Source organism: Somniosus microcephalus, chromosome 22, assembly GCF_052327205.1.
Source record: "Somniosus microcephalus isolate GS21.2 chromosome 22, FLI_Smic_1.0, whole genome shotgun sequence".
NCBI classification, from domain to species: domain Eukaryota; kingdom Metazoa; phylum Chordata; class Chondrichthyes; order Squaliformes; family Somniosidae; genus Somniosus; species Somniosus microcephalus.
This window is the reverse complement of record NC_141008.1, coordinates 11,088,119-11,664,834: the sequence shown is the minus strand read 5'-3', so window position 1 is coordinate 11,664,834 and position 576,716 is coordinate 11,088,119. Positions and strand designations below refer to the sequence as shown.

Here is a 576,716-nt window from a genome sequence, read left to right as displayed (position 1 = left end):
GAGTGTCAGCCTAGATTTATGTGCTCAAGTCTCTGGAGTGGGGCTCAAACCCACAACCTTCTGACCCAGAAGCGAGAGTGTCCTGTAGACTTGGAAACCTGGTACTGCCTCATCTTTCATATAATGGTCAAATCTAAGAGGGGATGTGGGGCTTCTTAATAACTGTGGTGACAAAAAGTGTCCATGTTTAGAGTGACTGGGCTCCATGCTTGACTATATTAGGAGATGTCAGATGTCTGACAGCCTCTCGGTTCTGATGGGAATATACTTCTTTTCCTTGGCTAGCTTTTCTCTTTCTTCCATCTCCGTCTATCCAGGTTTCTGTCATTGGTCTGACTGGATGTGAAATGAAAAGTATGTTTTACTCTCTAGGTCTTCTGTCAATGAATAATAATCATTAAAATTGTTAAAATTAGAACAATTATTTTGACGAATATTTCATCTTCTGAATTGCGCAATGTAGGATAGACGGAATGTAGAATACCCACACACTGTGATTGACTCCAGACCACGCTCTCAGACTCCACCAAGGATGCTTGGAGACTGCTCAGGATACACTCACAAGACAAGATAAATTATGACGTCCATTTCAGGAAAATCTTAATTCAAAATATTTTAGAGGTCGCCTTTGTTTTAAGTCTTGACACTTCTCATTAACAAATCACATTTCCAAACTCTTGGCCCTGACAATAGTTGGATCAGTGAGTGTTGTCTGTCTTTACACAGCTTTTAGAAGATGCAGTTCTCATATGTACAACAATCCTTATTTAAATGTTCCATAGCAGAATATAACAGACTTCAGAAAAAACACGCTCGATCTGCATATAGTATTGATTTAAGCAAAGGAATTCCAATGAACGAAATCACTTCCCATTCACTTCTATTCCATAGAGTTTCTCATCAAAGTCTAACATTTAAAGGGACTCTAATTCCAAGTCCACACAGATGCCTGCACTCAGTGCTTAGCTCACTCAGTGTAATTCATTAATCCCAAATCTCCCTTGACAGCGAGCCCGTGTTTTAAGAACAAATTTTAACCTTTGGAATTCTCTGCCCCAGAGGACTGTAAATGCTCAGTCGTTGAGTATATTCAAGGCTGAGATCGATAGATTTTTGGACTCTAGGGGAATCAAGGGATATGGAGATCGGGCGGGAAAGTGGAGTTGAGGTCGATGATCAGCCATGATCTTATTGAATGGCGGAGCAGGCTCGAGGGGCCGTATGGCCGACTCCTGCTCCTATTTCTTATGTTCTTATGAAAGAAAGTGATAAGGCTTATGTTTGGTACAGAGTAGGCGGACACTGCAATGATCACATTGCTTTTAGGACTGAACCATTTATAGTTAATGGCCTAGAAATTGGTTATGACCCATTTTCAGACACATAGCCAGTGGGGCGCAGACAGGGCATGCCCCAACCTGGGAGGCCCGAGGCCGGCCCCAAATTGGGCCTCGGGCCTCATTTCCATTATTTGACCAGCTGTTGGTGCCTCCACAGCAGCTCGCCCAGTTCACACTGTTGAACATCGGGCAGCTTGCCTCGCCAGCAGCAGCCCTAAGGTAAGTCCCGGAAGTGAGGGTGGCGGGGAAGGGGGATGGTACTGTGGAGTGAGGGGGAACACTCCAACCCCTCTGGCTCCACAGCAACGGTTCTCATTTAAAAAAACTTGCCTTTGGTGACGGTCACTGCCTAGAATTACAGCACAGATACAGGCCATTTGGCCCATCTAGTCTATGCCAGTGTTTATGCTCCACAGGACCTCCTCCCACCCTTGTGAATCTTTTTTGCACCTTCTCTAGTGCTTCTATATCTTCTTTGCAATATGGAGGCCAGAACTGTGCACAATACTCCAAAATTTAACATAACTTCTCTGCTTTTGAATTCCATTCCTCTAGAAATGAACCTCAGTGCTTTGTTTGCATTTTTTATGGCCTGGTAAATCTGTGTTGCTACTTTTAATGATTTGCATACCTGTACCCTATTGAATCCGTTGATTCTTAAGGTATGATGTTTTCCAATAACTAGACGGAGGCTGTAAATTAACAATCAACAGGTGTTTACTGGAGGAGGGTAGTCTAAAGACTAACAGTACAGAGGCATGCTCAAGGCTTATATACAGGTGTGGTCACTGCCGGTACTACAGTATACAGGAGCAGTAAAAGTAGTTCTCTCTTAAAGTTACATACACTACAATTCCTCCCCTTTTAGATTAACAGTACCCATAACATTCAAATAACAGTTAACACTTTAACATGCACATTAAACTGAAATAGTCCATTTATAGATTCAGTCTTTGGGGCGGCTTCCTGATCCTTTCTGGATAACGCCTTTCCTGAGGTTCTTGTTCTTGGTGCGGAGGGGGTAGATGCTACCGGTATGTCGGGTTCATCCCCAGGTACGCGAGACATGGGGTTGACTCGTTCCTGTGATGCTAGGATCTGGTCGACGTGGCGTCTCACAATGTTCTCCCCGACATCCACTGTGTACATTAGTGGCCCCTGCCGTGTGCATATCGTTCCGGGTTGCCATTTCTCTGTTCGGTAGTCGCGGGCCAAGACTGGCTGTCCTACATTGAAGCTCCTTGTCGGCTTCTCATTAATGTGCTGGAATTGCTTATCCTCAACATTCCTTCGCACATTTGGTCTGAGCAAATCCAGACGAGATCTCAACCTTCGGTTAAAGAACATCATGGCCGGGGTCTAATTGGTAACTGCATGTGTCGCATTTCTGTAGGCTAACAGGAAATTGTCCACCTTATGTTCTAGTGGAATTTCATCATCGCACATGGCCCTTATCGCCTTTTTGTACGAACCTCTCAGCCAATCCATTTGTGGCTGGATGATACGGGGCGGATGTGTAAAGCCTTACCCCATTCCTTTTCATAAATTTTTGAAACTCTTTGGACACAAACTGTGGTCCGTTATCAGAGCAAATCTGCTCTGGCAAGCCGTTCCTGGCAAATATGGTCCGTAGGACTGCAATCGTTTTCTCTGTAGTGGTGGAGGACATTTTGATCACCACAGGCCATTTCGAGTGAGCATCCACTGCTATTAAGAACATTGAGTCCATGAATGGACCAGCAAAATCAATATGCACCCGTTGCCATGGAGAGGAGGGCCACTCCCATGGGTGTAGAGGGGCATGTGGTGGTGCATTTTGGAACTTCTGGCATCCTGAGCAGCTCTTTATTAGGTCCTCGATTTGTTGATCGATCCCCGGCCACCACACATAAGCCCTGGCAAGGCTTTTCATTTTCACCCCTCCCAGATGGCCTTCGTGAAGCTCATTGAGCACTCTCTCCCTTAACTTGGGTGGAATTACCACTCGGGATCCACACATCACTGTCCCCTGGCATACTGACAGCTGTTCTCTTCTGGATGAGAATGCTGGCAACAGTGAGTCGCCATGTGTTGGCCATCCCTTCACCGTCAAATCATATACCCGAGACAGTGTCGGATCATTTCGGGTCTCCTTCTCTATATCCGCGTTAGTTACTGGCAATCATTCAATTACCGACGAATAAAATATTTCGATAGTGTCCACTGCTGGTGCTTCCTCCACAGTAGGCAGTGGCAGGCGTGATAGCCCATCAGCGTTTCCATGCTGTTTCGTGCCCTTATACTCGATATCAAATTGGTTCACCCCTAGAAAAAGGGACCATCTTTGTAACCGTTGTGCAGTCATCACCGGAACGCTCTTCTTTGGATTAAAGATGGGAACAAGTGGTTGGTGGTCAGTCAGCAAGGTGAAACTCTGCCCATGCAGATAGTGGTTGAATTTTTTTACTCCCCATACTAGGCCGAGGGCCTCCCTGTCAATCTGGGCGTAGTTGCGCTCGGCTGAGGTTAGTGACCAAGACGCAAAGGCTACTGGCCTCTCCAACCCGTCTGGGAATTTGTGCGACAGCACCGCTCCAATACCGTAGGGTGATGCATCACACGCCAACCGAATTGGTAGTGCTGGGTTGAAATGGGCCAACACCTCTTTTGATGTGATCAATTCTTTGCACTTCTGGAAAGCTCGTTTACATTCGTCATTCCACTTCCATGGTACCCCCGTTTGCAGTAGGGTGTTCAGTGGGTGTAATACTGTAGACAAATTTGGTAAGAACTTATGGTAGTAGTTCACCAGCCCGAGGAACGACCTCAGTTGTGACACATTTTCCGGTGCTGGAGCCTTGACTACTGCCTCAATCTTTTCAGGGGACTTATGTAACCCCTCTTCATCAATAACGTGGCCACAATACGAGATCTGCTTCTGGAAAAACTCGCACTTGTGGCAATTAGCTCGTAGCCCATATTCCTTTAATCTAGTGAGCACCTTCTCCAGTTTGGCGAGGTGATCACTGCCATTTTCGCCCGTGACCAGGATGTCGTCCAAATAACACTGGGTCCCTAGAATCCCTTGCAGGACTTGATCCATTGCCCTTTGTCAAATAGCCAGAGCTGATGCTACCCCAAACACCAGCCGGTTGTATTGGTAGAGACCTTTATGAGTGTTGATCGTGAGGTATTGTTTCGAGGCTTCTTCCACCTCCATTTGCAGGTACGCCTGAGTCAGATCAATCTTGGTGAAGCGTTTACCTCCAGATAGCGAGGCGAAAATATCCTCAATCCGTGGAAGTGGATATTTTACCGTGTGAAGGACTGGGTTCACTGTCACCTTAAAATCCCCACAGATGCGGACCTTCTTTGGTTCCCCAGGCGTATTACTCAACGACCTCTTCATTACAGGAACGATGGGTGTAGCCCACTCGCTCCAGTCCACTTTGGACAGTACTCCTGAACGTTCCAACCCTTCCAGCTCTGCTTCGACGGCTGGTCGGATCGCATAAGTCTGGCCTTAAGAAACTTTGGGCTTGCATTTTCCTCTATTTTAATCGTCGCTGTTATGCCTTTTAATGTTCCGAGTCCCTCCTGGAACACTTCTTGTGCGTCAGTTAGCATTTTTGACAGTTGTCCAGGTGTGACGTCGTCATCCTTTTTGGCCTCAACCTTCAGTGCCTGTATGGAATGCCAATCAAATTGTATCTTCCGGATCCATTCACGTCTAGTGGTGGTCCTCCATCTGGCAATACATATAGGTCCATTTTGGGTATTTCCTGGCCTTTGTATATCACGTTCACCCTTATTTTTCCTTTGGGGTAGACTTTTTGCCCCGTGTACGTCTTCAAGACAATCTCTGTAGCTTTCAAGGGTATATGTGAGAATAGCCGCTTGTAGTCCCTTTGGTTTATGAATTTTAGGGCTGATCCTGTGTCCAATTCCATTTCCACTTGGACTCCGTCTATCTTGAGCATGACCCAGATAGTCTGGTGATCCTCCATTTTGATTACCTTATGTAGTTTCAGACAACCCAGCTCCTTGCTTCCGGAGTCTGTATCACTTTTCTGTTCTTCTGAACGACTGTCCATCACCTTATGTACCTTTTTGTACTTCTCGTGTGGAGATTTCTTGCTGCTGGTTTTCTTCCCTGACCTGCAGACTCTTGCTATGTGTCTTGCTTTTCCACACTGTCTGCACACTTGATCCTTGAACCAACAATCCTTCTGGTCGTGTGTTGTTCTGCCGCAGCGATAACACTTCCCTGCTCCATATGACATTTCATTGGTGCCATATTCTTGCGGTCTCCATTGTATCTCTGCAGCGCCCCGTGCGGCTGCTTCGTGTGATACTGCCATGCTGAAAGCCTTGTCCAGCGTAAGATCCTTTTCTGATAGAAGCCGTTTCTGGGTTCCTTCACTTTGAAGCCCACACACAAACTTGTCCCTTAACGTATCTGCTGGTCCCAATCCAAACTGGCAGTGTTTCAATAGCTTGCGCAGTTCCGTTAAGTACTCAGCATTACTTTCGTCTTTATGCTGGTTCCTTTTGTGGAACTTAAATCTTTCTGCTTTCAGCAGCGGTGTGGGGTTTAAGTGATCCTGTAGGATTTCCACTATGCTTTCGAAATTCTTATCCACTGGCTTCTCTGGGGTTATTAGGTTTCGCAGTAAGCCATAAGTTTTTGCACCCATGGAATTTAACAAAACCAGTGCTTTCCTAGCATCTGTCACTTCATTCGCCTTGCAGTACACCTCAATGCGTTTCACATATGTCGCCCAATCTTCGACTTCATTGTCGAACGCAGTGATACTGCCACTCTTTGACATCCCTGGGTGTAATTAAACTGTCTAAAATGGCGTCTCCCGCGCTCTCCCTTCTTCTCCGCTGGCACAAAATGGCGTCTCCTGCGCTTTCCTTTCTTCCCGCGCTCGCCCTTTTTCTCCGCTGCGGCTTCTAAAATGGCGTCTCCCGCGCTCTCCCTTCTTCTCCGCGGCTCAATGGCGTCTCCCGCGCTTCCTTTTTTTTGCAGACGCTGTTCAGCCCTCGAGCCCTGGCTGCGCTCTGCGCGTTCTCCTGTGCTCTACCCTCTCTCTCTTTTTGTTTTCCGTCGACGCCGCTCGGTCTTCAATCCCCCCGGCTGCGCCCTGTGCACCTCACCCTCTCTCTTACCCCGTGGTCGGCTCCAGCCGCCGCTGTCCGGGAAGGGTCTGCGCTGTACCTGTTGCCAGTCTGTTGCTGGATCGTCGTGGCTGGAGAACCAAGCCCAGCCCTCAACAGCCTCCCCTGCGATGTTCACTCTCTGCCGGATGACTGGGCGGTTGCTCGTGGTTGACGCCTGTGCTTCTGGCCTCGACTTTCTTCCACCGTCCTCCTGGAGCGAATCCTTGAAAGGAAATGCAGAGTTGCAGGTAGATTTGAATCGACCTCGTCGCCACTATTGAATCCGTTGATTCTTAAGGTATGATGTTTTCCAATAACTGGACGGAGGCTGTAAATTAACAATCAGCAGGTGTTTACTGGAGGAGGGTAGTCTAAAGATTAACAGTACAGAGGCATGCTCAAGGCTTATATACAGGTGTGGTCACTGCTGGTACTGCAGTATACAGGAGCAGTAAAAGTAGTTCTCTCTTAAAGGTACATACACTACATACCCCATGATCCCTTTGCTCCTCTAACCCATTTAGAGTCATAGGGGGAGAAATTCGGTATCACCCCGTTTAGGGCGCAATTATCGGCCGGGCGCATAGTTTAGCGCTAATTATCGCCTCCGACTGCAAACTTGGCTTCTATCGCCCCTGGAGCTGATTGGAGCACTAAATCAGGCGCTACACACCTCTCTTAAGGTGCTAACACCAAGGAGCGAGGCGCTACCTCAGAGCACTGGCGAAGCTCAGGTGATGTCAGTCAGCAATGGAACACAGACAGTTCTTAAAGGGGAGGGTCCACCTTGCTCTCCAGCCACAACCTGCTCGTTGCAGCCTTGAATCTCGGCCTGGAGAGACCTGTACATCAAATCTGCTGCAAAGGACTATGGAGAGGGTCAGGAAACGAGCACAGCACTTCAGCGACTGGGCCTTGGTGGATCTGGTTGGCGCAGTGGAGCGCCGAAGATCAATACTCTACCCAGCGAGTGGCAGGAGGCCATTGCCCCGTGATTATAGAAGGGTGTGGCGGGAGGGGGCTCAGCACGTCTCCTCCAGGAGCATGGTGCCCAGGACCCATACGCAATGTCAGAGAAAGTTCAACGACCTCACTCGGGTGGTCAGGGTTAGGGGCTGCTTTTCAATACCTCTGCATCCCTTCATCTCAACACTCACTCTATGGCCAGAGGGTTTAAAAACCCCAAATGCCCAACACTCATCCCAGACCTATGGCCATCTCATAAAACACACACGCACATTCCACACCTTGTATACATTAAGAGCTGTTCAACTATGGGAGGCACATCAGGCAAGACCATGGCTGCATACATTAAGGGCTATTCAACTATGGAAGGCACATCAGGCAAGCACATGGCTGCACATTCACTCAGACGCCGTCCTTTTTCTTGCAGGCCAAGCTCTCTCACAACAGGCAGCAGCAGCAATGGACGGGTGGAGGGCTGCATCCCTCAGCGATTTGGAGGCGCGCGTCCACAGGATCGTTGCAAGCCAAGTGATCGGTCCTGTCTCCGTTGGAGAGGTTGACCCCGTTCGGGACAGCAATGGTAAGGTCATCAGCTTTCTCTCCTCTCTCATTCCACTTGTCCCTCACAACACCAGCCTTTTACACTTTCAATCCAACTTACTAAATCTCTCCAGTCCTTGCTCCCTTACTGCCCCCCTGTCCTGATGCTAAAGCCACACTTGTACCTCCTTGCTTTCAGATAGTGAACCACCGGCTGACCAGCCTGTCCCTCAACCGAGCAGTGGGAGCGATGCCCCAGGCGAGGAGGAAGAGGAAGCCGGAGCCTCAGTGCCAGCGTCCCCCGAGGGAGCCCATTCCGACACTGGGACCACATCTTCCCTGGAGAGGAGCAGGGGGGAAGGGTCTGATGAGGGTGAAGCTCCGGGACCCAGTGGCCTGCAGCAACGCGATGTGGCTAGGGAAGCTCGGGGGCTTTCTCCCCAGAGGGAGAGTAGGCCAGCGAGTCCTGCTGCACTGGACGCAGAGGAGAAGCGGCTCATCGCTGAAATGAACACCCAGGCAGTGGACATGCACACTCAACTCATGGGTGCAATGGGAAGGATGCCCGAAAATATTGATGGACTGGCAAAGAGTGTGGAATACTCCGCTGCAGCACAGGCCGAAGCAACGCAACACAACGGCTTAGTGCTGCAATTCAGTCACTGGCTGGTGCCGCCCAGCCTCAGACTGCTCTTGTGCACTGACTACTGCCATCGTCGCTGGTTCGGCCACATTGCCCCGGGTCTCTCACGGTGCCACAGCAGGCCAGCAATCTGTGCTCGAGCAGATTGCTCCGGATGCTGAGGTGCTGCCCCGTGGGAGTGCCAGTGTGTCGGTCGAGCAGGAAGGTGCTGTCCTCTCTCAGGATGACAGCATTCCTGCTCCCACCACTGTCACTTCCCCATTGCACTTGCCACCGCCTGCAACACAGCCAGCCCAGACTGCTGCCGCCCATGCAGAGTTGGTGCAGTCTGCAGCCGGGCCCTCCAGGCCCAGAGCTGGTCGAGGGTGTCCTTCAAGGGCATCTGCCGTCTCTGCATCTGACATTCAGCAGCCTTCCACCAGCCTTGCTGCAGCCACTGGGGCCCATTAGGAGCAGTAGGGTGGGAAGGGGGGAAGTGTGCAGGGGATGGAGATCACCCTCGAAGGGCAAAAAGTAGGAGGTCTCCAGAAATGTTGGGAATGTCTTTATTAAAGGGCAAGGTTCGTCATCAAGTTATCAACTTTGGTTTAGTGTTTTGGCCATATCTCCAGCTTGTGAGAACCAGTTATGTTAATTAATGATTTGTTTGTCATGAATAAATGACACACACAGAGTTTGTAAAATAATAAAGTTGTTGTATTCAAAATGTACATGTTTGGCCTTTGGAATCATTGCTGCCTTGGCTGGCTATAGGGGTTGCAGGTTGCTTTCCATCATGTTGTTCTCCATGCCAGAAGCCATCTTCTCAGTAGGGGCCTAGAAACAGCTTGTTATCAGCCGTTGATGGACGGCCCTTGCAGTTTCAACATTGTGGGCCTCCCTCCCGCCTTGGTGCTGCTGCTGATCATCCTCCTCTTCCTCCTCCTCTTCCTCTTCCTCCTCATCCTCCTCTTACTCCTCCTCCTCCTCTGGTGGTGCTCCAAGGCCTGGTGGCATTGGTTGGGTCCTAAGGATTGCAAGGTTATGAAGAATGCAGCACACAACTATGAAGAGGGCGATTCACTCAGGCGAGTACTGCAGGGCTCCTCCTGAGTGGTCCAGACAGTGGAACCATTGCTTGAGCACGCCGATCACCTGCTCAATTATGTTCCTGGTTGCAATATGGCTCTCGTTGTACTGCAGCTCAGCAGGGGTGTTGGGGTTACAGAGTGGTGTCATCAGCTAGGTGCACAGTGGATAACCCTTGCCCCCAAGGAGCCATCCACTTGGCTGATGCGGTGTCTGGAAAAGGTCTGGCACACCAGTCTGGCGCAGGATGAAAGCATCGTGGCTGCTGCCAGGATAACAGGCATTGACGGCGAGTATCAGCTGTCTGTGGTCACAGACCAACTGGACATTTAAGGACTGGAACCCCTTGCAGTTTTGGAAAACCTCTGCATTCTCATGCGGTGCATGCAATGCCACATGTGTGCAGTCAATGTCGCCCTGCGCCATGGGGAAGCACGCTATCCTAGCAAAGCCACATGCGCGTTCATGCTGTTTGGCCTGGGTCATGGGGAAAGAGATGTACTGGCGTCTCCTTTTATACAGGGCATTTGTCACCTCCCGGACACAGCAATGGACAGCGAACTGGGAGATATTGGTGATGTCCCCAGTAGCTGCTTGAAAGGAGCTGGTGGCATAAAAGTTCAGAGCCACTGTGACCTTCACTGCCACCGACAGAGATGTCCTGGTCCTCAGTTGAGGCTTCAGATCTGGCTGCAGCAGGTGGCAGAGCTCAGTGACCACCTCCTTGCTGAAGCGCAGCCTGCACAAACACTGCTCCTCAGACAAATTAATGTAGGAGAATTGTTCCCGGAATAACCTGGGAGGGTAAGGTCTCCTGTGCAGAGGCCTGTTGGCCCTCCTCCCTCTGGCCATATTTGCCACTCTCTCTCTGCGTCTCTGCTGCCTCCGATTCTGCAGGCATAGGACGACGCCCCGAATCAGTGCAGCCCCCATAGTCTCTTGACAATCGAAGCAATGAAGGCCAACTCCAAAAGAACCTGCAAAGTGCTGCTTAGTAGCTAAAATTATTTCACACAGTGTTGACTCTATGCAGAAGTCTCTTTCTCTCTCTCTCAGAATCTCTCTCTCTCTCTCAGAATGAGTGGTGCAAAAATGTCTCCCACAAAATAAACCAGGAAGAGGGCGCCTTTAAATAGCACTCCCCCAGCCCCTTCCCGACTGCAAAGCGTTCCACTCTCCCTGTCGTTGCTTGCGGCAGGCGGCAAGGAAGGGGGCACCACTCAATATCCGGTCTGGGGCGCCACCGGGGCATTGCATGCTTGACTGACATCATGATCTGCGGGCGCAGGAGATCGTGGCGGTAGAGTTTAGTGCTGCCGCGAAAACTCTGGTCGATTTCGCAAGCGGCGCAAATATCGCCGCAGCCGGGCACTAGTTGCTTTGCGCCCTCTTAGGGCACTAACGGGAGGCACAAAGCAACTGAATTTTTCCCCTTTATTTTCCAAGGAGTATGTGGCCTCCTTATTTTTTCTACCAAAATGCATCACCTCGCTTATATATATAAAAATGAGATACAATTAAAGCTCCCTCTACTCAGTCCTGACCTCTGGTGATCACTCTCTAGGTGTCAGCTGTGTCTCAGTGGGTACCACTCTCACCTCTGAGTCAGAAATTTGTGTGTTCATGCCTCACTTTAGACTTGAGCACAAAATCTAGGCTGGCACTCTAGTGCAGGACTGAGGGAGTGCTGCACTGTATGAGGTGCCATTTATCCGATGAGCCATTAAACCGAGGCCTGTCTGCCCTCTCAGGTGGATGTAAAAGATCCACGGCACTCTTTTGAAGAAGAGCAGGGGAGTTCTCCCTGGTGTCCTGGGCCAATATTTATCCCTGAACCAACATCAAAAACATATAGGCCCAGAAATTCGGGTTGGGGGCTTCCCGCGGGTGTAAGCCCCCGACTTGCACTGACCTTGCACGCCGGCAGTTGAGCTGTAGGGCCCCGTGGAATTCCGCTCCGGGGCCTGGCACAGCTGCCGGCGCGCTGTGCTTGTGTGTCCCAGGGGCGTAGTTAGTGCGATGCGTCCCCTGGGATCACGTGAGCCATGGGCAGCCAATCGGAGGAGGGAAAAGCCCATTCATAAGATTGACAGGTAGACCTGTCAAAACTTATAAACACTACGGGCCCAAAATAGCAGTAAACCTTCAAATAAATTTTAAAAAACATCACACTTTTTAAATAAACTATGAATTACATTAAATAACTATTTTAAACAATAATTTAAATTTTTGAAAAAATAATTTTATATTATAACGGGGCTAAAAATAAACTTACCTTGCTTTAAAGTATTTAAAAATAATAAACCTGTGGAAAAAATGTTTTAATTTTAATTAATTGACCACTTGCCTTGCAAAAAGCAGGCCTTATGCCTGCTTTATAAATGTGTAAATCCTGCAGGCTCACCCTCCCGGGAAAACCTGTAAAAAAAAAACTAAGTTCAAAGCGCACGCGCAGCCTCTCCTGCGCGCGCATTCGACCTCTGAACCTCTTCGTTCAGAGGATCGGAAGTGCTGGTTTCCCGCACATGCACAGTGCATGCAGGAAACCGGCAATTCCATTCGGCCTATGGGTGAGTACCCCATGCGTACTCACCCGGGGAGAGCCGAATTTCTGGGCCAATATCTGGTTATTATCACATTGCTATTTGTGGGAGCTTGCTGTGTGTGAATTGGCTGCTGGGTTTCCTGAGTTACAACAGCGACTACACTTCAAACATACTTCATTGGCCATAAAGCGCTTTGGTACGTCCTGAGGTTGTGAAAAGGTGCTACATAAATGCAAGTCTTACTTTCTTTCTTTCTACTCAACCAGTCTGACATTTCCCACATCAGCCATTCTGTTTGAGATGAGAATGTCAATTATGCGGTAATGAAGAGTTCTTTTCGTTTTGTAGCCCCGGTACAATACAACATTATGGATATTGCACAAATTTCCCAGAAGAAACTCGCAAAAAGAGGTGATCCATCATTCCATCAGTCTGGGAGCCAGTGTTTAATCCACTGCATGATCCAGTTACCCCACACATAATTACTCTTTATTAGTTGTGCCTCCTAGCTCTTAGACTTAGGCAAGGATATTACCTTCAGAATCGGAGGAGAATTCCAATGCACTATTCTTGTGTTCTTAGAATCATAGGGGAAAAAATTGTCCCCTTAGCGCCTCCCGTTAGTGCCAGTAGATGGCGCTAATGGGGCACTGGACCAGTATCGTGGGAGCGAGGCGAATCCAGCACCACACGTCAAATCCGCACCACCACCCCCCACCCCCCGTAGCACCACCACCCCCCACCCCCCGTAGCACCGCCGGAAAGAGGTATCGCCGGGAACGGCAATGGCAGGTAGTTTGCGATGTCAGTGAGTGTGGAACGTTTACTGACCGCCCGATTTGCAAAATTGATTCTCGCCGCTTACCTCACCACCTGGAGTAAACACCGACTGGGAGAGCTGGCCTGCAGCACCAGGAAGCTAGCTCCAGGGGCGTTATTTAATGGGATCTTCAGTAATCACTCGTAACTGTCAGGTTAGTGCAGTTTCAGTGTTGTTTTTGTTAGTTTCACCCACTGTAACAGTTTCATTCAGTAATTTCAAGGTTCTTTTGTATCTGGAGTCTTCTGGCAACTAAAATGTAGTTACATTTATTCTTTAAAGATTCAAACTGCTACAGTTGGTAACATTAATGGGGCATGCCACCTCACCCTCCAGGACCTTCAGCAGAGGGAGCGTAGACAGTGCAGGAACTTGTGCGCAGAGGGAGGAGGAGGGCCATCAGGGCTCTCACCAGGAAGCCTTACCTTCCAAGGTTATTCCGAAAGCACTCTCCTGCCTTCAATTAAGCGAGGAGCAGTGTATTAGAAGGCTTTGCTTCATCAAGGAGGTGGTCACAGAACTCTGCCACCTCCTGCAACCAGACCTCCAGCCTCAGACCAGGGCGACCACGGCTCTCCCAGTGGCAGTCAAGGTCACCGTTGCCCTCAATTTCTTCACCAGCGGATCCTTCCAGCCTGCAACAGGAGACACAGCTAATATCTCGCAGTTCGCCGTCCATCACTGCATCCGAGAGGTCACAGGGGCTTTCCACAGTAGGAGAAGGGACTACATTGGCTTCCTGATGAGTAGAGAGAATCAGGAAGAATGTGCATGTGGCTTTGCCAGGATAGCGGGCTTCCCCATAGTGAGGGCACCATCGACTGCACCCATGTGGCTTTGCGGGCACCGCATAACAATCCTGACATCTGCCACTCACTTAACGTGCATTGGTGTGTGACCACACACAGTGACTTCTCAATGTCAATGCCCGCTATCCTGGCAGCAGCCACGATGGCTTCATCCTGCGCTAGACCGGTGTGCCAGCACTCTTCCAGCCACCACACCAACCTCGAGGGTAGCTGATCGGAGACAAGGGCTATCCACACTCCACCTGGCTTGTGACTCCCCACCGCACCCCCAACACTCGTGCCCAGCACTCATATAATGAGAGCCATGTTGCCACCAGGAGCATCATCGAGCAGACCATCGGCTTATTGAAGCAACAGTTCTGCTGCCTTGACCGCTCGGGAGGAGCCCTCCAGTACTCACCAGAGTGGGTGTCCCATTTCGTCAAGGTCTGCTGCATGCTCCACAACTTGGCCATCATGAGCTCGCAGCCCTTGCCAGCAGGAAGAGGGCGAGGCAGAGGAGGACGAGGAAGAGGAGGAACAGGAGGGAGCGAGCGAGACAATCGACCTTCTGGATGGGCTGTCCATGACCGGCTCATCAGACTCCGATTCACATGAATGAATCCACAGATCCCCGTAGCTCACCACATCCCCATCATACAATCCCTGTCTCAGGCCATATCACAGCATCCTCCTGGGCACAAAGGTGAAATGAGAGAGACCACAAAATATTCCAAACACCATTAATGAATTCATCTATAAACATATCACACCTATCACATGAATTCTAATAATTAATGCCTGCCATAGTTGAATAGCTGTCATTGTGTGCAAGGTGTGAGATGTGGGTGTGAGTGTTGCTAGGTAGAGATTGTTGGTGGGTGAGTGCTGGGGGTGTGGTCCTTTGGGCAGTGTGAAGACTGTGGTTCAGATTGTGGTATGTAGCATTTGTTGAAGCATTCACTCAACCTGACCACCCAAGTGAGGTCGTTAAATTTCTTCCTGCACTGTGTGTGGATCCTGGGGACCACAGTGCTGCCCACGACGTGCTGTGCTACCTCCCTCCACATGGCGCGGAAGACTTGTGGGGAGGGCCTCCTGCCACTTTCCGGGTAGAGCACCACCCTCCGTCTCTCCACAGCGAAAACCAATGCCCCCAATGCTTCATCAGAGAATCTGCGGGCTCCCTCCCTGGGGCATGGACCTGCCATGAACACACCTGGTTCAGTTGTCCGGCTCCTTCTCCTTGTTCTCCTATTGCTTGCTGTGGCAGCTGTGCAGCCAGCAATGCTGAGGTGCTACAGCATCAATGAACCTCCCCTTTAAGTAGTGAAAAAAGCCTAATGATAAGTTGCGATTAGACTGCACCCGATATTGGTCCCCCCTTTAAATGTAACACCAATGACCTTGGGTTTTAAGGCTTGATTTAGGACTCCAATCATTTTATTGAGCAGTGAGGACGAATTCTGCGTGCAGTCTAAAGCATTTGTGCCTGGCGCTAGTTCTCCAACTTTTCTACAGACACTGCCCATTCACAGAAACCCCACAGTGCAGATAGAGGCCATTTCGGCCCATCGAGCCTGCACCGACACATATCCCACCCGATCCCTGTAACCCCTACACCAACACATATCCCACCCTATCCCTGTAACCCCACGTATTCAATCCCCCTAACACTAAGGGTCAATTTATCATAGCCAATCAAGCTAACCCACACATCTTTGGACTGTGGGAGGAAACCGGAGCACCCGGAGAAAACCCACGCAAACACGGGGAGAATGTGCAAACTCCACACAGACAGTCGCCCGAGGCCGGATTCGAACCCGGGTCTCTGGCGCTCTGAGGCAACAGTGCTAACCACTATGCCACCTTGGCTATAACGAATTTCTAGCCCTTTGAACCTTACAGCACAGAAGGAGACCATTCAGTCCATCATGCCTGTACCGACTCTTTGAAAGGGCAATCCAATTAGTCCCGCGCCCCTGCCCTTTCCCCAATGCCTTGCAAAGTTTTCCTTTTCAAGTATTTATCCAATTCCCTTTTGAAAGTTACTATTGAATCTGCTTCCATCACCCTTTCAGGCAGAGCGTTCCAGATCATCATAACTCGCTGTGTAAAGGGGGAGCTTAATGAGGGTGCAGGGTAATGCACATGTATGATGTGCTTAATGTGTAATTAAGTTAAAGCTGGTGCGTTAATGTATCGAGTGCACAACCTAACTGACTGGGCTGCTTATTCTGCTGAAATGGAAATTGTACTAACTTGTGACTGCTCACTGGACCTTGTTATGATGCCACATTGTGAAATGAGACAGTCTAGTGATGAAACAGTGGGCCTAAGATAGTGATCGGAGCGGAACAATGATGAGACAGCTATATGATTAACTCTATGATTAACTATATGATAATCGTTAAACAAGCTGCACATCTGGAGTTCTGTGATGAACTACCTCATGTCTGGGGGTCTTGTGATTCTTTTGCCAATTATCTTAAATCTGTGTCCTCTGGTTACCGACCCTCCTGCCAATGGTAACAGTTTCTCCTTATGTACTCTATCAAATCCCCTCATGATTTTGAACACCTCTATTAAATCTCCTTTTAACCTTCTCTGCTCTAAGGAGAACAATCCCAGTTTCTCCAGTCTCTCCACATAACTGAAGTCCCTCATTCCTGGTCCCATTCTGGTAAATCTCCTCTGCACCCGCTCCAAGGTCTTAACATCCTTCCTAAAGTGAGGTGCCCAGACTTGGCCACAATACTCCAGCTGGGGCCTAACCAGTGATTTATAAATGTTTCGTATAACAACTTTGCTTTTGCACTTGTGTTTATATGTAGAGATGAAACAGAATGAGCACGATTGCTGTAGAGGGGCAAAGTGAGGTTGCTGCATTCTTGAGTCATCCTTTTTCAAAGATAAATGGAATTCAATTAAAGATATTTATCAGTGACAAGATGATAAATCTCTTAAATAATGGGAAAACTTGTCAGACGCGCATCTGGCAGTTTTGAGAAATACTAACATCAATGGAACATACAGACTACTCAGAACACTAACCCTGCTCCATTGAGATTAATGATTTGGCAGAGTTAAGGGCATTAGTTCCCACATAGATATGTCTTCAATGAACAGCGCAATAAAGCAGACTGAGGTGTTTAAATGCCAAAAAGATTTGCCATTAAATTCGATGGGAGACATCGGTCTAGACATCCGTCTTTAGCGCCTGGGCGTCAGACCACGGTTGGGTGGAGTGCAAAGAGGAAAATCTGGCGGAGAGGACTGCACACCAACAACAGAACCCCTCCTCAAATTAATGGACGAGAAACAAGAGCCGATTCTGCCAGGAACTGAGGAGCATGACTTTCCCCATTATCGTCCATGTGCTGAAGTCTAAGGGACAAGAAATCTGACCATAATTTGGTAATACGACCATACGAAGGTGATGGGCCGGATAGGACCAGCTGCTCCATCAAGCCTGCCCCACACTCATAAAGGCTGAAGCATCAGGACTAGACACTTCCTCTTCCCCTTCCCATCTGCCCACACCCACCCCCCCAGCCATGCCATCTCTGGGAGAGGCAAAAAAAATCAGATAAAAACCCAGGGCCAATAAGGGAAAAAAACTTCTGGAAACTTCTGCTCCGGCCCCCTCAGGCGATCGAAACGAATCCAGGCGATCACACGGACCATGAGACTTTTATATGATACTGTGGCAGTACCACTGAGTTAATCTAGCTAATTGTATATAATTCCCTTTAACGATGTTCTAACACCAGCCTAAACCTGTACTATCGTGTTGGGCATTACTGGGTTTTGTATACAGTGTTTTGCATGTACGGGGCGTCGCCCCTTTAAGAGCGCGGGCAAACGCGATGACGTCACGTCGCACATTACGTGACCGCCCAAATGTGGGCAAATGCTATGACGTCATGTCGCACATCACGTGACCGCCCAAACGCGGGCAAACGCGATGACGTCACGTTGCACATCACGTGACCACCCAAACGCGGGCAAACGCGATGACGTCACGTTGCACATCACGTGACCGCCCCAGGCGCGGGAAAACGCGATGACGTCACGACGCAATCCATGGGGCTGCCAAGGCAGTCCTCGTGGCATCCCCGTTCGGTAAAGACCTGCTCCATGGCTCTCATGCATCGATCTTTGTTGTTTTCTGGAATTCATCAAATCCAACATTAAAGACCTGTTTGATTGTTCGCCTGAGGCAACCTCAGTTATTAGTTAGGAATACATCAATTCCTACATTGGTGACCCCGTTTTTCGTGAACGTTTTTCATGAAAGCAGCGCAGCCGGACCCCGATTTTTGTGAAGGTTTTTCACAAAAGGAGCACAGCATGGAAGCAAAAGCCATTTCACTACAGCTACCGCAGTTCTGGGAGCAGCAACCGCCCTCGTGCTTTATTCTGGTAGAAGCCCCATTCGCCCTGTGCAACATCGATGCGGCGCAGACCACGTACCTGTATACGGTCTCTGTACTTGACAGCTCTACCACCTCTCGGATCGTCCGCCTCCTCGACAACCCCCAACGGAACAGCAAGTATGAAACCCTCAAAGCGCGGGTACTGCAGGTTTTCAGGCCCACAAGATCAGAGCGCGCCCCGGCGGAGATGCCACGAGGACTCACCCCCCGCAAACCACGAGGATTCACCCCTCGCAAGTCATGAGGACTCACCCCTCGCAACCCACGAGGACTCATGCCTCGCAATCCATGAGGACTCATGCCTCGCAATCCACGAGGACTCATGCCTCGCAAACCACGAGGACTCACTCCTCGCAACCCACGAGGACTCACTCCTCGCAAACCATGAGGACTCACCCCTCGCAAACCACGAGGACTCACCCCTCGCAAACCACGAGGGCCCATCCCTCGTCGACGCCGCACCAGACCGTCAGCCTGCTGGTCGGTGTTTTCTACCACGCGCAGTTCGGCGCGGAGGCGACGCGTTGCTGCCCTCTCTACAGTTTTCCCCAATACGACCACTGACACTGCGACCAACGAGGTACGGGTCTACGGGCATCCCACGGCTGCGATCGGCCACGCGGGACAATTGCTGTCCATTCCTGATCACTGATCAACGCAGCAACTGTTAACTCGCTTCTGTGTTACCGCAGTAACACTACATCGCGCACCGTCTCCAGTGCGTTTTCGACTTTCGATGAGTTCGCTCGCCTGCTCGGCGAGCTCCCTGACCGGCAAGACCCACGTTCATTTCCTCCTGGATCGCCTGTTTCGGCATTCCCGCAGATTTCGTCAGACTGGGGACTTCCTACCATCATCAACGGAGCCATGGTCCGCGTCTGCCCAGCCTGCCAGTCAACAAGAGGCGGCCAGATGTTTCGCACTGGTGCCCGCTTCGAACCATGGGTTGCAGAGGTCACACTTTTCCACGGTCCTTCATGAGGCTGAATACGTTCTTATTCGCCATGACACATGTAAGGATCCACTCAAGACCAGCACATTTAGACCTCCACCGCCCCGTCGGAACAGCACAACTGCTGAGACAGGGTCGGATACCCATCGTCGTTATGGCAGACCAAGTGCGACCGCCCGCCAGACCGCCAGACCACCAGCCACCCGCAGCCTCCGCCTCGAGACTGCAGGAGTCGTTCGAACAGGCTCGTCAGGCCACCTCACCGTTTGACTTGGTCCATTAAAGCGAATTCTGGGGGAGCGCATGTGGCGGTACCACTGAGTTAATCTAGCTAATTGTATATAATTCCCTTTAACGATGTTCTAACACCAGCCTAAACTTGTACTATTGTGTTGGGCATTACTGGGTTTTGTATATAGTGTTTTGCATGTACGGGGCATGGCCCCTTTAAGAGCGCGGGCAAGCGCGATGACATCACGTTGCACATCACGTGACCGCCCAAACGCGGGCAAACGCGATGACGTCACGTCGCACATCACGTGACCACCCAAATGCGATGACGTCACGTCGCACATCACGTGACCGCCCCAAGCACGGGAAAACGCGATGACGTCATGACGCAATCCACGGGGCTGCCGAGGCAGTCCTCGTGGCATCCCCGTTTGGTAAAGACCTGCTCCATGGCTCTCCTGCATCGATATTTGTTGTTTTCTGGAATTCGTCAAATCCAACATTAAAGACCTGTTTGATTGTTCGCCTGAGTCGACCTCAGTTATTAGTTAGGAATACATCAATTCCTACAATACGATCTCTGCTCCAGCCAAAAGACAACCCAGCTCCCTCTTGAAGACAGGCAGAGAGTCAGCACCCAGCACACCAGCCGGCAACGCATCCCAGAGTCTCACCACTCTCCGGGAAAAGAAGAACTGCCTACCATCCTGTCTATTCCTACTCTTGTGAAGCTTAAATGCATCTCCCCAGTGTCCTTCCCAGTCTGTCAAACTGGCATGATCTATCAATAGGCACGCAATCCAGCCCTTTCATTATTTTTATTTACTGTTATTTAAATTTTCAGCCCTCTGAATCTTTTCCAAGGCCACTATTTCATTTCCCATGCCAGGGGACCAAAACTGGGCGCAGTGCCCCAGATGCAGTAATAATACATTAATAATACATCATTGCTTAAGTGCTACCTAGATTGCTATAGGTTAGGAGAGGTAGGTCTATGAGAAATACATGAGCTGACTGGGCCTTCGAGTCTTGCCCTTTTCCTACAAGTTGCATAGAGTAGGCTTGTACTCCCTCGAGTATAGAAGGTTAAGGGGTGATCTGATTGAGGTGTTTAAGATGATTAAAGGAACTGATAGGGAAAATAGAGAGAGACTATTTCCTCTGGTGGGAGGGTCCAGAACAAGGGGGCATAACCTTAAACTTAGAGCTAGGCTGTTCAGGGGTGATGTCTGTAACATTTGCATACTGAATTATCATTGGCCCGCAGGCATCTGTAAGGAATACCTATTATATTCACATGTGATCACATGCTGAGTTGTCATTGGCCTGCAGGCATCTGTAAGGACTGCTATTGTTTAGAAGACCCAGGGGGTCCTGACTCCATCTTGTCCACATGGTGCTGTACTGCTGTGAGTCAGATCAGACCTGATGCTTCATTAAAAGAGTTTAAACTATAATACTCCGTTGTCCTGCAATTTATTATATTTGTACAAAGTGTGCAAAACAAGACAATGTCAGGAAGCACTTCTTCACACAAAGGTTGGTGGAAATTTGGACCTCTCTTCCCCAAAAAGCTGTTGAGGCTGGGGGTCAATTAAAAATTTCAAAAATTTTGTTAGGCAAGGGTATTAAGGGTTATGGGACCAAGGCGGGTAGATAGAATCATAGAAAGTTACAGCACGGAAGAAGGCCATTTTGGCCCATCGTGTCCGTGCCGGCCAACAAAGAGCTATCCAGCCTATTCCCACTTCCCAGCTCTTGGTCCATAGCCCTGCAGGTTACAGCATCCCAAGTGCACATCCAAGTACTTTTTAAATGTGGTTAGGATTCCTGCCTCTACCACCCTTTCACGCAGAGAGTTCCAGACCCCCACAACCCTCTGGGTGAAGAATTTTCCCCTCAAATCCCCTCAAAACCTTCCACCAATTACTTTAAATCTGTGCCCCCTGGTTTTTTACCCCTCTGCTAAGGGAAATAGGTCCTTTCAATCCACTTTATCTAGGCCCCTCATAATTTTATTCACCTCAATAAGGACTCCCCTCAGCCTCCTCTGTCCCAAGGAAAACAGACCCAGACTATCCAGTCTTTCATGGCACAGCAGTCATCATGGGTGACTTTAATCTACATATAGATTGGGCTAACCAAATTAGTAACAATACTGTGGAGGAGGAATTCCTGGAGTGTTTACGGGATGGTTTCCTGGACCAATATGTTGAGGTACCAACCAGAGACTAGGCCATCTTAGACTGGGTATTATGTAACGAGAAAGGATTAATTAGCAATCTTGTTGTACGAGGCCCCTTGGGTCGGAGCGATCATAATACGATCGAATTCTTCATTAAGATGGAGAATTAAGTAGTTGACTCAGAGACTAGGGTCCTAAATTTAAATAAAGGAAACTACGATGGTCTGAGGCACGAGTTGGGTAGGATTGATTGGGGAATGTCACTCAAAGGGTTGACGGTGGATAGGCAATGGCAAGCATTCAAAGACCACATGGATGAACTACAGAATTTGTTCATCCCAGTTTGGCACAAAAATAAAACAAAAAAGGTGACTCAACCATGGCTAACAAGGGAAATTAGGGATAGCATAAGACCCAAGGAGAGGACATATAAATTGGCCAGAAAAAGCAATAATCCTGAGGATTGGGAGCAATTTAGGATTAAACAAAGGAGGACAAAGGGATTAATTAAGAAGGGGGAAATAGAATATGAGAGTAAGCTTGCAGTTGTAGGGGGGCTTCTTTTAACAGGTTTAAGGTAATTCACCTGGTCTGCAGCCTTTGCCTGCACTCTGACCAATTCCAATCTTTTACCTGGATTACGGTAATTCACCTGGTTAGGCAGCCTGCTGCTACATTGTAAACCAATTTCCAATAAACCAATTTTAAAACAGTGGTTTCGAATCGCTACCCCACCTTCCAGTTCCGACTGAAGGACTTATAATTAATGATATTAAAACGGACAAATGGTCTAGATGAGAGAAAAATCAAGCTTTATTAACTAAAAGAAACTATAATCAAATATCAAACTATACCACACGAACACAGTAATTACAGTAAAATTGCTTAAATGGAGGAATGCAGATGGCAAAAATGAGGGGTAAGTGGCTACAATGTTGATTAAACAATCTTAGCAATATCCCCTTAATTACCATCCCCCAACTTCTTACTAGCTTGCTTTGCTGAGGCGTCAGAAACTCTGCTCACATGTGGTCCAGTGAAATGAGAGAGAGAGAGAGAGAGAGAGGCTCACCTGTGGTCCAGCGAAGTGAGAGAGAGAGAGAGAGAGAGAGGCTCACCTGTGGTCCAGCGAAGTGAGAGAGAGAGAGAGGAGAGAGGCTCACCTGTGGTCCAGCGAAGTGAGAGAGAGAGAGAGAGAGAGAGAGGCTCACCTGTGGTCCCAGGAAGTAGAGAGAGCGATAGCTTCTCAGCAGCTATCATATATACCTGGTGAGCACCCCCCCCCCCCCGCCTGCTGTTTGCCTGTCTGGAAAATTCACACCCAAAAAGTTCCAATCCACAAGAGAAAAGCTGTGATTGGCTAAGTCAAAGTGGTTGGACTGGGTTAGTGTGTCTGCACTGTGGGGCCGAAATGTTCCCGCCCACATCCGGAGCTCACCTGGGCTAAAACAAAAGGGAATACAACTGCTCTATTGTCCAGACTGATGGGTGATTTAAACCCATTCAGTTCTTAAACTGTTGCAGATCAAGATCCGTTCCAGGGTTTCAATCTATCATTGTCTGTGAATGCTTTGAATGGCTGTATAAACAGAAGCAGTTTCAAATCGATTGTCCTGCGGTTTTCTCAAGTGGGCTAATCTCTTAAGTAAATAAACAACTTCAAGTGCTTCGAAGGGAATCTCCCTTTGATTGGCAGGTCTGACTCACAGCCCCTGTATCCTCCCACTTTTTCACACAGACAACTTGCTGCGAGCTGTTTTGCTGCTTTGTCCTTTTGGCCAAGCTTTCTCTGGCCATTTTAAAACCTTTTATGATTGCCCAACCTCCAGGGAACGATTTTATTAAGATATGTTGTCTCAATGTGTGTGAACACCTCCACGAACCTCCTCGATTCTGTTGTTGTCCACGCCATTTCCATCTCAGAGCAGTCTTTTGTGGTTCTAGGCACATTTTAAAACATTGTAGACAAGTCACATCACCCAATTCTTCATCCACGATGTGGAACAGTATTTTCAATCTTCAGGGAAAAATAGGGGAATTTTGCGAAACCCCTACACAGGGAACATAAAAACTGACTGGAAAAGCTTTTATACATATGTGAAGAGAAAAAGATTGGTGAAGTCAAGCGTAGGTCCCTTGCAGTCAGAATCAGGGGAATTTTTAATGGGGAACAAAGAAATGGCAGACCAACTAAATACATATTTTGGTTCTGTCTTCACAAAGGAGGACACAAATAACCTCCCAGAGATGCCGGGGAACATAGGGCCTGATGAAAGGGAGGAACTGAAAGAAATCAGTATTTGTAGGGAAATGGTGTTAGGGAAATTGATGGGATTGAAGGCCGATAAATGCCCAGGGCCTGATAATCTGCATCCTAGGGTACTTAAGGAAGTGGCCCTAGAAATAGTAGATGCATTGCTGATCATCTTCCAACATTCGATGGAATCTGGAACAGTACCCATGGATTGGAGGGTAGCTAATGTTACCCCACTATTCAAAAAAGGTGGTAGAGAGAAAACGGGGAATTACAGACCGGTAAGCCTGACATCGGTAGTGGGGAAAATGCTAGAGTCCATTATAAAAGATGTAATAGCAGAGCACTTGGAAAACAGTGACAAGATCGGACAAAGTCAACATGAATTCACAAAAGGTAAATCGTGCTTGACTAATCTACTGGAATTTTTTGAGGATGTAACTGGTAAAATAGATAAGGGAGAACCAGTGGATGTGGTGTATCTGGACTTTCAGAAGGCCTTCGATAAGGTCCCGCATAAGAGATTAGCATGTAAAGTTAAGGCACATGGGATTGGGGGCAAGGTATTGACTTGGATAGAGAACTGGTTTGCAGACAGAAATCAAAGAGTTGGAATAAACGGGTCCTTTTCTGAGTGGCAGGCAGTGACTAGTGGGGTACCACAGGGATCAGTCCTTGGACCCCAGCTATTCACAATATATATTAATGATCTAGACAAGGGAACTAGATGTAATATCTCCAAATTTGCAGACGTCACAAAGCTGGGTGGGCGTGTGTGCTGTGAGGAGGATGTCGAGAAACTCCAGGATGATTTGGACATGTTGGGTGATTGGGCAGAAACATGGCTGATGCAATATAACGTGGATAAATTTGAGGTTGTCCACTTTGGTGGCAAAAACAGGAAGGCAGATTATTATCTAAATGGCAATAGATTGGGAGAAGGGGAAGTGCAACGAGACCTGGGTGCCCTTGTGCACCAGTCGCTGAAGGTAAGCATGCAGGTGCAGCAGGCGGTTAAGAAGGCAAATGGTATGTTGGCCTTCGTAGCAAGAGGGTTTGAGTACAGGAACAAGGATGTCTTGCTGCAGTTGTACAGAGCCTTGGTGAGACCACATCTCGAGTATTGTGTGCAGTTTTGGTCGCCTTATCTGAGGAAGGATGTTCTTGCCATTGAAGGAGTTCAGCGAAGATTCACCAGGCTGATACCTGGGATGGCAGGAATGACGTATGAGGAGAGATTGGGTCGAATGGGCTTGTACTCGCTGGAGTTTAGAAGAATGAGAGGAGATCTCATTGAAACTTATAAAATTCTGACAGGACTGGGCAGACTAGATGCAGGAAGGATGTTCCCGATGGTCGGGGAGTCCAGAACCAGGGGACACAGTCTAAGGATAAAGGGTAGGCCATTTGGGACAGAAATGAGGAGGAATTTCTTCACCCAGAGAGTGGTGAACCTGTGGAACTCTCTACCACAGAAGGCGGTGGAGGCCATTTCATTAAATACATTCAAGAAGGAGTTGGATGTATTTCTTAAGGCTAAAGGGATCAATGGGTATGGGGAGAAAGCAGGGTACTGAATTTGGATGATCAGCCATGGTCGCATTGAATGGCGGAGCAGGCTCGAGGGGCCGAATGTCCTACTCCTGCTCCTATCTTCTATGTTTCTATGTTTCTATGTTTCCTCATAGCTAAGATTCTCTACTCCTGGCAACATCCTTGTAAATCTCTTCTGTACCCTCTCTAGTGCAATCACATCTTTCCTGTAATGTGGTGACCAGAACTGCACGCAGTACTCGAGCTGAGGCCTAACTAATGTTTTATACAGTTGAAGCATAACCCCCCTGCTCTTGTATTCTTTGCCATGGCTAATAAAGGCAAGCATTTGTATGCCTTCTTAATCACCTTATCTACCTGATGGAGTTAAGATACAGATCAGCCATGATCAAATTAAATGGTGGGAACAGGCTCAAGGGGCCGAATGGCCTATTCCTGTGCCTATGTTCCTCTGTTCCTACAAATTCTTACTTTAACTGGAAAGGCTCATTTCTCTACAAACATTTTAATATTAATTCAGGGCCAAGTTCAGGCCTGAATGGGTAATTTCACTCCCTGTGTATTTCCCTCATTCCGGCCCCACATGTAACTCATGGTGGAGGGGTGGGTTGATGCCTGGGTCCCCAGCAGATTTCTCCCCCCCCGCCCCCTGTCTGTGTTCCTGCTACTTCTTAGGGCCACCAAGGGAAAGATGGTGGTAATGGCCCTGTGATCACCCCAATGTTGCAAGAAGGACCTGTTCATACTCCACGTGATGGAGAGCACGAAGAAACCAGGACTGGCCCACTCCCGAACTCCTGTTTGTACTCACTCAGAAAACCTGCAGAGATTCAAGGCCTAACACTATATTGATCTACACCAGTGACTATCTTACTGCTCAAAATTCTCACCCTTGTTTAAAAACCCCTCAATGGCCTCCCCCTCCCTATCTCTGTAACCTCCTCCAGCCCCACAACCTTCTGAGAACTCAGCGCTCCTCCAATTCTGGCCTCGTGCACATCCCCGACTTCCTTCACTCCACCATTGATGGCCGTGCCTTTAGCTGTCTAGCCCCTAAGCTCTGGAATTCCATCTCTAATCTTCAGCATCGCCATCTCCTCCTTTAAGACGATCGTTAAAACCTACCTGATTGAACAAACTTTTGGTCACCCCCCTGTCCTAATATCCCCTTATGTGGCTCGGTGCCAATTTTTGACTGATAACGCTCCTGTGAAGCCCCTTGGGATGTTTCACTACATTAAAGGCGCTGTATAAATGTTGTTATCTGTTCCAAGCCAGAAACTTTAAACCATTCCTGCAGCCTGTTGCCAACCCTGCCAGCCCACTGCTACACAACTTGTCCTAACTGGTCTTTCTTGGACTCTGTGCTCAGCCCCCAGTGTAAGCCTGTCCTGGGCTGGGCCCAACCCATCATGACAAATATTCGCACAGGCTTCTCCCAGTTCGCTAAGCCTAAATCCTCCAATCGCATCAAACCTCAGATACTTTGGAAGCCAAAGTTCCTTTGGGACATCCTACATATTATGTCTGAACAAACACTTGAGTTGGTGGTAATGACTAACTGTTGATTTATTTCCAGACCCTCTAGAATCTTCCGTCAAAGAATAATGAAGGAATACAAGAAAAGTGTAATTGCTACAATGGGCTTAATCCCATCAGGGCCCATCTAATGTCCAGTTAACAATATGCAAGTACAATACATGTTGGCCCAGAAATTTGGGTCGAGGGCTTCCCGCGGGTGTAAGCCCCCGACCTGCACTTACCTACCGCACCGGCCGTTGAGCTGTGGGCCCATGTGGGATTCCGATCCTGGGCCTCCTCCAACTGCCGGCGCGCAGTGCTTGCGTCCCCTGGGATCACGTGGGCGATGGAGAGCCAATGGTAGCAGGGAATGCTTCATTCATAAGTTTGACAGACCTGTCAAACCTATAAATACTACAAGCCCCAAAACATCACTAAATCTTCAAATAAATTTTAAAGAAACATCACATTTTAAAAATAAACTATAAATTACATGAAATAACTATTTAAAACAATAACTTGAATTTTTGAAAAAATTAATTACATTTTCTAACGGGGCTAAAAATAAACTTACCTTTCTTTAAAGTATTTAAAAATAATAAACCTGTGGAAACAATGTTTTAATTTTAATTAATTCACCACCTACCTTGTAAAAAGCGGGCCTTACGACTGCTTTTTACATGTGTAACTTCTGGAGACTTACCCTCCCGGGAAAACCTGCAAAAAAAATGTAAGTTCGATGCGCACGCGCTGCCTCTCCTGCGCACGTGTTTGACCTCTGAACCCCTTCTTTCAGGGGAACGGAAGTGCCGGTTTCCCGCGCATGCGCAGTGCATGCACGAAACCGGCACTTCCATTGGGCTTACAGGTGAGTACCCCGTGCGTACTCACCCGTGGAGACCCAAATTTCTGGGCATTAGAGTGTTGGCCATGGGTCAGAAGTCCCAAGCTCACCACTGAGTCAGAAGGTTGTTGGTCCAAATTCCACTCCAGAGACTTGAGCATATAATCTAGGCTGACACTCCAGTGCAGTGCTGAGGGAGTGCTGCTCTGAGATAGTAAACCAAGGCCCCATCTGCTCTCTCAGGTGGACATAAAAGAGCCCACAGCACTATTTCGAAGAAGAGCAGAGGAGTTCTCCCGGGTGTCCTGGCCAATATTTATCCTGTAAGGGTGAAAAATTATGCTTAGGAAGAATAAGGGAGGTAAAGGGTGTTTTAGAAGATTTAGGTTAAGGCTGAGTTAAGCCCCTGGCAGGACATAGGCATAATCTCGTTCAAACTGGTTTTGTGCTGACAATAATCGCACTTGCTTGTTTCTCACTGTGAGAGTAGGGTTGCGAAATACCAACATGTCACGCGAAAGTGTATAGTGATATAATTAAGTTGTTTTTGAAAGAAGTTAGCTAACGGTATAGTAATATAATTAATTGTTTTATAATTAAGTTGTTTTTGAAAGAAGTTAGCTAATGGTATAGTAATATAATTAAGTTGTTATATAATTAAGTTGTTTTATAATTAAGTTGTTTTTGAAAGAATGTGATTTAAGGTTGCTAAGGTACCGGATTGGCCAAAGAATTAATGTGATAACTGCTGATAGCAGTACCTTTCCGGCTTTTTGAACTGTATAAAAGAAGCTCGGCTGCCATTGTAAAACCGAGAAGAAGGTTATTAGACTGCGGAGTTTTTTGAACCCTTCTCCCGAAGCGCTTCGTATAATAAACTGTGTGTCTTTACCTTAAACAGAGGAGAGTGAATTTATTTACACTAACAATTGGCGTAGTCAGCAGGATGCTCTGGGGCTGAGGTGCACCCCGTACCGGTGAACACGGGTGCAAGTCAAATTTTTGACCACCCATAAATTGAGTCACACAGGAGGGCAGCAGAACCGACGGTACCGGAGCATTACAAATCAAAGAATCTGTGATAGGTAAGGAGACACAGTTTGATGTAAAGTGTGAAGTGTGAGTTGATGAGACTTGATGTGGTAGTGATAAATGTCGCGAAGGAATGCATGATTGACTGATCGACAAAGGACAAGGTAGAGCCAACATCTCATTCATCTAGCCTGAGCCGGAATTAAGAGGGCGATTGGGCCCCACGTGATGGCCAGGATCAAGTAGATGTAGGGATTGAGCTTGGTCTCTAAGGGATCGTGACGTCAATAATATTGCGACGAACTAACTGTTGAAATCCCTAATAGGTATCAACAAACCGCGTAGAGGAACTCAGCAACTGATAAGACTGTAAGTTGGACTACATAATGGCATCGGGGAAAGAAATAGAATGGGGACCAGCGGGGTCCCTTACCAAGTTTTATGCAGACGACCAAAAGGGTTTAGTTGATAAGATGAGAAAGGAGGGGTGGGACCCGCTCCAGAATCCGAAAGCCCAAAGAGAATGGTGGGAAGGACAAAAACAAAAGAAGGGAAAGAAAGCGGGGGTGATACTAGTACACCAGTTAGTTGCAGTGACGAACAAAGTACAGAGACTTCACACGAGACTTGCAAGTAAAAATGAGAGGATCCTAGAATTAGAGAGTCAGTTACTGGGGCAGGGGCAGTCCAGAGGAAGAAGGGAGCGTGTTTTAATTGCGGGAAATTGGGACACATGGCCAAAGAATGTCTCGCCCCTAAACAAAACAGACCCATGTGTACCAACTGTAAAAAGGCCGGACATACGTCTGACAAGTGCTGGACAAAGAAAGGCGACCAGCAGACAGAGTCCGGTACTAATGGCCCCCTCTTTGAGGAGTTCCTTCAGTATGTGAAGGAAAAGGGAGGCCAGTGACAAACAGCGGCCCCCTTAAAAAGGAAGGAGGTGGAGGACCCCCGGGTGTACCTATCAGCGCTGCTAGGGGGCCGGCAGTGCGACATGTTGATAGACACGGGGGCATCTGTATCAATCACGGATTTGCCTCTCCCTCTGACCAAACACAGAATAGACATAATAGGGGTGGGGGGGGGGGGGGACGTATAAAGGCATACCGTAGTGAGGTACAAGTATTAGAGTTAGAGGGACTATTATTACCCGCACAGTTTTATGTGTGTCCCAACAGCGAGGGAACTATTTTGGGGATTGATTTACTCAAAGAATTTAAGTTGTTAATAGACTCAAGTCAAGGAAAACTAATGTGGGCTAAGGAAGATGGGAATAAAGACAGCTGGGAGAAGCCATTCCCCTGTTTGGCACTGGTGGGGAGTGCGAAGACACTAACCCGGGATTGGAAGGAGGAAGGGGACTTTGGGACAATATGTGAGGTGATAAAATCGGTATGGGCCGCCTCAAAGCAGGATACTGGATTGGTCACAACCAAACCCATATGTGTCCCTGGACCTAATCACAAACCCCATAAATAATATCCCATTAAGCCCGAAGTGAAGAAAGCAGTAGAAAGTATCGTGAGGCAATTGGAAGAAAGGGGAATAATACGACAAGTAGAAAGTACAGCCAATTCACCGACATGGCCGGTTAAGAAACCTCACGGATCTTACCGTCTTACTATTGATTATGCTGCGCTAAACAGGGTAACCCCAAAATTACACCCTACAGTGGCGAGCCCAGCCACTATATTAAACGGATTAAGCCCAGAACATAAGATATTTACCATACTAGATATAGCTAATGGATTCTGGTCTCTACCATTAGATCAGGACTCACAGGAGAAATTTGCATTTACTGTAGGGGATAGACAATACACGTGGACTCGGCTGCCTCAAGGATTTCATAATAGCCCGGCGATATTTCACCGGGTAATGAGTTCATTATTAGAGTCAGTAGACCTGACTCCCTACTGAAATACAGTACTACAATATGTGGACGATTTATTAATAGCATCAGAAGACGAAAGAGGACATGCAGCAGCCCTGGTTGTGGTCTTACAAGCACTAGAAAAGGGTGGATTTAAAGTGAACCCCCAAAAGGCCCAACTCGGAAAGTCCACAGTTACCTACCTGGGACAACAGTTGTCTCAGGGGGCCAGGACCATGCCCAGTGATCGCTGGAAGGCGATTCAAGAAATGCCCAGACCCGTTTCGGTGAGAGGGGTCTGGAAGGTCCTGGGCCTATTCAACTATAGTAGGAATTTCATACCAAATTTCGCAGCTATAGCAGAACCAATACAGAGGTTAGTAAAAGGAGGAAAACCCGCGATAGCGCCCATTGAATGGGGGCCCGAACAGGAAAACGCATATGACAAATTGAAACGGGCCTTAATAACAGCTCCAGGTTTAGGCTTACCAGATATGAAGAAACCATTCCACATACACTGTGAGAATGAAGGAGGATTCTATGCAGCAGTAGTTACACAACAACACGGCAATCGGAGGCGACCGGTAGCCTATTACTCCACACAGCAATCCCCAGTAGCGGCCGGACTGTCGCGATGCGTAGCGGCGCTTGATTGCGCTGCCAGGGCGGTTAAAGTTAGTGAACCAACTGTAATGACAGGGGATATCACCCTACACACTCGACATACATTGGTAGAAATGCTAAATATGGGAAAATTAAGGTCAGCCTCCAATATGCGTAGAGCTCAGTAGGAAGCGATTCTATTACCAGTGGATCAGTCAGTTAAAATAATTTTAGAGACGGGAAAATCCCGCAGAGGGCATCTTGAGTGGGGGAGGCCCGCACCAGTGTTCTGAGTTACAAGGGGAATTCGAGGAAAACCAAGTGCAGGATGAGCCACTGACGGAAGCTCAGCTCACCCTGTATGTAGATGGATCTAGGAAATATATCAATGGGTCCCCGAGAACAGGATGGGCAGTGGTAAATGACCAATTAGAGACCGAATTATCAAGAAGCTTGGACGGAGGACTCTCGGCACAAGTGGCGGAAATTGTAGCCCTTACAAAGGCGCTAGAATTAGCTAAAGATAAAACAGTAAACATATATACAGACAGTCGGTATGCGTTCGGGGTTGTGCATGACTATATGACAGCCTGGGGACGTAGAGGTTTTGCAACTCCCGGAGGGAATAATAACAGGAGGAGCGGATATAGGGCCATTGATGGACAGGCTCCGTCGATATGTCCTCGAGTTAAGTAAGCAATTAAAGGAGATGCGACAACAAACAAGGGATAAACAGGTTAAAGTAGATAATGAGAAGGAACAGTTCCCCTTCCCAGATGTCCCTCCGGCAGGGACCAAAGTAATGGTTAAAAATTTACCTGGTAAACCCGGGTTCGCCCTGAAATGGTCGGGGCCATACCAGGTTATAATCAGTGGACATACATGTGCTTGCATCGATATGAAGGGCATGGGATGTTGGAAACGCTGGACGCAGCTGAAGGTCTATGATCCCTCGTCAGTGTGAGTGATGTCTGAACCACTGATACATTCAAACCTGGAACCTTTGAATTAGAACCAACAATGAGGGTCACGGTTCAAGCCTATGTGTTTTGCTTTTGATATTTGTCCTTGTCTGGATCTTCGAATATCTGTGGCGCCGTGCACAGGGCGCGGCCTTTGTGGCTCACAGATGTGGCCAACAGGAGGGAGAGGAGACAAGGCCAAATGATCAGGGAAATGGGAATACAGTAGAGGTAGAGGTAAATGAGTTTGGGCCACTGGTGACTGTCTAGATAATTATGTCTGTCCAGAATTTCAGAGCGAACCTCACAAGCAACTAGAGAAGAAGTCGAAGACATTTTTTATTTGCAAACCTCTTGCCTTTGGACATTGTTAAATTCTATCCGTATGTATAAATGGTGAAATTAATTTTGACGTTGTGTATGTGTTTATTGGGGGCCTGCCTGCTGATATTGAGGTGGGCCCCAGAGCCGAAAAGCACAAAAAGAAGCCCAAGAGAATTAAATGTAAATTCCTTTTTGTATATGTCCTACCAGTGTGCAGCGCAAGCGGGGAAGACGGAGGGGTGTTGGGTATGTGCGCACGCACCTATACACTCAAAGGGGGGTATTCCCTTGCGACCAGTCCCCTTTAATGCATCGGAGATGGCCAAGTGGTTAATTCGCAAAAACAATACCGAGGGGACTCTTGTAGAATGGGGGTTTAGACAGAAGTTAGAAGCAGAGGACTGGCGAAGTGCAGGTTACAGCCTCACCACTTTGAAGGGATGGTACCAGCCTAAATATAATCGGTCTCGACAACCCCCGTTCTTGGTCCTCACCGACACCTCGAGAGTCGAAAGGCCCCGAGGACAGGTATGTCTAGAACAGAATAAGACAGGAGGACAGGGGGTGGGATGGAGCCACTGTGAACAGCGATATCTCTTGCAGACGGTTGGCAGTCGTGACCCGCTGACCTTTGGAGAACGGAATGTTAACCGAACCCTGAACAAAACCAGTGGGGGCCCCTGGAAGGGCAAAGTCACCCAGATGAACAATGTATGAACAAATTATACGGCATATAATGGTACATACTTGATCTGTGGCCATAAAGCTTATTCCTGGTTGCCACAATCATGGACTGGGTCCTGTTATCTGGGTTACGTGGCCCCCTACACTAGGTTTGTAGACCACCTCTCACAAGTACAGGGGAACCACGTACAGAAAAGAGACCTGTCATCGGCCCAACGATTCTTTGGTGTCTTGCTTGCTCCATTTGGGGTAGGGCTGAGCATGGATGAGTTACGGAGATTGGAAAGAGTACTAGAAGCAACAGCCAATGATACGGCTGGGGCTCTTAGTGACGTCAGCGCCGAAATGGTGGCGATCCGCACGGTGGCCCTGCAGAACAGGATGGCCTTGGATTATTTACTGGCTAAGGAGGGGGGCACGTGCGCACTGATTGGAGGCCTTATGGAATTGGATGACCGGTTGGTTGGGGTTGATTGGGACTTCACTGGTGCAGGGGCTGATATTATTCTTTGTAATAATAATCATGTTATACTGTATGTTCTTATTGCTGAAATGTTGCTGTGCCCGAATGACAAAGAATACTGTTCCAGCCGCGCCAATTAGGCCGGAATATGACGAACTCGGGTTCATTTAGAGGAACAAACCATTTTGGCTTGCATGTAGATAGCGGTTAAAAAAAAAGGGGTTGGAATGAAGTAAGGGCAGACCATTGGTTCTGACATAAGGCACAAGAAGAAGCAGAGTTGTGCGCCGCTAGTCTAGCCATGGTATTGTGGCGGAGCCACCAAAGGACTCAGATCGTTTGTACATCATTCCTTTAACAACACGTTAGCTACAGTCTGAGTCTGTACCTTTATTTATGCTGTTTAACTGTACAGAGTGTGGTTGCTTTAACAGCGCGGTTAAAACGTGATGACGTCACGCCGTTCATCACGTGATCCCCCACTGGCAGGAAAACGTGATGACGTGATGACGTCAGCCACAGGACTGCGGGGGCAGTCCTCGTGGAGCCTCCAGAGAGAGCAGACCTACATTCGATGTTATCCAGCAGTTTATTGTTAAAGCCTGTTTGTTTCATTAAAGTGCATTTTGTTTGATCGCCTGAGTAGAACTCAGTCTTTTAGTTAGGAACCCACGTTCCTACATTGGTGACCCCGACTTTCGTGAACAGTTTTCGCGGAAGATCTTCAGCATGGACACGAACGCCGTGACTCTGAAACTGCCACAGTTCTGGGAGCAACAACCAGACGCCTGGTTTATCCAGGCTGAAGCCCAGTTCGCCATCAGGAACATCGTCGCGGATCAGACCCGTTATTACTACGTGGTCTCCGCCCTCGATAGCGCAACTGCCTCACGGATCGTCAGCCTCCTCGGTAGTCCTCCTACTGATGACAGCAAGTATTATACGATAAAGGCGCGGTTGCTACAGGTCTTCGGGCTCTCAAAGTCGGCTCATCACGATGCCTGCCCTCGGGGACTCCAAACCGTCCGAGCTCATGAGCCAAATGCTCACGCTCTTGGGTGCCAAACCAGAATGCTTCCTCTTCCGGGAGCTTTTCCTCTGCCAACTGCCGGAGCAGGTACAGGCTGCCCTAGCCAGATCCGAGATTACAGACTGCGCCGAGCTTGCTGCCGAAGCTGATAAGATTTTCACTGTAACCCAGCAGTGCTGCGCGGCCACGAGGCGCCCATCCCCCACAGATGCGGTTCCAGCTCCTCCTGCAGCGGGCTGGTGCTCCTACCACGCTCGTTTTGGCGCGAAAGCACGACGCTGCCGCTCTCCCTGCAGTTTTTCGCCCCCCAAAAAAAACAAAGCTCCTGCAGCGTTCCTGGCGAAGGAGGACCGGGTCTTATGGGCGCTCCGCGGTTGCGATGGACGTCGGATCTACAGGGAAACTTCTTTATATCACCGATTCTCTATCAGGTCGACGTTTCCTTTGTGACACCGGGGCACAGTGTAGCATTCTACCTGCGTCAAATCTCGATGTGCAAGCTGGGAACCACGGTTTTTCCCTCGTGGTGGCTAATGGCGCTGCAATTCTAACTTTCCGAAAGCGGCGGGTCCAAGTCTGTTTCGGCGGTCAGCGCTTCTGTTGAGAATTCGTCACAGCCACAGTCTCGCAGGCCATCCTAGGGGCAGATTTTCTGTGTGCCAACGGCCTCCTTGTCGATGTCCGGCACTGCCGGTTGATCAACGCGGCCACCTTCCACTCGATTCCGTGCTACCACGATACCACCATGGCGCGCTCTATCGTCTGCGCTTTCCCTCCTCCGGATGACTTCACTCGGCTCCTCGGAGAGTTTCCAGAGCTGACAAGGCCCACTTTCTCCTCCTCGGCCACGAAGCATGGTGTTGAACATCATATCACCACTACTGGCTCCCCTGTTTATGCACGGGCTAGAAGGCTCGAACCCGGCAAGCTCGCGGCTGCGAAAGCGGAGTTCGACATGATGGAGCGGCTTAGGATTATTCGCCGATCCAATAGTCCCTGGTCTTCGCCTCTCCACATTGTTCCGAAACCGGGCGGCGGCTGGTGGCCATGCGGTGACTACCGACGCCTGAACGATGCCACTACTCCTGATCGGTACCCGATCCCGCATATTCAGGATTTCTCGGCCCATTTGGCGGGAAATTCTATCTTTTCTAAAGTCGACCTCGTTCGGGGGTATCACCAGGTTCCCGTGCACCCGCAAGATGTCCCGAAAACCGCAGTCATCACCCCTTTCGGCCTCTTTGAGTTCTTGCAGATGCCATTTGGCTTGAAGAATGTGGCACAGGCTTTCCAGCGCTTGATGGACTCTGTGCTCCGAGACCTCAGCTTCATCTTCGTCTACCTTGACGACATTCTCATCGCCAGTGCTAGCAAGGAAGAGCACATCTCCCATTTGCGTACCCTCTTTACGCGCCTCAGCCAGCACGGTTTAATCAACAACCCGGCCAAGTGCCAGTTCGGCCTGCAGCAGATCGATTTCTTGGGACACCGCATAACATCAGACGGCGCCGTCCCCTTACTGACGAAGGTGGAAGCTGTTACCTCTTTCCCGCGCCCGCCAACCGTCAAGGCCCTGCAAGAGTTCCTGGGGATGGTCAACTTCTATCACCGATTCGTCCCTAAGGCGGCTCAGCTTATGCAACCCTTGTATGGGGCCCTCAAGGGCAAGTCCGGTAAAGATCCAATCAGATGGACAGGCGAAATGGACCAGGCGTTCATCAACACCAAGAGCGCTTTGGCCAACGCAACCATGCTGGCGCACCCACTCCCAGGTGCCACCATCGCCCTTACCACAGACGCGTCAGACTACGCCATCGGTGCAGTGCAAGAGCAGTGGGTCAACGTCACGTGGCAACCGCTGGCGTTTTTCAGCCGTCAACTATGGAAAAATGAAAAAAAATACAGCACCTTCGATCAGGAGTTACTGGCCCTTTTCCTAGCCATTCGCCATTTCCGGTTCTTATTGGAAGGACGTCCTTTCACGGCTTTTGTCGACCACAAGCCTCTAACGTTCGCCATGGCCAAGACCGCCAAACCGTGGTCCGCTCGTCAACAACGTCACCTGACGTTTATTTCTGAATTTACCACGGACATTCAACATGTGTCTGGTAAGGACAACCTGGTGGCGGATTGCCTCTCCCGTGCAACGGTCCACGGGGTTCACCTGGGGATCGACTACGCCCTCATGGCTGCAGATCAGGCCTCAGACTCTGAGGTCCAATCATACAGAACCGTCCCCTCTAGTTTCCAAGCGACCGACATCAGTTTCCAGGCCGCAGGTGCCACGCTCCTTTGCGACGTCTCCATGGGCGTTACCCGACCTATCGTGCCAGTCGCATGGCGCCGGAAGATGTTTGACGCCATACACGGGTTGTCGCACCCTGGTATGAAGGCTTCACAATGGCTTATGTCGGCGAAGTTCGTCTGGAAGGGTATGCACCTCGATGTCCGTGACTGGGCCAACACCTGCGTAGTCTGCCAGAAGGCCAAGGTCCAGTGTCATGCTAAAGCTCCAGTGGCTATGTTCGCTGTTCCGGAGCATCGTTTTGACCATATGCATGTGGACCTTGTGGGGCCGCTTCCGCCTTCTCAGGGTTATACTCATCTCCTCACCATGGTGGACCGCACCACTAGGTGGCCAGAGGCAATTCCTTTGGTTTCCATCACTTCGGCAGCCGTCGCTAGAGCTTTCATCTCCTGTTGGGTTGCCCGTTTCGGGGTACCGGCGGACATCTCTTCCGACCGTGGGCCACAATTTTCCTCGGAGCTTTGGAACGCGGTAGCTCAGGGGCTCGGCACCAAACTTCATCGCACCACCGCCTATCATCCACAGGCGAACGGCCTTTGCGAGCGATTCCACAGGTCGCTTAAAGCTGCCCTTCGGGCCAGTCTTCAAGGTGCAGGATGGGTGGACAGACTTCCATGGGTCATTTTGGGTCTTCGTACGGCGCCCAAAGAAGACCTGCAATCGTCCTCAGCCGAACTCGTTTATGGCCAGCCTCTCCGAGTACCAGGGGATTTCCTCCCTTTTCCCACAGAGCCATGGTCCGCCTCCCAGCAACTCGTCAGCCACCAGGAAGTGGCCAGGTGCTTTGCTCCGGTGCCTACATCAAATCACGGCTTACAGAACTCCCACGTGCCAGCAGAGCTGAAGAATGCTGAGTATGTATTTATCCGCCACGACGCTCACCGGGATCCGCTCAAGCCCCCTTACACTGGTCCTTTCCGCGTCATCGAATCAGGAGACAAATCCTTTTCGGGCGACATCGGAGGAAAACTGGATCACATTTCGGTGGACCGAATGAAGCCGGCTCACCTGGACCTGGACCGCCCAGTCATTGTCGCTCAACCGGCAAAATGTGGCCGACCGCCCGCAGCCGCCGTGCCAGATCAACCAAAGCCGCCGGCCAACTCGACCATGCTCGCCGCGCCAGCTCAACCACAACCGCCCGCCAGCTCGACCACCATCCATCAGCTTCATCCGCCAGGTTACCGAAGTCGCTCGGACAGACTTGTCAGGGTTCCTCGGCGTCTCACTTTTGCTGTTCAAGACAATTCTGGGGGGGCACATGTGGCGGAGCCACCAAAGGACTCAGATCATTTGTACATAATTCCTTTAACAACATGTTAGCTACAGTCTGAGTCTGTACCTTTATTTATGCTGTTTAACTGTACAGAGTGTGGTTGCTTTAACAGCGCGGTTAAAATGTGATGACATCACGCCGTTCATCACGTGATCCCCACTGGCGGGAAAACGTGATGACATCATGACGTCAGCCACAGGACTGCAGGGGCAGTCCTCATGGAGCCTCCAGAGAGAGCAGACCTACATTCGATGTTATCCTGCAGTTTATTGTTGAAGCCTGTTTGTTTCATTAAAGTTCATTTTATTTGATCGCTTGAGTAGAACTCAGTCTTTTAGTTATGATGGTTCCCAGGGCAAATCAAGCTTTGGCCAGGGATCAACAGGAGGGACTGTAAGGGCAAAAAATTACGCTTAGGAAGAATAAGGGAGGTAAAGGGTGTTTTAGAAGATTTAGGTTAAGGCTGAGTTAAGCCACTGGCAGGACATAGGCATAATCTCGCTCAAACTGGTTTTGTGCTGACAATAATCGCACTTGCTTGTTTCTCACTGTGAGAGTAGGGTTGCGAAATACCAACATGTCACGCGAAAGTGTATAGTGATATAATTAAGTTGTTTTTGAAAGAAGTTAGCTAATGGTATAGTAATACAATTAAGTTGTTTTATAATTAAGTTGTTTTTGAAAGAAGTTAGCTAACGGTATAGTAATATAATTAAGTTGTTATATAATTAAGTTGTTTTATAATTAAGTTGTTTTTGAAAGAATGTGATTTAAGGTTGCTAAGGTACCAGATTGGCCAAAGAATTAATGTAATAACTGCTGATATCGGTACCTTTCCGGCTTTTTGAACTGTATAAAAGAAGCTCGGCTGCCATTGTAAAACTGAGAAGAGGGTTATTAGGCTGCGGAGCTTTTTGAACCCTTCTCCCGAAGCACTTCGTATAATAAACTGTGTGTCTTTACCTTAAACAGAGGAGAGTGAATTTATTTACACTAACAATCCCTCGATCAACATAACTAAAAAAACAGATTATCTGGCCATTATCACATTGCTGCTTTTGGGATCTTGCTGTGTGCAAATTGGCTGCTGTGTTCCCTACATCACAACAGTGACTACACATCAAAAGTACTTCAATGGCTGTAGAGTGCTTTGGAACGACCTGAGGTTCTAAAAGGTGCTATATTAATGCAAGTTCATCCTTCCGTGGGGATTTTTTTTGTCAATGCTGTTATTTCTCCCAACTTGAGATCAAAAATAAATCAATTCAAGTTTCCACAAAGTTTGTGTTCCAGCAGCATGTCTGTCATCAAAGTGATTTAATCAGAGAGTAACACAAGTTGTATATACAACTCTGAGCAGAGAATTCAAATATTTTTTTTAAAAGGTTGACTGTAAAATAATGAGAAAAGAGCTTAAACAAATTGATTGGAGAAATGTATTCAACAGCACTTTAGTAGAGGACACGAAGAACGCCTTAAAGGGCATAGTCTTGAGCACACAGAATAAATCCATAGCCAAGCCATTGATTAGCAAATTAAACAGAAGCAAACTAAAGGAGGAAGAAATGACCCATACAAATCCTGCAGTGAGAAAGGAGAGGGGTCCATTGGGATAAACGGAAGATCGTGCAAGAACATGGTAAAAAGGCAGTGAGAGGCAAGAGGAACCTGCAAGTACCGTGTAGCTGCAGATCTGAAACGTTAAGAAGTTCATTCTGCACTAGCACAGTATGAGGTCAGTCAGAGAGTGCCTTGACATCTCAGCCCCACCCATCAGAATGCTCAGCCAGTGGTGGGGACAGCTGCACGATAGGCCGCCCCTATAGGCTGCACGATGGGCACCATGCAAATGAGGTGTCCAGTGTTACAAAGGGTATCCGGGAGGGTTGAAAAGGCGAGGAGGCTGGAGGGTTCCGGGCGGCCAGGTGATGAGGCAAACGCAAAACGTATTTTAGAGGAAATTTGAGAGCCGAGCTATTTTAACTCCCGGGCCTCGTTAACCTTCCTCCCGTCCACCTCAACCATTCTGGGCGAGATGGGACTGCTGGCCTGTAGAAAATTGGGAAGCCCTTGCATGAAGGTAGGTGTGGGGAAGGGGGCTCCGGGAGGGTCTTGCAGGAGGGGAGCGGCCGAGTCCAGGGTTTAGGAAGCCACGGCATTCCTTCTGGGGTCTGGAGAAGCACTACGCCACAGGGAGTGGTTGAGGCGGAGACCATTGCCTCTTTTAAGGGAATATTGGATGAACATTTGAAGCAAAGGAAGATACAGAGCTATGGGGAGAGAGCGGGGCAGTGGGATTAGTTTGGGTTTCCATAGAATCATAGAAATTTATGCCACAGAAGGAGACCATTCCGGTCCATCGTGTCTCTGCCGGTCAAAAAAGAGGTCTCCAGCCTAATCCCACTTTCCAGCTCTTGGTCCATATCCTTGCAGGTTACAACACTTCAAGTGCATATCCAAGCACTTTTTAAATATGATGAGGGTTTCTGCCTCTACCTCCCTTTCAGGCAGTGAATTCCAGACCCCCACCACCCTCTGAGTGAAAAGATTCCTCCTCAACTATCCTCTAATCCTTCTACCAATTACTTTAAATCTATTCCCCCTAGTTATTGACCTTTCTGCTAAGGGAAATAGGTCCTTCCTATCCACTCTATCTAGGCCCCTCATAATTTTATACATATCAATTAAGTCTCCCCTCAGCCTCCTCTGTTCCAAAGAAAACACCCCCAGCCTCTCCAATCTTTCCTCATAGCTAAAATTCTCCAGTCCTGGCAACATCCTCGTAAATCTCCTCTGTACCCTCTCTAGTGCAATCACATCCTTCCTGTAATGTGGTGACCAGAACTGCACGCAGTACTCTAGCTGCAGCCTAATAGTGTTTTATACAGTTCAAGCATAACCTCTCTGCTCTTATATTCTGTGCCTTGGCTAATAAAGGAAAGCATTCCATATGCCTTCTTATCCACCTTATCTACCTGACCTGCTACCTTCAGGGACCTGTGGACATGCACTCCAAGGTCCCTCTGTTTCTCTACACTTGTCAGTATCCTACCATTTATTGTGTATTTCCTTGCCTTGTTAGCCCTCCCCAAATGCATTACCTCCCAGTTCTCTGGATTGAATTCCATTTGCCACTTTTTTGCCCACCTGACCAGTCCATTGATATCTTCCTGCAGTCTACAGCTTTCTTCCTCACTATTGTAGGGGGGCATCCTTTACCGGGTTTACGGTAATTTGCCTGGTCAGGCAGCCTTTTTTCCACTGCACTGTGACCAATTCCAATCAGCGGTTTCAAATCGCTAAACCCCTCCTTCTAGTTCTGACTGGAGGAACTTATAATTAATGATATATTAAGAAGGACAAATGGTCTGGATGCAAGAAAGTCAAATTTTATTAAAACTAAAGAAACTACACCACAAGATCAAAGTAATCATGGTAAAATTGCTTAAATAGGGAAGGAAAAATGGACACGAGGGAAATCGACTAAAATACAATTCTAACGAAATCCCCACTTTACTCCCACCCCTCAGCCTATCCTAAGTCGCCTTGTGGAAGGCCAGACAAATATATGCTCACCACTGCAATGCCAGCTCCGTGCCCCATGAGATCTTCACTGCCCTGAAGTAAAGAAACACCCCAGTGTTTTAAAAGTGAACTGCTGGTGTTTTACTTCTTCAAACAGACTCCACACTGTAGAGGGCACACGGAGGCAAGCCAAAGAGAGAGAGATGCCTCTGAGAAGCTATCTCTTATACCCCAATTTTGGGGCCGAAATGTTCCTGCCCAGATCCGGAAGTTTCTGGGCTAAAACAAAAGGGATCCAACTGTCCCCATTGTCCAGTAATGGGTGATTCAAACCCATTCAATTTTAAACTGTTCCTTTTCTCAGTTTAAGTGTCTTACTTAAATGTGAATGGGCTTTCCAATAAAGCTGCAGTGATTTGAATGTGTTCTTGATTGTCTGTAATGGGCCATCGAACCATCTCCATTCATCCTGATGGGTTTTGAATGGAGTTGTATTACTATGTAAACAGAAACCCATTATCTTGTTGTCACTGAAACCACAGTCAAGTGGTTTAATCCCTTGTGCAAACATCCTTGTAGCAGTTTCTGTAAACAAATCGATTGTCTCTGCAGGGAGGGAACTTCCCTTTGATTGACAGATTTGACTGCCATCTTTGATCCTCCCCTTTTCACAGACATACATGAGCTGCTTCCAAGTCCTTTGTCCTTGGCCATGCTTTCTGATGGCCATTTTTATCCCTGGGTAATTTAAACCGTTCAAAGTTCAAGAGTACATCCTTTAATAAAATGTACAATCTTAAAGTGTGCGATTTTCACAAAGTTCTTTGATTCCAGTGTCCAAGCGCTGCCCAGCCCACGAGCTTTTAATGCAGTCTTTTTCTGTGGTTCTGGGTATGTTTTAAAACATTGTCCAACCCAGAGACAATTTAAATCCCACAAGTCTTCGTCCACGATGTGGATTAATATATACCGATCTTCGGGGGCCGAGGGGATTTTGCGACCCCTACATTCTGCCCTTGGATACTTCCGACTTGCTTGTAGTATCCTCTTGAAGAAGTGAGCAAAATTTTCTGACCCCCGACAAACAACCATCCCCTGTATTTACCTATAGCTACCTATCACTGATTCCCCGACCCGTCTATTCCCCTCAAATCCGAGAAAAACCGTGGTACGGTAGGCATCTACAGATACATCATTTACAAAACGTTACAATAAGGGGTCTCATACCCCTGCACCACTTGTTACATTATAACATATTACAAAATGTTGCAATCTTGGTTATACAATGTAATCAAAATGATCCCAAGCACGGAGAGGGTCCTACGCCTCTGCACCGCTTGGAACTGTAAAACAAAATACAAAAATCTTCATTAAACATTTGAAACAAAATGCTGAAATAAACCCCGACCATCACGTGCCAATGATGGGTCATGAAATTCGAGTGGTTATAGCTCCTCCCACCCGGGCAGTAAATGTTCCTTCCACCCCCCCCCTTTAATGGTCTTAAACTTTTAAAACATACAGAATGGATTTTACAGAACAGTCTGATCCGCCAGCCCCGAGCCGTTCCCTTGTCCCTTTGTGGAGGCGGGGTACCCCTCATGTTTCACAGACCGAGACCGGAGAGTATGGGATCGCGACTCCCAGTCCCTCCCCCTCCCGTCTGCCCTTGACTGGCTGGAGAAAATGATGGGTGCCTGTGTGGCGGCTCTGACTGGCCCCACACTCAAACTTGGATCCCAGATCCGGCCACCCGCTCGTCCTTCCGAGCCACACTTACACTCCAACTTTGCCCGTTATCCCTGGGTGAGTTCCTCCCTTCCCCGAATGCACCCACATGACTCTTGGGTCTCCCCCTCCCCTTTACAATCTTTCCCCGGCCATCACCACCCACTCCCGGGGAACGCGTCCCTATGTGACAAGGTGCCCGCACTTCCCCACCATGACTCCTCAATAGCGAGGTCTCCTGCAAGTTACATTCGGTCAGGATAGTGCTACCCAGCTGGGGCCATCTCTTCCGCTTAGGATGAGTAGGCAGGATCCTCCGGACCCTGTCCGGTTTCTCCCGAAGGTCGCTGCGGGGTCTCCTCCTGGATTTGTCCAGTGGCGAGGTGATCCCCAACATTCTGTATAACCATATCTTCATTCGATGCCCAGCTCGGGCTGTGCGAACAGGTCTGCTCCTTTGTCCACTCTCCTGCAAAAGAACTTAAAAGGACATGCAGCCAGGTCTCTCCTTGACCTGCTGCCTTAGGTGGAGACACGGTCGGGTCCCTCGACCTCGGACCAAAATACAAGCATTTGGCACACTTATAAACTTAAACTTTAAACTTAAACTCAAAACTACTAGTTACATTCTAAACTTAAAATTTAAACACCTTAAAAGCAAGCTATAAATATTGGTAACTTAACACAAAGCTATAATACAAATGCCGCCCGTCTCCGGACATCCAGGCTAATCTCTGGTCTCACTGTCGCAGATTACTGCTGCCTGCAGTGAAGCTGGACTGCCTCCTGCTTCATGTCCCTGGCAGCTTATGGCTGCTAGTTGGGGACCTCTGTGATCCGTTTCTTCCCGGGCTCGGGAGATTGCTCTTTGTGGCGGGTACTCTGGTGACCATCTTATCTTGGGCTTGTGGACCCGCTGAGACCTTCTGAGGGGCGTCTCTGTGGGGGAAACTTTGGCTGACGGACCCTGAGCCTGGGTCACAGCCCTAGCTGGCTGGAAACCTTCTCCCCCTGATGCAAACAGCCCGCACTGTTTAATATACCTGGCAGCCTGCCAGTACTCCGGGTTTGTCTCCTTTTCCCTACCCACTCCTGTACTGGGGGCAGGTATCCCCTCACTACCCGCTACTGGTGGCTGAAAACCTTCCTCTCCAGGTCCAAAACCTGGTCCCAACTCCTTCCATATGTCCCCTGCAAGAGGAATTGCTATCCCTTCCTCCCCAGAGTCCCACACCATAGGGGGGAACCACTCTAGAAGCGGGCTGGGAAGCTTGTCCCTTTAAGCAGGCGACTGCGCCTGTGCGAACCTCCTCCCCGGAATCCCACGGCAGAGGCTGTGAAACCTCTGTATTCAAACAGGCGACTGCGCCTGCGCGGGAAAACTGAAGAGGAGCCGCTGTGGTCATGGGCTGGGGAACTGCGCCTGTGCGAACCTCCTCCCTGGAGTCCCACGGCAGAGGCTGTGAAACCTCTGTCTTCAAACAGGCGACTGCGCCTGCGCAGTGAAACTGAAGAGGAGCTGCTGGGGTCATGGGCTGGGGGACTGCGCCTGTGCGAACCCAGTGTTGGAAAACCTCTCCCCTCAGGCGCGTGACTGCGCCTGCGTGAACCTCCTGTTCAAAAGACTGGGGAAAGACCAGCGACTACGCATGCGCGGGCAATCTCTTCACAGGGCGGCTCCTCCTTGGAGCCCCCCAAGCAATCTTCTGTGAATGAACTCGCAGCAGCCTGCAGATTTCTACTCTCAGGCTGCTGTTTCTCTGTTTCTGAACTAGATAACTGGTTCAAATTTAAACTTTGGCCAAAACTTAGGTCCCACTGAGGCGGAGAAGTGTCCCAATTTGTGGGCCGGACAACTTTTCCCTTGAAACAAGCCACAGTGCCTGTCTTTACAGCCTGTGAACTTGAACTTGTATGGTCAGATTTATACAATTTTCCTGATTGTCCCTGTGTCCCATCCCTGCCTGTAATTGCTGCCACTGGCCCGGACTCATGTAGGTCCCAGAAAGTGCCTGCACGTGCACCCTCCTTGGCCAGCATATCGGCCAGTCATTGTGGGGAGGCAGAGGTGGGTGAGGGGGCTGCAGCACCACTGATGGCTGCACCTTTCGCTGATTGGCCCTGAGGAAAGATCTTATCGACTCCATGATGGACTCGACTGTATCGGGAGGAGTTTCTGTCGCTGCCTTCTGAGTTGGGGCTGCGGGGGTCCTGGCTTTATCGTCTCTCCCAGGCTTTTTACTATCTCTGCGCCAGTGGCCATCCTCCCCGCACCTGTAACAAGTGATCTTGTTCTGGGAGGGACGGCTCCCCTCCTGGCGCCACCCTTTTTTGTATTGAGCCCCAGGTTTAACCTTGTGGACCTTACCCTTTTGCTGGGAGGTCCCACTATTCCTACCGTTCCTATATGCTACCGTGAGCTGCCGGATTACAGTCTCTTCGGTCGCTAGGGGGTCTCGGTGGTCAAACCAAGTATCAGCCTTTGCTTTTATCTGGGGCAGGCAATTGGGCACCAAGCAACGAAGCCATTGGGTCCGCTGCTGCTGGTTCAGGTGTGCCCTATTTTGTCCCCCTGTACACGCGCTGTTGTAGACTGGCCACAGCCTGTCTGCAAATGCCTGTGGGGTCTCCCCTTCCTTCTGCAGTGTTTTCCCTATGCGATCGAACGGACTGCCGTCGTTCGCACCCATGGCTTCCAGTATTTCCTCCTTTAGGTCCTCAAAACCCTTCTGCCCTCTCTTAGCCTCATCTGAAAGGGTCTGATAGAGCTTACTGTCTACAGTGAAAAGCAACATTTTTGCTTTCTCTTCGTCATCACAGCCGTTAACACAGGCTGCCTGTTCTATCCCTTGGAAGTGCACTGAGGGGTCTCCCTTTTTGGAGAGCAGGGGAATATGTTTCACCAGGCCTCTGAGCTGTGGGGTATCATAGGGTACCAGATAGGTATGCTGAACAGCCCCCGGGTCATTATCATTCACGGGCGGACCATACCTCCATTGTCGGAGGGGGTACACTGGTCCTGGTCCTCGCCTGCCTAGCGGGACCTGCTGGCGTTCTCCTACCACCCCATTGTCCAGCCCTTCTTTCTGCCAGAGCTCCTCAAAACTCGGAGCTGTGAGCTGCGGTCTTGGGATCTCTAATTCCCTAGCCAGCTCTGTTCTGGGTGCTGCCTGTGGGGCGGTTTGATTTGGGCTGCTGGTACTGTCCGACGGACTTCCCTTCAGACTTATGAGACATACCATCCCTTTAGTCCTTCTTAACTCCATACCCAAACACTCTATCTTTCTGTTACAAGGGGTATGATCTGCTCCACTAAACCTTTGGTCGCAGGCCAGCTTTTAAGCTGCCTTTACCTCCCTAACCTTTTCCTCCTGCTCTGTTACTTCTGAGGTGAGGCGGGCATTCTCTTCCCGCAGTCTCATCTCGTTACTCTTTGCTTCTGAAATTTGGCACTTTAGGAACACTATCTTGTGCCTCGTGTGGCTTTTGCCCTTGCTAGCTTCTTGGGTGAGGTGTGCGTTTTCCTCCTGTAGCCTCATCTCAATGTCCCTAGCCTCTGTGACTTCCTGCACAAGGCACTCTAGCTCTGCCTGGCATTTCGTGACCTCTAGTGTGAGGCATACATTTTCTTCCCACACCCTCATCCCACTCTCTCTGGCCTCATTCACCTCTCTTATGAGGCATTCTACCTCCGCCTGGCATTTTTCAAACTCTGACTCCCGATTCTTGGCCTCTGTAACCTCCTCCCGCATCCTCATCTCACCCATCTTAACCCAGTCACCTCTACCATAATAGGTCAGCTTACACACTGCCGCTAGCTTCTGCAGGGCTACCCACAGACTGAAAGCATGAAAAGCAAGAGCTGATGCTTTCTCCCGATCCAGACCACTTATCATATCAAAAACTGCCTCCAGTTCCTGCCGCGGTCGCCAATTTGTAGGGGGCATGCCTTACCTGGTTTACGGTAATTTACCTGGTCATGCCGCCTTTTTCCCACTGCACTGTGACCAATTCCAATCAGCGGTTTCGAATCGCTAAACCCCTCCTTCTAGTTCTGACTGGAGGAACTTATAATTAATGATAGATCAAGATGGACAAATGGTCTGGATGCAAGAAAGTCAAATTTTATTAAAACTAAAGAAACTACACCACACGATCAAAGTAATCACGGTAAAATTGCTTAAATAGGGGAGGAAAAACGAACACAACGAGGGAAATCGACTAAAATACAATTCTAACGAAATCCCCACTTTACTCCCACCCCTAAGCCTATCCTAAGTCGCCTTGTGGAAGGCCAGACAAATATATGCTCACCACTGCAATGCCAGTTCCGTGCCCCACGAGATCTTCACTGCCCTGAAGTAAAGAAACACCCCAGTGTTTTAAAAGTAAACTGCTGGTGTTTTACTTCTTCAGACAGACTCCACACTGTAGAGGGCACACGGAGGCAAGCCAGAGAGAGTGAGATGCCTCTGAGAAGCTATCTCTTATACCCCAATTTTGGGGCCGAAATGTTCCCGCCCAGATCCGAAAGTTTCTGGGCTTAAAACTAAAACTGTCCCCATTGTCCAGTAATGGGTGATTCAAACCCATTCAATTTTAAACTGCTCCTTTTCTCAGTTTAAGTGTCTTACTTAAATGTGAATGGGCTTTCCAATAAAGCTGCAGTGATTTGAATGTGTTCTTGATTGTCTGTGATGGGCCATCGAACCATCTCCATTCATCCTGAAGGGTTTTGAATGGAGTTGTATTACTATGTAAACAGAAACCCATTATCTTGTGGTCACTGAAACCGCAGTCAAGTGGTTTAACCCCTTGTGCAAACATCCTTGTAGCAGTTTCTGTAAACAAATCGATTGTCTCTGCAGGGAGGGAACTTCCCTTTGATTGACAGATTTGACTGCCATCTTTGATCCTCCCCTTTTCACAGACATACACGAGCTGCTTCCAAGTTCTTTGTCCTTGGCCATGCTTTTGGACGGCCATTTTTATCCCTGGGCAATTTAAACCGTTCAGAACTTAAGAGTACATCCTTTAATAAAATGTACAATCTTAAAGTGTGCGATTTTCACAAAGTTCTTTGATTCCAGTGTCCAAGCGCTGCCCAGCCCATGAGCTTTTAACGCAGCCTTTTTCTGCAGTTCTGGGTATGTTTTAAAACATTGTCCAACCCAGAGACAATTTAAATCCCACAAGTCTTCGTCCACGATGTGGATTAATATTTACCGATCTTCGGGGGCTGAGGGGATTTTGCGACCCCTACACTATCCACCACATGGCCAATTTTTGTATCATCTGCAAACTTCTTAATCATACCCCCTACATTGAAGTCTAAATCATTGATATATACCACAAAAAGCTAGGGACCGAGTACTGAGCCCTGTGTAACCCCACTAGAAACTGCCTTCCAGTCACAAAAACACGCGTCGACTATTCTTGCTTCCTGCCACTGAGCCAATTTTGGATCCAACTTGCCACTTTCCCTTGGATCCCATAGGCTTTTACTTTTTTGAACATTCTGGTATTTGGGACCTTGTCAAAACCCTTGCTAAAATCCATGTAGACTACATCAAACGTGCTACCCTCTTTGACCCTCCTCATTACCTCCTCAATAAATTCAGTCAAGTTAGTCAGACATGACCTTCCCTGAACAAATCCATGCTGACTGTCCTTGATTAATCGGTGACTTTCTAAATGCTGATTTTTACTGTCCCTTCAAAATTTTTCCAATAATTTTCCCACCACCGAGGTTAAGCTGACTGGCATGTAATTACTCGGTCTATCCCTTTCTCCCTTTTTAAACAAAGGCATGTTAGCAATCCTCCAGTCCTCTGGTACCACGCCTGTAGCCAGAGAGGATTGGAAAATGATGGTCACAGCCTCCGCTATTTCCTCCCTTGCATCCCTTAACAGCCAGGGATACATTCCATCTGGGCCTGGTGATATATCTTCTTTCAAAGATGCTAAACCTCTTAATATTTCCCCTCTCTCTATGCTTATCTCATTTAATATTTGACACTCCGCCCCCTTAATTACAATGTCTGCATTGAATATGGGGAGAATGTGGGGCAGTGGGATTAGTTCTGGATTGATACAGGTCCATGGGGAGAGAGCGGGGCAGTGGGATTAGTTCTGGATTGATACAGGGCTATGGAGAGAGAGAGGGGCAGTGGGATTAGTTTGGGATTGATACAGGGCTATGGGGAAAGAGTGGGGCAGTGGGATTAGTTTGGGATTGATACAGGGCTATGGGGAGAGAGCGGGGCAGTGCGATTATTTTGCGATTGATACAGGGCTATGGGGAGAGAGTGGGGCAGTGGGATTAGTTTGGGATTAATACAGGGCTATGGGGAGAGAGCGGATCAGTGGGATTAGTTTTGGATTGATACAGGGCTATGGGGAGAGTAGGGCAGTGGGATTAGTTTCAGATTGATACATGGCTATGGGGAGAGAGCGGGGCAGTGGGATTAGTTTGGGATTGATACAGGGCTATGGGGAGAGCGGGGCAGTGGGATTAGTTTTGGATTGATATAGGGCTATGGGGAGAGAGCGGGGCAGTGGGATTAGTTTGGGATTGATACAGGGCTATGGGGAGAGAGTGGGGCAGTGGGATTAATTTGGGATTGATACAGGGCTATGGGGAGAGAGTGGATCAGTGGGATTAGTTTTGGATTGATACAGGGCTATGGGGAGAGCGCGGGGCAGTGGGATTAGTTTGGGATTGATGCAGGGCTATGGGGAGAGCGCGGGGCAGTGGGATTAGTTTGGGGATTGATACAGGGCTATGGGGAGAGAGCGGGGCAGTGGGATTAGTTAGGGATTGATACAGGGCTATGGGGAGAGAGCGGGGCAGTGGGATTAGTTTGGGGATTGATACAGGGCTTTGGGGAGAGAATGGGGCAGTGGGATTAGTTTGGGATTGATACAGGGGTATGGGGAGAGCGGGGCAGTGGGATTAGTTTTGGATTGATGTAGGGCTATGAGGAGAGCGCGGGGCAGTGGGATTAGTTTTGGATTGATCTACGGCTATGGGGAGAGCGGGGCAGCGGGATTAGTTTTGGATTGATACAGGGCTATGGGAAATGAGTGGGGCAGTCGGATTAGTTTGGGATTGATACAGGGCTATGGGGAGAGAGCGGGGCAGTGGGATTAGTTTTGGATTGATACAGGGCTGTGGGGAGAGAGTGGGACAGTGAGATTAGTTGTGGATTGATACATGGCTATGGAGAGAGAGTGGAGCAGTGGGATTAGTTGTGGATTGATACAGGGCTATGGGGAGAGAGCTGGACAGTGGGATTAGCTTGGGATTGATACAGGGCTATGGGGAGAGAGTGGGGTAATGTGGGATTAGTTCTGGATTGATACAGGGCTACGGAGAGAGAATGGGGCAGTGGGATTAGTTTGGGATTGATACAGGGCTATGGGGAGAGAGAATGGGGCAGTGGGATTAGTTTGGGATTAATACAGGGCTATGGGGAGAGAGTGAGGCAGTGGGATTAGTTTTGGATTGATACAGGGCTATGGGGAGAGAGCGGGGCAGTGGGATTAGTTTTGGATTGATACAGGGCTGTGGGGAGAGAGTGGGGCAGTGGGATTAGTTGGGGATTGATACAGGGCTATGGGGAGAGAGCGGGGAAGTGGGATTAGTTTGGGATTGATATAGGGCTATGGAGAGAGAGCGGAGCAGTGGGATTAGTTGTGGATTGATACAGGGCTATGGGGAGAGAGCTGGACAGTGGGATTAGCTTGGGATTGATACAGGGCTATGGGGAGAGAGCAGGGTAATGTGGGATTAGTTCTGGATTGATACAGGGCTACGGAGAGAGAATGGGGCAGTGGGATTAGTTTGGGATTGATACAGGGCTATGGGGAGAGAGTCGGGCAGTGGGATTAGTTTGGGATGAATACAGGGCTATGAGGAGAGAGTGAGGCAGTGGGATTAGCTTGGGATTGATACAGGGCTATAGAGAGAGAATGGGGCAGTGGGATTAGTTTGGCATTGATACGGGGCTATGGGGAGAGCAGGGTAGCTGGGTAGTTTGGGAATTCTCCAGCAATGAGCTGGGACAGACACAATGGGCAGAATGGCCTCCTTCCATGCTGGAAACTTTTATGTTTCTATGACAACACATATTTATAAACTATTTACTTAAGTGTAATGGTTTTATATTTGTATTTGAGCCGTTTTGTAAGGCAGTTAATCAGCGAGCATATGGCCAGCAGTGTTGAGCGGTTATGTGGCAATTTGTGTCCCTAAACAAGTGGTTTCCTAGGTACCCTGATCAAAGCACAGGCCCACAATTACTATCAAGGCACACCATAATATGACAATTAAGTTGCAAAATAAATAGTAATAAATAGATCGACTAACGCCCTGTGTCCTGTGTAGAGTCAATGCTTATAGTCGTACATAAGGATGTCCATATAGGATAGATGTAAGAAGTCACACAACACCAGGTTATAGTCCAACAGCTTTATTTGAAATCACAAGCTTTCAGAGCGCTGCTCCTTCATCAGGTGAAGTGGAGAAATGCATAAAGACACAGCTTATATAGTCAGAGAATAATGTCAGATGTTTACAGGTAATCTTTCTAACTGCCATTTATCACACCTCAGCAGAGAGATAATCAGAGCGATCAAAGGTGTGAATGGTGTCTAAACCGGTCAATCAGGAAAACATTACATCAAAGAACAATGAGGTGGGGTCACCAGGGGTCAAATTTTGCAGATGCTGGGGTCTGTATGAAAAACAAAAAAACAGACAAAAAACACTTTTTTTTTGCTGGAAATCACAGCAGGTCCAGCCGCATCTGTGTAGAGAGAACAAGCCAACGACGACTCAAATCTGGATGACCCTACGTCAGGTGGGATTACATGTAGTGTGACATGAACCCAAAATCCCGGTTGAGGCCATCCTCATGGGTGCGGAACTTGGCTATCAGTTTCTGCTCGACGATTTTGCGTTGTCGTGTGTCTCGAAGGCCGCCTTGGAGAATGCTTACCTGAAGATCGGAGGCTGAATGTCCTTGACTGCTGAAGTGTTCCCCGACTGGGAGGGAACACTCCTGCCTGGCGATTGTTGCGCGGTGTCCGTTCATCCATTGTCGCAGTGTCTGCATGGTCTCGCCGATGTACCATGCTCCGGGGCACCCTTTCCTGCAACGTATGAGGTAGACAACATTGGCCGAGTCACATGAGTACGTACCATGTACCTGGTGGGTGGTGTCCTTACGTGTGATGATGGTATCTGTGTTGATGATCTGGCATGTCTTGCAGCGGTTGCTGTGGCAGGGTTGTGTGGTGTCGTGGTCGCTGTTCTCCTGAAAGCTGGGTAATTTGCTGCGAACGATGGTCTGTTTGAGGTTAGGCGGCTGTTTGAAGGCGAGTAGTGGAGGCGTGGGGATGGCCTTAGTGAGGTGTTCGTCATCATCGATGACATGTTGAAGGCTGCGAAGAACATGGCGTAGTTTCTCCGCTCCGGGGAAGTACTGGACGATGAAGGGTACTCTATTGGTTGTGTCCCTTGTTTGTCTTCTGAGGAGTTCTATGCGATTTTTCGCTGTGGCCCGTCGGAACTGTCGATCGACGAGTCGAGCGTCATATCCCGTTCTTACGAGGGCGTCTTTCAGCGTCTGTAGGTGTCCATCGCGTTCCTCCTCGTCTGAGCAGATCCTGTGAGGACGGCCTCAACCGGGATCTTGGGTTCATGTCACACTACATGTAACCCCACCTGATGTAGGGTCATCCAGACTCGAGTCGTCGTTGGATTGTTCTCTCTACACAGATGCGGCCGGAGCTGCTGTGATTTCCAGCAAAAAAAAAGTGTTTTTTGTCTGTTTTTTTGTTTTTCATACAGACCCCAGCATCTGCAACATTTAACCCCTTGTGACCCCACCACATTGCTCTTTGATGTAATGTTTTCCTGACTGACCGGTTTGGACACCATTCACACCTTTGATTGCTCTGATTATCTCTCTGCCGAGGTGTGATAAATGGCAGTTAGAAAGATTACCTGTAAACATCTGACATTATTCTCTGACTATATAAGCTGTGTCTTTATGCATTTCTCCACTTCACCTGACAAAGGAGCAGCGCTCCGAAAGCTTGTGATTTCAAATAAAGCTGTTGGACTATAACCTGGTGTTGTGTGACTTCTTACATTTGTCTACCCCAGTCCAACACCGGCATCTCCACACCATATAGGATAGGAGCACCTCCAAGACCAGAGGGCAACGTACACATGGCTTAGGGGGAAAAATAAGCTTTAAAAAAGAAACTACTGAAGCAAACGATTCCAACTATTGTGTGGCTTTAACATTTAATTGATACAGGGGTGCATTGATTTCCAGCACAGACTCGGTCACTAGTTATTCAGATGGGTGTTCTCTTGACTGCCTGATATTAGGGTTCCGGAGGTCTTCTGTCAAAGTCACAGCCGACAATCGGGAGAACTCCTGCAGAAATTCAAACCATCTAGCCCCCACCCCACGCCCGATGAGAATGGGGGTTTTAATAGGGGCAGTGCACTTACCTGCCAGTTCTTGCTGCACTCCCGCAGGCTGCTATTTTAACTCCCGGGTTTTGGGGAGGTGCGTGAGGCCCTCATCACAGGCAGGTGAGGACCTCATCAAAGGTGGGGCAAAACCCCACTGCCAGCTTCTTTTGAGATGCCCCTTCACCTGGGCACCCCAGAGCTAGATGAGACTAAGGCAGGGCGGTGGGTAGACGTCCTCGCACCTTCTCCAGACCCAGGCCCATTTTAGGAAGTGCCCCAGGAATCCCAGGGCAGGTTTATAGAGGGGAGCGGGTCCAGCGGGACTCCATCCCATCTCCGTTTCACCGCGCCTGGGCTGCAGGCACAGGAAGAGGAAAATCTACCCCGGCCATAGCTCCGGTGCCACAGTAGAAGCCAACACCTCGAAGCGCCCTTTGTCACTCACCCCACCGCTTGAAAGCACCCGCCAGATTTCCTTTTCCATTGGCTTTGATTCGTTGTCCATTTTGCACTCCTGCCTGAGCCCAATCTCACCTCCGAAGCCTTTGAAAAGTTTCTGCAGCCTCTTAGAGTTACAGTGCTGGGCCTTTAATACGAAATAAGGTAGCAATTAATAGATCCACTCTAAGCGGGGTAGGCTGTTAGCCCTGACATTCTCATACAATAACACGCACCTATCTTTCCATATAGCAAGCTCTCTGCAATATAAACAGAAATCCACAGACTCTGAACTCAGTGCAACAGGATGGCATGTTACTAAAAGCAGGTCCTCACTTTCAAGTCTAATTAAAGCTGATAAATCTTTGGCATGATTCCGTTCACTGTCCTCTTCAGTGAAGTGTTTTGAGAAAGATTCTTGAGAGCGTTGATCAAAGGCAGAATTTTCTGAAATAAAAATAAAAAATGCTGGAAATACTCAGCGGGTCAGGCAGCTTCTGTGGAGAGAGAAGCAGAGTGAACATTTCAGGTCGATGACCGTTCTAATGGCAGGAAAGAAAAGAAAGTCTTGCATTTCTGTAGCATCTTTCACGACTTCAGAAAGTCCCAACATGCTTTACAATGAAGTACTTTTGAAGTGGAGTCACTGTTGTAATGTAGGAAACGCAGCAGCCAATTTGCGCACAACAAGATCCCACAAATAGCAACGTGATAATGACCAGATAATGGCCTAGAAATTCAGTATAGCCACGTTTGGGGCGCTACAGCCGGGCGACCGCTAAAGTTCGCGCCCGGCACAACTTAGCGCCACCTTCGCCGATATTCAGTGGCATCGCCCCAAGAGGTTGCTGCTGCGCTAAAACAGGCGATGCATGACTATCATTAGGCGCTAAGCCGGTGGCCCGGGGCGATACCCCCGAGGGCGGGCGCAGCGCAGGTGCGGCGAGTTGCTGATTGAAGGCAGACACTCTGGCGCTGGTGAGCTCTTAAAGGGGGAGGGTGGATTTGTTTGGCTGCCACGCCCTGCACACTGCAGCCCTGAAGCAAGGCCTGACCACTGCTGCTTGATCTGTACAATGCCCAGGACAATGGAGAAGGCCAGGGAGAGAGCGCAGCGCTTCAGCGAGGGTGACCTGAGGGTGCTGGTTGGCGCAGTGGAGCGCAGGCGCCATGTTCTGTTCCCTGAAGGTGGCAGGAGGCCGCTGCCCAGCGCCTGGCGGGAGGTGTCAAACAGGGTGACCTGCAACAGCGTGGTTGCCAGGACTCCTGTACAATGCCGAAAAAAGTTCAACGACCTCACTCGGGTTGTCAGGGTGAGTACCCTTTCCAGTGTCCTCCTCATCCCTGCATGTGCACCTCAGTTTATAGGCAAAGGGACCTGAAAGCCCTAATGCCCAGCCCTCATCCAGCAGCTATGGGACTGTCATGAAAATCACTTGCACATTCAGGACTTTACACACTGTCAGGGCTATTCCACCATGGGAGGCAGTGCAGTCAAGATCAGGGCTTCACACTGTCAGGGCTAGTCCACCATGGGAGGCAGTGCAGACAAGATCAGGGCTTCACACTGTCAGGGCTAGTCCACCATGGGAGGCAGTGCAGACAAGATCAGGGCTTCACACTGTACTTAGAGGCCGTCCTTTCTCTTGCAGGGCAAGGTGGCGCACAACCGAAGGCAGCAGCGTGAGACCGGGGGAGGCCATCCTGACCTCAAACAGCTCTCCGACCTGGAGCAGCGTGTGGAGCGCATTATGTCAGGCCAGCTGATTGGCCCCGTCGCCAGTGGAGATGCCGACCCTGTTGTGGGCCCCAATGGTAAGGGCATCACCTTTTTGACCTCTCTCTTTCCACTTGCGCCTCAGAACAGCATCCTTTGCCACTGTTGGACCAATGCAGTGCATAGCAGCACTCATGCCTCCCTCGCTGCCGCCCTGTCCTCACTCTAAAGCAACTCTTGTGCCTCCCTGCTTTCAGATGCTGAATCGCCAGGTGAGGAGGCGGGCCCTCAAGCTGGCACTGTGAGTGAATCGGAGGGCGAGGAGGAGGAAGAGGCAGCCGGACCATCAGTGCCACCCTCAGCCGAGGCAGCCCATGGCGATGATGGGGACACGTCTTCCCTGGAGGGGAGCAGGGGGGAAGGGTCGGAGGAGAGTGAAGCTCCGGGGCCCAGCGGGCTGCAGCAACGCGGGATGGGTGGGGAAGCTCGGCGGCCTTCTCCCCGGAGGGTGAGTGCGGCCTCCAGTCCTGCTACGGTGAGCGCAGAGGAGGTGCGGCTCCTAGCGGAAATGGCCGCCCAGGCTGAGCGCAGGCACACTGAGCTCATGGCTGCAGTGGCAAGGATGCCTGACTCCATAGAGTCACTATCAAGGAGTGTGCAGGAATTCGAGGCAGCACAGGCCAGGAGTCTGCAACAATTCAGTGCAGCACAGGCCAGGAGTCTGGAACAATTCAGTGCAGCACAGGCCAGGAGTCTGCAACAATTCAGTGCAGCACAGGCCAGGAGTCTGCAGGACTTCGCGGCAGCACAGGCGGCTTCTAGCCAAGTGCTCAGTCGTGCCGTGCATTCACTGGCTGGCGTCATGCGGACACAGACCAGGGCCACGCGGGCACTAACTGCTGCCACCCTCGCTGGATCAGCCAGGCATTGCCAGGGCACTCGCCGCGCCACAGCAGCCCAGCAGTCTGTGCTTCAGCAGATTGCTGCGCATGCTGCAGTGCTGGCCCGTGCGAGTGCCAATGTATCAGGCGACCAGGGAGTACCTGTGATCTGTCAGGTTGCCAGCATTCCTGCAGCCGAAACTGTCACTCCTCCATTGCAGCTGCCACCAGCCGCTGGACAGACTGCTGCCGCCCAAGCAGAGTTGGAGCAGTCAGCAGCCGGCCCCTCCAGGCCCAGAGCTGGTCCAGGCCGACCCCCAAGGGCATCTGCCGTCTCGCCATCTGACCCTCAGCAGCCTTCCCCCAGCCTTGCTGCAGCCACTGGGGTCCCATTGAGGAGGAGCTGCAGGGCGGGCAGGGGCCAGTCACGGATGCGAAACGCATCACCCTCGCGGGGGAAAAAGTAGAAGGTGTGGCCAAATGTTTTGTTTCACTTGTAAAGGCCGATACTGGTGTCTTTGTTTTACTTGTAAAGGCCGAGACTGGTCTATTTGTTTTTTTTGGGGGGGGGCTTCTCTCCATTAGTTTGTTATGTGGGAAGGGCACAGAGGTATCAAAGTAATAAATTTACTGAAATCGCACTGTCCATGCTTTCTTTTGGAAGTCCTGGTTGCCCTGCTTGGCTGAGGGCTTGTGGAGCGGCGGCATTCATCCAAGCCATTCCCTGAAAGGGGGCCTAGAACCAACGTGCAATAAGCCGCCGACGGGCAGCCCTTGCACTTTCTGCCTCCCTCCTGTGCTGGTCCTCCTCCTCCTCCTCCTCCTCCTCCTCCTCTGGTGGTCCTCCAATGTCTGGTGGCAGTGGCTGAGTCCTGCGGATAGCCAGGTTGTGCAGCATGCAGCACACGACAACGAAATGGGAGACTCGCTCAGGCGACTACTGTAGGGCTCCTCCGGAACGATCCAGACAGCGGAACCGTTGCTTCAGGACGCCAATTGTTTGCTCAATGATGTTCCTGGTTGCTTGATGGCTGTCATTGTATCCCTCTTCAGCAGGGGTGCAGGGCGCACAGAGCGGGGTCATCAGCCAGGTGCACAAAGGATAGCCTTTGTCCCCGAGAAGCCATCCACATGGGTGACGCTGGGCCTGGAACATGTCTGCCACAGAAGTCTGGCGCAGGATGAAGGCATCATGGCTGCTGCCTGGAAAGCGGGCATTGGCAGCTAGGATGAGCTGCCTGTGGTCACACACCAACTGCACGTTGAGCGAATGGTAGCCCTTCCGGTTGCGGTAATACTCGGCATTCTCTAGAGGTGCCCGCAAAGCCACATGCATGCAGTCAATGGCGCCCTGCACCATGGGGAAGCCCGCTAATGCTGCAAAGCCCATTGCATGCTATTGCTGCTTGTCAACGGTCATGGAGAAGGAGATGAACTGACGTCTCCTTCTGAAAAGGGCATTGGTCACCTGGCGGATGCAGCAATGTACCGCAAACTGGGAGATGTTGGCAATGTCCCCAGTAGCGGATTGGAAGGAGCCGGTGGCATAGAAGTTGAGAGACACCGTCACCTTCACTGCCACCGACAGAGACGTCCTGCTCCTCAGCTGTGGCTGCAGATCTCCGCGAAGCAGGTGGCAGATCTCAGTGACCACCGCCCTTCTGAATCGCAGCCTCCGAACACACTGCTTGTCAGACATGTTCAGATATGAGAACTGCTGGCGGTATACCCTGGGTGGGTAAGGCCTCCTTTGCCGACGCCTGCTGCCCCTCCTCCGTCTGGCCATGACTGGCACTCTCTCACGGCGTCTCTGAGCCCTTTGAATGCAATGGAGAAGCCCAACGTTTCCACCCATTGCAGCCCCCATTATATGTTTCCAATCAATGCTATGGCTCTGAAGTTAAAGACAAGTGCAAAGCTGTGGCCTGAAGCCACAAGTACCTGTGCGAGTGTTGAGCCAAACCAGAAAGCTCTCTACCTTTGTCTCTCTCCAAAGATCCGTCTCTCACAAAGAAGGAGTGTTGCAAAATGGCTGCCATTTCTACTGCAGGAGGAGTGCCCTTTAATTAGCGCCCCCGCGCCCCGCAGTGACTGGGAACCGTTCCCCTCTACCAGTCGCTAGGGGCGCCAGGCGCACAATAGGCCGGCACCACTGAATTTCCGGTTTGGGGCGCACAAAGGGCGTTGCACCATGAAATGACGTCAGGATCTGCGCGCGCAGCTGAACGCGCGCAAAGGCTTGGCGCCGCCGCTAAATCTTAACTGAAGTTGGCGAGAGGCGCAGATCGTGCTGCGCCCGGGCGCTAGCCGCTTAGCACCCCACATCTCCTCCTCCTAAGGCGCTAGCGGCTGGTGCAAACAACTGAATTTCTAGGCCAATGTGTTTTAGAAATAACAACAGAAAATGCTGGAAAAACTCAGCAGGCCAGGCAACATCCGTGGAGAGAAAATAGAGTCGACGTTTCGGGTCTAACCCTTTTTCAAACTGGAAAGGAAATAAAATAGATCGAAGGCAGGGCTGCGATAGAGCAAAAGAAGTAAAGAGACATTAAGAGGAACAAGGTTGAAGAGGCCTGGCCTGCTGAGTTTTTCCAGCATTTTCTGTTGATATTTCAGATTTCCAGCATCCGCAGTATTTTGCTATGGTACTGGTGTTTGGTTCACTGCCACGCCTCTTCTAGGAATGCCTACCTTGAAGAAGTTCTGCTCTTCTCTTCGACGGGATCTCCGTTTGGCTCTTCAACCTTGTTCCTCTTAATGTCTCTTTTACTTCTTTTACTTCTTTTGCTCTATCGCAGCCCTGCCTTCGATCTATTTTATTTCCTTTCCAGTTTGAAAAAGGGTTAGACCCGAAACGTCGACTCTAATTTCTCTCCACGGATGTTGCCTGGCCTGCTGAGTTTTTCCAGCATTTTCTGTTGTTATTTCGGATTTCCAGCATCTGCAGTATTTTGCTATCGGAAATGTGTTTTAGATGTTGGTAGAGGGATAAATATTGACCAGGACACCGGGGAGAACTCCCCGACTCTTCTTCAAGCAGTGCCGCGGGATCTTTTATGTCCACATGAGAGGGCAGACGGGGCCTCGGTTGAACATCTCATCTGAACGACGGCACCTCCGACAGTGCAGCACTCCCTCAGCACTGCACTGAGGTGCAGCCCTGGCAGAAACTGGTGGTTTTGATTATGACCCAGGGGATCTGTGCCCTAAATCTCTCAGTAAAATTAAAAAACACACTGAATAATTAACGCTGAGCACGTAAGACTGGACTGAGCAAGAGAGGCCAGCTCGCCCCTTAAATCCATTTCTTCTTCCCTTCTAAAAACTACATATAATCTACCCTTTCATGGACTCTGCTCTACCATTTTTAGTTCCACCTCAATACTCTCAAATCTTCAAAAGTAATTAAACAAAACTCTAGTATTTTCCTTCATTCTCACGCCTCTATTGTTGAATATAACTAGACCTGGAATATCTGGGATTTTTCCCGATCTCCCTCCGTAACTTTGGTGGCTGATCAGCAAACCCCGGAGAATGCCATAAACGGCTAAAACCAGCAACTTTCGTCGTTTCCCCCGGGGTTCTGCCGAAGTAACCTCAGTAAGCTGTCTGATGATCAGCTAGATTTCAAACTCCACATCCTAACCATCAGCCATTTCCCCCTTCACAAGGTCAGCCAGCTCTGCCCATATCTCACCCCACTACCCTCCTCCATCTCTCCGAGTGACTGCACCTTGACGTGGTGGGAAGGCTCCTGTGAGTGATGCTGACAGGAGGATAACTCATGGTAGGGCCATCCAAGCCAGACAGATTGAAAGGTAGGAGCCAGACTAAAGGCATTGCACTGCCCTCCTGTTAGCGGCTTGTGAGTTAGGCTAATGACAGGTCCATGTAAAAAGGCAGTTCATTGTGGAAACAACCCAGAGGCACGATGGTAACTATGAACACTAACAATGGTGAAGCACCATCTGCTAGATGTAGGGAAAGATGACACTCTGATTGGAGTCAAAGATCTCACTCTGGACAGGCAGCAGTGGAAGAAATGGGTTTCCTCATGTTCACAAGGCACAGGAGACTCTAATTAACTAACTACCTAACTAACTAACCAATTAACTAACTAACTAACACCTCGCTATCTAACACGTTCCTACCTGGTCCGTTGAGTTCCAGTCTACATAAACTGCAGGGCCAATAGTGAAGAGCAGCAGCCAGAATGTTAAACCAATGAAGATCCTATCGGTGGAAGCCAAAGGTTATTTATCAGATATGTTGCTCCTCTCAGGCTTGCTCTCGGGCTCTCCTGACATCCTCCAATCTGGAGGACCCCAGCGCAAGCCCCGCTGCCAGTTTTTTGGGGTGCCCTGCGATTGACCTTCCCATAGAGGGTCTGGAATGTCCTGTCCCACCTTAGTGCTCCAGCAACATTGGGCCTGTGCCTATTGCAAGTACAAGCTTCGAACTGCTCGTGGGGAGCCCCAGACATAGCAGGACAACGTAGAAGGAGTGGCGGTCTCAGTCCCCACTTCCTCTCTGTGGCACATGCACACTGAGTCTTTCTTAGGCACTGTGATGAAGAAGATTAGCCCTTACATCTCACCCAAGAGTCACCCCATCCTGCGCGAAGTTCCACTCCCCTGTCACCCCTGTCCTTGGCACCTCCCCGTCCTCCAATGTATTGAATTGAAAATCCTTGTCCTCGTTCACAAACCCCTCCATGGCCTGGCCTCTCTCTATCTCTTGAACATCTTCAAGGGCTTCATGCTGCCACGTGCCCTTTACTCTTTTGACTCTGGCCTCCTGTGCAACGCCCCTCCTTCTGCTCCCCTGAGCCTCAGGCTGTGCTGGCTCACACTCAGGAGGTCTCTCTCTAAACCCCTCTGCCTCACTGTCATCCTCTCTGCCTTCAAACGCCTCCTTAAACTTACCTCTTTGTCCATGTCTGCCTTCACCTCCCCTAACTCTCCTCCAACTACGGCGTGGTGCGATTTTCACCTCTGGGTCTTTTGCTATGTTGAAGATGCTATAAATACAGGCTGGTTTTGGCTGTAAACTCAGTTCCCTAGCCACCAATTTCATTCCCCTCCCAGGCTGAGGCTGAACCAGACTGTTCACAACCCTTGCGGCCTATTTGACCCTGAGCTGAGCTTCTGATCCAGTATCCGCTCCATCGCCAAGACCGCCTACTTCCACCTCTGTAACATCGCTCGTCTCCGCCCCTGCCTCAGCTCATCTGCTGCTGAAACCCTCAGCCATGTCGCTGTAACCTCCAGACCCCACTATTGTAACACTCCCCTGGCTGGCCTCCCATCCTCCATAAACTCAGCTCATTCAACACCCTGGTGATCTTATTCGAACTCGCACCGAGTCCCGTGCATCCATCGCCCCGGTCCCGCTAACCTACACTGACTCCCAGTCCACCAACGCCTCAATTCTCATTCTTTTGTTCAAATCCCTCCATGGCCTCGTCCCTCCCCATCTCTGTAGCCTCCTCCAGCCCTACACCCTCCGAGAACGTGTGCATTCTCCACTTGCTTCGCCCCCACCATTGGCGGCTGTGCCTTCAGCTGTCTAGGCCCTAAGCTTTGGAATTCCCTCCTTAAACTTTTCCATCACTCCACCTCTCTCTCCTTTAAGACGCTGTAACAGACTCGGAGGCAACCCTAAAATGAGTACAACGGTTCTTTATTTTAAACACAAGCAAGTTCTAATACATTTCAATATTTAAGCAGTAATTTACTGAGAGAAGTAAAACTCCCTTCCTCTCTGGGTGGAAGCATGTAGTCTGGACAGTTTTAATGGTTTGCCGTCTGGTCACTCTGCCACTTGTTACTGTGCAACGTCCCTCTGTCATACACCGTTTTCATCTTAGTGAAGAACCCTGATTGATGTGTTATAGTGTGATAGGAGTCGCCGCTCACAAGACCACCAGACATGAGGTCGTTCTTCATAGAACTCCAGATGTGCAGCTTGCTTAGGCTAATCATATAGTTAATCATATAGTTCATCGTATGTTAATCGTATAGCTGTCTCGCCATTGTTCCGCCCCTATCACTATCTCAGGCCCAAAGTTTCATCACAAGATTCTCTCGTCTCACAATGTGGTAACAAGGTCAGTGAGCAGTCACAAGTTAGTGCAATTTCCATTTTAGCAGAATAAGCAGCACAGTCAGTTAGGTTGTGCAATCGGTAAGTTATCGGACCAGCTTTAACTTACTTTCACATTAAGCACATCATGCACCCTTATTACACTATACCCTCTGTTATGAATCTCATCATCATGTAGAAACAACACATGAAATAACAGTGGATGGCCAGCTGATGGCACCGTCCAAGGAGTATAAATACTCGGGCGTGGGGCCAGCTTGCTCAGGGACATTTTGTAAGACAGGAACTAGTGAAGTACAACTAGACCTCCATGTTTTGAAACAAGTTGATTAAACCTTGCTTTATACTCGAACCAAGTGCGTAGTGAGTTTTATTACGTCACCCTCATTAAGCCCCCTTTATAACTCTCCTTGAAACCAACCTCTTTGAACAATCTTTTAGTCACCTGAGAAGAGGGGCTGTTTTGGGTGCTCCATGTCAGGGGGGCCTGACTGAGGGGTGGTAGAACTCCCAGGCCCGGAGTTTCCTTGACCCAGCCCTGGGATATGCTGGGCGTCAGTGCACTGGGAGAAACAAGCATTTACTGACCTCCTGGGCTGGGTGGTCCATACCTGGGTCCTGGCCTGGAGAACTGAAGACAAAAGGAGGCTGGCCTCACGAGTCGACTGCCTTCACCTGGAGACCAAGGGGCCCCCTGACCACAACACTGCTGAGGCTGGGGCCGCTGCTGCCCACACGAGCCCCTGACTCGTGCCCTCGTGTTCCAGACCCTCCCCTCGCTATGGCTGACCACTTGAGATGCAACCATAGAGGCACGAGCCCCCGGTCCCTGGTGGACAGGTCTCATGACTTACTCCAGCATAGATGGCCCAGGTTTATCAAATAGTTTGCAGGGTATTTGCCAGCTAACTGCTGACAATTGCGACATTGGGTATGAAAGCACATACTACCTGCCTTCAGGTCGTAGGTCACTGTCATCCTTATTGCCTTTAAACAACACTATGCTCCCTCTCTCCCAACGCTAACTGCCCTTGTTTGACAATAAAATGCAGAAATGAAGAGTACATAAGATTTACAATGACAGCAGGAACATTCAATTGGTTTACTGCCTTGTAAACCTAGTCTCTGTCTGTCGTACAACCTAGGGGTCACTCACTGTCTCTCGTCAGCTTTTATTATAGAGCATAACATAAGTATAAACATAAAAGTCTTGGATTTGGATTGAACTATTGGCCCTTTGCGAAATCATCTTGGCAACTTTCAGGAAATAATATTTTAGGATACAGTATTTGAGTAATTTGAGACATGGCATATGGTAAGTGTAGAAAGATTGGGAGGAACAGGCAACTTAGGACCTATGGGTCCCAAAGCTCTCTACCACTGGGGTTTTCCTCGCCTCATGCTGTAGGCTCATTGATAGAGATCGATCGCTATGATTAGTCAACATCTCCATTATCGTTGTATCATGTGACTACCAAGAGGCCAGAAGGCGACCGAGATGGATAATTTTTATCTTGCAATCCGATTTCCCAAAGTTCTTATCAGCAAATATTGAGCAAGCTGGGGCTCTTTTCTTTGGAGACGAAAAGATTAAGTGGGCATCCTCTCTTCTCAGGTGACTAAAAGATTGTTCAAAGAGGTTGGTTTCAAGGAGAGTTACAAAGGGGGCTTAATGAGGGTATAGCGTAATAAGGGTGCATGATGTGCTTAATGTTTAAGTAAGTTAAAGCTGGTCCGTTAACTTACCGATTGCACAAGCTAACTGACTGGGCTGCTTATTCTGCTGAAATGGAAATTGCACTAACTTGTGACTGCTCACTGACCTTGTTACCACATTGTGAGACGAGATAAAGGTCTTTAAAGGGAAGAATGGTTCGATAAAGTGGACGAGCAGAAACTGTTTCCACTTGTGGCGGAGTCCAGACCAAGGGAGCATAAATATAAGATAGCCACTAACAGATCAAATAAAGAATTTAGGAACAATTTCTTTACAGAGTGTGGTGAGAATGTGGAACTCGCTGCCACAGGGAGTGGTTGAAGCGGAGAGCATTGACGCATTTAAGGGGAAGTTTGATGTATCCATGACGGAGAAGGAAGGGAGGGTGGGAAGAGGTAATTGGAGTGGGAGGAGGCTCGTGTGGACTATAAACACTGGTATAGACCCATTGGACCAAATGGCCTGTCTCTGTGCTGTAGATTCTATGTAATAGACCTTATTTTACATGTGGTATGGAGACACTGCTCTCCTGGAGGGTGCTCCTGGGGATCCTGGTCTCACCTCTCGCGGTCCAGGGGTGCAGTGCCCAGAGGGGAGCGGCTGTACGCCTGGCATTTACTGCTGCCCTGTGGGATGGCAGGTCAGGCAGCTGCAACTCCTGGGCGGCTTGGTCCTCGTCATCCTCTTCACCATCATCTTCCTCCTCCTGTGCCACCTGTTGCTGTTGTCAGTGTAGTGTATGTACCTTTAAGAGAGAACTACTTTTACAGCTCCTGTATACTGTAGTACTGGCAGTGACCACACCTGTATATAAGCCTTGAGCATGCCTCTGTACTGTCAGTCTTGAGACTACCCTACTCCAGTAAACACCTGTTGATTGTTAAGTTACAGCCCCCGTGCAGTTATTGGAAAACATCATACTTTAAGAATCACGGATTCAACAGTGGCGACGAGGTCGATTCGAATCTGCCTGCAACTCTGCATTTCCCTTCAAGGATTCGCTCTGGGAGGGCAGTGGAAGAAAGTCGAGCCAGAAGCACGGGCGTCGACCACGAGCAACCGCCCAGTCATCCGGCAGAGAGTGAACATCGCAGGGGAGGCTGTTGAGAGCCGGGTTTGGTTCCCCAGCCACGACGATCCAGCAACAGACTGGCAACAGGTACAGCGCAGACCCTTCCCGGACAGCGGTGGCTGGAGCCGACCGACGGCATAGAAAAAGCCAAGCAGCGTCGACGGGGTAAGAGAGAGGGTGAAGCGCACAGGGCGCGGCCAGGGGTTGAAAACCGAGCGGCGTCGAGGAAAAACAAACAGAGAGAGAGAGAGGGTAAAGCAACAGCCGGGTTCAGGACCGAGCGATGGCAACGGGAAAGGCGCACAGGAGAACGCGCAGAGCACAGCCAGGGCTCAAGGGCTGAACCACATCCGCGGGGAGAAGAAGGGAGAGCGCGGGAGATGCCATTGAGCCGCGGAGAAGAAGGGAGAGCGCGGGAGATGCCATTTTTAGAAGCCGCAGCGGAGAAGAAGGGCGAGCACAGGAAGAAAGGAAAGTGCGGGAGACGCCATTTTGTGCCAGCAGAGAAGAAGGGAGAGCACGGGATGTAGTGTATGTACCCGTCTACCTTTAAGGGAACTATTGAATGTAACCGTTCACCTTTAAGAGAACTACTTTAGGTGTGGCGCTATTTGTTTGGCTTCTGTATACTGTAATACCGATAGTGACCACACCAGTATACAAGTGTTGTGGCCGGATTGCTGGGGCAGATTCGCCCGGACCTTCGAATAGTAAAGACCTGTTTGTTTGTTACTTCTGAAGTCTGTGTATTTATTAACTGTACAACCCACAGACTTTACAGTGGCGACGAGTCCGATCGTACTCTGCGGCAAGACTACCAAAGCAACGAAGAGCGTCGAAGAGAGGCAACCGCCCTCGTCGTGCTGCTGAAAGAAAACACGAGGCTGCAGCAGGAGGAAGGAGGAAGACTTTAGCAACAAAAGCTTCCATCTGCAACAGGCACTGACTACCCTTCTACCACGGTGCGGAGTGAGCCGATCAGCAGGAAACAAGGCGGCCGCGGAGACTGTGAGTAGGGGAAGGTGTAGAGAATATCCGGAGGATAAGGGCTGTGCACTCGACCACGGTCGAGGGGGAACGGAGCCGGTCAGAAAGTCGGGTCCAACGGCGTCGTGAGACGGTCGGACCTCGATCGGCGGGAAAAGCCGGGCAGCGACCGCAGCCACGAAGTGCTGAGACTGGGAGTAGGCGCGGGAAGAGAAACCCAGCCGCAGCCGGGGAGGGAAACACCGGTCTGCGAGAGGGCTGGGAGGTGAACAGGAACCGTGCGGGTGGGAGAGAGAGACAGAGCCGAGCAAGGGGAGAGAGACTGCGCGAGAGCCAGTCCAGCGGCTCAGCTGTCCTCCACCAACGGGGTAACCAGAGCCGGTAGAACCGAACGTGCGGGAGGGAGAGCGACAGAGCCGGGTATGGAGAGAGAGGCTGCGCGAGAGCCAGTCCAGCGGCTGAACTGTCCTCCGTTAACGGGGTGTACCCAGCGCCGGTAGAGCCGTGCGGGCGGGAGGAAAAGACAGAGCCGAGTAAGGGGAGCTGTGCGAGAGCCAGCCCAGCGGCTGAACCTGTCCGCTGTGGGGAAAGCGTACCCCTTCCACCAGGAAGAAACGCGGGAAGCCGCCATTAGGCGGAGGAGACGACAGAAGCGGGAAACCGCCATTGAAGGGGGCGGGGAGAGAAAGGAAGAGCGGGAAACCGCCATTTTCGCGGGAAAACTGCCATCTTAACTGACATACCACCAGTGAAGTGGGCGGGGAGAGAAGGAAAGAGCGGGAAACCGCCATTTTCGCGGGAAAACCGCCATCTTAGAAATAAACAAATAAATAAGAATACTTAAAGAAATACTGGTGCTGCTCCCAAGGGAAGAAAGATGCCTAAGAGAGGGAATATTAACGATTTTAACTCTGAAATAGAAGACTGGGCCACGTACGTGGAACGCATAGAGATCTATTGCGAAGCCAACAAAATAGAGGAAGACGACAAGGCGATAACATTGCTAAACTCGATGGGGGCAAAAACATACGGGCTCTTGAAGCATCTAAAAGCACCAAATAAACCAGCGGATCAGACCTTCGAAGAGGTTGTGGCTGTGCTGAAGGACCACTTGAACCCCACACCGTTGATGCTGGCTGAACGATTCAAATTCTACGCAAGAACGCAGAGGAAAGACGAAAGCAATGCGGAATACTTGGTCGAACTGCGTAGGCTAGCGAAATACTGCCAGTTCGGAGGGAATCTGACAGAAGCGCTGCGGGACAAGTTCGTATGCGGATTGTCCAAAGAAGGGACGCAGAAGCGACTACTGGAAGAGAACGACCTCACACTGGACAGGGCTGTCCTTATAGCTGCATCGCACGAAGCCGCAGCGAAAGGAACGGCGGAAATGCAACTAAAGGCGGCGGCACTCGGGGTGGACCAAATTACGTCAAGCACAACAAAATGCTACCGTTGTGGGAAGACAACGCATGACCAGAATCAATGCTGGTTTAAGAACCAAGAGTGTAGGAAATGTGGCAAACTGGGTCACATCGCGAAGGTATGCCGGTCCGGGAAAAAGACCAACAATCAAAGGAAGCCACCACAAGAAAAGTACAACAAGGTACACAAGGTGGCTGAGAAGAGTTCAGACGAACAGAATTCAGACTCAGACCCAAACAACCAGGAGCTGGGTAGTCTGAGAATCCACAATGTGGGTAAAGAAACGGATCTACAGACCATCTGGGTCATACTAAAAATAGCTGGAGTCCAAGTAAGAATGGAGCTGGACACTGGATCAGCTCTATCAGTCATCAACCGAAGGGACTACCACCGGCTATTCTCTCACATACCTTTAAGAAATACCAAGTTCGTATTACAGACATACACAGGGCATAACGTATACCCCGTGGGGAAAATAAGAGTCAAGGTGAGAGATAGGGGTAAAGAACACCCAAGAATGAACTTGTACGTATTACCTGAGGGAGGACCACCACTTCTAGGACGGGAGTGGATTAAGAAAATAGACATGGAATGGCATTACCTAAAAGCCATAATGAGGGAGGACTCGGTGCAAGCTATTAGCTCAGATTATGAAATGGATGATGATAAGACCAATTTGAATATGGAAGACAAGGCTAAAAGGGACTTGCCGACGATGGGGAAGAAAACGAAGACATGCAGAAGGACTTATGGTACCAAGAAGCATAAAGCTGCAGAGCAGAACTCCAGGTTGACAGAGAATTCTGAGCCTGTTCAAGCAAAGGATTCATCCACGACGGAAGAACACCGAGCTCGGACGCAAACTTATGTCAAAGTACGACAACAATTAGAACAGTTGAGTGACCGTCTCGTACAAGAGATGAAAAATATGGAAAAGTTCTGGGACACCGAATGGGAGAACCTGGAAAGACAACAGAGACAGCTAGCTCAAGCAGAGAGCGACCATAGAGCCATCGTGGCCAAATACCAATCACATTCCCCTGATGCTGTTCAGGAACTAGAATATTTACAGAATGAACCAAAGGAAGAGGAATCTTCAGGAAGCCAGGATTTTATTCCAGTTCTTCTCTACGACTCCTTACAAGCAGAGAGTGAGAAGTTGAAAGAACAGTATGAACAGGCCCAGGCTACAATTCTGGAGGGGGTTAACTCGGCAACCTCCGAAAAGCTAGTTTCAGTAGAAGCATATGAACAACTAAAGGTTGAACATGAGCAAGAAGTCCAAAGGCTGCAGGAAATTCTTGATGAGCTCAAGGCCAAGACAGACTCATCGGTAGAAGTTCCATCCATAGATGAGAAATTAGAGGTGAAAAACATGGCAGAGCATGAAAGACAGGATGTCCAAGAACTCATAAAAACATTGAAGGACACCCAAGACAAATATGAGGCGGCAATGGCCGAGGTTCAACAACTTGAAGAACAGATTCAACTGGGAATCCTTTCAGTGGAAGAAAAGGAAACTGTAAGAAACTCAGAGACTGTAAGAATGGTCCCTGAACATGAACTAGAGAGCATCAGGGCGCAACTTTTCCGAGCGCTGAAAGCCAAAGTTCAAGAGGAACAGAAGGTGGAAGTATTGGAGGAAAAGGTGGATGAAATGGAGAAGACTCTGATCCACCGTGTTCCCAGGGAAGAGTTAACGGTCAGCCAACTCCTTCATATGCTGAAGGACAAGACTCTGCAAGGGGAACAATCTGAACATGAGCTTCAATCTTCAGGGGGAACGAGTTCGAAGCTCTCAAAAGTCACGGAGATAGCTGAGGTGGCAACACAAATTTTACAAGGATGCCAAAAGTACATTGAATCACGTCAAGGTGAACAGAAGAATGTGGAAACCGTTACTTCAGTAGAAGGATTAAATAGCCTGATAACGCAATTCCCGATGGAAGGGAAGGTATTGAACTCACAAATGAGGTCCGTCGTGAAGGAATGGCAGATAACCCAGGAAGAGCGGGATGAATATGAATGCATGAAGAAGTCTTTTCAAGAAAGATGTCTAGGGAAGGAACCACCGTCAGCTAACGTCCAGACGGGTGAGGAGGAAGAAGAAGGCTCTCTCGCTGGCCTAACTCAGGATGAACCCGAATATTACCATGACCTGTTGAGTGACACTGAATATTACGAGGATGTGGTCTGCCCAGCTTGTGATGAAAACTCCCAAAGTGCTGAAATCCGGATGAAGCACTTAAAGTCTAAGGAACATAGAGAGTTGGTGGCGCTACAGCTGGCAGCCGAGAAAGGAGCTCCGAGAGTTTCAAAAAGGCAGGAAAGAAAAAGAAGAAGCAGAAGATAATAACTGTCTAAAATATTAGCACTTCTACCATCTCAGGCGGGACACTACGAAAGGAGCTAAATTAGTTGAAAAACTGGAAAATGGCAAGACAGCCAGTTGGTTGTAAAAGTCCGCACTGCTGGTTCAACAGGACAAAAGTTCAAGCTGTTACGTCAAGAAAAAGGCTATGGAGGAGTCACGCTAGCCAGGTGAACCGGCTACACCAAAGAAATGTTGTTCGGAACGAGTCAAGATCAGAGACTGAATCTATGAACTGTTTCCGCAGAGACTGAACCTGTGAACTGTTCCCACCAAGATTATATCTGTAAATTGTTTTATATGACATTGACTCCACCGAGATTATATCTGTAATTTGTTTTACAGGAAGTTGAAGAGATGTATGTTTAACGGGGACTCTGTAAGTAATAAGCTAAAAAGGTAGGATTGTAGTGTATGTACCCGTCTACCTTTAAGGGAACTATTGAATGTAACCGTTCACCTTTAAGAGAACTACTTTAGGTGTGGCACTATTTGTTTGGCTTCTGTATACTGTAATACCGATAGTGACCACACCAGTATATAAGTGTTGTGGCCGGATTGCTGGGGCAGATTCGCCCGGACCTTCGAATAGTAAAGACCTGTTTGTTTGTTACTTCTGAAGTCTGTGTATTTATTAACTGCACAACCCACAGACTTTACACGGGAGATGCCATTTTAGACAGTTAAATCACACCCAGGGATGCCGAAGAGTGGCAGTATCACTGCGTTCGACAATGAAGTCGAAGATTGGGCGACATATGTGGAACGCATTGAGGTGTACTGCAGGGCGAATGAAGTGCCAGATGCTAGGAAAGCACTGGTTTTGTTAAATTCCATGGGTGCAAAAACTTATGGCTTACTGCGAAACCTAATAACCCCAGAGAAGCCCATGGATAAGAATTTCGAAAGCATAGTAGAAATCCTACAGGACCACTTAAACCCCACACCGCTGCTGATAGCAGAAAGATTTAAGTTCCACAAAAGGAACCAGCATAAAGACGAAAGTAATGCTGAGTACTTAACGGAACTGTGCAAGCTATCGAAACACTGCCAGTTTGGAGTGGGACTAGCAGATACATTAAGGGACAAGTTTGTGTTTGGGCTTCAAAGTGAAGGAACCCAGAAACGGCTTCTATCAGAAAAGGATCTTACGCTGGACAAGGCTTTCAGCATGGCAGTATCACACGAAGCAGCCGCACGGGGTGCGGCAGAGATAAAACGGAGATCGCAAGAGTATGGCACCAATGAAATGTCATATGGAGCAGGGAAGTGTTATTGCTGCGGCAGAACAACACATGACCAGAAGGATTGTTGGTTCAAGGGCCAAGTGTGCAGGCAGTGTGGAAAAGCAGGACACATAGCAAGAGTCTGCAGGTCAGGGAAGAAAACCAGCAGCAAGAAATCTCCACAGGAGAAGTACAAAAAGGTACATAAGGTGATGGACAGTAGTTCAGACGAACAGAAAAGTGATACAGACTCCGGAAGCAAGGAGCTGGGTTGTCTGAAACTACATAAGATAATCAAAATGGAGGATCACCAGACTATCTGGGTCACACTCAAGATAGACGGAGTCCAAGTGAAAATGGAATTGGATACTGGATTAGCCCTAACAGTCATAAACCAAAGGAACTACAAGCGGCTATTTTCACATATACCCTTGAAAGCTACAGAGATTGTCTTGAAGACGTACACGGGGCAAAAAGTCTACCCCAAAGGAAAAATAAGGGTGAAAGTGATATACAAAGGCCAGGAAATACCTAAAATGGACCTATATGTATTGCCAGATGGAGGGCCACCACTACTAGGACGTGAATGGATCTGGAAGGGGCAGCATGGTGGCATAGTGGTTAGCACTGTTGCCTCACAGCGCCAGGGACCCGGGTTCGAATCCGGCCTCGGGTGACTGTCTGTGTGGAGTTTGCACATTCTCCCCGTGTTTGCGTGGGTTTCCTCCGGGTGCTCCGGTTTCCTCCCACAGTCCAAAGATGTGCGGGTTAGGTTGATTGGCTATGATTAATTGACCCTTAGTGTTAGGGGGATTAAATGCGTGGGGTTACAGGGATAGGGTGGGATATGTGTTGGTGTAGGGGTTACGGGGATCGGGTGGGATATGTGTCAGTGCAGGCTCGATGGGCCGAAATGGCCTCTATCTGCACTGTGGGGTTTCTGTGATTTCTGTGATTCTGTGAATTAGATTGGCATTCCATGCAGGCACTGAAGGTTGAGGCCAAAAAGGATGACGACGGGGGCAGCACGGTGGCATAGTGGTTAGCACTGTTGCCTCACAGCGCCAGGGACCCGGGTTCAAATCCGGCCTCGGGTGACTGTCTGTGTGGAGTTTGCACATTCTCCCCGTGTTTGCGTGGGTTTTCTCCGGGTGCTCCGGTTTCCTCCCACAGTCCAAAGATGTGCGGGTTAGGTTGATTGGCCATGATAAAAATTGACCCTTAGTGTTAGGGGGGATTAAATACGTGGGGTTACGGGGTTACGGGGATAGGGCTTGGGTGGGATGGCTGTTGGTGTAGGGACCGGGTGCTAGGGTTTGGATGATCAGCCATGATCTCGTTGAATGGCGGAGCAGGCTCAAAGGGCCGAATGGCCTACTCCTGCTCCTATCTTCTATGTTTCTATGACGTCACACCTGGACGACTGTCAAAAATGCTAACTGACGCACAAGAAGTGTTCCAGGAGGGACTCGGAACACTAAAAGGCATAACAGCAACGATTAAAATAGAGGAAAATGCAAGCCCAAAGTTTTTAAGGCCAGACTGGTGCCTTATGCGATCGACCAGCCGTCGAAGCAGAGCTGGAAGGGTTGGAACGTTCAGGAGTACTGTCCAAAGTAGACTGGAGCGAGTGGGCTACACCCATCGTTCCTGTAATGAAGAGGTCGTTGAGTAATACGCCTGGGGAACCAAAGAAGGTCCACATCTGTGGGGATTTTAAGGTGACAGTGAACCCAATCCTTCACACGGTACAATATCTGCTTCCACGGATTGAGGATATTTTCGCCTCGCTATCTGGAGGTAAACGCTTCACCAAAATTGATCTGGCCCAGGTGTACTTGCAAATGGAGGTCGAAGAAGCCTCGAAACAATACCTCACGATCAACACTCATAAAGGCCGCTAACAATACAACCGGCTGGTGTTCGGGGTAGCATCGGCTCCGGCTATTTGGCACAGGGCAATGGATCAAGTCCTGCAAGGGATTCCAGGGACCCAGTGTTATTTGGACGACATCCTGGTCACGGGCGAAAATGACAGTGATCACATCGCCAACCTGGAGAAGGTGCTCACTAGATTAAAGGAATATGGGCTACGAGCTAATCGCCACAAGTGCGAGTTTTTCCAGAAGCAGATCTCGTATTGTGGCCACATTATTGATGAAGAGGGGTTACATAAGTCCCCTGAAAAGATTGAGGCAGTAGTCAAGGCTCCAGCACCGGAAAATGTGTCACAACTGAGGTCGTTCCTCGGGCTGGTGAACTACTACCATAAGTTCTTACCAAATTTGTCTACACTATTTCACCCACTGAACACCCTACTGCAAACGGGGGTACCATGGAAGTGGAATGACGAATGTAAACGAGCTTTCCAGAAGTGCAAAGAATTGATCACATCAAAAGAGGTGTTGGCCCATTTCAACCCAGCACTACCAATTCGGTTGGCATGTGATGCATCACCCTATTGTATTGGAGCGGTGCTGTCGCACAAATTCCCAGACGGGTTGGAGAGGCCAGTAGCCTTTGCGTCTCAGTCACTAACCTCAGCCGAGTGCAACTACGCCCAGATCGACAGGGAGGCCCTCAGCCTAGTATGGGGAGTAAAAAAATTCAACCACTATCTGCATGGGCAGAAGTTCACCTTGCTGACTGACTACCAACCACTTGTCTCCATCTTTAATCCAAAGAAGGGCGTTCCGGTGATGACTGCACAACGGTTACAAAGATGGTCCCTTTTTCTAGGGGCGAACCAATATGAAATAGAATATAAAGGCACGAAACAGCATGGAAATGCTGATGGGCTATCACGCTTGCCACTGCCTACTGTGGAGGAAGCACCAGCAGTGGACCCTATCGAGATATTTTATTCGTCAATAATTGAATGATTGCCAGTAACTAACGCGGATATAGAGAAGGAGACCCGCAATGATCTGACACTGTCTCGGGTATATGATTTGACGGTGAGGGGATGGCCAACACATGGCGACTCACTGTTGCCAGCATTCTCATCCAGAAGAGAACAGCTGTCAGTATGCCAGGGGACAGTGATGTGTGGATCCCGAGTGGTAATTCCACCCAAGTTAAGGGAGAGAGTGCTCAATGAGCGTCACGAAGGTCATCTGGGAGGGGTGAAAATGAAAAGCCTTGCTAGGGCTTATGTGTGGTGGCCGGGGATTGATCAACAAAGCGAGGACATAACCAAGAGCTGCTCAGGATGCCAGAAGGTCCAAAATGCACCACCACATGCCCCTCTACACCCATGGGAGTGGCCCTCCTCTCCATGGCAACGGGTGCATATTGATTTTGCTGGTCCATTCATGGACTCAATGTTCTTAATAGCAGTGGATGCACACTCGAAATGGCCTGAGGTGATAAAAATGTACTCAACCACTACAGAGAAAACGATTGCAGTCCTACGGACCATATTTGCCAGAAATGGGTTGCCAGAGAGCAGATTTGCTCTGATAATGGACCACAGTTTGTGTCCGAAGAGTTTCGGAAATTTATGAGAAGGAATGGGGTAAGGCATTACACATCCGCCCCGCATCATCCAGCCACAAATGGATTGGCTGAGAGGTTCGTACAAACCTTTAAAAAGGCGATAAAGGCCATGTGCGATGATGAAATTCCACTACAGCATAAGGTGGACAATTTCCTGTTAGCCTACAGAAATGCGACACATGCAGTTACCAACCAGACCCCGGCCATGATGTTCTTTAACTGAAGGTTGAGATCTCGTCTGGATTTGCTCAGACCAAATGTGCGAAGAAATGTTGAGGATAAACAATTCCAGCACATCAATGAGAAGCCGACAAGGAGCTTCAATGTAGGACAACCAGTCTTGGCCCGTGACTACCGAACAGAGAAATGGCAACACAGGAACGATATGCACACGGCAGGGGCCATTAATGTACACAGTGGATGTCGGGGAGAACATTGTGAGACGCCACGTTGACCAGATCTTAGCGTCACAGGAACGAGTCAACCCCATGTCTCGCGTACCTGGGGATGAACCCAACATACCGGTAGTATCTACCTCAGAAACAGTAGCAGTGGAAACTGATGAACTAACCGACGAAAGGGGGCCAGAATCACCTCCGCACCAAGAACAAGAACCTCAGGAAAGGCGCTATCCAGAATGGGTCAGGAAGCCGCCCCAAAGACTGAATCTATAAATGGACTATTTCTGTTTAATGTGCATGTTAAAGTGTTAATTGTTATTTGAATATTATGGGTACTGCTAATCTAAAAGGGGAGGAATTGTAGTGTATGTACCTTTAAGAGAGAACTACTTTTACAGCTCCTGTATACTGTAGTACTGGCAGTGACCACACCTGTATATAAGCCTTGAGCATGCCTCTGTACCCCCAGTCTTGAGACTACCCTACTCCAGTAAACACCTGTTGATTGTTAAGTTACAGCCTCTGTGTAGTTATTGGATAACATCATACATTAAGAATCACGGATTCAACAGTCAGTCTGCAGGAAGATAGGGTACAAGCTAAGAATGGGTGATCATTACCCCCTTGGGATTAAGGAGACAGAGAAGCTGTTGGAGGGTTGTGACTGTGTGGTGCTTTACAAGGGTGCCAGGGTAACATGCAAGTTCTCAGTGGGTCACCTGGTACCAGCAAGATTGTACAGGCGTCAGCATCTCCCAAAGCAAAGCTGAAAACCACCCCATGAGCTGCAGGGCCTTCCCCTCGAAGTGGGTGAGGGGTTAAAAGGTGGGAAACTCCTTCAGTGGCCTGACTTTGGTGGGCATTGTCTGTTGAATTGTCCTAAGTGAGGGTGAGGCTGGCAGTTTAGGAGTGTGTAGCACGTGGTAGGTGAGATGTGAAGTAATATGTTTGAAGGTGTGAGTGTGTTAAGGTGGAGGCAGGGGTTATAGGGTTGTGCATGCTGGAGTGGAGCTGTGTAACCATAGAGCTGGATAGGGAGCTGGAGGAGCCCATACTGGAGTGCTGCATAAATGGTTAGTTGTGGAAGTGTTGCTTTAAGAAGGTGAAGAGTATGCTGGTGTCCCGAGTGGGCAAGGAAGGGAAAGGAGATGCGGGTAGTGTGTTACCTTGCCTGCTCTGGTGAGGATGTGGAGCTACCTGTGACAACGTTCTACAGTCTGGGACTTAGCGGTCAGTGCCAATGCCATCTCCCTCCAGGTGTGGCGAGTGATAATTGTGCGTGATTTGGTAGTGCCCACACCCAGGATTCTGTTCGTCCTAGAGGTCTGTATGATTGAAGTTGTGTGACCTTCTCCTCCGGTTTGGTGCCTTCTGGGAACAGATGACACTCGAATATTCACAACTCATGATATAATATTGGTCAGACATGAGAGAAATGAGTGAGTGAAGTAGTGTTCCTGCCTTACCCTCTTGTCCCCCAATTTTGTTTTATGTCCACCCAACAGGCCAGGCTCAGTTTACCATCTTATCTGAAAGACAGCGGGCTGGATTCTATTGGGGAAGGCAGGTTGGGGACGGGGAGGTCGGAGGGGGGAGGCCCCGAGTCTGTCGGAAAACCTGGGAGAAGGAGTTTCCCGCAGGCCTTGCTGACTTTAATAGCAGGGCCTTATTTGCATGCGGGGCCTCTCTTTCCCAACCGTAGCCAGCCAGATGGAGAGGCTGGCTGGCTCTGGGCGGGTAGGCCTGCAGGAGTAGGCCTCACAGAGGAAGGAGGGAGGGATCGGGTGGGGGCCGGTGCCGGTCTCCGGAGGATCGTGGAGGGGAAGGGGAGTTTGTGGCCAGCCTCCAGATGATCGTGGGGGTGGGGTGGGGTGTGGAGGGAAGATTGGGGCCGGCCTCAGCATCAGCGGTTGGGGGCGGGTCCGGGAAGGCGATTGGAGGCCTGGTGAGGGGGTCTCCGATCGTGGAGGGTGGGCTAGGCAGGGACCCTGGACCCAGGAGGTAGGTATAAAGGCACTTACCTCCTGATGCAGCAGTCCCCGCCCTGCTGTAACTGAGGTGTGTGAAACCCATCCGGATACAGTGAAACACAAAATGGAGGTTAAAGAAGAGGCTTCCAGCCTCATTAGAATATTTAAATTGACGTCCTGCCTCCTGGCCGCGGGTTGGCTGCCCGCCTCCATCCCGCCTCCGTTGAAACTGGTTGGAGGCGGGTTCAGGTAACGATTCCAATTTTTAACAATTTAACTGCCCTCACCCCACCCATCTTTTTAGGTTAAACTTCCCCCAAGTACCTCCAACAGTGCAGCATGCTCTCAGTACTGCACTGAGGTTTCAGCCTAAATTACGTGATCAAGTTTTTTTGGAGTGGGATTTGAACCCACAACCTTCTGGCTGAGAGACGAGAGAGAGAGAGAGTGCTGCCCCCTGAACCAAGACTGACACCATGTGACCAGGGGCCTGTCAGCTCATCTCAACACTGCTGCCTGTATCCTATCTTGCACCATAGGAACATAGAAACATAGAAGATAGGAGCAGGAGTAGGCCATTCGGCCCTTCGAGCCTGCTCCGCCATTCAATGAGATCATGGCTGATCATTCAAATTCAGTACCCTGTCCCTGCCTTCTCCCCATACCCCTTGATCCCTTTAGCCTCAAGAAATATATCCAACTCCTTCTTGAATATATTTAATGAACTGGCCTCCACCGCCCTCTGTGGCAGAGAATTCCACAGGTTCACCACTCTTTGGGTGAAGAAATTCCTCCTCATTTCAATCCTAAATGTCCTACCCCTTATCCTTAGACTATGACCCTGGTTCTGGACTCCCCGACCATCGGGAACATCCTTCCAGCATCTAGTCTGTCCAGGCCTGACAGAATTTTATAGGTTTCGATGAGATCCCCTCTCAATCTTCTAAACTCCAGTGAGTATAAGCCCAATAAACGCAATCTCTCCTCATACGTCATCCCTGCCATCCCAGGTATCAGCCTGGTGAATCTTCGCTGCACTCCTTCCATGGCAAGAACGTCCTTCCTCAGATAAAGCGACCAAAACTGCACACAATACTCAAGGTGCGGTCTCACCAAGGCCCTTACAACTGTAGCAAGACATCCTTGTTCCTGTACTCGAACCCTCTTGCTACGAAGGCCAACATACCATTTGCCTTCTTAACCGCCTGCTGCACCTGCGTGCTTACCTTCAGTGACTGGTGCACAAGAACACCCAGGTCTCTTTGCACTTCCCCTTCTCCCAATCTATTGCCATTCAAATAATAGTCTGCCTTCCTGTTTTTGCCACCAAAGTGGATAACCTCACATTTATCCACCTTATAGTGCATTTGCCATGTTTCTGCCCAATCACCTAACCTGTCCAAATCGTACTGGAGTTTCATGACATCCTCCTCACAGCATACCCTCCCACCCAGCTTTGTGTCATCTGCAAATTTGGAGATATTACATCCAATTTCCTCATCCAGATCATTAATATATATTGTGAACAGCTGGGGTCCTAGGACCGATCCTTGCGGTACCTCACTAGTCACTGCCTGCCACTCGGAAAACGACCCATTTATTCCAACTCTTTGCTTTCTGTCTGCCAACCAGTTCTCTATCCAAGTCAATACCTTGCCCCCAATCCCATGTGCCTTAATTTTGCACGCTAATCTCTTATGCGGGACCTTATCGAAAGCCTTCTGAAAGTCCAAATACACCACATCCACTGGTTCTCCCTTACCTATTTTACCAGTTACATCCTCAAAAAATTCCAGTAGATTAGTCAAGCATGATTTACCTTTTGTAAATCCATGTTGACTTTGTCTGATCCTGTCACTGCTTTCCAAGTGCTCTGCTATTACATCTTTTATAATGGACTCTAGCATTTTCCCCACTACCGATGTCAGGATTTTTCTCTGCCACCTTTTTTGAATAGTGGGGTAACATTAGCTACCCTCCAATCCATGGGTACTGTTTCAGAGTCTATTGAGTTCTGGAAGATGACCAGCAATGCATCTACTATTTCTAGGGCCTCTTCCTTAAGTACCCTGGGATGTAGATTATCAGGCCCTGGGGATTTATCGGCCTTCAGTCCCATCAATTTTCCTAACACCATTTCCCTACAAATACTGATTTCTTTCAGTTCCACCCTTTCATCAGACCCTATGTTCCCTGGCATCTCTGGGAGGTTATTTGTGTCCTCCTTTGTGAAGACAGAACCAAAATATGTATTTAGTTGGTCTGCCATTTCTTTGTTCCCCATTATAAATTCCCCCGATTCTGACTGCAAGGGACCTACGCTTGACTTCACCAATCTTTTTCTCTTCACATATCTATAAACGCTTTTACAGTCAGTTTTTATGTTCCCTGCAAGCTTACTCTCATATTCTATTTTCCCTTTCTTAATTAATCCCTTTCACAGAAATCACACAGTACAGATAGAGGCCATTTCGGCCCATCGAGCCTGCACCGACACATATCCCACCCGATCCCCGTAACCCCTACACCAACACATATCCCACCCTATCCCCATGTATTTAATCCCCCTAACACTAAGGGTCAATTTTTATCATGGCCAATCAACCTAACCCCGCACATCTTTGGACTGTGGGAGGAAACCGGAGCACCCGGAGAAAACCCACGCAAACACAGGGAGAATGTGCAAACTCCACACAGACAGTCACCCGAGGCTGGATTCGAACCCGGGTCCCTGGCGCTGTGAGGCAACAGTGCTAACCACTATGCCACCGTGTCCTCCTTTGTTGAATCCTGAACTGCTCCCAATCCTCAGGATTATTGCTTTTTCTGGCCAATTTGTATGTCCTCTCCTTGGATCTTATGCTATCCCTAATTTCCCTTGTTAGCCACGGTTGAGTCACCTTTTTTGTTTTATTTTTATGCCAAACTGGGATGAACAAATTCTGTAGTTCATCCATTCGGTCTTTGAATGTTTGCCATTGCCTATCCACCGTCAACCCTTTGAGTGCCATTCCCCAATCAATCCTACCCAACTCGCTCCTCAGACCATCGTAGTTTCCTTTATTTAAATTGAGGACCCTAGTTTCTGAGTCAACTACTTCATTCTCCATCTTAATGAAGAATTCGATCATATTATGATCGCTCCGACCCAAGGGGCCTCGTACAACAAGATTGTTAATTAATCCTTTCTCGCTACATAATACCCAGTCTAAGATGGCCTGATCTCTGGTTGGTTCCTCGACATATTGGTCCAGGAAACCATCCTGTAAACACTCCAGGAATTCCTCCTCCACAGTATTGTTACTAATTTGGTTAGCCCAATCTATATGTAGATTAAAGTCACCCATGATGACTGCTGTGCCCTTATTGCACGCTTCTTTAATTTGCCTTTTAATGCCATCCCCAACCTCCGCCTTACTGTTTGGAGGTCTATATACCACTCCCACTAATGTTTTTTTCCCCTTAGTATTTCTCAATTCTACCCATACAGATTCCACATCATCAGAGCTAATATCCTTCATTACCATTGTGTTAATCCCTTCTTTAACCAAGTTCCGCCCACCCATCTCCCCGGTCCCCGCTGACCGACATTGACTCCTGGTCCTCCAATACTTTCAATTAAACCTTCTCATCCTTGTGTTTAAATCCCTTCATGATGTAGGCCGACCCTATCACTGTAACCTCCTCCAGCCCCACAACCCTCCGAGAACGCTGCGTTCCTCAGACTCTGCATCCTCTCTCCCTTCATTCTCCGAATTGGTGGCCGTGCTTTCGGCTGCCTCGGCCCTAAGCTCTGGGACTCTCTCCCTAAACCTCTCCGCCTCTCTACCTCTCTCTCGCCTTTAAAACCCTACTTCAAACCAAGTGTTTGGTCGCCCCTGCTAATATCTTTGGATGTGTGTCAATTTGTTCTGATTACGCTCCTGTGAAGCACCTTGGGATGTTTTTCTATGTGAAAGCCGCTCTATAAACGCAAGTTGTGGTTGTTGGATGAGACAAGGGCCTAAATTTGAAAATAAGCTTCTGACGCTTGAAGCTATTGCCCACCAGCCAAGTCCTTAACCTCACCAAAGAAATCATTCTTATTACAGTGGGAAGTATTATTTGTTCAGTCCCTTTTAAAGTAAATTCAGGTGAAGCTCACAATAGAATGTTAAGTACATCTCTGCACCTGTATAAGAATTTGTTTATCGCTTCACAAGTGAGATGAAACATTCACTGACTCTGTCAGTGACTGTCTTGATCTGATAACATTGAGCTGCATTAATACAGACTGATGGAAGTTTCTGTAAGTGTTGGACTAGTTTGGCCGATGTAGCAACAACACTTGGGCCTGGAATTTCCCCGCTGTGATTTACCGCACTATTGCACCTTTAAAAAAAAAAGTGTTGCAGCCGTCAGTGGCCTGTAGAGGGCGATACACAGGAGTTTCCTAGGTCTGGTTTCCATATTTAAGAAAAGATATACTTGCTCTCGAGGCAGTTCAGAGAAGGTTCACTCGGTTGATTCCGGAGATGAGGGGGTTGACTTATGAGGAAAGGTCGAGTCGGTTGGGCCTCTACTCATTGGAATTCAGAAGAATGAGAGGCGAGCTTATCGAAACATATAAGGTTGTGAGGGGGCTTGATCGGGTGGATGCGGTGAGGATGTTCCCAACGATGGGTGAAACTAGAACTAGGGGGCATAATCTTAGAATAAGGGGCTGCCCTTTCAAAACTGAGATGAGGAGAAACTTCTTCACTCAGAGGGTAGTAAATCTATGGAATTTGCTACCTCAGAGAGCTGTGGAAGCTGCAACATTAAATAAATTTAAAACGGAGATAGACAGTTTCCTAGCTGATAAGGGAATTAGGGGTTACGGGGAGCGGGCAGGGAGGTGGACGTGAGTCTAGGTTCGGACCAGCCATGATCCTATTGAATGGTGGAGCAGGCCCGAGGGGCCGTATGGCCTACTCCTGTTCTCATGTCTGCTTACTTGCACACCCATTGGTGCAGACGTTGGTGTAACACTAGTGTAACACTGGTGTAAAAGCATGTGAACTAGCAGCAAAGGTCTGTGCAGCCCATGAAAGACAGTTCAGCAGCAGACCGGGAGACAACCGGGTAAGAGAGGAACAAAACGCTAGTTAGGCCACAGCTGGAATACTGTGTGCAGTTCTGGTCGCCACACTATAGGAAGGATGTGATTGCATTGGAGAGGGTGCAGAGGAAATTCACCAGGATGTTACCTGGGCTGGAGCGTTTCAGCTATGAAGAGAGACTGGACAGGCTGGGGTTGTTTTCCTTAGAGCAGAGAAGGCTGAGGGGGGACCTGATTGAGGTGTACAAAATTATGAAGGGCATAGATAGGGTAGATAGAAAGGAACTTTTCCCCTTAGTAGAGGGGTCAATAACCAGGGGGCATAGTTTCAGGGTAAGGGGCAGGAGGTTTAGAGGGGATTTGAGGAAAAACTTTTTCACCCAGAGGGTGGTTGGAATCTGGAACTCACTGCCTGAAAGGGTGGTAGAGGCAGGAACCCTCACAACATTCAAGAAGCATTTGGATGAGCACTTGAAATGCCATAGCATACAAGGCTACGGACCAAGTGCTGGATAATGGGATTAGATTAGACAGGGCTTGATGGCCGGCGCGGACACGATGGGCCGAAGGGCCTCTTTCTGTGCTGTATAACTCTATGACTCTATTACTGTACCTCTGCCCCATCATTTTATTTTCTCTCTCTCTCACATGGCAGCTGTTGATCATTCTGCCATCGCCATTTACACTTCATTTAGAGCCATCTTTTGTTTCTTAACTTGTCCCATTACCATCTCCTCTTGCCTTGCACCATCATCCCTTTTGTCTCCTGCCTTCCACCATATCACAGACCTTCCCTTTTGTTCTTTCCTCTCCTTCCCCCTCTCCCTGTCCCTACACTTGCTTAAAAACCTTTTACATCTCTAACTTTTTCCAGTTCTGACCTGAAACGTTAACTCTGTTTCTCCCTCCACAGATGCTGCCTGACCTGCTGAGTATTTCCAACATTTTCTCTTTTTATTTCCGATTTCCAGCATCCGCAGTATTTCGCTTGTGTAAGAGAGGAACAATGCTGTTTGCTCTTTCACTTCTCTCTCTTATTTTTGCAGTTTATTTCCTCAAACTACGCGTCTGGAGGTACAAACAAAGATGGCTCAGCTATTCGAGGAAGGAAAGGTGAACGGGTAGCTCCTCACAGATACGGGCTGCTGACCTCTGCATCGTCCCACTATTCTATGAGGGAAAAGCTGCAATGGGGCAGGCAGATGAACCAGGGCTCTCACTGAGGAGAGATTTGGCGTGTTTAACCAATGCTTTAGATGCTTTGTTTGTTAAGAGGGGTCTTGCAATTTGCCCCCGTTAAAGTATGCTGCATACTGTACAATAATAACCATCGCCCACTGTGATATCCGAGTGGTAAGGTCAGAAACTGAGAGAAGCGAGATATTAGGAACAAAACCCAACTGTTTATTTACACGGTGTAGCAGAGAAACCTATCTCTTACAAGCTGGAGGCAAGGCACCATTCGTATTGCACGAGCACAAGATGGAGGATCAACCTCTGAGTCATACCCATAATGCAATGCCACATTACCGTGTTAACTGGTGTACCAGGACATTGAATACATGACCCATTACCTTAAATACTGGTGAATGTGAACCCTTAATATTTGGCTCCATCTGGTGGATAACTTAAACATTACATCCCAGATTACTATACCCACCGTGGACTTGAATGAAAAGGAGCAGCAAGACAGGGAAGAGCAGGAGAGTGACCTTGTGCAACAGTTGGCAGCAGCAGATGAACCACTATAGACCAAGAGATGTTTGTGCTAGTTGGCTGCTTGGTTTCAGTGGGGAACTCTTTGGGTGTACCTTGCTGAGACTACTGGGTTCTCCCAGCTCTGCGAAGAGAACAGGTGAAATATCATCAATAGACACCACACTTAGCCATTTGAATTTTACCGTTAAACATCAGAGCAGTGGCGATTCAGATTGGGCAATTTGGCTCATGGAAATTCTTTCCTGCAGTGCGTGGTCTTCTCCACCATAGGATATATATTGTAATTTGAACAGTCAACCCTCTACTTACACTTTTATTTTCCTATAAACCGCTGCCAAATTAGCTGTCTCAGTACAATCTTTCTTTACATACAGATATCTTTAACAACTTCTCGTTTCCTGTGAGTCCACATTAATTCCTGTGCAGCTATTTTTTGCCCTCTCTTTGCATTCAATATTTCCAGGCCTCCATTGCGGCCTCCAAGTGTTGATGTTCAGTGACAGATCACCACATTGCTTCCTTTCTCTGTCCGTCGCTGGACTGTTCCACCCCTATAGCTGCTGTTTGTTTATATCAGAGGTTACAGGTGTGTGCGGGGCTCTGTATTTAACTGTGTTTTACAAACTCGCTGAGCCATTTTCCTGTCCATTTGCGTTATCAAACTCCTCGACATTTACACCAGCTCAGCGTCCTATTAGCTGAGAGAGCAGTGATGGAGGATCCCTCATACAGGTCTGGAGCGGTCAGCTGTCTGCTTTAGAATAACGCTCACGAAATTCTGAATTGTCTGTTTCGAAGCATCCCACCATTCATGAACCATGCCGATGGACAGACACATCTGCTGCTCTCTGATAAAGGAGGAAAATCTGGCCTCGTTTAGTGAGAAAAAGATTGATCCACTGTGACACTGCCCCTGGATTGCAATCCACTCCACCAGGTATCAAAGCCTCCCGCCCAAGGAAAAGAAGACATTTATTCCCACCCCCTTTGCATTATGATTGGGGTCCTTCAGGACAGGAATTCAAAATGGCCGTTCCCACATGCTGACCGACACCTCACGGTATTACCACGGGACTGATAACCCGCAAAGGTTGCCTGCAAACTTGCGCACAAAAGACCTGACCTCACTGGATAAATCGTGGTTGGCTCACTGGCATAATTCCCTGGAGATCTGGGCACATCCCTCAGGAGCTGCTAAATGCCCATTCTCCAGCCCACAATCAAAAGTCTCCATCTCTCCCCGAACCCCATTCCCCAGTCACTCAGCCTGAGCCTCCATTTCACAGTCTCCCTCTCGCCCGCTTTCACCCATTCCCCAGTCTTCCTCTCTCCCCAAGCCCCCATTCCCCAGTCTCTCTCCCCCCGAGCCTCCATTCCCCAGTCTCTGTCCCCCGAGCCCCCATTCCCCAGTCTCTCTCTCTCTCCCCGAGCCCCATTCGCCAGTCTCTCTCTCTCCCCGAGCCCCCATTCCCGTCTCCCTCTCCCCCGAGCCCCATTCCCCAGTCTCTCTCCCACCGAGCCCCCATTCCCCAGTCTCTGTCCCCCGAGCCCCCATTCCCCAGTCTCTCTCTCTCTCCCTGAGCCCCATTCCCCAGTCTCTCTCTCTCCCCAAGCCCCCATTCCCGTCTCCCTCTCCCCCGAGCCCCCATTCCCCAGTCTCTCTCCCCCCGAGCCCCCATTCCCCAGTCTCTGTCCCCCAAGCCCCCATTCCCCAGTCTCTCTCCCTCTCCCCGAGCCCCCATTCCCCAGTCTCCCTCTCCCCCGAGCCCCCATTCCCCAGTCTCCCTCTCTCCCCCGAGCCCCCATTCCCCAGTCTCTCTCTCTCCCCAAGCCCCCATTCCCCAGTCTCTCTCTCTCCCCCGAGCCCCCATTCCCCAGTCTCCCTCTCCCCCGAGCCCCCATTCCCCAGTCTGTCTCTCTCCCCCGAGCCCCCATTCCCCAGTCTCCCTCTCTCCCCCGAGCCCCCATTCCCCAGTCTCTCTCCCCCCGAGCCACCATTCCCCAGTCTCCCTCTCTCTCCCCAAGGCCCCATTCCCCACTCTCTCTCTCCCCAAGTCCCCATTCCCCAGTCTCCCTCTCCCCCCGAGCCTCATTCCCCAGTCACCCTCTCTCCTGATGCTAGCTCGGAGCTGCAGCCGGTGACGAGCTCCGTCACTGGGACCTGACCCTATTTAAAATGAATGTTGCCAGGCTAACAGTTAGTCCTGAGTGATAGGGTCTCACACAGCGACTGTTGTTCATTTGGGCGCCCTGTGGCAGGAACTGTAACTCGCTGATCCCCGATAGTAACCCTCGATTCTGGGAGGATTGGGATCCCTCGATTCTGGGAGGATTGGGATCCCGCGATTCTGGGAGGATTGGGATCCCTCGATTCTGGGAGGATTGGGATCCCGCGATTCTGGGAGGATTGGGAACCCTCGATTCTGGGAGGATTGGGATCCCGCGATTCTGGGAGGATTGGGATCCCTCGATTCTGGGAGGATTGGGAACCCTCGATTCTGGGAGGATTGGGAACCCTCGATTCTGGGAGGATTGGGATCCCGCGATTCTGGGAGGATTGGGATCCCTCGATTCTGGAAGGATTGGGATCCCTCGATTCTGGGAGGATTGGGAACCCTCGATTCTGGGAGGATTGGGAACCCTCGACTCTGGAAGGAATGGGATCCCTATGCTCGGGGCATTTGGAAAGAAAGAACGAATTTGCATTTATAAAGCGCCTTTCACATCCCAAAGTGCCAAACAGCCAATGTACTTTTGAAAGGTAGTCACTGTTGTAATGTAGGAAATGTGGCAGCCAATTTGCGCACAGCAAGCTCCCACAAACAGCAATATGATAATGACCGGATCATCTGTTTCAGTGATGTTGTTTGAGGGATAAATATTGGCCAGGACACCCGGAATAACTCCCCTACTCTTCTTCGATATAGTGCCATGGGATCTTTTATGTCCACCTGAGAGAGCAGACGGGACCTCGGTTTAACGTTTCATCCGAAAGACGGCACCTCCGACAGTGCAGCACTCCCTCAGCACTGCACTGGAGTGTCAGCCTGGATTCTGTGCCCAAGTCTCTGGAGTGGGGCTTGAACCCACGACCTTCTGACTCAGAGGCAAGGGTGTTGCCCTGGATATAGCGGTGGGTGGGTTTTCAGAGCCCCAGGGGAGAGGGGCTTTGGTGCTTTGACTGCTTGGGGCACGGGGATAGCGGTGGGTGGATCTTGTTTTAAAAACAATGCAATCTTCCCTTCAGTGCCTTTGCAAATGGACACTGTGTTGCTTAAATGTGGCTCAGGCCACATTATGGGGTGGCCCCTCGCATTTATGTTAAAGTTGGGGGTCTAATGTACCTGGTGCAAGCCCCCCTTTTTGTGCCTGTCACATCAGACGGCCAATGGCTGATTTTCAGATTCCCACCACCAGCAATCATTCTTTCAAGTGACTGCCAACCAGAAGCTGGAGGTCCAATTCAGGGACTCGACAATCCAGCCCAAACCCACCCAGCTCAGATCATATCAGTTTGAGAGTTCAACTCACCTCTCTCAACCATTTCACTCAGTCCCTTTGATGCTGAACTCCTTCTCCCGGTTACCTGCAGCCGAATGTCCTAAACCAGCTGGCTCTTGCTTGCTCTGGTGCAGAAGTGGTTAACAAAGAGTTAAACAAAATTATTTACTTCTGAGTTTTTTTTTTGCATGCACTTGGTAGGTTCCAGAGGCTCTCACATCGCAAGTGGAAATTCTTGTCGATACTATTGAAAGAGTTTTGTCAACAGGCTCCGCCCATCAGGGTTAAGCAAGTTATCAGCGATGAAATAGAGACTCATTTGCAGATGTTCCAGTGAAGCTCCCAGCACTGCACTTACGATGGAAGGTTAGAGCCATCACTCGCTGTAGAATCAGCCTCTGCACAAATGATGGATCCCAACAAACTGTTGGAAAATGCTTCTGACTTTTTGTTTGTGTATGAAACCCCTCGGATGGTAACCGTAAGGAACAGAAGAATTGGAGTCATTTTTCGATTGATCCAGCTAGGAGTACTTGCCTACATCATCGGGTAAGAGAAAGTTTGTTTACCTTTTCACACGAAGCGAGGGGCGATAACCAATCACCTGGGCAGGTTGCTTTGGAGACACAAGGCTAGTCAGCTGCCCTTTCAGCCACGACATTAGGGGCAAGAAGATGGTCGACATTGTGACTGTCCCAGTCTGGCCTCTAGCTGGCACTAACGTCTCCAGTGTTGAAATGACACCGTACACCAATTAATGTACACATTGCTGAAGTGCGAGAGTTAAATTCCTTAGTCGGTTATTCTCACTGAGTATAAGTTCAGTCACTGCATCTCTACCACCCTTCCTGGTAGATTACTCCAGTCATCGCTCACCCTTAATGTGAAGACATTCCTTCTGCCATCTGAGTTTATTTTTCTCTCGTTTCTCTATATAAGGGCTGGTTTTGCAAAGGTTCCGCTGCTGGTCGGTCATCTTGGGAAACCGTGGGCACAGTGCCTGGAAATTCCAGGGGCAGAAAATTCGAGGGGCAGCGAGCCCGTGATTGACTGTTATGTCACATTAGGCTCCGTGCCAGTACATCGCTTGTTCAATAAAGGTGACCCTATGGCCTCTTGGCCTACTAGTCAGTCCAATGTTCTTCAGCACCTGCCTTATGTAAGCCTTCAGTGAATTCTCCGCTTCACCGTCTTCTCTCCGGGCTGTGAGTCTTTTAACCTATCCCTGTAGGCGATGGCCTCTTACACTTGGAATCGTATAGACTGCTCTTCTCAGCACCGGTCACTTCTGTAACCTGGTGATTGAAACCGTGCACAGCACACAGTTGCAAGTGTGGTGTGGCCAGTGTTTCAGCACAACCTCAGTCACTGAATACTACTGTTGTGGTTTTATGTATATATTCGACACATTGACAGAGAAAAGTCCATATTTCTTCCAGGTGCTTTTCTAAGCCGCTCTGTTCTAATTTTGTACTCATGTCGCACATTATTTCATCCAACACTTTGCGTTTACCGGTAATAAATGACATGTTACATCCGTCAGCCCATTTGCATAAATCATCCGAAAACTTAGCTGCATCCTCAGATTTGATTACACACACACACAGTGGCAGAGAGGCTTTGCAGTAAATACAAACTCCCAGGGTGTGAGGCCATTTTCAGCTGACTACACACACCTGGCACCTCCTCACTGGTACTGTTTTTACTTGTTCTTGGGATACGGATATTATTTACCCTGCGAGCATTAGGAGCCAACCATGGTGAGGGGCGGCAGGCTCCCATCGCTGAAGGATATCAGTGAACCAGTTGGGTTTTTATGCTCATGGTCAAGCCCACAAATTAACAGATTTATTGAATTCAACTGCACCTCTTGCCATGGTGGGATTTGAACTCATGGCCTCTGGTTGCTAGTCCTGTACCAGAAGCACTGGGTTACTGTACCCTGGTCAGATTCACCCAGAGAAGTAGATGGAGCAATTTCTCTGTGTATTGTGACACTGTAATATCACAGCAGGCATCACTTTCTAGGGCATCTCCTTTGGTTCTTTAACCATTGAAGACCCTATAAAGCCTGATTCAGGGATCAGCAGCAACTTCCATTGGTTTAACCTTTAGAGGGCAAAATAGAAATGGAGTAGTCTGTCCATAATATTTTGTCTTTTCTATCTGGTGCTTTTGGGGTTAAAATGGGTTCTCTGAAAAATAACTCCATTTGGGGGTTATACCTTTCGTTAAGCCCGTGTATTTATTCTTAGAGTTAGACCGGCTGCAGAAGACTGCGATGAGATGGTGAGGTGAGGGTGCGAAAATAGAGGTTAAAATAAAACAGAAAAAGGAGGTTTATCACAAATGTCAGGGTCAGAATACAGTCAGTAACAGAATACAAAGAATGTAGGGGGAAATTGAAAAAGGATACAAGAAGGGCAAAGAGAGAGTTTGAGAAAAGATTAGTGGGGAACATAAAATGGAACCCCAATTTTTTTATAAACATATAAAATGTAAAAGGATAGTTAAAGGAATGGTGGGGCCGATTAGGGTCAACAAAGAACATAAGAACATAAGTAGGAGTAGGAGTAGGCCATACGGCCACTCGGGCCTGCTCTGCCATTCAATAGGATCATGGCTGATCCAAACATAGACTCACGTCCACTTCCCTGTCCGCTCCCCGTAACCCCTAATTCCCTTATCAGCTAGGAAACTGTCTATCTCCGTTTTAAATTTATTTAATGTCGCAGCTTCCACAGCTCTCTGAGGTAGCAAATTCCATAGATTTACTACCTTCTGAGTGAAGAAGTTTCTCCTCATCTCAGTTTTGAAAGGGCAGCCCCTTATTCTAAGATTATGCCCCCTAGTTCTAGTCTCACCCATCAGTGGAAACATCCTCCCCGCATCCACCCGATCAAGCCCCCTCACAATCTTATATGTTTCGATAAAATCACCTCTCATTCTTCTGAATTCCAATGAGTAGAGGCCCAACCTACTCAACCTTTCCTCATACGTCAACCCCCTCATCTCCGGAATCAATCGAGTGAACCTTCTCTGAACTGCCTCGAGAGCAAGTATATCTTTTCTTAAATATGGAAACCAAAACTGTATGCAGTATTCCAGGTGTGGCCTCACCAGTACCCTGTATAACTGAAGCAAAACTTCCCTGCTTTTATACTCCATCCCCCTTGCAATAAAAGCCAAGATTCCATTGGCCTTCCTGATCACCTGCTGTACCTGTATACTAACCTTCTGTGTTTCATGCACCAGGACCCCCAGATCCCTTTGTACTGTAGCACTTTGAAGTTTCTTTCCATTTAGATAATAACTTGCTCTTTGATTTTTTCTGCCAAAGTGCATAACCTCACACTTTCCAACATTATATTCCATCTGCCAAATTTCTGCCCACTCACTTAGCCTGTCTATGTCCTTTTGCAGGTTTTTTATGTCCTCCTCACTCACTGCTTTCCCTCCCATCTTTGTATCATCGGCAAACTTGGATACGTTGCACTTGGTCCCCTCCTCCAAATCGTTAATATAGATTGTAAAGAGTTGGGGTCCCAGCACTGACCCCTGCGGAACACCACTAGTTACTGATTGCCAACCCAAGAATGAACCAGTTATCCCCACTCTCTGTTTTATGTTAGATAGCCAATCTTCCACCCATGCCAGTATATTACCCCCAATCCTGTGATTTTTTATCTTGTGCAGTAACCTTTTGTGTGGCACCTTGTCAAATGCCTTTTGGAAGTCCAAATACACCACTTCCACTGGTTCCCCTTTATCCACCCTGTTTGTTACGTCCTCAAAGAATTCGAGCAAATTTGTCAAACATGACTTCCCCTTCATAAAACCATGCTGACTCTGTCCGATTAAATTATGCTTATCCAAATGTCCTGTTACTGCTTCCTTAATAATGGACTCCAACATTTTACCAACCACAGATGTTAGGCTAACTGGTCTATAGTTTCCAGCCTTTTGTCTACTTCCCTTTTTGAATAAGGGCGTTACATTAGCAGTTTTCCAATCTGCTGGGACCTTTCCTGAATCCAGGGAGTTTTGGAAAATTACCACTAATGCATCCATAATCCCTACTGCTACTTCTCCCAAGACCCTAGGATGTAGGCCATCAGGTCCAGGGGATTTATCCGCCTTTAGTCCCATTATCTTACCGAGTACCACCTCCTTAGTGATTTTAATCGTGTTTAACTCCTCCCCCCCCATAGCCCCTGTTTGTCCAGTGTTGGGATATTTTTAGTGTCCTCCACTGTAAAGACTGATACAAAATATTTGTTCAGCGTTTTTGCCATCTCCATGTTCCCCACCACTAATTTCCCGGTCTCGTCCTCTTCTTGTGGAGGCAGAGGCCATGACTGTGGTAATGAAAGTACTTTGCATCTGTCTTCACAAAAGAAGAGGATGAAGTTAATGTTGCAATTAATAGGTTGGCATCGCTCAAAGTTAACAAGCCATCCGCTCCCAATGGGATACATCCTAGGTTGTTGAGGGAAGCTAGGGTGGAGACAGCAGAAGCTCTGACCACAATCTTTCAATCCTCCTTGGATGTGGGAGTGGTGCTAGAGGACTGGAGGATTGCACATGTTACACCCCTGTTCAAAAAAGGGGAGAGGGATGAACCTGGTAAATACAGGCCAATTGATCTAATGTCAGTGGTGGGAAAACTACAAGAGACCACTGTCAAAGACAAAATTAGTTCTCACTGGGAGAGATATGGGTTAAAGGGACAGCCAGCATGGATTTGTAAAAGGCAAATCGCATCTTACTTGCTGAAGTGACAGAGGGTTGATGAAGGTAGTGCAGTAGATGTTATATATATGGATTTTCAAAAAGCTTTTGATAAAATGCCACATTACACACTTATTCGGAAAATCGAAGCACATGGTGTTAAAGGGATGGTAGCAACTTGGGTACGTGACTGGCTAAGGGATAGGAGGTAGTGGTAAACAGATGTTTTGCTGACTGGAGCGAGATATGTAGTGGGATTCCCCCAGGGGTCAATATTAGGACCATTGCTTTTGTTGTTATTTTATATATATAAATGACTTGGACTTGGGTATAGGGAGTACAATTTCAAAGTTTGCGAATGATGCAAAACTTGGCAATATAGTAAATAGTGAGAAGGATAGCAGCAGACTTCAGGAGGACAAAGACAGACTGGTGAAATGGGCAAATGCAATTTAATGTGGGTAAGTGTGGAGTGATGCACTTTGGGAGGAACAACATGGAGAGGCAGTATAATCAATTTTTTAATATTTAGAGGGGGTGTAAGAGCAGAGGGACCTTGTTGCGTCCGTGTGTAATCAGACACAGACTGCGGAGAATGGTACAACAGGTGTTTACTCAACGTGGCTCACGCTGCAACTGATCTGTACAGATTACTACTCAGTGTTATATACAGGTGTGGTCACTGCCGGTACTACAGTATACATGAGCTGTAAAACATAGTTCCCCCCCTTAAAGGTATATACATTACAATTCCTCCCCTTTTAGATTAACAGTACCATAACACTCATTTAACAATTAAATATCAAACTAATTACAATTAACACTTTTAACATGCAACATTAGCTGAAAATAGTCTATTTATATATTCAGTCTTTGGGGAGGCTTCCTGATCCTTTCTGGATAGCGTCTTTCCCGAGTGTCTTGCTCTTGGTGCAGAGGTGATTCTGGCCCCCTGTCGTCGGTAGGTTCATCAGCTTCCGATGCTACTGTTTCTGGGGTAGATACGACCTGTACGTTGGGTTCATCACCAGGTACGTATGGGCGAGGCATGGGGTTGACTTGTTCCTGTGACTCTAGGATCTGGTCAGCATGGCGCCTCACGATGCTCTCCCCAACGTCCACTGTGTACATTAGTGGCCCCTGCCGTGTGCGTATTGTTCCTGGCTGCCATTTTTCTGTTCGGTAGTCGCGGGCCAAGACTGGTTGCCCTACATTGAAGCTCCTTGTTGGCTTCTCATGGATGTGCTGGAATTGCTTACTCTCAACATCTCTTCGTATGTTTGGTCTGAGCAAATCCAGGCAAGATCTTAACCTTCGGTTAAAGGACATCATGGCTGGGGCCTGGTTGGTGACTGCATGTGTCGCATTCCGGTAGGCGAACAGGAAATTGTCCACCTTGTGCTGCAGCGGAATGTTGTCATTGTACATAGCCTTTATTGCCTTCGTAAAGGTTTGTACGAACCTCTCAGCCAATCCATTAGTGGCTGGATGATACGGGGCGGATGTGTAATGCCTTACCCCATTCTTTTTCAAGAACCTCCGGAACTCTTCGGACACAAACTGTGGTCCGTTGTCGGAGCAAATCTGTTCCGGCAAGCCATTCCTGGCAAATATGGTCCGTAGGACTGCAATAGTTTTCTCCGTGGTGGTGGAGAACATTTTGATGACCTCAGGCCATTTCGAGTGTGCATCCACGGCTATTAAAAACATTGAGTCCATGAATGGACCAGCAAAATCAATATGCACCCGTTGCCATGGAGATGAGGGCCACTCCCATGGGTGTAGAGGGGCCTGTGGTGGTGCATTTTGGACTTTCTGGCATCCTGAGCAGCTCTTGGTCAGGTCCTCGATTTGTTTATCGATTCCCGGCCACCACACATAAGCCCTGGCTAGGCTTTTAATTTTTACCCCTTCCAGATGACCCTCATGAAGCTCATTGAGCACTCTATCCCTTAACTTGGGTGGAATTACCACTCGGGATCCACACATCAAGGTCCCCCGGCACACTGACAGCTGTTGTCTCCTTGTCGAGAATGCTGGCAACAGTGCGTCTCCATGTGCTGGCCATCCCTTCACCGTCAAATCATATACCCGAGACAGTGTCGGGTCATTTCGAGTTTCCTTTTCAATACAAGCGTTAGTTACCGGTAGGTATTCAACTATAGTCGAATGGAATATTTCGACAGGATCCACTGCTGGTGCTTCCTCCGCAGTAGGCAGTGGCAGGCGTGATAGCCCATCAGCATTTCCATGCTGTTTCGTGCCCTTATATTCAATCTCATAGTGGTGCGCCCCTAGAAAAAGTGACCATCTTTGTAGTCGTTGCGCTGTCATCACCGGAACGCCCTTCTTCGGATTAAAAATGGAGACAAGAGGCTGGTGATCAGTCAGCAAGGTGAATTTGCTGGGTGGCAGCACGGTGGCATAGTGGTTAGCACTGTTGCCTCACAGCGCCAGGGACCCGGGTTCGAATCTGGCCTCGGGTGACTGTCTGTGTGGAGTTTGTACATTCTCCCCGTGTTTGCGTGGGTTTCCTCCGGGTGCTCCTGTTTCCTCCCACAGTCCAAAGATGTGCGGGTTAGGTTGATTGGCTATGATAAATTGACCCTTAGTGTTAGGGGGATTAAATACGTGGGGTTATGGGGATAGGGTGTGATATGTGTTGGTGTAGGGGTTACGGGGATCGGGTGGGATATGTGTCGGTGCAGGCTCGATGGGCCGAAATGGCCTCTATCTGCACTGTGGGGTTTCTGTGTGATTCTGTGTGAATTTCTGCCCGTGCAGATAGTGATTGAACTTTTTTACTCCCCACACTAGGCTGAGGGCCTAGGCTGAGGACACTCCCTGTCAATCTGGGCGTAGTTACACTCGGCTGAGGTTAGCGATCGTGACGCAAAGGCTATTGGCCTCTCTGAGCCGTCCGAGAATTTGTGCGACAGCACCGCTCCAATGCCATAGGGTGACGCATCACATGCCAACCGAATTGGTAATGCTGGGTTGTAATGGGCCAATACCTCTTTCGATGTGATTAGTGTTTTGCTCTTCTGGAAAGCTCGTCTACATTCGTCACTCCACTTCCATGGCACCCCAGTTTGCAGTAGGGTGTTCAGTGGGTGTAGTATTGTAGACAAATTTGGCAAGAACTTATGGTAGTAGTTTACCAGCCCGAGGAACGACCTCAGTTGTGACACATTTTCCGGTGCTGGAGCCTTGACTACTGCCTCAATCTTCTCTGGGGACTTATGTAACCCCTCTTTATCGATAACGTGGCCACAATACGAGATCTGTTTTCTAAAAAACTCGCATTTGGGGCGGTTAGCTCGGAGCCCATATTCCTGCAATCTAGTGAGCACCTGCTCCAGGTTGGCAAGGTGATCACTGTCATTTTCGCCCGTGACCAGGATGTCGTCCAAATAACACTGGGTCCCTGGGATCCCTTGCAGGACTTGTTCCATTGCCCTCTGCCAAATAGCCGGAGCTGATGCTACCCCGAATACCAGCCGGTTGTCTTGGTAGAGACCTTTATGGGTGTTGATTGTGAGGTATTTTTTTGATGCTTCGTCTACCTCCATTTGCAGATACGCCTGGGCCAGATCAATCTTAGTGAAGCGTTTCCCTCCAGCTAGCGAGGCGAAAATATCTTCAATCCGCGGAAGTGGCTATTGTACGGTGTGAAGGACCGGGTTCACTGTTACCTTAAAGTCCCCACAGATGCGAACCTTCCTTGGTTCCCCAGGCATGCTGCTCAATGACTTTTTCATCACAGGGATGATGGGTGCACCCCACTCGCTCCAGTCTACCTTGGATAGTACACCTGAGCGTTCCAGACTCTCCAGCTCTGCTTCGACGGCTGGGCGGATCGCATAAGGTACCGGTCTGGCCTTAAAAAATTTTGGGCTTGCGTTTTCTTCAATTTTAATCGTCTTTGTCATGCCTTTTAGTGTTCCGAGTCCTTGCTGGAACACTTCCTTCGCTTCAGTTAGGATCTTTGACAGTCGCCCAGGTGTGACGTTGTCATCCTTTTTGTCAGCCACAGTCAGTGCCTGTATGGAATGCCAATCCAGTTGTATTTTCCGGATCCATTCACGTCCCAGTAATGGTGGTCCTCCATCTTGCAATACATACAGGTCTAGTTTTGGTGTTTCCTTACCGTTATATATAACGGTCACCCTTATTTTTCCTTTGGGGTAGACTTTTTGCCCCGTGTACGTCTTCAAAATAATTTTTGTGTCTCTCAAGGGTATGTGTGAGAATAGCCGCTCGTAGTCCCGTTGGTTTATGACTGTTAGGGCTGATCCTGTGTCCAATTCCATCTTTACCTGGACTCCTGCTATCTTGAGAGTGACCCAAATGGTTCGGTGATCCTCCATTGTGATCACATTATGTAGTTTCAGACAACTCAGTTCCCTGCTTTCAGAGTCGTTATCACTCTTTTGTTCATCTGAACTATTCTCCGTCATCTTATGTACCTTCTTGTACTTTCCTTTGGTCGGTTTCTTATTGCTGGTTTTCTTTCCCGACCTGCAGACTCGTGCTATGTGTCCTATTTTCCACACTGTCTGCACACTTTGTCTTTAAACCAGCAATCATTCTGGTCGTGTGTTGTTCTGCCGCAGCGATAGCACTTCTCTGTTCCATATGACATTTCGTTTGTGCCATATTCTTGCGGTCTCTGTTGTATCTCTGCAGCGCCCCGTGCTGCTGCTTCATATGATACCGCAATGCTGAAAGCCTTTTCCAGCGTAAGGTCCTTTTCAGATAAAAGCCGTTTCTGGGTTCCTTCACTTTGAAGCCCACACACAAACTTGTCCCTTAAGGTATCTGCCAGTCCCGCTCCAAACTGGCAGTGTTTCGATAGTTTGCGCAGTTCTGTTAAATAATCAGCATTGCTTTCATCCTTATGCTGGTTCCGTTTGTGAAACTTGAATCTTTCTGCTATCAGCAGCGGTGTGGGGTTTAAATGTTCCTTTAGTATCGTTACTGTTAAGTCTGTGTGTTCTAGTTGTATTTAAGATTAATTACTGACACAGACTACAAGAATAACGTTTCAACAGGTCTTTACTAGTTGGAGGTCAGGGCTATACTAACAGCAATATCACTACACAGTACTTATATACCGGTGGTCACCACCGGTATTACGTATACAGCAGCCAGAGAAAGTAGTACATCTCTTAAGGTGGAACAGGCTTAAGTTCTCTTAAGGTGGAACAGGTTACATACACCACAATCCTCCCTTTTTAGCTTAACAGTCATATCCCCATTTAACACAACATAATAACATATATACATATATAACTTCAGGTATAAACAGTTCAAAGGTTCAGTCTCTCAGGAGGCCTTCTGATTCGGGTTGGATAACGCCTTTCAGTGGTCTCTGATTCTTGTTGCTGAGTTGACTCCTCTAGTTGGTTTCCTATGTATTGGACGTCATCATCAGGTACATTCCCTGCCGAGGGAGATGCTTCAGGTTCATTAATGTCTTCCACAGTTGTCTCTGTCACAACCATGGGTTCGACCCTTGCTCTCGATTCTACCAGTTGATCCGCATGACGCCTTATCACATTGTTACCAATATCTACTGTGTACATCAGAGGTCCTTGTCTGGCCCGAATTGTCCCGGACTGCCATTTTTCGTTTCCATAGTCCCTTGCCAACACTGGTTGTCCTACGTCGAAACTTCGAGTGGTCTTGTTATTAATATGCCGGAACTATTTGTTTTCCACTTCCCTCCGCACATTTGGTTTTAACAAGTCCAACCTGGACCGCAACCTCCTGTTATAAAACATCATGGCAGGACTTTGGTTAGTTACTGCATGAGCGGCGTTTCGATATGCCATTAGGAAATTGTCCACCTTGTGTTGTAGCGGAATCTGATCATCGTTCATGGCCTTTATTGCCTTTTTGAATGTTTGGACAAATCTCTCGGCCAACCCGTTTGTCGCCGGATGATATGGGGCAGAGGTATAATGTTTCACCCCATTCTTCTTTAAGAATTTTTGGAATTCTTCCGACACGAACTGTGGTCCATTGTCCAAACATATCTGTTCTGGCAATCCGTTCCTTGCGAATATTGTTCTTAACACCGCAATTGTCTTTTCTGAAGTAGTGGTATTCAGCTTGATCACTTCTGGCCATTTGGAATGTGCGTCCACCGCAATTAGGAACATGGAGTCCATGAATGGACCAGCAAAGTCAATATGTACGCGTTGCCATGGGGCTGAAGGCCATTCCCATGGGTGTAGCGGTGCGATCGGAGGTGCATTTTGCACTTTTTGGCACCCAGCGCAGCTTTTCGTCAACTCCTCTATCTGTTGGTCAATACCCGGCCACCATACATAAGCCCTAGCAAGACTTTTCATCTTAACTCCCCCCAGATGACCTTCATGCAGTTTCTTTAGAACTCTTTCCCTTAACTTGAGAGGAATAATCACTCTTGTCCCGTACATCAAAGTACCATGGCAGACGGACAGCTGGTCTCGCCTTGCCGAGAATGCCGGTAACAGAGGATCACCATGTGTTGGCCATCCCTTCACTGTCACCTCGTAGACTCGGGACAGTGTCGGGTCATTCCTGGTTTCTCTTTCAATACTTGCATTGGTGACTGGTAAACACTCGATTATGGTCGAATGAAATAACTCAACGGGGTCAACTTTCGTCGTCTCTTCTTCTTCAGGTAGTGGCAGGCGCGACAGCCCATCAGCATTGCCATGCTGCTTTGTACCTTTGAATTCTATTTGATATTGATGTGCCCCTAGGAAAAGGGACCATCTCTGGAGTCTCTGTGCTGTCATCACCGAAACACCCTTCTTAGGGTTAAAAATGGATACCAACGGCTGATGGTCTGTCAGAAGTGTGAATTTTTGGCCCTGCAGGTAATGATTAAACTTCTTCACTCCCCATACAAGGCTGAGAGCCTCCCTATCGATCTACGCATAGTTGCACTCAGCGGAGGTCAATGATCTGGATGCAAATGCGACTGGCCTTTCCGTGCCATTTGGCAACTTGTGTGAGAGTACTGCCCCAATACCATATGGAGAAGCATCACAAGCCAACCGAATAGGCAGTGTCGGGTTGAAGTGAGCCAGCACTTCCTCTGAGGTGATCAATTCTTTGCTTTTGCGAAATGCCTTCTTACAGTTTTCGCTCCATTCCCATGGTACCCCCTTCTGTAAAAGAGCGTTCAGCGGGTGCAGTACCGTGGATAGATTTGGTAGAAACTTATGGTAATAATTAATCAATCCTAGAAACGACCTCAACTGAGAGACATTATCCGGAGCGGGAGCCTTTACAACTGCCTCTATCTTGTCAGGAGACTTATGAAGCCCCTCCCGGTCAATGACATGACCACAGTACGAGATCCGCTTCTGAAAGAACTCACATTTCTGCCGATTAACTCGAAGTCCATACTCTTTCAGTCTGTTGAGCACCAGTTCCAAGTTTGCAAGGTGTTCTTCATCACCATCTCCTGTAATCAGAATATCGTCCAGGTAACATTGTGTGCCTGGAATTCCCTGTAATACCTGCTCCATGGCCCTCTGCCAAATTGCTGGAGCCGATGCCACTCCAAAAACCAGCCTATTATACCGGTACAAACCTCTATGCGTGTTGATCGTGAGGTACTGGCATGACACTTCTTCAACCTCCATCTGCAAGTACGCCTGCGCCAGGTCTATGTTTGTGAAGTGTTTCCCGCCAGACAACGAAGCAAAAATATCCTCAATCCGCGGAAGCGGATACTGCACCGTGTGAAGCACCGGATTAACGGTGATCTTGAAATCTCCACAGATGCGAACCTTCCCTGGTTCTCCTGGCTTGTTGCTCGAAGGACGTTTCATAACGGGAACAATGGGCGTAGCCCACTCACTCCAATCTACCTTAGACAGTACACCTGAACGTTCTAGCGCTTCCAGTTCCGCTTCTACAGTAGGTCGTATTGCATAGGGCACCGGTCTGGCTTTGAAAAATTTTGGGTGTGCATGTTCATCAATCTTGATGTTTGCCGTAATTCCTCTCAGTGTTCCCAGTCCCTGCTGGAACACCTCTTTAGCATCATCCAATATTCTGGACAATCGTTTATGTTTGACATCTGTTTCCCCGGAATCTACCGTTAGTGCCTTTAAGGAGTGCCAGTCCATATTCATTTTACTAATCCACTCCCGTCCCAGTAGTGGTGGACCTCCTTCAGGTAGCACATATAAGTCCATTACTTGGCTTTCTTTGCCCTTGTGGACCACTTTTACCTCTATCTTTCCGATGGGGTACACTCTTTGCCTCGTGTATGTTTTCAATATAATCTCCGTATCCCGTAAGGGAATATGTTAGAATAACCTTTTGTAATCTTTCTTATTCATGACCATCAATGCCGATCCAGTGTCCAATTCCATCTTTACTTGGACTCCTGCTATCTGAAGAGTGACCCAAATTGTCTGGAGATTTGCATCCTTACCAACGTTGTGTACTCTTAAGCTACCCAGTTCATTACTGCTGGCGTCTGAATCTGACTTCTGTTCGTTCGAACTGGTCTTTGTCACCTTGTGTACCTTTATGTATTTTCCTTGCGGTGACTTTTTGTTGCTGGTCTTCTTTCCTGACCGGCATACTTTAGCTATGTGGCCAAGCCTGCCACACGTTCTGCATTCTTGGTTTTTAAACCAACACTGGTTCTGATCGTGCGTTGTCTTTCCACAACGATAACATTTTACAGTACTCAAAACCAATTGATTTGTACTGAGTTCCAGTGACTGTAGCTGCATTACTGCCGTGCCTCTCGCTGCGGCTTCGTGTGATGCTGCCATAGTGATCGCTTTCTCAAGCGTCAGCTCATTCTCCTCGAGCAGTCGCTTTTGTGTATCTTCTTTTAATAATCCACACACAAATTTATCTCTTAGCACATCTGTTAGTCCCGTTCCAAACTGACAGTACTTTGCTAGCTTACGCAATTCCATTAAATATTCAGCATTGCTTTCATCTTTCAGCTGCTTTCTGCTGTAAAATTTAAATCGTTCCGCTAGCATCAGCGGCGTGTGGTTTAGATGATTTCTCAGGACAGTAACAATCTCCTCGAACGTCTTCTCCGCCGGTTCATCTGGTGATAAAAGGTGTTTCAATTGCCCGTATGTCTTCGCACCCATTAAGTTTAATAAAGTTAGTGCTTTCTCATCATCTGGGATTTTATTTGCTTTACAATAATTTTGTATGCGTTCTACATACGTGGCCCAATCTTCAATGTCGCTATCAAAGGTATTAATGTTCCCATGTTTAGGCATCGTTGCAATTTTTTTTTAGTGATTTCCCTTTTTCCAAGATGGCGGCTTCCCGCTCTTGTCTTCGTCCTCCGCCTACAAAATGGCGGTTTCCCGCGCTTGGCTTCTTCACCCGCTGGCTGCAATGGCGTTTGGTGTGCCGCTGCTGCTCCCCTTTCCTAGCGGTTAGTAACTCCCCGACGCTGTCTCCGCTTCACCGCAGCTCCCTCGGGCATTCGCGCTTCCCCGATGTCGCGCCTCGCAGCCCTTCTTGCAGCCCGGTTATTAGCACCGGCTGCGTTCGCCTTCACCGCGGCTCTCGCGCCTTCAGTCGCCCCAGATGCTGCGCCTTTTTGGCCCGAATGTGGCCCGGCCCTTATCACCAGCCGCGATCGATGTCCCCGCCCTGCGCCTTTTGGCCCGAATGCGGCCCGGCCCTTATCTCCGGTTGCGATCGATCTCACCGCCCTTATTCCTCCGTCTTCCCTCCCCGTCTGTACAGCCAACGCGGCCGACTTTCTGCTCGCGTCGCTGACCGGCGTACCCACCACTGAGGTAGAAGGAAGATAGCTGACTGCCGCTGATGGAGGCTTCGAGTTCAGGATATCTTCTGCACTCCGGGTTCTCGATGCCTGCCGCGCGACGTGTCTTCCAGCAGGGTGATGAGGGTGGATGCCTCTCTTCGACGCCCGTTCTGTGGACGAAGCCGCCATGGATATAAACTGCCGCAGGGTAAGAATCGGACTCGTCGCCACTGTTAAGTCTGTGTGTTCTAGTTGTATTTAAGATTAATTACTGACACAGACTACAAGAATAACGTTTCAACAGGTCTTTACTAGTTGGAGGTCAGGGCTATACTAACAGCAATATCACTACACAGTACTTATATACCGGTGGTCACCACCGGTATTACGTATACAGTAGCCAGAGAAAGTAGTACATCTCTTAAGGTGGAACAGGCTTAAGTTCTCTTAAGGTAGAACAGGTTACATACACCACAGTTACTATGTCTTCAAAACTCTTTTCCATTGGTTTCGTTGGGGTTACTAGATTTCGTAATAAACCATACGTCTTTGCACCCATTAAATTTAACAATACCGACGCTTTCTTGTCATCCGACACCTCATTTGCCTTGCAGTACACCTCTATTCGTTCGACATATGTAGTCCAATCTTCGACTTCATTGTCAAATGCGGTGATACTGCCACTCTTCGGCATTTTGGGTGTGGTTTAAAATGGCGTCTCCCAATGGCTTAAAATGGCGTCTCCCGCGCTTTCCTTCCTGCCCCGCTGCTGCTGACGCCGCTCCCGGCGGTTCTCGTGGCAATGGCGGTGCCCTCTAGGTTTCGCGCGCTTCTCCTGCGCTGCTGCCAACGCTGCTCTCGGCTGTCCTCATGGCAATGGCGGTGCCTCGCGGGTTTCTGCGCATCTCTCTCTCCCTCTCTCCGATGCTGCTTGGCCCCTGAACACCGGCTGCGCCCTGTGCGCTCTGCCCTCTCTCTCTCTCCCCTGTCGACGCTGCTCGGCCCTTTGCTGTGCTGCTCGGTCGGGCTCTAGCCCGCCGCTGTCCGGGAAGGGCCTGCGCACTACCTGTTGCCAGCCCATTTTGCTGGACCACCTCGACTGGAAAGCGAAGCCTGGCTCTCGACAGCCTCCCCCACAATTCTCGAGTCTCTGCTGGATGACTGGGCGGTTGCCCGTGGTCGACACCTGAGTCTCTGGCCTTGACCTCCAATCCACTGATCTCCAGGAACGAATCCCCGGGAGGTGATGCAGAGTTGCAGGTAGGTTCGAACCTGCCTCGTCGCCAATGTTGCGTCCGTGTATAATAAGACACAGACTGCGGAGAACGGTACAACAGGTGTTTACTCACGTGGCTCACACTGGAACTGATCTGTACAGATTACTACTCAGTGCTATATACAGGTGTGGTCACTGCCGGTACTGCAGTATACATGAGCTGTAAAAGATAGTTCCCCCCCTTAAAGGTATATACATTACAGACCTGGGGGCATATTCACAAATCCTTGAGCAGGGGAGTTCTCCCGGGTGTCCCAGGGACAATATTTATCTCTCAATCAACATCACTAAAACAGATTATCTGGTCATTATCACATTGCTGTTTGTGGGAGCTTGCTGTGCGCAAATTGGCTGCCGCGTTTCCTACATTACAACAGTGACTACACTTCAAAAAGTACTTCACTGGCTGTAAAGCGCTTTGGGACGTCTGGTGGTCGTGAAAGGCGCTATAGAAATGCAAGTCTTTCTTTTATCTTTATATTGATCTTCTGCTCCTCTTTAATTTTCACTTTCAATAAGCCTAATTCGTGGTTTATAACTTAAGCCACATGATCTGATCTATTACGACTCGGAAGGAGGCCATTCGGCCCATCATCTCTGTGCCGGCCGAAAAAGACCTATCCAGCCTAATCACACTTCCAGTCTTGGTCCTGTAGGTTACAGCACTTCAAGTGCGTATCCAAGTACTTTTTAAATGTGATGAGAGTTTCTGCCTCTACCACCCTTTCAGGCAGTGAGTTCCAGACCCCCACTACCCTCTGGGTGAAACAAGTTCTCCTCAACTCCCCTCTAAACCTCTGATCAATTACTTTAAATCTATGCCCTCTGGTTATTGACCCTTCTGCTAAGGGAAATAGGTCCTTCCTATCCACTCTATCTAGGCCCCTCATAATTTTATACACCTCAATTAGGTCTCCCCTCAGCCTCCTCTGTTTCAAAGAAAACAACCCCAGCCTATCAAATCTTTCCTCATAGCTCACACCCTAGCTGTGGTCAACTAGTGTTTTATACAGTTCAAGCATAACCTCCCTGCTCTTATATTCTATGCCTCAGCTAATAAAGGCAAGTATTCCGTATGCCTTCTTAACCACCTTATCTACCTGGCCTGCTACCTTCAGGGATCTGTGGACATGCACTCCAAGGTCCCTTTGTTCCTCTACACTACTCGGTGTCCTTCCATTTAATGTGTATTCACTTTCCTTGTTAGCCCTCCCCAAATGCATTACCTCACACTTCTCCAGTTTGAATTCCATTTGCCACTTTTCTGCCCACCTGACCAGCCCATTGGTATCTTCCTGCAGTCTACAGCTTTCCACCTCACTATCAACCACACGACCAATTTTTGTATCATCTGCAAACTTCTTAATCATGCCCCCTACATTGAATCAAATCAAATCAACTTTTATTGTCATTGTTAATGCACAAGTGCAGTACAACGAAATGTAGGCTTGCGGCTCCCGAGAGTGTACATTTGGATTAAGACATTTAAACATTCAACATACATTTGGCTTGTAATACATTAACATAAACATAACCATAATATAGTGCATTGGCAGATGTGCAGGCTTTAGAGTTTATTTGTGGAGTTCAGTAGGATGACAGCCCTGGGAAAGAAGCTGTTCCTAAATCTGGTCGTACTGGTGCGAATGCATCTGTAGCGTCTCCCAGATGGCAGGAGGGCGAACAGACTGTGGCTGGGGTGGGTAGGGTCTTTGATGATGGACCGTGACCTCCGTAGACAGCGTTTCTGGTATATGTGCTCTATGGTCGGTAGCCGGGTGCCGGTAATGCGTTGGGCAGTTTTGACTACCCGCTGCAGGGCTTTCCGGTCATAGTAGCTACAGCTGCCATACCATACTGTGATACAGTTTGTCAGGATGCTCTCTATAGTGCAGTGGTAGAAGTTAGAGAGGATCAGGGGTGACAGGTTACATCCCTTCAGCCTCCTTAGGAAATATAGGCGCTGCTGGGCCTTCTTCACCAGAGAGGAGGTATTGAGGGACCAGGAGAGGTCTTCCGTGATGTGGACTCCGAGGAACTTAAAGCTGTCCACCCTTTCCACCACAGCCCCATTGATGTGGTTGGGGGTGTGACTTCTGCCTTTGGACTTCCTGAAGTCCACAATGATTTCTTTGGTTTTCTTGATGTTAAGGGCCAGGTTGTTATCGGCGCACCACTTCACGAGATGCTGGACCTCCTCCCTGTAGGCTGACTCATCGTTGTTGGTGATCTGGCCTACTACCGTGGTGTCATCCGCAAACTTGATGATGGTGTTGGAACCATTAACAGCCACACAGTCGTGGGTGAAGAGGGAGTAGAGGAGGGGGCTCAGCACACATCCTTGTGGGGCCCCCGTGTTCAGGGTCGGGGGGGGGAGGTGTGGTTACCTAATTTGACAGACTGGGGTCTGTTTGTTAGGAAGTGCAGGGTCCAGTTGCAGAGGGAAGTGTTCAGGCCAAGAGTTTGGAGTTTGGAGATTGAAGTCTAAATCATTGATATATACCACGAAAAACAAGGGAGCCCTGAGCCCTGCGGAATCCCATTGGAAACAGCCTTCCAGTCACAAAAACACCCATCGACCATTACCCTTTGCTTCCTGTCTCTGAGCCAATTTTAGATCCAACTTGCCACTTTCCCTTGGATCCCATGGACTTTTACTTTTCTGACCAGTCAGCCATGTGGGACCTTGTCAAAAGCCTTGCTAAAATCCATGTAGAATACATCAAATGCGCTATCCTCATCGACACTCCTTGCTACCTCCTCAAAAAATTCAATCAAATTAGTCAGACATGACCTTCGCTTAACAAATCCGTGCTGACTATCCTTGATTAATCCGTGTCTTTATAAATGAAGATTTATCCTGTCCCTCAGAATTTTTTCCAATAATTTTCCCATCACCGAGGCTAGGCTGACTGGCCTGTAATTACTCGGTCTATCCCTTTTTCCCTTTTTAAACAATGGTACCACGTTAGCAGTCCTCCAGGTAGGGGGTATATTGTTTCCCTATCTGAAGGCTAGGAGGACATGGGCACTTATCTCAATTCCAGTCAGTAAATTAGAGTAAGCGGGTTTCCCTCCAACCCCTGTGTGTATGCGGTCACACTTCAGGAGCAAGTGCTCGCTTACAGTGCTTTGCGCAGAGTCCAAGATGCACATTTGGCAAAGCTGTATATTTATGACACAGTGAGGAAAATTATTGGAAAAAATTGTGAGGGACAGGATAGCTTGCAAACCAACCCCAGCTGCTCCACGGTGCAGTTTTCGGACTGACAGCAGTCTATGAGGCCGACCGGATCTTTACACTGGTTCTGAGGAGTTTGAGAAGTTCAAATTTTGGCTTTTATTGTGGCTAATGGTGAGCGTTGCCATAGTAACTGGCTTTCCAGCCAGCTTCCCCTAACAGTTGACAGGAGCCATTCCGCTCACATGGAAGAACAAACCTTCGTCCTTTGCATTTCTGTGATTCTGACCTCCAGTAATCATTAGAAAAAAGCAGGAGACCAATCCTTATAGTGTAGGAATTGACGAATTCCTACGAATAACTGAGATCGACACAGGAGAACAATGAAACAGGTCTTTACTCAATGGAGATTCCACGAGGACTGCCTGGGCAGTCACGTGGTTTACGACGTGATGCCATCGCGTTTGCCCGCGTTTTCCCACGCTCTTAAAGGGGCCACGCCCCGTACATGCAAACTCTATATACAAAACACAGTAATGCCTAACACAATGGTACAAGTTTAGGCTGGTGTCAGAACATCGTTAAAGGGAATTATATACAGTTAGCCAGAGTCATTCAGTGGTTCTGCCACATGCGCTCCCCCAGAATTCGCTTTAATGGACAAAGTCAAACGGTGAGGGGGTCTGACGAGCCTGTCAGAACGACTCCTGTACTCTCGAGGCGGAGGCAGCAGGGCGGCTGGTGGTCTGGCGGGCGGTTGCACTTGGCCTGCCGTAACGACGATGGGTGGCCAACCCCGTCTCGGCGGTAGTGCTGCCTCGACGGGGCGGTCAAGGTCCAAATGTGCTGGCTTTAAGCGGTCGACCGAAATGTGGTCCGGTTTACCACCGACATCTACCGTGAAGGTTTTGTCCCCTGCTTCCAACACGTGGGAAGGACCGATATATGGGGCCTTGAGCGAATCCCTATGTGCGTCATGGCGAATAAAAACGTACTCAGCTTTGTGAAGCTCCGTGGGAACGTGTGACCTCTGCAGCCCATGGTGCGAAGTGGACACCAGTGCGAAACATCTGGCCACCTCTTGGTGACTAGCAAGCTGGGCAGACGCGGACCATGGCTCCGTCGATGTTGGTAGGAAGTCCCCTGGGACTCGCAGCGGCTGACAGTACGTGAGTTCTGCTGATGAAGAGTGAAGGTCTTCTTTGGGGGCCGTGCGAAGGCCCAGCAGGACCCACGGTAGCTTGTCTGCCCATCCAGCGTCCTGGAGGCTGGCCCTCAGAGCGGCCTTCATTGAGCGGTGGAAGCGTTCGCAGAGGCCATTCGCCTGTGGGTGGTAGGCTGTGGTGTGGTGTAATTTGACACCGAGTCCTTGGGCCACTGCATTCCAGAGCTCGGAGGAAAACTGCGGTCCTCTGTCCGATGAAATATCTGCGGGCACTCCGAAACGGGCGATCCAGGAGGAAATGAACGCCCTGGCCACGTCCGCCGAAGTAGTGGAGGACAGGGGAACCGCTTCCGGCCACCTGGTGATGCGGTCGACCATGGTCAGGATGTGTGAAAAACCATGGGAGGGTGGGAGTGGTCCTACCAGGTCCACGTTGACATGGTCGAAACGTCGCTCCGGAACTGTGAAGGCAGCCAACGGAGCTTTGATGTGGCGCTATACCTTGGCCTTTTGGCAGACCACGCAGGTGTTGGCCCAGTCGCGGACATCCTTATGCATGCCATGCCATACAAATTTTGCGGACATCAGTTTCTGCGAGGCCTTCATTCCAGGGTGTGACAACCCATGTATGGCGTTGAACACTTTGCGGCGCCAAACATCCGGCACGACAGGGCGAGGACCCTGTACGGAGACGTCACACAACAGCGTGGTACCTGCCGAATGGAACTTGATGTCAGCCAACTGGAGGCTAGTGATGACCGTTCTGTAAGCTTGGACTTCCGGGTCTGAGGCTTGGTCCGCTGCCATGAGGGCGTAGTCGATGCCCAAATGAACCGTGTTGACGATCGCACGGGAGAGGCAGTCTGCCACCAGGTTGTCCTTACCGGCCACGTGCCGTATATCCGTGGTGAATTCAGATATGTAGGTCGGTTGACGCTGCTGTCGGGCTGACCACGGTTCGGCGGTCTTGGCCATTGCAAAGGTTAGCGGCTTATGGCGGTGAAAGGACGTCCTTCCAGGAGGAAACGAAAATGGCGGATGGCCAGAAAAAGGGCGAGCAACTCCCGGTCGAACGTGCTGTATGCTCTCTCGTCCTGTCGTAGTTGACGGCTGAAGAATGCCAACGGCTGCCACGTCCCATTCACCCACTGCTGTTGCATGGCACCGACTGCGTAGTCCGACGCGTCCGTGGTGAGGGCGATGGTGGCTCCTGGCAGCGGGTGCGCCAGCATCGTCGCGTTGGCTAAGGCGCTTTTGGCGTCAGCGAATGCTCGGACCATGTCATCCGTCCAGTCTACCGGGTTCTTGCCAGTCTTGCCCTTGAGGGCCTCGTACAGGGGCTGCATGAGCAGTGTCGCCTTAGGCACGAAATGGTGGTAAAAATTTACCATGCCTAGGAATTCCTGCAGGGCCTTTATGTTCTGCAGGCGTGGAAAGGATGTCACCACCTCTACCTTCGAAGGTAAAGGAACCGCTCCCTCTGAGGTGATGCGATGCCCCAGGAAGTCAATTTGGTGCAGGCCAAACTGACACTTGGCCGGGTTGATAATCAGGCCGTGTTGGCTGAGGCGTCGAAAAAGGGTGCGTCGGTGACAGGTATGTTCTTCCTTGGTAGGACTGGCAATTAAAATATCGTGCAGGTAGACGAAGAGGAACTTGAGGTCCCGCAGCACGGAGTCCATCAGGCGTTGGAAAGCCTGGGCGGCGTTCTTTAGCCCAAACGGCATCCGTAAAAACTCGAAGAGGCCGAATGGGGTGATGACTGCGGTCTTCTGGACATCCTGTGGATGAAGTGGGACCTGGTGGTAGCCTCGGACGAGGTCGACTTTTGAGAAAATGGTGTTCCCTGCCAAATGGGCAGAGAAATCCTGGATATGGGGGATCGGGTACCGATCAGGAGTGGTGGCGTCATTTAGTCGTCGATAGTCGCCGCATGGCCGCCATCCGCCGCCAGGCTTCAGGACGATATGGAGGGGTGAAGACCAGGGACTATTCGACCGGCGAATAATCCCTAACCGTTCCATGGTGGCGAGCTCCGCCTTTGCGACCGCCAGCTTGCCAGGTTCCAGGCGCCAGGCCCGCGCGTAGACCGGAGGGGCCGTTGGTGGTGATTTGCTGTTCCACACCATGTTTCCTGGCTGTGGAGGAGAACGTGGGTCTTGTCAGGTCGGGGAATTCGCTGAGCAGGCGAGCGAACTCATCAGGAGTCAGGAACGCACAGGAGACGGTGCGTGACGTAGTGTTACTGCGGTAACACGGAAGAGAATTAAAAGTGGCTGCGTTGATCAGCTGCCGGTTCCGAACATTGACCAGGAGGCTGTTGGCACACAGGAAATCCGCGCCAAGGAGGGGCTGGGAAACTTTGGCCGTAACAAACTCCCAGTGAAAACGTTGGCCCCTGAGGCACAACTCCACTCGCCGTCTGCCGAAGGTCCGAATTGTGCCACCATTGGCCGCTTCAAGGGTGGGGCCGTGATTCCCCATCTGCACATCGAGGGCGGACACGGGTAAAATGCTGCACTGCGCTCTGGTGTCACACAGAAAACGACGACCGGAGAGGGTATCGGTGATGAACAGCAATTTTCCCGCGTTGCTGATCGCCATCGCGGCCGCGGGGTGCCCATTAGACCTGTTCCTTGGTGGCCACAGGTTCAGATGATGCTGGGTTTTTTTCGGGGGGAAAACTGCAGGGAGGGCGGCAACGCTTCGCCTTCGCGCCGAACTGCGCGTGGTAGAAACACAGCCCAGCAGGCTGACGAGCTGGGGCGGCGTCTGCGGGGAATGGGTGCCTCGTGGCAGTGCAGTACTGCCGAGTTACAGTGAAAATTTTGTCAGCCTCCGCCGCGAGTGTTGCGCAGTCTTCAACTTCAGATCTGGCCAGGGCAGCTTGTACCTGTTCAGGCAGTTGGCTGAGGAAAATCTCGCGTATTAGGAAACATTCCCGTTCTGAGCCCAGGAGTGTGAGCATTTGGCTCATCAACTCTGAAGGCTTGGAGTCCCCGAGCCCGGGCATAGCGAGTAATCGACAGGCGCGCTCCGATTTTGTGAGCCCAAAAACTTGCAGTAACCGCACTTTGAGGGTTTCATACTTGCGCTCCGTTGGGGGGTTTTCGAGGAGGCTGACGATCCGAGAGGCGGTAGAGATGTCGAGTGCGGAGACCACGTAAAGATACTTGGTCTGATCCGCATCGATGTTCCTCAGGGTGAACTGGGCCTCGACCTGAATAAACCACAAGGGCGCTTGCTGCTCCCAGAACTGCGGTAGCTTTAGTGAAACGGCGTTTGCTTCCATGCTGTGCTCTTCTTTTGTGAAAACGTTCACAAAAACGGGGTCACCAATGTAGGAATTGACAAATTCCTACGAATAACTGAGATCGACACAAGAGAGCAATTAAACAGGTCTTTACTCAACGGAGATTCCACGAGAACTGCCTGGGCAGTCACGTGGTTTACGACGTGACGTCATCGCGTTTGCCCGCATTGTCCCGCGCTCTTAAAGGGGCCACGCCCGTACATGCAAACTCTATATACAAAACACAGTAATGCCTAACACAATGGTACAGGTTTAGGCTGGTGTCAGAACATCGTTAAAGGGAATTATATACAGTTAGCCAGAGTCATTCAGTGGTTCTGCCACAATAGGATGGAAGCCCTGTGTGAATATTAATAACTAATACATATATTTAACATACGTTGGGTTAGACACGCAGGCGAGTTGAAAGGGTCTCTTCAATGAATAGTTCTTGCCTCTGCCCATTTGGGGAGATTTACAACAACAACAACTTGCATTTATATAGCGACTTTAATGTGGTAAAACGTCCCAAGGTGCTTCACAGGAGTGTTATCAAACAACTTTTTGACACTGAGCCATATAAAGGGATATTAGCACAGATGTGTTTGGTCATAGAGGTAGGTTTTCAGGAGAGTCGTAAAGGAGGAAAGAGAGGTAGAGAGGTGAAGAGGTTTAGGGAGAGATTTCCAGAGCTTAGTGCCTTGGCAGCTGAAAGCATGGCCGCCAAGGGTGGAGCGATTATAATCGGGAATTCTCCAGAGGCCAGAATTAGAGGAGCGCAGATATCTCAGATGATTGTAGGGCTGGAGGAGATTACAGAGATAGAGAGGGGTGAGAAAATGGAGGGATTTGAAAACAAGGATGAGAATTTAAAAATCGAGGCATTGCTTAACCAGGAGCCAATGTAGGTCAGTGAGCACAGGGGTGATGGGTGAACGGGACTTGGTGCGAGTTAGGACACGGGCAGCAGACTTTTGGATGACCTTGAGTTTATGGAGGGTGGAATGTGGGAGGCCAGCCAGGAGTGCGTTGGAATAGTCAAGTCTGGAGGTAACAAAGGCATGGATGAGGGTTTCAGCAGCAGATGAGCTGAGGCAAGGGCGGAGTCGGGCGATGTTATGGAGGTGGAAATAGGTGGTCTTAGTGATGGTGCGGATATGTGGTCGGAAGCTCATCTCGGGGTCAAATACTAGACCAAGGTTGAGAACGGTCTGTTTCAGCCTCTGACGTTTGCCAGGGAGAGGGATGGAGACATTGGCTAGGGAACGGAGCTTGTGGCGGGGCCTGAAGACAAGGGCTTTGATCTTCCCAATATTTAGTTGGTGGAAATTTCTGCTCATCCAGTACTGGTGACACTTTAGATACAGCGGAGGGGTCGAGACAGGTGGTGGTGAGGTAGAGCTGGTTGTTGTCAGTGTACATATGGAAACTGATGCTGTGTTTTTGGATGATGTTGCCGAGGGGCAGCATGTAGAGACTTAAACTATTGTTCGACAATAAATTCATATGATGCCACCGTTGTACCTAGATTCTGTGGTGAGCAGAGCCAACTGTAGGATTTTGCAGATTCCTGGCAAGGATAGCCATATTCCCTTCCTACCTTAATTTAACTTATACTCAGATAAGAATGAGGAAAGAATTGTTTTTGTCTACCTTCCTCTCTCACACAGTTTAATACACTTTCTCAAGTTTATAGAACACTGAACAAAAGCTGCAACAGGTATGTAAACATTGCACACGGGAACACAGGCATGGAAACATAGACATGCATATAGTTTCTCTGTGTTTTTATAATTAACACTCTACATGAATTTTACCTGATTAAAGCTTTTGAAATTTGCCCTCTAGCTTTTCTAAGAATAATTTTGAAAAACTGAGCGGGAATTACTAGAATCTGAAGAAAAATATTCCATTGCAGGAGAACATCGAGTGTAGGTCTATTCAGTTCGGAGGCTCCACGAGGACTGCTGGCTGGTCCCGTGGTTGACGTCATGACGTCATCACGTTCTTCCCGCCAGTGGGGGATCACGTGATGTACGGCGTGACGTCATCGCGTTTAGCCGCGCTGTTAAAGTAATCACGCTCGATACAAGTAAACAGTATAAATAAAGATACAGGCTCAGGCTGTAGCTAACATGTTGTTAAAGGGAATTATATACAAACGGTCTGAGTCCTTTAGTGGCTCCGCCACACCATCAGTATAACTGACTGGACATTATTGATGCATCCTGGGAAATTAGGAGCACTGCACATGCTCAGGCCGTGCAATCCAAATTCAGCTCACAAAGTCACAGCTCTGGGTACAACTATCAACTCTGAGCCCAGGCTTTTCAGAGCGCCTGAGGCCTTCAGGTAAAAACTTTAACAAAGTTATTAAAAGACACAAAAGACAATTCAATAAGTACATTTAATAATGTTATTGTGAAATATATAGGGGGAAAAATTGGGTCACACCCCTTTGGGGCACGAGCGCCCCCCCGATCCTGAAATTGAGTGCGAGTGCCCCAAGCAGGAGGCGGGGCACTACTGGAAGCACTCCCCCTCCCTCTTGGGGTGCTCCCATTGAATATCGCGGCGCTATGTGCAGCAGCACCACATGCATCGGCACACAGCGCCGCGGTATTACAGGCCTCCCTCCCCTGATTAAAGGGGTGGGGCCTAGCGCAGTGCACACCGGAGCCCTGCGGGACCACTGGGGAACGGGGTGCCAGCAAAAGAGCCCGGCACTCGAGAGGAATGCCGGGCTGACCGATCGCGGCCGGCACCCCGCGAGGTGAGGCGGGAGGAGGCAGGTGCCGGCAGGCAGCCCAAAAAAAATGGCCGCCCGGCACCTGTCCTTTAATTTGCACTGCTCTGGCCACAAAAATGCCCCCTGACCCTGTCGGACATAGAGTCCGGCGGTAGGTCAGGGGGCGCGAACCAAGTTTGCGGCTGGGGCGCGAGCGGTACGCTGCGCACGGTGATAACGTCATCGCTGGAGGCGCAGCACCATAGGACGCTACCAGCTACCGCCACTGCTAACCTCCTGCTGAATTTCGCCCCTCCGTGTGCTAACGGGAGGCACAAAGCAACCGAATTTTCCCCCGTAATCTTTTGAATCTTGGCCAGGCTGACACTCCAGTGCAGTGCTGAGGGAGTGCTGCACTGTTGGAGGTGCCGTCTTTCGGATGAGATGTTAAACCGAGGCCCCGTCTGCTCTCGGGTGGATGTAAAAGATCCCATGGCACTATTTCGAAGAAGAGCAGGGGAGTTCTCCTGGCCAATATTTATCCCTCAACCAACATAACAAAACAGATTATCTGGTCATTATCACATTGCTGTTTGTGGGAGCTTGCTGTGTGCAAATTGGCTGCCGCGTTTCCAACATTACAACAGTGACTACACTTCAAAAATACTTAATTGGCTGTAAAGCACTTTGGGATGTCCTGAGGTCGTGAAAGGCGCTATATAAATGCAGTTCTTTCTGCCACTGATGAGCTTGCTTTTCAAGTGAAGCCTCGCAGATGTTTTTCAATCGGCATCTGCAGGCTGGATGTCTGTTGTAACTAACCTTTAGCACGATTCATTTTAAAGAACGATTCTTGATCTAATTGTAAGTCTGGCAGCAGGAGCCTTACACACAAAGCACACAGGAAAAAGTCAAGCCCGAATCCTCGCTCTTGTGTATATCTGTGAATGAAAAGATCCCACAAGTGCCTATTCATTCTTTACTTAGTGAATGCCACCACAGTCGAGGAGAGCACAGTCCTGCAATTTCTGATACTTATGCATCATTGACCAAGTCTGTTGCAGAACAAAGAAATGACTCGGGTTAAGAATTAGTTACAGTTTCAAAAGCACCCGATTGCCCTGCGATGCCATTCCCTGTCCACAAGGTGTACGCTGTTGGAGCTGGCAAGCGCGCCTGGCACGGTGCACACCTAGGAGACACAATATCCGGGCAAATCAGAGGAGGTGTACTGCTCGAAAAGCTACCATACTGGTCGGACATGCCTGAGCAATAAATACCAGCTCCTTCATCATCAGCCTCTATTGTAATATCTGGCACGGCGCGCGTACAGTTTAACTGATGTATGGCACACATACCTAGGGAAGACACTTTAAGATATACCAGGCGTACAGGGCTAGGCAGCAGTGAACTGGCATTTTTCCTGGTGTGTAAATTAGAGTGTTGCTACCAAATCCACAATACCATAATTAGTGTGTGTTTGAAACCCAGGACACTATGTTTTATTCATTCGGGGGATGTGGGCGTCGCTGGCAAGGCCAGCATTTATTGCCCATCCTTAATTGCCCTCGAGAAGGTGGTGGTGAGTTGCCTTCTTGAACCGCTGCAGTCCGTGTGGTGAAGGTGCTCCCACAGTGCTGTTAGGGAGGGAGTTCCAGGATTTTGACCCAGCGACGATGAAGGATCGACGATATACTTCTAAGTCAGGATGGTGTGTGACTTGGCGGGGAACTTGGAGGTGGTGGTGTTCCCATGCGCCTGCTGCCCTTGTCCTTCTAGGTGGAAGAGGTCGCGGGTTTGGGAGGTGCTGCCGAAGAAGCCTTGGCGAGTTGGTGCAGTGCATCTTGTAGATGGTACACACTGCAGCCACGGTGCACCGGTGGTGGAGGGAGTGAATGTTTAAGTTGGTGGATGGGGTGCCAATCAGGTGGGCTGCTTTGTCCTGGATGGTGTCGAGCTTCTTGAGTGTTGTTGGAGCTGCACTCATCTAGGCAAGTGGAGAGTATTCCATCACCTTCACACAGAGCAGGACAAGTTATCTCATGATCAGATCAAGGAATTCAGATCAGAGTACAAGAATGGAACCACAAAGGTTTGCAATCATTCCCTGAATGCTGTGCTCCTTTATCGATTTTGGTTTGCCCCAGCGTGCTGAACTCGCCGTGTGCTGAACTCGCTCAGCAACACGTGGTGCAAACAAGAAGGAAGGACCCCTCACCAGCTTTCAATGATCCCCTTGTTGTGATTTGTTTTAATTCTGTGGGCTTTGGGTTGGATTTATTCCATGTTGCCGCAGCTTTCTGCCAATGGTGAGTCGCAGATGCTGGCGAACTCTGTGTGGATCAGAGGTTTCCAAATGTTTCCCTGCGGGTCTGCAAACATTGACGCACTCCCCAGGATCCCATGCAAATATTAATATGTTCCCGGGGACTCCCTGTTCTAACTTCTGAAAGACAGTGCCGGGTACACAAAGCAAAACTACTGCCACTGCCGAGATTGTGATTCTTTAGTAAACAACAACAGAAATAATGCAATAGTACATCAAAGAAATACAGAAATAATAGGTCATAAAAAACACAAACAAAGCACTGCGGTACATTTCTGGAGGAGGAGCTGGCATGCTGTCCTCCTGAGAGAGGACAGCAGGTGCCTTTCCCATGGAGCCAAGGCCACTCTCCTGGGACTGGGCCTCAGCACCCCTGTGGCTCGACACAAGAACAGATTGCAGGAGTGATGTGATGCTCTGGAAGCCCCCATCAACCGTGGCACCCACAGCCAAAATGGCAGCCACCTGAGCTTCCATGGAAGCTGTGCGAGCTGTCTGGAGAGGCTCCGTGATGGTGGGCATCACTGTGGTGTTGATGGAGCTCACTGTTTGGTCCATGTTGGACACAGTGGTCTCCATGCTCTGAGCAAAGCCTTGACACAAATTGGGATAGCCATAGTAAGTGCCGTTGTGTGGAAGCTGGCTGGCAGGCTACCCAGAGCACCTAGCATTTCTTGGTAGATGCCCATCAGTCTTCGTTGTTGGATTGGGGCCTTGACGTTAGCATCTGAATTATCTGTAGCCGAGCTTGTATGCGATCTCGCCCTCCAGTGAGCTATCACCTGTGTCGTCCTCTCTCCCTGCCCTATACTCAGCGCACTGGTATTTCACCACATGGAGGCCCCTCCTCTAGCCTAGTCTCTACAGTACGCATGGTGCCAGCATCTAAGCTGAAGCATGCGAAGGTGAGATCGAGTGACGTTGCACCTTGAGGAAGGCTGGCCTCCTCTTCCTCCAATGACAGAGGGGTCTCTACATTTGGAGCACCTGAAATGAAAGAGAGAGACAAGGATTAGCTTTTGGTGTGAAGTGAAAGCAGAGAGAGAGAAGTGGCTGGTGAAAGCATCAACAGTTTGCCATACAGAATGTGTGAGGGGAGAAGAGAAAAAGAGGACAAGGTGTGATGAAATTCAGCGCGATGTCTCCTCCAGCATTGCCACTCACCGCGGCCTCGACTTGCCCCCTGCCCGTGATGGCCAGCCCAGTTTCTTCAAGGGGGGAGAGGGTGTGGGCAGGCTCGGCCTCCTCCGGTGGCAGCCTCGTGCCTGGAGTTGTGTGTGACCTTCTCCTGCCTGAAAGAAAGGAGTGTGTTAGTGATTGTCCTGTGAGGTATTCGGATAATGCACCTGTCATGGTCGAATAGCTGGTATGCAGTGTGTCAGATGTGAGTTGCGGGGAAGTGAGGGTTGCAACTGTGGTGAGTGTGAGGAGAAGGAGATGTAGTGAAGTGTGGTGCAGTGATTGTAGGAGAGTGAAGTGGAAACGAGGGAGGGGAGTATTGTGAGTGGCGAGGCGATGGAGGTGTGAGCAGAGAGTATTTAAGCGCTGGTGGCAGTGCAGAGAGGAGATGGAAATATGAGTTAGGAAGAAAGACTGAAGGAATTTGGAGCAGTCTGTGAGGTGATTATCAATCTGGAAAATTACTTCAAATTAAACTACGAGAGTGGGATAAATGGCCACAAGTTTAAACAAAGTAAAAATAAGACTGACGTCAGGAAGTTCTCATGGAATCCACTCCCAATTAACGAAGTGGAGATGAAAACATTGGAATCATCTGAGAGCCAATTGGATGCTGCAGTTGGGGGATGTTAGGGTCAGTAGGGATTGGTGGGCGGTGATGGGCTCCAGGGCCTTCCTCATCCGTTACTATCTTGTCACCTCAGACTGTGGCAGAGATGCCAATCAATCTTTGAAAAGAAAAGCAATCATATGATGCTGCTGTTTATGACTTGAAGTCTCGCCACGCAGCAATTAGACTCTGGGTGACCTGGTTGACTATTACAACTCACTCCTGGCTGGCCTCCCACGTTCTACCTTACATAAAATTGAGGTCATCTAAAACTCGGCTGCTCGTGTCCTAACTCGGACCAAGTCCGGTTCACCCATCACCCCTGTGCTCGCTGACCTACATTGGCTCCCGGTTAAGCAATGCCTCGATTTCAAAATTCTCATCCTTGTTTTCAAATCCCTTCATGGCTTTGCCCCTCCCTATCTCTGTAATCTCCTCCAGCCCCACAAGCCCCCCGAGATATCTGCACTCCTCTAATTCTGGCCTCTTGAGCATCCCTGATTATAATCGCTCCACCATTGGTGGTCGTGCCTTCTGTTGCCTAGGCCTGAAGCTCTGGAATTCCCTCCCTAAACCTCGCTACCTCTCTCTCCTCCTTTAAGACGCTCTTTAAAACCTACCTCTTTGACCAAGCTTTTGGTCACCTGCCATAATTTCTCCTTATGTGGCTCGGTGTCAAATTTTTTGTCTTATAATATTCCTGTGAAGCACCTTGGGGCGTTTTACTATGTTAAAGGCGCTATATAAATACAAGTTGTTGTTGCAGTATTGAGGTTCAGTAGCCTAGTGGTTATGGTACTAGGTTAGTGCTACCGAGGTCATGGGTTCAAAACCCACCAGGGGAAGTTGTGGAATTGAATGTAATTAATTTGGTAATTTGTGGATTAGCATCAGGAAAATAATGGAAATGAAAACTGGGTCACTAAAGCCCTTCAGGGAAGGGAACTGACTGGCCTACAGGTGACTTCAGCCCCACACTATGTAGTTGGCTCTTAATGTCCTTGGAGTATCTGGGGCTGGGCAACGAACATTGACTTGTCGGTGCTGCCCATGTCAGCGGACTGCTTTACTGAAAGGAGCAGGAGACATTTTCAGCTACCTACTTAGGCAATAGCAAGCTGTATATGCCTCAAGATCACATGTGCTGGCAATGATTGGCCCCATTTGTCAGAAGATTTTATAGGATATTGTCATATATCCTAATACAAGTTCACGGATGATGAAACACTGGGGTATCTGGTTAGTAGTCCTTATTTATCAAATCAATGATATAACCCAAGCCTTTACATGCAGTGCCCGTGAGACTGGTTCCGATTGTAACTCACATTCAAAGGACTCAGCAGGAATACTGTAAGTGTGTCGTCTTGATTGCTCACGTTGGCCTCAGCCAGTCCAGATCAAAGTCCCTCAGGAGCTCTGGTATTATAGGGCTAATCACATCCCCTAGCCTGATGCTAATACAGGAATCCCTCCCCAACCGCGGGGGATACCTCCCTGAAAACCCCCGTGGTTAGTAAAACCGCGGTTGGCAAATACAGTATAAATGTTCAACTAACACAATAAAAAAGAATATAAAAGCAATAAAATCATGTTATTTACCTTAATCCTAAATTAAAAACCGCGTATACGCAAAATTCACTGCCGCGGTCGGCAAAAGTTGTCGCAGAGAGGAAACTGTGTATACTTGAAATCCGCATATGGCAAAACCACGGTTGGGGTGGGATTCCTGTACATCAAGCCGCCCTACCGTCGTCTGGTTAAATATGAGAGTAAGTTAATCTACTACGTCACCACATAAAACGATGTTTATTTGGTAATCCCTTCCAATCACCTGTGCAACACCACCTGTTTCTGTTATTTGTGCTGACTAATGAGAAACCGTGAATATCAGTTATGGGCTTCCCTTCTTATCTCCCTCCAGGACATCCATTCCGAGCTCTATTAATCCCTTACATTCTCCTTACTGGCTATATTGCTTATCTCTTACCACACACACACACATATAAAGAAAGGCTTACTATGGCTGTTCTACCTAGTGCACCTATACTTAGAATACCCACACCCTGCCGTTCAGGTCTAGATCGAAGTCTTCCATCGAGCAGGAGGAAGGGCTACCTGGGAAAACGGCCTCACAGCCTCAGAAACACAGAGATGGCAGGGCCTATAGAGAGAAAACAAAGAAAGACTTTGTAGTGTATGTACCTTTAAGAGGAACTATGTTTTTGAAGCCCCTGTATACTGTAGTACCAGTAGTGACCACTCGGGTATATAAGCCTGTGTAGCGTCTTGTGTTGTTAGTTCACCTCCAGACTTTGTTCAGTAAACACTTGTTAAATCAATTCCTGCATTCCATGTCTCCATTAACACACGGATCTAACAGTGGCGACGAGTTAGAAATGAACTTACCTGCAATTCGGCAGCACCTCAAGGGGATCGATTCCTCAGACGAAGGTCGAAGCCAGAAGCAAGAAAATAAATAAATAAATAACTCGAAGAACCTCGAAAACGAGGGCCAGGCTTGGTCTCCAGTCTGTGGTTTCCCCAGCTAAACGGGCTGGTGGCAGGTAGTGCACTGATCCTTCCTGGGCTGCAGCGGGCTAGAGCTCGATCGGGTGGCTCTGCAATGGGGCCGGGCAGCGAGTCGGGAAGCAGAAGCAAAGAGAGAGAGAGGGTGGAGCACTCAGGGCGCGGCCGGTGCTGCAAAGCAGGTCGTCGTTCGGACCGAGCAGAGGGAGGGGAAAGTCCCAGAGGGTCCGCTCCACGACGGGAACAGTTCTCCAAGTAACGGAGAAACTATTGAAGCGATATATAAAAAAAAAATAGAAATACCGCGAAAAGCTGCAGGTCGCAACGGGAACCGCAGAGAACAGCGTTGGCAGCAGCGATTGGGGAGGCGCAAAGACCATAGTGCGTCGCCATTAAAAAAATAAAAAAATAAAAAAATAAAAAATTAATCGCCAGCAACAGCGTTGGCAGCAGCGGCAGTGGCGGGAAAGCACGGGAGGCGCCATCTTAACTCGGCGGGGAAGACAGAAAAGCACGGGAAGCGCCATTTTAGATTTTCAAGATGCCAAAGACTGGCAATATTACTGCTTTCGATAGTGATATAGAAGATTGGACCAGAGCATTTGGGTTACCCTCACGATAGCGGGGTCCCCAGTCAAAATGGAGCTAGATACAGGATCAGCTCTGACCGTCATGAGTCGACGGGATTACGAGCGGCTATTTCCGCATATACCTTTGAAAGACACATCCATTGTCTTGAAGACATATACGGGGCAGAAAGTATACCCCAGAGGGAAAATAAGGGTGCCTGTTGTATACAACGGCAAGGAAATACAGAAGTTGTATTTATACGTTCTGCAAGATGGTGGTTCACCGTTGTTGGGACGTGAATGGATCAGAAAGATACGTTTAGACTGGCACTCCATTCAGGCACTGACGGTGACCAGTAAGAAAAAAAACGATGATGACGTCATACCTGGACGATTAAAAGAAATCTTGGCTAACGCCAAAGAAGTGTTTCAACAGGAACTAGGAACCTTGAAAGGTGCCACCGCCTCAATAAAAGTGGAAGATGCGGCAATTCCCCAATTTTTTAAGGCAAGGCCGGTGCCATACGCAATTCGTCCAGCCGTCGAGGCAGAGCTGGAGAATTTGGAAAAAGCAGGCGTGTTATCCAAGGTAGATTGGAGCGAGTGGGCAACACCCATCGTCCTGGTCATGAAGAAAACGTTGAATAAGGATAAATCTGAAGAACAGAGAAAAGTTCGCATCTGTGAGGACTTCAAGGTGACTGTAAACCCGATTCTTCACACGGTACAGTATCCTCTTCCGAGGATAGAAGATATTTTTGCCTCACTATCCGGAGGGAAACGTTTCACCAAAATTGACTTAGCACAGGCATATCTACAGATGGAGGTTGAGGAGGCCTCTAAAAAGTATCTCACGATAAACACACACAAAGGCCTGTACCAGTACAATCGACTGGTTTTCGGAGTGGCATCAGCTCCGGCTATCTGGCAAAGAACTATGGAGCAAGTCCTGCAAGGGATTCCGGGGGCTCAATGCTACCTAGACGACATCCTTGTAACAGGAGAAAACGACAACGAGCACCTTGCCAACTTGGAGCAGGTGCTCACGAGGCTGAGAGAACGGGGCCTACGAGCAAATCGCCCCAAATGCGAATTTTTCCAGAAACAAATATCATATTGTGGCCATGTCATTAACGAAGAAGGGTTGCATAAGTCACCTGAAAAAATTGAAGCGGTCGTAAAGGCCCCAGCGCCTGAAAATGTCTCACAATTAAGGTCGTTCCTGGGATTAGTAAATTACAATCATAAATTTTTACCAAACTTGTCGATGGTTCTGCACCCGCTTAACGCACTGCTACAAACGGGAATAGTTTGGAAATGGAGCGAAGACTGTAAACGTGCCTTCCATAAATGCAAAGGCTTGATCACGTCCAGGGAAGTGTTGGCTCATTACAACCCATCACTGCCAATCAGACTGGCGTGCGATGCATCCCCTTACGGCGTGGGAGCGGTATTATTGCATAGATTCCCTGATGGCTCGGAGCGGCCGATAGCATTTGCGTCATGCTCATTGAACTCAGCTGAGCGTAACTATGCCCAGATCGACAGGGAGGCACTCAGCCTGGTGTGGGGGGTGAAGAAATTCAACCATTACCTACACGGAGAAAAGTTTACCTTGTTGACTGACCATCAACCCCTCGTCTCCATATTCAACCCTAAAAAGGGCATTCCCATTATGACAGCGCAAAGGCTACAGAGGTGGTCCCTTTTCCTAGGGGCACACCAATATGACATAGAGTACAAAGGAACAAAACAGCATGGGAATGCTGACGGGTTATCGCGCCTACCGTTGCCAATGGTGGAAGAGGCGCCTACAGTGGACCCAGTGGAGATATTCCACTCGATCATAGTGGAATGTCTACCGGTGACAAATTCTACCATTGAAAAGGAAACGCGAAATGACCCAACTCTCTCACGAGTCTACGATTTAACGGTGAAGGGATGGCCAGCACATGGTAAACCACTGTTGCCAGCATTCTCGCAAAGAAGAGAACAGCTGTCAGTGTGCCGAGGAACCTTGATGTGTGGATCCAGAGTGGTGATTCCACCCAAACTCAAGGATAGAGTGCTAAAGGAGCTTCACGAGGGGCATCTGGGTGGAGTGAAAATGAAGAACTTAGCCAGAGCGTTTGTGTGGTAGCCAGGTATTGATGGAGACATCGAAGAAATGACCAAGAGCTGTCTAGGATGCCAGAAGGTCCAAAACGCCCCACCACAAGCCCCTCTACATCCATGGGAGTGGCCCTCATCTCCATGGCAAAGGGTACATATTGACTTTGCTGGTCCATTTATGGACTCAATGTTCTTAATCGCGGTGGATGCACACTCCAAGTGGCTGGAGGTAATAAAGATGTCCTCCACCACCACGGAAAAAACCATCACAGTATTAAGGGCCATATTCGCCAGGAATGGGCTGCCTGAACAGATCTGTTCTGATAATGGACCGCAATTTGTGTCCGAAGAATTCAGGAAGTTTTTAAAAAACAATGGGGTTAAGCACTACACGTCCGCCCCATACCATCCCGCCACCAATGGATTGGCTGAAAGGTTTGTCCAGACCTTCAAGAAGGCCATAAAGGCCATGGGTAATGAAGACATAAATCTACAACATAAGGTCGATAACTTCTTGTTTGCGTACAGGAATGCAACACATTTGGTTACAAACCAAACCCCCGCCATGATGTTTTTCAATAGAAGACTAAGATGCCGGCTGGATTTGGTCAAGCCAAACGTCAGAAGGGACGTAGAGAACCGGCAATTTCAAAGCATGAATGAAAGGCCAACTAGAACCTTCCAGATAGGTCAACCAGTTTTGGCCCGGGACTACCGTACCGAGAAATGGCAGCCTGGAACTATTTGCACACGACTAGGACCGCTGATGTGTACCGTGGACATTGGAGAAAGCATAATAAGGCGCCATGCTGACCAGATCATAGAGTCATCCGAAAAAGGACAACCTACACCACAACTCCATACGCCTAGTGATGAAGCAGAGATACCCATAGTATCTACCTCCGATCCAGTGATACTGGAACCAGATGAACCCGACACTAACATTGAAGCCGAATCGACCTTGCCAAAAGAACCTATTACACCACCGAGGCGTTATCCTGACCGAGTCAGGAAGCCGCCAGAGAGACTGAATTTGTAATTGATTAACTTCAGCAAATGTGTATATTATTGTTCTTGTAAAAATGCTATTTAATGATTACTTAAAATGTTATGTACTATTTATCTAAAAGGGGAGGAATTGTAGTGTATGTACCTTTAAGAGGGACTATGTTTTTGAAGCCCCTGTATACTGTAGTACCAGTAGTGACCACTCGGGTATATAAGCCTGTGTAGCGTCTTGTGTTGTTAGTTCACCTCCAGACTTTGTTCAGTAAACACTTGTTAAATCAACTCCTGCATTCCGTGTCTCCATTAACACACAGATCTAACAGACTTGCATTTCTATAGCACCTTTCATGACCACCAGACATATCATAAGTGCTTTACAGCCAATGAAGTGGAGTCACTGTTGTAATGTGGGAAATGCAGCAGCCAATTTGCATACAGCAAGCTCCCACAATCAGCCATGTGATAATGTGATAATGACCAGATAATCTGTTTTTGTTATATTGGTTGAGAGATAAACATTGACTAGGACACCAGGGATAACTCACCAGTGTGGTGTATGTAACCTGTTCCACCTTAAGAGAACTTAAGCCTGTTCCACCTTAAGAGATGTACTACTTTCTCTGGCTGCTGTATAGGTAATACCGGTGGTGACCACCGGTATATAAGTACTGTGTAGTGATATTGTATTTAGTATAGTCCTGACCTCCAACTAGTAAAGACCTGTTGAACTTTATTCTTGTAGTCTGTGTCAGTAATTAATCTTAATACAACTGGAACACACAGACTTAACAGTGGCGACGAGTCCGATTCTTACCCTGCGGCAGTTTATATCCACGGCGGCTTCGTCCACAGAACGGGCGTCGAAGAGAGGCATCCACCCTCATCACCCTGCTGGAAGACACGTCGCGCGACAGGCATCGAGAACCCGGAGTGTAGAAGACATCCTGAACTCGAAGCCTCCATCAGCGGCAGTCAGCTATCTTCTTTCTACCTCGGTGGTGGGTAAGCCGGTCAGCGACGCGAGCAGAAAGTCGGCCGCGTTGGCTGTACAGACGGGGGGAGGAAGACGGAGGAATAAGGGCGGTGAGATCGATCGTGACCGGAGATAAGGGCCGGGCCGCATTCGGGCCGAAAGGCGCAGCGCGGGGACATCGATCGCGGCTGGTGATAAGGGCCGGGCCGCTTTCAGGCCAAAAAGGCGCAGCGTCTGGGGCGACTGAAGGCGCGAGAGCCGCGGTGAAGGCGAACGCAGCCGGTGCTAATAACCGGGCTGCAAGAAGGGCTGCGAGGCGCGACATCGGGGAAGCGCGAATGCCCGAGGGAGCCGCCGTGAAGCGGAGACCGCGTCGGGGGAGCTACTAACCGCTGGGAAAGGGGAGCAGCAGCGGCACGCCAAACGCCATTGCAGCCAGTGGGTGAAGACCGCCAAGCGTGGGAAAACCGCCATTTTGTAGGTGGAGGACGAAGACAAGAGCGGGAAGCCGCCATCTTGGGATAAAATAAATTGCAACGATGCCTAAACATGGGAACATTAATACCTTTGATAGCGACATCGAAGATTGGGCCATGTATGTAGAACGCATACAAAATTATTGTAAAGCAAATAACATCCCAGATGCAGAGAAAGCACTGACTTTATTAAACTTAATGGGTGCAAAGACATACGGGCAATTGAAACACCTTTCATCACCAGATGAACCGGCGGATAAGACGTTCGAGGAGATTGTTACTGTCCTGAAAAATCATCTAAACCCCACGCCGCTGATGCTAGCGGAACGATTTAAATTTTACAGCAGAAGGCAGCTGAAGGATGAAAGCAATGCTGAATATTTAATGGAATTGCGTAAGCTAGCAAGGTGCTGTCAGTTTGGAACGGGACTGGCAGACGCGCTAAGAGATAAATTTGTGTGTGGATTATTAAAAGAAGATACACAAAAGCGACTGCTCGAGGAGAATGAGCTGACGCTTGAGAAAGCGGTCACTATGGCAGCAGCACACGAAGCCGCAGCGAGAGGCACGGCAGTAATGCAGCTACGGTCACCGGAACTCAGTACAAATAAATTGGGTTTGAGTACTGTAAAATGTTATCGTTGTGGAAAGACAACACACGATCAGAACCAGTGTTGGTTTAAAAACCAAGAATGCAGAACGTGTGGCAGGCTTGGCCACATAGCTAAAGTATGCCGGTCAGGAAAGAAGACCAGCAACAAAAAGTCACCGCAAGGAAAATACATAAAGGTGCACAAGGTGACAAAGACCAGTTCGAACGAACAGAAGTCAGATTCAGACGCTAGCAGTAATGAACTGGGTAGCTTAAGAGTACACAACGTTGGTAAGGATGCAGATCTCCAGACAATTTGGGTCACTCTTCAGATAGCAGGAGTCCAAGTAAAGATGGAATTGGACACTGGATCGGCATTGACGGTCATGAATAAGAAAGATTACAAAAGGTTATTCCAACATATTCCCTTACGGGATACGGAGATTATATTGAAAACATACACGGGGCAAAGAGTGTACCCCATCGGAAAGATAGAGGTAAAAGTGGTCCACAAGGGCGAAGAAAGCCAAGTAATGGACTTATATGTGCTACCTGAAGGAGGCCCACCACTACTGGGATGGGAGTGGATTAGGAAAATGAATATGGACTGGCACTCCTTAAAAGCACTAACGGTAGATTCCGGGGAAACAGATGTCAAACCTAAACGATTGTCCAAAATATTGGATGATGCTAAAGAGGTGTTCCAGCAAGGACTGGGAACACTGAAAGGAATTACGGCAAACATCAAGATTGATGAACATGCACAACCAAAATTTTTCAAAGCCAGACCGGTACCCTATGCAATACGACCTACTGTAGAAGTGGAACTGGAAGCGCTAGAACGTTCAGGTGTACTGTCTAAGGTAGATTGGAGTGAGTGGGCTACGCCCATTGTTCCCGTTATGAAACGTCCTTCGAGCAACAAGCCAGGAGAACCAGGGAAGGTTCGCATCTGTGGAGATTTCAAGATCACCGTTAATCCGATGCTTCACACGGTGCAGTATCCGCTTCCGCGGATTGAGGATATTTTTGCTTCGTTGTCTGGCGGGAAACACTGCACCAAGATAGACCTGGCGCAGGCGTACTTGCAGATGGAGGTTGAAGAAGAGTCACGCCAGTACCTCACGATCAACACGCATAGAGGTTTGTACCGGTATAATAGGCTGCTTTTTGGAGTGGCATCGGCTCCGGCAATTTGGCAGAGGGCCATGGAGCAGGTATTACAGGGAATTCCAGGCACACAATGTTACCTGGACGATATTCTGATTACAGGTGATTGTGATGAAGAACACCTCGCAAACTTGGAACTGGTGCTCAACAGACTGAAAGAGTATGGACTTAGAGTTAATCGGCAGAAATGTGAGTTCTTTCAGAAGCGGATCTCGTACTGTGGTCATGTCATTGACCGGGAGGGGCTTCATAAGTCTCCTGACAAGATAGAGGCAGTTGTAAAGGCTCCCGCTCCGGATAATGTCTCTCAGTTGAGGTTGTTTCTAGGATTGATTAACTATTACCATAAGTTTCTACCGAATCTATCCACGGTACTGCACCCGCTGAATGTTCTTTTACAGAAGGGGGTACCATGGGAATGGAGCGAAAACTGTAAGAAGGCATTTCGCAAAAGCAAAGAATTGATCACCTCAGAGGAAGTGTTGGCTCACTTCAACCCGACACTGCCTATTCGGTTGGCTTGTGATGCTTCTCCATATGGTATTGGGGCAGTACTCTCACACAAGTTGCCAAATGGCACGGAAAGGCCAGTCGCGTTTGCATCCAGATCATTGACCTCCGCTGAGCGCAACTATGCGCAGATCGATAGGGAGGCTCTCAGCCTTGTATGGGGAGTGAAGAAGTTTAATCATTACCTGCAGGGCCAAAAATTCACACTTCTGACAGACCATCAGCCGTTGGTATCCATTTTTAACCCTAAGAAGGGTGTTTCGGTGATGACAGCACAGAGACTCCAGAGATGGTCCCTTTTCCTAGGGGCACATCAATATCAAATAGAATTCAAAGGTACAAAGCAGCATGGCAATGCTGATGGGCTGTCGCGCCTGCCACTACCTGAAGATGAAGACACGACGAAAGTTGACCCTGTTGAGTTATTTCATTCGACCATCATCGAGTGTTTACCAGTCACCAATGCAAGTATTGAAAGAGAAACCAGGAACGACCCGACACTGTCCAGAGTCTACGAGGTGACAGTGAAAGGATGGCCAACACGGGGTGATCCTCTGTTACCGGCATTCTCGGCAAGGCGAGACCAGCTGTCCGTCTGCCATGGTACTTTGATGTACGGGACAAGAGTGATTATTCCTCCCAAGTTACGGGAAAGATTTCTAAAGGAACTGCATGAAGGTCATCTGGGGGTGTTAAGATGAAAAGTCTTGCTAGGGCTTATGTATGGTGGCCAGGCATTGACCAACAGATAGAGGAGTTGACAAAAAGCTGCGCTGGGTGCCAAAAAGTGCAAAATGCACCTCCGATCGCACCGCTACACCCATGGGAATGGCCTTCAGCCCCATGGCAACGCGTACATATTGACTTTGCTGGTCCATTCATGGACTCCATGTTCCTAATTGCGGTGGACGCACATTCCAAATGGCCAGAAGTGATCAAGATGAATACCACTACTTCAGAAAAGACAATTGCGGTGTTAAGAACAATATTCGCAAGGAACGGATTGCCAGAACAGATATGTTCGGACAACGGACCACAGTTCGTGTCGGAAGAATTCCAAAAATTCTTAAAGAAGAATGGGGTGAAACATTATACCTCTGCCCCATATCATCCGGCGACAAACAGGTTGGCCGAGAGATTTGTCCAAACATTCAAAAAGGCAATAAAGGCCATGAACGATGATCAGATTCCGTTACAACACAAGGTGGACAATTTCCTAATGGCATATCGAAACGCCGCTCATGCAGTGACTAACCAAAGTCCTGCCATGATGTTTTATAACAGGAGGTTGCGGTCCAGGTTGGACTTGTTAAAACCAAATGTGCGGAGGGAAGTCGAAAACAAACAGTTCCGGCATGTTAATAACAAGTCCACTCGAAGTTTCGACGTAGGACAACCAGTGTTGGCAAGGGGCTATGGAAACGAAAAATGGCAGTCCGGAACAATTCGGGCCAGACAAGGACCTCTGATGTACACAGTAGATATTGGTAACAATGTGATAAGGTGTCATGCGGATCAACTGGTAGAATCAAGAGCAAGGGTCGAACCCATGGTTGCGACAGAGACAACTGTGGAAGACGTTAATGAACCTGAAGCATCTACCTCGGCAGGGACTGTACCTGATGATGACGTCCAATACATAGGAAACCAACAAGAAGAGTCACCTCAGCAACAAGAATCAGAGACCACTGAAAGGCGTTATCCAAACCGAATCAGAAGGCCTCCTGAGAGACTGAACCTTTGAACTGTTTATACCTGAAGTTATATATGTATATATGTTATTATGTTATGTTAAATGGGGATATGACTGTTAAGCTAAAAAGGGAGGATTGTGGTGTATGTAACCTGTTCCACCTTAAGAGAACTTAAGCCTGTTCCACCTTAAGAGATGTACTACTTTCTCTGGCTGCTGTATACGTAATACCGGTGGTGACCACCGGTATATAAGTACTGTGTAGTGATATTGTATTTAGTATAGTCCTGACCTCCAACTAGTAAAGACCTGTTGAACTTTATTCTTGTAGTCTGTGTCAGTAATTAATCTTAATACAACTGGAACACACAGACTTAACAACCAGCTCTTCTTTGAAATAGTGCCATGGGATCTTTTACACCCAACTGAGAGGGCAGACAGGGTATCAGTTTAACATCTCATCTGAAAGACAGCACCTCCGACAGTGCGGCATTCCCTCTGCACTACACTGGAGTGTCAGTTTAGATTTATGTGCTCAAGTCTCTGGAGTGGGACTTTGAACCCACTGCCCTTCTGACTCAGAGACCAGGGTGCTACTGACTGAGCCACAGCTGACATACAGAGGGTATTCCTTTAGTGGTGAATTTAGTACTGCTTGAGACATTCTTGTCCTGAAGTAATGCTTTGAAGAGAGAACCTTGACATTAGGATTCCTTATTAAAGAATCGGAGATATTTCCAATGAGTTTTTCATTGCTTTATTTCAGTTTTCTGTTTATATTTTTAATGCTTTTATTGGTTAAGTGAGTGCTGCTCACACCACCAGGGGCTTTGCTGGGACAAGTTATTGAGCCGAGGATGTGAAAAAGGTCCATTATCATCAGTGGGGATATTCATTAACTCTTTGTACTTCAAAGATTATCTCTTTGCGATGGAGTGTTCATTTAGCTCTCTCACGCTGTTGGCTCAGTTAGTTACAGGATGCTCCTTTATAAAATATTGTATGTATACAATGATACTCTTATTTCCTAATAGTCTGCTGTGGTCAGAGCCACTGATTTATGGCGACTGAATCGGTCAAATTCCATTTTTGTTCCATGAAACTTTTCTCTGTTTGCAGTTTAATATTAGAATAAAAATAAACCCTTAACAACTTCCCCACTGCTGGCACCGGAGAGCAGTGGTCTCAGTAACCCCTTTTAGCTTTAACATAATTCCTGTTATTACTTGTCTTGTTGTCAATGACCATGTTTCTTCCTGGTTTCTTGGCCTGGCCTCGTTGCCCGCTTTCAACCTGCAGGCTTAATTTAAAGGGCACCACCATTTTATTGGAAGCTTTTTGGCAGGTTCAAGTCCTGGAACAACCTGCTCACAGAAACACTATTCAAATTCTGCCTTACAACCACCAGAATAAAGTTTGCAAGCAGTTTTTAAATTCCAGTTAAATAATAGATAACTGGGCATGATTAGCGCCAATGGTCATATCAATGGGCAGTCCTCGGTACATAAAAACAATCGAATCATTATGACAGTGCCCCTTTATGGGACCGCACACACAGCAAACGCAGGTCAGAGATCCAGATGCCCAACCCTGTGTTTGGTGGGGCGGAGGTGTGTGTGGCGGGGGGGCGGCTTAATTCACCAATGGTAGAGGTCAGGGAGAACTGAGGCCAAGCTTCAGGCATGTGTGGCCTCATTTAAATATGCCAAGATGGTGCTTAAAGGTTCCAAACCAAATTTCATGACTTTAGATGATACTCCATCTGTACTTAACATCTTCTTCATGCCCTACACAAGTATGTCTTCAACTATAGTGCCTCTACCAAAAGACGGCATCTCCAACAGAGCAACATTCCCTCAGTACTGCGCTGAAGTGTCAGTCTCGATTATTTTCCTCAGTTTCTGGAGTGGGGCTTGAGCCTACAACCTTCTGACTCAAAGAAAGAGGTTGCCTTCTGAGAAAACTTCACAGATACCTTTCAGTAGTAGGAGTGACCTTGTAAAGTTGTTCAGTGCGTGCTTTGTTGCCAGAGAGTGAATGAGAGGGTAGGGTGAAAAGAAAGATCAGGAGGAGATTACGACAAACACTGAGCTGGGACCTTTCCTCCCGCTCCTCCATCTCCAGAACCCTTTATGGCCTCTCTTCACAGTTCTTGTTTCCTCCTCTCATGGGTGAGAGGATAGATGTGAGGGCTCCTCCCTCTACGAATGTTATCTCTCTTGTTATGGGCTGTCTTCTCCTGCAATCAGAGAAGAACTGAGGATTTCTAATTGTCATGATGCAGACAAATGTCATCAAGTAGTCAATAGTGACATGATGATCCTAACCCTAACCCTAACGCAAACCGTAGCCCTCACCTAACCCTAATCCTACCTCTAATATTAACCTAACCCTAACCATTTGGATGCCGGGCAAGACAAGCTTCTCAGTAGGTTATCATGGGCAGATTTGTGCTGAAGGAAGGAATACTAGGCAAAGGAGATCATGGAAGGTGCACAGTGCAAGGCATGGACTACCATGGGAAGGAAAAGAGGATGTGAAAGAAGGTATGAGCAGATTCCCCTGCTAGTTGGTGCTGTGTATAGATAAGAGGTACTTATGGACCTTGGCCTTCCTGGTGAGGTCATTAAGTTTTTTCTCCCCTACAACCAGGTCCTCTCCAATGTTCTGCTGGCCACCTCTGGGAAGCCAGCTCCAACCTGCCGCATTCCGTGTTTTACTGAGGCAGGACAAGGGGCGGGCAGCCAAGCCGCTCCCAGGAGGCGGGTTGGCTTTTAAAATATGTTAATGAGGCTGGTAGCCTCGGATTTTTAACTGTGGCCGACCCAGTTTCCTGGACCTTGGGACACTCGGCAGCTGCAACGAGGTGAGGACAGCCTCGGGGAGCCCTCCTGGTAGGCCGGGAGGAGCAGGAGTGCGTCCTCCTGAGCCCCCATGCTCCTCCACCATCAGACCACCCCCCCACCATTCAAAGGCCCCCCTTCCTCCAGGCCCCTCTCCCCCAGGTCAAAGATCGGAACCCCCCTTCAGGATCAGACCCCCACCCGGGGTCTGGGAATAAACCCCACCCGGGGTCGGGGATCAGACCTACCTGGTCCTGCGGCCTCCTCCATAGTGCTTCCTGTCTGACTGGAAGCCAAGCCAATTACAACAGCACAGCATGCGGGGAAACTCAGACTTCCAGGTCTCCTGTCCGAAACCCCACCCCACCTGCCCGCCTACGCAACCTGCCCCAGGTGAATATCCAGCCCTCTGTTTGTAAAATCGCCATCTTTCAAGTAATTTTACTTATCTTCCAAAATCCTTTTATCGGGTAGAATTGTGCTTTCAGCCTTGGCTCAGTGGTAGAACTCTCACCTGGGGGTCAGAAGGTTATGGTTTCAAGCCCCACTCCCGAGACTTCGAGTACATAATCTAAGCTGCACTGTCGGAAGTGCTGTCTGTCAGATGAGACATAGGAACAGGAGTGGGCCATTCAGCCCTCGAGCCTGTTCTGCCATTCACTGAGATTGTGGCTGATCTGTATCCTGACTCCATCCACCTGCCTTGGCTCCATATCCCTTGACAAGCAAACATCTATCGATCTCAGATTTAAAACTATTAATTGAGCCCCAGCATCTGCTGCTTTTTGTAGGAGAGAGATCCACACTCTACCACTCCTTGCGTGAAGAGGTGTTTCCTAACTTCTCTCCTCAATGGCCTGGCTCTGATTTTAAGCTTATGTCCCCTGGTCTAGGCTCCCCCACCAGCGGAAAATATTTCTCTCTATCTACCCTCTCAATACCCTAAAAACCTCAATCAAATCACCCTTTAACCCTCTATATTCCAGGGAATACAAGCCTAGTTTACGTAATCTCTCCTCATAATCTAACCCTTGGAGCCCTGGTAACATTCTGGTGAATCTGCGCTGCACTCCTTCCAAGGCCGATATATCCTTTCTAAGGAGCGGTGCCCAGAACTGTACACAGTGCTCCAGATGTGGTCCAACCAGGGCTTTGCAGCTGTAACTGTAGCAAAACTTCTCTTTTATGTTCTAGCCCTCTAGATTAAAGGCTAATATTCCATTTGCCTTTTTGATTACTTTTTGAAGCTGACCACTATATTTCAGTGATCTGTGTACATGGACCCCTAAACCTCTTTGGACCTCCACTGTTCGAGCTATACCCCATTTAAAACATACTCGTACCTATGCTTTTTTGTTTAAAAATGGATGACCTCACACTTAACCTGCGTTGAAATCCATCTGCCACAGTTTTGCCCACTCACTTAATCTGTCAATGCCTCTTTGTAATTTTACATTACTTACTATGCCACCAATCTTTGTGTCAGCGGCAAACTTGTATATATGGCTGTCTATTGTGTTATCTAAGTCATTAATAAATATACTGAATAGATAAGGCTCTAGCACAGATTCTTGTGGGACACCACTCGTCACTTCCTTCCAATTCAAGTACATATCCATTATCTCTACTCATTGTCCATTCTGTATCCTCAGATTACTGATTCTCCTGCCAGTGCAAACAGTTTCTCCCCAACTACTCTATCAAAACCCCATATAATTTTGAACACCTCTATTAAATCTGTCAGCTGTGACTCAGTGGGCAGCGCACTCGCCTCTGAGTCAGAAGGTTGTGGGTTCACAGCCCCACTCCAGGGACTTGAGCACGTAAATCTAGGCTGACACTCCAGTGCAGTGCTGAGGGAGTGCTGCACTGTCGGAGGTGCCGTCTTTTGGATGAGACGTTAAACCGAGGCCCCGTCTGCTCTCTCAGGTGGATGTAAAAGATCCCATGGCACTATTTCAAAGAAGAGCAGGGGAGTTATCCCCGGTGTCCTGGGGCCAATATTTATCCCTCAACCAACATAACAAAAACAGATTATCTGGTCACTTTAACATTGCTGTTTGTGGGAACTTGCTGTGTGCAAATTGGCTGCCGCCTTTCCCACATTACAACAGGGACTCCACTTCAAAAGTAGTTCATTGCCTGTAAAGCGCTTTGAGACGACCAGTGGTCATGAAAGGCGCTATATAAATGCAATTCTTTCTTTCTTTTAAATGTCCCTTTAACCATCTCTGCTCTAAGGAGAACAACCCCAGCTTCTCCAGTCTCTCCACATAACCAAAGTCCCACATCCCTGGCACCATTTTAGTAAGTCTCCTCCGCACCCTCTCCAAGGTCTTGACGTCCTTCCTGAAGTGCGGTGCCCAGAATTGGACACAATACTCCAGCTGAGGCCTAACCAGCGGTTTATAAAGCTTTAGTATAAATTCCTTGCTTTTGAACTGTGTATGTTAGCCTGAGAGCCCTGCAAGTAAATCAGCACCTGGTAGCCTCAGTAAAGCGAGGCTCTGCTCCCAGGATGCTGACTCCATCCCTGACTGGATTTCATCATTTGGTGCATGTTGGAACGCTTTGTGCAACACTTTTATTGGGTGATAAGGTCATTGCCAGTCGGTGATACTGGCACACCACTAGAGCTGGTCACCCCCGCCCACGCAATGTTATCGGGGTGTTTACACGATTAGTGTCGAGTATTTCCTGCAGAGTAAGAAAAGCTCACTTTAGATACAACATGCAATAATCCACCTGTTCAACGGGCATTTACTATTTAATCTTGTTTAATTAGATTTGTATGAAAATTGTCCACTGGACTTGGTTCAATGTATCAAACATGGGCCCCGAGATCCCGCAGGGCTAATGCCAGGCTCCCTGGAGGAGTGACAGGAACCGGAAAGGAACAGTCGTTTCCCAGGCTTCACGGCTGGAGATCAGGACAATCCCGCTGAATTTCCAGACCATGCCAACAACAACAACTTGCATTTATATTGCACCTTTAATGCAGTAAAGCACCCCAAGGTGCTTCACAGGAGCGTTGTCAGACAAAACTTAACACCGGGCCACACAAAGAGATATTTGGACAGCTGAAGAAAAGCTTGGTCAAAGAAGTATGTTTTAATGGGCATCCTAAAGGATAAAGAGAGCCGGAGAGGTTTAGGGAGGGAATTCCACAACTTAGGGCCTAGACAGCTGAAGGCACGGCCACCAACGGTGGGGTGATGGAAATCGGGGATGCGCGAGAGGCCAAGATTGTAGGAGTGCAGAGATCTCAGAGGGTTGTAAGACTGGAGAAGGTTACAGAGATAGGGAGGGATTTGAAAAAAGGATTAGAATGTTAAAATTGAAGGGTTGGCAGACCGGGAGCCAACGTGGGTCAGCGAGCACAGGGGTGACGGGTGATGTCAGCTCCCTTTGTGTTGGGATGGTAATTATATAAATGTATACACCTCAAAAGTAATTAATCGGCTGTGAAGCACACCCCGAGAATGTGCAAGACTCAACATGAATGCAAGTCTGTGGCCCAGAAATGGGTTCCTGCCAGACTTTGGCTTCAAATTGGTCCTCTTGCATCATCAAGACGTGACCGTGTGCTGGGGATGTCAGTCACGACCCACGAGGCAGTGTGCCGTCACATAGAAGATGAAGATTGGTTGGTGAGGACCCCAGGAACCGGGGTAACAGTGAGTCCCAGGAGGGGTGGAGAAGCTCGGGATGAGGGGGTTGGGGTGTGAGCGGGGGGCCGTCAGTTTTGATGTGGAGCTAGGAGGAGCCGGGGGTTGGGGTGGGGTGGAGAAGCTCGGAATGAGGGGGTTGGGGTGTGAGCGGGGGGCCGTCAGTTTTGATGTGGAGCTGGGAGGAGCCGGGGGTTGGGGTGGGGGGGGGAGCTCGGGATGAGGGGGTTGAGGTGTGAGCGGAGGGCTGTCAGTTTTGATGTGGAGCTGGGAGGAGCCGGGCGGGGGGTGGGGAGGGAGCTGCTCCTGCTCCTTCTGGCTCCACATTCCGGTTAATAAAACACTTTTACAGATTACCACGTTTTTCCCAGAGAGTGTGCAGTCTTTTTATAAACATCTGCAACTTGGTAATTTAACGTTAATTGGCTTTGAGTTCCATAACTGAACAGCCGGTTGGAGTGATGGGAGCTTTGTCCCAGTGTGTTCTAACAGGAGGTGATCTGTCATTTGCATCACATCGCGGATGTTAATGAGGACTGTAGTCACACTGCTAAGAGCCCTTATACACCATAGTACCGAGAGGGAAATGCACTTCATCAAAGAAAGCAGCAGTAAGTGTAATCAAAATAGCTGGCACGCCAGCTGACTGCCTCAGTTACTCTCTGGCTTGGCACTGGCTCATTAAGAATGTTTCTTTCACAGATACATGGTACTACTTTGAGTTGCCTGACGCATTAATCTGCCACCCACTGGGTGTTCTGTTAAACCAGGTTTTGGTTGGGGGAAACAAGGTGAAGGGCTTCACCATACCAGGAGAGCGGACAACAATCTTAGTGCAATTTATCAGATTTATTTCCCTTATTTTGGCCATTTTTCTATCTCCAAAGATGGCAACTCCTGCCCACTTCTGCCTCCATCGGCACTGGTCAGACCCACTGTGAGTTTTATTTGAGCAAGAGACAAAAACAACAGCAACAACTTGTATTTCTATAGCGCCTTTAACGTAGTAAAACGTCCCAAGGTGCTTCACAGGAGTATTATAAGACAAAAAATTTGACACCGAGTCACATAAGGAGAAATTCAGGCAGGTGACCAAAAGCTTGGTCAAAGAGGTAGGTTTAAGGAGCGTCTTAAAGGAGGAAAGAGAGGTGGAGAGGTGGAGAGGTTTAGGGAGGGAATTCCAGAGCTTAGGGCCGAGGCAACAGGAGGCAGATCTTGACTGATAGCGAATCGGCCCGATTCCATCTCTCCTGAGTTTTATCTCCATTGACATCAATAGAAATAAATCATAGATTATAGAATGGTTACAGCACAGAAGGCGACCATTCGGCCCGTTGAGCCCATGCCGGCTCTCTGCAAGAGCACTTCAGCTAGTCCCACTCCCCCGCCCTTTCCCCGTAGCCCTGCAAATTTGTTTACTTCAGGTACTTATCCAATTCCCTTTTGAAAGCCACGATTGAATCTGCCTCCACCACCCTTTCAGGCAGTGCATTCCAGATCCTAACCACTCCCTGCGTAAAAATGTTTTTCCTCATGTTGCCTTTGGTTCTTCTGCCAATCACCTTAAATCTGTGTCCTCTGGTTCTCGACTCTTCCGCCAATGGGAACAGTTTATCTCTACTCTGTCTCGACCCATCATGATTTTGAACACCTCAAATCTCCCCTCAGCCTTCTCTGCTCTAAGGAGAACAACCCCAGCTTCTCTGGTCTATTCACGTAACTAAAGTCCCTCATCCCTGGAATCATTCTTGTAAATCTTTTCTGCACCCTCTCTAAGGCCTTCACATCCTTCCTAAAGTGCGGTGCCCAGAATTGGACACAATACTCCAGTTGAGGCCGAACCAGTGTTTTATTAAGGTTCATCATAACTTCCTTGCTTTTGTACTCTATGCCTCTATTTATGAAGTCCAGGATCCCGTATGCTTTTTTAACCACTTTCTCAACCTGCCCTGCCACCTTCAACGATTTGTGCACATATACCCCCAGGTCGCTCTGTTCATGCACCCCCTTTAGGATTGTACCCTTCAGTTTATATTGCCTCTCTTTGTTCTTCCTACCAAAATGTATCACTTCACATTTTTCTACGTTAAATTTCATCTGCCACGTGTCTGCCCATTTCACCAGCCTGTCCACGTCCTCTTGAAGTCTATCACTATCCTCCTCACTGTTCACTGTACTTTCAAGTGTTGTGTCATCTGCAAATTTTGAAATTGTTTCGAATATCGAAGAGACGTAGAACAGACTTCCAATTTGCTATCACCCGTTTTACACTATGGTAGAAAGTCAAAATTTAGCATAATGTGGGTAATTTCAACCTAACCTGCTTGGCAGGAAACTGATGGGATTGGATCAGCCACCTGTTTAACATCCTCTGTAAGGGGTCGTTTTAACGAGCTTGTGGTGTGCGAGATCGGTTTTTGATTTCACACTGCTCGTGAGCGGTTCCGAAGCGCTCCCCCCTCACCGGTTCTAGACACTGGGCTTATTGCCAGACCACCTTGATGTGTTGGCCCAACTTGTGACTCGGAAGACAAATGGATCAGGTGAGACAAGGTAAGTTTTAAATCAAAGGTATCTTTATTTTTAAGGAGAATAAAACATAGAGAATGAAGAAACAATGCAGACAAAAATCATGAACATGCCTCTCAATGGGAACTAAAACTTAACACACAAGAGTTACTTTGACTATCATAATACATCAATTCTAGATCAGCGATATAATAAAACGGGGGTGGAGAAAGCGCACGGCACAACGAAGGATGAATAACACTCACGAATTACAAAGCCCTTAATATTAAAAACCCTCCCGTCTCTAAAATATACCTCAACTAGAGTTGGGCCTCTATGCTCACCAGGGTTTTAAAACTGTCCTTGACCTTGGTGCTCCTGTATCGTCCGGGATCTCCAATCTTCCTTATGGGACCGGCTCCTGAACCTGCTCTCCTGCTCGAACTTGTAGGCCCTCCGTGCTCCTCGAACCGTAATCGAACCTCTCCACTCGCTCTGCCTTTGACCTCGTGTCTGTGTGAAACTGTTTTTTTTTAAATGTCTCTTTTCCCCCAACAGTTTACTGTTTTCTTGCCCTTATCTTGGCGCCAAATCAGGGGTTTTCTTTTGTTAAAGTAATGGGCCGGCTGCTTTGACAAAAGCGGGTACTTTATTTTAATGTCTTGTAAATGAAACTAATGGGCTCTGTCCTGTGTCCCTCTGAGTTTGGTACAGATAATAGGTTTTGTCTGTGCTCTGCGATTTCAGAGATGGGTTTGCGTTTTGCTAGCAATTAACACACCTTGAGGTGTAAATACTTTTGTTTTGACTTCGTTACTACTGTAACCATTTTATCATATCAATTGCAGTCAGTTCTGGAATCTTCTAATCGGTGGCGACTCAGGTTTCTTTAAGATACTGCAGTGGTATGTCCTTCTGAAATGAGTCATGTGATCTGCCAACTCCATCTTGTGTTCATAAAATGTGGCCATTTCAGGGGTTTTACAATGTAGACTGTATTTTCCTGGATTTTGCGAATCCTACAGTTCTCCCTGTGATACAATGGACATCTCAAATCGTCTTTTGTATCATGAATGTTTTAGGGTGAGCATAAATCCGTTCCCCCCCCAACTGACCTTCCCCGTAGTTTACCTGACTATGGAGTGTACCTCGCACACGCACTTTCCTCATCCCGAAAATGGAGTTGAGTAGATATCCCCTACCGGAGAAACATTTATGCTATGTACAGACTCACCTTAGAGTCATAACCCGACGCAACACAATCTTTGTTATAATACACCAAAAACAGATGGAATAAAAACATTTAGCTACACGGGCGAGTCCCCATTTATGCTGACATAGTGGCCCCGCCAATTCCGCTGACTAGGGAACTCCCTGTCGTGTCCCTTCCTCCTACACTGGACACAGACCAGGTACAGAACGATCCCTACCTGGCACACCACTAAGACGTGGGAAGCCAGTCTGACCCATGATGGGATCTCTATATTATCAAAAAGGTCCCACCATGGTGGAACCACTATGTCTTGGATTTTTGCCCCTATGTCGGTGGTTTTCTGCTCTAAAGTAAAGAAGTGCTTCTGAGAGACAGTAACTGCTTTCAGCAGTTCGGTTAAATGTTCTGGGAGAGGGGGAATTGTGAAACCAAAATGGGCTACGTACTTCTGGAGATCGATGAAGTTCTCCTTGACAGTGAGGTGAACAGTGGATGGTTCAGGGATCGGGATAATCCGCAGCTGTGCCACTTGAACTACTGCCTCGGGTTTGAAACAGAAGCTGCTTTCACTGACCGCGCACCAGCCGTGCTGTCCGTGCCGGTAGTGAGACGCTGCGGTGGCGACACAATATGTCCCACCACCTATGTATGCCACCTGTGGGGGAACATGGCCCTGTGCCATGGCTTCCATGGTGCAATTGATAGGCTTAGCGTCAGCAGAACTGAACCCGCACTGTGGTGTTGAATAAGCATTCAAGTGCTGGGGACACAGGATTATGTGTGCTCCCCGGCTACGGCACCCCGAGAGGTCAGTCCCTGTCATAGCATGCTCCCACTTAATGACGTAGGGTGGGACCTCTGTGAAACGGACGTGTGCTCCCCCCCGAATGACTCCAATGTTCACCACCCTATACACCGGCGCAGGTCGGGCCACCCTACTCATTACTGGGATCCGCACGATGACCCCAATGATGGTGTGGTTGGAGCGACCACAGTCCACCGGGACTGGGTAGGCCTCAGAAGCGAGCCGGAGCTGGCACGGACTCAACGCGTTCTCAAAGGGGTGGAGGGCTGCGAGGTGTTTGTTACTGATCCAGGAGGGGACCAAACCCTGTTTTAAGTCCTCCAGATTGCTGCGGCCCTCGCCCAGCAACCATGCCCCGTACAGTACGCACACCTCATTCTGGGCAGCCTGATCTGAGGCGTTCCTGTCCTCCCTAATGAGAGCGTTGACCGTCCGAGCCTGCTTCTCCAGCTCTGCTATGATTTCTTTTAAATGGAGAGTCATAGCCTGGTCCTCATGGAGCTCCGAACCCACCACCCGATTTTCGTCCATGAGGATCCCCTTCAACTGGGTCTTTAACCCATTAACCTGCCGTTGCAATTCGATGTCGTCCATACTATTTATGATGGACGACCCAGTGTTAAACCCTGTGAACCAGTCGCTCACGGCGCCCCTTCTTTGTCTCCCCAATTGCTCCCATTCCTTGTGGCCCTCGGTATAGAGTTCGGTTCTATTGACCCCCGCGAAGTCAAATTCGAAAAACTTCTGCAGGGTCTCTTTCAGCAGGGCCTGATACAGCCTTGCCGTTTCTACGGGGCACCATTCCGGCAGGTGCACCTCGGTCAGGTTGAGGATGACCGAGGCCACCACGTAATGGACCCCCTGATAGGCCATTTGGTCAGTCGGAACTAATACTAAACCGTTCCCTGGTCCCTTGGTGGTGGTGGGGCATCCCTCTGCTACCGTCCGTGGTGTCTGGGTCGTGGGCAGGGGCTGTCGGGGGCGGGTCACTAGCTCAGTGGCATTAACCGCAATTGGGGAGTAGGGGACCGCGCATGCGTCCAAGCGCGATTCCCAGTCCATCCCCCTCCCGTTATCTTGCCACTGGCTGTGGAAAATGATGGAAACGCCTGCGGGGCAGACTTTCTCTGAACCCCACATACACACATAAATCCCCTGATCGGGTTCCCACCATTTATCCCAGCACACTGTCAACCCTCCCTGGGTCCCTGTGATAGTCCGGTGAGTGTTGTTCCCTAACCTTTCCCACTTTCCTCTGGGGTTCCCCATGTCCCTGCTCAGTTTCCTGAGCCACCGCCACCTATCCAGGGGGATGTACCCCCTGCAGGTTAGGCAAATACGTTTCCCCACAGTCACACTGATCCGCGTGGCCTGGATCTTGATCCGAGGACACGACAAAGAGACCTCCCCGTATGTGAAGCCAGTTTCGCTTAAATATTTCATGGCGTTTGAGCCCAGCCATCCGGGCCAGTTGCCTTCGTGGGTGTACCCAGCGACTTCCTCTGCTTCGCACAGGCCCTGCCCATCGTGGGCCAGAGGCGCAGTTTCCCCGGAGCAGCCAAAGATACGGTGATCCTCCGTTTCTCCTCTCCAGGCGACGTTGAGGCCCACCAGGGCCGCGAGGATGATGCCTCCGACTGGCATCATCTTGTTATGATCTGGCAGAGAGATAAAAAAAGGTTTCGAGCCGGGCTCCCTGGGCTCCTCGGCTTGGGTGCGGGGTGAGTGGGTCCCGCGACCCTAGCTCACCTAAAACTTGCCACATTCTATCGCTCCAAAGTGCTACCATACTTCCAGAAGACCACATTACTTATTTTCTAAAATTACAATAAACTAAACCTTATTACCCAAAACTATATAAATATATACATCTGCCGCCCATCTCCGGACGGCCAGCTTATAATCTGCGGGGACCGTCGCAGGCCTCCCCCTGCTGCGTTCCCACATCGGTCTCAGCTGCTGGTCCCTGGCAGCCCGTGGCTGCTGGCTGTGGACCGTTTAAACTTCTCGCAGCTTTCTTCCGGGGGGTCCCTCTTGTGAAAACCGGCGACCAAACCTTCTTCGGTTGCGGTTTTCTATTTGACCGTCTAAGGGTCACCACATATGAGGCTTCCTCGTAGGTCGGACCCTTGGCTGGAGTTTTGGCCCTGGCTGCAGTCCGTGGCTTCCCCACGACTGCCGGCTGTGGGCTTCCTCCCGCAGGCTCCGCCTCCCTAGGCTCTGGGTCAGCGGCAGGCACCTCTCCGCTACCTGGGACTCCAGGTTGAGAGTCTCCACCCCCAGACGCCACCTCTCTAATGCTGCACTCAGGGGCAAGACCTAAGACCTCCGGCTCCTCCCCTTCACCGCAGTCAGGGGCGGGACCTTCGTCCTCCGACTCGGCTTCCTTGTGACCAGGGACAGGACCTAGGACCTCCGGCTCCTCCCCTTCTGGGTGATCAGGGACAGGACCTAGGACCTCCGGCTCCTCCCCTTCTGGGTCCCAGAACAATGGGGGAGTCTCCCGTGTGGACGAGACAACTCCTCCCCTCACGCAGGCTGCTCGTCCAGCCTGTGTGACCTGCGGCTGCAGGTCCCCTGCAGTTTTTAATTCTTTGCTGCCTTTTTCAGCCCCCGCTGCCTGCTTCCCTGCCTCCGGCTTAAACAGCTTACATTGATTGATGTGAAACCATTTTGTGCGCCGGGGCAGTTTCACAGCATACACCATGGGGCTGGCCTGATCTACGATGCTGTAGGGACCCATGTAAAGTGGCTCGAAACTCCCCACACGGGCGAAGTTCCTTACCATCACTAGATCCCCTACCTCCCAGCGATGGGTTTTACTGGGCTCGAGCAGCATCCTAGTTCCCTGGTGCTGCCTCCCCATGTTACCTGCGGCCCCCTCATAGATCCTTTGGAGGCGTTCAAGGAGCGTGCGGGCGAATTTGTCCCGATTCACCTCCCTTAGCTGCCCCTCCGTTAGGACTGGGGCCAGGACATGGGTGGGGGTTCTCATGACCCTCCCGGTCATGAGCTCATGCGGAGAGTACCCCGTACTCTTCGACTGGCTGGAGCGGATCCCCATGAGCACAAGAGGCAGGACTTCTGCCCATCTTTGGGGCGAACCCATTATCTCTTTCCTCATTTTTTCTTTTAAGGTGCGGTTCATCCGCTCCACAATCCCCGATGACTGTGGATTGTAGGCTACGTGCCATTTCCCCTGAATGCCCAGCAGCATCAGGGTGTTCTGCATTACTTGGCTGGTAAACTGGCTTCCCTGATCGCATTCCATGAACTGGGGCAGTCCCCATCTCGAGAACACCTCCCACACCAAGATTCTCGCAGTCCCTAACGCTGTGGCTGTTCGACAGGGGAAGGCTTCAACCCATTTAGAGAACACGTCCGCCAGAACGAGGCAGTACTTATAGTCTCCCTGGGTGGCGGGTAAGGGTCCGATATAGTCAATTTGGATTGACTGCCATGCTCCCTCTACCCTCCTAACGTGTCCCATCGGCACCTTCCTCCTGTGAGGATCGGGGTTATTTGCCGCGCACACAAGACAGTTCGCGCAAAACTCCCGGACGTCCTCCCGGAGTCCTGGCCACCATCCTGCCTGCTCCACCCGCTGCCAGGTGACCTCAGGCCCGGGGTGCCCTGTTCCTGGTCCCTCATGGGCCAGTTGAAGGAATTCCCTCCGGTGCTGCTGAGGCACCACCCACTGCTCTTCTTTAAACAGCATCCCCTCTCTTATGGACAGGGATGCTGCACCATACGGGCCTTCCATTTACTTCCCCTCGCTAACCGCGTTAAATACCCCTCTCAGGGCAGGGTCCTGAGATTGGACCGATTTTAGGTCCGGGGCTAGCGCTACCCCTACACTCTTCTGGATCCCATCCCTGCCTTTTACAGCTGCCACTGGTCCAGGCCCGTAGGGGTCCCAGAAAATGCCGGTCTGGGCACCCTCTCTCGCCAGTGCATCAGCTCGCTGGTTCCCCTGACCGCGAGGTTCTGTGGAGGAGTGAGCCTTCACCTTGTGGATGAAGACCTTACCCTTCTCCCCCATGGCTGCCAGGATCTTCTCCAGCAGGGGCTTTACCACCAAGGGTCTCCCATCCGCGGAAGTGAATCCGCGACGGGACTAGATGGCCAGGTATTCGGTACACGAATTGCATGTAAACATGCTGTCTGAGCAAATCGTGTACGGGGTAGGGAAAACTTCGGGATGGGTAACCACATACGCCACAGCAGACAGTTCTGCCTGCTGGGCGCTCATGGTACTGGGGAGTTTAATCGCCAACGCAATGTCAGCCGTTGGGTCATACACTCCGAACCCCGTGAGCTGCTTTCCAGCGGATACTGTGCTGGAACCATCCACGTAAATCTCACGGCCGGTGGGATGTATCCCAGCCCGGAGACCAACGTCGACCTCCCATACCCCTTCAACGGAACATTGATGGGCTGTCCCAGGGTAAGCCAGGTTGGCGGCTAATCTGGGCTCGCACAGGCCTCGTACCCGCAGATCCATTTGTGAGAGGAGTAGGGTCCAGTGCGCAATGCGGGCACTGCTCACGGTCCCATCCTTAATCCTCCCATCCAAAAGCATCTTGGTGGGCGTGTGGTGTGTGAGGAGGGTGATGGGGGAGGTGCCTGTGAAGATGGCAGATCTTTTCCCAGCCCAGTGTGTGGCCAAGAGGTGCCGCTCACAGACCGAGTAGCTCCTCTCCACATCGGTGAGCACCCTGGAGGAGTAAACCACGGGTCTCAGCTTGCCATGTCGCTCCTGGAGCAACACACCACTGAGACTGTCCCCGCCGGCCGCCACCTCCAGGAAGAACTCCCTTCCCCCATCTATCGCTCCCAGGGCCAGTGCGGTCTGCAGCTTCCTTTTTAGGAGCTCGAACGCGGCCTGGCATCCTTTATCCCACGACCACTCCACTCCCTTGTGCAGGAGTCGGAGTAGTGGGGCTGCCATGGTCGCATAGTCCTCCATGAAGTCTCGGCAGTACCCGGTTAGCCCTAGAAATGACCTCACACCCTTTATGGTGACGGGGACCGGTAACTCCTGTACCGCCTCCCTCCTAGCCCTATCGATGGCCCTTTCTCCGGCGCGGATGGTCAGCCCCAGGAACTTGACTTCCTTTTGACCGATCTGCACTTTCTTTGGGTTGACTTTGAACCCCCTTCTGGTCAGTAGTTCCAACAGTTCAGCCAGCAGTGGGCCGTGCTCCCTGACCGTGTCGGTAAACAGGAGCAGGTCGTCCACGTACTGCACTAACTGAAGGGGCTGACTGAACTCCTTCAGGCTGTCCGCCATGCATTGGTGGAAAATGCTGGGGCTATTGTGGAAGCCTTGTGGCAAGCAATTCCAGGTATACTGTTGCCCTCTGAAAGTAAAGGCAAATTTATACTGGTCCTCCCTCCGCACAGGGATCGCCCAGAACCCATTGGAAATATCCAGCACCGTGAATGTGGTCGCGGATGCGGGGATACTCCCAATGAGGTCGGCCACTGCTGCCACTGTGGGGGCACATGCGGGGATGTTGCTGTTCAACACCCGATAGTCCACCGTGGCTCTCCAGGAATTGTCCGGTTTTTTAACCGGCCAAAGCGGAGAGTTCACATGGGTGGCTATAGGCCTCAGCACCCCCTGCTGTACCAGCGCTGATATGGCCACCTCCATATCAGCCTCTGCCTCCTTTGGGAAGTTGTACTGCTTTTGGGGCCGGGCCATGGGACCCCCATCTACCCTAACCTCAAAGCTAGCAACCCTCCCACAGTCATGTTTGTGCATGGCAAACGCACCTAACTGAGCCTGCACTTCGGCTCTAAATACTTCTGGGATACCCTCCATCATTTCACCGAGGTCGTAACTCCCTTTCGGCTTCATGGTACACAGGGTTCCCTTCTCATCCTTTCCCGGGATTACTACCACTCCACTTTCCTTTCCGGTGTTGGCCCCCCAAAGGCAATGGTTCCTGAGGTCCACGAGGATCCCATGGCCCACGATGAAGTCGGCCCCTAGGATCCCCTTCCCTCCCTCCGCATCCCATCTCGCCAGGACATGTGCCCACTTTGTCTGGAGTGTGCCCAGGTGGATCGAGAGCGGCCTGGAGAACGCACCCGTCTGCTCCGCCCCTGTGAACGCTGATAGGACGTATGGAACCCCGTTAGACAGAGGTGAGGTGGTGGGATTCTCCATATGGATCATGGTGCATGAAGCTCCCGTATCCAACAGATAAGTCCCCGTTTCCTTCTCTACCTCCATCTGCACGAGCGGTCTCTTCCATCCGTCGTACTGGAGCGCACATAGATAGACGGGCTGCGCAGGCTCCAGTCATTGCGGGCCACTTTGAGAAGGGGTTGGGGGAACCGCTGGACCGGTGGTGGCTGCTATCTTACCCTTAGTGAGGACCAATGACCTCACTGAAGCCAGCAGCACGTCCAGCAGCTCTGGAGGGACAGTTGGCTCCGTCTCTCTCTCTGGGGCAGAGGTCGTGGGTGCGGCCAGGGCTTGGGCTGGGGCTGTGGGGACCTTTTCCCTTGTGTCCTTCCAGGGATTCTTACAGTCCCTGCGCCAATGCCCCTCCTTCCCGCAACCGTAGCACGTTTGTCGGCTTTGGTTGGGACGGCTCCCTTTCTGGCGCCACTCTTTACGGGGCTGGTCACCAGGCCTGACCTCACAAACCTTCCCGTTTTGCTGGGGTGTCTCACTATCCCTCCCGTTTCTAAAGGTGACGGTGAGTTGGCGGATCACCGTCGCCTCCGTGGTCAGAGGGTTTCGGGGGTCGAGCCAGGCCATTGCCTGCGTTTGAACGCGGGGCAGGGAGTTATTCATCAGGCACCTGAGCCAGTGGACTAACTGGTCCCCATCCAGGTTCGCTCGCACCGGCATTCCCGGGCACGCACCCTGGTAGACTGGCCACAGCCTGTCCGCGAACGCCTGCGGGAGTTCCCCGGGGAGCTGGACTGTTTTCTCCACCCGGGTGAACGGACTCCCCTCGTTCATCCCCATGGCCTCCAGGATCTCGTCCTTCAGCCTGCCATAATTTTCCTGACTCCTCTTACACCCATCGGGTAGCGTCTGGAGGAGATCGCTTCCCAGGGAGAACAACATCATCTTGGCCTTCTCTGCCTCGTCGCAGTCGTTAACACAGGCCGCCTGCTCTATCTCCCTAAAGTGAAGAGAAGGGTCCCCCTTCATGGTGAGCTTGGGGATGTAGCTCACCATGGAGCGCAATTGTTGCGCACCGTGTGGCACCAGGAATTGGTTCTGGAGGTCCCCAGGTTCCCCGTCGTCACTGGGTGGTCCGTACCTCCGTTGTGTCACGGGGTACACCGGTCCCGGTCCCTGATTCTCTCTCGGGCTACCCTGGTCTACCTTGGGTTCTTCATCCTCCACCCCCTCCTGATCCCAGACCTCTGGAAAACTAGGGGCTAGGGGTGGTGGCTGTGAAATCTCTGGTTCCCTAACCTGTTTTGTTCTGGGGGCTGCCTGCGGGACTTCCCTGCTTGGGTTACCGTTGAACTCAGCCTGGCCGACCTTGGGGCTAATGAGGCATATCATCCCCTTTGCCCTGGCCAATGCCAGATTCAGGCTTTCTATTTCCTGCCTACAGGGGCCGTGGTCTGCCTCCTCAAACCCTTGAGTGCAGGCCAGCTTGTAGGCTGCTTTTACTTCGCCTACCTTTTCCTCCTGTGCCTTCAGTTCCCCTGTAAGGCGGCTAATCTCTGTTTTTAATCTCCTCTCTTTCTCCCTGGATTCTCTTGCCTGATACTCTACGTGTTCTACCCTGAACCTAGCGCTCCCCTCCAGCTCAGCTATCTTGCCCTCCAGCCTTTCTACCTTCCCCCGATGGTCCCGGACCATCGCTGCCCTCTCTTGGCTTATGGCCTCCAGGGCCACTAGCACCTTCCCTTCTGCTGCAACCTTGTCCTGCAGCTCCCGGGACAAATGCTTAATTTTGGTTTCCTTACTGGCCACCGCGTGGTCCAGTACCAGACCTGCCTTTTATAGCACATAAGCCACACCGCTTTTTCAATGCCCTTGCGGTGCTCTTTACTAGCCGTCCACTGGGCGGCTGCCTTTAGGGGACGCTCGGCTCCTAACAGGTCATATACCGATTTTTTTGCTACATTTACTTTGCCACACATGTAGGAGGATAATCTGTCCTCCATAACATCTGTCTCACCCGAGTCTTTGTCCACCACACAAGGGTTCTGTAGCCAGTGTCCCATCTGGGTCGCCATTCTGTAAGGGGTCATTTTAACGAGCTTGTGGTGTGCGAGATTGGTTTTTGATTTCACACTGCTCATGAGCGGTTCCGAAGCGCTCCCCCCTCACCGGTTCTAGACACTGGGCTTATTGCCAGACCACCTTGATGTGTTGGCCCAACTTGTGACTCGGAAGACAAACGGATCAGGTGAGACAAGGTAAGTTTTAAATCAAAGGTATCTTTATTTTTAAGGAGAATAAAACATAGAGAATGAAGAAACAATGCAGACAAAAATCATGAACACGCCTCTCAATGGGAACTAAAATTTAACACACAAGAGTTACTTTGACTATCATAATACATCAATTCTAGATCAGCGATATAATAAAACGGGGGTGGAGAAAGCGCACGGCACAACGAAGGATGAATAACACTCCCGAATTACAAAGCCCTTAATATTAAAAACCCTCCCGTCTCTAAAATATACCTCAACTAGATCAGCTAGGTGGAGTTGGGCCTTTATGCTCACCAGGGTTTTAAAACTGTCCTTGACCTTGGTGCTCCTGTATCGTCCGGGATCTCCAATCTTCCTTATGGGACCGGCTCCTGAACCTGCTCTCCTGCTCGAACTTGTAGGCCCTCCGTGCTCCTCGAACCGTAATCGAACCTCTCCACTCACTCTGCCTTTGACCTCGTGTCTGTGTGAAACTGTTTTTTTTTTGAATGTCTCTTTTCCCCCAACAGTTTACTGTTTTCTTGCCCTTATCTTGGCGCCAAATCAGGGGTTTTCTTTTGTTAAAGTAATGGGCAGGCTGCTTTGACAAAAGCGGGTACTTTATTTTAATGTCTTGTAAATGAAACTAATGGGATCTGTCCTGTGTCCCTCTGAGTTTGGTACAGATAATAGGTTTTGTCTGTGCTCTGCGATTTCAGAGATGGGTTTGCGTTTTGCTAGCAATTAACACACCTTGAGGTGTAAATACTTTTGTTTTGACTTCGTTACTACTGTAACCATTTTACCATATCAATTGCAGTCAGTTCTGGAATCTTCTAATCGGTGGCGACTCAGGTTTCTTTAAGATACTGCAGTGGTATGTCCTTCTGAAATGAGTCATGTGATCTGCCAACTCCATCTTGTGTTCATAAAATGTGGCCATTTCAGGGGTTTTACAACGTAGACTGTATTTTCCTGGATTTTGCGAATCCTACACCTCCTCGATTTTACTTACCATTGAAGACATTGGCGTGTCAGCCTAGATTTTGGCTCAAGTCTCTGGAGCTGGTTTCAGCACCCACAACCTTCTGGCTCAGAGGTGAGGGGGGCTGCCCACTGAGCCACAGCTGACACTAAGCCCAATAGGGAGTTCTCAAGCTCATTTTCTAACCTTGCCTGCCCCATTGCACTGAAAAGGTGGCCATTGGAAAACCCAGGACCTTATCTCCTCTATTCTTACACCTTTATGCAGAGTGTTAGGGCGAATGAATTTTTCAGGGTTTTCCTCAATTAACTTTGGAGATCAGGGAGTATTTCAACAGGACTGTCATTCGGGAGCTGAAATGGTTGTGTAGAGTCTACCGTAGGATAGTGAACAGTCTGGGGAAAGGGTGGGCTTGATAGCCTGTTTCTCATTTCATCCTTCCTTATGTTCCTAATGCACAAAACCTGGGAAAGGTATGACTCACTCTAAGTCTGTCTCCATTTTCCGACCTCACACACAACGGGTGTCGTTCTACACTAGCTGTGCCGTGGAAATAATCTTGAAGAGTTCCTTAATGGAGTTAACCATGCCAATGCTGAACCTCAAGGCCGTTCGGGTGTCAGGGGTTTGCATTATCAAATGCTGCGGCCTGAGGTCTAGACAGCGGCCAATGCGCTTCAAGCACCAAAAGGCGTAACCAGGACGCAGAACATACGCCAGGTTCAATAAGCCATTGTCTTAGGCTAAAGCCACATAATGCAGCTGAAGTACCCGAGACAGAGAGAGAAAGACAGAACTGCATTTCTATAGCACCTTTCGCGACCTCAGGGCGTCCCAAAGCGCTTCACAGCCAATGAAGTACTTTTGAAGTGTAGTCACTGTTGTAATGTGGGAAATGCAGCAGCTAATTTGCACACAGCAAGCTCCCACAGACAGCAATGTGATAGTGACCAGATAATCTGTTTTAGTGATGTTGGTTGAGGGACCAATATTGGCCAGGACACTGGGGAGAACTCCCCTGCTCTTCTCTGAATAATGCCACGGGATCTTTTACGTCCACCTCAGAGGGCAGACGGGGCCTCGGTTTAACGTCTCATCTGAAAGACGGCACCTCTGACATAGAAGATAGGAGCAGGAGTAGGCCATTTGGCCCCTCGAGCCTGCTCCGCCATTCAATGAGATCATGGCTGATCATCCAAATTCAGTACCCTGTCCCTGCCTTCTCCCCATATCCCTTTAGCCTTAAGAAATATATCTAACAATGCAACACTCCCTCAGCACTGCACTGGAGTGTCAGCCTAGATTATGTGCTCAAGTCCCTGGAGTGGGACTTGAACCCACAACCTCTGACTCAGAGGCGAGAGTGCTACCCACTGAGCCACAGCTAGAAGAGGTGCTTCATGGATAACCTGCCAACATCATAGAAATTACAACCAGAAGTGCTAATCCCATCAGCCCACCCTGTGCGCAAAGACCACCACAGAAATACTTCAAAGAGCTGACCTCGCAGCATTGTGCGAGGTGGAAATCACTGGGGGTCAGGCTCACACCAGTTGAGGTGCAGTGATCCCGGCGACGCCGGATTAGGTCTCCATTATTGGCCTCAGTAACTCAGTCTATGAAATGTCCTGGCAACGCCGGATTAGGTCTCCATTATTGGCCTCAGTAACTCAGTCCATGAAATAGACACGATAAATTCTATATGGGTGCAGATCATTTCACAAAAGAAGCTCATGTGGTAGATTTCTGGCTAGCTTCAATGATAAGGAAACACTCGACTTTCTGTTGCAATTTCACGAAACAGTCCCTCCCAGTGATAGAAGTTTAAACTCCATGGGGGTCTTGGCGGGGCACAGATCAGGTGATAGCGAATCACCTCGCCATTGACTTCAATGGAAACACAAATCAGTCGGGTGTAAAACAGGCTGCCCATTCGCCACCACCTGTATTGTGCTGCCCTCCAAGACCCATTTCCAATTTTCAGGACCTCGGACACTGTTCAAAGGCATTCTCATCGACACAAGCCAGTAACGAGGAAATATTTCCTACATTTATTGGTTAGTGCAGGGGCGCAAGATTTTAGGTTAGGACCTGGTTCCACAGGGTTTCTGGCCATTTGGTGGGTACAATAGTGCAGTGGTTATGTTACTGGTCTAATAATCCCAGAGGCCTAGACTATTAATCAAGTTAAACGTGAGTTCAAATCCCACCATGACAGCTTGAGAATTTGAATTCAGGAAATCTGCCATCCTTGCCCAGCCTATATGGGACTCCAGTCACACACCAACTGCTCTCTGAAGGTGCCTATCAAGCTATTCAATTGTCAGGACAACAAGAGATGGGCAATAAATGCCAGCCTTGCCAAGAATTAATTTAAAAATTAGTTTGTGAAGAGCTTTGCGGTCCCCCTAACAAAGCGGGTGTGGGTTGCTCTGCTTTCTGCCGATGAATCAGGGCAGGCATCTCTGAAGTGCCCTTACAGGTGCAGGTGGCCTACCCTGACTATGATGAAGACCCCATGCCCAGTATTTGGGTCAGGGTCTATGCCTTTTGCTATTGGCGTGCGAGAGTCCTGCTCCACCAATGGAGATGGGACCCTGGGATTTCGGCCCCATAGAGTACAGTATAGAAATACATATTGGTGGAACCAATATATCTAAAGGCTTGGCGGTACTTGGGATGGACCTATGCGGCAGGCAGCTGACTCCTGCGGTGAAAGCTGATTCACTAAATTCCATCAAGCGAGAGCTGGACCTGTTTCTGCCCAGAGTGGAGATCATCTCGTACAAGAGGTAGGCATCTGGTAACATTAATCAGGACCAGAGTGGTCTCCTGAACTAGTTTCAATTGCCTAAAGGGGTCGGAGAGGGGATGTTTCTCCCCTAATTGGCCTGGGTGTTTATCGGGTTTTTCGCCTCTCCCAGGAGATCACATGGCTTTCAGGTGGGGTGGGGTTGGGTGTCCACACATCGTGATGCCCAAGTTGTGTGGGACGTACTGGATGGACCAGTGGGTCTTTCCCTGTCCCTCACTGTCTGTACTTACTTTACTGTCGGGTACCAAATGTTAGGTGGAGTAAACCTTCAGCTTTCATTCTTCTGCTGCAGGTGGGTTTTCATCTATGAGAAAGGTTACCAGTCCACGGAGTCCACCATCAGCTCCATCTCAGTTAAAGTGAAAGGCATCGGCTTCACCAACCTCTCCAATATCGGGCCCAAGGTCTTGGATGTCGTTGACTACACCTTCCCATCACAGGTAAGATACATCCAGAAATTAAGGTAACCTGTGACACAGCAATCCCACCCATTGGAACATTACAGCTAGAATAAGGGCACTAGAAACACAAAGCAACTAAAAGGGCAGGGTCTGAAGCAATTACAGAGACCTGGCTGCAGCTTTGACAAGACAGGGATCTGGATCTACCAGATATAGGATCTATAGGGAGGATAGGGAACACAGGCAAGGGGCTGTGGCAGCATTAATGTACAATACAATACAATTGCTGCATTAGAAAGGAAATATTGAACTTTCCAGCACAGAAGGAGGCCATTCAGCCCATTGTAGCGCTGTGCTAGAACAATCCAAAACCTGCTGAGCTTTCTCCTTGTAGCCCATACCTGTTCCGATTCAAATATTTATCTCATTTTCCCCTTAAAAATGGCAATGGTTTTCTGCCTCAACCGCTCCCTGTGCCAAATCATTCCATGCTCCAACAATTCTCTTGCCCAAAGACATTTCTCCTAACTTTGCTCGTTACTCTCTCAGTGACCATTTTGAATTGTTGAGTCCTCATCACTGGCTTGCCAACCAGAGGAAATAATCATTCCCTAATCACTATATCAAAACCTTTCAAAACTTAAAAAAACTCTATTAAATCACCTCTTAGCCTTCTCTGCTCCAAAGGAAATAATCCCAGTACCTCAAATCTCCCCAACTAACTATAGTTTCCATGGAATCATATAATCACACAGCACAGAAGGTTCGGCCCATCGTGCCTGTGCCGGCTCTATGAAAGAACTATCCAATTAGGTCCACTCCCCTGCTCTTTCCCCATAGCCCTGGAAATTTTTCCAATAGTTTCGTCTCACTGGAATAATCCTGGTGAATCGACACTGTATGCTTTTAATGGCTTTAATGATCTTTCTATAATGGGGCACCCAAAACTCCACACAGTCTCTAACTGTGGCCAAATCAATGGTTTGTGCAAATTCATCCTCACCTCTTCTACTGGTTGATTTTCCTCTGGTGGCTGCCTAGTATCGGAGGTGCGTTGCGTCTGTGAGGAGATGGCCACACGGCCCTGGCTCAGTTTCCTTCGGGAAGGGAAGCCTCCACCAGTTTGTCAAAGCATGGTCATTTCAGCTCAGTTCACAGATGTGGGGGTCAGGGTCCTGGGGTCAGGGTCCTGGGGGGATCACGGCCCTGGGGGTCAGAGTCCTGGGGGTCAGGGTCCTGGCGGTTGTGCTCCTTGGGGTCAAGGTGTATAAAATTATGAGGGGCATAGATAAAGTGGATAGAAAGGACCTATTTCCCTTAGCAGAGGGGTCAAAAACCAGGGGGCACAGATTTAAAGTAATTGGGGGAAGGTTTAGAGGGGATTTGAGGGGAAATTTCTTCACCCAGAGGGTTGTGGGGGTCTGGAACTCACTGCCTGAAAGGGTGGTAGAGGCAGGAACCCTAACCACATTTAAAAAGTACTTGGATGTGCACTTGGGATGCTCTAACCTGCAGGGCTACGGACCAAGAACTGGGAAGTGGGATTAGGCTGGATCGCTCTTTGTTGGCCGGTGCGGACACGATGGACCGAAATGGCCTCCTTCTGTGCTGTAACTTTCTATGATTCTATGAAGGTCCTGGGGGTCAGGGTTCTGGGGGTCAGGGTCCTGGGGGTCAGGGTCCTGGGGTCAGGGTCCTGGGGGTCAGGGTCCTGGGGTCAGGGTCCTGGGGGTCAGGGTCCTGGGGTCAGGGTCCTGGGGTCAGGGTCCTGGGGATCGGGGTCCTGGGGTCAGAGTCCTGGGGTCAGGGTCCTGGGGTCAGAGTCCTGGGGGTCAGGGTCCTGGGGTCAGTGTCCTGGGGTCAGGGTCCTGGGGGTCAGTGTCCTGGGGTCAGGGTCCTGGGGGTCAGGGTCCTGGGGTCAGGGTCCTGGGGGTCAGGGTCCTGGGGTCAAGGTCCTGGGGGTCGTGCTCCTGGGGTTCCGGGTCCTGGGGGTCGTGGTCCTGGGGTCAGGGTGCTGGGGTCAGGGTCCTGGCAGATGGTCAGCCTGACCTGCCTAGCACCCCTCTGCAGATCCTGCTCTACCTCCAAAGACACCAGCTTAGAGGATTCCTAATGGTGGCAGGAAAGGGGAAACAAATGAACAATTTACAACAATTTGGGTCTGTTGTAGACTAATTGATGGAGATTGGTTGCCGTGACTAGTCAGCAAATTCCATTATCATTGTACCATGCGACTACCAGGATGCCCGGAGGCCAACTAGATTGACCTTGGACCTTTTCTTGTCTGGCAATTCCTATGCTTCTAATTGGCACATAAAGGCCCAAATGCCAAGAGAAAATAAATAGTCTAGAACATTTCTTTAAAATCTGTGGGTCTTTTAAAGGCCCCCCTCCCCCCGCCCACCAGAATCTCCGCCTCGAGCTACCCTTCCTGTCAGGTTTCCTGGGGCTGCTGAGGACTTTCTGCCCACAGGTAGGGGAAGTGGGGCAGTGCCCTTCAACCACCCCCTCTTTGGGTATATCAACGAATTTCCCACCTGCTTCGGACAAGACCATCTGATGCCCAAAACACGGCCCTGACCAGAAAATGGAGCGCGGCCTAAATTTAGGCAGCAATCCAGTGGATTGGATTTCTGCCGGATTTTGCAGCCTGGCGCACAGTTGAGTTGGAAAGCGAGCGCGGCTGGGGATTGGAACGTTAAAAGAGCGAATCAGAGAGATAATTGGGGAGCAAGATGGACACGTCTGCAGCAAGCAGAGTGTGTGAGTTGTTTCCGAGTTGGGCTTCGGTGTCAGCTGCCTGCTGTCAGGATGCTGAAATGCTTTTATTATGTGATTTTTGAAGCTGCTTTTTTCATACTTTCATGTTCAAATAATGGATACGATGGTGTAGTGAGCCAGTAATCCGGAGATTGTAAGTGCAAATCCCGCCATGGCAGTCTGAGAATTTGAATTCAGTCTGGAAATAAAAAGCCGTTCTCAGTAAAAGTGACCATGAAGCTGTTGGATTGTCGTATAAACCCGACTGGTTCGCTAGAGGGATAGAATTGAAAAGTAGGGAAGTTATGCTGAACCTGTATCGAACCTTGGTTAGACCACACTTGGAGCACTGCGTACAGTTCTGGTCGCCATATTATAAAAAGGATATAGAGGCACTGGAGAGGGTGCAGAGAAGATTTACCAGAAATGCGAGGGTATACATATCAGGAAAGGATGAACAGGCTGGGTCTCTTTTCTCTTGAAAAGAGAAGGCTGAGGGGTGACCGAATAGAGGTCTTTAAAATTATGAAAGGTTTTGATAGAGTGGATACAGAGAGAATGTTTCCACTTGTGGGGAAGAGCATAGCTAGAGGCCATCAATATAAGATAGTCACCAAGAAATCCAATAGGGAATTCAGAAGAAACTTCTTTACCCAGAGAGTGGTGAGAATGTGGAACTCGCTACCACAGGGAGTGGTTGAGGCGAATAGTATAGATGCATTTAAGGGGAGGCTGGACAAGCACATGAGGGAGAAGGGAATAGAGGTTATGCTGATAGAGTGAGATGAGGAAAGACGGGAGGAGGCTCGAGTGGAGCATAAACGTCGGCATGAACTGGTTGGGCCAAATGGCCTGGTTCTGTGCTGTATATCCAATGTAATCCTATGTAATCCAATTTGCTCAGTTACCATGTTTAATTCATAAATTCCATTCAGTCACAATTCCACAGCCAAACAAACCCCTTTTTAAAACTGTGGAATTTTCTTCACTTACATTAGTTACTTCTTCAGGTGGTGGAGCTTTATGTTGATCTCCTGCCACGATGGTAGAACCAGAGTTTGTAGCACCTCCTTTGGTGGGAGGATGCAATTACAGTGTGCCGTATATCCTGTGTAATCCTATGTAATGTCCTTCAGGGAAGGAAACCTGCCGTCCTTACCCGGTCTGGCCTATCTGTGACTCCAGTCCCCCACCAACACGGTTGGCTCTTAACTGTCCTCTGAAGTGGTCGAGCAAACCACTCAACCATCTCACCACCTCCTCAGGGCAATTAGTGATGGACAATAATTGACAGCCATGCCAGCGATGCACACATCCCAAGAATGAATAAAATAAAACATTTTCAATTACCGAACGTACAAAGGCAAGGCTTGAATGCTGGAAATCTGAATCATGTGCTGGAAATGATCAACGCATCAGCCAGCATTGGAGAAAGGAAACTCGTTGAACATCTTGCTGTGACCCTTCATCAGTGCTGATCACATAACTGTATTTTCTTTCTTCAGGGATCGGAGTCCTTTGTAATAATGACCAATTACATTATTACTCCGAAACAGTCCCTGACGCACTGCGCACAGGTAAGCTGTTGTCTGCACTGGCTATCCTCCCACTGAAGAACTCCACTAGATTACATTGTAACATAGGGGGTAATCTGAACCTAACCCATTTTACTCTGGATTGATTTCAAATGGGTGGGGAGTTGGGGGGGGTGGGGGGGGGTCCGATCCTCGACCCCGGGGGGTCTTTGTATGACGGAGCAGTCTGGTGGGGGGCTGCTTGGGGGGCCGGTTGGAAGCACTCCTGCTTGTACTGGCCCACAAGCAGTGCTGTGAAGGCACCTACCTTCTCCCCGAAGCTGTCCTCGCCTCCCTTTAGCTGCCAGGTTTCCCGAGGCCTGGGAAACCCAGCCGGCCACTGTTAAAACTGTGAGACAGGTTAAATCAGAGGCTGCCAGCCTCATTAAAATATTTAAATTGCTAACCCGCCTCCTGGGAGTGGATTGGCTGATTGCCCCCTTACCCCGCCTCCGTTAAACCCACAAGTGGACTGGTTGGAATCGGGTTTGAGATTTTAAAAATTTTAACATCTCACCCGACCCCAACTCACCTGTTTTTGGGCATTAAGATTCAGCCTTATGTCTTGGATTAGGTCATGTCCCTTAAGATGCTCCTTTATATTATCCCTCATTAGGATGGGCAGGAATAGGCCCAGACTCGTATATTTTGAATTATTATTTTATTATTTTAAAACCTGAATGTGAAAATTGCCTCCTTAAAAATATTTAAAGGTAAAGCACAAACACATCATTCCAAGTGTTCCAGATGAATAATATCCAATGTGTAGGCCTCAGGCTCTCCCAGGGGCCTACCAATGTGGCTCTCATAGTCCAGTCAACTAAGCCTTATAGGGTAATACAAAAAGGAAATACTGCAGAAGCTGGAAATCTGAAATAAAAACAGAGTTCTGACGAAAGGTCATTGACCTGAAACGTTAACTCGGTTTCTCTCTTCACAGATGCTGCCTGACCTGCTGAGTATCTCCAGCACTTTCTGTTTTTATTTAAGTCTTATAGGGCTTGAACTAGCTATGGCAGCCCCCTTGGGAGTGAACCTGGCAAGGGGTGGAACTGCTATCTGCCCAGTACATAAATCTGAGGCCATTCCAAATCCCTCAGCACTGCACTGGAGTGTCAGCGTGGATTTTGTGCTCAAGTCACTCGAGTGGGGCTTGAACCCACAACCTGCTGACCCAGAGGTGAGAGTGCTGCCCACTGAGCCATGGCTGACTACTCAAGCTCAGGCTCTAGTCGATACTGATGGAGGATGTATAAGTTACACAGATTGGGGATAATATTGATTAATGAAACCGCGGCAAAGTGCCTTCTGTTCTGTTACTTTTACTGCAGCATCCGAGCTCTGGCGTGTGTGAATCTGACAGTGACTGCACAGCAGGAGAGTTCGGCCGGTACGGACAAGGTAAAGCTCCAATACTCACGAACCATGAGGCCTTCCTGAGTCGGTCAATAACCCAACCATTACTGACCGTGATCCGCACTGTATTTGAGTGGTCCCCGATAAAACCAGAATCACCTTTCCACACTAATGACATCACAGTGAACCAATGCTTTCACCAAATGGTCTGCAAGACTTTCTCAGTTTAATCACACATCTAAATCATTACAAGTTTATTTTTTTTTTCAAAGGTAAAGTGCAACACAGGTGCTATGAACAAATGCCTGGAAGTTGCCAAGGGGGTTCTCTGGTGAGAGACTGGTGGAGCCCCCAGAAAAATGGCGTAAACGACAAGTATTGGCCATTTACGCCTTTTCTATGGGGGTTCGGCCAACCTTCCGCTGAGGTTACAGCAGATGATCGGGAGAACCCTGCAGAAATTCAGGGCTGAAGTGCTTCATGAGAGTGAAAGGCCCATGATGTGGAGAAGGGAAACGTCTTTCAAATCTACCCAGAAACAGTAATTTTCTGAACTTTTTATGCAAAATAATGATACTCGCGCAGTAAATCACACTGGACAGAAACTCACAGGAAGTCAGCCTGCGACACGTCACTTGGTCGAGTGATCACAAGATAATCACAGCCGAGGAAGGCCATTCAGTCCCTACAGCCCCTGACTGCAACATCGCCAATTGGCTCTTAGATGTTTCCAGGGTTTTTGTCTCCACTACTGTATCGAGGGGCCTGCTGTAGATCACTCTTTGTGTGAAGCTGAACTCCCTAATATTAGTCCTAATTGTGGCTGAGAAATTGGACCTTGTTGAGCGGGTTTTACGGGCATAAAGTGGGTACAATGCTGGCCAAGTTCGGGGACCAACATCCTGCTCCTCAAGGATGCCCAAAAGATTTCCGGCCCGATATTGGGTTGGGCCATTTTTCTGGTGGCCTAAAGCAGGTGTTCAGACCCCTGCATATGCTGATGAGAGGCCTACCGCCTGTTCTAGGATGTCTCTGGGAAATTGGTCTGCCCTGAGTGGAGCCAGTGCAGGATGTGGCCGAGCGAGCAGCCGCCACCAAAAAAGTAAGTTAAAAAAAATGTTTTTTTACTTTTGACGTGGCAGCCACGATCACCCCGCCTTCTCTGCTCCTCCTAACTCCGCAGCAACGATTGTTCAATCATTGCCGGCCGCAGCAGCACCTGAAGAATCCTAAGCGGAGCGGGATCGGCAACCAATGTCAGGGCGAGGATCCAAAACAGGTGTTAGACACCCTCACTCACTCAAAAGAAAGAAAGGACTTGCATTTCTATAGCGCCTTTCATGTAATCAGGACGTCCCAAAGTGCTTCACAGCCAATGAAGTGCTTTTGAAGTGTAGATAATCACTGTTGTGATGTAAGGGTCCTAACGCTTGTTTTAGGCAGCCGCCTGGAATGCCCGTGAAGCAGACAATACCAGAAGTGGAGAGGGTGAGCCTAGAGCCAGTGGAGAGGGTGCGCGTAGAGCCAGTGGAGCGGGTGAGCCTGGAGCCAGCGGAGGGGGTGAGCCTAGAGCCAGTGGAGGGGGTGAGCCAAGAGCCAGTGGAGGGGGTGAGCCTAGAGCCAGTGGAGAGGGTGCGCGTAGAGCCAGTGGAGGGAGTGAGCCTAGAGCCAGTGGAGGGGGTGAGTCTAGAGCCAGTGGAGGGGGTGAGCCAAGAGCCAGTGGAGGGGGTGACCCTAGAGCCAGTGGAGAGGGTGAGCCTAGAGCCAGTGGAGGGGGTGAGCCTAGAGCCAGTGGAGAGGGTGAGCCTAGAGCCAGTGGAGGGAGTGAGCCTAGAGCCAGTGGAGGGGGTGAGTCTAGAGCCAGTGGAGGGGGTGAGCCTAGAGCCAGTGGAGGGGGTGAGCCTAGAGCCAGTGGAGAGGGTGCGCGTAGAGCCAGTGGAGCGGGTGAGCCTGGAGCCAGCGGAGGGGGTGAGCCTAGAGCCAGTGGAGGGGGTGAGCCAAGAGCCAGTGGAGGGGGTGAGCCTAGAGCCAGTGGAGGGGGCGAGCCTAGAGCCAGTGGAGGGGGTGAGCCTAGAGCCAGTGGAGAGGGTGCGCGTAGAGCCAGTGGAGGGGGTGAGCCTTGAGCCAGTGGAGAGGGTGAGCCTAGAGCCAGTGGAGGGGGTGAGCCTAGAGACAGTGGAGGGGGTGAGCCTAGAGCCAGTGGAGGGAGTGAGCCTAGAGCCAGTGGAGGGGGTGACCCTAGAGCCAGTGGAGAGGGTGAGCCTAGAGCCAGTGGAGGGGGTGAGCCTAGAGCCAGTGGAGAGGGTGAGCCTAGAGCCAGTGGAGGGAGTGAGCCTAGAGCCAGTGGAGGGGGTGAGTCTAGAGCCAGTGGAGGGGGTGAGCCTAGAGCCAGTGGAGGGGGTGAGCCTAGAGTCAGTGGAGGGGGTGAGCCTAGAGCCAGTGGAGGGGGTGAGCCGAGAGCCAGTGGAGGGGGGTGAGCCTAGAGCCAGTGGAGCGGGTGAGCCCAGAGCCAGTGGAGGGGTTGAGCCTAGAGCCAGTGGAGGGGGTGAGCCTAGAGCCAGTGGAGGGGGTGAGTCTAGAGCCAGTGGAGGGAGTGAGCCTAGAGCCAGTGGAGGGAGTGAGCCTAGAGCCAGTGGAGGGGGTGAGCCTAGAGACAGTGGAGGGGGTGAGTCTAGAGCCAGTGGAGGGGGTGAGCCTAGAGCCAGTGGAGGGGGTGAGCCTAGAGCCAGTGGAGGGAGTGAGCCTAGAGCCAGTGGAAGGAGTGAGCCTAGAGCCAGTGGAGGGGGTGAGCCTAGAGCCAGTGGAGAGGGTGAGCCTAGAGCCAGTGGAGGGGGTGAGCCTAGAGCCAGTGGAGGGGGTGAGCCTAGAGCCAGCGGAGAGGGTGCGCCTAGAGCCAGTGGAGAGGGTGAGCCTAGAGCCACTGGAGGGGGTGAGCCCAGAGCCAATGGAGAGGGTGAGCCTAGAGCCAGTGGAGGGGGTGAGCCTAGAGCCAGTGGAGAGGGTGCGCATAGAGCCAGTGGAGCAGGTGAGCCTAGAGCCAGTGGAGGGAGTGAGTCTAGAGCCAGTGGAGGGGGTGAGCCGAGAGCCAGTGGAGGGAGCAAGCCTAGAGCCAGTGGAGGGGGTGAGCCCAGAGACAGTGGAGGGGGTGAGCCTAGAGCCAGTGGAGGGGGTGAGCCCAGAGCCAGTGGAGGGGGTGAGCCTAGAGCCAGTGGAGGGGGTGAGCCTAGAGCCAGTGGAGGGGGTGAGCCTAGAGCCAGTGGAGAGGGTGAGCCTAGAGCCAGTGGAGGGGGTGAGCCTAGAGCCAGTGGAGGGGGTGAGCCTAGAGCCAGTGGAGGGGGTGAGCCTAGAGCCAGTGGAGGGGGTGAACCTAGAGCCAGTGGAGGGGGTGAGCCTAGAGCCAGTGGAGGGGGTGCGCCTAGAGCCAGTGGAGGGGGTGAGCCTAGAGCTAGTGGAGAGGGTGAGCCTAGAGCCAGTGGAGGGGGTGAGCCTAGAGCCAGTGGAGAGGGTGAGCCTAGAGCCACTGGAGGGGGTGAGCCCAGAGCCAATGGAGAGGGTGAGCCTAGAGCCAGTGGAGGGGGTGAGCCTAGAGCCAGTGGAGAGGGTGCGCATAGAGCCAGTGGAGCAGGTGAGCCTAGAGCCAGTGGAGGGAGTGAGTCTAGAGCCAGTGGAGGGGGTGAGCCGAGAGCCAGTGGAGGGAGCAAGCCTAGAGCCAGTGGAGGGGGTGAGCCCAGAGACAGTGGAGGGGGTGAGCCTAGAGCCAGTGGAGGGGGTGAGCCCAGAGCCAGTGGAGGGGGTGAGCCTAGAGCCAGTGGAGGGGGTGAGCCTAGAGCCAGTGGAGGGGGTGAGCCTAGAGCCAGTGGAGAGGGTGAGCCTAGAGCCAGTGGAGGGGGTGAGCCTAGAGCCAGTGGAGGGGGTGAGCCTAGAGCCAGTGGAGGGGGTGAGCCTAGAGCCAGTGGAGGGGGTGAACCTAGAGCCAGTGGAGGGGGTGAGCCTAGAGCCAGTGGAGAGGGTGAGCCTAGAGCCAGTGGAGGGGGTGAGCCTAGAGCCAGTGGAGGGGGTGAGCCTAGAGCCAGTGGAGGGGGTGAGCCTAGAGCCAGTGGAGGGGGTGAACCTAGAGCCAGTGGAGGGGGTGAGCCTAGAGCCAGTGGAGGGGGTGAGCCTAGAGCCAGTGGAGGGGGTGAGCCTAGAGCCAGTGGAGGGGGTGAACCTAGAGCCAGTGGAGGGGGTGAACCTAGAGCCAGTGGAGGGGGTGAGCCTAGAGCCAGTGGAGAGGGTGAGCCTAGAGCCAGTGGAGGGGGTGAGCCTAGAGCCAGTGGAGGGGGTGAGCCTAGAGCCAGTGGAGGGGGTGAGCCTAGAGCCAGTGGAGGGGGTGAACCTAGAGCCAGTGGAGGGGGTGAGCCTAGAGCCAGTGGAGGGGGTGCGCCTAGAGCCAGTGGAGGGGGTGAGCCTAGAGCTAGTGGAGAGGGTGAGCCTAGAGCCAGTGGAGGGGGTGAGCCTAGAGCCAGTGGAGAGGGTGAGCCTAGAGCCACTGGAGGGGGTGAGCCCAGAGCCAATGGAGAGGGTGAGCCTAGAGCCAGTGGAGGGGGTGAGCCTAGAGCCAGTGGAGAGGGTGCGCATAGAGCCAGTGGAGCAGGTGAGCCTAGAGCCAGTGGAGGGAGTGAGTCTAGAGCCAGTGGAGGGGGTGAGCCGAGAGCCAGTGGAGGGAGCAAGCCTAGAGCCAGTGGAGGGGGTGAGCCCAGAGACAGTGGAGGGGGTGAGCCTAGAGCCAGTGGAGGGGGTGAGCCCAGAGCCAGTGGAGGGGGTGAGCCTAGAGCCAGTGGAGGGGGTGAGCCTAGAGCCAGTGGAGGGGGTGAGCCTAGAGCCAGTGGAGAGGGTGAGCCTAGAGCCAGTGGAGGGGGTGAGCCTAGAGCCAGTGGAGGGGGTGAGCCTAGAGCCAGTGGAGGGGGTGAGCCTAGAGCCAGTGGAGGGGGTGAACCTAGAGCCAGTGGAGGGGGTGAGCCTAGAGCCAGTGGAGGGGGTGCGCCTAGAGCCAGTGGAGGGGGTGAGCCTAGAGCTAGTGGAGAGGGTGAGCCTAGAGCCAGTGGAGGGGGTGAGCCTAGAGCCAGTGGAGAGGGTGAGCCTAGAGCCAGTGGAGAGGGTGAGCCTAGAGCCAGTGGAGAGGGTGAGCCTAGAGCCAGTGGAGGGGGTGAGCCTAGAGCCAGTGGAGGGAGTAAGCCTAGAGCCAGTGGAGGGAATGTCTTCTTCACTGCCTGCTGCACCTGCATGCTTACCTTCAGCGACAGGTGCACAAGGACACCCAGGTCTCGTTGCACTTCCCCTTCTCCCAATCTATTGCCATTCAGATAATAATCTGCCTTCCTGGTTTTGCCACCAAAGTGGATAACCTCACATTTATCCACGTTATATTGCATCTGCCATGCTTTTGCCCAATCACCCAACCTGTCCAAATCATACTGGAGTTTCTCGGCATCCTCCTCACGGCACACACGCCCACCCAGCTTTCTGTCGTCTGTTTGAATGTTTGCCATTGCCTAACCACCATCAACCTTTTGAGTGACATTCCCCAATCAATCCTACCCAACTTGCGCCTCAGACCATCGTAGTTTCCTTTATTTAAATTTAGGACCCTAGTCTCTGATTCGGCTACTTCATTCTCCATCTTAATGAAGAATTTGATCATATTATGATCGCTCCGACCCAAGGGGCCTCATACAACAAGATTGCTAATTAATCCTTTCTCGTTACATAATACCCAGTCTAAGATGGCCTGATCTCTGGTTGGTTCCTCAACATATTGGTCCAGGAAACCATCCCTTAAACACTCCAGGAATTCCTCCTCCACAGTATTGTTACTAATTTGGTTAGCCCAATCTATATGTAGATTAAAGTCACCCATGATGACTACTGTGCCCTTATTGCATGCTTCTCTAATTTCCCTTTTAACGCCGTCTGCAACCTCCGCATTACTGTTTGGAGGTCTATATACCACTCCCACTAAAGTTTTCTGCCCCTTGGTATTTCTCAGTCCTACCCATACAGATTCCATATCATCAGAGCTAATATCCTTCCTTACAATTGTGTTAATCCCTTCTTTAACCAGCAATGCTACCCCACCTCCCTTTCCTTTTTGCCTATCTTTCCTGAATATTGAATACCCCTGGATGTTGAGTTCCCAGCCTTGGCCACCCTGGAGCCATGTTTCCGTAATCCCAATCAAATCATATTTGTTTACCTCTATTTGCGCAGCTAATTCATCCAACTTATTACGAATGCTCCTCGCATTAAGACACAAAGCCTTCATGCTTGTTTTTTTAACGAGGGTTAGCCTAGAGCCAGTGGAGCGGGTGAGCCTAGAGCCAGTGGAGGGGGTGAGCCTGGAGCCAGTGTAGGGGGGGTGAGCCTAGAGCCAGTGGAGGTGTGAGCCTAGAGCCAGTGGAGGGGGTTGAGCCTAGAGCCAGTGGAGGGGTGAGCCTAGAGCCAGTGTAGGGGGGTGAGCCTAGAGCCAGTGGAGGGGTGAGCCTAGAGCCAGTGGAGCGGGTGAGCCTAGAGCCAGTGGAGCGGGTGAGCCTAGAGCCAGTGGAGGGGGTGAGTCTTAAGCCGGTGGAGGGGGTGAGAGGGTGAGCGTAGAGCCAGTGGAGGGGGTGAGCCTAGAGCCAGTGGAGAGGGTGAGTGTAGAGCCAGTGGAGGAGGTGAGTCTAGAGGCAGTGGAGAGGGTGCGCGTAGAGCCAGTGGAGCGGGTGAGCCTGGAGCCAGTGGAGGGGGTCCTGGAGCCAGTGGAGGGAGTGTGCCTAGAACCACTGGAGAGGGTGAGTGTAGAGCCAGTGGAGCGGGTCCTGGAATATTACGCCCAGGAGCTGACCTAGCTCAAGAAGAAACTCCAGGCCCACATGTTTAGTGGATTTGGATCAAATGGATAATTGAACCAAAACCACTTTGTAGCGACCCTAAGCGTGTAGTGTGAATGCACCGTAAGTGGCCTCAGTGAAACCAACTCACTGTGTGGCTCGGCAAGCAACAAGGACAAGGCAAAAAATACAGACTCCGAGCTGCAAATTCTTCTAATATTACCGTGACTGGAAAGGATGTAGTAACAGTTGAGAGGGGGTTGGTTTAGAGGATCAGATCATCGACACTGGGACGATACGCTATCTAGAATTTCTAAGTGTAACCCTGGTTAGAAGTCTTGCGATTGGTGCAGCTTAAAATGAGTCATGAGCTTATGCTATCTGCAAGGAACAGCACTGGGCAACAGTACATTGTGGTTTCTGGTCGGTAACTATGACAAGGCCAGCAGAGTGATGCAATGCAGTTTAAACAGATATTTTATACCACACACAGGCAGAGAACAATTCTTTCCTCAAGGGAGAAAGACATTCATCATCAACATACAGTGAAGTGTTTGGTCAAAAAAGGAGAAAACGATATCCAAATTTTCCTCATTAGTAAAGATGAACATTCATAAACTGTTGCGTCCTGGCATCCAGCGTTATTCATACAACAGGGTGAAGGGAGGGGGAGTTAGAAATTAAAGGGCCTCCTAGCTGATTGGGTACTATAGTGTAGTCATTATTTTACTGGACTAATAATCCACAGAACATGAGTTCGAATCCCACCATAAATGCAAGTTTTTCTTTCTATTTGTTCCAGTTATTTTTGAAGTCTGACTAATCCAGTTGAATTTTTTGAGGCGGTGATTAGAATAGTAGATGGGGGAGTGTCTTTGGATGTTTTCTATATGGACTTACAGGAGGCATTTGACAAGGTTCTGCACAAGAGATTACTAGCAAAAATGACAGTGCCTGGATTTGACCTTGTGATATGGGTTGGTAATTGTTTGGGAGGTAGGGGTAAAGGAAGCGTTCTCTGACTGGCGGGATGTGACTAGTGGTGATCCCCAGGGACCTGTACTGGAGCCTCAGCTTTTCACCATATATACCCAATGGCTTGGATAAAGGAATAGAGAGCTGTATATCCAAGGTTGTAGATGACACTAATTAAGCAGACAATTAGTTGTGTAGATGGGAGGAGGAAGTTAAAAGGGACATAGTGAGTGGGCCAAAGTATGGCAAATGGAGTTCAATTTGGGAATTGTGAGGTCATCCACTTTGGATCCAAGAAAGGTAAATCAGAATATTTTCTTAATGGTGAGAGACTAGGGCCTAGAAATTCAGTATAGCCACGTTCGGGGCGCTAAAGTCGGGCGGCCGCTAAAGTTTGCGCCCGGCGCAAGTTTGCGCCACCTTCGCCGATATTCAGTCGCATCGCCCCAAGAGGTTGCTGCTGCGCTAAAACAGGCGATGCACGACTATCATTAGGCGCTAAGCCGGCGGTCCGGGGCGATACCCCCGAGGGCGGGCGCAGTGCAGGTGCGGCGAGTTGCTGATTGACGGCAGACACTCTGGCGCCGGTCAGCTCTTAAAGGGGGAGGGTGGACTTGTCTGGCTGCCATGCCCTGCGCACTGCAGCCCTGAAGCAAGGCCTGACCAATGCTGGTTCATCAGTTCTACGCCCTGGACCATGGTGAAGCCCGCTATTCTTCCAAATCCCATTGTACGCTCTTGCTGCTTGTCCAGGGTCATGGGGAAGGAGATGTACTGACGTCTCCTTCTGAAAAGGGCATTGTTCACCTGTCGGATGCAGCAATGTACCGCGAACTGGGAGATGTTGGCAATGTCCCCAGTAGCGGATTGGAAGGAGCCGGTGGCATAGAAGTTGAGAGCCACCGTCACCTTCACTGCCACCGACAGAGACGTCCTGCTCCTCAGATGTGGCTGCAGATCACCGCCAAGCAGGTGGCAGATCTCAGTGACCACCGCCCTTCGGAATCGCAGCCTCCGAACACACTGCTCATCAGACATGTTCAGATAGGAGAACTGCTGGCGGTATACCCTGGGTGGGTAAGGCCTCCTGTGCCGACACCTGTTGGCCCTTCTCCGTCTGGCCATGACTGGCACTCTCTCACGGCGTCTCTGATCCCTTTGAATGCAATGCAGAAAGCCAACGTTTCCACCCATTGTAGCCCCCATTACAGTATATGTGGCGACTCAAGGCTATGGCACTGAAAGTGAAATCCAAGTGCAAAGCCCTGGCCTGAAGCCAGAAGTACCTGTGCAAGCGCTGAGTTAAAGCAGAAAGCTCTCTGCCTTTGTCTCTCACACAGAAGGATTGGCACAAAATGGCTGTCACTTATAATGCAGGAGGAGTCCCCTTTAAATAGCGCCCCCCACACCCCGCAGCGACTGGGAACCGTTCCCCTCTACCAGTCGCTGGGGGCGCCAGGCACAAAGAAGGGCGGCACCACTGAAGTTCCGGTTTGGGGCGCACAAAGGACGTTGCACGATGAAATGACGTCAGGATCTGCGCGCGCAGCTGAGCGCGCGCAAAGACTTTGCGCCGACGCTAAATCTCTAGTGAAGTTGAGGAGAGGCGCAGATCGCGCTGCGCCCGGCCGCTAGCCGCTAGCCGCCTAGCGCCCAACATCTCCTCCTCCTAAGGCGCTACCGGCTGGCGCAAGCAATTGAATTTCTAGGCCTAGGAGCTGTGCAGGAGCAAATGTAAGCGATTTAGGTGTCTAGTGTCAGCTGTGGCTCAGTTGGTAGCAACACTTGCCTGAGTCAGACGATTATGGGTTCAAGTCCCCACGCCAGAGACTTGAGTACAAAAATCTAGGCTGACACTCCAGTGCAGTGCTGAGGGAGTGCTGCACCATCTGTGTTGTAACCATTTTATGATTCTATGTGTAGTCACTGTTGTGATAATGACCAGATAATCTGTTTTTTAAGTGATTGTGATTGAGGGATAAATATTGGCCAGGACCCCAGGGAGAACTACCTTGCTCTTCATTGAAAAGTGTCAGCTATCTGGTGGATGTAAAAGATCCCAAGACACTTTTTCAACAAAGAGCAAAGTAGTTCTCTTCCCTTCCAATGGGCGGAAGAGACCTCCCCAGGAGACAACACAGCCTGGTTGCACATTGCACAGGAGGACACAAGCAGGGTTGTTGTCAGGAGGACCAGGCTGCAGTGGCGCAAACCTTTCAATTATCTCAGTAGATCACAAAGCATTACTGCAAAGCCACACTCAGCCTCATCCTGCTGTGCCACTCATCACATCCCCATCACTCTGCCTTCCCTACCCTACTCCTGCACATCCTTACTCACACCAACTTACCCTGCACCTCCACCCATCCCTCTTTATCTACATCATCACTTCCCCATCTCGCTAGCCATCCCTCACACTCACCCTCATCCTAGTCCAATCATATCAACCAACAACACACAAGGGTAGACACTTGTGTGTTTTAGCCAATGTTCATGTAAAGCTTCTGTTAATGTGCTGTTAAACATTGAAATCTCTATTTTCAACACTTTGCATTCTTGGATAGATTTGTGTGCACCTTTGGAAGTGGCTTAGTGAGTTGCAGTGAATGGTGAGACATAACGGTACCCCCCACAATGGTCATAAGTGTGAAAGGAATGGCTTGGGCATTGTAGGGATGATTTATGTTGTTGGTGTGGTGCCAACCTGGCACATCATGTGGCAGCCAGGGTGTACAATGTCAAGTGAAGTAAATCTGGCCATGGTGAGGCCATACCTGGCGTCCCGGGCAGCAATGTGGTTGGGTGCTGATGGCCTCAGTCCTGTGTAGCATCAAGTGATTGCAGAGAAGGTTGGTGTTGTTGTTGGTGCTGCTGGTCTCCCTGGTGATGCTGGTGTTGCGGCTGATCGTGGCCAGATTCTGAGGACCAAGGTGAGAGAGTATAAACTGTACCCATGCTGATGAAATAGATGGCAGGTGAAGCTGAGATAACAGAAGCGATCTGTCAGTGGTGAGAGAGGTTGTTCCAATGAGGTGACACTGGATAGAGAGTTTACTTCAAACACTTGCAACCTGCATAAAGCTCAATCTGTCTTCCAAATGCAGTAAGCAACAGCTTCTGAGCTTGGAAAGTGAACAGCTGTGAGATGGGAGCTTTTATAGCACATTTCAAACTGTCAAGTAATGAGATGATTCCATGGCCACTCAACTCACGCCCAGCTTAACAGACGTGATCCCTGAGCAGCGTGGACCCCGTTGGCGAGCTGGTAAATTCTAAAGGTGAGCTCAAAATTGTTGTTAATCCTATTAACAAGGTCATAATGACCTGAATTGCCTCCCCCGCCGTGGCCTGTCGGGTCTGCTCAGCGCTGACAGACCCGACATTTGGTAAAGGAACGTGGCAGCAGGTTGACAGCGGGGTCTCGACCCGCTGTCAAAAAAAACCACTTTCCCACCTGACCCACCACAGATTCCACCTGCTGACCCCCCGGAAAATTGCCCCGAAAGAGACTCAATGTTAAAGTTAGAGCTCGGCCGTTCAGGAGTGAAATCAGAAAGCATTTTTTCACACAAAGGGTAGAGGAAATCTGGAACTCACTTCCCAAAAGAGCTGTAGGTGCTGGGGGTCAACTGAAATATTCAAGACTGAGGTTGATATAATTTAGTTAGGTAAGGGTAGCAATGGATGTGGATCAAATGGATAATTGAATGGTGGAATGGGTTCGAGGGGCTGAATGTCCTGCTCCTGTTCCTATGTTCCTAGAGGATAAAGGCCAATCACCCAGGCTGTTCTCATGCACTGCTTCATGGCCAGCAGAAGGCCAACATTGGGAGTAGGATTGGTGCAGAATATGGGGGACTCCATTTGCAATGTAGACATTCAGCAGCTAGCAATTGTTATCCATACATAGGCCTCTAATATTCCATGGGCTGTGATCCTGGCCGGCCATGTTGGGCTCGGCCCGAGAGAGCCATTTTACAAGCATCTCCGGCACCCGCCCAGCCCATACCCATGGGCCTTTGTTCTATCTGGGGGTAGGAAGGATTTACCCTGCCTCTATTGCTCCCCCACCAATCCTGCACTACTCTGATCAGCCCCTCGTACAAGTCAAGGGGTGCAATAGAGGCCAATTGCCTTCTCTGGACCGCACTGGCGGGACCCACATATGCCCTGGTGGAGGTCAGTTCCCCACAGTACTGGCCACCACGACTACTCTGGGCCATCTTCCAGGGCCAGGTGTGGGAGCTAACACCTCAAGGAGTCTTCGCCACCATTTGACTTTGTAACGGGAAAACAGAAGTTCCACGAGGAAATTCCCGGACACACAGGAGACCACCATAACCATTTCTCCGCCGTTTCCCTTGGAGATCAGCCAGTCTCCCACCAGAGATACAGAGCAAGACCAGAAACCCCCCACAAGGGCTGAGAGTGTTAAATTACACATTGTGCTAAAAATGGAGAGAAATATGAAAATTATTGAGATTTAAGGGGAAAATAGATAAATGTAACATGATGCCAAGAACACAACATATGCTCTTTTACTGAAATTCTTGATATTTTTGACCTTATCAGGCATAATGAATGGGAAATGTCGAAACAACAATGAAGGCAACAAGACGTGTGAAATCTTTGGCTGGTGTCCCGCTGAAAATGACCAGAACGTTTCAAAGTAAGGATCCGTATCTGATTCCAGGCCTAGCAACCCTTGTGTAGCGCCCAAGAGAGAATGATTCTGTTGGCGTCTAAACCATATCCAACTTCTTCTTGTTTACAGCATGCCAAAGAAATTTAAAGTAAAGAAACAATTTGTGGTGAGACCATTCTGAGCTTTTCAAATGATGACACCTCTTGATCCTGTGTACAGACAAGTTTAAACATTCACTCCCTCCACCACCGGCGCACCGTGGCTGCAGTGTGTACCATCCACAAGATGCACTGCAGCAACTCGCCAAGGCTTCTTCAGCAGCACCTCCCAAACCCGCGACCTCTTCCACCTAGACACTGCCCCTGGTGACTACGTGTGCAGGAAATGCATCCATCTGCAGCTATTAGCAGACCGCATTGAGGAGCTGGAGCTGCGGGTGGATGGGTTGTGGAGCATTCACGAGGCTGAGAAGTTCGTGGATAGCACGTTTAGTGAGTTGGTCACACCGCAGGGAAGGGCTGCACAGGAAGAAAGGAAATGGGTGACCACCAGGCGGAGCAATAGAAGTAGGCAGGTAGTGCAGGAAACCCCTGTGACCATTCCCCTCTCAAACAAGTATACCGTTTTGGATACTGTTGGGGGGAATGACTCACCAGGGGAAGGCAGCAGCAGCCAGCTTCCTGGCACTGGGGCCGCTCCTGCTGCCCAGGAGGGGAGGAAAAAGAGTGGGAGAGCAATAGTCGTAGGGGATTCTATAGTAAGGGGAACAGATAGGCGTTTCTGTGGCCGTAGACGTGAATCCAGGATGGTTTGTTGCCTCCCTGGTGCCAGGGTCAAGGATGTCACTGAGCGGCTGCAGGGCATTCTGGAGGGGGAGGGTGAACAGCCAGAGGTCGTGGTCCACATTGGTACCAACGACATAGGTAAAAAGAGGGATGAGGTCCTGCAGCAAGAATTTAGGGAGCTAGGGGCAAGATTAAGGAGCAGGACCTCAAAGGTTGTAATCTCTGGATTACTCCCGGTGCCACGTGCTAGTGAGTATAGGAATAGGAGGATAGAACAGATGAATGCATGGCTAAAGGGATGGTGCAGGAGGGAGGGCTTTAGTTTCCTGGATCACTGGGTCTGCTTCTGGGAAAGGTGGGACTTGTACAAGTCGGACGGTTTACACCTGAACCAGAGGGGAACCAATATCCTTGCGGGGAGGTTTGCTAGCACTGCTGGGGGGGGTTTAAACTAATTCGGCAGGGGGATGGGATACAGAGTGGAGCTATAGTAGGGGGTGGTGTACAGCCAAATAAGGAGGAAAAAACAAGTCAGCAGGGAAGGCAGAGCAAAGATGTGAAGGCAAAAGGGAATATGGCAGGGCTGGAAGGCATTTATTTTAATGCAAGGAGTCTTGCAAATAAGGTGGATGAACTGAAGTTGTTGTTGAACACATGGGAGTACGATATTGTTGCTATCACGGAGACATGGTTGAGGGAGGGTCAGGACTGGCAGCTAAATATTCCGGGGTACAGAATCTTCAGGCGAGACAGAGGGGGGTGTAAAAGGGGAGGGGGTGTTGCAATATTAATTAAGGAGTCTATTACTGCAGTAAGGAGGGATGATATATTAGCGGGTTCCTCTAATGAGGCCATATGGGTAGAACTTAAAAACAAAAAGGGGTCAAGCACCTTGCTGGGAGTGTACTATAGGCCCCCAAACAGTCAGGGGGAGATAGAGGAACAGATATGCAGGCAGATATCAGAAAAGTGTGAAAATAATAGGGTAGTAATAGTGGGGGATTTCAACTTCCCCAATATAAATTGGGATAGTCAGAGTGTGAAAGGCTTGGAGGGAGCAGAATTCTTAAAGTGCATCCAGGAAAGCTTTTTGAGCCAACATGTAGAAAGTCCTACAAGAGAGGGGGCGGTACTGGACCTAATTCTAGGGAATGTAGCCGGGCAGGTGGTGGAAGTGTCTGTAGGAGAGCATTTTGGCGATAGTGACCACAATTCGGTGAGATTTAAGGTGGTCATGGAAAAAGACAAAGACGGCCCGGAAATCAGGGTTCTAAATTGGGGGAAGGCCGATTTTAATAAGATAAGACAGGATCTGGCAAAAGTGGACTGGGAGCAGCTACTTATAGGAAAATCCACATCAAAACAGTGGGAGGCTTTCAGAAGGGAAATAGAGAGAGTACAACACCAACATGTTCCTGTAAAGGTCAAGGGTGGGACCAACAAGCAAAGGGAACCTTGGATGACAAAGGATATACAAAAATGCATTAGGAAAAAAAGGGGGGCTTTTGGCAGTTACAAAAGACAAAAGACGGTGGAAGCCCTAGAGGAGTATAGGAGGTGCAGGGGCATACTTAAAAAGGAAATGAGGAGGGCGAGGAGGGGCCATGAAATAACACTGGCGAGCAAAATAAAGGAAAATCCTAAGATGTTTTATAAGTATATTAAGGGCAAGAGGATAACCAGGGAAAGGGTAGGGCCCATTAGGGACCAAAGTGGCAAGCTGTGTGTAGAGCCAGATGAAGTAGGTGGGGTTTTAAATGAATTTTTTGCCTCAGTGTTCACTATGGAGAAAGACGATGTAGATATAGAAGTCGGGCAAGGGGACTGTGACATACTTGAACATATTAGCATCGAGAGGGAGGAGGTACTAGCGGTTTTAGCAGGCCAAAAAGTGGATAAATCCCCAGGCCCGGACGAGATGTATCCCAGGCTGTTGTGTGAGGCAAAGAAGGAGATTGCAGGGGCTCTGACACAAATTTTCAGAACCTCTCTGGCCACAGGGGATGTACCAGAGGACTGGAGAACAGCTAATGTAGTACCATTATTCAAGAAGGGTAGCAGGGATAAACCAGGGAATTACAGGCCAGTGAGCCTAACATCTGTGGTAGGGAAATTATTGGAAAAAATTCTGAGGGACAAAATTAGTCTCCACTTGGAGAGGCAAGGATTAATCGGGGATAGTCAGCATGGCTTTGTCAAGGGTAAATCATGTCTGACCAATCTGATTGAATTTTTCGAGGGGGTGACTAGGTGTGTGGATGAGGGAAATGCTGTGGATGTGGTTTACATGGACTTCAGTAAAGCTTTTGACAAGGTCCCGCATAGGAGACTGGTCAAGAAGGTAAGAGCCCATGGGATCCAGGGGGCCTTGGCGCGTTGGATCCTAAACTGGCTGAGTGGCAGGAGGCAGAGGGTGATGGTCGAAGGTTGCTTTTGTGACTGGAAGCCTGTGTCCAGTGGGGTACCTCAGGGATCGGTGCTGGGTCCCTTGCTGTTTGTGATCTACATAAATGATTTGGATGAGAATGTAAAGGGTATGATTAGTAAGTTCGCGGATGACACGAAAATTGGTGGGGTGGTAAATTGCGAGGAGGAAAGCCTCAGGCTACAGGACAATATTAACGGGTTGGTCAGATGGGCGGAAAAGTGGCAAATGGAATTTAACCCGGAAAAGTGCGAGGTGATGCATTTTGGACGGACAAATAAGGCAAGGGAATACACAATGAGTGGTAGGACCCTAGGAAGTACAGAGGGTCAGAGGGACCTTGGTGTACATGTACATAATTCCCTGAAGGCAGCGGAACAGGTAGATAAGGTGGTTAAAAAGGCTTATGGGATACTTGCCTTCATTAGCCGAGGCATAGAATATAAGAGCAGGGAGGTTATGATGGAGCTGTACAAAACGCTGGTGAGGCCACAGCTGGAGTACTGTGTGCAGTTCTGGTCGCCTCACTATAGGAAGGATGTGATTGCTTTGGAGAGGGTGCAGAGAAGATTCACCAGGATGTTACCTGGGATGGAGCGCCTCAGCTATGAAGAGAGACTGGACAGGCTGGGATTGTTTTCCTTGGAGCAAAGAAGGCTGAGGGGGGACCTGATTGAGGTGTACAAAATGATGAGGGGCATAGATAGGGTAGATAAAGAGGAACTTTTCCCCTTAGTAGGGGGGTCAATAACAAGGGGGCACAGATTCAGGGTAAGGGGCAGGAGATTTAGGGGGGATTTGAGGAGGAACTTTTTCACCCAGAGGGTGGTTGGAAGCTGGAACTCACTGCCTGAAAGGGTGGTAGAGGCAGGAACCCTCACAACATTCAAGAAGCATTTGGATGAGCACTTGAAATGCCATTGCATACAAGGCTATGGACCAAATGCTGGAAAATGGGATTAGACTGGACAGGGAGGGATGGGCGGCGCAGACACGATGGGCCGAAGGGCCTCTTTCTGTGCTGTAAAACTCTATGACTCTATGACTCTATGACTCTAGAAGGACAAGGGCAGCAGGCACATGGGAACACCACCACCTTCAAGTTCCCCTCCAAGCCACACACCATCCTGACTTAGAAATATATCGCCGTTCCTTCATTGTCACTGGGTCAAAATCCTGGAACTCCCTCCCTAACAGCACTGTGGGAGCACCTTCACCACACGGACTGCAGCGGTTCAAGAAGGCGGCTCACCACCACCTTCTCAAGGGCAACTAGGGATGGGCAATAAATGCTGGCTTTGCCAGAGACGCCCACATCCCGAAGAATGATTTTAATAAAACAGTGCCAGAGAGTAGGCACTTGGTCTGTTGGCTGCTTTTAGACCTCTCTAGCTCACCGCTGATTTATATATATGTAGTCCAGGGGGAGGAGAAATATTCTTATCTCTGCTCTTTGAGTGATATTGCCGATAGTTACTCTGCATCCAGGGCCATCCATGAGCCCAGAGCTGTCCTTTCAGTGAGGAGACTCTAAATTTTCAGTGAGATTCCGATCCCATTGATAGTCTAGCTGCAATTCTGCATTTCATGTGAAGTTGCAATAGACTGGCACAGATGGTCAAGTTTCTAAATCAAAAACAGAACATGCTGGAGACACTCAGCAAGTCAGGCAGCATCTGTCGAGCTTACATAAGGCAGATACAAAACCTCACCTCAGAACTGAAAGATATATTACAGCTGAACAGCATTTATGAAGGAAAGGAACAAGAGAAGTGGGAAAAAATCACACACACTCACATATACACACACTCACACTCACACACTCACACACACACACTCACACACACTCACATATACTCACACTCACACACACACTCACACACACTCGCACACACACGCACACACACGCACACACACTCACACACACACACACACTCACACACACGCACACACACACGCTCACACACGCTCACACACTCACACACACACGTTCACATATAGTCACACTCACACACTCTCACACACGCTCACACACACACTCACACACACATTCATTCACACACACACACACTCACACACAAACACGCTCACACACGCTGACACTCAGACTCACTCACACAAATACACACTCACACTTACACAAGCTCACGCTCACTCACACACACTCATACACACACGCGCACTCGTGCTCACACACACATGCTCACACTCATTCACTTCCACACACACGCGCTCACACTCACATACACTCTCACTCACACACGCACATGCTCACACTCACACATGCTGACACTCACACTGACACTCACTCACACTGGCACAAATACATGCTCACACTTACACATGCTCACACTCACTCACACACACTCATACACTCATACACACGCTCAGACATACACGGTCACACTCACACTCACACATGTGCTCACACACACACTCACACACACTCACTCACGCCCACGCACATACGCTCATACATGCTCACACTCACACAAGCTCACACTCACATACTCATTCACATACACACACTCACTCACACACTCATGCTCACACACACTCAAGCTCACACACACATATGCTCATACATGCTCACACTCACACAAGCTCACTCTCACACTCACACTCATTCACACACACTCATACATGTTCACACTCACACATGCTCACTCACACTCACACTCATTCACACACACATTCACACTCACACACACTCACTCACATTCACACTCACTCACACTCACTCATACACTGAGGAAGTGTATATACCTGGAATCCCAACTGCCGAGCCTGCTGAGTGTCTCTAGCCTTTTTGGTTTTTGTTTCAGATTTGCAATATTTTAAGGGGGAGAGATTTGCAGCAGCAATTACTAACTTCTACAAATGCACTGTGGTTATGGTGGAGGAGGGAGACACACATCTGATCCTGAGGTGTTATCCCTCGGGTCATGATTTACGTGGGGATTGTACCCGCTAGAGCTGGTGGGGTCAGCGGGTCAGCACGTCTTCTGCATGGGGCTGGCAGGGGGCTGTGGTGCTATGGGTAGATTTTGGATATCCACCTGCCCTATGCTGCTTGAAACTCTAGTGCTCACCAGCTTTCCCGAGGAAGGGGTGTACCCGCTTCCCCCTCCCTGGGCAACACTTTCTGTGGTCTCTTCAGCCCCCTTGCAAAATATCCTTTGTCCATCTTCACAGACCCAGGTTGTTTCATTGGCCTGGACCGGCCACACCCTTCTGGAGGCCTGTGTGCTTCACTGTCGCGGCCTACGGCATGTGCCTTATGGGCCGAGGCTTAGAAACACTCACCGTGCGGGTCATGACCTTTTGGTGAGCCGTTATAGAATGATACAGCACAGAAGGAGGCCATTCTGCCCATCGTGACTATACCGGGTCTTTGAAAGCACTGTCCAATTAGTCCCACTCACCTGCTCTTTCCCGAAAGCCCTGCAATTGTTTTCCTTCTCAAGTATCTATTTAATTCCCTCCACCACCCTTTCAGGCAGTGCATTCCAGATCACAACAACTTGCTGTGTAAAAAAAAACGTTCTCCACATCTCCTCCCCGGTTCTTTTGCCAATTATCTTAAATCTGTGTCCTCTGGTTACCGACCCACCCGACTGTGGATACAGATTCTCCTTATTTCCCGTCCCTTGTGCATCCCCGATTGTCATCGCTCCACCGTGGGCGGCCGTGCCTTCAGCTGCCTGGGCCCTACGCTCTGGAATTCCCTCCCTAAACCTCTCCGCCTCTCGCTTCAGGCATCACGACTGTGTGGGGCAGGCTCGATGGAGCGAGTGGTCTTTTCCTGCCCCGCATTTTCACATGTTCGTATGTGGATTTATGGAATAGAAACTGGACTGAATAACGACATTTGAGCTGCTGTACATAGTGTTCAGATCTTCTTTGCACTTTTTAATTTACACTATGGGTAGGTTTTTAATTACCATTCTCACCGATGATGTGTTCGTAGGTTTAACTGGTAAATTACATTAGCAGTGGGGACCCTGGGGGTAATTTGAACTTCGGGCGACAGTGTAAAATGGACGATTCAGCCGCCCATTAAACATCTCTCCTGATTCCCATTGCTATTGAAGCGAGTGAAACGGATAATTGGACGTTGTGGTATTACCCGTTTTACATTATAACCCAAAGACAAATTAGCCCCACTGATTATAATTGTTGACATGGCGGGGGCAAGTCATGTTGTTTTAGGCAGTTCATCCCTAATACTGAATGCAGACACCTTCTCTCCTTCTCTTAGTCCACCTTTGTTGATGGTAGCAGAAAACTTCACCATTTTTATCAAGAACGCTATCACGTTCACAGCCTTTGGTGTTTCAAGGTACGTCTGGGAATGTTATAGTTTTACTCACAGTTTTGAAGCCAGTTGTTAGAAAGAAAAATGCACTTTTAGCTTTACTAAAAGCACTGTTTTCTAGGCGGAATATAGTGGAATCTGTAACAAAATCACATCTGAAAGATTGCACCTACCATAAGGTCCATGACCCTCTGTGCCCCGTGTTTCGTGTGGGATACATTGTTGAAGAAATTAAAGAGAACTTCTCCACCTTGGCATACAAAGTAAGTCTGGGCTCTAACCAGGTCTAACCAGGGCACTCTCGAACCAGGGCACTCTCGAACCAGGGCACTCTCGAACCAGGGCACTCTCGAACCAGGGCACTCTCTAACCAGAGCACTCTCGAACCAGGGCACTCTCGAACCAGGGCACTCTCGAACCAGGGCACTCTCGAACCAGGGCACTCTCGAACCAGGGCACTCTCGAACCAGGGCACTGTCTAACCAGGGCACTCTCTAACCAGGGCACTCTTGAACCAGGGCACTCTCGAACCAGGGCACACTTGAACCAGAGCACTCTCGAACCAGGGCACTGGCTAACCAGGGCACTCTCGAACCAGGGCACTGTCTAACCAGGGCACTCTCTAACCAGGGCACTCTTGAACCAGGGCACTCTCGAACCAGGGCACTCTCGAACCAGGGCACTCTCGAACCAGGGCACTGTCTAACCAGGGCACTCTCTAACCAGGGCACTCTTGAACCAGGGCACTCTCGAACCAGGGCACACTTGAACCAGAGCACTCTCGAACCAGGGCACTCTCGAACCAGAGCACTCTCGAACCAGGGCACTCTCGAACCAGCGCACTCTCGAACCAGAGCACTCTCGAACCAGAGCACTCTCGAACCAGAGCACTCTCGAACCAGGTCACTGTCTAACCAGGGCACTCTCGAACCAGGGCACTCTCGAACCAGGGCACTCTCGAACCAGGGCACTCTCGAACCAGAGCACTCTCGAACCAGGGCGCTCTCGAACCAGGGCGCTCTCGAACCAGGGCACTCTCGAACCAGGGCACTCTCGAACCAGGGCACTCTCGAACCAGGGCACTCTCGAACCAGGGCACTCTTGATCCAGCGCACTCTCTAACCAGGGCACTCTCTAACCAGGGCACTCTCTAACCAGGGCACTCTCTAACCAGGGCACTCTCTAACCAGGGCACACTTGAACCAGGGCACTCTCGAACCAGGGCACTCTCGAACCAGGGCACTCTCGAACCAGGTCACTGTCTAACCAGGGCACTCTCGAACCAGGGCACTCTCTAACCAGGTCACTGTCTAACCAGGGCACTCTCGAACCAGGGCACTCTCTAACCAGGACACTCTCGAACCAGAGCACTCTCGAACCAGGGCACTCTCGAACCAGGTCACTGTCGAACCAGGGCACTCTCGAACCAGGGCACTCTCTAACCAGGGCACTCTCTAACCAGGTCACTGTCTAACCAGGGCACTCTCGAACCAGGGCACTCTCTAACCAGGGCACTCTCGAACCAGAGCGCTCTCTAACCAGGGCACTCTCGAACCAGGTCACTGTCTAACCAGGGCACTCTCGAACCAGGGCACTCTCGAACCAGCGCACTCTCTAACCAGGGCACTCTCTAACCAGGGCGCTCTCTAACCAGGGCACTCTCTAACCAGGGCACTCTCTAACCAGGGCACACTTGAACCAGGGCACTCTCGAACCAGGGCACTCTCGAACCAGGGCACTCTCGAACCAGGTCACTGTCTAACCAGGGCACTCTCGAACCAGGGCACTCTCTAACCAGGGCACTCTCTAACCAGGGCACTCTCTAACCAGGTCACTGTCTAACCAGGGCACGCTCGAACCAGGGCACTCTCTAACCAGGACACTCTCGAACCAGAGCACTCTCGAACCAGGTCACTGTCTAACCAGGGCACTCTCGAACCAGGGCACTCTCGAACCAGGGCACTCTCTAACCAGGGCACTCTCACACCAGAGCACTCTCGAACCAGGGCACTCCCGAACCAGGGCACTCTCGAACCAGGGCACTCTCGAACCAGGGCACTCTCGAACCAGCGCACTCTCTAACCAGGGCACTCTCTAACCAGGGCACTCTCTAACCAGGGCACACTTGAACCAGGGCACTCTCTAACCAGGGCACTCTCTAACCAGGGCACTCTCGAACCAGCGCACTCTCTAACCAGCGGACTCTCTAACCAGGGCACTCTCTAACCAGGGCACTCTCTAACCAGGGCACTCTCTAACCAGGGCACACTTGAACCAGGGCACTCTCGAACCAGGGCACTCTCGAACCAGGGCACACTTGAACCAGGGCATTCTCTAACCAGGGCACTCTTGAACCAGGGCACTCTCTAACCAGGGCACTCTCGAACCAGGGCACTCTCGAACCAGGGCACTCTCTAACCAGGGCACTCTTGAACCAGGGCACTCTCTAACCAGGGCACTCTCGAACCAGGGCACTCTCTAACCAGGGCACACTTGAACCAGGGCACTCTTGAACCAGGGCACTCTCTAACCAGGGCACTCTCTAACCAGGGCACACTTGAACCAGGGCACTCTCGAACCAGGGCACTCTCTAACCAGGGCATTCTCTAACCAGGGCACTCTTGAACCAGGGCGCTCTCTAACCAGCAGACTCTCTAACCAGGGCACTCTCTAACCAGGGCACTCTCTAACCAGGGCACTCTTGAACCAGGGCACTCTCTAACCAGGGCACACTTGAACCAGGGCACTCTCGAACCAGGGCACTCTCGAAACAGGGCACTCTCTAATCAGGGCACACTTGAACCAGGGCACTCTCGAACCAGGGCACTCTCGAACCAGGGCACTCTTGAACCAGGGCACTCTTGAACCAGGGCACTCTTGAACCAGGGCACTCTCTAACCAGGGCACTCTCTAGCCAGGGCACTCTCTAACCAGGGCACTCTTGAACCAGGGCACTCTCGAACCAGGGCGCTCTCGAACCAGGGCACTCTTGAACCAGGGCACTCTTGAACCAGGGCACTCTTGAACCAGGGCACCCTTGAACCAGGGCACTCTCTAACCAGGGCACTCTCTAGCCAGGGCACTCTCTAACCAGGGCACTCTTGAACCAGGGCACTCTCGAACCAGGGCGCTCTCGAACCAGGGCGCTCTCGAACCAGGGCACTCTCGAACCAGGGCGCTCTCGAACCAGGGCACTCTAGAACCAGCGCACTCTCTAACCAGGGCACTCTCTGATGTGAGGTTGAAAGATTATTTGCTTTGCAAGAAAATGGCCCCTGGATATAGGTTTCAAAAGCAGGAGAGTGCTGTTGCAATGGACTTATGGCTTTTTTCTCAAAGTGGGGTGACAAGTTGTTCAGCATTCTCACAACACCTTCCCCCCCTCCCCCCATGATTTCTCCGTCCCTCTGACCTTGGCCTTTTGTGCTTCCCCTCCCTTCGTCCCACCATCGGCAGATGTGCCTTCAAGCCTCCTCAGCTCCATGCTCTGGAAACCTAACTCTTTGACCAAGCTTTTGGTCACCCCATCTAATATCTCCTTCTTTGTCTTGGTGTCCATTTTTTATGATTTCGCCTCTGTGAAAGGTTTGGGATATTTTTCTACATCAAGGGCACTATATGAATACAAATTGTTGTTGTTCTTCATGACAGTTTCAGTCACGGGGTCTGTTTGTTGTCCTGAAGTTGGACTTTCAGCTGTGAGGGCTGAGGGGGTCATGGCACCGTGTGGTGTAGCCCTGAGCTTTACAGAGCTGGAAGGCCCCAGGTTTGGGCCCTGGTCTGTGCTGAGTTGCCTGACCTCAGCCAGGTTGTCTGTGGTGCTATCATTTGGCCTTAATTCCCATGTTCCAGCAAGGGGAACGTTTAGCAGTGACCCCCCTGCCAGGTTGTGTGGATGGGGATGTAGATTGAAGCACAGCACATACATACACACACAGGCACGTACACACACAGAATCACATAAACACACACATTTATAGGCTGGCAGAGAGTATGTACAGCACACGCACACACACAGAGTAATCTTCAACTCTGCCACCTGGGCTGTTACCGGCTGAAGCCCATCGCTGCCCATTGTAGAACCAGCCTCATTGTCATCACATTGATCTCAATAGAATGAAAATCAGCGGGTTCCATAAAGGGCGGACGAGCTGCTCTGCCAGGTTACTGCCCAGGTGAAAATTGCCCCCACGTTCAGTACAAATTGAAACTGGCATGTGACGAAAGTAACTGGCATATTTCCTGTGATCGACACGCCACCTTTTTGAGGTGATACAGCGCCTACAAACGAGACACGTTCTATAATGCCATAAATGTAATGAATTGATTCTGCTCACATTGTGTTTCTGTATCTCCCCTTGTTGAAGGGTGGAATGATTGGTATTGTGATAGACTGGGACTGTGACCTGGATTGGTCGGCGGAACACTGTAAACCCACCTACAGCTTCCATGAACTTTACGGGGGCTTAGACAAGGAGAAGGTGTCAGCGGGATTTAATTTCAGGTAAGAGCCTCACAACCTCTGGCGGGTGACAACGGCAGTGTTTGGTGAAGTGATGCAGTAGGCTGCTGGGTAGGACAGTATGTTTGTGTAGTGAGAAGTAACATGATTCCTTTCTGTGATTCCACATAAGAACATAAGAACATAAGAAGTAGGAGCAGGAGTAGGCCATACGGCCCCTCGGGCCTGCTCCGCCATTCAATAGGATCATGGCTGATCCGAATCTAGACTCACGTCCACTTCCCTGCCCTCTCCCCATAACCCTTAATTCCCTTATCTGCTAGGAAACTGTCTATCTCCGTTTTAAATTTATTTAATGTTGCAGCTTCCACAGCTCTCTGGGGTAGCAAATTCCATAGATTTACTACCCTCTGAGTGAAGAAGTTTCTCCTCATCTCAGTTTTGAAAGGGCAGCCCCTTATTCTAAGATTATGCCCCCTAGTTCTAGTCTCACCCATCAGTGGAAACATCCTCCCAGCATCCACCCGATCAAGCCCCCTCACAATCTTATATGTTTCGATAAGATCGCCTCTCATTCTTCTGAACTCCAATGAGTAGAGGCCCAACCTACTCAACCTTTCCTCATACGTCAACCCCCTCATCTCCGGAATCAACCGAGTGAACCTTCTCTGAACTGCCTCGAGAGCAAGTATATCTTTTCTTAAATATGGAAACCAAAACTGCACGCAGTATTCCAGGTGTGGCCTCACCAATACCCTGTATAACTGCAGCAGGACTTCCCTGTTTTTATACTCCATCCCCCTTGCAATAAAAGCCAAGATTCCATTGGCCTTCCTGATCACCTGCTGCACCTGCATACAGGTAGACTACCCTTTATCCGCACTTCCGAAAACCGAAACCCTCTAAAAACCGAAGGTTTTTTCGTTCAGCGTAAGTCGTGCGTACGACTTACGCTGAACGAAAAAACCTTCGGTTTTTAGAGGGTTCCGGTTGCGGAAGTTCGGATAAAGGGTAAGTCGTGCGCACGAGCCCCCGCCGACCCCCCCGCGGACCCTGCCGGCCCCGACAACCGCCAACCCCGCCAGCCCCGACAACCGCCGACCCCGCCAGCCCCGACAACCGCCGACCCCGCCAGCCCCGACAACCGCCGACCCGGCCAGCCCCGACAACCGCCGACCCCGCCAGCCCCGACAACCGCCGATCCCCCGCGGACCCCGCCGGCCCCGACCCCGCCAGCCCCGACAACCGCCGACCCCCCCCCGCGGACCCCGCCGGCCCCGACAACCGCCGACCCCCCCGCGTACCCCGCCGGCCCCGACCCCCGCCGACCCCGACTGACTTACGCTGAGCGTCAGCGTAAGTCGTGCGCACGACCCCCCGCCGACCCCCCCGCGGACACCCGCCGACCCACCTTCCGAAATCCGAAATTCTCCTTTATCCGAAACTCAGCTGGTCCCGAGGTTTTCGGATAAAGGATAGTCTACCTGTACTAACTTTTTGTGTTTCATGCACCAGGACCCCCCAGATCCCTTTGTACTGTAGCACTTTGCAGTTTCTCTCCATTTAGATAATAACTTGCTCTTTGATTTTTTCTGCCAAAGTGCATAACCTCACACTTTCCAATATTATACTCCATCTGCCAAATCTCTGCCCACTCACTTAGCCTATGTCCTTTTGCAGGTTTTTTATGTCCTCCTCACTCGCTGCTTTCCCTCCCATCTTTGTATAGTCGGCAAACTTGGATATGTTGCACTCGGTCCCTTCCTCCAAATCGTTAATATAGATTGTAAAGAGTTGGGGTCCCAGCACTGACCCCTGCAGAACACACTAGTTACTGATTGCCAGCCCAAGAACGAACCATTTATCCCAGCTCTCTGTTTTCTGTTAGATAAACAATCTTCCACCCATGCCAGTATATTACCCCCAATCCCGTGATTTTTTATCTTGATCAGTAATCTTTTGTGTGGAACCTTGTCAAATGCCTTTTGGAAGTCCAAATACACTACATCCACTGGTTCCCCTTTATCCACCCTGTATGTTACGTCCTCAAAGAATTCGAGCAAATTTGTCAAACATGACTTCCCCTTCATAAAACCATGCTGACTCTGTCCTATTAAATTATGTTTATCCAAATGCTCTGTTACTGTTCCCTTAATAAAGGACTCCAACATTTTGCCAACACAGATGTTAGGCTAACTGGTCTATAGTTTCCAGCTTTTTGTCTACTTCCCTTCTTAAATAAGGGTGTTACATTAGCAGTTTTCCAATCTGCCGGGACCTTTCCTGAGTCCAGGGAGTTTTGGAAAATAATCACCAATGCATCCACAATCCCTACCGCCACTTCTCTCAAGACCCTCGGATGTAGGCCATCAAGTCCGGGGGATTTATCCGCCTTAAGTCCCATTATTTTACCGAGTACCATCTCCTTAGTGATTTTAATCGTGTTTAGCTCCCCCCCCCCCATTGCCCCCTGTTTGTCCAGTGTTGGGATATTTTTAGTGTCCTCTACTGTAAAGACTGATGCAAAATATTTGTTCAGCGTCTTTGCCATCTCCATGTTCCCCACCACTAGTTTCCCGGTCTCATCCTCTAAGGGACCAACGTTCACTTTAGCCACCCTTTTTCTTTTTATATAGCTGTAGAAACTCTTGCTATCTGTTTTTATATTTTTTGCTAGTTTACTTTCATAATCTATCTTCCCTTTCTTAATTAATCTTTTAGTTATTGTTTGCTGGCTTTTAAATGCTTCCCAATCTTCTATCCTCCCACTAGATTTGGCTACTTTATATGCCCTTGTTTTCAGTCGGATACTATCCTTTATTACTTTATAAGCCACGGATGGCTGTCTTTTCTTTTACTCCCCTTTTTCCTCAATGGAATATATTTATCTTGAAAGATGTGAAATATCTCCTTGAATGTAGACCATTGCTCTGGTACCGCCTTACACTTTAATCTGTTTTCCCAGTCCACTTTAGTCAATTCTACTGTCATACCTTCATAGTCTCCTTTATTTAAGCTCAGTACTCTGGTTTGAGATCCAGCTCTCTCACCCTCCAACTGAATTTGGAATTCAACCATATTATGGTCACTCATTCCAAGGGGATCCTTTACTAGGACATTTTTTATTAATCCTGTCTCATTACACAGGACCAGATCTAAGATTGCCTGCCCCCTGGTTGGTTCAGTTACATAGTGCTCAAGGAACCCATCCCTAATACACTCTATAAACTCTTCCTCAATGCTGCCATGCCCAATTTGATTAGTCCAGTCATTATGAAAGTTAAAATCCCCCATGATTATAGCTGTTCCCTTATTACAAGCCCCAACTATTTCCTGATTTATACTCCGACCAACAGAGTTGCAACTGTTAGGAGGCCTATAGACTATGCCCACCAGTGACTTTTTCCCCTTATTATTTCTTATCTCCACCCAAACTGTTTCACTATCCTGATCCTTTGACCCAATATCATTTCTGACTATTGCAGTGATTCCATCCTTGATTAACATAGCAACCCCACCTCCCTTTCCTTCCTGTCTGTCCTTCCTAATTGTCAAATACCCTTGTATGTTTAGTTCCCAGTCATGGTCATCTTGCAGCCATGTTTCCGTAATGGCCACCAGATCATACCCATGTGTATTTATTTGTACCGTCAACTCGTCTATTTTGTTACGAATGCTGCGTGCATTCAGATAAAGAACTTTCAAATATGTTTTCTGACAATTTATTCCTGCTTTTACCCCTTTTACTACTTTACCTTTATCATTATACATTCTGTCCCTTCCTGACACGCTCTGGTTTTTAATTCCCCCACTGCTACCTTGCTCTATTGCCTTCTCCGCTGTCATTTTTATTTTTCGCTCTCTTAAAACCTCCCCCCTACTAATTAGTTTAAAGCCCTCTCTACAGCCCTAGTTATTCAATTTGCCAGGATTCTAGTCCCAGCACTGGCCAAGTGAAGTCCGTCCCAATGGAACAGCTCTCTCCCATCCCAGTACTGATGCCAGTGTCCCAAGAAGGAAAACCCATTTCTCACACACCAGTCTTTGAGCCACGCATTTAACTCTCTAATTTTATTTACCCTAGCCAAATTTGCACGTGGCTCAGGTAGTAATCCAGAGATTATTACCCTTGTGGTTCTGCTTTTTAATTTGGCCCCTAGCTGCTCAAACTCCCTCAGCAGAACCGCTTTCCTTGTCCTATCTATTGGACCCTCCCCCTCCCACTCCAAGTTTCTCTCCAGCCCAGAGGAGATGTCCTTAACCCTGGCACCGGGCAGGCAACACAGCCTTCGGGACTCTCGCTCTCGGCTGCAAAGAACCCTATCTATCCCCCTAACGATACTATCCCCTACCACTACAACATTTCTTTTAACTCCCCCAACTTGAATGGCCCCCCCGCTCCACGGTGCTGTGGCCAGGTTGCTCATCCTCCCCGCAGTCCCCGTTCCCATCCTCACAGGGAGTAAGAGCCTCAAACCTGTTGGACAAGAGCAAGGGCTGCGGCTCCTCCAACACTACCTCCTGGATCCCCGTACCTGCCTCACTTCTAGTCACACCATCCTGTCCCTGGCCACGGACTACATCTGAATTAATTAATCTAATTGGTGTGACTACCTCCTGAAACACAGAGTCCAGGTAACTCTCCCCCTCCCTGATGTGTCAGTGTTTGAAGCTCGGACTCCAGCTCTTCAACACGGAGCCAGAATTCCTCGAGCTGCCAGCACTTACTGCAAATGTGATCACCGTGAGCATCAATGGTGTCCACCAGCTCCCACATATTGCAGCAGCAACACATCACCCGCTCTCCCATTCTATGTAATTAATTAAATTTATTAATATTATTTTTAAATACCCTCTGCCCCGATTCTAGATGATGAATATCACACCTTAGAAACTATAAACCACAGAGTTTAACTTTAAAAAGAGATAAATACTCACCAACCAATCACTTACCTGCTTTCTGGTGACGTCACACTTCGATTATTTTTTACCTCTCTCCTTCCCTCTGAGTTCCGAGTTCGGAGACTGGTACGCCTTACCTGGTCTCTGAAGCCTTTTATAGCCCCGCTCTACCTCAGCTGGGTAGAGTGAAGGGAGAGTAGGGAGAGCTCAAGGGTTGGATGAATCTCCTTGCCATATCTCTGGTGAGAGCTCACTGGAACGGCTCGGAAAGAGGCCAGGATCTTGATAGGCCAGGTCCCGGCCTCATTTGTGAGATCCCTCTTGACAGCTTTGGGGGGGCGGAGCCTCCGCCTCCTCGTTATAAGCCCTACCGTGTAAGGAGGGGGCGGGGTTTGGGAGTGGGAACTTCCCTTATAGGCGGCTCCCGTTTTTCTAGCTGGTGCTAAACTCGGCACCTGGCTGGTTGGGGGCTGTGGGAGATTGGTCAGCTCCTACCCAGAGCCAGCCGACAGTAGGAGCCTGAGGTGGGAGGCAATCCCACAGGGGCTCTGCCTTCCTCCTGCTCAATGCAAACATTCATAACCAATACTCTGTATCATTACAGTAGTACTTCCTTATTTTAATAGTCAATACCTTTTTATGAAGCCAAACATGTCATTAGTCTTATTGATTATTTTGTTGTCCGCCTGCGATTTAGCTTTTAATGATTAAGCACCTAGACCCCAAAATCCATTTGTTCCCATCCCTGGTACTTCTCCACTTAGATTGTATTTCCATCTGCCGTTCTTATGTCCAAAGTGCACTACCTCATGCTTTGTTCTGTTAAACTGTAGCTGCCTTCATTCTGCCCGCTTTTTAAATCTATGTCCTTTTGCAGTTTTCACAATTTACTGTACCTTCTAATTTAGCATCATCTGCAAACTTTGATATACTTCTCTCTGTTCCCAAATTCAGATCATTTATACATAGAACCATAAACTAGTACAGCACAGGAGGCCATTCGACCCATCGAGTCTGCACCGTCTCTTTCAAAGACCAATCCAGTTGATCCCACTGCCCCCGCTCTTTCCCCGTATCCCTGCAATTTTTTCTCCTTCGAGTATTTATCCAATTCCCTTTAGAAGGCTGCTATTGAATCTGTTTCCACCCCCCTATCAGGCAGCACATTCCAGGTCCTAACCACTCGCTGCGTAAAATGAAAAGTTTAGGGCCCCAGCACTGACCCCTGACAGACAGCACTTGGCACTTCCGTCCAACCCAACAATCTCTCTTTAATTCTAACTCTCTGACACTTACTTCTCCAACAGTTTCCTATCCATTGCATAAAACTTGCTTCCAATCCCACACCACCCAATATTAGCTCGATGTCCCTTGTGTGGAACCTTTTCAAATGCCTTCTTAAAATTCGCCCCATGGTATTTAAAGTAACGGAGAGAATTTATAATGGTGGATGAAGAACAACTCTCCCCTCAAGTAGGGGAATTCAGAACAAAGGGACCTAACCGTAAAATTTGAACTAAGATGGATCTAGAAAACATTTCTTTTCACAGAAGGTTGTAAAGAGCGTTCTGCGCACTGCCTCAGCAGGGCATGGATGCAGAGTCAATTGAGGTGTTTTAAGAGGGAGATTAGAGCTGGGCCATTCACAAAGGGTGGTGGAAATCTGGAACTCCCTCCCCCAAAATGCTGTTGAGGCTGGGGGGGTTCAATTGAAAATGTCAAAACTGAGATTGATAAATTTTTCTTAGGCAAGGGTATTAAGGGTTACGGAACCAAGGCGGGTAAATGGAGTTAAGACGCAGCTCAGCCATGATCTAACTGCATGGTGGAACAGGCTCAAGGGGCCAAATGTCCTACTCCTGTTCCTACGTTCCTATGTAGATACTTATTGGGAAGTAATAAAGGGATATGGGATATCAGATAGAGCTGCTATGGTTAACAATAGGTACATTGGGCTGAATGGCCTACTCCTGTTTCTATGATTTAAATGTGGATGCATATGAGCCACATGAGGTGTCCCAGTGAGGACAGTGAACTTGGTCCAAGTTGAGTCTCGGGTAATGGTTTCTGAATGGGCTGGACTTGACCAAGCTGTGTCTGCCGTAAGTCCCCTGAACTGGTTTTATCATGCTCACCTCAGCACAATTTGCTGCAGAAACACGATGGCAGCAAAGACTATCCCAACAGAGCAACATAGACTACACGTCTTATTGTCGGAGGTGCTGTCATTCGGATGAGACATTAGGTGGACGTAACAGATCTCATGGCTCTATTTTAAAGAAGAGCAGGGGCGTTCTCCCCGGTGTCCTGGTCAATATTTATTCCTCAACCAACATCACTAAAACTGTTTATCTGGTCATTATCACATTGCTGTTTACAGGACCTTGTGGTGCGCTAATTTACTGCCCCATTTCCTACATTACAACAGGGCATTCAGTTCAAAAGTGCTTAATTGGCTGCTAAGTACTTTGGGACGTCCTGAGGTTGTGAAAGGCGCTACATAAATGCAAGTCTTTCTTTCAAGCGTGGCCTGAGTTCAATAACATATCAAACTCCCAAGTTTTCTTTCACAGGTATGCTAAATACTATATGGAAAATGGCACAGAAATTAGAGATCTCTACAAGGTCTATGGAATTCGCTTTGATATTATGGTCCATGGAAAGGTAAAGCTCTTTTATTTTTGGGTGATGGTTTATGCTCATCGGGTGATGGGTGTCAGTGTTGGGAATGGAATTTTCATCAGGCACTACCCGGTTAAGTATAGCGTAGCCAGAGACAGCGTTAATCACGTTCTGCGTTATCCCAACAATATATCTTTGTTTTTTCCTTCACTAAACCTCTGTGAATTTTCCATTGATCACATCAGCCATTTTTATGAGCAAGTTGGCCAATTTGTGCCAAATTGTGGGCAGTTTTCTGTTGGCTGGTGGGACTCAAAGAAACTAGAGACATATTTCATCTCATTAACCAGGACTGGAGTCAGATCTAGATCCCAGGAACACCAGCATGGTGCTATTGCATCAAGCACTTCTAATCTACAATTTTCCCTTGAAAGAATAATTTGTTTCAGATTCATTCATCATTATAGGCAACTAAAAAACCTTCTGTATATGAACGGTTACATTGGGCTTCTCTGTTAGATTTTTCCTTGGATTCAGTGTTGCCAACCACTCCTATAAGTGAATCTCATGTCTCCAACAAACAAGGGTGAGCCTTTCTCTGCCCAATATCTCGATGAGCATAATGCAACCTGGGGTCAACCAGAAAACGTTGGCTACTGTACTCAGCTCACCATATACCAGAAGATGTTCTCCCCCTCTTCAATTAGTGATGAATATAGAGTCTATCTGACTGATGCTCTGGTTATAAATCAACAATATTTAGCATTAAACAGTACAAATGGGGTATTTATACTAACTTACAAACTTTACGTTCCTGCATTAAATGCCAAACCAATGACGGTAGTTCTCCTGCATTACCTCCCAACGCAAATTGATTTTTGAAACGGGGCCAATCATTTCTTGGGTGAAAAATGTTACCATGGAATCAGTCAAATAGCTCAGTCTCTCTTCTAGCTTCAATCTATTATACATGTTTCTCCCTTCCCCTGGGGGTGAATATTAGCTGGGCAGGTAGGGTTAAAATCACCCTCTTAGATTTGCAAAGGTTAAATATCTTTGGGTGTATTTTACATTTGTTCTGAATAACTTTTAATCTTCATTGGTCAAAGTAATCGAACAGCCTCCAGTATAATATATAATAGTTCATTAGTGCACTAGAACATGTAGTTGCTTACTCACCTTGTTGGACTGTCTTATTCTGTTTTACCAGGCTGGTAAATTTGACATCATTCCAACCGTGACAACTATTGGTTCTGGGATTGGTGTGTTTGGGGTGGTAAGTAAAAGTACTAGTTCATCTTAAAATTAGAGCCAGGTCATTTAGGAGGAAAATCAGGAAGCAATTTTTCACACAAAGGGTAGTGGAAATCTGGAACTCTCTCCCCCAAAAAGCTGTGAATGCTGGGGGTTAATTGGAGCTTTCAAGACTGGGATCGATTGATTTTTGTTGGGTAAGGGAATCAAGGGATATGGAGCAAAGGTGGGTAAATGGAGTTGAGGTACAGATCAGCCTGGATCTGAGTGAATGTTGAAGCAGGCTCGAGAGGCTGAATGGCCTTCTCCTGTTCAGGAAAGAAGAGAAAATGCAGCTCAATTGTAGTCAGCAAAATTCTGAAAAGAGATCATTTTTATTTCATTAATGTAGAAAGATTGAGGGTAATTTTAACTTTGGGTGATAGTGTAAAGGGGACAATCTCGAAACAGTCGTCTGTTATACACCCAGCTGATTCTCCCTTCCATCGAAGTCACTAGAAGGGAAAATGGGGTGGGACGTACACAGCATGTCCAATTCGGCATCGCCCAAAGTTTAAATTACCCCCATTGTACTTTCCAGATTCTGACGAGTTTGCACATTCTCCCCGTGTTTGCGTGGGTTTTCTCCGGGTGCTCCGGTTTCCTCCCACAGTCCAAAGATGTGCAGGTTAGGTTGATTGGCTATGATAAATTGAGCCTTAGTGTTAGGGGGATTAAATACGTGGGGTTACAGGGATAGGGTGGGATATGTGTAGGGGTTACGGGGATCAGGTGGGATATGTGTCGGTGCAGGCTCGATGGGCCGAAATGGCCTCTATCTGCACTGTGGGTCTTCTGTGATTCTGTGATTCTGTGAAGTCCCTTTTTTTAATAACGGTTCCAAGTTCTCAAAGCAGAGCAATTCTCTGTCCTCCATCTTCCTCTGTCCTTTATCTTCCTCTGTCCTTCATCTTCCCCTGTCCTCCATCATCCTCTGTCCTTCATCTTCCCATGTCCTCCATCTTCCTCTGTCCTTCATCTTCCCCTGTCCTCCATCTTCCTCTGTCCTCCATCTTCCTCTGTCCTCCATCTTCCTCTGACCTTCATCTTCCCCTGTCCTTCATCTTCCTCTGTCCTCCATCTTCCTCTGTTCCTTCATCTTCCTCTGTCCTCCATCTTCCTCTGCCCTCCATCTTCCTCTGTCCTTCATCTTCCTCTGTCCTTCATCTTCCCCTGTCCTTCATCTTCCCCTGTCCTCCATCTTCCTCTGTTCCTTCATCTTCCCCTGTCCTCCATCTTCCTCTGTCCTTTATCTTCCCCTGTCCTCCATCTTCCTCTGTCCTTCATCTTCCTCTGACCTGCATCTTCCTCTGTCCTTCATCTTCCTCTGTCCTTCATCTTCCTCTGTTCCTCCATCTTCCTCTGTTCCTTCATCTTCCTCTGTTCCTCCATCTTCCTCTGTTCCTTCATCTTCCTCTGTCCTTCATCTTCCCCTGTCCTCCATCTTCCTCTGTCCTTTATCTTCCCCTGTCCTCCATCTTCCTCTGTCCTTCATCTTCCTCTGTCCTTCATCTTCCTCTGTCCTTCATCTTCCTCTGTCCTTCATCTTCCCCTGTCCTCCATCTTCCTCGGTCCTTCATCTTCCCCTGTCCTCCATCTTCCTCCATCTTCCTCTGTCCTTCATCTTCCTCTGTCCTTCATCTTCCTCTGTCCTCCATCTTCCTCTGTTCCTTCATCTTCCCCTGTCCTCCATCTTCCTCTGTCCTTCACCTTCCCCGTCCTCCATCTTCCTCTGTTCCTTCATCTTCCCCTGTCCTCCATCTTCCTCTGTCCTTTATCTTCCTCTGTCCTTCATCTTCCTCTGTCCTCCATCTTCCTCTGTTCCTTCATCTTCCCCTGTCCTCCATCTTCCTCTGTCCTTCATCTTCCCCTGTCCTCCATCTTCCTCTGTTCCTTCATCTTCCCCTGTCCTCCATCTTCCTCTGTCCTTTATCTTCTCCTGTCCTCCATCTTCCTCTGTCCTCCATCTTCCTCTGTCCTCCATCTTCCTCTGTTCCTTTATCTTCTCCTGTCCTCCATCTTCCTCTGTCCTCCATCTTCCTCTGTCCTTTATCTTCCTCTGTCCTTCATCTTCCCCTGTCCTCCATCTTCCTCTGTCCTCCATCTTCCTCTGTCCTCCATCTTCCTCTGTTCCTTTATCTTCTCCTGTCCTCCATCTTCCTCTGTCCTCCATCTTCCTCTGTCCTTCATCTTCCTCTGTTCCTCCATCTTCCTCTGTCCTCCATCTGCCTCTGTCCTTTATCTTCCTCTGCCCTTCATCTTCCCCTGTCCTCCATCTTCCTCTTTTCCTTCATCTTACCCTGTCCTCCATCTTCCTCTGTCCTCCATCTTCCTCTGTCCTTTATCTTCCTCTGTCCTTCATCTTCCTCTGTCCTTCATCTTCCTCTGTCCTTCATCTTCCTCTGTCCTTCATCTTCCTCTGTCCTTCATCTTCCCCTGTCCTTCATCTTCCTCTGTCCTCCATCTTCCTCTGTTCCTCCATCTTCCTCTGTTCCTTTATCTTCTCCTGTCCTTCATCTTCCCCTGTCCTTCATCTTCCTCTGTCCTTCATCTTCCCCTGTCCTCCATCTTCCTCTGTCCTCCATCTTCCTCTGTCCTTTATCTTCCTCTGTCCTTTATCTTCCTCTGTCCTTCATCTTCCTCTGTCCTCCATCTTCCTCTGTTCCTCCATCTTCCTCTGTTCCTTCATCTTCCTCTGTCCTTCATCTTCCCCTGTCCTCCATCTTCCTCTGTCCTTTATCTTCCCCTGTCCTCCATCTTCCTCTGTCCTTCATCTTCCTCTGTCCTTCATCTTCCTCTGTCCTTCATCTTCCCCTGTCCTCCATCTTCCTCGGTCCTTCATCTTCCCCTGTCCTCCATCTTCCTCCATCTTCCTCTGTCCTTCATCTTCCTCTGTCCTTCATCTTCCTCTGTCCTCCATCTTCCTCTGTTCCTTCATCTTCCCCTGTCCTCCATCTTCCTCTGTCCTTCATCTTCCCCTGTCCTCCATCTTCCTCTGTTCCTTCATCTTCCCCTGTCCTCCATCTTCCTCTGTCCTTTATCTTCCTCTGTCCTTCATCTTCCTCTGTCCTCCATCTTCCTCTGTTCCTTCATCTTCCCCTGTCCTCCATCTTCCTCTGTCCTTCATCTTCCCCTGTCCTCCATCTTCCTCTGTTCCATCATCTTCCCCTGTCCTCCATCTTCCTCTGTCCTTTATCTTCTCCTGTCCTCCATCTTCCTCTGTCCTCCATCTTCCTCTGTCCTCCATCTTCCTCTGTTCCTTTATCTTCTCCTGTCCTCCATCTTCCTCTGTCCTCCATCTTCCTCTGTCCTTTATCTTCCTCTGTCCTTCATCTTCCCCTGTCCTCCATCTTCCTCTGTCCTCCATCTTCCTCTGTCCTCCATCTTCCTCTGTTCCTTTATCTTCTCCTGTCCTCCATCTTCCTCTGTCCTCCATCTTCCTCTGTCCTTTATCTTCCTCTGTCCTTCATCTTCCTCTGTTCCTCCATCTTCCTCTGTCCTCCATCTTCCTCTGTCCTTTATCTTCCTCTGCCCTTCATCTTCCCCTGTCCTCCATCTTCCTCTGTTCCTTCATCTTACCCTGTCCTCCATCTTCCTCTGTCCTCCATCTTCCTCTGTCCTTCATCTTCCTCTGTCCTTCATCTTCCTCTGTCCTTTATCTTCCCCTGTCCTCCATCTTCCTCTGTTCCTCCATCTTCCTCTGTTCCTTTATCTTCTCCTGTCCTTCATCTTCCCCTGTCCTCCATCTTCCTCTGTCCTTCATCTTCCCCTGTCCTCCATCTTCCTCTGTCCTCCATCTTCCTCTGTCCTTTATCTTCCTCTGTCCTTTATCTTCCTCTGTCCTTCATCTTCCTCTGTCCTCCATCTTCCTCTGTCCTTCATCTTCCTCTGTCCTTCATCTTCCTCTGTTCCTCAGCTTACCCAAACAACTCTTCTACTATCACAATGCCTCTTCCTCAGGACCTCCTCTGCTGTAATTAGAAGCAATATATAGCTGGGCTAATACTGCAATCGTGCACTCCCAGGAAAATGGGTTACGGATGGGCCTGTTCTCTGATCTGTGCTCCCTGCAAACATTGACCCCTGCTGGGAGCATGGAATTGCAGGATTGCCTCTACTCTTTGCTTAATTGATAATTAATATCTTAGTTAGACAGCCAGTCCATCAAGTGGGCAACAATCACAAATATTTTGAGGAGTGTTACATGCATAAAGGGAGCGAGCCTTTGGCTTAGTAGTAACATTTCTGCCTCTGAGTCAGAAGGTGAAGGGTTCAAACCCCACACCAGACAGCCCTGACGAGTGGTGACTCGAAAACGGTCACTAAATACTGGGTTGACATCCAGTGGGTGAGCCGTGCCCAGACGGAGTGACCATTGGCTCAAGGATAACATTTCCGCCTCTGAGGCAGAAGGGTTGGGTCAGGGTCCCACTCCAGGCAGTCCCGGCAAGTGGCTCTCAACACTGCTTCGACGTCCAGCAGGGGATCCAATGGGAGCGGGTGGTCCCCCCACATTGTAAAGGGTAACTGGGGCTCTTTAGCCTTGCTTGCAGCCCACCAAGGAGAAGGTTTCTCCTAAGATAAATACTATGAGGAAGGCAACGGGAAACCACCTCAGCTACTCTTCCCCAGTAAGTAGCTCAAGAGTCTCATGCAAGGACCTAGGACCTGCTGAACACAATGGACGGACAGGCATAAATGCATCTTTTGAAACGTGATAAGGTATTGTAACACTGAGAGGGTGAAATCTTTTTAATGAACTATTTTCTTCTTTAAAGGCAACTCTTGTGTGTGACTTGGTATTGCTTCACATCCTTCCAAAACGAAACTACTACAAACAAAAGAAGTTCAAGCATGTCGAAGGAGGATCATCTGCCCGAATGCCAGCAGAAGTGAGTGGAGATTAGATGAAGAGTAATCTAACAGCAGCCTCCCCAAGATCAACAAACACAATAAGAGACCCATTTCATTTAACTTGATTTACATTTGGAAAATCCTTTATGTCCTGGCTACTTAGCTCGATATGATTGTTAGTGGGACGGCAATATTGCCTCCTCAGCTAATTAAATAATGCTCTTGGGTTTTCTTTCTAACATAGACCAAATAGTAACAAGGGAAGCTGGGAAATGACACTCCTCTCCATCCTGAAGAGGCGTCTAAAAAGGGCGAGTACAGCCATGAGAATTGGACCGCCTCCACGTCAGACAATGCTCTTCCCGTTCAAGTACCGCTGACAACAAAATTCACACTTTGCAGAAACATCCTCTAAATAAAGGCCTCAGAACTACTGAATGAGGAAGGAAAGTGTAGCCGAGTACTGTTTGTTCAAAGAACTCCCCTCTCTCTTTTATAGAACTTTACAACGGACCACTCCAGGTATCACCAAAGTGGCCCACCAGGCAGCAAGGCCTAACTTGAGCATCTCCACCAGAGCAACAATTTTCTACTATAAAATGGGGCAGCACTTTGAAGGCCAGTGCTCGCCGTACATTTTCCTTCCTGAACACTGCTCTTTATCACTGTATTAAAAGTTTCTAATTGCTTATCTTAGTGTTCACAGCCATGAGAAATTACATGACTTGTTTTTAATTAAAAAAATTCAGTCAAACTCTGCTTAGTTCCTTATCCATGTCGGAAACGAGTTGGCTTTTCATGGGCTCTTGCAAATTGATTTTTTATATACACACACATATATATAGCCGCTTATTACATCTTTCACAGACATCACAGTATGGGGTGAATCTTAACACCCAAAAGCAGTGGGTTGGGGTTGGGCCAGATATTAAAATTTAAAAAATCTGAAACCTGACCCCAACCCAACCTAACCCCAACCCCAACCCTCCCACTTCCAGGTTTAATGAAGGCAGGACAAAGGGCGGGCAGTCAACCTGCTGCCAGGAGGTGGGTTGACAATTTAAATATTTTAATGAGGCTGGCAGCCTCTGAGTTAACCTGCTTTGCAGGTTTAACAGTGGCCGGGCAGGTTTTCCAGGCCTCGGGAAACCCGGCAGCTGAAGGGAGACGAGGACATCTTCGGGGAGAAGGTTGAGTGCCTTCACAGCACTGCTTGTAGGCCAGCAGGAGCAAGAGTGCTTCCCCTCAGCCCCCCAAGCTCTCCCCCCCACCCCCATCATACTCCCATCCCCATACAAAGACTCCTGAGGTCAGGGTTCGAACCCCCCCTCTCCCCGGGGTCATGGATTGAACCTACCTGGTCCTGCGGCCTGCTCCGGAGTCCTCCCCGCCCGACTGAAAGCCAAGCCTGTCAATCCAGCTGACTTTGGGGCAGGGAACCTGTCAAGGACAAAAGACGTACACTGTGGAGTTATGACGTTACAAGAGGCATTTTTTAAATGTATTTAACCCCAGGATGTGGGTGACACTAGTAAGGCCACATTTATTGCCCATCCCTAGTTGCCCTGAGAAAGGGCCTGCCCCTTAAACCGCAGCAGTCTGTATGGTGATGGGGCTCTCACAGTGGTGTTAAGTAGAGAATTACAGGATATTAATGCATGATGCTGAAGGAACCGTGATATATGTCCAAGTCGGGATGGTGTGTGACTTTGAGGGGGTAACTTGGAGGTGGTGGTGTTCCACAACATTGCTGCTCTTGTTCTAATCAGTGATCGCAGGGAAGAGCTGAGCTCTCAAAATAACCCTGGGGAGTTTCTGCATTGCATCCTGTAGATAGGGCAGACTGCAGTCATAGTGCACCAGTGGTAGAGGGGGTGGATATCGAGTCTAGTGACTGTAAGATTCTCAAAAGTCAGCAGATCCCCCAAAACCAAGAAGATTACCCTAAAGAAGGGATTTTAGGACTGTTAATAAACCATGTCAGAATGGTATAAGAATATTGGGCCTAAGGGAGATTTAAAATCAAAGACCCCAGGATTTTGGTTTTAATTTTAAAAGCATGTTCGAGCCTGTGGAACGAAAAAGACTGCAACAAAAGAATTGGGATTGGCCTCTGTAAATGGACAGTTTTGGGTATTGGCATTAACCGAGCTGTCTGGGGACTATCTAGACTGTCTCAGTCATTTTACATACTGACAATAGACCAGCAGAAAAGCAGTTCCCGCCAAAGCTGCAGAACCATCCAAAACCTTGCATAATGCAAAACATGCCACCAACCAACAAAAGAACCTTGGCCCCCACAGGAAAAGACAACTTTACTGCAATTAAACAAGAGGTTAAACAATTGATGGGACCATCCCGAAACCACTTCACACGTTCTTAAAACAACTTAAGATCGATGGGACCATCCCGAAACCAATTAAACAATTCAAACCAATCAAAATTAACGAGCCCGTCAAAACTAACAATAAGCCAGAACTGGTTTGGTGTGCAGATTAGCAGGCCTCAATCAGTATAATTGAAGGCCTGTTTCTCACAGAAAGCAGTCTAAGAGGAAGTTGGTTCGAGTTCAAGTTCGAGTAAGAAGATTCGTCGACCCAGAAGAGATCCACCAACATCGGGATCAAGAGGTCCATCTTGAAGCAGTTCTCCCTCTCAAAGAAGTAACACACCATTGCGGCAGACCAGGGCCCCACGAAACAAACAACCAAAAATATTACCAGCAACCGGGTAATATTGGGCCACCGCGACCAACAAGAAACCAACTTGGAAGAAACCGAAGATCCGCAAGTTTTTTTCTGCTCTACAAACTATCCTGACTTACCTCTGGGTAAGATTTTACTGAAAAGACTCTAAACCCTACTTCTAACCAAAAGAACCTGATAGATTCAATACACACCCGGCCGCATCAGCGGACACGCGAAGACTGACCAGCAATGCAGGCGAAGTCCTCTACCGCGTCCGGGGTAGGCAGGCCCCAACCGTCAAATCTAGCGAACCCCGAAATCGCGAACCTCTACAACTGTCAAAAGAAGTCGTTTTGGTGAGCATTATCCCTGGTCCTCTGGAGCCCAACTTAGCTAGTGAAGTGGGATTGGGAGGGGTGAAGTATTCTGTCTATTGTTATTTTCCCTCGTATATTCCGAAGTGTTCCCCAAATTTAGAGTGTTAAGATTATTGTGTTGTGTATTTTCTTTCTCAAATAAAGATCAAAGTTCTTTCACCAAAATTCAGTTGTCTGCTGCAATTTCATTACACCCCCCAAATAAGTTCAAGGTCTAGAACCAAGGGAGTGGGAGCGATTCGAACTGCTCATAAGTCAAAGGCGAAGCTGACCCCAAACACCACCCCCTACAGTGACAGGGGCCCCAATGAAGTGAACTGCTGTATCCTGGATGGTGTCAAGCTTCTTGAGTGTTGCTGTGGATGCACCATCTAGGTGAGTGGTGAGCATTCCATCACACTCCTGACTTGAGCCTTGTAGATGGTGAAGAGGCTTTCAGTATTTAAGAGGTGAGCCATTCATAGAAACATAGAAACATAGAAGATAGGAGCAGGAGTAGGCCATTCGGCCCCTCGAGCCTGCTCTGCCATTTAATGAGATCATGGCTGATCATCCAAATTCAGTACCCCGTCCCTGCTTTCTCCCCATATCCCTTGATCCCTTTAGCTTTAAGAAATATATCTTAAGCCATGATCTTATTGAATGGCGGAGCAGGCTCGAGGGGCCGATTGGCCTACTCCTGCTCCTATTTCTTATGTTCTTATGTTCTTATGTTCAATGTATTTAATGAATTGGCCTTAACTGTCTTCTGTGGTAGAGAATTCCACAGGTTCACCACTCTCTGGGTGAAGAAATTCCTCCTCATCTCTGTCCTAAATGGCTTACCCCTTATCCTTAGACTGTGACCCCTGGTCCTGGACTCCCCCACCATCGGGAACATCCTTCCTGCATCTAGTCTGTCTAGTCCTGTTAGAATTTTATCAGTTTCAATGAGGGGGAGTCCCCCCCCATGTCTTGTTTTTGTAGCCACTGTGTTGATGTGGCTGAACCAGTTAAACTTCTGGCCAATGATGACTCTCGAGGTGTTGATGGCAGGGTTGTGGGGGCATGCGGGGCCGTGGTGATGGAGATGCCATTACAGATCAGGGTGAGGTGGTGGAGCCTTTTCCTGTTGTGAATGGCAGTTGCCTGCCAATTATGTGGCAAGAATGTTACCTGTCACTTGCCAGCCCAAGCCTGGACACCGTCCAGGTCCTGCTGCAGAATGGAACGGGCTGCTTCATCATTTGAGAAGTAATCACCGGAGCTCATCATCAGTGAATACCTTCACGGACCTTATCATGGAGAGATCTTTAATAAAGCAACTGAAGATGATTGGCCTGAGGATGCTTCCCAGAGGAACGTCTGCAGAAACATCCTGGCCTCCAACAACAAAAGACATCTTCCTTTGTTTCTGATGTTGTAGGTTGAGGGAGGAATGTTACCTGGGACACCAGGAGAACTCCCCACTCTTCTTCAAATCGTGTCATGGGGTCATTACCACCTCATTCAAAGCTTGGCATCTCTGACAATGCAGCACCCCCTCAGTACTGCATTGAAGGTAATCAAGTCTTGGAGCTGAACTTGGGCTCACAGCCTTCTGACTCTGCGGTGAGGGCCACTGGGACACGCGGGTAAAGGAAAGGTTTGGTTAATTAGTTATGGTAGCATAGTGGTTATGATACTGCACGAGTAATCCTGGACTAAGAATCCAGAGAATGCGAGTTCAAATCCCCATCATGGGAGTTTGAGAATTTGAATTCAGTTAAAATAAAATAAAGCTGTTATAAGTCAAAGTGACCATGAAGTTAGCGGTTTGTCATAAAAATCCAGCTGGTTCACTAATGTCCTTTAGGAAAGGAAACCTGCCAGCTTACCTTGTCTGGCCTACATGTGACTCCAGTCCCACACCGACGTGGTTGACTCTCAGGTGGCCTAGTAACATTATCAGTCATATGAAACCACTACGAAGAACAACAATACCACTGGACTGCCACCTAGGAATCAAACTCAGACACGATGATGGCACACTCAGCCCCGCCCAGGCGACCCTGCAAAGTCCTCCTCACTAACATCATGGACTGGTGGCAAAATTGGGAGAGCTGTCCCACAGCCTAGTCAAGCAAAGGCCTAACATAGTCATACTTTCAGAATTATATCTATTAACCAACGTCCCGGACTCCTCCACCACCACCTCTGGGTATGTCCTGTCCCACCGGCAGGACAGACCCACCAGGGGTGGCAGCACAGTGATATACAGTCAGGAGGGAGTGGCCCTGGGAGTCCTCAACATAGACTCCGGACCCCATGAAATTTCACGGCTTCAGGTCAAACATGGGCAAGGAAACCTCCTGCTGATTACCACCTACTGCCCTCCCTCAGCTAATGAATCAGTGCTCCTCCATGTTGAACACCACTTGGAGAAAGCACTGAGAGTAACAAGGGCACACAATGTACTCTGGTTGGGGGACTTCAAAGTCCATCACAAAGCGTGGCTCGTTAGCACCACTACTGACTGAGCTGGCTGAGTCCTGAAGATCAAAGCTGCCCGACTGGGCTTGCGGCAGGTGGAGAGAGAACCAACACGAGAGAACAACCTACTTGATCTCGTACTCACAAATCCATCACATACAAGACACAATATCCTTGCGGGGAGGTTTGCTAGCACTGCTGGGGAGGGTTTAAACTAACTTGGCAGGGGGTTGGGGTACAGAGTGGAGCTATAGTAGGGGGTGATTTACGGCCAAATACAGAGGGAAAAACAAGTCAGCTGGGAAGGCAGAGCAAATATGTGAAGGCAAAAGAGAATATGGCAGGGCTGGAAGGCATTTATTTTAATGCAAGGAGTCTTGCAAATAAGGTGGATGAACTGAAGTTGTTGTTGAACACATGGGAGTATGATATTGTTGCTATCACGGAGACATGGTTGAGGGAGGGTCAGGACTGGCAGCTCAATATTCTGGGGTATAGAATCTTCAGGCGAGACAGAGGGGGGTGTAAAAGGGGAGGGGGTGTTGCAATATTAATTAAGGAGTCAATTACTGCTGTAAGGAGGGATGATATATTAGCGGGTTCCTCTAATGAGGCCATATGGGTAGAACTTAAAAACAAAAAGGGGGCAAGCACTTTGCTGGGAGTGTACTATAGGCCCCCAAACAGTCAGGGGGAGATAGAGGAACAGATATGTAGGCAAATCTCAGAGAAGTGCGAAAATAATAGGGTAATAATAGTGGGGGATTTCAACTTCCCCAATATAAATTGGGACAGTCAGAGTGTGAAAGACTTAGAGGGTGCAGAATTCTTAAAGTGCATCCAGGAGAGCTTTTTGAGCCAACATGTAGAAAGTCCTACAAGAGAGGGGGCGGTACTGGACCTAATTCTGGGGAATGTAGCCGGGCAAGTGGTGGAAGTGTCAGTAGGAGAGCATTTTGGCGACAGTGACCATAATTCGGTGAGATTTAAGGTGGTCATGGAAAAAGACAAAGACGGCCCGGAAATAAGGGTTCTAAATTGGGGGAAGGCCGATTTTAATATGATAAGGCAGGATCTGGCCAAAGTGGACTGGGAGCAGCTGCTTATAGGAAAATCCACATCAAAATAGTGGGAGACTTTCAGAAGGGAAATAGAGAGAGTACAACGCCAACATGTTCCTGTAAAGGTCAAGGGTGGGACCAACAAGCAAAGGGAACCTTGGATGACAAGGGATATACAAAAATGCATTAGAAATAAAAGGGGGGCTTTTGGCAGTTACAAAAGACTAAAGACAGAAGAAGCCCTAGAGGAGTATAAAAAGTGCAGGGGCATACTTAAAAAAGAAATTAGGAGGGCGAGGAGGGGCCATGAAATAACACTGGCGAGCAAAATAAAGGAAAATCCTAAGATGTTTTATAAGTATATTAAGGGCAAGAGGATAACCAGGGAAAGGGTAGGGCCCATTAGGGACCAAAGTGGCAATCTGTGTGTAGAGCCAGAGGATGTAGGCGGGGTTTTAAATGAATTTTTTGCATCTGTGTTCACTATGGAGAAAGACGATGCAGACATAGAAATCGGGCAAGGGGACTGTGACATACTTGAACATATTAGCATCGAGAGGGAGGAGGTGCTAGCGGTTTTAGCGGGCCAAAAAGTGGATAAATCCCCAGGCCCGGACGAGATGTATCCCAGGCTGCTGTGCGAGGCAAGGGAGGAGATTGCAGGGGCTCTGACACTAATTTTCAGAACCTCTCTGGCCACAGGGGATGTACCAGAGGACTGGAGAACAGCTAATGTAGTACCATTATTCAAGAAGGGTAGCAGGGATAAACCAGGGAATTACAGGCCAGTGAGTCTAACATCTGTGGTGGGGAAATTATTGGAAAAAATTCTGAGGGACAAAATTAATCTCCACTTGGAGAGGCAAAGATTAATCGGGGATAGTCAGCATGGTTTTGTCAAGGGTAAATCATGTCTAACAAATCTGATCGAATTTTTCGAGGGGGTGACTAGTGGGGTGGATGAGGGAAATGCTGTGGATGTGGTTTACATGGACTTCAGTAAAGCTTTTGACAAAGTCCCGCATAGGAGACTGGTCAAGAAGGTAAGAGCCCATGGGATCCAGGGTGCCTTGGCGCGTTGGATCCTAAACTGGCTGAGTGGCAGGAGGCAGAGGGTGATGGTCGAAGATTGCTTTTGTGACTGGAAGCCTGTGTCCAGTGGGGTACCTCAGGGATCGGTGCTGGGTCCCTTATTGTTTGTGATCTACATAAATGATTTGGATGAGAATGTAAAAGGTATGATCAGTAAGTTCGCAGATGACACGAAAATTGGTGGGGTGGTAAATTGCGAGGAGGAAAGCCTCCGGCTACAGGACGATATAAACGGGTTGGTCAGATGGGCGGAAAAGTGGCAAATGGAATTTAGCCCTGAAAAGTGCGAGGTGATGCATTTTGGACGGACAAATAAGGCAAGGGAATACACAATGAGTGGTAGGACCCGAGGAAGTACAGAGGGTCAGAGGGACCTTGGTGTACATGTACATAGATCCCTGAAGGCAGCGGAGCAGGTAGATAAGGTGGTTAAAAAGGCATATGGGATACTTGCCTTCATTAGCCGAGGCATAGAATATAAGAGCAGGGAGGTTATGATGGAGCTGTACAAAACGCTGGTGAGGCCACAGCTGGAGTACTGTGTGCAGTTCTGGTCGCCTCACTATAGGAAGGATGTGATTGCTTTGGAGAGGGTGCAGAGAAGATTCACCAGGATGTTACCTGGGATGGAGCGCCTCAGCTATGAAGAGAGGCTGGACAGGCTGGAGTTGTTTTCCTTGGAGCAGAGAAGGCTGAGGGGGGACCTGATTGAGGTGTACAAAATAATGAGGGGCATAGATAGGGTAGATAAAGAGGAACTTTTCCCCTTAGTGGGGGGGTCAATAACAAGGGGGCATAGATTCAGGGTAAGGGGCAGGAGATTTAGAGGGGATTTGAGGAGGAACTTTTTCACCCAGAGGGTGGTTGGAATGTGGAACTCAATGCCTGAAAGGGTGGTGGAGGCAGGAACCCTCACAACATTCAAGAAGCATTTGGATGAGCACTTGAAATGCCATTGCATACAAGGCTATGGACCAAATGCTGGAAAATGGGATTAGATTGGACAGGGATGGATGGGCGGCGCAGACACGATGGGCCGAAGGGCCTCTTTCTGTGCTGTAAAACTCTATGACTCTAACTCTATGACAAGTCAGGAGTGTGATGGAATATTTTCCATTTGCCTGGATGAGTGCAGCTGCAACAACATCCAAGAAACTCGGCACCATCCAGGACAAAGCAGCCCGCTTGATCGGTATCCCTTCCATCAGCTTAAACATTCACTCCCTCTACCACCGGCGTACCGTGGCTGCAGTGTGTACCATCTACAAGATGCACTGCAGCAACTCGCCAAGGCTTCTTCGGCAGCACCTCCCAAACCCAAGACCTCTACCACCTAGAAGGATAAGGGCAGCAGGTGCATGGGAACACCACCACCTCCAAGTTCCCCTCCGAGTCACACACCATCCTGACTTAGAAATATGTTGCGTTTCCTTCATGTTACTGGGTCAAAATCTCCCTCCCTAACAGCACTGTGGGAGCATCTTCACCACACGGACTGCAGCGGTTCAAGAAGGCGCCTCACCACCACCTTCTGAAGGGCAATTAGGGATGATCAAACATCCTGGCCTTGCCAGCAACGCCCACATCCCAAGAATTAATGGATAATAAAAAATAAATACATTTGCATATTCAGATTTCAGACTACCCTTTTTTTGTAAAATTGTAAGGAGAAAAATAGTAAGATAAATTTAAGATGCACAAAATATGCCCGCCTGGTTTCAAGCAGCCACTCGATGGAGAGCGCCCGGTCTGTCGCTCGATAGTCCCGTTGGGGTGCCTGTCCGTTTTGAGGGCTGACCCTCATTAGCATTTGGCCGCCAGGTTGACCTCTGTGCCGGAAGAAGATAGGTCCGAGGGGGGTGGGGGTGGGGGTGGGGGTCTGATCTCAGATCGTCAGTGGCCCAGGCTAGAACCCCAAGGAACAGTAACACTTTCCTCCACCTGGGCTGGACCACTGGCTGATTCTGGGGGGAGTGTGCATGCTCAACGCTCTGCCCAGTCCTGTCCTAAACTGGCCAAAAGAGACCCCATCACAGGCCCATGCCTTGTCTCAGGCGGGCACTCTGGCCATCCAGCGGTGGGCCCAGGGGAAGATCATGGCGCTCACAGCGAATGAAGGGAATGAAGAGGTAATCATTCCTCAACGTTCCCGGGGCATTTCTGCCTCGTTTTTGCCAGGCAGATGGCCTCAAAATCCTCCCTAGATTCTTCCTCTTTGATCGCACCACCACTGTGAGATCCTGAACACAATCAGGTCTTCTGGGGAAAATGAACCGAAGGAAGATTCTTCTTCAGAGTGAGGTGACAAATAACCAGAAGAGGCCGAACCATCAACCAGCTTACTGCTGCACATCTTCCAGGGTCAGTGCCAGGAGTTGATTGTCCAGAGGCCTGAGGACAGGTGATTTGACCAACCTTGACCAACGACATACTGTGGGAGAAAGAAAAGAAAGACTTGCCTTTCTATAGCGCCTTTCACAACCTCAAGACATCCCAAATTGCTTTACAACCGATGAAGTACTTTTGAAGTGTAGTTACTGTTGTAATGCAGGAAATGTGGCAGCCAATTTGACCAGAAAATCTGTTTTAGTGATGTTAGTTGAGGGTTTAATATTGGCCAGGACACCAGGAGAACGCCCCTGCTCTTCTTCGAAATAGTGCCATGGGATCTTTTACGTCCACCTGAGAGGGCAGACGGGACCTCGGTTTGGTGTTCTATTCGAACGACGGCACCTTCAACAGTGCTGCACTCCCTCAGTACTGCACTAAAGCGTCAGCCTGGATTTTCTGCTCAAGTCCCTGGAGAGGAGCTCGAAAGTACAGTACGACCTTCTGACTCAGAGGCGAGCGTGCTACCACTGAGCCACAGCTGAGACTGTGGATGGAGGGGGGACGAGCTTAGAATTAATATTTGGAACTCAGATCCTGTACTGAGAAACTGTTTCTCACACTCAAGGAGATGCCCCAGGGTTCATTCTCAGTATGATAGCTGCCACAGTAACAGAGTTCTGGGTGACAGATTAAACATTGAACTTGATATCGGTGTCTCAACTCAACTGCACACACTCGATAACATGTCAACTCATCTACTACCACAGAACTAACGTAATAATATTTACATTTGCCTCTCTTTACACAAATCATCCTTACTTGTTGAATTCAGAAAGCGAAGGCCCTGTCAAATGGATCTCTTTCTGTAAGATACCCACGCTGTTACACCGGAAGCTTTGGCCTGGATATCTGACTTAGGTATTGACATTTGATTTGCTTTGCTACTACTGTACAAAAGAAAGAAAAAGAAGAAATGGATCTCTTTCATCTGTAACTGAGTTTCACCTTTTTCTATCTATTGTTAACTTAGTAACCAACTGCTATTCTTCAAATTCCAATCCAAATCCAGCCTCAAAACTATGACACGCTACTAGAGTTAGGTTCCTCGATCCGGGCAAGCATGGGTTGAGATTTGGGTGTGGACCTCAGTCACTGTGAGCCACAATTCAAGGCGGAGAAAATAAACAGGCTGAAGGACAGCTGTGTTGTCAATCAGTCTCAGGTTCCTTGTGAAGGAATATTAATGAACACCATGCCAAATTAAAATGATTGTTCGGGCATATTAATCAGCCAGTGCTTGGGACTCCTGAAGTTGGATATTGTCCCCTACATGAGGTGAGTTTGATCTGTTCGCCATTGTTTTTACACATTTCCGTCGCTTCTTTACCAACTTTTCCTATGGGATTAATGTGCTTGTCCACCAGGTGCTGGGAGTCTACTGCAATTAGTGGGAGGGACTAAAGTCGCAGGTCTGGTGATGCAAGCCCCGCTCATGGCCGGCCCATGCCACAGGGAGGCGCAGCCCTGAAACCTCGAGCCTTGCAATATCAGGGTTTATTTGTTGACTGGCACTGTGGCTTGATGCGCCAATGCACTTGGCATGGACAGTGAGTTCCCAATCTTGGCCCAGCAGAAGGAACCAACGGAAACCAGGGAGTGCATCATCTGAAGCTGATTTTACTCCCCCTTCCTCTTGGTGCTGGTTATGGATCAACAGTTGGAAGAAACCATCAAGTCGGTCAGGCGCATGAAACAAACAATGGGGGAGTCTAAATAAAAGGGGAGAAAGGATTTTTCAAAATACAAAATAGGTTTATGTTATTATCTTAGTTGACACATTTTAATAAATTGCAATACTGATTTTATTTCTAACTTGCCAGAGGGACACTAATGTCTAGTGCAGAGGAGGAGACAATTGTGCAAATGGTGATATAATGGCCCAGAAATTCGGGTTGGGGGCTTCCCGCCGGTGTAAGCCCCCGACCAGCACTTAGCTTACGTGCCGGCCATTGAGCTGTGGGCCCCCGCGGAATTCCGATCCTGGGCCTGCTCCAGCTGTCGACGCGCAGTGCTTGCGTATCCCAGGGGCGCAGTTAGTTCGATGCGTCCCCTGGGATCACGTGGGCCATGGGCAGCCAATCGGAAAAGGGAATGCTCCATTCATAAGTCTGACAGGAAGTGCTGTCAAACTTAAAAATACTACGGGCCCCTTCTTCTTACAAAACATCACTAAGTCTTCAAATACATTTTTTTAAATCACATTTTTAAAATAAACTATAAATTAAGTGAAATAACTATTTTAAACAATAATTTAAATTTTTGAAAAAAATAATTTTATTTTCTAACGGGGCTAAAAATAAACTTACCTTTCTTTAAAGTATTTAAAAATAATAAACCTGTGGAAAAAATGTTTTAATTTTAATTAATTCACCACTTACCTTGTAAAAAGCAGGCCTTGCGACTGCTTTTTACATTTCTAACTTCTGGAGACTTACCTTCCCGGGAAAACCTGTAAAAAAAAACGAAGTTCGATGCGCACGCGCTGCCTCCCCCATGCACGCGTTCGACCTCTGAACCCCTGCTTTCAGGGGAATGGAAGTGCCGGTTTCCCGCGCATGCGCAGTGCATGCAGGAAACCGGCACTTCCATTGGGCTTACGGGTGAGTACCCCGTGCGTACTCACCCGTGGAGACCCGAATTTCTGGGCCAATAATTTAATGATTACATCTTCTGCTAAAGTTCTTCTCAAAAACATAAAATTAAATGCCAAATTAAGCTAAAATGCAAATAAATGCAAGGCAGAAACTTTATTCAGCCAAATTTCCCCACAGTCTTCCCGAGGGACTGCACCTTGATGTGATGGGTAAGCTTGAGTCCATTATTAAGGAGACAGTAACGGGACATTTGGATAAACATAATTTAATAGGACAAACTCAGCATGGTTTCATGAAGGGGAAGTCATGTTTGACAAATTTGCTTGAGTTCTTTGAGGAAGTAACATACAGGGTGGATAAAGGGGAACCAGTGGACGTAGTGTATTTAGACTTCCAAAAGGCATTTGACAAGGTGCCACACAAAAGATTATTGCTCAAGATAAAAAATCATGGGATTGGGGGTAATGTTCTGGCGTGGATGGAGGATTGGCTCTCTAACAGAAAGCAGAGAGTTGGGATAAATGGTTCATTCTCAGACTGGCAATTAGTAACTAGTGGTGTTCTGCAGGGGTCAGTGCTGGGACCCCAACTCTTTACAATCTATATTAACGATTTGGAGGAGGGGACCGAGTGTAACATATCAAAGTTTGCAGATGATACAAAGATGGGAGGGAAAGTAGTGAGTGAGGAGGACATAAAAAACCTACAAAGGGACATAGACAGGCTAAGTAAGTGGGCAGAGATTTGGCAGATGGAATACAATACTGGAAAGTGTGAGGTTATGCACTTTGGCAGGAAAAATCATAGAGCAAGTTATTATCTTAATGGCAAGAAACTGGAAAGTACTGTAGTACAAAGGGATCTGGGGGTCCTGGTGCACGAAACTCAAAAAGTTAGTATGCAGGTGCAGTAGGTGATCAAGAAGGCCAATGGAGTGTTAGCTTTTATTGCTAGGGGGATAGAATATAAAAACAGGGAGGTATTGCTGTAGTTGTACAAGGTATTGGTGAGACCGCACCTGGAATACTGCATACAGTTTTGGTGTCCATACTTAGGAAAAGACATACTTGCTCTCGAGTCAGTACAAAGATGGTTCACTCGGTTAATCCCGGGGATGAGGGGGCGGTCATATGAGGAGAGGTTGAGTAGATTGGGACTCTACTCATTGGAGTTCAGAAGAATGAGAGGCGATCTTATTGAAACATATAAGATTGTGAAGGGGCTTGATCGAGTGGATGCGGTGAGGGTGCTCCCAATGATGGGTGAAACTAGAACTAGGGGGCATAATCTTAGAATAAGGGGCTGCTCTTTCAAAACTGAGATGAGGAGAAACTTCTTCACTCAGAGGGTGGTAGGTTTGTGGAATTTGCTGCCCCAGAAAGCTGTGGAAGCTACATCATTAAATAAATTTAAAACAGAAATAGATAGTTTCCTAGAAGTAAAGGGAATTAAGGGTTATGGGGAGCGGGCAGGAAATTGGACATGAGTCTAGCTTCGGAATGGTCATGGCCCTGTGGGTAGTGGAGCGGGCCCAGGGGCCGTGTAGCCTGGTTCTGCTCTTACTTCTTGTGTTCTAATTCTGTGTTAGATTTCAGGAGATGGTTTTATTCCTGTTCCTGGCTGGGGTGGAGATCGCCTTTACAGAAGGTAAGTACTGTAGAAAATATAGGGACAGAGTGATCTCCTGGACGAGTTTCGATCGCCTAGATGGGTCGGAGAGGAATTTCCCAGATTTTTTCTCCCAAATTGGCCATTGGGTTTTTTATCTGGTTTTTCGCCTCTCCCGGGAGATCACATGGGTTCGGGTGGGATGTAGAGTGATAGTAGATTTGAGGTTAGGATCAGATCAGCCATGATCTTATTGAATGGCGGAGCAGGCTCGAGGGGCCGATTGGCCTACTCCTGCTCCTATTTCTTATGTTCTTATGTTCTTATGTTCTTGCATGCTCCTACTGCCCGGGGAGCTAGGCAGGCGAGAGTATAACTCCTGGTAGGCCCACACAAGCAAACAGGTCAAACTGTAGGAGCCAGACTAAAGGCAGGGCACTGCCCTCCTGGTAGAGGTTTGTGAATCAGGCTAATGGCCTGTCCACACAAATATACCTTTCATTACAGAACCGGGACTGTTACAGACTGGCAAATATAAACCTCACCTGCGGAGAACCACCATCTGCTGGATGTGAGGCAAGATGACACTCTGATTGGAGCCAGATATCTTGTTCTGAACAGACAGTGGTGAAGGAAATGGGTTGCCTCATGTGTCACGCGGCACAGGAGACTCGAACTAACTAACAAATCTCCCCACAGGCCGATACATCTTGGGGTACTGCTCAAGCTCGTGTTCCTCCCCAGCAAGCCATTAGTTGCTGTAGTCCTTCTTTAGTCCACATGATGGAGGCAGTGGATAAGCCTGTGAGTGCATGCTGCCTCTGCACGGTTGTTAACCTGATGCTAAAGCTCATTGAAATTCATGTCACCCATCCGGAGCTCCACATACTGCAGCAATCAATACAAGCTCTTCCTGTTTACTAAATGAAATGACACTGGGAAGATATGGTTTGTTTTACTCGCATTACATAAAGACTGTTCTTAAAGGGAGGCTAACATGGGGCATTTTCAGGCAGCAGTCAACAATAACTCACCCTGAAATGTCTCTACACAAATGTTGATATGTTGGTGACTTGGCTCTCTCAGTGCAGCAGTGAACAAGAATAAAAGAACATCCACAGGACCTCCCAAACTGCTTCACAGTCAATAAATTTGGCACAGCAAGATCCCACAAAGAGCAAATGAGATAAATGACTAGTTGACCTGCTTTTGCAGGAGTTGGTTGAGGGAGGAGTGTTGGGCAGGACACCGGGAGGACTCCCCTGCTCTTCTTCAAATAGAGTCAATGGGGCCCTTTTATATCCAGCAGCCCAGGCACTCGTTTTAACGTCTCATCCAAATTAACGGCACCTCCAACAACCCCTCCATACTACGCTGGAGTGTCAGCCTAGAATGAGCTCTTAAATCTGTTACTGGGGCTGGAACCCAGAATCTTGTGACTCAGGAGCAAGAACGCTCTGGCGGCCGAGTCTGACACAGTAAGAACATTCGCCACCCACCCACAACCTCCTGGAAGAGGTGAAAGAATGTAAAATAACCCAGGCCAATTAGAGGAAAAAACTAGTCCAGGAGACCACTCTGGCCCTGATTAATGCTATTCAGTCCCTACCTTTTTATCCGAGGTGAATCCGCCCCAGCCGGAAACAGGCCCAGCTCTCGGTGGAAGGTATTTAGCGAATCAGCCTCTACTGCACGAGCAGGCAGCCTGCTCCAGAGATCCACTATTCTCTGGGGAAAGAGCCACCTCCAGACATCTAACCTAGTTCTGTCCTTGAAAAACTTGTAAGCCTGACCCCTGGTCCTCCCTAACCTATTCAGTTCAAATAAAAACAGAAAATGCTGGAAATGCTCAGCAGGTCAGGCAGCATCTGTGAAGAGAGAAAAAGAGTTAACGTTTCAGCTCGATGACCTTTCAGGTTATCCACCTGAAACGTTAACTCTGTTTCCCTCTTCACAGATGCTGCCTGACCTGCTGAGCACTTCCAGCATTTTCTGTTTTTATTTCAGATTTCCAGCATCTGCAGTATTTTGCTTTTGTTTGTAACGTAAATACTATCAGTTTAATCCTGTGGCAGTAGGTAAGTTGACATGTTGTTATCGATTGTGTGCAGTTGAGATGAGATGCAGATATCAAGTTCAATGTCTAACCTGCCACCCAGAACTCTGTTACTGTGGCAACTAACATACTGAGAATGAGCCTTGGGGCATCTCCTTGAATGCAAGAAACAATTCAGGATCTGAGTTCCAAATAACCTTCATGGCGTGCTACACACAGTTTTCCTATATTCTGCTATTATTGCTACTCATTTTTCTCTTCTTACATCATCCTCATCCCTGTAATATGTCGCAGGTCAGGGTTGGCCAAATCATCTGTCCTCAGAGGGTCACTCGACTCCTTCCCCCAGGCCCACCGCTGGACGGCCGGAGTGCCCTCTGGCTCCCAACAAGCTCTTCTACACTCCTCTTTGAACCCGGGTTGGTTTGATGGTGATGGAGTTCTGATGATGCCACCGCCCACAACCGAGCTTCCGATATGTCTTCCTTTTCCCTCCGCCGAGGATTGACACGGCTTGCGATCGTGTCCCTCCCATTTCCGCCCTCACTCTTTTACACCCTCCCAGAACCATGGTAGGATCCCCCCCCCACCTCGCCCTCACCTTCCACACCGCCAGCCCTCGCATTCCATGGATCATCCTCCACCTTTTCCGCCACCTTTGACTTCAATGGAAATAAAAATGAGGAAAGATGTAAAACAGGCTGCTAGTTCGCTATCACACGTTTGACACTATCGCCCAAAGTCAAGACCTACCCCGAGATGGCGCACAGAATCCACTGCCCTTCCAGTGCACTCCCGCTGTAACTCTGGCAGGAGGCTGGCGGCAGGGCAGCAAGTTAACCAGAACCCTGGTCTTGGCCTTTCCAGTGTGCCTTATTGGGGGAAGATCCTCGCCCGGCCCAAACCAGGGCGCTGGTGTAAACGGAGGAGCAACTAGAGGCGGGGACTCGCATTCCCAGGAGCTTCCACAACCCTGACCTGGCACGGCAGTGAATAGCTGGCGCGCTGGGTACGAGCAGGTGCTAAATACCTGATATGGGGCTAACTGGGAGCCGTGGTCTGGATCCCCAATGATTTAAAACACTTTCACACTTTCTTTTGTTCCCCCATATAACGGAGGCCAATGAGGGACAGGAAGCCTCTCTCTGAGGGGGCCCCAGAAATCATCCCCCGACCCCCCCCCCTCCAACCCTGACAGATCAGCTACATTAGGCCACAATATTCCGCTGGCCCCTATGGCAGGTGCTTGAGATGTACCCCTAGTTGCACGGGGACCTGCCTCCATTATTTAAATTGAGAGCCCTTGCACTGAACCTTCAACTTTGGAGGGGTCAATACTGGAGGTCACCAGCAGCTGGGCCTTGACACCTACGCTGGGATCAAAGGCCAATGGGTTTTTGGTCCTAACATATCTTACTTGGAAGAGAAAGTTAAAAGAGCCACATAAATGTGGCCCGACTGGTCTATTAACCGAGGAATACTTTGGAATGGCTACTCTTTGCACATGCTAGTAGGATCTATATTTCAAAAACTTTATAAGTAATGATCTATTTTCTAAGTAAATGTACAGGTTGCCGAGTAAGTATTAAATGCATGATGGGATAGTGTGGCTGCCTGGAACCCAGAACCCAAAATAGTGGAATCGAGTAAGTACCTGGACGACTGATTCTAAAATCATTGTCCTGCTCATGTCAGGAAGGAATTAGTTAATGAAATAATATCTTTTCTGGGAAAGCCAGAAATCTGTGTCTTTGCAGATGACTCACTGACACGTCAGTAACCTTCTACCTTCAACTACCCGTCTAATTTTAGCCGTGGGAATCTTCCCCCTTTAGCTATCCTGATTACTGTTTTAGTCAATGAAGCATATTTGTTAGAGCTGAATTGAATATGACATTAATAGTTCAGGGCAGCAGTAATTATGATACAGCTTACATTCCCACCACCGGTGCAAGAACACTCTGCCTGCAGGGAGATGCAGGTATGATGACTCTCTTGGGCTTGGTGGTCACAATTGCTCGAAAGTTTCACGTGCACCAAACTCCATGAATGTGGGTAAAACAATATTGAGACATTCATGGGCAACTCACCAGAGGCAGCAGGTTATGTCAGTCAGCAGAAACACACCTGCCATCAGTGTTTCATCCAAGAAACTGTCAGCATAATGTGTAGAACTGATGAAAATGGCAAACCAGGGAGTGTGTATTGGCCTTGTATGGTGGCAACTAGGTAAAAGGGACTGATTCACTCCCGTCTGGTACTTCACAGCTTGTGCATGTCTCAGTGTCAGAACTGTACATGTACAGTACGCATTGCGTAAAAGGGACTGATTCACTCCCGTCTGGTACTGTGCAGTTCATGTGTGTCTCGGTGTGTTCAAAGAACTAGCCTGACATGTGTTGGTGTGGGTGGAAGACAGGGGGAGATTGAGGACTGGTGCAATGTGAAGGCATCATTACTACTGCCAGGAAACCGGGCACAGACCTGCATTATTCGCTGCATTGGTCACAGACCAGCTGAACATTCAGGCGGTGGAGCTCCTTCCTGTTATAAAGCATGGCTGGTTCTGGATGGAAGAATGCAGGATAACATGTGTGCAGACAATGAACATAGAAACATAGGAACAGGAGTAGGCCATTGAGCCCCTCGATCTGCGACCAAACTCCATATACCCGCCTTTGGCCCATATCCCTTAATATCTTTGGTATTAACAAAAAGCTATCAATCTCAGATTTTAAATTAACAATTGATCTAGCGTCAATTGCCGTTTGCGGAGGAGGATTCCAAACTTCTATTACCACTTGTGTGTAGAAGTGTTTCCTAATTTCACTCCTGAAAGGTTTACATCTTGCACGTGGGGAAACTCAGCAATGCATCCAAATCTGAGCGCGCTCTGCTCCTGATCAGCAGCCTCTATAGGGAAGGTGATGAATTGCTGTCTCCTTGCAAAGAGGGCATCCATCACTTGCTTGAAGGCCTTATGGACAGCAAACTGACTGATGTTGCTAATGTCACCTGTTCCAGCCTAGAATGAGCCGTGACATAGACATTGAGAGCCACAATAACCTTCACAGTCACAGGCAGTGCTGTGTGTGCCCTGGTGTTTGGTTCCAATTCCTGCTGCAACAGGTGACAAAGTTTAGTGACCGTGTGCCTGCTGAAGCACAGCGTCTTCATACCTGTACTCCACCTTGAGATGGGCAGATATCCTCCATGGACAGACAGATAGCCACCTTGGATAGTCAGATCTCCATCTTGGATAGTCAGATGACTACCTTGGATAGTCAGATGTCCACCTTGGATAGTCAGATCTCCATCTTGGATAGACAGATGTCCACCTTGGGTAGTCAGACGTCCACCTTGGATGGTCAGCTGTCCATCTTGGATATTCAGATGTCCAACTTGGACAGTCAGATGTCCAGCTTGGATAGTCAGATGACCACCTTGGATAGTCAGATTTCCATCTTTGATAGTCAGATGACCACCTTGGATAGTCAGATTTCCATCTTTGATAGTCAGATGACCACCTTGGATAGTCAGATGACCACCTTGGATAGTCAGATTTCCATCTTTGATAGTCAGATGACCACCTTGGATAGTCAGATTTCCATCTTTGATAGTCAGATGACCACCTTGGATAGTCAGATTTCCATCTTTGATAGTCAGATGACCACCTTGGATAGTCAGATTTCCATCTTTGATAGTCAGATGCCCACCTTGGAGAGTCAGATGACTACCTTGGACAGTCAGATGTCCACCTTGGGTAGACAGATGTCCACCTTGGACAGTCAGATGACCACCTTGGACAGGCAGATGTCCACCTTGGATAGTCTGATGTCCACCTTGGGTAGATAGATATCCACCTTGGACAGTCAGATGACCACCTTGGACAGTCAGATGTCCACCTTGGGTAGACAGATGTCCACCTTGGACAGACAGATATCCACCTTGGACAGTCAGATGTCCACCTTGGATAGACAGATGTCCACCTTGGATAGTCAGATGTCCATCTTGGATAATCAGATGTCCACCTTGGGTAGATAGATGTCCACCTTGGATAGTCAGATCTCCATCTTGGATAGTCAGATGACCACCATGGATAGTCAGACGTCCACCTTGGATGGTCAGATATCCGCCTTGTATAGACAGATGTCCACCTTGGATCTTTAGATGTCCAACTTGGACAGTCAGATTTCCACCTTGGATAGACAGATGTCCACCTGGGATAGACAGATGTCCATCTTGGATAGTCAGATGTCCACCTTGGATAGACAAATGTCCACCTTGGACAGTCAGATGTCCACCTTGGGTAGACAGATGTCCACCTGGGATAGACAGATGTCCAACTTGGACAGACAGATGTCCACCTTGGATAGTCAGATGACCACCTTGGATAGTCAGATGACCACCTTGGATAGCCAGATGTCCACCTTGGGTAGACAGATGTCCACCTTGGCTAGGCAGATGTCCACCTTGGACAGTCAGATGTCCACCTTGGGTAGTCAGGTGTCCACCTTGTGTAGACAGATGTCCACCTGGGATAGACAGATGTCCACCTTGGACAGTCAGATGTCCACCTTGGGTAGACAGATGTCCACCTGGGATAGACAGATGGCCATCTTGGATAGTCTGATGTCCATCTTGGATAGTCAGATGTCCACCTTGGATAGACAGATGTCCACCTTGGACAGTCAGATGTCCACCTTGGGTAGACAGATGTGCATCTTGGATAGTCTGATGTCCATCTTGGATAGTCAGATGTCCACCTTGGATAGACAGATGTCCACCTTGGACAGTCAGACGTCCATCTTGGATAGTCAGATGTCCACCTTGGATAGTCAGATGTCCACCTTGGACAGTCAGATATCCACCTTGGGTAGACAGATGTCCACCTTGGATAGACAGATGTCCACCTTGGATAGTCAGATCTCCATTTTAGATAGTCAGATGTTCAACTTGGATAGTCTGATGTCCACCTTGGATAGACAGATGTCCACCTCGGGTAGTCAGATATCCACCTTGGATAGTCAGATGTCCACCTTGGACAGTCAGATGACCACCTTGGACAGACAGATGTCCACCTTGGATAGTCAGATCACCATCTTGGATAGTCAGATGTCCACCTTGGATAGTCAGATGTCCACCTTGGATAGTCAGATCTCCATTTTTGATAGTCAGATCCCACCATGAGTAGATAGATGTCCACCTTGGATAGTCAGATGTCCACCTTGGACAGTCAGATGTCCACCTTGGTTAGTCAGATGTCCACCTTGGGTAGACAGATGTCCACCTTGGCTAGGCAGATGTCCAACTTGGACAGACAGATGTCCACCTTGGATGGTCAGATGTCCACCTTGGATGGTCAGATGTCCACCTTGGATAGTCAGACGTCCAACTTGGATAGTCAGATGTCCATCTTGGACAGACAGATGTCCACCTTGGATGGTCAGATGTCCACCTTGGATAGACAGACGCCCACCTTGGATAGTCAGATATCCACCTTGGACAGTCAGATGTGCACCTTGGATAGACCAACATCCACCTTGGACAGTCAGACGTCCAACTTGGTTAGTCAGATGTCCACCTTGGGTAGACAGATGTCCACCTTGGCTAGGCAGATGTCCAACTTGGACAGGCAGATGTTCACCTTGGACAGACAGATGTCCACCTTGGATGGTCAGATGTCCACCTTGGATAGTCAGACGTCCAACTTGGATAGTCAGATGTCCATCTTGGACAGACAGATGTCCACCTTGGATGGCCAGATGTCCACCTTGGATAGACAGACGTCCACCTTGGATAGTCAGATGTCCATCATGGATAGTCAGATGTCCATCTTGGATAGTCAGATGTCCATCTTGGATTGTCAGATGTCCACCTTGGATAGACAGATGTCCACCTTGGACAGTCAGATGTCCACCTTGGACAGTCAGATGTCCACCTTGGCTAGGCAGATGTCCACCTTGGACAGTCAGATGTCCACCTTGGGTAGTCAGATGTCCACCTTGGGTAGACAGATGTCCACCTGGGATAGACAGATGTCCACCTTGGATAGACAGATGTCCACCTTGGATAGTCAGATGACCACTTTGGGTAGACAGATGTCCACCTTGGGTAGACAGATGTCCACCTTGGCTAGGCAGATGTCCACCTTGGACAGTCAGATGTCCACCTTGGGTAGTCAGTTGTCCACCTTGGGTAGACAGATGTCCACCTGGGATAGACAGATGTCCACCTTGGACAGTCAGATGTCCACCTTGGGTAGACAGATGTCCACCTGGGATAGACAGATGTCCATCTTGGATAGTCTGATGTCCATCTTGGATAGTCAGATGTCCACCTTGGATAGGCAGATGTCCACCTTGGACAGTCAGATGTCCACCTGGGATAGACAGATGTCCACCTTGGACTGTCAGATGTCCACCTTGGGTAGACAGATGTCCACCTTGGATAGTCAGATCTCCATTTTGGATAGTCAGATGACCACCTTGGATAGTCAGATCCCACCGTGAGTAGATAGATGTCCTCCTTGGATAGTCAGATGTCCACCTTGGACAGTCAGATGTCCACCTTGGATAGTCAGATGTCCACCTTGGACAGACAGATGTCCAACTTGGATAGTCTGATGTCCACCTTGGACAGACAGATGTCCATCTTGGATAGTCTGATGTCCACCTTGGACAGACAGATGTCCACCTTGGATAGACAGATGTCAACCTTGGATAGTCAGACGTCCACCTTGGACAGACAGATGTACACCTTGGATAGTCAGATTTCCACCTTGGATAGTCAGATGTCCACCTTGGATAGTCAGATGTCCACCTTGGACAGTCAGATGCCCACCTTGGACAGTCAGATGCCCACCTTGGATAGTCAGATTTCCACCTTGGACAGCCAGATGTCCACCTTGGATAGTCAGATGTCCACCTTGGTTAGTCAGATGTCCACTTTGGGTAGACAGATGTCCACCTTGGCTAGGCAGATGTCCAACTTGGACAGACAGATGTCCACCTTGGATGGTCAGATGTCCACCTTGGATAGACAGACGTCCACCTTGGATAGTCAGATATCCGCCTTGGACAGTCAGATGTGCACCTTGGATAGACAGACGTCCACCTTGGACAGTCAGACGTCCAACTTGGTTAGTCAGATATCCACCTTGGATAGTCAGTGACTGACCACATGCAGATCCTGCCTCTATACTATCCCCTAAAGTACAAGCTATGCCATTTTCTGAGCTGGGGCCAGATTGAGTGACAGTGCCTCTTATTATCCTTCACTCTCCTCCTCCATTACTTCAGGGTCAGGCTGAGCTGGTGGGATTTCTTGGGTATCAGAAAGGAGAAAGGCACAAGGGTCGGGTTGTGGTGATGGGAGGAGTTGTAAGCAAGATATTCATGCATACACCATCAGCAGATTGTAACTGAGAAGGGATGAGGGGGAAGTGGGATATGAGAAGGAGGATTAATTTTGAGCATATCATCATCATCAGCAATGCTTTCCACTTCGCCACTTGCCACAAACTCAGTGACAGCCCCTCCAATTATCTCCAGCACTGCTTCCTCCAGCTCTGTGAGGTTCTGCAGTCGGGCTTCCCCTCCACCCATCCGCTGCTCTGTAATAATGAGCTACCTTTGCCTGCAAGAGAAAGGGAAGTTTGTCAGTGAGTGTGTTGTAATGTGTTTGGGTGAAGTGTGTCAGTGAGTGTGGTGCAATGTGTTTGGGTGAAGTATGTCATTGAGTGTGGTGCAATGTGTTTGGGTGATGTGCCTGCCATAGTTGAATAGCTGGCAAGGTGTGAGATGTGGGTGTGAGTCTAGCAGCAGTGGTAAGTGTGTGAGGGTGAAGTGAAGCTATGATTGTGAGGTATGTGTGGTGATTCCTAGAGGTTGTTGGTAGGTGGGTGATGGGGGGGTGGTGCATTGAGCAGTGTGTGAGGCTAGTGGAGCAGTTGGTGGGGTGGCATTTGAAGATGCATTCACTGACCTTGACCACTCATGTGAGGTCTTTAAACTTCTTGCGGCACTGGATCCAAGTCCTGGGGATAACACTAGTCACACTGACAGCCTGAGCTATCTCCTCCCACATCCTTCAGGTGTTCTGCCTGAAAGGCCTCCTGCCCCGCTGTGGGTAGAGGACCTGATGTCGTCTGTGAACCCCAGGACCAAGGCCTCTAGTGCCACATCAGAAAACCTCTTCACCCAATCTCTTGGCTGTCGGGCCATGGATTGATCCACACTGACAATGAGGTGTTTCTGCAACAAGGCACTTCCCCTTTAAGTACTGCCAATAGCCCAGGCCAAATTTTATTAGCCAGTAGACTGCACCCAATATTGGCACCTTCTGTTCAGTACTAAGTTAATTAACAGCACTGCAATCATTATAATGAACAGGCAGCATGAATTTCGCAAGCTGTCTGCTCCGCATTGAACGGGTGCGGACAATTCACTCTTCGCTCTGACCTTATCCGGTTTCTAGGCCATGTTCTCTATGTCTACCCTAACAAACCTCTTCATAATTTTAAACAGCCAGGAATGGCTCCCTGCTGCCTCGTTTCCATGGGAACGCCCGCAGGCCGAGATCCAGGCCCAGGCCCGCCCCTTTGGGGAAGGCCCAGGTAATCCTGGAGTGATGTAAGTGGGTCATTGGCCCAGTGTTAATCATCTCCCCTCTTACTGATTATCATTAGCAGCCATGGAGAATCAGCCCCTTAATCTCCGTGCACCAGAAAACAGCTATAAGGCATTGTTGAAAGAAACCAGAGAAGAGGTGTACAGGGCAGCGGGTAGAGTAATGGAAAGTTCATGTAAAATGAGTCCGAAGGCTAAGGAATAGCCGCTGGAATTCAGGGTAGAAGGCGGAATGAGGGAAGGAATTCAATTAAAAACTAGGAAAAAAAGAGCATTTATAAGAGGTGTGGTGTGGGGGGTGGGGATGGGATGCGGGGGTCGATTTTGGGAGATGCCAGGCCCTGGTGAGGCCTCACATGTACCAGTGGAACAAAGCTCTGGGGTCGGGCAAGCAGGGAGGTTGGCGGAGAGACAAGTGGGGTTGGTAAGTGTGCGGGTTCTGCGGGTCGATGGGTGGGCGAGTAGGTGGGGCAGAAAGCATTTCTTCACAAAAAGGGAAGTGGAAATCTGGAGCTCTCTCCCCCAAAAGCTGGGGGTCAATTGAAAATTTCAAAACTAAGAGGTATAGATTTTTGTTGGGCAAAGGGTATTAGGGGTTACGGAACCAAGGGGGGTGATTGAGTTGGGAAATAGATCAGCATGGCTCAAAGGGCTGAATGGCCTATACCTGTTCCTATGTTCATTCCTAATGCAAAAATAGTTGACTAAATGATCAGGGATCAGCCATTCCCATTTTGTAACTGCCCTATTACTGGAGCCACTTGGGGTGTGTGATTCGCTCGGAGCCCCATCCAATTGCATGATCCTGAAGCCGGCACTGCCACACCAGTCACTGAAAGCAAACATACAGGTGCAGCGAGCAGTTAGGAAGGCAAATGGTATGTTGGCCTTCATTGCAAGAGGGTTTGAGTACAGGAGCAAGGATGTCTTACTACAGTTGTACAGGGCCTCGGTGATACCACACCTGGAGTACTGTGTGCAGTTTTGTTCTCCTTACCTAAGAAAGGATATACTTGCCATAGAGGGCGTGCAGCGAAGGTTCACCAAGCTGATTCCTGGGATGCAGGACTGTCTTTTGAGGAGAGATTGGGTCGACTAGGCCTGTATTCACTAGAGTTTAGAGGGGATCTCATTGAAACGTATAAAATTCTGACAGGGCTAGACAGACTGGATGCAGGGAGGATGTTTCCCCTGGCTGGGGGTTCTAGAATGAGGGGTCAGTGTCTCAGGATACGGGGTAGGACATTTAGGACTGAGATGAGGAGAAATTTCTTCACTCAGAGAGTGGTGAACCTGTGGAATTCTCTACCACAGAAGGCTGTGGAGGCCAAGCCACTGAATGTATTTAAGAAGGAGATAGATAGATTTCTAGACACAAAAGGCGTCAAGGGGTATGGGGAGAGAGCGGGAATATGGTATTGAGATAGAGGATCAGCCATGATCATATTGAATGGGGGAGCAGGCTCGAAGGGCCGAATGGCCTACTCCTGCTCCTAATTTTCTATGTTTTTCTATGTTTCTAAACCCTGAGAGTAGATTTTCTGTTCTCGATGGACAGTGGAGGGCACAAGGCAAACCGGAACCGGGAGATAGTCAGCCTGTGATGAGTTTCATTTCAATTTCCTCACCTTTTCTCTCATTATTCTCTATTTCATATCTGCTCTAAGTCTCTCCCTTTCTTACTCAAAGCTCATGCCACTAGCCCTGTCCATACTCCCCACTGACCAAATTCTGAAGACCTCATCACACAACCTTTCAGTTCTGAGCCTTTTCAACACTTTGAGTTTTCACCATGCACTCACCACCACAACCGATTCGCCACTCACTACAAGCCCTTCCCCAATCACCAGCAACCTCATTCCCACTCACCATCCATCTCTTCCCCACTCACTACAAGTCCCTCCTCACTCACCACATCATCATTCTCTCTCACCACAACTAAGTCCTCCCTCACCACAACGACATCCCCACTCAGCATCAACCTCATTCACCACTCACCACCATAACTTCTGATGGCCAATCCATTTGTATCAGTTTCCCGCTGGGAGGGTGAGGTAAAAATGATCCCCTCTTCCCCTGTAAGATTGCCTGCCATTAAGGAGGTGCATCCCTTTAAATTTGCAGCCAACTTTCTTGCATTCCGTAATACACCAGCCACTGTCACAAACCCAATATGATGTCAGGATCTTAAGATAATTATTGGAATGAGCTGACACTGCCGGCTTTGGTCAATCAGCTTAATGCCTCGTTAGCCAGCTTTGCACTAACAGCCCACTATTCCCTCTTCCAGTTCATCAGATTCACAAAATGGGCCACTCCAGAGTCCAGGATATGGGGAAATAAATCAACATTTACATAGAATTACATAGATTCTACAGCACAGAAAGAGGCCATTCGGCCCATCAGGTTTTTGCCAGTGTTTATGATCCACACGATGACTTCACTGGAGAGTGAGATCGGGCGGGGTGTGAAACCAGCATTGCACCAGATCCCGTCAGTTTCCCGATGGGTGGCTTAGATTAAAATTGCCCCCAATGTATCTCAGCCAGCCTCAAACAGCTGGCAGTCCTTATATGGGCTCTCAACCTCGGGCCTGCATCACCCTCCACATTATAACTGAGGAGGTTATGTCACATGACATCACAGTGAAAACCATGGCAACCCAGAGGGAAGTGGGTTTCACCAGTAGCTGAAGTGCAGATGCTGAAAAGCTCTCGGCAAGTAAGGGGCAAGTTTGTTTAAAGCTCACCAAAGTCTTCAGAATCTGTGGAGATCAAAATCGTTTGTTGAAACAACTCAGTTTTGAAACACATCAGGACCTGTGGTGCTCAAAACCATTTGTTTCCAGAATTCAGTTTGTAAATTTTTCTGAATCTGTGGAGATTGAAAACAGTTTGTTTACAGAATTCAGTTCTTTAATTCATCAAATTATAACCGGAGATAATTCTTCTTCACAATATCAGGGAAAAGTCATCGAGGAGACAAAGAGCGATGTCAGGCTGTGAGTAAACGAAAGAAGGAATCCTTAGTTGAGAATTACCACAAGAATTGAAATGGTTGATCAGAGTAATTTCCCTTCAGATTGAACAGGAATAGTCACAGCAAATAAATCAAGGACAGGGAAATGGGACTGAAGAGCCAGGAATGCCTCCCTGCTGCCTTGTTTCCATGGGAATGCTTGCAGGCCCAGGTCCAGGCCCAGGTCCACCCCCTTGGAGAAGGCCCAGGTAATCCTGGAGTGATGTAAATGGGTCATTGGCCCAGTGTTAATCGTCTCCACTCTTACTGCCTATCATTGGCAGCCAGGGAGAATCAGCCCCTTAATCTCCATGCGTCAGAAGGCATAGAATCATAGAAAGTTACAGCACGGAAGGAGGCCATTTCAGCCCATCGTGTCCGCGCCGGCCAACAAAGAGCTATCCAGCCTAATCCCACTTCCCAGCTCTTGGTCCGTAGCCCTGCAGGTTAGAGCATCCCAAGTGCACATCCAAGTACTTTTCTGCCACATCAGAAAACCTCTTCACCCAATCTCTTGGCTGTCGGGCCATGGATTGATCCACACTGACAATGAGGTGTTTCTGCAACAAGGCACTTCCCCTTTAAGTACTGCCAATAGCCCAGGCCAAATTTTATTAGCCAGTAGACTGCACCCAATATTGGCACCTTCTGTTCAGTACTAAGTTAATTAACAGCACTGCAATCATTATAATGAACAGGCAGCATGAATTTCGCAAGCTGTCTGCTCCACATTGAACGGGTGCGGACAATTCACTCTTCGCTCTGACCTTATCCGGTTTCTAGACCATGTTCTCTATGTCTACCCTAACAAACCACTTCATAATTTTAAACAGCCAGGAATGGCTCCCTGCTGCCTCGTTTCCATGGGAACGCCCGCAGGCCGAGATCCAGGCCCAGGCCCGCCCCTTTGGGGAAGGCCCAGGTAATCCTGGAGTGATGTAAGTGGGTCATTGGCCCAGTGTTAATCATCTCCCCTCTTACTGATTATCATTAGCAGCCATGGAGAATCAGCCCCTTAATCTCCGTGCACCAGAAAACAGCTATAAGGCATTGTTGAAAGAAACCAGAGAAGAGGTGTACGGGGCAGCGGGTAGAGTAATGGAAAGTTCATGTAAAATGAGTCCGAAGGCTAAGGAATAGCCACTGGAATTCAGGGTAGAAGGCGGAATGAGGGAAGGAATTCAATTAAAAACTAGGAAAAAAAGAGCATTTATAAGGGGTGTGGTGTGGGGGGTGGGGATGGGATGCGGGGGTCGATTTTGGGAGATGCCAGGCCCTGGTGAGGCCTCACATGTACCAGTGGAACAAAGCTCTGGGGTCGGGCAAGCAGGGAGGTTGGCGGAGAGACAAGTGGGGTTGGTAAGTGTGCGGGTTCTGCGGGTCGATGGGTGGGCGAGTAGGTGGGGCAGAAAGCATTTCTTCACAAAAGGGGAAGTGGAAATCTGGAGCTCTCTCCCCCAAAAGCTGGGGGTCAATTGAAAATTTCAAAACTAAGAGGTATAGATTTTTGTTGGGCAAAGGGTATTAGGGGTTACGGAACCAAGGGGGGTGATTGGGAAATAGATCAGCATGGCTCAAAGGGCTGAATGGCCTATACCTGTTCCTATGTTCATTCCTAATGCAAAAATAGTTGACTAACTGATCAGGGATCAGCCATTCCCATCTTGTAACTGTCCTATTACTGGAGCCACTTGGGGTGTATGATTCGCTCGGAGCCCCATCCAATTGCATGATCCTGAAGCCGGCACTGCCACACCAGTCACTGAAAGCAAACATACAGGTGCAGCGAGCAGTTAGGAAGGCAAATGGTATGTTGGCCTTCATTGCAAGAGAGTTTGAGTACAGGAGCAAGGATGTCTTACTACAGTTATACAGAGCCTCGGTGATACCACACCTGGAGTACTGTGTGCAGTTTTGGTCTCCTTACCTAAGAAAGGATATACTTGCCATAGAGGGCATGCAGCGAAGGTTCACCAAGCTGATTCCTGGGATGCAGGACTGTCTTTTGAGGAGAGATTGGGTCGACTAGGCCTGTATTCACTAGAGTTTAGAGGGGATCTCATTGAAACGTATAAAATTCTGACAGGGCTAGACAGACTGGATGCAGGGAGGATGTTTCCCCTGGCTGGGGGTTCTAGAATGAGGGGTCAGTGTCTCAGGATACGGGGTAGGACATTTAGGACTGAGATGAGGAGAAATTTCTTCACTCAGAGAGTGGTGAACCTGTGGAATTCTCTACCACAGAAGGCTGTGGAGGCCAAGCCACTGAATATATTTAAGAAGGAGAGAGATAGATTTCTAGACACAAAAGGCGTCAAGGGGTATGGGGAGAGAGCGGGAATATGGTATTGAGATAGAGGATCAGCCATGATCATATTGAATGGGGGAGCAGGCTCGAAGGGCCGAATGGCCTACTCCTGCTCCTAATTTTCTATGTTTTTCTATGTTTCTAAACCCTGAGAGTAGATTTTCTGTTCTCGATGGACAGTGGAGGGCACAAGGCAAACCGGAACCGGGAGATAGTCAGCCTGTGATGAGTTTCATTTCAATTTCCTCACCTTTTCTCTCATTATTCTCTATTTCATATCTGCTCTAAGTCTCTCCCTTTCTTACTCAAAGCTCATGCCACTAGCCCTGTCCATACTCCCCACTGACCAAATTCTGAAGAACTCATCACACAACCTTTCAGTTCTGAGCCTTTTCAACACTTTGAGTTTTCACCATGCACTCACCACCACAACCGATTCGCCACTCACTACAAGCCCTTCCCCAATCACCAGCAACCTCATTCCCACTCACCATCCATCTCTTCCCCACTCACTACAAGTCCCTCCTCACTCACCACATCATCATTCTCTCTCACCACAACTAAGTCCTCCCTCACCACAACAACATCCCCACTCAGCATCAACCTCATTCACCACTCACCACCATAACCTCTGATGGCCAATCCATTTGTATCAGTTTCCCGCTGGGAGGGTGAGGTAAAAATGATCCCCTCTTCCCCTGTAAGATTGCCTGCCATTAAGGAGGTGCATCCCTTTAAATTTGCAGCCAACTTTCTTGCATTCCGTAATACACCAGCCACTGTCACAAACCCAATATGATGTCAGGATCTTAAGATAATTATTGGAATGAGCTGACACTGCCGGCTTTGGTCAATCAGCTTAATGCCTCGTTAGCCAGCTTTGCACTAACAGCCCACTATTCCCTCTTCCAGTTCATCAGATTCACAAAATGGGCCACTCCAGAGTCCAGGATATGGGGAAATAAATCAACATTTACATAGAATTACATAGATTCTACAGCACAGAAAGAGGCCATTCGGCCCATCAGGTTTTTGCCAGTGTTTATGATCCACACGATGACTTCACTGGAGAGTGAGGTCGGGCGGGGTGTGAAACCAGCATTGCACCAGATCCCGTCAGTTTCCCGATGGGCGGCTTAGATTAAAATTGCCCCCAATGTATCTCAGCCAGCCTCAAACAGCTGGCAGTCCTTATATGGGCTCTCAACCTCGGGCCTGCATCACCCTCCACATTATAACTGAGGAGGTTATGTCACATGACATCACAGTGAAAACCATGGCAACCCAGAGGGAAGTGGGTTTCACCAGTAGCTGAAGTGCAGATGCTGAAAAGCTCTCGGCAAGTAAGGGGCAAGTTTGTTTAAAGCTCACCAAAGTCTTCAGAATCTGTGGAGATCAAAATCGTTTGTTGAAACAACTCAGTTTTGAAACACATCAGGACCTGTGGTGCTCAAAACCGTTTGTTTCCAGAATTCAGTTTGTAAATTTTTCTGAATCTGTGGAGATTGAAAACAGTTTGTTTACAGAATTCAGTTCTTTAATTCATCAAATTATAACCGGAGATAATTCTTCTTCACAATATCAGGGAAAAGTCATCGAGGAGACAAAGAGCGATGTCAGGCTGTGAGTAAACGAAAGAAGGAATCCTTAGTTGAGAATTACCACAAGAATTGAAATGGTTGATCAGAGTAATTTCCCTTCAGATTGAACAGGAATAGTCACAGCAAATAAATCAAGGACAGGGAAATGGGACTGAAGAGCCAGGAATGCCTCCCTGCTGCCTTGTTTCCATGGGAATGCTTGCAGGCCCAGGTCCAGGCCCAGGTCCACCCCCTTGGAGAAGGCCCAGGTAATCCTGGAGTGATGTAAATGGGTCATTGGCCCAGTGTTAATCGTCTCCACTCTTACTGCCTATCATTGGCAGCCAGGGAGAATCAGCCCCTTAATCTCCATGCGTCAGAAGGCATAGAATCATAGAAAGTTACAGCACGGAAGGAGGCCATTTCAGCCCATCGTGTCCGCACCAGCCAACAAAGAGCTATCCAGCCTAATCCCACTTCCCAGCTCTTGGTCCGTAGCCCTGCAGGTTAGAGCATCCCAAGTGCACATCCAAGTACTTTTTGAATGTGGTTAGGGTTCCTGCCTCTACCACCCTTTCAGGCAGTGAGTTCCAGTCCCCCACAACCCTCTGGGTGAAGAAATTTCCCCTCAAATCCCCTCTAAACCTTCCCCCAATTACTTTAAATCAATGCCCCCTGGTTTTTGACCCCCCTGCTAAGGGGAATAGGCCCTTTCTATCCACTTTATCTATGCCCCCCATAATTTTATACACCTCAATAAGGTCTCCCCTCAGCCTCCTCTGTTCCAAGGAAAATAGACTCGGCCTATCCAGTCTTTTCTCATAGCTAAGATTCTGTAAGGGGTGGTGTGTGTGGTCAGCTTTGCCTCTGATTCCCTGAGCGGTTCGAATCATTACCATTCCCTTGGTTCTAGACTTTGGACTTATTTGGAGGTTGTAATGAAATTGCAACAGACAACTGAGTTGGTCAAAAGAATTGAGATTTTATTTTGAGACAGGAAAATATACAATACAATAATCTTATACTCTAAAAGGCGGAATATGCAAGGGAGAATGACAATAGACGAAATACCTTACCCCTCCCAATCCCACTATCCTAACTAGGTTGAATTCCAGAGGACCAGGAAATGCTCACCAAACGACTTCCTTGACAGATTGCAGAGGTTCGCGATTTCGGGGTTCTCTTTAGTTGTGGCGGTTGGGGCCTGCCGTACCCTGGATGTGGTGGAAGACTGCACCTGCGTTGGGTTTTCAGTCTTCGCCTGTCCGCTGATACGGTTAGATGCGTATTTGGATTTATCAGGTAAGTATCCAATTTCCTTTGGTTAGGTATAGTTTTTAGTCTTTTGTGTCAAATCTTACCCAGGGGTAAGTCAGGCTAGCTTGTAGAGTGGAAACAAACTTGCAAATTTTCGACTTTTTGGTTTCTTGTTGGTCGCGGTGGCCCAATATTACCTAGTTGGTGGTAATATTGTTAGTTGTTAGTTTCTTGAGGCCTTTGGTTGCCGCGATTCCTTTTTCCTTTCGTTTCGTTCTTCTTTCCTCGAGTTTCCGTTTCTCCGACTGTGTGCGGTGATGATGATAATGAGTAGTACTCTTTCTGAACCGTACCTTCTCCCTCCTGTACTGAACTTGAACCTTCTCTTGAGCTGTGTCCTCAACTGACTGACTCAACTCGAACCGTACCATCTTTACTGAACAAGCAGGCCACAATTATACTGTGTTGAGGCCTGGCTTACCTGACCGCCAAATCTCCTCTGGTCCATCGTTAATTTTGGCGGGCTCGTTAATTTTAATAGATTTAAATTCTTATCGAGTTTCGGGGCTGGTCCCATCTATTTTTAATTGGTTTTTAACTGGTTTTGGGATTGCTTCGAAATGAGTTTAAGTGTGCAAAGTGGTTTTGGAAATCTTTCTGAGTGGTTAATCTGTTGTTCGATTGTCTTGTCCTGCTGGGGCCAGGGTCTCTTTTGTTGGTTGTTGGCATGTGTTGTATTATTCATGTACTTGATGGCCCTGTAGGTTTTCGGTGGGAACTGTCCTACCATGGGCCTATTGTCTTTATGTAGAATGACTGGGACAGTCCAGAACATTCTCAGACAATCTGGTCTTTCCAATACTCAAACTGTCTGTCCCACAGTGTCCAACCCATTTCTTTTGGTTAGCTTTTCCACAGGCCTGGACATGCCTTTTAAAATAGCAGAAATCCTGAGGTTTTGATTTTAAGTCCCTTTTGGCCCAATATTTCCTTCAAACAGTCCAATATCTCTTCTTTTCTTGGTTTGGGGGAGTCTGTAGAGTTTTGCGAGCCTTACACTCCCCCCTGTGATACTTTAAACACTATAGTATCATGCTGAGTGAGCAAAATGTTTTGATCCCCGGGAGCCAACCTTCCCCTGTATTACCTAAACTAAAACCCAAAAACAAAACACTCTCCCGTTCCCCTTAGGTGTAGTGTTTACAGATACATACAAGGTACAAAAAATTCAATTACATTCACATCCAAGCACGGAGGTGGTCCAACACCCCTGCACCACTTGGAAAAATTACACACACGTAGGAAACATAATGACACACACACTCGTCAAACTTTATTTTTAATAACGGTCAAAGTTTGTTTTATACCTGGTCATAGACTTTAATTTTATGTTTGTCCCATGCTCCCTCATGTTGGAAGTGGAGCATCCTGTCCCTTCCCTTGCACTTTGTGCACAATAAGGAGAAAACTATACCGAGCTGGCAAACCACTAAAATGTGTGAAGCCATTCGAATCCAAGAAGGGACCTCTATATTTTCAAAAATGTCCCACTAGGTTGGAACTACAATATCCAAGATCTTGGCCCCATCTCGACTGTCTTCTGCTCTAAAGTATAGAACATTTTCTCTGAGATGACCACTGCTTTTAATAGGGCGGTAAGATTTTGCAGGTTGGTAATGTTTTCCCTGACAGTGAGGTGAACAGTTGAGGGTTCAAGGATGGGTACAATCCGTTCCTGGGCCACTTGAACTTCTGCCTCAGGTTTAAAACAGAAACTGCTGTCACTCACCGGACACCAGATGTGCTGTCCATGCCTGTAGTGGGGCGCACTTGTGGTGACACAATATGTCCCACCCCCTATGAATGCTACCTGTGGGGAAACATGGCCTTGTGCCATTACCTCCATGGTACAGTTCACAGGTTGTGTGCCAGCAGCTTTAAACCCACACTGTGGTCTCGAATAGGCATTCAAGTGCTGGGGACACAGTATTATGTCTGCTCCCCAGCTCCGGCACCCAGAGAGGTCTGTACCTGTCATAGTGTGCTCCCACTTTATGACATAAGGTGGGACCTCTGCAAAACGAACGTGTGCACCCCCTTGAATGATCCCAATGTTCTCCACCCTGTATGCCGGTGTGGGTCGGGCTGTCCCACCCATGACTGGCATCCTCACTACTATCCCCATGATAGTGTGATTGGAACGTCCACAATCTACTGGGACAGGGTAGGCTTCAGAGGCTAGGCAGAGCTGATACAGGCTCAGTGAATTACCAAATGGATGGAGGGCTGCGAGGTGCTTGTTGCTAATCCAGGAGGGGACTAAACCTTGTTTTAAATCCTCCAGGTTGCTGCGGCCCTCGCCCAGCAACAATGCCCCGTATAGCACGCACACCTCATTCTGTGCAGCTTGATCTGAAGCATTCCTGTCCTCCCATATGAGTGCATTTACAGTTTTGGCGTGTCTTTCCAGCTCAGCAATAGGAGTGGGCCTTTGGCGTAGCGGTAAGCATCCCCGCCACTGGGCCAGAAGGTGTAGGGTTTCGAACCCCGCTCCAGACAGTCCCGGTAAGTGGAGTCGGAGCTCCGGCTCTAAATTCTGGGTTGACATCCAGCGGGATACTTGCGTCCGTGGGTGTGGGTGGCCCCCCCCCTCGTATGGGTTGTGGGAGCTCGTAAAACCCTCCCGCCATAGGACTAACCACCCTAATGGCTGGTATGAAGATGGTTATGGTCACGGAAGGAGCGTTTAATGCGGCCAGAAATCCTTCCACTACTTCATACTGTTCCCCAAAGGGAACAGTGTGTAGACACGATAAGAAGAAGCAATAATCTCTTTTAAATGGACTGTCATAGCTTGGTCCTCATGTAGCTCTGAGCATACCACTGTGTTCTCCTCTGTTAGGATTTTTCTTAACTGGGTCTTTAAACCATTTATCTGAGTTTGTAACTCTATATCATCTAGGCTGTTTATTACTGAGGATTCTATACTATAGGCAGTGAAAATATCATTCCAGGTCCCCCTTCTTTGTCTCCCTGCGCCCATATTATGCTCAGGATGTAAACTGTACAGTTTCGCATTGTCTGCACCGGCAAAGTCGAATACATATAATTTTCTAAACATTTCCTTCAGCAGGGCTTGGTACAACTGTTCTGTCTCCTTAGGACACCATTCAGGTAAGTGCACCTCGGTCAGGTTCAGGATCACTGAGGCCACTGCATAGTGTACTCCCTGGTACAGTAACATATCGGTCGGTACTAGGACTAACCCATTCCCTGGTCCCTTGATGGTGGTAGGACACCTCTGTACTATAGTCCGTGATGTCGTGGTCGTGGGCAGGTGTATGGGGTGGCGTGTGCCCAGTCAGCTTCACCTCTGACTGTCTCTGAGCGGTTCGAATCGCTCCCACACCCCTGGGTTCTAGACACCAGACTTAGGTAAAGGCGGCGATACAGAAAATCGAGTAGACAAGTGGTTTGGTGCAAGAAAACTGCAATTTTTATTAAAGGCACAATAAAACACAACCTTACTGAGAATTACTGAAATAATTACAAGCATAAACAATTACACTTATATGGGAATGGGGAACAAACGGCACATTGAGGGAAACAAATACATTAAAAATCCCCTTATCCTTATCCCACCCCCAATACCTAACTAGATTAAGCTACGAGGGGCCAGGAATTCATGCTCACCAACTCAAAACCTGTTGATTTAACTGGTTTGGGTTTTGAGGTTCACTCTTGTTGTCCTTTGGGGTTTGTCGTTGCCACGTGGTCACAGGGTGCGGCGATGGAGTTGTTTGTGCGAAGCACCCTCCTTTTCCTCCGTTAACGTCTTCGTTGAGTACTTTGTCATGATGGGTCTTCTTCTTCGGGCGGTCGCCGACGGTATTACTGCGGTTGGGGTTCGGTTGGCGGTTTTTAGCGTTAATGAGATTTTCCTACCCAAGCTTCAAACGCCAGTTTATTGGCAGCAGCCACGATGCCTTTATCCTGCGACAGACAACTGTGGCTGACATGTTCCAGGCACAGCCTCCCCCAAGAGGATGGCTTATCGGGGACAAAGGCTATCCTTTGTGTACCTGGCACATGACCCCGCTCCGCGCGCCCACGACCCCTGCTGAAGAGGCATACAACGAGAGCCATCAAGCGACTAGGAACATCATAGAACAAACAATCGGCGTCCTCAAGCAATGGTTCCGCTGTCTTGATCACTCCGGGGGAGCCCTCCAGTATTCGCAGGAGCGAGTCTCCCAATTCGTCGTCGTTTGCTGCATGCTGCACAACCTGGCTATCCGCAGGACTCAGGCACTGCCACCTCACGTTGGACCCCCACCTCAGGAGGAGGAGCAGGAGGAGCATGAGGAGGAGGAGGACGAGGAGTACCAGCCCAGGAGGGAGGCAGAAGGTCCAAGGGCCGCCCGTCGGCGGCTTATTGAACATCACTTCTAGGCCCCCTGTCAGGGAATGGCTTGTGCCAATGAAAGAACATGATTGCAGCCGCTCCGCAAGCCCTCAGCCAGTTAAGGCAACAAACACTTCAAAGATCAAACATGGACAATGTTAATAAATAAAATGCTTTATTGTACAAACTCAGGGCCCTTCCCACATGAAAACCAAAAACAGACGAAACCCCCAAAAAACACTCAAACACATTACTCGCTCCCACAACCTGGAGAGGATTAACAAAACAGTGCAACTAAAATGGCCGTCATCCTCGGCCTTCGTAAAAAACAAACATCACATCCTCGGCCTTCAAAAAACAAACATCCAATTCTCGGCCTCAAAAAACAAACATCCAATTCTCGGCCTCAAAAAACAAACATCCAATTCTCGGCCTCAAAAAACAAACATCCAATTCTCGGCCTCAAAAAACAAACACAACTGGCCACACATTCGACTTTTGGGCCCGCTAGGGCGATGCCTTGGCCATCTTTGTGTGGCCCCTGCCCGCCCTGCTGCTCCTCCTCAAAGTAAGGCCATTGGCTGCTGCAAGGCTGGGGGCAGGCTCCTGAGGGGCACATGTCATGATGGCAGATGCCCTTGGGGGTCGGCCTAGTTGAGGTCTGGCCGTCGAGCGGGCGGCTGTTGAATGCTGCAGCTGTGGCTGGCCAGCATCAGTCGCTGCAGCAGCTCCTGGCAGCTCCACTGGGGGAGTGGCAGTGGCGGCTGGAGGAATGGGGGCAAGCTGGCGGATGGCAGGTGCTCGCTGGTCGCCTGAGACACTGGCACTCGCCCGGGCCAGCACTGCAGCATGTGCACCAATCTGCCGAGGGACAGACCGCTGTGCTGCTGCAGCGCGCCGGGTGCCCTGGCGATGCCTGGCTGACACAGCGAGTGTGGCAGCAGTGAGTGCCCGTGTTGACCTGTTCAGTGGCCTCATCAGAGCACCCAGTGACTGCACGGCACCACTGATCAGCTGCCCACTCGCTGCCTGAGCTGCCCCGAATGCCGCCCGACTCGCTGCCTGATCTGCCCCGAATGCCGCCCGACTCGCTGCCTGATCTGCCCCGAGTGCCGCCCGACTCGCTGCCTGCTCTGCCCCGAATTCCACCAAACTGATGGCCTGTGAGGCCCCGACGTCGGTGACACTCCGAGAGAGGGACTCGATGGCCTCAGGCAACTGTGCCACTACCCCCATGAGCTCCATGTGCCGGCGCTCCGAGTCCACGGACAAGTCCTCGAGGCATTCCATCTCCTCGGCGAAGACCATCTCCGGACTGGAGGCCGGACTCTCCCTCTGGGGAGAAGGCCGCCGAGCTGGCCGACCCTTCCTGCGTTGCTGGACGCCGCTGGGCCCAGCAATTGGACTCCCCTCCGACCCTTCCCCCCTCTGGGGAGAAGGCCGCCGATCTGGCACCCCCCTCCCGCGTTTCTGCAGGCCGCAAGTCCCATGAGCTCCCCTCCCCTCCGACACTTCCGCCACGCTCCCCTCCAGGGAAGACGTGTCCCCTACATTCGCATGGGTTGCCACGGCTGAGGGTTCCCCTGATGGGCCGCCTTCCTCTTGCTCCTCCTCCTCCTCCACTTCTGAGGGGCTGTCACTGGCAACTTCAGGGACCTCCTCCTCACCATCTGAAAGCAGGAAGGCACAAGAGTAGCTTTAGAGTGAGGAGAGGGCATCAGCGAGGGATGCATGAGTGGTGGCATTCAGCGCATTGGTCGGACAGTGGCAAAGGATGTAGATCTGATGCGCAAGTGGGACGAGAGAGGTACAAACGTTGATGTCCTTACCATTGGTGCCCAGAACAGGGTCGGCATCTCCACATGCAACGGGGCCAATCACCCGGCCACCCATGATGCGCTCCACACGATGTTGCAGCTCGGTGAGCGGCTGGATCTGGGGTCAGCCTCCCCCAGTCGCAGTCCGGCTCTTCCTATTATTGGCCAGCTTGGCCTGCAAGAGAAAGGACGGCCTCTAAGTACAGTGTGTCGCCCTGATCTTGTGTGCACTGCCTCCCATGGTGGAATAGCCTGGCCAGTGTGTCGCCCTGATCTTGTGTGCACTGCCTCCCATGATGGAATAGCCTGGCCAGTGTGTCGCCCTGATCTTGTGTGCACTGCCTCCCATGGTGGAATAGCTTGGCCAGTGTGTTAAGTGCAGAATGTGCAATTGATGTTCATGCCTGTCCCATAGCTGCTGGATGAGGGCTGGCCATTAGGGCTTTCAGGTCCCTTTGCCCATAATGTGAGGTGCACATGCAAGGATGAGGAGGTCACTGGAAAGGGTACTCACCCTGACAATCCGAGTGAGGTCATTAAACTTTTTGCGGCATTGGACACCGGTCCTGGGGACCTCGCTGTTGGCTGACACCTTGCTGGCGACATGCCTCCAGGCTCTCCAGTAGGCGCGGACCGGCGCCTTCCTGCCATTGTCCAGGTACAAAATATGGCGCCTCTTCTCCACAGCACCAACCAGCACACTCAGATCACACTCTGAGAAGCGCTGCGCTCGTTCACGGGCCTTCTGCATGGCTTCAGGCGCTATTTGGGTCCAGCAGCAGTGTTCAGGCCTAGCTGGAGGGCTCCACTATCCAGGGCATGGCAGCAGACCAAGTCGACCCTTCCCCCTTAAGAGCTGGCCGGCGCCAGGGTGTCTGCTGTCAATCACGAGATGGCCGCACCTGCGCTGCGCCCGGCCTCGGCGCTCTCGATCACCACCTCCGGCTTAGCGCCTAAAGAGAGGCGTCCAGCGCCAGTTTTAGCGCTCGAGCAAACTCTTAGGGCGAAGCTAATGAATATCGGAGAAGTGGCCTCGATTTGGCGGCGGGCGCAAACTTTAGCGGCCGCCCGACTTTACCGCCCCAAAAGTGGCTACAATGAATTTCTAGGCCGTAGTGTTTTAGATCAAGGTCTGAATAAACGAAATGTGATGGATGAGAGAATAGCGGATTATGTTTTTGGGAAGGTAAACCTTACAAAACAATGGATATCTGGCCTATTAAGGGATAGGCGCCCGCTAGACGCAGCCATCAAGTGGACAGAAAGCAAGGAGCATAAGAAATCGGTAGAAAAGGCGGTTTGGCTGATGTGCTAAAAGAAGCAAGTCCAGCTTTTGGACCAGGTCGTTGTAGCACAGACAGCCCAGATCAAAGGGCTACTTACAGAAGTAGAGGAAAAGGTTGCGGGAGGCCAAAAACTGATTCAATCGCTTAACGCGCTGAATCAGGAACGCCAATCCGTAACTCACCGACATGAGACCAGGATAGATTACTTGGAGTGTCAGGTCGTTGAGGCCAAGGCCAGTGAAGGTAGAATGAGAGAGAGGTGTTTCCGCCTAGCTAAGCAGATAGCGGCACAGGAGGAAAGAATTTTGGGGGCTAGGGCAGCATATAAGATGGCCATGGAGGATAGGTCTGAGAACACCAACCATAGCGCTTGCCACAGGGAGCTAGAGGACCTGAGAGCGGCCCTAGCAAAGGCAAACGGCTTGGTGTGTCTCATAAACCCACCAGCGAGCCAGCTACTGTTAGCCAAGGAATCAAAACGACCGATTCCACAAGAGGCAGTTGGGGTACCAACCCCCGAGCCCTCGGCACCTCCCGCCTATACTGAGTCTTGGACTCCGGGGAAGGAAACGGAGAAGTCAGACACAGAGGTTCTTGAGGTAGAGCAACACCAGGTAGGAGAGTCGGGACCGGCACCGATGTGTCCAACTCGACACCGGAGGCTCGGTCCGGGCGTAGCGGATGGCGAGGATGGACCCCTCGTGAATCAGATCATAATGCCCCATAGCGCACGACAGCTAAGGGAAATGATCAGTCACATCCCAAAACTCTCCGAGTCAGGAGATCCCTCCGTGCATTTTAAGGGACGTGGAGCAAACCGCAGCAGTTAATGACTGCGACGGGGTTGAACTGTCCAAAATGCTGCTGTTCTCCCTGGACAGCTCGCTCCTCCAGTGTCTCCCTGACGAGAGCAAGAGAGGGCGCAGGACGTATGAGGAGGTACGGGACGAGATCCTGGAGATTATAGGGGAGGGTGACGGAACTCCGTTCCTCCGATTAGAAAGGACGGTACAGCTAGAGGGAGAACCCCCATGGGTTTTCGCCGGAAGGTTGTGGCCAGTGTACCGGCGCAGCTGCCCGGGAGGACCGGACTGGAACGGGCTGAATGATGACCAAAGGGCTCATTGGCTCCGGTGTCTGGTCGCCAATTGCTTGCCACCGGTGAGGGAGCAGGCCAAAGCATGGTTTGACCCCACTAACCCCCGCTCCACGGAGGACGTAGTACTTGATCAGCTCACGATAAGCTGCAGGAACAACAAGAGTAGGGATGTGCCTTCCTCAAAGGGAAAGGTGCATGAGGCAAGGCCTGCAGCTCCTGCTAAAAAGGAATGGCATCAGGAGGGGAATCGCCCTCCCCAAGCCAAGAGCAGTTGTTACGGGTGTGGGAAAGAGGGTCATTGGCGCTGGGACTGTAAAAATCCCTGGAAGGATTTAAAGGGGAAAACTTCCCCAGCCCCAGCCCAAACGCCCATCCGGGAGAAAGGGGCCGAGGGGTCGATACATCCCGATGCGATCGAGTCAGTGTTAGAGGCAATGCGGTCTCTAATGACCTCGCAGGGGAAAATAGCGGTTGCCACTGGCCTCGTCGCTCCCGAAACTCCGATCGCTGTACCCAGGTGACTAGAGTCGGCGCCGCCCGTCTACCTGTGTCTGCTCCGCTACGATGCATGGAGACAACCCCTCGTAGAGATGGAGGTGGAGGAGGTGAAGGAAACTTATCTGTTGGACACGGGAGCATCGTGCACCGTAGTCCACGCAGATAACCCCACCAACTCGCTTTTGTCAACCGGGGTCCCGTATCGTCTGTTGGGCTTCACGGGCGAAGAACAGGCTGGCGCACATTCCCTTCCCCTCTCCATTTGTTTAGGGCCACTCCGCACCACGTGGAAGTGTATCCTGCTGAGGTGGAAGGAGGGAGTGGGAGCGGGAGTCCTGGGGTCTGATTTCTTGGTAGCCCACGGGATCCACGTGGACCTGAGAAATCACTGTCTCTGGGGAGAGATTGCGAGCATGGAGGAGATAGAGCGTGTTCAGGAAACCCCTACAAAGGCGCGGGTTGGCTGGCGAGAAGTAAAATTCTTGGGTCTAACCCTATGCGCTGGCGAGAGAAACGTAGACCAGGAGGATGAGCAGGAACCGGTACAAAGTCCGCCGGCCTACGCCACTCGCACAGTGGAGGTGTCCCGTCGTAACAAGTGGTTTGGTGGGAAGTGGTGCAAACTGTTTAAATCGGGTGCACAAGGGCCAACAACAGGGGCCAGGTCTGAGGACAAAAATCCTCAGCCTGCGACAGAGTCACAGACCACACAGGCTGGAACAATAGCCTGCGTGAAGGGAGGAGTCATCCCATTGGAGTGGGAGGTCTCCCCTCTGATTTGGGATTCGGACGAGGAAGAGCCCGAACAGCTCGACCCCGCCCTTGACCCGATCACGGAGGAGGAAGAGTCAGAGGACGAAGGTCCCGCCCTCGACTCAAGCTTAGGGGAGGTAGGGATTGGGGGCGGAGACTCACTGCCTGTAGGGACAGGTGAGGTGGAGTCGGATGCCACAAATCCCGGCCCCGGGGGGGTGGAGACTGAGGGAGGGGAGCCGGAGCCGGCAGCTGTGGTGGAACCACAGGCTGTGACGGTGAAAGCCCCAACCCCCGGTCTGTCAGCCCTGGGAGCCTCACCCAAGGCAGCCCCTCGTAGGTCGACTCGAACGCCCCAGCCCAGAAAGCAGTGGCCAAATTCTCCCTATCTTCCCCAACCTCGGTCCAGAGCAGCCCAAGAAAGGCACGATTCCTGTTCAGCAGCGACAGGCTGCGGGGGATCAAAGCCGAAGGTCAGTGCAGTCCCGCCTCAGGGAGCGGCACGCTGCAGCCCTCACGGGAATTAAGTAGGCCGCCCGGAGGAGGGCGGCACTGTACATAGGTGTTAGGAAATGATAAGTTAAGTTAGGTAATTGTAATGATAGTTTAAGGTGTGTAAAGTTTAAGATGATGGGGATGTTCTAAAAGGTAGTTTTCGGAGTCTGCCCAGAATGTGTGGTTGTTTGGAAGCGGGGTCAGAGGACCCCGGCGTCCGTTTAATTAAGCCAGCACCTATTGGGAGCCTGGCTACATCATCTTATCGGTTACAGAGACCAGGGATACAATGGAGAGGATTCTCGTGATACTTGCGGCGATCGGGTGCGGGCTGGCCTATCGGGGCCGCACCAAGGACGTCATTGTGTTCGGATGTTCCGGGGACACGGCCCCCATCGCGACGGATGGGACGAGGAAGCGAGAGGTTGAGGAAACCGCCACCTATTTCCACCAAGGGAGATGGCCAGGATGGCTGGGGACGAATTCTACGGAATACTCCAGCAATTTCGGTTTCGCCTACCAAGAGACTTCATTATCGTGCCCTCGGGTGAGGATCCTTGCACCCAGAGTCAGCGTTACCGTGGGAAAAAGGATCTGTTTGGTGTGTAATGGGACCGTACCGCTAAGTAGATGGTGGTGGTTACGAAAGCTGGGAAAGGACATGAAGAACTCTACTATCGAGTGGGAACGACTGGGTAACAATACCCATCGGACAATTACGGGGACTCACGGACAATTACGTGTGTGTTGGGACAAATGGTGGGAACCAGATGAAGGGATATATGTCTGTATGTGGGGTTCAAAATGCGTTTGCCCCAAGAGTGTATCCATCTTTTTCCAGAGGCAGTGGCAGGATGAAGGAAAGGGGATGAGATGGGATGTCAGCACTCGGGCGTGCGGAGCCCCATACTCCCCGATTCCGGTAAACGCCACTGAACTCATCACCCGCCCACGCAAGCCCCTGCCCACGATTCCGGTAGCGCTAGCCCAGAAGGAAGGGTGCCCCACCGCCACAAAGGGACCCGGGAATGGGTTAGTATTGGTACCCACCGGTCAGGTGCTGTACCAAGGGGTACACTACGTGGTGGCCTCAGTGATTTTAAACCTCACTGAGGTACGATTGCCGGAGTGGTGTCCCAAGGAAACGGAACAATTGTACCAGGTCCTGTTAACCCGAATGTTCAGACAATTTTACGAGTTTGACTTTGCCGACATCGACAAAGCCAAATTGTACACCACACCACAGGAAGTTTTGGATCGGGTAGGGAGGCAAAGAAGGGGTACTGTAAATGACATTTTCACTGCTTTTAACACCGGAACGTCTGTTGTCAACGCTCTAGACAACGTGGAGCTGCAGACACAGATCAATGGTTTAAAAGCCCAGTTAAGGAACATACTGACAGACGAAAATAAGGTAGTGGGTTCTGAGCTACATGAGGACCAAGCCATGACACTACACTTAAAAGAAATAATTGCTGAGCTGGAGAAGCACGCTAGAACGGTAAATGCGCTCATTAAGGAGGATCGGAATGCGTCCGATCAGGCTGCGCAGAACGAGGCCTGTGTGCTATACGGGGCGTGGTTACTGGGCGAGGGCCGCAGTAATCTGGAGGATTTAAAACAAGGTTTGGTCCCGTCCTGGATCAGCAACAAGCACTTGCAAGCGCTCCACCCTTTTGAGAACGCATTAAGCCCGTGCCAGCTCAGACTAGCTGCAGAGGCGTACCCAGTCCCAGTGGACTGCGGACGCTCAAATCACACTATTATGGGAATAGTGGTAAGGATGCCGGTGTTGGGTCCCACAGCAAAGCCCGCCCCGGTATACAGGGTGGAGAACATTGGAGTCATTCAGGGGGGTGTGCACATTCGTTACGCAGTGGTCCCGCCTTATGTCATCAGATGGGAGCGTACGATGACAGGCACCGACCTCTCGGGGTGTCGTAGCCGGGGAGCACACATCATCCTGTGTCCCCAGCACTTGAATGCCTTTTTGAAACCACAGTGCGGGTTCAGAGCCGCTAGCACGAAGCCGATAAATTGCACCATGGAGGCAATGGCAAAGGACCATGTGCCCCCGCAGGTGGCATATATCGGAGGTGGGACATACTGTGTCACCACTGCAGCGCCTCACTACCGCCACGGACAGCACGGGTGGTGTCCGGTCAGTGACAGCAGCTTCTGTTTTAAACCCAGGGCTGAAGTTCAAGTGGCACAACAACGGATTGTCCCCATTCCTGTACCTTCCACCATTCACCTCACTGTAAAAGAGAATTTCACGGACTTGCAGCGATTCATCGTGCATTTTGGTTATGTCATTCCCCCTCTCCCCGAACACCTCACCAAGATTCTAAAAGCCGTTATAGTTTCACAGAAACATTTTTACACACTGGAGCAGAAGACTTTAGAGATAGGAAAAGACATATTGGACATAGTCATCCCACCATGGTGGGACCTGTTCACCAATATAGAGATCCTGGCCTGGATTAGAATAGCATCCCACATCCTAGTAGTGTGTCAGGTTTTAATTGTAATATTTTTATTGTTCGTGCATTGCAAGAGAGGCAAACGCCTCCAGAGGCACGAGAACACAGGAGAATGGAGAGAACGCTATGTGTGAGTGGGGGAAGAGGACACCCCAGTGTAAGCGGCTAGTATTAAAAGTTAAAGCGTCCCTCCATTTTTGGATTTCAGCCACTGCATGATTTAAGTGTGTGAATACTGTTGTGTTATAGCCGTTGGTAAGTTTTTTGTTTTGTTTGATTAATAAAAGGTGTATGCAGGTGGTGCAAGGGGCATTGGCCCCCTTCACATCTGAAAGATGAATGTGTTATAGTGTAAGATAATACTGCCTATGATTGTCCAACAGCACACAAGGTAATTTTTCTGAAATGGGAACTGCATGTGTCGTGAGGGCCATAGATAGTTAATTACCAGGAATGTTTGGATGTGAGGAATCAGGGAAAATTTGCTCACCAAGGATTATTGATACTTTAAGCAAGCTATCAGTATCACAGGGCGGACTGTAAGATTCGAAATTTTCAGTAATTTAATCACGCAAGAAAACAGGGTTAATAAGACAGTTTTATTGACCAAAAGAAGCTTGTACAGAAAAACCTTTGATAAAAAGGGCATACAAAATGGCCGCCGGACCTCGTGATCAGTTTCTGGGACCATTTGATTTCTGTTACTGCAAGCCAGACAGGCTTGTGGATTGAGGACAGTAAGCCCGCGAAAGCCGGTATCGGGAAAACGAAACTCAGGGAACTGAGCATACATATTAATTGGATTCTAAGTACAGGACAGTTTCAGGTAACAGGATGGGGCCCATCAAGAAATGGGCGGACATTTGAATGAACACTTAAACCCATTTACTGTACAAAGGAAAACCGTTTAACAGCCGTCAAGGGCAATCTCCAGACCGATCAACATACGAACCGAGTTACGGTGACAAAGTAAAAGACATTATCGGCCAGGAAGGCCAGTTAAGCTATCACCGGCTCCCGTTGTAAGACAAAGCACCCCTGCAGAGATTTCTGCCCGCCAAAAATATTACAAAGACAGGACTATGATTTGGCAGGAGATAAGACTGTCCCAAAAAGGTATAACTGTGGATTGAAAAGCCCATCAGTACGCTTCACTTCAGATTCACGCTTCGGGAACACGCTTCTTCTACCTCGGTAGCTTCGGAATTCGATCAGGACGTTTTCTTCTTTCGAGGACGTTTCGGGGCGGACTCTTCGGTTAAGGCAACGTAGTCGGTGTTCGGCCAGGCAAGGCTCGGCCACGACGGGAAGACGACGAGGGTGGCCCGGGTACTGTTGTCGGGAGATCGTCGACGACCCAGGCCGAAGGAGAAGACACCCTCAGGAAAACCGACGATCCAGGCCGGAGATAAAAGGACACTCCGGGCCTAGCCCTTCAGGGCCTCAACATACCATTCGACCAGGAACTTCCCATGTGCAGTTCTACAACATCACGTCGGTGACTGAGTCTTCCATGGGCATCCAGTTCTTAAAGTCACGTCGGTAACGGATTCAGCCATGACGAGCGCTCATCGAGACTGTATCTGCTGCTCCATCGCCTGAGAGAAAAACAAACTGCGCCAGAAGTTTCCAAATCCACGTGATGACGGAAAGCTGTGCCAAAAGGCTGCGAACCCCCTTTTTGCGAATCTGAAAGTGGTGAGCATGATTCTGAGTTCCTCAAGTTGAAACTTAGTTTAGGTCTAGGGGAGGGGGTTAAGGGAAATCGTAATGTGTTTCCCCTTTTACAACGTGCCGTGTGTTCCCCATTTCTATGGAGTTAAGTTTATTGATATGTGCATGATTGTAGTTATTTTAATCTGTGCTTATGACATGTATTTTATAATGCTGCAAACTGTTTTATAATAAAAGCCTCCATTTCGTGCTATTCAACCTGGTCTATTGAGTTTTTCTCTGCACTACAGTTCCCTGCACCTAAGTCCAAGGTCTAGAACCGTAGGGAAGAGTGGGTCGAACCACTCAAGGGTAATTATTGCACGAAGCCTGGTAGGAGACCAGAACGAGCAAGAGAAACCCCCTACAATAGTACAAATCTGACTCATGAGACTATAGCACACAAATATGCAGATGTATTTCAGGGTTTCGGAGCACTGCCCTTTACATACTCCATCAAACTGAGAGAGGATGCACAACCTGTGATTCACGCACCCAGGAGAGTTCCAGTGGCTCTCCGTGAAAAAATGAGGAAAGAGCTAGACCGCATGGAGGGACTAGCTGTCATAAAGAAGATTGAGGAACCGACTGACTGGGTAAATTCCATGGTCTGTGTCAATTCAAAGAAAACTGATAAATTGCGTGTCTGCATGGATCCCAAGGACCTTAACACCAATATCAAAAGAGAGCACTACCAAATTCCAAAGAGAGAGGAAATAGTCAGTGAAATGACAGAAGCGAAAGTCTTCTCCAAGATAATAATAATAATAATAATAATTCAACTTTATTGTCATTGTACAATGCACAAGTACATGAGCAACGAAATGTTGCCTCGCATGGTTTCTGGCAGTTGAAACTTGATGAAGAAAGTGCTAAGCTGTGCACTTTTAACACCCCGTTTGGTCGATACTCCTACCAGCGCCAGCCCTTTGGTATTAGCTCCGCCCCAGAAATCTTTCACAGAGCAATGGAGCAAATCATCAAGGGCCTGGAGGGAGTGCGGGTGTACGTGGATGATCTGGTAGTATGGGGCTCCACTCAGGGGGAGCATGACAGCAGACTGGAGAAAACACTTCAGAGAATACAGCAGTATGGACTCAAACTAAATAAAAACAAATGTCAGTTCAGTGTCAATGAAATCACATTCCTCGGAGACAAGATCTCTACAGAGGGGATTCAGCCAGACAAGTCAAAGGTAAAGGCTATACATGACATGGAGAAACCAAAGGACAAGAAAGGGGTTCAGCGGGCCCTTGGCATGGTTAACTACCTAGGAAAATTCATTCCAAATCTAGCAGTGAAAACTGTTCATCTGAGAAAACTGCTGCACCAAGAGACAAAGTTCCAATGGGGACATGAACATGAGAGAGAATGGAAGGGGCTGCTACACATTCTAGCAAGTGAATCCCTACTGGAGTTCTTCTGCCCTAAAAAGAGGACAAAAGTGTCCACAGATGCCTCTAATAATGGATTAGGGGCTGTCCTTCTACAGGAAGATGAAGGAGAATGGCGACCAGTGGCGTATGCGTCACGCTCCATGACGTCTACAGAGTGCCGGTATGCGCAAATCGAGAAGGAGTGCCTTGGCTTGGCATTTGGGTGTGAAAAATGTCATACCTACATCTATGGTCTTCCCAAGGTTATCCTAGAAATGGACCATAAGTCACTGCTAGGGATCGCAAAGAAGAATCTGTGTGACATGTCACCACGGATACAACGCCTAATGATGAGACTTCAACGTTACGATTTTGAGCTAACATATGTGCCAGGGACACAAATGTTCATTGCAGGCACACTATCCAGGGCTGCACCTTATGCCACACAAAACAGTGAATCAGAAGAGGATGTGGCTCTTCATGTGGATATGGTCTACGCCGCATTGCCCGCCACACAGGAACATCTATCAGTGATAGTCACAGAGACATCAAAGGACCCAGTCCTGAGTTAAGTAATGAGAAATCTTCAAGAGGGCTGGAAGAAAGGGTCATGTAAACAATATTATCACATTCAGTCTGAGCTCTCTGTGGTCAATGGACTACTGCTTAAGTGTGACAGGATAGTAGTGCCCACCTCTATGCGACGAGAAATGCTCAACAGGATACATGAAGGGCACCTGGGTGCAGAAAAGTCAAAAAGGAGAGCACGTGAGGCACTCTACTGGCCAAACATGAACTCTGACATTGACCAGTTGATCAGCGAGTGTGCTACATGTCAGGAGTATCACTACAAGCAAACAAAAGAGCCCCTCATTACCACAGAGCTCCCATCACAACCTTGGGAAAAGGTCGGAACTGATATATTTCACTATGAAGGAAAAGACTATTTGTTAGTTATTGATTATTATTCCAATTATCCGGAAATGGCTCTCTTGTCCAGTACCACATCAAGAGCTGTGATAACTCACCTGAAGTTAATCTTTGCCAGGCAGGGCATCCCTCTAACCCTGGTCTCTGATAATGGCCCTCCCTATGCCAGTCATGAGTTTCAGTCATTTGCTTCAGAGTATGAGTTTAATCATGTAACCTGCAGTCCGCTCTATCCTCAGGCTAATGGAAAAGCGGAGAAGGGGGTACAGATTGTGAAAAGACTATTAAAGAAAGCAGCACACAGCAACACTGACCCATATCTGGCCCTGATGTCGTACAGGGCGGGCCCGCTAGCAAGTGGCAAGTCTCCAGCTGAGCTCTTACTGGGTCGGAAAATCCATACACGACTTCCCAGTTATGTCACACCTAACCACAGAGATGAGGTGTGGGCAGACAAGGCTCGGAAACTACAACAGAAACAAAAAACACTTCATGACCGCACAGGCACTACACTAGTGCCTCTACAGGAGAAAGATATAGTTCGCATTGAAGGGCCTGAGTCATGGCCTAAAAGAGCCACCGTTCTACAACAGTTCACCCCCAGGTCATACAGTGTCATGACAGAGAACGGCAATGTGTTTCGCAGAAACAGGAGGCACCTACTGAAAACCACAGAGACCTTTCAGCCTCAGGAGGACAGAGAGGATGATGAGATGAGGGAAATGCCACAAAGAGGCGAGATGAGGGAAATGCCACAAAGTGACGAAACACAGTTGTGATAATGTGACAAGGGACCTGTGTGGTACAGATATGAACTTAAGGGATACAACTGGGGTGGTTCAGCAAACACCCGTTCAGCCACGCAGGTCACAGCGCACCAGAAAGCCTGTAGTTAAACTTGACCTGTAGACAGGGATTGATAAGACTGTAAACAGTTAATGGACTCCTGGGTGTGGGTAAGGTTTATACCTACCTGCAATTAGTTCAACGGTGTAGTTACACTGACTGTTTCTATATGATGTTAACAAGTGTTCTATGTGCTATGTTATGTTATGTTGTTACTGTACTGTGTTATGTCTTCATTGAAGGGGGAAGATGTACGGATAACCGTAGCTGTCGTAAAGACAGCGGGGTTTGATTGACAGCTGGTTGACGGCTGACATCATATCCGGGGGTGGGATCCGACGCCATCTTGACCATGCTTAAAGTACTGTACTACAGGACACAGAGTCAGGACTGAATAAATGGCACTCCACTACAACTGCTTGGGAGACTCGTAATTACGTTATTAAGATAACATTACAGTAGGCAGTTCCAGGTGTACTGTTGGCCTTTAAACGTGAAGGCGAACTTGTACTGGTCCTCTCTCCGCAGAGGGATGGACGAAAACCCGTTGGAAATATCCAGCACCGTGAAGGTGGTTGCGGAGGCTGGAATACTTCCAGTGAGGTCGGCGACAGCTGCGAACATGGGTGCACAGGCGGGGATGTTTCTATTGAGTACCCGATAGTCCACTGTGGCTCTCCAGGAGTTGTCCGGTTTCCTAACCGGCCACAGTGGAGAGTTTACGTGGGTGGCTATCGGTCTCAATACCCCCTGTTTGACCAGAGAGGTCATGGCCGTTTCCATGTCTGCCTCCAACTCTTTGGGGAAATTATACTGCTTTTGTGGTCGGGTCATGGGGTCCCCGTTTACACTAACTTCGACCCCCTTCACCCTCCCACAATCACGCTTGTGAGTGGCAAATGCGCCGAGGTGTGCTCGCACAAATGCCTGGTACTCCACTGGAGTGTTACTGACCATTTGCTCGAGGTCGTAACCCTCCTTGGGTTTTAGGGTACACAAGGTCCCCTTGCCCTGTTTCTCTGGGATAACTGCCGCTTCACTTTCTTTGTCGGTGCATGCTCCCCACAGACAGTGGTTCCTGAGATCCACTAGAATCCTGTGGCCTATGATAAAATCAGCCCCCTGGATCCCCTTTCCCTTCCAGCTCCCACTTCATTAAAACACAAGTCCACTTGGTGTGGAGTGCTCCTAAATGAATGGACAGTGGGACAGAGAATGAGCCAACCTGCTCGTTACCTGTGAACCCCACTAAGCTGTACGGGACCCCGTTAGACAGAGGTGAGGTAGCGGGGTTATCTGAGTAGACTATGGTGCTCGAAGCTCCCGTGTCCAACAGATAGGTCCCTTTTACCTTTTCCACCTCCATCTTAACAAGCGGTCTTTTCCATACATCGTTCTCAAGGGGACACCGATAGACAGGCTGCGCTGGCTCTCGTCATAAGTCTGTGTTGGGGGGGCAGATGGAGGTAAAGCACCTGTGGCTGTGGCTACCTTCCCTGGGCCAGCCAACAAAACTCGAAGTGCAGCTACTAACGAATCAACTGTGGGGGGAGAGGTCGGTGTTTCTGTCTTTGGGGCGGGAGCTGGGGAGTTCTTCCCCACATTATCCTTCCAAGGATTTCTACAGTCCCTTCTCCAATGCCCACTTTTCCTGCACCCGAAGCAATTATGCCTCGTATCGGAAGGGTTACCCCCTTCCTGGTGCCATTCCTTCTTACTCTGGCTTGGTTTTAGCTCGTGAACCTTTCGTTTTGTTTGTGGTTCTTCCACCCCTCTACCGTTGCGGTGAGCCAGGGTCAGCTGTCTGACCACTGTCTCCTCGGTGACTTGGGGGCCCTTTGGGTCGAACCACAGCTCGGCCTTGGCCCTGATCCATGGCAAGCTGTTTGCCACCAGACTCCGGAGCCAGTGAGCCAGCTCATCCTGGTTCAAGTTAGCCTGGTCGAGATCCCCATTACAGGCACTCCTGTACACAGGCCACAGCCTGTCTGCGAAAGCCTGTGGAGTCTCCCCTGCTAACTGGGTAGTCTTCTCAACCCGGGAGAATGGACTACCATCGTTCATCCCCATCGCCTCCAGAACTTGATCCCGGATGGCAGCGTACCCTCCCTGTCCCTTCTTGCACTCGGCAGAGACGGACTGGTACAGCTTGCCACCTAAGGTGAACAGAAGCATCTTAGCCATTTCTGAGTCATCGCACTCATTAATGCCTGCTGCTTGTTCCACTTCCATAAAGTGAACTGAGGGGTCTCCCTTTTGGGTGAGTTTGTTCAGGTGGTTTATCATAGCCCTAAGCTGTTGGGTCCTGTGGGGAATTAAGAATTGTCTTTCAAGGGGCCCCTGGCCCCCACCACCCCCGGGTAGGCCAAACTTTTGCTGCCGAGCCGGGCACATCGGCCCCGGCTCCAACCTTTCCTGCATTTGTTTGCCCCCTTCTGCCTGCTGCCAAACCGAGTCAAAACCCGGCGCCACAGGTGGTGGTGGTGTGCACTCCTCACTGTCCTCCCTACAGATTGCTTGTCCCTCCTGCTGCCCAACCGGGTTGTTCCCCGGTGCCACAGGTGATGTCTGAACAGTTTCTACTTCTACTTCCAGGTCTACCCGGGCCACACCCGGGCTTACTAGGCATACCATGCCCTTTGCCCTGGACAGAGCAAGTTTTAAACTGTCGATATGCTTTTGACAGGGGCCGTGATCTCCCGCTTCAAAATCCCTAGTGCTTGCTACTTTTTAAGCTGCCTTCACATCTCTGAACTTTTCCTCCTGTTCTTTTAACTGTCTGGTTAGGCGAGCGTTCTCCTCTTTCAGTACTAGCTCATTGCTTTTTGCTTCGGTGACTTGATCTTGCTTGAGACAGTTTGGCTGCCTCCTGCAGCTCTTCTGTTAACATTTTAATGTGCTGATCTAAAAGCTGGATCTGTCGTAGGGTGCAGACCAACCAGATGGCCTTTTCCAGCGACTTCTTATGATCCTTGCTCTCAGTCCATTTGGCTGCAGCGTCCATGGGACGCTCAGCACGCAAAAGACTGGTCACCCATTTTTTGGTGATATTCACTTTCTCAAAAATGTAAGAGGAAATCCTCTCTTCCACCTTCGTTCTTTCATCAAACACAGGGCCTATTGCATTACATCCCTTTTGCCAAAGTCCTGCTGTGGTCGCCATTTTCTGTAAGGGGTGGTGTGTGTGGTCAGCTTTGCCTCTGACTCCCTGAGCAGTTCGAATTGCTCCCGCTCCCTTGGTTCTAGACTTTGGACTTATTTGGGGGTTGTAATGAAATTGCAACAGACAACTGAGTTGGTCAAAAGAATTGAGATTTTATTTTGAGACAGGAAAATATACAATACAATAATCTTATACTCTAAAAGGGGGAATACTTTGGAATATGCGAGGGAGAATGACAATAGATGAAATACTTTACCCCTCCCAATCCCACTATCCTAACTAGGTTGAATTCCAGAGGACCAGGAAATGCTCACCAAACGACTTTCTTGACAGATTGCAGAGGTTCGCGATTTCGGGATTCTCTTTAGTTGTGGCAGTTGGGGCCTGCCATACCCCAGACGTGGTGGAAGACTGCACCTGCGTTGGGTTTTCAGTCTTCGCCTGTCCGCTGATGTGGTTGGATGCGTAGTTGGATTTATCGGGTAAGTACCCAATTTCCTTTGGTTAGGTATTTTTTTTAGTCTTCTGTGTCAAACCTTACCCAGGGGTAAGTCAGGCTAGCTTGTAGAATGGAAACAAACTTGCAAATTTTTGTCTTCTTGTTGGTTGGTTTCTTGTTGGTCGCGGTGGCCCAATATTACCTAGTTAGTGGTAATATTGTTATATTGTTAGTTGTTAGTTGCCACGATTTCCTTTTTCCTTTCGTTTCGTTCTTCTTTCCTCGAGTCTCCATTTCTCCGACTGTGTGCGGTGATGATGATAATGAGTAGTACTCTTTCTGAACCGTACTTTCTCTCTCCTGTACTGAACTTGAACCTTCTCTTGAGCTGTGTCTTCAACTGACTGACTCAACTGGAACCGTACCATCTTTACTGAACAAGCAGGCCACAATTATACTGTGTTGAGGCCTGGCTTATCTGACCGCCAAATCTCCTCTGGTTCATCGTTAATTTTGGCGGGCTCATTAATTTTAATAGGTTTAAATTCTTATCGAGTTTCGGGGCTGGTCCCATCTAATTTTAATTGTTTTTGAACTGGTTTCGGGATTGCTTCGAAATCAGTTTAAGTGTGCAAAGTGGTTTTGGAAATCTTTCTGAGTGGTTAATCTGTTGTTCGATTGTCTTGTCCTGCTGGGGCCAGGGTCTCTTTTGTTGGTTGTTGGCATGTGTTGTATTATTTATGTTCTTGATGACCCTGTAGGTTTTCGGCGGGAACTGTCCTACCATGGGCCTATTGTCTTTATGTAGAATGACTGGGACAGTCGAGAACATTCTCAGACAATCTGGTCTTTCCAATACTCAAACTGTCTGTCCCACAGTGTCCAACCCATTTCTTTTGGTTAGCTTTTCCACAGGCCTGGACATGCCTTTTACAATAGCAGAAATCCTGGGGTTTTGATTTTAAGTCCCTTTTGGCCCAATATTTCCTTCAAACAGTCCAATATCTCTTCTTTTCTTGGTTTGGGGGAGTCTGTAGAATTTTGCAAGCCTTACATTCTCTACTCCCGGCAACATCTTTGTAAATCTCCTCTGTACCCTCTCTAGTGCAATCACATCTTTCCTGTAATGTGGTGACCAGAACTGCATGCAGTACTCTAGCTGAGGCCTAACTGGTGTTTTATACAGTTGAAGCATAACCCCCCTGCTCTTGTATTCAATGCCATGGCTAATAAAGGCAAGCATTCCATATGCCTTCTTAACCACCTTATCTACTTGGTCTGCTATCTTCAGGGATCTGTGGACATGCACTCCAAGGTCCCTTTGTTCCTCTACACTACTCAGTTTCCGACCATTTAATGTGTATTCCCTTTCCTTGTTAGCCCTCCCCAAATGCATTACCTCACACTTCTCCGGATTGAATTCCATTTGCACTGTTCTGCCCACCTGACCAATTTATTGATATCTTCCTGCAGTCTACAGCTTCCTTCTTCAGTATCAACCACACAGCCGATTTTAGTATCATTTGCAAACTTCATAATCATACCCCTTATATTCAAGTCAAGATCGTTGATATATACCACAAAAAGCAAGGGACCTAGTACTGAGCCCTGCGGAACCCCACTGGAAACAGCCTTCAGTCACAAAAACACCCATCAACCATTACCCTCTGCTTCCTGTCTCCGAGCCAGTTTTGAATCCAGCTTGACACTTTGCCCTGGATCCCATGGGCTTTTAACTTCGTGACCAGTCTGCCATGTGGAACCTTATCAAAAGCCTTGCTAAAGTCCATATACACTACATCAATCGCACTACCCTCATCTACCCTCCTTGTTACCTCCTATAAGACATGGTTGAAAGAAACCAGAGAGGAGCTGTACAGGGCAACGGGTACAGTAATGGAAGGTTCATATAAAATGAGCCCTAATTAAAGGAATAGCCACTGGAATTCAGGGTAGGAGGTGGATCGAGGGAAGGAGTTGGATTAAAAACTAGGAACCAAAAAGCATTTATGAGAGGTTTTGGGGCGGTGTTGATTTTGGGAGACTCCGGGCCCTGGTGAGGCCTCACATGTCCCAGTGGAACAAAGCTCTGGGGCCGGGCATGCAGGGAGGTTGGGAGGCCGTGTGGGTGGCGAGACAAGTGGGGTTTGTAAGTGCGCGGGTTCTGTGGGTCGATGGGTGGGCGAGTACGTGGGGCAGCAAGCAATGCTGCACAGGCAGGTGGGCAAGCTGGCAAGCAGCTGGGATGGGTGAGCAACGGGCAGGAAGCACTTCTTCACACAAAGGGAAGTGGAAATCTGGAACTCCCTCACCCAAAATCTGTTGAGGCTGGGGGTCAATTGAAAATTTCAACACTGAGATTGAAAGATCTTATTTGGGCAAGGGTATTAATGGTTACAGAACCAAAGGGGGTTGATCGAGTTGTGAAACAGATCAGCCATGATCTAACTAAATGGTGAAACAGGGTGAAGGGGCTGAATGGCCTCCTCCTGTTCCAATGATCATTTCTACTATGTAATGTAAAAATAGTTGACTAAATGATCAGGGATCAGCCATTCCCATTTCATAACTGATCTATTACTGGATCCACTCGGGGTCTGTGATTGGCTCAGAACTCCAATCCAATTGCACTGTCCTAAAGCTATCTGCACTAAACTATGAGGATACACTTTCCATTCTGGATGGCAAGCGGCAGTGGAGGGCTCGAGGCAAACCGGAAGTGGGAGATGGCCAGTCCGGCGGGATCTGGCATGCGTTCGGTTTCATTTTAATTTCCTGACCTAACACCTTTTCACTCACCATTCTACTCTTTGTCTCTGCTCTAAGTCTCTCTCTTCCTTCTCAAAGGTCATCCCACTAGTCTTGTCCCTGCTCCCCATTTACCAAATTCTGAAGACCCCACCCAACCACACAACCTTGCAGTGTTGAGATTTTTCAACACTTCATCGAGTTTTCACCACCCACTCACCACCACAAGCCCTTCCCCACTCACCACAACCGATTCCCCACTCACTATCACCCTCATTCCTCACTCTCCACCAACCTCATTCGCCACTCACCATCAACCTCTTGCCCACTCACCACCACAACCTCTGCTGGCCAATCCAATTGCATCAGTTTCCTTTTTTCTTCCCTCCCACATGGCAGCTGTCCTTCACTCTGCCAGCGCAATTCACACTTCATCTAGAGCCATCCTTTGTTTCTTAACCTGTCCCATTACCATCTCCTCTTGCCTTGAATATCTCTTAATACCTCTTTACTTCTCCTGCCTTCTATCCTATCACAGACTTTCCCTTCTGTTCTTACATCCCCTCCCCCCTTTCCCAGCCCCTAAACTTGCTTTAAAATCTGTTCCATCTCCAGCTTTTTTCCAGTTCTGACGAAGGGTCTTGACCTGAAATGTTAACTCTGTTTCTCTCTCCACAGATGCTGCCTGGCCTGCTGAGTTTTTCCAGCATTTTCTGTTGTTATTTTGCATCAGTTTCCCGCTGGGAGGGTGAGGTTAAAATGATCCCCTCTTCCACTATAAGATCGCCTGCCATTAAGGAGGTGCATCCCTTTAAATTTCAGCTGCAGCCAACTTTCTTGCATTCCGTATTACACCAGCCACTGTCACTAGCCCAATATGATGTCAGGATCTTATGGTAATTATTGGAATGAGCTGACACTGCAGGCTTTGGGCAATCAGCTTAATGCCTCGTTAGCCAGCTTTGTGCTAACAGCCCACCACTCCCTCTTCCAGTTCATCAGATTCACAAAATGGTTCACTCCAGAGTCCAGGATATGGGTAAATAAATCAACATTTACATAGAATTACGTAGAATCTACAGCACAGAAACAGGCCATTTGGCCCATCAGGTTTTTGCCAGTGTTTATGATCCACACGATGACTTCACTGGAGAGTGAGATCTGGCGGGGTGTGAAACCAGCATTGCACCAGGTCCCGTCAGTTTCCCGATGGGCGGTTTAGATTAAAATTGCCCCCAATGTATCTCAGCCAGCCTCAAACAGCTGGCAGTCCTTATATGGGCTCTCAACCTCGGGCCTGCATCACCCTCCACATTATAACTGAGGAGGTTATGTCACGTGACATCACAGTGAAAACCATGGCAACCCAGAGGGAAGTGGGTTTCACCAGTAGCTGAAGTGCAGATGCTGAAAAGCTCTCGACAAGTAAGGGGCAAGTTTGTTTAAAGCTCACCAAAGTCTTCAGAATCTGTGGAGATCAAAATCGTTTGTTAAAACAACTCAGTTTTGAAACTCATCAGAATCTGTGGTGCTCGAAACCATTTGTTTCCAGAATTCAGTTTGTAAATTGATCCGAATCTGTGGAGATTGAAAAGTATTTGTTTACATAATTCAGTTCTTAAATTCATCAAATTATAACCGAAGAGATAATTCTACTTCATAATATCAGGGAAAAGTCATCGAGGAGACAAAGAGCGACGTCAGGCTGTGAGTAAACGAAAGAAGGAATCCTTAGTTGAGAATTACCCCAAGAATTAAAATGGTTTAACAATGAGATTTCCCTTCAGATTGAACAGGAATAGTCACAGCAAATAAATCAAGGACAGGGAAGTGGGACTGAAGAGCCAGGAATGCCTCCCTGCTGCCTCGTTTCCGTGGGAACGCTTGCAGGCCGAGGCCCAGGTAATCCTGGAGTGATGTAAATGGGTCATTGGCCCAGTGTTAATCGTCTCCCCTCTTACTGTCTATCATTAGCAGTCGGGGAGAATCAGCCCCTTAATCTCCATGCGTCAGAAGGCAGCAGCGGGGCTATAAAAGGCTCCAGGGGCCAGGTAAGGCCTCAGAGCGTCGGCGGGAATTCAGTGGCAGCAGCGGGGCTATAAAAGGCTCCAGAGACCAGGTAAGGCCTCAGAGCGTCGGTGGGAATTCAGCGGCAGCAGCGGGGCTATAAAAGGCTCCAGAGACCAGGTAAGGCCTCAGAGCGTCGGCAGAAATTCAGCGGCAGCAGCGGGGCTATAAAAGGCTCCAGAGACCAGGTAAGGCCTCAGAGCGTCGGCAGAAATTCAGCGGCAGCAGCGGGGCTATAAAAGTCTCCAGAGACCAGGTAAGGCCTCAGAGCGTCGGCAGAAATTCAGCGGCAGCAGCGGGGCTATAAAAGGCTCCAGAGACCAGGTAAGGCCTCAGAGCGTCGGCAGAAATTCAGCGGCAGCAGCGGGGCTATAAAAGTCTCCAGAGACCAGGTAAGGCCTCAGAGCGTCGGTGGGAATTTCAGCGGCAGCAGCGGGGCTATAAAAGGATCCAGAGACCAGGTAAGGCCTCAGAGCGTCGGTGGGAATTTCAGCGGCAGCAGCGGGGCTATAAAAGGCTCCAGAGACCAGGTAAGGCCTCAGAGCGTCGGCAGAAATTCAGCGGCAGCAGCGGGGCTATAAAAGTCTCCAGAGACCAGGTAAGGCCGACCAGTCTCTGAACTCGGAAGTCAGAGGGAAGGAGAGAGGTAAAAAATAATCGAAGTGTGACATCACCAGAAAGCAGATAAGTGATTGGTTGGTGAGTATTTCTCTCTTTTTAAACTTAAACTCTGTGGTTTATAGTTTCTAAGGTGTGATATTCATCATCTAGAATCGGGGCAGAGGGTATTTAAAAATAATATTAATAAATTTAATTAATTACATAGAATGGGAGAGCGGGTGATGTGTTGCTGCTGCAATATGTGGGAGCTGGTGGACACCACTGATGCTCACGGTGATCACATTTGCAGTAAGTGCTGGCTGCTCGAGGAATTCCGGCTCCGTGTTGAAGAGCTGGAGTCCGAGCTTCAAACACTGAGACACATCAGGGAAGGGGAGAGTTACCTGGACTCTGTGTTTCAGGAGGTAGTCACACCAATTAGATTAATTAATTCAGATGTAGTCCGTGGCCAGGGACAGGATGGTGTGACTAGAAGTGAGGCAGGTACAGGGATCCAGGAGGTAGTGTTGGAGGAGCCGCAGCCCTTGCTCTTGTCCAACAGGTTTGAGGCTCTTACTCCCTGTGAGGATGGGAACGGGGACTGCGGGGAGGATGAGCAACCTGGCCACAGCACCGTGGAGCAGGGGGCCATTCAAGTGGGGGGAGATAAAAGAAATGTTGTAGTGGTAGGGGATAGTATCGTTCGGGGTATAGATAGGGTTCTTTGCAGCTGAGAGCGAGAGTCCCGAAGGCTGTGTTGCCTGCCCGGTGCCAGGGTTAAGGACATCTCCTCTGGGCTGGAGAGATACTTGAAGTGGGAGGGGGCGGATCCAGTTGTCGTGGTCCATGTTGGTACCAACGACATAGATAGGACAAGGAAAGAGGTTCTGCTGAGGGAGTTTGAGCAGCTAGGGGCCAAATTAAAAAGCAGAACCACAAGGGTAATAATCTTTGGATTACTACCTGAGCCACGTGCAAATTTGGCTAGGGTAAATAAAATTAGAGAGTTAAATGCGTGGCTCAAAGACTGGTGTGGGAGAAATGGGTTTTGCTTCTTGGGACACTGGCATCAGTACTGGGACAGGAGAGAGCTGTTCCATTGGGACGGACTTCACTTGGCCAGTGCTGGGACTAGAATCCTGGCGAATCGAATAACTAGGGCTGTAGAGAGGGCTTTAAACTAATTAGTGGAGGGGAGGTTTTAAGAGAGCGAAAAATAAAAATGACAGCGGAGAAGGCAATAGAGCAAGGTAGCAGTGGGGGAATTAAAAACCAGAGCGTGTCAGGAAGGGACAGAATGTATATAATGATAAAGGTAAAGTAGTAAAAGGGGTAAAAGCAGGAATAAATTGTCAGAAAACATATTTGAAAGTTCTTTATCTGAATGCACGCAGCATTCGTAACAAAATAGATGAGTTGACGGTACAAATAACTACACATGGGTATGATCTGGTGGCCATTACGGAAACATGGCTGCAAGGTGATCATGACTGGGAACTAAACATACAAGGGTATTTGACAATTAGGAAGGACAGACAGGAAGGAAAGGGAGGTGGGGTTACTATGTTAATCAAGGATGGGATCACTGCAATAGTCAGAAATGATATTGGGTCAAAGGATCAGGATAGTGAAACAGTTTGGGTGGAGATAAGGAATAATAAGGGGAAAAAGTCACTAGTGGGCGTAGTCTATAGGCCTCCTAACAGTTGCAACCCTGTTGGTCGGAGTATAAATCAGGAAATAGTTGGGGCTTGTAATAAGGGAACAGCTATAATCATGGGGGATTTTAACTGTCATATTGACTGGACTAATCAAATTGGGCATGGAAGCCTTGAGGAAGAGTTCATAGAGTGTATTAGGGATGGGTTCCTTGAGCACTATGTATCTGAACCAACCAGGGGGCAGGCAATCTTAGATCTGGTCCTGTGTAATGAGACAGGATTAATAAAAAATGTCCTAGTAAAGGATCCCCTTGGAATGAGTGACCATAATATGGTTGAATTCCAAATTCAGTTTGAGGGTGAGAGAGTTGAATCTCAAACCAGCGTACTGAGCTTAAATAAAGGAGACTATGAAGGTATGAGAGTAGAATTGACTAAAGTGGACTGGGAAAACAGATTAAAGTGTAAGACGGTACAAGAGCAGTGGTCTACATTCAAGGAGATATTTCACATCTTTCAAGATAAATATATTCCACTGAGGAAAAAGGGGAGTAAAAGAAAAGACAGCCATCCGTGGCTTAGTAAAGTAATAAAGGATAGTATCCGACTGAAAACAAGGGCATATAAAGTAGCCAAATCTAGTGGGAGGATAGAAGATTAGAAAGCATTTAAAAGCCAGCAAACAATAACTAAAAGATTAATTAAGAAAGGGAAGATAGATTATGAAAGTAAACTAGCAAAAAATATAAAAACAGATAGCAAGAGTTTCTACAGCTATATAAAAAGAAAAAGGGTGGCTAAAGTGAACGTTGGTCCCTTAGAGGATGAGACCGGGAAACTAGTGGTGGGGAACATGGAGATGGCAAAGACGCTGAACAAATATTTTGTATCAGTCTTTAGAGTAGAGGACACTAAAAATATCCCAACACTGGACAAACAGGGGGCAATGGGGGGGGGGGAGGAGCTAAACACGATTAAAATCACTAAGGAGATGGTACTCAGTAAAATAATGGGACTTAAGGCGGATAAATCCCCCGGACCTGATGGCCTACATCCTAGGGTCTTGAGAGAAGTGGCGGTAGGGATTATGGATGCATTGGTGATTATTTTCCAAAACTCCCTGGACTCAGGAAAGGTCCCGGCAGATTGGAAAACTGCTAATGTAACACCCTTATTTAAGAAGGGAAGTAGACAAAAAGCTGGAAACTATAGACCAGTTAGCCTAACATCTGTGGTTGGCAAAATGTTGGAGTCCATTATTAAGGAAACAGTAACAGAGCATTTGGATAAACATAATTTAATAGGACAGAGTCAGCATGGTTTTATGAAGGGGAAGTGATGTTTGACAAATTTGCTCGAATTCTTTGAGGACGTAACATACAGGGTGGATAAAGGGGAACCAGTGGATGTAGTGTATTTGGACTTCCAAAAGGCATTTGACAAGGTTCCACACAAAAGATTACTGATCATCAAGATAAAAAATCATGGGATTGGTGGTAATATACTGGCATGGGTGGAAGATTGGCTATCTAACAGAAAACAAAGAGTTGGGATAAATGGTTCATTCTCGGGCTGGCAATCAGTAACTAGTGGTGTTCCGCAGGGGTCAGTGCTGGGACCCCAACTCTTTACAATCTATATTAACGATTTGGAGGAAGGGACCGAGTGCAACATATCCAAGTTTGCCAACGATACAAAGATGGGAGGGAAAGCAGTGAGTGAGGAGGACATAAAAAACCTGCAAAAGGACATAGACAGGCTAAGTGAGTGGGCAGAGATTTGGCAGATGGAATATAATATTGGAAAGTGTGAGGTTATGCACTTTGGCAGGAAAAATCAAAGAGCAAGTTATTATCTAAATGGAGAGAAACTGCAAAGTGCTACAGTACAAAGGGATCTGGGGGGTCCTGGTGCATGAAACACAAAAAGTTAGTATGCAGGTGCAGCAGGTGATCAGGAAGGCCAATGGAATCTTGGCTTTTATTGCAAGGGGGATGGAGTATAAAAACAGGGATGTCTTGCTGCAGTTATATAGGGTATTGGTGAGGCCACACCTGGAATACTGCGTGCAGTTTTGGTTTCCATATTTAAGAAAAGATATACTTGCTCTCGAGGCGGTTCAGAGAAGGTTCACTCGGTTGATTCCGGAGATGAGGGGGTTGACGTATGAGGAAAGGTTGAGTAGGTTGGGCCTCTACTCATTGGAGTTCAGAAGAATGAGAGGCGATCTTATCGAAACATATAAGATTGTGAGGGGGCTTGATCGGGTGGATGCGGTGAGGATGTTTCCACTGATGGGTGAGACTAGAACTAGGGGGCATAATCTTAGAATAAGGGGCTGCCCTTTCAAAACTGAGATGAGGAGAAACTTCTTCACTCAGAGGGTAGTAAATCTATGGAATTTGCTACCCCAGAGAGCTGTGGAAGCTGCAACATTAAATAAATTTAAAACGGAGATAGACAGTTTCCTAGCAGATAAGGGAATTAGGGGTTACGGGGAGAGGGCAGGGAAGTGGACGTGAGTCTAGGTTCGGATCAGCCATGATCCTATTGAATGGCAGAGCAGGCCCGAGGGGCCGTATGGCCTACTCCTGATCCTACTTCTTATGTTCTTATGTTCTTATAAGACATTGTTGAAAGAAACCAGAGAGGAGATGTACTGGGCAGTGGGTACAGTAACGGAAGATTCATATAAAATAAGCCCTAATTAAAGGAATAGCCACTGGAATTCAGGTTCGAAGGTGAAACAAGGGAAGGAATTGGATTAAAAACTAGGAGACAAAGAGCATTTATGAAAGGTTTTGTGGGATTGATTCTGGGGCCCTGGTTAGGCCTCATATATAACAGTGGAACAAAGCTCTGGGGTCGGGCATGCAGGGATGTTGGGAGGCCGTGTGTTTGGAGAGTGAAGTGGGGTTGGTAAGTGCACAAATTCTGCGGGTCGATGGGTGGGCGAGTAGGTGGTGTCAGAAGGTAACTCTGCACAGGCAGGCGGGCAAGCTGGCAAGCACTTGGGATGGGTGAGCAGCGGGGCTGGGGTGGGGCGTCCAGGAAGCCCTTGTGTAGCAGTACTCAGGATGGGCGGGTTGGTTGAGCAACTCATAGAATGATACAATCATACAACACAGGAGGAGGCCATTCAGCCCATTGTTCCTGTGCCTGCACTACCCCATCTCTCCCTGCCACCAATCTCACACCCCACTCCCATACTCACAGACATACCACACGCCCCATCACTTGCCACCTCTAATCTCACACACTGCTCCATAATCTCACACAAGCCACCTATCGCATTGCTCACCATCTCCAATCTCACACACAACACCCATAACCTCAGGCACACCACCTACCCCATCACTCACCATCTTCGAACTCACACGCCACACGCCATACCCATACCACATCCACACTCTCAGACACACCAGATTATTCCCCTTCACTTACCAGATCCTATCTCACACACCAGTGCCATACTCACAGACACACTTCCTATTCCATTACTCACTACCTCTGATCTCACAAACAATTCCCCATCATTCACCATCTCCGATTTCACAGCATACCCATACTCTCAGACAAACCACGTACCCTATCATTCACCATCAGCTGTGGCTCAGTGGGTAGCACTCTCTAGGTGGGAGGGGCTAGGAGCAAACAGGTGCTGCTGGTTGCCTGATTGCTGCAGGGAGTTGGAGTGAGTTTGTAAAAAGTTGGTGGTGGGTTTTTTTCAGGTTTTAGGGCCTTTTTGGTCCTTAAACAGCAGCCAGATGGCTGCTGAGGGACCTGGAGTGCCGGGCCCATCAGAGGACAACATTCCCAGGATGAATTTAATCAGGGGAGAAAATGTTGGGGGAAGGGAGAGAAAAAGGCCCAAAGATTTGGGCCGGGACCCCAGGAGGTTTGGAAAAGAAAACACGGTGGTGGTTCAGGATGAGGATAAGGAGATACGAGCTTGGGATATTATCCAGGCGGTACATGAGGACTGTGGCGAGGGAAGCTGCTTTGCTTGCCGACCAGTGTTGGGTTCGAGGTGACGGTCAGTGATCGCGAGGAGGTGGAAAGACTTTTACTCAGTTTGAAGGTTGGCGATAAGTTCTTGAAGGTTGGTGATAAGTTCTTGGAGGTATCTCTGCTATATTCGGAAGAGGTGGTGGTCTCATTCTTAAACCTGCCGGTTTATATTGAGGACAATGTGCTAATCAAAAAATTGGAGTCGTGGGACATTAAAATTTGCTCGACAATAAAGAGGAGATACTATCCAGGAACACGGGTAGCAGATGGAACCCGTTACATAAAGGTGCGGTTCCCAGAGGGGGTGAAGTTATTACCGTACAGCATGAAATTCGAGACAATGGAAGGAGTGCAGTACTTCCGAGTACTGCATGATAACCAAGTGATGGTTTGTTATTATTGTATTGGACACGACCATCTTGTAAGAAGCTGTCCAGACTTGTACTGTTATAATTGTGGTGAGTCTGGACACATCGCTCAGAGCTGCAAGGCGGTGAGCTGTGGGGTGTATCACAAAGGCCCCACCCGCTGTGAGTGTGAGGCAGAAGGAAGCCCCTTGAGTGACTAGGAGATGGGAGAAGGAGCAGGAGGCGTGAGTGGAACGGCCGGAGGAGCGGAGCAGGCGGAGGACACAGCTGATGAATGGAAGGAGAAAAAAGCACAGGAAGAGGCAGAAAATTGCGGAGCAGAGAACAGGAGGGAGATGTTGGAAAACACACCAAGTACAGTGGAAAACAAAGACAGCAGCGGGCAGCATGGGTCGAGGGCAGAGTCGAGCCTTAATACGGTTCAGCTCTCTCTGAAGAATCTGGTGTCTGCGGGGGGAGATGAGGCGGGAGCGCGGCGTGGGGTAAGTGTAAGTACTCCAAAAAAAGATGGGGAGTCGGATATCTCAGGGAGCAGGAGGGGGCAAGACAAGGAAAGGATGCAAGAGGCAGGAGCCTTAAAGGGGCAGCAGGATGGGAGCGGGGAGACAAAGACGCCAGAAGGGAGCGAGATAGGTGCAGATGGGCCATTGTCCCAGAGAGAGAAGAACCGGGGAGCAAGGGCCAGTGATGGAGATGAGGCCGAAGGATGTGGCACTGTTGGAGAAACGGTGATAGCAGGAAGACTCTCTAACGGAGATTATGGGCTCGATTTTCATTGAGCCGTGGAGTCGGGTTTGGAGGCGTGCGGGGGGTTAAATTCCCGAAATCGGGGGTCCCGACCCCGTCCCGCCCCCAACCCGCCTCCATGCCAGTTTCAAAGGAGGCAGGTACCCACCCCGCACTGGGACCCGCCTACCCGAGGCGGGAAGGGATTAGTGCCAATTAACTGCCTGTTAACAGGTAGTTAACAGGCAGTTTTTAGCCTAATCCCTATTTTTAAGCTTGAACTGTGGGATTCCCGATGGCTCCAAACCACACTAAGTTGGAGGAGTCAGGCCGTCAGGTTGAAGGGCTTGGAGGGGTCGAGATGTCGGTGTTCAGGTGAGTGATGTGTGCATGAGTGCAAAGGTAAGTGTGTTTGGTGTGTCTAAAGTGATTAAATAAGTTTTACATACATTTTCTTACCTTTACAGCCTTCCTTCCTTTAGGTTCGGGGAGTCCCTCATCTCACCGGCACAGAAAGCAGAATGGCTGTGATCTGTCAAAAGTGACAGCCTACAGCTTTCTGTGCAGGAGAGATTTCTAACTGAGTCTGTGGAGAAGGACTCATGTTAGAAGTAAGACTGTCAGGCCTAGAAATTGGGTTTTGGCGCAGCCAGGGCTTTAGCGCCGGAAGTTAGTGCCGGCGCTAAGTCCCCCTGCGCGCGCCAAAAATTCAGTAGCGCCGCGCCCAAATGGCTGCCGGCGCTACTGGAGGGTTTCAGCGCCTCCCAATGGGCGCTACCTGCCCCATTGCGGCGCTGTTCCGGCGCTGCGGCGCCCGATGTGGTGCGGCAGGCTGGGGAAGTGCAGGCCTCCTCCTTCCGTTAAGGAGGAGCTGCCTGCACCCGACCGCTGGCCGTTGACGGCTGAATAAAAATGAGCCCGGCACCTCGGAGAAGTGCCGGGCTCGCGGCCCAAACGCATCTGTGCCGCGGGGGGGTCTTGGAGGAGTCCGGGGAGGGAGGTGCGGGCAGGCGGCCGCCGGGGAAGCAGCCGGCCGCCGCGCGACCTTAATGCGCCGGCGCTAACTTCAGCAAGGCACCTTTTACAGAACGTTGCTTACGGCTGCCACGGGCGAGGCGGCCGCAACTCAATTTCGGAGTTCGGGCGGGTTACCACGGCAACCGGGACGCTGCGCACACTGATGACGTCATCGGTGCCAGCGCAGCGCTACCGGTGCAACGCCGCTTTAGGGCCCCACTCAATTTTTCAAATGGCCATAACTCCGGCGCAAGGCCCTCTAGCGCCTCAAATGAGGCGCTAAGGCTACTGAATTTTCAGCCGTCAGTGTTTGACAGCTTCAAACAGCTGTGAAACACTGATATTTCATCTGTCAAAATGTCTTGACAGATGAAATTTCAGTCTGTGATGTCACCTGTTGCCGGGTGGCCCTTAACTGGCCTGCTGAGCCCACTGGGTGGGCTCAACAAGGTCAATCAAGTTAAAATCGCGTGGATTGGCCGCATCTCGATGGAGGCGGGACTACAACCCTGAAAGTTGTAGTCCCACCTTCAACCCGACTTCTGAATAAAAATCCAGCCCTATGTATCTGACGGGGAGCAGGGATGGGAGGTTACAGAAGAACTCGAGAGTGAGGAGTCAGAGGGTGACAGAGACATGGAAGTGAGGGGTGGGGTGGCATCATGTGGAAAGGGAAAGGTTAGTGAGGGGCAGAAGGGGGGAGAAAGGGCAGCTCCTCGGCCCAAACCTAATGCAAGGAAGAGGCTGAAACAGCAGGGAAGGTTCAAACATGAGGTGAAAAAGAGCCGAAGGCTGCAGGAGAAAGCAACAGCTGGCCGAAAAGTTGGGAAGGAGCATGAGAGGAGGGAAGGGCCAGAGATTAAATGATGGGGAGATTATCAGGTACACTTCCCTTATTTGGAGCCATGATTACTGATCAATTTTTAAAGTACATTAGATTAGTATGTTATGGGTAACAAATTAAACTTCAGATTTTGATGTTAATATGTGCAGGAGGAATGGCTGTGGAATGGGTTTGAATGATACAATGGAATGATCACGATGTTGTAAATGTTTTTAATGTTCAATAAATAATATTAAATAAAAGAGTCCGTACCCTTGGCTCCAAGTCAGAAGGTTGTGGGTTCAAGTCCCACTCCAGGGACATGAGCACAAAACTCTAGGCTGACACTCCAATGCAGTGCTGCACTGTTGGAGGTGCTGCCTTTCAGATGAGACGTTAAACCGAGCCCCTGTCTGCTCTCTCGGGTGAACATTAAAGATCCCACGGCACTATTCAAAGAAGAGCAGAGGAGTTCTCCCCGGTGTCCTGGCCAATATTTATCGCTCGATCAACATCAGTAAAACAGATGATCTCGTCATTATCACATTGCTGTTTGTGGGAGTTTGCTGTGTGCAAATTGGCTGCCGCATTTCCTACATTACAACAGTGACTACAGGTCAAAAAGTACTTAATTGGCTGTAAAGCACTTTGTGATATCCGGTGGTTGTGAAAGGCGCTATATAAATGCAAGTCTGTCTTTCTTTCTATCTGCAATCTCACACCCACACAAATTCGAGCTCTCACGTACTTCAAAGACTACTTGCTGCACTACTCCACATTTTGTAATCGATGCAAAACATTGATAGAAACGAAAGCCAATCATTGGCACAGAGAACTTGAACCCAAAACATTACACTAAGTCCTGTCATGCCAAGTGAAGAAAAAGACATCGGCCCAGAAATTAGGTTCGGGGGCTTGCCCCGCGTGCAAGCCCCCGATGTGCACTTACCCGGCGCGTCGACAGCTGAAGCCTGGGCCTGCTTGGAATTCCTGTCACTGGCCCGGTTCAGCTGTTGGCGCGATGTGCTTGCCTGATCCAGCGGCGTAGTTAGTTCGATGTGCCGGCTGGGATCAGGTGAGCACTGGGCAGCCAATCAGGGGAGGGAAAACTTAATTCATGAGTTTGATAGTAAGAACTGTCAAACTCATGAAAACTACGGGCGCCCAAAACACTACTTAAACTTTAAATAAAATTTTAAAAAACATCCCACTAATTAAATGAACTATAAGTAACTTTAAAAAACTATTTAAAACAATTAATTAAATTTTTGAAAAAAATAATTTTTTAAGAAATCGGGTCTAAAAATACACTTACCTTACTGTAAAGTCCTTAAAAACAATAAAGCTGTGGAAAAAATGTTATAATTTTAAATAATAGACCACTTACCTTAAAGAATCAAGTCCTTACGCCTCCTTTTTACATTTCTAAAAAGTTGAGGCCCTTACACACGGGCAAACCTGTCAAAAAGAAGGAAGTTCAACACGTGCGTGCAGAGTCCTGTGCGCACACGTTGGACCTCTGAACCCCTTGGAGGAAATGCCGGTTTCCCGTGCATGCGCTGTGCATGCTGAAATCCGGCAATATTTGCAATGATCCACCAGGTAAGGGGATGAATTCATTATGAATTCACAATGAATTCATTATGAATTCACAATGGATTCATTATGAATTCACAATGATCTTCTACATTGGGGAGACCAAACGCAGATTGGGTGACTTCTTTGCGGAACACCTCTGTTCAGTCCGTAAGGGTGACCCCGAGCTTCTGGTCGCCTGTCATTTTAATTCACCGCCCCATTCCCACTCAGACCTCACCGTCCTCGGCCTCTTGCATTGTTCCACGGAAGCTCAACGTAAGCTCGAGGAACAGCACCTCATCTTCCGATTCGGCACTTTACAGCCTTCCGGACTCAATATCGAGTTCAACAATTTCAGATCATAACCTCGCCCCCCATTACATTTTTACTTATTTTTTATCCACACCTTTGTTTTGGCCCTTTCCCCCCCCCTTTTTTTATCTCCCACATGGCCGCTGTCTCCCATTCTGCCAGCGCATTTCACACCTAATCTCGAGCCGTCTTTTGTCTCCACTAGTCCTATCACCATCTCGTCTCGTTTTGAATACCTCTTAATGTCTCTTCACTTCTCTTTTGTTCTCTCCCAGCCTGGCCTCTTAATCTATTTCATTTCCTGTGCTTTTCCAGTTTTGACAAAGGGTTTGTCCCAAAACATTGACTCTATTTTCTCTCCACGGATGTTGCCTGGCCTGCTGAGTTTTTCCAGCATTTTCTGTTGTTATTTATGATGAATTCAAGATATTGGAGGAGTTCACCACACAGTTGGTTGCTAGGCTGGGGGAGCTAGTTTTCTAGAGCTGCAGTCAATGGGTCAAATGTTCTTTTCTTCTGTCCTTATATCGCTGGGATAGTGGTATTATAAATTGCAGGGCAATCAACTAAGACCTCAAAAATGTCGCAGGAACCAAGTAGAAGAATTGACGCTTTCACAATGGCTCTGTTAAAGAGACTGGTCAACGATGATGACAGCACTCGACGAGAAATATCCCAGACTAATTATAGACTGGGCCAGCAGTGGCCAGAATATGTCCTCCTCACTTGCCGTTACTACCTCTGGGAACGTGTCTGGCTCCCGGATGAACAGAGCACTGTCATTCTGAACAGCATGGAGATGATCGTCAAAGACAATCTCAGCCTCATTAGACAGCATTTGGCTGAGTCCCTCATCGTTATGGCTTCCCTTAGAGGGACCACGTTGATCAAGGCACATAAGCAAAGCCAGGAGGCTGCATGCAACCTCCTGGTTGCCATTGGCTTAGGGTTTTTACAAGAAGTGCTGGCGGTTATTTTGGAAGATATGAAGAAAGGGTATCCATCCCATGTTTATGTGGTAAAAACATTGAAAAGGCTGCCATCAGCCCATGTCCCTGGGATGGTACCTCTAATGAAGCCCATTCTAGGGATTATGATTCCTGTACTGATGGACGTCACGCTAGACTATCATAAAACATGGATAATGTAGAGAAGTGCCCACAGCCAACAGTGACAAAAGAATCCTTCGCCAGTGGGATGAATATTGCCTATCATTTGCTCTTCAATAAGTGGCTTGAAATGGTGGAGTCTCCATTAAATATTGTAATAGTGGAAGCTCTGGGCTACTGCACTTCCTTGTTGCCCAAAGACAGCCTAGAGGTAGAACTGCCAAGATTAATCCCTGGAATCCAGGCTCTGTACATAGTTCAATCTGAACACCTTGCTATCAGCCATAGTCTGTGTCATATTGTAACTACTGCCGTCCATATGGGAAGTCAGAGTTTCAGAACACAGATGGAGGGTCTATTTAGTAACTTGCAGGAACCGCTTTGTATTCCGGTGGATTGTGATAACCGGCTTGTTGCAGAGAATCGCAATCAGATCCCTGGATGCTTCATGGTTCTGGCCCAAGATCATGCCGACTCACTCATGGAATTCCTTCTCCCCCGGCTGGAGACCAAAACTCCACAAACTGGACTGGCAACACTAAGGGGGCGAAATAGCAGAGGCGCTAATGGGGCGCTAATGAAGTGGCACCGGGGTGAGGCGAATCCAACACTGCACGTCAAATCCAGTCACCCCTTAGCGCCGCCACCAACAGTTAGCGCCTGGGGCTTTAGTGCCCGGCAGATCGTGACATCAGTGAGTGTGCAACGCTCAACCAGTGCCCAATCTGCTAAATTGACCATTGCCCCCTGCCTTAGATCCTCGCCCCGACAATGACAGGAAGAGGAGGCGTGAAGCAGGCGGATGGCGGCTCCAGGGGTGATATTTAAAGAGATCAGTCGCAGCTGTCAGGTTAGTGCTGTTTCACTGCTTCCTTGTCAGTTTGCGATTGTGCAAGAGTTTAATTCAGCCATTTAAAGGTCCTTTATTATCAGGAGTGTTGTGGCTACTAAAAATTTGTTACATTTATTCTGATAACATTTCAAATTACTACACATCATTATATTAATGGTGGTTATATTGGCAGTCAACCACGCCCTCCAGAATCTACTGCAGAGGGAGCGCAGGCAGCGAGAAAGATTGCAAGATGTGGCCTGAGGGAGGAGGAGGGCCTTCATGTGTTAAGTCCGTCAATGATTGAGACACGGACTAGCAGGAGAGAAACAAAGAGATGTTTACTGGTGAAAGGCATAAACGAATCTAACCAACAGAGGCTCTCTAGCGCCTTTTATACACGGGTGGTCACTGCCGGTACTGCAGTCTGAGACCAGTTATTCTCTTAAAGGTACATACACAACAATTCCTCCCCTTTTAGATAAACAGTACATAACATTCATTTAACAACTAATGATAACGAATTACAATCACAATTACTGTTGCTAGATACATTGGTTAAGTTTAAGCAATTATAAGTTCAGTCTTTGAGGAGGCTTCCTGATTCTGCCTGGATAACGCCTCTTTGGAGTATCAGGTTCTTCTGGCAATGTTGAGTCGGAATCAATGTCGTTGTTTGTTTCATCTGCTTCCAATATTATCGGTTCTGCGGTAGCTGCAATTGGAACGTCGATTTCATTACCAGGTGTATCAGATCGTGGTGTGGAGTTGACGTTTTCCAGTGACTCTAGAATCTGGTCAGCATGGCGTCTTACAATGCTCTCCCCAACGTCCACGGTATACATGAGAGGTCCTTGTCGTGTACAAATCATTCCTGGCTGCCATTTCTCAGTGCGGTAGTCCCGGGCCAAAACTGGTTGACCTATCTTAAAACTCCTGGTCGGCCTTTCATTCATATTCTGAAACTGCCTGTTCTCCACATCTCTTCGGACGTTTGGCTTAACCAAATCCAAGCGGCATCGTAGTCTTCGATTGAAGAACATCATTGCTGGAGTTTGGTTGGTAACCGCATGTGTCGCATTCCGGTAGGCAAACAAGAAGTTGTCCACCTTGTGTTGTAGGGGTATATCTTCATTACACATTGCCTTGATAGCCTTCTTGAATGTTTGGACAAACCTCTCGGCCAATCCATTAGTGGCTGGATGATATGGGGCAGATGTGTAATGCTTAACACCATTGTTCTTTAAGAACCTCCGGAACTCTTCAGACACAAACTGTGGTCCATTGTCAGAGCAAATCTGTTCAGGCAGCCCATTCCTGGCGAATATGGTTCGTAAAACTGCGATAGTTTTTTCTGTGGTGGTTGAGGACATTTTTATTACCTCTGGCCACTTTGAATGTGCATCCACCGCAATTAAAAACATCGAGTCCATGAAGGGACCAGCAAAATCAATGTGCACCCTTTGCCATGGAGATGAGGGCCACTCCCATGGATGCAGAGGAGCTTGTGGTGGGGCGTTTTGGACCTTCTGGCATCCTGCACAGCTCTTGGTCATCTCTTCGATTTCTCTATCGATTCCCGGCCACCACACAAACGCTCTGGCTAAGCTCTTCATTTTTACCCCACCCAGATGACCCTCATGAAGCTCATTGAGCACTCTATCCATCAACTTAGGTGGAATTACTACTCTGGATCCACACATCAAGGTTCCTCTGCACACTGACAGCTGTTCTCTTCTCGGCGAGAATGCTGGCAGCAGTGGTTCGCCATGTGCTGGCCATCCCTTCACCGTTAAATCATAGACCCGTGATAGTGTCGGGTCATTCCGTGTTTCCTTTTCTATGTTTGCATTCATCACAGGGAGACATTCGACTGTGGTCGAGTGGAATAACTCCATTGGATCCACTGCAAGGTCTTCTTCTTCCACCGTCGGCAATGGTAGACGTGACAATCCATCAGCATTTCCATGCTGTTTAGTTCCTTTGTGCTCGATGTCATATTGGTGTGCCCCTAGGAAAAGGGACCATCTCTGCAGCCATTGTGCTGTCATTATCGGTACGCCCTTCTGAGGGTTGAAAATGGAGACAAGAGGTTGATGATCGGTTAGTAGAGTAAATTTTTGGCCGTGCAGATAGTGATTGAACTTCTTCACCCCCCACACTAGGCTGAGGGCCTCTCTGTCAATCTGGGCGTAGTTACGCTCGGCAGAAGTTAACGAGCGTGACGCAAAAGCTATCGGCCTCCAAACCATCAAGGAATTTATGTGACAGTACCGCCCCAATGCCGTAGGGAGACGCATCACACGCCAGCCTGATTGGCAGTGCTGGGTTGTAGTGAGCCAATACTTCCTTCGAAGTGATTAAGTCCTTACTCTTCTGAAAAGCACGTTTACAATCATCGCTCCATTTCCATGCTACCCCCATTCGGAGCAGGGCGTTCAGTGGATGCAGAATTGTCGACAAATTCGGCAAAAACTTATGATAGTAATTCACCAACCCGAGGAATGACCTCAGTTGCGACACATTTTCAGGTGCTGGGGCCTTAACAACCACTTCAATTTTGTCAGGGGGCTTATGTAACCCCTCTTCATCAATCACGTGGCCACAATACGATATCTGTTTCTTAAAAAATTCGCACTTGGGGCGGTTGGCTCGCAGCCCATGTTCCCGTAGTCTAGTGAGCACCTGTTCTAAGTTGTTAACGTGTTCACTGTCATCTTCACCTGTTACAAGGATGTCGTCCAAGTAACACTGAGTCCCCGGAATCCCTTGCAGGACTTGTTCCATCGCTCTTTGCCATATTGCCGGAGCCGATGCTACTCCGAATACCAATCGATGATACTGGTAAAGAGGGCAGCATGGTGGCATAGTGGTTAGCACTGTTGCCTCACAGCGCCAGGGACCCGGGTTCGAATCCGGCCTCGGGTGACTGTCTGTGTGGAGTTTGCACATTCTCCCCGTGTTTGCGTGGGTTTGCTCCGGTTTCCTCCCACAGTCCAAAGATGTGCGGGTTAGGTTGATTGGCTATGATAAATTGACCCTTAGTGTTAGGGGGATTAAATACGTGGGGCTACGGGGATAGGGTGGCATATGTGTTGGTGTAGGGGTTACGGGGATCGGGTGGGATATGTGTCGGTTCAGGCTCGATGGGCCGAAATGGCCTCTATCTGCACTGTGGGGTTTCTGTGATTCTGTGACCTTTGTGAGTGTTTATCATGAGATACTTTCTAGAGGACTCTTCAACCTCCATCTGCAAATATGCTTGTGCTAGGTCAATTTTTGTAAAACGCTTCCCTCCAGACAGTGAGGCGAAGATGTCTTCTATCCTTGGAAGAGGATATTGTACTGTGTGAAGGACAGGGTTCACCGTCACCTTGAAATCCCCACAGATGCGAATCTTCCTTGGCTCTCCGGACTTATTGCTTAACGTTTTCTTCAGGACAGGAATGATGGGTGTCGCCCACTCACTCCAGTCGACCTTAGACAACACGCCCGCCTTCTCCAGATTCTCCAGCTCTGCCTCGACGGCTGGACGAATTGCATATGGTACCGGTCTCGCTTTGAAAAACTTGGGAACTGCATTCTCTTCTATTTTTAACGAGGCGGTTACGCCTTTAAGCGTGCCCAGTTCTTGTTGAAATACCTCTTTGGCGTTAGCTAAGATTGTTGACAATCGTCCAGGAGTGACGTCTTCATCTTTTTTACCGTCCACCGTCATTGCATGAATGGAATGCCAATCTAAGTTTATCTTCCTGATCCATTCCCGTCCCAATAACGGTGGTCCACCATTTGGCAGTATGTAGAGATACAATTTCCGTATTTTCTTGCCATTGTATTCGACAGGCACCCTTATTTTTCCTCTGGGGTATACTTTTTGCCCCGTATACGTCGTCAAGACGATGGATGTCTCTCTCAAGGGTATGTGTGAAAATAGCCGCTCATAGTCTCGTCGATTCATGACGGTTAGCGCTGATCCTGTATCCAATTCCATTTTAACTTGGGACCCTGCTATCGTGAGGGTGACCCAAATGGTTCGGTGATCCTCTTTTGTGATTACATTGTGAAGTTTGAGACAGCTTAATCTCCTGTTCTCGGATTCACTATCGCTCATCTGGTCTTCGGAACTACTGTCCGTCATCTTTTGTACTTTCTTGTACGGTTCCTTAGTAGCCTTTTTGTTGTCGCTGGTCTTCTTCCCAGACCTGCAAACTCGTGCAATGTGTCCAATCTTCCCGCATCGTCTGCATATTTTGTCTTTGGACCAGCAGTCCTTCTGGTCATGGTTAGTTCTGCCGCAGCGATAACATTTTGCAAATCCCCGTGTCATTTCGTGGGTGCCGTATTCCTGTGGTTTTTGTTGAATTTCTGCAGCTCCCCTGGCTGCTGCTTCATACGATACTGCCACGCTGAAAGCCTTATCTAGCGTCAGCTCTTTTTCTGCGAGTAACTTCTTCTGTGTTCCTTCACTCAGGAGTCCACAGACAAATTTGTCCCGTAGGGTATCTGCCAGTCCTGCTCCGAACTGGCAGTGCTTTGATAGCTTGCGTAGCTCCGTAAGATACTCAGCATTGCTCTCATCTTTGTGCTGAGTTCTCCTGTGGAATTTAAATCTTTCTGCTATCAACAGCGGTGCAGGGTTTAAGTGCTCCTGTAGAACAGCAACAATTTCGTTAAAACTCTTCGCCTTCGGTTTGGCTGGAGTAATCAGATCCCGCAATAGGCCGTACGTTCTAGCGCCCATTACGTTTAGCAATATTGATGCCTTTTTTCCCTCCGCTATTTCATTTGCCTCGAAATATACCTCGACTCTTTCCACATACGTGGTCCAGTCCTCTAATGTATTATCAAAAGCAGTGATACAGCCAGTCTTCGGCATCTTGCAAATCTAAAATGGTGCCTCCCGCGCTTTGCCTTCTTCTCCGATTTAACAAAATGGCGCCTCCCGCGCTTTTCCTTCTTCCCCACTGTTGTTAGCGCTGCTTTCCACGGTTTCCTGCGCGTTAAATATTAATTCGTTTTCTTTTATTATCTTCCCGTCGTGGAGCGGACCCTTTGGAACACTTCCCTCCCTCTTCTAAGGTCCGAACGCTGCCCAGCTTTGAAACACCGGCCGCGCCCTGTATGCTCCACCCTCTCTCTCTCTCTCCTTGCTTCCCGACTCGCTGCCCGGCCCCGTTGAAAGGCCACCCGATCGAGCTTCAGCCCGCCGCAGCCCAGGAAGGATCAGAGCACTACCTGCCACCAGCCCGATTAACTGGGAAACCACGGACTGAGGAACCCAGCCTGGCTCTGGACAGTCTCTCCTGCAAGTTTTGAAATCGATGATTGATGGTCAACGCCCGTTTCTCGAGTTTCAATGGCCTATTTTCTTTTTTTTTTCTTTCTTCTGGCTCCGACCTTCAACACGTCGTCGGAGCTGCTGCTGAGTTGCAGGTAAGTTCGTTTCTAACTCGTCGCCAGTGTTAAGTCCGTGAATGATTGAGACATGGACTAGCAGGAGAGAAACAAAGAGATGTTTACTGGTGAAAGGCATAAACGAATCTAACCAACAGAGGCTCTCTAGCGCCTTTTATACAGGGGTGGTCACTGCCGGTACTGCAGTCTGAGACCAGTTATTCTCTTAAAGGTACATACACAACATCGTGGGTATTCCAAGAGCACTTCTACTGCCTCCAATTAATCGAGGAGCAGTGCTTTAGAAGGCTCTGTTTCAGCAAGGATGTGATCATCGAACTGTGCCACCTCCTGCAACCAGATCTCAAACCTCAGTGGCAGTCAAGGTTACCGTCGCCCTCAATTTCTTCGCCAGTGGTTCCTTCAAGTCTGCAACAAGAGATATAGCAAACGTCTCACAGTTCGCCGTCCATCGCTGCATCCAAGAGGTCACAGAGGCTCTCTACAGTAGGAGAAGGGATTACATCACCAGAGAGAAGCAGGACGAACATGCATGTGGCTTTGCCAGGATAGCGGGCTTCCCCATGGTGTAGGGCACCATTGACTACACCCACGTGGCTTTGCAGGCACAGCATAACAATCCTGAGATCTTCCATAACCGCAAAGGCTACCACTCACTTAATGTACAATTGGTGTGCAACCAAAGACAGCGAAACTTCAATGTGAATGCCCGCTATCCTGGCAGCAGCCACGATGCCTTCATCCTGTGCCAGACCGGTGTGCCAGCACTCTTCTAGTCGCCACATCAAGCTCAAGGCTGGCTGATCGGAGACAAAGGCTATCCGCTCTCCATATGGCTCATGAATGCACCCTGCAAACCCAGCACTCCTGCCCAGCACTCACATAATGACAGCCATGCTGCGGCCAAGGAAGAAAATCTGCCATCCTTACCTGGTCTGGCCTATATGTGACTCCAGACCCACAGCAATGTGGTTGACTCTTAACTGCCCTCTGAAATGGCCTAGCAAGTCACTCAGTTGTAACTAACCGCTATGAAACAAAATAATAAGAATGAAACCGGACGGACTACCCGGCATCAACCTCAGCACCGGCTACGGACACGGCAATGGCACACCCAGCCCAGTTAACCCTGCAAAGTCCGCCTCACCAACATTTGGGGACTTGCACCAAAAATGGGAGAGCTGTCCCACAGACTAGTCAAGCAACAGCCTGACCTAGTCATACTCACAGAATCATACCTTTCATAGTCAAAGTCCCAAATTCCTCCATCACCATGGCTGGGTATGTCCTGTCTCACCAGCAGGACGGACCCACCAGGGGTGGCAGCACAGTGGTATACATTCGGGAAGGATTGGCCATGGGAGTCCTCAACATTGACTCCGGACCCCATGAAGTCTCATGGCGCATGGGCAAGCATGGGCAAGGAAACCTCCTGCTGATTACCACCTACTGCCCTCCCTCAGTTGATGAATCAGTATTCCTCCATGTTGAACACCACTTGGAAGAAGCACAGAGTAGCAAGGGCACAGAATGTACTCTGGGTGGGGGACTTCAATGTCCATCACCAAGAGTGGCTCGGTAGCACCACTACTGACCGAGCTGGCCAAGTCCTCAAGGACATAACTGCCAGTCTGCAACAGGTGGTGAGTGAACCAAAATGAGGGAAAAACCTACTTGACCTCGTCCTCACCAATTTACCTGTCGCAGATGCATTGCTCCATGACAGCATTGGCTGCAGTGACCACCGCACAGTCATTGTGGAGACGAAGTCCCGTCTTCACACTGAGGGCACCCTCCATCGTGTTGTGTGGCACTACCACCGTGCTAAATGGGATAGGTTCAGAACAGATCTAGCAGCTCAAAACTTGGCATCCATGAGGCGCTGTGGGCAATCAGCAGCAGCAGAATTGTATTACACCACAATCTGTAACCTCATGGCCCAGCATATCCCTCACTCTACCATTACCACCAAGCCAGGGGACGAACCCTGGTTCAACAACAAGTGTAGAAGAGCATGCCAGGAGCAGCACCAGGCGTACCTAAAAATGAGGTGCCAACTTGGGGAAGCTGCAACACAGGACTACATGCATGCTAAAAAGCAGAAGCAACATGCTATAGACAGGGCTAAGCGATCCCACAATCAACGGATCAGATCAAAGCCCTGCAGTCCTGCCACATCCAGTCGTGAATGGTGGTGGACCATTAAACAACTAATGGGAGGAGGAGGCTCCAAGAATATCCCCATCCTCAATGATGGTGGAGCCCAGCACGTGTAGTGCAAAAGACAAGGCTGAAGCGTTTGCAACCAACTTCAGCCAGAAGTGCCGAGTGGATGATCCATATCGGCTTACTCCCGAGGTCCCCACCATCACAGAAGCCAGTCTTCAGGCAATTTGATTCACTTCACGTGATATCAAGAAACAGCTGAGCGCACTGGATACAGCAAAGGCTATGGGCCTCGAAAATATTCTGGCTGTCGTGCTGAAGACTTGTGCTCCAGAACTAGCCGCGCCTCTAGTCAAGCTGTTCTAGTACAGCTACAACACTGGCATCTAACCGACAATGTGGAAAACTGCCCAGGTATGTCCTGTCCACAAAAGCAGGACAAATCCAACCCGGCCAATTACTGCCCCATCAGTCTACTCTCAATCATCAGCAAAGTGATGGAAGGTGTCATCGACAATGCTATCAAGCAGCACTTACTCACCAATAACCTGCTCACCGATGCCCAGTTTGGGTTCCGCCAAGACCACTCGGCTCCAGACCTCATTACAGCCTTGCTCCAAACATGGACAAAGGAGCTGAATTCCAGAGGTGAGGTGAGAGTGACTGCCCTTGACATCAAGGCAGCATTTGACCGAGTCTGGCATCAAGGAGCCCTAGTAAAACTGAAGTCAATGGGAATCGGGGGGAAAATGCTCCACTGGCTGGAGTCATACCTAGCACAAAGGAAGATGGTTGTGGTGGTTGAAGGTCAATCATCACAGCCCCAGGACATCGCTGCAGGAGTTCCTCAGGGCAGTGTCCTAGGCCCAACCATCTTCAACTGCTTCAATGAGCTTCCCTCCAACATAAGGTCAGAAATGGGGATGTTCGCTGATGACTGCACAGTGTTCAGCGCCATTCACAACTCCTCAGATAATAAATCAGTCCATGCCCGCATGCAACAAGACCTGGGCGACGTTCAGGCTTGGGCTGATAAGTGGCAGGTAACATTCACACAACAGAAGTGCCAGGCAATGACTATGTCCAACAAGCGAGAGTCTAACCACCTCCCCTTGACATTCAATGACATTACCATCACTGAATCCCCCACCATCAACATCCTGGGGGTCACCATTGACCAGAAACTTAACTGGACCAACCACAGAAATACTGTGGCAACAAGAGCAGGTCAGAGGCTAGGTATTCTGTGGCGAGTGTCTCACCTCCTGACTCCCCAAAGACTTTCCACCATCTACAAGGCACAAGTAACGAGTGTGATGGAATACTCTCCACTTACCTGGATGAGTGCAGCTCCAACAACACTCAAGAAGCTCGACACCATCCAGGACAAAGTAGCCCGCTTGATTGGCACCCCATCCACCACCTCAAACATTCACTCCCTCCACCACCGGCGTACCGTGGCTGCAGTGTGTACCACCTACAAGATGCCCTGCAGCAACTCACCAAGGCTTCTTCGGCAGCACCTCCCAAACCCGTGACCTCTTCCACCTAGAAGGACAAGGGCAGCAGGTGCATGGGAACACCACCACCTCCAAGTTCCCCTCCAAGTCACACACCATCCTGACTTAGAAGTATATCGCTGATCCTTCATCGTTGCTGGGTCAAAATCCTGGAGCTCCCTCTCTAACAGCACTGTGGGAGTACCTTCACCACACGGACTGCAGCAGTTCAAGAAGGTGGCTCACCACCACCTTCTCAAGGGTAATTAGGGATGGGCAATAAATGCTGGCCTTGCCAGCGATGCCCAGATTCCATAAATGAATTTTAAAAAAAGGAACATCATTGAGCAGACCATTGGGGTGCTCAGGCAACGGTTCTGCTTCCTTGACCACTCGGGAGGAGCCCTCCAGTACTCGCCAGAGTGGGTGTCCCATTTCGTGGTGGTCTGCTGCATGCTCCACAACCTGACCATCATGAGGGCCCAGCCCTTGCCTCCAGGGATTGCGGGACCACCTCAGGAGGGAGGAAGAGGGAGAGGAGGAGGAGGATGAGGAGGAAAAGGAAAACAAGGAGGAGGAGGAGAAACAGGAGCGAGGGAGGAGGAAGCCACTCAATCGGCCTTCCGGAAAGGCGGTCTGTGACCGCCTCATCAGACTGCGGTTCCAATAAATTAAAGCCCAGACCCCCATTGCTCACCACATCCCGATCATTCCATCCCTGTCACAGGCCATATCACAGCAAAAAAGAGAGATACCACAAAATCATCCAAAGCCAATGAATAAATAAATCAGTGAACACATATTTACAACAACAATATTAGCTATTCACCCTTATGCAATCCCTTAGTGCCTCTCGTTACTGTGCCTTTTCCTACTCTAGTGCTCCTACGAAGTGTTGGCCTAGTGGCTGCAGCAGGGCTGGTGGAAGGCTGCTGAGTGTCCATGCGGGAGACTTCAGATGGCCTTGTAGGACGCCCTCGACCAGCTCTGGGCCTCGAAGGCTTGGTTGTAGACTGCACCACCTCAGCATGGGTGGCAGCAGACTGGGCTGGCTGGATGACAGGCAGTGACAAGGACAATGGCGATGTGCCAGTGGTAGGAGCAGGAATGCTGTCATCCTGAGAGAGGACAGCAGGTTCCTGCTGCACTGTCCCACGGGCACTCCCCCGGGGCAGCACCTCAGCATCACTACCAATCTGTTGAAGCACAGATTGCTGGCCTGCTGCAACACCCTGAAAGCCTCAGTAGACGGTGGTCAACCAGCCACGACGGCAGCAGTCAGAGCTTGCGTGGCATCAAGCTGAGACTGCATGAGAGCAGTCTGAGAATCGATGGCACCAAGCATAGACTGCATTACAGCACGAAGATGTTGCGTGGCTTCTGCCTGGGCTGCAATGGAAGCTGTGACATCACCCATCACACGTAGCGCGAGGTCTGGGTCGCAATGGTCTCTCTGGGAGTTCACTATCCTTTGCAGACTGCAAATGTGCACAGAGCTCTGTCCAATATTGGAGGCGAACTCTTCCACGCTCCTTACCATTGCCGAAAGGGTCTCAGGCACCCTTGCCAATACACCTATCATCTCCGTGTGCATGCCAATCACCTTTCTTCTAAAGGCCTCCCCATCAAGGCTCTCATCTGAGTCCTGTGCAGCAGAACTCACGCGCAAACTCGCCCCCCCCGGGGAGCTGTCTCCCGAGCTACCTTTCCCCCTGGCCTTGCTGCAGCCCGCTCATCCCCGGTGCATCACTCTGTGTAGATCCCGCTATTATACTAGCCTCTATAAAACACGTAGGGCTGGATTTTGTCAATGTGGGCGCGTTGGAGACAGGACTGCTGGTTTTCGGGTTTTAGTTCCGCGATGTCTGACCAACCCATGCTATTTTCCCTTGATTGACCTTGTTAAGCCCGCGCTGCAGGCTTACTGACCAATTAAGGGAAAACCGGTGACAGAGAACATCTGCGTATGATGTTTCATCGGTCGAAAATTTTTTGACAGATGAATTGTCAGCCTTTGACAGCTTTGAGATCTGAGAATGCAGCAGCCATTCTGTCACCTCTGCCGTTGAGATGAGGCACCTCCGGATCCCCAACGGTTGAAGCCTGCAGAAAGAAACAAAGGTAAGGAAACTTTTTCTAACAATTTACACTCACCTCTCATACTTACCTGTCCACACTTGCACCCATCACTCACCTCTACAGCGGACATTTCACCCCCTCTCACCCCCGCAGACCCACTGCTCGCCTCACTGACCCTGGCGAGGTTCACAGCCCTCGGGAAGCCCACACTTGCAGGGATAAAATGGGGTTAACAGGCAGTTAAGTGGCTGTAACCCCCTTCCTGCCTTGAGGAGACGGGTCCCTGCGCGAGTTGGGGACCCGCCTCCCGGGAAAATGGTTTGGAGGTGGGATAGGAGCAGGGTTGGGACCCGCTCCCAATTGTTCCCATTTTGCCAGCAGTCCCGCCTCCAAACCCGCCTCCTCAGGACTGGTAAAATCCAGCCCGTAGTGCCAGTATCTGAGCTGGTGCCTGCGGGTGAGACATGCAGCGACGCGGCGTGTTCTTCCTCCTCCTCTTCTTCCGCCTCGCTCTCTACTGTGCCCTCAGGGACAGGCTGCTCAGGTGCTTGCTGATTATCTGAAAGCATACAGGCACAAGAGGTGGGTTAAGGTGAGGGGAGGGGGCAGGAAGGGAGAAAGGCATGCATACAGCATGATTAGCTGGAAAGTGGGAAAGGTTTGTGGGGTGAGGAGGAAGTGGGATGTGAGAAGAAGGAGTAGAGATGAACATACCGTTGTTGTCCCCAAGGGGGTCAACGTCGCCGGTGGCCACGGCGCCCACTACCTGGTGTCCAATAATCTGCAGCACTCGAGTCTCCAGCTCAGAAAGTGGTTGGGTGTCGGCTTGTCCCCCGCCTGTGCACTCCTGCTCCCCCCTGTTGTGAGCCACCTTGGTCTGCAAGAGAAAGGAAAGTGTGTGAGTGAGCATGGAGCAATATGTTTGGGTGATGTGCCTGCCATAGTTGAACAGCTGTCATTGTGTGCAAGGTGTGAGATGTGGGTGTGAGTGTTGGTAGGTAGAGATTGTTGGTGGGTGAGTGCTGGGGGTGCGATTCTTTGGCCAGTGTGTGCAGACTGTGGCTCAGAGGGTGGGATGTAGCATTTGTTGAAGCATTGACACACCCTGACCACCCGAGTGAGGTCTTTAAGTTTCTTTCTGCACTGTGTGTGGGTCCTGTGGACCACAGTGCTGCCCGAGAGCTGCTGGGTTACCTCCCTCCACATGGCGCGGAAGACTTGCAGCGAGGGCCTCCGTCTCGCCACAGCGAAGACCAACACCTCCAAAGCTTGGCGGCAGAATCTGCAGGCTCTCTCCCTGGGCCGTTGATCTGCAATAATGACACCTCCTTCAGTGATCCGGTTCCTTCTCCTTGGCCTTCTGCTGCTTGCTGAGACAGCTGCAGAACCAGCAATGCTGAGAATGAGGTTCTGCAGCATGAATGAACCTCCCCTTTAAGAGCTGGAAGGAGCCTGTGGGTGGCAATGATGACTAGCGATTAGACTGCGCCTAAAATTGCTTAGCGCTTTGAGTCTAACGCCACTGAGCTAGGTCGTTAACGCTTGATTTAACGCTCCCATCCTTTCTTTGAGCGATGACACTGAATTTTGCATGCAGCGAGATTCATTAGCGCCTGGCGCTAAATCTCAAACTTTTTAGAAGTTAGCCCCCACTCCTGGGCTATAATGAATTTTGCCCCCAAAGTGTCCTCAAGAATCTTATTTGGGCTGTGTCTTCACAGCTGGAGAGGAGGAAGGTCCAAATTGTGACTGGTTTGAAACCAACACTTCTAGACATCAACAATAATGTCAAGAAGCTGATTGTGGAGACAATAGCTGCCGTGGCCCATGAAGGATACCTAGATCTAGAGGGAGGAAGAATAATGGTGGAGTCTATCATGGAACAGTATGTTCTCTCCACAGGTTCAGGGAACCCAATCCCATTGGATAATGATTACCCAGGAAGAATTGAGTTTAATATGTAAAGTCATGGGGGCAGTAATTCCTCCCCAAACACGTGAGTACGGAAGGGGTACTCACGCGTCTGGCCGGAGGAAATGCCGGTTTTCAGCATGCACAGCGCATGCGCTGAAAAACGGCATTTCCTCTCCTCTAACCCAAGAGGTGAAGAGGCTAGCGCGTGCGCTGTAGGGGGCAGCGCGTGCATCTTGGATTTCCTCTGTTTTGGGGGATTTGCGCATGTGTAAAGGCCTCCGGTCTTTACGCTTGTAAAAAGCACACGTAAGTATTTATTTTTACAGGTAAGTGGTGTTTTAGTGCAATTTAGAAAAAAAAATTCCACAGGTTTATTATTTTAAAGAATCTACAATAAGATAAGTTTAGTTTTAGACCCTTTTTATTAAAAATTTATTTTTTTCAAAAAAAAAATTATTGTTTAAATTATTTTTTTAAACTTATTTATACTTAATTTAATGATTGGGATGTTTTTAAAAAATTATTTAAAGTTTAAGTAGTGTTTTGGGGTGCAGTACTTTTCATGAGTTTGACAGTTCTTACTCTCAAACTTATGAATAAAGTTTCCCCTCCCCTGATTGGCTGAACAGTGCTCACCTGATCCCAGCTGGCACATCGCAGTAACTACACCGCTGGGTCAGGTTAGCACAGCGCGCCGACATCAGAACCGGGCCACTGACAGGAAATCCACTGCGGGCCAGGTTTCAGATGTCGGCGCGCCGAGTAAGTGCACATCGGGGGCTTGCACGCGCGGCAAGCCCCCAACACCAAGTTCTGGGCCATAATGTTTACTCTGACAGCTCTGGAGAGTATGGAGGGTGTACTCTGGCCATTCCTACTACACTTCATGGCCTTGACTCAATGCACCAAAGGGCTAATAATGCTCTCTCAATGTTTAATGTGACTTGCAAAGAAGAAGCTGCAAGCTGGAGATGAGAAGTATTTCCACATTCATAAGGAAATGCAAATCTCCCTAAACCTGAGGCACTGCTGACACTGCTTCTGATTAAAGCTTGTTGTCAAATTTATTATGAAGTAAATAGCAATCCTGTTATGACCCACGGAGTTCCCAGTGGACGGATTCAATGCTAGACGTGTGACCGGGCAGGCAGGACCTCCTGCATTAGCTACCATTGCATTCAGTCCTATTTGTTTATTGTGGTCGGGCTTCCATTATGAGTTCAACATGAGATGTTGAAGGAGGGGAAGCAAGAAATTGTAACCAGTTGTTGCATTTAAAGTGCAGGCCCCAAAATTGAGAAAGGGTTCTTGTTGATGCAATGGATGGGAATAAGCTTCATCACAGGTACAGAAAAATCAGGACTGGGAATTAAACATTGCAGGGTATAACACATTTAGAAAAGATAGAGAGGGGAAAAGGGGAGGTGGAGTAGTTGTACTTATTAGGGATAACATAATGGCAGTAGAAAAAAGTGACGTAGATATCAGCAAAACAAAAATAGAATCCATATGGATAGAGATAAAAGATAATAAAGGATCAATCACACTAATAGGGGTAGTCTATAGACCATCTAATAGTGGAAGAGAGGTGGAGGAAGAACTATACAGACAAATTAGAGAAATGAGTAAAAGCATAGAATAATAATCATGGGGTATTTCATCTACCCCGATATTAATTGGACAGAAGAGGTAGGTAAAAGGGATAAGGGAATGGAGTTCCTACAATGTCTACAGGACTCCTTTCTAACCCAATATGTAAAAAGCCCAACAAGGGAGAATTCGCTATTGGATCTAGTCATGAGAATGAGCCCGAGCAGATAAGAGAAGTAAAAGTAGAGGAATGTATAGGCAATAGTGAGCATAATATAATACACTTTAAGATGATAATAGAGAAGGACAAAAGAATGACAAAAAACAAGTTAATAGATTGGAGAAAAGCTGATTTTGAGGGGCTGAGAATAGAACGTGGGAAGATAAAATGGGCAACAATATTGGCAAAAAGATGTAGAACGACAATGTAGAACATTTAAAATGGTGTTCAACAGAGTGCAGGAAAAATATATTCCGCTAAAAGGAAAGAACAAACTAAACACTAATGAGATTCGATGGATGAATAAAGATATAAGGAAACAATTGAGGGTAAGGAAAGAGGCATACATTAAGTTTATAGACAGCAGGGGAGTACATGATAAGGGAGAATACGAAGAGATTAGAAGAGAAGTCAAAAAACCAATTAGGAAGGCAAAGAGGAACTAGGAAATTAAATTATCAAGGAACATAAAACAGAATAGTAAAATATTTTACGGGCGCATCAATAAAAAAAGGAAAGTTGGGATAGGAATAGGGCCATTAAGGGATGGACAGGACAATACCACAGGTAATGATAGGTGTGGTAAACCACTGTTATACCTGTCTGTACGTGTATGTGTATTCCACTAGGTACAGGTCTGGACATGCCTCGGCTGACTCCTCCCACTATTCCAGGTATATAAGTGACTACCTCCCAGTCCCTTAGTATTCTGGACGGGTCGACCACTCGAGACTAGACCTTCATTCTTTAGTTAATAAAAGCCTGGTTGTTACTCGCTTAACCTCAGTCTTTTGAGTAATTGATGGCGCATCAATTTTATTAACTAAATTTTTTATAATGGAGAAGATCCTCACACCAGCATGGACCTGGACAGTCGGGAAGCGGACGCTTCCACCAAGTTTGCTCACTGGCTCATGTGCTTCGAGGCATTCCTGACTGCCTCCACTGCGGTCGCAACGGATGCGGACAAACTGTCTGTCCTGATCTCCAAGGTGAACCACCGAGTGTACTCAGTCATCCGGGACGCGACCTCGTACACAGCCGCCCTCCAGCTCCTCAAGACCCAGTACACGCGCCCTGTGAACGAAGTTTACGCCAGGCACCTCCTGGGGAGTCGCAAGCAACAACCTGGGGAATCGACTGAGGAATACCTCCAAGCACTGTCCGTGCTTGGCCGGGCCTGTGGGTGTAAGGCGGTAATGCCCACTAAGTACACGGAGGAACTGATCCGGGATGCCTTCGTAGCGGGCCACAGGTCCAACTACACCCGACAGCGACTGCTGGAGCAGAGTGACCTCACCCTCGACAAAGCCTCCGAAATCGCACTAACGCTGGACGCAGCCTACCGGGGCATGGATGCCTACTCCTCTGCACCGTGGACGCCGCGGGGAACGACAACCTGGGACACGGTAGGACAGCCCCATAGCACCGTGCCACCCCAGCCACAGCCCAACAACGGCCCAACCACCGCAGCAGTGTCCCAAAGCCAGACAGCAGTATCCCAAGGCCAGAAATGCTACTTCTGTGGCCAGGCCAAACACCCCAGAGCGCGCTGCCCAGCGAAGAATGCGACCTGCTCGGGCTGCGGGAAAAAGGGACACTACGCTAGCGTCTGCAAGGCCAAAGCCACCCCGAACGCCAGCAGCGCCGCGTGTGGGCCGTGTGAGCCGCCATCTTGGGCCCCCAACAGCGCCGCGTGTGGGCCGTGCGGGCCGCCATCTTGGGCCTCCCCAGCCATGTGCGAACCACCGCAGCAGCAGCCATCTTGGACGACTCCAGCCACATGGGAATCATGGACGCCGCCATCTTGGACACCAGCCGGGACGCAGCAGGCCGCCAACCCCCCCCCCCATCTGATACCCGCAGCGACACACCGACCCCTACACTGGCCTCTGTTACGCTGGACCAAACGAGACCGCACCAACTAGCTCGGTCCAAAATGGACGTTAAGGTAAACGGCCATGCAATAAACTGCCTTTTTGACTCCGGGAGCACAGAGAGCTTCATCCACCCTGACACGGTGCGGCGTTGCTCTCTCCCAGTCCTGCCTGTGCACCAGCGGATTTCTATGGCCGCCGAGTCCCAGTCAGCGGACATTGGCGGCTACTGCGTGGTGACACTAGTAGTAGACGGGACTGTGTTCAATAATTTTAAACTGCTGGTCCTGCCCCAACTTTGCGCTGCCGTTCTACTGGGGTTGGATTTCCAGTGCCACCTCAAAAGCGTTACGATGGCGTACGGTGGCCCCCCCCCCCGACTCACAGTCCGCAGCCAGCAGCCTCCAAATTGCCCGCCGCGCACCAGATGCAACCTCTCCACACTCAGAGTCCCACCCCCCCCCCACTGTTTGCTAACCTCACCCCCGACTGTAAGCCCATCGCCACAAAGGGCAGGCGATACAGTGCCGGGGACAGGGTTTTTATCAAAACCGAAGTGGAGCGGCTCCTGAAGGAGAGGATTATTGAGGGCAGCTCCAGCCCCTGGCGAGCCCAGGTTGTGGTCGTTAAGACCGGCGAGAAACAACGCCTGGTCATCGACTACAGCCAAACAATAAACCACTACACCCTGCTGGACGCCTACCCACTCCCCCGCATAGCTGACATGGTCAACCAGATCGCGCAGTACCACGTCTTTTCGACCATTGACCTGAAATCAGCGTACCACCGGCTCCCCATCCGCCACGAAGACCGCCAGTATACTGCCTTTGAGGCAAACGGCCGCCTCTATCACTTCCTTAGGGTTCCCTTTGGCGTCACCAACGGGGTCTCTGTCTTCCAAAGGGAGATGGACCGGATGGTCGATCAAAACGCGCTGCAGGCCACTTTCCCTTACCTAGACAATGTGACCATCTGCGGCCATGACTTGCAGGACCATGACGCAAACCTCGAGAAATTCCTCCGCAGCACCCAACTCCTGAACCTGACATATAACAAGGAGAAGTGCATATTCCGCACAGACCGCCTCGCCATCCTTGGCTGTGTTGTGGAACACGGGGTCATCGGTCCCGACCCGGACCGGATGCGCCCCCTTATGGAACTCCCACTGCCCCACTGCCTAAAAGCTCTGAAGAGGTGCCTAGGGTTTTTTTCCTACTACGCCCAGTGGGTCCCCTACTATGCAGACAAAGCCCGTCCGCTGATCAAATCCACCTCTTTTCCCCTGATGGCAGAGGCCCGCTCGGCCTTCCACCGTATCAAGGAGGACATTGCCAAAGCCACCATGCACGCAGTGGACGAATCCATCCCCTTCCAGGTGGAAAGCGATGCGTCCGACTTCGCTCTGGCCGCCACCCTTAATCAGGCGGGGAGACCTGTGGCATTCTTCTCACGAACCCTCCAGGGCCCGGAGACCAGACACTCCGCGGTCGAGAAGGAGGCCCAGGCTATTGTGGAGGCTGTGCGTCATTGGAGGCACTACCTGGCCGGAAAACGATTTACCCTGCTCACTGACCAGCGTTCAGTTGCTTTTATGTTCAACAACAAGCAGAGGGGCAAAATCAAAAATGACAAGATCTTGAGGTGGAGAATCGAACTTTCCACCTACAATTACGAGATCTTGTACCGGCCTGGGAAGCTCAATGAACCCCCAGATGCCCTATCGCGTGGCACCTGCGCCAGCGCGCAGATCGATAGGCTGAGGGCCCTCCACAATGACCTCTGCCACCCGGGGGTCACCAGGTTCTTCCACTTCATCAAGGCCCGCAACCTGCCTTACTCCATTGAGGAGGTCAGGACCATGACCAAGAACTGCCAAGTCTGCGCTGAGTGCAAACCGCACTTTTATAGACCAGACAGAGCCCACCTGATAAAAGCCACTCGCCCTTTCGAACGCCTGAGCGTCGATTTTAAAGGGCCTCGCCCCTCCTCCGACCGCAATGTGTACTTCCTCAACATCATTGACGAGTACTCCCGTTTCCCGTTCGCTATCCCCTGCCCGGACATGACCAGTGCCACAGTCATTAAATGTCTGAACAGCCTCTTCACCCTGTTCGGTTTCCCCAGCTATATCCATAGCGACCGGGGCTCAGCGTTTATGAGCGACGAACTCCGCCAGTACCTGCTCGCTAGGGGTATAGCCACAAGCAGGACCACCAGTTACAACCCCCGGGGGAACGGACAGGTGGAAAGAGAGAATGCAACAGTTTGGAAGGCCGCCCTACTAGCCTTAAAGTCTAGGGGCCTTCCGACCTCCCGCTGGCAGGAGGTGCTCCCCGATGCGCTCCACTCGATTCAGTCACTGCTCTGCACTGCCACCAATGCCACCCCTCACGAGAAAATGTTTGTCTTCCCAAGGAAGTCCACATCGGGGACAGCGTTACCGCCATGGCTGACGTCCCCAGGGCCGGTACTACTGAGAAGACACGTGAGGACCAATAAAACGGACCCCCTGGTCGAGAGGGTCGACCTCCTCCACGCCAACCCCCAGTACGCTTACATTGCGTACCTGGACGGGCGGGAGGACACAGTCTCCATACGAGACCTCGCACCCTCGGGGACCGCTGTAACCCACTACCCATTACCACCCCCCCCCCCCAACGACACCCTCGGGGACTGCTGTAACCCACTACCCATTACCACCCCCCCCACGACCAGATATCCAACCCCAGCAGCCGGCTTGCCTTGGACCGTCACCCACGAGGACTACACTCCAGTGCCCCAGCCTACATGGGACGCGACGCCGGAAGCTCCACCACCCCTGCCATCGCCACGTCGATCACAGCGGCAGACAAGACCTCCGGAGAGGCTCCAATACACGAACTTTTAAATACACTTCACCCCGCCGGACTCATTTTTAAACAAGGGGTGAATGTGGTAAACCACTGTTATACCTGTCTGTACGTGTATGTGTATTCCACTAGGTACAGGTCTGGACATGCCTCGGCTGACTCCTCCCACTATTCCAGGTATATAAGTGACTACCTCCCAGTCCCTTAGTATTCTGGACGGGTCAACCACTCGAGACTAGACCTTCATTCTTTAGTTAATAAAAGCCTGGTTGTTACTCGCTTAACCTCAGTCTTTTGAGTAATTGATGGCGCATCAATAGGGAAATGGCAAAAACATTAAACCATTATTTCGCTTCGGTATTTACCAGGGAGATAGAACAGGTGTGCATGACATTGGATGATGAGATGAGTAATGAGTTAAGTGCATTTAAAATAAAAAAGGGGATATCTATATATATAAAAGGATACATCTGTCTGTCTGTCTGTCTGTCTGTCTGTCCTTCGGTGTGTCTGTCTGGCTATACACTCTAAAGTTATAGAGCATACCTACACGTGCATTACATCAAAAGAAAGCTTACGATTCCAAAACGGTCGTAAGCGTATTTACGTTTCGGCCGGACAAAAATTGCGCCCGCGGTATCCAAAAAATGTTCAAAATTCCGCTCATTAGCATCTCATTATCTGCTCATTAGCAATAGAGTGACGTCGAGGTCGACCAATCGTACGGCGGGTTCCTGGCGCATGCGGGCGGGCCCTCCTACAGTCGAGTGACGGGACGATTGACCAATCCTACGCTTCGGTGACCTGACGGTCGACCAATCGGTGGGTGTGTGGGCGGGCCTTATCGTTCTGAACCGAGGTGAGTCGCCGCCATCTTGATTCCAAACTTTTCATTTCTTTTTCCCGCTTTCTGCGTCTTTAAAAAAAAAGTTGCTTTTAAAACACATAGGGCTAAAAATTCAGTTTGGGGCGCCCAGCTCACCTGGGCGCCGGAAGTACCGCTGCGCGCGGAGCCACTTGCGCCATCGGGATATTCAGTTTCAGCGCCCCCAAGTGGAAGCCGGCCGCTAAACAAGGCTTTAAGCGCCCCGCTTGGGGTGCTCACCCTGAATATTGGCGCGCTAAGGGCCGCAGCGCCACCCGCTGCGGCACGGCACGCTGCGGTACTGCAGGCCTTCCTCCCACTGTTAAGGGGGAGGTGCCTGCAACAGCGTGATCCCCGCTCGCGAGTGCCGGCAAATGAGCCCGGCACCAAGGAGAAGTGCCGGGCTCTCGGGAAACAGCCGGCAATGCCGCGGGGGGGTGGTGTAGGAGGCCGGGGACGGAGGTGCGGGCAGGCAGCCGCCGAAAAACCGGCTGGCCGCACCTCCACCTTAACTCGCCCCACTACCGCCACAGGTAGGCCCCTGTGTACCGGTCGCTATTTGCGGCCGGCGCGGAGGATGCGGCGGCGACCTAATATGGTGCTCGGGGCGGTAGCGGGGCGCTGCGCACACCGATGACGTCATCGGTGGCGGCGCAGCGCTACAGGCTAACGCCGCCATTAGCGCCCCGCTAAATATCGCGGTGGTTGTGGCCAGAGGCGCAAAAGCCCTCTTTGGGCGCAAACTGGTGGCGCAGGCCACTGAATTTCTAGGCCATATTGTTTTTTAAAAAAGTTAATTACTTTCTAAATCTTTTATCTAATCTCATTAATTTTCCTACCTTTCCCCGTTTTTCCAGGTAGGCCTCGAAGCCTGGGCATCTGTTGCCAGCCATGCTGGACCCTAGGCAATTGTTTTGTGGCAAGCTCCTCCCACCCCTCACCCCCCACCCCCCCGCTGGGCCCGATTCCGAACCAGCGGCCAGCCATCTTGGTAAAGGCTGGCTGGGCTCACTGCAAGCTCCTGGCGGTTCATTCGGGGGGGGGGCGTGGGGCTCGGGAGGGAAGGGGGAGCAGAGAGGGTTACCCCGGCAACCGGGCTCGCCAGCTGCAATCGGCCGCTCAGGCCCAGACCCGGAGATCGGGAGGTGGAGAGGGGAGGAGGGTTACCAAGGCAACCGGGCCCAGCCAGCCGCAACCGGCCATCTCAGTCCCGGCCCCGGGAGGGCGGGGCTCGGACTGACCGGGGCGCTGCGCTCGGCATGTCAGTGCGTGGGGCGGCACGGAGCTCAGCGGAGCCATCGCCGGCAGAGGGGGGAGGGTTTGCTGGCTCCCCCACTCCCTTTCTCCCCCCCTCCTTCCCCCACCTCCCCCACCCCTCCCCTCTCACCCTCCCCTCCTCTCCCCTTCCCTCCTCTCCCACTCCCCTCTCCCCTCCCCTCCCCCCTTCCCCTTCCCCCCCTTCCTCCCCTCCCCCCTCCCTCCCCCCTCCTCTCCTCCCCTCCTCCCCTCCTCTTCCTCCCCCCTCCCCCTCCCTCCCCTCCCTCCCCCTCCCCTTCCTCCCCCCTCCCCCTCCCCTCCTCCACGCCCCTCCCCTTCCCCTCCTCCCCCTCCTTCCCCTGCCCTCCTCCCCCTCCCCTCCCTCCCCCCTCCCCCTCCCCCCTCCTCCCCCTCCCCCCCCCTACTAAAGGAGAGAATAGAAGACCATCTAGAAACGAAAAGTATAATAATGAATAGTCAGCATGGATTTCTAAAGGGAGATTCTTGCTTGACTAACTTTATTGAATTTTTTGAAGAGGTAACAGAGAGAATAGAGAATGATAATGCAGTAGATGTAATTTATCTAGATTTTCAAAAGGCCTCCGATAAGGTACCCCATGATAGACTAATGAATAATGTCAGAGAATGTGGAGTCAGGGGACAAGTAGCAGAATGGATTGCTGGCTGGCTTCAGGACAGAAAGCAGAGAGTAGGGGTAAAGGGTAGCTATTCACAGTGGCAGAGGTGGGTAGTGGTGTTCCACAAGGATCAGTGCTGGGACCGCTGCTGATCACAATTTACATTAATGATTTAGACTTGAGAATCAAAAACACAATTTCTCAACTTGCAGATGACACCAAATTGGGGGGATAGTCAATACTGAGGAGGACTGCAACAAATTACAGGAGGACATTAAAAACTTGCAGAATGGGCAAATAATTGGCAAATGAAGTTCAACACAGGTAAATGTGAGGTATTACATTTTGGTAGGAAGAATAGGGAGGTCCTTATTACTTGGAGGGAGCGAGTCTAGGTGGGGTAGAGGAACAAATGGGTCTCGGAGTACAAATACACAAATCACTAAAAGTTGCGCCACAGGTTAATAAGGTCATAAAAATGCAAACCAAGCACTAGGGTTTATTTCTAGAGGGCTAGAAATGAAAAGTAGGGAAGTTATGCTAAACCTGTATCGACCCTTGGTTAGACCACACTTGGAGTACTGTGTACAGTTCTGGTCGCCATATTATAAAAAGGATATAGAGGCACTGGAGAGGGTGCAGAGAAGATTTACAAGGATGATACCAGAAATGCGAGGGGATACATATCAGGAAAGGATGAATTGGGTCTCTTTTCTCTTGAACAAAGAAGGCTGAGGGTCGACCTAATAGAGGTCTATAAAATGATGAAAGGTTTTGATAGAGTGGATACAGAGAGAATGTTTCCACTTGTGGGGAAGAGCATAACTAGAGGCCATCAATATAAAACAGTCACCAAGAACTCAAATAGGGAATTCAGAAGAAACTTCTTTACCCAAAGAGTGGTGAGAATGTGGAACTCACTACCACAGGAAGCGAATAGTATAGATGCATTTAAGGGGAAACTAGACAAGCATATGAGGGAGAAGGGAATAGAGGGTTATGCTGATAGATTTAGATGAGGAAAGACGGGAGAAGGCTCGAGTGGAGCATAAACACCGGCATTGTCTGGTTGGGCCGAATGGCCTGTTTCTGTGCCATATATCCTATGTAATCCTATGTAATATGTATGTCATTAATTACCGGTGTGTTAACCAGTAATACACAGGAGGTGCTGCCAGGCCATTCACACCCCCTTCCTTCGCTTCCAACATCACCTTCCCATGACAGGATGCACTACAAGTCTCCCATGATTTGTACCATTAATCTCAGCCCATTAATAGCTTGCTTGCTGTTGGCTACCTGTGAGAAAATGTCATGGCAGCCAGCTACCCATCATTCTAGTTATTTCTTGTACCAGAAAGCAGCTTTTAATGAAAAGCAGAGGAATTCATCTTAGTGCTTCTGAGACAGAAGCCCTCCCAATTCTGGACAGGCAGATGGCAGAAGCAGTGGGAGATGTGCAACTGGGAGGACAGGTTGGTTCATGTCCTCCTCCCTCTTATACTCATGGTCAGATTAGATGGTCAGCAGATAAAGGCTCTCCCCGCCAGGCAGCATGCAGAGCAGTTTAACTGTCCATAAAATCCCCAAGTGTCCTTGCCTCCAACATCCTACCCACTGTGTGGACACACACCATATTCCATTCAATGGTGGTGCAACCAGTTGGATGTACAGAGCCTGAGGCTGCTCCTCCCACAGCCCATTCTGGGAAGACAGCCGAGCCCTGGATACATGAGCCTGTGTCCAAATCCAGATCTGTGCACCAGACGTACTCCTCAAATGCCTGACTCCGTCCTTACGGAAAGGTTTTGCCAGATGAATCTGACTCCCCCATAGACAGCCCACCCTCCCTGCACATACTTGCTTCAACTTCCAGCCAAAAATCCACGCCAGGACAGATCACCCCTTAATCTTCTATACTCAAGTGAATACAAGTCTCGTCTCTGCAAACAGTTCTCATAATTTAACCCTTGTAGCCCTGGTATCATTCTGGTGAATCTGTGCTGCACTCCCTCCAAGGCCAATATATCATTCCTGAGATGAGGTGCCCAGAACTGAATCTAGATGTGGTCTAACCAGAGCTCTGTACAGCTGTAACATAACTCCCACACTTTTGTATTCCAGACCCCTTGAGATAAGGGCCAACTTTTAATTAGCCTTTTAAATTATTTTTTAGTATTGGGTTACTAAGCCTGCCAAAGAGAGTTGACTTGCTTCTGAACTTCCATCAAAAGGCATACCGGGATGACGGGAACGGTAGCATAGTGGTTATGTTACTGGACATGTAATGAAGAGACCTGGACTAATGATCCAGAGTCGTTGGTTCAAATCCCACCACGGCAGCTGGGAAATTTAAATTCAGTTAATTAAATAAATCTGGAATAAGAAGCTAGCATCAGTAATGGTGACCATGAAACTATCGGATTGTCGTAAAAACCCATCTGGTTCACTAATGTCCTTTAGGGAAGGAAATCTGCCATCCTCAGCTGGTCTGGCCTATATGTGACTCCAGACCCACAGCAATGTGATTGACTCTTAACTGCCCTCTGAAATGGCCTAGCGAGTCACTCAGTTATAACAAACCGCTACAAAAAACAATTAAGAATGAAACCGGATCGACCTCGGCCATGGCAATGGTACACCCAGCCCAGTCGACCCTGCAAAGTCCTCCTCACTAACATCTGGGGACTTGTGCCAAAATTGGGAGAGCTGTCCCACAGACTAGTCAAGCTCACAGCCTGACATAGTCATACTCACAGAATCATACCATTCAGCCAATGTCCCAAACTCCTCCATCACCATCCCTGGGTATGTCCTGTCCCACCGGCAGGACAGACCCACCAGGGGTGGCAGCACAGTGGTATACAATCAGGAAGGAGTGGCCCTGGGAGTCCTCAACATTGACTTCGGACCCCATGAAGTCTCGTGGCTTCAGGTCAAGCATGGGCAAGGAAACCTCCTGCTGATTACCACCTACCGCCCTCCCTCGGCTGATGAATCAGTACTCCTCCATGTTGAACACCACTTGGAAGAAGCACTGAGAGTAGCAAGTGCACAGAATGTACTCTGGGTGGAGGACTTCAATGTCCATCACCAAGAGTGGCTCGGTAGTACCACTACTGACCGAGCTGCCTGTGTCCTGAAGGACATAGCTGCCAGTCTGGGCATGTGACAGGTGGTGAGAGAACTAACACGAGGGAAAACCTACTTGACCTCGTCCTCACCAATCTACCTGTCGCAGATGCATCTGTCCATGACAGTATTGGTAGCAGTGACCACAGCACAGTCATTGTGGAGACGAAGTCCCGTCTTCACACTGAGGACACCCTTCATCGTGTTGTGTGGCACTACCACTGTGCTAAACGGGATAGATTCAAAACTGGGCATCCATGAGGCGCTGAGGACCATCAGCAGCAGCAGAATTGTATTCCACCACAATCTGTAACCTCATGGCCCGGCATATCCCTCACTCTACCATTACCATCAAGCCAGGGGACCAACCCTGGTTCAATGAGGAGTGTAGAAGAGCATACCAGGAGCAGCACCAGGCGTACCTAAAAATGAGGTGCCAACCTGGGGAAGCTGCAACACAGGACCACCTGCATGCTAAAATGCGGAATCAGCATGCTATAGACAGGGCTAAGCAATCGCTCAATCAACGGATCAGGTCAAAGCTCTGCAGTCCTGCCATATCCATTCGTGAATGGTGGTGGACAATTGAACAACTAACGGGAGGAGGAGGCTCCATGAATATCCCCATCCTAAATGATGCTGGAGCCCAGCACATGAGTGCAAAAGACCAGGCTGAAGCGTTTGCAATCATCTTCAGCCAGAAGTGCTGAGTGGATGATCCATATCAGCCTACTCCTGAGGTCCCCACCTTCACAGAAGACAGTCTTCAGCCAATTCAATTCACTCCACGTGATATCAAGAAATGGCTGAGCACACTGGATACAGCAAAGGCTACGGGCCCCGACAATATCCTGGCTGTCGTGCTGAAGGCTTGTGCTCTAGAACTAGCCATGCCTCTAGCCAAGCTGTTCCAGTACAGCTACAACCCTTTCATAAAACCATACAAAAGCAAAATACTGCGGAAGCTGGAAATCTGAAATAAAAACAGAAAATGCTAGAATTACTCAGCAGGTCAGGCAGCATCTGTGGAGAGAGAAGCAGAGTTAACGGGTTGGATTTTACCAACCTCGGTGGGCACGTGGCGTGCGACATCGGTGGGCACGTGGCGTGCGACATCGGTGGGCACGTGGCGTGCGACATCGGTGGCGGGTCCCGGCCTCACTGCCGGCTCGACCCCGCTGTCCAAAATGATTTTCCCCTGATTGGGCTTGTTAAGCCTGCCCAGAGCATTTGCCGGCCAATTGAAGGAAGTGGTTCTGATGACGTCATTTGATCATGCGTCATCAGCCAATTTCATTAAAGGGGCCATGCGCAAATTGATTTTGACAGTTGTGCTGTCAGTGTTCTAGAGCATTGAGGTGCTGCAAACACTGACAAGCACTGCACAACGGTGCACGGCTGCACCCAGGCTCTCCCATGACTCCCTCCATATGCTTATGGAGGGAGTCACAGCACGCAGGGAGGTTCTCTTCCTTTACAATGGGCGGAAGAGACCTTCTTAGGAGACAATGCAGCCTGGTTGCACATTGCACAGGAGGACACAAGCAGGGATGCCGTCAGGAGGACCAGGCTGCAGTGGCACAAACCTTTCAATGATCTCAGTAGATCACAAAACGTTAGTACAAAGCCACACTCAACCTCATCCTGCTGTGCCACTCATCACATCCCCATCACTCTGCCTTCCCTACCCTACTCCTGCACATCCTTACTCACACCAACTTACCTTGCACCTCCACCCATCCCTCTTTATCTACATTATCACTTCCCCATCTCACTAGCCACCCCTCACACTCACTCTCATCCTACTGCAATCATACCAACTAACAACACACAAGGGTAAGCATGTGGGTGTTTCTGCAATGTTCATGTAGAGTTTCTGTTAATGTGTTGTCAAACATTGAAACCTTTATTTTCAACACTTTGTGTTCTTGAACAGATTTGTGTGCACCTTTGGAAGTGGCTTAGTGAGTTGCAGTGAATGGTGAGACATAACGGTACCCCCTGTAATGGTGGTGAGTGTGAAAAGAATGGCTTGGGCATTGTAGGGATGCTTTATTGTGTATGGTGGTGCTAACCTGGCACATCGTGTGGCAGCCAGGGTGTACAGCGTCAAGTGAAGTAATGTGGCCATGGTGAGGCCATCCCTGGTGTCCCGGGCAGCAACGTGGTCGGGTGCTGATGCCCTGTGTCCTGTGCAGCACCAGCTGATTCCGGAGAAGGTTGGTGTTGTTGTTGGTGCTGCTGGTGTTGGGGCTGCTCATGGTGGGATTCTGAGGACCAAGGTGAGATAGTTTCAAGGGCACTGATGCTGATGGAATAGATGGCAGGTGAGGTTGAGGTGACAGAAGCGATCTGTCAATGGTGAGAGAGGTTGTTCCAATGAGGTGACACTGGCTGGAGAGTTTGCTCCAAACACTTGCAGCCTGCATAAAGCTCAATCTGTCTTCCAAATGCAGTAAGCAACAGCTTCTGAGCTTGGAAAGCGAACAGCTGTGAGATGGGAGCTTTTATAGCACATTTTAAGCTGTCAAGTAATGAAATGATTCCATGACCATTCAACTCCCGCCCTGCTTACCTGATGTGATCCCTGAGCAGTGTGGACCCCGTGAGCGACCTGGTAAATTCTAAAGGTGAGCTCAAAATAGTTCTTAATGCTCTGATAACAAGGTCTTAATGACTTTAATTGCCTCCCCCGCTGCTGTGTGTCAGGTCTGCTCAGCGCTGACAGACCCGACATTTGGGAAAGGTGCGCGGTGGCGGGTTGACAGCGGGGTCCCTGCCACTCGATCATGCCTGCTGACCCCATGGAAAATTCCCCCCAGCGTTTCAGGTCGATGAAACTGTTGAAAGGTCAACGACCTGAAAAGTTAACTCTGTTTCCCTTTCATAAAATCATGTTGACTTTGCCTAATCATATTATGATTTTCTAAGTGCCCTATTACCACTTCTTTAATAACAGATTCCAGAAATTTCTTGACTACTGATATCAGGCTAAACTGGCCTGTAGTTCCCTGATTTCTCTCCCTCCTTTCTTGAATATAGGGGTTACATTTGCTACCTTACAATTCGTTGGGACCGTTCTAGAATCTAGGGAATTTTGGAAGATCACAACCAATGCATCCACTATCACTGCAGGCACCTCTTTTAGAACCCTAGAATTTAGGCCGTCGGGTCCAGGGGATTTGTTGGTTTTTAGTCCCATTTGTTTCTCAAGTACTTTTTCTCTACTGATATTAATTTCTTTAAGTTCATTACTCTCATTAATCCATTGGTTCCCCACTATCTTTGGTAAGCTTTTTGTGTTTTCTGACCGTTGTTATTTCTTATCTCCACCTATACTGATTCTACTTCTTGATCTTCCGAGCCAAGATCCTTTCTCACTACTGACCTTGTGTTATCCTTTATTATCAGGGCTACTCCCCCTCCTTTTCCATTCTGCCTGTCTTTTAAAAACATTAAGTACCCTGGAACATTTAGTTCCCAACCTTGGCCAACTTGCAACCATGCCTCTGTGATGGCTATTAGATCAAACCCATTTATCTCTATTTGTGCCACTAATCTGTCTATCTTGTTATGAATGCTTCGTGCATTCAGATAAAGAGCCTTTAATTTTAACTTTTTACCATTATTCCCTGCATTCACCTTATTTTGCTGCACTATTACCATTAAACGCTCTGTCCCTTCCTGTCACACTCTGTTTTTATTTACCCAAATCGCTACACTGCTCTATTGCCTTGACTTTTCTCTTTAGATTTCTAAATTTCCCCTCACCTGACCCCTCCCCCACCCTTTTTTAGTTTAAAGCCCTATCTACAGCCTCAATTATTGAATTCTCCAGGACACTCGTCCCAGCCAGGTTTAAGTGGAGCACATCCAAACAAAACAGCTCCCTCTTTCCCCAGTACTGGTGGCATGAATGGCAGCCCCTTCCTCCCACACCACTCTTTGAGCCACACATTTAACTCTCCGCTTGTTCTTATGCCAGTTTGCACATGGCTCAGGTAACGATCCAGAGATGATTACTTTTCAGGTTCTGCGTTTTAATTTCGACCCTAGCTCCTCAAACTCTCTCAGCAGAACCTCATTCCTAGTTCTACCTATGTCATTGGCTCCTACATGGACCACGACAACTGGATTCTCCCCCTCCCACTCCAAATTCTTCTCCAGCTGCAGGGAGAGATCCTTAATCCTGGCACTGGACAGGCAACGCAGCCTTCAGAACTCCCGGTTGTGGCTGCAGTGAGCAGTATCTATCCCCCTGACTCTACTGTCCCCCACCACTACAACATTCCTTTTCACACACTCCCACTTGAATGGCCTCCTGTACCACAGTGCTGTGGTCTGTTTGCTTATCCGCCCTGCAGACTCTGCCCTCATCCAAACAGACCGCAAAAAACTCATACCTGTTGGATAAGGGCAAAGGCCGAGGCTCCTCCAGCACTGCACCTGGGGTCCCCTTACCTGCCTGAGTCGCAGTCACAACCTCCTGTCCCTGACCACTAACCAGACCTGTACCACTACCTAACCTAAGCAATGTGACTGCCTCCTGGATCAAAATGTCCAGGTATCTCTCCCCCTCCCTGATACTCTGCAATGGCTGCACCTCGGACTCCAGCTCAACAACTCTGAGCTGAAGTTCCTCGAGAGGTAGTCACTTACTGTAGACATAGTCATCTGGGATCGCAATGCTCCCCACAAACTCCCACATGCACTGTCATCCCTATATAATCGTGTTTTATTTATTTAATTAATTAGAGTTTATCTATTGAATTAACTTAGTTTATAGTTTTATTTTTTAACTAATTGCTTGATCTAGTTTAAGTTATAAGTAGATTAATTTAAATATTTACCTGTAACAGAAACCATTGCAAGTATTGGAGGCAAAAAGCAACAGATCCTTCCCCCTCTCTCCAAATTCCCAACTTTAACACTGTTTAGAAGCACTCTGTTTAAGATCACTCTGTGCAGACCACGCTATACATCAGCTCACGGGTACAGTATCATAGTGGTTATGTTACAGGACTAGTAATCCAGCGATCCTGGATTAGTGATCTGGAGACACAAGGTCAAATCACGGCAGCTGGGGAATTTAAATTCTGTTAATTAAATAAAAATCTGGAATAAAAGTATCAGTAATTGTGACCATGAAACTACTGGATTGTCCAAAAACCCATCTGGCTCACTAACGTCCTTTAGGGAAGGAAATCTGCTTTCCTTACCTGGTCTGGCCTGTATGTGACTCCGGACCCACAGCAATGTGATTGACTCGGAAATGGCCGATCAAGCAACTCAGTTGTACCAAACCAGCACTGTGGGAGCACCTTTACCACACGGACTGCAGCAGTTCAAGGCGGCTCACCACCACCTTCTCAAGGGCAATTAGGGATGGGCAATAAATGCTGGCCTTGCCAGCGACGTCCACAGCCCATAAACAAATTTTAAAAAAGATACTGTTTACCTTTATACTCCTTGGAGCCATGCCCAAGTTACAAGTGCTGACTCAGCTTCCTGCTCATAGTAAATATAAAGATATCCTGCTTCTGATGCTTTAATTTCCTGCTCGTTCCAGTTCCACAGGTGTGAGCGTGTGAGTGTGTGAGTGTGTGAGTCTGTGAATGTGTGAGTGTGAGTGTGTGAGTCTGTGAGTGTGTGAACCTGTGAGTGTGTGAGTCTGTGAGTGTTTGAACCTGTGAGTGTGTGAGTCTGTGAATCTGTGAGTGTGTGAACCTGTGAGTGTGTGAGTCTGTGAGTGTGTGAGTGTTTGAACCTGTGAGTGTGTGAGTCTGTGAGTCTGTGAGTGTGTGAACCTGTGAGTGTGTGAGTCTGTGAGTGTTTGAACCTGTGAGTGTGTGAGTCTGTGAGTCTGTGAGTGTTTGAACCTGTGAGTGTGTGAGTCTGTGAGTCTGTGAGTCTGTGAACCTGTGAGTGTGTGAGTCTGTGAGTGTTTGAACCTGTGAGTGTGTGAGTCTGTGAATCTGTGAGTGTGCGAGTCTGTGAGTGTGTGAATCTGTGAGTGTGTGAGTGTTTGAACCTGTGAGTGTGTGAGTCTGTGAGTGTTTGAACCTGTGAGTGTGTGAGTCTGTGAGTCTGTGAGTGTGTGAACCTGTGAGTGTGTGAGTCTGTGAGTGTTTGAACCTGTGAGTGTGTGAGTCTGTGAATCTGTGAGTGTGCGAGTCTGTGAGTGTGTGAATCTGTGAGTGTGTGAGTGTTTGAACCTGTGAGTGTGTGTCTGTGAATCTGTGAGTGTGCGAGTCTGTGAGTGTGTGAATCTGTGAGTGTGTGTGTGTGAATCTAAGAGTGTGTGAGTGTGTGAGTCTGTGAGTGTGTGAATCTGTGAGTCTGTGAGTGTGTGAGTCTGTGAGTGTGTAAATCTGTGAATCTGAGTGTGAGTGTGTGAATGTGCGAATCTGTGAGTGTGTGAGTCTGAGTGTGTGGATCTGTGAGTGTGTGAATCTGTGAGTGTGTAAATCTGTGAATCTGTGAGTGTGTGAAACTGTGAGTGTGTGAGTCTGTGAGTGTGTGTGTGAGTGTGTGAGAACTCGATAGACTCTGGAACAGTACCCATGGATTGGAGGGTAGCTAATGTTACCCCACTATTCAAAAATGGGTGGTAGAGAAAAAGCGGGGAATTATAGACCGGTAAGCTTGACATCGGTAGTGGGGAAAATGCTAGAGTCCATTATAAAAGATGTAATAGCAGAGCACTTGGAAAGCAGTGACAGGATCGGACAAAGTCAACATGGATTTACAAAAGGTAAATCGTGCTTGACTAATCTACTGGAATTTTTTGAGGATGTTACTGGTAAAATAGATAAGGGAGAACCAGTGGATGTGGTGTATTTGGACTTTCAGAAGGCTTTCGATAAAGTCCCGCATAAGAGATTAGCTTGTAAAATTAAGGCAATGGGATTGGGGGCAAGGTATTGACTTGGATAGAGAACTGGTTGGCAGATAGAAAGCAAAGAGTTGGAATAAACGGGTCGTTTTCCGAGTGGCAGGCAGTGACTAGTGGGGTACCGCAAGGATCGGTCCTAGGACCCCAGCTGTTCACAATATATATTAATGATCTGGACGAGGGAATTGGATGTAGTATCTCCAAATTTGCAGACGACACAAAGCTGGGTGGGAGGGTATGCTGTGAGGAGGATGTCGTGAAACTCCAGTACAATTTGGACAGGTTGGGTGATTGGGCAGATGCATGGCAAATGCACTATAATGTGGATAAATATGAGGTTATCCACTTTGGTGGCAAAAACAGGAAGGCAGATTATTATTTGAATGGCAATAGATTGGGAGAAGGGGAAGTGCAAAGAGATCTGGGTGTTCTTGTGCACCAGTTGCTGAAGGTAAGCATGCAGGTGCAGCAGGCGGTTAAGAAGGCAAATGGTATGTTAGCCTTCGTAGCAAGAGGGTTCGAGTACAGGAACAAGGATGTCTTGCTGCAGTTGTACAGGACCTTGGTGAGACCGCACCTTGAGTCTTGTGTGCTGTTTTGGTCGCCTTATTTGAGGAAGGATGTTCTTGCCATGGAAGGAGTGCAGTGAAGATTCACCAGGCTGATACCTGGGATGGCAGGAATGACGTATGAGGAGAGATTGGGTCGATTGGGCTTGTACTCACTGGAGTTTAGAAGACTGAGAGGGGATCTCATCGAAACCTATAAAATTCTGTCAGGCCTGGATAGACTAGATGCAGGAAGGATGTTCCCGATGGCCGGGGAGTCCAGAACCAGGGGTCATAGTCTAAGGATAAGGGGTAAGCCATTTAGGACTGAGATGAGGAGGAATTTCTTCACCCAGAGAGTGGTGAACCTGTGGAATTCTCTACCACAGAGGGCAGTTGAGGCCAGTTCATTAAATATATTCAAGAAGGAGTTGGATATATTTCTTAAGGCTAAAGGGATCAAGGGGTATGGGGAGAAAGCAGGGGCAGGGTACTGAATTTGGATGATCAGCCATGATCTCATTGAATGGTGGAGCAAGCTCGAAGGGCCGAATGGCCTACTCCTGCTCCTATCTTCTATGTTTCTATGTGTGAGTGTGTGTGAGTCTGTGAGTGTGTGAGTGTGGGAATCTGTGAGTGTGTGAGTGTGTAAATGTGTGAGTGTGTGAGAGTGTGTGAGTGTGTGAGTCTGTGAGTGTGTGAATCTGTGAGTGTGTGAGAGTGTGTGAGTCTGTGAGTGTGTGAATCTGTGAGTGTGTGAGTGTGTGAGTGTGTGAATCTGTGAGTGTGTGAGTCTGTGAGTGTGTGAGTGTGTGAATCTGTGAGTGTGTGAGTCTGTGAGTGTGTGAATCTGTGAGTGTGTGAGTCTGTGGGTGTGTGAATCTGTGAGTGTGTGAGTCTGTGAGTGTGTGAATCTGTGAGTGTGTGAGTGTCTATGGGGGAGAAATTAGGTATAGCCCTGTTTGGGGCGCCGTTATCGGCCGTGCGCAAAGTTTAGCGCCTGGCGCTAATTATCGCCTCCAACGGCAAACTTGGCTTTTATCACCCCTGGAGGTGATTGGAGCACTAAATCAGGCGCTACACACCTCTCTTAAGGCACTAAGGCCAAGGAGCGAGGCGCTACCTCAGAGGGCGGGCGCAGCGCAGGTGATGTCAGTTAGCGATTGAACACAGACACACTGGCGCCTGTCAGTTCTTAAAGGGGAGGGTCGATCTTGCTCTGCAACCACACCCTGCTTATTGGAGCCTTGAATCTCAGCCTGGGCAGACCTGTGGCTAAATCTTCCAGCCAAGGATTATGGAGCGGGCCAGGGAGCGAGCACAGCGCTTCTGCGAGCGGGCATTGGAGGCTCTGGTTCACGGGGTGGAGCGCGGAAGATCCATTCTGTACCCAGAGAGTGGCAGGAGGCCTTTGCCACGCGAGTACAGAAGAGTGTGGAGGGAGGTGGCTCAGAGAGTGTCCTCAAGCAGCATGGTGCCTAGGACCCATATCCAATGTAGGAAAAAGTTCAACGACCTCACTCGGGTCGTCAGGGTGAGTGCCTTTTTTTCAAAACCTCTCCATCCCTCCATCTCAACCTCACTTTATGGCCAGAGGGTCTTAAACGCCCCAATGCCCAACACTCATCCAACACCTATGGCCCTTTCATCAAACACACACGCACATTCCACACTTTGCATACAGTAAGGGCTATTCAACTATGGCAGGCATTTCAGGCAAGACCATGGTTGCATACAGTAAGGGCTATTCAACTATGGCAGGCATTTCAGGCAAGACCATGGCTGCATACAGTAAGGGCTATTCAACTATGGGAGGCATTTCAGGCAAGACCATGGCTGCATACAGTAAGGGCTATTCAACTATGGGAGGCATTTCAGGCAAGACCATGGCTGCATACAGTAAGGGCTATTCAACTATGGGAGGCATTTCAGGCAAGACCATGGCTGCATACAGTAAGGGCTATTCAACTATGGCATGCATTTCAGGCAAGATCATGGCTGTATATTTACTCAGACGCCATCCTTTTTCTTGCAGGCCAAGCTGTCTCATAATAGGAGACAGCAGCAACGGACCGGTGAGGGCGGCCTCAGCTGCAACCTCTCAGCGATCTTGAGGTGCACGTCCAGAGGATTATGGCATGCCGGGTGATTGGTCCCGTCGCCACTGGAGACGCCGACCCCGTTCTGGACAGCAATGGTAAGGTCATCACCTTTTTGTCCTCTCTCCTTCCACTTGTTCCTCACAACACCAGCCTTTGACACTTTCAATCCAAATTACTAAATCGCTGCACTCATTCCTCCCTTACTGCCCCCCTGTCCTCACGCTAAAGTCACTCTTGTACCTCCCTGCTTTCAGATGGTGATTCACCAGGTGAGGAGACGGGCCCTCAAGCTGCCAGTGGGAGTGAAGCTGAAGGCGAGGAGGAAGTGGAAGCCAGAGCATCAGCGCCACCCTCTCCCGAGGAAGCCCATGCCCACACTGGGAACACGCCTTCCCTGGAGGGGAGTAGGGGGGAATGGTCTGATGAGGGTGAAGCTCCAGGACCCAGCGGGCTGCAGCAACGCGATGGGGGTAGGGAAGCTCGGGGGCCTTCTCCCCGGAGGGAGAGTATGCCATCGAGTCCTGCTGCACTGGACGCAGAGGTGGAGTGGGTCCTCGCTGAAATGAGTGCCCAGGCGGAGCACAGGCACACTGAGCTCATGGCTGCAGTGGCAAGGATGCCCGAATCCATTGAATCACTGGCAAGGAGTGTGTAGCACTTCGCTGTAGCACAGGCGGCTGCCACGCAAATGCTTAGTGCTGCAATGCAGTCACTGGCTGGTTTCATGCAGATGCAGATTGAGGTCACGCGAGCACTGACTGCTGCCACCCTCGCTGGATCGGGCACATTTCCCCGGGACTCTCACCGCGCCGCAGCAGGCCAGCAATCTTTGCTCCATCAGATTGCTCTCGATGCTGAAGTGCTGCCCCATGGGAGTGCCAGTGTGTCGGTCGAGCAGGGAGTTGCTGTCCTCTCTCAAGATGACAGCATTCCTGCTGCCACCACTGGCACTTCCCCATTGCACTTGCCACCACCTGTAGGACAGACTGCTGCCGCCCATGCAGAGTTGGTGCAGTCTGCAGCCGGGCCCTCCAGGCCCAGAGCTGATCCATGCCGTCCTTCAAGGGCATCTGCAGTCTCAGTTTGTGACAATCAGCAGCCTTCCACGAGCCTTGCTGCAGCCACTGGGGTCCCAGTGCGGAGGAGCTGCAGGGTGGGAAGGGGGCAATTTCACAAGGGAAGCAGATCACCCTCGAAGGACAAAAAGTAGGAGGTGTGACAAAATGTTTTTCATTGTTTTATTAAAGGCTGAGGTTCGTGGTCAAATTTTTGTAACTGTTTTGGACATTGTCTCCAGGTTGTGCAAGCCAGTTATGTTAATGACTGGTTTTTTTTGTGTTTCTTTCTATTAGTTTGTCATGCGGAAATGAGACACACAGAGATTGTCAAATAAACAAGTTTCTGTATTCAAAATGTACATGTTTGGTCTTTGCAATCATTGTTGCCTTGACTGGCTTAGGGGTTACGAGATGGTTTCATTCAGGTTGTTTGAATGGCAGAAGCCATTTCCTCAGAAGGGGCCTAGAAGCGACTTGCTATGAGCCTTTGACAGACGGCCCTTCCACTTTGTACATTGTGTGCCTCCCTCCCGCCTTGGTGCTGCTGATGATCATCCTCCTCATCTTCCTCCTCCTCTTCCTCCTCCTCCTCTGGTGGTGCTCCAATGTCTGGTGGCATTGGCTGGGTCCTGAGGATTGCAAGGTTATGCAGCATGCAGCACACAACAACGAAGTGGGAGACTCGCTCAAGTGAGTACTGAAGGGCTCCTCCAGAATGGTCCAGACAGCGGAACCATTGCTTGAGCACGCCGATTGTGTGCTCAACGATGTTCCTGGTAGCTTGATGGCTTTCGTTGTATCGCAGCTCAGCAGGGGTGTTGGGCATACGGAGTGGTTTCATCAGCTAGGTGCACTGAGGATATCCCTTGTCCCCGAGAAGCCAACCTCCTGGGTGATGCGGTGCCTGGAAAAGGTCTGCCACAGAAGTCTGGCGCAGGATGAAGGCATCGTGACTGCTGCCAGGAAACTGGGCATTGACAGCGAGTATCAGCTGTCTGTGATCACAGACCAACTGAACGTTTAAGGAATGGAAGCCCTTTTGGTTGCGGAAATCCTCGGCATTCTCTTGTGGCGCACGCAAAGCCACATGCGTGCAGTCAATGGCGCCCTGCACCATGGGGAAGCCCGCTATCATCGCAAAGCCCGTTGTGCGTTCTTGCTGCTTATCCGGGGTCATGGGGAAAGAGATGTCCTCTCGTCTCCTTTTAAAGAGGGCATTTGTGACCTGACAGATGCAGCAATGCACCGGGAACTGGGAGATATTGGCAATGTCCCCAGTAGCTGATTGAAATGAGCCGGTGGCATAAAAGTTGAGAGCCACTGTTATCTTCACTGCCACCGACAGAGATGTCCTGCTCCTCAGTTGAGGCTGCAGATCTGGCTGAAGCAGGTGGCAGAGCTCAATGACCACCTCCTTGCTGAATCACAGCCTTCGCAAACACTGCTCCTCAGACATATTGATGTATGAGAACTGTTGGCGAAAAACCCTGGGAGGGTAAGGTCTCCTGTACCGACGCCTGTTGGCCCTCCTCCATCTGGCCATGATTGGCACTCTCTCTCGGCGTCTCTGTGCCCTCCAAATGTGATGGAGAAGCATGATGTTCCCATCCATTGCAGCCCCCATAGCATCTAGGCAATCAAAGTTATGAAGGTCAAAAACCAAAGTACCTGCAAAGTTATGGTCAGAAGCCAAAATTACCTCAGACAGCGTTGACTCAATGCAGAAGTCTCTCTTTCTCTCTTTGTCTCTTAAAATCTCTCTCTCTCTCTCAGAACGAGTGGTGCAAAAATGGCTACCACACAAAAGCCAGGAAGAGGCCCCCTTTAAATAGCGTCCCCTCAGCCCCACAGTGACTGGGAAGCGTTCCAGTCAACCTGTCATTGGCTGCGCCAGGCGGAAAGGAGGGGGGCGCCACTCAATTTCCGTTCCGGGGCGTCACAAGGGCGTTGCACTCTCGAATGATGTCAAGATCTGCGTGCGCAGGAGATCGGGCGGTATTGTTTAGCGCCGATGCAAAATGTCCGGTCACTTTCACGAGAGGTGCAGATATTGCCACGCCTGGGCGCTAGTTGCTTTGTGCCCCATTAGCGCCCTCTTAAGGCGCTAACGGGAGCCGCAAACCTACTGAATTTTTCCCCCTATGTGTTTGTGCCAGGAGATGGGGTTGAGGGATGGAGGATCTGACAGCTTTTTTATACCTGCACCTAACACAGCTCCTCATGTTCCTCATCTGTTCTTGGACCTGATGTTAATTTTCAAATGGCTTTTGTGCTTTGTTTACAGCGGCTAGTTTTCCAAGAACTAAAAACAGGTTGCGAGTAATATCAGAGGCAGGACAATGAATTGGTAAAGAGTAACTGCACATTATAGGGAGATTTAAAACTGTTCTTAACCAATCAAAACTTGCCCTGTAACCCACTGGCTCTCTTATCCCAGTTGGGACCTTCATTGTTGTAGTCATGTCTGTTTAAGCTTAAAGTGGGATTATTTTATAAGAAAATGGGACACAGTTTATCTTTGTTTTGTATTTGGCATTTGCAATTTCCTGTATATTGAAACAGTCCATAGTTACAGTTCCAGTGAAGATTTTTGTTTGCTCTTGTTTAAGAAAATGTATTTCTTCACAATAATGCTTTGAAGTAAAACTAATAACTGCCCATGTGTCTGACCAGATGGAGTCCTGTGCATGTCCTCGGACATTCCTTTTATTACCCAGAATGAAGGGGTAAGGGAGAAACCAATGAGAGCCATTTTTCACCTTCCCCTAGTATTATGTCCGTGTATGATTGAGACACGGACAGCAGGAGTTGAACAAAACAGGTCTTTACTGAATGAAGTCAATCGGGAAAACTGAAACTACAGAGGCTTACTAGCGCCTTTTATACAGGGGTGGTCACTGCCGGTACTGCAGTCTGAGACCAATTATTCTCTTAAAGGTACATACACAACAATTCCTCCCCTTTTAGATAAACAGTACATAACATTCATTTAACAGCTAAATGATAACTAATTACAATCACAATTACGGTTGCTAAATACATTGGTTAAGTTTAAGCAATTATAAGTTCAGTCTTTGAGGAGGCTTCCTGATTCTGTCTGAATAACGCCTCTTTGGGGTATCAGGTTCTTCTGGCAAGGTTGAGTCGGGATCAATGTCGTTGTTTGGTTCATCTGCTTCCAATATCACCGATTCTGCGGTAGCTGCAATTGGTACGTCGATTTCATTGCCAGGTGTATCAGATCATGGTGTGGAGTTGACGTTTTCCAGTGACTCTAGAATCTGGTCAGCATGGCGTCTTACAATGCTCTCTCCCACGTCCACGGTATACATGAGAGGTTCTTGCTGTGTACAAATCGTTCCTGGCTGCCATTTCTCAGTGCGGTAGTCCAGGGCCAAAACTGGTTGACCTATCTTAAAACTCCTGGTCGGTCTTTCATTCATATTCTGAAACTGCCTGTTCTCCACATCTCTTCGGACGTTTGGCTTAACCAAATCCAAGCGGCATCGTAGTCTTTGATTGAAGAACATCATGGCTGGAGTTTGGTTGGTAACCGCATGTGTCGCATTCCGGTAGGCAAACAAGAAGTTGTCCACCTTGTGTTGTAGGGGTATATCTTCATTACTCATTGCCTTGATAGCCTTCTTGAATGTTTGAACAAACCTCTCGGCCAATCCATTAGTGGCTGGATGATATGGGGCAGATGTGTAATGCTTAACACCATTGTTCTTTAAGAACCTCCGGAACTCTTCAGACACAAACTGTGGTCCATTGTCAGAGCAAATCTGTTCAGGCAGCCCATTCCTGGCGAATATGGTTCATAAAACTGTGATAGTTTTTTCTGTGGTGGTTGAGGACATTTTTATTACCTCTGGCCACTTTGAATGTGCATCCACCGCAATTAAAAACATCGAGTCCATGAAGGGACCAGCAAAATCAATGTGCACCCTTTGCCATGGAGATGAGGGCCACTCCCATGGATGTAGAGGAGCTTGTGGTGGGGCGTTTTGGACCTTCTGGCATCCTGCACAGCTCTTGGTCATCTCTTCGATTTCTCTATCGATTCCCGGCCACCACACAAACGCTCTGGCTAAGTTCTTCATTTTTACCCCACCCAGATGACCCTCATGAAGCTCATTCAGCACTCTATCCATCAACTTAGGTGGAATTACTACTCTGGATCCACACATCAAGGTTCCTCTGCACACTGACAGCTGTTCTCTTCTCGGCGAGAATGCTGGCAGCAGTGGTTCACCATGTGCTGGCCATCCCTTCACCGTTAAATCATAGACCCGTGATAGTGTCGGGTCATTTCGTGTTTCCTTTTCTATGTTTGCATTCGTCACAGGGAGACATTCGACTATGGTCGAGTGGAATATCTCCATTGGATCCCCTGCAAGGTCTTCTTCTTCCACCATCGGCAACGGTAGGCGCGACAATCCATCAGCATTCCCATGCTGTTTAGTACCTTTGTACTCGATGTCATATTGGTGTGCCCCTAGGAAAAGGGACCACCTCTGTAGCCGTTGTGCCGTCATTATCGGTACGCCCTTCTGAGGGTTGAAAATGGAGACGAGAGGTTGATGATCAGTCAGTAGAGTAAATTTCTGACCGTGCAGGTAGTGATTGAACTTCTTCACCCCCCACACCAGGCTGAGGGCCTTTCTGTCAATCTGGGTGCAGTTACGCTCGGCTGAAGTTAACGAGCGTGACGCAAAAGCTATCGGCCTCTCTGAACCATCAAGGAATTTATGTGACAGTACCGCCCCAATGCCGTAGGGAGACGCATCACACGCCAGTCTGATCGGCAGTGCTGGGTTGTAGTGAGCCAATACTTCTCTTGAAGTGATTAAGTCCTTACTCTTCTGAAAGGCCCGCTTACAGTCATTGCTCCATTTCCATGCTACTCCCGTTCGTAGTAGGGCGTTCAGTGGGTGCAGAATTGTCGACAAATTCGGCAAAAACTTATGGTAGTAATTCACCAATCCGAGGAATGACCTCAGTTGCGACACATTTTCAGGCGCTGGGGCTTTAACAATCGTTTCAATTTTGTCAGGGGACTTATGTAACTCCTCTTCATCAATCACGTGGCCACAATACGATATCTGTTTCTTAAAAAACTCGCACTTGGGGCGGTTGGCTCGTAGCCCATGTTCCCGTAGTCTAATGAGCACCTGTTCTAGGTTGTTAAGGTGTTCACTGTCATCTTCACCTGTCACAAGGATGTCGTCCAAGTAACACTGAGTCCCCGGAATCCCTTGCAGGACTTGTTCCATCGCTCTTTGCCATATCGCCGGAGCCGATGCTACTCCGAATACCAATCGATGATACTGGTAAAGACCTTTGTAAGTGTTTATCGTGAGATACTTCCTAGAGGACTCTTCAACCTCCATCTGCAAATATGCTTGTGCTAGGTCAATTTTTGTAAAACGCTTCCCTCCAGGTAGTGAGGCGAAGATGTCTTCTATCCTTGGAAGAGGATATTGTACTGTGTGAAGGATTGGGTTCACCGTCACCTTGAAGTCCCCACAGATGCGAACCTTCCTTGGCTCCTCAGACTTATTGCTTAACGTTTTCTTCATGACAGGAACGATGGGTGTCGCCCACTCGCTCCAGTCGACCTTAGACAACACGCCTGCCTTTTCCAGATTCTCCAGCTCCGTCTCGACGGCTGGGCGAATTTCATATGGTACCGGTCTTGCTTTGAAAAACTTGGGAATTGCATTCTCTTCTATTTTTATCGAGGCGGTTACGCCTTTAAAAGTGCCCAGTTCTTGTTGAAATACCTCTTTGGCGTTAGCTAAGATTGTTGACAATCGTCCAGGAGTGACGTCTTCATCTTTTTTACCATCCACCATCATTGCATGAATGGAGTGCCAATCTAAGCTTATCTTCCTGATCCATTCACATCCCAATAACGGTGGTCCACCATTTGGCAGTATGTAGAGATACAATTTCCGTATTTTCTTGCCGTTGTATTCGACAGGCACCCTTATTTTTCCTCTGGGGTATACTTTTTGCCCCGTATACGTCATCAAGACGATGGATGTCTCTCTCAAGGGTATGTGTGAGAATAGCCGCTCGTAGTCTCGTCGATTCATGACGGTTAGCGCTGATCCTGTATCCAATTCCATTTTAACTTGGGACCCTGTTATCGTGAGGGTGACCCAAATGGTTCGGTGATCCTCTTTTGCGATTACATTGTGAAGTTTGAGACAGCTTAGTCTCCTGTTCCCGGATTCACTATCGCTCATCTGGTCTTCGGAACTACTGTCCGTCATCTTTTGTACTTTCTTGTACGGTTCCTTAGTAGCCTTTTTGTTGTCGCTGGTCTTCTTCCCAGACCTGCAAACTCGTGCAATGTGTCCCATCTTTCCGCATTGCCTGCATATTTTGTCCTTGGACCAGCAGTCCTTCTGGTCATGGTTAGTTCTGCTGCAGCGATAACATTTTGCAAATCCCCATGTCATTTCGTGGGTGCTGTATTCCTGTGGCTTTTGTTGTATTTCCACAGCTCCCCTAGCTGCTGCTTCATACGATACTGCCATGCTGAAAGCCTTATCTAGCGTCAGCTCTTTCTCTGAGAGTAACTTCTTCTGTGTTCCTTCACTCAGGAGTCCACAGACAAATTTGTCCCGTAGGGTATCTGCCAGTCCTGCTCCAAACTGGCAGTGCTTTGATAGCTTGCGCAGTTGCGTAAGGTACTCAGCATTGCTCTCATCTTTATGCTGAGTTCTCCTGTGGAATTTAAATTTTTCTGCTATCAGCAGCGGTGCAGGGTTTAGGTGTACCTGTAGGACAGCAACAATTTCATTAAAACTCTTCGCTGGAGTAATCAGGTCCCGCAATAGGCCGTATGTTCTAGCGCCCATTAAATTTAGCAATACCGATGCCTTTTTCTCGTCGGCTATTTTGTTTGCCTCGCAATATACCTCGACTCTTTCCACATACGTGGTCCAGTCCTCTATTGTATTATCAAAGGCAGTGATACAGCCAGTCTTCGGCATCTTGAAAATCTAAAATGGCGCCTCCTTCCCCGATTTAACAAAATGGTGCCTCCTGTGCTTTGCCTTCTTCCCCGCTGTTGCTAGCGCTGCTTTCCGCGGTTTTCATTGTAACCTGCAGCTCCTCGCGGTTTCCTGCGCGTTTAATATTTCTTTTTTTAAAAAATTATTTTCCTGTCGTGGACCAACCCTGTGGGACTCTTGCCTCCCTCTTCTCGGGTCTGTACACAGCCCGGCTTTGTAGCACCGGCCGTGCCCTGTGTGCTCCACCCTCTCTCTCTCCTCTTCCCAACAACGCTGCTCGGCCCCGTTGCAAGCCACCCGCTCGAGTTCGCGACCGCCGCAGCCCAGGAAGGATCAGTGTACTACCTGCCACCAGCCCGATTAGCTGAAGCACCATCGACAGGAACCAGGCCCCGCTTTCAACAGCTTCTCCAGCAATCTCCAACTCCGCTAACACAGGGGCGGATGCCCACGGTCGACGCCCGTTTCTACTGCTTCTTTCTTCCTTCTGGCCTCGACCTCTGCTCACTTCGCTGCAGGAATGGATCTCAGGAGGTGGTGCAGACTGTAGGTAAGTTCGTATCTGCTCGTCGCCAGTATTATGTCCGTGTATGATTGAGACACGGACAGCAGGAGTTGAACAAAACAGGTCTTTACTGAATGAAGTCAATCGGGAAAACTGAAACTACAGAGGCTTACTAGCGCCTTTTATACAGGGGTGGTCACTGCCGGTACTGCAGTCTGAGACCAGTTATTCTCTTAAAGGTACATACACAACATCTAGGGGCTAAGCTGACAGAGCAGATCTGGAATGAAAATTGAGCAGATTCCACAAGAGGTGGGCAATGCACTTCACCAGATTAACCTGTAGGTGATGGTGATGCTGACTCCCACTGCATCTCACAGCTTCAATATTACAAGCTGAATCTCTCAACACTATGGCAGCACACTGTGCAGAAAGTCCGACAACAGAATTCGAGTGTCAGTAAAAACCGTATAAAAAAATAAAGTGAAGGGCTGAATGTTTCCTTGGCTCTTGATGTGGTGCAGGTAATCAAAACTCAAAGCCCAACCTGTTCCAATAGGCTGCTCTGTCATTTTTCTTTCTATTTTAGGGAAACCACAAGCTTCTGTTAAAGAGAATTAATCATACTGAAAGTCCACATAAGCAGCACCCATCCACAAGTCTCCCAAAAGCAATCTCCTCCATTAAATCGGATAAAATCCCATCGCAAATCCTGACATCAAAAGAAAGAATATTCAGAAACTGGGGAACTTTTCCCTTCAGCGCTTCATTCTGAGAATTGAAGGCTTGTTCTTTGCATCTTGATTTCAATCTCATTGAAACATTTCAAATCCTTGACAGGGTAGATGCTGGGAGGATGTTTCCCCTGGCTGGAGAGTCGAGAACCAGGGGACATAGTCTCAGGATAAGGGGTCGGCCATTTAGGACTGAGATGAGGAGAAATTTCTTCACTCAGAGGGTGGTGAATCTTTGGAATTCTCTACCCCAGAGGGCTGTGGAGGTTCAGTCACTGAGTATATTCAAGATAGAGATCAATAGATTTTTGGACTCTAGGGGAATCGAGGGATATGGAGATCGGGTGGGAAAGTGGAGTTGAGGTCGATGATCAGCCATGATCTTATTGAATGGTGGAACAGGCTCGAGGGGCCACATGGCCGATTCCTGCTCTTATTTCTTATGCTCTTATATAATCAAGTCTGACTGAGACTGAAGGAGAACAAACAGTTCACGATGAACAGAAATGATCTCACCATGTTGTGCTGAATCAGCTCTATTTGTAGAATTATTTTATGTTTCATATCCTTTTAATTGTAAATAATATTTGTACTGGCTTTGGTTTGCAACACTCTGATCCACGTTTGATATTCTGCCAATATTGAAGAGCGTGATATTATCGTGTGAAAGTACAGTGCGTGTATTGATTTCTTTGTGGGTTCAATGATGAGGCATTTATGAAAGAGAATGACTTTTAATCTAAAGTCTGTTCAACTCTTTATACAGCATTCAGGAGACACCATTAAGCTAGTGATGCATCCAGAACGAAACTGAAACTAAACTCAACTGCCTTGCTTGTCTCGGTCACATGACCTCTGCTGGTCAGGCATAAGTAATCAATACCTGCAAACATGCTATTAAGGCATCATAATCGAACAGGCAAATACCATCTCTATTTGCTGATATCATTACATCTCCTTTCCTTAAAACAAAAGTATTTTACTTTAAACTAACAACATGTTTTCTTTGTATTAATCTGCATTTTAACTGTAACACTTAACGAACTTACATTATCATTATCATGATCAAGGTTTTTTAACCTTGCTTTGTGTGTTCACATGAAATATGTCAATACACTAGAACTTGAAGAAAGAATAAGATAACATTACTTCCTTCTATAACAATAGTCCTTAAATTTGCTCAATGAGTCTCTCAGGAGGCTTCACGTGTCTTGAGGATTTTCTGATTGATTGTCCTTGAATCTGAGTTGTTGCCTCAGATGATGGTTTCTCAGCTGTGTGATCAGGTTGTTCAACAGTATCAGTCTCTTGACCTGCTGTGGCTGGTCCCATGAGAAGATCTCGACGATTTCTTCTCAGAACAGCACCCTCATCTGTCTGAATGGTGTATGATCTTGGTTGAACTTCACTCAGGACAGTTCCCTTCTGGGTCCATGTGTTTGTTTTGTCTTTGAACCTTACTTGGTCACCAGTGTGGAGTTCAGGTAGGTTTTGTGTTCCTCTGTCATAGTAGTACTTTTGCTTTTCTTTCTGTTGTTCTTTGAACTTCCTCACTTTCTCCCCCTCTTTTGTTTTCAGGAGGTTCTCCGGGATGGGTAGGTTTGACCTTAGCCGACGTCCCATCAGGAGTTGGGCTGGTGACATACCACACTCGAGTGGCGTTGTGCGGTATACAAGCATGCTCTGGTAGAAGTCAGTTCCACTGTCTTTTGCCTTGTACTTCAGTCTTTTCACTGTGTTTGCGGGCTCTCCTGGGTCAACAGCTCTGGACAACATGTCTGCTGTATACATCAGCTTACCCGGTGTGTACGCAACATTCAGTTCATCATAGACTGTCTCTCCTTCACTTTCCACAACGAGGACTCTCTTTACCAGGTTCAGTCTCTCACAGGCTTTTAAACCTAGTATGGCTTGCACATCCTTTGGCACCACGATTAAGGCTAGCGTGTGCTCTCTGTCCTTGTGTGTTACTTTGACAATGCATCTTCCTTTCACTGGTATATCAGTACCTGTGTATCCTGTCACTTTCACTTTTATTCCATGTATCTTTGGTCTGGGTCTAATTTTCTTAAAATCAGTCTCTGATGTCACATTAACTTGTGCTCCAGTATCCAATTTAAATGGAATGTGTATGTCATTCACTTTTAGTGTCAACATCCAGTCTCTTTCTTCTTTTTTGTTTTCAGACACAACATCTACATTGAACTCCTCTATCTCGCTTTCATCTACTGTATGGACCTTGCTTTGTTGCACTTGGTTCTTGCAGCAACGGGCATAATGGTTGTTTTTGTTGCAACTATTGCATTTTTTACCATATGCTGGACACTTTTTTGGTGGATGCTGTGTACCGCATCGACTACATGACTTCCGATTGTCCCTTTCATTTTCGTTTGCTGGCCACGTCTCTTTTTTCACATTGGCGCTCTTTTTGTTAAACGGTTTGTATCCGTTCTTTCTCACTGCATCCACGTTGCAGCTACTGTCACTGAACAGCTCCTTTGCCTGCAACTTCACAGTCTCTGTAGCCCTACACAGTGCTATGGCTTTTCCCAGGTCTAGATCTTGCTCTCTTAGCAGTCTTTCCCTTAGACCATTATCTGGAATACCACACACCAGTCTGTCTTTTATCAGCGAGTCTGTCAGTCCCCCAAATTCACATGATTTGCTTCTGTTTCTCAGTTCAGTCACATACTGATCAATAGTCTCACCCGTTTTCTGAACACATGTGAAAAATCTGTGCCTCTCAAACGTCACGTTACGTTTAGGTATGCAGTAGGCCTCAAACTGTTCCATTATTTAATCTAGTTTCATTTTGTCTCCATTAGCAACGAATGTGAAGTTATTATACACCTCCAGCGCTTCATCACCCACGACATGTAAGAACAGTGACGATTTCCTTTTATTACTTTTCTCGTCAGCTCCGATTGCTGCTAAATACAACCCCACACGTTGTTTGAATCTCCTCCAATTTTTAGCCACATTACCTGTTAACTGATGCGTCGCCGGTGGGTGTAAACCTTCCATTTTTTCACTTCATTTGCTATTCTCCAATGGTAAGCAACGATGTTCTCTTTTGGCTTGCTAATATGTGGAGAGCTGATTTAACTTCAGAGTTTTTCTCTTCATCTCTTTCAGCCACTTCTGACACCATGTATTGATTTCTTTGTGGGTTCAATGATGAGACATTTATGAAAGAGAATGACTTTTAATCTAAAGTCTGTTCAACTCTTTATACAGCATTCAGGAGACACCATTAAGCTAGTGATGCATCTAGAACGAAACTGAAACTAAACTCAACTGCCTTGCTTGTCTCGGTCACATGACCTCTGCTGGTCAGGCATAAGTAATCAATACCTGCAAACATGCTATTAAGGCATCATAATCGAACAGGCAAATACCATCTCTATTTGCTGATATCATTACAGTGCGTAAATTAATTGCTAGTCCTACAGGTCACACCACAGTACAAGAGCAGATTACTGACGCGACACAGGCCCTGATTTTAACCAGGGGCCAGTTTTCGACGGGTGAGATTCGGTGCCGGTTCCATTTCAGCTCAAGGATCCGCTGGGACATTTTGTGATCTGAGTCAATCAAACACCCTGCAGTCCAAAAGGTCGGCTGCATTCTTTGCTCCTTCAGGTTGAACTGGACTGCACCTTTATGAAAATAAAATCGGCATGTTTCCCGTTGCTGAATTGGAATGAATTAAGAAAATCCGCCAGTGTGCCGGAATTCCTCCTCCCCTTTATTACTATCAATGGCAGGAGGTTCTGGCCTGGGGGGGGGGCTGAATTCCGCGAGGGTGTTCCTGCTTATCCACCGTAACTTTAGCAAAAGAACCGCAGAAAATCGTACATGAAACACAAAACGTTAACATGCAGGTACAGCAAGTCATTAGGAAGGCAAATGGAATGTTGGCCTTTATTGGAAGGGGGATGGAATATAAAAGTAGGGAAGTCTTGCTACAACTGTACAGGGTGCTGGTGAGACCACACCTGGAGTACTGCGTGCAGTTTTGGTCCCCTTATTTAAGGAGCGATATACTTGCTTTGGAGGCAGTTCAGAGAAGGTTCACGAGGTTGATTCCTGGGATGGAAGGGTTGTCTTATGAGGAAAGGTTCAGCAGGTTGGGCCTATACTCAGTGGAGTTTAGAAGAATGAGAGGTGATTTTATTGAAACATTTAAGATTCTGAGGGGCTTGGACAGGGTAGATGCAGGGAGGATGTTTCCCCTCGTGGGGGAATCTAGAACGAGGGCATAGTCTCAGAATAAAGGGTTGAGGAGGAATTTCTTCTCTCAGAGGGTCGTGAATCTTTGGAATTCTCTACCCCAGAGAGCTATGGAGGCGGAGTCATTGAATATATTTAAGGCTGAGATAGACAGATTTGTGAGCAACAGGGGAGTCAAGGGTTATGGAGATAGGGCGGGAAAGTGGAGTTGAGGTCGATGATCAGCCATGATCTTATTGAATGGCGGAGCAGGCTCGAGGGGCCGTATGGCCCATTCCTGCTCCTATTTCTTATGTTAAACCCGATAAAATAGCGGAAACACTATTCACACCACTTTTCTCTGGTTTCTGCGATTCTTCTGCCAAAGTTAGAGTGGATGAGTAGGAAAATCCATGTGGAAATTTACGCCGAACGTGTTTCATAAATGCAGTCACTTTAAGTGGGTAGTAAGTTTGTGATACCAGTGTTTGATGCCATTTAGTCACATACCAAGTGAATTGGAACGTCAATACTTTTCCCCATGTACACAAAGTTTCATTCTATTGGGGTTCACTATGAATGGGCTCCACTGTAATTGAACATTGTGTGCTAAGGTGTGGTTATTGTTGGACCTGTCGAGAGGTTCTCAAAGGAAACATGCTGTGAGATTATGGATATGGTAACCCAGTGGTTATGATATTAGACTAGAAACCTAGAGGCTGTGAGTTTAAATCCTACGATGGTAAGTTGAATTCAATAAATCCGGTAATTTGTGGAGGAACATGACTGTGAAAGCTGCAATATTGTTATTAAAAACCCAACTGGATCACTAATGTCCTTCAGGGAAGACCCCTACTTGCAGTGCCACACTACATGGTTGACTCTTGTGGGTTCAAGTCCCATTCCAGGGATTTGAGCACAAAATCAAGACTGACACTCGAGGAGTACGGAGGGAGTGCTGCACTGTCGGAGGTGCCATCTTTCGAATGAGACATTAAACCGAGACCCCGTCTGCCCTCTCAAGGTGGACATAAAAGATCACATGGCACCATTTCAAAGACGAGCAGGGGGAGTTTTCTTTCTTTTTCTGAATGCCCTCAGCGCACCGAGGGATGGGCAATAAATGTCTTGTCCATATCCCAAGAACTAGACAAAATAGTGTGGCTCATCTTTCTAGTTCCACCTTATGAGTTCTCAGACGAGAGGAAGGACAGCAGAAATATGTTTATTCGACGTTCAATAAATTGCCTTTAAAATTCCTCGCAGCAAGTGATCATTAAGGTTTGTGATAAGCTCTATGACCCATTCAGCTTTAAGTAGGTCCAGCTCATTACTATTCTCTTGCCCTGATCTAGTATCCATGAGCTTGAAATATTGCTCGTGACCAATTTGATGAGAACCCTACTTTATTGCATGTGCCTCTTAACCAGGTTACCCAGAAGGAATTGATTAAAGTGAAGTGGACTTAGGACATTATCTTAATTGCATCTGCAGTGTTCACTGTGGAAAAATTATTAAAACTTTCGCAAGGCTACTAGAATTTAATATAAATGATCCGATTAGGCTTTTTCAGACAATGTGACCAGACATACAATTTATATTGTACTGTGACAGCTGTGGTAGCATCCCGCCTGAGTCAGAAGGTCGTGGGTTCAAACCCCACTCCAGAGACTTGTGCACATATTAAGGCTGACACTCCCGTGCAGTACTGAAGGATTTGGAGGTGTCGTCCTTCAGATGAGACATTGGGGGGGATTGGGTGCCATACAAGCAGGTATTGGCGCAGTGCCCATGGCACCCGCCCAATGTGGCAGTCAGGAAGCCCAAACTGCTTTCAGTCTTTTTACCAAACAGACGCTCTACACTTTAACTCCATTTACCCACCTTTACTCCCTATCCCTTACCCAACAAAAACCTATCGATCTCAGCATAAGAACATAAGAACATAAGAAGTAGGAGTAGGCCATACGACCCCTCGGGCCTGCTCCGCCATTCAATAGGATCATGGCTGATCCGAACCTAGACACACGTCCACTTCCCTGCCCTCTCCCTGTAACCCCTAATTCCCTTATCTGCTAAGAAACTGTCTATCTCCGTTTTAAATCTATTTAATGTTGCAGCTTCCACAGCTCTCTGGGGTAGCAAATTCCATAGATTAACTACCCTCTGAGTAAAGAAGTTTCTTCTCATCTCAGTTTTGAAAGGGCAGCCCCTTATTCTAAGATTATGCCCCCTAGTTCTAGTCTCACCCATAAGTGGAAACATCCTCACCGCATCCACCCGATCAATCCCCCTCACAATCTTATATGTTTCAATAAGATCGCCTCTCATTCTTCTGAACTCCAATGAGTAGAGGCCCAACCTACTCAACCTTTCCTCATACGTCAACCCCCTCATCTCCGGAATCAACTGAGTGAACCTTCTCTGAACCGCCTCGAGAGCAAGTATATCTTTTCTTAAATATGGAAACCAAAACTGCACGCAGTATTCCAGGTGTGGCCTGCACTGCAGATAGTTCCCTTCCCTCCCCCTAAGTAGGCAATGCAGCAGCGGCACAACTACGATGGGCAGATTGCCAGCAACACCACACACCCTCCTAAGTTGGGTATATACCATCCCTCCGTCATCACTGGGTTGATATCCTGGAACACCCGACCTAACAGCATTTGTGAGAGCACCATTGCCACAAGGACTGAAGTGGCTCACGGAGAGGGCTCACCACCACCTTCTCAAGGGGCAACTAGGGATGGGCAATAAATGCCAGCCTTTCCAACACTGCCGACATCCCAAGAACAAATTAAAAGCAACGTGCACATGAGCCAGTTCCCGAAAGATCCTTCTGGGTCAGTGCCCACTGACAGGTGGGTTCAAAGTCCATCCTGCCTCCGATTTGGAATTCCCACCAATTGGAAAATCTAATCCTTTATGTTCTTCACAAATGTTCAGCGGCTTAATGAGGACAGATTCCTGAAGAAGATTTTTAACTTGCCTGCACCAATTAATAAATGTCTAAATAAAAAGCGAGGAGACAAGACTCGGGGATATTGATGCACACTTGACTTTCCTTATCAGATTGACAAAGCACCTCAAATGAACTGAATCTGAAGCCTCAAGGGAAAGACAAAATTGAAAGACATTTGCTTGACTCTATTATGGCTTTGAAAGTGAAATGATTTGACAAGGCATTGTCAGAAAGTGAAAGGCTCGTACACGTCCAAGGCCTGAATGAGATTTGCAGAAAATGTCAAACCTGGAATTGTGCGGTTAATGTGCGGTGCGCGTGAAGCCCGTAACTGATGAGTTTCATTTCAGAAATGCTGAGTTCAGACAGCTGTCGACCCAGCTAGCTCTCTTCCAACACCGTTAACTGCAGCTCCTGACAGTCCTGACTTCTCAGTACAATTGATTAAACGTTCAATCGGCCCTGTGATCCAGGATCGGCTGCACTGTGCCATCCTTCAGGAGTCCTTCAACTTGCTGTCTGCAGGCAATTTCACTGGCCTGAAATCTCGGCCCTGACATTAACTCGGAGGCGGGTTGGGAGCGGGGAGGGTGGGAGTCTGATATCGAGCGGGAAACCCGGAAGTAAGTTCAGTGCATCTGTCAGTGGAATTTTAACGCAGCCATCTCATTATCATTTTACTTCCGGATTTGGCGTTGATTGCCTGGCAGCAGGCATGAGGAGGGCACACGTGATGCGATCTCCACTCCAGTATTTAAAAGGCCAATCTGAGGATGGAATTTGGAGGCGAGAATGGATTCAGGAAGCTCAAAGGATGTGTCCCCCTTTAAAGCTGCCTCCCTTGATGCACTGCTGGCGGCGGTGAGGAGTCAGAGATAGGTTTTATTCCCCAGCAATGGGAGGAAGATACTGTAATGTATATACCTTTAAGGGGGGAACTATCTTTTACAGCTCATGTATACTGCAGTACCGGCAGTGACCACACCTGTATATAGCACTGAGTATTAATCTGTACAGATCAGTTCCAGTGTGAGCCGCGTTTAGTAAACACCTGTTGTACCGTTCTCCTGCAGTCTGTGTCTTATTATACACGGACACAACATTGGCGACAAGGCAAGTTCGAACCTACCTGCAACTCTGCATCACCTCCCGGGGATTCGTTCCTGGAGATCAGTGGATTGGAGGTCAAGGCCAGAGACTCGGGTTTCGACCACGGGCAACCGCCCAGTCATCCAGCAGAAACTCGAGAATTGCGGCGGAGGCTGTCGAGAGCCAGGCTTGGCTTTCCAGTCGAGGTGGTCCAGCGAAATGGGCTGGCAACAGGTAGTGCGCAGACCCTTCCCGGACAGCGGCGGGCTAGAGCCCGACCGAGCGGCACAGCAAAGGGCCGAGCAGCGTCGACGGGGGAGAGAGAGAGAGGGCAGAGCACACAGGGCGCAGCCGGAGTTCAGGGGCCGAGCAGTGTCGGAGAGAGGGAGAGAGAGACGCACAGAAACCCGCGAGGCGCCGCCATTGCCACGAGGACCGCCGAGAGCGGCGTTGGCAGCAGTGCAGGAGAAGCGCGCGAAACCTACAGGGCGCCGCCATTGCCACGAGAACCGCCGGGAGCGGCGTTGGCAGCAGCAGGGGAGGAAGGAAAGCGCGGGAGATGCCATTTTAAGTCATTGGGAGATGCCATTTTAAACCACACCCAAAATGCCGAAGAGTGGCAGTATCACCGCATTTGACAATGAAGTCGAAGATTGGACTACATATGTCGAACGAATAGAGGTATACTGCAATGCAAATGAGGTGTCAGATGACAAGAAAGCGTCGGTATTGTTAAATTTAAAGGGTGCAAAGACGTATGGTTTATTACGAAATCTAGTAACCCCAACAAAGCCAATGGAAAAGAGTTTTGAAGACATAGTAACGATACTACAGGAACATTTAAACCCCACACTGCTGCTGATAGCAGAAAGATTTAAGTTTCACAAACGGAACCAGCATAAGGATGAAAGCAATGCTGATTATTTAACAGAACTGCGCAAACTATCGAAACACTGCCAGTTTGGAGCGGGACTGGCAAATACCTTAAGGGACAAGTTTGTGTGTGGGCTTCAAAGTGAAGGAACCCAGAAACGGCTTTTATCTGAAAAGGACCTTACACTGGAAAAGGCTTTCAGCATTGCGATATCATATGAAGCAGCAGCACGGGGCGCTGCAGAGATACAACAGAGACCGCAAGAATATGGCACAAACGAAATGTCATATGGAACAGAGAAGTGCTATCGCAGCGGCAGAACAACACACGACCAGAATGATTGCTGGTTCAAAGACAAAGTGTGCAGACAGTGTGGAAAAGTAGGACACATAGCACGAGTCTGCAGGTCGGGAAAGAAAACCAGCAATAAGAAACCTACCAAAGGAAAGTACAAGAAGGTACATAAGATGACGGAGAATAGTTCAGATGAACAAAAGAGTGATAACGACTCCGAAAGCAGGGAACTGAGTTGTCTGAAACTACATAATGTGATCACAACGGAGGATCACCGAACCATTTGGGTCACTCTCAAGATAGCAGGAGTCCAGGTAAAGATGGAATTGGACACAGGATCAGCTCTAACAGTCATAAACCAATGGGACTACGAGCGGCTATTCTCACACATACCCTTGAGAGACACAAAAATTATTTTGAAGACGTACACGGGGCAAAAGTCTACCCCAAAGGGAAAATAAGGGTGACTGTTATATATAATGGTAAGGAAACACCAAAACTAGACCTGAATGTATTGCAAGATGGAGGACCACCATTACTGGGACGTGAATGGATCCAGAAAATATAACTGGATTGGCATTCCATACAGGCACTGACTGTGGCTGACAAAAAGGATGACGACGTCACACCTGGGCGACTGTCAAAGATCCTAAATGACGCGAAAGAAGTGTTCCAGCAAGGACTCGGAACACTAAAAGGCATGACAGCGATGATTAAAATTGAAGGAAACGCAAGCCCAAAACCTTATGCGATCCGCCCAGTCGTCGAAGCAGAGCTGGAGAGTCTGGAACGTTCAGGTGTACTGTCCAAGGTAGACTGGAGCGAGTGGGCTACACCCATCATCCCTGTGATGAAAAAGTCGTTGAGCAGCACGCCTGGGGAACCAAGGAAGGTTCGCATCTGTGGGGACTTTAAGGTAACAGTGAACCCGGTCCTTCACACCGTACAATATCCACTTCCGCGGATTGAAGATATTTTCGCCTCGCTATCTGGAGGGAAACGCTTCACTAAGATTGATCTGGCCCAGGCGTATCTGCAAATGGAGGTAGAAGAAGCATCAAAAAAATACCTCACAATCAACACCCATAAAGGTCTCTACCAATACAACCGGCTGGTATTCGGGGTAGCATCAGCTCCAGCTATTTGGCAGAGGGCAATGGAACAAGTCCTGCAAGGGATCCCAGGGACCCAGTGTTATTTGGACGACATCCTGGTCACGGGCAAAAATGAGATCACCTTGCCAACCTGGAGCAGGTGCTCACTAGATGGCAGGAATATGGGCTCCGAGCTAACTGCCACAAATGCGAGTTTTTTAGAAAACAGATCTCGTATTGTGGTCACGTTATCGATAAAGAGGGGTTACATAAGTCCCCAGAGAAGATTGAGGCAGTAGTCAAGGCTCCAGCACCGGAAAATGTGTCAGAACTGAGGTCGTTCCTCGGCCTGGTAAACTACTACCATAGGTTCTTGCCAAATTTGTCTACAATACGACACCCACTGAACACCCTACTGCAAACTGGGGTGCCATGGAAGTGGAGTGACGAATGTAGATGAGCTTTCCAGAAGAGCAAAACACTAATCACATCGAAAGAGGTATTGGCCCATTACAACCCAGCATTACCAATTCGGTTCGCATATGATGCGTCACCCTACGGCATTGGAGCGGTGCTGTCGCACAAATTCTCGGACGGCTCAGAGAGGCCAATAGCCTTTGAGTCATGATCACTAACCTCAGCCGAGCGTAACTACGCCCAGATTGACAGAGAGGACCTCAGCCTAGTGTGAGGAGTGAAAAAGTTCAATCACTATCTGCATGGGCAGAAATTCACCTTGCTGACTGATCACCAGCCTCTTGTCTCCATTTTTAATCCGAAGAAGGGCGCTCCGGTGATGACTGCGCAACGACTACAAAGATGGTCACTTTTTCTAGGGGTGCACCACTATGAGATTGAATATAAGGGCACGAAACAGCATAGAAATGCTGATGGGCTATCACGCCTGCCACTGCCTACTGCGGAGGAAGCACCAGCAGTGGATCCTGTCGAACTATTCCATTCGACTATAGTTGAATACCTACCTGTAACTAACGCTTGTATCGAAAAGGAAACCCGAAATGACCCGACACTGTCTCGGGTATATGATTTGACGGTGAAGGGATGGCCAGCACATGGTGACTCACTGTTGCCAGCATTCTCGATAAGGAGAGAACAGCTGTCAGTGTGCCGGGGGACCTTGATGTGTGGATCCCGAGTGGTAATTCCACCCAAGTTAAGGGATAGAGTGCTCAATGAGCTTCATGAGGGTCATCTGGGAGGGATAAAATGAAAAGCCTAGCCAGGGCGGGAATCGATAAATAAATCGAGGACCTGACCAAGAGCTGCTCAGGATGCCAGAAAGTCCAAAATGCACCACCACAGGCCCCGCTACACCCATGGGAGTGGCCCTCATCTCCATGGCAACGGGTGCATATTGATTTTGCTGGTCCATTCATGGACTCAATGTTTTTAATAGCCGTGGATGCGCACTCGAAATGGCCTGAGGTCATCAAAATGTCCTCCACCACCACAGAGAAAACTATTGCAGTCCTACTGACCATTTTTGCCAGGAATGGCTTGCCAGAACAGATTTGCTCCGACAACGGACCACAGTTTGTGTCCGAAGAGTTCCGGAGGTTCTTGAAAAAGAATGGGGTAAGGCATTACACATCCGCCCCGTATCATCCAGCCACAAATGGATTGGCTGAGAGGTTCGTACAAACCTTTAAGAAGGCAATAAAGGCTATGTACAATGACAACATTCCGCTGCAGCACAATGTGGACAATTTCCTGTTCGCCTACCGGAATGCGACACATGCAGTCACCAACCAGGCCCCAGCCATGATGTTCTGTAACTGAAGGTTAAGATCTCGCCTGGATTTGCTCAGACCAAACGTACGAAGAGATGTTGAGAGTAAGCAATTCCAGCACATCCATGAGAAGCCAACAAGGAGCTTCAATGTAGGGCAACCAGTCTTGGCCCGCGACTACCGAACAGAAAAATGGCAGCCAGGAACGATATGCACACGGCAGGGCCCACTAATGTACACAGTGGACGTTGGGGAGAGCATCGTGAGACGCCATGCTGACCAGATCCTAGAGTCACAGGAACAAGTCAACCCCATGCCTCGCCCATACATACCTGGTGATGAACCCGACGTACAGGTCGCATCTACCCCAGAGACAGTAGCATCGGAAGCTGATGAACCAACCGACGACAGGGGGCCAGAATCGCCTCCGCACCAAGAGCAAGACACTCGGAAAAGGCGCTATCCAGAAAGGATCAGGAAGCCTCCCCAAAGACTGAATATATAAATAGACTATTTTCAGCTAATGTTGCATGTTAAAAGTGTTAATTGTAATTAGTTTGATATTTAATTGTTAAATGAGTGTTATGGTACTGTTAATCTAAAAGGGGAGGAATTGTAATGTATATACCTTTAAGGGGGGAACTATCTTTTACAGCTCATGTATACTGCAGTACCGGCAGTGACCACACCTGTATATAGCACTGAGTAGTAATCTGTACAGATCAGTTCCAGTGTGAGCCACATTTAGTAAACACCTGTTGTACCGTTCTCCTGCAGTCTGTGTCTTAGTATACACGGACACAACAGATACCTGCGGCAGAGACCAAGAAGGCGTGGCTGGAGGTGGCCCAGGAGGTTAGCAGCAGCAGCATTGTCGCCCCATCTATCCACCCACCACTGCCACTCGGCCCTCATCCTTATGTAATTTCAGGCCTCTCCCTGATACTCGGGTGGACACACGTCATTACACTCACTCATAGGTCTGTTCTTTGCTCCGTTGCAGGAGAAGAGAGCACAGAACACCAGGGAGAGGGAGAGAACCGGAGCTGGGCCTCCACAGATCTCATAGCTAATAGCTGCAGAGGAGGAAGTGCAGGAGATCAGTGGCGTTTTGGTGTCCCTGGCCATCAGAGATGAGGACCTCCCAGCTACCTGGTGACACATTCAATTTCAGCGACCCACATGACTTGCTTTCAACAGCGAGTGAAATATGATCATCTTCATACTGATAAGTTGCAACATACTTGCCTTGCCAGGACTAATTCATATCTTTTCTCTCCGCCAGGGCCTGAACGTGTACAGCAGCCGCTGGACCTCGTGGATGACGACTCCTCAAAGAAAGAAAGACTTACATTTATATAGCGCCTTTCACGACCACCGACGTCCCAAAAGTGCTTTACAGCTAATGAAGTACTTTTGAAGTGTAGTCACTGTTGTAATGTGGGAAACGCGGCAGCCAATTTGCACAACAGAAAACTCCCACAAACAACAATGTGATAATGGCCAGATAATCTGTTTTTGTTATGTTGGTTGAGGGATAAATATTGGCCAGGACACCGGGAGAACTCCTCTGCTCCTCTTCAAAATAGTGCCATGAGATCTTTTACAGCCACCCGAGAGAGCAGACGAGCCTCGGTTTAACGTCTCATCTGAAAGACAGAAAGGAGCTGATTCCTTCTGAGGGTGCAACATTAGAGGACTCATGCTCCAGCTCAGATATTTGCACTTTGGTAGGACTAGTTAGATAGTTGGGTTTCTCCTGGTGACTCACACTTCACAAGTGAGCAAGAGCAGGCAATGGTGGCAGGAACAGCAGTGGAGAGTTCACCTTGGAGGGCACAGCCCTCTCCAAACTCTGCTCAGCTGGACACAGATGCTGTACCCCGGGGGCCGTCAATGAAAAGGATAAACATTGAGGAGCAGCAGAGCATGTGTGATGTACCGACAGCCATTCCAAGCACACTGACCACGATTGCAAAGGTGTTGCAGGGCATTGCGACAATGTCTTCTTGCATGGATAGAGTGGCCAACTCCATGGAACATCAATCACGGCAATCAAATAAATTAACAAGAAGAGGCAGCCTGCCCAGCCAGTGGGACTGCAGGTGGATGATTCCATACCGGATATCTCAGCCACAAAGGGGCTGTCTGGGATGCATCCTTGCATCTGATTCCTCCGCTTCTACATCTTCCTCTTCTGTATCTTTCCTTTCCCTCTGCGAGCAGATGCTGTAAATGTGAAATGACAGCATAAGATGCTGCAAATACTCAGTTGGTCAGTTGAACTCTGTTTTTCTCTCCACGGATGTAGCGTGACCTGCTGAGTATTCGTCGCATGTTCTGTCTTCTCAAAGGCATTCATTTACCATCCGAGCCCTTGCAAGTGTCCAGCAGCACTCCCTACACACTTAAAAAACTTTTCACATATATTGCAGCAAGCCACCACTTCAATAAAATAAAAAAAAACAAATCCAAACCCTTCCATTCAAACTTACCTGATTGATGTGGGTGTCCCTTTAACAGCTGCAGTTATTGCCCCTGTCAGTGTCTGTCAGCCTGCTTGCTACAATTATTCAGGGCTTTGGTGAGACCACACCTGGAGTACTGTGCACAGTTTGGTCTCCTTATCTGAGAAAGGACATACTTGCCTTAGAGGCGGTGCAACAAAGGTTCACTAGATTGATTCCTGGGATGAGAGGGTTGTCCTATGAGGAGAGATTGTGTAGAATGGGCCGATACTCTCTGGAGTTTAGAAGAATGAGAGGTGATCTCATTGAAACACATAAGATTCTAAGGGGGATTGACAGGGTAGATGCTGAGAGGTTGTTTCCCCTGGCTGGAGAATCTAGAACTAGGGGGCATAGTCTCACGATAAGGTGTCGGTCTTAGATGAGGAGGAATTTCTTCACTCAGAGGGTTGTGAATCTTTGGAATTCTCTGCCCCAGAGGGCTGTGAATGCTGAGTCTTGGAGTATATTCATTGCTGAGATCGATAGATTTTTGGACTCATGGGGAATCAAGGGATATGGAATCGGGCAGGAAGGTGTAGTTGAGGTCGATGATCAGCCATGATCTGATTGACTGGCAGAGCAGGCTCGAGGGGCCGCATGGCCGACTCCTGCTCCTAATTCTTATGTTCTTATGACTGCTGCGAAGTGCTGATTGAGAAGCTTTAAGGAAGTAGCCATTTAAAGGGAAGTGGCTGCACATGGGGGCAAAAACATGCAGTCAACCAGACGATCAGTGGGAGGCAGCAGACTGAGGAAGAGATGGGTGCCTATTCACCCTCTCACTCGGTCGCAGAATGAGGCTTGGAACTAGGGTGGTTCAGGAGAACCTAAAGAAAGAAATATTTAATTAAAAATGGAAGAAGAAAAAATTTTTGGAACATAATATAAGCCTAATAATAAAATAGTTGTGGAGAACCTGAAGCCAGGGGCATTAGGACGCAACAGCAGAGAGGAGAGACAAGGTGCATAGGAAACTAGGAGGGACAAACTGCAACAGAGCTGAGAATAATGTAGAAAGAGCAGCAATTATATGAAGGGACAAAGCAAAGCCAACTTGTATACTGTTGGAATGCCTGTGTGTTAATGCGACGGGTGTTACAAATAAGGTTGCCGAGTTTCAGGCGCAAGTTGCCACATGGGGTTATGATACAGTGGCTATAACGGAGACCTGGCTTAAACATGGGCAGCAATGGGAACTAAACATTCCTGGCTAACATGGATTCAGGAATTAGGTTTAAAGGAGATCTTCTTGTGGCGGCAGAGGGCATGACTGAGGTAGTGAATGAGTTATTTGCACCTTTCTTCACAAAAGGATGAAAAAGAAAGACTTGCATTTATACAGCATCTTTCACGACCTCAGGATGTCCCAAAGTGCTTTACAGCCAGTGAACTACTTTTTGAAGTGGTGTCGCTGTTGTAATGTAGGAAACCCAACAGCCAATTTGTGCACAGCAAGCTCCCACAAACAGCAATGTGATAATGACCAGATCATCTGTTTTATTTTTGTTGATTGAGGGATAAATATGGGCCAGGACACCGGGGAGAACTCCCCTGCTCTTCTTCAAAATAGCACCGTGAAATCTTTTCCATCCACCTGAGAGAGCAGACAGGGCCTCGGTTTAACATCTCATCTGAACGATAGCACTGGAGTGTAAGCCTAGATTTTTGTGTTTTGCTCAAGTCTCTGGAGTGGGACTTGAACCCACAACCTGCTGATTCAGAGGCAAGAGTGCTATCTATTGATCCATGGCTGACACCATCGGGTAATGTTGCAGTAGAGGAGGGGGAGTAAAGATATTGGATAGGGTATAAATAGATGGAAAGAAGGTGTGAAATAGGTTGGCATCGCTCAAAGTTAACAAGCCACCCGCTCCCGATGGGATGCATCCTAGGTTGCTGAGGGAAGCTAGGGTGGAGATAGCAGAATTGATCTAATGTCAGTGGTGGGAAAATTACTGGAGACCACTGTCAAAGACAAAAGTAATTCTCACTTGGAGGAGCATGGGTTAATAAGGGATAGCCAGCATGGATTTGTTAAAAGCAAATGATGTTTGACTAACCGCATTGAGTTCTTTGATGAAGTAACAAAGAAGGTTGATGAAGGGAGTGCAGTAAACGTTATAAAAATTGATTTTCAAAAGGCATTTGACAAACCACATAACAGACTGATTTGGAAAATAGAAGCACATGGTATTAAAGCGACGGTAGTAACTTGGTTAGGTAATTGGCTAAGGGATAGGAAGCAGAGAGTCGTGGTGACCAGATGTTTTTCTAACTGGAGAGAAATATGCAGTGGGGCCCGCCGGGGTCAGTATTCGAGAGCAGTGCTGCTTTTCTTATATATAAATGACCTGGACTTCAGTATAAGGAGTACAATTTCGAAGTTTGCAGATGATAAAAAATTTGGCAAAGTAGTAAATAGTGATCAGGATAGTAGCAGACTTCAAAAGGACATAGATAGACTGCTGAAATGGGCAGACACATGGCAGATGTAACTTAATGTGGGTAAGTGTGAAGTGATGCACTTTGGGAGGAACAACATGGAGAGCCGGTATAATCTATAATTTTTTAATTTATTCATTCACAGGATGTGGGAGTCGCTGGCAAGACCCACATTTATGGCCCATCCCTAATTGCCCTTGAGAAGGTGGTGGTGAGCCACCTTCTTGAACCATGCAGTCCGTGTGGTGAAGGTGCTCCCACAGTGCTGTGTGGGAGGGAGTTCCAGGATTTTGACCCAGTGACGATGAAGGAACGGTGATATATTTCCAAGTTGGGATGGTGCGTGACTTGGCGGGGAACTTGGAGGTGGTGGTGTTCCCATGTGCCTGCTGCCCTTGCCCTTCTAGGTGGAAGAGGTCGCGAGTTTGGGAGGTGCTGTCGAAGAAGCCTTGGCAAGTTGCTGCAGTGCATCTTGTAGATGGTACACACTGCAGCCACGGTACGCCAGTGGTGGAGGGAGTGAATGTTAAAGGTGGTGGATGGGGTGCCAATTAAGCGGGCTGATTTGTCCTGGATGGTGTCGAGCTTCTTGAGTGTTGTTGGAGCTGCACTCATCCAGCCAAGTGGAGAGTATTCCCTCATGCTCCTGACTTGTGCCTTGTAGATGGTGGAAAGGCTTTGGGGAGTCAGGAGGTGAGACACTCGCCACAGAATTCCCAGCGTCTGACCTGCTTTTGTAGCCACAGTATTTATGGGGTTGGTAGGAGGACTTTGCAGGACTGACCGGGCTGGGTGTGCCATTGTTGTGTCCGAATCCGATGCATAGGTCGATGCTGAGTGGTCCGGCCGGTTTTATTGTTAAAGTAATTTTTTGGTACAAGTCAGTTGCTTGCTAGACCATTTCAGAGGGCAGTTAAAGGTCAACCACATTGCTGTGGATCTGGAGTCACATACAGGCCAGACTGGGTGAGGACGGCAGATTTCCTTCCCGAAATGCCATTCGTGAACCAGGTGGGTTTTGATCAAAATCCAATAGCTTCATGGTCACCATTACTAATACTAGCTTTTTATTCCAGATTTAACTAATTAAATAGTACTATTTTGAGGGGGGTGGGTGCAAGAGCAGAGGGACCTGGGGGCATATTCACAAATCCTTGAAGGTGGCAGAACAAGTTGATGAGACGGTTAAGAAATCGTACGGGATACTTGGCTCTGTAAATAGGGGCATTGAATACAAAAACAAGGAAGTCGTGCTAAACCTTTACAAAACACTGGTTAGGCTCAGCTGGAGTATTGTGCACAGTTCTGGGCCCCTCACTTTCAGAAGGATGTCAAGGCCTTGGACAGGGAACAGAGGAGGTTTACTGGGATGATTCCAGGAACGAGCAACTTCAGTTTTAAAATCATGAGGGGTTTTGATAGAGCAAGTAGGGAGAAACTGTTTCCTCTGACAAGTGGGTCAGTAACAAGAGGTCATAGTTTAAAATAATTGGCGAAAGAACTAGAGGGGAAATGAAGAGACATTTATTCTCACAGAGGGTTATATATCTGGAACGCACTATCTTAAACAGTGGCGGAAACAGATTCCATAGGAGCTTTCTAAAGGCAATTGGACATGTATTTGAAGAGAATTAATTTTCAGGGTTATGGGGAAATAGCTGGGGTCCGAGACTAAATTGGACAGCTCTCTCAAAGAGCCGGCACAGACACAACAGGCCGAATGGCCCCTTCCTGTGCTGTATGATTCTATGATTTGTAGACTTGTATTGCTACAGGGCAGTGGGGGAGAGTGATGGTCATGGGAACAGAAACTGATAAAAGAAAACGGGCTCATCACATTGCAGTCTCCTCAAACTGAGAGCATGAATTACTTTGCTACGTAAAACAGAAAGGTTTGTGAAGATCGAATTCTGTTTGTAATTAAATCTTTTTCTTTCTCTTTATACAAGTAAAAATAGATCTTAAGCAGAGTCTGTCGTATAACATGTTTTATTGGATCTTAAATTTAAAAAAAATTGCATTTCATGCAGCTTACCGATCAGTTCAGTCCATAATTGCTCATTATGAGTAACTTATTGAAGTCGTTTTACCTTATTTCTAGAATATAAAAGCATGCAAAAAATATCCTCTTTATATTATTACATATTTACAATGTAACGTTGGCATCTCTTCTCCAGACTAAGTACAGTTGCATCATGCGTAAGATATACTTACTATGGTTTACATTCATTGTAACACCCATTAGACACAGCAAACACTGACAACAACATTTCAGACCGATGCAGTGAAGATTAGCAGTGCAGAAGCACACTGAATGAATGACATGTTGATGTTCTGAGTTCTTCAAGATAAAGAGCCGTGGGAAACCATTTTCAGCAATTCAACCCCGCTGATCAGGAGAGCAAGCATTTTATTTCGGCCCTCTTGCCAAACCAGCACGGTTACCAAGTGCTTCTTGACTGCGAGCATCAGCATTTAGTGTTTAGTGCCGCATTTCAAAAGGGACGTCGATCAATTATTTAGCTTTACTCTGTTTTCAGCCCCTGCAACAATGGCGTTTGTTTTATTGTACAGAGAGACAAGTGATGGAAATCCACACTGTGCCTGGTTATACCAGGAGAAAATCCTCACTGTGTTGCTGGATATTTACTCCGATGGCGTGTTTAGACAACAAATCGGTTAAACGTATTGCGGACCTGTATAAGGACTGAATGAGCTTGCAATGACATAGACTACTCATGGTGCGGAGATAGCCTGTGGGCATTTCTACCTCTCAGTGGGCCCACATGTACAGCAGTGGCAATGCATTTCTTCATGGTCCCAATGCCAGGTTGCCCACTGTGCCCCCCTTTACCCGCTCCTGCTCTACCATCTGACCCGAAAGATAGCACATTCAGAATTGCGGCTTGTGACTCTCACTTGTGCTCTTAACCGACACGACCAACACTTGCCGTGGAGCTGCAGTCATACAATAACCATGTGCCTACTCGCCTGGCTTGTGTGCCCCTCAGGGCGACGGCAATTATACTCAGATCCAACCCCATTCCTGCACTAACAGCCACTGTGTCTGTGTGTTAAATACAAGGGAGGCCCTCACTTCAATTAAAGGGGGGTGGGGGTAGAGTCCGGGGGAATATTTTCTACTGAAAGCACTCCTTCAATCATTGTCTACAGAGGAAAAAAAACACTGTAAATAAATTGGTTTTAAAAATTGATAAAACATCATTGATTCCATGGACGCTGGAGATGTGACATTTCAGCTGATTGCTTCATGTTAGTAACATGGCTGTCTCTCGAGAGTGAGTTTATTTCAGTGGAAGCCAACACATTGGCAGCACATTCATCATCACTGAGTGAGGAAAGCCAAGTCTGAGTTTCACATGCAGCTTGCCTTCTGGCTCGGGTATTTGACGACATACAATAACTAACCAGCCTCAACAACTGACCTGGTTTAAATCAGTCAGCAATGCATTCGCAAAGTGCTGCGGATCAATTGATGGAACCTAACGAGTGTTAAACAGACCCCTGGCTATTAATTATAACCATGGATGTTGGCTTCCCTGATCACTGATCAGTGTCAGCTGCGGCTCAGTGTGACCCACTCGCCTTCTGAGTCACATAAAGCTGGGCTGACACTCCCAGTGCAGTGCTGAGGGAGGGCTGACACTCCAGTGCAGTGCTGAGGGAGGGCTGACACTCCAGTGCAGTGCTGAGGGAGTGCTGCACTGTTGGAGGTGCCGTCTTTCGGGTGAGATGTTAAACCGAGGCTCCATCTGCTCTCTCAAGTGGACGTAAAAGATCCCGTGGCACTATTCCGAAGAAGAGCAGGGGAGTTATCCCCGGTGTCCTGGCCAATATTTATCCCTCAATCAACATCACTAAAACAGCTTATCTGGTCATTAGCACATTGCTGTTTGTGGGAGCTTGCTGTGCGCAAATTGGCTGCCGCATTTCCTACATTACAACAGTGACTCCACTTCAAAAGTACTTCATTGGCTGTAAAGCACTTTGGGGCGTCCGGTGGTCATGAAAGGTGCTATAGAAATGCAAGTCTTTCTTTCAGCACAGATCAATAAATTACTTGGATGATGGAATAGAAAGTTGCATATTCAAGTTTGCAGATGACACTGAGTTAGGAGGCACAGTAAGTCGTGTGGATGGGAGCAAGAAGTTACAAAGGGACACAGACAGACTAAGTGAGTGGGCAAAACTATGGTTGATGGAGTTATTTTTACTAGGGGGCATAATCTTAGAATAAGGGGCTGCCGTTTCAAAACTGAGATGAGGAGAAACTTCTTCACTCAGAGGGTAGTAAATCTATGGAATTTGCTACCTCAGAGAGCTGTGGAAGCTGTGACATTAAATAAATTTAAAACGGAGATAGACAGTTTCCTAGCTGATAAGGGAATTAGGGGTTACGGGGAGCGGGCAGGGAAGTGGACGTGAGTCTAGAGTCAGATCAGCCATGATCCTATTGAATGGCGGAGCAGGCCCGAGGGGCCGTATGCCCTACTCCTGCTCCTACTTCTTATGTTATTCATTCTGCGATGTGGGTGTCGCTGGCAAGGCCAGCATTTATTGCCCATCCCTAATTGCCCTTGAGAAGGTGGTGGCGAGCCTGTGGTGAAGGTATTATTGTTTTTCATAGTGGTTTGATACAACTGAAGTGACTTGCTGGGCCATTTCAGAGGGCAGTTAAGAGTCAACCACATTGCTGTGGGTCTGGAGTCACATATCGGCCAGACCAGGTAAGGATGGCAGATTTCCTTCCCTAAAGGACATTAGTGAGCCAGATGGGATTTTACGACAATCCAGTAGTTTCATGGTCACCATTACTGATACTGGCTTTTTATTCCAGATTTATCTAATTAACTGAACTTAAATTCCCCAGCTGCTGTGGTGGGATTTGAACTCCGGTCTCTGGATCATTAGTCAAGGTCCTCTGGATTACTAGTCCAGTAACATAACCACTAAGCTGGGGAAGTGGGAGGTCATCCACTTTGAATCCAAGAAAGGTAAATTGGAATATTTTCTAAATGGCGAGAAACTAGGAGCTGTGGAGGAGCCCGTGTGGAGATTTGGGTGTCCGTGTGCACAGATCACTAAAAATAATCAAAAAGGCTAATGGCATGTTGGCCTCTATCTCGAAGGGGCTGGAATACAAAAGTGAGAAAGTAATACTTCAGGTGTTCGAAGCCTTGGTCAGACCTCATCTGGGGCACTGTGTTTAATTTTGGGCACCAAACCTCAGGAAAGATATACTGTTGGGGGATTTAGAATGAGGGATATAATCTTAAAATTGGAGCTCGGCCATTCAGGGGTGAAATCAGAAAGCATTTTTTGCACAATGGTTCATGGATATCTGGAACACTCTCCCCCAAAAGACTGTGAATGCCGGGGGTCAACTGAGGCTTCCAAGACTGAGATCGATAGATTTTTGTTGGGTCAGGGTATCAAGGGATTTGGAGCAAAGGCGGGCAAATGGAGTTGAGATACAGATCAGCCATGATCTGATAGAATGGCAGAACAGGCTCGAGGGGCTGAATGGCCTTCTCCTGCTCCTAGGTACAGTCCTTCCCTTTCCTTTGTGGGGCCAGGGGTAGCAGAGGACCTGGATCATGTGTAAATGAGATGGTTAATGTGATCCTACAGGTCAGTATCTCTAAAAATACTGTGATCACCTTCAGAAAACACATCTGTGATTCCCCTGAAACATGGAGTGGAGCAGAGCAAGCCTCCCCAGTACACGTTCAGAGATGCACTTCACTGAACAATGAAATATACTGCTAGACCTTACCACTGACCAATAACAATACAATTAATTGGTCAAATTCAATATTTACAAACTCAATGTTTTAAGAATCACATTCCCTATTTCTCACCCAGACAATAGTAAGTAAAGGATAATTTCTACTTATCACAGTAAATATTTTATCAGGAAATGTTTGTTTAATAATTGGAAACTTAGATGGTCAATGCTAAGAATTGGTGCCTATGTGGCTGTTAGCTGTGGGCCCGTTAGCTGTGGGCCCGTTAGCTGTGTGACCGTTAGCTGTGTGACCATTAGCTGTGGGACTGTTGCTGTGGGCCCGTTAGTTGTGTGACCGTTAGCTGTGTAACCGTTAGCTGTGGGACCGTTAGCTGTGGCACCGTTAGCTGTGGCACCGTTAGCTGTGGCACCGTTAGCTGTGTGACCGTTAGCTGTGTGACCGTTAGCTGTGTGACCGTTCGTTGTGTGACCGTTAGCTGTGGGACCGTTAGCTGTGGCATCGTTAGATGTGGCACCGTTAGCTGTGGGACCGTTAGCTGTGGGACCGTTAGATGTGGGACCGTTAGCTGTGTGACCGTTAGATGTGGGACCGTTAGCTGTGGGACCGTTAGCTGTGGGACCGTTAGATGTGGGACCGTTAGCTGTAGGACCGTTAGCTGTGTGACCGTTAGCTGTGTGACCGTTAGCTGTGTGACCATTAGCTGCGGGACCGTTAGCTGCGGGACCGTTAGCTGCGTGACCGTTAGCTGTGGGACTGTTACTGTGGGCCCGTTAGTTGTGTGACCGTTAGCTGTGGGACCGTTAGCTGCGGGACCGATAGCTGTGAGACTGTTAGCTGTGGGACTGTTAGCTGTGTGACCGTTAGCTGTAGGACCGTTAGCTGTGGGACCGTTAGCTGTGGGACCGTTAGCTGTGTGACCGTTAGCTGTGGGACTGTTACTGTGGGCCCGTTAGCTGTGGGCCCGTTAGCTGTGGGCCCGTTAGCTGTGGGACTGTTAGCTGTGTGACCGTTAGCTGTGTGACCGTTAGCTGTCTGACCGTTAGCTGTGGGACCGTTAGCTGTGGGACCGTTAGCTGTGGGACCGTTAGCTGTGGGACCGTTAGCTGTGGGACCGTTAGCTGTGTGACCGTTAGCTGTGGGACCGTTAGCTGTGGGACCGTTAGCTGTGTGACCGTTAGCTGTGGGACCGTTAGCTGTGGGACCGTTAGCTGTGTGACCGTTAGCTGTGGGACTGTTGCTGTGGGCCTGTTAGCTGTGGGACCGTTAGCTGTGTGACCGTTAGCTGTGTGACCGTTAGCTGTGGGACCGTTAGCTGTGTGACCGTTAGCTGTGGGGCCGTTAGCTGTGGGACCGTTAGCTGTGTGACCGTTAGCTGTGTGACCGTTAGCTGTGGGACCGTTTGCTGTGGGCCTGTTAGCTGTGGGACCGTTAGCTGTGGGACCGTTAGCTGTGGGACCGTTAGCTGTGGGACCGTTAGCTGTGGGACCGTTAGCTGTGGGACCGTTAGCTGTGTGACCGTTAGCTGTGTGACCGTTAGCTGTGTGACCGTTAGCTGTGGGACCGTTTGCTGTGGGCCTGTTAGCTGTGGGACCGTTAGCTGTGGGACCGTTAGCTGTGGGACCGTTAGCTGTGTGACCGTTAGTTGTGGGACCGTTAGCTGTGGGACCGTTAGCTGTGGGACCGTTAGCTGTGGGACCGTTAGCTGTGTGACCGTTAGCTGTGGGACCGTTAGCTGTGGGACCGTTAGCTGTGTGACCGTTAGTTGTGTGACCGTTAGCTGTGGGACCGTTAGCTGTGTGACCGTTAGCTGTGGGACCGTTTGCTGTGGGCCTGTTAGCTGTGGGACCGTTAGCTGTGGGACCGTTAGCTGTGGGACCGTTAGCTGTGTGACCGTTAGCTGTGGGACCGTTAGCTGTGGGACCGTTTGCTGTGGGCCTGTTAGCTGCGGGACCGTTAGCTGCGGGACCGTTAGCTGCGGGACCGTTAGCTGTGGGACCGTTAGTTGTGTGACCGTTAGCTGTGTGACCGTTAGCTGTGTGACCGTTAGCTGTGTGACCGTTAGCTGTGTGACCGTTCGCTGTGTGACCGTTCGCTGCGGGACTGTTGCTGTGGGCCCGTTAGCTGTGTGACCGTTAGCTGTGGGACCGTTAGCTGCGGGACCGATAGCTGTGAGACTGTTAGCTGTGGGACCGTTAGCTATGGGACCATTAGCTGTGTGACCGTTAGCTGTGGGCCCGTTAGCTGTGGGCCCATTAGCTGTGTGACCGATAGCTGTGGGACCATTAGCTGTGTGACCGTTAGCTGTGTGACCGATAGCTGTGTGACCGTTAGCTGTGTGACCGTTAGCTATGGGACCGTTAGCTGTGCGACCGTTAGCTGTGTGACTGTTAGCTGTGGGACGGTAAACTGTGACGGTAAACTGTGGTAACTATATGCAGGATTTAAAGATTGGAGCAGATTCTTTTTCTCATTAATATTTCAGGCCAAATTTTATGTCCAGTAACCGAGTGGACCAGCAAACCTGATGTTATCAGTGGTCCATCTTTTGGAGCTTGTTTTAATGATTTGCCTGTACCTATATTATACACATGATAAGAAGACAGGAAGGGAGAATGAGTTGTGGGGGTTGTCATGGAAACACGAATAGAGTGAGATCCCTCATTCTGTTCAATGCAGCCTAACATTATTTTGTGCGTTACCGTCAGAAACCACGGGGTGAAAAATCTGCGGGGGAGGGAAGTCATATCCTGGTGTACACGCCGGGATCCGCTCACTCCGGGTGACCTCCGGTGCTGACCCAATTGGATTCCTGGGGTCATACGAGGTCAATCCATTTACATACCTTGTGAGGGCACCAACGCCAATAGGAGCACCCCCAGTGCCAACACGCCAGAAAGCCTGGCAATTTCTGCCGCGTCTGCGCAGGATGCCCACCTCTCCCACCGCCCCAGATAGTGTAACCAACCTTTGTAAGGGGGACAGCACTTTCTTCTTCTGCCTCTGAATTCTGTCGGGGTCCCAGGCCACAGTCTAGGCTTGAGTCCAGCTGGTCCCCACCTGAGGCGGTCGAGCCTCCGCTGACTCAGAGGCTGGTGTGATGTGGCAGTGCCCAGCATTCCAAGCCTCCGAGACCGCTGGCATTGTAAGAGGTGGGCAGAAGCTCTGTCCCTCTGAAGACCCCTGAGATGGAGATTGGGGACGGGGCGGGCGAATGAGATGAGGTGGGACCGGCCTCCTGACACAGGGAGCTGGTCCGGGCACCAGCAGCCACGTCCTGTGGCTCCTCACGGACTGGACATCTAACTTTGGCGTTGCCAGGGGGCTTGGCTGCAGAAAGGTCCCCACAGTGCTGCAGGTTCCTCCCTTTGAACCCATGAACTCTGATTGGGTCAGCAGTCCCGTGATGTGATCCTGGTGTAACTGTTGGGATGGCAACCCCACAGATTTTCCGGCCCGGGATTATTACCTTTTCAGTTCTGTAGCTTGTAATAACTGATATAAGTTGGAGAGTGGGGAAGGATGCGAATTAATCACTGAACCATCTAAATCATTTAAAAAAGTTAACTTATTTAACGGTTCACCCGTTACCACGATGCCTGCTTGACGAATCACTAATATTTAAAAAAAAAATGATTTCAGAGACACAAATCTTTGGAATATTAAGTTGCACAGCTCCGCGACACGCACACAGTCCAGCCACAGCAGTGCCCTGCCCATTGCGCATTACTCTGCGGGCAATGAATGGAAATGTCTGCATTTCTCCAACACAGAACCACAAGCTTCATGACACTCAGCTGACGCAAAGTGTCGGTAAATAAACTACGGGAATGCAATGGAAAATCTCCCTTCACCAGGCTGTGCCTCATTGCAGCGAAAGTGGTGGTTTAGTCGCATTGAACTGAAGTAGCTCAACACTGATGCACTAAACGTGGCCACTGGCGGTCAAAGCCCAGCAGCCTCCTGAAGCCCAGCAGCAGTGGACACGACGGGTGGGCGATGAGGGATGGCTTGGATGGTCAACACGTTCATGTTCTGCAGGAACACATTCCATTTGCAAACCCCATTAGGCGTCGCTTTGCCTGGCAAGACAATTTCTAAAGCAGGAATCATTTCACCGCCCCTCTCTGTGCAGATGGTCAGAATCTCCCTTCATGTTCTCAGAAGCTTTGGTGCATGGCAGCCGCGTGGGAATGAGACTTGCACGCGGAAGTGATTTTTTTAAAAACTCGAGCAAAGACAGCCCAAACACCAGTGTGCGACAGACTGAATACAGCATGCACATGCCCAGAGCGCTCAGGAAATTGGTTCATCTTCACAAACATCTGGCAGTTCCATGTCCTTTCCTCCATCCCCGATGCTTTCCTTCCTGCAATTGGGAAAATTCATATGTATTAGAACATAAGGACATAAGAAATAGGAGCAGGAGTAGGCCATTCGGCCCCTCGAGCCTGCTCCGCCATTCAGTGAGAGCACGGCTGATCTACCTCAACTCCACTTTCCTGCACTATCCCCATATCCATTGATTCCCTTAATATCCAAAAATCTATCGATCTCTGTCTTGAATATACTCAACGACTGAGCCTCCACAGTCCTCTGGGGTAGAGAATTCCAAAGATTCACCGCCCTCTGAGTGAAGAAATTTCTCCTCATCTCAGTCCTAAATGACCGACCCCTTATTCTGAGTCTGTGACCCCTGGTTCTAGATGCCCCAGCCAGGGGAAATATATTCCCTGCATTAGTGTTTGCTTTTTTAAAAATCCCGCTCGCCAATTTGAAGGAGGATTCCGTGGTACGCCTCTGAGTCAGAAGGTGCAGGGTTTGAGCCCCACTCTAGACCGCCCCAGTGAGCAAAGGCCAGAGATCCGGTCTCTGAATACTGGGTCGACATCCAGCGGGATACTCGCGTCCAGTGGGAGCGGAGAGCCGATTTCCCTCCACCCCACCACCCCATTCCATCTAGCCTGGTCCTCGGAGTGGGGAGTCAGTCGAACCCCCCCCCCCCCACCCCCAGTCTGAGTGAAATTGCCTGTAAGTGGCAAACAAGCCGGCAGGTGGGGCCAGGTCCACTAGGAGCTGAGCTCCGACTGCCCAACTCATTTCACTAAAAGGCCTTCCTGCCAGCATACGGAAGAGGCTATTGCTACATCAGGATGGTCTGCATTGAACTCAGAAAGAAAAAAAGACTTGCATTTATATAGCGCCTTTCACGACCACCGGACGTCCCAAAGCACTTTACAGCCAAGTGTAGTGTTTTGAAATGTAGTCACTGTTGTAATGTAGGAAACGTGGCAGCCAATTTGCGCACAGCAAGCTCCCACAAATAGCAATGTGATAATGACCAGATCATGTGTTTTTGGTGATTGAAGGATAAATATTGGTCAGGACACTGGGGAAAACTCCCCTGTTCTTCTTCAAAATAGTGCCATGGGATCTTGTATGTCCACCTGAGAGAGCAGACAGGGCCTCAGTTTAACATCACATGTGAAAGACGGCACCTCTGACAGTGCAGCACTCCCTCAGTACTGCCTTGAAGTGTCAGTCTAGATTTTTGTGCTTAAGTCTCTGGGGTGGGACTTGAACCCACAACCTTCTGGATTCAGAGGCGAGATGCTATCCACTGAGCCCAGCTGACACTCTAACTCAGGTCCCAGAAGGGGAAGACCAGTGTCTAACCCAAGTGTCTCTGTAATCTATTCTGCATGTTTGGCATGCCGAACTACATACACAGCGATAGGGGGACGTCATTCATGAGTGACGAGCTGCGCCAGTTCTTGCTCTCGAAGGGGATAGCCACTAGCAGAACCACTAGCTACAACCCCCGGGGTAATGGGCAAGTGGAAAGGGAGAATGCTACTGTTTGGAAGGCTGTCACGTTAGCCTTAAAGTCAAAAGGCCTTCCGACCTCCCGCTGGCAGGAAGTCCTCCCAGACGTGCTCCACTCCATAAGGTCTCTGTTATGTACTGCCATTAACGCTACCCCTCATGAAAAGATGTTCGTTTTCCCCCAGAAATCCACCTCGGGCATATCTCTACCCACGTGGCTGACGTCTCCGGGGACAGTACTATTGCGGAAACACGTGAGAGGCCATAAAACAGACCCCCTTGTGGAAAAGGTACAGCTCCTCCATGCAAACCCTCAGTACGCCTATATCGAATACTCTGACGGGCAAGAGGACACTGTTTCCATAAAAGACCTCGCTCCCTCGGGGAGCGGAGAGAACGATGGGAGACTACCCGATGAAGACCTACACTACAAAGAGACAGGACGCCCAGAGGTATCAATACCCAACTTTAACCTGGAGGACACTGCAAATAACCTGGAAGACACTGCGGAGGCCCGGACAGCGGAGGAACCAGAATCCACTCCCCTAGAGGCACCCCAACCGGCTTTGCGCCGATCACTGAGAACTGCAAAACCTCCTGACAGACTCACTTATACCAACTTTTAAGAAACATCACCCCGATGGACTAAATCTATAGAAGGGGTGAATGTAATGAAATCTGTTTGTCTTGATCCTGTATTCATTTTGCACTCATGTATATTACCCTCCCCCACTGTGTATAATTTCACTTCCTCTTTCCCGACTAACCTGGGAGGTTCCGGGTCTTGGCTCTTGGCTCTGCCCCTGACTTCTCTTACATAAAGATCCCAGGATCTGTATGACTCATTCCTGTGAACCAGTCAGCGTGTCGAGATGTTAGCTCTGATCTTAGTGATTAAAAGCCAACTTGTTTAAGTCTATAACTTCTAGTTTTGTGGTTATTGAAGGCCCATCGCGCAGTGGCCACTGCCTTTTTTAATTCCAGGTCCTCCTTCTCCAGCAGTCTCTGCCGGATATAATTCGATTTGAGGCCCGTGATGAAGGAATCGCAGACCAATTCGTCAGAGTACGCATTGGGCGTCACGGCCTTGCAGTTACAGTCCCGGACCAGGTCCTTTAGGCCCTGTAAGAAATCGTCCATTGATTCCTCTGGTCACTGCCTGCGTGTAGCCAGCAGATGTCTGGCGTACACTTCGTTTACCGGCCTCTGGTATTGGGCCTTCAGGATAGTGATGGCCTCCATGTAAGAGGTGGCACCCCGGATGAACGAATAAATCCGATGACTTACGCGAGTAGTCAGTAGACTCAGTTTATCTACCTCGCTAGCGGATGAGGCCCCCGCAAAGAGTTCGAAGCATTTGAGCCAGTGTCCAAATTGATTTGATGCTTCAGCAGAATGTGGATCCAAGTCCAGACGCTCTGGTTTTAGGAGTCGATCCATCCTAGTATTCTTTAGTGATTAAAATTGATGGGCCTTCAATAACCACAAAACTAGAAGTTATGGACTTAAACAAGTTGGCTTTTAATCACTAAGATCAGAGCTAACATCTCAACACGCCGACTGGTTCACAGGAATGAGTCATACAGATCCTGGGATCTTTATGTAAGAGAAGTCAGGGGCGGAGCCAAGAGCCAAGACCTGGAACCTCCCAGGTTAGTCGGGAAAGAGGAAGTGAAACTATACACAGTGGGGGAGGGTAATATACATGAGTGCAAAACGAATATAGGATCAAGACAAACAGATTTTGTTACACTAACCCACTGCCCGTCCCATCTGGAACTGCTTGAGTATTGGTTAGGGAAGGGAAACCAGCAGTTAAATTACTGTGAACATGGTATTGGTGCCTGCTGAGAAAAACATGCAGGATAAAGAGAATGATTTGACTTGCAGAGAAGGCTCTGTGCTGGGAGTCACACGGTGCAAAATTAATGCTTATATTTCTAAAACTAAACAATCTTGTTGGCTCCTTTAGGAAGACTAACTATATATTGCAAATCAAGGTCAGATTTTGGGCTGTGGAATTGTGTCTGGGAACTGGGACAAGATTGTGCCAAGCCTACTTCAGATAGGGCCCTTGAAAGAGGCAAGGCGAAGAGACTTTCATTGCACAGGTTTGGGCTTGATGCAGACCTTGGTCCTAGAATGGTATTTAAATCCATCACAGCACCAGGGTTTCATCTCTCTCCAGACACCTTGAACCACGGTGCGCTGGAATGAGCTTGAGAAGATCAAATAGCTCAGCAGTAGATGTCTCTTTACCTCTCCCTCCCTCCTCCAATTTGGTGGAATTTCACCCAGTTGTTAGCACCCGATATCTTGACCCCCACGACCTTGGTGCTGTGCCAGTCTGCCATGGGCTATTTGCTGGGAACATGTTTAAAATATTTAAATAAGCTGATCTCGCGCTGCGGGGCTGGGTTTGTTTGAAGCCCAGAGCTTCTGAACCCTGTTATCAGAAACCTGTGCAGCTTCCTTCTCACTTTCTGTGTCACGCTTCTCACACATTAAAGAATATTGAATAAAATATCTCAGTTGGCTTCTGTGGGAGGCAGAGCTAAGACGCAAATTGAGGCCTTGCCGGTGAGATTGGCGGGAGCTCCGCATCCCCAGCCTTGCCCCGGGTTCTGCGTCACCACACCCTCCCCGTAAATACCAGGGCTATTATGTCTGTCTGCACATGGGTACTTGCATGTGCGAGCTCAGTTTTGCTCGGTATGGCGCGATGTGAACTCGAAACAGTGGTGGCCCCAGGGATTGGGGTTGGGGTGACGACTGATTCTAATTTACATTACTGACTTGGACTCAGAAACTCGATGCAAAGTGGTCATATTTGCCAACAATACCAAACTAGGAGGGGCAGTGGAATGGGAGGAGGCAGCTCAGACATTGCAGAACGAGTCGTACAAGATGTGAAAGTGGGCAGAACAGCATCAGATGAAATTGAATACAGAGATATGTAAATGAATTACACATAGGAAGGAACAATGGGAGACATAGTGCTGTGTGAATTACACATAGGACAGAACAATGGGAGACATAGTGCTGTGTGAATTACACATAGGAAGGAACAATGGGAGACATAGTGCTGTGTGAATTACACATAGGAAGGAACAATGGGAGACATAGTGCTGTGTGAATTACACATAGGAAGGAACAATGGGAGACATAGTGCTGTGTGAATTACACATAGGACGGAACAATGGGAGACATAGTGCTGTGTGAATTACACATAGGACAGAACAATGGGAGACATAGTGCTGTGTGAATTACACATAGGACGGAACAATGGGAGACATAGTGCGGTGTGAATTACACATAGGACGGAACAATGGGAGACATAGTGCTGTGTGAATTACACATAGGACAGAACAATGGGAGACATAGTGCTGTGTGAATTACACATAGGACGGAACAATGGGAGACATAGTGCGGTGTGAATTACACATAGGAAGGAACAATGGGAGGCATAGTACAATAGCAAAATACTGCAGATGCTGGAAATCCGAAATAACAACAGAAAATGCTGGAAAAACTCAGCAGGCCAGGCACCATCCGTGGAGAGAAAACAGAGTCAATGTTTTGGGTCAAAACCCTTTGTCAAGGCTGAAGAAGCACAGGAAATGAAATAGATTAAAAGGCCAGTTTGGGGGCTGGGAGAGAACAAAAGAGAAGTGAAGAGACATTAAGAGGGATTCAAAACGAGACGAGATGGTGATAGGACTAGTGGAGCCAAAAGACGGCTCAGGTTAGGTGTGAAATGCGCTGGCAGAATGAGAGACAGCTGCCATGTGGGAGAGAAAAAAAAGAAAGAAAGGGGGGGGGAAGGGCCAAAACAACGGTGTGGATAAAAAATATAAGTAAAAATGTAATTGGGGCCGAGGTTATGACCTGAAATTGTTGAACTCAATATTGAGTCTGGAAGGCTGTAAAGTGCCTAATTGGAAGATGAGGTGCTGTTCCATGAGTTTACGCTGAGCTTCCGTGGAACAATGCAAGAGGCCAAGGACGGTGAGGTCTGAGTGGGAACGGAGCGTTGAATTAAAATAACAGGCGACCGGAAGCTCGGGGTCACCCTTACAGACTGAACGGAGGTGTTCTGCAAAGCAGTCACCCAATCTGCGTTTGGTCTCCCCAATGTAGAGGAGACCACATCATGAGCAGCGAATACAGTATACTAAATTGCAAGAAGTACAAGTAAATCGCTGTTTCACCTGGAAGGGGTGTTTGGGGCCCTGGACAGTGGGAAGGTGGGAGGTATAGGGGCAGGTGTTGCATCTCCTGCGCTTGCACGGGAAGGTGCCAGGCGAAGGGGAAGGGCTGTTTGGGGTGATAGAGGAGTGGACTAGGGTGTCTCGGAGGGAGCGGTCCCTACGGAATGCTGAAAGGGGAGGGGAGGGGAAGATGCATTTGGTGGTGGGATCACTTTGGAGGTGGCGGAAATGGCGGAGGATGATCCGTTGAATGTGGAGGCTGGTGGGGTGAAAGGTGAGGACAAGGGGAACCCTATCATGGTTCCGGGAGGGAGGGGCAGGGGTGAGGGCAGAAGCGCGGGAGATAAAACGGACACGGTCGAGGGCCGTGTCAACCATGGTAGAGGGGAATCCTCAGTTGAGGAAAAAGGAAGACATGTCGGAAGCACTGGTGTGGAAGGTGGCATCGTCGGAGCAGATGCGGCGGAGTTGGAGAAACTGGGAGAATGGAATAGAGTCCTTACAGGAGGCGGGGTGGGAGGAAGTTTAGTCCAGGTAGCTGTGGGAGTCAGTGGGCTTTTAGTGAATGTTGATCAACAACCTATCCCCAGAGATGGAGACGGAGAAGTCGAGGAAGGGAAGGGAAGAGTCCGAGATGGACCATGTGAAGGTGAGGGAAGGGTGGAAATTGGAGGCAAAGTGAATGAAATTGTCTAGTTCAGGGCGAGAGCAGGAAACAGCACCGATACAGTCATCAATGTATCAGAAAGAGGTGAGGGAGGGGACCCGAGTAGGACTGGAACAAAGAGTGTTCCACATATCCCACGAAAAGGCAGGCATAGCTAGGACCCATGCGGGTACCCATAGCAACACCTTTGATTTGGAGGAAATGAGTGGAGTCAAAGGAGAAGTTGTTCAATGTGAGAACAAGTTCAGCCAGGCGGAGGAGGGTAGTGGTGGATGGGGACTGGTCGGGTCTCTGTTCAAGGAAGAAGCGGAGTGCCCAAAGGCCATCCTGGTGGGGGATGGAGGTGTAGAGGGATTGTACGTCCATGGTGAAAAGGAGGCGGTTGGGGCCGGGAAACTGGAAACTGTTAAAGAGGAGGGCGTCCGAAGAGTCGCGGATGTAGGTGGGAAGAGACTGGACAAGGGGAGAAAAGATAGAGTTGAGGTAGGAAGAGTAAGTTCCGTGAGGCAAGAACAGGCTGAAACGATGGGTCTACCAGGGCAGTCCTGTTTATGGATCTTGGGAAGGAGGTAGAAGCGGGCTGTGCGGGGTTGGGGAATTATGAGGTCGGTGGCTGCGGGGGGAAGATCTCCAGAGGAGATGAGGTCAGTGACAGTCTTGGAAACGGTGGTTTGATGTTCGGTAGTGGGGTCATGGTCCAGGTGGAGGTAGGAGGAGGTGCCAGAGAGTTGGCGTTCAGCTTCTGCTAGGTAGAGGTCAGTTCGCCAAACAACAACAGCACCACCCTTGTCAGCAAGTTTAATGACAATGTCAGGGTTGGATCTAAGAGAATGGAGTGCTGCAAGTTCAGAGGGAGGTACGTTGGAGTGAGTGAGGGGAGCAGAGAAATGGAGACGGCCGCTGTCACATGGCAGCTGTCTCCCATTCTGCCAGCGCATTTCACACCTAATCTAGAACCGTCTTTTGTCTTTTGTCTCCACCAGTCCTATCACCATCTCATCTCGTTTTGAATACCTCTTAATGTCTCTTCACTTCTCTTTTGTTCTCTCCCAGCCCCCATACTGGCCTTTTAATCTATTTCATTTCCTGTGCTTCTTCAGTCTTGACGAAAGGTTTGACCTGAAACATTGACTCTATTTTCTCTCCACGGATGTTGCCTGGCCTGCTGAGTTTTTCCAGCATTTTCTGTTGTTATAATGGGAGACATAGTGCTGCATGAATTAGACATAGGAAGGAACAATGGGAGACATAGTGCTGCATGAATTACACATAGGAAGGAACAATGGGAGACATAGTGCTGCATGAATTACACATAGGAAGGAACAATGGGAGACATAGTGCTGCATGAATGCTGCTGAAATAGATATGAAGCTGAGAGAGACCCTGGAGCCTCCAGACTCAACGTGTCCAACCAATGAAGAGCAGCAATCAGCAAAGCTAACTGAATATTGAATTACACGGCCAGCACAGTAGGACACAAGTCAGAGAAAGTCACGGTCAAACTACAGGGCTCCGGGGAGGCAGGCCAGACCTTGAGTACTCAAGGGAAATGTTCAAACATTGGATGCAGTGCAGGGAAGATCCAAGCACTGGCCCCTAGTGTTAGGCGTCTGTGTTATGAGGAATGACATGGGAAGAGCTTTGGCTCTTCAGCCCTGAAAGGAGGTGTTAGATCCGTGTATCTTGATGTTGTGTCCTTCAATAATTAGACAACCAGACTGCAGGGAACGATTCAACAGGTGTTTACTGAATGAGGGTTACTCTGGAACTAACTTTACAGATCCCTACTCAGGGTTTATATACAGGTGTGGTCACTGCCGGTACTACAGTATACAGGAGCTGTAAAATGTAGTTCTCCCCTTAAAGGTACATACATTACAATTCCTCCCCTTTTAGATTAACAGTCCATAACACTAATTTAACAATTAAATATCAAACTAATTACAATTAACACTTTTAACATGCAACATTAGCTGAAAATAGTCTATTTATAAATTCAGTCTTTGGGGAGGCTTCCTGATCCTTTCTGGATAGCGCCTTTCCCGAGTGTCTTGCTCTTGGTTGGTTCATCCGCTTCTGATGCTACTGTTTCTGGGGTAGATGCTACCTGTACGTCGGGTTCATCACCAGGTACGTATGGGCAAGACATGGGGTTGACTCGTTCCTGTGACTCTAGGATCTGGTCAGCATGGCGTCTCACAATGTTCTCCCCAACATCCACTGTGTATATTAGTGGCCCCTGCTATGTGCATATCGTTCCTGGTTGCCATTTCTCTGTTCGGTAGTCGCGGGCCAAGACTGGTTGCCCTACATTGAAGCTGCTTGTCGGCTTCTCATTGATGTGCTGGAATTGCTTATTCTCAACATTTCTTCGTACTTTGGTCTTAGCAAATCCAGACGAGATCTCAACCTTCGGTTAAAGAACATCATGGCCGGGGCCTGGTTGGTGACTGCATGTGTCGCATTTCTGTAGGCTAACAGGAAATTGTCCACCTTATGCTGCAGTAGAATGTCATCATCGCACATGGCCCTTACTGCTTTTTTAAAGGTTTGTACGAACCTCTCAGCCAATCCATTTGTGGCTGGATGATACGGGGCGGATGTGTAATGCCTTACCCCATTCCTTTTCATAAATCTTCGAAACTCTTCGGACACAAACTGTGGTCCGTTATCAGAGCAAATCTGCTCTGGCAAGCCGTTCCTGGCAAAAATGGTCTGTAGGACTGCAATAGTTTTCTCCGTGGTGGTGGAGGACATTTTGATCACCTCAGGCCATTTCGAGTGCGCATCCACGGCTATTAAAAACATTGAGTCCATGAATGGACCAGCAAAATCAATATGCACCCGTTGCCATGGAGATGAGGGCCACTTCCATGGGTGTAGAGGGGCATGTGGTGGTGCATTTTGGACCTTCTGGCATCCTGAGCAGCTCTTTGTCAGGTCCTCGATTTGCTGATCGATCCCCGGCCACCACACATAAGCCCTAGCAAGGCTTTTCATTTTCACCCCTCCCAGATGACCTTCGTGAAGCTCATTGAGCACTCTCTCCCTTAACTTGGGTGGAATTACCACTCGGGATCCAAACATCAAGGTCCCCTGGCATACTGACAGCTGTTCTCTTCTGGATGAGAATGCTGGCAACAGTGAGTCGCCATGTGCTGGCCATCCCTTCACCGTCAAATCATATACCCAAGACAGTGTCGGGTCATTTCGGGTCTCCTTCTCTATACCAGCGTTAGTTACTGGCAAGCATTCAATTATAGTCGAGTGAAATATTTCGACAGGATCCACTGCTGGTGCTTCCTCCGCAGTAGGCAGTGTCAGGCGTGATAGCCCATCAGCGTTTCCATGCTGTTTTGTACCCTTATACTTGATTTCATATTGGTGCGCCCCTAGAAAAAGGGACCATCTTTGTAGCCGTTGCGCAGTCATCACCGGAACGCCCTTCTTTGGGTTAAAGATGGAGACAAGTGGTTGGTGGTCAGTCAGCAAGGTGAACTTCTGCCCGTGCAGATAGTGATTGAACTTTTTCACTCCCCACACTAGGTTGAGGGCCTCCCTGTCAATCTGGGCGCAGTTACGCTTGGCTGAGGTTAGTGACCGAGACGCAAAGGCTACTGGCCTCTCCGAGCCGTCCGGGAATTTGTGCAACAGCACCGCTCCAATGCCATAGGGTGATGCATCACACGCCAACCGAATTGGTAGTGCTGGGTTGAAATGAGCCAACACCTCTTTTGATGTGATCAATGCTTTGCTCTTCTGGAAAGCTCGTTTACATTCATCACTCCACTTCCATGGTACCCCCGTTTGCAGTAGGGTGTTCAGTGGGTGTAGTACGGTAGACAAATTCGGCAAGAACTTATGGTAGTAGTTCACCAGCCCGAGGAACGACCTCAGTTGTGACACATTTTCCGGTGCTGGAGCCTTGACTACTGCCTCAATCTTTTCAGGGGACTTATGTAACCCCTCTTTATCAATAACGTGGCCACAATACGAGATCTGCTTCTGGAAAAACTCGCATTTGTGTTGATTAGCTCGGAGCCCATATTCCTTCAATCTAGTGAGCACCTGCTCCAGATTGGTGAGGTGATCACTGTCATTTTCGCCCGTGACCAGGATGTCGTTCAAATAACACTAGGTCCCTGGAATCCCTTGCAGGACTTGTTCCATTGCCCTTTGCCAAATAGCCGGAGCTGATGCTACCCCGAACACCAGCCGGTTGTATTGGTAGAGACCTTTATGAGTGTTGACCGTGAGGTACTGTTTCGAGGCTTCTTCTACCTCCATTTGCAGGTACACCTGGGCCAGATCAATCTTAGTGAAGCGTTTCCCTCCCGATAGCAAGGCAAAAATATCTTCAATCCGCGGAAGCGGATATTGTACAGTGTGAAGGACTAGGTTCACTGTCACCTTAAAGTCCCCACAGATGCAAACCTTCTTTGGTTCCCCCGGCGTATTACTCAATGACCTCTTCATTACAGGAACGATGGGTGTAGCCCACTCGCTCCAGTCCACTTTGGACAGTACTCCTGAATGTTCCAAACCTTCCAGCTCTGCTTCGACGGCTGGGCGGATCGCAAAAAAAACTTTGAGCTTGCATTTTCCTCTATTTTGATCGTCGCTGTTATGCCTTTTAGTGTTCCAAGTCCCTGCTGGAACACTTCTTGTGTGTCAGTTAGCATTTTTGACAGTCATCCAGGTGTGACGTCATCATCCTTTTTGGCATCTACAGTCAGTGCTTGTATGGAATGCCAATCTAGCTGTATCTTCCGGATCCATTCACGTCCTAGTAGTGGTGGTCCTCCATCTGGCAATACATATAGGTCCATTTTTGGTGTTTTCTTGCCGTTATATATAACGTTCACCCTTATTTTTCCTTTGGGGTAGACTTTTTGCCCCATGTACGTCTTCAAGACAATCACTGTATCTCTCAAGGGTATATGTGAGAATAGCCGCTTGTAGTCCCTTCGGCTTATGACTGTTAGGGCTGATCCTGTGTCCAATTACATTTTCACTTGGACTCCTGCTATCTTGAGCGTGACCCAGATAGTTTGGTGATCCTCCGTTTTGATCACATTATGTAGTTTCAGACAACCCAGCTCCTTGCTTCCGGAGTCTGTATCACTTTTCTGTTCGTCTGAACTACTCTCCGTCACCTTATGTACCTTCTTGTACTTCTCCTGTGGAGATTTCTTGCTGCTGGTTTTCTTTCCCGACCTGCAGACTCTTGCTATGTGTCCTACTTTTCCACACTGTCTGCACACTTTGTCCTTGAACCAGCAATCCTTATGGTCATGTGTTGTTCTGCCGCAGCGATAGCACTTCACTGTTCCGTATGACATTTCATTTGTGCCATATTCTTGCGGTCTCCGTTGTATCTCTGCCGCGCCCCGTGCTGCTGCTTCGTGTGATACTGCAATGCTGAAAGCCTTGTCCAGCGTAAGATCCTTTTCTGCTAGAAGCCGTTTCTGGGTTCCTTCACTTTGAAGCCCACACACAAACTTGTCCCTTAAAGTATCTGCTAGTCCCATTCCAAACTGGCAGTGTTCCGATAGCTTGCACAGTTCCGTTAAATACTCAGCATTACTTTCATCTTTATGCTGGTTCCTTTTGTGAAACTTAAACCTTTCTGCTATCATCAGCAGTGTGGGGTTTAAGTGGTCCTGTAGGATTGACACTATGTTTTCAAAATCCTTTTCTACTGGCTTCTCTGGGGTTACTAGGTTTCGTAGTAAGCCATACGTTTTTGCACCCATTGAATTCAACAATACCAGTGCTTTCTTGTCATCTGGCACTTCATTCGCCTTGCAGTACACTTCTATGCATTCGACATATGTCGTCCAATCTTCGACTTCATTGTCGAACGCTGTGATACTGCCACTCTTCGGCATTTTTGGGTGTGGTTAGACTGGCTTAAAATGGCATCTCCCGCGCTTTCCTTTCTTCCCCGCTGACTCTGCTCGGCCCTTGAACACCGGCTGCACTCTGCGCATTTTCCTGCGCGCCTCTCTCCCCCGTTGACGCTGCTCGGCCCTTGAACACCGGCTGCGCTCTGCTCTCTCTCGCCTCTCTCCCCCGTTGACGCCGCTCGGTCCTGAACACCAGCTGCTCCCTGTGCGCTCTACCCTCCCTCTCTCCCCCGTCGACGCTGCTCGCCTTTTTCTGTGCCGTCGGTCGGCTCTAGCCGCCGCTGTCCGGGAAGGGTCTGCGCAGTACCTGTTGCCAGCCCGTTTCGCTGGACCACCGTGACTGGAAAGCCAAGCCTGGCTCTCGACAGCCTCCCCTGCGATGCTCAAATCTCCGCTGGATGACTGGGGGGTTTCCCGTGGTCGACGCCCGTGCTTCTGGACTCGGCCTTCATCCACTGTTCTCCAGGAGCGAATCCCTGGGAGGTGATGCAGAGTTGCAGGTAGGTTTGAATCTGCTCGTCGCCAATGTTAGATCCGTGTATCTTGATGTTGTGTCCTTCAATAATTAGACAACCAGACTGCAGGGAACGATTCAACAGGTGTTTACTGAATGAGGGTTACTCTCGAACTAACTCTACAGATCATTACTCAGGGTTTATATACAGGTGTGGTAACTGCCGGTACTACAGTATACAGGAGCTGTAAAAAGTAGTTCTCCCCTTAAAGGTACATACATTACAGGAGGCATCTGAGAGTTGATCTTATAGAGGGATACAAGGTTGTAAATGGCACAGAAAAGGTAAATTAAACTGTGAGATTAGAACAAGGGGACCAGAGGTTTAAACTAAAAAGGACTGATATCAGGAAGTTCTTCTTCACACACAGAGAGTGATCAACACATGTAATAGTGGCTTACGTTGTTCTTAAGGTGTGTATGAAACATTCCCAGTGTGTGGAAGGTATAAATGTGGCTAGAAATATTGATGCTTTCAATTACCCTCAAGCCAAGTCACACACCATCCCAACTTGGACACAGCATTCCTTCATCATCTCTGGGCCAAAGTCCTGGAACTCCCTCCCTAACAGCACTGTGGGAGCACCTTCATCACACAGATTGCAGCGGTCCAAGAAGGCGGCTCACCACCACCTTCTCAAGGGCAATTAGGGATGGGCAATAAATGCTGGCCTTGCCAGCGACGTCCGCATCCCAAGAAATAATATAAAGAAAAACAAAATGGGGTGGCTGGAATGTGTAGTAGACATTGGATAACGGGCAGCACCCCCCTCACATCTGCATGTTGCAGTGCCACCTCATGTCCCTGGAGGATGTCACTCGAGCAAGTTACATACCAGCCAATATGGAGAGGCCAGAATGTGAGAACGGGGCAAGTCGCATCAGTGATGGGGGAGTCAGTGTCCATCTAACTCGAGGTTTTAGCAGGTCCAGCAGCTGTATAGCATAGTGTACACTTCACAAATAAATGGTAGTGTCCCAGCAGTTTAACGATTCTCTTTTTTACCCTATTCTCTCTTACGATGTCTTTTTATGATTTCCTCCTGTCATCGTGGATTGCTGTAGTTTTTTAAATTGTTCTAGATTTCCCAAACACTTCCTTAAATATGAGAGAACCTTGCCGTGATTTCCTTTTGCCATCTTTGAGGTTCTCTGCTTTGTGTAGATCACTGTATTTATACACTACATACTCGTACACTATTTAGCAAGAAAGATACATTTGCATTTATATAGCGCCTTTCACATCCTCAAGAGGTCCTAAAGCGCTTTACAGCCAATGAATTACTTTTGAAGTGTAGTCACTGCTGTAATGTAGGGAAACTGGCCGCCAATTTGTGCACTGCAAAATTCCACAAAAGGAAACCTGATAATGACCAGATAATCTGTTTCAGTGATGTTGGTTGAGGGATAAAAATTGGCCAGGACACCGGGGAGAACTCCCCTGCTCTTCTTCGAAATAGTGCCGCGGGATCTTTTACATCCACCCGAGAGGGCAGGAAGGGCCTCGTTTTAAACATGGCACCTCTGACAGTGCAGCACTCCCTCCGTACCCACACGGATACGTTAAAGGCATTTTATTTATGTTTGGTGCTTGACCCTCCAATCCATTTTCTCAAATGTTTCTCTCCACTTTGAGGCCTATAGCTTCAAAAATTCCTTTCCTGAAATCCAATGTCTTTATTTAGTAACCTGGTACTCACAGTGTCGCATCTAATTGGATTATTATGATCACTGTTTGTTTATCTCTCAATTTTTCAATTAAATAACATTTTTTTCCCGGCCTCTCTTCCAACAGATGGTGTCAAGGGGTAGTCCTGTGTTAGCTCCATTTATTCACCCCCTATTTAATTATGGTAATCAGGATGCCCCATAATTATCATCCTCTCCTTCCCCAATGCCCATTTTGTTATTTCAGATAATTCCATGCTAATTTTCTCCTCTAGAACACTGTGATTGAGCTGTACAGTACCACACTGATCTGCTAGAGTGTGTCATATAATAGTACGGAGCGCTATTTCAAAACTGGCTGGTTAAGGGCAAGCAGCGAACAACAAACAGAAAAACAAAATCTAAACTTCCACCCTCCATAAACTTGAGCTCATCCAAAACTCAGCTGCCCCGTGTCCTGACTCACACCCAGTCCCGTTCACCCATCACCCCCTGTGCTCACTGCCCCGTGTCCTAACTCACACCCAGTCCCGTTCACCCATCACCCCCTGTGCTCACTGCCCCGTGTCCTAACTCGCACCGAGTCCCATTCACCCATCACCCCCTGTGCTCACTGCCCCGTGTCCTAACTCGCACCCAGTCCCGTTCACCCATCACCCCCTGTGCTCACTGCCCCGTGTCCTAACTCACACCAAGTCCCGTTCACCCATCACCCCTGTGCTCACTGCCCCGTGCCCTAACTCGCACCCAGTCCCGTTCACCCATCACCCCCTGTGCTCACTGCCCCGTGTCCTAACTCGCACCAAGTCCCGTTCACCCATCACCCCCTGTGCTCACTGCCCCGTGTCCTAACTCACACCCAGTCCCGTTCACGCATCACCCCCTGTGCTCACTGCCCCATGTCCTAACTCACACCAAGTCCCATTCACCCATCACCCCTGTGCTCACTGCCCCGTGTCCTAACTCGCACCAAGTCCCGTTCACCCATCACCCCCTGTGCTCACTGCCCCGTGTCCTAACTCACACCAAGTCCCGTTCACCCATCACCCCTGTGCTCACTGCCCCGTGTCCTAACTCCCACCAAGTCCCGTTCACCCATCACCCCCTGTGCTCACTGCCCCGTGTCCTAACTCACACCCAGTCCCGTTCACCCATCACCCCCTGTGCTCACTGCCCCGTGTCCTAACTCACACCCAGTCCCGTTCACCCATCACCCCCTGTGCTCACTGCCCCGTGTCCTAACTCGCACCAAGTCCCGTTCAACCATCACCCCCTGTGCTCACTGCCCGTGTCCTAACTCGCACCAAGTCCCGTTCACCCATCACCCCCTGTGCTCACTGCCCCGTGTCCTAACTCGCACCAAGTCTCGTTCACCCATCACCCCTGTGCTCACTGCCCCGTGTCCTAACTCGCACCAAGTCCCGTTCACCCGTCACCCCTGTGCTCACTGCCCCGTGTCCTAACTCGCACCAAGTCCCTTTCACCCATCACCCCCTGTGCTCACTGCCCCGTGTCCTAACTCGCACCAAGTCCCGTTCACCCATCACCCCCTGTGCTCACTGCCCCGTGTCCTAACTCACACCAAGTCCCGTTCACCCATCACCCCCTGTGCTCACTGCCCCGTGTCCTAACTCGCACCCAGTCCTGTTCACCCATCACCCCCTGTGCTCACTGCCCCGTGTCCTAACTCACACCCAGTCCCGTTCACCCATCACCCCCTGTGCTCACTGCCCCGTGTCCTAACTCACACCCAGTCCCGTTCACCCATCACCCCCTGTGCTCACTGCCCTGTGTCCTAACTCGCACCAAGTCCCGTTCACCCGTTTTCCGAGTGGCAGGCAGTGACTAGTGGGGTACCGCAAGGATCGGTCCTAGGACCCCAGCTGTTCACAATATATATTAATGATCTGGACGAGGGAATTGGATGTAATATCTCCAAATTTGCAGACGACACAAAGCTGGGTGGGAGGGTATGCTGTGAGGAGGATGTCGTGAAACTCCAGTACGATTTGGACAGGTTGGGTGATTGGGCAGAAACATGGCAAATGCGCTATAACGTGGATAAATGTGAGGTTATCCACTTTGGTGGCAAAAACAGGAAGGCAGATTATTATTTGAATGGCAATAGATTGGGAGAAGGGGAAGTACAAAGAGACCTGGGTGTTCTTGTGCACCAGTCGCTGAAGGTAAGCATGCAGGTGCAGCAGGCGGTTAAGAAGGCAAATGGTATGTTGGCCTTCGTAGCAAGAGTGTTCGAGTACAGGAACAAGGATGTCTTGCTGCAGTTGTACAGGGCCTTGGTGAGACCGCACCTTGAGTATTGTGTGCAGTTTTGGTCGCCTTATCTGAGGAAGGATGTTCTTGCCATGGAAGGAGTGCAGCGAAGATTCACCAGGCTGATACCTGGGATGGCAGGAATGACGTATGAGGAGGGGGGCACGGTGGCATAGTGGTTAGCACTATTGCCTCACAGCACCAGGGACCCGGGTTCAAATCTGGCCTCGGGTGACTGTCTGTGTGGAGTTTGCACATTCTCCCTGTGTCTGCGTGGGTTTTCTCCGGGTGCTCCGGTTTCCTCCCACAGTCCAAAGATGTGCGGGTTAGGTTGATTTGGCTATGATAAATTGACCCTTAGTGTTAGGGGATTAAATATGTGGGGTTACGGGGATAGGGTGGGATATGTTTCGGTGCAGGCTCGATGGGCCGAAATGGCCTCTATCTGCACTGTAGATTCTGTGATTCTGTGATTCTGTGAGATTGTGTCGATTGGGCTTATACTCACTGGAGTTTAGAAGATTGAGAGGGGATCTCATCGAAACCTATAAAATTCTGTCAGGCCTGGACAGACTAGATGCAGGAAGGATGTTCCCGATGGTCGGGGAGTCCAGAACCAGGGGTCATAGTCTAAGGATAAGGGGTAAGTCATTCAGGACTGAGATGAGGAGGAATTTCTTCACCCAGAGAGTAGTGAACCTGTGGAATTCTCTGCCACAGAGGGCGGTGGAGGCCAGTTCGTTAAATATATTCAAGAAGGAGTTGGATATATTTCTTAAGGCTAAAGGGACCAAGGGATATGGGGAGAAAGCAGGAACAGGGTACTGAATTTGGATGATCAGCCATGATCTCATTGAATGGCGGAGCAGGCTCAAGGGGCCGAGTGGCTTACTCCTGCTCCTATCTTCTATGCTTCTATGTTTCACCCATCACCCCTGTGCTCGTTGACCTACATTGGCTCCCAGTCCAGTAATGCCTCTATTTTAAAATTCTCATCCTTGTTTTCAAATCCCTCCATGGCCACAACCCCCTCCCTATCTCTGTAGCCTTCTCCAGCCCTACAACCCTCCAGGATCTCTCCGTTCCTCCAACTCTGGCCTCTTGTGCAACCCCCACTTCCTTTGCCCCACCATTGGTGGCTATGCCTTCTGTTGCCTAGGCCCTAAGCTCTAGAATTCCTTCTCTAAACCTCTCCGCCCTCTCTTCTTTAAGACATTCCTTAAAACCTAGCTCTTTGCGAAGCTTTTGGTGACTGGTCCTAATATTTCCTTACGTGGCTTGGTGTCAATTTTTGTTTGATAACACTCCTGTGAAGCACCTTGGGACATTTTACTACATTAATGGCACTATATAAATGCAAGTTACTGTTGCTAAGTTTGAAAGAATTATCACAGTCCAGTTGGTTTAAAAGTCGAATGATACAGTTTGTAACATCACACCGGGTTCCAGCAAGAGATGGACGTGAAATTCCTCATTTGTAATGTATGATTCCAATTCAGTTAGCAGACCATGAATTACGGAGTAAAAAAAATGCATTCTCTTGCTTTATTAATGGAGAAATTTAATCTTGAATCCTCCAGGTAATTGTGAGGTCTAAAAAATATGAGACGAGATAACAGAGAGGGTTGATGAGGGCAAAGCGGTTGACGTGGTGTACATGGACTTTGAAAGGGCATTCAACAAAGTGCCACATAATAGGCTCGCCAGCAAAGTTGAAGCCCATGGAATAAAAGGGACAGTGGCAGCATGGATACAAAATTGGCTAAGTGACAGGAAACAGAGAGTAGTGGTGAACGGTTGCTTTTCGGACTGGAGGAAGGTATACAGTGGTGTTCCCCAGGGGTCGGTACCAGGACCACTGCTTTTCTTGATATATATCAATGACTTGGGTGTGGGTGTACAGGGCACAATTTCAAAATTTGCAGATGGCACAAAATTGGAAGTATAGTGAACAGTGGGGAGGATAGTGATAGACTTCAAGAGGACACAGACAGGCTGGTGAAATGGGCGGACACGTGGCAGATGAAGTTTAACACAGAAAAGTGCGAAGTGATACATTTTGGTAGGAAGAACGAGGAGAGGCAATATAAACTAAAGGGCACAATCCTAAAGGGGGTGCATGGACAGAGAGACCTGGGGGTATATGTGCACAAATCATTGAAGGTGGCAGGGCAGGTTGAGAAAGCAGTTAAAAAAAGCATACGGGATAAGGGACTTCATAAATAGAGGCACCGAGTACAAAAGCAAGGAAGTTATGCTGCACCTTTATAAAACACTGGTTCGGCCTCAACTGGAGTATTGTGTCCAATTCTGGGCACCGCACTTTAGGAAGGATGTGAGGGCCATAGAGAGGGTGCAGAAAAGATTTACGAGAATGATTCCAGGGATGAGGGACTTCAGTTACGTGGATAGATTAGAGAGGCTGGGATTGTTCTCCTCAGAGCAGAGAAGGTTGAGAGCAGATTTGATCGAGGTGTTCAAAATCATGAGGGGTCTGGACAGAGTAGATAGAGAGAAACTGTTCCCATTGGCGGAAGGATCAAGAACCAGAGGACACAGATTTAAGGTGATTGGCAAAAGAACCAAAGGCGACACGAGGAAAAAAATTTTTACGCAGCGAGTGGTTAGGATCTGGAATGCACTGCCTGAGAGGGTGGTGGAGGCAGATTCAACCGTGGCTTTCAAAAGGGAATTGGATAAGTACCTGAAGGGAAAAGATTGCAGGGGAAAGGTCGGGTGAGTGGGACTAGCTGAAGTGCTCTTGCAGAGAGCCGGCACGGGCTTGACGGACCGAATGGCCTCCTTTTGTGCTGTAACCATTCAATGATTCTATGAAATACCAGCAGGGTAGAAATTCCCCCCCCCCCCCCCACCCCACCCATAACCATCGAGAGGTAAAACCCAGCCACTTCAAAACAAAAGTAAGGCTAGAATAGATCAGATTTTCAGCACATTGGAACGACTTGAATTACTGACCAGCGAAGAGCCTCCAAACGGGCGGCAAAACGCCAAACTCATGGCCTAGAAATTCAGTAGGCCTAGCGCCCCATTTGGGGCGCTGGAGGGCCTAGCGCCGGAGTTATGGCCAGTTTAAAAATTCCCTGGGGCCCTGGAATCGGCGGTAGACCGGTAGCGCTGCGCCGGCACCAATGACGTCATCGGTGTGCGCAGCGTCCCGGTTGCCATGCCGACGGGCCCCAGCGCCGAAATTCAGTTGCGGCCGCCTCGCCCGTGGCAGCCGCAACTAAGACTCTGGCAACAGAGTCTTACACGACTTTGCGCCGGCGCATAAAGGTGGAGCGGCGGCCGGCCGCTTTCCCGCCGGCCGCCTGCCTGCACCTCCCTCCCCGGACTCCCCCACCCCCCCCCCCGCGGAACAGATGCTTCTCGGCTGCGAGCCCGGCACTTCCCCGAGGTGCCGGGCTCATTTTTGTGGCGATTTTACCGGCCAGCGGGCGGGTGCAGGCAGCTCCTCCTTAACTGAAGGAGGAGGCCTGCACTTCCCGAGCCTGCCGCACCGCATCGGGCGCCGCAGCGCCGGAATAGCGCCGCAATGTGGCGCGTAGCGCCAGTTTTCAGGCGCAAACACCCTTCAGTAGCGCCGGCAGCCGTTTGGGCGCGGCGCTACTGAATTTTTGGCGCGCGCAGGGGGACTTAGCGCCGGCGCTAACTTTCCGGCGCTAAAGCCCTGGCGCGGCGCCAACTGAATTTCTAGGCCCATGTCTTTTTAACTTCTAAAAATCTTTGCTGCTGTAGTAAAATAGGGATTACCGATGTTTGTGGTAATCTAGCAGTAAACTGAGACTGGTCCCAACTGATTGAAGAACTTTTAGATTAGGGAAAGACTATTAGGCCCCATCCTAGAGGATCAACCACCTACACACCTTCTCACTCCCTTCTCTCAACCAAAAGCATATCCAGATACTCCTTGAGCCCACTTACACTGTCCTTCTACAATAGCAAAATACTGCAGGAGCTGGAAATCTGAAACAACAACAGAAAATGCTGGAAACACTCAGCAGGTCAGGCAGCATCGTGGAGAGAGAAACAGAGTTAACGTTTCAGGCCGATGACCCTTCGTCAGAACTTCTCCAACTTTTTCCAGTTCTGACGAAGGGTCATCGACCTGAAATGTTAACTCTGTTTCTCTCTCTACTGATGCTGTCCTTCTCATAGCTCTGCCCGGTAATTTATTCCATAGGTCGTTGGGTGAACATGTCCCAATTCAAAATAACAACAGAAAATGCTGGAAAAACTCAGCAGGCCAGGCAACATCCGTGGAGAGAAAATAGAGTCAACGTTTTGGGTGAAAACCCCTTTGTCAAGACTAAAGAGGCACAGGGAATGAAATAGATTCAGAGGCCAGGCTGGGAGAGAACAAAAGAGAAGAGACATTAAGAGGTATTCAAAACGAGACGAGATGGTGATAGGACTAGTTCCAATTCATGCTCTTCTTACTCCTACTCCTAGGCCCTGCAATTGCTGAGTTCCAGCTCCACCCCTGGTAGGCCAAGACCCTGGGCCACGGACTGTTCAGGCCTTTGGCCCTGTCTCAAATCCCAGGGACAGTTTTGTTTTAATAATGGGGGTGGGTGGCCCCACCTCGAGAGGCTCAACAGAGGTACCTAAACCCAATGCCCAGAGGAAAATCAAAGCAATGCCCTGATGCTTCAACTGGGCAAAACCAGTGCCAGCATTCACAGATAATCAATATCTTCTGGGATTCATTACCCTGTCAAATATTTGGGGCTCTTGAAGCCACAAAACCATGCCCAGCCTGAGTAAGTGTAGTATCGCTGGATTTAAGATTGATGTGCTGGCTGGAATTCCTCAGGTAGCCCCCAGACACCTCCCAAAAACTGCTGCCGGGACAAGGGGTGGGGGGTACGGACAGAAGAGGTGCCCACCCAATGCCCACATTGGGATTTCAGATACAGCTCTAAACGGACGGAATCCTGGTGGATCAGATTCCCAACCAAATTCCTGCCCCAGTGGTTGACCAGCCAAGCTTCATGCTCCCCTACCTCATGAATTTTGGGTCCCTAATTCCTAACTTGCATCGGCCTGGCTTCCCCTTTGCCAGAGTGAGCTAGTTGACGGAGTCAGATTTGGCGATTCCGCCTGTAATCCTGACAACTTGAATTTGTTCACCTTGAACGAGACAGTAAGGCCAGCCTACTGACTCACACTCACACACACTCAGGCACCAGAAACAAATCGGCTCTCTCCCACGCCTGTGAATTGTCAGCAGCGCGCACCAGGACATTATCCAAATCCAACACAGAATGGACGACCTCTAATGTGCGAAACACCAACACAACTCTAATAGAATGGGAATGAAAGACGAAAGACAGAGGCAGAGAGCAAGCATTGAAATAGTTCTGAAGGGCAATGAGAAAAGCACATGCACACAGACACACTCAGACACAATGAAGTTACCTTAATGAAGGGTGCCTTTTTGAAGAATACTGAAACAAACTCTTGTCCCTGTGACAAACAGCAGAATGAAAAGAAAATTGAGAGACAGAAAACAAATTCCTATTAATACATAAAAACGAATGTCTCACATCGATTTAGAAGTTAACGGTGACCATGTTTACTGGAATAGGTTAAAGAGGAAGCTCCACCCTTCCGTCCGATAGTGGGCTCATTATATTATCAGGGGAAAGATTTGGTGCAGCCCAGCCTCTTTAAAAAGTATCCAGAATCACCGGGACTGAGCCGACAGCTCTTGTCCTCTCGGCTCCAGTCTCGCTAGATAATGAGTGCTGAAACAGGCAGACACAGGGGACAGGGAATCAGCATTGATGAGCCTTCCTGTGCTGCCAGTGGTTGTCTGAAGTACCGTAGGATGAGCTCAGTCATCGCGGTGTACAGCTGCACTCCAAGGAGAATGGCGTGACGTTACCCTTGTGACTTCTTAAACCTTCCCCTATCTGATTAAGGAAAGGCAACTATCCCCCTGACAGATCGGTCTTGGTGTGGTGCTCAATTTAGTTTGCCAGCCTTAAGCCAGTAAGATTCCTTTGCTCAGCTGTCTCCGACCACTTATATCAAAACCAGACAACATGGCCGCACAAAGACTGCCTGTTCCAGAAAGTACCTTATAAGGAGGAACGTCATGGTCCCGCCAGTCCTAGTCATTTCCCAAAGGTGAGAGCCTGGCTTAAACTGTTCAGGATCAATACACGGGATGAGATATCTCATCATTGGCAGCAAAAAAGTCAATGACCTCACTAGGTGTGTAGAAAGATCCAACATTCTTGCTCATTTGACAAAGACACATTGGGCTCGATTTTGCCAGGCCCGAGGAGGCGGGATTGGAGGCGTGTGAAGTGTTAAAAATTGCAAAAAAATGGTGGGCGGCTCCGATCCCGCCTCCAGCCCGCCTCTGAGCAATTTTCCCAGAATCAGGGTTTTTGACCCCGTTTCCATCCTGCCTCCAAGAGGCGGGATAGGCCCTTAAGGCCCTTAACAACCAGTTAAGTGCCTCTATAATCCCATTTTGAGAGGCCTTTCTGATTTTAACACATTTCCCCCGTCCTGCACGTCTCCTCTGGAACACACCAGGTAATCCTGGTGGCCTCACAAGTGGATTGCTTACTAACAGCTGCAGCTCCACCATTAAAAAGGAGTTTTCACCAATGATCATTTGCAGGTGGCAGAACTTTGTTGTCTCAGGTCTGGGGGAACTGTTAGCGGCCTACTCATTGTTGTTGAAGTTTGGAGCCTGAGACCCATCTCCAGTGTGACCTGCTGGGAAACCCCTCTCACCACCTTGACTGAGCGCTTCCTCAACTGAGGTATATACCAGAAGCATGGGAACCATTTATTTCCTTTCCTCCTGGACATCAGATTCAGACGAAGACCAGCCGCGGCAGCAGCAGCACCATGAACAACAGCAGCACCAACAGCAGCAGCAACAACAGGAGCGCCAAACTGCTAGTCACCCACCTGAAGATGCACAGGCCAGAAGGCGCCAGCGCGTGACCACATTGCTGCCCGGGATGCGAGGGACGCACTCAGCTTGGCCAGATTTGCTTAGCCTGCACAATCAAACACTTTTGCCTCGCACCTTCTTACCAGAGATTCGACAATGGACAAGAACCTGCAGATTCCTATTACTCTGACCACCATACTGACAATTGCAAGTCGCTCTAAGCCCTCAATGTGGAAGTCCCATTTGCGAAATGACACAGGCCACAACTTCAATAGTTTACAATCAGAATTTTTTATCACAACAAGCAACTGATGGCATTTCAAAAATAAACACAGCATAACACCCAAGTGACCACCCTTGTGACTACTTGTGCATTATCTTCCTCTTACGCGTGCTCCTACGTGGTGCTTCCCCTGTGGCTTCAGCAGATGTGGAGGCCCCTTGCTCACTTTCTTGCTGCTCCTGTCTCGACACCTTTGGTGGCCATCCTCTGGGGTTGCGAACCTGTGAGGGCTCAGCAACAGTCTGCTGCTCCTGCGGCTGTGCAGGGGTTGAGACGCTGATCTCAGTTGGGTGGGGACTCTGGTGGGGCTCTGACTGAGGGCTTTGCAGTGGCATGATCGTGTGAGCGCTTGGAGAGGAGCCCCCACTTCCTTGTTCTCTGTCACCAACATCCCTCTCATGGGTCAGCCCTACTTCAGAGCTAGCAAGTGGCTGGACAGCACCTTGCTGCATTTCAGGGGACTCATGAGGACCCGTTTCTACACTGAAAGTCCTACTCCAGAAGACTTCCATGAAGGTCTGATTTCTATGCTCAATAGCTGACCATCGCTCAAGAGATGCCAGTCTATTCTGAACAATGACCATGTTTTCAACACTCTGGTGACTTAGCTCCTCCATGGCCGTAGCCATCCTCTCCTCTACCTCCTCTCCTCTAACCATCCTTTCCACGGAGGTTGTCATCCTTTCCGTGGTGATGCGTTCATGCCTCCACAAAGGCCCTGCTCATGTTAGCGATGGACTCCTCCATTCACTCCACACTCGCAGCAACCCTGGAGACAAAACCTGCCAGAGACTCCTGCATCTGTTCCTGGAGTTCCAGCACCGCTCTCCTTCTGGATGGACCCAGAAGCACAGGGTCGACATGCAGCGGAGCTGAGCTGGCAGAGTCCTGCGTCCTCCGACGAGGACTCTCCACTGCTGTCCCTGTCTCCACCATCTGCTGATGCTCACTTGTGAGCTGTGATACACCCGGTGACAACACTACTCTATCTCGCGAAGGTCCCACCGAGGTGTGCGTGTCTGCGCTGGTGCTGGGTGCGGTGAATTCTGCAGGTGCTGCGCCCTCAGAGGTTGCAGCTTCCTGTGAAGAGTCTGGAAACTCAGGCTCTTCCTCCTGGCTAGTGGGGACGGTCCTGTGGGGAAGTAAAGGAAAGAATTAGAGAGGTGAGGTAAAGGTTGCATGCACATTGAATTGTGCAGATGCTCATAAATCAATCTGTTAGAGCATCAAAATCATTATCAGTCACTCATGCAATGTCAATGAGAGAGATGCCAAACTATTCTGTCACCAGCTTGCTGTGATGCGCCCGTCTGTCCATCCCCCACTTGCGAATCTTCCTCGACACCGGCGATTTCCAGGGCCACCTCCTCTGAGGTGGTGAGCTGGGCTACTGAGGGTGGCCCTCCTCCTGTCCTCGCTCTTTCCCTCTTATTGTGGGCTCTCTTTTCCTGCAATGAGGGACACAAGTGGAGTTTGAGTGAGAATGAAGGAGTGAGTGTAGAGAATCCATAGTATAGATGCTTAGAAGGAGACAAAGTGCTCTCCCTGTGTGTTGTAAGTTGTTGTCATTGCATCACAGTGATAAGGAGTGTGAGGGCTGCATGGTTGAATAGTTAAGTGAATGTGACCTTAGAGAGAAAAGGAATGGGTAAGGGTGCAGGGATGTCAGTGTCAAGTGGGATATGGAGGAAGAGGTTGGCAAAGCAGAGTGCTGGTGAAGAGAGGCGATGGCGATCAGATTGAGGGTGATGGGAAAGTCATACTCACTTTTCCTGTGCGGAAAAGGTCATGAAACCTCTTCCTGCACTGCAGTCAGGTTCTGCGGCACATAGAGATTGAGTTGACCTCCTGGGCCACTTGCAGCCACGCAGCTTTAGTCTGCAGGGGAGGAAGGGAAGAGCACCTCCTTATTTGCTCTTACTCCCTCCACCAGAGCTTGGAGGGAGGCCTCATCGAACCTTGGAGCACACTTTGGTCTACTGGTGGACATAGTTGCTGAATGAAGCGATCACAGCAATGGGCATAAAGTTTAAAGTCTCCAGGAGAAGCAAGGCTGCTTGCAGGCCTTAAATCCAGCAGCATTGATGACGTCATCAGAGGCGACTTTCTGTATGAAAAGACTCACTGGGCCAGGGGTTTCCACACGCTGGAAATCAAGTGCCCAATTAGGGCAAAATTGCACTTTTCTCCCACTTCACATTGGAGTCGGGGTCCTGACACGAAAACCACCTGACATGCCTCAGCCCGCCCCCAATGGCAAAATCGAGCCCATTGTGTTACCCCACTTCACACTGAGACTACATTGTTTCTTAAAGCAACAGAGGAAAAAAGAAGAAAAACGAGGCGAAGGATAAAATAATATTTTCTTCTCTGTGATTGAGGAAGATTACAGTGCATTGAGGAAGAGGGTTTCTGTACACATTTTTCTACAGAAAGACAGCCCATTAGAAATCTCCTGCTTAATTATTCATTGCTCAAAATTCTATACTGAGACCGGAAACTTATGAAAAGGTGCTAATAAGTTTACAACTTTAGATAAATCTGCTTTTAAAGCCACCGTTGATACTTGTGCCCAAAGCAGAAATCTGCTTCTAAAGACAAACCCTCACCAACTGTGAACTGAAAGATGATCGTATAAGCAAAGTAATCGAAGATAGCCAGACACAGGACAAACAATGAACCATTTTCACCATGAAGGTAAGACATTGGAAATGATGTGGCATCTCTCTCAACCTTCCTGATCGCCCTGACTGATGAGCAAATAACACTCTGACGGACCAAATATCTCAGGCTAAAATTTGCATATTGAGTTTATTAAGAAGCAAGATTAAATTGGGCAGAATTTAGCTAGATTATAACACATCATGGGCTGGATTTTCATTCAGCAGTCGGGAAGGAGGTGGGACTACAACTTTCGGGTTTTAGTCCCGCCTCCATCGACGTCCAGCCAATCCACGCGATTTTCCCTTGATTGGCCTTGTTGAGCCCGCCCAGCGGGCTCAGCAGGCCAATTAAGGGCCACCCGGCAACAGGTGACGTCACAGACTGAATTTTCAGCTGTCAAACACTGACAGTCTGACTTCTAACTTGAGTCCTTCTACGCAGACTCAGTTAGAACTCTCACCGGCACTGAAAGCTGAAGGCTGTCACTTTTGACAGCTTGCGGCCATTCTGCTTTCAGTGCCGGCTGAATGATGGACTCCCGCAGCCTAGAGGAAGAAAGGCTGTAAAGGTAAGTACAGGTAATTTAAACTTCTTTACACACTTTAAACACACCAAACACACTTACCTTTGCACTCATGCACCCATCACTCACCTGAACACTGACATCGCGACCCCTCCAAGTCCTTCAACCCGACGGGCCACCTGCTCTAACCTGGCATGGTTTGGAGCCATCGGGAATCCCACACGACACCCCTCAAAATAGGGATTAGGCTAAAAACTGCCTGTTAACTACCCGTTAACAGGCAGTTAATTGGCACTAATTCCTTCCCGCCTCAGGTCGGCGGGTCCCAGTGCAGGGCGGGTGCCCTCCTCCTTTGAAACTTACGTGGAGGCGGGTTTTGGGCGGGATGGTGTCGGGACCCCCGAATTCGGGATTTTTGCCCCCCACACGCCTAAAAGCCCGCACTCACGGCACACTGAAAATCTGGCCCAAACTCTCGGTGTCTATTTCAAAACAATAAAGTGAAGCGACCTTTTGAGATTCTCGGCAGTATTTTAAACAGATCGTATGCTTGGCGAAGCACTTTTATGTCGAAGAGACAATTCATGGATTCCTTCGTAAACTTCCTCCCACATAGTAGTGAGGACTGGGGAACTTAGTACAGGAAACTTTGTGATATCCGGCACCGACGGGACCGAGCTGTTGCCAATCTATCAAAACTGCCGGACATACCAGCGTTAATGTTGAAGCATACGGAGGTTTTCATCTCCGTATCTGACAACAAACACTGTTGCTTAGCAACAGCTTCTAAACAGTCGGCCCGTACCTTGGAAGCGTCTCTGTAGCTTAGCAACAGCTTCAGAGAGACTTTCCAGAGCCTGACTGCTGGAAAAAAAAGCCACGAGAAGAAAAAAAACCTAACAAAACGGCTCCTGATTTCTGCCGGTAGATCGAGGTTTCCGGACATACAACCTCCGGATAAACCAAAGTCTCCTGTAAAAGCATGCTGTCCTTAAACACAGTGTTAGGGAGCTTCTGGCTACAGAATGGTCAATCAAAATAGACTTCATTGGTACCCAGGTGGCCCCCTCTCTGGGAAGTCTGTCTCCAACCATTCATCCACTTCTGAGATAAAGTGGAGCGGCACGCCAGCACACAAGTCTGTGACAGACATTGCGACTCCAGTCCCTTCAAAGCTCTGGAGTAATAGAGAATGAATTAAACTGTAAGTATGGGAGATTGCACCCTGGTGATTATGTTAATTGTTTCTGATATAGTGGGCTGTGAGTCTGCCCTCACTTGCTAACCAATAGTCTGAGAGAACTTGCAATCCCGACAGCTGACCCCAATGTCATGTATCCACTCAAATGTAGTTAGACATCAGAGAAGAAACAAACCCAAAGTCATGCTGTTTACATAGACAGGAGCCACTGATGTCAGAATCCTCTTGATCTGAACTGAACACAGCCTCTAAAGTGTAAACCAAACCTTCATCAAAGGTGCTCATTCACTTGTGACCAGGAGAGATGCTTCTTTGCTGATTAAAATATCACAAAATATTTTTTCCAGAATGTTTTGGCAACACTTTCTTGTTCTTTTGTACAGTGTAACAAAGCTATATTCCAAGACTCTCACTTTTCCTTGCCTCGTGTATGTTCAAACCCCCCTTAATTTACTCAGTCTGAGCTTGCTCCTTCCACCGCTCCTCTTCAAGAAAGGGAGTGGCATGGCAGCATGACTGCTCCCAGAATTCTCAGTCTTTGTGAAAGTGGCCTATTCCCTTTACTGGACCTCAACAGGCCAAGATCGGCCAGCGCTTGAAGCCAATCCAATAACACGGCTGCCACGAGGCAGCGAAAGGGTGGAAATGGAGGAAGGATGTATAGAAGCAGCAATAGAAGAACTGCATTGAGTTCAACAATTTCAGATCATAACCTCTGCCCCACTTTTTCAGACGGCAGCTGTTGATGATTCTATTCCCATTTACACCTCCTCTAAACCAATCTTTTTTTTCTTTACTTGTCCCATTACCATCATCCCTTTTGTCATATAGGGGGAGAAATTCGGTATCGCCCATTTCGGGGCGCTAATATTGGCCGGGCACAAAGTTTAGCGCTCAGCGCTAATTATCGCCTCCGACTGCAAAATTCGCCTCTATCGTCCCTGGAAGTAATTTGAGCGCTATATCAGGCGCTACACACCTGTCTTAAGGTGCTAACGTCAGGGAGCGAGGCACTACCTCAGAACACTACCGAAGCTCAGGTGATGTCCGTTACCATGGAAGCCAGACAGACTGGCGCCATCCAGTTCTTAAAGGGGAGGGGCCATCTTGCTGGCCAGCCACACCCTGCTCATTGCAGCCTTGAATCACAGCCTGGAGAGACCTCAAAAGCAATTGTGTTGGAAAACATAGAAACATAGAAACATAGAAACTAGGAGCAGGAGTAGGCCATTCGGCCCTTCGAGCCTGCTCCGCCATTCAACGAGATCATGGCTGATCATCCAAACCCTAGCACCCGGTCCCTACACCGACAGCCATCCCACCCAAGCCCTATCCCCGTAACCCCACATATTTAATCCCCCCTAACACTAAGGGCCAATTTTTTTTTATCATGGCCAATCAACCTAATCCGCACATCTTTGGACTGTGGGAGGAAACCGGAGCACCCGGAGGAAACCCACGCAAACACGGGGAGAATGTGCAAACTCCACACAGACAGTCACCCGAGGCCGGATTTGAACCCGGGTCCCTGGCACTGTGAGGCAACAATGGATAGGCCCAGGGAAAGAGCTCAGTGCTTAGGAACCTCAAAAGTGGTGCTGGGAGCCAAAACTCCTTAGGATAGTGTTAAAACCAAAAATGTTGCCGACAAGAAAAGGCAGGAAGCGCCCGCCTTTAAATAGCGCTCCCCCAGCCCCTTCCCGACTTGAAAATGTTCCCCTCTACCTGTCGTTCCTAGCGGCAGGCGCTAAGGCAGGGGGCGCAACTCAATATCCGGTCCGGGCGCTACCGGGGCGTTGCACGCTCGACTGACATCACGATCTGCCGGTGCGGGAAAGCATGGCGGTAGTGTTTAACGCCGCAGCAAAATGTCTGGTCAATTTCGCGAGCGGCGCAAACATCGCCGCGCGTGGGCACTAGTTGCTTTGCGCCGTTAGCGCCCTCTTGGACACTAACGGGAGACGCTAATCAACCGAATTTTCCCCCCTTAATCTCTCCTCCCCTCCCCCCTTTCCCTGCCGGTTTCTCTCTCCACAGATGCTGCCTGACCTGCTGAGTATTGCCAGCATTGTCTGTTTTTATTTCAGATTTCCAGCATCTGCAGCATCTTGCTTTTGGGAGAGTTGGTAGAGTGTGAAGGTAGTAAGTGAGGTTTGGGGCATGGTGTGATCCACTCCCATAGAAGTGCAGTTTAGTCACTCCATTGAGCAGGTAGGGACAGAGTGAGAGGGAGGTTTGAAGTTGACAGCAGAAAGACAGGAGGAAGATGGTCTGAATGGACAACACTGTGAAATACCCAGAAATGCTCCTTGTTCCTCTGAAGTACTTGACCAACCTTGGCATTTGTGAAGGAACATAGGAACAGGAGGAGGCCTTTCAGCCCCTTGAGCCTGTTCTGCCATTCAATCAGATCGTGGTTGTTCTGTTCCTCAACTCCATTTAACCACCTTTGATCCATATCCCTTGATACCCACTCCTAATTGGCCTGGCTCTAATTTGAAGATTATGCCCCCTTGTTGTGGATTTCCCCCACCAGTGGGGTGGGGTGGGGTGGGGAGGGAGCACTGTTGGATCCGTGGTTCAGTGGATATGCTATTATTAAATAATCACACGGATGCTGTACCTTAACAATAAACAGGTATTTACTGGAGGAGGGTAGTCTCTAGACTGGGGGTACAGAGGCATGCGCAAAGCTTATATACCGGTGTGGTCACTGCCAGTACCACAGTATACAGGAGCTGTAAAAGTAGTTCTGACTTAAAGGCACATACACTACAATTCCTCCCCTTTTAGATTAGTAGTACCCCTAATATTCAAATAACAATTAACATTTCAACATGTACATTAAACAACAAAAGTCCATTTATAGATTCAGTCTTTGGGGCGGCTTCCTGACCCTTTCGGGATAGCGCCTTTCCGGAGGTTCTTGTTCTTGGTGCAGAGGCGATGCTGACCCCTTTTCATCGGGTAGTTCATCGGGTTCCACTGCTACTGGGTCTGAAGTAGATGCTACCGGTATGTCGGGTTCATCCCCAGGTACTCGAGACATGGGGTTGACGCGTTCCTGTGACGCTAAGATCTGATCAATGTGGCGTCTCACAATGTTCTCCCCGACATCCACTGTGTACATTAATGGCCCCTGCCTTGTACATATCGTTCCGGGTTGCCATTTCTCTGTTCGATAGTCACGGGCCAAGACTGGTTGTCCTACATTGAAGCTCCTTGTCGGCTTCTCATTGATGTGCTGGAATTGTTTGTCCTCAACATTTCTTCGCACATTTGGTCTGAGCAAGTCCAGACGAGATCTCAACCTTCGGTTAAAGAACATCATGGCCGGGGTCTGGTTGGTAACTGCATGTGTCGCGTTTCGGTAGGCTAATAAGAAATTGTCCATCTTATGCTCTAGTGGAATTTCATCGTCGCACATGGCCTTTATCGCCTTCTTAAAGGTTTGTACGAACCTCTCAGCCAATCCATTTGTGGCTGGATGATACGGGGCGGATGTGTAATGCCTTACCCCATTCCTTCTCATAAATTTTTGGAACTCGTCGGACACAAACTGTGGTCCATTATCAGAGCAAATCTGCTCTGGCAAACTGTTTCTGGCAAATATGGTCCGTAGGACTGCAATCGTTTTCTCTGTAGTGGTTGAAGACATTTTTATCACCTCAGGCCACTTTGAATGAGCATCCACTGCTATTAAGAACATTGAGTCCATGAATGGACCAGCGAAATCAATATGCACCCGTTGCCATGGAGAGGAGGGCCACTCCCATGGGTGTAGAGGGGCATGTGGTGGTGCATTTTGGACCTTCTGGCATCCTAAGCAGCTCTTAGTTTGGTCTTCGATTTGTTGATCGATTCCCGGCCACCACACATAAGCCCTAGCAAGGCTTTTCATTTTCACTCCCCCCAGATGACCTTCATGTAGCTCATTTAGCACTCTCTCCCTTAACTTGGGTGGAATCAACACTCTGGATCCACACATCACTGTCCCCTGGCATACTGACAGCTGTTCTCTTCTGGATAAGAATGCTGGCAACAGTGAGTCGCCATGTGTTGGCCATCCCCTCACCGTCAATTCATATACCCGCGACAGCGTCGGATCATTGCGGGTCTCCTTCTCTATATCCGCGTTTGTTACTGGCAATCGTTCAATTATTGACGAGTAAAATATCTTGATAGGGTCCACTGCTGTTGCTTCCTCCACAGTAGGCAGTGGCAGGCGCGATAGCCCATCAGCATTCCCATGCTGTTTCGTGCCTTTATATTCTATTTCATATTGATTCGCCCCTAGAAACAGGGACCATCTTTGTAACCGCTGTGCAGTCATCACTGGAACGCCCTTCTTAGGGTTAAAGATGGAGACAAGTGGTTGGTGGTCAGTCAGCAAGGTGAACTTCTGCCCATGCAGATAGTGGTTGAATTTTTTTACTCCCCATACTAGGCTGAGGGCCTCCCTGTCAATCTGGGCGTAGTTGCGCTCGGCTGAGGTTAGTGACCGAGATGCAAAGGCTACTGGCCTCTCCAACCCGTCTGGGAATTTGTGCAACAGCACCGCTCCAATACCATAGGGTGATGCATCACATGCCAAACGAATTGGTAGTGCTGGGTTGAAATGGGCCAACACCTCTTTTGATGTGATCAATTCTTTACACTTCTGGAAAGCTCGTCTACGTTCGTCATCCCACTTCCATGGTACCCCTGTTTGCAGTAGGGTGTTCAGTGGGTGTAATACCGTGGACAAATTTGGTAAGAACTTGTGGTAGTAGTTTACCAGCCCGAGGAACGACCTCAGTTGTGACACATTTTCCGGTGCTGGAGCCTTGACTACTGCCTCAATCTTGTCAGGGGACTTAGGTAACCCCTCTTCATCGATGACGTGGCCACAATACGAGATCTGTTTCTGGAAAAACTCGCACTTGTGGCGATTAGCTCATAGCCCATACTCCTTTAATCTGGTGAGCACCTTCTCCAAGTTGGCGAGGTGATCACCGTCATTTTCGCCCGTGACCAAGATGTCGTCCAAATAACACTGGGTCCCTGGAATCCCTTGCAGGACCTGATCCATCGCCCTTTGCCAGATAGCTGGAGCCGAGGCTACTCCAAACACCAGCCGGTTGTATTGATAGAGACCTTTATGAGTGTTGATCGTAAGGTAATGTTTCGAAGCTTCTTCTACCTCCATTTGCAAGTACGCCTGGGCTAGATCAATTTTGGTGAAGCGTTTACCGCCAGATAGCGAGGCGAAAATAACCTCAATTCGTGGAAGCGGATATTGCACCGTGTGAAGGACTGGGTTCACTGTCGCCTTAAAATCCCCACAGATGCGGACCTTCTTTGGTTCCCCAGGCATATTACTCAACGACCTCTTCATTACAGGAACGATGGGTGTAGCCCACTCGCTCCAGTCCACTTTGGACAGTGCTCCTGAACGTTCCAACCCTTCCAGCTCTGCTTCAACAGCTGGTCTGATCGCATAAGGCACTGGTCTGGCCTTCAGACACTTTGGGCTTGCATTTCCCTCTATTTTAATCATTGCTGTTATTCCTTTTAGTGTTCCTAGTCCCTCCTGGAACACTTCTTTTGTGTCAGTTAGCATTTTTGACAGTCGTCCAGGTGTGACGTCGTCATCCTTTTTGGCCTCAACCTTCAGTGCCTGTATGGAATGCCAATCTAATTGTATCTTCCGGATCCATTCACATCCTAGCAGTGGTGGTCCTCCATTTGGCAATACATATATATCCATTTTAGGTATTTCCTGACATTTATATGTCACTTTCACCCTTATTTTTCCTTTGGGGTAGACTTTTTGCCCCGTATATGTCTTCATGACAATCTCTGTAGCTTTCAAGGGTATGTGTGAAAATAGCCGCTTGTAGTCTCTTTGATTTATGACTGTTAGAGCTGACCCTGTGTCCAATTCCATTTGGACTCCGTCTATCTTGAGTGTAACCCAGATAGTCTGGTGATCCTCCATTTCTGTTACCTTATGTAGTTTCAGGCAACCCAGCTCCTTGCTTCCGGAGTCTGTGTCACTTTTCTGTTCGTCTGAACCACTGTCCATCACCTGGTGTACCTTTTTGTACTTCTCCTGTGGAGATTTCTTACTGTTGGTTTTCTTCCCAGACCTGCAGACTCTTGCTATGTGTCCTGCTTTCCCACACTGTCTGCACACTTGGTCCTTGAACCAACAATCTTTCTGGTCATGTGTTGTTCTGCCGCAGCGATAGCACTTCCCTGTTCCATAAGACATTTCATTGGTGCCATATTCTTGCGGTCTCCGTTGTATCTCTGCAGCGCCCCTTGCGGCTGCTTCGTGTGATACTGCCATACTGAAAGCGTAAGGTCCTTTTCTGATAGAAGCCGTTTCTGGGTTCCTTCACTTTATAGCCCACACACAAACTTGTCCCTTAACGTATCTGCTAGTCCCGCTCCAAACTGGCAGTGTTTCGATAGCTTGCGCAGTTCCGTTAGGTACTCAGCATTACTTTCGTCTTTGTGTTGGTTCCTTTTATGGAACTTAAATCGTTCTGCTATCAGCAGCGGTGTGGGGTTTAAGTGGTCCTGTAGGATTTCTACTATGCTTTCAAAATTCTTGTTTACCGGCTTCTCTGGGGTTATTAGATTTCGCAGTAACCCATAAGTTTTTGCACCCATGGAATTTAACAGAACCAGTGCTTTATTAGCATCTGGCACTTCATTCTCCCTGCAGTACACCTCAATACCTTCCACATATGTCGCCCAATCTTCGACTTAATTGTCGAACGTAGAGATACTGCCACTCTTCGGCATCCTTGGGTGTGAGTTAACTGTCACAAATGGTGCCTCCCGCGCTTCCCCTTCTTCTCCGCTGGCACAAAATGGCGTCTCCCGCGCTTTCCTTCCTTCCCGCGCTCGTCCTTCTTCTCCGCTGTGGCTTCTAAAAATGGCGCCTCCCGCGCTCTTCCTTCTTCTCCGCGGCTCAATGGCGTCTCCCCTTTCTTCGCCCCGCGGACCCTGTTCAGCCCGTGAGCCCTGGCTGTGCTCTGCATGTTCTTCTTTTTATATTTTTCGACACCACCCAGCCTAGAACCCGGCTGTTTCTTTACCCTCTCTCTCCGGTTTGTTTTCTTTTTCTCGACGCCGCTCGGTGTTCAACCCCCGGCTGCGCCCTGCGCTCTTCACCCTCTGTCTTACCCCGTCGACGCTGCTCGGCTTTCTCTCCGCCGTCGGTCGGCTCCAGCCGCCGCTGCTCGGGAAGGGTCTGCGCTGGACCTGTCGTCGGTCTCTTGCTGCTCGTCGTGGCTGGGGAACCAAGCCCGGCTCTCCACAGCCTCCCCTGCGAAGTTCAATCTCTGCCTGACTGCTGGGTGGTTGCTCGTGGTCGACGCCCATGTTCCTGGCCTCGACTATTTTTTTTTTATGTTGCAGGTAGATTCGAATCGACACTCGTCGCCACTGTTGGATCTGTGGTTCAGTGGATATGCTATTATTAAATAATCACATGGATGCTGTACATTCAACAATAAACAGGTCTTTACTGGAGGAGGGTAGTCTCTAGACTGGGGGTACAGAGGCATGCGCAAAGCTTATATACCGGTGTGGTCACTGCCGGTACTACTGTAGACAGGAGCTGTAAAAGTAGTTCTGACTTAAAGGCACATACACTACAAGCACCTAATTAGCACAGGCCCAGCAGCCCTCTGCACCATTACAGGCACACCTCAAGCACTAGCCCGTTCACATAGGCCAGAAACTCAGTCCCTGCTGCCATCCGAGGTGGGAAATGCCTCGTTCCTCCCCCTCTCTCCACCCTGCCACCTGAGAAATGATCTGCTGTCTCCTTTGGCCCAATTACAAAGAGGACAGGTATTTAAAGAAAAATAAATCACCTGCTCTTCCCTGGCCTGGGCACGTGTACCCTTCAGCAAATGTTCCCTCGAATGTTGTTTTAGCCCGCGCGGCCCCTTTAACCACTCACAATTCTGCATGAGCATTTTTTCTATTTAAAGGCCAGCTCACCGGCTGCGTGGGACCTGCAGAGCGCTGCGCGGGCGTGCAGCTTAAATGGAGCATTGTCTTTCAGCTGGTCGGCCTATCTCATTGGAGAGGTACGGTGGTGCACAAGGCCTGGATTAATAATCCAGAGAACAAGGGGGAAAAATTCGGTTGCTTTGCGCCTCTCCCATTAGCGCCCTAAGAGGGCGCTAATGGGGAGCAAAGCAGCCAGCGCCCGTCGCGGCGATGTTTGCGCCACTCACCAAATTGACCAGATATTTTGTGGCAGCGCTAAACACTACCGCCACAATTTCCTGTGCCCACAGATCGTGACGTCAGTCAAGTGTGCAACGCCCCGGACCGGATATTGAGTGGCGCCCCCTGCCTTTCCGTCTACCACTAGCAACAGCAGGCAGAGGGGAACGTTTTGCAGTTGGGAAGGGACTGGGGGAGCAATATTTAAAGGCAGCCGCTTCCTGCCTTTTTTTGTTCGTGACATGTTTGCTCCACGCATTCTGAGAGAGAGAGAGAGAGACTTCTGGAGAGATTCAATGCTGTGTGAAGGAGTTTTGGGTACTGAGCAGCACTTTGCAAGTTCTTTTTGATTTGACCTTCCTTGCATCGATTTAGAAGAGACTATGGGGGCTGCACTCTGAGCTCTTTCCCTGGACCTCTCCATTGTTCTTTCCAGCAGATTTGATGTACAGGTCTCTCCAGGCCGAGATTCAAGGCTGCAATGAGCAGGATGTGGATGGAGAGCAAGATCGACCCTCCCCTTTAAGAACTGGCCGGTGCCAGTGTGTCTGTGTTCCATTGCTGACTGACATCACATGAGCTTTGCCCGCGCTCTGAGGTAACGCCTCGCTCCTCAGCGTTAGCACCTTAAGAGAGGTGAGTAGCGCCTGATTTAGCGCTCCAATCACCTCCAGGGGCGATAGAGGCCAAGTTTACAGCAGAAAGCGATAATTAGCGCCAGGCACTAAACTTTGCGCCCGGCCGATAATTGTGCCCCAAACAGGGCGATACTGAATCTCTGCTCCCAAGAGTTCAAATTCCATCATGAACTAAAGCCACTGAGTATAATCAGGAGAGATGTAAAACCTTCTGCCGACTCTGTTTTAAACCATTCCGCAAAGTCAAAGTCCAGCCTCGAGAAACTATTTTCTCTCGTGGGGAGATCCAGAACAAGGGGGCATAACCTTAAAATTAGAGCTTGGCCTTTTAAGAGTGAAATCGGGAGGCACTTTTTCCACAAAGAGTGGTGGAAATCTGAAACTCTCACCCCCCCCACAAAAGGCTGTGGGATAATCGAAAATTTCAAAAATGAGTTTGATAGATTTTTGTTAGGTATGCAGTTGAGGTACAGCTCAGCCACGATCAACGTTCCCCCTAAGGTGCGTGGGCGTGCATCGATCAGGAGGTCCCGTGCAGGCCGCTCACCAGCTGTTGCTGCTGGGAAAGATACCGCGCATGTGCAGCCGCGCAGCAAACTTAAAGGAACTACGCACACAAAAAAAACAATTAGAGGGAACATTGGTCATGATCTAACCGAATGGCAGGACAGGCTTGAAGGAATAAATCACCTCCTCCTGTTCCTGTGTTACTATGCTCCTAAGGATACGTGAACTGCTTCGATCACACTTGCTCTATAAAAGATGCATTGCTCAGAGGAATTTCTAGATGTTCTGATATGAACGACACTATCTAAGGTGACAGCTGACATATTGCTCAGCCAGAGCTGTTCAGTGACCATTTCTGCTGGGTTTAACACGGCTTCACAGGGCAGGTTCCCTATCGCTTGGAAATGTCTTGTTTTTGTTACGATGAATGCCTGTGTTGTTTGTGGGTCAGAGAGCAGTGTGGAGCAGCAGCCACACGTCCTGCCTAGTGATCCAACGCTGCCAAATTGCTGTTTGAAGGAAGTGTCCTGTCACCGGTGTAGTACTGAAGATATTTGTGAGGATCATTAAGGCAGTTAGAAAGAGAAAGAAAGAACTTGTATTTTCCTTCAAGTATTTATCCAATTCCCCTTTGAAGGCTACTATTGAATCTGTTTCCACTGCCCTATCAGGCAGCGCATTCCAAATCCTAACCACTCGCTGCGTAAAACAGTTTTTCCACTTAAACTGTGTGTTTGTTTACAGTGAGCTCCTGTCTCAGAACCTCAGGAAGGATATATTGGCCTTGGAAGGGGTGCAGCACAGATTCACCAGAATTATACCAGGGCTTAAAGGGTTCAATTATGAAGAACAAATTGCGGAAACCTCGCTTGTATTCCCTTGAGTTTAGACGGTTGAGAGGGGATCGAATCAAGATACCTAAGTTGATTAGGTAGATACAGAGGAGCTATTTCTTCTAGTGGGGAAATCCAGAACAAGTGGACATCATCTTAAAATTAGAGCTCGGCCATTGAGGAGTGAAATCAAGAAGTGATAGTGGATATCTGGATCTCCCTCCCCCAAAAGGCCGTGGATTCTGGGGGTCAGTTGAAACTTTCAAGACTGAGATCGATAATATTTTGTTGTGCAAAGGTATCAAGTGATGTGCATCAAAGGCGGGTAATTGGAGTTGCGATACAGATCAGCCACGATCTAATTGAATAGCAGAACAGCCGCACTCGAGGGGCTGAATGGCCTCCTCCTGTTCCGAATGTTCCCAAGAGGAGGTAACAGATACAACATAGCACAGGAGACAAAGTAAATACCACACAGATCAACGTGATACAGTCAGACGCATGCGTTCAGTGCTGCTGCCAGTGCCTTATGTAGCTTAATCTTTCATTAGATTTAGGACCTCCTCCAGCAGGCACCTGCAGTGCAAGTGCCGAGGATGGCAACAGCAGCAAAAGGGGTCGGGCTTAATTTCAGATGCAGCATTTACACCCGTACACAGGCTCAAGGCCGAAACACTCACATGAGAAGGTTTCCTGGTGCCGACATGGACCTCCCCTCCTTCCTGCTCTGAAACTCAAAGGGGTTTCCAAAGGAACGTTTCCTCAACATGGCCTTCACCAGGATCTACAAAGGAGAGATGACACTTCAGATGCTGTTCTAGCAAGGTTGAGTTTGGCAGGGTGAATCAGACACTGCTATTTCACAACTGGCTTCCAGTGGCAGGACCGCTCATAACCCTACCCTGGAACTCAGTTAAAGCTCCATGTGCTGAAAGAGCCCAGTGCCATGTAACCACTTCAGAGCTCAACACCTTCAGTGAGAACTGCATCTCAAAGTTAGATTGTTCCCCCGGATCTCCCAGCACTGAAGCTGACATCGTGCTTGCCAACGCCCTCCAACACTCTCTCCGCCAGTGTATGAACCTGTGCCACTAGGGGAACATCTCAGGCACCTGCCTAGCATCAGAAGCCAGGAAATCTAGCACGTCTTTCCCATTCTGTGAAGGCTCTGCACTGCCCACTACCCTCCCCATCCAAGAAAAGCCTTTGCGGAGGGTCCAACAATCCCATTCGTAAAGGGCTGCATTTAAATACATGACAAAATAGCACCCAGGGATCTTCAGGGGTCCAGACTCTGATGGTGATCTGGACATTCCCTGTGAGGCCCATTTGAGCCCTGCAGGAGTGCAACAGACTTCTCACTCGGCCTCGTGACCTCTAACTTTGCATTGGGTCCGGAGCGGCCGGAGACCCTGGCTCTCCCAGCGTGGGGAGTCTCCATCCTGGGCTCCATGCCTTCTGGTGCAGGCACCATGGTTAGGGACTGATGGGGGTTCTGCCGCTTACTAGGCCCCAAGGATGCCCCAGTGGAAGCTGGGGCCTGGCGTATCTGAGTTGAGGCCATTCCAGCCGACTCCCAGCATGGGGTTTGCTGGGAGAGGTGAGGAATTTTGGTGCCTGGGGTTGTTCACCTTAAAGCCGGTAAATGGGAAGGGTGCTGTGTGGAACTTTACACTCTACTGTCACAATATGGAGTTTTTTAAATTCATTCTCGGGATGTGGGCGTCGCTGGCAAGGCCGGCATTTATTGCCCATCCCTAGTAACAGACCCATGGGCTTGTAGCTGCAGTTACTGCAATGATGGGTCACTAAGCTCAGCTCACTGGTCCTACAAGGACACAGGGTGGAGATCAACAGAAAGAGAGAGGAAACCTCAGACATCTCCTGGTGGACACTGACACTGCCAGAGGTCTAGAAACACATGGTCCACCTGCCTTCTCATCCAGGGCACAGCACTGGGGGTTTCTATTCCAAATGAGGGATGGGGCAAAACTCTACAGAATCAAAACAGAAGGAGCAAACTTATGGAATGCCCAAAATGTGACTTAATCCTGTTCTTTGATTTAAATATTGTTCCCATTCTCGTATTGTTCACACTGCTAATTGTGGATTGGAAATGGTTTTACTGACACTCACGCCCCAATTTTAACCCAGCAGACAGGGCAGGAACTGGGCGGGGCGGGTCGGACACCTGTTTTACACCCCGTCCGAGTTTGTGCTTCTTTGAAGTCAATGGGGTGTAAAATCGGGCGAGGTTTAAAATAAGCGTCCGAGCCGAACCCGTCCCATTCCCGTCGGGCGCATTAGGTTAAAATCAGAGTTCTAAGCCCAGGACCAATCTGTCCTGGGATATATTTTGCAAACCATCTGCAGTCCATCAGAGTGGAGTTCCAGTAGGGCGGGAGTTGTGTCCACTCCTCCGACTCCTCCCCAACTCCGGCCCATTTCCCTGGGTCGGGGGTTATCGAACATGTACGGTGGGCCTCTGGCAGGTTTCCCGCTGCCAAGAGGCAGCTCGCCAGTGCACGGTTGCTTAATCCCGACGGTGGCAACCAGTTGAGGCAGCCGGGCATTTAAAGGGGCAGAGGATTCCTGAAGATCAGGGAGATCAGCAGAGACCGAGGCTGAGGCCAGAATGTAAGTGGGAGCCAGATTGGAAGGAGAGGAGTCCGGTACAAGGCCTCGCCCTGCGTTGGGGAACCTAAGGGCCGCTCCCGCTGCTTCCAGGGGCCCACCACCACCTTCTACATAGTGACGCTGGAAAGCGGAGGTAACTGAGGCAGATGCCAGGGACCTGGTCCCCACTCCAGCACACCCCGCACCCCCCCCCAGCCAACACTGGCACGCAGAGGGTGGGGGAGGAGTCACTAGTGGTGGTCCCAATGGTGGCGGCGGGAGGGAAACCCAGGTCAGTGCGGAGAGGCGGCAGTAGGCCTAACAGGCGGGATATGCCTCATTCTCCACTGCTATCCCGCCCCATCTTGAATGGGATGGCACCAGGAGAATCTACCAGGAGAAGCTTTATCGGTCACTAGTGGCAGTGATGCAGTACTGCAACACACCAGCCCCATTTGTTTCCCATTGGACAGATACGTTCAATAGATCTGTGCCCCTTAAACAAGCAGATGCCAAACCTCAGACCAATGGAAATGAGAAACCTCTCTGTTAGTAAGTGTAACTGTAAGGATAAGGTGAAGAAACATTGACATCTTGCTCCTATAGGGCGCATTAGTCTTTCCATGTATTTGTATTAAAGATGAAAGGTTTTCTTACCACAGTCGAGAGGCTGGAGATTAACTTGACTGAGTTCATCACCTCCTCCTCGGTGACTTCCACCACGCTGCAATGCTCCTCCTCCAGCGGAAGAGGATCAGTCCCGTTCTTCGTCACCCACTGATGCAGCTGCACAACAACCACAGATTAGCACCTAACGTTCCTCGTAGTTAGTTGTTCAAAGACCCATTTCTGGTAATGAAAGACCTGCCTCCTTCAGTGTCATTAAATCTGAACAAGATGGGAATATCGGCCAATGTAACTGTAAGTGTTTCAAATAGAGCTATTTTGATGACGATTACAAGAAATGGTCATGCATTCAACCAAACACTAAAGGGCAATATTAACCCTATCTGCCTGGCGGGATCTGGGTCGGGGGGGGGCGGTGAGGTACCACCAACGCTGCCTCCGCAAGATCCTGCAAATCCATTGGCAGGACAGGCACACCTACGTCAGTGTTCTTGCTCAGGCCAACATCCCCAGCATCGAAGCGCTGACCACGCTCAATCAGCTCCAATGGACGGGTCACATTGTCCGCATGCCCGATATGAGACTCCCAAAACAAACGCCCTACTCGGAGCTCCGGCATGGCAAGACAGCCCCAGGTGGGCAGAGGAAATGCTTCAAGGACACCCTCAAAGCCTCCTTGAAAAAGTGTAACAACCCCACCGACACCTGGGAATCCCTGGCCCAAGACCGTACAAAGTGGAGGAGAAGCATCCGGGAAGGCGCCGAACACCTCGAGTCTCTTCGCCGGGAGCAAGTGGAAGCCAAGCGCAGGCAGCGCAAGGAGCGCACGTCAAACCAAGCACCCCACTCACCCGCCCCTTCAACCACCGTCTGCCCCACCTGTGACAGAGACTGTAGGTCCCGCATTGGACTAATCAGTCACCTGCGAGCTCATTTTTAATGTGGAAGCAAGTCATCCTCGGTTCCAAGGGACTGCATAAGAAGAAGAATGTTCTAGCCCCGCCCACCCGAATCCTGCTCCCAGTTAAAATCCCCCCCCCCCCACAACAAGCCATTTGGTTTCTGTAAAATAACAAGATGGCCGGGACTATCAAAGCTAAACAGTAACATCTTGCATTTATATCGTGCCTTGAAAGTAATAAATGGCCCAAAGTGCTTCACAGGCAAGAGCACAGACTGCAGTGTTGCAGTTAGAAGAGATGACCAAACACATGGTCAGAATGATAGGCTTTGAAGAGGATTGTATAGGCAAAGGAGGGGCTTAGGGAGGAGTCCCATAGATTAAAACCAAGATGGCTGCATCTGCTCTCTCAGGATGATGTAAAAGATCCCACGGCACTATTTCGAAGAAGAGCAGGGGAGTTCTTCCTGGTGTCCTGGCCAATATTTATCCCCCAACCAACATCACTAAAAACAGATTATTTGGTCATTATCACATTGCTGTTTGTGGGAGCTTGCTGTGCACAAATTGGCTGCTGCGTTTCCTACATTACAACAGCGACTACACTTCAAAAGTACTTCATTGACTGTAAAGCACTTTGGGATGTCCTGTGGTCATGAAAGGCGCTATAGAATAGCATATTTTCTTTCTTTTCTCTCTGCAAGGACGTCTGGTTTAATCCCTATATGACTAGCAATTCCTGTGCTGTTCCAATCATAATCTTGCAAAAGGCTGACACCATGCCATATCCTTCTGATATTGAACAGGGTGGGCTCTGGTACAGATGACGTCCTCCTCATCAAAGCTCCTGGTCTGTCTGGCTTTGACAATACCGAGTCGAGCAGCAGGAGATGGACTTTCTCTGCAACCTGCCAAAGACTATTCTATTGGGTTAGCGTAGGTTTTATAGAACAATGAGGCTGACGAAGATGATGGAAAATCTTAGGGGACTAAATTCGGTTGATTTGCGCCTCCTGTTAGCGTGCTAACGGGGCGCGAATCAAGTAGCTCCTGGGCACGATGCTGCTAACGCCTCCCCGAAATTCAGCGGGAGGTTAGTGGTGGCACTAACTGTTAGCACCGCGCGGCGCAGTGCCGTGCAGCGATGACTTCATCACCGTGCGCAGCGCCCCGCTCGCGCCCTGGCTGTAATATTGGGTGGTACCCCCCCGGCTTACCGCCGGATGCTATGCCCACCGGGGTCAGGGGGGCATATTGCGGTCGGGGCGGCTCTAGTTAAAGGGGAGGTGGCAGGTGGCCATTTATGTGGCTGGCCGCCTGCCAGCACCTGCCCCCGTTGCTGTCCCTGGCCCCAGTGAAGCCCCCCCCGCAGGGTACCGGCTGCTCTCCGTGAGACCAGCACTCCTCTTGTTTGCCGGCATACCGATCCTTGGTAGACCAGCTGGGCGCCAGACACGCTGCGCCAGGCCCCTCCCCTTTAATAATGAGAGGCAGGCCTACAGTACCGCGGCGCGACGTGCATTGGCTTGCAGCGCCCCAAGAGGGATGTGAGGCGCTTCCAGTAGCGCCCCTCCTCCTCCTCGGGGCGCTACCTGGGAACATCGGCCGCAGGGGGCTAACTTTTTCGGGGCGCTAAAATTAGCACACCGGCGAAGGTAGCGCCCCAAAGGCGCGCTACCCAATTTTTACCCCCTAGTTTCTTACAAATTCCCAATCTTTGACTAACCTTTCCAGCTATCTGTTCATTTTATTCCCCAGTGTCATGGTGATCAAATTGAATATTTGCCACTAAAGAGCTCTTGCTGGCCCATAAGTGAAGTGGGATAATATCATGGACAATCGAATGAAGGAGAAGAAACCTTGCAGTTAAAGAGCCCCTTTCACACCCTCAGGACATCCCAAACTGCTTCACTGCCAACAAGTTACTTCTGAAGCGTAGTCATTTTGTTTATGTAGGAAAACATGGCAGTTCACGGTGGCATAGTGGTTAGCACTGTTGCCTCACAGCACCAGAGACCCGGGTTCGAATCCGGCCTCGGGCGACTGTCTGTGTGGAGTTTGCACATTCTCCCCGTGTTTGCGTGGGTTTTCTCTGGGTGCTCTGGTTTCCTCCCACAGTCCAAAGATGTGCGGGTTAGGTTGATTGGCTATGATAAATTGACCCTTAGTGTTAGGGGGATTAAATACGTGGGGTTACAGGGATAGGGTGGGATATGTGTTGGTGTAGGGGTTACGGGGATCGGGTGGGATATGTGTCGGTGCAGGCTCGATGGGCCGAAATGGCCTCTATCTGCACTGTGGGGTTTCTGTGATTCTGTGATTCATGCACAGCAAGGTCCCACAAACAGTAATAAGATAAATAACTACATAATGCATTTTGCATGGTGTATATTGAGAGATAAAATATATTTACTCGGCCTTCTCTATCCTGAAGAGGATGCACCATTGTCTGCCTGTGGTCTTATTTTGTCTGTAGTTATGTGAATCTCTTTAGTTGTGACTTTCTTTTCTCATTGGGAAGGTGCTGTCATTAGTAACAATAATAACAACAACAACAACAACGTGTATTTATATAGTGCCTTTAACGTAGTAAAACATCCCAAGGCGCTGCACAGGAGTATTTTAAGACCAAAAATTTGACACCGAGTCACATAAGGATAAATTTGGGCAGGTGACCAAAAGCTTGGTCAAAGAGGTAGGTTTTAAGGAGCGTCTTAAAGGAGGAAAGAGAGGTAGCGAGGCGGAGAGGTTTAGGAAGGGAATTCCAGAGCTTAGGGCCGAGGCAACAGGAGGCACGGCCACCAATGGTTGAGCAATTATAATCAGTGATGCTCAAGAGGGCAGAATTAGAGGAGCGCAGATATCTCTGGGGGGTTGTGGGGCTGGAGCAGATTACAGAGATAGGGAGGGGCGAGGCCAAGGAGGCATTTGAAAGTAAGGATGAGAATTTTGAAATTGAGGCGTTGCTTAACCGGGAGCCAATGTAGGTCAGCGAGCACAGGGGTGATGGGCGAACGGGACTTGGTGCGAGTTAGGACACGGGCAGCCGAGTTTTGGATGACCTCAAGTTTACGTAGGGTAGAATGTGGGAGGCCAGCCAGGAGTGCATTGGGATTGTCAAGTCTAGAGGTAACAAAGGCATGGATGAGGGTTTCAGCAGTGGATGAGCTGAGGCGGGGGCGGAGTTGGGCAATGTTACGCAAGTGGAAATAGGCGGTCTTTGTTATGCTGCGGATATGTGGTCGGAAGCTCATTTCAGAGTCAAATATAACACCAAGGTTGCAAAAAGTGTGGTTCAGCCTCTGACAGATGTTCGGGAGAGGGATGGAGTCAGTGGCTAGGGAACGGAGTTTGTGGCGGAAACCGAAAACAATGGCTTCGGTCTTCCCAATATTTAATTGGAGAAAATTGTTGCTCATCCAGAACTGTATGTCAGACAAGCAGTCTGACAATTTAGACACCGTGGAGTGGTCGAGAGAAGAGGTAGTGAGGTAAAGCTGGGTGTTGTCAGCGTACATGTGAAAACTAACGCTGTGTTTTCAAAGGGAATAACATCACTTTTGATAACGTCTACCAGGCCATTGACAAGGAGAAGCAGACAGAAATTGGTTCTCCATGTTCCCTGAAGGAGTAATGCACAGATGATCTTTTGTCATGAGCGACGCTTGTGTCCTCTGAAGTGATTGCTCGTTAATTCAGCAACTCCCCGTATACATCACACAAGAGGGCAGCTCCTCAGTTAGTCTGTACGGCCATTCCTGATGGCATTAGGGACCAACACAGTCATGAGACTTGAAGGGGTAACTTCAATGCCTGTGGGCTAATCTGGTAGAGCAGATCCCCGCCCGATATTGAACCTGCCCAGGTAGTGAAGGTGAACATTACCCCCTGAGAGCATCAAAAATCAACTGATTTGCTCTGAAGCCATTTGATGACTTGCTGTTAGGCTGTTGTGGTGAAACACTGGGAGAACGTTTCATTATTTATTGACTCCAGGAGCTTTGACAGGATTGGCAGTGGGCGGTTGTAGCTATTAATAATCTTATTAATTATTAAGGAAAAACTTTTTTACTCAGCGAGTGGTTAGGATCTGGAATGCACTGCCTGAAAGGATGGTGGAGGCAGACTCAATCACAGCTTTCAAAAGGGAATTGGTTAAGTACCTGAAGGAAAAAAAATTGCAGGGCTGTGGGGAAAGGGCGGGGGAGTGGGACTAGCTGGGGAAAGGGTGGGGGAGTGGGGCTAGCTGGGGAAAGGGCGGGCGAGTGGGGCTAGCTGGGGAAAGGATGGGGGAGTGGGGCTAGCTGGGGAAAGGGCGGGGGAGTGGGGCTAGCTGAGGAAAGGGCGGGGGAGTGGGGCTAGCTGGGGAAAGGGTGGGGGAGTGGGGCTAGCTGGGGAAAGGATGGGGGAGTGGGGCTAGCTGGGGAAAGGGCGGGGGAGTGGGACTAGCTGAGGAAAGGGCGGGGGAGTGGGGCTAGCTGGGGAAAGGGTGGGGGAGTGGGGCTAACTGGGGAAAGGATGGGGGAGTGGGGCTAGCTGGGGAAAGGGCGGGGGAGTGGGGCTAGCTGGGGAAAGGATGGGGGAGTGGGGCTAGCTGGGGAAAGGGCGGGGGAGTGGGGCTAGCTGGGGAAAGGGTGGGGGAGTGGGGCTAGCTGGGGAAAGGGCGGGGGAGTGGGGCTAGCTGGGGAAAGGGCGGGGGAGTGGGGCTAGCTGGGGAAAGGATGGGGGAGTGGGGCTAGCTGAGGAAAGGGCGGGGGAGTGGGGCTAGCTGGGGAAAGGGCGGGGGAGTGGGGCTAGCTGAGGAAAGGGCGGGGGGGTGGGGCTAGCTGGGGAAAGGGCGGGGGAGTGGGGCTAGCTGGGGAAAGGGCGGGGGAGTGGGGCTAGCTGAGGAAAGGGCGGGGGAGTGGGGCTAGCTGGGGAAAGGGCGGGGGAGTGGGGCTAGCTGGGGAAAGGGCGGGGGAGTGGGGCTAGCTGGGGAAAGGATGGGGGAGTGGGGCTAGCTGGGGAAAGGGTGGGGGAGTGGGGCTAGCTGGGGAAAGGGCGGGGGAGTGGGGCTAGCTGGGGAAAGGGTGGGGGAGTGGGGCTAGCTGGGGAAAGGGTGGGGGAGTGGGGCTAGCTGGGGAAAGGGCGGGGGAGTGGGGCTAGCTGGGGAAAGGGCGGGGGAGTGGGGCTAGCTGGGGAAAGAGCGGGGGAGTGGGGCTAGCTGGGGAAAGGATGGGGGAGTGGGACTAGCTGGGGAAAGGGCGGGGGAGTGGGGCTAGCTGGGGAAAGGATGGGGGAGTGGGACTAGCTGGGGAAAGGGTGGGGGAGTGGGGCTAGCTGGGGAAAGAGCGGGGGAGTGTGCCTAGCTGGGGAAAGGGCGGGGGAGTGGGACTAGCTGGGGAAAGGATGGGGGAGTGCGGCTAGCTGGGGAAAGGGCGGGGGAGTGGGGCTAGCTGGGGAAAGGGCGGGGGAGTGGGGCTAGCTGGGGAAAGGGCGGGGGAGTGGGGCTAGCTGGGGAAAGGGCGGGGGAGTGGGGCTAGCTGGGGAAAGGGCGGGGGAGTGGGGCTAGCTGGGGAAAGGGCGGGGGAGTGGGGCTAGCTGGGGAAAGGGTGGGGGAGTGGGGCTAGCTGGGGAAAGGGCGGGGGAGTGGGGCTAGCTGGGGAAAGGGTGGGGGAGTGGGGCTAGCTGGGGAAAGGATGGGGGAGTGGGGCTAGCTGGGGAAAGGATGGGGGAGTGGGGCTAGCTGGGGAAAGGATGGGGGAGTGGGGCTAGCTGGGGAAAGGGCGGGGGAGTGGGGCTAGCTGGGGAAAGGATGGGGGAGTGGGGCTAGCTGGGGAAGGGGTGGGGGAGTGGGGCTAGCTGGGGAAAGGGCGGGGGAGTGGGGCTAGCTGGGGAAAGGGTGGGGGAGTGGGGCTAGCTGGGGAAAGGGTGGGGGAGTGGGGCTAGCTGGGGAAAGGGCGGGGGAGTGGGGCTAGCTGGGGAAAGGGTGGGGGAGTGGGGCTAGCTGGCGAAAGGGCAGGGGAGTGGGGCTAGCTGGGGAAAGGGCGAGGGAGTGGGGCTAGCTGAAATGCTCTTGCAGAGAGCCGGCACGGGCTCGATGGGCCGAATGGCTTTCTACCGTGCTGTAACCATTCTATGATCTGACCGTGATCACTTCTTGCCAACAGGCGTGGGCTTTGCTCGTTTCTACTGAAATAACTAAATACAGATAGGCTTTGCTTCACATAAATGATCTGATAAATGGGAGCTTTTAATTTTCACCCAAGCATCCCACCTAAATAAAATATTGTTAATGAATAACTCTTTCACACGAGACACGTTCATCAGTGGCTCCAACTGAAACAATACAGGGTCTTATCATTTTAAAATTATGTGGTCATTCCATACCTTTATCTGGGGAATTATAATCCTGGTGTTCGGATTTTTATCCAACATCTGGAGAAGCAAGTTCTTCAGATCCTCACTGACTTGTTGTCTGGGAAAGATGGATTTAGAATGTAGGTAAACAACTGGCAGCGAAAGCAACATTTAAAGGAACATGGGAAGAGGAATAGGCCATTCCACCATCAATGAGATCAGGACTGAGCTGTGCCTCATCTCCATTTACCGCCTTACCTCCATATCCCTTGATACCCTTACCCAGCAAAAATTTTGGATCTTCCCTTTCCCCCCCCCTTTTCTTTTTTTCTCTCTCCCACATGGCAGCTGTCTCCCATCCTGCCAATACACTTCACACCTAATCTGAGCTGTCTTTTGTCTCCACTGTCCTATTACCATCTCGTCTGGTTTTGAATACCTCTTAATGTCTCTTTTACTTCTTTTGTTCTATCGCAGCCCTGCCTTCGATCTATTTTATTTCCTTTCCAGTTTTGAAAAAGGGTTAGACCCGAAACGTCAACTCTAATTTCTCTCCATGGATGTCGCCTGGCCTGCTGAGTTTTTCCAGCATTTTCTGTTGTTATTTCGGATTTCCAGCATCTGCAGTATTTTGCTATCCAACAAAAATCTATTTCAGTCTTTAAAATTTCAATGGACCCCAGCAGCCACAGCATTTTGGGGAAGAGGATTCCAGATTTCCACTACCCTTTGTGTGAAAAAGTGCTTCCTGATTTCACTCCTGAACGGCTTAGCTCCAATGTTAAGATTGTGTCCTGCTTGTTCTGGACTCCTCCACAAGAGGAAATAGTTTCCCTGTATCTACCCGATTGAATTTCTTAATAATTTTAGATACCTTGATTAGATTACCCCCTCAACCTTCTAAACTCAAGAGAATTTAAGCCAAGTCTACGCAACCCTGTCCTCAAAATGTAACCCTTTAAGCCCTGGTATCATTCTGATGAATCTGCACTGCACCCCCTCCAATGCCAATACAGCCTTCCTGAGGTTCAATACCTAAAACTGAACGCAGTGCTGCAGACGGGGTCTGAGCAAAGCTCGCTCTAACTGAAGCATCACTCCCTCACCTTTGAATTCCAATTCCAATAGTTGAGTTTGATGATTTTTTTTGCCTGTGTCCTAGCTTTTAGTGATCGGTGTACATGGACACCTAAATCCCTTGGCTCCTCCACAGCTCCTAGTCTCTCATCATTAAGAAAATTCTCTAATTTGTCTTTCTCAGCTCTAAAGTGGATGACCTCACATTTTCCCATGTTGAACTCGATCATTTTTCGATTTGAAAATGATTTCTGGAGTAAAAGTTTATTTGACAGCGGTGATTTTACCATCTTTATTACTCTGCTTATGGTTCTCCAAACTGGGTCAGGTCACCATGTGTAACGCCATGTGACAGGTTCAGCCCAATGATGAGGAAGAGTAATACAGAGATGATAATGGATTCCTGAAGGAGAATTACAAAGCTGCAAACCACTCGATGTGTTCAGATCACACCATAAACTCCAGGAACAAGGAACAATTTGGCACACACCAGAGGTTGAACTTCCATTTCTATAGCACCTTTCACATCTTCAGGCCATTCCAAAGCGCTTCACGACAATGAAGTACTTTTGAAGTGCAATCAATGTAGGCAAATGCGGCAGCCAATTTGTGCACAGCAAAATCCCACAAACAGCAATGAGATAATGACCAGATAATCGTTTTTTTGGTGACGTTGGTTATGGGATAAATGCTGGCCGAGAACTCCCCTGCTCTTCTTCGAATAGTGTCATGGAATCTCCTCCATCCACCGGAGGGGGCAGACCGGACCTTGGTTTGACACCTCATCCGAAAGACGGCACCTCCGACAGTGCTGCACTCCCTCAGTACTGCACTGGAGTGTCAGCCTAGATTATTGTGCTCAAGGCTCTGGAGTGGGACTTGAGCCCACAACCTTCTAAACAGGCAAGAGTGCTATCAGCTGAGCCAATGGATTACTGTCTTAAATGTATTGCTCCTTAGACCTTATGCAAGAAAGGGAATACTTGTTTCAGCTTCCTGCCTGGTCACTGCTGTTTGATTATGGAGATACTACAGCGGTTTCAGATACAGATATTACTTGATATGCTATTTGCTCTGATTTGGGTGCAATATGTTAATACTATATTACATTAATAACTTGAATTAGATACATCTTAGTCTTAAGTTTCTGTAAAGTTAGTTAATAGTCGAATAAATAAAGACATGGCAGGGCAGCTCGCTCCAACGGAATGCACATCCTGGGCCATGTGGGAACTCCAGGAAACTTCCCATGTCCTGGACAACCACGTATGCAGGAGGTATTGTCAGCTGGAGGAGCTCGAGCTCCGGGTTTTGGAGCTTGAACAGCAGCTGGCGTCACTGTGGTGCACCTGAGAGCTACGTGGATAGCACGTTTCAGGAGGTGGTCACCCCACAGCTAAGGAGTGTGCAGGCAGAGGGGGAATGGGTGACCGCCAGACAGAAGAGGAGGACCAGGCAGGTAGTGCAGGAGTCCCCTAAGTGCAGCTCGCTCTGCAACCAGTATTCTGTTCTCAGTACTCAAGAAGGCGATGATTCCTCTGGGGAGTACAGCCAGAGCCAAGTCCACATCACCACGGGTGGCTCAGCTGTACAGGGGGGGAGGAGGAAGATCGGGAAAGCAATAGTGGTAGGGGATTCGATAGTTAGGTGAGTAGACAGGTGTTTCTGCGGCCGCAGATGTGACTCCAGGATGGTATGTTGCCTCCCTGGTGTCAGGGTTAAAGATGTCACTGAGCAGCTGAAGAACATTCTGAGGGGGGAGGGAGAACAGCCAGAGGTTGTGGTCCATATCGGTACCAACGGCATAGCTAGAAAGAGGGATGAGGTCCTGCAGGCAAATTTCAGGGAGCTAAGGAAGAGATTAAAAAGCAGGACATCAAAGGTAGTAATTTCTGAATTACTCCCAGTGCCACGAGCTAATGAGTATAGAAATAGGAGGATAGAGCAGATGAATGCATGGCTGGAGAGATGGTGCAGGAGGGAGGGCTTCAGATTCTTGTGGTATTGGAACCAGTTCTGGGGGAGGTGGGACGGGTTGCACTTCAATAGAGCCGGAACCAATGTCCTTGCAGGGTGGGGGGGGGGTTGCTAGTGCTGTTGGGGAGGGATTAAACTAAGTTGGCAGGGGGATGGGCACCAGGATGTAGCATTAGAAAGGGGAAACAAAGGGCACAAAGGATTGGGAGAGACGGATAGTACTAAAGTAAGGTATTAGGTGAGGTCAGACTAAGAGAGAACATAGGATGGTTCACAGTGTATGTATGTGAACGCACGAAGCGTGGTTAGCAAGGTTGGTGAGCTGCAGGTGCAAATAGCCACATGGGAATATGATGTTGTGGCGATAACGGAGACCTGGCTCAAAAAAGGGCAGGATTGGGTATTAAATATTCCTGGTTATAAGGTGTTCAGGAATGATAGGGAAGGAAAGATAGGAGGTGGGGTGGCAGTATTGGTTAAGGAGAATGTTACAGTGCTGGAGAGAAAGGATGTCCTGGAGGGGTCAAGGACAGAATCTATATGGTTAGAGTTCAGAAATAATAGAGGTGCCATTACACTACTCGGTGTATTCTATAGACCACCAACTAGTGGGAAAAATATGGAGGAGCAAATTTGCAAAGAAATTACAGAGAGATGCAAGAACTATAGAGTAGTGATAATGGGGGACTTCAACTATCCTAATATAGACTGGGATTGTAATAGTGTAAAGGGCAGAGAGGGGGAAGAATTTTTGAAGTCTGCTCAGGAGAGCTTTCTTGATCAATACGTTTCCGGCCCAACGAGGAAGGAGGCATTAATACAAAAAGAAAATACTGCAGATGCTGGAAATCTGAAATAAAAACAGAAAATGCTGGAGATACTCAGCAGGTCAGGCAGCATCTGTGAGAGAGAAACAGAGTTAGCGTTTGGAAGGAGGCATTGCTGGATCTGGTTCTGGGGAATGAGGTGGGTCAAGTGAAGCAAGTGTCAGTAGGTGAACATTTAGGGAACAGTGATCATAGTATCATAAGGTTTAGATTAGCTATGGAAAAGGACAGGGAGCAATCTAGAGTAAAAATACTCAATTCCAGTGGGATAAGAACGGATCTGGCCCGGGTAAATTGGAATCAAAGATTGGCAGGCAAAACTGCAATGGAACAATGAGCTGCCTGTAAATAGGAAATAGGTATAGTCGAGGTACATTCCCATGAGGGGAAAAGGTAAGGCAACTAAAGTCAGGGCTCCCTGGATGACAAAAGAGATAGAGAATATGATGAAGCAGAGAAAGAGCCCGTATGACAAATGTCAGGTCGAGAATACACCTGAGAATCAGGCTAAATAAAGAAAGTTCAGAGGAGAAGTGAAAAAGAAAATAAGAGGGGCAAAGAGAGAGTATGCGAATAGAATGGCAGCGAATATAAAAGGTAATCCAAAAGTCTTCTATAGTCTTATAAATAGTAAATGGGTAGTAAGAGGAGGGTTGGGGCCAATTAGAGACCAGAAAGGAGACCTATGCATGGAGGCAGAGGGCATGGCTGAGGTGCTAAATGAGTACTTTGCACCTGTCTTCACCAAGGAAGAGGATGCTGCCATAGACATAGTGAAGGAGGAGGTAGAGGAGATACTGGATGGGATAGAAATTGATAAACAGGAGGTACAAGAAAGGCTGGCTGTACTTAAAGTACATAAGTCACCAGGACCAGATGGGATGCATCCTAGGACACTGAGGAAAGTGAAGGAAGAAATCGCAGAGGTACTGGCCATAATCTTCCAATCCTCCTTAGAAACAGGGGTGGTGCCAGAGGACTGGAGAATTGCTTGGATAAACCCAGCAACTACAGGCCAGTCAGTTTAACCTCGGTAATGGGGAAGCTTTTAGAAACAGCAATCAGGGACAAAATTAACAGTCACTTGGACAAGTGTGGATTAATTAAGGAAAGCCAGCACGGATTTGTTAAAGGCAAATCGTGTTTAACTAACTTGATCGAGGTAACAGAGAGGGTTGATGTGGGCAATGCGGTTGACATGGTGCCACATAATAAGCTCGCCAGCAAAGTTGAAGCCCATGGAACAAAAGGGACAGTGACAGCATGGATATGAAATTGGCTAAATGACAGGAAACAGAGAGTAGTGGTGAACAGTTGTTTATCGGGCTGGAGGAGGGTATACAGTGGTGTTCCCAGGGGTCGGTTCTAGGACCACTGCTTTTCTTTATATATATTAATTAATGACTTGGATGTGGGCTTGGATGTAAGCTCTCATGACATCAAATAGTTTCAACATCGTTACTTACTTCTCTGGAAACTCCACAGGCCGGCTCTTAATCTTGGCGTGAAGTGCCAGGATGTAGTCATCCATAAACGGGCACTGCAGACAAAGGTGCAAAGGTATTAATCAATCCTCTTGCAGTTATCAAGGAGGAAAAATTGGGTTGCTTTGCGCCTCCTGGTAGCGCTCCCGGGAGGTTAGTGGCGGCGGTAGCCGGTAGCGCCCCGCGGCCCTGCGCCTCTGGCGATGACATCATCACCATGTGCAGCACCCTGCTCGCACCCCGGCCGCAAACTTCAGTTGCGCCCCCTGACCTGTTGCCAGACGATCTGTCCGACAGGATCAGGGGGCGTTTTTGCAGCTGCGGTGGCGCACGTTAAAGGGCATGTGTCGGGCCGCCATGTTCTTTTTGGCCGCTGGCCAGCACCTTCCCCTTTTTTATTCGGGGTGCTGGCCACAATCACTCAGTCTGGCACTCCAGCACCCCACTCCCCGGCACTCCAGCACCCCACTCCCTGGTGATCCAGCACCCCACTCCCCGGCACTCCAGCACCCCACTCCCCGGTGATCCAGCACCTCACTCCCCAGTGATCCAGCATCCCACTCCCCGGTGATCCAGCACCTCACTCCCCAGTGATCCAGCACCCCACTCCCCGGCGATCCAGCGCCCCGCTCCCCGGTGATCCAGCACCTCACTCCCCAGTGATCCAGCACCCCACTCCCTGGTGATCCAGCACCCCACTCCCCGGCACTCCAGCACCCTGCTCCCCGGTGATCCAGCACCCCACTCCCCGGCGGTCCAGCACCTCGCTCCCCGGCGATCCAGCGCCCCGCTCCCCGGTGATCCAGCGCCCCGCTCCCCGGTGATCCAGCACCCCGCTCCCCGGTGATCCAGCACCCCGCTCCCCGGTGATCCAGCACCCCACTCCCCGGCGGTCCAGCACCTCGCTCCCCGGCGATCCAGCGCCCCGCTCCCCGGTGATCCAGCACCCCGCTCCCCGGTGATCCAGCACCCCACTCCCCGGTGGTCCAGCACCCCGCTCCCCGGCGATCCAGCACCCCGCTCCCCGGCGATCCAGCACCCCACTCCCCAGTGATCCAGCACCCCACTCCCCGGTGATCCAGCACCTCACTCCCCGGTGATCCAGCATCCCACTCCCCGGCGGTCCAGCACCCCACTCCCCAGTGATCCAGCACCCCACTCCCCGGTGATCCAGCACCTCACTCCCCGGTGATCCAGCATCCCACTCCCCGGCGATCCAGCACCCCACTCCCTGGTGATCCAGCACCCTACTCCCCGGTGGTCCAGCACCCCACTCCCTGGTGATCCAGCACCCCACTCCCCGGTGATCCAGCACCCCACTCCCCGGTGATCCAGCACCCCACTCCCCGGTGATCCAGCACCCCACTCCCCGGTGATCCAGCACCCCGCTCCCCGGTGATCCAGCACCCCACACCCCGGTGATCCAGCACCCCACTCCCTGGTGATCCAGCACCCCACTCCCTGGTGATCCAGCACCCCACTCCCCGGTGATCCAGCACCCCACTCCCCGGTGATCCAGCACCCCACTCCCTGGTGATCCAGCACCCCACTCCCCGGTGATCCAGCACCCCACTCCCTGGTGATCCAGCACCCCACTCCCCGGTGATCCAGCACCCCACTCCCTGGTGATCCAGCACCCCACTCCCCGGTGATCCAGCACCCTACTCCCCGGTGGTCCAGCACCCCACTCCCCGGTGATCCAGCACCCCACTCCCTGGTGATCCAGCACCCCACTCCCTGGTGATCCAGCACCCCACTCCCCGGTGATCCAGCACCCCACTCCCCGGTGATCCAGCACCCCACTCCCTGGTGATCCAGCACCCCACTCCCCGGTGATCCAGCACCCCACTCCCTGGTGATCCAGCACCCCACTCCCCGGTGATCCAGCACCCCACTCCCTGGTGATCCAGCACCCCACTCCCCGGTGATCCAGCACCCCACTCCCCGGTGATCCAGCACCCCACTCCCTGGTGATCCAGCACCCCACTCCCCGGTGATCCAGCACCCCACTCCCCGGTGATCCAGCACCTCACTCCCCGGTGATCCAGCACCCCACTCCCCGGTGATCCAGCACCCCACTCCCTGGTGATCCAGCACCCCACTCCCCGGTGATCCAGCACCCCACTCCCCGGTGATCCAGCACCCCACTCCCTGGTGATCCAGCACCCCACTCCCTGGTGATCCAGCACCCCACTCCCCGGTGGTCCAGCACCCCACTCCCCGGTGGTCCAGCAGGGCCCTGGTGTGCGCAGCACTAGGCCCCTCCCCATTAATCAGGGGAGGGCGGCTTGCGGTACGCGCTGCTGCACGTAGCGCCTCGATATTCAGTGGCAGCGCCCCAGGAAGGGAGGGGAGCGCTTCCAGTAGCCCCCCACCTCCTGTTTGGGGCACTACCACTGAACGTACGGCGCAGGGCCGGTAATTTTTTCAGGGTGTTAAAAGTAGCTCCCCGGCGAAGTTAACGCCCCAAAGAGGGCGTCACCGAATTTTCCCCCCCCAAGTGTTCTAGTTAAACCAATGTATTTTGACTTACATAGAATTTATACAGCACAGAAAGAAGCCAAATTGGTCTACACCAGTGTTTATGCTCCACAGGAGCCTCCTTCCACCCCACTACATCTCACTCTATCAGGTTATTTTATATGTTGGCTTATTAACTTACAATATTGGCACTGATGTTTCAATGGATTGGGCCACAGGGCGATAGCACCTGAGTTTCCAGTGATTCTCCACATGGTTAGTCACATTGGCTGGGGTGTCAGGGGAGGCATTGAGTGGGAGTGTTGCCTGCCCGGGTGGGACAGACACCTGGAGGGCACTTTGTGCTGGGGCACTGCTGTCCTCCAGACAGTTGCCTACAGGACTGCGCTGATAGAGGGGTGGCCACTGCTTGCTGGCACTGCGTGTGGTGCAAGCAGTAAAACCGAACAAAAGAGAAAGGAGAAAAGAAACAAAACAAGGTGCACCGTGTGTAAGAGGCACAGCATCCCGGGCCAGTCCACCATCTTGCTGACAGTTGAACTTTACCCCTTCGTCTTTGCAGTTGGAGCAGAACCCTCAGCAAAATGGCAGCTTTGAAGGTTGCAATTCCTGCTGTCGTTTGAGGGTTAACCCTGACACAGGCAAGTGTGGAGGAAAATTCACACAAACAAAATGATCCATTTCCAGTACACGCACTGTTTAATGGACCTTGCGTATCTGAGCTTGAGTCTAACCTCTGCTGCACTCCCACCTGACTTACAAATAACCCGGATCCTGTCACAGTACGAGAGCTATTTACCTACCTTGCCAAAGACCAGGCAGTACAAGGTCACTCCAATGGCCCAGACATCCAAAGCCTGTAACACAACGTTATCAATGTTACTACAATTGTCCTAATTGATTTCAAAGTAGCCATCCTCGTGTACTAATCCATCTGTGGCATCAGCCCACCCGATCTCTGCAACCCCCACCCTCCAGCCCCACACACCCCTGCTTACACGCTCCATCCTTCCAACTCTGATCTACTCATTCACGAAGACACCAATATTGCCTGCAGGAAAACTAAACTAATGGAAGCACATGTGGGAGATCAAATCATAAGCCAGGTCGTGAGGGAGAGGCCATGACAAAGGCACAGCCCTCCTGCCTTGGCCCAATCCTTGTCAGACACCATTACATTGGGAATCTGCCCATTTTACTTTCCGAATGCTTCAGTCAAATCAATAGTTACTTTTGCACACTGGGCAACCGACAAACCTCGGGAAAAAGCTGATTGATAAAAACCTGACAGCCCCAAAGAGCTCTCAACTCAAAAAGCAATGCACAACTTCCGCTCCCCCTCCCCTAGTTTCCCTACCACTAAAGCCCTGAACCCTCTCCCACATCTCCCTCACTCTTGAGACCCAACTTCTGCTTCCTTGATCATGAGCTGAGGGACCAATGCAATGCTTTTGTTATTAACAATTTCACCGAGTGTCAGCCACAACCACTCCCTCCCCACGGTGCAGAGTGTCCCCACCCCCAGAGGGAGCTCTCACCTCAGAAGGCAGGCTCTCACTTCCCTGCAGGATTAGCAAGACATTTCTTATCCTGATATTTGGCCGTCAAGGGCCTTGAGTACCTCCATCGGAGTGGCAGATGGTATTCCGATTTTCCACTGGCAAAGCAGGGGCAGACGCCTCTGTACGGGATGAGGCTGACCTCCCTGAATATTAACACCACCCTGGCCCCAGGATTTAGGATGGGGGTCAATGGTCTGCACCATCGGAGGACGGAGTGAAGCAGGGAAACCAACAATTTTAGACCAAACAACGCAGACAACAGCTTGCATTTATATAGCGCCTTTAACGCCGTAAAACATCCCAAGGTGCTTCACAGGAGTTTACCAGACATATTTGATACCGAGCCACAAAAGATATCAGGACATGTACCCAAAAGCTTGGTCAAAGCGGTAGGTTTTAAGGAGCATCTTAAAGACGGAGAAAGACTTGCATTTACATAGCACCTTTCACCACCACCGGATGTCCCAAAGCACTTTACAGCCAATGAAGTACTTTTGAAGTGTAGTCACTGTTGTAATGTGGGAAACGCAGCAGTTAATTTGTGCACAGCAAGATCCCACAAACAGCAATGGAATAATGACCAGATAATCTGTTTTTAGCCACACACCGAGGATAACTCCCTCGCTCTTCGAAATAGTGCCGTGGGATCTTTTACGTCCACCTGAGAGGGCAGGAGGGGCCTCGGTTTAACGTCTCATCCAAAAGACGGCACCTCCCTCAGGGATGACTGCACTGGGGTGATGGGTGAACGGGAACACTTAAAGTGAATGAGTGAAAAATAGACCCCGGCCAGGATCTCGTGACGCAGAAACTTTCTTCCATTTAGTGGTGGAGTTATGAGACACAGGCCATTGTCTGCCTACCTTCCCATGAAAGCTCTTCCTGATCTCGGAGAGTGTCTCTGGTGCCATGAATGCCGGGGTCCCAGCTGTACTGGACAGCAAGGCGTCGTTCCCTTCAAACTGATTGCTGACTCCAAAGTCAGCGATCTTAATGTGCCCGTCATCTCCCAGGAGCAGGTTTGAAGGTTTGACATCTCGATGGATGATCTTCTGGTAGTGTACTACGGGAATTGGAAAGATAAAATAAAGTTATTTTGCTAACCCACTTATTACATAGAAACATAGAAGATAGGAGCAGGAGTAGGCCATTCGGCCCCTCGAGCCTGCTCCGCCATTCAATGAGATCATGGCTGATCATCCAAATTCAGTACCCTGTCCCTGCTTTCTCCCCATATCCCTTGATCCCTTTAGCCTTAAGAAATATATCTAACTCCTTCTTGAATATATTTAATGAATTGGCCTCAACTGCCTTGTGTGGTAGATAATTCCACAGGTTCACCACAGGTTTATTCCAGAACCTAGAACGAATCAGGGCCTATTTTCAGTTACAGCTCACACCAGGTGTGTGGTGGGCGGAGCAACGGCACCAGCGAGAGGCCTGAACCATGTTCGTGGTCGATGGCAAGAACCTGCCCCCACCCGCACCCCCAGCCCAAGGGAATTCCTGACACATAGGGTGCATCAGGGGGAACATTTTACCAATTCCTACCCGAATTCCCAATAGCCGTTCATGCCGGACAAAGCTCCATACCTGGATCGCAAATTCGTAAAATTAACCCCTTGCATGTCACAGGCTGGCAGGAAGTGACTTACAACGCAGCTCATCTAAAACAGTCCCAAGAAATCAGGAGACAGATGTGAGGGACCATCAGAGGCTGTTAGAGTAAGTGTCGGATCATAGAACAGTATCGAGAATGCTGGTCCAGCACACTGTAGGAATGCACCCATTCCATAGTGAAATATAACCTCCTATAGCGGAAGTGTTCACAGATTGCATTTACACAATGGAGTGAACTCACTCATCCTGATATCATGAGTGGAGGAGTTTGAATGTCATCACCAAGACCATCTACTTCCACCTCCGTAACATCGCTTGTCTCCGCCCCGCCTCAGCTCATCTGCTGTTGAAACCCACATCCCTGCCTTTGTTACCTCCAGACTCGACTATTCCAACGCACTCCTGATCCGCCTCCCACCTTGCACCCTACATAAGCTTGATCTCTTCCAAAACTATGCTGCCTGTATTCTAACTCGCGCCAAGTCCTATTGACTCGTGTGCTCGCTGACCTACATTGGCTCCCGGTCCACCAACACCTCAAATTTAAAATTCTCCCCCTCATGTTCAAATTTCTCCATGGCCTCGCCCCTCCCTATCTCTGTAACCTCCTCCAACCCTACAACCCTCCAGGATCTTGGCGCTCCTCCAATTGTAGCCTGTTGTACATCCCCGATTTTAATCGCTCCACCATTGGCGGCCGTGCCTTCAGTTGTCTCGGCCCCAAGCTCTGGAATTCCCTCCCTAAACCTCTCTGCCTCGCTACCTCCTCCTTTAAGTCGCTCCTTAAAACCTACCTCTTTGACCAAGCTTTTGGTCACCTGCCCTAATATCTCCTTATGTGGCTCGGTGTCAAATTTTGTCTGATAATGCTCCTGTGAAGCACCTTGGGACGTTTTAATACGTTAAATGTGCTAGCTAACTGAAAGTTGTTGTTGTTAAGGAAGAACACTCTGACCTAATAGTCCAGATTTGTCTGGTGTGACTGAAGCTCAATATGTTTATATTCGATCAACATGTAGCATCTGTAATACAGGAAACTTTCGATTTACCGGCACCTAAATAACCGGAAATCTCGGTGAACCGGCAAAATTCAGGAGTAGGTTCAGGTAACTTTTATTACTTGCCTTCCTCCATGTGTTGCTGTGCAAGGGTGTGGCTGCAGCTGTTGCTAAGCTACAGACACGCTTGGAACTTGTGGCCATTGTTCTGAACCTGTTGCTAAGCAACAGGGTTTGTTGCTTTATACGGAGCTCTCAGCTCTCCGTATCTTTTACTACAGCGTTCGGTTATCCGGAATTTTTGATGAACCGGCACCAGGTCAGTCCCGTCGGTGCCGGATAAAAACAAGTTTCCTGTATTTTCAAAGTCTACTTTCTACACACATTTGTTGTCAACTTTTCCTATTTTAAATTCTTATGTCCAAGTTTATATTGGAAACTGCCTATAATAACCTCATCACACTGTAATGACAATCTTACTCCCCTCCCCGCCACCCATGGAGATGCTGCAGCAGTTTCCATTCTAAATGGTCATAGGAATTTATAATGAAAATGTGAGAGTTTAATATTGGGATTAAAGTGCCTTGCTCCAATTATACCACCCACTTCACCTGAGGACTACACTCAGTCCTGACTCCCGATGTATAACGCACGGGGAGATCGACTAGCTCATGTAATAAATATGAAACGAGGGATTCTCCCAATTCCAAGGATGTGTGCAGATGTGGGAGGCCATTCAGCCCACTTTTCCCATCCTTCCACAGAACCTACTGGATATTAAATAGAATGTACAAAACACTAATCTGTGAATTTCAACCAGCCTTCACTTCATTTGAACTGTGACAATTCCAAAATGCTGAATGAGTAAAGGGCAGAAAAAGTTTCCTCGAAAAACATTTCAAAATAATATTTCAAATGGCCCAAATCTGTCACCGTAGTTTCAAATTGTTTGATAATTGCAAACTGTAAATGGCTAAAAATGACATCAAAAGTTTAATCACAAAACAATCTGCTCAAGATAATTGTAGGGATAAAACAGCAACCACATCAGAAGGTACTGCTTGGAGATTAATATCAAATGTGGTCACCATGCAGTAAGGCAGTTGCTATGGGAACATGGTATTTAACACTCACAGTATTCGATGCCCATGATGATATCTCTGAAGTAGAAATGTGCCTGTTCCTCCGAGAACAGTTTATCAGTCGGAACCTCCATCACCGGACTAAATAGTGGAGAAGACACGATGGGTAGAATGGAGAGTTAGATACAGCAACAACACCAAGTGCTAGAAAATGGCAGGGTTAACAATGATTCTGGACTTACCCTTTACTCATGAGTTCAAATACTGAAAGCACAAGAAAAATAAAATGAACAGATGAATATATAAATTCAAATAGGAAGATGGCGATAGATTCTGGATTAATAATGGAACAAACTTAAAATTTAAACTTCAATTTTCCTTTTATTCTATATAATTTAACCTAATCTACTTCTTCAGATGTTCTTTTAGAAGTTGTTTAAACACTTTTCTTGCCTTGCTTCTGCTTCCTCCTGACATTGTAAAAACATTTGACTGTCTAAAAATCGGCTTCACAGCTTTTCGAGTTGTGCTCACACAATGTGGTATTTATAACATACATGTTAGCATGTATCAAGCATGTTCACAAGTAACAAACACGTAAACAAGTATCGAACATGTAAACAATGAATGAACCACATAAACAGGAAACAAACACTTTCGCAAGTAATAAACACTTAAACAATTATTGAACACATTGACAAGTATTGAACATGTTAACAAGTATTCAATGCTTGTTAAATATCGAGCACGTTAACAAGTATCAAACACGTAAGCATAATGAAAACAGAAGCAAACATGTTAACATGAGGTGTCAGCCATGGCTCAATTGGTCGCACCCTTGCCTGAGTCAGAAGGTCGTTGGTTCAAGTCATACACACGGGTTCATTACTCTCACTTGTTAACGTGTTCAATATTTGTTAATGTGTTCAATATTTGTTAATGTGTTCAATATTTGTTAATGTGCTTGTTGCTCATTTGCCTGTTCATTACTTCATAATGTGACACAGTGCGGTATGGATCCTAATACCTGTACAATACACAGTCTTATACAACGCTCCGAGACTTAACTGCCCTGGGTTTCCTCGCGGATTCTCCCGATCGGCCACCGGAACTTCAGTGGAAACATTGCCGGGAACCCCAGATAAAATGGGTAAATGTGCCTTCTCCCGATCTTCCGCCATAGTAACAGAAATGGCCGTCAAGGCCCAGTGGCTGGTTCAATATAAATGTGGGAAGGAAACCCAGTTTGGAGCAGGCAACACTCCAGCCCATTATTTGATGGCTGGGGAAGTGGAAAATGAAGCCACAGAGCAGAGGGAGGCCCTGTTTACCCCTCCAGCTCCCCCTCCCCCTAGGACTATGTGGCAGCTTGCCTGGAAGGAGGTGGAAGCGGAAAATTTGAGGGCCATTGCTACCGCCGTCAGTGCCAGCCCTGTGGTGCATGCTAGCAGCAGGTGTCTTTGCAGCAGACGGCCTAGCTTCTGTCACTGCCTCCCAGGTCCAGCTCCTCTGGTGAATCCGGGCAGGGCGGCCTCTGCCTGTCAACGTGGGTAGAACCAGGCCGTTCACACAATGCGTGGCACCTCTTTCCTGCTTCCTGGAAAAACCACGAGCTCGGCATTGGCTAATCCCCTTGTGCCGATATTCTGGATGTTCCAAGGGAAAGACACTTGAAGCAAAGGGGGCAGAATTCACCGTCGGCGAGGGTTCAAAGCAGGCAGTAACGGATCGCTGTACACCCTGCCCAATGCAAAGGAAAATCAGGCGGGGGGTATGACAGGCAGACGATCCGCGACTACCGCCGAAGCAGAATTTTTCACCCCCCTCTCCAGGATAATGAAGAGCTGACAGGGAAAAGAGAAAAACAAAAGCTGGAAGCACCAGAACAGGAGAAGGCAGTACTATAGGAAAAAAAGGATTTGCATTTAAATAGCGCCTTTTACGACCTCAGCATATCCCAAAGCGCTTCACAGCCAATGAAGTACTTTTGCAATGTAGCGCCTGTTGTTATGTAGGAAATGCAGCAGCCAATTTTTGCACAGCACTACCCCAAATACAGCAATGAGATACTGACCAGATAATCTGTCCCGGTACTGTGCTGGAGTGTCAGCCTGGATTATGTGCTCAAATCTCTGGAGTGGGACTTGAACCCATGACCTTTGGACTCAGAGGCGAGGGTGGGACCAACACTACCAACAGGAGGCTGATTGGAGGGGTGGGTGGGCCAGTGCTCAGCTCTCTCCCTCTAACAAGGACATCAATGGGCTTTCCGCCGCTGCCTCGTCACCTGCAGTTAGCTGGGTTGTCGTTACTTCAGCCAGGAGGTTGGGAATTCAATGGTTAACCTTGCCCTTCCCCCGCCATTATTTTAATGTAGAGGGGTCGGCAAAGGTTGGGGAGCTGAGCTTCCTGCTCGGGGTGGGGGCAAGGATCTCCCCCTCAACCCCATTTACCCGGCTTTGCTCCATAGCTCTTGATACCCTTACCCAATAAAAATCTGGCAATCTCAGCCTTGAAAGCTCCAATTGGCCCCCAGCATCCACAGCTTTTTGGGGGGGAGAGTTGCAGATTTCCACTGCCCTTTGTGTGAAGAAGTGCTTCCTGACATCACCCCTGAACGGCCTGGCTCTAAGTTTAAGATTATTCCCCCTTGTTCTGGACTCCCCCCACCAGCGGGAATAGTTTCTCTCTCTCTACCCTATCAACTCCTTTAACCATCTTAAACACCTCAACTGGATCACCCCTTTATCTTCTATACTCAAGGAAATACAAGCCAGGTTTATGCAACCTGTCCTCATAATGTAACCCTTTAAGCTCCAGTATCATTCTGGTGAATGTGCGCTGAGTCAAAGCAGCTGTGTGACATGTTTGTCCAAAGAATAAGGAGATGACACTTTCATGACATGATGTTTACCAACTCAAGTGGCATCATCACCTCACCAAGTTAGGAAACAAGACGAAAGGTTTGCCGGACAGCTCGACAGAATCACTTACATCAACAATCACATGCATTCTAAAACACTGCTTAAAATCCAGACGATCACTCTAGCCTTGAAATGTCGTGCCAGTTCTCTCTGCCTCTCGGCATTTTGTTGAGAGTTCCGCCAGTCTTCTGGTGAAGATAATTTCGGGAGACCGAGGGGAAACATCGAGAGAGACCGAGGGGAAACATTGAGAGAGACCGAGGGGAAACATCGAGAGAAACCGAGGGGAAACATCGAGAGAGACCGAGAGGAAACATCGAGAGAGACCGAGGGGAAACATCGAGAGAGAACGAAGGGAAACATCGAGAGAGACCGAGGGGAAACATCGAGAGAGACCGAGGGGAAACATCGAGAGAGACCGAGGGGGAACATCGAGAGAGACCGAGGGGGAAACATCGAGAGAGACCGAGGGGAAACATCGAGAGAGACCGAGGGGAAACATCGAGAGAGACCGAGGGGAAACATCGAGAGAGACCGAGGGGGAAACATCGAGAGAGACCGAGGGGAAACATCGAGAGAGACCGAGGGGAAACATCGAGAGAGACCGAGGGGAAACATCGAGAGAGACCGAGGGGAAACATCGAGAGAGACCGAGGGGAAACATCGAGAGAGACCGAGGGGAAACATCGAGAGAGACCGAGGGGGGAACATCGAGAGAGACCGAGGGGGAAACATCGAGAGAGACCGAGGGGAAATATCGAGAGAGATCGAGGGGAAACATCGAGAGAGATCGAGGGGAAACATCGAGAGAGACCGAGGGGGAAACATCGAGAGAGACCGAGGGGAAACATCGAGAGAGACCGAGGGGAAACATCGAGAGAGACCGAGGGGAAACATCGAGAGAGACCGAGGGGAAACATCGAGAGAGACCGAGGGGAAACATCGAGAGAGACCGAGGGGAAACATGGAGAGAGACCGAGGGGAAACATCGAAAGAGACCGAGGGGGAAACATCGAGAGAGACCGAGGGGAAACATCGAGAGAGACCGAGGGGAAACATCGAGAGAGACCGAGGGGAAACATCGAGAGAGACCGAGGGGAAACATCGAGAGAGACCGAGGGGAAACATCGAGAGAGACCGAGGGGAAACATCGAGAGAGACCGAGAGGAAACATCGAGAGAGACCGAGGGGAAACATCGAGAGAGACCGAAGGGAAACATCGAGAGAGACCGAGGGGAAACATCGAGAGAGACCGAGGGGAAACATCGAGAGAGACCGAGGGGGAACATCGAGAGAGACCGAGGGGGAAACATCGAGAGAGACCGAGGGGAAACATCGAGAGAGACCGAGGGGAAACATCGAGAGAGACCGAGGGGAAACATCGAGAGAGACCGAGGGGGAAACATCGAGAGAGACCGAGGGGAAACATCGAGAGAGACCGAGGGGAAACATCGAGAGAGACCGAGGGGAAACATCGAGAGAGACCGAGGGGAAACATCGAGAGAGACCGAGGGGAAACATCGAGAGAGACCGAGGGGAAACATCGAGAGAGACCGAGGGGAAACATCGAGAGAGACCGAGGGGAAACATCGAGAGAGACCGAGGGGGGAACATCGAGAGAGACCGAGGGGGAAACATCGAGAGAGACCGAGGGGAAACATCGAGAGAGATCGAGGGGAAACATCGAGAGAGATCGAGGGGAAACATCGAGAGAGACCGAGGGGGAAACATCGAGAGAGACCGAGGGGGAAACATCGAGAGAGACCGAGGGGAAACATCGAGAGAGGCCGAGGGGAAACATCGAGAGAGACCGAGGGGAAACATCGAGAGAGACCGAGGGGAAACATCGAGAGAGACCGAGGGGAAACATGGAGAGAGACCGAGGGGAAACATCGAAAGAGACCGAGGGGGAAACATCGAGAGAGACCGAGGGGAAACATCGAGAGAGACCGAGGGGAAACATCGAGAGAGACCGAGGGGAAACATCGAGAGAGACCGAGGGGAAACATCGAGAGAGACCGAGGGGAAACATCGAGTGAGACCGAGGGGAAACATCGAGAGAGACCGAGGGGAAACATCGAGAGAGACCGAGGGGAAACATCGAGAGAGACCGAGGGGAAACATCGAGAGAGACCGAGGGGAAACATCGAGAGAGACCGAGGGGAAACATCGAGAGAGACCGAGGGGAAACATCGAGAGAGACCGAGGGGAAACATCGAGAGAGACCGAGCGGAAACATCGAGAGAGACCGAGGGGAAACATCGAGAGAGACCGAGGGGAAACATCGAGAGAGAGAGAGGGGAAACATCGAGAGAGAGAGAGGGGAAACATCGAGAGAGACCGAGGGGGAAACATCGAGAGAGGCCGAGGGGAGACATCGAGAGAGGCCGAGGGGAAACATCGAGAGAGACCGAGGAGAAACATCGAGAGAGACCGAGGGGAAACATCGAGAGAGACCGAGGGGAAACATCGAGAGAGACCGAGGGGAAACATCGAGAGAGACCGAGGGGGAAACATCGAGAGAGACCGAGGGGAAACATCGAGAGAGACCGAGGGGAAACATCGAGAGAGACCGAGGGGAAACATCGAGAGACCGAGGGGAAACATCGAGAGAGACCGAGGGGAAACATCGAGAGAGACCGAGGGGAAACATCGAGAGAGACCCGAGGGGAATCATCGAGAGAGACCGAGGGGAAACATCGAGAGAGACCGAGGGGAAACATAGAGAGAGAGAGAGGGGAAACATCGAGAGAGAGAGAGGGGAAACATCGAGAGAGACCGAGGGGGAAACATCGAGAGAGGCCGAGGGAAGACATCGAGAGAGGCCGAGGGGAAACATCGAGAGAGACCGAGGGGGAAACATCGAGAGAGACCGAGGGGAAACATCGAGAGAGACCGAGGAGAAACATCGAGAGAGACCGATGGGAAACATCGAGAGAGACCGAGGGGAAACATCGAGAGAGACCGAGGGGGAAACATCGAGAGAGACCGAGGGGAAACATCGAGAGAGACCGAGGGGAAACATCGAGAGAGACCGAGGGGAAACATCGAGAGAGACCGAGGAGAAACATCGAGAGAGACCGATGGGAAACATCGAGAGAGACCGAGGGGAAACATCGAGAGAGACCGAGGGGGAAACATCGAGAGAGACCGAGGGGAAACATCGAGAGAGACGAGGGGAAACATCGAGAGACCGAGGGGAAACATCGAGAGAGACCGAGGGGAAACATCGAGAGAGACCGAGGGGAAATATCGAGAGAGACCGAGGGGAATCATCGAGAGAGACCGAGGGCAAACATCGAGAGAGACCGAGGGGAAACATCGAGAGAGACCGAGGGGAATCATCGAGAGAGACCGAGGGGAAACATCGAGAGAGACCGAGGGGAAACATCGAGAGAGACCGAGGGGAAACATCGAGAAAGACCGAGGGGAAACATCGAGAGAGACCGAGGGGAAACATCGAGAGAGACCGAGGGGGAAACATCGAGAGAGACCGAGGGGAAACATCGAGAGAGACCGAGGGGAAACATCGAGAGAGACCGAGGGGAAACATCGAGAGAGACCGAGGGGAAACATCGAGAGAGACCGAGGGGAAACATCGAAAGATAGACCGAGGGGAAACATCGAGAGAGACCGAGGGGAAACATCGAGAGAGACCGAGGGGGAAACATCGAGAGAGACCGAGGGAAACATCGAGAGAGACCGAGGGGGAAACATCGAGAGAGACCGAGGGGAAACATCGAGAGAGACCGAGGGGAAACATCGAGAGAGACCGAGGGAAACATCGAGAGAGACCGAGGGGAAACATGGAGAGAGAGCGAGGGGAAACATCGAGCGAGACCGAGGGGAAACATCGAGAAAGATCGAGGGGAAACATCGAGAGAGATCGAGGGGAAACATCGAGAGAGACCGAGGGGGAAATATCGAGAGAGACCGAGGGGAAACATCGAGAGAGACCGAGGGGAAACATCGAGAGAGACCGAGGGGAAACATCGAGAGAGACCGAGGGGAAACATCGAGAGAGACCGAGGGGAAACATCGAGAGAGACCGAGGGGAAACATCGAGAGAGACCCAGGGGAAACATCGAGAGAGACCGAGGGGAAATATCGAGAGAGACCGAGGGGAAACATCGAGAGAGACCGAGGGGAAACATCGAGAGAGACCGAGCGGAAACATCGAGAGAGACCGAGGGGAAACATCGAGAGAGACCGAGGGGAAACATCGAGAGAGAGAGAGGGGAAACATCGAGAGAGAGAGAGGGGAAACATCGAGAGAGACCGAGGGGGAAACATCGAGAGAGACCGAGGGGAGACATCGAGAGAGGCCGAGGGGAAACATCGAGAGAGACCGAGGGGAAACATCGAGAGAGACCGAGGGGAAACATCGAGAGAGACCGAGGGGAAACATCGAGAGAGACCGAGGGGAAACATCGAGAGAGACCGAGGGGGAAACATCGAGAGAGACCGAGGGGAAACATCGAGAGAGACCGAGGGGAAACATCGAGAGAGACCGAGGGGAAACATCGAGAGACCGAGGGGAAACATCGAGAGAGACCGAGGGGAAACATCGAGAGAGACCGAGGGGAAACATCGAGAGAGACCGAGGGGGAAACATCGAGAGAGACCGAGGGGAAACATCGAGAGAGCCCGAGGGGAAACATCGAGAGAGACCGAGGGGAATCATCGAGAGAGACCGAGGGGAAACATCGAGAGAGACCGAGGGGAAACATCGAGAGAGAGAGAGGGGAAACATCGAGAGAGAGAGAGGGGAAACATCGAGAGAGACCGAGGGGGAAACATCGAGAGAGGCCGAGGGGAGACATCGAGAGAGGCCGAGGGGAAACATCGAGAGAGACCGAGGGGGAAACATCGAGAGAGACCGAGGGGAAACATCGAGAGAGACCGAGGAGAAACATCGAGAGAGACCGATGGGAAACATCGAGAGAGACCGAGGGGAAACATCGAGAGAGACCGAGGGGGAAACATCGAGAGAGACCGAGGGGAAACATCGAGAGAGACCGAGGGGAAACATCGAGAGACCGAGGGGAAACATCGAGAGAGACCGAGGGGAAACATCGAGAGAGACCGAGGGGAAATATCGAGAGAGACCGAGGGGAATCATCGAGAGAGACCGAGGGGAAACATCGAGAGAGACCGAGGGGAAACATCGAGAGAGACCGAGGGGAATCATCGAGAGAGACCGAGGGGAAACATCGAGAGAGACCGAGGGGAAACATCGAGAGAGACCGAGGGGAAACATCGAGAAAGACCGAGGGGAAACATCGAGAGAGACCGAGGGGAAACATCGAGAGAGACCGAGGGGGAAACATCGAGAGAGACCGAGGGGAAACATCGAGAGAGACCGAGGGGAAACATCGAGAGAGACCGAGGGGAAACATCGAGAGAGACCGAGGGGAAACATCGAGAGAGACCGAGGGGAAACATCGAAAGATAGACCGAGGGGAAACATCGAGAGAGACCGAGGGGAAACATCGAGAGAGACCGAGGGGGAAACATCGAGAGAGACCGAGGGAAACATCGAGAGAGACCGAGGGGAAACATCGAGAGAGACCGAGGGGAAACATCGAGAGAGACCGAGGGGAAACATCGAGAGAGACCGAGGGAAACATCGAGAGAGACCGAGGGGAAACATGGAGAGAGACCGAGGGGAAACATCGAGCGAGACCGAGGGGAAACATCGAGAAAGATCGAGGGGAAACATCGAGAGAGACCGAGGGGAAACATCGAGAGAGACCGAGGGGAAACATCGAGAGAGACCGAGGGGAAACATCGAGAGAGACCGAGGGGAAACATCGAGAGAGACCGAGGGGAAACATCGAGAGAGACCGAGGGGAAACATCGAGAGAGACCGAGGGGAAATATCGAGAGAGACCGAGGGGAAACATCGAGAGAGACCGAGGGGAAACATCGAGAGAGACCGAGCGGAAACATCGAGAGAGACCGAGGGGAAACATCGAGAGAGACCGAGGGGAAACATCGAGAGAGAGAGAGGGGAAACATCGAGAGAGAGAGAGGGGAAACATCGAGAGAGACCGAGGGGGAAACATCGAGAGAGACCGAGGGGAGACATCGAGACAGGCCGAGGGGAAACATCGAGAGAGACCGAGGGGAAACATCGAGAGAGACCGAGGGGAAACATCGAGAGAGACCGAGGGGAAACATCGAGAGAGACCGAGGGGAAACATCGAGAGAGACCGAGGGGGAAACATCGAGAGAGACCGAGGGGAAACATCGAGAGAGACCGAGGGGAAATATCGAGAGAGACCGAGGGGAAACATCGAGAGACCGAGGGGAAACATCGAGAGAGACCGAGGGGAAACATCGAGAGAGACCGAGGGGAAACATCGAGAGAGACCGAGGGGGAAACATCGAGAGAGACCGAGGGGAAACATCGAGAGAGCCCGAGGGGAAACATCGAGAGAGACCGAGGGGAATCATCGAGAGAGACCGAGGGGAAACATCGAGAGAGACCGAGGGGAAACATCGAGAGAGAGAGAGGGGAAACATCGAGAGAGAGAGAGGGGAAACATCGAGAGAGACCGAGGGGGAAACATCGAGAGAGGCCGAGGGGAGACATCGAGAGAGGCCGAGGGGAAACATCGAGAGAGACCGAGGGGGAAACATCGAGAGAGACCGAGGGGAAACATCGAGAGAGACCGAGGAGAAACATCGAGAGAGACCGATGGGAAACATCGAGAGAGACCGAGGGGAAACATCGAGAGAGACCGAGGGGGAAACATCGAGAGAGACCGAGGGGAAACATCGAGGGAGACCGAGGGGAAACATCGAGAGAGACCGAGGGGAAACATCGAGAGACCGAGGGGAAACATCGAGAGAGACCGAGGGGAAACATCGAGAGAGACCGAGGGGAAATATCGAGAGAGACCGAGGGGAATCATCGAGAGAGACCGAGGGGAAACATCGAGAGAGACCGAGGGGAAACATCGAGAGAGACCGAGGGGAATCATCGAGAGAGACCGAGGGGAAACATCGAGAGAGACCGAGGGGAAACATCGAGAGAGACCGAGGGGAAACATCGAGAGAGACCGAGGGGAAACATCGAGAGAGACCGAGGGGAAACATCGAGAGAGACCGAGGGGGAAACATCGAGAGAGACCGAGGGGAAACATCGAGAGAGACCGAGGGGAAACATCGAGAGAGACCGAGGGGAAACATCGAGAGAGACCGAGGGGAAACATCGAGAGAGACCGAGGGGAAACATCGAAAGATAGACCGAGGGGAAACATCGAGAGAGACCGAGGGGAAACATCGAGAGAGACCGAGGGGGAAACATCGAGAGAGACCGAGGGAAACATCGAGAGAGACCGAGGGGGAAACATCGAGAGAGACCGAGGGGAAACATCGAGAGAGACCGAGGGGAAACATCGAGAGAGACCGAGGGAAACATCGAGAGAGACCGAGGGGAAACATGGAGAGAGACCGAGGGGAAACATCGAGCGAGACCGAGGGGAAACATCGAGAAAGATCGAGGGGAAACATCGAGAGAGATCGAGGGGAAACATCGAGAGAGACCGAGGGGGAAACATCGAGAGAGACCGAGGGGAAACATCGAGAGAGACCGAGGGGAAACATCGAGAGAGACCGAGGGGAAACATCGAGAGAGACCGAGGGGAAACATTGAGAGAGACCGAGGGGAAACATCGAGAGAGACCGAGGGGAAACATCGAGAGAGACCGAGGGGAAACATCGACAGAGGCCGAGGGGGAAACATCGAGAGAGACCGAGGGGAAACATCGAGAGAGACCGAGGGGAAACATCGAGAGAGACCGAGGGGAAACATCGAGCGAGACCGAGGGGAAACATCGAGAGAGACCGAGGGGAAACATCGAGAGAGACCGAGGGGAAACATCGAGAGAGACCGAGGGGAAACATCGAGTGAGACCGAGGGGAAACATCGAGAGAGACCGAGGGGAAACATCGAGAGAGACCGAGGGGAAACATCGAGAGAGACCGAGGGGAAACATCGAGAGAGACCGAGGGGAAACATCGAGAGAGACCGAGGGGAAACATCGAGAGAGACCGAGGGGAAACATCGAGAGAGACCGAGGGGAAACATCGAGAGAGACCGAGGGGAAACATCGAGAGAGACCGAGCGGAAACATCGAGGGGAAACATCGAGAGAGACCGAGGGGAAACATCGAGAGAGAGAGAGGGGAAACATCGAGAGAGAGAGAGGGGAGACATCGAGAGAGACCGAGGGGGAAACATCGAGAGAGACCGAGGGGAGACATCGAGAGAGACCGAGGGGAAACATCGAGAGAGACCGGGGGGAAACATCGAGAGAGACCGAGGGGAAACATCGAGAGAGACCGAGGGGAAACATCGAGAGAGACCGAGGGGAAACATCGAGAGAGACCGAGGGGAAACATCGGGAGAGACCGAGGGGAAACATCGAGAGAGACCGAGGGGAAACATCGAGAGAGACCGAGGGGGAAACATCGAGAGAGACCGAGGGGAAACATCGAGAGAGACCGAGGGGAAACATCGAGAGAGACCGAGGGGGAAACATCGAGAGAGACCGAGGGGAACCATCGAGAGAGACCGAGGGGTAACATCGAGAGAGACCGAGGGGAAACATCGAGAGAGACCGAGGGGAAACATCGAGAGAGACCGAGGGGAAAACATCGAGAGAGACCGAGGGGGAAACATCGAGAGAGACCGAGGGGAAAACATCGAGAGAGACCGAGGGGGAAACATCGAGAGAGACCGAGGGGAAACATCGAGAGAGACCGAGGGGGATGATCGAGAGAGACCGAGGGGGAAACATCGAGAGAGACCGAGGGGGAAACATCGAGAGAGACCGAGGGGAAACATCGAGAGAGTCCGAGGGGAAACATCGAGAGAGACCGAGGGGAAACATCGAGAGAGACCGAGGGGGAAACACCGAGAGAGACCGAGGGGAAAACATCGAGAGAGACCGAGGGGGAATCATCGAGAGAGACCGAGGGGAAACATCGAGAGAGACCGAGGGGAAACATCGAGAGAGACCGAGGGGAAACATCGAGAGAGACCGAGGGGGAAACATCGAGAGAGACCGAGGGGAAACTTCGAGAGAGACCGAGGGGGAAACATCGAGAGAGACCGAGGGGAAACATCGAGAGAGACCGAGGGGAAACATCGAGAGAGACCGAGGGGGAAACATCGAGAGAGACCGAGGGGAAACATCGAGAGGGACCGAGGGGAAACATCGAGAGAGACCGAGGGGAAACATCGAGAGACCGAGGGGAAACATCGAGAGAGACCGAGGGGGAAACATCGAGAGAGATTGAGGGGAAACATCGAGAGAGACCGAGGGGAAACATCGAGAGAGACCGAGGGGGAAACATCGAGAGAGACCGAGGGGAAACATCGAGAGAGGCCGAGGGGAAACATCGAGAGAGACCGAGGGGAAACATCGAGAGAGACCGAGGGGAAACATCGAGAGAGATTGAGGGGAAACATCGAGAGAGACCGAGGGGAAACATCGAGAGAGACCGAGGGGAAACATCGAGAGAGACCGAGGGGAAACATCGAGAGAGAGAGGGGAAACATCGAGAGAGACCGAGGGGGAAACATCGAGAGAGACCGAGGGGAAACATCGAGAGAGACCGAGGGGAAACATCGAGACAGAGAGGGGAAACATCGAGAGAGACCGAGGGGGAAACATCGAGAGAGACCGAGGGGAAACATCGAGAGAGACCGAGGGGAAACATCGAGAGAGACCGAGGGGAACCATCGAGAGAGACCGAGGGGAAACATCGAGAGAGATTGAGGGGAAACATCGAGAGAGACCGAGGGGAAACATCGAGAGAGATTGAGGGGAAACATCGAGAGAGACCCAGGGGAAACATCAAGAGAGACCGAGGGGAAACATCGAGAGAGACCGAGGCAGCCCCTGTGCAGTTTCAGCTCTGGTGTTTATTTAGTTCAAAGTTGCATGTTCCTCACGATGCTCTCCCAGGGCGGCCACCCTGTAGCTAGGGGAGCTGAGCAGAATGCAGTCGCCTCACATTTCCCAGGAGGACAAGGTGTGAGAAGCAAATATCATTTTTATCAGACAATTTGAAAAACACTATTTGTTCCAAGGCAGCATTAATATGGTGTGAGTAAATGGTAATCTAAGACACTGCAGCTCGAGCTGAAGAGTGCCAATCACATACCCATGTGCAGATGGTCTTCAGCCGGGTCATCCAGAACCTGAAATATAAACGAGAGAGGGAATTCACATGAAAGAAAGAAAAAAGGAAAGGCAGACTTGCATTTCTATCGCGCCTTTCACAATCTCAGGACGTCCCAAAGTGCTTCACAGCCAATGAAGTACTATTTGAAGAGTAGTTACTGTTGTAATGTGGGAAACGCGGCAGCTAATTTGCGCACAGCAAGATCCCACAAACAGCAGTGTGATAATGAGCAGATAATCTGTTTTTTAGTTTTGTTGGTTGAGTAAATATTGCCCCAGGACACTGGGGACAACTCCCCTGCTCTTCTTCGAAATAGTGCCGTGGGATCTTTTACGTCCACCTGAGAGAGCAGACGGGGCCTCGGTTTAACGTCTCATCCGAAAGACGGCACCTCTGACAGTGTATTCAGTGCTAAAGCGTGGAGGTAAGATTCACCACACAAGCAAATTCATCAGCAGCCAAACTTGGTACAGAACCAGCACAGGACCATTATAAATAACAACAGAAAATGCTGGAAAAACTCAGCAGGTCAGGCAACATCTGTGGAGAGAAATTTGAGTTGACGTTTCGGGTCGAACCCTTCTTCAAAACTGGAAAGAAAATAAAATAAATTGAAGGCAGGGCTGCGATCGAACAAAAGAGACAATAAAAGGTATTCAAAACCAGACGAGATGGTAATAGGCCCGTGGAGACAAAAGGCAGCTGAGATTAGGTGTGAAGTGTACTGGCAGGTAAGAGACAGCTGCCAGGTGAGAGAGAGAAACAAAAGGAAAGGGCGGGGGGGGGGGAAAAGGAGGACCCAAAACAAAGGGGTGGAAAAAATTATAAGTAAAAAAGTAATAGGGCCCGAGGTTATGATCTGAAATTGTTGAACTCGATATTGAGTCCGGAAGGCTGTAAAGTGCCTTGTCGGAAGATGAGGTGCTGTTCCTCGAGTTTACGTTGAGCTTCCGTGGAACAATACAAGGGGCCAAGGACGGTGAGGTCCGAGTGGGAACGGAGCGGTGAATTAAAATGACAGGCGACCGGAAGCTCGGGGTCACCCTTATGGACTGAACGGAGGTGTTCCGCAAAGCAGTCACCCAATCTGCGTTTGGTCTCCCCAATGTAGAGGAGACCACATCGTGAGCAGCGAATACAATATACTAGATTGCAAGAAGTACAAGTAAATCGCTGTTTCACCTGGAAGGGGTGTTTGGGGCCCTGGACAGTGGGAAGGGGGGAGGTATAGGGGCAGGTGTTACATCTCCTGCGCTTGCACAGGAAGGTGCCGGGCGAAGGGGAAGGGCTGTTTGGGGTGATAGAGGAGTGGACTAGGGTGTCTCAGAGGGAGCGGTCCCTACAGAATGCTGAAAGGGGAGGGGAGGGGAAGATACGTTTGGTGGTGGGATCACTTTGGAGGTAGCGGAAATGGCAGAGGATGATCCGTTGAATGTAGAGGCTGGTGGGGTGAAAGGTGAGGACAAGGGGAACCCTATCGTGGTTCCGGGAGGGAGGGGCAGGGGTGAGGGCAGAAGTGCGGGAGATAGAACGGACATGGTCGAGGGCCGTGTTGACCACGGTAGAGGGGAATCCTCGGTTGCGGAAAAAGGAAGACATGTCGGAAGCACTGGTTTGAAGGTGGCATCGTCGGAGCAGATACGGCGGAGGTGGAGAAACTGGGAGAATGGAATAGAGTCCTTACAGGAGGCGGGGTGGGAGGAAGTGTAGTCCAGGTAGCTGTGGGAGTCAGTGGGCTTTTCGTGAATATTGGTCGATAACCTATCCCCAGAGATGGAGACGGAGAAGTCGAGGAAGGGAAGGGAAGAGTCAGAGATGGACCATGTGAAGGTGAGGGAAGGGTGGAAATTGGAGGCAAAGTGAATGAAATTGTCAAGTTCGGGGCGAGAGCAGGAAACGGCACCGATACAGTCATCAATGTATCGGAAAAAGAGGTGAGGGAGGGGACCTGAGTAGGACTGGAACAAAGATTGTTCCACATAGCCCACGAAAAGGCAGGCATAGCTAGGACCCATGCGGGTACCCATAGCAACACCTTTGATTTGGAGGAAATGAGTGTAGTTAAAGGAGAAGTTGTTCAATGCATTATAAGCAGACAGCCTGCTCTCACTCAATGTGTGGGCTGCTGGTTCACCTTTCCTCAGAAGGGAACGGCTATTGTGTTGGAAAACCCTCTCATCGAGGGCGAAAAGCTGAATTCACAGGATGGTCGGATAAGTAAAAGATACATTAGCCATCGGTTGTACAGCTCGAATTCTCTGACTCAATAGAAATATTAAATAACTTTAAAATCCATCAGTTGGAATTATAATGTGTTGACTCTCACTACAATTTTGTACTCAAGCTTATCTTATTTTTTTAACACTTCCTCTCATGACTCCAAAGGTTAATCTCGACTGCCTGCTGCAGAACATTCTAGATCAGGCCGAGGCAGTCCAGGGAATTGAGTTCCTGGTACAAGCTGAGCTAATACAGCAGCCGAGAGGCAGGAGCTTTGTCCTGGTGGGCTCGTCTCGTGCTGTCTGTCTTCCAGTCGCAAATCCGACAGGGAGCGTAAGCTTGAATGATTATATAATGCGACTGGTTGGGCTAACAGAAGGCAGCTTCAATCAGAGAGTCACTTACTGGAAACAATTTAAAGGGACCTGCAGCCGGGGGAAGGGGAGAAGTCCTTGGCGATGGCTCAGTGACAAGAGAACTGGGTGATCACCTTACTCAGGAGGGAGAGGGGTGGGAGAGCAGAATTACCTGACTGCCACTCCCCCAAATGTCTGGGCAGTTGGTGATGTTCGCCAAATGCACTTAACTATTTATTTCATCAAATTAAACCATTTTGTGTATTTGGCCATCTATTGGCATTATCATGTAAATCAGATTTAACATCCATCACCAAAGGAATCACATGAAATACACTTTAAAAATTTGGCAATTTATTGACATTGTCATGTAAACTCAGGAACTAGTTTACAATATGGCGGACAACTGATTTAGCCATTCACTCACTATTTCAGGATCAGTCTGGAATGCAAAGAAATCTCCCAGCTACTATTCTCTACTGCTAACCATTCTCTTAAACCCCTCTCCCGTCTCCTCCACTCACCTCCAGCAACAAGTTCGAGGAGCTCATGGACTTCTTTGTCTCTAAGATTGAGACCATCTGATCAGCTGCCTCTGCCACTTCCCTTCCTTCCCCTAGCGCACCGGGCCAAACTGCCTCTAAGGCTTCCCCTTGCCCTAGCCCTGAACCCACATCTTTCTCCAGTTTCTCTCCGATCTCCACTCTTGACCTCTCCTCGCTCATCTTGTCCATGAGAACCACTTCCTGCTCCCTTGACCCTATTCCCACTAAACAGCTGACCACCCAACTTCTTTTTCTGGCTCCCATGTTAGCTGACATTTTGTTAACGGTTCTCTCTCCTCAGGTATTGTCCCCCTCTCCCTCAAATCTGCCGTCATCACGCCTCTCCTCAAAAAAAACCCTTGACCCCTCCGTCCTTGCAAACTACCGCCCCATCTCCGAGCTCCTTTTCCTCTCCAAAGTCCGTGAACGAGTTGTCCCAAATCTGTACCCATCTTTCCCGCAACTCCATGTTTGAATCCTTCCAATCCAGTTTCCACCCTTGCCACAGTACCGAAACGGCTCTCAAAGTTACAAATGGCATCCTTTTTGACTGTGACAAAGGTAAACTCTCTCCTTGTCCTTCTCGACCTGTCTGCAGCCTTTGACACGGTTGACCACTCCATCCTCCTCCAACGCCTCTCCACCATTGTCCAGCTGGGTGGGACTGCACTCGCCTGGTTCCATTCTTAACTATCTAATCGTAGCCAGAGAATCACCTGCAACGGCTTCTCTTCCAGCTCCCGCATCGTTACCTCTGGGGTCCCCCAAGGATCTATCCTTGGCCCCTCCTATTTCTCATCTACATGTTTCCCCTTGGCAACATCATGTATGCTGACGACACCCAGCTCTACCTCAGCACCACTTCTCTCGACCCCTCCACGGTCTCTAAATTGTCAGACTGCTTGTCAGACATCCAGTACTGGATGAGCAGAAATTTTCTCCAATTAAATATTGGGAAGACCGAAGCCATTGTCTTCAGGCCCTGCCATAAACTCCGTTCCCTAGCCACTGACTCCTTCCCTCTCCTTAGCATCTGTCTGAGGCTGAACCAAACTGTTCGCAACCTTGGTGTCATATTTGACCCTGAAATGAGCTTCCAACCACATATTCACAGCATAACTTAGACCGCCTATTTTCACCTCCGTAACATTGCCCGTCTCCGCCCTTGCCTCAGCTCATCTGCTGCTGAAACCCTCATCCATGCCTTTGTTACCTCTAGACTTGACTATTCCAACGCACTCCTGGCGGGTCTCCCACGTTCTACCCTAAGTCAACTTGAGGTCATCCAAAACTCGGCTGCCCGTGTCCTAACTCGCACCAAGTCCCGTTCACCCATCACCCCTGTGCTCGCTGACCTAGATTGGCTCCCGGTTAAGCAACGCCTTGATTTCAAAATTCTCATCCTTGTTTTCAAATCTCTCCATGGCCTCGCCCCTCCCTATCTCTGTAATCTCGTCCATGCCCCACAAGCCCCCCCGAGATACCTGTGTTCCTCAAATTCTGCCCTCTTGAGCTTCCCTGATTATAATCGTTCAACCATTGGTGGCCGTGCCTTCTATTGCCTAGGCCCTAAGCTCTGGAATTCCCTGCCTAAACCTCTCCGCCACTCTTTCCTCCTTTAAGACGCTCCTTAAAACCTACCTCTTTGATCAAGCTTTTGGTCACCTGCCCTAATTTCTCCTTATGTGGCTGGGTGTCAACATTTTTGGCTTATAACACTCCTGTGAAACGCCTTGGGATGTTTGACTATGTTAAAGGCGCTATATAAATACAAGTTGTTGTTGTTGTAGTTTAGACATGCACTGTGCTTGGTATGAAAATAAAAATGTTGCCTTGATTCGTTGCTCAAAGGTTGATGACTAACCAACTCACCTCTACCAGCTTGACAATGTTGGGATGGTCAAGTTTCTTCAGTATGGCTATCTCCTGGTAGACCCTCTCCAGGGGCGCCGGGGCTTTTGACTGTTCTCCGGATGGGGGCTTCGATCCCCTAGGAGGAGGACGGCCTGAGACACAGAGCAAGGAGGCATCATCATTTTGAATGAAAGCAATGATCTTATTGAGCATCCTTCAACACAGGGTACCTCAGATCCAGCCCAGAAATAATACAGGGGGTAGATGGCGTTTGACGGTTGTGCAATACAATGAAACCAATTTGGAAGGCCTCTCATGTATGTGAACAATGGGTTTCATTTTGCAAAGCTGTGCTCTCAGCACGGGGTCTGACTTGACAGGAGTGCAAAGGTCAACAGGCCTGATTCACAGTGCTCCTGATAGGCTGAAGTTTCAGGTATGACCCTTCTACTTAATTCTGTTAATGGACGCTCTGCTCCCCCCCCAAAAAAAAATATTAACCCAACTCTCCTCTCCAGATGCTGACTGACCTGCTGGGCATTTCCATCATTTTCTGTTCTTATCAGCTTGTTTCCAATCCAAGGATGATGATGTATTTAAATTCTGAAGTGAATGAGGATTGTGGCATAAAGGACAGAGAGTTCATTGAATTATACAGGTCAATCGTCCTGACCTCACACCAGCCCCGCCACCCCCCCCCACATCCCCCAGGCTCCAGCACTGGACAAGAGCAATGCACTCAAAGCCCACCCTGAGCAGTGGCCGATTGGGAGCATAGCCTGTGGCTACCGCCGCTCAGGCCTCCCGTCTGGCAGGGCCTAGCACTGGAAAACAGGGGAGGAAAATGGAGTGCAGCTGTGGGCCTGGGGCATAGGGTACCCCCCACCCCATGCCCAGTGAGAATAGGGTGCGTGGGAGTTCAAATGGAAGCAGTGTCCTGTCCTCTGCTTTGGCGCCGGTCAGTATTTTAACTCCTGGTTTTCGGGAGGCGTGTGAAGTCCTCACTCCAGGCAGGCGAGGGCCTCATTAAAACACATAAATTGGGGTCTGATGATGTAAATCAGGCCCTGTCGCCATTTTATTGCGGTTGTGCATTTGCCGGCCTGGCCAAGAACCCCGGGCGGGAGCCGAGGAGCAGCAGGCCTCGGCAGGGCCCAGAAGCCAAGTGATTTTAATCTTCTAAAGGGTTTCCTGGTGAGCCAGCTGATGCAGGAGTGCTCCTCCGGGCCCCGCAAGGAAACCGTGGGCCTCTCCTGCACCTGCTTCTCTCCCCCTCCCCAATCCTACTGCAGGTCACCAGCGAGGGCCTCCTTCCGCACTCACTCTGCTCCCGACCATCCGCCTCCGTGTCCTTCTTGCCGCGTTCAGGCGAGAGTTGGGCCTGGAGTATGGTAATGAGGTCCGGAAGTTAAAATGGTCCGAGACTCACGTTGGCGAATCAGAGCGAGCCAACTGCTGACTTCTCACCCCAAGTAAAAATCAACGTTCCTGTGTCTGGAAACTCCATGGCCGTCACAACAGGAAATCGAGGTGAAGGGCAGGTACGTCCTCTCCCACTTCAGTTACATATGTGGGATGGGCCTGTATCTATTGCAGACACAGACCCACATCCATGTCCACATATGCAACCCCAGAAGCCCCAAATATTGTGGGGCAACATAAAGGGAGTGGAGCCCCTTCCTGACCTTTGCACTCAAGCATTCCCTGGGGAAAGGTCTACAGAATCAGAGCTCATGGAATTCTCATGGTATAAAAACCGGCGCGAGCACCGAGGCCCGACCAGTTCGGACCAGGGAGCAGTGAGGCGGAGCCCGGTATAAAAACCGGCGCGAGCACCGAGGCCCGACCAGTTCGGACCAGGGAGCAGCGAGGCGAGGAGTGCGGTATAAAAACCAACGCGAGCACCGAGGCCCGACCAGTTCAGACCAGGGAGCAGTGAGGCGGAGCCCGGTATAAAAACCGGCACGAGCATCGAGGCCCGACCAACTCAGCAGCAGGGAGAGAGGTAAAAAGTAATCAGAGTGTGACATCACCAGGGAGCAGGTAAGTGATTGGTTGGTGAGTATTTCTCTTTTTTAAACTTTAACTCTGTGGTTTATAGTTGCTAGGGTCTTTCTGGTGTAGTGGGGACTGTTGGTAAACCATACAAGCGCCTTAGAGTTTATCTTTAATTGGTGATAGTGAATTAATTTAAATTAATTAAAGGGTAAGTCATGCCAGGAGAGCCCAGCCCCGTGTTATGCTCCTCTTGCTCTATGTGGGAATTCAGGGACACTGCCGGTGTCCCTGATGACCACGTGGGCCAGAAATGCATCCAGCTGCGGCTACTAGCAGACCGCATTGCGGCGCTGGTGCTGTGGATGGATGGGCTTTGGAGCATTCACGAGGCTGAGAGGGTCGTGGATAACACGTTTGATGAGGCGGTCACACCGCAGGTAAGGGCTGCACAGGCAGAAGGGAAATGGGTGACCATCAGGCAGAGCAGTAGAGGCAGGCAGGTAGTGCAGGGGACCCCTGTGGCCGTCCCCCTCTCAAACAGGTATACCGATTTGGATACTGTTGAGGGGGATGACTTACCAGAGGAAGGCAGCAGCAGCCAGCTTCCCGGCACCAGGGGTGCTTCTGCTGCTCAGGAAGGGAGGAAAAAGAGTGGGAGAGCAATAGTGGTAGGGGATTCTATTGTAAGGGGAACAGATAGACGTTTCTGTGGCCGTAGACGTGACTCCAGGATGGTTTGTTGCCTCCCTGGTGCCAGGGTCAAGGGTGTCACTGAACAGCTGCAGGGCATTCTGAAGGGGGAGGGTGAACAGTCAGAGGTCGTGGTTCACATTGGGACCAATGACATGGGTAGGAAGAGGGATGAGGTCCTGCAGCAAGAATTTAGGGAGCTAGGTAGCAGATTAAAGAGCAGGACCTCAAAGGTTGTAATCTCTGGATTACTCCCGGTGCCACGTGCTAGTGAGTATAGGAATAGGAGGATAGAGCAGATGAATGCGTGGCTAAAGAGTTGGTGCAGGAGGGAGGGCTTTAGTTTCCTGGATCACTGGGCCTGCTTCTGGAGAAGGTGGGACTTGTACAAGTCGGACAGGTTGCAGATGAACCAGAGCGGGACAAATATCCTTGCGGGGAGGTTTGCTAGCACTGTTCGGGGAGCTTAAACTAAAATGGCAGGGGGTTGGGAACCTGAGCAGGGAGACAGAGGAAAGGGAAACAGGGATAAAAGCAAAAGATAGGAAGGAGAAAAACAAAAGTGGCAGTCAGAGAAATCAACGGTTTAAATCAAACGTGGCCACAGTAAATTATAATTCTAATAGGTCTAAGAGCGTTAAAAAACAAGCCTGAAGGCTTTGGCCTAGAAATTCAGTTGCTTGCGCCACCAGTTTGCGCCCAAAGAGGCCACTCAGAGGCTTTAGCGCCACTGGCCACAACCACCACGATATTTAGCGGGGCGCTAATGGCGGCGTTAGCCTGTAGCGCTGCGCCGCCACCGATGACATCATCGGTGTGCGCAGCGCCCCGCTACTGCCCCAACCGCCATATTAGGTCGCGCCCGCCTCTTCCGTGCCGGCCGCAAATAGTAACCGGTACACAGGGGCCAACCTGTGGCGGTAGTGGCGCGAGTTAAGGTGGAGGTGCGGCCGGCCGCTTTTTCGGCGGCCGCCTGCCCGCACCTCCGTCCCCGGCCTCCTACACCCCCCCCCGCGGCATTGCCGGCTGTTTCCCGAGAGCCCGGCACTTCTCCTTGGTGCCGGGCTCATTTGCCGGCACTCGCGAGTGGGGATCGCGCTGTTGCAGCCACCTCCCCCTTAACAGTGGGAGGAAGGCCTGCAGTACCGCAGCATGCCGTGCCACAGCGGGTGGCACTGCGGCACTTTGCGCGCCGATATTCAGTTTCAGCGCCCCAAGCGGGGCGCGGGAAGCCTCGTTTAGCGGCCGGCTTCCATTTGGGGCACAGAAACTGAATATCCTGATGGCGCAAGTGGCTCCGCGCGCAGCGGTAATTCCGGCGCCCAGGCGAGCTTGGCGCCCCAAACTGAATTTTTAGCCCTTTGTGTCTTAATGCGAGGAGCATTTGTAATAAGGTGGACGAATTGGCTGCGCAAATAGAGGTAAACGAATATGATTTGGTTGGGATTACGGAAACGTGGCGCAAGGATGGCCAAGACTGGGAACTCAACATCCAGGGGTATTTGATATTCAGGAAAGATAGGCAAAAAGGAAAGGGAGGTGGGGTAGCATTACTGGTTAAAGAAGGGATTAATACAATTGTAATGAAGGATATTAGCTCTGATGATGTGGAATCTGTAAGGGTAGAATTGAGAAATACTAATGTTGTGTATGTACCTTTAAGGGAATAACTGGTCTTAGACTGCAGTACCGGCAGTGACCACACCTGTATAAAAGGCCCTAGCAGGCTTCTGTAGTTTCAGTTTCAAGCTGCCTCTTGTTCAGTAAAGTACCTGTTAAACTGTTCTCCCGAAGTCCGTGTATCATTGAGGCGCAGACTTTACAGTGGCGACGAGTATGTTCGAACTCACCTGCAGTGTGGCATCATCTCACGGGGATCTCGCCTGAAAGGAAGGTCCTGGAAGGTCGTAGTCTGAGCAACGGGCGTCGACCGAGGGCAACCGCCCAAAGAATCCATCGGTGTTTGGAGAATTGCGGGAGAGACTGTGGTTCCAGCGAATCGTGCTGGTAGCAGGTAGCGCGCTGACCCTTCCGGACTGCGGCGGGCTCAAGCTCGATCGAGCGGCTCTACAAATCGGGCCGCACAACATCGCCAGGAAAAGAAAACAAGAGAGAGAGGGTGGAGCGCACAGGGCGCGGTCGGTGCTCGAGAACAGGACAGCGGAGAGAAACTAAACGGGGGGTAAGGAAAGCGAGATGCGCCGAAGCTGCGGGTCGCCGCCATTACCCCGTAGAACGCTAGGAACAGCGTGGCAGTAAGGGGAAGAAGCAAAAGCACGGGAGGCGCCATTTTATCCCGTTGGGGAAGAAGCAAAAGCACGGGAGGTGCCATTTTATTCCATTGGGGATGAAGCAAAAGCGCGGGAGGCGCCATTTTAAATCGCCCAAGATGCCGAAAAGTGGCAGTATCACTGCTTTCGACAACGAGGTAGAAGACTGGACCACATATGTGGAAAGAATTGAAATGTACTGCAAGGCAAATGAGGTGGCTGATGGAAAGAGGGCGTCGGTATTATTAAATCTGATGGGTGCGAGTACGTACGGCCTATTGCGGAATTTAATTACCTCAGCTAAACCAATGGAGAAAAGTTTTGAGGAGATTGTTCATATCTTACAGGAACACCTAAGCCCTACACCACTGCTGATAGCAGAAAGATTCAAGTTCCATAAAAGAAACCAGCACAATGCTGACTATCTTACGGAACTACGCAAGTTATCGAAGCACTGCCAGCTCGGAGCAGGACTGGCAGACACCTTACAGGATAAGTTTGTCTGCGGGCTCCAGAGTGAAGGAACCCAGAAACAACTACTGTCAAAAAAGGACCTGACGCTAGAACAGGCTTTCAGCGTAGCAGTATCCTACGAAGCAGCAGCACGGGGAGCTGCGGAAATACAACAGAAACCACAAGAATACAGCGCTAACGAAATGGCGTATGGAGCCGAAAAGTGCTATCGCTGCGGCAGAACAACCCATGAGCAGAAGGACTGCTGGTTTAAAGACAAAATATGCAGGCAATGCGGGAAAATGGGACATATAGCAAGAGTCTGCAGGTCGGGAAAGAAGACCAACACGACAAGAACTACTAAGGAACAGTACAGGAAAGTAAAGAAACTGACAGATAGTAGTTCAGAAGATCAGAAGAGTGATAAGGACTCCGGGAGCAGGCGACTAAGTTGTTTAAAGTTACACAACGTGATCGCAAAAGAAGATCACCGAACCATTTGGGTCACCCTCATGATAGCAGGGTCCCCAGTGAAGATGGAATTGGACACAGGATCAGCCCTAACTGTCATGAATCGACGAGACTATGAGCGGCTATTCTCACACATACTCTTAAAGGACACATCCATTGTATTGAAGACATACACGGGGCAAAAGGTCTACCCCAGAGGAAAAATAAGGGTGCCAGTTGAATATAACGGAAAGGAAACACAGAAACTATACATGTATATACTACGAGATGGAGGACCACCATTATTGGGACGTGAATGGATCCAAAGACTACAATTGGATTGGCATTCCATTCTGGCACTAACTGTGGCTGACAAAAAAGATGATGACGTCGCACCTGGACGTCTGTCACAAATTCTATCTGACGCAGAAGAGGTGTTCCAACAAGGACTTGGGACTCTAAAAGGAGTAAAGGCAACCATAAAGATTGAGGATAACGCAACCCCAAAATTTTTCAAGGCCAGACCGGTGCCATACGCGATACGCCCAGCTGTGGAAGCTGAACTGGAGAGTCTGGAGCATTTGGGGGTGCTTTCTAAGGTGGACTGGAGCGAGTGGGCCTCACCCATCGTTCCTGTAATGAAGAAAGCATTGAGCAGCACGCCTGGGGAGCCAAGGAAGGTTCGCATCTGTGGGGACTTCAAGGTGACTGTGAACCCAGTCCTGCACACAGTACAGTATCCGCTTCCGCAGATAGAAGATATTTTCGCCTCACTATCTGGAGGGAAACGTTTTACAAAGATTGACCTGGCTCAAGCGTATCTACAAATGGAGGTGGAAGAAGCATCTAGGAAATACCTCACGATAAACACGCACAAAGGCCTTTACCAGTACAATCGACTTGTATTTGGGGTAGCATCGGCCCCGGCTATGTGGCAGAGGGCAATGGAACAAGTCCTGCAAGGGATCCCGGGGACCCAATGTTATTTGGACGACATCCTGGTTACGGGCGAAAATGACAATGAACACCTTGCCAACCTGGAACAGGTGCTCACGAGATTGCAGGAACATGGGCTACGAGCCAACCGTCCCAAATGCGAGTTCTTCAGGAGACAAATCTCATATTGTGGCCACATGATTGATGAGGAAGGGTTGCATAAGTCGCCGGACAAGATTGAGGCTGTAGTCAAGGCTCCAGCACCAGAAAATGTGTCGCAACTGAGGTCGTTCCTCGGGTTGGTGAACTACTACCATAAGTTCTTGCCGAATTTATCTACAATTCTGCACCCACTGAACGCCCTCCTTCAAACTGGTGTAACATGGAAATGGAGTGATGAGTGTAAGCATGCCTTTCAGGAATGTAAATGCCAAATCACTTCAAAAGAAGTATTGGCCCACTACAACCCAACACTACCGATTCGGTTGGCATGTGATGTGTCACCTTACGGCATTGGAGCGGTGCTGTCACACAAATTCCGTGATGGTTCAGAGAGGCCAATAGCCTTTGCATTGCGCTTGCTAACCTCAGCCGAGCGTAACTACACCCAGATTGACAGGGAGGCCCTCAGCCTGGTGTGGGGGGTGAAGAAGTTCAATCACTATCTGCAATGGCAGAAATTCACCCTACTGACTGATCATCAACCCCCTGGTCTCAATTTTTAACGCAAAGAAGGGCGTTCTGGTGATGACAGCACAACGGCTGCAAAGATGGTCACTTTTTCTAGGGGCACATCAGTACGACATAGAGTACAAAGGTACGATACAACATGGAAATGCTGATGGGCTGTCGCGCCTACCGTTGCCTACGGTGGAAGAAGCACCTGCAGTGGACCCTGTGGAGATATTCCATGCGACCATAGTCGAATGTTTGCCTGTTACAAACGCAAGTATTGAGAAGGAAACCCGAAATGACCCGACACTCTCTCGGGTCTATGATTTGACGGTGAAGGGATGGTCAGCATATGGCGACTCACTGTTGCCAGCATTCTCACCAAGGAGGGAACAGCTGTTAGTGTGCCGGGGAACCTTGATATGTGGATCCCGAGTGGTAATTCCACCCAAGTTGAGAGATAGAGTACTCAATGAGCTTCACGATGGTCATCTGGGAGGGGTAAAAATAAAGAGCCTAGCCAGGGCGTTTGTGTGGTGGCCGGGAATCGATAAAGAAATCGAGGATATGACCAAGAGATGCACAGGATGCCAGAAGGTCCAAAACACTCCACCACAGGCCCCGCTACATCCATGGGAGTGGCCCTCATCTCCATGGCAACGGGCACACATTGATTTCGCTGGTCCATTTATGGACTCAATGTTTCTAATCACTGTGGACGCCCATTCGAATTGGCCAGAGGTCATTAAAATGTCCTCCACCACCACGGAGAAAACTATTGCAGTCCTAAGGACCATCTTCACCAGGAATGGGTTGCCAGAACAGATCTATTCCGACAATGGCCCACAGTTTGTGTCTGAGGATTTCCGGAGGTTCCTGAAGAATAATGGGGTGAAACATTACACATCTGCCCCATATCATCCAGCCACAAATGGATTGGCTGAGAGGTTTGTTCAGACCTTTAAAAAGGCCATAAAGGCAATGTATAATGATGACATACCACTGCAACACAAGGTGGATAACTTCCTGTTTGCTTACCGGAATGCGACACATGCAGTAACCAACCAAACTCCAGCCATACTGTTTTTTAACCGGAGACTAAGATGTCGCTTGGATTTGCTCAAACCAAACATAAGACGAGATGTTGAGGATAAGCAGTTCCAGCAAATAAATGAGAAGCCAACCAGGAGCTTCAAGATAGGGCAACCAGTCTTGGCCCGCGACTACCGAACAGAAAAATGGCAGCCAGTCATGATATGCACACAGCAGGGACCACTAATGTACACAGTGGACGTTGGAGAGAGCATCGTGAGACGCCATGCTGACCAGATTCTAGAGTCACAGGAACAAGCCAAACCTGTACCACAAGCATGTGCACCTGGTAATGAGCCCAAAGTACAGATTGCGTCTACCTCAGAAGCAGGGGTATTGGAAGCTGACGAACCAACCAATGACAATGAGCCAGAATTGACTCCACCGCCAGAACAGGATAATCGAGAAAGGCGCTATCCAGTCCAGATCAGGAAGCCTCCTCAAAGACTGAACTTATAAATGACTATTTCAGTTGATGTATATATTACTGAGAAAATTGTTATTGTAATTAGTTATTATTTAGTTGTTAAATGAATGTTATGTACTGTTTATCTAAAAGGGGAGGAATTGTTGTGTATGTACCTTTAATGGAATAACTGGTCTTAGCAGTACCGGCAGTGACCACCCCTGTATAAAAGGCCCTAGCAGGCTTCTGTAGTTTCAGTTTCAAGCTGCCTCTTGTTCAGTAAAGTACCTGTTAAACTGTTCTCCCGAAGTCCGTGTATCATTGAGGCGCGGACTTTACAACTAAGGGGAAAAAAACATTAGTGGGAGTGGTATATAGACCTCCCAACAGTAAGGCAGAGGTTGGGGATGGCATTAAAAGGGAAATTAAATAAGCGTGCAATAAGGGCACAGCAGTCATCATGGGTGACTTTAATCTACATATAGATTGGGCCAACCAAATTAGTAACAACACTGTGGAGGAGGAATTCCTGGAGTGTGCACGGGATGGTTTCCTGGACCAATATGTCGAGGAACCAACCAGAGATCAGGCCATCTTAGACTGGGTATTATGTAACGAGAAAGGATTAATTAGCAATCTTGTTGTACGAGGCCCCTTGGGTCTGAGCGATCATAATATGATCGAATTCTTCATTAAGATGGAGAATGAAGTAGTTGACTCAGAGACTAGGGTCCTCAATTTAAATAAAGGAAACTACGATGGTCTGAGGAGCGAGTTGGGTAGGATTGATTGGGGAATGGCACTCAAAGGGTTGACGGTGGATAGGCAATGGCAAACATTCAAAGACCGAATGGATGAGCTACAGAATTTGTTCATCCCAGTTTGGCATAAAAATAAAACAAAAAAGGTGACTCAACTGTGGCTAACAAGGGAAATTAGGGATAGCATAAGATCCAAGGAGACGACATATAAATTGGCCAGAAAAAGCAATAATCCTGAGGATTGGGAGCAGTTTAGGATTCAACAAAGGAGGACAAAGGGATTAATTAAGAAAGGGAAAATAGAATATGAGAGTAAGCTTTCAGGGAACATAAAAACTGACTGTAAAAGCTTTTATAGATATGTGAAGAGAAAAAGATTGGTGAAGTCAAGTGTAGGTCCCTTACAGTCAGAATCAGGGGAATTTATAATGGGAAACAAAGAAATGGCTGACCAACTAAATTCATACTTTGGTTCTGTCTTCACAAAGGAGGACACAAATAACCTTCGAGAGATGCTGGGGAACATAGGGCCTGATGTAAGGGTGGAACTGAAAGAAATCAGTATTTGTAGGGAAATGGTGTTAGGAAAATTGATGGGACTGAAGGCCGATAAATCCCCAGGGCCTGATAATCTACATCCCAGGGTACTTAAGGAAGTGGCCCTAGAAATAGTAGATGCATTGCTGGTCATCTTCCAGAACTCGATAGACTCTGGAACAGTACCCATGGATTGGAGGGTAGCTAATGTTACCCCACTATTCAAAAAAGGTGGTAGAGAAAAAGCGGGGAATTATAAACCGGTAAGCCTGACATCGGTAGTGGGGAAAATGCTAGAATCTATTATAAAAGATGTAATAGCAGAGCACTTGGTAAGCAGTGACAGGATCGGACAAAGTCAACATGGATTTACAAAAGGTAAATCATGCTTGACTAATCTACTGGAATTTTTTGAGGATGTAACTGGTAAAATAGATAAGGGAGAACCAGTGGATGTGGTGTATTTGGACTTTCAGAAGGCTTTCGATAAGGTCCCACATAAGAGATTAGCGTGCAAAATTAAGGCACATGGGATTGGGGGCAAGGTATTGACATGGATAGAGAACTGGTTGGCGGACAGAAAGCAAAGAGTTGGAATAAACGGGTCGTTTTCCGAGTGGCAGGCAGTGACTAGTGGGGTACCGCAAGGATCGGTCCTAGGACCCCAGCTGTTCACAATATATATTAATGATCTGGACGAGGGAATTGGATGTAATATCTCCAAATTTGCAGACGACACAAAGCTGGGTGGGAGGGTAAGCTGTGAGGAGGATGTCGTGAAACTCCAGTACGATTTGGACAGATTGGGTGATTGGGCAGAAACATGGCAAATGCACTATAATGTGGATAAATGTGAGGTTGTCCACTTTGGTGGCAAAAACAGGAAGGCAGATTATTATTTGAATGGCAATAGATTGGGAGAAGGGGAAGTGCAAAGAGACCTGGGTGTTCTTGTGCACCAGTCGCTGAAGGTAAGCATGCAGGTGCAGCAGGCGGTTAAGAAGGCAAATGGTATGTTGGCCTTCGTAGCAAGAGGGTTCGAGTACAGGAACAAGGATGTCTTGCTACAGTTGTACAGGGCCTTGGTGAGGCCACACCTTGAGTATTGTGTGCAGTTTTGGTTGCCTTACCTGAGGAAGGACATTCTTGCCATGGAAGGAGTGCAGCGAAGATTCACCAGGCTGATACCTGGGATGGCAGGAATGACGTATGAGGAGAGATTGTGTCGATTGGGATTATACTCACTGGAGTTTAGATGATTGAGAGGGGATCTCATCGAAACCTATAAAATTCTTTCAGGCCTGGACAGACTAGATGCAGGAAGGATGTTTATGATGGCCGGGGAGTCCAGAACCAGGGGTCATAGTCTAAGGAGAAGGGGTAAGCCATTTAGGACTGAAATGAGGAGGAATTTCTTCACCCAGAGAGTGGTGAACCCGTGGAATTCTCTGCCACAGAGGGTGGTGGAGGCCAGTTCATTATGTATATTCAAAAAAGAGTTGGATATATTTCTTAAGGCTAAAGGGATCAAGGGATATGGGGAGAAGGCAGGGACAGGGTACTGAATTTGGATGGTCAGCCATGATCTCACTGAATGGCGGAGCAGGCTCGAAGGGCCGAATGGCCGACTCCTGCTCCTATCTTCTATGTTCTATGTTTCTACAGTAGAAAAGGAGGTGATTCATCAGGTTGGTACCTCAAGAGGTTAACAGCATTTCAGGGCAATTCAGGACTGTGAGCGGAAACACAAGCCAATTTTATAATCCTTACTCCCCAATGTGACGTCTTATGTGTTGATATTTATAGCAACAAATTTGGTGTGGGTGTGGAACAGACCAATTGAACCGGGCTGCAAAATTATCTCAAATTATCTCCAAAATCCAGACGGGCTGCATTCCAGAAAAGATTTTGTTTAAACCTGCAGCCCTTCATTTCATTTTTAACCCCATCATTTAGTTTTTTGTGCCCAGCTGCCAACATTGAAAGGGCCACTCCCTCCCCCTGTGCCAATGCTGGGTGTTTATTTCCGACACTGGGGTGAAATCCTGGGTGCGGAGCGGGCGCTGGCGAGTCGGCAGCCCATCTTACACTCGGCACGATTATCCTTTTCATCTCTATCATACCCACTTTAAAAATCCTGCAATGGAGCTTATGTTAAAATGAAAGCTAACAAACTGTTACTGCTCTCGTGGCACTGTGTGATTCAGTAATGGCACCACACTTGTGGCCCGACCAGTTTTGTTTTTGATGCGATTGCTGAGCAGGTTGTCATTCCACAGTTTGATGTGCATTGTTCAAAGTTTAACCTTCACGCAGCTGACAGCCTTCGGGCTGGAATGATGATCATTTGCGATCAGATTGCAATCTCTAACACTATCACGTTAATAAGCAGATCACAGAGCTCCCAATGAAAGTGCTCCATTAATCAGGATTAACATAAAGGAATCACATAAGAACATAAGAAATAGGAGCATGGCTGATCTTCTGCCTCAACTCCATTCACCGGCCCTATCGCCATATCTCTTGATGCCCTTACTAGTCAGAAATCTATCGACTTCTGTTTTGAATATACCCAATGACTGAGCCTCCACAGCCCTCTGTGTGAAGAAATTTCTTTTCATCTCAGTCCTGAATGGCCTACCCTTTATCCTGAGGCTGTGGTTCTAGACTCTCCCAGCATCCATCCTATCAAGCCCTGTAATAATTTTGTATGTTTCGATGAGATCCCCTCTCATTCTTCTGAATTCAAGAGAATACAGGCCCAGTTTACTCAATTTCTTCTCATACGACAGTCCCGCCATCCCAGGAATCAATCTCGTGAACCTTCGTTGCACTCCCTCTATGGCAAGTATATTCTTCCTTAGGTAAGGAGACCAAAATTGTACACAGTACTCCAGGTGTGGTCTCACCAAGGCCCTATGTAATTGGAGTAAGACTTCTTTACTCCTGTACTCAAATCCTCTTGAAGGCCAGCATACCATTTGCCTTCCTAATGGCTTGCTGCACCTGCACATTCACTTTCAGTGGCTCATGTACAAGGACACCCAGATCCCTTTGAGCATCTGCATTCCCCAATCTTTCACCATTTAGGAAATACTCTGCCTTTCTGTTTTTTCTACCAAAGTGGATAACTTCGCATTTATCCACATTATATTCCATCTGCCATGTTCTCGCCCACTCACTGAGCCTGTCGAGATCCCCTTGAAGCCTCTTCACATCCTCTTCGCAACTGACACTGCCACCTAGCTTTGTGTCATCAGCAAATTTGGAAATGTTACATTTAGTCCCCTCATCCAAATCATTGATATAGATTTTAAATAGCTGGGGCCCAAGCACCGATCCTTGCAGCACCCCACTTGTCACAGCCTTCCATCCTGAAAAAGACCCGTTTATCCCTACTCTTTGTTTTCTGTCTGTTAACCAATTCTCAATCCATGCTAGTATATTACCCCCAATTCCATGTGCCTTCATTTTGTTCACCAACCTCTTGCGTGGGACTTTATCGAAGGCCTTCTGAAAATCCAGATATACCACATCTACTGGTTCCCCTTTGTCTACTCCACTAGTTACATCCTCAAAGAACTCCAATAGGTTTGTCAAACAGGATTTCCCTTTCTTAAATCCATGCTGACCCTGCCCAATCTTACTATTAGTTTCTAAGTGCCCAGTTATTGCATCCTTTATAATAGATTCCAGCATTTTCCCAACTACTGATGTGAGGCTAACAGGTCTGTAGTTCCCCATATTCTCTCTCCCTCCTTTCTTAAATAGCAGGGTTACATTTGCTATCCTCCAATCTGCAGGAACCATTCCAGAATCTATAGAATTTGGGAAGATGACAACCAATGTGTTCACTATTCCAATGGCCACCTCTTTCAAAACCCTAGGATGTAGGTCATCCGGTCCTTGGGATTTATTGACTTTTAGTCCCAGTAATTTTGCTAGTACTGTTTTTTTCACTGATAATAATTTCTTTAAGTTCCTCATTCTCGTCACACCCTTGGGTTTTCTCGTATTTCTGGGAGGTTTTTTGTGCATTGCTCCGTGAAGGCAGAAACAACGTATTTATTTAATTTCTCTGCCATTTCCTCATTTCTCATCATAAATTCTCCTGCCTCTGACTGTAAAGGTCCTACATTTACCTTCACCAGTCTTTTCCTTTTCACATACCAATAGAAGCTTTTACAATCCGTTTTTATATTTTTCACTAGTTTGTGCTCATATTCAATTTTCCCTTTCTTTATCAATTTTTGGTCGCCCTTTGTTGATTTCTAAAAAGATCCCAATCCTCAGGCGGGACGCTTTTTCTGGCAACTTTATAGGCTTCCTCCTTTGACTTAAGGTGTGACTGGTTACTGGAGGTGAGTCTGGTTACTGGAGGTGAGTCTAGTTACTGGAGGTGTGACTGGTTACTGGAGGTGAGTCTGGTTGCTGGAGGTGTGACTGGTTACTGGAGGTGAGTCTTGTTACTGGAGGTGTGACTGGTTACTGGAGGTGAGTCTGGTTACTGGAGGTGAGTCTTGTTACTGGAGGTGTGACTGGTTACTGGAGGTGAGTCTGGTTACTAAAGGTGAGTCTGGTTACTGGAGGTGAGTCTGGTTACTGGAGGTGAGTCTGGTTACTGGAGGTGAGTCTGGTTACTGGAGGTGAGTCTGGTTACTGGAGGTGAGGCTGGTTACTGGAGGTGAGTCTGGTTACTGGAGGAGTGACTGGTTACTGGAGGTGAGACTGGTTACTGGAGGAGTGACTGTTTACTGGAGGTGAGACTGGTTACTGGAGGAGTGACTGGTTACTGGAGGTGAGACTGGTTACTGGTGATGAGTCTGGTTACTGGAGGTGAGTCTGGTTACTGGAGGTGAGTCTGGTTACTGGAGGTGAGACTGGTTACTCACGGTGAGACTGGTTACTGGAGATGAGTCTGGTTACTGGAGGTGAGTCTTGTTACTGGAGGTGAGTCTGGTTACTGGAGGTGTGACTGGTTACTGGAGGTGAGTCTGGTTACTGGAGGTGAGTGTGGTTACTGGAGGTGTGACTGGTTACTGGAGCTCAGTCTGGTTACTGGAGGTGAGACTGGTTACTGGAGGTGTGACTGGTTACTGCAGGTGAGACTAGTTACTGGAGGTGAGACTAGCTACTGGAGGTGAGTCTGGTTGCTGGAGGTGTGTCTGGTTACTGGAGGCGTGACTGGTTACTGGAGGTGAGTCTGGTTACTGGAGGTGAGTCTGGTTACTGGAGTTGAGACTGGTTACTGGAAGTGAGTCTGGTTACTGGAGGTGAGTCTGGTTACTGGAGGTGAGACTGGTTACTGGAGGTGTGACAGTTTACTGGAGGTGAGTCTGGTTACTGGAGGTGAGTTTGGTTACTGGAGGTGAGTCTGGTTAATGGGGCTTAATCTGGTTACTGGAGGTGAGTCTGGTTGCTGGAGGTGAGTCTGGTTACTGGAGGTGAGTCTAGTTACTGGAGGTGTGACTGGTTACTGGAGGTGTGAAGGGTTACTGGAGGTGAGTCTGGTTACTGGATGTGAGTCTGGTTAATGGGGGTTAATCTGGTTAATGGAGGTTAGTCTGGTTACTGGAAGTGTGACTAGTTACTGGAGGTGAGTCTGATACTGGAAGTGAGTCTGGTTACTGTAAGTGTGACTAGTTACTGGAGATGAGTCTGGTTACTGGAGGTGAGTCTGGTTATTGGGGGTGTGACTGGTTAGTGGAGGTGAGTCTGGTTACCGGAGGTGTGACTGATTACCAGAAGTGAGATTAGATACTGGAGCTGAGACTAGTTACTGGAGGTGAGTCTGGTTACTGGAGGCGAGTCAGGTTACCGGAGGAGAGTCTGGTTACTGGAGGTGTGACTGGATACTGGAGGTGAGTCTGGTTACTGGAGGTGAGACTGGTTACTGGAGGTGAGACTGGTTACTGGAAGTGAGTCTGGTTACTGGAGGTGAGTCTGGTTACTGGAGGTGAGATTAGTTACTGGAGGTGTGACTGGTTACTGGAGGTGTGACTAGTTACTAGAGGTGAGTCCAGTTGCTGGAGGTGTGACTAGTTACTGGAGGTGAGTCTGGTTACTGGAGGTGTGACCGGTTACTAGAGGTGTGACTGTTTACTGGATGTGAGTCTGATTACTGGAGGTGAATCTGGTTACTGGAGCTGAGTCTGGTTAATGGGGGTTAACCTGGTTACTGGAGGTGAGTCTGGTTACTGGAGGTGAGTCTGGTTACTGGAGGTGTGACTGGTTACTGGAGGTGTGACTGGTTACTGGAGGTGAGTCTGGTTACTGGAGGTGTGACTGGTTACTAGAGGTGTGACTGGTTACTGGAGGTGAGTTTGGTTACTGGAGGTGAGTCTGGTTAATGGGGGTTAATCTGGTTACTGGAGGTTAGTGTAGTTACTGGAGTTGTGACTAGTTACTGGAAGTGAGTCTGGTTACTGAAAGTGAGTCTGGTTACTGCAGGTGTGACTAGTTACTGGAGGTGAGTCTGGTTACTGGAGGTCAGTCTGGTTACTGGAGGTGAGTCTGGTTACTGGAGGTGAGTCTGGTTACTGGAGGTGAGTCTGGTTACTGGAGGTGAGACTGGTTACTGGAGGTGAGTCTGGTTACTGATGGTTAATCTGCTTACTGGAGGTGAGACTGTTTACTGGAGGTGAGACTGGTTACTGGAGGAGTGACTGGTTACTGGAGGTGAGACTGGTTACTGGTGATGAGTCTGGTTACTGGAGGTGATTCTGTTTACTGGAGGTGAGACTGGTTACTGGCGGTGAGACTGGTTACTAGAGATGAGTCTGGTTACTGGTGGTGAGTCTTGTTACTGGAGGTGAGTCTGGTTGCTGGAGGTGTGACTGGTTACTGGAGGTGAGTCTGGTTACTGGAGGTGAGTCTGGTTACTGGAGGTGTGACTGGTTACTGGAGCTAAGTCTGGTTACTGGAGGTGAGACTGGTTACTGGAGGTGTGACTGGTTACTGGAGGTGAGACTAGTTACTGGAGGTGAGACTAGTTACTGGAGGTGAGTCTGGATACTGGAGGTGAGTCTGGTTACAGGAGGTGAGTCTGGTTACTGGAGGTGAGACTGGTTACTGGAGGTGTGATAGTTTACTGGAGGTGTGACTAGTTACTAGAGGTGAGTCTGTTTACTGGAGGTGTGACTGGTTTCTGGAGGTGAGTGTGGTTACTGGAGGTGTGACTGGTTACTGGAGGTGTGGCTGGTTACTGGAGGTGAGTCTGGTTACTCGAGGTGTGGCTGGTTAGTAGAGGTGTGACTGATTACTGGAGGTGGGTCTGGTTACTGGAGGTGTGTCTGGTTAATGCTGCTGTGACTGGATACTGGAGGTGAGTCTGCTTAATGTGGGTTAATCTGGTTACTGAAGGTTAGTCTGGTTACTGGAAGTGAGTCTGGTTACTGGAGGTGAGTCTGGTTACTGGAGGTGTGACTGGTTACTGCAGGTGAGTCTGGTAACTGGAGAAGTGTCTTGTTACTGGCGGAGTGACTGGTTACTGGAGGTGATTCTGGTTACTGGAGGTGAGTCTTGTTACTGGAGGTGAGTCTGGTTACTGGAGGTGAGTCTGGTTACTGGAGGTGAGTCTTGTTACTGGAGGTGAGTCTGGTTACTGGAGGTGAGTCTGGTTACTGGAGGTGTGACTGGTTACTGGAGGTGAGTCTGTTTACTGGAGGTGTGTCTGGTTACTGGAGGTGTGTCTGGTTACTGGAGGTGAGCCACGTTACTGGAGGTGAGTCTGCTTACTGGAGGTGTGACTGGATTCTGGAGGTGAGTTTGGTTACTGGAGGTGAGACTGGTTACTGGAGGTGAGTCTGGTTACTGGAGGAGGCACTGGATACAGGAGGTGAGTCTGGTTACTGGAGGTGAGTCTGGGTACTGGAGGTGTGACTGGTTACTGGAGGTGAGTCTGTTTACTGGAGGAGTGACTGGTTACTAGAGATGTGACTGATTACTGGAGGTGAGTCTAGTTACTGGAGGTGAGTCTGGTTAATGGAGGTGTGACTGGATACTGGAGGTGAGTGGTTAATGGGGGTTAATCTGGTTACTGGAGGCTGGTCTGGTTACTGGAAGTGAGTCTGGTTACTGGAGGTGAGTCTGGTTACTGGAGGTGAGTCTGGTTACTGGAGATGTGACTGGTTACTGCAGGTGAGACTGGTTACTGGAGGTGAGTCTGGTTACTGGAGGTGTGACTGGTTACTGGAGGTGAGTCTGGTTACTGGAGGTGAGTCTGGTTACTGGAGGTGTGACTGGTTACTGGAGGTGAGTCTGGTTACTGGAGGTGAGTCTGGTTACTGGAGGTGAGTCTGTTTACTGGAGGTTAGTCTGGTTACTGGAGGTGAGTCTGGTTACTGTAGGTGTGACTGGTTACTGGAGCTGAGTCTGGTTACTGGAGGCGAGACTGGTTACTGGAGGTGATTCTGGTTACTGAAGGTGTGACTGGTCACTGGAGGAGAGTCTGGTTACTGGAGTTGTGTCTGGTTACTGGAGGTGTGATTGGTTACTGGAGGTGTGTCTGGTTACTGGAGGTGAGCCACGTTACTGGAGGTGAGTCTGCTTACTGGAGGTGTGACTGGATTCTGGAGGTGAGTTTGGTTACTGGAGGTGAGACTGGTTACTGGAGGTGAGTCTGGTTACTGGAGGAGGCACTGGATACAGGAGGTGAGTCTGGTTACTGGAGGTGAGTCTGGGTACTGGAGGTGTGACTGGTTACTGGAGGTGAGTCTGTTTACTGGAGGAGTGACTGGTTACTAGAGATGTGACTGATTACTGGAGGTGAGTCTAGTTACTGGAGGTGAGTCTGGTTAATGGAGGTGTGACTGGATACTGGAGGTGAGTGGTTAATGGGGGTTAATCTGGTTACTGGAGGCTGGTCTGGTTACTGGAAGTGAGTCTGGTTACTGGAGGTGAGTCTGGTTACTGGAGGTGAGTCTGGTTACTGGAGATGTGACTGGTTACTGCAGGTGAGACTGGTTACTGGAGGTGAGTCTGGTTACTGGAGATGTGACTGGTTACTGCAGGTGAGACTGGATACTGGAGGTGAGTCCGGTTACTGGAGGTGAGTCTGGTTACCGGAGGTGTGACTGGTTACTGGAGCTGAGACTGGTTACTGGAGGTGAGTATGCTTACTGGAGGTGAGTCTGGTTACTGGAGGTGAGTCTGGTTACTGGAGGTGAGTCTGTTTACTGGAGGTTAGTCTGGTTACTGGAGGTGAGTCTGGTTACTGTAGGTGTGACTGGTGACTGGAGGTGAGTCTGGTTCCTGGAGTTGAGTCTGGTTACTGAAGGTGTGACTGGTCACTGGAGGAGAGTCTGGTTACTGGAGGTGAGTCTGGTTACTGGAGGTGAGTCTGGTTACTGGAGGAGTGACTGGTTACTGGAGCTGAGTCTGGTTACTGGAGCTGAGTCTGGTTACTGGAGGAGTGACTGGTTACTGGAGGTGAGTCTGGTTACTGGAGGTGAGTCTGGTTACTGGAGGTGTGACTGGTTACTGGAGGTGAGTCTGGTTACTGGAGGTGAGTCTGGTTGCTGGAGGAGAGTCTGTTTACTGGAGGTTAGTCTGGTTACTGGAGGTGAGTCTGGTTACTGTAGGTGTGACTGGTGACTGGAGGTGAGTCTGGTTACTGGAGGTGAGTCTGGTTACTGGAGATGTGACTGGTTACTGGAGCTGAGTCTGGTTACTGGAGACGAGACTGGTTACTGGAGGTGATTCTGGTTACTGGAGGTGTGTCTGGTTACAGGAGGTGTGATTGGTTACTGGAGCTGAGTCTGGTTACTGGAGATGAGTCTGGTTACTGGAGGTGAGTCTGGTTACTGGAGGTGTGACTGGTCACTGGAGGAGAGTCTGGTTACTGGAGGTGTGTCTGGTTACAGGAGGTGTGATTGGTTACTGGAGCTGAGTCTGGTTACTGGAGATGAGTCTGGTTACTGGAGGTGAGTCTGGTTACTGGAGGTGTGACTGGTTACTGGAGGTGAGTCTGGTTACTGGAGGAGTGACTGGTTACTGGAGATGAGTCTGGTTACTGGAGGTGAGTCTGGTTACTGGAGGTGTGACTGGTTACTGGAGCTGAGTCTGGTTACTGGAGGTGAGTCTGGTTACTGGAGTTGAGTCTCGTTACTGGAGGTGAGTCTGGTTACTGGAGGTGATTCTAGTTACTGGAAGTGTGACTGGTTACTGGAGGTGTGAAAGGTTACTGGAGGTGAGTCTGGTTACTGGAGGTGTGACTGGTTAATGGGGGTTAATCTGGTTAATGGAGGCTGGTCTGGTTACTGGAGGTGTGACTAGTTACTGGAGGAGAGTCTGATACTGGACGTGAGTCTGGTTACTGCAGGTGTGACTAGTTACTGGAGGTGAGTCTGGTTACTGGAGGTGAGACTGGTTATTGGAGGTGTGACTGGTTACTGGAGGTGAGTCTGGTTACTGGAGGTGTGACTGATTACCAGAAGTGAGACTAGATACTGGAGGTGAGATTAGTTACTGGAGGTGAGTCTGGTTACTGGAGGTGAGTCTGGTTACCGGAGGTGAGTCTGGTTACTGGAGGTGTGACTGGATACTGGAGGTGAGTCTGGTTACTGGAGGTGAGTCTGGTTACTGGAGGTGAGACTGATTGCTGGAAGTGAGTCTGGTTACTGGAGGTGAGTCTGGTTACTGGAGGTGAGGTTGGTTACTGGAGGTGTGACTGGTTACTGGAGGTGTGACTAGTTACTAGAGGTGAGTCTGGTTGCTGGAGGTGTGACTGGTTACTGGAGGAGAGTCTGGTTACTGGAGGTGAGTCTGGTTACAGGAGGTGAGTCTGGTTACTGGAGGTGTGACTGGTTACTGGAGGTGTGACTGGTTACTGGAGGTGTGACTGGTTACTGGAGGTGTGACTGGTTACTGGAGGTGAGTCTGGTTAATGGGGGTTAATCTGATTACTGGAGGTTAGTCTGATTACTGGAATTGAGTCTGGTTACTGGAGGTGAGACTGGTTAATGGAGGTGAGTCTGGTTAATGGAGGTGAGTCTGGTTACTGGAGGTGAGTCTGGTTACTGTAGGTGTGACTGGTTACTGGAGGTGAGTCTGATTACAGGAGGTTAGTCTGGTTCCTGGAGGTGAGTCTGGTTACTGGATGCTAGTCTTGTTACTGGAGCTGTGTCTAGTTACTGGAGCTGTGTCTGATTACTGGATGTGTGACTAGTTACTGGAGATGTGACTAGTTACTTGAGGTGTGACTAGTTACTGGAGGAGTGACTAGTTACTTGAGGTGTGACTAGTTACTTGAGGTGTGACTGGTTACTCGAGGTGAGTCTGGTTACTGGAGGCGAGTCTAGTTACTGGAGTTGAGTCTGGTTACTGGCGGTGAGACTGGTTACTGGAGGTGTGACTGGTTACTGGAGGTGAGTCTGGTTACTGGAGGTGAGTCTTGTTACTGGAGGTGTGACTGGTTACTGGAGGTGAGTCTGGTTACTGGAGGAGTGACTGGTTACTGGCGGTGAATCTGGTGACTGGAGGTGAGTCTGGTGACTGGAGGTGAGACTGGTTACTGGAGATGAGTCTGGTTACTGCAGGTGACTCTGGTTGCTGGAGGTGAGTCTTGTTAATGGAGGTCATTCTGGTTACTGGAGGTTTGACTGGTTACTGTAGGTGAGTCTGGTTACTGGTGGTGAGACAAGTTACTGGATGTGAGACTGGTTAATGGAGGTTAGTCTGGTTACTGGAGGTGAGCCTGCTTACTGGAGGTGAGCCTGGTTACTGGAGGTGTGACAGGTTACTAAAGGTGTGACTGGTTACTGGAGGTGAGTCTGGTTACTGGAGGTGAATCTGGTTAATGGGGGTTAATCTGGTTACTGGAGTTTCGTCTGGTTACTGGAAATGAGTCTGGTTACTGGAGGTGAGTCTGGTTACTGGAGGTGTGACTGGTTACTGAAGGTGAGACTGGTTACTGGAGGTGAGTCTGGTAACTGGAGGTGTGACTGGTTACTGAAGGTGAGACTGGTTACTGGAGGTGAGTCTTGTTACTGGAGGTGTGACTGGTTACTGGAGGTGTGTCTGGTTACTAAATGTGAGTCTGGTTACTGGAGGTGAGTCTGGTTACTGGAGGTGATTCTGGTTACTGGAGGTGAGACTGGTTACTGGAGGTGAGTCTAGATACTGGAGGTGAGTCTGGTTACTGGAGGTGATTCTGGTTACTGGAGGTGAGACTGGTTACTGGAGGTGAGTCTGGGTACTGGAGGTGAGTCTGGTTACTGGAGGTGAGACTGGGTACTGGAGGTGAGACTGGTAACTGGAGGTGTGACTGGTTACTGGAGGTGTGAGTAGTTACTGGAGGTGAGTCTGGTAAATGGAGGTGAGTCTGGTTTCTGGGGGTGTGTCTGGTTACTGGAGGTGAGTCTGGATACTGGAGGTGTGACTGATTACTAGAGGTGTGACTGGTTACTAGAGGTGAGTCTGGTTACTGGAGGTGGGTCTGATTACTGGAGGTGAGACTGGTTACTAGAGGTGAGTCTGGGTACTGGAGGTGAGTCTGGTTACTGGAGGTGAGACTGGTAACTGGAGGTGTGACTGGTTTCTGGGGGTGTGACTGGTTACTGGAGGTGAGTCTGGTTACTGGAGGTGAGTCTTGTTACTGGGGGTGTGACTGGTTACTGGAGGTGAGTCATGGTTACTGGAGTTGTGACTGGTTACTAGAGGTGTGACTGGTTACTAGAGGTGAGTCTGGTTACTGGAGGTGGGTCTGGTTACTGCAGGTGAGACTGGTTACTGCAGGTGAGTCTGGTTACTGGTGGTGAGTCTGGTTACTGGAGGTGAGTCTGGTTACTGGAGGTGTGACTAGCTGCTGGAGATGTGATTAGTTACTGGAGGAATGACTAGTTGCTGGAGGAGTGACTAGTTACTTGAGGTGTGACTAGTTACTTGAGGTGTGACTGGTTACTGGAGTTCAGTCTGGTAAATTGAGGTGTGTCTGGTTACTGGAGGTGAGTCTGGTTACTGGAGTTGAGTCTGGTTGCTAGGGGTGAGTCTAGTTACTGGAGACGTTACTGGTTACTGGAGGTGAATCTGGTTACTGGAGGTGAGACTGGTTACTGGAGGTGTGAGTGTTTACTGGAGGTGTGACTGATTACTGGAGGTGAGACTGGTTACTGGAGGTGAGACTGGTTACTGGAGGAGTGACTAGTTACTTGAGGTGTGCCTAGTTACTGGAGGTGAGTCTGGTTACTGGAGGTGAGTCTTGTTACTGGAAGTCATTCTGGTTACTGGAGGTGTGACTGGTTACTGGAGGTGAGTCTGGTTACTGGAGGTGAGACTAGTTACTGGAGGTGAGACTGGTTACTGGAGGTGAGTCTGTTTACTGGAGGTGAGGCTGCTTACTGGAGGAGTGTCTGGTTACTGGAAGTGTGACTGGTTACTGGAGGTGAGTCTGGTTAATTGAGGTGTGACAGGTTACTAGAGGTGTGACTGGTTACTGGAGGTGAGTCTGGTTACTGGAGGTGAGTCAGGTTAATGCGTGTTAATCTGGTTACTGGAGGTTCATCTGGTTACTGGAAGTGAGTCTGGTTACTGGAGGTGAGTCTGGTTACTGGAGGTGTGACAGTTACTGAAGGTGAGACTGGTTACTGGAGGTGAGTCTGGTTACTGGAGGGGTGACTGGTTACTGGAGGTGAATCTGGTTACTGGAGGTGAGTCTTGTTACTGGAGGTGTGACTGGTTACTGGAGGTGAGTCTGGTTACTAAAGATGAGTCTGGTTACTGGAGGTGAGTCTGGTTACTGGAGGTGAGACTGGTTACTGGAGGTCATTCTGGTTACTGGAGGTGTGACTGGTTACTGGAGGTGAGTCTGGTTACTGGAGGTGAGCCTGCTACTGGAGGTGTGACTGGTTACATGAGGTGAGTCTGGTTACTGGAGGTGTGACTGGTTACTAGAGGTGTGACTGGTTACTGGAGGTGAGTCTTGTTACTGGAGGTGAGTCTGGTTCATGGGGGTTAATCTGGTTACTGGAGGTTAGTCTGGTTACTGGAAGTGAGTCTGGTTACTGGAGGTGAGTCTGGTTACCGGAGGTGAGTCTAGTTACTGGAGGTGAGCCTGGTTACTGGAGGTGAGACTGGTTACTGGAGGTGAGTCTTGTTACTGGAGGTAATTCTTGTTACTGGTGTTGTGAATGGTTACTGGAGTTGAGTCTGGTTACTGGAGATGAGTCTGGTTACTGGAGTTGAGTCTGGTTACTGGAGATGAGGCTGGTTACTGGAGGTGAGTCTGGTTACTGGAGGTGAGTCTAGTTACTGGAGGTGAGTCTGGTTACTGGAGGTGAGTCTGGTTACTGGAGGTGAGACTGGTTACTGGAGGTGAGTCTGGGTACTGGAGGTGAGTCTGGTTACTGGAGGTGAGACTGGTAGCTGGAGGTGTGACTGGTTAATGGAGGTGTGACTAGTTACTGGAGGTGAGTCTGGTTACTGGAGATGAGTCTGGTTACTGGGGGTGCGACTGGTTACTGGAGGTGAGTCTGGTTACTGGAGGTGTGACTGGATACTGTAGGTTAGTTTGGTTACTGGAGGTGAGTCTAGTTACTGGAGGTGTGTCTGGTTACTGGAGGTGAGTCTGGTTACTGGAGGTGAGACTGGTTAATGGAGGTGAGTCTGGGTACTGGAGGTGAGTCTGGTTACTGGAGGTGAGACTGGTAACTGGAGGTGTGACTGGTTACTGGAGGTGTGAATAGTTACTGGAGGAGTGACTAGTTACTTGAGGTGTGACTAGTTACTTGAGGTGTGACTGGTTACTCGAGGTGAGTCTGGTTACTGGAGGTGTGTCTGGTTACTGGAGGTGTGTCTGGTTACTGCAGGTGAGTCTGGTTACTGGAGGTGTGTCTGGTTACTGGAGGTGAGTCTGGTTACTGGCGTTGGACTGGTTACTGGAGGAGTGACTGGTTACTGGAGGTGAGTCAGGTTACTGGAGGTGAGTCTTGTTACTGGAGGTGTGACTGGTTACTGGAGGTGAGTCTGGTTACTGGAGGTGAGTCTGGTTACTGGAGGTGTGACTGGTTACTGGAGGTGAGTCTGGTTACTGGAGGTGAGACTAGTTACTGGAGGTGAGACTGGTTACTGGAGTTGAGTCTGGTTACTGGAGGTGAGTCTGCTTACTGGGGGAGTGACTGGTTACTGGAGGTGAGTCTGGTTACTGGAGGTGAGTCTGGTTACTGGAGGTGTGACTGGTTACTGGAGGTGAGTCTGGTCACTGGAGGTGTGACTGGTTAGTAGAGGTGTGACTGATTACTGGAGGTGAGTCTGGTTAATGGGGGGATCATCTGGTTACTGGATGTTAGTCTGATTACTGGAAGTGAGTCTGGTTACTGGAGGTGAGTCTGGTTAGTGGAGGTGAGTCTGGTTACTGGAGATGAGTCTGGTTACTGGAGGTGAGTCTGGTTACTGGAGGTGTGACTGGTTACTGGACGTGAGTCTGGTAACTGGAGGTGACTCTGGTAACTGGAGGTGAGTCTGGTTGCTGGAGGTGAGTCTTGTTACTGGAGGTGTGACTGGTTATTGGAGGTGAGTCTGGTTACTTGAGGAGTGACTGGTTACTTGAGGTGAGTCTGGTTACTGGAGGTGAGTCTGGTTACTGGAGGTGTGACTGGTTAATGGAGCTGAGTCATAGAGTCATAGAGTTATACAGCACAGAACGAGGCCCTTCGGCCCATCATGTCTGCGCCATCCATCAAGCCCTGTCTAATCTAATCCCATTTTCCAGCATTTGGTCCATAGCCTTGTATGCAATGGCATTTCAAGTGCTCATCCAAATGCTTCTTGAATGTTGTGAGGGTTCCTGCCTCTACCACCCTTTCAGGCAGTGAGTTCCAGACTCCAACCACCCTCTGGGTGAAAAAGTTCCTCCTCAAATCCCCTCTAAACCTCCTGCCCCTTATCTTGAATCTATGCCCCCTTGTTATTGACCCCCCTACTAAGGGGAAAAGGTCCTCTTTATCTACCCTATCTATGCCCCTCATCATTTTGTACACCTCAATCAGGTCCCCCCTCAGCCTTCTTTGCTCCAAGGAAAACAACCCCAGCCTGTTTAGTCTTTCTTCATAGCTGAGGCACTCCATCCCAGGTAACATCCTGGTGAATCTTCTCTGCACCCTCTCCAAAGCAATCACATCCTTCCTATAGTGAGGCGACCAGAACCACACACAGTACTCCAGCTGTGGCCTTACCAGCGTTTTGTACAGCTCCATCATAACCTCCCTGCTCTTATATTCTATGCCTCGGCTAATGAAGGCAAGTATCCCATATGCCTTTTTAACCACCTTATCTACCTGATCCGCTGCCTTCAGGGATCTATGTACATGTACACCAAGGTCCCTCTGACCCTCTGTGCTTCCTAGGGCCCTACCACTCATTGTGTATTCCCTTGCCTTATTTGTCCGTCCAAAATGCATCACCTCGCACTTTTCAGGGTTAAATTCCATTTGCCACTTTTCCGCCCATCTGACCAACCCGTTTATATTGTACTGTAGCCTGAGGCTTTCCTCCTCGCAATTTACCACCCCACCAATTTTCGTGTCATCTACGAACTTACTGATCATACCTTTTACATTCTCATCCAAATCATTTATGTAGATCACAAACAGCAAGGGACCCAGCACCGATCCCTGAGGTACCCCACTGGACACAGGCTTCCAGTCACAAAAGCAACCTTCGACCATCACCCTCTGCCTCCTGCCACTCAGCCAGTTTAGGATCCAACGTGCCAAGGCACCCTGGATCCCATGGGCTCTTAACTTCTTGACCAGTCTCCTATGCGGGGCTTTGTCAAAAGCCTTACTGAAGTCCATGTATACCACATCCACAGCATTTCCCTCATCCACACACCTAGTCACCCCCTCGAAAAATTCAATCAGATTGGTCAGACATGATTTACCCTTGACAAAGCCATGCTGACTATCCCCGATTAATCCTTGCTTCTCCAAGTGGAGACTAATTTTGTCCCTCAGAATTTTTTCCAATAATTTCCCTACCACAGATGTTAGGCTCACTGGCCTGTAATTCCCTGGTTTATCCCTGCTACCCTTCTTGAATAATGGTACTACGTTAGCTGTTCTCCAGTCCTCTGGTACATCCCCTGTGGCCAGAGAGGTTCTGAAAATTTTTGTCAGAGCCCCTGCAATCTCCTCCTTTGCCTCACACAGCAGCCTGGGATACATCTCGTCTGGGCCTGGGGATTTATCCACTTTTTGGCCTGCTAAAACTGCTAGTTCCTCCTCCCTCTCGATGCTAATATGTTCAAGTATATCACAGTCCCCTTGCCCGATTTCTATGTCTACATCGTCTCCTCCATAGTGAACACAGATGAAAAAAATTCATTTAAAACCCCGCCTACATCATCTGGCTCTACACACAGATTGCCACTTTGGTCCCTAATGGGCCCTACCCTTTCCCTGGTTATGCTCTTGCCCTTAATATACTTATAAAACATCTTAGGATTTTCCTTTATTTTGCTCGCCAGTGTTATTTCATGGCCCCTCCTCGCTCTCCTAATTTCTTTTTTAAGTATGCCCCTGCACTTTTTATACTCCTCTAGGGCTTCCTCCGTCTTTAGTCTTTTGTAACTGCCAAAAGCCCCCCTTTTTTTCCTAATGCATTTTTGTATATCCCTTGTCATCCAAGGTTCCCTTTGCTTGTTGGTACCACCCTTGACCTTTATGGGAACATGTTGGCGTTGTACTCTCTCTATTTCCCTTCTGAAAGTCTCCCACTGCTTTGATGTGGATTTTCCTATAAGTAGCTGCTCCCAATCCACTTTGGCCAGATCCTGCCTTATCATATTAAAATCAGCCTTCCCCCAATTTAGAACCCTTATTTCCGGGCCGTCTTTGTCTTTTTCCATGACCACCTTAAATCTCACCGAATTATGGTCACTGTCACCAAAATGCTCTCCTACTGACACTTCCACCACTTGCCCGGCTACATGCCCTAGAATTAGGTCCAGTACCGCCCCCTCTCTTGTAGGACTTTCTACACGCTGGCTCAAAAAGCTCTCCTGGATGCACTTTAAGAATTCTGCACCCTCTAAGCCTTTCACACTCTTACTATCCCAATTAATATTGGGGAAGTTGAAATCCCCCACTATTATTACCCTATTATTTTCGCACTTCTCTGAGATTTGCCTACATATCTGTTCCTCTATCTCCCCCTGACTTTTTGGGGGCCTATAGTACACTCCCAGCAAAGTGCTTGCCCCCTTTTTGTTTTTAAGTTCTACCCATATGGCCTCATTAGAGGAATCCGCTAATATATCATCCCTCCTTACAGCAGTAATTGACTCCTTAATTAATAATGCAACACCCCCTCCCCTTTTACACCCCCCTCTGTCTCGCCTGAAGATTCTATACCCCGGAATATTGAGCTGCCAGTCCTGACCCTCCCTCAACCATGTCTCCGTGATAGCAACAATATCGTACTCCCATGTGTTCAACAACAACTTCAGTTCATCCACCTTATTTGCAAGACTCCTTGCATTAAAATAAATGCCTTCCAGCCTTGCCATATTCCCTTTTGCCTTCACATATTTGCTCTGTCTTCCCAGCTGACTTGTTTTTTCCTCCGTATTTGGCTGTAAATCACCCCCTACTATAGCTCCACTCTGTATCCCATCCCCCTGCCAAGTTAGTTTAAACCCCCGCAACAGTGCTAGCAAACCTCCCCGCAAGGATATTGGTTCCCCTCTCATTCAGGTGTAAACCGTCCGACTTGTACAAGTCCCACCTTTCCCAGAAGCAGACCCAGTGATCAAGGAAACTGAAGCCCTCCCTCCTGCACCAAATCTTTAGCCACACATTCATCTGTTCTATCTTCCTATTCCTATACTGGTCTGGTTACTGGATGTGAGACTGGATACTGGAGGTGAGTCTGGTTACTGGAGGTGAGTCTAGTTATTGGAGGTGAGACTGGTTACTGGAGGTGAGTCTGGTTACTGGAGGTGAGTCTGGTTACTGGAGTTGAGTCTGGTTACTGGAGGTGAGTCTGGGTACTGGAGGTGAGTCTGGTTACTGGAGGTGAGACTGGTAACTGGAGGTGGGACTGGTTACTGGAGGTGTGACTAGTTACTGGAGGGGAGTCTGTTTACTGGAAGTGAGTCTGGTTACTGGAGGTGTGACTAGTTACTGGAGGTGAGTCTGGTTACTGGAGGTGAGTCTTGTTACTGGGGGTGTGACTGGTTACTGGAGGTGAATCCGGTTACTGGAGGTGTGACTGGTTACTAGAGGTGTGACTGGTTACTAGAGGTGAGTCTGGTTACTGGAGGTAAGTCTGGTTACTGGAGGTGGGTCTGGTTAATGGGGGTTAATCTGATTACTGGAGGTTAGTCTGATTACTGGAATTGAGTCTGGTTACTGGAGGTGAGTCTGGTTACTGGAGGTGAGTCTGGTTACTGGGGGTGAGTCTAGTTACTGGAGGTGTGACTGGTTAATGGAGGTGAGTCTGGTTGCTGGAGGTGAGACTGGTTACTGGAGGTGTGACTGGTTACTGTAGGTGTGACTGGTTACTGGAGGTGAGACTGGTTACTGGAGGTGAGTATGCTTACTGGAGGAGTGACTGGTTACTGGAGGTGATTCTGGTCACTGGTGGTGAGTCTGGTTACTGGAGCTGTGTCTGATTACTGGAGGTGTGACTAGTTACTGGAGATGTGACTAGTTACTTGAGGTGTGACTAGTTACTTGAGGTGTGACTAGTTACTCGAGGTGAGTCTGGTTACTGGAGGTGAGTCTGGTTACTGGAGTTGAGTCTGGTTACTGGCAGTGAGACTGGTTACTGAAGGAGTGACTGGTTACTGGAGGTGAGTCTGGTTACTGGAGGTGAGTCTTGTCACTGGAGGTTTAACTGGTTACTGGAGGCGAGTCTGGTTACTGGAGGAGTGACTGGTTACTGGCGGTGAGTCTGGTTACTGGAGGTGAGTCTGGTTACTGGAGGTGAGTCTGGTTACTGGAAGTGACTCTGGTTACTGGAGGTGTGACTGGTTACTGGAGGTGAGTCTGGTTACTGGAGGTGAGACTGGTTACTGGAGGTGAGTCTGGTTACTGCAGGTGAGTCTGGTTGCTGGAGGTGAGTCTTGTTACTGGAGGTGTGACTGGTTACTGGAGGTGAGTCTGGATACTGGAGGTGAGCTTAGTTACTGGAGGTGAGACTGGTTACTGGAGGTGAGTCTGGTTACTGGAGGTGAGTCTGGTTACTGGAGGTGTGACTGGTTACTGGAGGTGAGTCTCGTTACTGGAGGTGTGACACGTTACTAGAGGTGTGACTGGTTACTGGAGGTGAATCTGGTTAATGGGGGTTAATCTGGTTACTGGAGGTCCATCTGGTTACTGGAAGTGAGTCTGGTTACTGCAGGTGAGTCTGGTTACTGGAGGTGTGACTGGTTACTGAAGGTGAGACTGGTTACTGGAGGTGAGTCTGGTTACTGGAGGTGTGACTGGTTACTGAAGGTGAGACTGGTTACTGGAGGTGAGTCTTGTTACTGGAGGTGTGACTGGTTACTGGAGGTGAGTCTGCTTACTAAAGGTGAGTCTGGTTACTGGAGGTGAGTCTGGTTACTGGAGGTGAGTCTCGTTACTGGAGCTGAGTGTGGTTACTGGAGGTGAGACTGGTTACTGGAGGTGAGTCTAGTTACTGGAGGTGAGTCTGGTTACTGGAGGTGAGTCTGGTTACTGCAGGTGAGTCTGGTTGCTGGAGGTGAGTCTTGTTACTGGAGGTGTGACTGGTTACTGGAGGTGAGTCTGGATACTGGAGGTGAGCTTAGTTACTGGAGGTGAGACTGGTTACTGGAGGTGAGTCTGGTTACTGGAGGTGAGTCTGGTTACTGGAGGTGTGACTGGTTACTGGAGGTGAGTCTCGTTACTGGAGGTGTGACACGTTACTAGAGGTGTGACTGGTTACTGGAGGTGAATCTGGTTAATGGGGGTTAATCTGGTTACTGGAGGTCCATCTGGTTACTGGAAGTGAGTCTGGTTACATCAGGTGAGTCTGGTTACTGGAGGTGTGACTGATTACTGAAGGTGAGACTGGTTACTGGAGGTGAGTCTGGTTACTGGAGGTGTGACTGGTTACTGAAGGTGAGACTGGTTACTGGAGGTGAGTCTTGTTACTGGAGGTGTGACTGGTTACTGGAGGTGAGTCTGGTTACTAAAGGTGAGTCTGGTTACTGGAGGTGAGTCTGGTTACTGGAGGTGAGTCTCGTTACTGGAGCTGAGTGTGGTTACTGGAGGTGAGACTGGTTACTGGAGGTGAGTCTAGTTACTGGAGGTGAGTCTGGTTACTGGAGGTGATTCTGGTTACTGGAGATGAGACTGATTACTAGAGCTGAGTCTGGTTACTGGAGGTGGGTCTGATTGCTGGAGGTGAGGCTGGTTACTGGAGGTGAGTCTGGTTACTGGAGGTGAGTCTGGTTACTGGAGGTGAGACTGGTTATTCGAGGTGTGACTGGTTACTAGAGGTGAGTCTGGTTACTGGAGGTGGGTCTGGTTACTGGAGCTGAGACTGGTTACTGCAGTTGAGTCTGGTTACTGGTGGTGAGTCTGGTTACTGGAGGTGTGACTAACTGCTGGAGATGTGACTAGTTACTGGAGGAATGACTAGTTACTGGAGGAGTGATTGTTACTTGAGGTGTGACTAGTTATTTGAGGTGTGACTGGTTACTGGAGGTGAGTCTGGTTACTGGCGGTGAGTCTGGTTACTGGAGGTGTGTCTGGTTACTGGGGGTGTGACTGGTTACTGGAGGTGAATCTGGTTACTGGAGGTGTGACTGGTTACTAGAGGTGTGACTGGTTCCTAGAGGTGAGTCTGGTTACTGGAGGTGAGTCTGGTTACTGGAGGTTGTTGTGTATGTACCTTTAAGGGAATAACTGGTCTCAGACTGCAGTACCGGCAGTGACCACCCCTGTATAAAAGGCGCTAGCAAGCCTCTGTAATTTCAGTTTCCCGATTGACTCCATTCAGTAAAGACTTGTTTCAATCAACTCCTGCTGTCCGTGTCTCAATTATACACGGACATAATACTGGTGACGAGCAGATACGAACTTACCTACAGTCTGCACCACCTCCTGGCATCCATTCCTGAAGCGAAGTGAGCAGAGGTCGAGGCCAGAAGGAAGAAAGAAGCAGTAGAAACGGGCGTCGAACGTGGGCCTCCGCCCCTGTGTCAGCGGAGTTGAAGATTGCTGGAGAAGCTGTCGAAAGCGGGGCCTGGTTCCTGTCGACGGTGCTTCAGCTAATCGGGCTGGTGGCAGGTAGTACACTGATCCTTCCTGGGCTGCGGCAGTCACGAACTCGAGCGGGTGGCTTGCAACAGGGCCAAGCAGCGTTGTCGGGAAGAGGAGAGAGAGAGGGTGGAGCACACAGGTCGCGGCCGGTGCTACGAAGCCGGGCTGCGTACAGACCCGAGAAGAGGGATGCAAGAGTCCCACAGGGTTGTTCCACGACGGGAAAATAATTTAAAAAAAAAAATTAAACGCGCAGGAAACCGCGAGGAGCTGCAGGTTGCAACGGAAACCGCGGAGAGCAGCGCTAGCAACAGCGGGGAAGAAGGCAAAGCACGGGAGGTGCCATCTTAATCAGCGGGGAAGAAGGCAAAGCGCGGGAGGTGCCATTTTAGATTTTCAAGATGCTGAAGACTGGCTGTATCACTGCCTTTGATAATACAATAGAGAACTGGACCACGTATGTGGAAAGAGTCGAGGTATATTGCGAGGCAAACGAAATAGCCGATGAGAAAAGGGCATCGGTATTGCTAAACTTAATGGGCACTAGAATGTACGGCCTATTGCGGGACCTGATTACTCCAGCCAAACCAAAGGCGAAGAGTTTTAACGAAATTGTTGCTGTCCTACAGGAACACCTAAACCCTGCACCTCTGCTGATAGCAGAAAGATTTAAATTCCACAGGAGAACTCAACATAAAGATGAGAGCAATGCTGAGTACCGTACGGAACTACGCAAGCTATCAAAGCACTGCCAGTTCGGAGCAGGACTGGCAGATACCCTACGGGACAAATTTGTCTGTGGACTCCTGAGTGAAGGAACACAGAAGAAGTTACTCTCAGAGAAAGAGCTGACGCTAGATAAGGCTTTCAGCGTGGCAGTATCGTACGAAGCAGCAGCCAGGGGAGCTGCGGAAATACAACAAAAGCCACGGGAATACGGCACCCACGAAATGACACGGGGATTTGCAAAATGTTATCGCTGCGGCAGAACTAACCATGACCAGAAGGACTGCTGGTCCAAGGACAAAATATGGAGGCAATGCAGAAAGATGGGACACATTGCACGAGTTTGCAGGTCTGGGAAGAAGACCTGCAACAACAAAAAGGCTACTAAGGAACCGTACAAGAAAGTACAAAAGATGACGGACAGTAGTTCCGAAGACCAGATGAGCGATAGTGAATCCGGAAACAAGAGACTAAGCTGTCTCAAACTTCACAATGTAATCACAAAAGAGGATCACCGAACCATTTGGGTCACCCTCACGGTAGCAGGGTCCCAAGTTAAAATGGAATTGGATACAGGATCAGCGCTAACCGTCATGAATCGACAAGACTACGAGCGGCTATTCTCACACATACCCTTGAGAGAGACATCCATCGTCTTGACGACATATACGGGGCAAAAAGTATACCCCAGAGGAAAAATAAGGGTGCCTGTCGAATACAACGGCAAGAAAATATGGAAATTGTATCTCTACATACTGCAAAAGGGTGGAGCACCGTTATTGGGACGTAAATGGATCAGGAAGATAAGCTTAGATCGGCACTCCATTCATGCATTGACGGTGGATGGTAAAAAAGATGAAGACGTCACTCCTGGACGATTGTCAACAATCTTAGCTAACGCCAAAGAGGTATTTCAACAAGAACTGGGCACTCTTAAAGGCATAACCACCTCGATAAAAATAGAAGAGAATGCAATTCCCAAGTTTTTCAAAGCAAGACCGGTACCATATGCAATTCGCCCAGCCGTCAAGGCAGAGCTGGAGAATCTGGAGAAGGCAGGCGTGTTGTCTAAGGTCGACTGGAGTGAGTGGGCAACACCCATCGTTCCTGTCATGAAGAAAACGTTAAGCAATAAGTCTGAGGAGCCAAGGAAGGTTCGCATCTGTGGGGACTTCAAGGTGACAGTGAACCCAGTCCTTCACACAGTACAATATCCTCTTCCAAGGATAGAAGACATCTTCGCCTCACTAGCTGGAGGGAAGCGTTTTACAAAAATTGACCTAGCACAAGCATATTTGCAGATGGTGGTTGAAGAATCCTCTCGGAAGTATCTCACGATAAACACTCACAAAGGTCTTTACCAGTATCATCGATTGGTATTCGGAGTGGCATCGGCTCCAGCGATGTGGCAAAGAACAATGGTGTTAAGCATTACACATCTGCCCCATATCATCCAGCCACTAATGGATTGGCCGAGAGGTTTGTTCAAACATTCAAGAAGGCTATCAAGGCAATGTGTAATGAAGATATACCCCTACAACACAAGGTGGACAACTTCTTGGTTGCCTACCGGAATGCGACACATGCGGTTACCAACCAGACTCCTGCCATGATGTTCTTCAATCGAAGACTACGATGCCGCTTGGATCTGGTTAAGCCGAACATCAGAAGAGATGTGGAGAACAGGCAGTTTCAGAATATGAATGAAAGACCGACCAGGAGTTTTAAGATAGGTCAACCAGTGTTGACCCGGGACTACCGCACTGAGAAATGGCAGCCAGGAACGATTTGTACACGGCAAGGACCTCTCATGTATACCGTGGATGCTGGAGAGAGCATTGTAAGATGCCATGCTGAACAGATTCTAGAGTCACTGGAAAACGTCAACTCCACACCACGATCTGATACACCTGGCAATGAAATCGAGGGACCAATTGCAGCAACTGCAGAATCGGTGATATTGGAAGCAGATGAACCAAATAACGACATTGATCCCGACTCAACCTTGCCAGAAGAACCTGATACCCCAAAGAGGCGTTATCCAGACAGAATCAGGAAGCCTCCTCAAAGGCTGAACTTATAATTGGTTATACTCAACCAATGTATCTAGCAACCGTAATTGTGATTGTAATTAGTTGTCATTTAGTTGTTAAATGAATGTTATGTACTGTTTATCTAAAAGGGGAGGAATTGTTGTGTATGTACCTTTAAGAGAATAACTGGTCTCAGACTGCAGTACCGGCAGTGACCACCCCTGTATAAAAGGCGCTAGCAAGCCTCTGTAGTTTCAGTTTCCCGATTGAATCCATTCAGCAAAGACTTGTTTAAATCAACTCCTGCTGTCCGTGTCTCAATTATACATGGACATAATAGAGGTGAGTCTGGTTAATGGGGGTTAATCTGATTACTGGAGGTTAGTCTGATTACTGGAAGTGAGTCTGGTTACTGGAGGTGAGACTGGTTACTGGAGGTGAGTCTGGTTACTGGAGGTGAGACTGGTTACTGGAGGTGAGACTGGTTACTGGAGGTGTGACTGGTTACTGTAGGAGTGACTGGTTACTGGAGGTGAGACTGGTTACTGGAGGTGAGTCTGGTTACTGGAGGTGAGACTGGTTACTGGAGGTGAGTCTGGGTACTGGAGGTGAGTCTGGTTACTGGAGGTGAGTCTGGTTACTGGAGGTGTGACTGGTTACTGGAGGTGTGACTAGTTACTGAAGGTGAGTCTGGTTACTGGAGGTGAGTCTGGTTACTGGGGGTGTGACTGGTTACTGGAGGGGAGTCTGGTTACTGGAGGTGAGTCTAGTTACTGGAGGTGAGTCTGGTTACTGGAGGTGAGTCTGGTTACTGGAGGTGTGACTGGTTACTAGAGGTGTGACTGGTTACTAGAGGTGAGCCTGGTTACTGGAGGTGGGTCTGGTTACTGGAGTTGAGAATGGTTACTGTAGGTGAGTATGGTTACTGGTGGTGAGTCTGGTTACTGGAGGTGAGTCTGGTTACTGGAGTTGTGTCTGGTTACTGGAGGTGTGTCTGGTTACTGGAGGTGTGACTAGCTACTGGAGATGTGACTAGTTACTGGAGGAATGACTAGTTACTGGAGGAGTGACTAGTTACTTGAGGTGTGACTAGTTACTTGAGTTGTGGCTGGTTACTGGAGGTGAGTCTGGTTACTGGAGGTCTGTCTGGTTACTGGAGGTGTGTCTGGTTACTGGAGGTGAGACTGGTTACTGGAGGAGTGACTGGTTACTGGAGGTGAGTCTGGTTACTGGAGGTGAGTCTTGTGACTGGAGGTGTGACTGGTTACTGTAGGTGAATCTGCTCACTGGAGGAGTGACTGGTTACTGTAGGTGAGTCTGATTACTGGAGTTGAGTCTGGTTACTGGAGGTGTGACTGGTTACTGGAGGTGTGACTAGTTTCTGGAGGTGAGTCTGGTTACTGGAGGTGATTCTGCTTACTGGGGTTGTGACTGGTTACTGGAGGTGAGTCTGGTACTGGAGGTGTGACTGGTTACTAGAGGTGTGACTGGTTACTAGAGGTGAGTCTGGTTACTGGATGTGGGTCTAATTACTGGAGGTGAGACTGGTTACTGGAGGTGAGTCTGGTTACGGGAGGTGAGTCTAGTTACTGGAGGTGAGTCTGGTTACTGGAGGTGAGTCTGGTTACTGGAGGTGAGACTGGTTTCTGGAGGTGAGTCTGGTTACTGGAGGTCAGTCTGTTTACTGGAGGTGAGACTGGTAACTAGAGGTGTGACTGGTTACTGGAGGTGTGACTGGTTACTAGAGGTGAGTCTGGTTACTGGAGGTGAGTCTGGTTACTGGGGGTGTGACTGGATACTGGAGGTGAGTCTGGTTACTGGAGGTGTGACTGGTTACTGGAGGTGTGACTGGTTACTAGAGGTGAGTCTGGTTACTGGAGGTGGGTCTGGTTATTGGAGGTGAGACTGGTTACTGCAGGTGAGTCTGGTTACTGGTGGTGAGTCTGGTTACTGGTGGTGAGTCTGGTTACTGGTGGTGAGTCTGGTTACTGGAGGTGAGTCTGGTTACTGGAGTTGTGTCTGGTTACTGGAGGTGTGTCTGGTTACTGGAGGTGTGACTAGCTACTGGAGATGTGACTAGCTACTGGAGATGTGACTACTGGAGGAATGACTAGTTACTGGAGGAGTGACTAGCTACTTGAGGTGTGAGTAGTTACTTGAGGTGTCACTGGTTATTGGAGGTGATTCTGGTTACTGGAGGTGTGTCTGGTTACTGGAGGTGTGTCTGGTTACTGGAGATGTGTCCTGGAGGTGATTCTGGTTACTGCAGGTGAGACTGGTTACTGGCTGTGAGACTGGTTACTGGAGGAGTGACTGGTTACTGGAGGTGAGTCTGGTTACTGGAGGTGAGTCTTGTTATTGGAGGTGTGACTGGTTACTGGAGGTGAGTGTGGTTACTGGAGGAGTGACTGGTTACTGGAGGTGAGTCTGGTTACTGGAGGTGAGTCTTGTTATTGGAGGTGTGACTGGTTACTGGAGGTGAGTCTGGTTACTGGAGGTGAGTCTGGTTACTGGAGGTGTGACTGGTTACTGGAGGTGAGTCTGGTTACTGGAGGTGAGACTGGTTACTGGAGATGATTCTGGTTACTGGAGGTGAGACTGGTTACTGGAGGTGAGTCTGGTTACTGGAGGTGAGACTGGTTACTAGAGATGATTCTGGTTACTGGAGGTGAGACTGGCTACTGGAGGTGAGTCTGGTTACTGGAGGTGTGGCTGGTTACTGGAGGTGTGACTGGTTACTGGAGGTTAGACTAGTTACTGGAGGTGAGTCTGGTTACTAGAGGTGATTCTGGTTACTGGAGGTGAGTCTGGTTACTGGAGGTAAGACTTGTTACTGGACGTGAGTCTTCTTACTGGAGGTGAGACTAGTTACTGGAGGTGAGTCTGGTTACTGGAGGTGAGTCTAGTTACTGGAGGTGTGAATAGTTACTGGAGGAGTGACTAGTTACTGGAGGTGAGTCTGGTTACTGGAGGAGTGACTGGTTACTGGAGGTGAGTCTGGTTACTGGAGGTGTGACTGGTTACTGGAGGTGTGACTGGTTACTGGAGGTTAGACTAGTTACTGGAGGTGATTCTGGTTACTGGAGGTGATTCTGGTTGCTGGAGGTGAGTCTGGTTACTGGAGGTAAGACTAGTTACTGGACGTGAGTCTTCTTACTGGAGGTGAGACTAGTTACTGGAGGCGAGTCTGGTTACTGGAGGTGAGTCTAGTTACTGGAGGTGTGACTAGTTACTGGAGGAGTGACTAGTTACTGGAGGTGAGTCTTGTTACTGGAGGGGAGACTGGTTACTGGAGGTGAGTCTAGTTACTGGAGGTGTGACTAGCTACTGGAGGAGTGACTGGTTAATGGAGGTGAGTCTGGTTACTGGAGGTGAGACTGGTTACTGGAGGTGTGACTAGTTACTGGAGGAGTGACTGGTTACTGGAGGTGAGTCTGGTTACTGGAGGTGAGTCTGGTTACTGGAGGTGTGACTGGTTACTGGAGGTGAGTCTAGTTACTGGAGGTATGACTAGTTACTGGGGGTGATTCTGGTTACTGGAGGTGTGACTGGTTACTGGAGGTGAGACTAGTTACTGGGGGTGAGTCTGGTTACTGGAGGTGAGACTGGTTACTGGAGGTTAGTCTGGTTACTGGAGGTGATACTAGTTACTGGAGGTGAGTCTGGTTACTGGGGGTGAGTCTGGTTACTGGAGGTGAGGCTGGTTACTGGAGGTTAGTCTGGTTACTGGAGGTGAGACTAGTTACTGGAGGTGAGTCTAGTTACTGGAGATGAGTCTGGTTACTGGAGGTGAGTCTGGTTACTGGAGGAGTGACTGGTTACTGGAGGTGAGTCTTGTTACTGGAGGTGTGTTTGGTTACTAGAGGTGAGTCTGGTTACTGGAGGTGAGTCTGGTTACTGGAGGTGTGACTGGTTACTGGAGATGAGTCTGGTTACTGGAGGTGTGACTGGTTACTGGAGGTGAGTCTGGTTACTGGAGGTGTGACTGGTTACTGGAGGTGATTCTGGTTACTGGAGGTGTGACTGTTTAATGGAGGTGAGTCTGGTTACTGGATGCGAGTCTGGTTACTGGAGGTGTGACTCAGTGGTGTGCGCTCATGTTGTTGGTGTTGGCCACAGTTGTCAGATTGTCAGCAGCACCTCACATTATTCCCGGACCTGTCATAAATGACCAGCTCATCACACTTAGCAGCAGGTGAGAGCAGAAATCCATCTTGTCTCATTGCTTTGTGTAAATAACATGAGAGGCCCATTGATCCTATTGTGTGGCACCGGCCCTCTTGTGTGCTAAGTGCTGCAATCTATAAACCAAATGCCTGGAATAGGCAGCCTTTGTCTGAATAGAATCTAATTTAAATAACCAAGCTGATGGGTTTCTGGGAATGATTGCAGAGCTCACTTACGTGGAAATCCATACTGCTTCATTAGCTTCTTTTTGGAAAGTACTTTCATGGCCTGGAGAGAGAGAACATCCCTGTTAGCACCGTGCACCATGGACTCACATTACCAAATCTAATCTCTTATTGAATATTAGAGTGAAGCTTACAACAAGCAATCAGACTAATGCAATGCATCATTTAAATGCACAAAGCAAACATCGGTACAGAGTTGCATGGGCCATATTTCAATGCTGAAAGGTATCCAGGCCGGAGGATCCACAGGGGGCTGTATGTGCTCGCTCGGGCACTGCTTCCACTAACCACACTCCTGGGTTCAAGGGGCAAGGCCAGGAGACAAGGGCCTTTGGTGTCGGGGGGGAGGGGGAGGAATTTGACGGTCCCTTTCCCCATCATGAGAAGAGGCAGCTTAAGTGGTTGGCCAAGGGGTGGAATTACATCGAGTTTACAGCACAGAGTCAGGCCATTCGGCCTAACAGGCCCAGGCCGGTGTTTATGCTCCACACGAGCCTCCTCCCACCTTACTTTATCTCACTCGATCAGCATTCCCTTCTATTCCTTTCTCCCTCATGTGTTTATGTAGCTTCCCCTTAAATGCATCTATGCTGTTTGTCTCAACCACTCCCTGTGGTAGAGAGTTCCAGATTCTCACCACTCTCTGAGCAAAGAGGTTTCTCCTGGATTCCCTATTGGATTTATTGGTGACGATCTTAATAAAGAGAAAAGTGCTCCAGCCTGTTCAATCTTCCCTGATAGGTATAACCTCTCAGTTCAGAGTTCAGTTCCGGTATCATCCTTATAAATATTTTTTGCACCTTCCCCAGTCCCTCTATATCCTTTTATAATATGGAGATAAGAAGTGTTCACAGTGCTCCAAGTGCGGTCTAACCCAGGGGTTCTCAAGCGGTTACTGGGGTTCGTGAGACGATGTCACAGGGTCCACCAAAACTTATCCCGTTGAGTTTTTTTGATCAACTCTATTCGCTTCCACATTCACCGCTTATAACTATTAAATAAAATAGTGGGAGTTACAACGTCTCTACTGGGGGAGTAAAACCTGCACTGCCAGGTGGGACCTACTTCTGCCGGGGTCTCAGGGAGGTACTGGCGACAGGAGCAGGTGTACCTGTGTTTATATTCGGCCGGGTCTCAACTGAGGGCTGGTGAGCGGGATCTCTGGCCTTCTGAAATCCCCAAGGCCCCTCCCGCCCACCGATGGCCTTGTGCAGATGGGTGGAGGCTCTGGCCCTACAAAGTCATCATGGAATCTCCGACTTGAAGCAAGTTCCCATATCCTCTCCATCACCAAGACTGCCTACTTCCACCGGCATTAACCTGGCCCATCTCCACCCCTGCTCGGTCTCCTGCTGCTGAAACCCTCATCCAGGCCTTGGTTACCTCCAGGCCAATGTCCCCGCTAAGGTGTGCGGCCGCAGCGCCGTGCGTCCACCGTGAGGTACCGCGCAGGCTGTTCACAAGCTGCAAGTGATACCTCGCAGCAAATTTAAAGGGACCGTGCACGAGGACATTGCTCCAGACTCCACTATTCCAACCCTCTCCTGGCCGGCCTCCCACCTCCCACCTTCCACCCTCCACAAGCTCCGGCTCATCCAAAGCCTGAACGGCCTTTTCGGAACATTTTACCCCGCTGAATCACTTTAAAGGCAGTGCTCTCAGTGACTTGTGATCAAAGGCATAACACATGGATATCGTTGCACAGACTTCGAATGAGACATGCTGGTGGGGATTTCAAGCACTTCAATATGCAAACAATTCACACAAAAGAAAAACTATCTCAAGTAAATTCCCGATTAACTCGTTTGCCTGGCTCAAACAGTGAGTAACCTTTTACACAAGCAAAATACTGCGGATGCTGGAAATCTGAAATAAAAACAGAAAATGCTGGCAATACTCGGCAGGTCAGGCAGCACCTGTGGAGAGAGAAACAGAGTTAACGTTTCAGGTCGATGACCCTTCGTCAGAACTGGAAAAATCTGGAGATGGAACAGGTTTTTAAGCAAGTGTCGGGGCAGGGAAAGGGGGGGAGGAAAGAACAAAAGGGAAGGTCTGTGATAGGCTGGAAGGCAGGAGAGATTAAGAGATATTAAGAGATGGTGCAAGGCAAAAGGAGATGGTAACGGGACAAGTTAAGAAACAAAAGATGGCTCTAGATGAAGTGTAAATGGCGATGGCAGAATGAAAGACAGCTGCCATGTGAGAGAGAGAAATAAAATTGAAAAAAAAGATAGGGGCCGAGGTTATGATCTGAAATTGTTGAACTCGATGTTGAGTCCAGAGGGCTGTAAAGTGCCTAATCGGAAGATGAGCTGCTGCTCCTCGAGCTCATGCTGAGCTTCATTGGAACAGTGTAAGAGGCCGAGGACAGAGAGGTCAGAGTGGGAGTGGAGTGGAGAATTAAAGTGACAGGCGATCGGAAGCTCAGGTCAGCCTTACGGACTGAACAGAGACGTTCTGCAAAGCGGTCGCCCAATCTGCGTTTGGTCTCCCCAATGTAGAGGAGACCGCATCGTGAGCAGCGAATACAGTATACTAGATTGCAAGAAGTACAAGTAAGTCGCTGTTTCACCTGGAAGGGGTGTTTGGGGCCCTGGACAGTGGGAAGGGAGGAGGTAAAAGGCCATGTGTTGCATCTCCTGTGCTTGCACGGGAAGGTGCCGGGCGAAGGGGAAGGGGTGCTGGGGGTGATAGAGGAGTGGACCAGGGTGTCGCGGAGGGAGCGTTCCCTTCGGAATGCTGAAAGGGGAGGTGAGGGGAAGATGTATTTGGTGGTGAGTTCACGCTGGACGTGGCGAAAGTGGCGGAGGATGATCTGTTGAATGTGGAGGCTGGTGGTGTGAAAGGTGAGGACAAGGGGAACTCTATCGTGGTTCCGGGAGGGAGGGGAAGGGGTGAGAGCAGAAGTGCGGGAAATAGAACGGACACGGTCAAGGGCTGTGTCAACCACAGGAGAGGGGAATACTCGGTTGAGGAAAAAGGAAGACATGTCGGAAGCACTGGTATGGAAGGTAGCATCGTCAGAGCAGATGCGGCGGAGACGGAGAAACTGGGAGAATGGAATAGAGTCCTTACAGGAAGCGGGGTGGGAGGAAGTGTAGTCCAGATAGCTGTGGGAGTCAGTGGGCTTGTAGTGAATGTTTGTCAGTAGCTTATCCCCAGACAGAGAAGTCAAGGAAGGGAAGGGAAGAGTCAGAGATGGACCATGTGAAGGTGAGGGAAGGGTGGAAATTGGAAGCAAAGTGAATGAAATTTTCTAGTTCAGGGCGAGAGCAGGAAACAGCACCGATACAGTCATCAATGTACCGGAAAAAGAGGTGAGGGAGGGGACCTGAGTAGGACTGGAACAAAGAATGTTCTACATATCCCATGAAAAGGCAGGTTCCCATAGCAACACCTTTAATTTGGAGGAAGTGAGTGGAGTCAAAGGAGAAGTTGTTCAACGTGAGAACAAGTTCAGCCAGGCGGAGGAGGGTGGTGGTGGATGGGGACTGGTTGGGCCTCTGCTCAAGGAAGAAGTGCAGCGCCCTCAGGCCATCCTGGTGGGGGATGGGGGTGTAGAGGGATTGGACGCCCATAGTGAAAAGGAGACGGTTGGGGCCAGGAAACTGTTAAAGTGGCTGAGGGTGTCGGAAGAGTCGCGGATGTAGGTGGGAGGAGACTGGACTGGAAAAAGCTGTCTAGGGCCCCAAACACCCCTTCCAGGTGAAACAGGGATTTACTTGTACTTCTTGCAGTTTAGTATACTGTATTCGCTGCTCACGATGCGGTCTCCTCTACATTGAGGAGACCAAAAGCAGATTGGGTGACCACTTTGCGGAACATCTCCGTTCAGTCAGTAAGGATGACCGCGAGCTTCCGGTCGCCTGTCACTTTAATTCTCCGCTCCACTCCCACTCTGACCTCTCCGGCCTCGGCCTCTTACACTGTTCCAACGAAGCTCAACGTAAGCTCGAGGAACAGCACCTCATCTTTCGATTAGGCACTTTACAGCCCTCTGGACTCAACATCGAGTTCAACAATTTCAGACCATAACCTCTGCCCCTATCCTTTTTTTCCCCATTTATTTTTTTTCTCTGTCTTTCTTTCTGCCATTTACACTTCATCTAGAGCCATCTATTGTTTCTGAACTTGTCCCATTACCATCTCCTTTTGCCTCGCACCATCAGCCCTTTTGTCTCTCAATCTCTCCTGCCTTCCAGCCTATCACAGACCTTCCCTTTTGTTCTTTCCTCCCCTCCCCTCTTTCCCTCCCCCTGCACTTGCTTAAAAACCTGTTCCATCTCCAGCTTTTTCCAGTTCTGACGAAGGTCATCGACCTGAAACGTTAACTCTGTTTCTCTCTCCACAGATGCTGCCTGACCTGCTGAGCATTTCCAGCATTTTCTGTTTTTATTAGTGAGTAACCTTTGATGCTTAGAGTAGGCAGATCGGTTCTGTTTATCATAAACACAGCGGAGATCCCCAGTCAGTGAGAACGGAGCTTTATCAGACAAACAGTTTGTAACACTCCTCCTCCTCAGCACTCAGGGGCTGAATTTCCCTGAGGATTCTCCCATTCGTCCACCGTAACTTTTACGGAAACCCCAGAAGCTGCGGAGGGCGGGAACGCTTGTTGCCCATGATGCAGCCTCCCCGTCAGTGCCCATTGCAGGCTGCCTGGAGTGCCACTCACCGCTCAGCTGTAATCCGAGGCAGCTGCCTCTTTTAAATGGAGCTGAGAAGCTGAATGTGCCTGTCACACAGCTTGTGCTCGCAGCCTACTCTGCACTCACCACCTGCGATGGGGTGTGCTGGGTACCTCATAGGCCGCAGGCCTTCGTGCAGGAACCCTGGGAGCGGTTACCGCACACACCAAAAGAGCAACAGGTGCCTGGCCCCATATCCTTGGCCCCTGGACATCCTTTACCTCAGGACCTTCCCACATACTGTGCTGTGGGCCTGCCATGCACTGTTACACCTCAAGCACGTGTCACTTGGGTGAAATCGCATTCAGTCACATGAGTTCTGATGTTATATTAGCCTTCAGATGGTGCTTTAGGCAGCCCAGTACCAGTTCAACGAAAGATAGAAAAAGACAGACTTGCATTTCTATGGAGCCTTTCACGACCTCAGGACATCTCAAAGCACTTTATAGCCAATGAAGTACTTTTTGAAGAATAGTCGCTGTTGTAATGTAGGAAACCCTGCAGCTTCCACAAACAGCAATGTGATAATGACCAAATAATCTGGCCTTTAGTGATGTTGTTTGATGGGTAGTTATTGGCCAAGACACTGGGGATATCGGCCCTACTCTTCTTCAAATAGTGCCGTGGGATTCTTTACATCCACCTGAGAGAGCAGACGTCGGCCTCGGTTTAACGTCTCATCCAAAAGACGGTTTATAAACATAAAACAAGACAGACTGACTTGCATTTATACAGCGCCTTTCATGACCAGCGGACATCTCAAAGCGCTTTACAGCCAATGAAATACATTTGAAGTGTGGTCACTGTTGTAATGTGGGAAACGCAGCAGCCAATTTGTGCACAGCAAGATCCCACAAACAACAATGTGATAATGACCAGATAATCTGTTTTTGGTGATTGAGGGATAATTATTGGCCAGGACACCAGGGAGAACTCCCCTGCTCTTCTTCAAATAGTGCCATGGGATCTTTTACATCCACCTGAGAGAGCAGACAGGGCCTCAGTTTAATGTCTCATCTGAAAGACGGCACCTCCAACAGTGCAGCGCTCCCTCAGCACTGCACTGGAGTGTTAGCCTAGCTTTATGTGTTCAAGTCCCTGAAGCAGGACTTGAAACCGCAACCTTCGGACTCAGAGGTGAGTGTGCTAACCACTGAACCACAGCTGACACAACAACAACAATCAGTATTTATATAGCACCTTTAATGTAGAAGGAATGTCCCAAGGTGCCACACAAAGGCGTAATCAGAAAACAAATGGATGCTGAACCAAAGAATGGTGGTGCCCAAAGGAGGGGTGATCAGAAGCTTGGTCTAAGAGATGGGTTTTTAGGAAAGTCTTAAAGAGATAAGATTACAGAGATAGGGAAGGGCAAGACCGTGAGGTGAGTTAAACACAAGGATGAGAATTTTAAATCAGAGGCATTGGAGGACTAGGAGCCAATGTAGGTCAGCAGGGGCAGGAGTAGTGGGTGAGCAGGACAGTGGGGGACAGGATTCGGGCAGCAGCAGGGTTTTGGATGAGTTGAAGTTTGTAGATTTTGGAGGTTGGGAGGTTGGACAGGAGAACATTGGGATAGTGAAGTCTGGAGGTGACAAAGGCATGGTTGAAGCAGCAGGAACTGTGCAGTAAGAGTGAACCAATAACCCTACCCCTACAGGCGGCTACCATTCTCATCAGTTTCATACAATAGACAAAATGAATTTGGTATCCTTTACCACTTTTTAATGTGCTTTATTTCAAGAAATATTGCTTTGAAAAGGTGCCATTATGAATGGGCCCTAAAAGCAGCAATCACTCAGTAAGACTACTGACAAATGGGCCGCATCACCGAAGTGACATATGGGTTCTCTGTCTGTCAAGGAAATGGTATAAATTCGCAAGTTTAAATCATGCATTCTTAGCTGATCAGTACCCTCATTCCTTCTGGGGATTTCCCACTCAGGCATCATTACAGTTAGGTATTGGTTCACTGATCTTATGCCGAAGAGTTTAGGCCCAAAGAACTGTTGTTACTCCGTGGAGCACTAAATGGTGCTTAAATTGTTACCCTATCAGAATAAGTTTACCATTAGATCATGGCGGATCTGCACCTCGACTCCATTTACCCCGCCTTAGCTCCATATCTCTTGATACCCTTACCCATCAAATCTATCGAACTCTCTTAAAAATTTCCACAGCCGTTTGGGGGAGAGTTCCATATTTCCGCCAGCCCTTGTGTGAAAAAGTTCTTCCTCATTTCTCTCGTAAACAAGGTAGCTCTAATTTTAAGATGATGTCACCTCGTTCATGATTCCCCCACTTGTACCCACCCTACTGAATCCGTTTATCATTTTAATCACCTCGATCAGATCACCCCCTCAACTGTCTAGACTCAAGGGAATACAAATCAGGTTTATTCAACCTGTCCTCATAATTTAACCCTTTAAGCCCCGGTATCATTGTGGTGAATCTGCGCTGCACCCTTCCTGAGGTGCGGTGCAGGAAGGAGACAGCACACACATAGGATAGCTGAGGAGGAAGGAAAATTCACTGGAACCCAGCGTTCTACTGATAAAACAGAAAGTTAAGAAAGGTAACACTAGAGTGAGTTGATCAGATACGGGGATGAAAGAATATCACTTAGCAGGCAACAAGTGTTTGGAACAATGTTCTTTCTTCCAGATATTTACTTTACTCTGAGCCCTTTATGTTTCATTGTGTGCTTGGAGAGAAAGCCAATATTGTCTTTTAAAAATCCCAAATATTAGCAGACAAAAGAGGCACGCTGCGTAATCACAGTGGCTGCCAGATTTAGCTCCTGTCCTGTTCTGTTGGGGAACGGCCTCTTTCGATCGCGTGTATTAGTGGCGTCAGGGTAACGCTGTATCCGCCCCTATGTGAAGGGCAGATGTCATTTGGAAATGTGTAGAAGGCTCCAGTCCACACTCAGACCCCCCGTCACTGAGCTGAGCTGCCCTTTAATCAAAACATCATTCCAAAACTAAGCAGGACAGCAGTAAACAACTGAGGGTTAAAACAATAACAACAACTTACATTTATACGTTACCACACAAACATATATTTTTGTAGTTCTTTGAATTGCGCGATGCTAGGCTGCTTTATACCCTGTTGTGGCTGTTGGCCATTTGCGTGACACAGTATTTATAGGAGGGCACACCGACAGTGCAGGTGTGCACATTGTACACTCGGTTTACACACTTTGGGATTTGGTACCAGTGCTCAGGACCTATTGGGCCAGCTCTCAGGTGGGCTGCGTCACTGTTTCTTGTGCATCGAACAGAGGGGGGTGGCGTCTTTCCCAGTTCCTGTATGGCCCGATGCAGGGCTGTGCTGCGAGGTTGGTGGGGGTGGAACTTGTGCGGGTCTCAAGAAAACAGTCATGACTGCTTGGTACTTTTTCATTTCTACACTGAGGCTAGACGTCATGCACTCTGACCGGCAAGTGCCCCACTGCTGACTGATCCATATCTGTGTGTGTGTGTGTAAGTGTGTGTGTGAGTGAGTGTGTGTGCAAGTGTGTGTGTGTGTGTGCTTGTGTGTGTGAGTGAGTGTGTGTGCAAGTGTGTGTGTGTGTGTGCTTGTGTGTGTGAGTGAGTGTGTGTGCAAGTTTGTGTATGTGCTTGAATGTAAGTGGGTGTGTGAGGGTGTGTGTGTGCAAGTGTGTGTGTGCTTGTGTGTAAGTGTGTGTGCTTGTGTGTAAGTGTATGAGTGTGTGTGCAAGTGTGTGTGTGTTTGTGTGTAAGTGTGTGTGTGTGTGAGTGAGTGTGCAAGTGTGTAAGTGTGTGTGTGTGAGTGCGTGTATGTGTGAGTGCGTGTGTGAGTTCATGTACATATGTGTATGTATGTGAGTGCGTGTATGTGTGTGAGTGCGTGTGTTTGTGTGAGTGAGTATGTATGTACGTGTGTGTGTGTGCGTGTGTGAGTATATGCGAGCAACGTTCCCGCTAAGCTGCGCAGCTGCACAGCTGTCTGGAGGATTGGCTTTTCAAATGGGTGATGCGCAAAATTTTGAATGGGCCATTAAAGGGACCGTGAGTGAATGTTTGAGAGTGTGTATATGTCAGTGTGTGTACGTGTACCTCAAATTGACTTTGAGGAGCTGCCTATTTAGAGCAACTAAAGTTTGTGGCTTTATAGGGACGAGCTATTTATTCTCAACTCCACCTTTGCAGCAGAATAATACATTACGCACCACACGGTATAATACCCCCTTTCTGAAAAAGCAATATATCATCTGACAACACAATCAATTCCACGGGAGATCTGCAAGTCGTTTATAACATACTAGCTGGGGGTGCCCGGCGTTGCCAGGGCAATTTTGGGCCGCGCGGTCTCCCTGCCCCTGTCTGTCCCCCCTCTCTCTCCCTCTTCCCCTCTCCCTGTGCTGTCCTCTCCCTCCCTCCCCCTCCCCTCTCCCTGCCTAGCGCCTGAGGCCCGGTGCCGTTGTGATAGCAACCGTGTGGGGCCTAGCGCTTGAGGCGCGGCCGGGCTGTCGGGCCGAGACGGACCCGAGCTGATCTCCCCCGCGGATGGCACGGCTGACAGCCGGCCGCTGCCACTCCCCCGACCGCTGTGTGTGTCGGGCCGAGCGGTTGCGAGGCACGGCCCGAGTGAGCCCAACTTACCTGCTGCTCTGGCGGGGCGGGAGTGGGATTGGGAGCTGCAATGTGGGGGTTTCTTTAGCTGCTGCTGTCCCTGTGGGGATGGAAAAAATGGCGGCAAAGTTTAGTGAGACTGGGGGATTAGGAACCGCCTGTGACGCACTGATTGGTCAACCATCAGGTGAGTGAACTGTAGGATTAGTCAAGCAACACGTCACTCAACGCTAATGAGAGGTAGGATTGGTCAACCGCTAATGAGTGGATTTTTGAGTATTTTTGAACGTTTTTTGTATACTGTCCAAACAATTATTGTCTGACGAAAAAGTAAATATGCCTACGAGAGTCCCCTAATGATAAGCTTTCTTTCGATATAACATACGTGTAGGTACGCTCTATAACTTTTGATTGTATAGCCGGACAGACAGAAAGACAGAGAGACAGACAGAGAGACAGACAGAGAGACATACCGGTTTATATATATATAATATAGATAAAAGGCTGACAAAGCTACTGAAACCCTACTGAAGGACTAACTCCAATCTCACCCTCTCCTCCTTTGCCAGAAGTAGGTTATCAGTTCCAACTTATAATTGGGAAGAAGGAACTGACAGGATTCATGATCCAATAGACCCAGGAGTAGGACCAGGAAAACCTGGCCCAAGTTTTGTTAGACGGGAATGCCAGGACTATTTCTCAGGACAATAGCCAAGGAGGGATCTGTTAAAAGGTTCATGTTGCCCCCCATCCTTCTCCTCACTAAAACAAAATTCCCTGCTGCTCCCCACCCAACACACCACCTGATAGGCCCAGTGGGACCTATGCCTCAGGAAGGCCCCAGGATTGCTGGAAGTAAAAGCAATCAATCCCAGAGAGAGCGATTATCTTTTAAAGCCTGCCCCTTGGCTCTCTGAGTGATGGATGCAAAGTCTTTGCAGTCACTTTGCTTTGGCCCTTCCTTGTGTTCCCAGATCCCAATCACACCAGCTGGGCAAGGCTACTATGCCCAGATTCCATATGGTCACTGAAAACACATCTTAACAACTCTGAGCGTAGAAAAATTTTCACCTAACAACCTCTTGCTTCATTCTTTTGGTGATGATTTTAAATTGGTGCTCTCCGTTAACTGACTCGCCTGGCAGTGGAAATAGTTTTTCCTGATTTATCTGCACTCCTGCTCCTCCCCAATTATAATTCGACACTTACTGTTAACGGGCCTCTTCTCTTCCATCACCCATGGAACTGGTGGCAGTGAGCAAAGTGGCAATTGGGATCCTGTTTATGTCATAGGACCCTGATTTCCATATTAATGGGGCCTATTGCCTGAAACAGGCAGGCACTTTGGGCACCTGACGGTAGGCCCCTTTCAAAATGGCCGTGGCTGCAGCGCCGGTGCTAACGGGACAGTGAGGCTACTGACCCCATTTTGAGGCCATTACCGCCCTGTTAACGCCAGGCGAGGGCAGTGAACATCGACCCCTCGCTGTCCAAATGTACTACTCATGAGAATGCCTGCAGCATCAAACATTGGCTGTCACCAAAGGACAAGCCTCCACTGCCAGCACAAGTGAATCTCTAGTTTTACTCACATAATGCTTGTCGTCATCTTCATTGTACGCCAGCTTCACAACACCATAGGAGCCCTGTCAATGAATCAGAGCCCAGATTAGTCATTGGAAAAAACAATAGGAAACATTGCACCTGAGGAGGAGAGCGGAAAGACGCTCAGAAACTTGTAAACATCGACCCTACTTACGAAAAGATTCATTGTTTGATGTGGCATTTAAACTTGGGGGCTGAGAACACTGGGCCTTCGCCCATACTCCTGCCCAAGTCCAGTACAGTGGAAGGGCCAGGAATTAGGCCAGGACTCGAATAGACTGGGTATCGCCCTTTCCTTTAAGTTTCTGCTAGGGCCTCGCTTGGTGCCTTGCATTAGAGGGGACATGGCCTGGGAAGGGTTCTACCAGACTGGGAGATTTGGAAGGGACGGGACTCAGCAGCCTTCCGAGTGGAGGGCAGGCTCTCTCCTCCCCCAGAGTGGGTACCGAACACCAGGATTTCCAGCCTTCACTGTCCAGCAGGTTCCTGAGATACAACCCTAATGGCACAGGCACCCTCCATTGGCATTATAATGAGGTGACCCCTGACCCTACATACCACATAGTCTGGTCAGTGCCAGGGGTCACCTTGCAGGTTAATTGTTAGATCCGTGATTCTGAGAGTATGCTGTTTTTCATTAACCACACGGATACTGTAACTTAACAATAAACAGGTATTTACTGGAGGAGGGTAGTCTCAAGACTGGGGGTACAGAGAGATGCACAAGGCTTACATACAGGTGTGGTCACTGCCGGTACTACAGTATACAGGAGCTGTAAAAGTAGTTCTGTCTTAAAGGCACATACACTACAATTCCTCCCCTTTTAGATTAGTAGTACCCCTAATATTCAAATAACAATTAACACTTTAACATGTACATTAAACAACAATAGTCCATTTATAGATTCAGTCTTTGGGGCGGTTTCCTGACCCTTTCGGGATAGCGCCTTTCTTGAGGTTTTTGTTCTTGGTGCAGAGGCGATTCTGACCCCTTTTCATCGGGTAGTTCATCGGGTTCCACTGCTACTGGTTCTGAGGTAGATGCTACCAGTATGTCGGGTTCATCCCCAGGTACTCGAGACATGGGGTTGACGCGTTCCTGTGACGCTAAGATCTGATCGACGTGGCGTCTCACAATGTTCTCCCCGACATCCACTGTGTACATTAATGGCCCCTGCCTTGTGCATATCGTTCCGGGTTGCCATTTCTCTGTTCGATAGTCACGGGCCAAGACTGGTTGTCCTACATTGAAGCTCCTTGTCGGCTTCTCATTGATGTGCTGGAATTGTTTGTCCTCAACATTTCTTCGCACATTTGGTCTGAGCAAGTCCAGACGAGATCTCAACCTTCGGTTAAAGAACATCATGGCCGGGGTCTGGTTGGTAACTGCATGTGTCGCGTTTCGGTAGGCTAATAAGAAATTGTCCATCTTATGCTGTAGTGGAATTTCATCGTCGCACATGGCCTTTATCGCCTTCTTAAAGGTTTGTACGAACCTCTCAGCCAATCCATTTGTGGCTGGATGATACGGGGCGGATGTGTAATGCCTTACATAAATTTTTGGAACTCGTCGGACACAAACTGTGGTCCATTATCAGAGCAAATCAGCTCTGGCAAGCCGTTTCTGGCAAATATGGTCCGTAGGACTGCAATCGTTTTCTCTGTAGTGGTTGAGGACATTTTTATCACCTCAGGCCACTTCGAATGAGCATCCACTGCTATTAAGAACATTGAGTCCATGAATGGACCAGCGAAACCAATATGCACCCGTTGCCATGGAGAGGAGGGCCACTCCCATGGGTGTAGAGGGGCATGTGGTGGTGCATTTTGGACCTTCTGGCATCCTAAGCAGCTCTTAGTTAGGTCTTCAATTTGTTGATCGATTCCCGGCCACCACACATAAGCCCTAGCAAGGCTTTTCATTTTCACCCCCCCCAGATGACCTTCATGTAGCTCATTTAGCACTCTCTCCCTTAACTTGGGTGGAATCACCACTCCGGATCCACACATCACTGTCCCCTGGCATACTGACAGCTGTTCTCTTCTGGATGAGAATGCTGGCAACAGTGAGTCGCCATGTGTTGGCCATCCCCTCACCGTCAATTCATATACCCGAGACAGCGTCGGATCATTGCGGGTCTCCTTCTCTATATCCGCGTTCGTTACTGGCAATCATTCAATTATTGACGAATAAAATATCTCGATAGGGTCCACTGCTGGTGCTTCCTCCACAGTAGGCAGTGGCAGGCGCGATAGCCCATCAGCGTTCCCATGCTGTTTCGTGCCTTTATATTCTATTTCATATTGATTCGCCCCTAGAAACAGGGACCACCTTTGTAACCATTGTGCAGTCATCACTGGAACGCCCTTCTTAGGATTAAAGATGGAGACAAGTGGTTGGTGGTCAGTCAGCAAGGTGAACTTCTGCCCATGCAGATAGTGGTTGAATTTTTTTACTCCCCATACTAGGCTGAGGGCCTCCCTGTCAATCTGGGTGTAGTTGCGCTCGGCTGAGGTTAGTGACCGAGACGCAAAGGCTACTGGCCTCTCCAACCCATCTGGGAATTTGTGCGACAGCACCGCTCCAATACCATAGGGTGATGCATCACATGCCAAACGAATTGGTAGTGCTGGGTTGAAATGGGCCAACACCTCTTTTGATGTGATCAATTCTTTACACTTCTGGAAAGCTCGTCTACGTTCGTCATCCCACTTCCATGGTACCCCTGTTTGCAGTAGGGTGTTCAGTGGGTGTAATACCGTGGACAAATTTGGTAAGAACTTGTGGTAGTAGTTTACCAGCCCGAGGAACGACCTCAGTTGTGACACATTTTCCGGTGCTGGAGCCTTGACTACTGCCTCAATCTTTTCAGGGGACTTATGTAACCCCTCTTTATCGATGACGTGGCCACAATACGAGATCTGCTTCTGGAAAAACTCGCACTTGTGGCGAGTAGCTCATAGCCCATATTCCTTTAATCTGGTGAGCACCTTCTCCAAGTTGGTGAGGTGATCACTGTCATTTTTGCCCATGACCAAGATGTCGTCCAAATAACACTGGGTCCCTGGAATCCCTTGCAGGACTTGATCCATTGCCCTTTGCCAGATAGCCGGAGCCGAGGCTACCCCGAACACCAGCCGGTTATATTGATAGAGACCTTTATGAGTGTTAATCGTAAGGTATTGTTTCGAAGCTTCTTCTACCTCCATTTGCAACTACGCCTGGGCTAGATCAATTTTGGTGAAGCGTTTACCTCCGGTTAGTGAGGCGAAAATATCCTCAATTCGTGGAAGCGGATATTGTACCGTGTAAAGGTCTGGGTTCATTGTCACCTTAAAATCCCCACAGATGCGGACCTTCTTTGGTTCCCCAGGCGTATTACTCAACGACCTCTTCATTACAGGAATGATGGGTGTAGCCCACTCGCTCCAGTCCACTTTGGACAGTACTCCTGAACGTTCCAACCCTTCCAGCTCTGCTTCGACAGCTGGTCTGATCGCATAAGGCACTGGTCTGGCCTTAAGAAACATTGGGCTTGCATTTTCCTCTATTTTAATCATTGCTGTTATGCCTTTTAGTGTTCCTAGTCCCTCCTGGAACACTTTTGCGTCAGTTAGCATTTTTGACAGTCGTCCAGGTGTGACGTCGTCATCCTTTTTGGCCTCAACCTTCAGTGCCTGTATGGAATGCCAATCTAATTGTATCTTCCGGATCCATTCACGCCCTAGCAGTGGTGGTCCTCCATCTGGCAATACATATATATCCATTTTAGGTATTTCCTGGCCTTTATATATCGCTTTCACCCTTATTTTTCCTTTGGGGTAGAATTTTTGCCCCGTGTACGTCTTCAAGACAATCTCTGTAGCTTTCAAGGGTATATGTGAAAATAGCCGCTTGTAGTCCCTTTGGTTTATGACTGTTAGGGCTGATCCTGTGTCCAATTCCATTTTCACTTGGACTCCATCTATCTTGAGTGTAACCCAGATAGTCTGGTGATCCTCCATTTCGGTTACCTTATGTAGTTTCAGACAACCCAGCTCCTTGCTTCCGGAGTCTGTGTCACTTTTCTGTTCGTCTGAACCACTGTCCATCACCTAGTGTACCTTTTTGTACTTCTCCTGTGGAGATTTCTTACTGTTGGTTTTCTTCCCAGACCTGCAGACTCTTGCTATGTGTCCTGCTTTTCCACACTGTCTGCACACTTGGTCCTTGAACCAACAATCCTTCTGGTCATGTGTTGTTCTGCCGCAGCGATAGCACTTCCCTGTTCCATAGGACATTTCATTGGTGCCATATTCTTGTGGTCTCCATCGTATCTCTGCAGCGCCCCTTGCGGCTGCTTCGTGTGATACTGCCATACTGAAAGCCTTGTCCAGCGTAAGATCCTTTTCTGATAGAAGCCGTTTCTGGGTTCCTTCACTTTGTAGCCCACACACAAACTTGTCCCTTAACGTATCTGCTAGTCCCGCTCCAAACTGGCAGTGTTTCGATAGCTTGCGCAGTTCCGTTAGGTACTCAGCATTGCTTTCGTCTTTGTGTTGGTTCCTTTTATGGAACTTAAATCATTCTGCTATCAGCAGCGGTGTGGGGTTTAAGTGGTCCTGTAGGATTTCTACTATGCTTTCGAAATCCTTGTTCACCGGCTTCTCTAGGGTTATTAGATTTCGCAGTAACCCATAAGTTTTTGCACCCATGGAATTTAACAAAACCAGTGCTTTACTAGCATCTGGCACTTCATTCGCCCTGCAGTACACCTCAATACGTTCCACATATGTCGCCCAATCTTCGACTTCATTGTCGAACGTAGAGATACTGCCACTCTTCGGCATCCCTGGGTGTGATTTAACTATCAAAAATGGCGTCTCCCGCGCTTCCCCTTCTTCTCCGCTGGCACAAAATGGCGTCCCCTGCGCTTTCCTTCCTTCCCGCGCTCGCCCTTCTTCTCCGCTGCAGCTTCTAAAAATGGTGTCTCCCGCGCTCTTCCTTCTTCTCCGCGGCTCAATGGCGCCTCCCGCGCTCTCCCTTCTTCTCCCCGCGGACACTGTTCAGCCCTTGAGCCCTGGCTGTGCTCTACCCTCACTCTCTTTTTTTTCTCTCGACGCCGCTCGGTTTTCAACCCCCGGCTGCGCCCTGTGCGCTTCACCCTCTGTCTTACCCCGTCGACGCTGCTCGGCTTTCTCTCCGCCGTCGGTCGGCTCCAGCCGCCGCTGTCTGGGAAGGGTCTGCGCTGGACCTGTCGTCAGTCTCTTGCTGATCGTCGTGGCTGGGGAACCAAGCCCGGCTCTCCACAGCCTCCCCTGCGACGTTCACTCTCTGCCAGACGACTGGCCGGTTGCTCGTGGTCGACGCCCGTGTTCCTGGCCTTGACTTTTTTTTTTTACGCCACCCTCCCGGAGCGAATCCTCGAAGGGAAATGCAGAGTTGCAGGTAGATTCGAATCGACACTCGTCGCCACTGTTAGATCCGTGATTCTGAGAGTATGCTGTTTTTCAATAACCACACGGATGCTGTAACTTAACAATAAACAGGTATTTACTGGAGGAGGGTTGTCTCAAGACTGGGGGTACAAAGAGATGCGCAAGGCTTATATACAGGTGTGGTCACTGCCGGTACTACAGTATACAGGAGCTGTAAAAGTAGTTCTGTCTTAAAGGCACATACACTACACTAATCTCAGCAACTAACACCAGCATCAAAGGTCAGTGGGTCTTCAGGGTCATGATATGCAAGGAAATGAGAATAAATTTCTGCTAATGTCTATATTCATCATCGTTCTTAAGCCTCTTACCCATTAAGCAGAAAAGAGACTTTGCTCACTGACAGATTGCCACAATTCCCTGTCACATCAAACCTCCATTCTAGGCTGCGCTCCCAGCTCAAGGGGAAGGCCCAGGCAATAGCCTGGATTATCTCTACACCCTAGTTTACTGTACCTGACCTGGGAATGCTTGGTGCTGACAACATCTTGAATGCCACCCACACAACTTTTTTTTCCAGAATTAAATTTGTGACAAGGCTTTACATATAATTTTCAAACACTTCCCCTGCTCTTCATGAACTGTTTCTGCGCTAACCCTGGTGTGGGTATGATGGGCTAATGGCTCCGATACTGGACCAGCAGATCGTGGTAAGTTCAAATCCCAGTGCGGCAAATTGTCAAATTCAATTCAACAAATCTGGTCAGTTGTGGGCTGGCTCCAGAAATAATGACCATGAAAACTGCCAGACTGTCGGAAAAACCCAACTGCTTCACTGATGTCCTTCAGGGAAGGAAATTTGCTGTCCTAGCCTGTTCTGGCCGACATGTAACTCCAGTCCCACACTATGTGGTTGACTCAGAATGCCCTCCGCAGTTGTCCCCACCACCTTCTCAGGGCACCGTTGCTCACACCCGGAGAGCAAGTATAAAACAAAACGTGGGCGGAACCCCTTTAAGTCAATGAAAATCGCCCCTATGGAAAGCTGGGGTGGCACCATCACTGACGGTAAGGGAGAGCAAGGTTTCCAACTCATGCTGTTGGGTTGGGGTTGACTTTGAACAGCTAACGTCCCAGATGGAGCATTACCTTTCCGATCTCCGTCTTCAGCTGGTATTGATTCAACCGCAATGTGTCCTGGAGGGGGAAAAGGAGCGAAGAGAGATGGAGTTAATCCCAGACATTCACATTTTAACAGAAGACAAGACAAGGCTAATCATCCTGGCTAAGCTCATCCCTCTAGCACTGTAACTTTCCCACTGTAACACGACAAGTGTATTTTGGACAAGCAGAATCTTGCAATGAATTTTAGATGAAAGACCAGGGGGGAGAAATTCAGTATCGCCCCGGTTGAGGCGTAAGTATCGGGCGGGTGCGAAATTTTGCACCCGGCGCAAGTTATCGCCACCTACTGGTAAATTGGCCTGCTTCGCCCCAGGAGGTGCTTGGAGCGCTAAAACAGGCGCTGCACAACTGTCTTAAGGCGCTAAGCTGGAGGAGCGAGGCACTACCTCCGAGGGCGGGCGCAGCGCAGGTGCGGCCAGTTAGCGATTGCACACAGACACGCTGGCGCCGGTCAGCTCTTAAAGGGGAGGGTCGATCTGGACTTGCAGCCACACCCTGCGCATCAGAGCCCTGAATCTCAGCCTGGACAGACCTGTTGCCACATCCTTAAGCCAAGGACCATGGAGAGGGCCAGGGAGCGAGCGTAGCGGTTCAGCGAGGGGGCCTTGGAGGTTCTGGTTGGCGCGGTGGAGCGCAGGCGATCTCTCCTGTACCCGGACAGTGGCAGGAGGCCACTGCCCAGCGAATATCGAAAAGCTTGGAGGGAGGTGGCTCACAGACTGACCTCCAGCAGCATGGTGCCTAGGACCCCTGTGCAATGCAGGAAGAAATTCAACGACCTCACTCGGGTCGTCAGAGTGAGTGCCCTTTTCAGAATCCTCTTCATCCCTGCAGGTGCACCTCACTTGATGGCCAAGGGGTCCTGAAAACCCCAATGCCCAGCCCTCATCCAGCACCTATGGCCCTTTCAGGAAACTCCCACGCACTTTCAGCACTTTACACACTGTAAGGGCTATTCGACCATGGGAGGCATTGCAGCCAAGATCAGGGCTGCACACTGTAAGGGCTATTCGACCACGGGAGGCATTGCAGCCAAGATCAAGGCTGCACACTGTAAGGGCTATTCCACCACGGGAGGCATTGCAGCCAAGATCAGGGCTGCACACTGTAAGGGCTATTCGACCATGGGAGGCATTGCAGTCAAGATCAGGGCTGCACACTGTAAGGGCTATTCGACCATGGGAGGCATTGCAGCCAAGATCAGGGCTGCACACAGTACTCAGAGCCCGTCCTTTCTCTTGCAGGGCAAGCTGGCGCATAACAGGAGGCAGCAGCAATGGACCGGGGCAGGCCGGCCTCACCTTCAAGCCCTGGCCGATCTGGAGCAGCGAGTCCAGCAGATTATGGCAGGCCGGATGATTGGTCCCGTCGCCACTGGAGATGCCGACCCCATTATGGACAGCAACCTTTTTGACCTCTCTCCTTCCACTTGTTCCTCACACCAGCATCCTTTGCCACCTTCGAGTCAAATCAGTACATTGCAGCACTCATGCCTCCCTTGCTGCCACCCTGTCCTCACGCTAAAGCCACTCTTGTACCTCCCTGCTTTCAGATGCTGATTCACCAGGTGAGGAGGTGAGCCCTCAAGCTGCCACGGTGAGTGATTCTGAAGGCGACGACGAGGAGGAAGCCGGACCATCAGTGCCACCCTCAGCCGAGGCAGCCCATGGCCATAATGGGGACTCGTCTTCCCTGGAGGGGAGCGGGGGGGAATGGTCTAATGAGGGTGAAATTCCAGGACCCAGCGGGCTGCAGCAACGCGAGGGGGGTAGGGAAGCTCGGCGGCCTTCTCCCCGGAGGGAGAGTCTGGCCTCGAGTCCTGCTACAGTGAGCGCAGAAGGGGTGCGGCTCCTCGCTGAAATGAGCGCCCAGGCGGAGCACAGGCACACTGAGCTGATGGCTGCAGTGGCAAGGATGCCCGAATCCATTGAGTCACTGGCAAGGAGTGGCCAGGACTTCGGCGCAGCACAGGCAAGGAGTCTCCAGGACTTCGGCGCAGCACAGACGGCTGCCACGCAATTGCTTAGTGCTGCAATGCAGTCAGTGGCTGGTCTCATGCAGACGCAGATTAAGGCCACACGAGCACTGACTGCTGCCATCCTCGCTGGATCGGGCAGGATTCGCCGGGGCCCTCATCGTGCCGCAGCAAGCCAGCAATCTGTGCTTCAGCAGATTGCTCCGCATGCTGCAGTGGTGCCCCGTGGGAGTGCCAGTGTGTCGGTCGAGCGGGGAGTTGCTGTCCTCTGTCAGGATGACAGCATTCCTGCTGCCAACACTGTCACTTCTCCACTGCAGCTGCCACCACCTGTAGGACAGACTGGTGCCGCCCATGCAGAGTTGGAGCAGTCAGCAGCCGGGCCCTCCAGGCCCAGAGCTGGTCCAGGCCGTCCCTCAAGGGCCTCTGCAGTCTCAGTTTCTGACACTCAGCAGCCTTCCTCCAGCCTTGCTGCAGCCACTGGGGTCCCATTGCGGAGGAGCTGCAGGGTGGGAAGGGGACAATCTCGCAAGCGAAGCAGATCACCCTCGAAGGGCAAAAAGTAGGAGGCGTGGCAAAATGTTGTTCATTGTTTAATTGAAGGCCGAGGATCGTGGTCATATTTTTGTTACTGTTTTGGTCATTGTCTCCAGGTTGTGAGAGCCAGTTATGTGACTGACTGTTTTTTGGGGGGTTTCTCTCTATTACTTTGTCATGCGGATAGTTTGTTAAATAAATAAGTGTCTTTATTCAGAATGTGCATGTTTGCTCTTTGAACTATTTGTTGCCTTGACCGACTTAGGGGTTGCGGCACGGTTCCATTCAGGTTCTTTGAATGGCAGAAGCCATTCCCTCAGAGGGGGCCTAGAAGCGACTTGCTATTAGCCGCTGACGGACGGCCCTTGCACTTTGTGCCTCCCTCCCGTCTTGGTGCTGCTGCTCCTCCTCCTCCTCCTCTGCTGGTGCTCCAATGTCTGGTGGCAGTGGCTGAGTCCTGAGGATTGCCAGGTTATGCAGCATGCAGCACACAACAACGACATGGGAGACTCGCTCAGGTGAGTACTGAAGGGCTCCTCCGGAATGGTCCAGACAGCGGAACCGTTGCTTGAGCACGCCGATTGTGTGCTCAACGATGTTCCTGGTAGCTTGATGGCTCTCGTTGTATCGTTCTTCAGCAGGGGTGCTGGGTGCATGGAGCGGGGTCATCAGCCAGGTGCACAGAGGATAGCCCTTGTCCCCGAGAAGCCAGCCTCCTGGGTGAGCCGGGGCCTCGAAAAGGTCTGCCACAGAAGTCTGGCGCAGGATGAAGGCGTCGTGGCTGCTGCCTGGAAAGCAGGCATTGACAGTGACTATCAGCTGTCTGTGGTCACAGACCAACTGGACGTTCAACGAATGGAACCCCTTCCAGTTGTGGTAATCCTCGGCATTCTCTTGCGGCGCCCGCAAAGCCACATGCGTGCAGTCAATGGCGCCCTGGACCATGGGGAAGCCCGCTATTCTTGCAAAGCCCATTGCACGCTCTTACTGCTTGTCTGGGGTCATGGGGAAGGAGATGTACTGACGACTCCTTTTAAAGAGGGCATTTGTGACTTGACGGGTGCAGCAATGCACCGCAAACTGGGAGATATTGGCAATGTCCCCAGTAGCGGATTGAAAGGAGCTGGTGGCATAGAAGTTGAGAGCCACTGTTACCTTCACTGACACCGACAGAGACGTCCTGCTCCTCAGTTGAGGCTGCAGATCTGGCTGAAGCAGGTGGCAGAGCTCAGTGACCACCTCCCTGCTGAATCGCAACCTCCGAAAACACTGCTCCTCAGACATGTTGAGGTATGAGAACTGTTGGCGGAAAACCCTGGGAGGGTAAGGTCTCGTGTGCTGACGCCTGTTGGGCCTCCTCCGTCTGGCCATGATTGGCACTCTCTCTCGGCGTCTCTGAGCCCTCTCAATGTAATGGAGAAGCCCAACGTTTCCACCCATTGCAGCCCCCATAGTATGTGGCCACTCAAGGTTATGCCAGTGAAAAATCAAACCAACTACAAAGTTCTGGGCCGAAGCCAGAAGTACCTGTGCGAGCGCTGACTCAATGCAGAAAGCTCTCTCCCTTTGTCTCTCTGCAAATCTCTCTCTCTCTCTCAGAAGGAGTGGTCCAGAAATGGCTACCACAAAGAAGCCAGGAAGAGCCCCCTTTAAATAGCGCCCCCCCAGCCCCACAGCGACTGGGAACCGTTCCAGTCAACCTGTCGTTGGGAGCGCCAGGCGGAAAGGAGGGGGGCGCCACTGAATTTCCGGTCCGGGGCGCCCCAAGGGCGTTGCACCATGAAATGACGTCAGGATCTGCGTGCGCAGCTGAGCGGGCGTTGCAGTTTAGCGCCGCCGCTAAATGTCCGCTCAATTTCGTGAGAGGCGCAGGTCTCACCACGCCCGGGCGCTATCTGGCTCGCGCCCCACTTATCGCCCTCTTAAGGCGCTAACGGGCGGCGCAAACAACTGAATTTCTCCCCCAAGGACTTTGATTTTTAACTAATGAAGGAGCAGGGTTTTCGGATTTTCTCTGCTCTGATCAGCATTTTAAACAGGACAGTGTGGTCTGCTCATGAGTATGTCTCATGGATATGAAACAGAAAAGAAGATAGTTACATTTATAGAGCAATTGTCAGAAAATCTCAAAGCTTCACAGCCAATGAAGTACTTTTGAAGCGTAGTCACTGTTGTAATGTCGGAAACGCGGCAGCGCTGTAGCCCGCCCGCTGGGTTTAAATGAGTGCTCACCCAAAAGTCAAAATTGACCCCTCCCTACAGTGGCACGTGCTCAGTTAGATCCTCGCTGCGACTCACTCATCTCAATTAATCTGGCATGATACAGAGCAGATTTTAGCTAAAAGCATTTCCCAGTCAATAAAGCTCTGCGTGCAGGGATAATAGCTGAGAATTAAACCACACCAGACCCTTTTCCAATGACTTTCTGATTTTTGACCCTTGCGAGTTGCCCCAGGAATTGGGGGAGGGGAATTTTTGCTCAATGGAACATTTTGACAGTCAGGCTGGCGGAGAGCGACTGAATCGATAAATTACGTGGCTGTGATGAGAAAATGTTGACATCGAAACATAAATTGGATGGGAAAGGGTATCTGCTGGGTTTTTACACAATGGGGTACAGCTGTCTGCTGGGTTTTTACGCAATGGGGTACAGCTGTCTGCTGGGTTTTTAAACAATGGGGTACAGCGGACTGCTGGGTTTTTACACAGTGGGGTACAGCTGCCTGCTGGATGTTTACACAATGGGGTACAGCTGTCTGCTGGGTTTTTACACAATGGGGTACAGCTGTCTGCTGGGTTTTTACGCAATGGGGTACAGCTGTCTGCTGGGTTTTTACACAATGGGGTACAGCTGCCTGCTGGGTTTTTACACAATGGGGTACAGCTGTCTGCTGGGTTTTTACACAATGGGGTACAGCTGTCTGCTGGGTTTTTACACAATGGGGTACAGCTGTCTGCTGTGTTTTTACACAATGGGGTACAGCTGTCTGCTGGGTTTTACACAATAGGGTACAGCTGTCTGCTGGGTTTTTACACAATGGGGTACAGCTGTCTGCTGGGTTTTTACACAATGGGGTACAGCTGTCTGCTGGGTTTTTACACAATGGGGTACAGCTGTCTGCTGGGTTTTTACACAATGGGGTACAGCTGTCTGCTGGGTTTTTACACAATGGGGTACAGCTGTCTGCTGGGTTTTTACACAATGGGGTACAGCTGTCTGCTGGATGTTTACACAATGGGGTACAGCTGCCTGCTGAGTTTTTACACAATGGGGTACAGCTGTCTGCTGGGTTTTTACACAATAGGGTACAGCTGTCTGCTGGGTTTTTACACAATGGGGTACAGCTGTCTGCTGGGCTTTTACACAATGGGGTACAGCTGTCTGCTGGGTTTTTACACAATGGGGTACAGCTGTCTGCTGGGTTTTTACACAATGGGGTACAGCTGTCTGCTGGGTTTTTACACAATGTGGTACAGCTGCCTGCTGAGTTTTTACACAATAGGGTACAGCTGTCTGCTTGGTTTTTACACAATGGGGTACAGCTGTCTGCTGGGTTTTTACACAATGGGGTACAGCTGTCTGCTGGATGTTTACACAATGGGGTACAGCTGTCTGCTGTGATTTTACACAATGGGGTACAGCTGTCTGCTGGGTTTTTACACAATGGGGTACAGCTGTCTGCTGGGTTTTTACACAATGGGTTACAGCTGTCTGCTGGGTTTTTACACAATGGGGTACAGCTGTCTGCTGGGTTTTTATACAATGGGGTACAGTGGTCTGCTGGATTTTTATACAACGGGGTACAGCTGTCTGCTGGGTTTTTACACAATGGGGTACAGCTGTCTGCTGGATTTTTAAACAATGGGGTACAGCTGTCTGCTGGATTTTTACACAATGGGGTACAGCTGTCTGCTGGATTTTTAAACAATGGGGTACAGCGGTCTGCTGGGTTTTTACACAATGGGGTACAGCTGTCTGCTGGGTTTTTACACAATAGGTTTCAGCAGTCTGCTGGGTTTTTACACAATGGGGTACAGCTGTCTGCTGTGTTTTTACACAATGGGGTACAGCTGTCTGCTGGGTTTTTACACAATGGGGTACAGCTGTCTGCTGGGTTTTTACACAATGGGGTACAGCGGTCTGCTGGGTTTTTACACAATGGGGTACAGCTGTCTGCTGGGTTTTTACACAATGGGGTACAGCTGTCTGCTGAGTTTTTACATGATGGCTGTTGGAAAATTCTCAGGCTGCCAAAGCAAACTTTGCGAATCGCAGCTCATTATCAAACGATCAATGCCAGGCAGCCGGGTTTGTGCTGATGAACGACTTTTGATTAAAGCCCCAGGTCCATTTAGTCAATCCTGTAAATAAAAAGCCCCTGCTTTAATGCTGAACTGCTTCTACGCCACGTCTGGGACTGGAGCTGCCCACTTGTTTGACTGGAATAGATTAGCTGAGGTGCTTTCTGATCAGACTCTCTGGAATCTTCTACCATATCATTTGGAGCTTTGAACTCCTAGTCACTGATCCTAGAGGAAAGCTGGAATCGATAGCTGTTTTAAAAAAATCATTAATAAGTTTTCTGTGCTGTTGCCCAAGGTTAATAGACGAAAAGTTTTTTTTGATATGCAAGGTGGTGACAGAGTTGGGAAAGAGACTTCGGAAACTAGTGGCCAGAGCCTGCAACTACATGGGTTATTAATATTCATTCTTGGGATGTGGGCATCGCTGGCATTTATTGCCCATCCCTAGTTGCCCTAAAAATGAGTGTCTTGCTAGGCCACTCCAGAGGGCAGTTAAGAGCCAACCACGTTGGTGTGGGGCTGCAGTCACATGTAGGCCAGACCGGGTAAGGACAACAGGTTTCCTTCCCTAAAGGATATTAGTGAACCAGTTGGGTTTTTACAATCTGGCAGCTTCATGGTCATTTTGATTGATTGTTCCTGATTTTTAAACTGAATTCAAATTCTCAAATTGCCATGGTGGGATTTGAACTGACTGTTCTACTGGATTGTTAGCCCAGGTCTTCTGGACCAGTGGTCTAGTGACAGATCCACTACGCTGCCGGACCCAATAGACAACTATTTTCATACAATTTCCACTCTAAGACCACGATTTTGGTGTTGGGTGTATATTGGGCTAGCAGTGAGCAGACCCATTGCCCAATGTCTTCTCCGAGAGGCTCGAACCATTAGGATGGTTGAACCTTGATTACATTCATTGGCATATGTCCTGCGTGTTTTGAGTGCTGATAGGCAGCTCGGCATTTTGGGAGGGCCGGAAATCTGGTGGGGTGTAGAACATGGGCCTGCAGCAGCTCATTAAAGGGGAGGGCTGGTCAGATGGTGGGGGTGGGGTGGGGGAGGTGACAAAGGGCATTAATAAAGGGGCTGAGAACTTTGGAGAAGGTACAGGGAGGGCAGTTAAGGTGATCTTCAAGGCTCAAAACTTCCAAAATAAAATTGCCAGCCCTGCTTCTCGCCGTCCCTTTAACTGATGCTGGGCCTGGCCATTTCCCACTGTGCAATGCCCATGTTCAGTGAACATTATCCTGAGCGGGTCTGATGCTAATGGCCACCAAGATGGTATCAGGGTCCTAGCTACACCATGGGACCCCGCTGTGATGAGGCATTTACAGGTTCGATGAAAATCGGGGCTTAAATTTCAATGATAAATGTGAACATAAAGGCGTGACAAAAACCACACCAGGTTCTCCCGAGTCTACGCTGTAATGATATCAGCAAATAGTGATGTTATTTGCCTGTTCGATTATGATGCCTTAATAGCATGATTGCAGGTATTGATTGCTTGTGCCTGACCAGCAGAGGTCATGTGACCAGACAAGCAGGCTGAGAGTTTTTAGTTTCACTTTAGCTGCAGCTCAAGCATGGTGTGTCCTGAAAAGCTGTATGAATTCTTGAACAAACCTTAGATTAAAAGTTATTCTCTTTTATATAAATGTCTCATCATTGAACCCACAAAGAAATCAATACATGTTGTCAGAAGTGGCTGAAAGAGAATCGAAAAAAAATAAAAAATCGAAAAAAAATAAAAAAATCGGAAGTTAAATCAGCTCTCCACATATTAGCAAGCCAAAAGAGAAAATCGTTACTTACCTTGGAGAATAGCTAATGAAGTGAAAAAATGGAAGGATTACACCCACCAGCGACGCTTCAGTTGTTAGGCAATGTGGCTGAAAATTGGAGAAAGTTCAAACAGCGTTTGGGGTTGTATTTAGCGGCAATCGGAGCTGACGAGAAAAGTGATAAACAGAAATCGTCCGTGTTCTTACATGTCGTGGGTGATGAAGCGCTCGAGGTGTATAATAACTTCACATTTGATGTTGATGGAGACAAAATGAAGCTAGATAAAATAATGGAACAGTTTGAGGCCTACTGCATACCTAAACGCAACGTGACGTTTGAGAGGCACAAATTTTTCACATGTGTACAGAAAATCGGCGAGACTATTGATCAGTATGTGACTGAACTGAGAAACCGAAGCAAATCGTGTGAATTTGGGGGACTGACAGACTCGCTGATAAAAGACAGACTGGTGTGTGGTATTCCAGATAATGGTCTAAGGGAAAGACTGCTAAGAGAGCAAGATCTAGACCTGGGAAAAGCCATAGCACTGTGTAGGGCTACAGAGACAGTAAAGTTGCAGGCAAAGGAGCTGTTCAGTGACAGTAGCTGCAACGTGGATGCAGTGAGAAAGAACTGATACAAACCATTTAATAAAGAGAGCGCCAATGTGAAAAAAGAGGCGTGGCCAGCAAACGAAAATGAAAGGGTCAATCGGAAGTCATGTAGTCGATGCGGTACACAGCATCCACAAAGAAAGTGTCCAGCATATGGTAAAACATGCAATAGATGCAACAAAAACAACCATTATGCCCGTTGCTGTAAGAACCAAGTGCAACAAAGCAAGGTCCATACAGTAGATGAAAGCGAGATAGAGGAATTCTATGTAGATGTTGTGTCTGAAAACAAAAAAGAAGAAAGAGACTGGATGTTGACACTAAAAGTGAATGACATACACATTCCATTTAAATTGGATACTGGAGCACAAGTTAATGTGCTATCAGAGACCGATTTTAAGAGAATTAGACCCAGACCAAAGTTACATGGAATACAAGTGAAAGTGACCGGATACTCAGGTACTGATATACCAGTGAAAGGAAAATGCATTGTCAAAGTAACACACAAGGACAGAGAGCACACGCTAGCATTAATCGTGGTGCCAAAGGATGTGCAAGCCATACTAGGTTTAAAAGCCTGTGAGAGACTGAACCTGGTAAAGAGAGTCCTCGTTGTGGAAAGCGAAGGAGAGACAGTCTATGATGAACTCATGAAAGAGTACAAAGACCTATTTAAGGGTCTAGGCTGCATTCCAGGAGAACACACGATCAGAGTAGATAAAAGTATGACACCGGTCATACATCCATGCAGAAAAGTTCCGTTTGCTCTTCAAAAGCAACTGAAGACAGAGTTGGACAGGATGGAAAGCCTGAACGTGATTCAGAAGATAGATGAGCCAACTGAGTGGGTGAGTTCCCTCGTCGTAGTGGACAAAAAGAATGGAAAGCTCAGAATTTGCCTGGATCCAAGAGATCTAAACAGAGCAATAAAGAGAGAGCACTTCAAGCTTCCTACACGTGAGGAAATCATGGCACAGTTTGCAAATGCAAAATATTTCAGCAAGTTAGATGCATCCTCAGGATTTTGGCAGATGAAAGTGGACGAAGCAAGTTCAAGACTGTACACGTTCAACAGTCCATTTGGCAGATACAGATTCCTAAGGTTACCATTTGGCATTGCCTCAGCTCCTGAAGTGTATCACAAAACAATTCATATGATCAATGAGCACCTGGAGGGAGTTGATACATCAATGGATGACATCATAGTATGGGGAACCACGAGAACTGAGCATGACGAGAGACTGAAAAAAGTGCTGGAAGCAACAAGGAAAACAAACCTGAAGCTGAATAGAGAGAAATGCCAGCTCGGGGTGACAGAACTGACATTCGTGGGAGATATCCTTAGCAGTGAGGGCATCAGACCAGATCCCAGAAAGGTGTCCGCCATTGAGAATATGCCAAAGCCACAATGCAAAAAGGACGTGCAGAGGTTTAATGGAATGATCAATTACATGGGTAAATTCATATCCAACCTCTCAGAAAAGATGGCGCCGCTGAGAAGACTAACTGAAAAGAACATAGAATGGGAATGGAATCATGAGCATGAGAAGTCATGGAGCGATCTAAAGAAACTGCTCACAGAGGAACCAGTTCTGAGGTTTTATGACCCATCAAGATATCATCAGATGCATCACAGAGTGGGCTCGGTGCCGTTCTTCTGCAACAATATGACTACTGGCAACCTATTGCATATGCATCGCGCTCAATGACAGACGCGGAGACGTGATATGCTCAAATAGAAAAGGAGCTGCTCAGCATCACATACGCCTGTGAAAGATTTCACCAGTTTGTGGCAGGACAAGCAATCAGTGTAGAGACTGACCATAAGCCCTTGATTGCATTGTTCCAAAAGCCACTAAATAGCTGTCCACTTAGAATACAAAGAATGATGATCAGGCTGCAACGCTATACACTGAATGTTGCGTACACACCGGGTAAGCTGATGTATACAGCAGACACGTTGTCCAGAGCTGTTGACCCAAGTGAGCCCGCAAACACCACAATGGATGAAAAAGTGAACGCCTACATGGACATGATCACAAGTGCACTGCCCATAGCAGATGCAAAAATGGAGCTCATAAAGACTGAGACAAACAAAGAGGAAACAATGAGACGACTGAAGAAAAGCACCTTGGATGGCTGCCCCAACATGAAGCAAGACTGCTCACCTGACATAGCAGAGTACTGGAACTGCAGGGCAGAACTATCAGTGGTCGAAGACATCATCTACAAAGGAAGTAAAATAGTTATCCCAAAGAGCCTGAGAAAAGAAATGCTAAAAAAGATCCATGGAGGACATCTGGGAATCGAAAAGTGTAAGAAAAGAGCACAAGAGGTGATGTACTGGCCACGAATGCACCAAGATGTGACAAATGAGGTGTCAAACTGCACAATGTGCCTGAAATATCGAGCAAGCAATCCGGCAGAACCACTAAAGCCACACCCAGCACCAGACAGACCTTACCAGAAGGTAGGCGCTGACCTATTCGTATGTCAAGGGAAGGACTATCTTGTCCTCACAGACTATTACTCCCTGTATCCAGAGGTTTGTAGACTGTACACCACCACTGCAGAAGCTGTGATAAGAAGTATGAAAGCCATATTCTCCAGACATGGCGTGGCAAGCGAGGTCTTCACAGACAACGGACCCCAGTTTAACAATGCAAATTTCCGACACTTTGCCAAAGAGTGGGACTTTGTCCACACAACGTCAAGTCCTCACTATCCACAGTCCAATGGACTAGTGGAAAAATCGGTCCAGACAGTGAAAAGACTGATGTACAAGGCAAAAGACAGTGGAACTGACTTCTACCAAAGCATGCTTGTATACCGCACAACGCCGCTCGAGTGTGGTATGTCACCAGCCCAACTCCTGATGGGACGTCGGCTAAGGTCAAACCTACCCATCCCGGAGAACCTCCTGAAAACAAAAGAGGGGGAGAAAGTGAGGAAGTTCAAAGAACAACAGAAAGAAAAGCAAAAGTACTATTATGACAGAGGAACACAAAACCTACCTGAACTCCACACTGGTGACCAAGTAAGGTTGAAAGACAAAACAAACACATGGACTGAGAAGGGAACTGTCCTGAGTGAAGTTCAACCAAGATCATACGCCATTCAGACAGATGAGGGTGCTGTTCTGAGAAGAAATTATCAAGATCTTCTCATGGAACCAGCCACAGCAGGTCAAGAGACTGATACTGTTGAACAACCTGATCACACAGCTGAGAACACATCATCTGAGGCAACAACTCAGATTCAAGGACAATCAATCAGAAAATCCTCAAGACACGTGAAGCCTCCTGAGAGACTCATTGAGCAAATTTAAGGACTATTGTTATAGAAGGAAGTAATGTTATCTTATTCTTTCTTCAAGTTCTAGTGTATTGACATATTTCATGTGAACACACAAAGCAAGGTTAAAAAACCTTGATCATGATAATGATAATGTAAGTTCATTAAGTGTTACAGTTAAAATGCAGATTAATACAAAGAAAACATGTTGTTAGTTAAAAGTAAAATACTTTTGTTTTAAGAAAGGGAGATGTAATGATATCAGCAAATAGTGATGTTATTTGCCTGTTCGATTATGATGCCTTAATAGCATGATTGCAGGTATTGATTGCTTGTGCCTGACCAGCAGAGGTCATGTGACCAGACAAGCAGGCTGAGAGTTTTTAGTTTCACTTTAGCTGCAGCTCAAGCATGGTGTGTCCTGAAAAGCTGTATGAATTCTTGAACAAACCTCAGATTAAAAGTTATTCTCTTTTATATAAATGTCTCATCATTGAACCCACAAAGAAATCAATACATACGCTGGAGCCTGTGTCCAGGGGTACCCGGCAAATATGGGATCCCTGGTAAAACTCACCATAACTGCAGAAAAAGTGCACACAACCACTGGATCGGTTTCATTTAAGCGCGGTAAATTGTGATATGATTTGTTTTATTGTTAATGCGGTGTGTAAACTTTCTACAGGCCTAGTTCTTGATGCATTTTACTACATATTTGTGCTTTAATGGACAGTGGGGTCGGGGGAGTTGTGCGGGGGTGCAGAGGGGGTCCCCTGAATGCTCACGGAGCCCAGGGCCCCTCAGCCCGGCTCTGCTCCCTCCTCTCCGTCCTGCCTTTGCCCTGCTGATTTACTCAGTTTTCTCTCTTCTGCTTCTGCTTCTCTCTTTCTCCCCTTGTCTGTTTCCTTGTCCCCGACTCCTCTTCTTTGCATCTCCATCTCTCTCTCTCTCTCTCTCTCTCTCTGTCCTCTTCTCCATCTGACTTTTTTCTTCTTTGCTTCGTTCCTTTCAGTTGGGTGACACAACCGTAACTTTGACCAGAAGTTCTTTGCCAACAGAGAACTCTGGGCTGGTTGGTGTTTTGGGACTGAAGAAGAGCCTTTGTCAGAACAGTGATGGTGGGGGTGGGAATGGTTGGCTGCACCTCCCCTCTATTGACCTGTTCTTTGCCCAGGTTTTCTATGGTTTCTATGGTTTCCATTCTCTCCCATTTTTTTACCTTTTCCTTGGCCTTCCCTCGCTCAGCTGTGGCTCAGTGGGCAGCACCCTCACCTCTGAGTCAGAAGGTTGTGGGTTCAGGTCCCACTCCAGGGACTTGAGCACATAAATCTAGGCTGACACTCCAGTGCAGTGCTGAGGGATGAGACATTAAACTGAGGCCCCGTCTGCTCTCAGGTGGATGTAAAAGATCCCATGGCACTATTTCGAAGAAGAGCAGGGGAGTTCTCCCCGGTGTCCTGGCCAATATTTATCCCTTAACCAACATAACAAAACAGATTATCTGGTCATTATCACATTGCTGTTTGTGGGATCTTGCTGTGTGGAAATTGGCTGCTGTGTTTCCTACATTACAACAGTGACTACACTCCAAAAGTGTGAAGCACTTTGGGATGTCTTGAGATCGTGAAAGGTGCTATATAAATGCAAGTCTTTCGTTCTTTCTGTCTCAGCTACTCACACATTCATTTCTTTATTTATTCTTTCTTTTATTTGACTGAAATGATCCGTTAAATCATCCTTCTGATACTTCCATGTCATTTCTCTTTGCCTTTTATATTTTTTCCTCACCCCTCTCTCCTCTCCCTTCCCCTTGATCCTTCCGTTCTGGTGAAGGACTTAGTCTGAAACATCGACTGCCCGTTCCCTCCACAGATGCTTCAACCTGCCACCTGTTTCCAGCGTCTTTAGTTATGGATTTCATAGGAACATAGGATCAGCCTGTTTCACCATTCAATGAGATCATGGCTGATCTATACATCAATACTATTTACCCGCCTTTGCTCCATATCGAGAATAGATTGTATCGGGAATCTTTCATGTGAAGGTTGTAGTGTCATTGAACAGCTCTGGCAGAGCAATATGTCAGCTGTCACCTTAGATAGTGCCGTTCATATCAGAACAGCATAAATTCCTCTGAGCAATGCATCTTTTGTAGAGCAAGTGTGACCCAAGCAGTTCACTTATCTTTAGGAATATAGTAACATAGGAACAGGATGAGGCCATTCAGTCCCTCGAGCCTGCTCCACCATTCAATGAGATCATGGCTGATCTGTACCGCAACCCCGTTTACCCGCGTTTGCTCCGTATCCCTTGATACCCTTACCCCAAAAAAATCTATCGCTCTCAGCCTTGAAAATTTCAATTGGCCCCCAGCCTCTCCGGTTTTTTTTCTTTTGTAACATAGCTCACAGACTGCAGTGCTGCTGTCGTGGCTCGACCGATATCTAAAGCTTTCTGCTACATTTAGTGGGGTGGGTTTTCAACTTGAAATCCATGGAAACTTTCGGAGCCCCTCCGCACCCCCAGCACAACCCCACCCTCCCACCGAGCCATTAACGCAGAAACGTGTAGCAAAATACATGAAAAACTAGGCCTGAAGAATGTTTACACGCTGCATTAATAATAAAGCAGATCATATCACAATATCCTGCACTTAAATTGAACTGATCCCGGGGTGGTTTGGAATTCTTCTGCGCTATGGTGAGTTTTACCAGGGACCCCATTCTTGGCTGGGTCTCCTGCACACAGGTCCCAGAGGCCCCCTTGTGTTAATCTGCCCCTGGGTAAGAGAGAGTCCATATTCTCTGACTTACCAAAACCAGAACGGGGCGGGTTCGAGAACGAGCGGCTGATCCGCAGTGCCCGTCTTACAAGTCGAAAATCTACCCCAATGTATGTCACCAGTCCTAAGGTTGTAGAAATAGAGGGAACGCCCGCTAGAAATTGAGGAAGGGTACGAGGATATAAGAAGGATCCGCACAGCTTTGTTCCTCTCCTTTTAGTTTTACCGTTGTTATTCTCTCCTGTAATCAGTGCCTATCCAGATTGTGCCAGTAGACCATTATTCAGCAGGTGCCCTCACTGCCTGCCTCTATCACTCAACTCAAAATATCTGTTCATCTGCATAAAGAGCTTGTAAAGCAACCCAATTAAGAACATCACGTCGAAACTGTTGTCAGACTGCTTGTCTACTATTCAGTCTTGGATGAGCTGTAATTTCCTCCAGTTAAACATTGAACATTGGGAAGATCAAAGCCATTATCTTCAGTCCCCACCACAAATTACGTACCCTCACCCCCGATTCCATCCCCCTCCCCGGCCACTGTCTGAGGCCGAATCAGATTGCATGCAATTTCAGCATTCTATTTGACCCTGAGCTGAGCTTCCGACCCTATAATCCTCTCCATCACCAAGACTGCCTACTTCCACCTCTGTAATATCGCCCATCTCCGCCCCTGCCTCAGCCCATCTTCCCTGAAACCCTCATCCAGGTTTTGGTCGCTTCCATACTGGACCGTTCCAACGCTCTCCTGGCCCGGCCTCCTACCATGCACCCTCTGCAAACTTCAGCTCATCAAAAACTCTGCCCCTACCCTGACTCGCACCAAGTATCGCTTATCAATCACCCTGTCTACAATGACCCACACTGGCGCCTGGTGCCCATCGTGTCAAATTGAAAATTTTCATCCTCATATTTAAATCCATTCATACCTCATCCCTTCCTGTGTTAGGAATGTGAGTTTGGTAATAATATAGGCTGAGGCTGCAGTCGTGCGCCTATAAGCAAAGGATGAATTCTTGGACACTGTCAAATACTTGAAGGTTGATTAAACATAAAGGGCTATAAATTCGTTAGCCCCCGAAAACGGACGCGGGGATCGCGAGCTCGATTAACCCACGCCGTTGAATGAAATGCAGGCAGCAAGCCAACTTCCTGGAAAGGAGGAAAGCTGTCCTGTCTCCTCTGGGGTCAGGAGGCCCCCCAGACACATGATAAGAAGGCAGTGGGAACAGATCGCTGTGGAGGTCAATGCCAGGAGTATAGCCCCAAGGACATGGATGCAGTGCCGGAAGAAGTTTAATGATCGCACACGAGTGGTCAAGGTCAGTGAATGCATCCTCAACAGTGGAATATAATATAGAATATAAGTAATTATTTTATATAAAAGGGATTTCTTAACTATTTCTCAATCTTAATCCCTAAAACCTATTTCTGTAAGGTGTCAACAGTGGCTCAACAGTAGCACTCTCATCTCTGACATTGTGTCAGAAGGCCATGGGTCCAAGCCTCACTCCAGAGACTTGAGCACATAATCGAGGCTGAGACTTCAGTGCAGTACTGAGGGAGCGCAGCACTGTCAGAGGTGCTTGGATGAGATGTTAATCCAAGACCCAATCAGCCCTCTCAGGTGGATGTAAAAGGCTCTATGACCTCAGGACGTTCCAAAGCACTTTACAGCCAATGAAGTATTTTTGAAGTGTAGTCATTGTTGTAATGTAGGGAAATGTGCAGCCATTTTGCGCACAGCAAGGTCCCACACACAGCAATGTGATAAATGACCAGATCTATCTGTTTTAGTGATGTTGGTTGAGGGATAAATATTAGCTGGGGAGAACTCCCCTTCTCTATTTCAAATAGTGCCGTCGGATCTTTTACATCCACCCGGTTAACGTCTCATCTGAAAGACGGCACCCCTGACAGTGCAGCACTCCCTCAGTACTGCACTGGAGAATCAGCCTGAATTATGTGCTCAAGGCTCTGGAGTGGAGCTTGAACCCACAGTCTTCTGACTCAGATGCAAGAGTGGGACCACTGAGCCACAGCTGACACCAGACACCAGACTGAGGAACTTGAGGTTACAAGTTGGTTTGTTTTGGAGCATTTGTTGTCGGGGAGAAGGGGAAGCTAAAAGTGGAACAACAAATGAAAGCTGAGACTAAAAGGAAATCAATGCAATTCCCTCACTTGACACTGAGAGGATGGTCAATAATCCTACCGCTCCCTGGACAGTGCCAATACCAGAATATAGCAATAAGATTTGTTACCTCCGATAGATCCATGCTGCAGGCAGCGATCATTAAAAACTTCGCCCAGCCAAACCCCAGAGAACATTACACTGGTCAGCACCTCGCCGGCACTTGTTCAGGAGTGAGCAGGTCCCGGAATCTCCTGCCTCTGCGCCTTGGGCCAGAGTTTCTGCAAAGGCGGAGCTCTTGGAACAGGCCTGACCGATCTGCACTGAAACTCTGCCACAATAGCAGCTGAGGAACAGTTTGATCATCAGCGTGCTCTCCATCTGCTGCACTCCTGGCCACTGTGTAACCTGAAGCACTGATATTACTGCAGAAAGCAACTCTCACCGATAAGCAGGCTCATCCATCTTTATAAGGTTTTTGTGCAAGAATGGAATCGCTCAGCTTAATGCCGTTTGATTGACTCCTGTGGGATAGGGAGCACTAGAGTTAAAGAGTCTTTAAATGGATGTAGATTAAGATATAGTCAATTAAAAGGGTATTTAATACATAATGGTTGTATTAAAGAAGAAAGTACTTGCATTTCTCCAGCGCCTTTCACAACCTCAGGACGTCCCAAAGCGCTTTACAGCCAATAAAGCACTTTTGACGTGCAGTCACTGTTCTAATGCAAGAATCTTGGCAGCCAATTTGCACACAGCAAAATCCCACAGACAGCAATGAGATAAATGACGAGCTAATCTGTTTTTTAGTGATGTTGGTTGAGGGATAAATATTGCCCAGGACACCGGGGAGAACTCCATTGCTTTTCTTCAAAATAGTGCCGTGGGATCTTTTACATCCACCTAAGAGAGCAGACGGGGGCCTCGGTTTAACGTCTCAACTGAAAGACGGCACCTCAGACAGTGCAGCACTCCCTCAGCACAGCCCTGGAGAATCAGCCTAGATTTTGCGCTCAAGTCTTTAGAGTGGGGTTTGAACCCACAACCTTCTGCCTCAGAGGCGAGAGTGCTACCACTGAGCCACACCTGACACTATATTAGGAATAAATTAAAAGGCTGTAAACGTAACAAACACAGTTAAAACTAGGTTAAGGCACAGAAAGGAGCCAGCAAGATATGGGGGCTGAGAGAGAGTTACACTAATTCATCAGACCAGATGAAGTAAAATGTAGTTGTCAACTCGTGGCCCTGTACGATAGTGGAAGCCAGCTTTATGAGGAACTTGCATTATCTAGGAGGTTCCGGAAAACACGAGAGTAAGGACAACTAGAAAAGAAGCAATGTCTCCTGGTGGACTTGATCAAGCTCAAAGCCACTGAGCTTGAGGAACAGTTGGAGACACTCCATATCCTGCATGAGGAGAAGGTTTGTGGAAACTACCTCACTCACATACAGAGATAAAGAGCAAGGCAGAGCAAGGGAAATGGGGATTGATCCACCAGAGTGCAGGGATCTCCCCAACAGTCTCAAAGTGTCCAATAGGATTATACTGTTGGATACCTACAATACAAGACAAGGATGGTGAGTCTGGGGAGAGTGAGCAACACTCTGGCACCATGGAGCAAGATCTTACCAAAATGGAAAACGGGAAGGTGGTGAAGAGCAGGTGTACTGCATTTGTGGGGTTCTATAATTAGAGCTATAGACAGCCTCCTATGCTTCTGCAGCTGGGAGTCCTGAATGCTGTGCTGTCTCCCAGGTCCCAGGATAATGGAATAGAATCATAGAATTTTATGGCACAGGAGGAGGCCATTCAGCCCATCGTGTCTCTGCCGGCCAAAAAAGAGCAATCTAGCCCAATCCCACTTTCCAGCTCTTGGTCCGTAGCCCTGTAGGTTACGGCAATTCAAGTGCATATCCAAGTACTTTTTAAATGCAATGAGGGTTTCTGCCTCTACCTCCCTTTCAGGCAGTGAGTTCCAGACCCCCACCACCCTCTGGGTGAAAAAGATTCTCCTCAACTCCCCTCTAATCCTTCTCCCAATTACTTTAAATCAATGCCCCCTGATTATTGACCCTTCTGCTAAGGTAAATAGGTCCTTAATATCCACTCTATCAAGTCCCTCATAATTTTATACACCTCCGTTAAGTCTCTCCTTAGCCTCCTATGTTCCAAAGATAACACCCCCAGCCTATTGAATCTTTCCTCATAGCTAAAATTCTCCAGTCCTGGCAATATCCTCGTAAATCTCCTCTGTACCCTCTCTAGTGCAATCACAGCTTTCCACAAACCAGAACTGCTCGCAGTACTCTAGCTGCGGCCTAACTAGTGCTTTATACAGTTGAAGCATAACCCCCCTGCTCTTATATTCTATGCCACGGTTAATAAAGGAAAGTATCCTGTACGCCTTCTTAACCACCTTATTTACCTGGCCTGCTACCTTCAGGGATCTGTGGACATGCACTCCAAGGTCCCTCTGTTCCTCTACACTTCTCAGTATCCTACCATTTATTGTGTATTTCCTTGCCTTGTTAGCCCTCCCCAAATACATTAGCTCACACTTCTCCGGATTGAATTCCATTTGCCACTTTTCTGGCCACCTAACCAGTCCATTGATATCTTCCTGCAAGCCACAACTTTCCTCCTCACTATCCACCACACAGCCAATTTTTGTATCATCTGCAAACTTCTTAATCATGCCCCTTACATTGAAGTCTAAATCATTGATATATACCACAAAAATCAAAGGACCAAGTACTGAGCCCTGCGGAACCCCACTAGAAACAGACTTCCAGTCACAAAAACACCTGTTGACCATTACCCTTTGCTTCCTGCCACAAAACCAATTTTGGATCCAACTTGCCACTTTCCCTTGGATCCCATGGGCTTTTACATTTCTGACCATTCTGCCATATGGGACCTTCTCATCTCCTTGCTGAAATCCATGTAGACATCAAACCTGTTGCCCTCATCGACCCTCCTTGTTACCTCTTCAAAAATTCAATCACATTAGTCAGACTCGGCCTTCTCTTAACAAATCCATGCTGACTGTCCTTGACTGATCCGTGCCTTTTTAAATGACGATCACTCCTGTCCCTCAGAATTTTTTCCAATAATTTTCCACCACCAAGGTTAGGCTGACTGGCCTATATTTACTCGGTCTGTCCCTTTCTCCCTTTTTAAACAACAGTACAATGTGGAGTAAAAGGGAGTGGTGGAAAAGCTTCTGGAAAGGAAGTGGGAACAGCGAAAGGTACGTTAGTGGAGCAGGAGAAGCTCCGAGGAAGTTCTCAGAGTGTGTTCTGTCTCGGACTAGGAAGGACACTTTGCTGCACTTAGTTCTAGGTAATAAAGCCAAACGATTATCTGAAGGTGAAACACTTGGGGAATTGTGACTAGATGCTCATGAGGTTCATATCAAAACAAATAAGGAAAAGAAAAAAGTCAAAGATGAAGTTTTGGGCTGCACATTAGCGAATTTGCGTGATATCACACACAGAATCTACAGTGCAGATAGAGGCCATTTCGGCCCATCGAGCCTGCACCGATATGAAAGGGGACATAGCTTAAATTAATTGGCTGGAAGAATGGCAGAATGGAAGAATAAAGAGAAAGATTAGTGCGAAAATTAGGTTTGAAAAGGAGGCACATGATCAATATAGAGAGGATAATGCATAAGGCAACTGTGAGAAATATAAGGGAAGAAAAAAGGGAGATTTGGAAAACTAATAGTGAGCATGAAGAGAGACTGGTTGCCAACATAAAAAGGAAATAGCTAATCTTTAATAACCACATAATAAGCTAAAAGACAATCAAAGAAAGGGTGGGAGCACTGGAGGAAATAGTTTCACTTTATCGACCTTATCGAATCGCTTTCTCATTTTAAACAACTTGATTAAATCTCCCCTCAATTTTCTAAACTCAAGGGAATACAAGCCGAGTCTTTGCAACCTGTCCTCATAATTTAACCCTTTTAGCCCCGATTTCTTTCTGGTGATCTCCGATGCACCCCCTCCAAGACCAATATATCCTTCTTGAGATATGGTGCCCAGAACATATCCTTCTTGGGGTCTGACCGAGGCTCTGCACAACTTCCTCCTCTTTGCATTCCAGTCCCCTTGAGATAAGGGCCAACATTCCACTAGCCTTCTGAATTGCTTTTTTACACCTTAAAATGAGAGCCAGGCTGTTGAGGGATGATGTCAGGAAACACTTCGTCACAACAAGGGTAGAGGAAATCTGGAAATCTCCCCAAAAGCTGTTGAGGCTGAGGCGGGGGGAGGCAGGGGGGTCAATTGAAAATGTCAAAACTGAGATTGATAGATCTTTGTTCGGCAAGGGTATTAAGGAATACGGAACCAAGGCGGGTAGATGGAGTAAAGATACCGATCAGCCATGATCTAATTGACTGGCGGAACAGGCGCGAGGGGCTGAATGGCCTCCTCCTGTTCCTATGTTGAACTGAAAATAAACAGAGAAGCCATAATCGAAAGAAAAATATGTTGCTACATCAAATCATCTTTCTTGTTTATCAAAGTTTAATTAACTGTCCAAAACACTGCAGCTCTTAGACAGGCAATCAAGCTTGTACCTGCTGCAACATTTAGACGAAGAAAAGCTATAAATTGCCGTCAATCTGCTAAAACAAAAAGCTCCTTTTGACAAGACGTAAAACTCCTCAATTGTGCAGATTGAATTCAGATTTAGTTCTAAAAGAATATTTTTCATAGAATGATAGAATCATAGAGTGATACAGAGCAGAACAAGGCCATTCGGCCCATTGTGCCTATGCTGGCTCTCTGAATCAGCTATCCAACTAGTCCCACTCCCCTGCTCTTTCCCCTCAGCCCCAGAGTAAATTTTTTTCCTTTCAAGTATATTCCCAATTGAAAGATATTATTGAATCTGCTTCCACCACCTTTTCAGGCATTGCATTCCAGATCACAACAACTCGCTGCCTAATTTTTTTCCCCCTCATGTCACCTCTGGTTCTTTTGCCAATCATCTTAAATCTGTGTAACGTGGTTACTGTGGTGTATGTAACCTGTTCCACCTTAAGAGAACTTAAGCCTGTTCCACCTTAAGAGATGTACTACTTTCTCTGGCTGCTGTATACGTAATACCGGTGGTGACCACCGGTATATAAGCACTGTGTAGTAATATTGTATTTAGTATAGTCCTGACCTCCAACCAGTAAAGACCTGTTGAACTTTAATCTTGTAGTCTGTGTTAGTAATTACAACTAGAACACACAGACTTAACAGTTACCAACCCTTCTGCCACTGGAAACAGTTTCTCCTTATTTACTCCATCAAAACCCCTTCATGATTTTGAACACCTCTATTAAATCTCCCCTTGACCGTCTCTGTTATAGGGAGGACAACCCCAGCTTCTCCAGTCTCTCCACATAACTGAAATCCCTCATCCCTGGTCCCATTCTGGTAAATCTCCTCTGCACCCTCGCCAAGGCCTTGACATCCTTCCTAAAGTGTGGTGCCCAGAATTAGACACAATACTCCAGCTGAGGCCTAACCAGTGTTTCATAAAGGTTTAGCATAACTTCCTTGTTTTTGTACTTTATTCCTCTATTAATAAAGCCAAGGTTCCCATTTGCTTTTTTAACAGCCTTCTTAACTTGTCCTGCCACCTTCAAAGCTTTGAGTACCGACACCCCCTAGGACCCTGATTGCTATTTTTGGACTGAGCTGAGCGTTTGGACCTCTGACTCTCTCCACAGTCTCAGCTGGCGGCCCAGCCAAAGAGGAACCCCCAGGAAGGTTTTAGTTTATTTCTGCAAGGCCGGAAGTAGCAGGAATGCTTCTCCATGCTCCACAAAAACAACCTGGGCCACTGCCACACCGGGTACCAGTCCCTCCTAAATATGGAACCCCCCTGGACCCACCCTCCTCCTCCGACCAGCCCTCAAAGTGGGCCAGGGCTCCCATCAGGATTATCGGGCAGCTGACGGGCGTGCGCTTCCCAAACACCACGCAGGGGAATATCTGCCCCAATGGGCCCATTGGTTGATGGCTGATGGGTTTAAAATAGAGCCTATGCACCACATAACCTTGACGCTCTAAGACTAGGAATGAGTGTGAATGATACCAATAACTGAACACTTACTCCACTGGTATGGCATTCCTCTGTCCAGAGGTGTTAACTTCTACTTAGAATGGATTAACAGTTGTGTTAATTAGTAGCCAGGAGACTATTCCACAAAGACATTAAGCATTGGTCTGCTAATAGCAATGAGCCATTGCTAGCTCTGACCTTAGTGTGGCCACGCCGTAAATTTCTTCAGGAAAGTTAGAAGCTCAATACATCATGATCAAGGATCCTGCCATGAAACACGGCCATCTAAATTCCAGGAGTTGGTGGACTGGGAACCAGTGTAGGTCAGCGAGCACAGGAGTGAACGGGACTTGGTGCTAGCTGGGATGCCAGTTAAAAGAAGTCTTTCACAGGCAGTTCACTATAAAAAGCTGAAATTCCATTTATTTCCTTTGCAAAAATTTTCCCCAAAGCCCGGACATTATTTTGTAACTCCCCCTCCGCACGACCCAGTTATATCCATAACCACACCACCATTCCTCCTTCAAATCAAAAGAAAACCATTTGCGACACCCCGTAGAACCATCAATGTGACACTGTATCCCCTAACAGGAGATGGGAAGCTAAAGGATAATTACCTGCCAATAAAAACCGTATTCTGTTTTGCAAAAATCTGGAAAGACATTTTTTTAAATACTTCACAGTTTTTCTCTTTTACAGTTGGTCATCTCTTGTCATAAATTGCACAAACAATTCACCTGGGAGTCGGCCATATTGACCCGGCTGGACTCAACAGTTGTCTGTCTTCCTGCTGGCAATGGCCCTGTTGCATAGGCATCATAGCTGGCTGAAAGAGAGTTTCCTGAGGAACGTTCTTGGAGGGACAGCTTCCTGCTGGAAAGTTTGGGCCGAGAACCCACTTTCTTTGTCACGCTGCTCACACCCTTGTAGGTTTTGGCGTGATTCTCAGCAACCTCACCGACTCCATTTGTCTGACTGTCTCCTCCATCCTTTGATTGGTCTGTGTCCTTAACATCTGTGGTCTGGCTTCCACTTCCCACATTCCCTGAAGAGGGTTCCTCAGACACCTGCACGGCAGCAACCTGCTGGGCCAGGTCCTCCTGTTGAAGCTCTGCAATTTTATCCATCTCTGCGCTTTCTTCCGCGGAGTCCCTTTCTGGAGCTGAGGTTGACATCATCAAGTATCTGGAACGGAGCAGGCGGAAGAAGCTTTGGAAGCCACTAATCAATTGTCATGAAGTTCTCTTTGGCTAGTGGCTTTCCACAGTCCTATGGAACTGAAATAAAGAGTCAATCATTAGGATGAGAAACAGAGAATGGAGAAATATACATTTTATAATATCTAATTTACTAGAATGTATTTCATGGAATTATCATAGAATAATACAGCAGAGGGAGAGAATTCATTTTTGAAAGTCACTATTGAATCTGCTTCTACCACCCTTTCAAGCAGCGTGTTCCAGATTCTTTTCTGATTCTTTTGCCAATTATTTAAATCATTTTTTGTTTACTTATGCCTCTGTGAAGTGCCTTGAGACATGATTCTACATTAAAGGCACTATATAAATGCACGTTGTTGTAGATTATAGACGTGCGGTGCCTGATAGCCCACTCACTTCAGGATCATTTTGTTTTAAACCACTCTATGTTTTATCATTAAATAAAAACTGCGCAATTTTGTATCTAATCAGTGGATTGTTTGACTTGTGGAACCTCATCCTGCTGTTTAAGAGTCTCCAAATAGAGCCAGTGAGATCTACACAGGCCACGTTTCCATTTGCCTGATGTGGAGGTCATGCAGCCGACACTGATGTCTCACCGTGTACCCTGGGGGGAGGCAGCATCACCTCGGACACTGCACTTTGCCAAAGCCCCTTGCCCGAGGAGCTGGATTTCACTGTTGGTGATGAGTAAGCCTGGTATGTGGCACTAGGTTTGGATATTTAGAACATCAAGTTGACCAGCATGTCACAAGGTGCACTTGGAGGTATTATGTCCAATTAAACACTCACATTGGTGGTAATAACTAACTACTTTTATTTCCAGAGCCTCTAGAATCTTCTGTCAAAGAATAATAAAATAATACAAGAGAAGTGTAACGGCTACAATGGGCTTACTCCCATCAGAGCCTTCTAGTGTTCAGTTAACAATATGCAAGTGACAAACATATCAGTAAGGACATACGCCGCTTACTGAAGCCCAGAGAGCTCAAGCCCAGCTTCGTAAAGTCAATGGACCCCAACTTCAGGTTAGACTTCAACTGGCTAAAACTGCAGGCTACCAGCACAGAGCACATAAGCTTCTCGCTCCTTGTCCAGCTGGGACCACTCTTCCTAATAGGGGCATTGCCATCCAGGGTTATCTGGAGCAAAGTAAGGAGAATCCCAGCCCCCAATGATGTCTATGCCACCAGGGTTCCATCAGGGAACCGGGTTGCGTGGACAACCATTAAACATACCCTGGACTACCCTGGACCGTAGATCACTATGTCACCACTGTCTTCATCAGAGCATGCACACACACAACATAGCCCATCAAACAGTGGTTCGCCCAGTAGGATGTGCTGCAGTGGCTTCTCTTAGCTGAAGTTGCTGCCTCACTGCAGCCCAATGATGACTGGCACCAAGCCTTGGATATAGGAGCGCACGCCTTCATTCCTGCTTCCAGGTAGCACCTTCCAGCACCTGTCCTCCCAAATCTTATGGGGGGTCTGAATGGGGTAGAGGAGCAAAGGGATCTGGGGGTACAGATACACAAATCACTAAAAGTAGCGACGCAGGTTAATAAGGTCATTAAAAAAAGCAAACCAAGCACTGGGGTTTATTTCTAGAGGGATTTCTAGAATTGGAAAGCAGAGAAGTGATGTTAAACATGTATCCAACCTTGGTTAGACCCCACTTAGCAAGTGGACTAAACAAATAGTAAAATGGAGCAGTCTGTAAACGGGGTGAAATCGAATGGTGTGTAAAACGGGCAGTTGATCCAATCCCATCAGTTTCCCGCTGGGCGCATTAGGTTAAAATCGCAGCTGCGCCCCCGCCCCCGCTAGTAATACTGAACATTGTTTGAGGAGAGTCTACGATATTAATCAGGCGTCACACAGAGAAACTTTATCCCATCTCAGGGAAACTCTCTGGAATGAGTGCAGATTGCACATTGGAAACTCATGGATTACATGAGTCATTACTGGGGAGGAAAAATATCCTCGGACTGAATAACAGAGAACTATGGGCAGACGCTCTGCTAATGGAACAACACATTACACAAGAGGGTTTGATGGGAAAAAAAAGCGTCGAACCGAATGGAAAACTAAACTCACAAAAGGGAGCCTGTGAGTGGAAGGTATTAATGTATAAATTGTGCTGTAGATAGAGATGAGAACGCCTAGCAACTGTGTAACTCCACATAATTACAAGTAATTAAGTATTACCTACTGACTGTACCTTGGTATTGTAATTCCAATCAGTGCAGTGCCGTCAAAACTATCAGAAACGGTGCAGCGTATTTTCCAAAGCCTTGTACATAATATCTCCGAGAAGAGAAGCCAGACACTGCAAACTATTCTAATTACCTTGGGGTTTAAGATTTTACTGAGATTGGCCTCCAGCTGGTTGAATAATTAAACACACGAGCTCCGTTGGCCCATGAAGACACTAATCAGCCTCCAGCTCCTCACATCCAAATCAATTTCAGAAACAGCGCAGTGCGATTAAAAACATACTTTAAAATTCCCTGCTGCCTGGCGCTCTGAGTGTGCAATAGTGCTCTCTGCCTTTGGACACGATCCCTGCCCATGAATTGCTCAGCACCAAGAGGAAGGGAGCTTATTAACGATGCCACCTCGAATATATTCAAGTGCCGAGCGTGGCACAAGTGAAGCGAATCAGCTCAGAAGCAGCTGGGCTGGTTCAAGGCCCAGGTACTGAAGTGCCTGGCTTCCAACAGCCTGACAGAATACAAAAGCCGCCAATACCCCATTTGCCCCGTAGACGCAAGGCCAATGGCAAATACACCACAGGTGCCTCTTGCCTCCTTGTGACACAGGAACATAGGAACAGGAGGAGGCCATTCAGCCTCTCGAGCTTGCTTCCCCCTTCAATTAGATCATGGCTGATCTATATCTCAACTCCATTTACCCGCCATCTTCATATCCCTTGATACCCTTACCCAACAATAATCTATCAATCTCCGACTTGAAATTTTCAATTGACCTCCAGCATCCACGTCCTTTTGGGGCAAGATTTCCAGATTTCCACTACCCTCTGTGTGAAAAAGTGCTCCTTAATTTCACTCCTAAATAGCCTAGCTTTAATTTTAAGATTGTGCCCATTTGTTCTGGATTTTCCCACCAGAGGAATCCCTTTCCCTTCTTAAGCCAAGTGATAGTAGATAGACAGCCTCTGCCCTGTAAATCCATTGGCAGGATAGGCGCACCAACGTCAGTGTTCTTGCTCAGGCCAACATCCCCAGCATCGAAGCGCTGACCACGCTCAATCAGCTCCGATGGACGGGTCACATTGTCCGCATGCCCGATACGAGACTCCCAAAACAAGCGCTCTACTCGGAGCTCCGGCACGGCAAGAGAGCCCCAGGTGGGCAGAGGAAACGCTTCAAGGACACTGTAGGAGTCTACGTACTCCTAGCAAAAGATACTGAACTCGGAGAGGTTCAACAGAAAAGGTTTAATTGTTGAGACTGCATGTTGAACACAAAATGGCGTCAGAGCCTACACCAAGTCCGACTGCCTTTCATCAGTCCACAGCTTCGACTGCTCCTCCCCCGCTCTGGGCTTAACTATGTTGCAGATCGAGTTTCTTAAAGGTGTGATCCTTCTTAAAGGCATGACACCTGATTTATAGTCTACAGACTGAAAAGCGGATTGTGTCCTTTCTGTGGTCGGTACGCCACACAGCTCCCCCCAGAATCCGCTAGTAGGGAGTGTACGAACCGGCGTGGCGGCTTAATGGCACGGCCGGAACGGCTCTTGGCGGTTGGTGTCGGGAGCGGGGCGGTCGGACGCGTCGGGCTCTTAGGCAGTCTGCCCTGCGGTGGGGGTTGGCCCACTTGAACGGGTTCGTTGAGCTCTAGGTGCACCAGCTTGAGCCGGTCGACCGACACCTTGTCAGTTCTGCCGCCCACTTCGAGGAGGAAGAACTTGTTCCCCGTCTGGAGTACCTTGTAGGGTCCGTCGTATGGGGGCCGTAGAGGTCCTCGGTGGGCGTCATGGCGCACAAAAACAAATTTGGCCATGTGCAGGCTAGGTGGTACGCGGGTTGCTGGTTCGCCGTGCCGGCCGGTGGGTACCGGAGCGAACTGTTGTGCTCGGTTGGCGAAAGCGCGGCGTTGCTGGTCAGCCGACCAGGGGGTCGTGGCGGTGGGCAGGAACTCTCCGGGTACGCGCAGCGGCTGGCCGTACACGAGTTCCGCCGCCGAGGCTTGCAGGTCTTCCTTGACCGCGGAGTGTAGGCCAAGTAGCACCCACGGGAGGCGGTCGATCCAAGCCTCGTCCTCGAGGCTGGCGCAGAGGGACGCCTTCATGAACCTGTGGAATCGCTTGCACAGTCCGTTGGCTTGGGGGTGGTAGCCGTGGTGCGGTGAACGGCCACCCCGAGGTTTCGGGCGATGGCGGCCCACAGATCAGAGGTGAACTGCGGGCCTCTATCCGACATCATGTCGGAGGGGACTCCGAACCGAGCGACCCAGGTACCGATGAACGCCCTCGCGATGTCGGCGGTGGTGGTGGACGTCAGTGGAATGGCCTCGGGCCAGCGGGTGGTACGGTCCACGATTGTCAGCAGGTGCGTGTGACCTTGTGATGGCAGCAGGGGGCCGACGAGGTCGATGTGGACGTGGTCAAACCTTCTTTCTGGCACGGTGAACTCCTCGCGTGGGGCTTTGATGTGCTGGTGGATTTTGGCACGCTGGCAAGCTATGCAGGATCTGGACCAGATGCGCACATCTTTGCGCAGGCCGCGCCAGACAAATCGGTTGGCCACCAGTCTAATGGACGCGCAGGTGCCAGGGTGTGAGAGGCCGTGGACGATGTCGAACACCCGTTTTCGCCAGGACGCCGGGACTACGGGGCGGGGTTGTGCCAAGGAGGTGTCGCATTTGACTGTGACGGCGGACGGGCCGCAGGCGACGTCGGTCAGTCGCAGCCCTGGGAGGGTTGTGGGCGCAGAGAGCAGATCGGGGTCGGTGCGTTGCTCCGCTGCCAGTTGAGCATAGTCCACTGCCAGGTGGGCACAGTGGACGGCGGGGCGGGATAGGCAGTCGGCCACCACGTTGTCTCAACCGGAGACGTGCCGGATGTCCGTGGTGAATTCGGACACCGCAGCGAGCTGGCGTTGTTGCCTGGCTGACCACGGGTCCGCAGATTTTGCCATCGTGAATGTCAGGGGTTTGTGGTCGACAAACGCGGTGAAGGGGCGGCCCTCCAGAAGAAATCTAAAATGGCGGACTGCCAGGTACAGTGCGAGGAGCTCGCGGTCAAAGGCGCTGTATTTGGCCTCCGGGGGGCGCAGTTGGCGGCTGAAAAAGGCCAGCGGTTGCCAGGCCCCGTCGACCCACTGTTCGTACACGGCGCCGACTGCGTGGTCGGAGGCGTCCGTGGTGAGGGCCACCCTGGCGTTGGGCTGTGGGTGAGCGAGCATGGTGGCGTCGGCGAGCGCCATTTTGGTCGAGTCGAAAGCGGTCAACATGTCCGCCGACCACTCGATCGCCATTCTGCCTTTCTTACACCGGAGGGCTTCGTATAGGGGCCGCATGAGGGAGGCCGCTCCGGGAATGAAGCGGTTGTAAAAGTTGATCATCCCTAAGAACTCCTGGAGGCCTTTGATGGTGGTAGGCCGGGGGAACTGCTGGACGGCTTGCACCTTGGCGGGCAGGGGAATGGCTCTGTCCTGCGTGATGTGGTGGCCGAGGAATTCGATCCTGCTGAGGCCGAATTGGCACTTGGCTGGGCTGATGATGAGCCCGTGCTCACTGAGCCGCTGGAACAGGGTGCGGAGGTGCTCGATGTGTTCCTGCTTGGAGGAACTAGCTACCAGGATGTCATCCAGGTAGACAAAGAGGAACTTCAGGTCCCGGAGGACCGAGTCCATGAGCCGCTGGAAGGCCTGGGCCGCATTTTTGAGGCCGAAGGGCATTCGGAGGAACTCGAATAGCCCAAAAGGGGTGATTATGACTGTCTTGGGAACGTCCGTGGGGTGGACTGGCACCTGATGGTAACCGCGCACCAGGTCGACTTTGGAGAAGACTGAGCGGCTGGCCAGTCTAGCCAAGAAGTCTTGAATGTGCGGTATGGGGTACCGATCCGGCGTGGTGGCGTTGTTTAGGCGCCGGTAGTCCCCGCAGGGGCACCATCCCCCGTCGGGTTTGGTGACGATGTGGAGTGGGGAGGCCCAGGGGCTGTTGGAGCGGTGGATGATGCCGAGCTGTTCCATTGTGGCGAACTCGGCCTGCGCGATCTCCAGCTTGGCCAGGTCCAGCTTGCGGGCGTGGGCATACACCGGTGGGCCTGTGGTGGGGATGAAGTGTTCTACCCTGTGCTTAGCAACTTTCGAGGAGAAGGTCGTGTTGGTGAGGGCTGGGAACTCAGCCAGGAGTGCTGAGTAGTCGTCCGTTGAGTGGGCGCGGCACTGCCACGCCATTTCGGCAGGTTGGGGGGGCCATGGCGCCCGGGATAGGTGACATGGTGTTCATGTCCACGAGGCAGCGCCGAGGCATGTCGACCAACAGGCCGTGGGCGCACAGGAAATCCGCACCGAGGAGCGGGGAGAGCACCTTGGCGGTGATAAACTCCCAGTGGTAGCGGCGGCCTGCGAGGTCGATGGTGACGGTGCAGGTGCCGTACGTCCGGATATCGGTGCCATTGGCGGCAGCCAGCACAGGGCCGCGGCCGCCTCGCTGGATCTCGAGGGCGGACGTGGGGATGATGCTGTGCTGCGCGCCTGTGTTGCATAGGAAACGGCGTCCGGAGGCGCTGTCCGTAACATACAGCAGCGCGCCTGCTTGCCCCATGGCCATCGTGTAGGCCGGTGTGGGGGCGGTTGGAAACGTGCAGGGATGGCTGCAGCAGCGTGCCCGTGCGCCGAACCAGGTATGGAAGTAGCAGTAGCCCTGGGTCAGAGGGCTTGGGGGACGTGGGGGCCTGGGGGGCCTCGTGGCCGAGCTGTGTGGCCGCGCGATAGAGGGTGGAGCGGGCGCCGATGCTGCGGAGGCCAGGTCGGGGGTGACGGCGTGGTTGGAGCCGGCGGACAGGAGCTTATCGGTTTCGTCGGCCAGGGCCTCGAGGTCCGTGAGGCTGGACGCCACGATCGCCGGGCAGATGCTGGGAGGCAGTTGGCGGATAAAGAGCGTGCGGAAGAGGGAGCCGGGTGGTTTCTCGTCGGTCAGAGCAAGCATGTGTGAGAGCAAGTCTGACGGCATGGAGTCACCGAGGCCCGGGAGGTCGAGGAGGTGGCAGTTGCGCAAAAATTGGGAGGCTGTGAATTTTTTAAGGAGCGCGGCCTTGAGATGTGCGTATTTGCCTTCCTCCGAAGGGTTTTGTAGTGTTGTCCAGACTTTCGTGATTGTGGAGCTGCCCAGGGAGGTGAGGAGGTAGTCGTACATCGTTGCGTCGGCGGTGATGCCGCGGAGTCGGAATTGCGATTCGGCTTAAAGGAACCAGGCGGTGGCTAGGTTCTCCCAGAACTCCGGCAGCTTCACAGAAACTGCGTTTGTGTCAGCCATGGTTACGCTTAGGAGTCGTCCTGAGCGTCGGGGTCACCAATGTAGGAGTCTACGTACTCCTAGCAAAAAATACTGAACTCGGAGAGGTTCAACAGAAAAGGTTTAATTGTTGAGACTGCATGTTGAACACAAAATGGCGTCAGAGCCTACACCAAGTCCGACTGCCTTTCATCAGTCCACAGCTTCGACTGCTCCTCCCCCGCTCTGGGCTTAACTATGTTGCAGATCGAGTTTCTTAAAGGTGTGATCCTTCTTAAAGGCATGACGCCTGATTTATAGTCTACGGACCGAAAAGCGGATTGTGGCCTTTCTGTGGTCGGTACGCCACAACACCCTCAAAGCCTCCTTGAAAAAGTGCAACATCCCCACCGACACCTGGGAATCCCTGGCCCAAGGCCGCACAAAGTGGTGGAGAAGCATCCGGGAAGGCGCCGAACACCTCGAGTCTCTTTGCCGGGAGCAAGCGGAAGCCAAGCGCAAGCAGCGCACGTCAACCCAAGCACCCCACCCACTTGCCCCTTCAACCACCGTCTGCCCCACCTGTGACAGAGACTGTAGGTCCCGCATTGGACTAATCAGTCACCTGCGAGCTCATTTTTAATGTGGAAGCAAGTCATCCTCAGTTCCTAGGGACTACCTAAGAAGAAGAAGAAGAAGAGACCTGTACAGATAGCACTATATATTCACCAGTCTGACATGGATTGAGCTCCTGCTGACATCAGAGGAGACCCTGAAGTCTGTGCCCTGGCAGCAGCTCTCTAATATAGGAGGCACCGCAGATCGGTTATTTACACTGTTTGATAGTTAAAGGGGCAGTTGTTCACACATGTCCATGGTGCATTGACACCTCTTAAAGCTGCATCCAATGTACAATCTCCTCTCTATAAAATGTTTCAAAGGCCCCATGTCAGAACAGTCTGCACAGCATCAAACCTGTGGAGACCTGCTACACCACAAATTATGCCCATATAATGATACAGGCCAGGATTAAACTATTACCCTGGGGCAGTATACCTGGGTAAGGGAGTGCACTGGTTAAGTTACTGGACCAGTAATCCAGTGGAACATCCCACCATGGCACACTGAGACTTTGAATTCAATTAAAAAATATCAGGAATCAGTAAGATGTTGGATTGTCATTAAAATCCCAACAATTCACTGATGTCCTTTAGGGAAGGAAATCCTTATCCGGTCTGGTCGATAGGTGACTCCAGTCCCACGCCAACGTGGTTCACTCTGAACTGTCCCCTGAAGGGACCCAGCAAGCCACTCAGTTATACCAACCCACGTTCAAGGAAAAAACCTCCTCAGGGCAACAACGGAAGGGCAATAAATGCCGGTCTTGCCAGCGATGCCCACATCCTGAAAATGATATTTTGAATCCTAGATTTAGTCGCTATCCCCGCCTCTTGAATGGTGTGCAGCGTGGGAGCGAAGGAGGTGAGAAAATAAGTGAGCTTACACCATGTAGGAGCGACCAGAACATTAATTTGAAGTCAACTTAAAGGAGCCATGTCCTTATTAACTGGCGCTGATTTGATTCCCGCGATTCCTCCCCCGCACCGTGATTCCTCTCCCGCACCGCGATTTCTCCCCCGCACCGCCACTCCTCCCCCGCACCGTGATTCCCCTCCCGCACCGTGATTCCTCCCCCGCACCGCGATTCCTCTCCCGCACCGCGATTCCACTCCCCCGCACCGCGATTCCTCTCCCGCACCGCGATTCCTCTCCCGCACCGCGATTCCACTCCCCCGCACCGTGATTCCTCTCCCGCACTGCGATTCCTCTCCCGCACCACGATTTCTCCCCTGCACCGCGATTCCTCTCCCCTGCACCGCGATTCCTCTCCCGCACCGCGATTCCACTCCCCCGCACCGCCATTCCTCCCCGCACCGCGATTCCACTCCCCCGCACCGTGATTCCACCCCCGCACCGCGATTCCACTCCCCTGCACTGCGATTCCTCCCCTGCACCGTGATTCCTCTCCCACACCACGATTCCTCTCCCCCACACCGCGATTCCTCTCTCCGGCACTGTGATTCCTCTCTCCTGCACAGTGATTCCTCTCTCTGGCACCGCGATTCCCCTCCCGCACCATGATTCCTCTCCCGCACCGCGATTCCTCTCCCCCGCACCGCAATTCCTCCCCCGCACCAAGATTCTTCTCTCCCGCACCGCGATTCCACTCCCCGCACCGCAATTCCTCCCCGCTCCGCGATTCCTCCCCCGCACCGCGATTCCACTCCCCACACCGCGATTCCTCTCCTGCACCGCGATTCCTCTCCCAGACCGCGATACCTCTCCCCCGCACCGCGATTCCTCTCTCCTGCACCGCGATTCCTCTCTCCCGCACAGTGATTCCTCTCTCCGGCACCGCGATTCCTCTCCCGCACCGCGATTCCTCTCTCCCGCACCACGATTCCTCTCCCCCGCACCGCGATTCCTTTCTCCCGCTACACGAATCCTCTCTCCAGCACCGCGATTCCTCTCCCGCACCGATTCCTTTCCCGCACCGTGATTCCTCTCCCCCACACCGGGATTCCTCTCCCGCACCGTGATTCTTATCCCCCGCACCGTGATTCCTCCCCCGCACCGCGATTCCTCTCCCACACCGCGATTCCTCTCCCGCACCGTGATTCCTCCCCCGCACCACGATTCCTCCCCTGCACCGCGATTCCTCTCCCCCGCACTGCAATTCCTCTCCCGCACTGCAAATCCCCCCCTCAGCGCGATTCCACTCCCCCGCACCGCGATTCCTCTCCCGCACCACGATTCCTCTCTCCCGCACCGTGATGCCTCTCTCCCGCACCGCGATTCCTTTCTCCCGCTACACGAATCCTCTCTCCCGCACGGCGATTCCTCTCCCGCACCGTGATTCCTATCCCGCACCGCGATTCCTCTCCCCCGCACCATGATTCTATTCCCGCACCGTGATTCCTCTCGCCCGCACCGTGAATCCTCTCCCACACCGTGATTCCTCTCCCACACCGCGATTCCTCTCTCCCGCATCGCGATTCCTCTCTCCCGCACCGCAATTCCCCTCTTCCGCACCGCGGTTCCTCCCCCGCACCGTGATTCGTCTCCCGCACCGCGATTCCTCTCCCCCGCACCGCAATTCCTCTCCCCCGCACCACGATTCCTTTCTCCCGCTACATGGATCCTCTCTCCCGCACCACGATTCCTCTCCCGCACCCTGATTCCTCTCCCGCACCGTGATTCCTCTCCCGCACCGTGATTCCTCTCCCGCACCGCGATTCCTCCCCCCGCACCGCGATTCCTCCCCCGCACCGCGATTCCTCTCCCCCGCACCGCGATTCCTCTCCCTCACCGTGAATCATTTCCCACACCGTGATTCCTCTACCAAACCGTGATTCCTCCCCACACCGCGATTCCTCTCTCCCGCACCGCGATTCCTCTCTCCCGCACCGCGATTCCTCTCTCCTGCAGCGCGATTCCTCTCTCCCGCACCACGATTCCTCCACTGCACCACGATTCCTCTCCCGTACCACGATTCCTCTCCCGCACCGCGATTCCTCTCCCGTACCGCGATTCCTCTACCGCACCGCGATCCCTCTCCCCCGCACTGTGATTCCTCTCCCACACCACGATTCCTCTCCCCCGCACCGTGAATCCATTCCCGCACCGCGATTCCTCTCGCCCGCACCGTGATTCCTCTCCCACACCGTGATTCCTCTCCCTCACCGTGATTCCTCTCCCCCACACCGCGATTCCGCTCCTGCACCGCGATTACCCCCCGCACCGCGATTCCTCTCCCGCACCGCGATTCCTCTCCCGCACCGCGATTCCCCTCCCGCACCGCGATTCCTCTGCTGCACCGCGATAACTCCCCCGCACCGCGATTCCTCTCCCGCACTGCGATTCCTCCCCCACACTGCGATTCCTCTCTCCCGCACCGCGATTCCTCTCTCCTGCAGCGCGATTCCTCTCTCCCGCACCGCGATTCCTCTCTCCCGCACCGCGATTCCTCTCTCCTGCAGCGCGATTCCTCTCTCCCGCACCACGATTCCTCCCCTGCACCACGATTCCTCTCCCGCACCACGATTCCTCTCCCGCACCGCAATTCCTCTCTCCCGCACCGCGATTCCTCTCCCGCACCGTGATTCCTCTCCCGCACCGCGACTCCTCTCCCCGCACCGTGTTTCCTCTCCCGCACCATGATTCCTCCCCCGCACCGCGATTCCTCTCCCGTACCGCGATTCCTCTACCGCACCGCGATCCCTCTCCCCCGCACTGTGATTCCTCTCCCACACCACGATTCCTCTCCCGCACCGCGATTCCTCTCCCTCGCACCGTGAATCCATTCCCGCACCGCGATTCCTCTCGCCCGCACCGTGATTCCTCTCCCACACCGTGATTCCTCTCCCTCACCGTGATTCCTCTCCCCCACACCGCGATTCCGCTCCTGCACCGTGATTCCCCCCGCACCGCGATTCCTCTCCCGCACCGCGATTCCTGTCCCGCACCGCGATTCCTCTCCCGCACCGCGATTCCTCTCCCACACCGCGATTCCTCTCCCGCACCACGATTCCCCTCCCGCACCGCGATTCCTCTGCTGCACCGCGATAACTCCACCCGCACCGTGATTCCTCCCCCGCACTGCGAATCCTCTCCCTTGCACCGCGATTCCTCTCCCGCACCGTGATTCCTCTCCCCGCACCGCAATTCCTCTCCCGCACCGCGATTCCTCTCCCGCACCGCGATTCCTCTCCCCCGCACAGCGATTCCTCTCTCCCCCACCGTGATTCCTCTCTCCCGCACCATGATTCCAGTCCCACACTGCGATTCCTCCCCGCACCGCGATTCTTCTCCCGCACCGCGATTCCTCTCCCGTACCGCGATTCCTCTCCCGCACCGCGATTCCTCTCCTGCACCGCGATTCCTCTCCCACACCGCGATTCCTCTCTTTCGCACCGCAATTCCTCCCTTGCACCGCGATTCCTCTCTCCCGCACCGCGATTCCTCTCTCCCGCATCGCGATTCCTCTTCCGCACCATGATTCCTCTCTCCCGCACCGCGATTCCTCTCTCCCGCACTGCGATTCCTCTCCCACACCACGATTCCTCTCCCCCGCATCGCGATTCTTCCCCCGCAACGCGATTCCTCTCCTGCACCGCGATTCCACTCCCCCGCACTGCAATTCCTCTCCACCGCACCGCGATTCCTCTCCCGCACCGCGATTTCTCTCCCTGCACCGCGATTCCTCTCCCGCACCGCGATTCCTCTCCCGCACCGCGATTCCTCTCTCCCGCACCGCGATTCCTTCCCCGCATCGTGATTCCTCCCCGCACCGCGATTCCTCTCCCGCACCGCGAATGCTCTCCCACACCGCGATTCCTCTCCCGCACCGGGATTCCCCCCTGCACCGCGATTCCTCCCCCGCACCGCGATTCCTCTCCCGCACCGCGATTCCTCTCCCGCACCGCGATTCCTCTCCCGCACCGCGATTCCTCTCCCGCACCGCGATGCCTCTGCCGCACCACGATTTCTCTCCCGCACCGCGATTCCTCTCCCACACCGCGATTCCTCTCCCGCACCACGAGTCCTCTCCCGCACCGCGATTCCTCTGCCCCGCATCGCGATCCCACTCCCACACCGCAATTCCTCTCCCGCACTGCGATTCCTCTCCCGCACCGTGATTCCTCTCCCTCACCGTGATTCCTCTCCCCCACACCGCGATTCCGCTCCTGCACCGTCATTCCCCCCCGCACCGCGATTCCTCTCCCGCACCGCGATTCCTGTCCCGCACCGCGATTCCTCTCCCGCACCGCGATTCCTCTCCCGCACCGCGATTCCTCTCCCACACCGCGATTCCTCTCCCGCACCGCGATTCCTCTGCTGCACCGCGATAACTCCCCCGCACCGCGATTCCTCTCCCGCACCGCGATTCCTCCCCCGCACTGCGAATCCTCTCCCCTGCACCGCGATTCCTCTCCCGCACCGTGATTCCTCTCCCCGCACCGCGATTCCTCTCCCGCACTGCGATTCCTCTCCCGCACCGCGATTCCTCTCCCCGCACCGCGATTCCTCTCCCCCGCACCGCGATTCCTCTCTCCCGCACCGCAATTCCTCTCTCCCGCACCATGATTCCAGTCCCACACTGCGATTCCTCCCCGCACCACGACCCCTCTCCCCGCACCGTGTTTCCTCTCCCGCACCATGATTCCTCCCCCGCACCGCGATTCCTCTCCCGTACCGCGATTCCTCTACCGCACCGCGATCCCTCTCCCCCGCACTGTGATTCCTCTCCCACACCACGATTCCTCTCCCCCGCACCGTGAATCCATTCCCGCACCGCGATTCCTCTCGCCCGCACCGTGATTCCTCTCCCACACCGTGATTCCTCTCCCTCACCGTGATTCCTCTCCCCCACACCGCGATTCCGCTCCTGCACCGCGATTCCCCCCCGCACCGCGATTGCTCTCCCGCACCGCGATTCCTCTCCCGCACCGCGATTCCCCTCCCGCACCGCGATTCCTCTGCTGCACCGCGATAACTCCCCCGCACCGCGATTCCTCTCCCGCACTGCGATTCCTCCCCCACACTGCAATTCCTCTCTCCCGCACCGCGATTCCTCTCTCCTGCAGCGCGATTCCTTTCTCCCGCACCGCGATTCCTCTCTCCTGCAGCGCGATTCCTCTCTCCCGCACCACGATTCCTCCCCTGCACCACGATTCCTCTCCCGCACCACGATTCCTCTCCCGCACCGCGATTCCTCTCTCCCGCACCGCGATTCCTCTCCCGCACCGTGATTCCTCTCCCGCACCGCGACTCCTCTCCCCGCACCGTGTTTCCTCTCCCGCACCATGATTCCTCCCCCGCACCGCGATTCCTCTCCCGTACCGCGATTCCTCTACCGCACCGCGATCCCTCTCCCCCGCACTGTGATTCCTCTCCCACACCACGATTCCTCTCCCGCACCGCGATTCCTCTCCCTCGCACCGTGAATCCATTCCCGCACCGCGATTCCTCTCGCCCGCACCGTGATTCCTCTCCCACACCGTGATTCCTCTCCCTCACCGTGATTCCTCTCCCCCACACCGCGATTCCGCTCCTGCACCGTGATTCCCCCCGCACCGCGATTCCTCTCCCGCACCGCGATTCCTGTCCCGCACCGCGATTCCTCTCCCGCACCGCGATTCCTCTCCCTCACTGCGATTCCTCTCCCGCACCGCGATTCCCCTCCCGCACCGCGATTCCTCTGCTGCACCGCGATAACTCCCCCGCACCGCGATTCCTCCCCCGCACCGCAATTCCTCTCCCGCACCGCGATTCCTCTCCCGCACCGCGATTCCTCTCCCCCGCACAGCGATTCCTCTCCCCCGCACCGCGATTCCTCTCTCCCGCACCGCGATTCCTCTCTCCCGCACCATGATTCCAGTCCCACACTGCGATTCCTCCCCGCACCGCGATTCTTCTCCCGCACCGCGATTCCTCTCCCGTACCGCGATTCCTCTCCCGCACCGCGATTCCTCTCCCACACCGCGATTCCTCTCCCGCACCACGAGTCCTCTCCCGCACCGCGATTCCTCTGCCCCGCATCGCGATCCCACTCCCACACCGCGATTCCTCTCCCGCACTGCGATTCCTCTCCCGCACCGTGATTCCTCTCCCTCACCGTGATTCCTCTCCCCCACACCGCGATTCCGCTCCTGCACCGTGATTCCCCCCCGCACCGCGATTCCTCTCCCGCACCGCGATTCCTGTCCCGCACCGCGATTCCTCTCCCGCACCGCGATTCCTCTCCCGCACCGCGATTCCTCTCCCACACCGCGATTCCTCTCCCGCACCGCGATTCCTCTCCCGCACCGCGATTCCTCTCCCACACCGCGATTCCTCTCCCGCACCGCGATTCCTCTGCTGCACCGCGATAACTCCCCCGCACCGCGATTCCTCTCCCGCACCGCGATTCCTCCCCCGCACTGCGAATCCTCTCCCCTGCACCGCGATTCCTCTCCCGCACCGTGATTCCTCTCCCCGCACCGCGATTCCTCTCCCGCACTGCGATTCCTCTCCCGCACCGCGATTCCTCTCCCCGCACCGCGATTCCTCTCCCCCGCACCGCGATTCCTCTCTCCCGCACCGCAATTCCTCTCTCCCGCACCATGATTCCAGTCCCACACTGCGATTCCTCCCCGCACCGCGACCCCTCTCCCCGCACCGTGTTTCCTCTCCCGCACCATGATTCCTCCCCCGCACCGCGATTCCTCTCCCGTACCGCGATTCCTCTACCGCACCGCGATCCCTCTCCCCCGCACTGTGATTCCTCTCCCACACCACGATTCCTCTCCCCCGCACCGTGAATCCATTCCCGCATCGCGATTCCTCTCGCCCGCACCGTGATTCCTCTCCCACACCGTGATTCCTCTCCCTCACCGTGATTCCTCTCCCCCACACCGCGATTCCGCTCCTGCACCGCGATTCCCCCCCGCACCGCGATTCCTCTCCCGCACTGCGATTCCTCTCCCGCACCGCGATTCCCCTCCCGCACCGCGATTCCTCTGCTGCACCGCGATAACTCCCCCGCACCGCGATTCCTCTCCCGCACTGCGATTCCTCCCCCACACTGCAATTCCTCTCTCCCGCACCGTGATTCCTCTCTCCTGCAGCGCGATTCCTCTCTCCCGCACCGCGATTCCTCTCTCCTGCAGCGCGATTCCTCTCTCCCGCACCACGATTCCTCCCCTGCACCACGATTCCTCTCCCGCACCACGATTCCTCTCCCGCACCACGATTCCTCTCCCGCACCGCGATTCCTCTCCCGCACCGCGACTCCTCTCCCCGCACCGTGTTTCCTCTCCCGCACCATGATTCCTCCCCCGCACCGCGATTCCTCTCCCGTACCGCGATTCCTCTACCGCACCGCGATCCCTCTCCCCCGCACTGTGATTCCTCTCCCACACCACGATTCCTCTCCCCCGCACCGTGAATCCATTCCCGCACCGCGATTCCTCTCGCCCGCACCGTGATTCCTCTCCCACACCGTGATTCCTCTCCCTCACCGTGATTCCTCTCCCCCACACCGCGATTCCGCTCCTGCACCGCGATTCCCCCCCGCACCGCGATTCCTCTCCCGCACCGCGATTCCTCTCCCGCACCGCGATTCCCCTCCCGCACCGCGATTCCTCTGCTGCACCGCGATAACTCCCCCGCACCGCGATTCCTCTCCCGCACTGCGATTCCTCCCCCACACTGCGATTCCTCTCTCCCGCACCGCGATTCCTCTCTCCTGCAGCGCGATTCCTCTCTCCCGCACCGCGATTCCTCTCTCCCGCACCGCGATTCCTCTCTCCTGCAGCGCGATTCCTCTCTCCCGCACCACGATTCCTCCCCTGCACCACGATTCCTCTCCCGCACCACGATTCCTCTCCCGCACCACGATTCCTCTCTCCCGCACCGCGATTCCTCTCCCGCACCGTGATTCCTCTCCCGCACCGCGACTCCTCTCCCCGCACCGTGTTTCCTCTCCCGCACCATGATTCCTCCCCCACACCGCGATTCCTCTCCCGTACCGCGATTCCTCTACCGCACCGCGATCCCTCTCCCCCGCACTGTGATTCCTCTCCCACACCACGATTCCTCTCCCGCACCGCGATTCCTCTCCCTCGCACCGTGAATCCATTCCCGCACCGCGATTCCTCTCGCCCGCACCGTGATTCCTCTCCCACACCGTGATTCCTCTCCCTCACCGTGATTCCTCTCCCCCACACCGCGATTCCGCTCCTGCACCGTGATTCCCCCCGCACCGCGATTCCTCTCCCGCACCGCGATTCCTGTCCCGCACCGCGATTCCTCTCCCGCACCGCGATTCCTCTCCCACACTGCGATTCCTCTCCCGCACCGCGATTCCCCTCCCGCACCGCGATTCCTCTGCTGCACCGCGATAACTCCCCCGCACCGCGATTCCTCCCCCGCACTGCGAATCCTCTCCCCTGCACCGCGATTCCTCTCCCGCACCGTGATTCCTCTCCCCGCACCGCAATTCCTCTCCCGCACCGCGATTCCTCTCCCGCACCGCGATTCCTCTCCCCCGCACAGCGATTCCTCTCCCCCGCACCGCGACTCCTCTCTCCCGCACCGCGATTCCTCTCTCCCGCACCATGATTCCAGTCCCACACTGCGATTCCTCCCCGCACCGCGATTCTTCTCCCGCACCGCGATTCCTCTCCCGTACCGCGATTCCTCTCCCGCACCGCGATTCCTCTCCTGCACCGCGATTCCTCTCCCACACCGCGATTCCTCTCTTTCGCACCGCAATTCCTCCCTTGCACCGCGATTCCTCTCTCCCGCACCGCGATTCCTCTCTCCCGCATCGCGATTCCTCTTCCGCACCATGATTCCTCTCTCCCGCACCGCGATTCCTCTCTCCCGCACTGCGATTCCTCTCCCACACCACGATTCCTCTCCCCCGCATCGCGATTCTTCCCCCGCAACGCGATTCCTCTCCTGCACCGCGATTCCTCTCCCCCGCACCGCAATTCCTCTCCACCGCACCGCGATTCCTCTCCCGCACCGCGATTTCTCTCCCTGCACCGCGATTCCTCTCCCGCACCGCGATTCCTCTCCCGCACCGCGATTCCTCTCTCCCGCACCGCGTTTCCTTCCCCGCATCGTGATTCCTCCCCGCACCGCGATTCCTCTCCCGCACCGCGAATGCTCTCCCACACCGCGATTCCTCTCCCGCACCGGGATTCCCCCCCGCACCGCGATTCCTCCCCCGCACCGCGATTCCTCTCCCGCACCGCGATTCCTCTCCCGCACCGCGATGCCTCTGCCGCACCACGATTTCTCTCCCGCACCGCGATTCCTCTCCCACACCGCGATTCCTCTCCCGCACCACGAGTCCTCTCCCGCACCGCGATTCCTCTGCCCCGCATCGCCATCCCACTCCCACACCGCGATTCCTCTCCCGCACTGCGATTCCTCTCCCGCACCGTGATTCCTCTCCCTCACCGTGATTCCTCTCCCCCACACCGCGATTCCGCTCCTGCACCGTGATTCCCCCCCGCACCGCGATTCCTGTCCCGCACCGCGATTCCTCTCCCGCACCGCGATTCCTCTCCCGCACCGCGATTCCTCTCCCGCACCGCGATTCCTCTCCCGCACCGCGATTCCTCTGCTGCACCGCGATAACTCCCCCGCACCGCGATTCCTCTCCCGCACCGCGATTCCTCCCCCGCACTGCGAATCCTCTCCCCTGCACCGCGATTCCTCTCCCGCACCGTGATTCCTCTCCCCGCACCGCGATTCCTCTCCCGCACCGCGATTCCTCTCCCGCACCACGATTCCTCTCCCCGCACCGCGATTCTTCTCCCCCGCACCGCGATTCCTCTCTCCCGCACCGCAATTCCTCTCTCCCGCACCATGATTCCAGTCCCACACTGCGATTCCTCCCCGCACCGCGATTCTTCTCCCGCACCGCGATTCCTCTCCCGTACCGCGATTCCTCTCCCGCACCGCGATTCCTCTCCTGCACCGCGATTCCTCTCCCACACCGCGATTCCTCTCTTTCGCACCGCAATTCCTCCCTTGCACCGCGATTCCTCTCTCCCGCACCGCGATTCCTCTCTCCCGCATCGCGATTCCTCTTCCGCACCATGATTCCTCTCTCCCGCACCGCGATTCCTCTCTCCCGCACTGCGATTCCTCTCCCACACCACGATTCCTCTCCCCCGCATCGCGATTCTTCCCCCGCAACGCGATTCCTCTCCTGCACCGCGATTCCTCTCCCCCGCACCGCAATTCCTCTCCACCGCACCGCGATTCCTCTCCCGCACCGCGATTTCTCTCCCTGCACCGCGATTCCTCTCTTTCGCACCGCAATTCCTCCCTTGCACCGCGATTCCTCTCTCCCGCACCGCGATTCCTCTCTCCCGCATCGCGATTCCTCTTCCGCACCATGATTCCTCTCTCCCGCACCGCGATTCCTCTCTCCCGCACTGCGATTCCTCTCCCACACCACGATTCCTCTCCCCCGCATCGCGATTCTTCCCCCGCAACGCGATTCCTCTCCTGCACCGCGATTCCTCTCCCCCACACCGCAATTCCTCTCCACCGCACCGCGATTCCTCTCCCGCACCGCGATTTCTCTCCCTGCACCGCGATTCCTCTCCCGCACCGCGATTCCTCTCCCGCACCGCGATTCCTCTCTCCCGCACCGCGATTCCTTCCCCGCATCGTGATTCCTCCCCGCACCGCGATTCCTCTCCCGCACCGCGAATGCTCTCCCGCACCGCGATTCCTCTCCCGCACCGGGATTCCCCCCCGCACCGCGATTCCTCCCCCGCACCGCGATTCCTCTCCCGCACCGCGATTCCTCTCCCGCACCGCGATTCCTCTCCCGCACCGCGATGCCTCTGCCGCACCACGATTTCTCTCCCGCACCGCGATTCCTCTCCCACACCGCGATTCCTCTCCCGCACCGCGAGTCCTCTCCCGCACCGCGATTCCTCTGCCCCGCATCGCGATCCCACTCCCACACCGCGATTCCTCTCCCGCACTGCGATTCCTCTCCCGCACTGCGATTTCTCTCTCCCGCACAGCGATTCCTCCCCTGCACCGCGATTCCTCTCCCGCACCGCGATTCCTCTCCCACACCGTGATTCCTCTCCCCGCACCGCGATTCCTCTCCCGCACCGCGATTCCTCTCCCGCACCGCGATTCCCCTCCCGCACCGCGATTCCTCACTCCCGCACCGCGATTCCTCCCCCGCACCGTGATTCCTCCCCGCACCGCGATTCCTCTCCCGCACCACGATTCCTCTCCCCAGCACCGCGATTCCTCCCCCGCACCGCGATTCCTCTCCCCCGCACCGTGAATGCTCTCCCGCACTGCGATTCCTCTCCCGCACCGCGATTCCTCCCCCGCACCGCGATTCCTCTCCTGCACCGCGATTCCTCTCCTGCACCGCGATTCCTCTCCTGCACCGCGATTCCTCTCCCGCACCACGAATCCTCTCTCCCGCACCGCGATTCCGCTCCCGCACCGCGATTCCTCCTCCGCACCGCGATTCCTCCCCAGCACCACGATTGCTCTCCCCCGCACCGCGATTCCGCTACCGCACCACAATTCCTTTCCCCCACACTGCGATTCCTCTCCTGCACCACGATTCCTCCCCACACCACGAATCCTCTCTCCCGCACCGCGGTTCCTCTCCCACACCACGAATCCTCTCCCCTGCACCGCGATTACTTTCCCCCGCACCGCGATTCCTCCCCCGCACCGCGATTCCTCTCCCCCGCACCGCGATTCCTCTCCCGTACTGCGATTCCTCTCTCTCACTTTACCGCCCCTGCAGATAAACCCTGTGGCTCAGCTCCACGGAGGAGCTGTCCTATTCCCCACCAGCTCCAGTTGGCACTGAATTAGTGTTTGCAGCTTGGCGATCAAAAGTGAATGAGGCCCTCCCCCCGATATCGCACAGGCCTGGCACAGAGGACCTACATAGGGTAATATCAACGTTGGACGATGGTGTCAGTTCATTAGAATGGAAATTGAAGTGGGGTGTGTACTGGGCAGTGAATTTGATATCACCCATTTCACATCACCGCCCATAGTTGGCCCCCAGAGCGGGAGGCTATCATTGCTTTGCCAGCCTGGTGCCCACCTGGGGTTAAAATCCACCCCATGTGGCGGAGTTATTAACGAACCTGTTTGTCAACACATGCTGTGCATTAAATCACTTCAAACTGCATCATGGTGTCGCTACCGTACGATGCCACTGCAGTGAAAGCGCAGCTCCTTCTGGGCTCGTTCCCCTGACACACGACCCCAGGCAGAGTCACAGCCTGAAGAGCACTGGCATCATTCAAAATACAGCTGGAGCAGTGACTGCTGGGTTAAAGTCTGAGAGCGTGAATGGGCCGAATGTCCCGACTGAAGACAACACCTCTTCGAAACGCCTTTAGAAGACAGCTCAGCTCAGCAATAATTCTCCAGCTAATTAATGAACCCGCTCTCTGATCCCAGTGCTGTAAATAAGGCTCCTCTTTTGAACCAATCGGCTAATTATGTGGGGCGTATTTTTCACTTTTCTATTTGACAATCAGAAGGCGTTCGGTTACGATGAATCACAGGTACTTTCACTAATTACTGAGAAAGAGCAACAAAACACATCCGCTGGGGGCAGTGAAGGGCCTGGCATCAGGCTTGCTTTGGATAACATTTTGATGCGGTAGCATTTAAACCCCCCCCCACCCCCCGATACTCGAGGGACCCGTGTCCGAGAACCCAGGCCATGCAACATGGAAATGGGAGGCAGCATCTGACAGGTGATTCTGTTCCCAGCCTCTGAGGGCAAAGGTCGCAGCAAAGGCAAAGCACCAATGGCATCAGGACCCGCCATTTTATTCTGAGGCCTCAACTTTCCCAGACCATGCAATTTTTCAAATTGGAAGAAAGGAAAGACAGACTTGCATTTCTACAGCGTCTTTCAACACCCTCAGGACGTCCCAAAGTGCTTTACAGCCAATGAAGTACTTTGGCAATGTAGGAAACACGGCAGGCAATTTGCACACAGCAAGCTCCCACGAGCAGCAATGAGATAATGGAAAGATAATCTGTTTCAGTGAAGTTGGTTGAGGGATAAATATTGACCAGGACACCAGGGGGGAGAACTTTCCTGCTCTTTTTCGAATAATGCCATGAGATCTTTTACATCCACCTGAGGGGGTAGACGGGGGCCTCGGTTTAACGCCTCATCTGACACCTCTGACAGTGCAGCGCTCCCTCAGCACTGCGCTGGGAGCGAGGGACCAGATTATGCGCTCCAGTCCCTCACTATCAGTGAAGGTCTACTGCTGGGATGACCAAGTGCTGAGCGTAATTTCAGACCAAGTACCCCTGCACAGCTGTTTTGAATTGGAAGGGGTTCCACAGCATAAATGCACCACTGAACTCATTCACAGGCCCACAGACACTCCAGTACTTCCCCCTCACCGTGAACCCAAGACTCAAGCTGCAATTAATCTGCGACTGGATTTTTCCAGAAGACACAAAAATTGTCTTCATTATCCCAGCGTGAGTTCAGCTATTGTCAAGGAATACAGCTGGTGGCTTCCTTTTCTACAGCGAATCTTAACAACATTACAGAAAAAACCGTGACAACGGTTCAACCTTTGAGGTGTATGCATTTATCAATCTTTTGCAAATTTCTGACGTTGAGATGTTGAAGGAAAGTGATGGGAAGCAAACACTGGGAGCTTGCAGTAGAAAACTGGTGATGCCATTTGTAAAAGGGGAGGGGTAATCCCAAAATAACTGCGTTTCAGAATGAAACACTTGAGAAAAATGTCCCTTGATGAATATTTTTGACTTGTAACCAGATATATGCATATTGAGTATCATTATCGTTTACAGATTTTAATACACATTCTGAGATTAACACGTCAAAATTTGCAAGTTTAAATCATCTACCAATTCAACACAAAACCTTTACTATTGAGCACATCAATTAATGAAGGAAGAAAGACCTGCATTTCTACAGCCCCTTTCACGACCTCAGGACGTCCCAAAGCGCTTTACAGCCAATGAAGTACTTTTGAAGTGTAGCCACTGTGGTTATGTAGGCAAACATGGCAGCATATTTATGCACAGCAAGATCCCACAAACAGCACTGAGAAGAATAACCACTTAAGCCGGTGTCAGCCTTGGCTCAGTGGGTAGCACCCTCACCTCCGAGTCAGAAGGTTGTGGGTTCAAGTCCCACTCCAAACAGTTGAACACATCATCTAGGCTGACACTCCAGTGCAGTGCCGAGGGAGTGCTGCACTGTCGGAGGTGCTGTCTTTTGGATGCAACTTTATACTGAGGCCCCGTCTGGCCTCTCTGGCGGAAGTAAAAGCTCCCATGGCACTATTAAAAGAAAAACAGGGGAGTTCTCCCTGGTGTCCTGGCCAATATTTATCCCTCACCCAACATCCCCAAATAGACAGATTACCTCATCGCTGTTTGTGGGAGCTTGCTGTGCACAAATTGGCTGCTACATGACAACAGTGACTACACTTCAAAATTACTTCATTGACTGTAAAGAGTTTTGGGACGTCTTGAGGCTGATACCTTTTGAGCACAAAACCTTGGGCTGGCAAGTGCAGTAGTGGGACCCTCGGCCTTGTTAGCCACACACATGCACTTTCCCACTGGGTTCTCGGGACAGGATCAGCTCCAGGAACCCTGGCTGAGTTTATTTTCCCTCCTTAGATTTGTTCACTTGTTAGAGGTTCTATTCTGGGGGATAAATCATATTAAAAAAGGACAAGATAAAGGAGATATTTTGAGCCAAAGGGTTACCTTGGTTTTTGAACAGTTGTCCTGGCAACCTGACTGTAAAAGCTCAAAGATTTTCAGTCAGTTTTTAATTTGTTTTTTTTTTTCGTTTCACTAAAAATTAAAAGCAAATTTTCAGCATCATTCACTTCTTAAAACTAGATATGGGGGTAGGAATAGGTGTGTGTTGCATCAATTTCTCGGGTGTACAAGAGACACAAAGCGCACCAATTTAGCAATGGGAAGGCGTGCGTCCAATCTGTGCAGGTGTTGCTCCCACTGCTAAATTCGTGGGGCCCTTTTTTTTTAAGCGTCCCAGCCAGACATTAGGATCGTGTAAATTTAGGGGCCTTACACCTGTTAAAGGCAGCTCACGCCAAGTATGTGGATGGGACCCGAGGAGCGATCGAAATTGGTTCGCCCAAAGCAAGTCTAGCCCTGAAATCGGCCCATGGCCCTTCGCCAGGCACCTTTATCAGGGTCTTGCCTGCCCTTAGTTGTCATGGGGACCACTGACTGCGCTGCAGCACACAGTTCAAGGTGCCCATTAATATCACAAAAGTAGAATTAGCCGATTAAATGATCAAACTTACACCAGTTTTTTCAAAAGGATATTACTCTGACAAGTAAGTGGAATCTGCTGCAGTGAAGTCTGTTTGCAACGCAGAGCCACTGCTAGAGAAATATCGAGGAGATATTTTCTCTGGCGGCTGTGGTGTATGTAACCTGTTCCACCTTAAGAGAACTACCTTAAGAGATGTACTACTTTCTCTTGGCTGTTGTATACTGTAATACTGTAATACCGGTGGTGACCACACCGGTATATAAGTGTTGTGTAGGGATTTGCTGGGCAGTTCAGCCCTGACCTCCGAATAGTAAAGACCTGTTAAAAGTTATTCTTGTTGTCTGTGTTCAGTGATTGATCCTAAACATAACTGGGACACACAGACTCAACAGCGGCTATTTACAGAAAACTGTAAACGTGCTCCATGTTTAAAGAGTAGAAAATCTTCCCACAACACTCCACAATTTCACTAACACAGTCACCAAAGGAGTTCATACCCCCGCTTCCTGTTAATATGAAGGTTCCCACATGGAGCCAATATTTGCACATTTCAAAAGACAAACGGATAAACACACCACAGGCCAGAGAGCTGGAACATTCAATGTTCGGTATTCACTGGATGGGATCCTGTACATAGACTAACTGTCATAAACTGAGCTACATAAAGTACTTCAATCGTTCTATAGTTTCAATCGGAGCAGAATCTCATAGGTTTTATAGGCAGTAACTTTCAGAAGATGTACAGTTTAAGAAAAACAATGTTAAGCACTTAAAATTATTGGGCCAAATTTTAACTGTGCGATAGTGTAAATGGCTGATGGCGAATCGGCCACCCATTTTATATCTTTGCATATATTTATTTCCAGCGACTTCAATGTGGCGAGGTGTAAAACAAGCTGGAGTCTCGCTATCAGCCATTTTACACAATCGCACTAAGTCCAAATCTAGCCCACTGAGACAAACTGACATTAAAAACAGACTGGCATGAAAAGTAACCAACAAAGTACCCAGCTAATTTTCCTTCCATCCTTTTCTGTGGGGAAGCACCCAACCCCACCCTGCACCCACTCACCACACAATCCCCCACCCATCACCCATCCAGCCCCCACCCAGCACCGACCCAGCACCCACCCATCACCCACTCATCACCCACCCATCCAGCCCCCACCCAACCCCACCCTGCACCCACTCACCACACAACCCCCCGCCCATCACCCACCCAACCCCACCCTGCACCCACTCATCCAGCCCCACCCATCACCCACCCATCCAGCCCCACCCATCACCCACTCATCACTCATCCATCACCCACCCATCGCCCACCCATCGCCCACCCATCGCCCACCCATCACCCACTCATCACCCACCCATCACCCACCCATCACCCACCCATCCAGCCCCACCCATCACCCACCCATTCAGCCCCACCCATCACCCACCCATCACCCACTCATCACCCACCCATCACCCATCCAGCCCCACCCATCACCCACTCATCACCCAATCATCACCCACCCATCACCCACCCATCCAGCCCCACCCATCACCCACTCATCACCCACCCATCACCCACCCATCCAGCCCCACCCATCACCCACCCATCACCCATCCATCACCCATCCAGCCCCCACTCATCACCCACCCATTACCCACCTGTCACCCATCAAGGCCCCACTCATCACCCACCCATCACCCAACCAGCACCCACTCAGCACCCAAGCGCACACCTAGTCCCCACCCACCACTTAGCATGAGAAACATAGAGACAGGAGGAGGCCATTTAGCTGCTCGAGCCTGTTCTGTCATTCAATGAGATCATGGCTGATCTGTGACCTAACTACACATCCTTTGCCCCATATCCCTTAATTCCTTTGATTAACAGAAATCTATCAATCTCCGATTTAAAATTAACAATTGATCTAGCATCGATTGCCATTTGCGGAAGACAGTTCCAAACTTCTACCACCCTTTGTGTGTAGAACTGTTTCCTAATTTCACTCCTGAAAGCTCTGGCTCTAATTTTTAGACTAGACTCCCCAACCTGCGGAAATAGTTTCTCTCTCTCTACCCTATCCGTTCCCCTTAATATCCTGAAAACTTCAATCAAATCACCCCTCAACCTTCTAAATTCCAGGGAATACAACCCGAATTTATGTAAGCTCTCCTCATATTTTAACACTTCAAAAAAGTACTTAATTTTGGAACATCTGGTGGTAGTGAAAGGCACTATATAAATGCAAGTCTTTTTTTAGATTATAAAGGTCAGGGGGGAGAAATTCGGTTGCTTTGCGCCTCCCGTTAGCGCCCTAAGAGGCAAAGCAACTAGCGCCCGGGCACGGTGCCGCCAACGCCTCCTGTGAAATTCAGCGGGAGGTTAGCGGTGGCGGTAAACGTTAACGCCCCACGGCGCTGCGCCGCCGGCGATGACATCATCGCCATGCACAGCACCCTGCTCGCGCCCCAGCCGCGATCTTTGGTAGTGCCCCCTGACTTACTGCCGGACACTAGGTCCGACCCGCGGCCGGGTCAGCGCTAGTTAAAGGGGAGGTGGCGGGCGGCCATTTTTGTTGCTGGCCGCCTGCCTGCACCTGCCCCCCATTGTTGTCCCCGGCCCCCCGTGAAGCCCCCCCCCGCAGGGTGCTGGCTGCTCTCCGTGAGCCAGGCACGCCTCTTGAGTGCCGGGCTCGTTAGCTGGCATTCCCGATCCCTGGTGGCCCAGCTGGGCGCCGGAACATACTGCACCAGCACGTGGCGCTGCGGCACGTAGCGCCGCGATATTGCCTCGCAGCACCCCAGGAGGGACACGATGCACTTTCAGTAGTGCCGCTCCTCCCTCTCGGGAAAATCGGCCGCGGGGGCGCTCATTTTTTGGGGTGCTAAAAGTAGCGCCCTGGCGAACCTAGTGCCCCAAAGGGGGCGCGACTCCATTTTTTTCCCCTATAATTCCATTAGTTTTTTTGATTATTTTTTGAACCTGTCCATGACATTTTAATGCTCTATGCACCTGGACCCCTAAGGAAGAAACCGGAGGGGGAAACAGGAGGGGGAAACAGGAAGGGGAAACAGGAGGGGGAAACAGGAAGTGGAAACAGGAGGGGGAAACAGGAGGGAAACAGGAGGGGGAAACATGGTTGCCCAACACGTCCTTGCGGTGCCCCACCTTCCCATGGCCAATGAGAAAGTGAACAAACCCTTCATAACCCGATTGGATGGTTCTTAACTGTCAATCAAACAGCCTTTTTCCCATGTCCAAAATGTTTATGAACTAGTAAACAAAAGTGTTCAAAGTAAATGTAAAAAACCCACAATTTTTAACCCCCTATGATTCTTGTCCTGGGTTTGCTGGCAGCTGTTTCCTGGAGATTAATCTTTAATTCCTGGAGACTCCAGGGCCATCCTAGAGAGCCGGCACCCCGAGTTGTCGTGGAAATATGAACCCAATTGGTTTGAACAGATTTAACCCTCAGCGCTGGCATTACTGGATTCCGATCAGGAGTGGCTGTGGGTTTTTTTGTACTCTCTCACCCCTCGCTCAGAGGGCCTGAGGTGAATGGTAGAGCCTTCACTATGAGCCCTGGGTGAGATCAGGCCAGGGCGCCTGGGAGGTTACACACTGGGCCAGCGAAACTCTGAGACTGAATAGGACGCCGACACTCCACGGCTCATTAACCCTGCAGTACGGTGGCAGCAGCAGGAGGCTGCTGTGAATAATTAGGAGTGCGGCATCATTGCATTATACAGAAGCACAACATGCAGCACACGAGGCTCACGCAGAGGAAACACTCGCTCCTCACACTTCACGGGGGAAGTGATAGGATTACGGCTGTCCCGACAGTTTAAACTGCTTCGAAAGCACAACAACACCAACAAAGCACTGTAACCGAGACAGCTCTGGGTGTCGCAGATGGTGCTGAGAAAATGCAGCAATTAAATTCTAAAGGCTGCCATTCCAGCCTCTGATGGAAAGCTGCAATGGGCCCACTTCTCCCTCTCACACTCAGGACGTGCAGAGATTAAAATGCCAGTCAGCAGTGGTCTCGCTTCAGATCGGCTGTACAAATTCTCTGAGGTCTGTTTAAATGGGATCAGTCACTGCTTTTGAGGAATGAAATTCGGGATCTGGATCAGCCCAGCGTTACTTTCGTCATTTTATATTACAATAACCACACACATTCACACATGCGCACAAATGCTCACACAGACACACACACACACTCATACACGCACACACTCACATACACTTACACACACAAATATACACACACTTACACACACACTCGCACACTCTTAGACACACACAAATTCAATTCGTTCAATTGTGTTTGTAACCAATGGTTCCACCAATAATGTTACAGAAATGATGATGCCCCTTTAAGTAGGAACTTCCTATTGCAAGGTGAGTTGAGGAAATAAAACACTAGTGTGTTTGTTAGTGCAGAAACCAGACACTTAGAGAGAGAGCCTCACCGCTAGCAATTACTTAAAGAGATTTCCAGCAATTATAACCTTACTTTCTGCCCCAGTGGGTAAATGCACCATGTGGTGAGGTATGGAACCTAAGGGCGCGATCTTGCCAGCCCTGGGGAGGCGGGTTTGGAGGCGGGACTGCCGGGAAAATGGCAGATTCTGGGGCCGGGTGCCCATCCCGCCCCCAACCCACCTCCGTACCATCGTCCCAGGAGGCGGGTAGCCGACCCGCGCCGGGGCCCGTCTCCTGGAGGCAGGAAGGGGATCATCTCCATCATCCTCCCCCCCTCCTCCTCTTCCCCCTTCTCCTCCTCCCCCTCCTCCTCTTCCTCCTCCTCCTCCTCCTCCCCTCCCCCTCTCCCTCCTCCTCCCCCTCCTCCTCCCCCTCCTCCTCCCCTCCCCCTCCCCTCCTCTTCCTCCTCCTCCTCCTCCCCTCCTCCTCCTCCTCACCTCCACCTCTCCCTCCTCCTCCCCCTCCTCCTCCCCCCCTCCTCCTCCTCCTCCCCTCCTCCTCCCCTCCTCTTCCTCCTCCTCCCCTCCTCCTCCTCCTCACCTCCCCCTCTCCCTCCTCCTCCCCCCTCCTCCTCCTCCCCTCCCCCTCTCCCTCCTCCTCCCCTCCTCTTCCTCCTCCTCCCCTCCTCCTCCCCTCCTCTTCCTCCTCCTCCCCTCCTCTTCCTCCCCCTCCTCCCCTCCTCCTCCTCCTCCCCTCCCCCTCTCCCTCCTCCTCCCCTCCTCCTCCTCCTCCCCTCCTCCTCCTCCCCCCTCCTCCTCCTCCCCCTCCTCCTCTCCCTCTCCCTCATCCTCCCCTCCTCCCCCTCTCCCTCCTCCTCCCCTCCTCCTCCCCCTCCTCCTCCTCCCCTCCCCCTCTCCCTCCTCCTACTCCTCTCCTCCCCCTCCTCCTCCTCCCCTCCCCCTCTCCCTCCTCCCCTCCCCCTCTCCCTCCTCCTCCTCCTCCCCTCCCCCTCTCCCTCCTCCTCCCCCTCTCCCTCCTCCTCCCCCTCTCCCTCCTCCTCCTCCTCCCCTCCTCCCCTCCCCCTCTCCCTCCTCCTCCCCCTCTCCCTCATCCTCCCCTCCCCCTCTCCCTCCTCCTCCCCCTCTCCCTCATCCTCCTCTCTCTCCTCCTCCCCCTCTCCCTCCTCCTCCTCCCCCCTCCTCCTCCTCCTCCTCCCCCCCTCCCCCTCCCCCCTCCATCTATATAGTACCTTTAACATAGTGAAATGTCCCAAGGCGCTTCACAGGAGCGTAATCAGATTAACAAAACAGAGCCAAAAAAGGAGCTATTAGGAGGGGTGACCAAAAGCTTGGTCAAAGAGGTGGTTTTTAAGGAGGATTTTAAGGGAGGAGAGGAAGGTGGAGAGATATAGGAAGGGAATTCCAGAGTGTGAGTCCCAGAAAGCTTTAGGCATGGCTGCCAAAGGTGAGGCGGCGAGCGAGGAGAACAAGAGTCCAGATTTGGAGGGATGGAGAGTTTTGGTGGGGGTTCGAGTGTTAGAGGAGGTTACAGAGATAGTGAAGGACAAGGTCATGGAGGGATTTGAACACGATGAGAATTTTAAATTGGAGGTGCTGGGGGAGCGGGAACCAATGTTGATCAGCAAGCACAGGGGTGATGGGTGAACGCAACTTGGTGCAGATTAGAATATGGGTAGCAGAGGTTTAAATGAGCTCGAGTTTATGGAGGATGGAGGCCAGGAGGCTGGCCCGCACAACATTGGAAGTTTAGAAATAACAAAGCCATGGATGAGGGTTTCAGCAGCAGATGGGCTGAGGCAGTGGCAGAGACGGGAGATATTACGGAGGTGGAAGTAGGCGGTCTTTGAGGTGGAGAGGATATGGGGTTGGACGCTCAGCTGAGGGTCAAATAGGACAGCAAGGTTGTGAATGGTCTTGTTCAGCCTCAGACAGTGGCCAGGGAGGGGGATGTGATCTGTGCCTTGGACCACAGAGTTTGCGGCAGGGGATGAATTGGAGGAAATCACGGCTCATCCTGGACTGAATAATCAACAAGTAGCGTGACAACACGGAGGCAGTGAAGGGGCTGAAAAAGGTGGTGGAAAGATGGAGATGGGTGTCATCAGCGTACAATGCGGAACCTGATACCATGTCTTCAGATGTTGTCTCTGAGAGCGATGCGATGGAGGAGAACAGGATCAGCCTCGGGGTTGGTGCCCTGGCAACATTCAGGGTAGTCGAGGGTGTGCAGAATCTGCAGAACATGGACTCAGGAATGGAAGGAAGAAAAGGTACAAGAGAAGGGGCCAAAACAAAGCTTCAAATGGAAAGAGAGGATTATAAATACCATAAAAAAACCTGTGGAAAGAGCGCAGTGAAGAACATGACTATGGAGCAGCCTTGCTGTAAACTTCTGTGCACAAGCACGCCTGGAAATGTATTGTAGGGTTATTGTACATCAAGGTGCTCAATCTAATAGCAACAGGACAATCTCCGAGAGTATTTATAGAAAGTGCTTTGATCGTATTCATTTTAAGAAAATAAATGTTCGCAAACGCATTCAGATTTACACGCTCATAACTCAGCTGTTGTTATAAATACAATCCCTTTCACATTCTCAAGACCAGTATCGTCCAATAGAAATCACTGACAGGCCACAGATGTTGCTATGGCGACACCATTTTAGCCACATGCCTTAATTGTAGTAGAAAACACCTTTCACACCATACTGATAAATGTACTCCGCACGTGTATATTAACCGAACAAACATCTGCTACCACTCAGTAACCAAGCAAGCAAAGCCCTCACAACGATAAGAAACACTCGCGCATCTGCTTTTCTCCTCAGCATTTTACCAACAAATCCACAACAAGGTTAAAGTTCACACGCACACACCCGACATCCCATTCTATTGATTCAGTGGAAATGTAAATGGGGGTGGGGGGGGGGGTGAAAATCAGGCGTCTGACCCGAAATCACCTGTTTTACACTATCACCAAAAGCTGAAGTTAGCCCCTGCGTGTGCGATAGGTGAGTCTCAGAGGGCGAGCTTCACATTACACTGCCAACAACTACTTTAATAAGCCCATGCTATAGCACCTATAGGTCACTTCCTGTGGGAACACTAGCCATTCACTGCCCCGCTTCTCCATTTCCTGATATTCCTGCTCGCTAACACACCAACAGCGCAGGGATTCATTCTAATACCAACAGGAATCGCCAGGCTTAAAAGCATAAAAGACTGAGGTTTGTCTCCGGATTGAGTGAGAGTGATGCCCTGAGTAAAGGCACCTGAGCACGGCAATCAAGTAGGCAACAACAACTTGTGTTGATATAGCACCTATAACGTAGTAAAACGTCCCAAGGCGCTGCACAGGAGCGTTATCAGACACAAACTGTCACTGAGCCACAGAGGGAGATAGTAGCACGGGTGACTAAAAGCTTGGTCAAAGAGGTAGGTTTTAAGGAAGGTCTTAAACAAATGGGTTATGAAGGCTCATCAAGATGAGCAATTCCTCTCCTCAAACATTCCTCTTTTACTCTCTCACCCCGCCCTCTCTACCCCTGCCCTTCCTCTCCTCTCTTTCTTGCCCTCCTTTCCCATGCCTTCTGTCTCCCCTTCCCCCTCTCCTGTGCCCCCTCTCCCATCCCCCCATCCTCCTGTCTTTCCTCTCCCTCCCTCTCTCTCCCCTCCTGCCCTTCCCTTTATCCTCCTTCTCCCCTCCCCTCCCTCCCTCTCTTCCCTTCTCTCTCCCCCTCCTTCTCTCTATCCTCCTCCTCTCCCTCCCTCTCTCTCCCCTCCTGCCCTTCTCTTTATCCTCCTTCTCCCCTCCCCTCCCTCCCTCTCTTCCCTTCTCTCTCCCCCTCCTTCTCTCTATCCTCCTCCTCTCCTCCCTCTCTCTCTTCTCCGTTCCCCCGCCTCTCTCCATCCGTCCACCCCTTCACTCCATCCTGCTCCCCCCCTTCTCCCCTCCTCTCTTTCTTTCTCCCCTCCTGTCCTTCTCTCCATCTTTCTACCCTCCTCCTCCCTTCCCTCTCCTCTCTCCTGTCCCCCTATCTCCCATCCCCCTCTCTCTCCCTCCGTCTCTCTCCCCACCTCTCTATCCCTCTACCCTCTCTATCCTCCTCCTCCCCTCCCTCCCCTTCTCCTCCATCCTCCTCCTCCCCTCCCCCCTTCTCCTCCCTCCCATCCGTCTCTCTATCCTCCTTCTCCCCTGCCCCCCAATTCTCCTCCCTTCCATCCTTCTCTCTATCCTGCCCCTCCTCTCCTCCCCCTCGCTCTCTATCCTGCCCCTCCTCTCCTCTCCTCCTCTCTCTTTCTCTCTGTCCCTCAGGGCGAGTCCCTCCCTGAGCAGGTATATTAATGTCACTGTGATATTGTGCAGTATCTCGCTGACCGACAGCACTCAGTGATAGCTGCTCTCTCCGGTATCTGTTATGGAGGTACAGGTACAGGCAGTGAGACGAGAACATTTCCAGCAGCCACACAAGTTTGTGATGAGTCTCCGAGTGCCACTACAGCCGCTACCAGCAGGACAGCAGAAAGTGCAGCGTGGGCATTGTCATCCCAAGGCTGCTGAGGGGAGTGGAAGCTCTGGGAAATACGCCTACTGTGTACACTCAGCACTCTATAGTGATCACTCCCCTATAGAATCATTTTGTTTAAAAATCCATAGTATTTGTCAACAGTCAAAGTTTCAAATCAGTTCTGTTTTTTGAGGCATTTAAGCGAAAGGTGTTATCTTTCTGCACTGCACACACTTCACTGCAGCAGTCCGTGACACACAGAGATCAGAGTTAGGACCCAGCCCAGCCTTGTTAAAACCTGAGTACAACAACAACAACTTGTATTTATATAGCGCCTTTAATGTAGTAAAACATCCCAAGGCGCTGCACAGGAGTATTAAAAGACAAAACATTTGACACCGATCCACATAAGGATACATTAGGGCAGATGACCAAAAGCTTGGTCAGAGGTAGGTTTTAAGGAGCGTCTTAAAGGAGGAAAGAGAGGTAGCGAGGCGGAGAGGTTTAGGGAGGGAATTTCAGAGCTTAGGGCCGAGGCAACAGGAGGCACCGCCACCAAAGGTTGAGCGATTATAATCAGGGATGCTCAAGAGGGCAGAATTAGAGGAGCGCAGATATCTCGGGGGGTCGTGGGGCTGAAGGTGATTACAGAGGTAGGGAGGGGCGAGGCCATGGAGGGATTTGAAAACAAGGATGAGAATTTTGAAATCGAGGTGCTGCTTAACCGGGAGCCAATGTAGGTCAGCGAGCACAGGGAAGATGGGCAAACGGGACTTGGTGTGAGTTAGGACAGAGGCAGCCGAGTTCTGGATGACCTCAAGTTTACGTAGGGTAGAATGTGGGAGGCCAGCCAGGAGTCCATTGGAATAGTCAAGTCTAGAGGTAACAAAGGCATGGATGAGGGATTCAGCAGTGGATGAGCTGAGGCAGGGGCGGAGATGGGCAATGTTACAGAGGTAGAAGTAGGTGGTCTTTGTTATGCAGCGGATATGTGGTCGGAAGCTCATTTCAGGGTCAAATATGACCCCAAGGTTGCGAACAGTGCAAGGACAGTTCAGCCGCAGGCTGAGGCTCGTCAATGTGCATTGGCACCGTGCCACCCTGCCAGGTAAGGTTCAATGCTGGTGGGCCAAGATGCAATGTGTAGGGTCGCTAACTCTATTTGAACTGTATTCCGGGAGATTCAGTCACATGACCTCCTGCCTCCAACCACCGCGCCCCCATGCTCCCAACATTGGGCGCCCAGCACATCAACCTTCGCCAGAATCGGTCAATAATGGCGGCTACAATACCCACAATCCTCAGAGCTCCGGAAACCGCATAAGAGCGCACTTGTGCCAGGGCCACATTGCATGCTGGGTGTGTTGTGGTCCTGTAGTTTGCTGTGAGTCAGGCAGGAACGGAACGGGAGAAGAAAATGCCGCTGGGATTTTTCTCCTGGATTCCTGGCAGGGGTGTCCGGGAGATTAACCTTTAATTCCGGGATACTCCAGGAGAACCTGGGGGGGGTTAGCAACCCCAGCGGTGTGTGAGAGGAGAAACGCGCGGCACCACTGAACAGAGAGCAGGGACTCAGCACTAAAACCCTCCACGTGCTGGGCCCCAAGCTCAGCAAGGGGTGACAGGCCAAAAAGAGGCAGCAGCCCCTAGCAACCAGCTTCACAACAGCTGCGCCAGAGGCGGCGCGTACCTCCCCTCGCCCCGCCCACTCCCATCTAGAGACGGTTGTTGGCAAAGGGAGAAGGGGAAAGAGATACGTGTTTTTAAAGAAAGTTCAAGACACACGCATAAACACGCATGCGTACATATACATGCAGCTGCACAAACACACATGCGCGCACACACATGCATAAGCATATGCATAATCACACACATAAACACACGCACGTGCAATGCATAAATACATGCGTGTGCACGTGGATAAACACACACGTGTGCACACATATAAACACATGCACATGCATAAACACGTGAGTGTTCACACACAAAGACATGTGCATGCCCATGTACAAACACACATGCACGCCCGCACACGTGTGCAAAAACACACACGTGCAGAAAAAAGTCTACCCCCAGCACTCTACTAATGACATGACAGCCACGATATTAAGCAACTGCTCAAACCTCTCCATTAGCAGACCAGCCTTTGCTCAGCGTAGTATTCATTATTGATAACCCGCAGGCGGGAGTTGGTTCTCTCGCTTCTAAATTGCTGCAGCTCCTGTGATGTGTGGACCAAAAAACCTGACACAACGAAGCAAAATAATAAACAGACCCGACACACGCAGAGCGACTAAATGGAACAGCCTCCGTTACCTGGAGTTTAAGTGACAAAGGCATTGGTTGGAGCCTCTCCGCTGTGGCATTTTATTGTCCAATTGCTGTGTAAGTGAATATAATCAATTCCCCTCGCAGGAGAGATTTCGCAAAGGTAGAAATCAAATTACCTCCTTATGAATCTGGATTTCTGTTGACTGAATGCTTTCAGTTGTAAATTTCCATGAAATTAACACACTTTCTCAGCCAGCATATTTTATGATGTTTACAGACTTAATTGCAAATTGCTTTCTGCATCCTGCCCCTGGGAGCCTGCACATTCTGCCGGAACACAACACATTAAAAAAAGAAAGGACTGGTATTTGTATAGTATTTTTTGATGTGTAGTCCCTCTTGTAATGTAGGAAACGCAGCAGCCAATTTGCGCACAGCAAGATCCCACAAACGGTAATGTGATAATGACCAGATAATCTGTTTTTTTAGTGATGTTGGTTGAGGGATAAATATTGGCCAGGACACCAGGGATAACTCCCGTAATGTAGGAGTCTACGTACTCCTAGCAAAAAATACTGAACTCGGAGAGGTTCAACAGAAAAGGTTTAATTGTTGAGGCTGCATGCTGAACACAAAATGGAGTCAGAGACTACACAAAGTACGACTGCCTTTCATCAGTGCACAGCTTCGACTCCTCCTCCCCCGCTCTGGGCTTAACTATGTTGCAGATCGAGTTTCTTAAAGGTGTGATCCTTCTTAAAGGCATGACGCCTGAATTCTAGTCTACGGACCGGAAAGCGGATTGTGTCCTTTCTGTGATCGGTACGCCACAGTACTTCTCTTTTAAATAGTGCCGTGGGATCTTTTATGCTCACCCGAGAGAGCACACGAGGCCTTGGTTTAACGTCCTATCGAAAGATGGCACCTCCGACAGTGCAGCACTCCCTCAGTACTGCACTGAAGTGTCAGCCTAGATTTTGTGCTCATGTCTCTGGGGTTGGCCTTCTCCTCATATCCCCCCTTGGATTTGTTGGCAATTACCTTAAACCTGTGTCCTCTAGTTACTGACCCTGCTGACAGTGGAGATAGTTTCTCCTCATTTACTCTAGATTTACTCTTTTTGGACTCTAGGGGAATCGAGGGATATGGAGATTGGGCGGGAAAGTGGAGTTGAGGTCGATGATCAGCCATGATCTTCTTGAATAGCGGAGCAGGCTCGAGGGGCCGTATGGCCTAATCTTGCTCCTGTTCCTCCTGGTAGTCACATAATACAAGGAGGCATTGACTAATCACAGCGATCAATCTTTATCAATGAGTCTACAGCAGACCCAGACACGAGGTGAGGAAACCCCCAGTGGTGGAAAGCTTTGGGAACCAAAAGGTCCAAAGTCACCCTGTTCCTCCCGAGCCTGCTACACTCACCACACGTCATGTCTCAAATTACTCAGATACTGGATCCCAAAATGTTATTTCCTGATAGAAATCCATCTGATTTGCATGTGACTGAATCAATACTAACTGCTTCAATTGTCCCCCTCGGGAGCCTGTGCCATAGATTGGCCACTTGCTCACTGAAATATTATTTTCGCCAATTAGTTTTGAATTTATCCCCATTCAAATGCAGGCCATGGCCTTTGGTTCCGGCACCGAGATACTTTCATTGCGGATTGTCCACGGCTTGTGTGTAAACCAACGCTGAAGGGAGAGCTTTGGGGAGGTGGTCAAGAATGAGGTCAGGAGGAGGTCAAGGGGGAGGTCGGGGGAGGAGGTCAAGGAGAGGTCAAGGAGGAGCTCAGGGGAGGAGCTCGGGGAGGTCAGAGGGTGGGAGAGGTGGTTGGAGGAGGCAGTTGGTGAGGAGGTCGGAGAGGTCAAAGGTCAGGAGAGGAGGTCAGAGGTGGATTGTAAGCCAACTAGCGCAGAGTGCCCCTTACCCTAAAATTAACGACAGCAGCAGACCGATTGAAGACAATGGGGGCGATTTTGCAAGCCCTGGGGAGGTGGGTCAGGAGGTGGGACTGCAGGGAAAATGGCAGAAACTGGGAGCAGGTATCGAACCCACCCCCAACCCGCCTCTGTGCCATCTTCCCGGGAGGCGGGACCCCGACTCAAGCTGGGATCCGTCTCCTCGAGGCGGGAAGGGGATTACAGCCACTTAACTGCCTGTTAACAGGTAGTTAACAGGCAGTTAAGAGGATTATCCCCATTTTCCCAACACAAGTGCGGGCTTCCCGATGTTGGGAAACTCCGCCAGGGTCAGCAAGGCGAGCAGTGCATCTGCGGGGGTGTGAGGGGCCGAAAAGTGCGCTGTGGAGGTGAGTGATGGATGCAAGTGTGGAGAGGTAAGTATGGGAGTGAAAAGTGTTAGAAAAAGTTTCCTTACCTTTGTTTCTTCCTGCAGGCTTCATCCCTTGGGGATCTGGAGGCTCCGGCATCTCAATGGCAGAGATGACAGAATGGTTGCTGCATTCTCCGATGCAACAGCCATCTGCTTTCTGCTCAGGAAAGAGATTGGTGAGCCTTGAGTACAAGAACTCACCAAAGAACAGGGAATGTCCGTGTTTGACAGCTCCTCAAAGCTGTCAAACAATGACAATTCATTTTTGACAGATGAAACGTCATACGCTGACGTTCTCTGTCACCGGCTTTCCCTTAATTGGCCGGCTAAACCCGCTGGGTGGGCTTAACAAGGTCAATCAAGGGAAAATAGTGTGGGTTGGCCGGACGTCGATGGAGGCGGGACTGAAACCCGACAAGTGTGAGTCCCGCCTCCATCATGTCCCCATTGGCAAAACCAAATGACTGTTGAACTGCTGTGCCTCAAACAACAACAATAACGAAACCTTGTATTTATATAGCACATTTAACGTAGTAAAACGTTCCAAGGTGCTTCACAGGAGTGTAATCAGACAGAATCTGACACCGAGCCACATAAAAAGATATTGGGACAGGTGATCAAAGAGCTAGGTTTTAAGGAATAACTTAAAGGAGGAGAGAGAGGCGGAGAGGTTTAGGGAGGGAATTCCAGAGCTTAGGGCCCAGGCAGCTGAAGGCACGGCCGCCGATGGTGGGGTGATTAAAATCAGGGATGGGCATAGGGTTCCCAGCCCATCCGGAATGCCTGGGAGTTTCCAGGAATCAGGGGTTCCTCCCCCGAGCACTGCCTCCAGCAGCTCAGGAGATCAGCGATTTAAATCCCCCACCCCCGCTCGGTGAGGCCACCGGCAAAGAGCCGGGACAGCGTGGAGGAAGCCGGGGAATCGGGAATCGAGAGGACTCGGTGTTCATGGAGTCTCTGAAATAACTGGAGATATGTGAAATAATGTAGGTCTCTGAAATCGGCGGGTTCTTCAGTCTCCTCTCTTGCCCCCTCCCCCGATTGGTCTCCCCTCTTTCCCCCACTCAGTTTCCCTTCTTCCCCATCCCTTGGTTTCCCCTCTTCCCCCCCTCTACTCAGCCACCCTTCTCCCCCCCTCAGTTTCCCCTCCCCCCGCCCTCGGTCTCCTCTCTTCACCTGCTCACAGGAGACCTCCGGTTCTTGGAACTTGTCATACAACAGCTGCTGGAATGAAACCATGAGCAGAAACACTCCCTCACAGCGGACACAACCTTCATAAGGTGAGCGCAATAACAATTGCAATCAGATGTGATGTGCTCGGGTGTCACATGGTCAGATGTCATGTGGTCAGAATGTCATGTGATCACACCTCCAGGAACGCCTCCAACCAGATTCGGCAACCCGAGATGCGCAAGAGGTCAGAATTGGAGGAGCACAGAAGTCCCGGGAGGTTGTAGGACTGGAGGAGGTTACAGAGATAGGGAGGGGCGAGGCCCTGGAGGGATTTAAAAACAAGGATGAGAATTTTAAAATCGAGGCACTGTCGGACCGAGAGCCAATGTAGGTCAGGGCGCATCAGGGGTGATGGATGAACGGGACTTGGTGCGAGTTAGGACACGGGCAGCCAAGTTCTGGATGACCTCGAGATCACGGCGGGTGGAACGTAGGAGGATTTTGAGTGTTTGTCCCAGTCAGAATTCCGCGCATGCACGTTTTCTTTCTAATTTAAAGTTGGCTCACTGGCTGCATGGGACCCCTGGAGGCTGGAGCGCTGCGGGGCCATGCAGCTTAAAGGGAACATCAGTGATGGGTGAACAGACGTGCTGCACCAGGTTAACCCCAACGAGAGGGAGAATCTCACAGAGCATCAGTCATCGGAGCTTGGAAGTGAAGCAGGCAGGTAGGAGAATGCAGGGTTCCTGGCTGCGGGCTCAGGTTTATTCTTATACAGAGCCCTGTTAAGCTGCTTAGTGAATGGGGTGACAGTTTCTGTTACTGTCTTAGCTGAGCTTATCGCCAGGTTTACTGCAGCAGTTTAATTTTTTATTCTGCAAATCTGATTTGGGTCATGTGACTTCGAGAACACATTAGATTTGACCCGATAGCAAATAGTTGGATCTCATTAGATGCACCTGACCTTTTGGTGTTTTGGCTTTGGTCTGGAATTATTTTCTTAAGAAGCGATCTTTTCATTTGGTTTGAACCCAGCTCTCAAGATGAAAGTCTCCCGTCTATTTTGGTTGAAAAATTTCCAAGTGAAATAATTTGGGCCAATCTTAATCTCAACGGCAAGCACCCATAGCAACAATCTGCAAGTAATGACCACTCAAACTCAAAACGCTTCATGTTGAGTCAGCCTGACAGAATATAATTGGTGAGTAAAGCAACATTAGGGGCTAGATTTTCAGGGAGCCATCAGGCGGAGTTTCAGGCGTGTGTGGGGGGGGGGAAATCCTGAATTTGGGGGTCCCGACACCATCCCGCCCAAAACCCCACCTCACGTAAGTTTCAGGGGCGGCGGGTACCCGCCCCGCACTGCGACTCGCCGAAGCCTAATTCCTATTTTGAGGGGTTTCGTGTGGGTTTCCTGACGGCTCCAAACCACGCCAGGTAGAGCAGGCGGGCCGTCGGGTTGAAGGAGTTGGAGGGGTCGCGATGTCGGTGCTCAGGTGAGTGATGGATGCATGAGTGCAAAGGTAAGTGTGTTTGGTGTGTCTAAAGTGTGTAAAGAACTTTTACTTACCTGTACTTACCTTAACAGCCTTTCTTCCTGTAGCCGTCGGGAGCGCATCACTCAGCCGGAACTGAAAGCTGAACGGCTGCGATCTGTCAAAAGTGACAGCCTTCAGCTTTGAGTGCTGGTGAGAGTTCTAACTGAGTCTGTGCAGAATGACTCAGCTTAGAACTCAGACTGCCAGTGTTTGACAGCTTCAAACAGCTGTGAGACACTGATATTTCACCTGTCAAGAACTCTTGACAGATGAAATTTCAGTCTGTGACGTCACCTGTTGCTGGGTGGCCCTTAATTGGCCTGCTGAGCCCGCTGGGCGGGCTCAACAAGGTCAATCAAGGGAAAATTGCGCGGATTGGCCGGGCATCGAAGTAGGCGGGTCAAAAACCCGAAAGGGGAAGTCCCGCCTTCTTCCCGACAGGTTCGGCAAAATCTACCCCTAGGTGTCAGCCCTGGCTCAGTGGGAAGCATGCTCGCCTCTGAGTCAGAAGGTTGTGGGTTTAAATCACACTCCAGAGACTTAAACACATAGTCCAGGCTGATCCTCCTGGATTAAGGGAGTGCTGCACTGTCGGAGGTGCCGTCTTTCAGATGAGACGTCCATGGCACTACTTGAAGAAGAGCAGGGGAGATAGCCCCGGTGTCCTGGCCAATGTTTAGCTCTCAACCGACATCATTAAAACAGATTGTCTGGCTCATTATCACATTGCTGTCTGTGCACAAATTAGCTGCAGCTTTTCGACATTACAAAAGTGACCACGCTTCACAAGTACTGCATTGGCTACAACGCACTATGGGACGTCGTGAGATTGTGAAAGTATCTTTAGAATTGCAAGTTCCTTCTATACACAGCTTGCCTTTACTGCCAAAGGAAACATTGGTAAAACTATTTTTAAAACGTACTTCAGCCCTTGCCCAACACAAAAAGAAATGTGCACATGGTATTTGAAGTCTGAGTTGAGCAGATCACACAAGAGGTTCTGTACTCAGTCCCCAGCTCGACTGTAAAGTGCCAGCATTGCAAACCCCTCAAGTAAGGATTTTATCCTTTCCCATCACAGCCATTTTTAAAATGTTCTGAAGAGTCGGTTCTGATATTTGTCTGAACAACAACTACTTGTATTTATATAGCATCTTTAAACGTAGCAAAACGCCCCACGACACTTCACAGGAGTGTAATCAGACACACATTGACACCCAGCCACATAAGGAGAAATTAGGGCAGGTGAACAAACGCTCAGTCAAAGAAGTAGGTTTTAAGGAGCGTCTTAAAGGAGGAGAGAGAGGTAGAGAGGCGGAGAGGTTTAGGGAGGGAATTCCAGAGCTTAGGGCCCAGGCAGCTGAAGGCACGGCCACCAATGGTGGGGTGAGGGAAATTGGGGGATGCGCAAGAGGCCAGAATTGGAGGAACGCAGAGTTGTCGGGGGTGGGGGGTTGTGGGGCTGGAGGAGGTTACAGAGATAGGGAGGGGTGAGGCCATGGAGGAATTTGAAAACAAAAATGCGAATTTTAAAATCGGGGTGCTGTCGGACCGGGAGCCAATGTTAGTCAGCGAGCACAGGGGTGATGGGTGAACAGACTTGCTAGTCATGCCAGGTTAATCCCAGCAGGAGGGTGAATCTCACAGAGCATCAGTCATCGTGTCGAGGTATGGAGCTTGGAAGAGAAGCAGGCAGGTAGGAGAATGCAGGGCTCCTGGCTGCAGAATCACGTTTATTCATACACTCAGCCACATAAAGAAATATTAGGGCAGATGACCAAAAAGTTTGGTCAAAGAGATGGGTTTTAAGGAGCGTCTTAAAGGATGAGAGAGAGAGATGGAGAGGTTTAGGGAGGGAATTCCAGAGCTTAGGACTAATATGGCTGAAGGCATGGCCAGCAATGATGGAGCGAAGGATGTCTGGGATGCACAAGAGGCCAGAATTGGAGGAACGCAGAGTTTTCAGAGGGTTGTAGGGTAGGAGAAGGTTACAGAGATAGGGATGGCTGAGGCCATGGAGGGAATTGAGCACAAGGATGAGGATTTTACATTGGAGACTTAGGCACCTGTTTAGTGCCTGATAAACAGGCGTGGCTCTGTTGTAGTTCTAGACCTGTGAGTTTGTAGCACACCTCACTATGTAACACCTGCAAAGCATCTGACTACAATTGCAATGGAGCCCCTATCAAAGTATGCAAATGTAGCACAATTCAATACAAACTTGCAAAACAACATGTTCTGTAGTGTTATCGTATGAGACCATTAGGGAGTGGATGATTTGCACAGTAAGTTGTTACATTAACCGATTTCAAGTGTACGCCAATGCCGCAAAATTCACAAGGGAACTGTGACAAGTGCGGCACTTGTTATGCAGAACAGAGAAGGCTGAGGTGCACAGACTCCAGATTTCCAGTCTGAACTCAGGGTGTCTGAGCTACACATGCGGAGATCTCCATTGATCCCAAATGCTTCTCTACTGCCTTATGGTTACACCTCTCGCAAGTGCCAACCTTTTCAATAGAGCCCCATGTTCATGCACACTCCCAAACACACACACATATGTAGGCACTGCGCGGCACAGACACGTCTTTAATGAATACTCTGGTCACAGCTGCCTCAGGCAGTTTCTCAAAGCTCCCTATAGATGGAGAATGCAATTAAAGCGCTACCTAATAACGACAGCCATGGAAACAAGGGCCACATGGAAATGCTGGAAATGAGATGGCGCACTGAAAATGAGGACCAGTGACATATGCCCAGAAATGGAAACTCGCATCATTACTGTAACCGATTTACGGTCGCCTGAGGGTGGATGGGGTTAAACATGGATGGGTGGGGGGGGGTGCAGTGTCACTGTGGGGGGACACGGTCCCGTGTCAGCCCCTTTAACCAGGGCCTGAGTCAGCCCCTTTAACCAGAGCCCGAGTCGGCCCCTTTAACCAGACCCTGAGTCGGCCCCTTTAACCAGAGCCTGAGTCGGCCCCTTTAACCAGAGCCCGAGTCGGCCCCTTTAACCAGAGCCCGAGTCGGCCCCTTTAACCAGAGCCTGAGTCGGCTCCTTTAACCAGAGCCCAAGTTGGCCCCTTTAACCAGAGCCTGTCGGCTCCTTTAACCAGAGCCCAAGTCGGCTCCTTTAACCAAAGCCCGAGTCAGCCCCTTTAACCAGAGCCTGAATCAGCCCCTTTAACCAGAGCCTGTTGGCTCCTTTAACCAGAGCCCGAGTCGGCCCTTTTAACCAGAGCCCGAGTCGGCCCCTTTAACCAGAGCCTGTTGGCTCCTTTAACCAGAGCCCGAGTCGGCCCCTTTAGCCAGAGCCTGTTGACTCCTTTAACCAGAGCCCGAGTCGGCCACACTAAACAGAGTCCGAGTCGGCTCCTTTAACCAGAGCCTGAGTCGGCCCCTTTAACCAGAGCCTGTTGGCTCCTTTAACCAGAGCCCGAGTCGGCCCCTTTAACCAGAGCCCGAGTCGGCCCCTTTAACCAGAGCCCGAGTCGGCCCCTTTAACCAGAGCCTGTCGGCCCCTTTAACCAGAGCCCGAGTCGGCCCCTTTAACCAGAGCCCGAGTCGGCCCCTTTAACCAGAGCCTGAGTCGGCCCCTTTAACCAGAGCCTGAGTCGGCCCCTTTAACCAGAGCCTGAGTCGGCTCCTAGTCTGAGCTTCCTCATTGCAGCCACAGCTGAATAATCACTGGAGCGACTGCATCGCTGTAACATCTTACTAAAATAAACGGAACGTCAGCTTCCTGCTATGTTACCGTGACAACCAGACATTAAAATATTAAATAATGGCTCTGAGCCTTATTCTTCTTCCACTGCTACCTCTCAAAATGCAACGCAATAAAATCCGTCTCCTACAGTATTAAATAACAGCTTTGAACAGAATTGACGTTTCCCACACAATTAGAACAGCTTTAGTGATGGTCCAACACTCAGTGTCACAGGATCGAGGCTGCAGGTCCTTTTTCCTTTAGATATTACAAGAGTAAGATATTAAAATAAGAAATATATACATTATTGTACCCTGTTTGTGCACCATCACGTCCATGAAATTCTGATATCTTTTCTTATTCATTCTCGAGATGTGGGCGTCGCTGGCAAGGCCAACGTTTATTGCCCATCCCTAGTTGCCCTTCAGGAGGTGGTGGTGAGCCGCCTTCTTGAACCGCTGCAGTCCGTGTCGTGAAGGTACTCCCACAGTGCTGTTAGGGAGGGAGTTCCAGGATTTTGCCCTTGCGACGATGAAGGATCGGCGATATACTTCGAAGTCAGGATGGTGTGTGACTTGGCGGGGAACTTGGAGGTGGTGGTGTTCCCATGCGCCTGCTGCCCTTGTCCTTCTAGGTGGAAGAGGTCGCGGGTTTGGGAGGTGCTGCTGAAGAAGCCTTGGCGAGTTGCTGCAGTGCATCTTGTAGATGGCACACACTGCAGCCACGGTACGCCGGTGGTGGAGGAAATGAATGTTTAAGGTGGTGGATGGGGTGTCAATCATGCGGGCTGCTTTGTCCTGGATGGTTTTGAGCTTCTTGAGTGTTGTTGGAGCTGCACTCATCCGGGCAAGTGGAGAGTAATCCATCACACTCCTGACTTGTGCCTTGTAGCTGGTGGAAAGGCTTTGGGGAACCTGCTTCCTTGACGCCCAGTGGTCCTGGCAAGGCTGGCACCAGGCGACAAACGTGGCCATTGAGGGTTAAAATTGTTGAATCCGTAAATCTTAAGGTATGGTGTTCTTCAATAACTAGACGGAGGCTGCAGATTAACAATCAACAGATGTTTACTGGAGGAGGGTAGTCTAAAGACTGGCAGTACAGAGGCATGCTCAAGGCTTATATACAGGTGTGGTCACTGCCAGTACTACAGTATACAGGAGCTGTAAAAGTAGTTCTCTCTTAAAGGTACATACACTACAATTCCTCCCCTTTTAGATTAACAGTACCCATAACATTCAAATAACAGTTAACACTTTAACATGCTCATTTAACTGAAATAGTCCATTTATAGATTCAGTCTTTGGGGCGGCTTCCTGATCCTTTCTGGATAGTGCCTTTCCTGAGTGTCTTGTTCTTGGAGCGGAGGCGATTCTGGCCCCCTTTCGTTGGTTAGTTCATCAGTTTCCCCTGCTACTGTTTCTGGGGTAGATGCTACCGGTATGTCGGGTTCATCCCCAGGTATGCGAGACATGGGGTTGACTCGTTCCTGTGATGCTAGGATCTGGTCGATGTGGCGTCTCACAATGTTCTCCCCGACATCCACTGTGTACATTAGTGGCCCCTGCCATGTGCATATCGTTCCGGGTTGCCATTTCTCTGTTCGGTAGTCGCGGGCCAAGACTGGTTGTCCTACATTGAAGCTCCTTGTCGGCTTCTCATTGATGTGCTGGAATTGCTTATCCTCAACATTTCTTCGCACATTTGGTCTGAGCAAATCCAGACGAGATCTCAACCTTCGGTTAAAGAACATCATGGCCGGGGTCTGGTTGGTAACTGCATGTGTCGCATTTCTGTAGGCTAACAGGAAATTGTCCACCTTATGCTGTAGTGGAATGTCATCATCGCACATGGCCCTTATTGCCTTTTTAAAGGTTTGTACGAACCTCTCAGCCAATCCATTTGTGGCTGGATGATACGGGGTGGATGTGTAATGCCTTACCCCATTCCTTCTCATAAATTTCCGAAATTCTTCGGACACAAACTGTGGTCCGTTATCAGAGCAAATCTGCTCTGGCAAGCCGTTCCTGGCAAATATGGTCCGTAGGACTGCAATCGTTTTCTCTGTAGTGGTGGAGGACATTTTGATCACCTCAGGCCATTTCGAGTGCGCATCCACTGCTATTAAGAACATTGAGTCCATGAATGGACCAGCAAAATCAATATGCACCCGTTGCCATGGCGAGGAGGGCCACTCCCATGGGTGTAGAGGGGCATGTGGTGGTGCATTTTGGACCTTCTGGCATCCTGAGCAGCTCTTTGTTAGGTCCTCGATTTGTTGATCGATCCCCGGCCACCACACATAAGCCCTAGCAAGGCTTTTCATTTTCACCCCTCCCAGATGGCCTTCGTGAAGCTCATTGAGCACTCTCTTCCTTAACTTGGGTGGAATTACCACCCGGGATCCACACATCACTGTCCCCTGGCATACTGACAGCTGTTCTCTTCTGGATGAGAATGCTGGCAACAGTGAGTCGCCATGTGTTGGCCATCCCTTCACCGTCAAATCATATACCCGAGACAGTGTCGGATCATTTCGGGTCTCCTTCTCTATATCCGCGTTAGTTACTGGCAAGCGTTCAATTATCGACGAATAAAATATTTTGATAGGGTCCACTGCTGGTGCTTCCTCCACAGTAGGCAGTGGCAGGCGTGATAGCCCATCAGCGTTCCCATGCTGTTTTGTGCCCTTATACTCTATTTCATATTGGTTCTCCCCTAGAAAAAAGGACCATCTTTGTAGCCGTTGTGCAGTCATCACCGGAACGCCCTTCTTTGGATTAAAGATGGAGACAAGTGGTTGGTGGTCAGTCAGCAAGGTGAGCTTCTGCCCATGCAGATAGTGGTTGAATTTTTTTACTCCCCAGGAGGGCCTCCCTGTCAATCTGGGCGTAGTTGCGCTCGGCTGAGGTTAGTAACCGAGACGCAAAGGCTACTGGCCTCTCCAACCCGTCTGGGAATTTGTGCGACAGCACCGCTCCAATACCATAGGGTGATGCATCACACGCCAACCGAATTGGTAGTGCTGGGTTGAAATGGGCCAACACCTCTTTTGATGTGATCAATTCTTTGCACTTCTGGAAAGCTCATTTACATTCGTCATTCCACCTCCAAGGTACCCCCGTTTGCAGTTGGGTGTTCAGTGGGTGTAATACTGTAGACAAATTTGGTAAGAACTTATGGTAGTAGTTCACCAGCCTGAGGAACGACCTCAGTTGTGACACATTTTCCGGTGCTGGAGCCTTGACTACTGCCTCAATCTTTTCAGGGGATTTATGTAACCCCTCTTCATCAATAACGTGGCCACAATACGAGATCTGCTTCTGGAAAAACTCGCACTTGTGGCGATTAGCTCGTAGCCCATATTCCTTTAATCTAGTGAGCACCTTCACCAGGTTGGCGAGGTGATCACTGTCATTTTCGCCTGTGACCAGGATGTCGTCCAAATAACACTGGGTCCCTGGAATCCCTTGCAGGACTTGATCCATTGCCCTTTGCCAAATAGCCGGAGCCGATGCTACCCCGAACACCAGCCGGTTGTATTGGTAGAGACCTTTATGAGTGTTGATCGTGAGGTATTGTTTCGAGGCTTCTTCTACCTCCATTTGCAGGTACGCCTGGGCCAGATCAATCTTAGTGAAGCGTTTACCTCCAGATAGCGAGGCGAAAATATCTTCAATCCGTGGAAGCGGATATTGTACCGTGTGAAGGACTGGGTTCACTGTCACCTTAAAATCCCCACAGATGCGGACCTTCTTTGGTTCCCCAGGCGTATTACTGAACGACCTCTTCATTACAGGAACGATGGGTGTAGCCCACTCGCTCCAGTCCACTTTGGACAGTACTCCTGAACGTTCCAAACCTTCCAGCTCTGCTTCGACGGCTGGTCAGATCGCATAAGGCACCGGTCTGGCCTTAAAAAACTTTGGGCTTGCATTTTCCTCTATTTTAATCGTCGCTGTTATGCCTTTTAGTGTTCCGAGTCCCTCCTGGAACACTTCTTGTGCGTCAGTTAGCATTTTTGACAGTCATCCAGGTGTGACGTCGTCATCCTTTTTGGCCTCAACCTTCAGTGCCTGTATGGAATGCCAATCTAATTGTATCTTCCGGATCCATTCACGTCCTAGTAGTGGTGGTCCTCCATCTGGCAATACATATAGGTCCATTTTTGGTATTTCCTGGCCTTTGTATATTACGTTCACCCTTATTTTTCCTTTGGGGTAGACTGTTTGCCCCGTGTACGTCTTCAAGACAATCTCTGTATCTCTAGGGTATATGTGAGAATAGCCGCTTGTAGTCCCTTCGGCTTATGACTGTTAGGGCTGATCCTGTGTCCAATTCCATTTTCACTTGGACTCCGTCTATCTTGAGCGTGACCCAGATAGTCTGGTGATCCTCCATTTTGATTACCTTATGTAGTTCCAGACAACCCAGCTCCTTGCTTCCGGAGTCTGTATCACTTTTCTGTTCGTCTGAACTACTGTCCATCACCTTATGTACCTTCCTGTACTTCTCCTGTGGAGATTTCTTGCTGCTGGTTTTCTTACCTGACCTGCAGACTCTTGCTATGTGTCCTGCTTTTCCACACTGTCTGCACACTTGATCTTTGAACCAACAATCCTTCTGGTCGTGTGTTGTTCTGCCGCAGCGATAACACTTCCCTGCTCCATATGACATTTCATTGGTGCCATATTCTTGCGGTCTCCGTTGTATCTCTGCAGCACCCCGTGCGGCTGCTTCGTGTGATACTGCCATGCTGAAAGCCTTGTCCAGCGTAAGATCCTTTTCTGATAGAAGCCGTTTCTGGGTTCCTTCACTTTGAAGCCCACATACAAACTTGTCCCTTAACGTATCTGCTAGTCCCATTCCAAACTGGCAGTGTTTCGATAGCTTGCGCAGTTCCGTTAAATACTCAGCATTACTTTCGTCTTTCTGCTGGTTCCTTTTGTGGAACTTAAATCTTTCTGCTATCAGCAGCGGTGTGGGGTTTAAATGGTCCTGTAGGATTTCCACTATGCTTTCGAAATCCTTATCCACTGGCTTCTCTGGGGTTATTAGGTTTCGCAGTAAGCCATACATTTTTGCACCCATGAAATTCAACAAAACCAGTGCTTTCCTGGCATCTGGCACTTCATTCGCCTTGCAATACACCTCAATGCGTTCCACATATGTCGCCCAACCTTCGACTTCATTATCGAACGCAGTGACACTGCCACTCTTCGGAATCCCTGGGTGTGGTTAGACTTTCTAAAATGGCATCTCCCGCGCTCTCCCTTCTTCTCCGCTGGCTCAAAGTGGCGTCTCCCGTGCTTTCCTTTCTTCCCGCGCTCGCCCTTCTTCTCCGCTGTGGCTTCAAAAATGGCGTCTCCCGCGCTCTCCCTTCTTCTCCGCGGCTCAAATGGCATCTCCCGCACTCCCTTTCTTTCCCCGTGGACGCTGCTTAGCCCTTGAGCCCTGGCTGCACTCTGCGCGTTCTCCTGTGCACCTCTCTCGTTGCCGCCGCTCGGTCCTGAACCCCGGCTGTGCTTTACCCTCTCTTTTTGTTTTCCGTCGACGCCGCTCGGTCTTCAACCCCCGGCTGCGCCCTGTGCGCTCTACCCTCTCTCTTACCCCGTCGACGCTGCTCGGCCTTTTCTGTGTCGTCAGTCGGCTCCAGCCGCCGCTGTCCGGGAAGGGTCTGCGCTGTACCTGTTGCCAGTCTGTTGCTGGATCGTCGTGGCTGGAAAACCAAGCCCAGCTCTCAACAGCCTCCCCTGCGATGTTCACTCTCTGCCGGATGACTGGGCGGTTGCTCGTGGTCGACGCCCGTGCTTCTGGCCTCGACTTTCTTCCACCGCCCTCCCGGAGCGAATCCTTGGAAGGAAATGCAGAGTTGCAGGTAGATTCGAATCGACCTCGTCGCCACTGTTGAATCCGTAAATCTTAAGGTATGGTGTTCTTCAATAACTAGACGGAGGCTGCAGATTAACAATCAACAGGTGTTTACTGGAGGAGAGTAGTCTAAAGACTAACAGTACAGATGCCTGCTCAAGGCTTATATACAGCTGTGGTCACTGCCGGTACTACAGTATACAGGAGCTGTAAAAGTAGTTCTCTCTTAAAGGTACATACACTACAAAAATAACATTGGGGTCTGAATGACATCATCAGACCCTGACTTTTGAATTGCAATGAGGCCCTCACCTGCCTGGTGCGAGGGCCTGATTGGCTGGCCTGAATGCGCCTGTTAAAATGGCGCGGGACGCAAGGCCAGCATTGATTGGGTGAGTAGGTCGATGCAAACATTTAAACCCCTCACACGGCCTGCTCTCATCAGGCAGTAAATCAGGACTTTTATTTCAGGCTCTACTAAGTAGGACTGGAGTGCGGCCAACGTCATATCCATTTTAAAAAGTGAGACAGAGCTAATCTGGGTAATTACAGGACAGTTAGCTTAATATCTGTGATAGGGAAAATTTTAGTCTATAATTAAGGATGAAATTACCACGTAGCCAGATAAAGAGAAAATAGTTAGAAATAGCCAGCAGGGATTTCAAAACGGACGATTACACTTGACGAACCTCATTAAAAATTATGAGGACAGGTTGCATAAACCTGGTTTGTATTCCCTTGAGTTGAGGGGGGTGATCTACTCGAGCTGTTTAAAATGATAAATGGATTCGATAGGGTAGATACAGAGAAACTATTTCCTTTGACGGGGGAATCAAGAACAAAGTGGGCACAATCTTCAAATTAGAGCCAGGCTGTTCAGGGGTGATGTCAGGAAGCACTTTTTCCACACATAGGGTAGTGGAAATCTGGAACTCTCTCCCCCAAAAGGCTGTGGTTGCTGGGGGTCAATTGAAATTTACAAGACTGAGATCGATAGGTTTTTGTTAGGTGAGGGTGTCAAGGGATACGGAGCAGGAGCAGGTAAATGGAGTTGCGATACAGATCAGCCATAATCTAATTGATGGTGGAACAGGCTCGAGGGGCTGAATGGCCTCCTCCTGATCCTATGTCCCATAGAATTCTTTAAGGGGGTAACAGACTTGGTAGATGGGGCAATGCAGTGGATATAGGGTACATAGACTGTAGGAAAACCTTTGACAAGGTACCACACAGGAGGGATTACAAGAGAAGAGTAAGGGGTATGAAATCAGGGAGAGGATAGAAAACTGGATTATAAATTGGTTCGAAGGGAGTGGAGGGCAGTTTCTCAGAGTGGTTGGAAGTGGGTAGTGGTGTCTCACAGGGCTCTGCCCTGGGACATCAGCATCAACAACAACAACTTGTATTTCTATAGCACCTTTAACGTAGTAAAACGCCCAAGGCGCTTCACAGGAGCGATTATAAGACAAAACAATTAGATACCGAGCCACGTAAGGAGAGATTAGGGCAGGTGACCAAAAGCTTGGTCAAAGAGGTAGGTTTTAAGGAGCGTCTTAAAGGAGGAAAGAGAGGTGGAGAGGCGGAGAGGTTTAGGGAGGGAATTTCAGAGCTTAGGGCCTCGGCAACAGAAGGCAGCTTCTGTTCACTCGCAATAATTTGGATATACGGCTCGAGGAAGTGATGTCGAAATTTGCAGATGATACTAAAATAGGAGATATAGTTAATTCTTTGAAAAAACAACAGAAACTGCAAAGGGATATTGATAAGATGATGGCATGCGCTATAAAGCGGCAGATGGAATTCAATGTCAGTCAGTGTGAGGTGATGCATTTTAGCAAAAAATAACGGCAGTAATTATACTGTGAATGGAAGTAGGCTTGGGGCTGTGGGGGAGCAGAGGAATTTGGAAAGTAGGCTCGGGGCTGTGGGGAGCAGAGGGATTTGGGGAAGTAGGCTCGGAGCTGTTGGGGAGCAGAGGGATTTGGGGAAGTAGACTCGGAGCTGTGGGGGAGCAGAGGGATTTGGGGAGCAGGCTGGGGGCTGTGGGTGAGCAGAGGGATTTGGAAAGTAGGCTGGGGGCTGTGGGGGAGCAGAGGGATTTGGGGAAGTAGGCTCGGGGCTGTGGGGGAGCAGAGGGATTTGGGGAGCAGGCTCAGGGCTGTGGGGGAGCAGAGGGATTTGGGGAGCAGGCTCAGGGCTGTGGGGGAGCAGAGGGATTTGGGGAGCAGGCTCGGGGCTGTGGGTGAGCAGAGGGATTTGGGGAGCAGGCTCGGGGCTGTGGGGGTGCAGAGGGATTTGGGGAGCAGGCTCGGGGCTGTGGGTGAGCAGAGGGATTTGGGGAGCAGGCTCGGGGCTGTGGGGAGCAGAGCGATTTGGGGAGCAGGCTCGGGGCTGTGGGTGAGCAGAGGGATTTGGGGAGCAGGCTCGGGGCTGTGGGGAGCAGAGCGATTTGGGGAGCAGGCTCGGGGCTGTGGGGGTGCAGAGGGATTTGGAGAGCAGGCTCGTGGCTGTGGGGAGCAGAGGGATTTGGGGAGCAGGCTCGGGGCTGTGGAGAGCAGAGGGATTTGGGGAAGTAGGCTGGGGGCTGTGGGGGAGCAGAGGGATTTGGGGAAGTAGGCTGGGGGCTGTGGGGGAGCAGAGGGATTTGGGGAAGTAGGCTCGGGGCTGTTGGGGAGCAGAGGGATTTGGGGAGCAGGCTGGGGGCTGTGGGGGAGCAGAGGGATTTGGGGAAGTAGGCTGGGGGCTGTGGGGGAGCAGAGGGATTTGGGGAAGTAGGCTGGGGGCTGTGGGGGAGCAGAGGGATTTGGGGAGCAGGCTCGGGGCTGTGGGGGAGCAGAGGGATTTGGAAAGTAGGCTGGGGGCTGTGGGGGAGCAGAGGGATTTGGGGAAGTAGGCTCGGGGCTGTGGGGGAGCAGAGGGATTTGGGGAGCAGGCTCAGGGCTGTGGGGGAGCAGAGGGATTTGGGGAGCAGGCTCGGGGCTGTGGGTGAGCAGAGGGATTTGGGGAGCAGGCTCGGGGCTGTGGGGGTGCAGAGGGATTTGGGGAGCAGGCTCGGGGCTGTGGGTGAGCAGAGGGATTTGGGGAGCAGGCTCGGGGCTGTGGGGAGCAGAGCGATTTGGGGAGCAGGCTCGGGGCTGTGGGTGAGCAGAGGGATTTGGGGAGCAGGCTCGGGGCTGTGGGGAGCAGAGCGATTTGGGGAGCAGGCTCGGGGCTGTGGGGGTGCAGAGGGATTTGGAGAGCAGGCTCGTGGCTGTGGGGAGCAGAGGGATTTGGGGAGCAGGCTCGGGGCTGTGGGGGAGCAGAGGGATTTGGGGAGCAGGCTCGGGGCTGTGGGGAGCAGAGGGATTTGGAGAGCAGGCTCGGGGCTGTGGGGAGCAGAGGGATTTGGGAAGTAGGCTTGGGGCTGTGGGGAGAAGAGCGATTTGGGGAGTAGGCTCGTGGCTGTGGGGAGCAGAGGGATTTGGGAAGTAGGCTTGGGGCTGTGGGGAGCAGAGGGATTTGGGGAGTAGGCTCGGGGCTGTGGGGAGCAGAGGGATTTGGGGAGCAGGCTCGGGGCTGTGGGGGAGCAGAGGGATTTGGGGAGCAGGCTCGGGGCTGTGGGGGAGCAGAGGGATTTGTGGGGACAGGTTCACAGGGCATTAAAGGCAGCACCTCGGGTTGACAAGGCTGTAAAGAAGCTAATGGAATTCTGGATTTTATCATGTGGTGTAGAGTATAAAACCAAGGAGTAATAATGAAACCTTCATAAGACCTCAGTTGGAGCACTGTGTGCAATATTGGGCTCCACACTATCGGAGGGATATTGAGGACTAGAGAGGGTTCAGCACAGATACACTGGGATTCTGCCTGGTATGAGGAAATACAAATACAAAGAAAGAGTTGAAAACTTGAGTCTTTTCATTAGAACAACACAGATTCCAGGGTGCTATGAAAGAAGTGTTTAAAAGAATGGACAGGGTAGACAGGAGCAGACTGTTCCCAGTGGTTGAGGGGTCAAGGATGAGGGGCCATTGATACAAGATTAACTGTAAGCGATTTAGAACAGAGGGCAGGAGAAACTGCTCCACAGAGTTGTGAGGCTGTGGAATTCACTTCCAGGGTGAGTTGTTGACATAGAAACTATAACAACACTGAAGATTAGATTGGATAGGGGGATGAAGGGAAAGGGGGTGAAGGCTATTGGAACAGGATGGGTAAATAAGATTAGAACTTATTGCTCGGGTGGAGGGTAAACACCAATACAGACTGGCTGGGCTGAATGGCCTGATTCTGTGATGTATCTTCTATGTATTTCTATGTAATGTAATTTTGGGGAGGATCTCGAATTAGGCGGCCAGTGCTATCGCCCAATATAGGTGGGAGCCTCGTTAGTGTTTAGGACCCTGATGTAATCTTGGTCACTCACTGAGGCGGCACGCATGCTGGGAAGTGGAACTGAGTGTAGAGCCACCAAACTAGCGGTCCTTAAAGGGATCACGACAGGCCACTCCAATGAAGTATACAAAAAGGTTTCTAGGTGATTTCTGTGGGGCCAGGAGGAGCGTGAACATGTAACGTTACAGGAATCTGACACTTCCGATCCCGCAAAAATCTCCCCCTCCCCCCCCCCCACACACTGCTGGATCCTCCATGGTGCTCACCCCAGGATTGACTCATCCCCATAAAAAGAAACCTCTGGCATGGCTCTGCGGAGTAGCTGCCAGATTTCCCAACCAACGCCCCCCACCACCCCCCCCACCCCCCAACCCCAGATCGGCAAGCTGCCTGTCAGCACCCGTTCAACACTGCCAGCTCGCCGGCTCTATCATACAGAGGCTCGGCCAGGGAAATGGAGCGAGCTTACCTCCGGCCCAGGCCCCGCCTATCACCTGCCTGATGTAACGTCGGTACCAAAACCAACCCTAAAGTCAATTCAAGGCTGCAGAGGCCTGCCGTGTTGTGTTCATCCATTAAAGATGAAGCAAGTGTTCAGCTGTGGCTCAGTGGATAGCACTCTCACCTCTAAGTCAGAAGGTCATGTGTTCAAGTGGAACTTGAGCACATAATCCAGGCTGACACGCCAGTGCAGTACTGAGTGTAGTGTATTATCACATAGTTTAGTATGAGCATGCTCAGTTCGCTCTGGCCTAGTAAAGCAAGCACATGGACTAGCAACGCATCGTGTCTCTGTCCTTCATTTGTTCTACCCACATATATTACACTGAGGGAGCGCGACACTGTCGGAGGTGCCGTCTTTCAGATGCGACGTTAAACCGAGGCCCCGTCTGCCCTCTCAGGTGGATGGAAAAGATCCCAAGGCATTATTTCAAACGAGAGCTGGGGAGTTGGTCCTGGTGTCCTGACCAATATTTAACCCTCAGCCAATACCTAAAACATGTAACTCATTGCTGTCTGTGGGATCTTGCTGTGTGGAAAATGGCTGCCGTGTTTCCTACATCACAACAGTGACTACACTTCAAAAGTACTTAATTGGCTGTAAAGCGCTTTGAGAGGTCCTGAGGTTGTGAAAGGCGTGACATAAATGCAAGTTGTTTCCTTTCCTTATGGTTGGTCCAGTATTAGAGATTCTAGTAAGATTAATATTTAATATTATTTATCCCTCAATCAACACTTAAAAACAGAGTATCTGGTAATTTATCTCATTGCTGTTTGTGGGAGCTTGCTGTGCACAAATTGGCTGCTACATTTCCTGCATTATAACAGTGATCACGCTTCAAAAGTACTTCATTGGTTGTAAAGCGCTTTGGGACATCCTGAGGTTGTGAAAGGCGCTATAGAAATGCAAGTTCTTCCCTTCTTCCAGACACACTGAGGTGACTACAGAAGCCAAGGAGGTTTTTCTTTCCTCGATCTCCCTCTGAAGGGCAAGCTCGTGCTGAGGTTCACTTTTCCATGTGGTACGTCTGGAGTGTTGTGTGTCTGCATGCTATTCGACTGCAAGGGGCACCACAGCGGGCTCCAACCATGTCCTTGTTTGGAGCTTAACAGCTTTGTGAGCTGTTTCTAGTAAACCGCTTAACCCCGTCGCACCAACTTCCTGTTTGAGCTATTGTAATTCAGGCGTTAACCTGCTCATTTCAAATTGGTTATTGATCCCATTAAACTGTCACCGCAGGAAGATTGAGAGCTCTGTGATCCACACACATCAGATAGTGAATTGACCCACTGAACCAGCAGGGGGGGGGTGGAAGAGGGACGGGGGGTGGGAGTGGGGTGGTCATGTCTGTTTCCAAGCATTAGTGTCTCGAGTATTGGCCTCTTTAGAGGCTCCTCCTGCCAATAAAAGAGTCCCTTTGGCTTTCAGCCCAGTACATCCACTGTCTGACTGCTCGAACAGGGAAAGCAAGGCTCCACAACATTGGAATAATTAGACAACCCCCATTCCTAAAAATATACATCGAATAAACCTGGCAACACATCTAGGGCTAAGTACAAGCCACTTCCTGTGTTTATTTTTAAGCGTGTCATGCCTCTTTAAACTTACTGACCAATGTATTTATTATTTAGCATGTCCGGACTCAGTATATAATTCCAGTCATCTCAGAGCACAGTCAGCACCAACAGGCAAAGTGAGCAGTCCGTCAGATAGTTTAGTTAGTGGGCATGACACAACACTGTGGGACGTGGGTTGGATTTGTCCACAAGGACATTTTTCATCACCAAGGCCTCAGAGATGATGATGGGAGGTGCACTCTCCCGGTCCAGTTCGACAGCGAGTGAGAAGACCCCAACCCTGATGTGATCATTTGAATCCTGGTTGACGGTCCTTACGGTCAGAGATGATGTGACAATTTATAGGAGTATCTGCCATTTACTATTCACACCTGCAAGTTGCCAGTCCACTTACTGCCCAGGGAGAAGCCTCTACCTAAGGCAAAAACCCTGCAGCACAGCACCACCACCCTCGAGACCATCGCAGACCTGTGCTGCAGGACACCCCAAATGGACCCAGTCAAATCTCACACACTTTATAATATCCCACCCAGTCTAATCCACTCTTTAATATCCCACCCAGTCCAATCCCACTCTCCTGCTCGCTCCCCCTACCCTTTAATATCCCACCCAGTCTAATCCCCCTCTCCCTCTCTCTCCCCACACCCTTTAATATCCCACCCAGTCTAATCCCCCTCTCCCTCTCTCTCCCCACACCCTTTAATATCCCACCCAGTCTAATCCCTCTCTCCCTCTCTCTCCCCACACCCTTTAATATCCCACCCAGTCTAATCCCTCTCTCCCTCTCTCTCCCCACACCCTTTAATATCCCACCCAGTCTAATCCCACTCTCCCTCTCTCTCCCCATATCCTTTAATATCCCACCCAGTCTAATCCCACTCTCCCCCTCACTCCCCATACCCTTTAATATCCCACCCAGTCTAATCCCACTCTCCCCCTCACTCCCCATACCCTTTAATATCCCACACAGTCTAATCCCTCTCTCCCTCTCTCTCCCCACACCCTTTAATATCCCACACAGTCTAATCCCACTCTCCTGATATCTCGCCTTTAATATTGCTCTTTTTCAAGCAGCAGTGTAATTCCCTTTTGAAAGAATTCACGGATTCTACCTCAGGAACAATATGTGTTGGAGAATTCCAGATTCTAACTACCCTCTGGATAAATATTTTTTTCTGTAACATCCCCTTTAAATGTGTGCCCTATCATCATGATCTTCCCTAGCAGTGGAAACAACATATCACGATTTACCCTTCATAATCTTGAAGACCTCCATCAGGTCACCTCCTTAATCTTCTCAGCTCCAGTGAAAAACCCTAACATCCCGAGTCTCTCTTTATAACTGTAAACACAAGTTTAAATCTGCAGGGCTCCACGGCAACTGGACTCTGCAGACAGCGCGAGATCCACGACAGACCCAAAGCTGTCCCACTTCAGTTTAATATTTCATCTTAAATTTAATATAAATTAAATACATGTAATAAATTTCCAGTGGCAGACGTAATGCGGCTCATTGTGTCCCTCTGACATTGTGCATGAAGTGCCTCCCATCATGGCAGCACTGCACCTTACTAGAGTGCCAAATGAATCATTAGTTATTCCCTCCAAAAATTCAACTAGGTTTGTTAGACATGACTTACTCTTTGCAGATCCGTGCTGGCTCTCTCTGATCAGCTTGTATTTGTCCAAATGCTCAGTCACTCTGGCCCGAATCATAGATTCTAGTAACGTCGCCACAACATTAGACTAATAGGTCAATAATTTACTAGTTTATCTCTCCTACCCTTCTTAAATAATGACGTGACATTGGCAGGTTTCCAATCCAAGGGGACAATTCCTGAATCGAGAGAGTTTTGGAGGATTGTGACTGACGCGTCAACAATCTCCTCAGCTAAAGACGCCCAGTTTTTTAATGATTTTTCTCCCGGTGGTTTGCTCGCAGCAACGTTCAGCAGATTAACTTTTAATTTCTAGAGACTCCAGGACAGTCCTGGAGGGGGTGGTGACCCGACACTGGCGACAGTGCTGAGATTCTGTCAGGTGTTACAATGGAAGGCTGGCCACTCTACATTGTCCTCCTGCGAGATCCTGCCCCCGCAATTCCGCCAGAAATACATCTAAATTACCGGTGCTTCTCCCGTCAGTCAGGGCTGAGCTCCGGACTTAGGAGAGTAGGCCTGAGCTTGGCCTTCAGCTAGACTGGCTCAAAATCTCGCTGTTCCAGGTATGCGCAGTTCCTGCCGCCGCCGCATTGGCCTGCGCTGACTGATGTTTGGCGTGCTTTGTGACACAAACACGTTGAACCGATTCGCCAAATTCCCACAGCCAAAGGGGATGGGCGAGAGTTATAGCCCCGGCAACAACAACCTGTGTTTACATAGCACCTTTAATGTAGTAAAACATCCCAAGGTGCTTCACAGGAGTGTTATCAGACAAGAATTGACACCGAACCACATAAGGAGATATTAGGACAGGTGACCCAAAGCTTGATCAAAGAGGTAGGTTTTAAGGAGTGACTTAAAGGAGGAAAGAGAGGTAGAGAGGCGGAAAGGTTTAGGGAGGGAATTCGAGAACTTAGGGCCTAGTCAGCTGAAGGCACGGCCGCCAATAGTTGAGCGATTGAAATCAAGGATGCTCAAGTGGCCAGGATTGGAGGAGAGCAGAGTTCTCGGAAGGTTGTAGGGCCGGAGGAAGTTACAGAGATAGGGAGGGGCGAGGCCATGGAGTTTGCAAAACCCACAAGACAAAGTCTGTCTCTGCTGTCGTCGGGTGGCCGGGTGGTTTATATTTCCGATGGCCATTGACTGTGTGAGTTCTGTGCGTCAGTGTTTCACCTCCTCTCTCATTGTGTCACCCTTTGTCCTGGGGCAAACACGAAAAAAATCTGAACAAGGTTTGTTGGAACACAGTCAGCTTTCAACTTGTGGGCTTGTGTTCGAATCCAAGCCTGACAAATGGGATAAAGATTTCCATTCTCTGGCAGCTGTTAAACACTAGGACCCAAAATAGAAATGAGTTGGGCTAGCCTCTACCCACGTCCAAATTCACCGCCCAAACCTGCCCTCACAGTTTAACATGGATTGGCTAAAATAACAACAATTAAAATTGACAGCAAATAGCTCGAGCAGAACTGCAATCGGCGCTGGTTCTCTTACCCGCTGCTGTGCTGAATGCTGCTGATAGACAAGGTGACAGCAAGCAGTCGCCTTCACCCAGCATGGGTGACCCTGCCGATGGATTAACCTGCTTTTACTTATCCTCCGTGGGCTAATCCTTACTGTATTTACAACTGCTGAATGTGCATATGCGGCACTAATGCATCCTACACACAGAGGCCACTCACCTCTACGTACCAGAGGGAGCACTGCGCACCCATCAATACACACTGACACACCCCATCATGGTCAGGTATGTGTTGGCCTGATGACACTGTCATTGACTGGAAATCCCATCGGTTCAGGCACGAGGGAGCTCTCCAGCATCTCAACGCCAAAGAAAACATGGATTTACATAGCGGCCTCAACGTAGTAAAACTTCCCACTATAAAGTTGGGGGGGGGGGTGATTTTCCCCGGATACTTTGGGCATTAAAGAGCCCCCTAGGGGGTCAAGGTGTGGTCTTGAGCTGCAACACCAGTTTAGCCCGCCTTAAGCACATGCCCTGAGGATCGTTAAGGCTCTGAGTGACAATTAAAGAGGCTGCGCGCCATTTTGCCGGCTAGCGCTGCAATTAACGAGCAGCTGAACAGGAGTGGACAAGTCGTTGCTGAGGATTTTGAGCGCTCCTTAAAGTCATGCTCAGTTTTCACTGATTGCTTGATGATTGAGATTGGCGGACTACACTGCGTTTGAAGAGAACCTTTGGGACACAGCGGGAGACTTTCTGGGACACTTTGTCACGACTTCACCAACACTCTATCAACATTTATTTTGGTCGTTCTGAGGACTCCACCTAAAGAGAGTGCTACTCTACCTTGTTGGACACCTTATAGGAGTCTCCAGGACAAAGGGAGTGTTTGGTAATGGGGATCTTGCTAGGGGTCCTCCTCGGTCTGGATGAGGAAAGGGAGGAGATGAAGCCAGGAAGAGCAGCAGCAGCTGCTGGAGGAGAAAGGGATGGGGGGCGGGGAGCGAGGAACAACGTTCCCTATAAGCTGCACTTTGTTCTTCACAGCCTGTTTCTTTTCATGCGTGGTCCCTTTAAATTTCTGCCTCCCGGATCGGGCACACGTTGTGGCCTCACCGCGCCCTTCACACCAGAAACTGGGTGCCAACAAATTTCTACTTTGGCGGAGTACCTCAAAGGACGTCTAACATCTCTCACAACGCAGCAGGTGATGCTGAGATTTCATACCGTTAGTTGTCTGGAAACAGCAGACTGATGCACTGATGGCTTTCCAGCCACAAGGCCAGCAGCGACAATGTGCCCCTTGCACACTGAATGCCCTGCTCAGTGAACCTGCTCGTCCACTGTCAGAGCAGCTACCCGCAGGGCGGGCTCTTCCAATGGAGCTCTTTGGCCTATCGAGTCCCCAGATCCTGAGCAGCTGAAAAGCTGTCTAGGGTTCTTCCATGGTGAACCTGCACGGCATTGAGTTGATTCCATCCACTAATCTTCCAGGAAATGTCCAGCAAGGTGGAGAGTGAATTTACAGCAACTGAACGTCACCATGGGATAATATTGTACATCGATACCTCTCTTTGTGTGGCAGTTTACTTAGTGCACATCTACAGCAGGAAGACTTTTATTAATTCTCGGGATGTGGGCATCGCTGGCAAGACCGGCATTTATTGCCCATCCCTATAACTGAGTGGTTTGCTAGGCCACCTCTGAGGGTAGTTCAGAGTCAACCATGTTGGTGTGGGGACTGGAGTCACACATCGGCCGGACCGGGTAAGGCCGGACCGGGTAAGGCCGGACCGGGTAAGGACGGACCGGGTAAGGACGGACCGGGTAAGGCCGGACCGGGTAAGGACGGACCGGGTAAGGCCGGACCGGGTAAGGACGGACCGGGTAAGGCCGGACCGGGTAAGGCCGGACCGGGTAAGGACGGACCGGGTAAGGCCGGACCGGGTAAGGACGGACCGGGTAAGGACGGACCGGGTAAGGCCGGACCGGGTAAGGACGGACCGGGTAAGGCCGGACCGGGTAAGGCCGGACCGGGTTTCCTTCCCTAAAGGACATGGATGAACCAAATGGGTTTACGGCAATTTTACCGACGGCAGCTTTTTATTTCCAGATTTTATATTAAAACTGAATTCAAATTCTCAAACTGCCGTGGTGGGATTTGAACTCTCGTTCTCTGGATTGTTAATCTTTGCTACTGTCAGGAAGTACAAACTTTGACAGTTCTTTCTTTCTCTCCCACACTATCTCTCTCTCTCTCTCTATCTCTCCCTCCACCCATTCTCCCCTTTCTTCCTCCTCTTTGTGTGTACAGCGGGCTACAAGTAGTCAAGCCCCAAGTCCTCAGCCTGCCCTGCAGACTCCTGCATTATCCAAACACACACGTAAAGCAAATATGAAACAAGTGTAGTTTGATTATTATAAACATATAACAGGATGTAACAAAAGTAGACAGTGGGGGGAAAATGTTAACCCCCACCGCGCCCACCCCCTTTCCAGGGCAGGTGGGCAGTGGTGGGGGGGGGGGGGTAAAATTTAATAAAACAGTTAGCAAGAATTATCATTAACTTGAAAGTTCCCTCTTTTCATGAGCAAGAAATTACTTAGTTTGCTTGCAGAGACACAAGAAACGAACGTGCGTCAGTTGTGAGGGAGATTATATTTGTGACAGAGACGCTTCAGGCTGCACTTGGCCTTGTTCCCCCCTAAACAGACCTTCATTCACAGCCTCTTGTTTGTCTCTGCCCGGTAATTACTGAGCTGACAGCTTTCGAGTGCAGGCGCGGGCTTCAATTAACCCAGGGTTCCCCAGCACTTACCGCGATTGATTTGCTCAGCTCCTCCAGACTGTCGCCCTCCCAGCCAGCTTTCTTCAAATATCATCGGTATTCACTGTTAAAACAAATAAATAAATAAAATGGATGTCAAAGTTGGAGGAATTCCTTCATTATTTAACAGAGCATCCTGGCCTATTTCTCATTGGGCCCATTGTCTGTGCAATTGTTGGAAGTTGAGGATGCTCTGGGGATAGACAGAGGGGCAGATTAAACTCGCTGCTCCTCCAGCCTGCCCTCAATCTGAAGGAATGACTGACGAGTTAGGCCCCATTTTCACCCTCACACATTGATACAGATTCTTCTGCTGTGACTGTATCTCCACAGCTTCAAGTTGGTTCACGGAAAGTGGAACTGAAAATTCCTTCCTCCCCTGCCTCTCGAGCTCCTCTAACCATTTAAAGCCTTTTAAACCACGAGCTTGGAGTCAGCCAACCAACGGCCCCCTGCCTCGTTTCTTGTCCTACTCTGTTCAACACCGCTCAGGTTATACATGCATCAGTTCCTTTAAATGCATCTATTGTGGCGGAACCACCAGAGGACTACGGACAATTGTATATAATTCCTTTTACAGCAATGTAGTACAGCTGGGGGCTGCACCTTTAATGCATCTGTTAACTGTACTAGGGCTTCTTTCCTGTACTCCGCGTGATGACGTCATGCCGTCCGTCACGTGATCTCTCAACGGCGGGAAGAACGTGATGACGTCATGACGTCAGAGCTCGGAACCTGCTAGCAGTTGAGCTCGGAACCTGTTAGCAGTTGAGCTCGGAACCTGCTAGCAGTTGAGCTCGGAACCTTCTAGCAGTTTCCAGTGAGGCTTTCAAGCAGACCAGACCTATTTGCATTGTATCCTACAGTTTCCTGTACAGCTTCGTTTGTTCATTAAATTTTATTGTTTTTGATTTTCTGAGTCGATCTCAATTCTTCGGCTAGGAACCCCAGTTCCTACAATAGGATGCACTGAAGGGGAAGCTAGACAAGTACATGAGGGAGAAAGGAACAGAAGGATATGTTGATAGTGTGAGATGAAGTAGAGTGGGAGGAGGCTCGTGTGGAGCATAAACACCAACATAGGCCAGTTGGGACGAATGGCCTGTTTCTGTGCTGTACATTCTATGTAAGAAAGAACTTGCATTTATGTAGCACCCTTCACAATGTCCCAAAGCTCTTCACAGCCAATTAAGTACTTTTTGATGTGGAGTCCTTGTGGTAGGTGTCAGCTGTGGCTCAGTGGTTAGCACACTTGCCTTAGAGTCAGAAGGTTGTGTGGTTCAAGTCCCACTCCAGAGTCTTGTGTTCATAAAGCTAGGCTGACACTCCCAGTGCAGTGCTGAGGGAGTGCTGCAGTGTCAGTGGTGCCATCTTTTGGATGAGATGTTAAACCGACATCCCATCTGCTCTCTCATGTGGATATAAAAGATCCCATGGCACTATTTCGAAGAAGAGCAGGGGAGTGATCCCCGGTGTCCTGGCTAATATTTCTCCCTCAACCAACATAACAAAAACAGGTTATCTGGTCATTTTCACATTGCTGTTTGTGGGAGCTTGCTGTGCACAAATTGGCTGCTGTGTTTCCCACATTACAACAGTGACTCCACTTCAAAAGAACTTAGTTGGCTGTAAAGCGCTTTGAGCACATATACCATAGAGCACATATACCAGAAACGCTGTTTACGGAGGTCACGGACCATCATCAAAGACCCTACCCACCCCAGCCACAGTCTGTTCACCCTCCTGCCATCTGGGAGACGCTACAGATGCATTCGCACCCGAATGACCAGATTTAGGAACAGCTTCTTTCCCAGGGCTGTCATCCTACTGAACTCCACAAAAAAACTCTAAAGCCTGCACATCTGCCAATGCACTTTATTATGGTTATGGTTATGTTTATGTTAATGTATTACAAGCCAAATGTATGTTGAATGTTTAAATGTCTTAATCTAAATGTACACTCTCGGGAGCCGCAAGCCTACATTTCGTTGTACTGCACTTGTGCACTAACAATGACAATAAAGTTGATTATTATTATTATTATTATTATATGTCTGGTGGTCATGAAAGGCGCTGTAGAAATGCAAGTCTTTCTTCTTTCTGTAATGTTGGAAACGCTATTTGCCTCAACCACTCCCTGTAGTAGCGAGTTCCACAATCTAACCACTCTCTGGGTAAAGCACTTTCTCCTGAATTCCTTGTTGGATTTATTAGTGACTATCTTATATTTATGGCCCTTAGTTTTAGACTGGCCCACAAGTGGAAACATCTTGTCTATGTCTATCCTATCAAACCCCTTCATAATTTTAAAGAGCTCTATCAGGTCACCTCTCAACTTTATATTTTCTGAAGAAAAGAGACCCAGCTTGTTCAATCTTTCCTGATAGTTATAGCCTCTCAGCTCTGGCATCATCGTTGTAAACCTAACACGGCCTGTACTTTGGCATTAATTGGCTCTAACTTGGGAATTTAGCCGGTAGGGTAGTGTTGGAAATACTGGAACTATACGGGATGCTATTCCATTCATGGGGTTCAGGTGGATTATATCGGGATTTACAGATGTTCGATACTTACAGTCGGGAACAAATGTGAAAGAAGTGCTTTATTGAGGAAAGTTATGCTCAACTTTTATAAATCAGTCCCCAGTTGGAGTGTTGTGTTCAATTCTGGGCCCCACACTTTAGGAAGGATGTCAAGGCCTTGGAGAGGGTGCGGAGGAGATTTACTAGAATGATATCAGCAATGATGGACTTCAGTGATGTGGAGAGACTGGAGTAGGTGGGGTTGTTCTCCTTACAGCAGAGAAGGTTAAGGGGAGATTTAATAGATTTGTTTAAATTCTTGAAGGGTTTTGATGGAGTAGTTAAGGAGAAACTGTTTCCAGTGGCAGGAGGGTCAGTGAGCAGAGGACACAGATTTAGGATAATTGGCAAAAGAACCAGAGGGGCCATGAGGAAACATTTTTTAACGCAGTGAGTTGTTGTGATCTGGAATGCGCTGCCTGAAAGGGCGGTGGAAGTGGATTCAATAACTTTCAAAAGGGAATTGGATAAATACTTGAAGGGGAAACATTGACAGGGCTCTGGGGTGCGAGCGGGGGAGTGGGACTAATTGGGGAGCTCATTCACAGAGCGGTGGCCTTCCTCTATGCTATGAGATTCTATGATTCTTACCACTGACCTCCTTCTCTTTGATAAGTAGAAAATCTCCTCCCCCCACCAGAATTTAAATGAGCAAAAAATAGGAAAAGAATATCTGTTATTGATGTAATTTATATATTGAAGGTATTTCCCTTAGATGAGCAGCTTACAGATGGATTTAAATCTATTATAATTAAAGCACTAGCTTCGAAATCAAGTCTCAACAAACAGAAAACAGAAAATGTTCCCCTCTAATTTACCCACACCATTCTGCATAATTAATTATGAGTGCTCTGTAATTTATTCCATAGCGAAATGATTGCAATAAAAATTTAATTGACTTACAAAAAGTAATTTATGTCTCCCTGCAACCCCGCAGTCAGAATTCAACTCTCCAAGAGTGCAAATTATCCAACCCCTCCAAACACTCAGGAATTACAGTATTTACACTGTGGGTATAATGAGCACTTAGTAAGAACTTGTTGGTAAGAACAGTCAAAGTTCACACTGAATTTGGAATGAGCATAACGTGTCAGCCGTGGCTCAGTGGGTGGCACTCTCGCCTCTGAGTCACAAGGTTGGTGGGTTCGAGCCCCACAACAGAGACCTGAGCACAAAATCCAGGCTGGCAGTTCAATGCAGTACTGAGGGCCTGCTGCACTGTCGGAGGTGCTGTCTTTTGGGTGAGATGTTAGACATCTGCCCTCTCAGGTGGACATAAAAGATCCCATGGCACTGTTAGAAGAGCAGGGGAGTTCTCTCTCTCTCTCTCTCTCTTAGGCAGTCCCTCGGAACCGAGGATGACTTGCTTCCACATTAAAAATGAGTTCGCAGGTGACTGAGGAGTCCAATGCGGGACCTACCGTCTCTGTCACAGATGGGGCAGACGGTGGTTGTTGCCTTTCCAGAAGAAGGTGTAGCCACCACCTTGCTCCTTGAGCTGGCCTTCCCCTGCCCGCCGGGTCTCACTTAGGGCAGCGCTATCAATGTCAAAACGTCTGAGCTCCCGGGCAACGATAGCAGTATGGAATTCCGGTCTGTCACTGTTGGGGTTGTCCATGAGGGTCCTGACGTTCCAGGTCCCGAACTTCATTTTAAAGGGTGGAAGATGCCTGTGCATGAATTCTTTTAATGTGGGGAGTTCTCTCTGGTGTCCTGGCCGATAGTTATCCCTCAACCAGCAGCACTAAAACAGATTATATGGCCATTTGTCTCATTGCTGTTTGTGGGAGCTTGCTGTGCACAATTTGGCCGCTGCGTTTCCCACATTACAACAGGGAGTACACTTCAAAAGTACTTCACTGGTTGTGAAGTGCTCTGCGACGTCCTGAGGCACTATATAAATGCAAGCCTTTCTCTGATTTGAAGAGAGAGAGAGGGACCATCGTTCCTTGATTTTAATATTATGATGAGGTATGCCGGTAGCATGGTTTCACTCTTCACACCAAGCTGCCTGTTGGAAAATCAGGTGCCCCACGTCGACTGCACAATCTGCAGCCTCCAAGGCCCCGTGGGCTGCACGAAGCCTCACAAAATTGGAAGCCTCGTTAAACTGAATACTTGACCCAGCGTTACATTTTCAAAACAATGATATTAGATATTATTTCAGTCATTTACTTATATTCACTTTGCAAAATACCAGATGATAATACAAAGCCACCAATTAAAGCACAAAAGCTTGATTTGATGTACAGTTTAATGAGACAGAGAGTGACTGGATATTTCTAATGCGATTGTAATCACTGTCCACAAGTGAAAAATTCACTGAGACTTGGTGGGTTAGCACGGCCCAGGATTTGCCCGAGAGACTCAGGCCTAGAAATTCACTAGCCTTAGCGCCGCTTTTGAGGCGCTAGAGGGACTAGCGCCAGAGTTATGGCCAGTTTAAAAATTCCCTGGGGCCCTAAATCGGCGTTGCACCGGTAGCGCTGCGCCGGCACCGATGACGTCATCGGTGTGCGCAGCGTCCCGGTTGCCGTGGTAACCCGCCCGAACTCCGAAATTGAGTTGCGGCCGCCTCGCCCGTGGCAGCCGCAAGCAACGTTCTGGCAGAGGTGCCTTACTCCAGTTTGCGCCGGCGCATTAAAGGCCCCGCGGCGGCCGGCCACTTTCCCGCCGGCCGCCTGCCCGCAGCTCCCTCCCCGGACTTCTCCCCTCCCCCCCCCCGGAACAGATGCAAGCCCGGCACTTGTCCGAGGTGCCGGGCTCATTTTTAAGCTGATTTGCGCGGGCCGCGGCCGGGTGCAGGCAGCTCCTCCTTAATGGGAGGAGGAGGCCTGCACGTCCCCAGCCTGCCGCACCGCATCGGGTGCCGCAGCGCCGGAATTGCGGCGCGAAACGGCAGTTAGCGCCGATGTACCGCCGCAAAGACCCTTCAGTAGCGCCGGCAGCCGTTTGGGCGCGGCGCCACTGAATTTTTGGCGCGCGCAGGGGACTTAGCGCCGGCACTAACTTCCGGCGCTAAAGCCCTGGCTAAGCCAAAACCCAATTTCTAGGCCTCAGGGTTTTAAGCTGAAAGAGTGACTCACAGTTTCTCCTGGATTTCAATGATCATCAGACACAAAAGTCACACTTTCCATTGGCAGACAGGAGTCAGTTCCTGCAGTTCACCAAAGGTAACACAAATACTCCCTTCTATCTCAGAGATGACAAAACAGTTTCAAATTCACTACACAGTTCGGAGCTTAGAACTAACGTCGCCAAAACAAAACAAATGATCTGATCATTATCACATTGCTGTTTGTGGGACCTTGCTGTGCACTAATTGGCTGCTGCGTTTCCTACATTACAACAGTGACTACACTTCAAAAGTTCTTCATTGGCTGTAAAGCGCTTTGGGACGTCCTGAGGTTGTGAAATGCACTGTATAAATGCAAGTCTTCCTTCCTTGTTATATTCTCTCGATTATAATAGCAAAGCAGAGTATTTTTTAAATGGTGAGAGATTGGGAAATGTTGGTGTTCAGAGGGACCTGGGTGGCCTTGTACACGAATCACTGAAAGTTAACATGAAGGTACAGCAAGCAATTAGGAAAGCAAATAGTATGTTAGCCTTTATTACAAAGGGATTGGAGTATAAGAGTAAAGGGCCTAGAAATTCGGTAAAGCCGCGTTTGGGGCGCTAGTCCTGGCGATGCGCAAAGTTTAGCGCCAGGCGCAATTTAGCGCCACCTAGTGCGATATTGGGTTGCAGCGCCCCTAAAGGTGATTGCGGCACTAAATCAGGCGCTGCACGCTACTCTTAAGGCGCTAACCCGGCGGCGCAACCCAATTTCGCGGCGGCGGGGCGCAGCGAGGGTGCTGTCAATAATCACTTTCCCTGCGACACAGTGGTGCCGGCCAGCTCTTAAAGGGGCAGGTCAATTGGCATCACCAGACACACTCACTGCCTTGTAGACCTTCAAAGCGGTGGGAGCCTACCTGTGGCGCACCAGCCTAGCAAGACATGGAAAGGGTGAGGCAGAGGGCGGAACACCTCACTGATGGGGCATTGGATGCTTTGGTTGGTGCAGTGGAATCAAGGCCAAGGAAGATGGTCGGAATGTGATTTATGTTTTGGACAGTCTCCCAGTTGTGAGAGCCAGTTATGTGTCAGTGTATTCGTTTTGCTTTCTGTTGCCATAGCTTTCTCATGTTTGAAGGAACCACATTTTGTGTAATGAAACACTTTCTTCATTTATAATGGCCATGCCTGCTATTTACATGCACCTTGCCCTTCACAGGCTTGGGGGTATCAGTCCGGTTCCATTCCTGTTCTTGGAATGGCAGCAAGCATTCCATGAGAGGGGCCTAGAAGCTACTTCTGATCAGCCTCTGACGCGCAGCCTGAGAAGAGCCGCTCGCGTAGAATATCAGGCCAGCAGCCATCTTCTCAGCCACCGACAGAGATGTCCTGCACCTTATCTGAGGCTGCAGATCTGGCTGAAGCAGCTGGCACAGCTCAGTCACCACCTCCTTTCTAAATCGCAGCCTTCTGACACACTGCTCCTCCGGCATGTTCATGTAGGAAAACTGCTGTCGGATAACCCTGCCAGCGTAAGGTCTGCTGTGGCGACATCTGTTGGCCCTCCTCCGTCTGGCCATGCCCGCCCTGCTCTCCCAGCGTCTCAGTGCCCTTTCCAGATGATTCAGCAGCAGGACGTTCCCCTCCAATGCAGCCCCCATAATAAGTGCCCACAGGAAGGTTCCCCGTTGTCAAGGCTCACCAACAGCAAGGTGATGGTCAGAAGGCTGAAGATTGTCTGCCTGCGCTGGCTCAGTGGTCAAATGGCTCTCAGTGTGCAGCTCAGCAACTCTTTGTAGCTCTCGAGGAAGTTGTGATCCAAAAATGGCTGCCGCTTTTAAACCACACCAGTCCCCTTTAAATAACGCTCCTCCAGCCCGAGAGTGACTTGGTAAGGCCCAGGTAAGCTATCACTATTAGCGCCAGGCGCTACGGAGGGGGGCGCCACTGAATTTCCGGTCCGGGGCGCCCAAAAGGCGTTGCACACTCAAATGACATCATAATCAGCCTGCGCCCATGAGCGGGAGCTAAGATTTAGCGCCGGCGCTAAATGCATGCTCAATATGGGGCGAGGCGCTAGACGCCTTGCGCCTGCCCGGAAATTGGCTAGTGCCCCACTTCTCGGCCTCTTTAGGCATTAATCGGTGGCGCTAACAACCGAATTTCTCCCCCAAGAAGTCTTACTACAATTATATAGGGCCTTGGTGAAACCACACCTGGAGTATTGTGTACAGTTTTGGTCTCCTTATCTAAGGAAGGTTATATTTACCTTAGAGGGAGTGCAATGAAGGTTCACCAGACTGGTTCCTGGGATGGGGGGATTGTCCTATGAGGAGAGATTGAGTAGACTAGGCCTATATTCTCTGGAGTTTAGAAGAATGAGAGGTGATCTCATTGAAACATACAAAATTCTTACAGGGCTTGACAGGGTAGATGCAGGGAAGATGCTTCCCCTGGCTGGGGAGTCTAGAACTAGGGGTTGCAGTCTCAGAATAAGGAGTCGGCCATTTAGGACTGAGATGAGGGAATCAGGGGATATGCGATAGTGCGGGAAAGTGGAGATGAGGTAGAAGATCAGCCATGATCTCATTGAATGGCGGAGCAGACTCAAAGGGCCAAATGGCCTACTCCTGCTCCTATTTCTTATGTTCTTATTTCTTCAGATTTGGGGTACAGTTGTGCTCATTGTAGTCCCCTCATTTCCTCTCCTTATCTCAACAATCTTGGCACTTTAAAAAAAAACATTTTTGGGATGTGGGCCTCGGTGGCAAGGCCAGCATTTTTTCCCATTCCCCAGATGCTCTGAGAAGGTGGTGGTGGGCCTTCTTCTTGAATCGCTGCAAACAAGAGGGTATAGACAAAGTTACAAAGGGATACTGTAACTGGTATTAGTCCTTGTTGACTGCAATGAGCAGAGAGTGAAGGAGCCATATCATACACTGAAATCTAACACACCAAACATGACAAAACCACACAGGCTGGCCTATGCTCGGGGCCTGTGACAACAGATTAACACAATTAACCACTGTTGCTGGTGATTTCAGTTGAGATAAATGAACTTAAAACCAACGTCATGGTTGGTTGATCGCACTCATGTGGAGAGCTGCTATCTCAGGCCTTTCCTCCACTCCACCCTTCATTTTTCCTTTTATATAATGAATGGGTTTAAAGGGGTTCCTTCTGTCACTTCCTGATTCACTATGGGATGAACTTTGATCATTAGTTGTGACTCAGTTGGTAGCACACTCACCTTTTGAGTCAGACGGTGGTGGGTTCAAGTCCCCCTCTAGAAGATTTGAGTATAAAACCTAGGCTGATACTCCAGTGCAGTGCTGAGGGAGTGCTGCACTGTTTCGCCATCTTTTGGATGAGATGTTAAACCAAGGTGGATGTGAAACGACAATATTTTGAAGCAGAACAGGGAAATTCTCCCCCTTTCCTGCCCAATATTTATCTCTCAACTAAAAAACAGATTATCTGGTCATTCATCTCATTGCTATTTGTGGGATCTTGCTGTGTGTAAATTGGCTGCCGCGTTTCCTCCATTACAACAGTGACTACACTGCAAACATACTTCAATGGCTGTAAAGCACTTTGGGATGTCCCAAGCTTGTAAAAGGCGCTCTATAATTGCAAGTCTTCTTTTCTTTAATGTAGCAGTACTGACAGACTCAGAGCTCAGAGCAGCTCATCTGCCTGGTTATGCAGTAAGTGTGATGTCAGGAAACTGTGGCTGAGGGAGTTGCGACCAATGTTCCCTTTAAGCTGCACGTCCGCTCAGCGCTCTGGAGCTCCCCTGCAGCCGGCCCACTGGCTATTCAATGGGAAAAACCACGCATGCGCAGTATTTTGAATGGGCCGTGCATCCTCTTAAAGGGGCCGCACCCCCCCAAAAAATTAAAGGGAACATTGTTTGCAACCCAAAAAAGAGCAGTGATACAGGGGCTAGGTTGTCCTGGTGCTCCTCTTGGGGCTATTGGCTCACGTGGGGGCTGAGAATATCAGGAGAATCAGGTGAGGGGGAACGGGAAACACCCAGAGAACAGCCTGATGACTCTCTGTCCACCAATTTAAATGGATGTGGAATCGGACGGGCTCTGTTAGGGGCATGACTCTTCCCTGCCCGTCTGTCCCGTGTTCCCTGAAAACTGACCATCCGACAGCCCCAGGGGCAGGGTGAGCAGAACCTTCCCATATAAACTAGAGACAGACCAACATCTACAATTGGTTTAGGTCCCAAGGCCTGATTTTAAGCTGGCCCGCACGGTTGGGGCTGACACCCGTTTTGCACCCTGCTCGATTTTACTCTCCATTCAAGTCAACGAAGCACAAAACCAGGAGGTCCGACCCGAACTCACCCCTCTCCCGCCAGGTGGACCAGCTCTAGCATGTTTCAGGGCAGTTCGAAACGTGCTGCCGTCTCCAGGCTCTGCCTCCCAGAAGCCAAGTGCTTCCCTCTCCCTCCCTTTTCTCCTGATACCACCAGCGGATTAACTCAACCCTTCCACACACATACAGAGAACGCCACCTTGCAGACATCACACCCAGGGTGTAGATATTAACCTCGCCCCGCCTAGACGGAACGGTGCAGGGGACGGAGTGATGATGGTGGTGTGGGGGTGGGGGGGGGTGGGGCGAGGGGGTTGCATTCCCGACACATTCCAGCCACCTCCCCACCCCCGCCCCCCACCAGCCACACACCGTCTTAGCTTAACAGTAATTATATTTTGTGGATTTTGTGAGACAGCACCCCACCTTAGTAGCTAGCTGAATAATACATTATATATTACAACAAACAATGCTGCTGTC

General features: G+C 49.6%; 2 protein-coding genes across 4 annotated transcripts; one reads left to right on the top strand and one right to left on the bottom strand.

Moving 5' to 3' along the window:
• Positions 1-88,361: 88,361 nt before the first annotated feature.
• Positions 88,362-200,813, top strand: p2rx1 (purinergic receptor P2X, ligand-gated ion channel, 1). Of its 2 annotated transcripts, XM_085964179.1 has the most exons (12): positions 88,363-88,796; positions 153,666-153,813; positions 158,040-158,111; positions 159,440-159,509; positions 171,857-171,953; positions 179,401-179,481; positions 179,579-179,720; positions 183,825-183,961; positions 191,395-191,485; positions 192,654-192,719; positions 197,515-197,628; positions 197,835-200,813. In XM_085964179.1, exons 1-12 carry the CDS (start codon positions 88,654-88,656, stop codon positions 197,841-197,843), a joined length of 1,170 nt encoding a protein of 389 aa, XP_085820305.1. In that variant the 5' UTR covers positions 88,363-88,653; the 3' UTR covers positions 197,844-200,813. The 2 variants fall into 2 exon arrangements, with proteins under 2 accessions (XP_085820304.1, XP_085820305.1); XM_085964178.1 differs by having other exon boundaries at positions 88,362-88,796; positions 197,515-200,813.
• A 138,177-nt stretch (positions 200,814-338,990) lies between these two features.
• On the bottom strand, positions 338,991-566,652 carry LOC147102029 (calcium/calmodulin-dependent protein kinase kinase 1-like). Of its 2 annotated transcripts, XM_085964177.1 has the most exons (17): positions 566,257-566,652; positions 503,179-503,718; positions 478,910-478,957; positions 472,330-472,383; positions 461,443-461,494; positions 421,826-421,959; positions 416,812-416,848; positions 403,949-403,970; positions 403,759-403,847; positions 400,870-401,069; positions 399,248-399,301; positions 395,946-396,019; positions 390,629-390,716; positions 383,389-383,517; positions 380,796-380,899; positions 363,731-363,778; positions 338,991-341,591 (listed from the first exon to the last, which is right to left on the bottom strand). In XM_085964177.1, exons 2-17 carry the CDS (start codon positions 503,617-503,619, stop codon positions 341,519-341,521), a joined length of 1,647 nt encoding a protein of 548 aa, XP_085820303.1. In that variant the 5' UTR covers positions 503,620-503,718; positions 566,257-566,652; the 3' UTR covers positions 338,991-341,518. The 2 variants fall into 2 exon arrangements, with proteins under 2 accessions (XP_085820303.1, XP_085820302.1); XM_085964176.1 differs by lacking the exon at positions 363,731-363,778.
• Positions 566,653-576,716: the final 10,064 nt, after the last annotated feature.

Bases quoted from the DNA above. Each gene is read 5' to 3' on its own strand.
- p2rx1 (XM_085964178.1), top strand. From the start codon at position 88,654: ATGATGGATCCCAACAAACTGTTGGAAAATGCTTCTGACTTTTTGTTT. The intron at 88,797-153,665 runs GTAAGAGAAAGT...CTTCTGCTGCAG, and splicing joins GTACTTGCCTACATCATCGG to GTGGGTTTTCATCTATGAGA. The intron at 192,720-197,514 runs GTAAGTAAAAGT...TCTTCTTTAAAG, and splicing joins GGATTGGTGTGTTTGGGGTG to GCAACTCTTGTGTGTGACTT.
- LOC147102029 (XM_085964177.1), bottom strand. From the start codon at position 503,619: ATGATGTCAACCTCAGCTCCAGAAAGGGACTCCGCGGAAGAAAGCGCA. The intron at 416,849-421,825 runs GTGAGTTGGTTA...TTTATATTTCAG, and splicing joins ACATTGTCAAGCTGGTAGAG to GTTCTGGATGACCCGGCTGA. The intron at 363,779-380,795 runs GTGAGTGTTTCG...TGTTTGTCACAG, and splicing joins GCACCAGGAAACCTTCTCAT to GGACAAGAGTTTGTTTCAGT.